At 38.8% G+C, this 559,839-nt stretch overlaps 61 protein-coding genes, 7 long non-coding RNA genes, 1 other non-coding gene and 2 pseudogenes across 139 annotated transcripts in view; 35 read left to right on the forward strand and 36 right to left on the reverse strand.

Annotated features, from left to right (window-relative positions):
- Nucleotides 1-365: 365 nt before the first annotated feature.
- Nucleotides 366-5,395, reverse strand: LOC135673051 (uncharacterized). 2 transcript variants are annotated; one of them, XM_065181745.1, is made up of 10 exons: nucleotides 4,893-5,395; nucleotides 4,751-4,818; nucleotides 3,869-3,939; nucleotides 3,420-3,668; nucleotides 2,952-3,109; nucleotides 2,795-2,850; nucleotides 2,644-2,696; nucleotides 2,428-2,548; nucleotides 1,508-1,605; nucleotides 366-608 (listed from the first exon to the last, which is right to left on the reverse strand). In XM_065181745.1, exons 1-10 carry the CDS (start codon nucleotides 5,213-5,215, stop codon nucleotides 537-539), a joined length of 1,269 nt encoding a protein of 422 aa, XP_065037817.1. In that variant the 5' UTR covers nucleotides 5,216-5,395; the 3' UTR covers nucleotides 366-536. The 2 variants fall into 2 exon arrangements, with proteins under 2 accessions (XP_065037817.1, XP_065037816.1); XM_065181744.1 differs by having other exon boundaries at nucleotides 2,946-3,109; nucleotides 4,893-5,393.
- A 486-nt stretch (nucleotides 5,396-5,881) lies between these two features.
- On the reverse strand, nucleotides 5,882-10,986 carry LOC135581867 (uncharacterized). Of its 4 annotated transcripts, none has more exons than XR_010513216.1 (4): nucleotides 10,607-10,986; nucleotides 7,579-9,332; nucleotides 6,399-6,689; nucleotides 5,882-6,302 (listed from the first exon to the last, which is right to left on the reverse strand). XR_010513216.1 is itself a non-coding variant. In XM_065181743.1 (4 exons), exons 1-3 carry the CDS (start codon nucleotides 10,928-10,930, stop codon nucleotides 6,473-6,475), a joined length of 2,292 nt encoding a protein of 763 aa, XP_065037815.1. In that variant the 5' UTR covers nucleotides 10,931-10,986; the 3' UTR covers nucleotides 5,882-6,302; nucleotides 6,426-6,472. The 4 variants fall into 4 exon arrangements, 3 of the variants coding, with proteins under 3 accessions (XP_065037815.1, XP_065037814.1, XP_065037813.1); XM_065181743.1 differs by having other exon boundaries at nucleotides 6,426-6,686; XM_065181742.1 differs by having other exon boundaries at nucleotides 6,467-6,689.
- Nucleotides 10,987-11,779: 793 nt separating this feature from the next.
- On the reverse strand, nucleotides 11,780-12,868 carry LOC103984342 (hydroxyproline O-galactosyltransferase GALT3-like). Its single transcript, XM_009401828.3, has one exon. It carries the CDS (start codon nucleotides 12,859-12,861, stop codon nucleotides 11,917-11,919), a length of 945 nt encoding a protein of 314 aa, XP_009400103.3. The 5' UTR covers nucleotides 12,862-12,868; the 3' UTR covers nucleotides 11,780-11,916.
- A 3,415-nt stretch (nucleotides 12,869-16,283) lies between these two features.
- On the forward strand, nucleotides 16,284-32,019 carry LOC135673053 (uncharacterized). Of its 2 annotated transcripts, none has more exons than XM_065181747.1 (11): nucleotides 16,284-16,745; nucleotides 19,378-19,427; nucleotides 19,667-19,782; nucleotides 21,739-22,099; nucleotides 24,812-24,994; nucleotides 26,902-27,405; nucleotides 27,534-27,630; nucleotides 27,722-27,782; nucleotides 29,792-29,901; nucleotides 31,209-31,284; nucleotides 31,361-32,019. In XM_065181747.1, exons 1-11 carry the CDS (start codon nucleotides 16,463-16,465, stop codon nucleotides 31,674-31,676), a joined length of 2,157 nt encoding a protein of 718 aa, XP_065037819.1. In that variant the 5' UTR covers nucleotides 16,284-16,462; the 3' UTR covers nucleotides 31,677-32,019. The 2 variants fall into 2 exon arrangements, with proteins under 2 accessions (XP_065037819.1, XP_065037818.1); XM_065181746.1 differs by having other exon boundaries at nucleotides 16,285-16,745; nucleotides 27,534-27,633.
- A 113-nt stretch (nucleotides 32,020-32,132) lies between these two features.
- On the reverse strand, nucleotides 32,133-35,191 carry LOC135673054 (uncharacterized). 2 transcript variants are annotated; one of them, XM_065181750.1, is made up of 3 exons: nucleotides 34,585-35,191; nucleotides 33,139-33,386; nucleotides 32,133-33,046 (listed from the first exon to the last, which is right to left on the reverse strand). In XM_065181750.1, the coding sequence occupies exons 2-3, from the start codon at nucleotides 33,382-33,384 to the stop codon at nucleotides 32,507-32,509; spliced, it is 786 nt and encodes a 261-aa protein (XP_065037822.1). In that variant the 5' UTR covers nucleotides 33,385-33,386; nucleotides 34,585-35,191; the 3' UTR covers nucleotides 32,133-32,506. The 2 variants fall into 2 exon arrangements, with proteins under 2 accessions (XP_065037822.1, XP_065037821.1); XM_065181749.1 differs by having other exon boundaries at nucleotides 34,649-35,181.
- Nucleotides 35,192-42,400: 7,209 nt separating this feature from the next.
- LOC108952800 (uncharacterized) lies at nucleotides 42,401-44,470 on the forward strand. Its single transcript, XR_001977943.2, has 2 exons — nucleotides 42,401-42,737; nucleotides 42,809-44,470. It is a non-coding gene; the product is annotated as an uncharacterized LOC108952800 (long non-coding RNA).
- Nucleotides 44,471-48,418: 3,948 nt separating this feature from the next.
- Nucleotides 48,419-55,557, reverse strand: LOC103983959 (WAT1-related protein At2g37460-like). The gene is made up of 7 exons (XM_065181751.1): nucleotides 53,777-55,557; nucleotides 50,530-50,770; nucleotides 50,397-50,459; nucleotides 50,005-50,323; nucleotides 49,582-49,746; nucleotides 48,743-48,894; nucleotides 48,419-48,654 (listed from the first exon to the last, which is right to left on the reverse strand). Exons 1-7 carry the CDS (start codon nucleotides 54,702-54,704, stop codon nucleotides 48,522-48,524), a joined length of 2,001 nt encoding a protein of 666 aa, XP_065037823.1. The 5' UTR covers nucleotides 54,705-55,557; the 3' UTR covers nucleotides 48,419-48,521.
- Nucleotides 55,558-65,831: 10,274 nt separating this feature from the next.
- On the forward strand, nucleotides 65,832-67,542 carry LOC135673055 (probable WRKY transcription factor 17). Its single transcript, XM_065181753.1, has 3 exons — nucleotides 65,832-66,579; nucleotides 66,656-66,781; nucleotides 66,871-67,542. Exons 1-3 carry the CDS (start codon nucleotides 65,915-65,917, stop codon nucleotides 67,043-67,045), a joined length of 966 nt encoding a protein of 321 aa, XP_065037825.1. The 5' UTR covers nucleotides 65,832-65,914; the 3' UTR covers nucleotides 67,046-67,542.
- A 5,013-nt stretch (nucleotides 67,543-72,555) lies between these two features.
- Nucleotides 72,556-75,519, forward strand: LOC135673056 (exocyst complex component EXO70A1-like). Its single transcript, XM_065181754.1, has one exon. The coding sequence runs from the start codon at nucleotides 72,859-72,861 to the stop codon at nucleotides 74,869-74,871; it is 2,013 nt and encodes a 670-aa protein (XP_065037826.1). The 5' UTR covers nucleotides 72,556-72,858; the 3' UTR covers nucleotides 74,872-75,519.
- Nucleotides 75,520-77,976: 2,457 nt separating this feature from the next.
- LOC135674904 (protein OXIDATIVE STRESS 3 LIKE 4-like) lies at nucleotides 77,977-79,143 on the forward strand. The gene is made up of 2 exons (XM_065185166.1): nucleotides 77,977-78,479; nucleotides 78,666-79,143. The coding sequence occupies exons 1-2, from the start codon at nucleotides 78,160-78,162 to the stop codon at nucleotides 78,880-78,882; spliced, it is 537 nt and encodes a 178-aa protein (XP_065041238.1). The 5' UTR covers nucleotides 77,977-78,159; the 3' UTR covers nucleotides 78,883-79,143.
- Nucleotides 79,144-81,746: 2,603 nt separating this feature from the next.
- LOC135674905 (protein MANNAN SYNTHESIS-RELATED 1-like) lies at nucleotides 81,747-83,742 on the forward strand. Of its 2 annotated transcripts, XM_065185167.1 has the most exons (3): nucleotides 81,747-82,064; nucleotides 82,164-83,144; nucleotides 83,215-83,742. In XM_065185167.1, exons 2-3 carry the CDS (start codon nucleotides 82,374-82,376, stop codon nucleotides 83,488-83,490), a joined length of 1,047 nt encoding a protein of 348 aa, XP_065041239.1. In that variant the 5' UTR covers nucleotides 81,747-82,064; nucleotides 82,164-82,373; the 3' UTR covers nucleotides 83,491-83,742. The 2 variants fall into 2 exon arrangements, with proteins under 2 accessions (XP_065041239.1, XP_065041240.1); XM_065185168.1 differs by having other exon boundaries at nucleotides 81,747-83,144.
- Nucleotides 83,743-84,679: 937 nt separating this feature from the next.
- On the forward strand, nucleotides 84,680-102,561 carry LOC135673057 (protein TRANSPARENT TESTA 9-like). Of its 2 annotated transcripts, none has more exons than XM_065181755.1 (21): nucleotides 84,680-84,981; nucleotides 86,611-86,662; nucleotides 86,741-86,817; nucleotides 86,891-87,024; nucleotides 87,111-87,207; nucleotides 87,324-87,381; nucleotides 89,441-89,549; nucleotides 89,643-89,766; nucleotides 90,306-90,492; nucleotides 90,602-90,906; nucleotides 92,294-92,382; nucleotides 92,463-92,536; nucleotides 94,936-95,043; nucleotides 96,330-96,386; nucleotides 96,793-96,930; nucleotides 98,701-98,806; nucleotides 98,890-98,961; nucleotides 99,098-99,144; nucleotides 99,800-99,959; nucleotides 100,057-100,223; nucleotides 101,915-102,561. In XM_065181755.1, exons 1-21 carry the CDS (start codon nucleotides 84,923-84,925, stop codon nucleotides 102,212-102,214), a joined length of 2,520 nt encoding a protein of 839 aa, XP_065037827.1. In that variant the 5' UTR covers nucleotides 84,680-84,922; the 3' UTR covers nucleotides 102,215-102,561. The 2 variants fall into 2 exon arrangements, with proteins under 2 accessions (XP_065037827.1, XP_065037828.1); XM_065181756.1 differs by having other exon boundaries at nucleotides 92,466-92,536.
- A 1,493-nt stretch (nucleotides 102,562-104,054) lies between these two features.
- On the reverse strand, nucleotides 104,055-107,353 carry LOC135673058 (protein SMAX1-LIKE 4-like). Its single transcript, XM_065181758.1, has 3 exons — nucleotides 106,146-107,353; nucleotides 105,643-105,865; nucleotides 104,055-105,570 (listed from the first exon to the last, which is right to left on the reverse strand). The coding sequence occupies exons 1-3, from the start codon at nucleotides 107,351-107,353 to the stop codon at nucleotides 104,140-104,142; spliced, it is 2,862 nt and encodes a 953-aa protein (XP_065037830.1). The 3' UTR covers nucleotides 104,055-104,139.
- A 745-nt stretch (nucleotides 107,354-108,098) lies between these two features.
- Nucleotides 108,099-111,821, forward strand: LOC108952770 (uncharacterized). Its single transcript, XR_001977851.2, has 3 exons — nucleotides 108,099-108,237; nucleotides 108,345-108,391; nucleotides 110,275-111,821. It is a non-coding gene; the product is annotated as an uncharacterized LOC108952770 (long non-coding RNA).
- Nucleotides 111,822-111,955: 134 nt separating this feature from the next.
- On the reverse strand, nucleotides 111,956-120,551 carry LOC135673059 (protein At-4/1-like). Its single transcript, XM_065181759.1, has 7 exons — nucleotides 120,454-120,551; nucleotides 117,824-117,929; nucleotides 114,202-114,279; nucleotides 114,056-114,129; nucleotides 113,855-113,988; nucleotides 113,669-113,764; nucleotides 111,956-113,319 (listed from the first exon to the last, which is right to left on the reverse strand). The coding sequence occupies exons 2-7, from the start codon at nucleotides 117,875-117,877 to the stop codon at nucleotides 113,177-113,179; spliced, it is 579 nt and encodes a 192-aa protein (XP_065037831.1). The 5' UTR covers nucleotides 117,878-117,929; nucleotides 120,454-120,551; the 3' UTR covers nucleotides 111,956-113,176.
- A 958-nt stretch (nucleotides 120,552-121,509) lies between these two features.
- LOC135673061 (uncharacterized membrane protein At1g16860-like) lies at nucleotides 121,510-126,040 on the reverse strand. Of its 3 annotated transcripts, none has more exons than XM_065181761.1 (5): nucleotides 125,878-126,040; nucleotides 124,111-125,187; nucleotides 122,679-122,834; nucleotides 122,269-122,480; nucleotides 121,510-122,006 (listed from the first exon to the last, which is right to left on the reverse strand). In XM_065181761.1, exons 2-5 carry the CDS (start codon nucleotides 124,993-124,995, stop codon nucleotides 121,814-121,816), a joined length of 1,446 nt encoding a protein of 481 aa, XP_065037833.1. In that variant the 5' UTR covers nucleotides 124,996-125,187; nucleotides 125,878-126,040; the 3' UTR covers nucleotides 121,510-121,813. The 3 variants fall into 3 exon arrangements, with proteins under 3 accessions (XP_065037833.1, XP_065037835.1, XP_065037834.1); XM_065181763.1 differs by lacking the exon at nucleotides 125,878-126,040 and adding an exon at nucleotides 125,710-125,867; XM_065181762.1 differs by lacking the exon at nucleotides 125,878-126,040 and having other exon boundaries at nucleotides 124,111-125,869.
- Nucleotides 126,041-128,783: 2,743 nt separating this feature from the next.
- On the reverse strand, nucleotides 128,784-133,729 carry LOC135673062 (oxysterol-binding protein-related protein 4C-like). Of its 7 annotated transcripts, none has more exons than XM_065181766.1 (8): nucleotides 133,578-133,724; nucleotides 133,189-133,263; nucleotides 132,920-133,105; nucleotides 131,713-131,958; nucleotides 131,465-131,561; nucleotides 130,691-130,985; nucleotides 130,496-130,598; nucleotides 128,784-129,273 (listed from the first exon to the last, which is right to left on the reverse strand). In XM_065181766.1, the coding sequence occupies exons 1-8, from the start codon at nucleotides 133,578-133,580 to the stop codon at nucleotides 129,019-129,021; spliced, it is 1,260 nt and encodes a 419-aa protein (XP_065037838.1). In that variant the 5' UTR covers nucleotides 133,581-133,724; the 3' UTR covers nucleotides 128,784-129,018. The 7 variants fall into 7 exon arrangements, with proteins under 7 accessions (XP_065037838.1, XP_065037839.1, XP_065037837.1 ...); XM_065181767.1 differs by having other exon boundaries at nucleotides 132,920-133,087; nucleotides 133,578-133,723; XM_065181765.1 differs by lacking the exon at nucleotides 133,578-133,724 and adding an exon at nucleotides 133,421-133,571 and having other exon boundaries at nucleotides 132,920-133,087.
- Nucleotides 133,730-134,387: 658 nt separating this feature from the next.
- LOC135673060 (pentatricopeptide repeat-containing protein At2g34400-like) lies at nucleotides 134,388-137,446 on the reverse strand. The gene is made up of 3 exons (XM_065181760.1): nucleotides 136,473-137,446; nucleotides 135,311-136,263; nucleotides 134,388-135,145 (listed from the first exon to the last, which is right to left on the reverse strand). Exons 1-2 carry the CDS (start codon nucleotides 137,405-137,407, stop codon nucleotides 135,315-135,317), a joined length of 1,884 nt encoding a protein of 627 aa, XP_065037832.1. The 5' UTR covers nucleotides 137,408-137,446; the 3' UTR covers nucleotides 134,388-135,145; nucleotides 135,311-135,314.
- Nucleotides 137,447-138,086: 640 nt separating this feature from the next.
- Nucleotides 138,087-140,672, reverse strand: LOC135673064 (large ribosomal subunit protein P3-like). The gene is made up of 2 exons (XM_065181773.1): nucleotides 140,418-140,672; nucleotides 138,087-138,432 (listed from the first exon to the last, which is right to left on the reverse strand). The coding sequence occupies exons 1-2, from the start codon at nucleotides 140,613-140,615 to the stop codon at nucleotides 138,259-138,261; spliced, it is 372 nt and encodes a 123-aa protein (XP_065037845.1). The 5' UTR covers nucleotides 140,616-140,672; the 3' UTR covers nucleotides 138,087-138,258.
- A 301-nt stretch (nucleotides 140,673-140,973) lies between these two features.
- On the reverse strand, nucleotides 140,974-141,931 carry LOC135673063 (uncharacterized). The gene is made up of 2 exons (XM_065181772.1): nucleotides 141,723-141,931; nucleotides 140,974-141,630 (listed from the first exon to the last, which is right to left on the reverse strand). Exons 1-2 carry the CDS (start codon nucleotides 141,924-141,926, stop codon nucleotides 141,079-141,081), a joined length of 756 nt encoding a protein of 251 aa, XP_065037844.1. The 5' UTR covers nucleotides 141,927-141,931; the 3' UTR covers nucleotides 140,974-141,078.
- Nucleotides 141,932-148,609: 6,678 nt separating this feature from the next.
- On the reverse strand, nucleotides 148,610-151,918 carry LOC135673065 (uncharacterized). Its single transcript, XR_010513217.1, has 2 exons — nucleotides 149,928-151,918; nucleotides 148,610-149,062 (listed from the first exon to the last, which is right to left on the reverse strand). It is a non-coding gene; the product is annotated as an uncharacterized LOC135673065 (long non-coding RNA).
- Nucleotides 151,919-152,587: 669 nt separating this feature from the next.
- LOC135673066 (auxin response factor 19-like) lies at nucleotides 152,588-166,898 on the forward strand. 4 transcript variants are annotated; one of them, XR_010513219.1, is made up of 17 exons: nucleotides 152,588-152,906; nucleotides 152,997-153,109; nucleotides 155,488-155,586; nucleotides 155,689-155,745; nucleotides 156,516-156,671; nucleotides 156,776-156,860; nucleotides 157,117-157,207; nucleotides 157,519-157,683; nucleotides 157,794-157,940; nucleotides 158,590-158,665; nucleotides 158,817-158,949; nucleotides 159,344-161,160; nucleotides 161,789-161,979; nucleotides 163,284-163,715; nucleotides 164,231-164,280; nucleotides 164,765-164,919; nucleotides 165,752-166,898. XR_010513219.1 is itself a non-coding variant. In XM_065181774.1 (14 exons), the coding sequence occupies exons 1-14, from the start codon at nucleotides 152,870-152,872 to the stop codon at nucleotides 163,480-163,482; spliced, it is 3,366 nt and encodes a 1,121-aa protein (XP_065037846.1). In that variant the 5' UTR covers nucleotides 152,588-152,869; the 3' UTR covers nucleotides 163,483-163,920. The 4 variants fall into 4 exon arrangements, 2 of the variants coding, with proteins under 2 accessions (XP_065037846.1, XP_065037847.1); XR_010513218.1 differs by lacking the exons at nucleotides 164,231-164,280; nucleotides 164,765-164,919; nucleotides 165,752-166,898 and adding an exon at nucleotides 163,868-163,920; XM_065181774.1 differs by lacking the exons at nucleotides 164,231-164,280; nucleotides 164,765-164,919; nucleotides 165,752-166,898 and having other exon boundaries at nucleotides 163,284-163,920.
- On the reverse strand, nucleotides 164,642-168,939 carry LOC135673067 (U-box domain-containing protein 52-like). The gene is made up of 11 exons (XM_065181776.1): nucleotides 168,563-168,939; nucleotides 168,348-168,445; nucleotides 168,148-168,269; nucleotides 167,851-168,059; nucleotides 167,689-167,743; nucleotides 167,326-167,590; nucleotides 167,153-167,254; nucleotides 166,642-167,070; nucleotides 165,808-166,563; nucleotides 165,138-165,237; nucleotides 164,642-165,042 (listed from the first exon to the last, which is right to left on the reverse strand). The coding sequence occupies exons 1-10, from the start codon at nucleotides 168,903-168,905 to the stop codon at nucleotides 165,145-165,147; spliced, it is 2,472 nt and encodes an 823-aa protein (XP_065037848.1). The 5' UTR covers nucleotides 168,906-168,939; the 3' UTR covers nucleotides 164,642-165,042; nucleotides 165,138-165,144.
- Nucleotides 167,875-168,868, forward strand: LOC135673068 (uncharacterized). Its single transcript, XR_010513220.1, has 2 exons — nucleotides 167,875-168,012; nucleotides 168,132-168,868. It is a non-coding gene; the product is annotated as an uncharacterized LOC135673068 (long non-coding RNA).
- Nucleotides 168,940-173,748: 4,809 nt separating the features above from the next.
- Nucleotides 173,749-176,914, reverse strand: LOC135673069 (pollen receptor-like kinase 1). The gene is made up of 3 exons (XM_065181777.1): nucleotides 175,727-176,914; nucleotides 175,030-175,653; nucleotides 173,749-174,650 (listed from the first exon to the last, which is right to left on the reverse strand). Exons 1-3 carry the CDS (start codon nucleotides 176,400-176,402, stop codon nucleotides 174,001-174,003), a joined length of 1,950 nt encoding a protein of 649 aa, XP_065037849.1. The 5' UTR covers nucleotides 176,403-176,914; the 3' UTR covers nucleotides 173,749-174,000.
- A 321-nt stretch (nucleotides 176,915-177,235) lies between these two features.
- Nucleotides 177,236-182,013, reverse strand: LOC135673070 (protein APEM9-like). Of its 3 annotated transcripts, XM_065181781.1 has the most exons (6): nucleotides 181,885-182,013; nucleotides 179,798-179,962; nucleotides 179,511-179,588; nucleotides 179,081-179,366; nucleotides 178,092-178,483; nucleotides 177,236-177,829 (listed from the first exon to the last, which is right to left on the reverse strand). In XM_065181781.1, exons 1-6 carry the CDS (start codon nucleotides 181,935-181,937, stop codon nucleotides 177,697-177,699), a joined length of 1,107 nt encoding a protein of 368 aa, XP_065037853.1. In that variant the 5' UTR covers nucleotides 181,938-182,013; the 3' UTR covers nucleotides 177,236-177,696. The 3 variants fall into 3 exon arrangements, with proteins under 3 accessions (XP_065037853.1, XP_065037850.1, XP_065037851.1); XM_065181778.1 differs by having other exon boundaries at nucleotides 179,081-179,588; XM_065181779.1 differs by having other exon boundaries at nucleotides 179,081-179,588; nucleotides 179,798-179,909; nucleotides 181,885-182,006.
- A 101-nt stretch (nucleotides 182,014-182,114) lies between these two features.
- Nucleotides 182,115-187,297, forward strand: LOC135673071 (uncharacterized). Its single transcript, XM_065181782.1, has 4 exons — nucleotides 182,115-182,326; nucleotides 183,258-183,497; nucleotides 185,584-185,683; nucleotides 186,825-187,297. Exons 2-4 carry the CDS (start codon nucleotides 183,318-183,320, stop codon nucleotides 187,079-187,081), a joined length of 537 nt encoding a protein of 178 aa, XP_065037854.1. The 5' UTR covers nucleotides 182,115-182,326; nucleotides 183,258-183,317; the 3' UTR covers nucleotides 187,082-187,297.
- A 285-nt stretch (nucleotides 187,298-187,582) lies between these two features.
- TRNAE-CUC (transfer RNA glutamic acid (anticodon CUC)) lies at nucleotides 187,583-187,655 on the forward strand. Its single transcript has one exon. It is a non-coding gene; the product is annotated as a tRNA-Glu (tRNA).
- Nucleotides 187,656-187,816: 161 nt separating this feature from the next.
- On the forward strand, nucleotides 187,817-209,861 carry LOC135673072 (uncharacterized). Its single transcript, XM_065181783.1, has 25 exons — nucleotides 187,817-187,994; nucleotides 188,250-188,373; nucleotides 188,622-188,693; nucleotides 188,982-189,083; nucleotides 189,165-189,333; nucleotides 189,471-189,569; nucleotides 190,077-190,226; nucleotides 191,975-192,014; nucleotides 194,424-194,481; nucleotides 196,357-196,445; nucleotides 197,372-197,470; nucleotides 197,557-197,672; nucleotides 197,752-197,870; nucleotides 200,318-200,388; nucleotides 202,918-203,020; nucleotides 203,408-203,547; nucleotides 203,728-203,886; nucleotides 203,971-204,074; nucleotides 204,258-204,433; nucleotides 204,813-205,002; nucleotides 206,956-207,055; nucleotides 207,967-208,135; nucleotides 208,712-208,794; nucleotides 208,875-208,951; nucleotides 209,423-209,861. Exons 1-25 carry the CDS (start codon nucleotides 187,908-187,910, stop codon nucleotides 209,592-209,594), a joined length of 2,868 nt encoding a protein of 955 aa, XP_065037855.1. The 5' UTR covers nucleotides 187,817-187,907; the 3' UTR covers nucleotides 209,595-209,861.
- A 479-nt stretch (nucleotides 209,862-210,340) lies between these two features.
- Nucleotides 210,341-218,180, reverse strand: LOC135673073 (vacuolar cation/proton exchanger 3-like). 3 transcript variants are annotated; one of them, XM_065181785.1, is made up of 13 exons: nucleotides 217,836-218,180; nucleotides 215,923-215,976; nucleotides 215,398-215,658; nucleotides 215,249-215,316; nucleotides 215,101-215,129; nucleotides 213,939-214,135; nucleotides 213,650-213,862; nucleotides 212,282-212,419; nucleotides 211,782-211,898; nucleotides 211,657-211,710; nucleotides 211,308-211,424; nucleotides 211,129-211,222; nucleotides 210,341-210,718 (listed from the first exon to the last, which is right to left on the reverse strand). In XM_065181785.1, exons 1-13 carry the CDS (start codon nucleotides 217,881-217,883, stop codon nucleotides 210,702-210,704), a joined length of 1,407 nt encoding a protein of 468 aa, XP_065037857.1. In that variant the 5' UTR covers nucleotides 217,884-218,180; the 3' UTR covers nucleotides 210,341-210,701. The 3 variants fall into 3 exon arrangements, with proteins under 3 accessions (XP_065037857.1, XP_065037856.1, XP_065037858.1); XM_065181784.1 differs by lacking the exon at nucleotides 210,341-210,718 and having other exon boundaries at nucleotides 210,859-211,222; nucleotides 217,836-218,029; XM_065181786.1 differs by lacking the exons at nucleotides 210,341-210,718; nucleotides 215,398-215,658 and having other exon boundaries at nucleotides 210,859-211,222; nucleotides 217,836-218,029.
- A 1,708-nt stretch (nucleotides 218,181-219,888) lies between these two features.
- On the reverse strand, nucleotides 219,889-246,461 carry LOC135673074 (probable histone acetyltransferase HAC-like 1). 12 transcript variants are annotated; one of them, XM_065181791.1, is made up of 19 exons: nucleotides 245,917-246,461; nucleotides 245,737-245,833; nucleotides 245,488-245,615; nucleotides 245,099-245,397; nucleotides 243,186-243,297; nucleotides 242,649-242,952; nucleotides 242,082-242,561; nucleotides 239,803-241,565; nucleotides 234,841-235,137; nucleotides 234,417-234,695; nucleotides 231,519-231,647; nucleotides 231,027-231,227; nucleotides 230,764-230,906; nucleotides 230,342-230,654; nucleotides 228,782-228,921; nucleotides 224,864-224,942; nucleotides 224,339-224,731; nucleotides 220,656-220,873; nucleotides 219,889-220,565 (listed from the first exon to the last, which is right to left on the reverse strand). In XM_065181791.1, the coding sequence occupies exons 4-19, from the start codon at nucleotides 245,266-245,268 to the stop codon at nucleotides 220,451-220,453; spliced, it is 5,136 nt and encodes a 1,711-aa protein (XP_065037863.1). In that variant the 5' UTR covers nucleotides 245,269-245,397; nucleotides 245,488-245,615; nucleotides 245,737-245,833; nucleotides 245,917-246,461; the 3' UTR covers nucleotides 219,889-220,450. The 12 variants fall into 12 exon arrangements, with proteins under 12 accessions (XP_065037863.1, XP_065037865.1, XP_065037866.1 ...); XM_065181793.1 differs by lacking the exon at nucleotides 245,737-245,833 and having other exon boundaries at nucleotides 245,488-245,557; XM_065181794.1 differs by lacking the exon at nucleotides 245,737-245,833 and having other exon boundaries at nucleotides 245,099-245,400; nucleotides 245,488-245,557.
- Nucleotides 246,462-249,217: 2,756 nt separating this feature from the next.
- Nucleotides 249,218-254,607, forward strand: LOC135673076 (ubiquitin-conjugating enzyme E2 34-like). Of its 2 annotated transcripts, none has more exons than XM_065181804.1 (10): nucleotides 249,218-249,368; nucleotides 250,027-250,172; nucleotides 251,253-251,307; nucleotides 252,015-252,053; nucleotides 252,282-252,345; nucleotides 252,450-252,511; nucleotides 252,598-252,637; nucleotides 252,841-252,868; nucleotides 253,680-253,771; nucleotides 254,141-254,607. In XM_065181804.1, the coding sequence occupies exons 2-10, from the start codon at nucleotides 250,116-250,118 to the stop codon at nucleotides 254,415-254,417; spliced, it is 714 nt and encodes a 237-aa protein (XP_065037876.1). In that variant the 5' UTR covers nucleotides 249,218-249,368; nucleotides 250,027-250,115; the 3' UTR covers nucleotides 254,418-254,607. The 2 variants fall into 2 exon arrangements, with proteins under 2 accessions (XP_065037876.1, XP_065037877.1); XM_065181805.1 differs by having other exon boundaries at nucleotides 249,226-249,368; nucleotides 250,067-250,172.
- A 504-nt stretch (nucleotides 254,608-255,111) lies between these two features.
- On the reverse strand, nucleotides 255,112-260,974 carry LOC135673075 (uncharacterized). 4 transcript variants are annotated; one of them, XM_065181803.1, is made up of 8 exons: nucleotides 260,478-260,974; nucleotides 260,329-260,373; nucleotides 259,816-260,224; nucleotides 257,194-257,291; nucleotides 257,030-257,054; nucleotides 256,743-256,863; nucleotides 256,532-256,666; nucleotides 255,112-255,574 (listed from the first exon to the last, which is right to left on the reverse strand). In XM_065181803.1, the coding sequence occupies exons 3-8, from the start codon at nucleotides 260,195-260,197 to the stop codon at nucleotides 255,364-255,366; spliced, it is 972 nt and encodes a 323-aa protein (XP_065037875.1). In that variant the 5' UTR covers nucleotides 260,198-260,224; nucleotides 260,329-260,373; nucleotides 260,478-260,974; the 3' UTR covers nucleotides 255,112-255,363. The 4 variants fall into 4 exon arrangements, with proteins under 4 accessions (XP_065037875.1, XP_065037874.1, XP_065037873.1 ...); XM_065181802.1 differs by having other exon boundaries at nucleotides 259,816-260,373; XM_065181801.1 differs by having other exon boundaries at nucleotides 260,329-260,974.
- Nucleotides 260,975-261,651: 677 nt separating this feature from the next.
- On the reverse strand, nucleotides 261,652-273,801 carry LOC135673077 (pre-mRNA-splicing factor ATP-dependent RNA helicase DEAH10-like). The gene is made up of 12 exons (XM_065181806.1): nucleotides 273,244-273,801; nucleotides 273,086-273,132; nucleotides 272,865-272,945; nucleotides 271,344-271,560; nucleotides 270,099-270,501; nucleotides 269,633-269,836; nucleotides 266,931-267,091; nucleotides 265,878-266,063; nucleotides 265,058-265,289; nucleotides 262,901-263,103; nucleotides 262,583-262,717; nucleotides 261,652-262,209 (listed from the first exon to the last, which is right to left on the reverse strand). Exons 1-12 carry the CDS (start codon nucleotides 273,339-273,341, stop codon nucleotides 262,026-262,028), a joined length of 2,151 nt encoding a protein of 716 aa, XP_065037878.1. The 5' UTR covers nucleotides 273,342-273,801; the 3' UTR covers nucleotides 261,652-262,025.
- Nucleotides 273,802-278,574: 4,773 nt separating this feature from the next.
- LOC135673079 (auxin-responsive protein SAUR78-like) lies at nucleotides 278,575-280,677 on the reverse strand. The gene has a single exon (XM_065181808.1). It carries the CDS (start codon nucleotides 279,264-279,266, stop codon nucleotides 278,859-278,861), a length of 408 nt encoding a protein of 135 aa, XP_065037880.1. The 5' UTR covers nucleotides 279,267-280,677; the 3' UTR covers nucleotides 278,575-278,858.
- A 154-nt stretch (nucleotides 280,678-280,831) lies between these two features.
- Nucleotides 280,832-287,096, reverse strand: LOC135673078 (uncharacterized). Its single transcript, XM_065181807.1, has 9 exons — nucleotides 286,709-287,096; nucleotides 286,433-286,636; nucleotides 286,264-286,321; nucleotides 286,040-286,102; nucleotides 285,150-285,225; nucleotides 283,904-284,019; nucleotides 283,685-283,774; nucleotides 283,467-283,598; nucleotides 280,832-281,306 (listed from the first exon to the last, which is right to left on the reverse strand). Exons 1-9 carry the CDS (start codon nucleotides 287,038-287,040, stop codon nucleotides 281,169-281,171), a joined length of 1,209 nt encoding a protein of 402 aa, XP_065037879.1. The 5' UTR covers nucleotides 287,041-287,096; the 3' UTR covers nucleotides 280,832-281,168.
- A 4,996-nt stretch (nucleotides 287,097-292,092) lies between these two features.
- Nucleotides 292,093-297,002, forward strand: LOC135673080 (uncharacterized). The gene is made up of 8 exons (XM_065181809.1): nucleotides 292,093-292,551; nucleotides 294,593-294,740; nucleotides 294,822-294,972; nucleotides 295,527-295,652; nucleotides 295,727-295,807; nucleotides 295,911-296,103; nucleotides 296,198-296,465; nucleotides 296,566-297,002. Exons 1-8 carry the CDS (start codon nucleotides 292,327-292,329, stop codon nucleotides 296,805-296,807), a joined length of 1,434 nt encoding a protein of 477 aa, XP_065037881.1. The 5' UTR covers nucleotides 292,093-292,326; the 3' UTR covers nucleotides 296,808-297,002.
- Nucleotides 297,003-298,248: 1,246 nt separating this feature from the next.
- On the reverse strand, nucleotides 298,249-300,844 carry LOC135673081 (20 kDa chaperonin, chloroplastic-like). The gene is made up of 6 exons (XM_065181810.1): nucleotides 300,706-300,844; nucleotides 300,165-300,379; nucleotides 299,616-299,795; nucleotides 299,049-299,204; nucleotides 298,795-298,872; nucleotides 298,249-298,551 (listed from the first exon to the last, which is right to left on the reverse strand). Exons 2-6 carry the CDS (start codon nucleotides 300,351-300,353, stop codon nucleotides 298,378-298,380), a joined length of 777 nt encoding a protein of 258 aa, XP_065037882.1. The 5' UTR covers nucleotides 300,354-300,379; nucleotides 300,706-300,844; the 3' UTR covers nucleotides 298,249-298,377.
- Nucleotides 300,845-309,875: 9,031 nt separating this feature from the next.
- LOC135674906 (ethylene-responsive transcription factor ERF017-like) lies at nucleotides 309,876-310,618 on the forward strand. Its single transcript, XM_065185169.1, has one exon. It carries the CDS (start codon nucleotides 309,942-309,944, stop codon nucleotides 310,515-310,517), a length of 576 nt encoding a protein of 191 aa, XP_065041241.1. The 5' UTR covers nucleotides 309,876-309,941; the 3' UTR covers nucleotides 310,518-310,618.
- Nucleotides 310,619-313,317: 2,699 nt separating this feature from the next.
- Nucleotides 313,318-314,913, reverse strand: LOC135673082 (protein TIFY 10b-like). Its single transcript, XM_065181811.1, has 5 exons — nucleotides 314,656-314,913; nucleotides 314,204-314,387; nucleotides 313,914-314,116; nucleotides 313,760-313,817; nucleotides 313,318-313,655 (listed from the first exon to the last, which is right to left on the reverse strand). Exons 1-5 carry the CDS (start codon nucleotides 314,804-314,806, stop codon nucleotides 313,526-313,528), a joined length of 726 nt encoding a protein of 241 aa, XP_065037883.1. The 5' UTR covers nucleotides 314,807-314,913; the 3' UTR covers nucleotides 313,318-313,525.
- A 1,573-nt stretch (nucleotides 314,914-316,486) lies between these two features.
- Nucleotides 316,487-318,784, forward strand: LOC135674907 (pollen receptor-like kinase 3). The gene has a single exon (XM_065185170.1). It carries the CDS (start codon nucleotides 316,654-316,656, stop codon nucleotides 318,736-318,738), a length of 2,085 nt encoding a protein of 694 aa, XP_065041242.1. The 5' UTR covers nucleotides 316,487-316,653; the 3' UTR covers nucleotides 318,739-318,784.
- A 950-nt stretch (nucleotides 318,785-319,734) lies between these two features.
- On the forward strand, nucleotides 319,735-320,538 carry LOC135673084 (copper transporter 5.1-like). The gene has a single exon (XM_065181813.1). The coding sequence runs from the start codon at nucleotides 319,848-319,850 to the stop codon at nucleotides 320,280-320,282; it is 435 nt and encodes a 144-aa protein (XP_065037885.1). The 5' UTR covers nucleotides 319,735-319,847; the 3' UTR covers nucleotides 320,283-320,538.
- A 1,277-nt stretch (nucleotides 320,539-321,815) lies between these two features.
- Nucleotides 321,816-326,025, reverse strand: LOC135673083 (uncharacterized). Of its 2 annotated transcripts, XM_065181812.1 has the most exons (4): nucleotides 325,568-326,025; nucleotides 325,330-325,468; nucleotides 323,302-323,412; nucleotides 321,816-323,238 (listed from the first exon to the last, which is right to left on the reverse strand). In XM_065181812.1, exons 3-4 carry the CDS (start codon nucleotides 323,324-323,326, stop codon nucleotides 322,673-322,675), a joined length of 591 nt encoding a protein of 196 aa, XP_065037884.1. In that variant the 5' UTR covers nucleotides 323,327-323,412; nucleotides 325,330-325,468; nucleotides 325,568-326,025; the 3' UTR covers nucleotides 321,816-322,672. The 2 variants fall into 2 exon arrangements, 1 of the variants encoding a protein (XP_065037884.1); XR_010513221.1 differs by lacking the exon at nucleotides 323,302-323,412 and having other exon boundaries at nucleotides 325,568-325,972.
- A 7,523-nt stretch (nucleotides 326,026-333,548) lies between these two features.
- LOC135673085 (uncharacterized) lies at nucleotides 333,549-336,566 on the reverse strand. Of its 3 annotated transcripts, none has more exons than XR_010513223.1 (3): nucleotides 336,332-336,489; nucleotides 336,130-336,247; nucleotides 333,549-334,061 (listed from the first exon to the last, which is right to left on the reverse strand). It is a non-coding gene; the product is annotated as an uncharacterized LOC135673085 (long non-coding RNA). The 3 variants fall into 3 exon arrangements; XR_010513224.1 differs by having other exon boundaries at nucleotides 333,549-335,399; XR_010513222.1 differs by having other exon boundaries at nucleotides 333,549-336,247; nucleotides 336,332-336,566.
- Nucleotides 336,567-337,475: 909 nt separating this feature from the next.
- LOC135673086 (U-box domain-containing protein 41-like) lies at nucleotides 337,476-339,780 on the forward strand. Its single transcript, XM_065181814.1, has one exon. The coding sequence runs from the start codon at nucleotides 337,656-337,658 to the stop codon at nucleotides 339,561-339,563; it is 1,908 nt and encodes a 635-aa protein (XP_065037886.1). The 5' UTR covers nucleotides 337,476-337,655; the 3' UTR covers nucleotides 339,564-339,780.
- A 5,052-nt stretch (nucleotides 339,781-344,832) lies between these two features.
- LOC103984348 (guanine nucleotide-binding protein subunit gamma 4-like) lies at nucleotides 344,833-349,815 on the forward strand. Of its 7 annotated transcripts, XM_065181816.1 has the most exons (8): nucleotides 344,833-344,925; nucleotides 345,059-345,088; nucleotides 345,164-345,426; nucleotides 345,740-346,206; nucleotides 347,144-347,196; nucleotides 347,582-347,626; nucleotides 347,710-347,754; nucleotides 348,943-349,815. In XM_065181816.1, the coding sequence occupies exons 4-8, from the start codon at nucleotides 346,054-346,056 to the stop codon at nucleotides 349,652-349,654; spliced, it is 1,008 nt and encodes a 335-aa protein (XP_065037888.1). In that variant the 5' UTR covers nucleotides 344,833-344,925; nucleotides 345,059-345,088; nucleotides 345,164-345,426; nucleotides 345,740-346,053; the 3' UTR covers nucleotides 349,655-349,815. The 7 variants fall into 7 exon arrangements, 5 of the variants coding, with proteins under 5 accessions (XP_065037888.1, XP_065037889.1, XP_065037887.1 ...); XM_065181817.1 differs by lacking the exon at nucleotides 344,833-344,925 and having other exon boundaries at nucleotides 345,021-345,088; nucleotides 345,146-345,426; XM_065181819.1 differs by lacking the exon at nucleotides 344,833-344,925 and having other exon boundaries at nucleotides 345,059-345,426; nucleotides 348,943-348,987; nucleotides 349,189-349,815.
- Nucleotides 349,816-351,038: 1,223 nt separating this feature from the next.
- On the forward strand, nucleotides 351,039-355,454 carry LOC135673087 (succinate dehydrogenase subunit 7, mitochondrial-like). Its single transcript, XM_065181821.1, has 4 exons — nucleotides 351,039-351,198; nucleotides 351,315-351,392; nucleotides 353,559-353,661; nucleotides 355,195-355,454. Exons 1-4 carry the CDS (start codon nucleotides 351,136-351,138, stop codon nucleotides 355,254-355,256), a joined length of 306 nt encoding a protein of 101 aa, XP_065037893.1. The 5' UTR covers nucleotides 351,039-351,135; the 3' UTR covers nucleotides 355,257-355,454.
- Nucleotides 355,455-358,587: 3,133 nt separating this feature from the next.
- LOC135673088 (pentatricopeptide repeat-containing protein At3g54980, mitochondrial-like) lies at nucleotides 358,588-362,415 on the forward strand. Of its 2 annotated transcripts, XM_065181823.1 has the most exons (3): nucleotides 358,588-361,358; nucleotides 361,898-362,076; nucleotides 362,190-362,415. In XM_065181823.1, exon 1 carries the CDS (start codon nucleotides 358,693-358,695, stop codon nucleotides 361,216-361,218), a length of 2,526 nt encoding a protein of 841 aa, XP_065037895.1. In that variant the 5' UTR covers nucleotides 358,588-358,692; the 3' UTR covers nucleotides 361,219-361,358; nucleotides 361,898-362,076; nucleotides 362,190-362,415. The 2 variants fall into 2 exon arrangements, with proteins under 2 accessions (XP_065037895.1, XP_065037894.1); XM_065181822.1 differs by having other exon boundaries at nucleotides 361,898-362,415.
- A 991-nt stretch (nucleotides 362,416-363,406) lies between these two features.
- Nucleotides 363,407-367,622, reverse strand: LOC135673089 (nucleobase-ascorbate transporter 6-like). Of its 2 annotated transcripts, none has more exons than XM_065181824.1 (15): nucleotides 367,243-367,622; nucleotides 366,990-367,156; nucleotides 366,596-366,693; nucleotides 366,307-366,483; nucleotides 366,132-366,232; nucleotides 365,968-366,043; nucleotides 365,764-365,823; nucleotides 365,465-365,649; nucleotides 365,290-365,386; nucleotides 365,058-365,144; nucleotides 364,920-364,978; nucleotides 364,730-364,821; nucleotides 364,183-364,260; nucleotides 363,928-364,088; nucleotides 363,407-363,847 (listed from the first exon to the last, which is right to left on the reverse strand). In XM_065181824.1, the coding sequence occupies exons 2-15, from the start codon at nucleotides 367,108-367,110 to the stop codon at nucleotides 363,629-363,631; spliced, it is 1,611 nt and encodes a 536-aa protein (XP_065037896.1). In that variant the 5' UTR covers nucleotides 367,111-367,156; nucleotides 367,243-367,622; the 3' UTR covers nucleotides 363,407-363,628. The 2 variants fall into 2 exon arrangements, with proteins under 2 accessions (XP_065037896.1, XP_065037897.1); XM_065181825.1 differs by having other exon boundaries at nucleotides 366,990-367,169.
- A 12,582-nt stretch (nucleotides 367,623-380,204) lies between these two features.
- Nucleotides 380,205-387,672, forward strand: LOC135673090 (protein RICE SALT SENSITIVE 3-like). Of its 2 annotated transcripts, XR_010513227.1 has the most exons (10): nucleotides 380,205-380,493; nucleotides 380,576-380,629; nucleotides 380,735-380,863; nucleotides 380,943-381,048; nucleotides 381,139-381,180; nucleotides 381,266-381,322; nucleotides 381,432-381,861; nucleotides 381,992-382,197; nucleotides 383,951-384,489; nucleotides 387,084-387,672. XR_010513227.1 is itself a non-coding variant. In XM_065181826.1 (7 exons), exons 1-7 carry the CDS (start codon nucleotides 380,357-380,359, stop codon nucleotides 381,855-381,857), a joined length of 951 nt encoding a protein of 316 aa, XP_065037898.1. In that variant the 5' UTR covers nucleotides 380,206-380,356; the 3' UTR covers nucleotides 381,858-381,990. The 2 variants fall into 2 exon arrangements, 1 of the variants encoding a protein (XP_065037898.1); XM_065181826.1 differs by lacking the exons at nucleotides 381,992-382,197; nucleotides 383,951-384,489; nucleotides 387,084-387,672 and having other exon boundaries at nucleotides 380,206-380,493; nucleotides 381,432-381,990.
- An 8,587-nt stretch (nucleotides 387,673-396,259) lies between these two features.
- LOC103983997 (aldehyde dehydrogenase family 2 member B7, mitochondrial) lies at nucleotides 396,260-401,719 on the forward strand. Its single transcript, XM_009401385.3, has 11 exons — nucleotides 396,260-396,534; nucleotides 397,344-397,481; nucleotides 397,613-397,755; nucleotides 397,870-398,023; nucleotides 398,123-398,352; nucleotides 398,704-398,793; nucleotides 399,600-399,773; nucleotides 399,846-399,983; nucleotides 400,518-400,655; nucleotides 400,740-400,801; nucleotides 401,123-401,719. The coding sequence occupies exons 1-11, from the start codon at nucleotides 396,447-396,449 to the stop codon at nucleotides 401,394-401,396; spliced, it is 1,629 nt and encodes a 542-aa protein (XP_009399660.2). The 5' UTR covers nucleotides 396,260-396,446; the 3' UTR covers nucleotides 401,397-401,719.
- Nucleotides 401,720-406,570: 4,851 nt separating this feature from the next.
- LOC135673091 (homeobox-leucine zipper protein HOX16-like) lies at nucleotides 406,571-408,927 on the reverse strand. Its single transcript, XM_065181827.1, has 4 exons — nucleotides 408,355-408,927; nucleotides 408,105-408,247; nucleotides 407,387-407,626; nucleotides 406,571-407,227 (listed from the first exon to the last, which is right to left on the reverse strand). Exons 1-4 carry the CDS (start codon nucleotides 408,449-408,451, stop codon nucleotides 406,850-406,852), a joined length of 858 nt encoding a protein of 285 aa, XP_065037899.1. The 5' UTR covers nucleotides 408,452-408,927; the 3' UTR covers nucleotides 406,571-406,849.
- LOC135675063 (tetraspanin-8-like) lies at nucleotides 408,712-416,433 on the reverse strand. Its single transcript, XM_065185330.1, has 3 exons — nucleotides 415,908-416,433; nucleotides 415,416-415,725; nucleotides 408,712-408,965 (listed from the first exon to the last, which is right to left on the reverse strand). The coding sequence occupies exons 1-3, from the start codon at nucleotides 416,409-416,411 to the stop codon at nucleotides 408,712-408,714; spliced, it is 1,068 nt and encodes a 355-aa protein (XP_065041402.1). The 5' UTR covers nucleotides 416,412-416,433.
- A 1,510-nt stretch (nucleotides 416,434-417,943) lies between these two features.
- Nucleotides 417,944-421,180, forward strand: LOC135673094 (heat shock factor-binding protein-like). Of its 2 annotated transcripts, none has more exons than XM_065181833.1 (5): nucleotides 417,944-418,046; nucleotides 418,997-419,050; nucleotides 419,355-419,378; nucleotides 419,474-419,516; nucleotides 420,876-421,180. In XM_065181833.1, the coding sequence occupies exons 1-5, from the start codon at nucleotides 418,017-418,019 to the stop codon at nucleotides 421,001-421,003; spliced, it is 279 nt and encodes a 92-aa protein (XP_065037905.1). In that variant the 5' UTR covers nucleotides 417,944-418,016; the 3' UTR covers nucleotides 421,004-421,180. The 2 variants fall into 2 exon arrangements, with proteins under 2 accessions (XP_065037905.1, XP_065037904.1); XM_065181832.1 differs by having other exon boundaries at nucleotides 417,971-418,046; nucleotides 418,985-419,050.
- Nucleotides 421,181-421,328: 148 nt separating this feature from the next.
- LOC135673092 (enolase 1, chloroplastic-like) lies at nucleotides 421,329-427,273 on the forward strand. 2 transcript variants are annotated; one of them, XM_065181828.1, is made up of 7 exons: nucleotides 421,329-422,450; nucleotides 422,694-423,001; nucleotides 423,209-423,363; nucleotides 423,463-423,777; nucleotides 425,298-425,444; nucleotides 425,536-425,586; nucleotides 427,000-427,273. In XM_065181828.1, the coding sequence occupies exons 1-7, from the start codon at nucleotides 422,038-422,040 to the stop codon at nucleotides 427,063-427,065; spliced, it is 1,455 nt and encodes a 484-aa protein (XP_065037900.1). In that variant the 5' UTR covers nucleotides 421,329-422,037; the 3' UTR covers nucleotides 427,066-427,273. The 2 variants fall into 2 exon arrangements, with proteins under 2 accessions (XP_065037900.1, XP_065037901.1); XM_065181829.1 differs by lacking the exons at nucleotides 425,298-425,444; nucleotides 425,536-425,586; nucleotides 427,000-427,273 and adding an exon at nucleotides 424,589-424,886 and having other exon boundaries at nucleotides 421,907-422,450.
- A 183-nt stretch (nucleotides 427,274-427,456) lies between these two features.
- LOC135673093 (protein STRICTOSIDINE SYNTHASE-LIKE 10-like) lies at nucleotides 427,457-428,957 on the reverse strand. Its single transcript, XM_065181830.1, has 3 exons — nucleotides 428,674-428,957; nucleotides 428,329-428,592; nucleotides 427,457-428,110 (listed from the first exon to the last, which is right to left on the reverse strand). The coding sequence occupies exons 1-3, from the start codon at nucleotides 428,949-428,951 to the stop codon at nucleotides 427,585-427,587; spliced, it is 1,068 nt and encodes a 355-aa protein (XP_065037902.1). The 5' UTR covers nucleotides 428,952-428,957; the 3' UTR covers nucleotides 427,457-427,584.
- An 8,151-nt stretch (nucleotides 428,958-437,108) lies between these two features.
- Nucleotides 437,109-441,499, forward strand: LOC135673095 (dof zinc finger protein 4-like). 3 transcript variants are annotated; one of them, XR_010513228.1, is made up of 3 exons: nucleotides 437,109-439,122; nucleotides 440,681-440,838; nucleotides 440,993-441,499. XR_010513228.1 is itself a non-coding variant. In XM_065181834.1 (2 exons), the coding sequence occupies exon 1, from the start codon at nucleotides 438,224-438,226 to the stop codon at nucleotides 439,106-439,108; it is 885 nt and encodes a 294-aa protein (XP_065037906.1). In that variant the 5' UTR covers nucleotides 437,112-438,223; the 3' UTR covers nucleotides 439,109-439,122; nucleotides 440,993-441,499. The 3 variants fall into 3 exon arrangements, 1 of the variants encoding a protein (XP_065037906.1); XR_010513229.1 differs by having other exon boundaries at nucleotides 440,681-440,770; XM_065181834.1 differs by lacking the exon at nucleotides 440,681-440,838 and having other exon boundaries at nucleotides 437,112-439,122.
- Nucleotides 441,500-449,289: 7,790 nt separating this feature from the next.
- LOC135673097 (uncharacterized) lies at nucleotides 449,290-451,201 on the forward strand. The gene is made up of 5 exons (XM_065181836.1): nucleotides 449,290-449,446; nucleotides 449,550-449,626; nucleotides 450,164-450,266; nucleotides 450,339-450,638; nucleotides 450,762-451,201. Exons 1-5 carry the CDS (start codon nucleotides 449,330-449,332, stop codon nucleotides 451,020-451,022), a joined length of 858 nt encoding a protein of 285 aa, XP_065037908.1. The 5' UTR covers nucleotides 449,290-449,329; the 3' UTR covers nucleotides 451,023-451,201.
- A 579-nt stretch (nucleotides 451,202-451,780) lies between these two features.
- LOC135673096 (cyclin-dependent kinase C-2) lies at nucleotides 451,781-457,684 on the reverse strand. The gene is made up of 12 exons (XM_065181835.1): nucleotides 457,373-457,684; nucleotides 456,837-456,918; nucleotides 456,629-456,719; nucleotides 456,503-456,532; nucleotides 456,269-456,378; nucleotides 456,084-456,156; nucleotides 455,870-455,990; nucleotides 455,634-455,751; nucleotides 454,147-454,286; nucleotides 453,944-454,001; nucleotides 452,706-452,776; nucleotides 451,781-452,564 (listed from the first exon to the last, which is right to left on the reverse strand). The coding sequence occupies exons 1-12, from the start codon at nucleotides 457,480-457,482 to the stop codon at nucleotides 452,018-452,020; spliced, it is 1,551 nt and encodes a 516-aa protein (XP_065037907.1). The 5' UTR covers nucleotides 457,483-457,684; the 3' UTR covers nucleotides 451,781-452,017.
- A 5,020-nt stretch (nucleotides 457,685-462,704) lies between these two features.
- On the reverse strand, nucleotides 462,705-469,936 carry LOC135673098 (serine/arginine-rich splicing factor SC35-like). 3 transcript variants are annotated; one of them, XM_065181839.1, is made up of 8 exons: nucleotides 469,765-469,936; nucleotides 469,601-469,679; nucleotides 469,443-469,522; nucleotides 469,235-469,301; nucleotides 465,302-465,373; nucleotides 463,287-463,499; nucleotides 463,044-463,203; nucleotides 462,705-462,948 (listed from the first exon to the last, which is right to left on the reverse strand). In XM_065181839.1, exons 1-8 carry the CDS (start codon nucleotides 469,838-469,840, stop codon nucleotides 462,943-462,945), a joined length of 753 nt encoding a protein of 250 aa, XP_065037911.1. In that variant the 5' UTR covers nucleotides 469,841-469,936; the 3' UTR covers nucleotides 462,705-462,942. The 3 variants fall into 3 exon arrangements, with proteins under 3 accessions (XP_065037911.1, XP_065037910.1, XP_065037909.1); XM_065181838.1 differs by having other exon boundaries at nucleotides 463,044-463,218; nucleotides 469,235-469,297; nucleotides 469,439-469,522; nucleotides 469,765-469,935; XM_065181837.1 differs by having other exon boundaries at nucleotides 463,044-463,218; nucleotides 469,765-469,933.
- Nucleotides 469,937-476,381: 6,445 nt separating this feature from the next.
- Nucleotides 476,382-477,681, forward strand: LOC135673102 (uncharacterized; annotated as a pseudogene).
- Nucleotides 477,682-477,749: 68 nt separating this feature from the next.
- Nucleotides 477,750-480,131, forward strand: LOC135673100 (uncharacterized). Its single transcript, XM_065181840.1, has 2 exons — nucleotides 477,750-478,616; nucleotides 479,562-480,131. Exons 1-2 carry the CDS (start codon nucleotides 477,815-477,817, stop codon nucleotides 479,906-479,908), a joined length of 1,149 nt encoding a protein of 382 aa, XP_065037912.1. The 5' UTR covers nucleotides 477,750-477,814; the 3' UTR covers nucleotides 479,909-480,131.
- Nucleotides 480,132-484,701: 4,570 nt separating this feature from the next.
- On the forward strand, nucleotides 484,702-488,658 carry LOC135673101 (uncharacterized). Of its 4 annotated transcripts, none has more exons than XM_065181842.1 (7): nucleotides 484,707-484,880; nucleotides 484,974-485,764; nucleotides 486,095-486,218; nucleotides 486,820-486,943; nucleotides 487,383-487,419; nucleotides 487,536-487,784; nucleotides 488,319-488,658. In XM_065181842.1, exons 2-7 carry the CDS (start codon nucleotides 485,561-485,563, stop codon nucleotides 488,436-488,438), a joined length of 858 nt encoding a protein of 285 aa, XP_065037914.1. In that variant the 5' UTR covers nucleotides 484,707-484,880; nucleotides 484,974-485,560; the 3' UTR covers nucleotides 488,439-488,658. The 4 variants fall into 4 exon arrangements, with proteins under 4 accessions (XP_065037917.1, XP_065037914.1, XP_065037915.1 ...); XM_065181843.1 differs by having other exon boundaries at nucleotides 484,707-484,872; XM_065181844.1 differs by having other exon boundaries at nucleotides 484,719-484,880; nucleotides 487,536-487,788.
- Nucleotides 487,952-490,543, reverse strand: LOC135673099 (7-deoxyloganetin glucosyltransferase-like; annotated as a pseudogene).
- Nucleotides 490,544-493,239: 2,696 nt separating this feature from the next.
- On the reverse strand, nucleotides 493,240-511,789 carry LOC103984011 (uncharacterized). Of its 2 annotated transcripts, XR_010513231.1 has the most exons (7): nucleotides 511,715-511,789; nucleotides 500,952-501,220; nucleotides 496,721-496,812; nucleotides 496,448-496,628; nucleotides 495,685-496,253; nucleotides 495,116-495,602; nucleotides 493,240-493,324 (listed from the first exon to the last, which is right to left on the reverse strand). It is a non-coding gene; the product is annotated as an uncharacterized LOC103984011 (long non-coding RNA). The 2 variants fall into 2 exon arrangements; XR_010513230.1 differs by lacking the exon at nucleotides 493,240-493,324 and having other exon boundaries at nucleotides 495,031-495,602.
- Nucleotides 511,790-514,109: 2,320 nt separating this feature from the next.
- On the forward strand, nucleotides 514,110-524,376 carry LOC135673103 (uncharacterized). Of its 2 annotated transcripts, none has more exons than XM_065181846.1 (14): nucleotides 514,110-514,466; nucleotides 515,606-515,682; nucleotides 516,105-516,263; nucleotides 518,108-518,321; nucleotides 518,471-518,557; nucleotides 518,653-518,792; nucleotides 519,078-519,158; nucleotides 520,288-520,352; nucleotides 520,568-520,743; nucleotides 521,057-521,187; nucleotides 521,276-521,363; nucleotides 522,189-522,402; nucleotides 523,010-523,116; nucleotides 523,507-524,376. In XM_065181846.1, exons 1-14 carry the CDS (start codon nucleotides 514,299-514,301, stop codon nucleotides 524,029-524,031), a joined length of 2,232 nt encoding a protein of 743 aa, XP_065037918.1. In that variant the 5' UTR covers nucleotides 514,110-514,298; the 3' UTR covers nucleotides 524,032-524,376. The 2 variants fall into 2 exon arrangements, with proteins under 2 accessions (XP_065037918.1, XP_065037919.1); XM_065181847.1 differs by having other exon boundaries at nucleotides 514,415-514,466; nucleotides 516,127-516,263.
- Nucleotides 524,377-527,204: 2,828 nt separating this feature from the next.
- On the forward strand, nucleotides 527,205-528,514 carry LOC135674908 (transcription factor bHLH94-like). The gene is made up of 3 exons (XM_065185172.1): nucleotides 527,205-527,743; nucleotides 527,821-528,186; nucleotides 528,291-528,514. The coding sequence occupies exons 1-3, from the start codon at nucleotides 527,219-527,221 to the stop codon at nucleotides 528,384-528,386; spliced, it is 987 nt and encodes a 328-aa protein (XP_065041244.1). The 5' UTR covers nucleotides 527,205-527,218; the 3' UTR covers nucleotides 528,387-528,514.
- Nucleotides 528,515-533,303: 4,789 nt separating this feature from the next.
- On the reverse strand, nucleotides 533,304-542,553 carry LOC135673104 (uncharacterized). The gene is made up of 8 exons (XM_065181848.1): nucleotides 542,415-542,553; nucleotides 542,214-542,330; nucleotides 538,098-538,324; nucleotides 537,774-537,985; nucleotides 537,550-537,652; nucleotides 537,095-537,465; nucleotides 534,914-535,421; nucleotides 533,304-534,518 (listed from the first exon to the last, which is right to left on the reverse strand). The coding sequence occupies exons 1-8, from the start codon at nucleotides 542,530-542,532 to the stop codon at nucleotides 533,373-533,375; spliced, it is 2,802 nt and encodes a 933-aa protein (XP_065037920.1). The 5' UTR covers nucleotides 542,533-542,553; the 3' UTR covers nucleotides 533,304-533,372.
- A 32-nt stretch (nucleotides 542,554-542,585) lies between these two features.
- Nucleotides 542,586-545,974, forward strand: LOC135673105 (putative clathrin assembly protein At4g40080). 4 transcript variants are annotated; one of them, XR_010513232.1, is made up of 7 exons: nucleotides 542,586-542,728; nucleotides 542,922-543,116; nucleotides 543,302-543,482; nucleotides 543,789-543,876; nucleotides 543,975-544,294; nucleotides 544,376-545,773; nucleotides 545,897-545,974. XR_010513232.1 is itself a non-coding variant. In XM_065181850.1 (6 exons), the coding sequence occupies exon 6, from the start codon at nucleotides 544,550-544,552 to the stop codon at nucleotides 545,591-545,593; it is 1,044 nt and encodes a 347-aa protein (XP_065037922.1). In that variant the 5' UTR covers nucleotides 542,586-542,728; nucleotides 542,922-543,116; nucleotides 543,302-543,482; nucleotides 543,789-543,876; nucleotides 543,975-544,294; nucleotides 544,362-544,549; the 3' UTR covers nucleotides 545,594-545,927. The 4 variants fall into 4 exon arrangements, 3 of the variants coding, with proteins under 3 accessions (XP_065037922.1, XP_065037921.1, XP_065037923.1); XM_065181850.1 differs by having other exon boundaries at nucleotides 544,362-545,927; XM_065181849.1 differs by having other exon boundaries at nucleotides 544,376-545,927.
- Nucleotides 545,975-553,400: 7,426 nt separating this feature from the next.
- Nucleotides 553,401-554,912, forward strand: LOC135673106 (zinc-finger homeodomain protein 1-like). The gene has a single exon (XM_065181852.1). The coding sequence runs from the start codon at nucleotides 553,792-553,794 to the stop codon at nucleotides 554,659-554,661; it is 870 nt and encodes a 289-aa protein (XP_065037924.1). The 5' UTR covers nucleotides 553,401-553,791; the 3' UTR covers nucleotides 554,662-554,912.
- Nucleotides 554,913-557,957: 3,045 nt separating this feature from the next.
- Nucleotides 557,958-559,839, reverse strand: part of LOC135673107 (uncharacterized) — a 6,664-nt gene continuing 4,782 nt past the window's right edge. For all 7 annotated transcript variants that reach the window (XR_010513235.1, XR_010513236.1, XR_010513238.1 and 4 more), the window contains one exon: nucleotides 557,958-558,332. This is a non-coding gene — a long non-coding RNA (uncharacterized LOC135673107). The remainder of the gene's footprint in view (nucleotides 558,333-559,839) is intronic.

Genomic DNA, 559,839 nt, shown 5'->3' on the forward strand with positions numbered 1-559,839 from the left:
GTAGGAAGCAACAATCAAGTTATGCTGTCTATTAAAAATTAAGCATAGCATAACAAAACACAGTGATGCCTGCACCAAGATCAAAAAGGAATATGAGGTGGGGAGGGAATGAGAGAGACATTATCTAATGGTGAAAATAGATCTACAGCATGTACATGCTATGTCATCTTATCAAGCATATAATCTCCTGCTTGTGTCACATTTATGAATATTTAAGCCTAAAATCTAAAACATCTAATTGCTAGTTATCTTGATATGCGCATCAATAAAAGAAAAAAAGACTTTGCACCTAAACAACAAGATTTTCTGTTTTCACCTGCACCAAACAAAGAAAACTTTGCTTTCGTGAGAAGGATTTGATGCGATTAACAACAAAGTAAACTTGGAAATGCATCAGGAAACAATAGATGAGTTTTTACAATGGAGTGGTAGTAATACAATTGAATACAGCTACAGATAGACAGTTGATCATAATAAAACAGAGTGTGTAAGATTGGTGATGCTGCAAAGTGAAGACCATCAAAACTGTTGAAGGGCTAGACGAGGAAGTTATCTATCATATGGAAGATCACGTCTTCACCGTCAGAGTTCAACCAGTAGCTCTTGACCTGGATTTATTATAGTAGATAAGAAAATCAATAATGAACAATGAGGGACAGGATGCTGAGTATCTATTACAATATGTAAATGATGCATTCTTATCCAAAGGGAAATAAAAACAACAGCATAATAGAAAAGAAAAGTATGGTGGCATGAGCCAAGAACTCATATTATGATAGCAAACTAGCAGAGGTGCATTCAAGCCAGAGGAACACTTACCTTGTAGAAACCTTTAAATGAATGTTCAAAGAAGGAAATTTATCAAAAATACTAAAGTCTACAATTACTTTGAAAGGTGAAACCAAAAGCATCTGTTTCTAAGAAGCTGATAAGCGATCTTGTTTGTTTGAGATGAAAGCCAGATGTAGAATTAAGAAACCTGGATAAAGGAGCATGTCATGCTGAAATCACAGTGATCTAAGACATTTCAGATGCTATCTTTCATCTAGAAGAAGAAGGGAAAATTTTTCATAAAAGGATTGTGATGCACTGACAATGGCTTTGCTAAAGCAGAGCAAGATGATAGAGAATAACTTATGAACTCAAATTTCCAAGCCTGATAAAATGATGTGATGCAATCCCCATGATGAAGACTGGTGTTAATTCTTTAAAAATGGTTCACAATTATCCACTGCAATGACTGCAACATGGACACATAAGAGTCTGACGCCCATGGTGTATGAAGGCAAAATTATAGGTGCACGATCAAAGGCAGGAAGACAAAGTTAAATTCAATTACATAATACATTTAATATCGGAGAAATCAATGTTATTCATATAAATCATATAACAGTAACTTAAACTAATAGATGAGTTCATAATGCATGCTCTTGATTCAGGAACTCTTGTGATTAATGCTATTAAGATTAGAAAGCCAATCGCAACAAACTATTTTTAGAATTCTTGCCTGGATTGTATTGTGTGCTATATATCTCTGTCTGCTTTTCTGAAAGCTTACATCAACACGCTCCCAAGATACTTGTTTAAGACCTCTGATCATCTCCTCTGTGCCAAAAGCAAAAAATATATATATTATAATAATAATAATAAACAAATGCAAACCTAGATGAGTAAACAACATTTTATAATTTATCATTTTCCATAAAAAATCCAAGAAAGTTATTTTCAGGCAACTGAACTTTTGACAGAATTTATAGTTATCGGTCTCCTGACATAAGCTTAAGAACCCCATGGAACTCACTCGAGTTGATGGCAGCATTAGTTTCAAAATTCTATATCATCAAATGTACTTGTTTTACAGGCTGTGAAAGATTGTGCTTCATGCTGTTTGTCACATGATGTGATCCTTGGTGCCAAGTCTGGCAAGTCAAATTTGAGAAAGAACTACTTACAAGCTAAAAGGACAGTTCACAGTTTGAATGGTTTAATAAGTTGATGTTTAAGATACTGAAACTCGAATCATCTTCTCAAATTCTCCTAGGCCTAAGATGAGTATAGAATAAAAGGAATTTTACAAGCTTCAATATTAAAAGTGATATTCATCTCAAAGACACAAACAAGCCAAAGAAAGAGACAAATAAGTCGATATCTGGAGCAAAAATTTGATAAACTTGTTAGACATGCTTAAACTATACACAACTATCAAAAAGCAGAAGAAATATCGAGAAACATATCCTCCCAACGTGCAACAGAGTGTGGCATTTATCCTCATTAAGAAAAGAATACAAAGATTCATAAACCATATCTATCATGTAGTTCAGCAATTAGAAGTAAAAAACCATCATAAATGTTTTTTAGATGCAAGAAGAAAATCAGAAATTTAACAAAAATTACATAAAGAACACATACATGTGATGTAGAATTTACCTTCCAGTTCATCTTTTGGAGCTTCTGCTACTGTAGATACTTCATTATGATTGTTTATCCTTTCTCCTTTATCCACATAAACAACGTGCGGATACTTCTCGTCATGCACAAGAAGATGATGCTGAAGGGTGGATGAACGAGGATAGATTGTTTAGATATAAAAACTATAATCAATAATTGTGAGCACAACATCAGTGAAACAGATGATATATGTACCTTTGGTAACTCACGTTGATGCCGAATTGAGGATGTTCTCCATCCTACCATGTCTTTTTAACAAGTTAAGCAATGATATGATAAATGACCAACTAAAACAAAGAGACATTGTTCGAACAACATAGCAGAACAATGAACACAAAGAGGATACGATCAAAATTTGCGTTGGCATAAGCTACTCGGCGTTTGAAAGAGTGCAAAGCTGATCTGCAAGTCAAAAGCAATGACTATTCATCAGAAGTTTCCAACATAAACCTTGCAAAGGAATACTAGCCACAAAAGAAAGAAAGATGCAATCAAACCGGAACTTGATATCATCACAGTCATCAACCATCCGCAGGAGAAGCGGAGGCTTTCCATCATCATTATCTGTCAGGAATAGATGTTTTCCAGTTCTCCCAACAATCAAATGTGCAGTTTCAGAAGCCCTTCGTTCCAGAAATGGAAGCCCACAAAGAAAAGGAAGCTGAAAATTAACAGTTACATAAGACCCATTGACCCAATGCGTTAAACACAGTTGTGTCTCTTTACAATCGGTGTACTTATCAATCAAATTTTAGCTCATTATCAGTTTTCCTACAACAGCTGCTTAATTTTCACAAGCTCATATTTCGTATATCTTTAATATTCTTCATTTAGATATGAAACACATCAGAGCTCACATATTATATCAAGCTAACTATATTTCTCAATATCAGAATGTTATCTCAGACATATATAGGAAATACACAATATAGCTGATATGTCATTAATTGACAAAAGGAAAATACTTTTACCTGTCTATGGCCTCTTGAACCTAAGTGAGGCGAGGCAAATGTTATAAAGTTCATTGGTTCTAACCCAGCTATTCTACCTTTGATGCCTGTGCCTCTGTCTTCATGATCTTCAGTGCCAACAGATGATTCCATTGTTGTGATAGGTTCATAGAGCCTTCCAATAGCATATCTGGCTATTAAGCCACCCAAAGAGTGAGCCACAAATGAAATTTTATGTACACCCCTTCTTTGCTTAACAACTGATATAACCTACAATAAAAGTATCGGGTTCATTGCTTCATTCATAAGTTACATGCATGGAGTTCACCCCAAAAATAGTTCATAATTTTTCTAATTGATCAATCACACTGGTAAGTATAAATCACACCAGGTAATGATAAATATTACATACCAAATAAGGCTCTTAACACCGCAAATATGAAAATTGAGTAATGCCTTAACAGAATTACCTCTTCAGCTAGCCTTTCACCCATCAAATCAACCCCATCAAATGTGAGCCTTGAAGAGTTGCACTCACTGCCTGCTTGAAAAAAAAAAAAAAAAACTAATTTTTTGGCCCAGAAATAAACAGCGCCAAATTTAATGGCAGAGCTACCTATATGTTAATGCACAAGTTTTCTGATAAGACATATTAATTGCTTTATTTTAATTAATCCAAACAGAGACAAATAGTTTTCAATTCCATTTTATAACATAAGAAACATACTACAACCATCTAGCAGCAACCCAAAAAATCAACACTAAGAGACCTATCATTCAGTTTCTATGAATTCCTTTTGAAGTTCCATGCATATACATGGAAAGAAAGAAATAAAAAGTAATGACTCAACGATAATTGTGACAAAATACTACTTACTGTACAGCTAATGAGAACATCATGCAAAAGTACATGTATGCAGATATATGAAAAGGAAGAAAAAAATGTCATAACTCAACAATCACAGCGACAAAGTACTACTTACTGTATATTGTGGCAAGAGAATTGATTCTACATATATCTTGATGCACATCTAAAAATTTATACATGATGAAGAGTGAAAGCCTTGATCGAGTAATAACCTGATGCACATCTAAAAAGATTTTAACGTGTCAAATGAAGATGCTCCCTGTTTTACCTTTCTTGAAATCGGCTTTTCCTTTATTCAAACCTCTGATCGGCATACAAGAAAAGCTGTTTAACAGAACTAAAAGGGGACTATGACTATTTTAGATGGATGCAAGATTAACAAATAAAGTATTTCATCAAAAAGTTTGAGTACTCAAAACAAGCAATGAATAACACTAAGCACTTTGCTCCAGCAAAAACAAGAAGAAGGCAAAGCCAAACTCACGGTGGACGATTACTTTATCTGGAAGCTTTTTGACGAACTGCTCGGCGGCAAACCTCCAATCATCAGCACTGCGAAATTGGCTTAATTTAAGAGCGCAACACTTAAGGACGCAACGACAGACAAAGAACAAGACGAGAGCAACCTCCCAACCAAGCCATTAACCATTACAACGAGATGCTCCGGGAAGCTTCCCTGCTGCGCCGCCGAGGCAGCGTCCCAGAGGTCCTCACCTCCGCGGATGGACTCCACCTCCGCCTTCTTCCCTTTGCCCACGCAAACCCTGAAGCAAGACATCCACCGGCGGGAAAACATCTCCCCACTCTCGGTTCTCTGTTCCTGAGCGGCGGATCGCGTCCGGAACCCTAATTTCACGGAATCCGGTCCCGTGGTGCCGCGGATCCGGCGCCTGCGGGGGATCCCCAAGCCGAGCTTCGAGGTCTGGAGCATCGAATCGGCGGCGAGCATCCGTCGCCGAGAAGGGCGCGGTGGGATGAATGTTCCGGCAATAATTCCAAGGGGTAAAGACAACGGAGCAGAAGCTCGGGTCAAGAGAGAGACAGAGAGAGAGAGTCGGAATGAATGTTTTGTTCTGTGTTTTTTATTTTGCGCGTTTCGCTCCCGTCTTCATCCCATCTTACGGTGGCCAACGTTGGGAACCGTTAACGATCCTTCTTTTTATTCATACTTTTCTTAATTGTTCGCAGTGCAATAAACCCCCCCTTCCAATATTATTGACTTTAGGGTTTGGGGAGTGGCTCGATCGGTGAAACGAGCCACACCATGTGGGACCTCGGTACGATGGCATCGTCATATCAGCATCAACGCATCGGGTTCTCTCATGTACTCTGCGTGCGCGGTCTTCTCCGCATCGCGTCTGCATCGAGGAATAGGCGATCGTTACGTATACTGCACGACGAATTCATGTAATCTGACACTAAATTCTCCTCAGACACAAAAACTAAGCACATTTACAGTAGCATAAAGGCAATCAAGTTGAGGCTGCATCGAATCTAGCCTATCACTGTTCATCAAGAGCCAAGTAGGTTTCTACAACACTGAATAAGAAAACATCAGCACTGGATCAAAAAGAAAATGAAAACAAGAAAAGTTCATCAGCAGAGGAGTTCCGCATTAACAAAATAACATTATAACACTCATGACTAACTATATAATAATCGTTGAATTCTCAAGAGTGAGCTCAAAGAAACAGAGAAGTACAGGAAAAACACATACACAAATGAATTTAGAAATAAAGCATGTATCTGGTGAGACACACCAGCTGTAGAGGATGTTGCTGCAACTGCAACAACACAGACACCGGCATTGGTCGATGATGCATTGAAGAAAACCATCTCTCCGGCAATATAAAATGGCATCTTCCTCAGACTAGCACCCATGCAGTCATATGAAGACTTCGAAGCTTGCTGTTTCCACTCACAGGAGGCAATCAATACCTGTCAGCTCCGGCTCCGACACCGAACTGGGCTGTGATTACCATATACCAGTAATCCACTGGTCATTACCATGAAAAGTACCTCCCTAATATCGTTCACTGCAACATGAAACTCAGTTTTTAATTTAAATTTGGAACTGGAAATCTGATGCAATTTTACCTAATGTAAGAGTAAAAGAAAAGGAAATGTGACACCTTAGCTAGAAAAGAAGGATAGTGTACCCCAATTAATCTTAATGTGCCAAATAAAAGAATAACTCAGCTTGTTGTCAGAGACTTGGCTCGGTTGTAACTGACTTCTCTGGGATGGAAAGTTCATCTATAAGCATGAAGGAGAGATCAGGAATGTGACTCGATGACTTCTCTACATTGGATTTTGCAGGTTCTAAAATTGAATTAGCATTAGAACTCTCGATAGTTCCTTTTGTCTCCCACATCATAGAATGAGGATCTGCAGCAGTTTTCTGATCCATTCCATTCACCCTGCTAGAAGAGGGATAGAATTAACAACATGCATACTATACCAATGACTAACAAGTATGTCCACAAAAAAAAAACAATATACAATTCCCCAATAATCAATGAGCTAACATCAAATTTTCAGATCCTAAGGAAATTGTTCCACAGGAAGAATACGTTTCTTTGAGTAGAAAAACATGAAATACCCTAGATTTGATGTTTCATTGTTTTTACAGTAGCAAAATCATAATGAACTCTAGTAAATACTGCTATGTTCAGTGAAGGCAGCTAAGATCGTGAAGACTTTACATAAAAGTTGGCTAACAAAATGTACTCCACAGTCAAGTATTGACATTATAAAAAAAAAACTAATCAGAGGAGCATTTGATGTCCTCAGAAACAGAGGGGTGGGCCAGTGAATATTCAGCTGCTGAAGATAGGATGTAAAGGTGATCTCTCAATATATATGTTTGAGTGCAGTCTGCCCTTCTTTTCTTCTTTCTCATCCCATATATTCTCCATATTTTTAGCTTCCCTTGTATATATTTTCCTTCTACGTATTCATTGTGACTTTACTTTGATAGCCTCCAGAAGTGAGATAGAATCAGAGTTGGTGTCAAATACCAAACCTATGTAAACCAAATGGTCTAAAATGAAATATATAACCAATAGTAACAACAATAAGCTTATAAACATAAAGAATAGTGAACAGTGATATGATGTCCTCTGGTCAATTTTGATTCTCCTAGAAGGCATAAAAAATTTTATAGCAATGCCATTAGTAAAGTATTATTTAAATGACACGTACTGCAGATACCATTGAAACAGCTAAATAAGGGTATTCATCATCTCTACTGTTATTTTGTAAAATCTAGCTACTATAACCAAAAGAAGTTTACAATCAGTAAATGCATACCTGTCAGAAGTCAACACATCTAGTTGAATGTCCTCTCCATCAGAATAACTTTTCTGGCCTTCCAGTTGATTTAAAAAGATATCTGTCTGTAGGTCACTACCAAATTTCATATTCTGCTGTTGTGTTGAATCTGTTGTTGAAGAATACCCAAATAAAGAGGCCTTATATTGTTCTCCAGAACTTGATGAACTTCCTTTCACTTCTATGGAGCTGGAAAAATCTTTCCAATCATCAAATGAATCATCATGCTCATTTGTCGATTCTGTTTTTCCTTTTGTAGACAATAAGTCCACTGACTTTGTTTCTGAAGGTTGCTCCAACAATGTGGGACCAGATGGAGCCCCCAAATTCGGTGATCTTTTTGGTGCTTCAGCAAAGCCAGTAAAATCTTGCCAATCATTAAAAGAGTCATCATAATTATTTAAAGGCATATTTTTGTCCAAATCCTTTGAGTTCCCTGTAGACCAGGGATCCACTGCTACGGTTTCTGAAGAATTGTTATGTGAGTTAACCCCATTTTGACTGCTTTGATTAAAAGAATTTCCCAGTGCTTCACTAGAACCAGTAAAATCTGGCCAAGCATCAGAAGAATCATGTATGATATTCATAGTTGTGAAACTGTCAGATTCCATTTTTGAGCTTGTATCCAATGGATCAACTGATTTTACTTCCCCAGGGTGCTCAAAGATTGCCTTACCAGATTGTGTCCCAAGACTTGTTGAGCTTCCCTTTCCTTCAAAGCCAGCAAAATCTTGCCAATCATCATTACAGTTATTGTTACTATCTATGGATTTATTGATGTACAATTCTTTTTCACTACTTGCAGGGAAGATATTTGCTGCCTTTGTTTCAGAAGAATGACTAGGCCAGGTTAGCCCAGTTCCAGCTGCAGTTGCTGGACTTGATGAACTTCCCCTTGCTTCAATGGAGTTGGTAAAACCTTGCCAAGCATCAAAAGAGTCCTCATTACTATTAGTGGGAATAGAAGTCTCAGATTCCTTGGTGCTGCTTGTAGGCCATAGATTCTCCTGAACAGAAAAGTCATCTATGCCTATGCTAGACACGTTGTTTGAGACACTATTCTCCGTGACATTGTGAATTTCATGTTTAAGTGGATCTGAAGCATACATATTCACATTTTCTATGGGCCAAAGATCATCTTGGAACTGTTCATTAACAGATGGTGGATCAGATTTATCAAACATCTCTATGCTTTCAAGCTGGTCTATAGTGGCTCCAGTCTTTGAAGCATGAGCAAGATTGTGACCTGAAGAATCTTGAAAATGGTCAAATGATTTGGGACTAACTTCTTTAGATTTTGTACCAGCAGATTGAAAATCAGCATCCCAGACAGCAAATGAATCACCAAAATCATCGCCAAGGGAGTTTGTTTTGTTGTCAGTAGTCTGCAGATTCTCAAATGCAGCAAAGATTTCTGAACCAGAAAATGAATGACTTTTTGTATCTGTATTCTCCCTCAGCATCTTTTTTCCGTCAGATTGTGGAGCAACAAAAGAAGTTGTCTCCCTCCTTTTTTCAGAAAAAAAGTTATCAAGGTCAATTCCAGTCAAGCTCAAAGCATATGTATCAGGAGAAGGCATAGTGACCGTAGAGTTATGTTCAACATCCTCCTTATCTGAAGGCCATCTTAATACCAAGTCTAAAAGATCAGACAAAACCAACTCACCCTTTGGTGTGGCCTGGCCCTTATTTGAGGTGGAACCACTTGGTTCTATGTCAAGTAAAACAGCTTCCTGCAAAAGATGATTTCCAATAAGATTGCCAAAGAACTACTTAGAAGGGTCAAAGTTACTAAGATACATATATTTGCCATTACCTGGCAATGTAAAAGCTTTTTCATCTTTATCACTATCAATTGACAGAAATCAGGATAGAACACCCAGGACACACAGATGTAACTATCATAGCTCTTCACCCAAATTACACAAGACACATGCCAGAATTTGCAGGATTTAGGCTCCTCATAGGAAAATCTCGGACTACTAACCAGGCTCATAATTTCCTTGCACTACGTATGTATGCATATATGTCCGTGGGTGCATGTGTAAGTGCACACATGTGGAAAACCTAACAATCATTTGTTAAGCCTCTTCAATTTTTAGAAAGATATATAGTAATAAAGGACAGTTGTCCTCATAAAAGTGTCAATAGACTGGCCAAATGTCTAGTTTGGGTCCTCTTAATTCAATCCTCTATTACTTCAACATACAACTAATAAGTGTTGGATCAAATTCGTCTAGGCTGATTAGCCTAAGCAACATAAGATTACAATAACAACAAAACCGTAAGTCCCAACTACTCGAGATCAGCTACATGAATTTTTTTACCATCATTAAAATATGTAAAAAAGATAAATTCAGAGTACCTAAATCTTTAATTATAGTTTCTACTAAAATTTTTTTGGATTTTTATCTATCTTTCCTCGTATCACTATCATTAATCCTAAACAGCATAAGCTTCAGACTTGATAACCCTTACTCGTTAAATTTATAGTGTGTCTCTGTGTGTGGTTCTATGCAGTGCACGATCACATGAGTACAATATAAGTTCTCTGCATCACAGAGAAAATGGTCCCTGCGGTGCCAGTTAATGAGAAGTAACATAAATTTTAAAAATGAAACTCTTATCAAATACTAACCATTTTTCTTTCTGAAACAAGGAATAATATATTTAAGAAATATCTTATTGTAGTTGAAAGGAATATGTCAATATACTATACTACTCCTAGCTTTCCGAAATGATTAGTTGCTTAGAAACAAAGAAATATGTTGATGCTATTAGCTTAATTATCTTATTCGATATGTTGACCTAAGGCCCCTTCTTTCTTTTTCTTTCTTTACCTAGGGATTCATAAAAGTCCCCTCTTTAGAGTTAAATCGGAAATGCAAACTAACATTTCATGGCATAAGCAAAAACTTGTTAAGTATACACATTGAGAATTCCTAGAATCCAGTGTAGCAGCAAAAGAAGAACGAAATAATTCGAATATCAAAAGGATCCCACTCACGGATCCATCCAGCCCAAGATAGTCAAGAAGCTTCCGGCAGGCGACGGTGGAATTGAAGGAAATCGAGTGGGAGTTCCCTTCCTTCCCCCGATCCGCACCGCAATAGATGCATATCGTGGACCGGAGGCCCCGAAGGAGGCCGCCGCGGCACCGGTCGCAGCGAAGGGATGGAGGGAGGTCCGGGTCAAGCGCGGCGACGGCGTCCTCGACGGAGGGTAGCGAGGGAAGGGACGGATCGTCGGGGTCGTAGAACGGGACGCCGGCCTCTCGCCGGAGGCCGGCCTGGATTTCGCGGATGAGAGTCGATGGGATCTCGAACGCCATCAGGGGCGGAGGAAGGAGGGGCCAGTGGGAGCGTTCGGTTCGGGTTCGGGTTCGGTTGCCCCTCTTAAGTCTTACCGGGTTTGGCCTCCTTTTATAACGGCGATTCTGTTGGTGACGTCATCTGAGACTTGTTCATGGCCGAGCTACTTGGCTAAGCCCATCAAAGATATGGGCTTGGGCTAGAACACACCATGTGGGACCGGTCTTGGTCAAAGAACCAATAAAGCAGCTGCGTTGACAAGAGTAGATCGGATCAAGTTCTGTAATATCACCCGGGACATCTCGAGACGGATGGTATTCATCGAACAGATCTGAACCATTCGATACGAGGCTTGTATCATCCAGTACGTTTAGTATAATGGTCTGTACCCCTCGGTACAGGTCTTTTAAGTAGGAGGAGGAGGAGGAGGAGGAGGTGCAGGGGAGCCTTATAGCTGTAGTATTGCATGAACAAGAGAAGAAAAAGCTTTTAGGTTTAGTGCATAGCCACATCAGACGCTGGTGAAACTTCATCATGCATCAGCAGCTAAGAAAACGTGATGAGCCAAACCGAAGTTTCAGTGAGAGGGAGAAAGAGATTTGGCACGAAATACTAAGCCAGATCTGGAAACGTGATCAGTTGGACTCAGACCTAAGTAATTGTAGCTCAGTTAACGTGGTAGCAATGGCGACGTACACTGGACATTCTATTGACTTGAGTACGAGTACTTCACGTCCAAGCAAGATGGTGGCAATAGAATATATACCCTGTAGAGTATTGACTTGACTTGGCCGGCGGTGGTTGGCATAGAGGTGCCTCGGTGCTCGTGTGCCATCATGTGTGCATTTGGAAATAATCTGCATTAACACCAATCTTAAACACAGAAGTTCTTGCATTACATTCTCTTGCAGTTGTTGCCAACCTCTCCTATGGATCTGCGTCACTGTGCTACTCGCATGCATTCGTGAGAGAGAGATCAGAGGAAGGAAGCATCAAATGAGAAGCTTCAAGACGTGTGATAGAGGTTGGAAGGCTTGAGGCCCACAGTGGCGTTGAAGTACTTGAGGGCCGTCGCCCACCTCCAGTTGTTCTTGAGCATGTGCACGCCGACGGTGTCCGGCACCAGCTCGTGCCGGTAGCACGTGCGCGGCTCCCCCTCCAGGTAGTCGTACATCACCGGCTCCATGTTGATCTCGTTCTTCCCACGGCGTGCCTCCCTCAGCCACGTCCCCATCACCTTGTCCTCCGGCCCGACCTGATGATTCCTCGGCGTCTCCGCCGTCGCAATCCACTCCACCAGGTCCCACGACAGTATGTAGCCCATTCCCGACATGTAGTGGTCTCTGGTCCGCCAGTTAAGACAGGGAGTGATCAGCCCGTAGTACATGTCCTCCCGCGGTAGCTTCCGCAGCGACTCCGCCAGCAGTTGCAGCCGGAAGTAGGTGTCGTCGTCCGCCTTCATCACGTAGTCGTACGGCCGGCCGCCGCCGTCCAATATCTTGGGGAGGCTGGAGAAGTAGGTGTAGGTCTTACCGTTATCCATGTTCTCGGCGCAGTCGAGGATGATGATGTCGTCGTAGAGCATGATCTCCATGGCCACCAGCACCCGTTGCTCCTCCTTGGTGAGGTTGCAGAAGACAAAGCGGACGTCGATGCGGGCGTTGGCGACGTCGGGCTGGAGGGCGTAGACGTCGCGGACGAGGTGGCGGCGCTCGTAGCTGTCCGGGAGGGAGAGGATGCCGATGAGGAGGCGTAAGTCGGGCTCCGGCGTCACCGGCTCAACGAAGCTGGAGAGGGATGAGGAGGAAGGCCGTGACCCGCACCGGGAAGTGACCATGGACTGCAGCCGGAACTCATTGGGGTAGATAACGAAGAAGACGAGAGCTGTCATGGCTGCCGCAAGGAGGACAAATGCTATGGCGTAAGACGTATACAGAGAAGGCTTCTTCATGGCTTCTTGTGCGAGACCGGAAGCTGAGAAAGCTGTTGTCTTATAGTTGAAGGCCATACCACTTGTTTTTAGGGTGACAAGCAGCGTAGTCTTCAAAACTACGAGTAAATAAACAGATTATACACAGTTAAATACCCAAAATAATTCTCGAGTTTAGGCCATACCACTTGTTTCACTGGGTTTTCTTCTCCAACTCAAGATGTTCAACTCACTAAGAAGTCTACAGTCTACTGTGTGCCAGTTCTTACGCCCTACATTTTACCAGCATGTGATGATGCATGGGTGAACGTGTCTTTTAGAGAGAGAGAGAGAGAGAGAGAGAGAGAGAAACAATAAAAGTACGGTCAACTTAATCTTAGGATAGTCTTGCAAGCCGCTTCTTTCCTTCGAGTTGCAAAGAGGATGACAATGACAATATCTAGTGGCCTTTTCTGAGACTGGACAATGAAGCAACTAGTAAAAGTAAGAGAGATGTCAACGCTAAGGATGCTGTGTGTTGAATAGATTGCTATCTACCAAGATTACTGTCAACGCTAAGCGGCTTGCAAGACTATCCTAAGATTAAGTTTACCGTACTTTTAATGCTTCTCTCTCTCTCTCTCTCTCTCTAAAAGACTGGACCATGAAGCAACTAGTAAAAGTAAGAGAGATGTCAACGCTAAGGATGCTGTGTGTTGAATAGATTGCTATCTACAAAGATTACTTGCGACTCCACACAAAAATATATAAATACGTCAACAATGGCTGTTCTTCATGTTTCTGGGACCTATAATATGATGGAATCTATCCTATTATGGTTTCGTGCCTACAAACTAGTTAAAGAAAACTCACATCCTATGGGCATGACTACTTCAGAGATTATGCACTACATTTCTTCCGTGTATGTTCAAAATCTAAGCTTGGGTTGAAATAGCTGAGTGTACGTAGAAGCCATCCATTTCTGACTTTTCTGCAGGTCAAGTCACATGAGAAACCTTGCGGCTGAGACTTGAGGTGGCACAAGGAATTCTAGGTTGAATCTTTCGTAGACTAAGTTGGCTTTTATGAGCACCTTAAGAAGTAAGATTTCGGTGACAATATGTTCAGTCAACTCTTGCAGTCTCAGACTCACAGCTTGCACTTAGCTCAGCCTTGAGAGTTCTGCAGCATTGGGAAGAGAGAGTGAGAGAGAGAGAGAGAGAGAGAGAGAGAGAGACGAATTGATGCCATTGTTCATCCATTATCTAAAATTTCATGGAGCCAAATGCATTTTTTAGAATGTTTCAGTGACGATAACTAGTTTGCGATGTCAAGATAATGGTTTATGCTTCTAATTATCGAGAAAGGAAGAGAAAGTGAAGGAAAGTTGTAGCACAAGGATAGAATTGGGATGATAGAATAAGATGGAATGTAGGAAATGACACTTTGTTTCTCTCAGTGCAAACTCTATAAGGCCAACCTGCACAGGGAAAACTAGTAAGGGTCCCAGTCCAACTGTCCATCTCACTATGACTCTTGATCTCAATCATTGGCATGCTTTAAAGAATTGCATACATAGAAATTGATTTCATCAAGAACAAATTGATTGACTAAAAATCAATATTGGTATGTATTGATATAACCCACTTCTAAATGTTACATCAAATAATAATAATATATATATTCCAAAAAATGGACACTTGGACAGCTTCAGTAAGTCCATTTACACTATATAGATTGATCCTTATGGTGAATCCCTCAAATTATTCAGTCATAAGTTTTTTAATAACTTTATAGTGTTTTGTTGGAGGTATCAACAACACTAAGACTTATTAAAAACCACTAAATCTAATATAAAAGACCTATTTAGTTATTTTTATTCCTAAACTAATAAATATATCTATTTTAAAAAATTATTTTTTAGATGTGTTAGTTCTCACTGGATTTTGAGTTTATTTGCCCTAATGTTTTGCTAGTGTTAAGTCAAATTTTAATTATCTATGGTGGAAACAAATTCTAATCCAACTATGTTCTTTCTTCAAGCTGATGTTAACTCAAATTTCACTAACTCAATTATTTTTTTATAAAATTATGTTGGAGGTACTCCTAATAATATTCCTTTGATGCTTAAGTTAATAAGCTAATCGATAAATCGGATAGATTCTGAGTTTAAGATTTATCCCGAGACATACTCGGGGGATCGGTTTAGCTTCGAATGGCATGCTCACTTGTGGGAATGTGATGGATTGATCTCAAGCATAATTATTATCTAGCCATGCTAAGTTTGAGATGATGTGATGATTGAACACATGATAAAGATTTGTTAGGCGAGGAGAGATTATTTAGTGACACAGGATGAATCTGTCATGTGTCAATGTGTTGATTTTGAGCATCGAGGTGTCAACCACCGGGCCTTGATGTGTGGACAATATAATATTGAGTTGTCGACCACATGGTTCAAGTGAGTCGACTATGTGATACTAAGTGATTGGCCATGTAATTCCAGTAAGTTAACCACATGGCTTTAGCATGTAGATCATATGCGATCGAATTATTAGTCATGTAGTGTCGATGTGAAAATCGTTCATCTTATCTGGGCCAATATGTTAATAATACTTAAACTATATTTATAAATATTAAAATTATAAATCTTATACATAAGGGATTGGTCAATTTATCATATGGAGCAATTAATAGAATAAATACTATTTCCAGTGAGTTATCACATAGTCTCAATGTATCGACCACGTGTTATTGAGTTATTGGCTATGTGGTGCTTACGTAATAATCATATCATTTTATCTATAACAGGTATAAAAAAGATTGATCGATTTATTGTATGTCATTAGTTGAAGGCATTATTTATGTTTCTAATAAAAATATAAAAAATTTATTTGATCCTAGTTTTAATCTATCTTTTGTTTCATTATATTTTTACTTATTACTTTAATACTTAACCTAAATAACTAGATTATATGCTTTATATAATTATTAGTTAATGATTCTTTTATAGAAAACTTAATCTGTCCATCTTGTTAGATTTATATTGAACAACAAGAACTTCTTATTGGTATATTTTTTCTAAAGATTCATGATTTTGATATTATATTTGGTATGAATTGATTATTTTAATAGTAATAAAGTATTAAGATAAAATAAATATTATATTTTTAAAATATAAAAAAAAGGAAGAACTCTCGTGAAATAGTTAAAAAAAAAAAAAGAGACTCTAAAATTCGTCGTATATATTTACATTGTACTCATTTATTGATATTTATTTATTTATTATCTATTTTTTCGAACATCGGATCTTCCTCGAAGTGCCAATTGGGTTTAACGTGCAGTCATCTCCGTATCACGTGAAAACAACGTGCCGGACGCCAATCCTATCGCGGCCGCCGAGAGAGACCGCACACCTAAAAAAAAACAAAGAAAAAACAAAGGGGGTGGTAAAATTCCGTTGGTCCTACTCGCACCCCATTCCCATATCGTTTCAATTCGCAATCCCTCCCCACCTCGCTCCGCGACGAGATTCCTGTAGCAGATAACTCCCTTCCATTCACCTCCTTCCAATTCCTCGTTCCCCTCCTCCTCCTCGTCGATCGATCGAGGCAGCCGAACTCGTACCCCGTCTTCCTCTGCTATGGCGTCCCTCTTTAGGGCTCGCCGTCCGGCGGAGGAGGGCGGATCGGGCGGGAAAATCCTCCGCGGCCGGCGAGGAGGTTCCGCGTCGCAGTCCTCCCCCTACGCGCGCCCTCCGCCGCCCGCTCTCCCACCCCCTCCCCCTCCCGCCGGCAGCCCTAGGTGGCTCCTCGGCCTCGTCTCAGGCGCTGGGAAGCTCATATCCTCCGTGTTCCGCTCCGATAGCAGCTCCTCCGCCTCCTCCTCGGATTACTCCTCGGATGAGGACTGCATCCCTCGCAACGGTTAGTTGATTCCCTCGTTGCTGAGGTTATCGTGTCGTTGCCTAACTTGTCGATGCTCGCAGTTTGTCTCCTTCTGTTCGTGTGTGTGCTTTTGGTATAGCAGAGGCTAAGTCCACATACTTAACAATCTCCTGGTTGATTATAGAGTTACTAATAGTCTCATTTGGATGTGTATATCGTGGGATACCAAGGATGTGATAGGAATCTTAATCCATGATCTCCAGCGGCCTGTTTAGTGGAGTCTTTACTATAAGGCTTTTTTTATACATTTTTACACATTATCTTTGCCTGTAGAAAGGGTTTAAGTTAAAATGGATCAACGAGAGAAAGGTGTTTTTAAGAAGAGATTCTATTTCTTAGCAGTAATTTTAGTAAGGAAGTTGGATTCATATCCTGGTTAGTTAGAAACTCCTTTTATGTGAGATGCACAGCTTTCGGTCAGATTCTCATGAATAATATTCTTATACACTATTTGTTCATAAACCCTTTATGCTGTGCATTTTTCACCTTTTACTTGTTGGATGTCCTACTCTGCATTGTGCTCCTCATTTTGTGTAACCTTAACTTTCTCCACAAAAGATAAATCTAGCTTTTTTAAAACTTTAGCAGTTATGTATAATAATGTCCTTTTTAGTGTTTTGTTGGTGGCCACAAAAGATACTAGAATTATAAACGGAAATGTAAAACTGAAGAAAATAGAATATAAATGGACATATGATAGCACCAACAATAGATTGATAGTCCAACTATTAGTAAAGTAACTGTTATGACGCATGCCTATCATTCCAAAAGGAATGACTAGAATTTTTTTGATGATTTTATAAAAGAAAAAGATAAAATACTAACAATCCGATTCATTTTGGTTGAATGAGCTAACATTTACAATTTGAACTCTTCTCGATTTAGTAATTTGTATGTATGATATAAATCATCTGATTGTGGAAACAATGTCACATTGGTATTTAGTGGTTCAACTACTGAACACAAATTTTTTTTTATTTCTCACAAGTGTTATAAATAATATTCCAGAAAATGATGTTCAGAATATCTAGGATTTGGCTACTTCAACTTGATGAGAATTTGGATTATATCCATAGTTTGATGGCCACACTGATGAAGGAAAACCTTTGATCATATGTGCACATGTCCATAGCTTTGCACTAGTCTCAAGGGAACTAACTCTATATGTGAGCTACCATGCATTGAGTTCATCTATGCTAAACCATGTTTATTGATTGTCACCAAACCTTGAATTGTGGGAACACTAATGTCATCCAATTAGAGGTTGCATATCACGACTCAGTTTGATAGGATAACTGGACTGTTAATTTCGTTGAGCCTAAAACAGTGACTCAAAATGTTTAAGCTAAAGTTAACAATAATACACTCACCATACCTTTATAAACAAATTTTAGTCTTAGCCCATTTCCAATGTAGGACTAAATCGGGACGTTATAATCTCCCCCACTTAAAAAAACTTGACGTCCTCGTCAGAACATTCAAACCCTAGCATGATATATGTGAGACATAATCCAATTGTGGCTCCATACCGTGACATATCGTCCGACCCACCTTGCCTATGGGCAGTCTTGAGCTTCTCATCATGCTCCAATTTTAGGTTTACTTTAATATCAATTAACTTGATTAGATATCATGCTCCAATATTAACTTGATTAGATAACGGACTTGTTAATTTCATTGGGCCTAAACTTTATCGAGCCTAAACCACTTGCTCAAAAATGTGTAAGCTGAAGTTAAAAGTAGCACTCACTAGATCCTTATAAGCCAATTTTAAGACTAGTCACTTCTGATGTGGAACTAAACTGGGATGTTACATATGCAATATGAAACCCAAAGGAATTACTTATATATACATATATAAAAATAGTTTCTATGGTAGACGTTGAAGTAAAACAGATAAAGCAAAAAAAACAGAAATCTATAAAGAACTAGAAATCGATTGGAGCATACGAGAGATAACATATAGTCCATTTTTGGTTATCAGAATACAGGAAATTTATGTTCTTTTGCGTCAACTTAATCTACTTAGGCAACTAAGACTCTTAGATTTTCTACTTATAATTCTTGTTCCTCTAAACTGAGCATTGTTGTAATATACTTTTTTATGTGTTCTTGGCCTTTGCTATTGGATTTTGAGGGAGTAAATTGTTTTAAAATGCTCCTAGAGGGTGTGCAAATGAATAAAAAGATTGGAGGATCTTGCCCTTACTAAGAGGATCATTAAAGGATGTTGCCTGTGGCAGAGCTAAACATGTCAAGTACAAACAAAAATCAACAATCTGTTTGTTTGTTTCATGAAAGGCTACTTTTGCCAAGTTTTCAATGCATTCTGGATGAAAGGAATGAAGTCAACTTATCTTTGTAAATCTTGATCATCCTACTTTGTTTAAAATGTTTTGTTGCAGTGACCACTTTTAGGATTACTTTTAACTATATTTTGCTATCTGGTACGACTCTGATCATTTCATGCAGTTAAACATAACTGGAATGTTCTCCTTCTCAATGAATATGGGATATGTTTAGCTCACTTGATCCTGGATGGACCCGTTATTAGTAGTTTTTGATTTGTTACTGTGCAGCTGATGTCTGATGGTTTTATCTACTATTTCAGATGAAGAGGAGGATACTGAAGCACGTGCAGACCTTCATGAACTCAATCAAGTAATTCGTTGCTATATTTTTCTCATTTGTTTACTATAGTTGGTGTTGCTTTATCAGTCTATGTTGATCATGAATCATGAGCATTTCTAAACATGTTGCCTTTACTTGATGTTTCACTGACAATTGCTTGCACCTGATATCTGTCTGACAATGCACTGGATTTTGCCATTTTTTATTGAAAATTAGAGTTTAAGTTTGATCGGAATTGACGGAAGAAGATTTTGTTTCTATATGATCAGGGAGTGAACAAACCAGAGTTGGTTACTGACTGCATGGAGGGATCACGCGCAATTGTCACAATAAGTGAAACAAAACTTGCTATTGAGAAGTTGCTTGCGCAAGAGACTTTCTCAAGGTAGTTGAGGATTTTAATGTTCTATTTGTTTTAGGTTAGCATTTTCTTTACATTCTTCTTCTGGAAGTTTCCTCCTTAATCAGACAGTAGTGTTTGCATTATCTTCTCACTTTTGCATGTGTGCATCTATTTGTCCTGCATGCATGACCATATATTGTTTTTCTTTCTTTTAGACCATGGAACTTGACAAATGATGAGAAGATGTAAACTTGTATTATCATATTTGTATACGGATCAGTTTAGATCCCATACCAATAATATGTAATTCCTCAACTGTCTTATTATTGATGTTATTTGTACGTTTGCTAATAGAATAATGTCCAGTTATTATCTTACACTCATTTATATTATTCATCGAAGTTCTGTTGCACTTGTCTATCGACACACCAAATTCATAAAAATAAATTAAGAAACTAAAATTTGATTCCAAGACTATCATAAATTACCATGGATATTAAGTGAATGTTGAGTTTTTAACCCAGACTACTCTATTTACTGAATTTCATTTTTTAGTAATTTTACAAATTAAGCCTTTTTCTTCTCTTTTGAAATATATATTTTGTTATCATTGTCATTGTTGTGTTATGTTATGCAACCACTTCTTTTTCTTTTCAAGTTGCCAGCAGCTAAAGTTGTTTATCCCTTACTAACTTAAGAGCTTGACTCTTTCTTGTGTTTTGTACTTGTTATATTAATACTGTTGTGAGTGTGTGGGGAAGTACACTTAACAAAGCATTTATAAGGTACAAAGTTCATCATTGTTAAACTGCAAAAGGCTATCTGATTAAAAAATAAGATCTTGTTGGGGTTACTAAATACTTGAATTCATCATTTAAATAATTTTATATTCTGAAGCAGAAAATTTTCTATGTTGAATGAAGTGATCATGTATCATATCCTGCACCAGAAACCAATGCATATCTTTTTCGCCATCTATTGTTGCATCATGTTTTGTTTAATTCTGCTCCTTGTTCAGTTGTTGAGCCTTTTACTTCACTAGGATGGCCATTCCAATTACTGTTTGTCCACATCAGGCTTCATTGGTGGACTCCAAATCTTTAGATCCTTTTTCTTAAACTTTTTGCCGTAGATCACCTTAAAGTTCTTAACTTTATCTCTTTGTCTTTTTCTAGCCATGAGCCAGAATCTATTTGTTTGGCCATATCCTTAGATTGTGCAACCATATTAATCTGAATCTATATAATGCCACTATAGGATGAATGCATGAAAAATTTTGTGGTAGGGAAAAAATTTATATTAGCCCACCTAGCAGAATATGTTAAGTGTATATATTAAGCATCTGAACCATAGGATATCTACAACTGTAACATCTTTCTTGTTCCTAAAAGAAAAAAAAAAATAAAGTGGGAAAAAGAAAAGAAAGAACATTAGTGAGCTTACATGAGAGGGAACTGATTCTGTTGTATACTTTAGCTCCAAGGAACATGATGGAAATGTTTTCCATTAAAAGTAGTGACAAATTGTTTGAACTGTAAAAAGAGGGAGACAAAAAAAAATCTGTTTTGTGGTAGAAATGCATGAAAATTTTAAACATGTCTTTTTTGGGAAATTTTGTTGAGCAATATGGAAAGATATGAACGGGAGAAGATCCTTTGGTTTCCAGGGAAAAATTCTCAAGAAGAAAATAAAATTTTCCTAGAATTATGGAAAACAGTTGTCTACATCTTTTTTCGTTTTTCCTACCAAATATGAAAAGAGATTTTCAGGAAAATAGTTTTCTATTGAAATTTCCATGCTACCAACTGCATGATTTTATTAGGTTATTATTTTAAGTAACATGTTGGGAACTGGTAAGGTGATATTCCTCTGTCTGAATTATCAAAACTAGTATGGATGGTTTCTATAGAAAAGGCATAGAACAGATTGCACTAAATGTGCTCAAGTTTGTGTGGAAGCTATAATACTCTAAGTGGAACTTTCCTATTTTGTATTTAGGGATGAATGCGACAGATTGATAAAGTTAATACAATCACGAGTTGTCGATTCTCCAGAATTTGTTCATGATGGATCGGAAAGGGGGGTTACAAACAGGGGAACTGGTAATGCTGTTGATCCTTCAGGAGCATGGCTATCCTTGAAGCAGAATATGGGTCTACCAGAATCACTTCAGTGCTCTCCTGGTGATTTGAGTTCTCTTTCTCCGAGGACTCCTGCTTTTCGAGGATGTACGCCTGATGTCCACAGTGCAGCAGTTATGGAGGCCAAGAAATGGCTAGAGGAGAAAAAACTGTCATCTAACTCCAAAGTTGATTCTGTTTGTGGGCCTTGCACTTTGAACACCGATATGCTTAATTATGTAAGGCCTACTTTCTTCTCACATGATTGCCTTGTTTATTAAGTACACTTTAAGCTCCTTTCTCACTGACTCATTCTTCCCCTTTGTGTTGCCTTTTCTTGTATATATATGTATTCATGACATACCATTTATAGGTTTATTTAGTTTCATTTAGTTTTTGATGTACACAATTTGACATTGGGTGATGTAGCAAGGGCATCTATGTTTGAAGAAATAAGGATATCCACTAAATAATAAGCAGGACTAAAGCCAATTGAAAAGCATCATGTTCAAGGATACTAAATATTGAAGAGGAGGAAGTTGATTATGATGAAATAGAAGAATAAATTCAGGGATATAAATTAAGTGGTGGATGAAATGAGAAATGGATATGTAATCATTGTAATGGACCTTGATAATGATTGAAGCATTTAGGTTGATAGAAATTTGAATGACATTTATTTTGTTATTTAGTATAAGCTAATCTAATTATCATTTTGTTGACTGAGTGCTTATAGATGGTTGGACTTATGTAATTTGGTGTGCTGATGGTAATCATCATGCATGTAGAATGATAAACCATATTCTGATTAATGTTCATGCTTTAATGATTATTATTTTTCAAATATATTTTGTAATTCGGTGTAAGGTAGCACCTTGCTTTATTTGGCAAATGCCTAGGCGAGCACCTAGCACCTCGGGTGATTAGGGACTTTGGTGTCTTATAGCATCACAACATTGATAACAATACTATACCAGCCCAAGAGAGTGTTGAAATTGACACAGGACCAAGATTTAAACCTTATATTATTGTAAAATTGATTTGTTTATCTATGGTCTTTAAACAGATAAGGTTAATGGCTTGGTCATATGCAACTTTTCCACCCAAAAAGATCAACAGGCATACAATGAGATCATATGCATCTTTTCCATAATTAGAAGTTATGACCTATCTAGAATGACCGTTGTCCCTGATGGATGAAGTGTTTCCTCTAGTACTCTTTTGACAGAGGACAATTATGCAATAGGGTGCCTAAGGAATGGAAAATAGTTCAGATTTCAGCACTTTATGACAAATTGACAATATATAGTGGAAAATTGTTTATAAGTTTGCGACACTATATAGCAGCTTTGATGCTATTATAGCAAAGAAAAATGTCGAATATTGAGCAAGAAGAAGAAACAGATAGAGTTTTATTTTTCTACCCTTAAAAGTTGGAAATTGCATAATTATTTCTCCAGAAATTGGAACAGTAGTAGAACAGATAATCATGAAGCTGTTTTGGGTGCTAAGTATGCTCTTTTTAGTTTCAACATTTGGGTCATTGATGGGCAAACACATGCTCTCTTGTTGTGTAAACTTTGCACTTAGTTACTAGAGATTGTATTGACATTCATATTTTACCAAGTCAATTCAATGTATGTACCTTCAAGGTATCACCAGTGTGGTGGATCATGCTATCTGTAAAAGATAATGTGGCAGCATTATGCCGAATTCACTGTTCTTATATGAAAACACCTGTGGATTTTCTCCGTGAAGTTTTCCACATAATCAGCATCCCCTATCAGACAAAAAATTAGGTCTTCTTTTTCTATATATTGGATATTCTGGCAGATGGCTTTTGTTACGCTGGAAGGATGAATCATTTTTTAGGATACAACTGCCTTATACAAATGAAGTATTTTCATTTCTGATATCTATGGTTGAGAGTCTTGAGACAACATAGTGACATTTTGCTGGGTCACAGTGGTTTGTGGTGAAGGAAAATTGTCAACTTTATTCAAAATTCAAAGCATGTTCATCCATTTGATTTTATTTATAATCTCATGCTTACTTGTTTCTTTTAGTATCTTTTACTTGGTTGCTTTCTAGTTTCATTTGTTAGATGAAATTTGTTGCTGTGGTTACCTGGGTTGGCCATTGATAAGTCTTTTTCAGGGGTAGAAGACTAGGAGTAATGCAATCATTGCCGATGCTACAAATAGCTCATGGTGTTTAGTCCAATTTTGTACTGGCCATGGCCTCATGTGCTTGATCATGTGATGGAGCATGTTGGGGGAATATATTTGTGCTTGCTTGCCTATTGAGCATCACCCACAATCATGCACTGGCACTGACCTGCATGTAGAGGTATGCACCTTTGTGCTTTGCACCTAATTCACTGGCATGTATGTTTCATGCAGTGCAGCACAGAGCACACTTTATCTATGGTGCTTGTGGATTTTTAATGTGGAAATTTGGTATATACAAAGCACATCTATTTAGGCACGTTTATGATACAAAAGGAACATCTGTTATAGGAGAAGTGTCCGAGCAATCTGACTGTGTCTTGACTAAAGTAGGATTTGCTATGTGATCAAGTTAATTTGTACAGTAATTTAAAGATTCAGCATGGAATTCAATTATGAGAATCATGCACTGGCACAGACCTGCATGTAGAGGTATGCACCTTTGTGCTTTGCACGTAATTCACTGGCATGTATGTTTCATGCAGTGCAGCACAGGGCACACTTTATCTATGGTGCTTGTGGATTTTTAATGTGGAAATTTGGTATACACAAAGCACATCTATTTAGGCATGCTTATGATACAAAAGGAACATCTGTTATAGGAAAAGTGTCCGAGCAATCTGACTGTGTCTCGACTAAAGTAGGATTTACTATGTGATCAAGTTAATTTGTACAGCATGGAATTCAATTCTGAGATTTTATTTCTTGTGATGCGTTCTACAGGATATTCATAATAAAGATGTTTCACCAGTGGATTTGGCTAAATCATACATGCAATCCCTTCCTCCTTGGCAGTCTCCACGATTTGGTAGTAGTGGTCTAAAAGCTCCAACACCTAGCAGGGTAGATTTTTGCACGGATGAGAACAATGATGCAACAACCAGCCATTCTTTGCCCCCTTTCAAGGTAAAGTTATAGGGGACAGTTAATTACAGAAAGAATGAAAGTAATAAATGCTGCCCTTATTTTAAATATAGAACTGATATTTGGGGAGTTATGTTTACATATTCAATACTAATGTTTGATTCTTTTTGGCAAACATGACATAAGTAGCTAACTATGTGAAAAAGAAAGCTAGTGGGAATGTCCTGGATTAAAGAACTTTTTTAGAATTTTGATGAAACTGGTTAATGTTAGTTTACTGATGGTGGGTTTGGTGTCGTTGGTAAGGTTGCTCATATGACAGGGCCTGAGTTGTGAAAATAGCTCTCCGCTTGCAGAGATACGGCTACATACATTGTTCCTTTTTAGGTCCTGTGTTGGCAGGAGCCTTGTCTCACTCGCTTTTTTTTTTTTTGTGTTAATCACTATGATGGTTGTCATTTAATAAAAAATATAAACCCCAGATGTAATTAATTACATTAGGATTTCGTTATGGAATTATGAACTCAGTCAGTTGTTCCTATTCCCTCTGAACTTGCTGAAAGTTCATCCACTTTCTTGTGAAGCCAAACATCTGTACAGGTGTTGCTTTTTTGTCATTATCAATTTAAAGTACCTTCTCTTTAGAATTTATGTTTCTTGTGGTCGCTGCTTGCCAGCCTTTTGGTCTAAATTTAATTGAGAGCATGATTGGCATGATCTAGATTCTTTTCAATTGTCATATTAATGTAGATTTATAAAAATATAAACAAGGAGCCTTGGTCAACATGACATATTTGCCTTGTCCTTTTTTAATATGGATTACATAATATGGTCTTGTCATAACTATTGACTCAAGGTTTTAACTAACAAAATGAATTTTAATATGGTACCTGTTTATACTGACTTTTGCCAGAGTAGACCTTTGATTTAGCTAACTCTTGCTTGGCAATTGGATAAATTTCAATTTTCATACAGCCGATTGATCTATCAAGAACCCTAGTCATTAAGGCAAGTTTATGTTTATAACAACTACTAAATCTCACCAGAAATGCTTATAGTTTTTTTGTAGTTAGTTCTTGGTAACCAGTCAAGAATAGAAGTTTGCAATATGCTGTTCGACCAAGCATCATGACCTTTTATCTCATAGTGAACTTTAAAATTTTCGACTCTTGGATATTAGTCGGTTTAGATTACTGTAATTTATTCGCTAGTAATTTTGTTTTTTATGAATTTTATTTCTTGGTCGAAACATCTTTAGTTTCTGATTAATTCATAAAATGAATGATTCATTAGAAAAGAAACATCTATTTTTCTTTGCATCTACTGATTGCTATGTGTATATCTGTCTATGTGTATATCTGTCTACCTGTATATAGGTTTATATTGGAAGTTGGAACCAAATAATGTCACATTTACAGCTTTATAGACAAGCTCTCTTGCTGGTTCTACATTCTGAGTCCTTGGAACATCTACTTACAGTTGGTTGTGCCTGGAGTTGCTTTGGTACCCTGTCTTGCTTTAACAACCAATGGCAATCATTATGTCATGCAGCTGTATTAAGAAAATCTAGCAGTAGTTAAATCAATAGTTTATTGTCTTAGTTTGTTTCAATAATATCGACAAAGATCTAGTTAGTACTGTCCAGTTTAATGTCCATAGGACGCTGATCCTTTTCTTTTTGTTTTTTCCATTGATGCTGAATGGTGAAACATTGTAGAGAACATATAAAAGAAGCTATGCAAGTGAATGTTATTTGATAATATTACAAGCCCATTTAACATTTATGTCTGAGCATTCACAGTCAGGCAACTACTGGGTGACACGCTCATTGGACATTTCAAATTTCTGTCAATTGCATGCCACACATCATTCAATGTTTTTAAAAAAGATGTATCATCCTGCTCCTGGCTGATGCCTTCTCTTATTCTATAATTTGATGACACGTGCAGGATTTTAAGAGAAAGTATCTTTCTGCCAGATTGCGGGAAAGCTCGGACAACAATCGTAGAGTCCGTTTGAAATTGGCAGAAAATATGCTGGAGCATCATGAATTCAAACAATTTGATGCACAACAAAATATATTTCAAAATGAAACTTTGAAGATCTCATCAGCAATGGATGAGAAAGGTGAAGATGTTTTAGGGACGGAACGTTATTCAGGTTCTTTACAATCTGTGGAAACTTCTAGTGCTCGTAAGTCATTGGCAGACTTACATGTCAAAGATGATTGTTCAAAAGATGGTCTTAGTTTACCTGATAAATCTGTCAATGCGGACCCTCTAGTTTTAGCAGATAAACCCTCTTCTATTGTAATAGCTTCAGAGACTAAAGAAATAGATAAAGCAACGGAATCAGCCAATGAAACTGCACTGCGGACTATCAGTTCTTTAGATCCCACAGAATCTAAGATAGAGAGTGAACCTACATTGTCCCCTGGTTTGGTAGAAAATAAGGTAAACAGAGTTTGCTTTGTTGATTCTTCTAAGCTGATAGATATACTGGATTCTCTTTTAAAAAAATTCAGATGTTATATGTTAATGTAAAAGTTGCCATGACCTATAAGAAAATTTTCTGTTATCAGGATGTCGTAGAGCCTTTGCTAACCGAGCAAGAATACATTGTTGATAGTGACATTCCTCGTGGTTCTTTTGTTCCAGCTTCCACATCAGTAGTGCACGGTGGTAATTTTGCAGTGAAAGTGGACATAAAATTTTCACTAGTACCATGAGTAACAACTTTTGAATTATTGAAATGGGATTTTGTTTTCAGGAGACCCAATGGCTGAGAAGGCAGTTGTGACACCAGATATCACCAAGTCCACAAAATTGTGGTTAGTCATCTCATACATGCAAAGTTATATATATTCTTTATAGTTAATTTTGTTTATCTTTAAAATAGTTTATCTATATTGTGAAGTAGGTCCTTGTTACTATATTTTTATTATTTTTTGTGATATGCTTTTTGTCAAGTTCCTGGAGTAGTTATTGCTGGACATAGGATTTGAATCACATGATGTGAACTTTAGGGGTTTGAGTTCAAATATGATGAAGTTTGTTGTATCATTGTGCACTTGATTATTTCATTGATTAAATTCTTTATAAATATTGAACACAGTTGTCAAATATGGATATTTTTCACTAAACATTCAAACTAGACTTCCTTGAACCTCTTCTTTGTTCTACTACGCCTCCTAGGTTTGCTGGCCTCCAAGACTTTCATGGTGGGACTAGTTGGATACGATGTTCCATGTTTATTTCACCATTATCACAGTATATATTGTCTTGTGGTGTGCTATTTATGTTATTCAGTGTTATATAGGTGCATAATGCTCTCAGTTGCTTCTCTGACATTGTATTATGGGATATACACATACAGAAAGATAGCTTTGTTTTTCATAGGAAACCAAGTAACCAACATGTCTAACTGTGAACTGATTATGCTTCGAAACATCATTTGGGATGTTACAAGTCATGCTATATACCTATTAAATTGTGTAGCAGTCGGTCAATCTTCTGGGAAACAGAGCTGTCATCTCTTTTCTCTCATGGACTCCAAAGGCTTGAAATGTTGCTTACATGTAACTAGTATAGTGTATGACTCCAGAAGATCAGCTTTTAGCCAATTATAGAGCTGGCCAGCTTCAAGCAGCATCAAAGAAATCTGGTACAAGGTTGGACCACCACCTCTTTGCCTCCAAAATTAGCAGGAATTGTATCTTTAACTCACAACAGTAGTTGTGCAATTCCTGGTAGCATGAAGATGTGTATTCATCTTCAAGATCTTGCAATTTAGACCAGATCTGTTCTGCTGCAGATGGGGCTCAAAATTGAACCCATGTACGGCTCAGGCTGGGCGTGTTTGAGACAATACAGGGCTTTGTCTGAATAGAAGTTTAATGTTTTTTTTCTGACAAATGAAACTCAAAGATGATTTGGTTCTCCTTGCTCTCTTGTTAACGGCTCTATTTTAGAAAAATGATGTAAATAATGTATATTTTATAACTTATGTTGTTAGATGTAGATCTAATTCATTTTAACAGTTAGATTTTGGTTTAGTGGTCAAAATTTCATACGCCGTATAATTCATTGAGTTAGATAGAAACCTTAAATTTATCGCACTTGCATTTTGTATTCTTTCTCTTCTCTCCTTTTTCTTTATCCTTATTTTACAAGGTACTAGCTACCCCTGACCAATATATTGGGTTTTTCTCTATTGGAAGGGGCAGCCTGACACGTCCTTGCAGTCCTGTTTCTATCAGGAATGGTACTTATGAGTCCTTTTTAACACAGAAGGGTGACCATTATTCATTGTCTGGCCAGGAAAATAGAGGGTCACAAAGTCTCTTCTTTGAATGCCCAGGAAACAAAAGGAATCAGTGACCCCCAACATGCAGGTCGGGTTTTGAGACCCAGTTGGTCGGTTGGCATTTCAATAGGTCAAAGGGTGCCATCCTCCTTGTTCTATTTCAATAGAGTTTGGGCAGGCTTTAGGTTCCATGAATCTCTCTTTCCTTGTATCATAAAAATTGATTTTCCATAGTTTAGGGAGGGTGACATGACTAGTTCCTGTTTAGGATGTAACATTTTTTTTTTCAGATGCATAGCTATTCTGGAAGACTCCAAGGTTGACTTGTTCTTTTTCACCAAGCAACCTCAGCATTTTGCTTTATTTACGTTTCTCAGGAGTCATCTTTCACATGAGGTGCAATTAATGTTGTCAGTTTGAAAATCAGTCCATCTTGACTTAGCAATTTATGATTAGTTCTGCTTAAAGGCTCATCTTAATATGTAACTTTCACTAAGCATTAACTGATATAAATTCTTTTGTTCTTGATGTCAGTGATGCTGATGATGTTAACAATATTGATAAAAATGTTCAAACCTCAAGTGCTAACACAACTGCGGTTGTGGGGAATTTGGAAGCCAATAACACTACAGAGTCAAATCCAGGTTCAGATTTCAAATTCTAAATTCTGTTGGTCATTGAGTCTAGATTCATGTTTCAAGTATTCAGTTCTTTGTGCTGTACTGATCTTTCAAAGCTATCTGTATCTCTTGCAACTTATATCTGTCATGTCGTTTCTTGCTGAGCTTGTATTATTTGGAAGAGGGTAGTGTTGTTTTTGGGTTGGATCCACCTTGGATCAATTTCTGAAATTGATAAGGGTTCAAAGGACTTAAAACTACACCCGAATCGAGATCCAAATCCAATAAGACAGTTTTAGATTTTTATTTGAATTCATAATTATTAAATATCAAGATATTGTTTTGGATATTGGTTTGTAAAGTTAAAAATGCACTTGTTTTCGACACATTCAATGTTTAGATATAAGAACTGACTTGATATAAACATCATAGACAAGTATAATACCATACTATTAGTATGTTTTTGGACATAAATAACACAAGTATTTTTTATGTTAAATTATAAATTCTGTTACTTGGTCTCATAGACAGATCCGGTTACATCCAAATATAAATTGAATAAGCTGTTAGATACATGTGGGTGCACATCACACCTTTCTTTTATTATGCTTCCCATCAGGGCCAGAGACAAACGTAAATTCAACTTGATTGTTGTTGGGTTGAGATATAATTATCCAAATCTGACCTTAATGACAAATTCACTTATACAGAATCATCTTAATTTGGGAGTGTTGGTGGGTTGGGGTCAGAGATTGTCACCCCTATCTTAGATATGGATGCTATATCTTGCTGCATGTGACAATGAGTACAATGTGCTTAAATAAATATCTCTGTCATGATCCTTTTTATATCTGATTGTATCACCCTATATATGTATGTCTACAGTCAGCTTATATCCTAAATTGGTCCTAGAAAACTAGAGATATCCAGTTGGTTATTTTTGTGGTTAGAATAGAATTAGAAAGTCAAAGTGGTATCCAAATTTGTAGAATGGTTGTACTTTTAGGACCACATGATGTACTGGCATAATCATTACCTTTTCTTGTAGGTGGTTATGCAATTTGTAGAAAAGTCTATGGTATTTGTGGAATTATACAGTGGTGCATTAGTGGTTTTTGTCGTCATAATTCACGATTGGCAGGGAAAATCCAACAAATTATGTAAAAGTTGCTTGCATGTGGTGGCTCTTGATTCGCCTTTCTTTGAGGGTGTATATATGTATGCATGTGCGTTTGTTTGAGCATTGCTTGTAATTGTCTTTTGCAATGAGTTGCGTCAATAAAAGTACCCTTGTTTACGTTCAAATGCACTGAATATCTGATACTTCACAGATGCAAAGCCGCAGCAAGGAAATATTTTCTTGCAGCATGGAACAGATGGACGGGCAAATGAATTGTCAACCAATGGGTAAGCATATGTGGGAATAAATTTGTGACCCTGCTCTTACGTGTAGTTTGGGCTAACAGCTTGGTCTGTTGTTCAGTGGATCTGCGGAGTCAAATGCCGATCCACAGTCCTTTTGCGAGGAGGATCAGAGCTATACTCATTGTGGTAACGGTGAGCAAACCATGGGCATCTCTGGAGAAACCTGTCAGCTTCAGAGTGAGGCTGCCATTGATACACCTGCTATTCATGGGGCAAGCAGTATCACAGGTAACACCGAGAATGGTATACTAATGAAGTCAATTGAACAGGTTCTGGTTGAACCTCAACCTAGTTCTAGCAGCCGCCGGAAAAGAGCAGTAGTCAAGGTAAAAAGAGGACGGGGACGGGGACGGGGGGGCCGGGGAGCCAAGTGATGATCAACAATAGATCATGCTCATTGTACACTAGTTGTACCAAAACAAAAACACCAGTAGTTCGTAGTTTCCACTCGATTGGCATCCATTTCCAAAGTCGGTGCCTGTATCCACTGAATGTGCTGTTGTATCATTTTAGGTTTCATCATCCTAAGGCAAGAGTTGTAGTAGTTTGTAGTTTTCACTCGATCGGCATCCATTTCACTGGGTCACCTGCCTTGCACCACCCAGCCTGTAATATTTTACGACCAATCACCCGGGAATCATTGTGGAATTTGTTTGTGACTTGACATTTTACTCTGATTGATTTAAATGTCGTACTGGAAAGTAGTTATTTGCTTTATGCGCAATCCTTTCTTGCTAATGCCTCTGCCAGCAGCAGTCATTATCTTTCATTGTTCTTTGACAGGTCAAAAATCCTTTTATAACGTCAACATATTTTTCATAGTAGAGTAATTACTGTAAGATGGAGATCAAATAGCAATCCATCAGTGCATGCAAAGTTTAATTAGTTGATGTATTCGGAATCATAAATTACAGGCTTACTTCATTCAGGTTGTCATGCTGATTTTTTCTTGCTGGAATCAGTCGTAGGTCAACTATCGGTGCTTGAAGCCAATGCGGTGGGTGCGATCGTCGCAGGGTATCGAGCTTCATACTCTAGTAATCCCCATCGTGTGCTGTTCTATCAGGTTCTCTTCTCTCTTCCGAGTTCTCTCATTCATCAGCTTCACCATCAAGCACATGAAATCCTTCGTCGCACCCACCCTTGGCCTCCTCTCATCAGCCGCGTGTCACTGCACCAGAGCTGCCCCAGATGCAAGGAAACTTCATGTCTTGTTCAGATTAAAAGCTCGAAGAATCCATGGAGACCTCCTCGATTCTTCTCTGTCCAAACCAGAGGAGTCGTCACCGCACTCCTCTCCTCTCTTCTTCTTCTTCTTCTTCTTATCTGAGCTGCTGCATCCTATGCTTAATGTCAACTCGATCTCGCTTCCGTCATCAGGCCACGAGAACGAACCTTTCATGCTCCTCTTTTCCTTATCCTTGGTGGTCTTCTCGTCCATGCTCGTGGCTCCTCTGCAGGTGTACTCTTCGGCTGGCTGCTCGAGATCGAAGCCCGTGACGTGCTCACTCCATGGATTCAGAGAGCTGTACTCCGAGTTCAACTCGGGTGCAGACTGGTGCAGGTTACTGACATGAGAAGAGTGGCTGGTATCCGAGGTAGAAGCACTGCTCCAGATTCTGGTCCTGGCATCTGCTACTGCTACTACTGCTTCACTTGGAACGGTGTGGAGGCTCACCTGCTTCTCTCCCAGCTCGGCCATCAGCATCTTCTGAACTCCGTACACACGATGGAGTTCATGCACCTGCAACATCCAAGCCAACTCAAATCGAATCGTTTCAAGCATAGATAGGTATTAGCTTCACAAAAGACAGCAGAAACAGAGAATGCTTTTACCTGCTGCTTGAAGATTTCTTCATGCTTCAACATGGTATTCCTTAGAGAATCTGTGTCACAACAGTCAAGTTGTCTCTCCATCGAGGCCTTGAGCTGGTTCAGACCACCAACAACGCTTACCTTCAGTGATATGTTGTCAGATATGGCTCCAATATCTGAGCTTCTCAATCCTGCATTCACTACATTAAAGTTGGTCTTTTGCAAGGTGGTGAATAGGTTGTTCATCTGATGCAACTTTGTGCCCATTCCTGAGAAATCAAGAGAAATGGTTCATTTCACTGTCAGACAAAATGGTTGCAGTAAGGAAGACTCAGATGAGGAGACACAGAGAAAGGTGGTGTCAGGCTAACAGACAACCAAATCCTATCACCAATTGTATGTGTGTGTGTGTGTGTGAGAGAGAGAGTATCTATCCGGAGATTCACAAAAGCTCAATTTAGTAGCTTTCTCCTGATTTCTCCAAAAACAACTAATACTCAGATTACAGAAAATTCCAAAGAAAATAAAGAAAGATGGGGCAAAACTTTTTAGATGTCAAGTTACTCGACTTGAAGAAGAAGAAGAAGAAGAAGAAGAAGAAGAAGAAGAAGAAGAAGAATTCATATCCTGCTAATTCTTCAGAGAATCATGTTGCTATCAAAAGATTAGGACAAAATTAGGAAATCTAAGCCAAATCTCAAGCAGTTTGATCTATTTCAAAGAAGGTAATTATGATGATTGGCAAAGTACAAATGACATCTTATGGCAAACAACCATAAGAAAGCCATTTCTGAGGTGTCTTAGCCACTTTCTGGCCCACATAGAATTCAGTGCAGGAATGCAGTCGAGACATCTGACTCCTGCAAAATGTCAATACCATCATGGAACTTAGCAATCATAAAACCAGTCTTGGTTCCTTCATGCCCAAGCTTAAATGTAGGAGACAACATAAATAAGCACCGCATTCATGATCTGAATAGGGACACCATTAGCAGACTTCATCTTTTTACTGATCTGCAACAGATGTTGAACAGATATGTCTCTGATTATAATTATTATAAATGATAATTGTAGTTGCAGCAGATCACTCCTACAGAAGATCTTGAGATGTGAAGAACTCAAGAAAACTCCTTCAGATGAAAAGCATATATTGGGAGAGAAAACTCCTTCAGATCAGATCTCAATTCTTGTGTAACTGGAAAAAAGGAAACAAAAGATAAAATGCAATGAATACAAGTCAAGTCAGAAACCATCTTTTTTGAGCTCAGAATGTTCAAGAGATTTATATCAGATCATATGTGGTTTAATATCATCACCAATCAGAGGAGCAACTCAAGCTTTTCTTTCTGGCCAAAAAAAAAGAAAAGGTAGAATGGCAAAAAGAACAGTGAGATTCATTCAGTCTCACCACAATTTCAACATCCGAAAAGTTGGAAAAATTAAGACCAGATTTCAGCGAATACTAACAAAGAATTGAGAGCAGTGATGCAGTCTACAGGTAGCAGAAGAAGAAGAAGTAGAGAGTTTTCACCCGCAAGCTCCAATCCCAGTGCTTGTCGAGCATCTCCTTCCTACAAGACTTCCTCTCCTCCATTTATCATCCCCATGAACACCACATGAAATCTCGATCCGTGGCTAATCATCAGGGATATCCAAGAGAAGGGGAGTGGTGGCCTCACTCATCAGCTGGATATATGCAGCTCGGCAATTGCTTCCAGGAGCAGCAAAGGCTGCAGAAATCTAATGCGAGCTTGACAGGCTGTGGCGGACAAGGCAAGGTGAGATCAGGTACGGTGTTGTATCATATCCACAAGGGAGGATGGAAAGAGTCAGCCAACCAGAAACAGCATACGAATCCACATCTAACTCGTGTATGCAAGCCATTTAAGCAAGCATGTGAACGACAAACCAAGATGCTATGGTGGGCTACTCTGCTTCAGCTTCTCTCTCTCCACGCAAAGAACCAGAGATACCCCTGCATTTATCCTCACGGATAAGTGTGGGTGTTTTATCTGCTACGTTGGGTGTGCTATTCAGTCAATCACAGTGGTTAGAATTCTCGAATTGTCCTTTCAAAGCACGGTTTAATGGCTGAATCGGGTGAAAAGAGTGGCCTTTCTTTGCAATCGGAAGATATCAGATAAGATCAGCACGGTCTTAGCATCAAAGAAGTGATCTTTTTGGTTGAGTACAGAAAACAATGGTGCTTCGTACTGGATTCAATGATTGATATGGGCAAAAGGCAAGAGAGATTGCGTGCGTGAGCTGCTTTCTCGGAGAAAGGAGGATTCTTTCTCATGTCCAGATCAGAAAAATCCCACCTTGATCACGGTAGAAGGTAATAAACTTCATTCAACCTTGGGCACTGAATCGGTTCTTACCCATCGCCCACTTGCCGCAAGGTCAGAACGCAATGAGTACAAAGCTTGGCACAGAGATGTCCAATAAGAAAAAGGTAAGGGAACAAAGAAGAACAGCGGCAGCAGCAACAAATCCATCGCTTTCCTCCAAAAGCCGACAGACCAAAGCATATCTGTCATCCAAGGCCGTGAACTCATGTGCACGAAACCTTGACAACGGACTCATAGCGCTCCAGGAGAAGCCTAGTTTAATGAGAGAGCCCCTGTCTCGCTCCTCCCACGTTGGAGAAGCCCCACTTCTGGTGTCCTCTGGTGCTGCTTGCCGCACACATCTCAAGTCGTCTTCTTTCTTCCTTAACTATAATATCTGGCCACATCAATGGACGATGACCTCGTAACATGGCTGCTACAGTGGATTCATGCGGTACTCAGAGTCACAGTCCAAATGAACGAAAAGAATGGGAAAGAATCAAGCAAATTATTCATCCGAGCTTCTCGATGGACATTTGGAGATGTCATTTCCATTGGGATCGGATTCTTCCCTGATGGGAGAAGCCACGAGAACTGACATGATTCTCTGACTCGAACCGTATACCCACTCAAAAACTATTATGGGACAAGTGAATCAAGATGGATGATTCAGCCAACAGGAAGAGGTGTTCCCAGATTCAGATGACTGCATCTTGTGAAGGGAACACGATGATGGATGAAGGAGAGAGAGAGAGAGAGTTCATCCTGGTGATCAGATATTGGGAATCAAAAGCTATTCTGGTGATGTTTCTATCACAATATTTTCTGAATTAAAATCATAATTTTAAAATGAATGGATCAGATATTGGTAAGAAAATTTGAACATGAAATGGATGGATGGATGTTTGACTAAGTGTTTGATGTCAGACTGGGAAAAGAAGTTATTTCTCTCTCCACCCACCATGAGCTTGAATTCAGTGTATGACACATTAGAAATGTGCCAATCAAAGATGTCAATGATGCATCAGAAAAATATGTCAAACTTATTGGCAGCAATTAAATATATGTATGTATATCATCACAAAGTGAAATTTAAGATAACAACAATAATACTGATACTGATACATCTGCCAGATTGTGACTATTACTCAGTTGATACTATTTTGATACTTCTGTTCAAATTTTGTTTTCAAAATAAAAGCACAAAAAAAAAACTTCAATGTTGAATCAACTTAACTTCAGTCACAAGTCATTTGCATGATTTGATGATTCCCTCACTGTAAATTCCCTTGATATCAAATTGAGGACTGAGGTAGGAAACAAGAGTGAGGAAGATCACTTTTGTCCCACATACAACCTGTCTGGTTTATGGATCTTTTCCTGTTCATAATCTCATTTCTTTCTTATATTGTTTTGAGTTGGTATGGCAGGTGTGGACTAGTTGGTGAGATATAACAATTATGGTGGATAACATGAATCAGGACCAAGAAACTAAAGCCTCACAGTCTGCAATTTTCTGCTTCCAGATGACATCAGAGCCAAAAATTAAGCCAATGCTTGTGATATTTGAATGGATAGGAAACCACCAGTAGTAGATCAGCATGTTTGCCAATACAATCTTGGAATCAGAAATGAAGTTGTAGTGGCTGTTGAATGACAAAGACACATATGGTTGAAAATTTGGAGATTCTGTGAAGCTAAACCTTCACCCAATCTCAGTACTAAGTCTGTGAGATCCTGAGTCATCCAACATGCATGCCAGAGTTGACTGATCTACCATAATTGGTGGATTTTTTTGAACCAGCGGCAGATGCTATAGCATGAACAGATTTTGTGGGGTTGGACAAGCTGTAGGTTTCATCTATATCATGAGTAAAAGAGAAGGGAAATGCCAAGTGCCAATCGTACATGGACAGCTGATGGGATCAGACAAAGGCATGTGGACATGATTCAACATCATGCTCTGGTATTCAATCAAGATTTCATCAAATGTTTTGTCCTCTAGCAGTGGCAAGTTTCATGGTGGGTCAGCAGGCCATGAAGGTTACATCAGACTGTGTCACAGGGATTTAAATATGACCACAAGGTTGGCACATCTTGAAGAGAGATGTGTGCCACCATGTGAAATATGGATGTGAAACTTCAAGCTACTTTGGACAGGCACTTGAAGAGAAGTTATATCAAGCACTGTGTTTTAAGAGGACAACTCTCTCTGTCCACTTGAGGAGACATGGTCCCCCTGTCAAGCATGCACCAAAGATAATAAATGATCACAAAAGGAGGATGGAAATGTGCACAAGGGTATCCAAGGCCTCACACACTGCATGATGAAGGAATGTTGTCATCTTTCCTGAGATGATTAAGATATATAATGATCACAGAGGAGGATGGAAATGTGCACAAGGGTATCCAAGGCCTCACACACTGTATGATGAAGGAATGTTGTTATCTTTCTTAGGATGATTACCTTGCAATGCCATTTCATTGGAGGTCACCAATGATTAAGGAACTCATCACCTCTCATTCACATCAAACCTGCTCCAATTAACAAATGCAAATGATGAGCTATATTATTTTTCTGTACTCTGTTTTTTGTTCTATAGCTGCAGATCTTCTTCTTCTTAAGGACACTGAGACAATCAAATGATTGTCTCTGTTGTTGAGGAAGATTCAACCCAGTGTCTGGAACACAAATATCATGTGATGGCCTGTTGAACCATTCAAAGCTCCTGTAATGTTGTGTCCTCGTTCAATGGCCTGATCATTGTCTGCTAGTAGTGTATTCTGCAGTGGGAGAGTTGCATTGATGTCCAATCTACTGCATATGATCCAGTCACGCATCCCACAGATTGGTGAAGAAGAAGAAGAAGAAGAAGAAGAGGGATCCCATCACCATCTTCTTGCTACTGTTGACAGGGATGTAGCATCTAATGGTTGAAGAGACATATCACATCTGGTTCTTGGATCATTGTGCGCCAGTATAGTATGCCATGTGTCTTGACTGCTGCTCTAGTTTTCGTGGCTCTCACAGCTTCAAGTGTACAGCCTTGATGCCACATGTGAGAGAGATTCGATAGAGTCAGACCTATCACTTGCCATGAATCATGGCATGTCAGCAACCTTGATTCAAATCAGAGCAATCAGTACAGAGAGATCAGTTCATGTGAGTCTTCATTCTCCACAATTACAGTTCATCACTTCACTCGATGATCAAATGTTGGTCGATTGTCATGGAAGAGGTGAAAGTTAGGAGGGAGTCTTCGAGGGTGGGGATGAAGATGAACATGAGGTGGTTGAAGGGATTGGGATTGAGGTGTGAGAGGGCATGTGGAGAAGCTTAGGATGAAGATTCATGTGAAGGCACATCAATTCCCACCCACCTTCCATGAATCTGATTTGACACAATAGATATAAAAGCTAGAAGACAATATAATAAGCATATTAGAAGGAATCATACATAGGCAAATGGTGTGATGTGAAGTGCCCCTGTCACATCCTTCCTTGGCTCTTATTCTGGTCCCCCTTACTGCTCTACAATATCTCCTTTTCTTATCCCATGTTTTCTGGAGATACTGATATAAATGGCTGATGCCTTTTTATACACATAATGCAATTTTTTGATCAATATATTGAGATCTCTTTACAATAACAGCATGAGATGTGAGAAAGCTTAATGTAGCAATGGAAGAAAGCAGGAAGCAGGAGGAAGAAAAAGAAGAAGAAGAGAGATAAAACACAGTGCTTAAGGAAAGATAAAACACTCAATTACCACAAACCTCATCTATAGATAATGGTGGAAGAAATTTTCATTTTGTTAGAAGAGTTCAATGATAGAGGAGTTTGTGTGTAACTGAATGCACAAAGCACTTATCCCTGCTCACAATTATACAGCAGGGATCATAGAAGGCTAGGATCTTCTTCATGTCCATGTATCTGAATGTAATTTGAAGTCATGTCAGAATGAGTAGGATTATGGATAGTTGGAGCTTTTGTTTATGTGCAATAGAAATACATTTCCAAGGAAAGAGATTGGAGTAGGAATTCTTCAATCTTATCACTGAACACCACATCATTTGTTTAGTCAATCAAATAAGAGAACAGATTTCCATGTTAGCAATTGCCTCCTGTGATCAGTTAATATGACTTCTTGCAAAGAGGAAAACTGAGAATCTGAGCTCACTTGAAGCTGCTAAGTTCATTCTTATGATCATTCTCTCACTGCTCTGACCATTTGATCTCTGTTATCTGTATTCTAACATTGCAGCAGCAGCTCTGCTCATTGGAGTCTATATCACAAATCACTTTTTATCTGTAAAAGAAAATTTGTCTGTACTATTAAGCAAAATAGTATTGTGTGGATATCAAGCTATATATTCCCATATTAGTTAGTAGTACTAATTCAGACTGGTTGATACTGGCTGATTAAAATGCTTAGAACTGATGAAATGGATTTGTTTGTGCTTGAGTAGTTCCCTGGGAACCTGAAACAGGATGTCATCTAAGCTGCTTAGATGAACACTGAGGAAGTCCAATTGGTCACAATTGGATCACCACACTTTCCAGCTTCATGGTTTGATGGCACACCAATAAGACTCCAACATTCTCCCTCCAAAGCACCAACTCATGAGACTCCACTTCCTTCTCTGGAATGACAATCCCAAGGCTGATGCATACTTTCCATCTTCTATCACCAAATGCACTTCCTAGAGTTGGGACTCCACCAGCCCACAGACTAAATGTGATGAGTGCAGAATTACTATTACATGATCGACAACTCGTAGAGAGGAAGGAGTAGTGGTCGTCGGAAGTGCAGTTGTTTTCTGCAAGCAGTACACTCCACCGAAGAGAAGCAACAGTAGCAGGAAGAATACTGTGACCCCCGCAGGTTTAATGGAGAAGTCGTCTCCACACGCCTTATACGGTCTCTCTCTCTCTCTCTCTCTCCGCCTCTTGTTCACGATCCGTGTTGGTGGTAATTACTACTCCGAAGCTTCTCAAGACAGCGCATGATAGAGAGAGCTAATGTGACGGAAGGAATTGAATGGCAATGGAATGAAGCCTTCTTCCCTCTTTCCACATTCACAATCTGCAAGAATCGAGAACATGCGTGTTGTTTTTTCTTCAGATATGGGCTGCCTTCTTTTTCTCTTTAGTTCTACGCCTGCAAGTGAATTGAAGATACATTAATGCGGTTTGGTGGAGTCACTCTTTGGCTCTTGTTGGCTTCCTCTCTCGCCTCTCCTCGCTTGCTTCTACCACTCTGTGGGCGTAGTAAAGCAGCATTAGGTGCAGGCATATCCCAGAGGACATGAAGAAGAGATGGGCTTTGACTGCTCTGGCCACCTGCTTAATTCTAGTCGCCGATGGGATCTGTTCGCATGGGTTCGCTGGAGATGTCGAGAGGAAGCCCGGTCATGGAGCGGAAGCTGGGAAGAGACCGGCGGGCGAGTCGGCTGTCCGGGTTGCCAACGTTGGCCTCCACAGGTGTCGGTCGAAGAAGATTGATCTCTGTGGCTGTGTTGGTCGAGCCAAGCAGAACGACAGCCGAGTTGGCGACGACAAGCGCGCCGTGCCTACTGGCCCGAACTCCTTACACAACAGATGAAGGAAGAAGCATCAAAGCGTGGTCGATCGGACAGAAAGAGAAGGAAGAAGAACAAGTGCAGCTGCTCTTCTGCTATTTCCTCCTTCCTCGAGTGTTTGGTTTCCTCTTTCTTCGTGTTTTCTGACCTAATCAAACTGTAGAGTGGGTTTAAGATAGATAATTGACAAGTTGTGTAGTCAACTCTGTCTAATATTTCTTATTTTACATGCAGTTGTTGTAAGATACATAAATGCATACTTATTTTACGAGGAATTTGGAGTGACAAATAAATATATTTATGCTCAAAAGCAAAGAAGGATCAAAATGATCAGAGCATGCAATTTCATCCCTCAGGTTGACTTCTCATTCAGTAATAATATGATGTTGCATCTTCTTCTTTTACATTTCATTTCCTTGTTGTCTTTTTTCCATGAGTGAGGAGACTAAGCTCACTCCTGTTGCAGGAAGCATCAACACATACAGCACACTGCATTTTGTCAAACCACATCTAAAGAAGGATATGAAATGGACAAAAGTACTGAGAATTTGTTTAGCTGACTTGTATAGAATTGGTTTACCACATCAGCTTTAGACCAAGCCACTGAAGTCCCACCATGTTGGCTCAAGAACATGGACTTGTAGGTGTGAGCTAATGAGAAGATCTTGCCATGTCCCAACTTAATTAATTGTTGCAGACAACTCGGAGAAAGAAAGAGAGAGGGAGGTCTTGAAATCCATAATATGATGTGAGCAGCTGCTGTGTACTCATGACATGACATGCTACAGTTACTACATGACTCAGGTCTGGATGGAGAAGATGACAATGATTTCACCATCATATTGTGATGGACCTGCATGTTGGTCTGTGGATTCAATTAATTGTATATGATGCATATTAGCAACTGACCTATATTATTGTAGGCATACCAAAATCCTGGTGATAGGTTTGGACCATTGGCAAACACTTTCGATGTCACAGCTCCTCTGTGAATGGCAAAAGACAGGCATGGATGAGGGCAGCCTCTGTGATCTGCTTTTGTCTGCTGCATCCACATCTTCTCAGAGCACCTGTCAAATAGTTAAACAGGGATATGTATCAGCTTTACATTACAAACATAGACACATCACCAACCACACCAAGGAACCAATGGAGACATGTCTGTGTTTTGGACCTCCATAATTCAGATGGACAGTGAACTGAGCAGAAAGGATATCTTTTGATCTGTTTTGTTGGGTTCATAGGTATGGCTGAGGCATGTATGGCTCTCAGAATCTGATGCTTTAAGGGATTTTGTTGCCTTGCCTCAGAAAAAATTAAGTGGAGAGAACAAAGGTGGTAGAGACAATAGCCATGGAGGTCAGTTTGGTGGCCTTCTGCTGCCACCCCTCATAGATACATAAAGATCTAAGCATGACCACCACCATGTTCTCCTCCAGCTGCTCCAATTATTCAAATCTCTCTTCTCCTTCCTCCATGTATATATAACATTGCCCAGCTCCCAAGAGATCATTCCTTCAAGTTTCCTTGAGCCACCAACATGAAGAAACTTGTCGGTTTGATGATCCCATGTCTTCTAATACTTACACTCCTTGTTTCTTACAATCTATCTACTTGTACCTCTCCCTCCCAGTCCTCAGCAGTAGAAGGCCAAAATCTCCGCAGGCTGATAGGGAAGGAGCTCGTCTTCTCAGCAAGAAACACTGAGGTCAGTTAACAGATCTTCTTATGGTCCTGCAAAGAAGAAAGATCATTTTTTTCTGCTTGCATTTGATGTAGATAACTCAAGGGAAAGAGAAACCTGAGATCGAGATCGATCCGATAGGCGTTCGGCACAAAGATGAAGAGGAAGGTATGGTTTACAATGCGGATTATCGTGGAGTGACAACCCATCCTTCTCCATTACCCAAGCATCCTAAACCATAGCTTGCTCACGAGCCTTACATAAACATGTTTTGTTCATCACACAAATATGAAATAGTATGTGCTTCACTGTTGGAATATGTTGCAACACGGAGGAATCTTCAGGTCCAAAGAAGATCCCTCGACCATGCTATCAGTAAGATCACAAGTGCAAATATAGATGTCATCCAGTAGGATTCCAGCACGCAGCACAGTCTCAGAAGCATTTAACCAAACAACTTAAGCGCGCACACACGAGAAACCATTTCTGAGACCATTTAAGGCAGAGAAACCAACCAAACTTAAAATGCGTGTTGGAGATTATACACAACAGTAATCGGCACAAGAAGAATCGAAGGGGAGAAATGGTGCTGAATGGAATCATGAATAACCTGACTTGTTCACATGAAATTGGTGACGAAAATATAGAGAGAGAAATTTCCATATCCACCAAAGAACATGATGAGAAAGATAAGAAAAGAAACCTTATTAGATTAGCCTCAAATCTTCATTCAAACTTTAATATATACCTTTAAATAAAAATATGATATATATATATATATATTATAATATAAAATTATTTGAATGATATTTTAGTCCAAAAACAAAAGCCCTCTTTGGATCGCATCTGACGAATCGTAATGGATTTTCCTATTTCCATAATTGCCCATCGAAGTACCACGCAATGGCAAGAGTCGTATTGAAATCGACTTGGGGTAGAATTGTAAATAAACGATGCATTGCACTTGATGCCCCCCAACAATCCTATATATACCCTCGCGTCCTTTAGGGTTCCGAATACATCATTTCTCCTGCCGCCTTCACGGTCTCGTTCTTGTTTCAGCTTCCTTTTGTTTCGCTCCATCTGCTTTGAGACGACAGAAAACAAAGGTTCGCTCATCGTAAGGGTCTCTCTTCTCTGCCGGCACTTCAATCTCCGCTGATCTTTGTCGATCTCTTAGTTCTTCTTATTTGTTTTCGATCATTTATTTTCCGTTTTTGCTTGAGTTGGGGACGATGTTGTGTTGCGATGATAATAAAGCAAGAACCAAATCGACAGCGTTTTCCGATGGGAAAACGTTTCGTGGGACGGGAATTTGTTCCTGAGCGGTTACATGAGCAGCAAACGAACCCCCATTGTTTCTGTTTCGTTCTTTTGTGGGTGTGTGTGTGTGTTTCTGTTTCGGGAAACGATTTACGGTGGCGTGGTGGTTTTTGCTTTTCGATGAACTTGTTTTCGCTGCTGGTGATGGCACAGTAACACCTTCTTCTCGGTTGATTAGATGATCTCCTTGGCTTTCTCTTCCTCTGTCAGTTTAGAATGTGAAGAGACTGCAAGGATTTGGAATTCCAGACATCTATAAACACTTCTCCTTGGATTTCTCTTCCTCTGTCAATTTAGAATGTGAAGAGACTGAAAGGATTAGGAATTCCGGACATCTATAAACACTTCTCATTTTGGATCTTTTTCTTGATTGATCCGGATCACGAGATTCGATTGTTTTGAATTTTGAATGAATGATACTAGATTTTTCTTAATGGACGAATCCAGGAAAAAGTTCCTTATTATTATTATTATTATTTTGTCGGAGGTTCTCTTCTTTCTTTTTATTGGTTATTTTATGAAGCAGACTAGAAGAATATTTGTAGTCACTCTGTGCATCGATCCAAATAAAAGATATTATAAAGAATATAACAAAGAGACCATCCATTCAGAACTATGAAAATTTTATCTCATCGGAAAAACCAAAAGTAGTTTTTTTGAAAAATTCGTCCTTGTTAAATTTTATAAAATAAGATTAAATTGCAATGTCAAATCATATCTCTAAAAGAATCAAAAGCAAAATTTAAGATATATATATATATATATATATATATATATTGATTTTGGAAATTTATTATCAATCTACTAGGAGAAAATTTGCTCTTTAAAAGATGATTTAGAAGTCTCTCAATGCTTTCCAATCTTTTATCCTTCTCTTAGATCGTTCGAAAATCTTTGTATCAATGTTGATGGTTACACTTTCGTTAATATTTTTGTTAATGTTGTATGATCTTTTATTCTTTCATCAAAGGTGTATATGGATATAAATAAGTATTACATTAAATATTTTTTGTAAAGATTTGTTTTATGATATTTTTTAAATTTATTTTTTATGTCTTTGTCGAAATTTTTTATTTTTGATTTTTATTGAATTTTTATTTTTTTAATTGAAATGTATCTTTTGATTTTTATGTATTTTTTTATTGTTAATGAGTAGTGGAATTTTGATTTCCTAATATTGTTTTAACTTGTTAGTAACTTGATATTGGTCTTGGGATAATTGAGTGTTCACCTCAATAATTGGGATAATTGAGTCTTAGCGTCTTTAGCAAGTTTTTGTTTTCAATAGCTTAGTGTTCATCTCCCTTTTTCTCTTTGAAAATTTGTAAGAGTGTGAACCATTTATAAAATGTTGTAAGAGGACTATTTATCTTTTCTATTGAAAGTGATTTGCTAGTGAAAGTTGGGAGCTTTTTCAAAGAAGGTTTCTAAGTGGATATAAGTTATTTTGATCGAATCATTTTAAATTCGTGTGTTCTTTGAATGTGTGAATTTTTACTTTTTTGAAATTATTATTTACACTACTGTTAGTTTTCGATTTTTATCTACTCAAGTTACTATCGAAACGAAATCTCCTTATATTTTTATTGATTTTTGTATATTTCTTAGATATTTTTTTAAATAAGAGAATTGTGATATTTAGTTTTATTTGTTCTCTTATAGTAAATGTTATTTTATTTTGTTTTCTCTTGAAATTCATGTATTAAACTAGTTATTAATTTTCATCTCTTACTCACACTTTCGAATTGATCGAAGTGTTTTAGTTATTGAAATTAATCTCATTGTCATCGAAATTCTTGAATGTAAAAAGTTTTATTTGAAAAAAATAAAATTTTATCTTCGATGATTTTGGTCACTTTTAGAATTATATCGTCTTTATCATTTTCAATGTTTTGTCTTTTGAATAAAAAAAGAATAATAGCAGATATCGTTATTTTATTCTTTCATCGAGCATTATTAAATCGACTTGAAGGTTTTTAGCTTTTGTTCTTTAGTTTTATTCTTTCATCGAGCATCATTTTCAATATTTTCTCTTTAATTTTTTATTATCTTAATAAGAAACTCGTTAACATTGATCTTACAGAGTTTTTTTAGCTTTTGTTCTTTAGTTTTATTTTCATGATCATAATTTCTGAGTAAGAGATTAGTCAGTTCATGAAAGTCTTCTCTCTAGAATATCATAATGTTGTCATATCTATTAATTTATTTCTTATCATCTTATATTCATATTTGTGGCACTTCTTTGAATCTCTCCTTTCTTATCATTATTATTTCCTCTTCTCTTTCCATTATCTGCTGTAATATTTTTATGTTTTTTGAATAATTTTTTTTATCAATTGAAAGATTGATAACTTGTTGGATTCTCTTAAACAAATATAAGTCATAGAGTAGTTTACTTTTTTTTTTCTTAAACAAATACGATTATACCTCAATATGATTAAATTCTTATATGAACTCACTAGTACTTTCACTCAAAATATCCAATGATGATATACATCTTTTATATGTTACTGATCATGTTCACAATCTTACTAATGTTGTATGAGCTTTAGTACCTCAATCGAATATGATAGGGAAAATGATGGCATTGTCAACTCCTCAATGATCGGGCCAAGACCCATTATGGTAGAAGCCGTTACGGCATATCAATACTCTCGCTACGATAGTCGAGTCAAAACTCGCTACAACGAATCAATACTCTTGCTATGGTGGAAGCTGCTGTTACGACGGATCAATACTTTCGCTACGACGATCGAGCCAAGGCCCGCCCCAATGGAGTCCCAAGCCGGTGCCTTCTCCTAGGAGCAACAAACGAAGAGCTTGTTGCTTGCCTCCTAAAGTGGAAGGGGAGGTAAATGAAGAAGAAACAATCTCTTAAAGCGGAATGGGGAGGTAAAAACAAATAGAGAAGAAATTCTCCTGAAGTGAAAGGGAGAGATAAGAGAAAAACGAAGAAAAAGAAAAGACCTACCAAAGCAAATCTGCCACGACGGACCAGACTCTTGCTATGATGGTCGAGACAAGACCTACCACAACAGACCTATACTTTCGCTACAATGGTAGAGGCAAGACCCACCACGGTTGACTCATACTACGGCGATCGAGGTAAAACCCATCACGACAAACCCATACTCCCACTATGGAGGTCGAGGCAAGACCTACCACGACAGATCCATACTCCCACTATGACGATCGAGGCAAGACCTACCACGACGGATAAATAAGGCTCGTCATGCTAGGACTTACACCTGCTACGACAGTCAATGACAAAACCCGCTACGATGAACAAACTCAATACCAACACTAGGGAACTATTACGAGAAGCATAAAGTCACAATGGGGCAACACCCACAACTTGTCACACCCGAACGAAGCGGAACCATGCAGCCAAATGGCGTGCCTCAAAACCCCTACGAGAGTCCCGAAGCGAAGCACACCTTCTAGGGGGGAGGGAGGGGGGGACGAATGATAGGAAAATTTGACAACGTTGCCAACTCACCCCGCCACCTAGGCTGAGAAAGCCACCTAAGCAAAAGCATGGGCAAACTCACACCAATCCTTTGCAATCGCCAGCAGGGAAACAACTCGTCGACCCTTGCCTGTCTCGACCCCCGAAAAAAGGTCAACAAGGCCTACTCCTCACCTTCGCCTGCAAGCATCTTCAAAGAAAAGGCCAACGCGCCTGCATTGAAGCCAAGCGGCATGGCACAACTTCCTTTACCTTCCGAACAAACAACGCAAGGGGTCATCCCTTGTCCTGCACAGGCCAAGAGCCCTGGCAAAGCATATCATCACGGTCGTCCTACCCTGATGTCGTCATCAATGATCCTCTAGTAGGGTACGAGATACCCTAACCTATCGTTGGCCTCACGTCGTCAACCACTCAAGTAAAAAACCTAAAGCCCCCAGGCCGAATAAGGGGAAGTGGGTTTTATCTAAACTTTTATGAGCTCTATTAAACCCCCTCCACCTACTCTATTGACTTGAGCATTGGCGAGGTCGGGTCCAGACATCCCCCCAACGTCGACCGCTTGTGCAAGACCCAAGCACATCTAAGGAGCACCTTGGAGCGACGTTATATGCTTCCAGACAAGGCCAAGGTGCACCTCGAGATGACCTCGAGCATCCTTCAATAGATAAGCCGCTCCCCTAGATTGCTTGCTCGAGCTGCCACTCTCACCTCGGCACGGGCCCCCAAGACAAATTTGTGCCCTCGGGACCGAACCAGGCTATGTTGACTCTCCAGTCAACGGCACCAAGACAACAATAGGAGGTGCATAATCTTTTGTTCCTCCATGGAAGCAGATAATTGCATTTCCATATATCTATGATCTGGGATGAGTTTAAATATTTTTTTTCAAAAAAAAAAATGTTTGGTAGTCTTTCAAAATAAAGAGAATCATATATAAAAATATCCAATTTTATCCAACAAGCTTCGAAATCAAGGAGAAGATTAAATTTTGGCATACTATGTGTCCGCTGCTACTAAGACTCTGTCGGTAGCAATGGTTCTGCAGTGGAAGCTTGGACAGGATGACTCTGTTCAACCATGTCATCTTTAGCTTTTGCCCACAGAAGAAGATATAAACCCAGTATGACAAGCACCGAGCCAACAATGCTGGAAGAGTTTTAAGCTGTTTAGTGGGCGACGATACGATGCTGAAAGCATAGTATTTAGCAAGACAGTAATTGTTTGGAACTCTCACCTTGCAAGCTCTTCCGTAACCCCAATCAAGATTATTTGGAGGAGGAATGAGAAGACGACGAGCAGCGGAGAGAATGCAGACCCGAAAACGGGGCCTTTCTTGTGTATGCACCAATTCCGCGCAAAATATGACACACCATTTACGAGGATTCCCTGGAACACAAAATGTTGTGTATTAGATGTGAATGACTTGTAGAGATATCTTATAACATGGCACTATGGAAGGGTTTTTCTTCATGCTCTACTGCATTGTTCATGGGAAAGATTGTCGTTTTGGATATCTGACTCATTTCGGTGATCACATCAATGTCAGTGTATTGACGTATGATATATTGATGCATATCAGTGTTTTCCCGGGTAGTTCATGAGACATTACTTGAATGCATTCTGTCTTCTTAAGATTGAATCATGTGTTCATGAATTAGCCACTGTAGTTCTGTCAAGGTCTATTATTTGTCAATGACATCATAAATATGAATAACCAAATTCTTATGGCAATCCTCATATACAAAGCTAGAGTAATATTTTTGGAGTTCTTCTTCATCTAAAACTACAATTAAGTGATATTAGTTTAGCTGATTGACAACTAGAAAAATAAAATCAATGCAAATCCTTCACATTAAGGAATATCATGAAAGAAAGATATGCAAATTGAAAAGCTTGATAACAGCAATTAATTTCACTTTCTTTGGTACATCAATCTTAACTTTACCTTTTTCTACCATCAGATAATGTTTGAATATTCAGGAAAAGATCAAATATCATAAGAAAAGAAATGTCTTCAAGAGAGTCAATTTATATCCAAGTAATGCAGTGATTAAGAGTAGATAGTGAACTAACCCCATAAAGGATGGCAAGGAGCTCCAAGCTTCCACTCCACTTAATCCTCCAGGCTGAAAGGTCCCTCTCCATGGTGCCTGCAACTACTGCAACCTGGAGAGTCCCAAACACAGTGATCATAGCAGACAGCTTAAGATCCGCATGATACTGCAGAGCCACCCTTTCCTGCAGATAGAAAAAGCAGAGTCACAGCATTCTACCAAGAACTACTTCACTTAAGAAGACCAGTCTTTTGGGCACAGATAGAACCCCATATAATGCTTTCTTCAATTATGTGAAGACATGGAACTTCCAAGCCCTAAATAATTTCCAGTAGAGAATGAGAATCAATTGCATGTTCTATGATTGAAATTGATTAGAATGGAAGACAACGCCTACCGAATTCATAGCATAATTGTCTCAATCAACGAAGGGTATACCCACCACCAAAAGGTTCGCGGTAGCCTCGGCAAGAACAGCGACGCCGACCATGACGATCCCAACCAACCGGCCGCCATCGCCGGCCGTCAACCCGGCCGAGTCCCGGTCTGACAGGAGCACCACGATGGTGGCGCCGGTGGCGGAAGCGAGGGTCCCCCAGAGCTTCCACTGCCCACCCAAGCTGCAGAACCGGAACCGCTCCCTGCCGGTGGCGGCTGCGAGCACGAACACCACCACGGGGATGGTGTTCATGGCCACGCTCTGGAACGTCGCCGTCACGTAGCGCAGGCTCGTGGTGAACATCAGCTCCCCGAGCGGAATCCTTCAGCCCCAACACTTGGTGAATCGATCACCCAAGTTACAATTGAAAGGAGGACATTGGTCGATTACTCAACTGTAGGAGACCGATCACGGCGGACCAAGCAAGGATTTTGGGGGTCGGCTTCGGTCCTTGGCGTCTGCAATAGATGTGAATCGATTCGAGGAGGAGAAGCGTTTGAGGGAAATAGAGGAAGGTAAGTACCGCACCGGTCGAAGAGGAGGGCGAGGAGGGAGAGGACGAGAGCGGAGAGGAGCTGCTGGTAGGCGACGAGGACGGTGGCGCTGACGCCCGCGGAGGGGGCGAGGACGGACCGCAGGATAACCAAGAAGCCGGCAAGGCAGACTTGAGTCATGGTCATCACGAGGTAGGGCGCCGCCGCCTCCATCTTTTGGCGGAGCTCCACCACGGCTGCTCCGACAACTCTTCTTCTCGCCCTTCGGCGCGTTTCTGTCGAGCCGCATCTTTTCTATTATTATTACCACTACTACTACTACTACTCTACTACTACTACTACTATTATTATTATTATTATTATTATTATTATTATTATTACAACAATAACTACTATTATTATTATTATTATTATTATTATTTAATTATTTTATCATCCTGCTTCAACCAGAAATGCATAAAGAAACATGTAATAATTATCACATGCATTAATTAAATTTGCATAATATAGTACTTTAATTTTGATCGACTATAAAAAAAAATATTTTCTGACATGTTCAGTTCATCTTCCAAAGTCGATGGAATCTAATCGGATGAAATCGATGCACTTCGATCTGATTTAAAATTATCGTCTCCACTCTCTACTATTAAATTGTCTCCAATTACTTGTGTAATTGGTTTGATTCTAATACATCAAATTTAATATCATCATCCCACTTGATATGATGATAATTGTACCATTGGCCTTATGCAGCATCAACAATACAAAATACTTAAGCTATTTGAGTTAATAGTTACACAATTAATTCACATTTTCTCTCCAGATGGAACTAAAATCACCAAATATTTATAGTGCACATAAGGTTCAGTCCAATGGTGAGTTCATATTATGATAGGTTGAACTGTTTCAGATGAGAGAGAAGGATGTGAATATGTATTAGCTGTGAAGCAATCAATCAATGACATCTTTAAGAGCCTTCAGGAACAGCAGCAGCAGCATATGGGTGCTGTGAGCAGAGTTCAATACCACCAACTCATCATGCTGGAGGACCACACAACTAGGATACAGATCGAATACCATGCCATGGAGCACCTTTGATGGGTGGCCAGCAAAGAGGTGGGGAGCTCAGGAACATGTTCTTGTGCTTGACAAGCTTTGCTGTGGCAAAATTAGATGCTCACATGCCACATTTTGATGCAACACTGTGATAAGATGCCACTAAAGTGCAGCAACAATCCTTTAGCCAAAATTTCTAATCCCTCCTGATTGTTTGCAGTAAGAAGACAATTAATGCACAGAATTCATGACATAGTTAACCCTAAGTCATCCTTTTCTTTGGGAATCAAGATCTGGGGATGGCATAGAATTTTCAATTTTCCTTGAGAACAAAAACAAATTAGGTGTATAGTACAATTGTCAGATCCAGGGCATTCAATCTTGATTCTCTTTCTTATATTTTATGAATTAACTTGGGACAAAACTTCACATGTAGATTGTATAAAAATACTCTTACATTTTCTCTCTCTCTCTCTCTCTCTCTCTCTCTCTCTCTCTCACACACACACACACACACACACACAACTCAGTCTAGTTTAAAATTGAACAGACATATATATACTCATACAAAGTAATTTGTCAATAGACATCTCAACATCACCTCTTACTAGTGAACAAATCTATCATCAAAATATCCAACATCATCTTCTGCTCAATGGAAACAAATAATTTGAGAGACATAATGCCAAATTCAGGTTTCATGGAAATAGATACATATGTATACACACATATATATATATACAAGCACAAGAGCCTTCAGCAATTACAGAACAATTTAGAAATGAGATAAAACTCTAAAGTTATGGAATGTATTTGCACTCCTTAATGTGTTTCTGCAGACAAGTATTTCCTGTTTAAGCTGATGGTGGTGGCACTCTCCAGGTTACCTTAGTTTTAAGGAACTAATGATTCTGAAGATGAAACATCATGAGTCACTAAATTTTCATCTCTTAGCTAATGGTGGGAACAAGATTCTCTGTCCGAGTCACTAAATTCTTTTAGATGATCTTTGCTTTTGATTAACATCAAAAGAGGGCATATACTGTTGACTTGTCCACAATCTTTGTCCAGTAACAAATGAAAGAACCCTCCATCACACAAAGAAGACAAAAGGCATATCAGACTTCTCTTATGAGAAACAAATGATGGTGGTAGAATACTGATCTGTTCCACTTGGATACCAATGATGTGCAAGAGGTTCTCTATATTTATTTATACAGCTTCCTCCTAACCATATATGTAAGTAATCATACAGATGAGAGCATGATTACAGGGCAGATCTGTGACATAATTTGCCCATGATTATGGTTTATTATATACACCTTCCATGCAGCTCACAGATAGCTATATACAGCTAGCTAAGGTACTTCACATAATTAAACTATTTAAATTTGCAATGAGATGGTCAAAAAGATCAATAACTATGAGCTCTAACCAGTTCTTGGTGAGGTTCCAATTCTTTCCTCTTCAGTCCCAATCTTAATCCTGTAAGGCACTCTAATGAACATTTAAGAGTGTGCAAAAGAGCTATGGCTGTAGGATGTGTCCAAGTTTCTACTAGTTGAAGACAAGCAGATGAGAGAAACTTCTTTTGTGGCATATTTATGATTCTTGTTTAACCAAATGATGATGAAGTTTTCGTTTCTCTGCTTTTGCTGTCTTGCTCTCAACATGCAGATATGAGATTTAAGCATCCAGAAACTAATCTTTTGTACATGAACTACATACACTATGAGGTAAGCTAGCTAATTCAACAGTTACTGTAATCCTCTAAAGTGTTAACCTAAGGAGACTGTCTGCATCCAAAGATGGTGAAAAAGAAAGCAATTATGAATTGCAAAGCCAGTAAACCACACACTTAAGCAAGGTATTTGTTCTTGTGCTGTAAAGTTCAAACAAATCAACAACAGAACATACAGAATAAACACACAACTAGAGATGTATAGCAGAAGATGATGGATAATGCACAAGGAAAATTGAGCACTGTTGTATCCAAATATTTAATGACTAAATAACCATGGATTTGTCCTCTTCCATCATCGACGAGAAAGCAGTCATAGTAGCAAATGCAAATTATACTGGACATACCCTCCTCGATTGCTTTTCATCGACCAATCCTTTTTCCCCAAAATGGAAGGCAATTAGCTACAATTATCTCGATTTTATTCACACAGCAGATAAAGATGGCATCTTTCCAACAAAGAACAAAGAGTGGAACCCCTAACCTTCATCCTCGCGACTTCTCGCATTGCCGCCGCAGCCTGAATGTGTGCTCTGGTGGTGGTGATTGACCTTGGCCAAGCCCCGGAAGCCACTGCCTCTGGTGGACTCTGCCGCCTTGGTTCTGGTGTCCACATAGGTGGCCGACCCCATCTCCATCTGTGCCACCCTCACAGCCCCCAGCAGCCGTTCGGGCAACTCCTCTTCCGCCTGCGCCTCCACCAGGAACCCCATGTCGATCGTCACCGCCGTCACGTAGCCCAGGGCGAGGCGAAGGATCGCCTTGGCGATGGACGAGCTCTCGATGTCGACGTCGATCTCCAGGTAGTTCTCCCCACGGTGGTAGTTGCAGGTGAGCGCCTTCCCCAGGAGGCAGGCGGCATAGTTTCCAACGGCGGTCTTCACGATCCACGGGCCCTTCACGATCCGGTTCACGATCTTGAACCGGGCGTTCCGGAACTCGTCATCGCCATGGACGAAGCGGTAGAACAGGGAACCGGGCGGGATCGTGTCCTCGGCTGCGAAGTAGAAGACAGCGGAGTGGCATTCGCGGCCGCCGGGGACCTGGAGGTTGACGGCGAACAGGAAAGTCTTCTGGGCGCGGCCGAGGGCTCGGGCGCGGCGGAGGGCGGCAGCGACGCGGTTGTCCGATCGGCCAAGGACGTTGTCGAGGCGCGAGGGGGAGCGGAGCCAATCGACGCCGGCAGGATTGAGCAGCCAGTCTCCAGATGGGGCCTTCTGGCGGTGGGAGAAATACTGGCGGCCGCGGAGGGCGAAGAGATCGCCGGGAGGCGACGCCCATCCGTTGGATCCAGTGTGGAGGTCCACGCGGCGGAGGGATCCGCTGTCGATGACCTCCTGGCGCCAATCGTAGGGCTTCTTTCCGTCCGCTGGGGAGCCAGCGGCGCCCGAGTTCGTCGGCTTCGGGCACATCTCCGGCGATGGCGACTCTTCCTAGGAGACCTCCTCCCTCGCCTGCGTGTATCGCATCGGGTGGTGGAATCGCTATATATCAGCTAATGCTTACATTTTATGCCATCCGCTAACCATCTATTGACGGAACTGCCACCCACTGCTTCCGAACCACAATTATTATTCTCACATTAATTTGACAGCTCGCATGACTTTTCCTATGAGAGACATGCACATAATAAGCAGCAGTAGCAGTCGCATGCCAAACGGCGCTTACATGGACCAGACATCAGCATCAGGACGTTCCCGTCGTATCACCTCCGACTCGAGCATTTTTCCCGCACGTGTGAGATAACGACGGAGCCTGAGAGCGCCGTCGCGTGGCAAATCACGGCCAGGGAGCGGAGCGGAGGGCAGTCGTCGGCATTCGAGTTAATGGAGCGCAGGGTCGCATGTGGGAATTAAAGCAAGCACTTGGTCGGCGTCCGCAGGGCACCCGATCCCACACATCTCGGCTGCAAATCCCGGCGTCTCCCACCACCGACCGTGTCGTACGTTACACACGGCAGCGGGCATTAAAGTTGTGGGAGCGACTGATTAGGAAACTTAATGTCGAGGAGGGAGGAGGACAATGATTTAGCAGCGATGACAACTGTGTCTGAGCTCCTCTGGTGCGGCAGCGGCGTATCTGCCGCTGTGCATCACGTTCACGATGGAGAATCCTGCAGTTGGATCCATCCAACTCAAAGGAATAGGAAGCTCGGTGTCGCCTTCTGCGCTGCGCACAGCTCCGCATGTTTGACCCCAAGAGAAAGGAAAAGAAGCATCGGAGGGAAAGCAAGGAGGCGGTGGGAGTCGGTGGATTCCAAGTAGGATTGACGAGGCGATTCGAGTGTCATCAACGTGTCCTTTTGACTTGGAACGATTAGATACGAGGCATTACGTTAGATACCCGATCTTTCCACCCACGACAAAAGATTTAAATAAGATGCATTACGTTAGATACGCGAGTAAACATAGGCTTTAGGCCCATCCGAAAAGCCTGATGGATCATGTTAATTGGATCTTAATTGGGCCAAGCCATGAAGTATAGTAGCATGGAAACCCTATCAGCACCGAGGCCACTCCCCATCGCTAAGAAGAATGCATGGTGACCCGAGAGGTAGTGGAACCTGGAAAGAGGCTCGTGGCCGAAGGGACAGAAAGCTAAAAAGATGACCTTGATGATTGTCAACCATGAAGCTGAGCTTTAGATATATCTATGGAGCGCCCACCATGTGATGACACTCCCTCCCGTCTCATGCTTTTTCTCAGTACTGATGTGTTGCAGTATAATGATTACAACAATAATAATAATAATAATCTTCAGGAGAAGCATTGCAGGGAAGATGAGGAGAAGAGTGGACAAGGAAATCTAGCTAGCGGACATCACCCCTTGTTCGTTCGGCAGCAGAAGGAATAGATTCTGTCCACAGCATTGAGGGCATACTTCTACTTCACTGTACTGGTATATTCTTGAGCTGTCCTGATCCATGGAGGTTGCATCATGTTGCACTTTGGTCATGTGGGCTTGTCTACAGGAATCTCTTCCTTTCCGTGTGTCATCGTTGGCCATGATGGTCAGGGAAAAGTTGACGTCCCATCTTTGTCCACGATCTCCAACCTGGAGAAGTCTTATCACCATGTTCTAACCTAGACGGATGCTTTCGATGAAGCCAGCGACTCGTTCACAGAGATCCCACGAATCGGACTGCCTTCTTCCTCTAAATGCGACAATGGGAGTCGATGAGGCCGGTGACAAACAACCACAGATGAGGAACAGGTCTTGAATCGCTAGATTACCGGGAGAAGAACATCGTCTGACATTCATGATGTCGAGGAGAATTTTTCTTCGTCTTACACAAAGATCACAAAAAAGAAATCAAATCTAAATGAGAAGCGAAGGAGAACAAGAGAAGGAATCACGGAAGATTACAATTCGGATCAAACTACACGAATTCTCTTCGTGGGAGGGAGAGGGAGGAAGACGGAGGCGAGATCGCGGGGTACGGGGAAGAATTCTCTGGGAGGAGGAGACTCCGGCGACGTCCTCTTCGCTGTCCTCGGCTTTCTCGGGGCCGGCGGGCAGACGAGGACGGGCTCCTCCGACCTTGGTGTCACGCACTCTTCGTGCTCAGCATCCACCGCCGTCATCTCCAGCGGTGGAAGCTGAGGCAATTCGCCTACGACGGCCACCTCGGACCCCATGGAAGCAGAGGACGGAGGAAGCGAAGGCCACGAGGAGGCGGACAGAGAGAGCAGCTTACGGGGTGAGATAAAAAGGCAGAAGAACAAAGGCGTGGCATGTCTGCGGGTTGGGCATAACATAGCAAGAAACCAAGGGAGACAGACGTCATTTCGATTCAGGAAAAAAACAAGCATTAAAAGAAACTATTTGCAGCATGTAATTCATCTCCTGTGACAGTATGATGGATTAAGATAGATCTGTGCTATCGCCAAAGGGTGGACGTAAGGGGGAGTTCATGGCCATGTTCCAACAAAAGAATGTGGGTGGCAGCTTCGGAAAGCATGGTACATACGTCGGTACACCCTTAGTGCCCACCTGGAAAACAAAGACACATGAACTCTCGGCCACCTTTGAGCATCAAACAGGGGAGGAAGGGGCCATGGCAGCTCGATCGGTCGGTCGGCCAGCCATGAAATGGTACGTCTTGCGGTGATCGATCCATCGGATCTGTGTGCGTAAACACGAGATCTAACAATCTGTCGAAGATTTGGAACAATATCATGTGGTAGAAATGATAGGAATTCATGGGAGGAGGACAGTGCAAGAAAGGAAGTATATGGACAAGAAAGAGAAGTGCAGCAGTACTTGTGGATATCTTCAGTTTATTTCCAAGTGAAAGGCAATGATCAATACAGCCAACAACTTGGGGACATCTCTGGGGATGTGTGCACAACATGAAGTCAGCTCAGGTATGTGCCCTGCCACCTCTCTCTCTCTCTCTCTCTCTCTCTCTCTCCCCCTAAACCCTAAGAAAAGACTTCAGCAAACTTGTCAGAAATAAGGTGGCCTCCAATTTACAACTCCTCTTGGCTACATAGTTTACAATTGAAGTTACAGACTTTACCCCCATTGTCACTCTGCCTTTGGGTCTCACAGGGAGTTGTTTCCTCAGCCTTCAATGCCAACAGTCTGTCACTGTGGACCAATTGAGGTTGATGGTGCCAGGCCAGTATTGTTGCTTGGTGATTCAGCCTGCAATGAGAAGAAGACACTTTGATACTTCTCCTAACTGAAGACACCTTGTAAAAATTACTGCTAACAACACTGGAAACTGTTTAGGCATAGTTGAGGTGTAATTTTATGTACTAAATTATGGAAATGTCATGGTAATTATATTTTCTGATAACTTAACTTATCAAGTAAACCTCTTGAATTCCTGCTATAGTTAAGAAATAGGTACAAACTACTGTAACCAGCTCAGAAGGTGATTCAGTTCAAGAAGCACTAGTGTGTCTAAGGTCTTGATGAGCATAAATTAACAAGAAGAAATTAATTGCCACTCAAGATTAAGAAATTACTTATCTTTAAAGTTGACACCTAATGAAAAAGTTGATGAAGAGAGGTTAAACATTAAAGATATATGGAAGAATAAATTAAATTAATTATTGATTCTAGAAAAGAATCTCGTAGAGAAAAAGGATTATAATGAATATAATCTATTCATGGGATTATATAAATCCCCGATATAATCTTTTGAAGTTATAGTGATTTTCTTTTGAGTAAAACAAAGAATGCTTTGTCTTATTTTTATTTTTCCTTAAATATAATGAATGTAATATATGCATGGGGACTATATAAACCTTATATATTGGGTTATAAAAGATATAGTCTTTTGAAATTATAGTGAGCTTTTTTTTTAGTGAAATAAAAAATATTTTATCGTGTTCTTACTCTTCCTTGTATGATAGTCTTGTCATTTCTTCATATCTATTTTAACATTTGGTATCATAGTCAGGTTAAGCTATGACCTCTTCTTCAAGGACCTTCTAATTTCAAATTCTTATATTGATAAAAAAAAGTTATGATATATGGTATATCAAAATAAAGATTCTTCTAAGTTCCCAAGATATATGAGAGTTTATAGAAAATAAATTTCTTGAACCAAGTCAAGAAGAAAGAGTAATGGATAAAAAAGCAAGAAAACAACTCAAAGATCAAAGAAAGAAGGAAAAAAAAAGCCATTGTTTATGATTTATCAAAAGCTTAATAATATAATATTCAAGATTATCGCTCTAGCAAAGACTTTAAAAGAGGCTTGGGAAATAATTCAAAAAGTATTTGATAGTATGTTTAAGATAAAAATACTTTGTATATAAGTTTTACAAGCTAAATTTGAAATTTTATAACAATATACTTCTGAATATATTTCTGGTTACTTCTAAAATATCATTTCTATTATTCACCAAATGAGAAGAAATGATGAATAAATAAATAATCAAAGAGTAATTAAAAAAATACTACGATCTCTACATCTAAAGATTGATTTTATTATTGTAGCAATTGAAGGGTCTAAAGACTTAGAACAAATGCCTTTAGAACAACTAATGAGTTTTCTTTAAGTTTATGAACAAACTACTATAACCAACTCATTAGATGATTGGGTTGAAGTGGCACTAGTGTGTCTAAGGTCCCGATGAGTACAGATGAAGAAATTAGTTACTACTCAAGATGAAAAAATTACTTACTTTTGAAGCTCACACCTAGTGAAGAAGTTTGTTATATCAAAAGGTGAAACATATTAAAGGTCTATAAAAGAATAAACTAAATTGGTTATTGGCTCTTAAAGAGAGTATCATGGAGAAAGAGATTTATATTAAATGTAATGAATGTAATATATCCATGGGTACTATGTAAATCCCATGTATTCGGTCATGAAAGATATAAAGTCTTTTGAAATTATAGTGAGTTTCTTTTGAGTGAAACAAAGAATACTTTGTCTTGTCCTTACTCCTCCTTATGTAATAGCTCCATCTCTTCTCCGTATCTATTTCAATATTTGGTATCAGAGCCATATTAAGTTATGACATCTTCTTCAAGCACCATCTAACTCAAAATCCCTATATTGATAAAAAAAGAAAATTTATGATATATGATGCTTTCAAATGAAGATTCTTCTAGACTGTCAACTTATAGGAGTTTGTAGAAGACGAATTTATTAAACCAAGTCCAATAGAAAAAAGAGTAATTGATAGAGAAGCAAAAAAATAACTCAAAAATCAAAGGAAGAAGGAGAAAAAACATTGTTAATGATTTACCAAAAGCTTGATGATATAATGTTTAAGATCATCACTCCAGCAAAAACTTTAAAAAAGACTTGGGAAATGCTTTAAAAAGTATTTGATAGTGTGGACAAGGTAAAACAGTTTTATTTATAAGTTTTACTAGCTAAGTTTAAAGATTTAGGTGCTTATAAATTGTCTCAAAAAGTATTTCTATTAATTTATCAAATATGTGATGAAAGAGTAATAGAAAAAATATTAAGATCTCAATATTCAAAGTTTGATTTTATTGTTGCAGAAGAGTCTAAAGTCTCAAAAACAAATATCTTTAGAATAACCAATGAATTCTCTTCAAAGTTCATAAATAAAAGGCACGTAAAAAGAATTGAAGAAAAATCTATAGAATAAGCATTACAAACCGATCTTACTATTAAGAATAAAGATGAATCAAAATCTCAAAGAAAAAAAGATAATGGACAAAGAGGAAAATGTGACAGAAATCAAACCAATTAAGAATCTCAAAACAATAAATGTGATGGAAAAAATTTTAGTCAAGAACATAGTTGAGGCCATGGACATGGCAGAAATTCTAAAAGGTTTGAAATACAATATTAAGTTTTCAAAAAGTATGGATACTACTACTTTTTAAATATTATTATAATCAGTGATAAAGTAAATTTTACTGAGAAAAAAGAAAAGAACAAAACTAATGTTTTGATAATGAAATGAAAATTTGAAAAAAAATGATATGATAGTTAGATACAAGAGCTTCATATCATATGTGTGGCATCAAATACGTTTTTTTAAAAGAGATACAAGTTATTATGATAATATTACATTCGGTGATCTGTCTCAACATTAGCAAGAGACAACGGTAAATTTTTTTTGACTTAATAATGATAAAAAAATCATACATTTCAATGTTTATTATATTCCTAATATGAAAAATAATATTCTGAACTTAAGGTAATTACTTAAAAAAAGTTATAATATTGAGATAAAAGATATGGCTCTTTCAATTTGTTATAAAAATAAAAACATTAATCTTTCATCTGAAAATACGAAAAACAAAATGTTTTCTCTATATATTTTTAGTAGTCAAATTATTTTAAAATTGATATTAAGGACAATTCTACGTTATGACATCTTAGATATACTAATTTAGATTTTGAAGCTTTAAAACTTGTAGAGAAACATAATATGATAACAAGATTGTCAAGAATTGATTGCTCATCAAAGTTATGTGAAGTATATGTCGTGAGCAAACAAGAAAAAAATCTATACAAAAAGAACATACCATCGACTTGAACTAGTGCACTCCGATGTTTATAGCCTTATCAATCCAATATCACTTGAAATAAGTTTTAAGAAAAAAAAAAGTTATAAGTAAATTTTAAAAATTTAAAAATTTTGTTGAAAGATAAAATGGTTGTAAGATTAAATGTTTATGAATAAACATGGGTGGTAAATACATATCAAATGAATTTAAAAATTTATGTAGAGATAATAAAACTTTATATCAATTCACTATATCATATATGTCTCAATAAAATGGTATCTTAGAAAAAAAAAATAGGACTATACTTAATATGGTTTGATATATGTAAAACAAATATGAATTCCTAAATAATTTTAGGGAGAGGCTATTGCTTGTGTAGTTTATTTTCTTAATAAGTTTTCAACAAGATGAATTGATAATGATACACCAAAAGAAATATAGAGCTTACAGAAATAAAGAGTAAATCATTAGAGAGTTTTTAGAAGTATTGCATTTGCCAATATATCAGAGAAAAAGGAACAAAACTTGATGATAAAGGTCAAAAATAAATCTTGTTAGGTTATATTAAAAATTCTATTTTTTGGGTATAAACTTTATAATCCTACCACAAAAAAAATTGAGATGTCAAAAGATGTTGAATTTAATGAATAATAAATTTGAAACTGCAAAAGTGATAAGTAATATAAGAAAACTATAGTTTCAAAAGAGTATGATACAATGCAAGCAAGCACTAAAGAGTATTTGCCTAAATTATCATCTAGATCGACTAGGTCATGTGATTCAAAAAATCCAAATATAAGAAAGATAAGAACGATTCATAAGTTATATGATGTGATTTAAATGATTGATACTATCAATGATAAGCTTTCTTTGTTTTATCATTCAATAGGATATGATTCATTAACTTTTAAAAAAGCTTGTAGAAAAGAAAATTGATGATAAGCTATGAAAGAGAAAATTCATATTATTAACAAAAATAATACATGGGATCTTATTATACTTTCAGAAGACCACCAAGCAATCAGTGTTAAGCGGATCTCAAAAATAAAAAAACATACTCAAGGGAGGTAGAGAAATACGAGGTCTAATTGGTTACAAAGAGATGTAAATACAAGCTCGACTACGAAAATCTATTTGCACCAATAGCTCGATTGGAGATACTAAGATTACCTATCTCCTTAGCATCTTCAAATAAAATAAAAAAATTTATATATGAACATCAAATTTATATTTCTTAATGAATTTCTTGAAGAAGAAGTATATGTTCAACAACCCCTAGTTTTATTATTCATAAATAAGAAGATAATATATTTAAGTTAAAAAGAGCTTTTTTTTTTAACTAAAACGCAAACATGGAATTCTTGAAAGATACTTATTTTATTCAAAATATTTTTTTGAAATAAACATATGAAAATGTTCTCTATATAAAATTTAACTCTAATAGAGTTATCTTACTTTTTATACCTACTCGTAGATGATTTAAATATTTTAAAATATTTACAATCAATAGTGTCATCATGTTTAAATATTTTAAATACAAGAATGAGTTTGAGATGATCGATTTGGGCATAATTAGTTATTTCCTCGATATCGAAATTATACAAGACAATGAAAAAAATTTCATATCACAAAAAAAATTATGTAAATGAGATGCTAAAGAAGTTTTCATGGAATATTGTCACTTTATTGATAACACCAAATTGACTAAAGAAGATTAAGATAAACCAATTAAATCAACTTATTATAAAAGTATTGTTGAATGTCTAAGATATTTAAAATATAATTGCCTGATATATTACTTAGAGCTAATTTAATAAGTAGATTTATGAAAGTTCTTAAGATATCTCATTTAAAGGTTGTTACAAGAATTTTATGATATATTAAAAGGATAATTGACTATGGTATATTTTATTCATCATTTAAAAGGTTAGAGCTTATTGGATATAATGATAATGATTGAGTTGAAAGCTAGGAAGATACGATGATCGAAACTATACACCGAATTTGTATTTTATCTTGGTGAAACTACATTCACATGATTTTAGAATAAAATAATCAATCGTTGTTCTATTAAGTTATGAAGCATAATATATAACAGCATATTCTTATGTTTGTCATATAATATGACTAAGAATACTACTTTAGGAACTTTATGTATCACAAGAAGAGTCAACCAAGATTTATATTGATAATAAGTCAATTATTGCCTAATCTAAAAATTTAGTCTATCATGAAAGATCAAAACATATTGACACAAGATTTTATTTTATAAGAAACCATATCATGAACAAAAAAGTGACGTTACTTTGTATCAAGATAAGCAAACAAATGATTGATATAATCATAAAATCTCTCAAATTTAAAGTATTTAAACAACTTCAAAAAAAAATTAACATGTTAAATGGAGTAGGTTTAAGGAAAAAAAATATTAGAATTAAATTTGCCGAGGCATCATAAAAAAATTATTATATGAATAGATGAAACACACTAAATATAATGTATTCATTTGGACTATATCAAGTTGGATAATAAAAGAGATAAAAGTTTTTTAAAAAATATTTTATCTTATCTTCTCTTTTTTTTTTAATCTATTTCAACACTTTTAAAAACGTATGATATTAATATAAATAATTGACCTCTTGACAGGGTTAGATTGACTTGCCATTTAAATACTTAAACTGATTTTTTTGTCCTACTCAATTATGCAAAAACTACAGTTCAAAGATCATTCACATATTGACAAAGTAATCCTAGTTTCTTTCGAGGAAAATGGAAGTCAATGCTCCTTTTGTTTTGTGCACTTGTCCTTTCTTAGATTCTCTTGTGCAGGTGATCAGAGTAATTGCAAATTAGAAGGGACTCGGAGAGCGACCAGCCACCAACTTGATCCCCATCGTAGGGCACCAGCATTGAACGCCTCTCAACGCATTTCCCTGCTTATTATGCCATACTTAATGTCTTCTTATTTCTTGTTTCATAATTATGACCAAAATGATGATAATAAATCCTTCAGTGTATAATCCTCAGAATGCTGTCGATGTTATCATGATGCTTTACTCTGTGTTCTCGACTTCTACTTTGACTTCCTCTGTGTGACACCTCGGATGATCGACTCGTCTTCCACCATGCACGTTTCGATTGGCCCATCGTTTCAAGGCTAAGCCCAACTTTTTATCTCCTAGTCATCATCCTCATCTCTTTGGATTGGAGTCCCACAAACCCCTGAGAGTTGGAACATGAATCGATAATAATGAATGATCCATCAAAGTCATACATTATATAAATGGGATGACCATACTACCAAGGAGGAGAAAGAGAAATGCACTTGCACTCTTAACAGCTACACTGTATGCTTTCAATTCCAATCCTAATGGCATGTTTGGCAATCAATGCTCATTCAATCTGGTCAACTGTGTGAACAGAAGATGGAATATGACTGCTCTACAACATCTGCCTCCGATTCTTACATATTGGATCGAGGATAATATCCCGTTATCGTATCCCTATGATCTTAATCTCAACCAATTATTAATTGACCTCTATCTATCTATCTATCTATCTAATTAGTTGGGGAAGAGAAGAATGAATGAAGTCTTATTAATCGGTGAGACCGTCTAATTTTTCTTAGATTTGAATCCGAGTGCTAATTGGATCCCTTTTTTTCGGGTTATCGGATTCCATTGCTAGTTGACTTTTTCTATTTTTTCTTCTTTTTGTTCTCCGAATTCCACTAATGCTAACGTTTACTCCGATCATGCATCCTAATTTCGACCGTCAGAATCATCTACGGACGATCCAACGGCTCACACACTTCACCGGCTCTTCCCGGTTCCCCGATGCCGCCCTGCGGCTGGTCAACAGTTCTCCTGTAGCGCCCAACGCTCTCCCGGTCCCACCCCAACTCATCATTTCCCGCACCTCCTGAACCCACCGAAAAATCTCGACCCTCCAGCACACCCACCAACATATCCCTCTCCATGCCGGCCCCCCGTAAGCCTAAAGCGATGAGGTCAAACTCGGGTAGGTCGGCATGAGTGATTCTACATTTGAATATATAATAATTGTGGGACTTAAGGAGGTGCTTTCCTCGTGATTACATCCACCATTACCACCCACTTGCCGAGAAAGTCCACCACCTCCATTGTTTGTTTGTATGTTTGTTTCAGTGGTGTGCGAGGCCACCACTACCAAACCCACTGGTTTACCCCAACCCTCCCCTCCCTCTCTCTCTCTCTCTCTCTCTCTCTCTCTGAGTCAAAGCACACGCAGATCCCACTAATAAATAATCTTAATTCTACGCCCATCTACGAATAATACACGGAGATTATGTTGACCTACCATCTAATGTAATCATGATCCGGCGTTGAGATTTCTCGATGCCTCGTGATTGGGGAAAATGTTATGATGATGATGAAAGGGTCTACTAAAGCATACGGTCGTACCTGCTTTGTGGAAGAGGGCGCCTCCCTTTGGTGATGCCATCACGAGAGAGGAGTTGTGATCGTAGCCGTCCGATGATAAAGTACCCTTTGACTTCATCTTCGGTCCCCACTCACCATGAATAAATGTAACCCCCTTCTCGGCTTCTTCCCAGCTCTGGGACGCTTCTTCTTCTCCTGCCTTCTCTCATGGTGGTGGTTTAGGGTTTGGTGTCGGAGGTGTGACGATGGCGGTAGATCTGATGGGGTATGGGAAGATGGACGAGCAGATGGCGATCCAGGAGGCGGCCACCGCGGGGCTCCGCTCCATGGAGCACCTCATCTTCCAGCTCTCCCACCGCCACCAGTCGCCGCAGCTCGACTGCCGCGAGATCACTGACCTTACCGTCTCCAAGTTCAAGAAGGTCATATCCATCCTCAACCGCACGGGCCACGCCCGCTTCCGCCGCGGCCCCGCCGGGCCGCCGACGGAGAACCCGCCTCCGCGAGCGCCGCTGGCCCTGACCCTCCCACCGGCCAAGCCGCCCCGGCACCTGGCCCCGCCGCCGCCGCCGCCTCCCCCTCCGCCGCCGCAGGCCTTGACCCTCGACTTCACGAAGCCGGTCGCCATCGGCGGGCGGAGCGAGGCCACCGGCAGCAAGTACACGACGGAGAGCTTCAGCATCTCGACGACGATGACGTCCGCGACGTCGTCGTTCATGTCGTCCATCACCGGAGACGGCAGCGTCTCCAACGGCAAGATCGTATCCTCCTCCTTCCTCCCCGCCTCCTCCGGCAAGCCTCCGCTCTCCTCCTCCTCCTTCAAAAAGAAGTGCCACGAGCACGCTCACTCCGAGCTCGTCGCCGGAAAGTACGCCGTCCCCGGCGGCCGCTGCCACTGCTCCAAGCGAAAGTAAGGAAACTAAACGAAACCCCCTTCCGATCACCCCTTGACCGTTATTCTGAAACAACCAAACGCCTTTGAGCAGGAAATCTCGGGTCAAAAGGACGATACGGGTGCCGGCGATAAGCTCGAAGACGGCCGATATCCCACCCGACGAGTACTCCTGGCGCAAGTACGGGCAAAAGCCCATCAAGGGCTCCCCCTACCCGCGGTAAGCATCACCTCCTCCTCGCTTCGCTTCCGACCGTCCGATCCGATCCAGATCGTGCGGCTAATCGCTCTCTTCCTTCTCCACCGCAGGGGCTACTACAAGTGCAGCAGCGTGAGGGGGTGCCCTGCGCGGAAGCACGTGGAGCGAGCGCCCGACGACCCCACGATGCTGATCGTCACCTACGAGGGCGAGCACTACCACAACCGCGGCGCCGCCGTCGCCGCGCCTGCAGAGCCATCCGACGTCCCCATGGCCGCCGTCTGACGCCTCACATCCCTCCTCTAGTCTTCTTCTCCCGCCTCCCCTTTTTATTTTCCCCTTTTGTTTTATCTCCCCTTATTTCCCGATCTCCCGCTACTGTAAAAAAAGGGAAAAAAAATCGCGAAAAAAGAAAAGAATATTCCAGAAATTTGACCGCACTCCGAGGGGAGGCGCAGTGGAGTGGAGTGAGTTGATCTTTAAAAAGCGTGCATCGATCTCGTGGTAAGCTTAAAATTGTTGCGTGCATGTCAAAGATGCTCTCTGCCTTCCCACCTCCATCGGTCATGCTGTATCCACTACTCAATTCTATCGCTGAGCAGCTGAAGGCTGCCATCCTTGGATGGTGTGTGAGGCGCATCTCCTGTGGACTGGCTGCAATATGGGCAGTGGTCGAGGCTAAAGCAGTGATAGTTTTGGATGTTTGCTCCGCTACTTTCTATTGCTTTTGCAGTATGTACATACCTATATCCCCATCAAAAATCTGTGGAAATTTCATGAGATATCACTCTAGAACTGTCTTCTTGCAAGATGAAAAATGGGTGCCTGCGACTTCACATGCTCATTAGTTCTGGTCAATGATGCAGGTGGTGGGAACGCATGAGACAGATATATAGTCTCTGCCGATCTTTTGATTCTTGAGGGATGTGAATTAGAACAGTGGTTTTCGGATGCCGTCATCTGCTTAGATTGCTTGCATTGCAGGAATGTTACGACTTGTGGGGAAGAGAGTGTAAAGGAGGGGGATGGTTTGAATTAAACAGCTTGGGAGGTGAAGGTTTCACCTTTATTTTACGTCGATTGAGGTACCACAAGCAGGAGGAGGAGCACGAGAAATGTGGGTGGGAGAATCTGGAGCACCAGATTTTATTGTGGAGTGTGCATCTGTCCAATGGATCATCATCACTTTTATTAGTGGGATGTGACCTGTCCCATAAGCTGTTGTGGAAGATGAGTTGACTTGGGCTGGTGCAGATGGAGGTGACAGACAGCAACCCATGCCACACAAAGTTGGATGCCTGCCTGGTTCTCTCTCCACTAGATTTGTGTGATATGCTCTTTTTACTGCATTCCAACATGAATATTACTCCCAGTGGGCAAAGATGGTGGTGGTGGTGGTGGAACAATGTGTGCGATTGGCCATACAGTCCTTCCCATCTCAATTTGAGTATCAGATTTGGTGATTGGCCCCACATTGCATTAGATATTTATGTCAATCATCAAGTGATGGAATATTTCTCCAAAGGAGATGTAATTATTTGTTTTTTCTTAAAATAAATTATTATTTTTAAAATAATTATAGATCAATTTTTTTATTATAAAAAAGGATAAAATAAATTTGACTCTCGATTTAATTATTAACAAGTCAGTCAATCGATGACACCATTATTATACTCTCTTAGATAATATAAGAGTTAAATTATTAATAAATTAAATATATTTGAGATAATGATTCATTTAAATAATAATAATAATAATCAAACTATGGTAAATTAGATGCTTGCCGAGATAGTAACTATCTTATCGGGGAAAGAAAAGGAAGATCGATCAACCCATTCATCATTCATCATTCATCATTCATCTTACTTGAAGACAAAGAAGGCTCACCATCTTTCCCTACTTTTTCTTCCTTTTGACCAACATTAACACATAAGAGGTCCCATTCGGACATCAAATTCGTGTTCCTCAAACACGTGTCGCGTGATACGATTTGGATCAGGTCAAACATCTTTAACGTTGAAACGTGTGTCCATTATTCCACATCCCCAAATCTATGGGCAAGTCATGCTTAGGGTTTGACAATCTTGCGTTTCACTATAGGTTGTGATTGATGGCCCCCTACTACTACTACTACGTGACATGTTTCATGTTCTTATTTTGCTGTCATTTGTCATTACTAAGTTCATACTTTATGGCACTATTTATATTGCCCGGATATGAAGATGATTAGATATTCATATTCACTTTGTAACTCTTCTAGAACATCAATCAACACCTAACTCATGATATCCTCTGAAAATGTAATACAAAATATAAATTAATTAATCAGCAATATTACGATATTTGTGAACTTTTACTAACTCAGTCAAGTCAAAAAAAAAAAAAAAAAAAAAAATCATCCAATCCATTCCATGCGAATGCGAATGCGAATGCGAATGCGAATGCGAATGCGAATGCGAATGCGAACCGAAAAGTCAATACCTAAAAATCTATTATTGGTCCTGTCATGATTTATCGACCAATCAACTATCTTATTTTTCGCATGAAATATATGAGAAATATTATCTACTAAATTTATTCTAAAGATTATGTATACTTATATTAAAGTTTAAAATTGTCTCGGAGTCTTCTTCTACATCTTGTGAATGATAGGAGATGAAAGTGAGTTAGTCCCCGAATGGGAAAAGCCAAAGCGAATGAGATCAACAGATGTGTCCCAAGTCCAAGCTGTTATCAGTCATCACCACCACCATTGTTGACAAACTAAGAAAAGACCAGTTTCGGTCTTCTCACACTCTTTCAGCTGAGGCCAAAGTTTCTGTAGTCCAGTTTGGCTGCCAGCGGTGAAGGTTCTACCGGAGGCCTTCCGATGAGAAATTCCAAGTCAGGCTTTCTCATCTGAACTGGTCCAAATCAATATGAAGAAAGAGAATTCATTGACCGATGCGCATACTCCACACCATCTTCTTCCTCGCTGATCGACACCTTTTAACCTCAATTTTGCTTTGGAGGTGCATTCTAATCCTAATTATATATTGGACTTATCCTTCAGCCTCAATTCTAATCATATTATTTTGGTTACATTATCAAACGATGGATAAGATACTTAACAGAGAGATGAGTATATTTTGATGTTAGATTAATTATTCTTATCTTTGTCAGTCAGTCAAATTTAATCCTTATTTTTTTTATTTTATATGATTAAAGCTTACTTAACTTTGTGTTTGTGTGGGCTTATTATTAGGGCCGAAGAGTCTTTCTTTTTCGTTTTGTTAAAGAAATAGTAGATCGAAGCCCATAACGATTAAGAAACTTTTGACACATTTTATTTGTGTAATCACTCTGATTGCTAAAAAACACTATCAAATCCAAAATAAGATTTTACTTCGCGACGATCATTCGTCGTCTGCCTCTAAATAATTTTTCAATCCGAATTTATATTTCATTTGGTATTGTTATCGCGCATGACTCAAAATAATTAAAAGAATAAATCTTATAACATTTATTATTAGTTTCTTGTGATAGAGATTAGCAAGCAAGTTGATGATGGATGGATGGATGGATGGCGAGACTTGTTGGTGAACAAATGTGTCATGATTGATGAGTCATCATGGCTCGGTCCACTGGTCGATATCGGGAGTCTTCTATCGACTGAGCTGGATGCCGAGGTTGATCGGGCCCCCGCGATGGGGTGTTGATCAGTGTTTCTCGGTCCGGGTGCTGGTTGATGGCTCGCCGTGAGGACGTCGGTCGGTAACTTTCAAGATTGGGACGCTCGCGAGTCGTGGGTGGTCACTTTCTTGCAAAAATGATCTTCATGGGGGGATTCCCGACTTTGGCCCCTCCGACGAGCAAGTTAGTGATGGGTTGGATTGTTTTTTTCTCCTTCTCTGGTCGGATGCCGACCATGGGCTTTTATACTATTGTACGATGGTCGGTTGTACACGGGTTCGACGTGGCTGCTGATCTTTGAGAGTTGAGACGTCACTTTTGACTGGTCGTCGTCTCGGGAAGCTCAGAGCAGCGTCAGACGGCGTCGCCCCGGATTCCCGAGACGGGACATGTCGAACAACGTCTTGGTACGGATTCTGACTTGGCATGTGGGGGTGTTCCCCTTGTTGATTCTCGGATTGATGTGACGGTACGCGGGTCGAACAATGCCTTAGTATGGATTCTGACCTGACGTGTGACATCAACTGTGATAAGTCTTAAGCCCGAAATATGTAGGCTAAACAAATCATACTCGAAAGCTCGATGAGTATACTCGTCCATGTCCATAAACAATTCACGTGGATGGCGTGACTTATCTCCTACTTTCTTCTCTCTCTCTCTCTCTCTCTCTCAATTTTATCTCTAATTTAACTAAGCTTGAAGTGAGATGACAAAGGAAACAAAATAAAGTGAGATGACAAATTTGTTATCACGTCACGGTTGTCACAGTGATTGATGCATCGGTTCTACCAAATATTCAACCATTAAATGCATGGAAAATATGTCATGGCTGTTGCAACTTTATTTTCATGAATTTGGACTGTACAATTGATTGTCTTATATACATATATGTATACATATATATATACATATATGTATAAGATATTCTTTGCATTACAATGTGGCACATAAATGGCATTAATGCATACGCATCTGTAATAAGACTCATTTAAGAAACTCAAATTAATTCCTAGTAATTATGGCAACCAATTAAAAGCTTTTTTTAAATATAAAACAACAATAAATATGCCTTTATAATTCTTGCCATCTTTTTTGTTCTAACGTTCGATTAGATTTACTATAATACGCATATATTTAAGTCTCTTAATTTTACAAGGATATTTGTTTTATATATATTTATATATATACAAATATTTGGTAAGTTGGATGGAGCTATCATGGTTTATTTCCAACCAAATTATGGATTTATTGTGCGTCATTCGGTGGTAGTTGAAGTGATCAATCCTCACGTAAATCCATAAGGAAAGAAATCATATATATATATATATATATATATATATATATATATATATATATATATATACATATGTATAATAATAATAATTATTATTATTCAGAGAAATGATAAATTAATGGTTACATATCACACCGAGAAAAAAGAAAGGGTTATATTAGATGCATGATAAAAGAAAAAAAGAGAGAGAGTGATGCATTGGTTATACCAATAAAATAATAATAAAATAATGAATGAAATGTCAAATTTCTCAGTAATATCGTCTTGTCGAGTAATTGACTTTAAATTAAAAGTAATATTGAATCGAGGTTTTAAAACAATTGTAATTTGTTTTATTCACAGTGATTATTAGGCCTTTCCTTTCTTTCTTCTCATTTCATCTTTCATCGTCCATTTTATATAGAAATAAATAATAAAAATTAAGAGACATATATATATATATATATATATATATGTATGTATATATTCTTATTTTTTCAACAAGAAAATATAAAAAAAATTATGTCTTTTAAATCATATTTTCGCTAATCTAATTTTAGAAGAAAGAAACAAATCAGGAATTTGAACCCAACCCGACAAAATGGATTCAGAGACTCTCTCACTCACTCTCTCTTAGAATGCCTTTAGAATTCTTATTATCAAATATATATATAAAGAGAGGAAATTAAGTTAGAGAGTCGACTTTAATATAATAATTTATTTATTTTAAAATAAAAAGGGTAGATAATTAAATAACTAAATTGTAAGGGGGCAATATGTAATTTGAACTGTACTTTTCAATCGCTTTCCCATCTGTCCTGTTATCTCCCATGCTTTTTTTTCTTTTCTTCTTCTTCCTCCCCTGCTTTCCAATGCAACCTTAAAGCTTTCAGGCTCGCTTTGGTCCCATAAACCGTCTCCCTCCTCTCTCTGTCTCATTGCCTTCGCCGTTCCACTCCACATTTGTTCGTCCATTTCTTCCCAACTTCATTCTCTGCTCCCCCTCAAAATCCCAACTTCTTCTTCTTCTTCTTCTTCTTCTTCTGCATTGGTCCTGTTTAGGAAGATTTAATCCGGTTCAACTCGCTTCTTGAGTTGTTGTTGTTTTAGTCGAGGATTTTTGTGTTTCGTAGTGAAAGTTGGGATTTTGGACATGGAAGGAGGAAGACGGGGGATGGACAGCTTGGTGACGGCCAGGCGCACGCTGGTGGCGAGCCTGGAGAAGTCGCGGACGCTGGGCGCCGCCCTCGCGCGCGCCGGCCCCCGCCTCGACGAGATCCGGCAGCGCCTCCCCTCGCTGGAGGCCGCTGTCCGCCCGATCTGCGCCGACCGCGGCGCGCTCGCCGCAGCGGGCGGGCATATCGACCGCGCCGTTGGCCCTGCTGCCGCCGTGCTCAAGGTGTTCGACGCGGTCCACGGCCTCGAGCGGTCCCTCCTCGCCGACCTCCGCGCCGATCTCTTCGGCTACCTGTCGGTCCTCAAGCGCCTCGAGGAGGCCCTCCGGTTTCTCTCTGAGAACTGCGGCCTCGCGGTGCAGTGGCTCGACGACATTGTGGAGTACCTCGACGACCACTCCCTCGCCGATCCCCGCTTCATCGAGGCCCTCAAGGCCTCCCTCGACTCCGTCAAGCCCTCACCTTCGGCTCTCGACGGCGGCCTCCTCGTTGCCGCCCTCGACAAGCTCGAATCTCAGTTCCGGCGCCTCCTGGCCGATCACACCGTCCCTCTTCAAATGCCATCCGACATCGTCGGCGTCCCAGCCATCGCCCCTTCCCCCCTTCCTGTCTCTGTCATCAACAAGCTCCGCGCCATCCTCGAGCGTACCACTGCAAACGACCGGCTTGATCGCTGCATCTCCATCTATGTCGACGTGCGAGGGTCCAATGTCCGCGCCAGCCTCCGCGCGCTCGACCTCGAGTACCTCGAGATCACGCCCGCCGAGTTCAACGGCGTGCAGAGCATCGAAGGGTACATCCAGAAGTGGTGCCGCCACCTCGAGTTTGCCATCAAGCACCTCTTCGAGGCCGAGTTCAAGGTGTGCATCGAGGTGTTCGAGCGTGCTGGACCGCGAGATGTAGCCCTGTCATGCTTCGCGGAGATTGCTGCACACGCTGGGATGCTTGCGTTCCTCCGGTTTGGGAAGACGGTCACCGAGACAAGGAAAGATCCCATCAAACTACTCAAGCTTCTTGATATCTTTGCGACATTGAACAGATTAAGGTTGGACTTCAACCGGATTTTTGGAGGAAAGGCTTGTTCTGAGATCCAGAATCAAACAAGGGATCTTATCAAGAGAGTGATTGATGGGGCTTGTGAGATCTTTTGGGAGCTCTTGCATCAAGTGGAGCTGCAAAGACAGACGCCACCACCTTCCGATGGAGCTGTGCCAAAGCTGGTGGCCTTCGTCACTGATTACTGCAATAAGCTTCTCAGCGAGGAGCATCTGCCGGTGCTCACTCAGGTTCTGATCATAAATCGGAGCTGGAAGCAGGAGAAGTTCCAAGAGAGACTCCTAACTGATGCAATTTTGGACATATTTAAAGCCCTCGAGGCAAATTTTGAGACTTGGTCCAAGAGCTATGAGGACATTCCTCTTTCCTATCTATTCGCGATGAACACACATTGGCATTTCTACAAGAATCTGAAGGGGACCAAGCTGGGGGAGCTATTAGGTGAGGCAAAGTTGAAGGAGCATGAGCAGTACAAGGATTACTATGCTGCATATTTCCTGAGGGAAAGCTGGGGAAAGCTTCCATCTCTACTGAGTAGGGAAGGGTTGATATTGTTCTCAGGGGGTAGAAGCAAGGCACGGGATCTGGTGAAGCAGCGATTGAAAGCTTTCAATAGGTCCTTCGATGAGATGTATCAGAAGCAGTCAACTTGGGTTATATCAGATAAGGAATTGAGGGAGAAACTATGTCATTCGATAGTGCAGACGATTGTTCCTAGTTACCGGAGCTATATGCAGAACTATGGGCCTCTGGTGGAGCAAGACGCAAGCGCAAGCAAATATGCAAAGTACACAGCCCAAAGCTTGGAGAACATGCTTGGTTCTCTTTTCCTGCATAAGCCTGGGAGAACAATGAGTCTCAACATTAGGCACTCAAATGGAAAATTGAATAGTGTAATGACTAGCATGTCTCGCTCTGCCTCAACTGTGAGCTGATGAAGTCATTTCCGTTTTTTAGGATGGAAGGGAAAGAAACCGTGGTTTCTCATTTTCTCATGTGTATAGCAGTTAAAAGCATGAGGACTGGGTCCGCAGCAATTGGTGTTGGTTCAATGAGCATATCATGGTCATATGCTTGGAGCAGCGGTATGGGTTGGCGGCTAGATATATCAGTTTGTACAAAGGTTTTCACGGATGATCGGTTAGGGAGCACTAACTGTGAAACTGGATATCAAGCATGCTACGGACAAACTAATTTGCACGTCTTGAGAAACAAAGACGATGGAGGGTGACACTGGGATTGGTGTTTTGGCACTCATCTAGCAGAAGCTACTTCACTATACTGCTTTAGAGGTCTATTTCTCTCTCTGAATATGCATCAATATTTATTCATTTTAGGCTGGAGGATATGGGAAAACAAACATGCAATTTGCTTTAATATGTAAATTTTGTATGTCAAGGTGCACATGGCGCCCTTGTATCTTTCTTTTTGTCCATTCATCAACATTCATCTTATAGGTTGCAATATGCTAAGACCTAGATTAGATGCATGACGCAGGAGTAAACCACATAGAATCTTATTGTGGTGTTGTGATAGTTTAGCTTAAATCATTTCACAAGTTTGAATTTGCTTTGTTTTCCTCAGAGTGAAATTTGTGCTTGAGTTGTGCTGCTAACTAGCACTCTGCTTGTACATGACACTCGAAATTCCTACTCGCATACGTTTTACGATTACACTATCTAAAATGTAAATCAAATGAAAATGGTGTTAAAAGACATGGGAGTGGTTTACAAGTTTGGAGTTCCACAAGGTCCAATAATTTGTGATGCTCATTCATCAGAGCTACTGAGTCCATGCCGGGTTTATCCTATGCTTATGTTGAGGACTCATTCTTGGTTGGAAATACATGCACATTTTATATTCTTCGTTATGCATGTCATTTCCTGAATCCAGTAAAGGCAGTATCTCCTGTTGTAGTTCTTGCTTGAATTTCCTCGAGTAATTATTACCCACATCCTAAGCGTTGACATGCCTTGTCTTGTCATAGTGGAATTTTTTATACACTATATATACAGGGTATGATAAGTCCGATCCTACTCTTTTAATTGTTACATGATTGGATTTCAGCAAGGTTTAGGGCTGCACTGCACAATTAAGATCTTCCTTAACTTTTTTATACCTAAGCATGTTTTACTTGAGTGCGCATTCATTTGCTTTCTCTCAAAAAAGATCAAGTCAGAGACCCCCAACCATGGCAACCTTTTTCTAGGCCAAAAACCTTGTGGATCTTATTTGAGATCACATGAGATATCCATGTTTGCCGGAGGAGGATCACGAAGTCTTTCAGGTAAGCTTTTTAATCTTATTTTCAAATTCTGATACTGTTCATTAGTGCTTTAAAAATGTTTTGTCCCTCCCGATGAGATGGTCTATATATAGAGATCTCTCTATAAGAATATTCTCAGAGGTATAAAAGTAGTGTGGTATATACTAACCCTTGCTTTAAGATGCTGCCCACCTTGCAGATGATAGAGCAACTTATTCTTTCATGTTTTTAGTGTGTAGAATTGCTTTTTGGGTGCTTCCTTCCTATTTTCACTTTTCCTGTTTGCAAATCATAATGTTCACAACAGACTATATTTTCAGACTTTGCAAATCAGATATGTCATAAAGGTATTATGGTGATAATGAAGTGCATAAATATTGGTTATATGTTGAATGGTTAAGAAAGATACTTGTGATTCAAGTGATGTCCATGCAATCACAGTGCAGTTCATAACTTACATGGTTGAAGCATCTATCAGAAATTGGAGCTTTCTTGCCCTAGAAATCGGTTTATATCATTTCATTGTGAGAATTTTGCTTTGATTTCTACTATGATTTTGGCCAATCTAGTCTCAGAAAACCATAGAAAAACAGTTCTGTGCTTTCAATTGGGATTTAGGTGTCTTGGCACTCGGTTGAACCATCCCTGGGACAAAAAGTGTCAAGTAGGTAGCTTCATCTACATTTAAGAAAGGGACATCCATATGAGAAACCTTGAGAGGAAGGGAAATATTAATGTGGTAGGCAGAGAGCATAAATCCTTGGCTAAGAGTATCCCACATGTTATTCTAACACAACCATCCTCTTCAATGTGCAGACCAAATGAATGTGACATGAAGATGAAGAAGAATCACTACTTGGATCCATGCTCCCTCTTCCATGCATCACCCCATTGAAGGCCATGGCCACTCTCACACACCATCTTTTTCTTCAGTGAACTCGGAGATGTCTCTCTTGCTACCATATGGTTCCAATTTGTGCCCCACAAGCAATAGTTTGCAGCATCTTTATCCCCTCAAGCATTGTCAAGATGAATGCATCAAGTAACCTTCTTGTCTACATCTTACTTGTATCAGACTTGTCTACATCTTCCATCACAGTGGATGCATCAAAGGTGACTGGGGCTTATAAAGCAGCAATAAAAAGCCTTTACTTTTTCTAAAACAGTCTTTTACTTCTTCAAATTTTCTTGGAAAGCACTTATACTTTGAAAATTTTCAAAGCAATATCTCTTACAATGTAAAAAGATCATTTTACCCATTCTTTCATCAAACATATTATCGTCGATAGCTCACAAGGGCCACCTTCGGTAATCCCATCGTCGATAGGGCCACCTTCGGTAACCTCACGTAAGGACTACGAACAATTATACGAGATGAAGGGATGTTGTCGCAATGGTCGATGAGGGTAAAATATTCATTTTGAAAGAAAAAATATTATTATAATTTTTTTCAAAATAGTAAAGTTCTGAAAAAAAAAATATCGAAAAGTAATAATGGATGGAAAGATTTTAGGTTGATATTTGCTGACGAAAGACCAGCAAAACATAGGGTCTAATTCTCTCATCCATCGAATCTTATCTCTCCAACTATTCTCTTCTCACCCATCTTAAATCTTATCTTCCCAAGATGTTCACGTCGGCACAATATAGTATATGTTCGTTGTTCCGCGTACATTGACCCTCGGGCACGTAGATTGTGGTGGGGTATGTGTGCGGTCGTCGGGCCCGCGTCGCTGTCGCGAGCGTAGACACGTTTTATAGGCCCTGTGGGAACGTGTCGGGGCTCCCTCTCTCTTCTCTCTCTCTCTCTCTCTCTCGGCGTCTGACGGAACTGTGCAGCATGCCATGAGGGAAGGGACGGCCACCCTGCTCCCACGCTGCCGGGGGGCTGCTTACGCGTCGGTTTACGAGAATAGCGCTGCTGAGGATTAACAGGCAGAGGAGGAGGAGGAGGAGGATGTCGTCTCTGGTGGTGCCCAATGCGGGACTGAAGAATCATCACGTTGGCCTGCCAGTGTACCTCCACGGAGAGGAGCAGGTTGAGAAGAAGAGGAAGGAGGAGGCGGAGGTGGTGCGGAGGAGGAACGGGTTCTGTTTGGGGAGGAAGGAGGTGGCGGCGGAGTCATCAGAGAGCTCGTCGATCGGCGCCGCGTCGTCCGAGGATGAGGGCTCACGCCAAGAAGGTAGGGAGGCGAAGGAGGAGGAGGTGGAGAGCAAGAGGAAGGATGGGGCGGCGCTGGGGTCTCTGGATTCCTTGGAAGACTCTCTTCCCATCAAGCAAGCCTCTTTTGTTGCCTTCTCTCCTCTCTCTCTCTCTCTCTTCGTATTTTCTACGATTAATTATCTATTTATTCTTCTCTCTCTTTCTATGATTATGTTGGTTGGCATTATCATATCAGAAAGTTCTTCCAACGTGATGTTCTTAATGGTCTCATAACACAATCTTCCTCCGAACCATCGCAGGAGAGGGCTATCCAATTTCTTCTCAGGGAAGTCGAAATCATTTGCCAGCTTATCAGACGCTGCCACCGCGAGCGCAAAAGACATGGCGAAGCCCGAAAACCCCTTCAGCAAACGCAGGAGACTCCTCATGATGAGCAACATTAGAAGTGCTTCCTACACTTCACTCTCGTCCCGAGATCACACGGTGAAGGAAGCAGATGAGGAAGAGGAGGAGTAGGAGGAGAAGCATAAAAGGTGACCTTCCTCCTTGGCTCCCTTCCCCCACCCACCATGGCAACAATGACAGGAAGAAGAAGAAGGCGTTTAGATCTCCTAGATCCTCCTCCCTGTCTGATCTCCAACATGTTCTTCAATCTTGCTAACAAGTCCCGATGCCTTTTCCATGGTGAGATTTAGTCAGAATAATCTTAAATTTGTTTTTTACTGTCCACAATATTCGATTGTAAGCTGTAAAGATGAAGCGAGATTTATCCGATCACAAAGCGTTCGTCAAACATGAAACAAATGCTAGCAATAATATTATTAGCAGTAGCAAACAGTAGCTTTATACTTGGAATGGCTATGGGAGCCGCGTGCAACGCACGTGTCGTTCCACCCGACCATTTAGATTTGCTCCATCTGTGCCACAACCGTCGGTCTTTCTATTCCTAAACTCGGCGGCTCGTCCATCCGTTTGTATGATCTCAGGATGATAGATTCTGATGTGAAGATATGGAATGGAAAATGGATGTTGCAATGGATTCCAGTAGAGAAATCGAGTATTATTTGGATTTGGATTGAAGCAAAGGTAGATCCCTAATCCAACTTAGATCCCACTGGTTTGGATCTATCGCTCCTCAGTCCAATGCATGGAATAACTTCACTCATCGAGTTTAAATCATTGATTTAAAATATTTGAACTTAATACTACCCCATAGAATCCATTCTATATCCATATTATATTTATATATCGATTATATTCTTTGTGGTTTTGGATTGGCTGGCAAATAGTCCCCATCACTAAAGTTATATTTATATTTCTAATATGGTTTTTTTAAAATAATAATAATAATCCTAAGTATTTGATAAATAATAGATAATAATAATAATGTTTTAAATATATATTAATATATGTGTTATTTGATAAAATTATATGTCAAGAGTTGTTGAATATTATATAATAAAATTATGCTATTTAAAATTAAGATATTATTATTTAAATTAATTAATTAATAAAATAAATATATGTAATCTTATAAAAATTTATATAGCCCAAATATATAATATAATATAATCATATAAAATAAATATAAAAATCAAGAGAAATGATGAGGAAAATGATTTCTATCATATAGTAAAGAATTTTATGATTTTAGATAATGTCATATGATATATTAAAATTTTATAAAATTATATTAATATTATATAAGTACTAAAATGTTAACACTATCCTAACCTAATATTAGCATTTGAGTATTTTCAATGTAACATCAAAGTCAAATATGATCTCTTAGAGAAAATTATCAAACACTAACTCATATTTAAAATATGCACCCTAAATCATTGTCAAATGATATATGTGATCTTGTAATCACAATTATTGCTTAAAACAATAGCATCACCATCTTCCACCAAATTTAAAATAATCCTATTGTCTTATATATGACAACACCAACAAGTAGGAATATAAATCAGTGGATTGTGTGCTGTAGTTTCCAATTCAACATTTGAATCTCAAACCTATATGTAAAATGATGTTATGCCATTTGTACAGTCCTTATCATACACTCTCCCACATAAACAAAGTCAAAAGATCATTTCTACCCATCTTTCCTTTTTTTTTCTTTTCTATTATAAATATATATTAATAATAATAAAAATTTATATCCCTGTAAAATAATTAAAAACTTACATATATATATATATATTGATGTTTAAGTTTAATCGATATTAATGCTTAATCAAAATTTTTATTAACATTTTAGTAATTTATATTTTATGATTCAAACTAGTTACTGATAAACATGGATTATAGGGATCAATCATCGGATTATGTAAATATCTTCAGACATATTACATATATAATTTATAAGAGTAAATACATTATTTCAAAACATTGCAAGAATATATCTGCAAAAAAAAATTATCTCTTTTTTTTCAGAAATTCCTAGAAAATATCCACAAACAAAACATTGATTTCCACTGTTGATGAACAATTCTCATTTCATTAATTTGACCACCTCAATTTGTCAAACCGACGGCCAATGTCAACCCATCCCACACCATAAAGTCAGCTGTCAACTCCGCGCAGCAAAATTCACCGTAAAGTCAACTTCCACACGGCTGGTCAACGCCATGGACGTGTTGAGGTGTCAGCAGGCTCCAAACTCTCTCCCGCCCCGACACAGGCGTCGCCGCCTCCGCGCGACTCACGTTTAGGTGCCGTTTGAGCTCACTCTCCTCCTTTGTCGGCTTCTTCGCTTTCCTCCCAGGTGGAATCCGCTGGTTCTGCGAGCTGTCGCTTTGGCCGCGTCCGAGTAAAAGCTTCTTCCCCGCTTGAGACTCCCAGTGCGGGAGCTTTCAAGGCCTGAAAAGACTCGAGCCTCGGTGTCTTCTTCCCCTGTCATTCCTCCCTTTCTCCGGAGACGCATGGCGGTGGATCCGAGGCAGGTCCTGGCGGGGCTTTTGACGGTCTCCATGTTCGCCATGGTCGGGAACATGATCAAAAGAGATCATTTTGATTCCATCGAGGTAACGGGTTTCTTCTTCGTTTCCTCTTCGCCTTCTTGTCTGGTGGATGTTTGCACTGTAGTTCGAGTGATGCTACAGCAAAACTTCATCTGTCAAAGCTTTGTATCTTGAACTCATTGTTTCACATAGCTCTGCATACTTGCATCTTAATTATGCCTCTTAAATATGGAATGAACTGCTTCACATTTGCCTATCATTTCTAAGATTGGTTGCAGCATACGAGAGTGATGGATGGACAAATGATAGCAAAATCACTCGAAATGCTTTCTTCTAGGCAAGCAAGGTTCAGAAACTCACTCGGGTTTCGATTAAATAATCTGCATATGCAATCACCATCGGATATAAGCTGGCTGAGAGAGGAAAAAGTGTTTGTAAAAGAGAGATTGTTTGGTTTCTAAGACTAAAAAGTCCACAAAATCTATAGCACTCTCCTTCTTTCCTTCTAAAACAGCCCTTTTTATCTTTCTTTTAGGTTTGATATGTCCTTTGTATTGTCACATTCAAGTATCCATGCATGTCCTCAGGTGAGTCTTCAAGATGTATCAGGCGTTCCGGTTGATGTGTTCAAGGCTGAAGAGAAGTCGATTACCCATGCATTAAGACTGAGCGAAGGACATAGGAAAAAGAGAAACCAGGAGCTTAAACCTTGCTGGAACAGACCAGTCTCGAGTATGTATCAGAAGTTAAACTTGTAAGAATCCCTTTCTTTTCTTTGTTGCCTGTGGAAATTACTTTGATCTGTTCTCCCCCCTGGATTTGCTTCTTCAGAAGATGTAGAGCAGTCACGAGGTTACATTACATTCTCCCTAAGAAGTGGCCCAGAGTACCATGTCTTACAGGTATGCTGACAACGATCCACTTCTTCATGGTCATGTTTCCTAGAATCTGATCTCCAACATCAATAAAGTAAGCACAAGTAGTTGTACTGTAGAACATGCAATCCACTGTTGGTGATCTATTTCATTGGTTAGGTTACTGATGCTGTGGTCATTGCAAGATATCTGGGCGCCACACTGGTGCTCCCTGACATCAGAGGAAGAAAGCTTGGTCAACAGAGGTATTGCTTCTTTGATTTCGGTATGCTCTTCCTCTGCAAATCCTGAATCTGATCGAACAGAAGCTTTTTCTTGTGGCCATGTGTACTTGGTGAAAGACTCGCATCATTGCAGGAACTTCCGAGAGATGTATGATGCGGGTAAGTTCATCCACAGCCTGAGTGGTGTCGTTAACGTAGCCGACCAGCTTCCGGCTGAAGTAGCAGCTCAGATGCCATCTCTTGTTCGAGTCCCTCATGGCGTATCTGAAGACTTCATCACCCAAAACATCAAACCGATCTTCCAAACCAGTCATTACCTGAGGCTCGCGAGCTACTTCACCTCAGTCGATTGGAGGAGAAGGGAGAAGCGCAACGGCGACTTGGATTCCACCGCTTGCTTGGCCATGTTTGGCAGCCTCGAACTGAAACAGGGGATCGCCGAAGCGGCTGACGGGGTCGTGGACAGACTGCGAACGCTCAGCCGCAACATCGGCAGCCGGTTCATCGCCATCGACCTCCGCAGTGATGCTCTGGAGAAGAGAGGCTGCAAGGAGAGCGACGGCAGAAGCAAGGCTTGTTACGGTGCACGGGAGACGGCAGAGTTCTTGAGGCGGATCGGCTTCAACGGAGACAACCCCATCTACGTAACCCAGACTCGGTGGGACGAAAGCCTCGACCCATTGAGGGAGTTCTTCCCGAGGAGCTACACCAAGGTGAGCAGCCTCTCGCAACGACTGCAGGACCACACGGCCATCACTGCTTTCTGCTTTCGTGGCGTTGCAGGACGATCTGATGCCTGCGGAGAAGAAAGGTGAGTTGGTCAGCTCAGGGAGCGAAGTGGAGAGAGCACTTGACCTCCTTGTTTGTGCCCAAAGCGATGTGTTCGTGCCTGCAATTTCTGGTCTGTTCTACGGGAACGTGGCCGGGAGGAGGATAGCTTCGGGCCGCCCGGAAATGGTGGTGCCATCTCGAGGGCCGCCTTTCTCCGCCAGAGCTTCTGATTTCGTCTCGAGCTATGTCTCCAGGAAGAACCACGTTGCGTACTCGTGTTACTGCTAACGCCGTTCGCAGTCATCTCCTCTACTGCTGCTCTGTGACTGTTCGATCATCGAAAGCGAGTTGCCGTATTGATGAACGTATATGGCATAATAAAAGCAATCGTTTGCCAAAAATAGAAAAAATCATATCTCTTGACGTGTGATCTATCTGTCAAAAATAGAAAAAAAAAATCCATATGAAGTGTTGTACGTAAATAATGTATCTCACATTGGATAAAAAAAAATTATTTAAAATATTCAAAAAATTATCTCCCTTAGCATATGACTCACAGTCTATGATTAAAAAAAGTATTTAAATTTTTTGAAAATTTAAAAGCTTAAGTATTCAAACTCTAAACCAGCTATGTTTGGTGATAGATTTCGAATCTTAAGTATTAATAGTTTATTATTATTAGACCACCTAAAAATTTATCAACAAACCTTCAAACTCTTACATAAATGTACCATAAAATTATAGATTTCAAAATCTCAATATTTGATAAAATTGTGTGTTTATCCTCTGTAGTGATTCCAAAATGTCTAAATTTAGTTTTTATTTCAATTATTTCACATTTCGTGTCGAAATCGATTACGACAAAACCTATGATTAAATCTTCACTGCAGTCCAAAGATTCATCATAATTTAGTTAGTGCGAATCTGGTATAAACTCTTCCCACCTAACATGCAATCGACACATTTTAATTAGAAGATCTCCGTGAAAAAGGAGAAAAAGTAGTTCATCACATGATGTCAATACAAAAAACATGGATATAATTTCATGCATACATCTTCTCTTCTTCACTCCATTCCCAATTCATCTAAAAGTAATCTTGAATAATACTTTAGTAGTTCATGTAGTTATTTACATGTGTTAAACAAGGGTGGGTGACATTTAGGTCCAATTTTGTGTGTCTATCACTTGGACCGGGTCCGGTTCGGGTTAGGTGGTTCCCGGATCCGACCCGGCCAGTCTCCACAAACGTAAGGCCATCGGATTGATAGCCGTGATTCTGTTTCCGCCCCTCAAAGCGGTGACCAGAACTCGAAAGTATGTTGTCCGCGTATTAGAATCATATGCGGATAAATAGTCGACCGTCCGTATTCCGATAGGAAGCCCGAGATCACCATCCATGGAAAGCATCGTCTCCTTGGCTTTTAACGCAAGGGGTGTTCGTATGCAATTATTTTGTGTTCGTTTGCTTTGGTTTGTTTGTGTTTGGGGAGTGGCAAAAGGCGAGATCTGGCCGACCTCTTCGTCTCCGACGGCGAAACGGGAAGGAGATAGCGGGAGGCGAGGAAAAGAACAGGCGGAGGAGGAGGAGGAGGAGGGGGAAGGGGAGGAGGATAAGGGCGGCGGGTCCGAAGGTTCCTTCTCCGGGCGGCGGTGAGTGCGATGATCCGTAGCTCGGATTCGTGCGGCGCGTGATCCCTCGGAGCTTGGATCGCCCTCACCATGTCCTCGTGGTTCTCGTTTTGGCGATCCAGGAACCGCTTCTCGTTGGACGAGCTTCGGTGCGTCGCTTCCTCTCTTTCTTGGTTCTTCTTTCTTTAGGGTTTCCGATCTCGGGATTTCTTGGTTGAAAATTGGGTGCTAGGTTTGGGCGTTTCGTCTGAGATTTCTTGACCTTGCTGAAATGCTTATGGTGTATTAATTGGCTCAAATTCGTGGAAGTTGGTTTGAATTTAGAAGAGAAAAGAAGGGGATACATCATTCAATTGACACATCACAGAAGCGGGAAATCATAGTCCATTATCCCTTCAAAAAGCAACAGGAAGACGAGAGGGTGATTATCGTTGAAGAGTATTTTTTTTGTGATATGTTCGGCACGTAGGAACTTGTAGTTGTAGGAACATCTAGCTTTTATATTTTAATAGTACTCATTTTATTTCCTGGTTTAATTTATCTATTTAAATTGTCCGTGGGAAGGCACCGTTTTCAATAGAAATGGCAGATTTTCTCTTGATGACACTCTTGCTGAGACAATCGATTATGCAACTAGACTTTTGTTTTTTAAAAAACGTGCCCGTTGGAAACTTGGTACCAAGCAAACCAATGGATATGGACATGGATGACTCTCACTATATTCTTTTGTCTTTTGGATGGCGAAGATGGGTAATTTGTCAGAACGGATCTGGAATGAGGCGCCCAAGATTGCTGTTTGGAAAATGATGTGTTGGTCTTGGTTTATTGGGGGATATAAGTTTAGGGAAGAAAGAGATCATAGGAATATAAGCTGGATACACAAGAATGTTCTTGCCCCCTAATGGTTATGATGGTTTCCTCCAATTACTTGAACTTAATTGGAGCTTTTCTGCGTAATATGTTAACTTAAAACATAAAGCCTAATCATAACCCTGCAGAATTTCTCCTTGAAATACTTGGCAAACTTATGATTTCCTCAAGTTAGTGTAAAGCAGCTGCCACATCCCATTGCTTGCCACCTTCAGGCTGCAATTGCTAGTGTCCGTCATCAGCATGACTTTTCTTCGAATGATGATATCATGCATTTTTTAGATTATTAATTTACTAATGTGTCTGCACTGTGTTAGTGTTTCTAATGAAGAAGAACTCATGTTCTCCTATTAGATATGCTTATACTTGTAATTTCTGGTAACTTATTGGGATCTTTTTTTAGCTTCTCTGCTTGATATAGTTTTCCGAAATGAACATATTCAGTCACTTGTGTCCCTCAAAAGGATGGCACAATAATTTAGCTTTGGGTATAGGGTGAGATCCAAAATATTGCTTGTATGCCTGGACGTTGTAATCGCTTTAGAAGAATTTAGTATATTGTGTAACAAACATCAAGATTCTATGACGGGGAAGAAAGAACTGCTTGTTATTCTGATGTTTCCAATGCCTTTCAACGTGAGTGATTGGAAGCCTTATGAGTTGTGATTACATTTATTTTAGCTTGAAGTGTTGTTTTGCTGGCTTGATCCAACTACTTTTAAATTATCTGCAGCTTATTTTATTTGACTTTGTGCCAGTCTCACTACGAGTCTCTTTACATTTGCATTTTTCCCCATATTACTTGTTCATCACTATCTGGTCTTTGAATTATTGTGAGTTAAGTAGGTTCTAGTATCTATTTTGTTTTGTGGTATCCAACCATTTTAACATCACTCTATTTGGTACAGATATCTAACAGATCAGCTGCAAAAGGTTCAATTTGTGAATGATGTCAACAAGGTAAATTTTTTGCTTGATTTGTTCCATACATCAAAATTTCATCGATCAATGTTCATATTGCCATGCTCCGTCATGAAGGATTCTGTAATTGAAGTGTTGAGATCCATTGCTGAACTAGTGACATATGGTGACCAGCATGATCCCTCCATTTTTGAGTGAGTAAATTGCTTCAGTTCAGTTCCTCTTTTATGCACTGGCATTAGTAATATATTCTGGTTTGCCTTTTAGGTTCTTCATGGAGAAGCAGATTATGGGTGAATTCGCACGAATATTGAGGATTAGTAAGCTGGCAAATGTTGCGCTTCAGTTGCTACAGACGATGAGCATTATGATCCAGAATTTAAGAAATGACCATTCAATTTGTAAGTAAATGCTTAGTGTTTCAACAGTTGGAACATAATTAGTGCCTACTTTTTGGCATATGACATGATTGCCACTTCTGTTGCAGACTACATTTTCAGTAATGAACACATTAATTACCTCATTACATATTCCTTTGACTTCCGAAACGAAGAGCTAGTGTCATACTACATATCCTTTTTGAGGTTTGTGATTGCTTTCTTTGTGTGTATCTTATTTCCTGTATCATACTATGAGAGCTTCTTTTACTCTTATTTTGAGTTCTATATTACTTAACTACTCAGATTCTTTATCTTTGAAGGGCAATCAGTGGAAAATTGAACAAGAACACAGTCTCATTGCTTGTGAAGACTGAAAAAGTATGGAACACAGTTTTTAATATGCAATTACTGATATCCTTTTTAGTGTTGTGTGTTTTGATTGTTTGTGTTCATATTATGTATTTAAATCAACAAAGTAGCAGTCACATACCTTTTTCACTTTTCAATAATAATGTGGGTAAAAGAATATGGAACTTGTACTGGTCATTGGAGAATTAAGTCCATTATACATCTCAAACATATGGCAGCACATATCAGTCAGATAGTAATTTATCTCTTTGAGCATATGGAGCTAATATACAGGCACATATATAGGATGACACACTTGCATAAAGGATCCAAGTTTTGGAGGAGCAAATATACCTGGTCCATTTTGTTATTTGTCATCAACCATTGTGTTCTATAGTAAAAGAAAAGGGTGTATCTAGTTCACGAGGCTCCCGCCAATACAGGGATTGGGCAGGGTTAATGTACAAAGTAGTACCTCTGATTCCATGACTCAAACTTTGGGATCTTGTGTACCAAGGCTCGCCCTTATCATTGTGTTACAATTGGTTGTAAGTTAAAGATGACGAGGAAGCGAATAAAGAAGAATTAGTATGCAGCACTTTGGATTAAGGATTACAATTTTGATCCGTATCGGTGTACCGAGCCCTGCTCGATACGGTACGTACCAAGGCATACCGACGGTACACTAGTATGCCTAAAATCATAAAAAAACCCTCCAAAAATACATGAAAAATAGGACAAATAGATTAGGGTTTTGAAGTTAGAAATAAATATAAATTTAGTATAATTTTAGCAAAAATAATGTAAATTGACCTAATATTGATTAAATTATTAATAAAGTCATTAATCACAGTATTAAAAAACTTAATTAAACCTATTATACCATCACAAACATATGATTCAATCATTAATATGCATGAAATATAAAGATTGGACCTATTAAGTGTCTAGTTTCAAAAAAAATAATATTAAACACATTAATAATAATATTAAAGACCTTAATTACTCTCTAATTAACATTATTCTATAGTAAAAAACATATCAAACAACATATTAGACATCAAGTCAGACACCACATAGAATAAGCTTACATCTCATAAATCAATACAATCTAGAAAGAGAATATATACCTCTTGATTAGAGTGTTCTTCCTCTTAATCTTCCCAAATTAGTCTCATAAATTTAATCCAATCCATAAATCGTAGCTTTGTTGAATTTAGGAGAGTGAAAATGTGACAATAAGAGAGAGATGCGAGTGAAAAAGAGCTTAAGAAAGTTTAAAAGATTGAGAGAGTGAAATATGTTGAAAGAGGGGGGAGGAAAATGTTTAAAAACTATTTTCTAAGTCTCAAATGATCAAATTGACCGTTTGAAATAAGGCATTCTTAGCCCTTGATTGGTAATGGTCGAAATCCGACTGTTACCGATCGGTACAGGTCGATGACGATTGGATTTCAACCGTTATCGCCCGGTATAGATCTTGTATTGCCCAATACAGGGTCAAGTGATCGGTACCATCCGATAAAGAGTGGTCCATGACTCCATGTATCGTTATCTTGTCGGACCGGTACATATCTCCCGTACTGAGCGGTATGCATTGGTATAGCAAACTCTGCTTTGGATTTTGTTGGACAATAAAAAGGGGTGTAACTTTTTTCAGTCAAGTGGTTGGACTAGAAGATGGTTCGGTTATAGATGTTATCACTAGGGAATACGAAGTCCCATGATGTGAACAAAGTAGTGTCATTTTCCTATTAGAAGAAATAACAACTCATTTGTTGTTCGAGTCATAGTGCAAAAAGATCATGCAAGAAGTAATAATCTAGGGACTAAAAGTTGATGGGTACTTGGATAAGCAGAAAAGGAACATTATAAATAAAGAGAGTTTGATTTTTGACCTTAATTGCCCAATAAGATTTAGAAGTTTGCCATTAGATATTAACTTGTTGGATTGATGTCTGACTCGCACATCTTCACTTCATGATGAGAAATTTGAACCATATGGCTATATCGTAGTTTCACTTCTTGCCATATGCTGAACTTTTCTTTTCTTATATAACCTAGTGTTGTATTTTATTCTTTTCTCTAGGAGGAAGTAGTTTTCTTTCCGCTTTATGTTGAGGCCATACGATTTGCCTTTCATGATGAGAATATGGTTCGCATTGCAGTCCGTGCTCTGACCCTGAATGTCTATCATGGTAAGTTGGTAAGGCCTCATATCGCTATCTTTTGAAAATTTTGTTTTCTTTGATAAATGGTTGCTCATCTAAATATTTCTTTTTTTTTCTTAGTCGGAGATGAATACGTGAACAGATATGTCGTACGTAGCCCACAATCTGATTATTTTTCAAATATTGTCAAACATTTTTGTAAGCGGTGCCTCAACCTGGATGAGATGATATCTGAAACTTTGAGGTGATACTATTTGCCCTTTTAAGATCATTTATCCTTGTTGTTAATTATTAGATGCAAAATCATAAGATGAGTACTCATGACCTTCCCAAGATTATTTCCCATTTTTTGTCAAAAATAAGTGTGTTAAGTTTTTTGCAAATTTTGACAACAATTAAACCATAATTTCTTGATTTATTTTAACTTGAGACCCATCCTTGTTAAATAGCTAGCTAGTGGATTTTTTACAAGCACCTGACAGTTAATGCTCTACTTATCATCAGTATCTGTCAACCTTGTGCGCTTTCATGCATTGCATAAGTTCTTGTGTGTCGCACATATTATGGTGGATGTCTTTGGAGGGCAATTTAAGTTTGAGAATAGGGTCACTGGAGCTACATATATTGTAGGATGGAAGAGGAGCTAGAAGGTTTGGCAGGCTGAAGGATATCTAGGGAGTCATATGAGTATTCATCAGCCAGCATCATTTTCGCTTTGATCACAAATCAAATTATAACCTTATACTCATTCTCTAACTAGTGTCATTTTTTACTTTTCTATAGGAAACAAGATGCATCTGATTCAAGCTCTTCAATTCTTGATGCTGTAGATGATATTGAGGACAATTTGTATTACTTCAGTGATGTTATATCTGCTGGAGTTCCTGACCTTGGACGATTGCTCACTGATAACATATTGCAGCTGTTGGTTTTTCCTTTGCTTCTGCCATCATTGAAAAAGCAAAATGTCGTAAGTAACTTTATTTTTATCATATATAATGACATTGTCACCATGTGGTCTTAATGCTATCATTGTTTCTAATAGTTGTTTACTACTAATTTATTATTTGCTGGTCTAGGGCACACGGGTAGGCACTGCAACCTCCTTGTATCTGCTTTGCAGTATATTGCACATTTTCAAAACCAAGGATTTGGCCAGTACCATCGCTGCAACTCTTTTCTGTCCATTAGAGTCTTTTGTCACAAGATCTGAAGCCACAACAAATGGCTATGTTCCTCAGCAGGCTGTCTCTCAGGAATCCGAGGATCATGCACCTTCTTTTCTTGCTGCTCAAGTGAACATAGAAGATTCAGAATGCACTTCTACTCAAACAAATCATTTTTCTTCACAAAGTGAAGATTGTGGTTCACACATCACCTTGAGGTAGCTCAATTCTAAGATTCCTTCTTGTGTTGAGAAATAGTCATTTGCTGATAGATAGCTCTCCGTGGATCTGACCATTATTGTGATGTGAGGTATCCCTCTCTAGTAAAAGGAAAAGCTCCATGATTGTTAGATATCCCTACTAATAAGTACTTTGTGTTGCCAAAAAGTAGATGTTCAAAGTGGAAACACATATGCTAGTTTGTGGCAAATTTGGGAGAATTAGTTGGTGCGTTATGCACCATCTACTTTTGGTCTCTCAAATGCAAAGTGTTTTGACTCCCCAACCACCTTAATGGACAATGCATATCAGCCAAGGAATTCAATTTCGTCCGAACTGGTACATACTGCTCTGTATTTACCGGTTTGAGTATGAACTAGGCATGCCAACACTCAGTTTCAGACAATCCATATGTGGTACAAGGCTTACTATCTGGTCCAGGCTCGATAATTACCCTGGATCGAGTGGTAGGCCCCTTGTCATGTATCCTCATCATATCTGCCTGCTGTATGCGATACACAAGTAGTGCTTCTCATCCGCCTTCATGCCCGTTGCCTCCTCATTCTCCTGATCTTGTCCCTTCTCTATTGCCTCCTCTCATGCTCTCCTTGTCCTCTCCTCTTCACCCCACTTTCTTTGTGTGCAATACATTATGACGCACTGGCACATGGTATGCTGGAATGGACTTGACCTGGTCCGATCACGGACCACCACGGGCCTGGTACTCAAAATTGGAAATGTTGAAAGTTGAAACTGATTTTTCTTGAATGGTTCAGGTTCACGATGGGGATCATTTTGCATAAGGTCTATTTTAACCTTTGCTTCATTTGTAAGTACTGATAGTAAATGAATTTTATGCAAGCAACATGAGCATTTTTCCCAGTCTCCTTGTTCAAATAACACAATTGTACTTTTGACCAAGTTCAAAATATGTTCTTCAAGGGTTGGTTGTTTTGGTCAAGTGATGGCTTGTTGGAGGTTTTTCTTTGATGTTGTTATGCCAATTTAAGGCTTTCTTTTTGGATCGAGAATTAAATGTTGTCTTATGTTATTATGTGCTTTCAGATAATTGGGGTTTAAATATTTCCTTCAGAAAGTGTCGATCTCTTCAATACAGTTAGAAAGTATATATTCTTCTGATAAAGAATAAAAAAAGTTATTCTCCAAAAGAATATAATGTGTGAATTTTAGAAGCTAGTGCCTTCTATACCATAAGGTTGGTTTACATGTTTGGATCATTGTCCTGCTGCCAAGCATTCCCGGTGAATGAATCCTGCATTTCTGTTGCTAAAATTATGCTTTTTTTGAAAGTAAATTTTATCTTATTAGTAGCATTTCTTTTGTATTCCGAACTTTACAATCTGATAATATTGTTCCCCATTGCAGGGAGCTGTTGCTATCATATATCGTTGGTGGGGATGAGTTACAAGTTTTGGGTTCTTTAAGCCTGCTGGCTACCTTGTTGCAAACAAAAGGTCATAATGAAACCATATTGTTTATTTATTTCCCCTTTGCCAGTATCATACATATTAGTAAAGTCGTATGTTATTTTTAGTAGAATTGGATGAAACAATGCTAGATGGACTTGGGATTCTTCCTCAAAGAAAGCAACATAAGAAGCTTTTGTTGGTTAGTTTTGATTATTTTTGTTTGTTGCTCTCTTACCTTAAATATTCTCTCTTTCTTACTAGATTGTTTTCTTTTGGTTCATCACTTAAATGAAAATATATTATTGTAGCTGCTTTGAGCTGTTATCTTAATAAGATGTTTTGAGGTGCAAAAGAAAAAAAAAAACCTTAGATCCTAATAATTCAACAATTTGGGGTTGATCACTGTATTTCCAGCAGTTGAGCTATGCTGTGGACAACAGCGGATTATGATTTTTATTTTTGTCATGTTAGATACCATTCGGTTGGCAGAAAATCGAAATTTCTGGCATGCCAACCTGAGGTTTGTTGGAAATAGAAGGGTCCTGAGATAAATAAAAAGTATTAAGAAATTATATGTGCATACCTATATCATCCATTTTTTATTCCTTTCATCCAATCAAGTCATTTGATACCATTTAAATAAATGACAGCTATATTCTATGCTCCATGTTCTAGGATTTCTATGCATGTGTTCGTAATAGCCATCTTATTTACACATACCTTAGGTATCTCATGGTATGACACTCGTAGGCTGCATTTGGTGTAGGGTTCAGTCGTGTTATTGATTTAATCCATCAAACACTCTTTAAGCTTGTAAGGGTTATATTAATACAGTCAAAGTGGTTTTATCTAAAATTCTAAATAACTCTGGATGCTCATATGGATGGTGGGTTAAATGAAGCCAGGCTGGGATGATATATCTTGATTATTTTAACCTTGAAATGAAGCCTTAAATACACATGGATTCAGTATACACGAAAAATTCCAACTCTTCATTTTTTTTGACCACCTCATCTCACTATTAAAGTTAGAACAACATTTCTCCACATTACATAATACAGGCAACATGGATCATAGACATTCAGATTATCAGGTTCCCCATAGGTTAATTGTAAAATTCAATAAGGCAATTGATAGATCATCTATTCTTCATGAATTTGAGTATCAGGCTGTAAAGAAACAACACACACCAAGGGTTTATGTGGCTAAGGTGAAAATATCTAGAATTAGTATGAAGACAAAAAAAAGAAATGTTTCATTTTTATACAATTAGGTTTACCTAAATAGAAGATAAGAGAGCAAGAATCACCTAAATTGATATGAATATGTTCAATGGATACCTATAGATGTTGTGATTATATAAGATGAGTGTATTAGTGTTATTGGTGAGAGAAGAGGTAGCGAAAGACTCAAGAATACTTTACTGGAAATGACAAAAAGGGGTTTGAAATTCTGAATGACATTTGAATTAACTAGAGGTATTGCCTTATACAGAGTTCAACGATGACAAAACAGCCATGTATTTGGCCCTATATAATTGGTGTCCATGGCTTGTTGTATACCATGCGCATATAGATATACATGCAGATAGCATCGCTTATCAATCTCTAAGATGTCATCAGCCATGTATTTGGCCCTATATAATTGGTGTCCACGGCTTGTTGTATACCATGCGCATATAGATATACATGCAGATAGCATCGCTTATCAATCTCTAAGATGCTGTAGTACATCCCCCAATTGTATGAACTGTCAGGCCTGGAAAAACTAGACCAGTTGGGTTGTGACCCTGTGGAGGGCCCACTCAGTCCCACTGTCACCTAAGAAGGGAGAGGAAAAGGAAGAAGTAGAAAAGATTGATAGAAAAACAAGTAATAACTACAACTATGTAGTACCTTTTTTATGTAATTACTTTATACTTTTGTTAAAATTTCAATTCAACTAGTTGACCAAGCAGCCTGACTAGTGATCCTATTTGGGGCTTGGTCAGGTTGATGGTTGGTTTAATAACTTCAAAACCCAGGAGAATGGATTTTGGAGGGGACACAATCAAACCTGATGTCTGGAAGCATTGATAGGGACCAGTCTAATTTTGTTGTCAGCAGTTGCAATGTAAAGAATTAATGGCTGTCCCCTTCCCTTGTTTCATTTTTAATCTTTTTGACGGGTTTATTTGGGTTGGACTGGGAGATGGAGTGGGCTGACTGGTCGACAACAACTTGTTCCTACTTTTAGTTTCCTGCTTTAACAAAATAGACCCACAATGATGGAGTAAGGTATGCCACTCTTCGTCTCCTGTGAATTGAAGAATAATCAGGTTGGCTGAGGTGGAATAGTATCTGTAGAAGCAGCAAGTTTACTTTTACTATATCATAGATACCATTGTTATGTCCATATGTATCAGCTGCTATTAAAGTTTGCAAATGTCTACAAGCTTAATTATGGAATCCATTTTTTATCTAATCTACCTTTTCAGGAAGTTGCAAAATTATTTTGCTTGTTTTGGGTTTTGTATGAGCAGAACATATGAATGAACTCTTCTATTTTTTTCCTTTTTTATTGATATAAGATGGTAATACTTCTTCTGGCTATGTGCAGCAAGCTTTGGTAGGTGAAGATACAGGAGAGGAACAACTATTTTCTTCAACTAGCATGTTGAAAGATAATATAAGCACTGAACTTGATAGATACCTGCAAAAACTTGAGGTGAGTTTATCTCAGCTTTCAATTAGAAATGTCTGATAGTTAAGGTCATGGCCTTTTGGCATTGAGAGATACTATAAGTTTTTTCGTATATTCTCACCAGGTCTAATCACTGTTTAGTCTCTTTGGTTGAAAGTGAGGGATTTCTAACTCCTTGCTGTTAACTTTGTTTTCTTTTTTGGGGAGTCGTGGTAGGTAACAGTGATGAACATCTTTATGTGATATTTTAAGAAATTAGCTTGCTTGTTTCAAACAACATATTGCTTGGTCACAATACTGATATTAGTTTGTACGAGAATGTCTATTCAGTGTTTATCAATACTATCTCCAGTAGTTAGGATGTCTTGTAACAACTTCTAGATTGATCTTTCATTTGTGAAAACAGCTTCTATCACTGTTTAGACTCTTTGTAGTTTCTTTAGGACACTTCTCTTTTAACAAGCATGGATGGACTTTTGGCCATTATTGAATTTTATGACATTGCATTGTGATATGCAGAAATATTGACATTATTTTGGGTGTGGATGACTGTTCAATCTTCACCAGTTCTATCTATGATAGCTAGGTTGTCCTTTAACTATGCCGAGATTGATCTTTCATTTATGAAACTTTGCTTCATGCGTATATCTGTTTTAAAGAGAATCTTCCTTTAATGAACATGGATGGATCCTGACTATTATCAAACACATTGTTATAATGTTGAATGATAATCTGCAGTAATAAAAAAATTTACACTATCTCTTACTGCCTTTCCTAACATTATTTTCCTTCCCTTTCCATGTTTCTGTTCCTTCTGTCTTTAGTCTCAGGGTTGATCAATAAACAGTTATTTTGACCTGTTATGTGCCTTACGTGTTTTTTGCTAGTTGATATCCCATGGCAGATAAATCACAGATTGCCTTGAAAGAAGAATGATAAAGCTTATTGTTGTTCATATGCTATTGCAATAAAAGCCCAGTAGGACACTCTTGTTAAGCAGACGTCTTTGTTATCTTGTTCTTTTGACATACACCTTATCAAACTTGGAATTCTATGGTAGATCAAGATCATTTTCACATTTGAGCATAGTTCAGTTTCACCTTTCTTTACTTTCATGTTTCAATGAATATAACTAGGCATTTTCAGTTACTATATACAAAAAATGTATGGATTTGTTATAGCTTGCTTTGTGGCACATGTTCATATATTAAGGATCATGATACAATAAATGAAGTTCCTTTTGACTTTACTACATCAACTACTGTGGCTTTAATCTACTTGCAGAGTTAATGTTGTTTTATTTTTCTCAGGATGAGTATGGTTATCATGCCGGATGTGTAATAAGCCCCAAAATATGTAGATATCAGGTACACTTGTTACTCTTGCTGTGCTTAGTTTCCTTTTTGCTGTCTATTGAATAATTGTCTTGTTACTAGACTTCATTCTTATTCTATTTCCTTAAATATAAAGACGAATGGTGAATTTAGTTAAAGAGTTGCAATTAAATTCTAGACTGTATAATGCATAAGTTGGCTATGTTGCTCTTTCTAGAAGGAAAATTGGAAGCATTCTAGCTTTTAGTTGTCCTGTCATTTTAGATTAGGTGGTTCAGTTTTTAATATAACATAATTTGTCTGTATAAACTTATGTTAAACTGTAGAACTGAGGCATTTATTATTAACTAATTGTTGTATCATAGGGCCAAGTGCTCTTTGAGAGCTATTTCTACTTCCAGAATGACTACAATTTATATTGTGGGTCTCATGTTTGTAGGTGCTCGATGCATTAGCAAGTCTTTTCTGCAGGTCCAATATACCTGCAGACATATTATGGCTTGGTGGTTGGCTTTTAAGACAGCTGCTTCCTCATGGTGAGGAAGAATTCGATAGTCTACATCTTAGAAGACTCAAGGTACAATTGGCTTTAAGTGCTTTTCTTATGTCATCTAACTTTAGTTTTGATATTTCAAGTTGAAACTGTTATGAGACCATCGCCTCTTTTTGTAAGAGAAATGAGAGATTATAGTTTCCATATTTTCTTCATAACAGAGGAACAGTCATTATTATCATTTGACACAAGTTTACTTCATCATCCTCTTTTGTGGTTGGTAGATTTTGATCTGATAGACCATGAGATGGTGAAATGTTGGTACCATATATATTATTGTGAAAATATATGCTTTTGAATTTTGATGTAACTTGGATGTTTCCTTGGGTTCCAAATGTCTGTTCCTTTTCCTTGAGATAGAATGAATGAACATTATAACAATCCATTTCAGTGTGTTCTAAGTCTGAAAAGTATGTTTCTGTGACATACTTTACAACGATCAATAGTGAGAAATTTTTTGGTTAGAATTCATAACTAGAAATCCTTTGGCTTAGTAGCAGGTGAAGATCCATGATGTTGTGCTTAAAATCTTTTGTAAGAAATCTAGACTGGGGTTGCAGTTCATGTTACCCAGAAGATCGTGAAAAAGATTGCTGCTCACGAAACAGATGAAAGGATTAGCTCAGAGTTGTAGGAGATTGATTTCAGACTTCTAGTGGATATTTTGTGGTGTAGTTACATAAAACAAGTGATAGAGGTTATAAGTGACATACAATGAGATTGTGCTTGAAGAAATGCACTTGTCTGGGGCATTTGTACTACTGGCTGGAGATAGAGTATTTACTATTTTTTAACTGTCCATGTCTACATTTTTGCTTATTTGGCTTGGCTGGTAAAGAAAGGTAACTGATTAATTTGATGTACTAGATTGAGTCACTAGATTAATTGACATTAGCAACAGTAAGTGAATATGGTCTTATTTTTTGTAATAGAAATTCATATACCACAATTTGAAAGCTGGTTAAAGGAGGCTTCAGTAAAGGAGGAAGTTCCACATAAAGTTCATTCACATGGCGATTGGTTTTGGATTGATTCTCGAACTTGTGTTTGTATTAGTTCCCCCTTTCTATGACAATAAAATTCAGTCAGAATTGGCTAGAGTTCGAATGACCTGTTTGTATTATTTTCCCACCTTTGACAATAAAATTCAGCGAGAACTGGCTGGAGTTGGAATTACCTGTTGCTAAAAAGCCAGACTGCAAGAATTGGTATATTTCTGATTATTGCAGAGGCCCAAAAATTTAGGGGTTTCAGGATTGTCTGAAATGGTCATGATGGGTTACTCTATGTTCTTGTCAAATGGTTTTTTAGTTGTGGTTATGTTGCAATGGAAGAACTGTCAAATGAAAAATGCAGTTAATCACACTGGCAGTGAACATCTTAGAATCTTAGTAGATGGAACTATACCAGATATCAGCCCTATTTTTGCCTACTAGTTTGTTTTAAATGAGGGTGCTGTTTGAAGTTTTGGTTTCACTGGACTTGAAGAGTTGGGAACCAAATTGGCTAGCCCTTTTTGCATCATGTTGCTCGAGTGCCTGGAAAATATTATTCCCTATATCAACGTGTTGTCTGGCTATTTTTTCCTTACAGCTTTTTGTTGTTTCCTTTTGTCACCTTGTACTTCATTTCTTTTGTTCTACTTGTGTTGGCATCCGGTCGTGGGCAACTCCAAAAGCAGCAAAGAGTATCATATCTATTTTTTGTTATATTCCAACTTTGGAATTCTTGCATATTCTGTTGGATAATTGTTCATATTATCTTTAGTTGACATAGAAATCCTACTGTGTATAGGATTCAGACAATTTGGCTACAAGCAACCTTTTGGAAGAAATTAAGGGAGCTTGGTGTGATGTTCTCATACCTGTTCTTAAAGATGAATGGAGGATATGCAAAAGAGGTAGTTGTGGAGTCAAGGGTTGTTTTCTCACTGCACATTGACATGATTATATTGATGCTTCATTTTCTTATCTTTCTAATCAGCACTTGAGGCTTCATCACCTCCAAAAGACTCTAAATCCATACTCTTGTCATCACAAAGATATTCTTCTGGAGGTTAGATTTGCAAGTCATTCATTCCAGTATTCTGCTTATAGATAGACATATGTTCCTAGTAACTAGCTGTTGTCGGTATTTTACTAAGAAAATGCTTTTTTGTGTTAGTTGCTAATATGATGTAATAGTATTACAGGTGAATCCTCTTTTGCTGCTGCAGAAAGAATGCATGAGATAGTTAAGGTTGGTGTTCAAATCTACAGTACTATGTACTCTGTAGAACTTGATTTAATAGGGCATTGAAATGCATAATTATCTTCATATTAATTCTAATTAAAGTAATCAATCGTTAGCATAGAGGTGCATTGGCATCCAAGTATGGTCAAGTGTAATTAGCAAAAGAGATTCTGTAACAGTGTTGACATATGTTTAAAATTTTCTTTTGACTAGTTTCTTCAATAAACACAGTTTGATTTCCCTTGTTCAATTGATATTATCTGTTTCTTATGATGCCAAAGCTGTTTGCTTAATGTCAACTGTCAACTACTGTCCATTGATGGTAATCTAAGAAAGCATCATATCGTTTTTTGTTGCGGATGTTGGCTGTTACTGTCTGGACACTGTTTCCATTGTTGGATAGTTTGTGTAGAAGGCATTAGGAACAAGAAGACATTATAATTAGATGATTAATGGATATGCATCCAATATCAATATTGGTAGAGTGTTCTTGATGTTTGAATAAACTTTTGGGGTTATTTTTGGCCTTGTTAAATTGTTGAAATCTGGATATTTCTTAAGATCTAAGAACAATTCAGATGACAGGACTTTAATTCATGTATTAGAAATATTGGGGTCATGTATATTTGTTGTTCTAACTACTTGATGTTGTAATCTACAGGTTTTTGTTCTTCAACGTCAACTTCTGGTTTTCTCGTTAGGAAGAACCTTACCTGAGCTACCTAATCTATATTCTCCAGTTGATTCTCCTGAAATGTCTGGTGCTAAAACATCTGTCTTGGATGTTTTTGTGCCAAAACCTGGCTCTGAGATTTGCTTAGGTATGCCGTTATTACATGACTTTATTTTAAAGTCATCTTGTATTGCGATTGTGTTGAGAATTGAGATACTAATCCTTTTGGTGGTTGACTTATGTAGACAATACAGTACCTTGTAGAATAGCATTCGAGAGAGGTAAAGAACGCCACTTCTGCTTTTTAGCAATATCTAGGGGAACATCCGGATGGCTTCTTCTTGCGCAAGAATCGCCTGTCAAACAGCAGTTGGGAATTATTCGTGTCACTGCACCTTTGGTTGGTTCAGATGTATGTGTACCCAACCCATCTTCTATCCACTGGATTGCATATGTTATTGAAAATCTTTGGATTTTGATTTTCTTTTCTGTTAACTGTTTTAAGATATATGAAATGATGTGTGAACATGTCTCACAGTTAAACCATATTTTTTAGCTTAAGAATTTTCTATTTTTATTTTTGTTGGATTTTTCTTTGGAACAAGAGTGTAAGAAATTATTTGGACAATTAACTGCTGATCTATTTTCAGTGCACGTGCTGTTTAACATTAGTTGTTTAATATGCTAACTTCTTTATGCATATAAAGCATCTTGATACGTAAGGAAGGTGTAAAACAGTTATGGTTTTGGAAGCAAATAAGGATAGGTAGGGAAATATGGAGGTGGAATCTGATGGGTAGTGCTGATTTTTCTTTTGGGGTTTTGTTGCACTTTTTTTCTTTTTCGTTGGTTTGGAAAATATGCCACTAGCACCGGGCGAAGGTTCTGCGCATCTCCGCAGCGTAGATGGCTATATTTCTTTTGGCTTTGTGCATCTTAGCAGCATACACGGAAGCCATTGCTTTTGGCTTTTGGCTCCTGTGCATCTCAGCCGCTAGTCCAGGACGCTTGGTTCCTTGGGCCAAATGCTAACATTGATGAGGCCCATTACAATCCATATTTATGTTCAACGTGACTGAAGAAGCTGTCATTTTGTTTCTTTTGTTTAGTTTATTCCAAATCCCTCTCCTTTCAGTTGAGTGCTTTGTATCGATGTTCCATGCCTTTTTTTGTTCATGTCTCTGATTAAATCTGGGTATTAATTCTTGTCTCACGTTCATCACAGTAAAGTGCCTGACATTACTCCTTTTGTGGTTTTTATGTTAACCATTGCTTGTTGATTTTCTTATCTGCTTTGGTGATGTAATTATGTTTTTATTACTTGATTCCTCCAGTTTACACAAATACTACATGATCAACTGTTTCTAATTATGAATATCTGATTCTCTATGCAAACAAAAATTGCCATATATTTCACTTGCAGGAATTCTGTATATTATAATCTATATGTGCATGATACTTGCTCTATCGTCATTGATTCAATTTTTCATACTGACTTTCTTGTATGTATTTTATTCTGTTACATAATACTGGTTAACCAGAAGAAATGTTTTTGCAAATTGCTTATTCATATACGGTAAATGAGAGCTTCTATTGATAAAAAGTTGAATATACATGGAGTTAAATATTGTATTCATGCAACCACTCAAGTATTTTTACCTTTATGACTCGAGAACATTATAATATGACAGAAGCACTTTGATGTTCTTTTATGAAACATCTTCAACTTATGAATGTATCGTCTTAACATTTTTAGCAAAATATGCATCATTATCAATTGCGCTTGATTACAAAAGAACTAATACCCATATTATCTAGAGTAAGGACAACTTGTCATGCAAATAAGCAACTTAGTGGAAATATTTTACTTGTAATTTAAGTTACGGATGCAAGAATACTGGGTTTCCTAGTGTTCTTTTGGAGGCTGTTGTTGTAAAACACTTTGTAGGATAAAAACCTTATGCAACTAGTGATTGACATGCAATCCTTTTGTATGCTTTCTTTGAATACAGTGTTTTACAGAGTAAACAAATCTGCTTGTTGTGCTGTGATTTTTTAGCAAGTAATATGTAAAGTAATGATGTATGTTTCATTTACCATCAGCCGAAGATAGATGAAAAACATCCCAGATGGTTACATTTACGGATCCGTCCTTCAAACTCACCATTTTTGGATCCCTCGAAGTTTGATTTCTTGAACAAAGGGAAGTCAAAGGTTTTGGTCGATGGGCGATGGACGCTAGCTTTCAAAGACGAGCAGGCTTGCAAAGCGGCAGAGTCAATGATAATGGAAGAGATAAATGCGCAACGTGACGAGGTGGAAAGAAGATTAAAGCCTGCACTTCAACTTGATACACCTGGTCACACTCCAGAACATACTACTACGGATACAACAGATGACTAGGTTGTTCGACAATTCCTTGTACATTCTAAGCGGTGGGTTGTGAAATTAATGTGGCTCTACAGGGTCTAATTTGGTGCTTGTTTTCTTCACCAAGCATGCACCACCATTAGTGTACCATCGGACGTTAGTTTCTCCTCCTAAATCGCATCAACAACAAAAATGTAGAGTTCAAGCCATTTGAGTTGGCGGCGGCTACATGCCATTCTTTGTAAATTAGTTGTGGCATTCTCTTTTTCCTCTATAATCCATATGTTCCAGCATTTATTCTTTTAACTTGCTTAAAAGGGCCAAAATCACTTGTAATTGTGGACTAATAAAATTGTTATTTACTCGGTGCGGCTTTTAAATTTCTCATGCTTGATGAGAGTAATATATATTGTTCTTGCTATAAAGAGTTGGGGAATCGAGTGCCTGTCACGGCTTTCAATGATGCTCTCTTGCTTCCGTTGGAAAGAAATGCTTCACCTGGTCATGTCTGGGTTCTGCAAGTCGAAGGCAATGATATGAAGCACAGCAACTCTTCTTTGGATGATGAACACCGTCCTGTTATAGCCGAGATTACTCTTATTCCACAAAGTATGGTGGCTCGGTTAGAAGTGCCTTTGTTGTCTCGGTCAAACTGTCGGGATGATGGTGGATGAATAAGCTCTTTGGGCGTTTCAAAAGCCTTAATTATGTTTCATATCATCTCTGAAAGGATTAATTTTGTTGCCTACTCTGTTCATCTCGGAGGTTTATCTTCCGAAGGAACACAAAATCCAAAACATCTCTGCTGCGGTTGAGTCTGAGATCAGACGCAGTTGATGCCTGTGTGTCATGCTAGCCTACAAACTCGCAGCGTGTTGGGCTGCCATTCATGACTTTTCCAGCGTGCATGCAAAGGCACATTCAAACAGAGGGGGGAAATAAAGGAAGAGGTCAGAAGTTTGTCTCCCCTGTCGTGCCTACTTTGATTGATGCAAAAGGCACCAAAAAAGAGTACGTCTGACAAAAGCTCTCTCTCTCGAACTGAGAATTGCTTACGTGAGTCGTGGCATTTTCATTTCTTGTTTCCAAACAAAAAACTAAATAGCAGTGCTAATAACGATCATCATCACAGTGACAAAGCTATACTGATGCAAGTAAAGAAGATAGGACAAACTGGATAAGAAATGCTAAAATATTTTACATCCCAATACTTCTTAAGCAAAATTACACATGTATCCCTACAAAACTAGTGATTTTATAATTAATTTAAATTTATACTTAGTATATGTATTTTATAAGGGTGAACTTTGGTGTAACGATAACAATAATTTTTTTTCCCACTTGAACTTGCACCTATCCTTAAACGACAAGAATGTATTGATTGTTATTATGTTATGTAATTAGTTACCTTTAGTATCTCCGTCCTTATACTTTATATTGAGAATCTTAGACTTACGAAATTAAAATATTTAATCTCGTTATTCTAATAATTTTTTTTTTCTATCTTGATTTTTAATCCTGTAAAATTATCTTTTTTACTTTATATAAAGATTTTAATATTTTTATAAATATAAGAATCTCAATGTAATTCTTAAAAGTGTAAGAATGAAGATACTAAGATTTGATTCATGTTATTATAGTTAATCTCTATTTGTTTCTATGGACCAAATAATTGATGAAAGCAATAAAAAATATTTAAATTTTTAATTCAGTAGTAACGATGATTAGTAGAATTTAACTTTATTTTATTTGATAGATGCTAACAAACACAAGAGTGTTGTCACTCATTGAATATTTCGAATATTATATATATATATATATATATATATATATATAATATGGAAAATCTAAATATACGGAGAATATATGTGCGTGCAATGGAAAAACCAGAAGGGGCAAATATGCTATTTCCAGATAATAAAAGGATAGATACGTAAAACCACCAATGCACGAGTGCTTCAGTCGACATCCATCCACTTCGGTAGAAGAGAGGACATGAACCCAAACTCACCCACATTTCCCACTTTGCCCTCCGCCCTCAGCCTCACATTCCCGCCCCTTTCCACCCGCCGCAAACAGGTCTGGAAGACCTCCCTCACCCACCTCTCGAAGATGCCCTCCAGGAAGGAGCCGGCGGCGGCCATCAGCTCCGCCACCGCCGCGCCGTCGATAAGCAGCTCCCCGATTTCCCCTCCGACGCCGCTCCTCACCTCGTCGAATGCCCGACGGAGCTTCGAAACGAGATTCTCGGATGCCGGACGCAGCCTTTCGAGGTCGGCGTCCATGGCCAATCGAGCGGTGATCAGTTCGAGCAGCTCAGATGGAAGACGGGAGTTCCCGCAGTCTGTCTCATTGGTTAGATCGCTCGGGACTGCCTCTTCGTCCTCCCCCTCTGCAAGTAGGTTCAGGTCAAGAGTGCAATCTCCCCTTCTTGGTCGTTTCGGCTTGTTCTGTTGCTCTGTTTCTGCCTTCCTTCTGAGATCTTTGTTGGTTGACGGCACTTCGGCCTGCAACTTCATCTTGATCACGTCGTTGGCATCTCCAATGCCAGCCGAGCTCGATGTGGTAAGGATGAAGGTTGTCTCAGTCAGGCACACCTCTTGGCCCGATGACGTCTCAAAAGCTCCCATCTTTAGCACATCCACCAGAGATGTTACGAAGCTGGTGTCTGCTCGATCAATGTCCTCCATGAAAACCACAAGCTTCGATTCCTTTTCCAAGGCTTCCTCGAGGATCTCTCCGCATGAGCTGCATTTGCTCGCCCGTCTCCTCATGTCGATGTGTATGAACCTTTCTTCGGATCCACCGAAATGCTCGACCATCACTCGTGCCAGTCTCCTCTTCGAGACGCAATCGTTTCCTTGTAACAGGAGACGAACGCCCTTGTTTTCGCTTGATGTCAGTGCTTCGACCATCGAAGGAACGATTTCTGATTGCCAAGGCATGTTCTCTAGCAATTTCCGGGTTAGTTCTCGATGGTCTGTCATCATTTCTTTCTGCTTGTTTGATGTCGCCGAGTCTGAGACGACAGCACCGCCCATAGACAGAGTAACTCCGACATCCAGATTTCCTGCACTTCTAAGGCAATGCAAGCTGACTTCAGGAAAGCTCGGCTTCGATTCTTCCCTCTCCTGCCAGTTACCTGTTCCATTTCTCGAATCGATCATGTCGAATGGCAATCCACCATCAAGCTCTGGAGTAGTTTGCATCGAGCTCTCGCTCTGGTTGCTGTTAGGCCACCATGGGTATGATGAAGAACAGCTGAGGTTCTTGCCAATGGAACTCTGATTCAAGATCGAGGATGGATGCAAACGAGTCTGACTACGTCCGATGTGATGGAGATTTCGGCACAGGCTGTTCCATTTCCTCTTCAATTCCAGCAATGCATCCTGGAGATGTTATGGAGCGTTAGCTACCGAAACAGAGGAACAAAACTAGCATTCACTTCATGCTGCTGCTACCTTGTGGTTGTCTGGACTCTGTCTTTGCAGCCAGAACGGCAACTGTGTCGAGCCACAGTTGGTGTCTTTGTTCACTGACCTGTGCACTGAAGCTTCTTTCTCAAAGTTGGAGATGCATTCACCACAGCAGATGAGCTTCTCATCCTCCCTGGTGCTGAGAACCTTGGAACCAAGCAGCGGAGAAGGATGCTCGAAGAGTTCCGGCAACCCGGCGTTTAGGCCACTGCAGAGCAAGAAAGCAAGGAAGGAAACCAGTTAGAGCTAAAAGATGTGATGACTACCATCCCAATTCTTTTCACTCCATCTTCTGCATCGGCAAAGGCTAAAAATCAAGTATGTTTGATGATTCATTTGCTGCGATTTATTTGGAGACGACATTAATTTTCTTAGGTCGCCAACAAACGACTACTGTGTTGTTTGAATGACAATTAGCAGGTAAATGGAGGCAAAGGAATTGGACGGTAGTGACGAAGACATGAGGCTCTCTGGGTTGGCGATCTCACCTGGGAGCTTGGAGGCTCAGTCCAAGGCCACCTGAGGGAACCACTACAGCTTGAAGAGCCCACCGAGTCTCGAGAGATGGCTGCCTCACCTGGCACCTCATGTAGGTCTGATAGCTTGCAGTCGCCAGTAACCACAGCTTGGTGTTCACAGTGCCACCGCCGCCATTGCCGATGCTGCTCCTGAACTCAGATAGCAACCTTCCCAACTCTGCAACCATGTGTTCGACTGGCTTAAACCGGCATCCGTCTCTTGTTTCCTCATCGACTGCCCATCTCAAGTCACCTGCGTAGATGATGACGCCTCCACCTGTTCTCCCTGATGCTAAATGGTCAATCTTTCTCCTGAGATCAGAAAGCTTCAGGTCCACGTCACTCCTGCTCATGAGCCTCAGGTGGACATAGGAGAGATGAAGCTTAATGAAATGAGCGGCCTTGAGCTCATCGGGGACGTCACCTCTCCCCACCTTCGCCATGAGCTCAGCTACGACCCCCTCTGCCAGGGAAACAGAGTCCCCCACCAGTACAGTGTTGGTCCTCCTCCCCTGTTTCCCGAGCATCACCTCCAAGACTGCGCTCGAGTCGTGGTGGTGGTGGGAGGATTGTTGCGAAGACAACGGAAACAGCGGGCTCCCATGGTCGATGACATCTTTATGTGACTCAAGCAAGAACGGCGAGGACCGGCTCAAAACAGAGGAGGTCTCCCCCTCCAAGCTGTTCTTGACAGAGGTGCTGGAGAAGCCAGCCTCCCTCATCACCCGGCTGACACTTGGATCGTCCAAGATGGAGATGATGAGCTGCTCCAGCTCAATCTTGACAGCCAAGAGAAGCTGCTGCTGTTGCTGCTGGAGTTCCATGCAGCCCCTCCTCTGGTGGGCCTGTGCCCTCTTGAGAGCCGCAACGAGAGCATTGGAGAGGGAGGGATGAGAGGCGGGCGGTGGAGTGGTGGGGAGCCTGTTGAGGGCCACATTGAAGCAGAGCTCGAGCGCTCTGCAGCGGAGGGGGTGGGAGGCAGGGCAGTGGGGCTGCGACTTGACGCAGGCTCTTCTGAGGAGGTTGGAGGAGGAGGAGCAGCTCAGGAGGGTAGTAGCGACATGGAGCGGGGTGACCTGAGCGTGGCCTCTGCGCCTGGCCAAGCTGAGGGAGTGCTTGAGCACCGAGGCAGCCTCTGCGGTGAGGGCCTGTTGCAGTGTGCAAGCTCCTGTTCGCATCACTTAACCCACCCCAACACCAACCCCCCGCCGCCCCGGTGTTCTCCTTGCTCTGCTTCTTCTCTGAGCTGCCTTGCACACCCTCTCTTCTACTACTACTACTACTGCCACTACTACTACTACTACTACTTTGTGGGGATTGAGGAGTTGCGTTGGAAGTGGAAGAGGTCGTAGAACCGAAGTAGAGTGAGCTTTATACAAGCTAAACCATCTCTCTCTCTCTCTCTCTCTCTCTCTGTATTCTCTCCATCTCCCTGTCCTTCTGTTGTGAGTGTGGCACTGTTGCTTTTGGGTGTCCCATTCAAGGATGGTTCACTTTCACTTTCTGCACCTATTTTGGCCTAATCTCATTTCTTTTGCTTTGTTAATATCCGTGCCAACATATCTCATCACTCTTTGGCTCTCTTGACAGAGGCCAAACACCATGCTTGCTTCCTTGCCACATCTCTTACTGCCCGTGCCATTGGTCTGTCCAAAAACTCCAAAAAAGTATAGCGGTGAAACAAAAAGAAGAAAGAAAAGCCACAGAAGAAGCCACCTTTGACATGAGATCAGTGGTCTGCTTCTCTCCTCAACTGGGCAGATGAAGCCATCAGACATCTCCAAAACAAAGGAAAAGAGAAAGCAGAAAGGCGAAGAGGAGAGAAATAAAAAAGGAAAGAATGGAAGATGTGATGAAAGCAGCACTGCATATTGAGCTTTTTGTGCAGGCACTAATAAATTTGTGTTTCTCCGATTGCTGCTGTCTCACTTTGCTTTTTCTTTGGTGCAGATGCAGTGTGATATATCCTTGTCTCAAAAGAAGAAAGAGATCAGAGGCCTCTTGCACCAAAACTCAGGGACACGACCAATGTTAATATTCCTCCCAAGGACACAGAAAGCAGGTTCATGTCTGCTTGTCTGGCATGGCCTCCATTAATTTTGTTTTTGAGTTCTTCATGTAACCTCCAAACCCTTCATGTTTTCTTGTGTTGTCTTTGCAACCATGCAGGCCATCACAAGCAGATTCTTTTCCCTCCTCAACAAGAAGAAAGAAAGGTTATTGTTTTCCTTTACCTCTTTTTGCATGTAGTTGCTCAATAAAAATAATATCCTGGACAGTGATCCCCTCCTAACTGATGTTGTTCTTTCGTTAATAAGAGGATGAAACATCACATTTGTTACTGCAAAACCTTTTCTCAAACCCTGTGACAGTGTGCCAAAAGGATAGCTAGAGAACAAACATCAGGTCATGATGGGAACTTGTATTGGAGAAACAAATGGGCATCTACTTGTGTAGAGTGTAGTGTAGTGTAGTGTCACAAATACCCATTATATCTCCATGATCAAAGGGAAAAGGTGAAGAATGCACTCAGTGAGTAAGATTACATTACATGGATACACTTACCTTTTGTTAATGCATTCTTTTCCTCATTCTCATGAGGGCAGCTTTTTGACCAGTCTTTTTGAGCTCAGACTGTGTTGGAAGCCGTGAAAGAGATCCCACTCCATGCCTTCTTTTTCTCTTTCCTCGAGTGCATGTTACCCAATCAAAAGGACCAAGTATTGGATTGGTGGCTGCCTCTGCCTGTAGTTTTCTCATGTCAGTTGTAGTAACAGGTTAGAGAACATAAGGAGCAGAAAGAGAGATGTTGGGCTGCAGAATACATACATATATGTACAATATGTTTTGCTTCATTTAGGTAGATTGTTTCAAGTTAATTTATGTTACTGACTGACCTGTGATTTTTCTGCTTTGTTCTTTTCTTTCTCTTGATTACCATATTGATTCTACTTGGAACTACTGATGCCAATTCTCCAGCCATCATTCAGCATATTTTGAATTTATCATTTGCCTGAAACAACTTTGAGGCTGCAAAATATTGCTTCAAAAAATTAAATAGTTTGATTGCAATAACAATAAATTGAGCAAATAAACAGTGTTGACTAATGTTGTTATTTCTTTGTTTGCAACATTAGTCATTATTGTCATAACAAAGTCTTGATAAGACTTAACCAACTATCATCCTGAAGTCAAATCTCTTATCAGATAACATATTCCCAGTCTAATTAAAACTCATGCAAGAAATGTATCATCTTAAGAACCAGAAAATGCATTTTAATAGCAAATCTTTCAAGTATAGACAAATAACTTTAGCATGAAGAAATTTCTGAAATGATGACTTGCAGATAGGAGAGGAAAAAACATGATATCTCAGTCTGTCAAAATAGCAAAGTTTGGGGAAAATCCATGCACTTATAAGCTGGTCAATTTATTCTTCCAACAATGCTGTATAAAATGGAGAAAGATATATGTATCAAGTGCAAGAAAATCTAAAGGACTGGGTGGAGACTTATCTTTGGTCTGAAGTCCTCTTATAAAGCAGGATAGAAAACCAAGTAGTTTCCCCAACTTACAAGAAAGGTACTGCTTTATGGCCTCAGGATCAAACATTTATGTGAACGGGTGAAACTTTAGAAAGCATAACTTTTCCTAGCATGTTCAGAAAGTAATAGGATTAGTTTGCACCAACCTTTCAGTTCCAAGATACATAGCTGAAACAATCAAAAAACTATTGAATGAAGCTTAAAGTGCACTCACTACAGACATCAACAAGTAAAGCAAAGAACATATTCATTCCTGCTGCATGAGGGAAAGGATTGCTACTAGTACAAGCTTTTTAGGCTAGTGAGATCATATGGGGGTAGAGGCATCATAAGTACTTGGGAAAGAATCCTCTTAAGCTCAGTAAAAATGTTGAGCTAATAAGATAGAGGTGTGCATGACAGAAAGAACAGTTCAAACCTGTAGCAAAGTTTTGAGATTAAGCTTTATGACCGTATTCTCTTTTGTGGAAAACTATGCATGAATGCAAGTCTTTTTGCACTTCTTAACATGTAATAAGATCACCTATAAAGATCCTGTTTGTTGTTTCTCACAGCCATCCTAGTGTTACAATTGGCTTCTTTCATCTGAAGAAACATGGAGCAAGGTTCAAAAAGCTTACAGCTATCATGTGACAGTGAGTTCATCCAATCACAAGAATGATTCTTGGCTTTAGTAAAGCACAGATAAGCACAGCAAACACTAGTTGGAAGCACACCATTTGTTGCAGAGAACTCAATGCTTCTATGCCAAAGATGATGTAGAAATGATACCCAGAGATTAACAAGCACAAGATGGACCTGCAGAAGGACCCAAATGTTCATGGTGCGGCATATATATGCTTTGACAAGATTGGTAGTGTACTAATCACTGGTTCTAAATCTTTGTCAGGACAGTTTGCTCTACAAGCTTTTTCCGAGGCAAATAAGTGAGAGGTTTGTACTCAAAAGAGTAGAGTAGAGCAGGACAGTGATAGTGCATGGATAAAAAGCATACCTGGGAGAAGGAAGAGCCCCAAACAAAACACATAAATATAGCAGCTGCCTTTCTTGGGTTTTTTTTGGTCTTACAGCATGTGACAGACTTGGCCTCTTCCTGTTTCTCATACAGAACAGAAGCATATCTGCGAAAGTCTACCTTGGAATAGACCCAATATTTCACTGCCTGCTTCCACAAACTGCGCAACCCAACATTTAGCTGGAACAATGAACAGTGTCTCATGATTGATTCTTTTTCCCACCACTTCAAAAGTGGGATGAACAGCAGGAAAAATACAAAAGGAATAACAAGAAACAAATTTGTCATAGTCCATGACATCCACCAGTGCAACATTCTAAATAATCCAAGAGGATTATCTCAATCAACATTCAAGAGTAGCCAGCCAGTAGAAGAACAAAGGAGCCATGAGAGTTGATCTATGAGTGCTGACCGATGATGTGAAAGTACTGAATCTACTGTCACATTTGGGTCATGAACATTGCCAGTCCTTGAAACCCAGTAAGGTACACAAGCTTCAGAAGCCATTCAGCTCGATCTTGTACGGGAAAAACTAATAAGCAGGTTGAATTATTTGTCAATGAGGGGAGGGGACATAAGTCAGTATAAAGAATAGTACAATCATGTCCTCTTACATTGGGGGAGAGGCCGAGGAAGAATGAGGGACGGAATGTCTTGTAGCTCGGGCCCCTTGAGAAGCACAAAGGAGCAGTCGTCACTCACTGCACAAGACAAGAGGACGAGAGAGATGAGATTGGTGGGGCTGTACACTGAGATGTGCTTGCAATGTAAATCATCTGAGAGAAGACACTGTTGCACGATAGCTATACAGATTTCAGCTTAGGATGCTAAGGAATGTAGCAAAACGCCAAGAGAATGAAACCCAAGACCTTAGCACTCTCTCTCTCTCTCTCTAACACACACACACACACACACACACAGATGGGGCTCTCCTTTTGAAGCTGACTTACATGGATTCTCTTTGTCAGCACAAAACCCATCACTCCTATGGAGGGGATGTGTACTCTACTGTTGGCTTCGGGCCCGAGACGAGAGATCAAGTTGTCATGCCTATATAATATCCTCCTCATTTTCTTTCTCAGTTCAGCAATGCCCTTTCTTTGTTCATTGACATAATCTTCTTCTGAACCATTTACTGCTGCATGTTTGGGGATGTTCAGCAAAGGAAAGTCGCCACACATCTACAATCTCAGAACTCATAAATGATGCATCACATCACATTCAAGAATAACCACATATGCACATTAGTTCTTCCTGAATCACATGAAAAGGATACAATCTTGCAAGGTAAAAAAAAGCATACGAGACTCATACTGAAATCTTGATCCTACAAACTATTTAGGTATCCAATACATTTCAATATCGATCAAAAGACTTAATTTCCTATCTATACTCGACCCAGACCCAATTAACAAATGCCTAAGTATTATACCAAATTTTTGCTATGTGATACTATCAAGCAACAAAATAAAAATTCTTGCTTAGATAGGATAAATATCCAACATGTTGTGACTAAACTTAGACGAAGGTAGAAATTTACTTCGGAAATCTTACTATAAGCAATCAAAATCTTTGTAAGTCGAGTTAGTTAACACATTCAAGATTTGCGCTAAAACCTCATCCTACATCACATAATAAATTCTCATTCTCTATTCCTGAAGGTAGATGGGTCACTTGAAAAAAGGAAAAATGTAATATCACTGTTGGATGTATCTTTGGCATTTCAATTACCAAGAATATAATGCTCCTAGCTATTCTAGTGTAGCCAATCATCTTCAGTGGGTGACACATAGGAGCCCCTACAGCATCACTCACTGAGGATTGCACTAAGCACAATCTTTCATACATCCAATGCCGGGGTCTAGAAGTAGCCAACACCAACACTTAACTGTGTCACATTTTTCACCATGTTCACACTCTAATGAAACAGAGAAATGTTTGTTTTATCATGCTATGGCACCTTAATTATGTATTCAAAAACCATATAAATATGTCTTCTTTTAGAACATATAAAGATACCACCTTTCATGGTAGCTGCAACATTGAAGACCAGTCCACATAACGAAGCTTAGAAGAGCTTCTTTCTGCATCTAAGATGTGGAGAAACAGTGGTAGATGGCACCCTGCATCTGCTAAGACATCACTAGCAGTCTAAATACACTTGCTCACAGCTCATACGCAAATAGGAAGAGTAAACTAATAGCAGTTTCCCATTAAAGAAACTTTAGAAATTTCGATCTGTATCCAACATTCTTGCAACCTAATCTTACTGACCATTATAATTTGTTCTTGAAAATTCATCTCCAGATGTTCCTGAACTATATGGGCAATGTTTTGTATGATATATATACAACAGATTAGAAAGAAAGTGTGCTGTCCACTGGTGATCTATTATCCTGATAGTATCCTGCATGAGAGTATAATCAGAACAGTTTCATATATCATGTTTTCAAGGCGGTAACCTGCCTCTTCAGAGATTCATTTTCCTTTCTAAGTTTCATGATTTTCTGCTTTAATGTTTCGACATGATGTAGTGAAATGGAATCCCTTTGTTGGTTTATCTGCTTCTTTTTGATGATCTGCACTGCAATCAAGCATCAGCAGAATAAGAGAATTAGTAGGTGACAGACTAAAAGGAAGCATATGTAATCTCAATACAAGTTGGTCAGAAAGTTCATATAGATATAAAAATATCAGAAGGAACAGTAAATCTCTGCAGAATGAAAAAGCAAGAGATGAAATGATGGATAGAGGTAGACGAGAACAAAAGAAAAACAACTGTTGTTCTAGGCATCAGTTGTAGCTGCAAGTTCCAGATGCAACAGTCTGGAAGTTGCTTTACTTGCATGTGACCGTGTGACCACATATGTTAATTATTTTGACTGATTTGCCACAAGTATAACAACCAGATGCATTTTTCACTGGACACTCACATTCATTTTCTGCATTCTGGAGCTTTACTTGCAGTTTATTTTTCTCTTCCTGTTCAGCTAGAAGCAAGTCCTTCAATTCTTGAATCTCAGAATTAACTGCTAAAAACAGCATGCTAATTTGAACAATAAGGTGTAATTACAAATTTTAACAATTTTTTTTTGAAAAAATACAAATAATGAACATACATTTTGATTGAAGATCAGCAGTAACCTGTTCAAAGTTGCTAGTCAGGATCTCAATATGAGTCTCATGAGTGGCCAAGTCTTGCTGGAGCTGATTCATTAGAGCTTGGTCTGATGCTTGTTTATGAAGTGAACAGCTGATTGCAATGTAGCATCATATTTAACTATCAAATATGAAAGAAATGAAACTTAAAATTAACCTACCTGACCTGCTTCTCCAGGTCATGAATTTTCTGTTCATTCTCGTGTTTAAGCATTTTAATCATTTTCCTATGATCCTGATTGACATTAGATTTTCACCTTGATAAGCATATTTTAATAACCTAGCTAAAAAAAAGTGGGAAACTTACGTCTTCCAAACTGAGCAGCTTGCTATTGGCTTTTTCTAGTTCCTTTGTCAAACTTTGGCATTTGGTCCGATATTTCATCTAGCTTAAGAAAATTATTAGAAAACAAGGATAAGTCTTTGGAAATAGTAACATAACCTTGAAAAGTTCGAATTTTATATTGTTAACTGTTAAGGGTCATAAAAATACTAAATTTAATCAAATAGAGCAAACACCAAAAGAAGTTTTAAATGATAAACAATAATGAATCAAGCAGCATCATATGCAAACACAATTGCACTATTTAGCTTAATCTCTCGCACGCTGATAGAACTTACTCATAGAGAACAGAAGCTGCAGATACATTATTTTGGTCATATTTTCTTGTCGCATCATGCAAACATGATTATTATCTAGTAATGAGGACACATTATGCTTTATACTTCCCAACTGTAATTGAGCCTCCAAAATAGTCATGCTACCACCTTCCTCAGTATACCAAAAACGAAAACCACCAATATCAACGAATAATCTTACAGACCTCTTGCTTGCTTCATTCCCTTCTAAGTTGGCATCAGATGAACAAATGGAATTGCATCCATCATACAGGTATTCTTGTTGGTCAGGAGAGAGAAGCTTGTCTCCAGAGTTATCCACTTGAACTATATTAAACAAAGTAGTGACTTTTATCTCTTCTTTTTGTAGTTCACTTTATCTCTATCCAAATTCATCACATTCTCTGTCATTCCAGAACTTCAATACTTCAGCATATCCCTAAAATTTAAAACTGCAGTTTTAGTTCATTATTATCTGTTACACATCATTTTACTTGGCATGGATGAGAACTAAAGCCTTGCATGTTATGTTATGCATGAACATTTGAGCATTTTTCTGGTATTTTTCTTATTTGTTTATGTTTTTTTTTTATTTATAATAGTTTTTCTTGTTATAATTTCTTTTTTAAGAAAATACCAATTTGTCTTCTCCTATGAAACCTTCCAGGTTATCACTCGGGTTTAGAATATTCAGATCTTTATAAGATTGTCTAGCCCAGCATATCAGATTAGCTAAGACATGCACAGTCATATAGGACGGTCTTGAGTTCAATTTGTTCACCAAATGATGGCCTCAAAAGGAAGCATTAGGGGAGAAACAATAATGAGAATATAGTACCAAGCTAGAATCCTATCAAAAACTTTGAGGCCTCAATCCTATCAACTCAAAATCAATCAAAATATCCAAATCGAAAATCAGATCCTTTAAATATTAATACAATATATGACATTCAATAATATTTAAATTCCATAATCCATCTGATTTTGATATATTTTGTACATTCATGAAATTAATATAAAATGAATTGTGTGAGAAGTGCTTAGTGCTGATAGAGTATGTTAATTGACGTATTTTTTTTAAGATGAATATACACAATAAATTGATTTGTTTTGATACTCTGCATTGTTTAAATCATAGCATATCCATGCCACCCAAAATTTTCTCTCATCTTAATATTTCATAAATATGTTTTTTGTTTCTTGGCTTTTCAAACATCAGAGATCATGTTCAACAATGTTCAATTTAAGTGCTCTGGAATTGATTTTGAGGTGATTATGCTTGCAGCCTCAATCCTTCATTCATTCCAATAGAATATTAACCAAACTCTCTATCAAATCAAGCATTTAAGCACCTCTTAACAAATGAGACACCTCTTAGCAAAGAAGATCAGACATTAGATTAAAAAAATTATAGAATATCACTGTGAGGAGGTAGAGATGCAGCAGGACTGACTATACCTCATCCACAAATTTGGATAAAGGTTCATTAAACAACCTTCTTAATTGCTCATTATCTGTGGAAGATCAACTCCTGGAGTCAGTTCTGGACCATACTATAAGAAACATGTTTGCTTCATTTTTCAGACAAAATTTGCATCTAAATAAATGAACTCTGAGGGAAAACGACAAAGCAGTCTTTATATCAATTTTGGAAGAAACAAACAATTCTATATGCCTCTTAGTGTATCGAAATGCACCAATAGTTTTCTTTTTTCTCAGTCCATCATTTGTGGCTTACATTTAATGACTTGTGGTTGAAATATGACTAAAAATTCTGAAGAGAAAAAAAAGGTTATCTGCAGCAAACAACTTTAGTTGGAACATGCAAATGATCTGCAGATTTTGTTTTTTTAACATAGCTTCAAAGTAACAAAATAACATGCTTCACAGCTTTTCCAATACAGGTGTCAGTAAGCTCATTTAGTAATAAAAATTGAGCAAATGAGTAAAAGGAAACAATCCAAAATAATAGAATTGAAAGAAATTTCTCAGTCACAATATTGTTAAAGCACTGGGTAAGGTATCTGAGGTCCCTCATTGCCGGAGGTTCTGGCCACTTGCTTAGGTGCTTGCTCAGGTAAAAAAGATGCTTTTCTTACAAAAATTGTACAAAAGTGATGAAGAGGGAATTGGGTTTGAACCAGATAGGCAAGTGAGTTGAGTCCTAAGAACAACCAATGACTCAGCTAAGGTGCTCATCTAAGTGATGCCCAATTGAAGGTGTGTTGCTCAGACCCATCGAAGCACTCAGGTCTCGCTTCACCTTGCCCAAGTACCTAGGCAAGTGCCGCAGCACCTCTTGACATCATTGCTCAGTGGTGATGACAACATGTTTATTGTTCAATGCTCAACCCAAACAGAAACAAAATGATGTCGAGTGGCAAATAACAAACTCTCATATCAGTAAATGCTATGTATAACTGACCTGTACTAAAATGCAATATTATAGATTCTAAAGGACATGAACATGTGCATGTTGTTAAAAGCTAACAGATCAAATGAATGAAATCATATAGCATTTTCCATCCAACACTAGATTATGAGGGCAGTTTCAACTTAAATCCTTCACCTTTCCAAACTAGCTAATGAAATCAAAATCATCCATTATCTACAATTTAAAATAATTACATCCATAGAAATAGTCCACAATATATGTACCCTCCCTTAGCATGCTACATGTACTAATATATAGAGATATTTGTCAGTGAAACTAACTGTAATGTGATAAAGTTTAGGGGAAAAAATCAGCCAACCTACAAAATGATGGAAAATATTAATGATTAAGAGGTAAATAGAAGGGGTAACATTAATGTCTTATTTTTTGTATTGAGCTTGCAATATCAATTATTGTTCATAGCCTCCGCAGGAGCGAATTCTTGTGGTCTTTCAACAACATATTGATGAATTTGCTTGATCTCTTATAGCTACTCAGTTGCCATTCCATTCTAAACAGGTTGCGGCTCCATGCTTTCCTAGCTTCCATGGTGCAATAGCAAAGAGGATTCTTGTTTAAGCAAAAGTAGGAAGAAGTGTATCTGTAAGGAACCATTAATCACAAGAAATCTTTCCCTTTAACACAGGCAGCGATGGTTAAAATTCAGGTGACCTTAGGGAAATATACAGTGTAAAATATACATATTTTGATACTGCAAGATTTTGATCACCAATTCACTCTCCTCTAAGAATGATCTAAAACCAAATCTCAATGGAAAACTAAAAGAAGGAATTTACAATGAACATCTTATACTTCACTATTACGAGTAACATAACATATGAAAAGACCCATTGAGTTATATCAAATGTTGCTGGACCTGTTTTGAGATCATTGCAGGTGGCTTCAAGAGCTTCATATCTTCTGGTTTCATAGTTACGGCTTGTCTTCAATGACTGGATCTCCAAAAGCGCATCTTTGTAGCCCTGACAATGACTTGAAGAATGTAAGAAGAAACAAAATATCATGCATTTATTTGCTTAAGTTAGTTTCAATGAGACTATGAGTGTCAGTGCACATTATTCTATTTGTTTACGTTTATGTCTGCAATTTAAATCTGCCATGACCCTTATATTCTTTATAACAAAGATCATAAATTCTGATTTTGCTTTTTTCTTTTTTTTTCCTCTGCAGATTAGCTTCGTTAAAGATCCATAAACGCCCTTTTGGAGATGCAATTCACTGCATTATATACAGTTTAATGTACAAGGCTCCAGCATATATTGAGTATGCAGAGTATCAAGGTTTATCACTTATCCTTTCATGCAAAGAGTTTATTGTTATAACACAAACCCTCCAGACAGTCCTTTCCAGCAATGCATGCATGTGCGTGTAAGATATTAACTTGAAAACCAACATTTATGTCCTTCTAATTAGGCTAACACAAATAGCATTTCTTGTTGAAGCTGTAAATTAAAATTAAATGTTTGATTCTTTTTGGGTTAAGGTCTATTTTAACCTATGTGATTTTGACCATGAACCGCTTAAGCCTTTATAGTTTACTCGTGTCTAAAATAACCCTTACATTTTAAAAAACGTAGCATATAAGTCACTCGCATCAAGTCTAAGTTAATAGACATTAGAGTCTGCTTATATGGTATGCTGACTCACAATAAACCATTAATATAATGACATATGTAATTTAAGTTTAAAAAAGAGTTAAGGTCCATTTTAGCCCCTGTGGTTTTGGCCATGGACCACTTAAGCCTTTATGATTTATTTGTGTCCAAAATAACCCCTATATTTTCAAAAATATAGCATATAAGCCCCTCCCGTCAAGTTTGAATTAATAGATTTTAGAGTCTGCTTACGTGACATGCTGACTCATAATAAACCATTAATATAATGACATGTAATTTATGCTTAAAAAAAAAACTAAGACCACCATCAATGGTGGGAGGAGGCATCATCATGGAAGCTACCACCAGCAGCAGCACTGAGCCACTGCTATCTAGCAAGGCGTCATACACATATAGCCTCTCCAGCACTAACAATGAGCTTAGGAGCTTCCGATCTTCCCTCGGGTGGATGTGCATTGACCAATCCGACGCTATGCATGCAGTGGTCTCCTAGTCCCTCTTCCTCCTCTTGGGTGTCTTCGTCCCTACCGCCTTCCACTTCGTCCTCTCCTGTGCCTTCACCCGACGCGCCTACAATGTGGTGGTTCAGCTCTCTCTCACTTCCGCCTCCGACCTCTCCTACCTCTATCTCTCCACCTTCGTTTGTTGCTACGGCCTCCGTCGTAGTCTCTTCCTCGACAAGATGAATCTTAATCCTTTTTTAAACTTAAATTATACATGTCATTATATTAATGGTTTATTGTGAGTCAACATACCACGTAAGCAGACTCTAACGTCTGTTAACTCAGACTTGACAGGAGAGGCTTATATGCTACGTTTTTGAAAATGTAAAGATTATTTTAGACATGAGTAAACCATAAAAGCTTAAGTGGTTCATGGCAAAAACCACTTGGGCTAAAATAGACCTTAAACTCTTTTTAAACTTAAATTACACGTGTCATTATATTAGTGGTTTATTGTAATTCAACATGCCACGTAAATAGACATCTGCTAACTCAGACTTAACGAGAGGGGTTTATATGCTATATTTTTTAAAATATAAAGATTATTTTAGACACGAGTAAACCATAAGGACTTAAGTGATCTATGACCAAAACTACAAGAACTAAAATGAACCTTAACCCTTTTTAAAACTTAAATTACACATGTCATTATATTAATGATTTATTGTGAGTCATCATGCCATGTAAGCAGACTCTAACATCTGTTAACTCAGATTTGACGGGAGGGACTTATATGTTACGTTTTTTAAAATGTATGGGTTATTTTATACATGAGTAAACTATAAAGGTTTAAGTAGTCCATGACCAAAACCACATAGGCTATAATGGACAGTAACCCATTATTTTTCCTAATTTCTTGCTAGAAACTCTTTCAATTCCTGTAATACAGTGTTCTTACTTGCTAGTTCTAGTTCATCACTTTTACTTCTAGAGCACCAAACATATCCAAACCAATATCGATTCTGTCGTACAAATTGTTTCAATCTAACAAATGGAACAGAGGTTGGTGCGAAGTTGCAGCCATCAAAGTGCAGCTCCATATTATGCAGACAAGCAATAACAAAGACATAAAATCCACAGTTTCCTAGTTGTCGCCAGACCACATCAATTGCAGCTCCGCAATCAAATCCTAATCACCCAAATCTGTCCCTTCTCATGACAATGTGATCATGAACTTTCACATGTTGCCATTTCCAACCTAGTTATATTTGCTATGAGATTCTTCTGGATCAATTCAATCAATCACTAGGGCCAGTCGATCTCCACACGAGAATAGCAGAGGGAAATCTCCAATCTCTACACATCGGAAGCGAGATTGAAGGAAACTATTCGGACCTGAATGAATCAAACACAAGTAGGGCACTTACTTGATAGATTTGCTCGAAGTTTCGAAGTAGGGATTCCATCCCCTCGTCGCTCGTTGCGGCCGACTCCATCCCCTGGTATTCGTGCGCGCTAATTGAGTTAGCGCAAACTTTTACGTGTATATATATATATATATATATATATATATATATATATATATATATATATATATATATATATATATATATATATATATATATATATATATATATATAAGGTCTGACAGATCAGTGGTACACGGATCGCTCGATATCGATTCGCACTGTAGCAGTATACTGTGATACTATAATAGTACTACAGTGCCCCCCGGTACACCTGAGTGTACCGCTCGGTACACCGTACCGTACCGGTACCGAGTTCGAATGGAAACGCCGGTACAGTACGATACGACGGACCTTACATATACATATATATACATATACCTATACATACACACATACATATACATATATATATATATATATATATATATATATATATATATAATTACATATCGTTTTGAAATTAGTGATTTTCCTTTTTTTTAAGTTCACATATTTGTCTGACATACTAATGCATGTACAGATGTCCTGCATAACCCTTAGTAACAATAACTTGATGGATCTCAACTGAAGGAAAAGATTAGATCTCTCTTATACTGATATAGATGTTAATGCATTGCAAGGAAGAGAATGTTTTACATGTAGAATCTCATGTATGTACAGAGACTTGGAAGCCACTGACCACTAAGTTGCGTGCAATTATGTGATACTTGAGAGAGATGTGGAGACCATTCACATGAAATAAGTGTCATTGCAGAACAATTGTACAATGAGAACTATCAAGAACATAATGGTTAAAGAAATAACTATCCACAATGGCATGGCCATACTTCTGAGAAGATGAAGCTGTCATTTCTCATCCACCATTGAGTAAACTGCAGCACCACTTGTTACAACTCTGATCAAAATGTTCCGAAAGGATCCTCAGAAATACTGTGGTTGCAGGCTTATAATCTGAACTATGAAGAACAAGTTTATGATCAGGCTGAAACCAGCATATATATATCTGACAATAACTTAGCCAAAACATTTAATGAAAGCTTAAAATATATGACCAAAGTCACCTTCCTTCAAGTACACATCAAAAGGAGTCTGTTGTACTAGTGAGGCCATCCTTGTCATGAAAGCTTTCAGGCCTCCAACAAAAAAGGGAGGAAAAAAGAGAGAGAAACTATACAACCGAGTTAAGGAATACATTTCCAACTCAAACCCATTAATAATTATTTTATCATCTCTCACGTGTTTGCAACCGCCAACACCCAACTTACAAATTCTGGATTTGGCATACACCCGACTGCCATCAGCAAAAATGCTGCATCCGCTACACCGGTATGACATCGAGCTTTGAAGTATCTTCACACCTCAACACAATCCCATCAAGATTAGCTGGGAGGATACAACTGGTCCATTGGCATCCTGTCGAAATTGGCTCAGATGGAGGAACAATCATAAGCACATTGTCATTCTTCCGAACGACTCCCATCACACTCACAGTACTGCCTTCCTTGATATACCTGTAGTAAAGAGACGAAGCAGTTTTTGAGTTATTGATGCCTGGATCTGTGTTGATCTTTACAGGTCTAATGTTGGTCATCAGCAAAACAAAAGGTGATGCTTTGCTTAATTATTAGAAAAACGATGAGATTTAGGGAAACATAACAGCATCTATATTCTGTAGCAAAAATTAAGGGAAATTTTACAACAGTCATAAATTGGGATGATTAAAATAACAGATAAAGTTACAAAATAATATAATTATGAGGGAAATCAAGTTACCCTTCTTTCATGCGCATTACACGATCATCACTTGAAAGATTCCTCTGAGCTAACCACATAAGGAATTCAGCAGACAAGTCTTTCTTGCTTGGGTTGATATCCAAAACAGCAGACTCATCAACAAATGGGGTCACTTTTGCACCACAGCCAGTCTTTACCAATGCTCGTAACCCAGATTGAAAATCTGAGATGTAGAAATCAACTACATGCCTCTGCCAAAAGCTAAACATCAATGTCTAGAAGGTCACCAATTATGAAACAGGATTATTGATAGTGATTTCAAGAACCAGATTTATACAAATCTCTCAGAAGTTGATTGACTAAAGGAAGGCAATTGGAGCCTGCACTAAGTAAATGAGGCCTTTTATCAGAGTTGAGCAATCTAAAATAGACTAAAGAGCACAACAAACCTCCATTGATCTAAGACCCCATGTAAAACGGCGATGCTGAGGATTGGCAAGCTTAGAGTCCCAGCCCCTGTACTCATATAAACTTGTAGACGTGTACACGCATCTGGGTACCTTCTCAAAGGATGATTCGAGGGGAACATTTCCACAGGTTACAATCTGCAAACATTTGTTGATTAAGCAGCACTCATGATAGAGATAAGGTATTAAACAAAAAATCAACATGATAGAAGAAAATAAATATCACTAGTCACAAACATCCAATCAGACACAAATGAGGCAGCAAGATCTTTTTATATAAACCTGCTGATCATATATATGCATACACAGTGAAGGAAGACCCGTAACTTAAGTTGCCAAAAGCCATGCCTAGTTGCTGCACTGATAAGGCGCCTTCTTCAAATATTATATACAGTATTTTTTTTGCCTTTTTGAGGTGTTCGCTGGACAGGTACCTGGCTTTGCACATTGCATAATTGCAAAACCTATGATATGCACAAAATTCGCAATGGACCACTATGCTCGACTTTTGCAACCAAGACAACACCTATCCTAGATGTATGACATCAAATGTCACATGAGCGCATAGACAATAACATAGTGAACCAACGAAACATTACAAACAAAAAGGGACTCTTATCAACACAAGAAAAAGCATATAGCTCATAAAAGAAAGTAAGAAGAATATTTGAGTCACAAGCCAGGAATCATCAATAGATATAAGTTACATAAAACCTATTTCTAATACTTTCCATGAGAGACGTATTAGGTACTCTATAGCAAGCATTGCGACATAGACTTCTGTTAACTTGATACCAGTTTCAAATCTTCAATGCAACAGTCTCTTAATTTAGCTACCTGCTTGCTAATGTCCACATATTGAAAAATAGGGACAGTCTCAGGACTTCAGTGTGCATCCTTTTCTAGGCTTGCAGTGATTCAACGTTTAGCCATCAAATCCTTGTTATGTTTCAAATGTTTCTATATTGCATGTTATGAAGCAATTCTCAGATCTCAATCAGATCAAGTGGATGCCACATTATAGTCTGTGCTGACAGTGCCAACACACATTAGGCAGACAGAAAAAAGCACACAAATGTAATTTAATTTATTTGTGAATAGTTAAGATGAGCAAGATTTTCACCTTGTCCTATGGTTAAACATGTGTATGAGAGTTTGATTGCATAAGTTATTTTTGAAAGAAAAAGACAAAAGCATATGTGGAACTTATCAGAAGAAAATTACAAAAAGAAACTACTACAGTTTGGAGCAAATATTAGAAAAAAATAAAAAATTTAATAATGAGGCAACCACAGCACTCGCTTAATAATAAAAAAACTTACATGGGTTAGGCAGGAAAAAAGTTAAAAAAATATATTCAATAAAATTTGGTCTCATTCATATAATTTAAGCTTTTTCACTGGAAGATACCCACCCCAGAGACCTTGACGTATTGACCATCTTTTGCAGTTCTTAGCTCGGCATCAGGATAGCATGCAATGAATCGTATCATAGCCTTTCTTCCCCAACAAGAATTCCAAATAAAAAGTGCAGCCACAATGCCAAAGAGAGCTACAACGACAATGAGAATAATTGCATTATGGACAGCTCCAAGAATAAATCCACCAGCAATGAATCCCATCACAAACAGAAGAATCACAGCCCATAATGCTGGTTTTGGGAATGTCCTCTTGAAAGAAAAGTCATCCTCGTGGCTGATATTAGTGACAGCTTGGTTGTGTACGCTCAAGGTGTTATGTAACTTAGCTGAACCAGAGGAATCCAAAGGACCAGACACTTTTCGAGGGGCTCCAGATGAATTTAGATGACCTGAAGAAACAGGGCCTGATGTTATAAGTCCAGTTGCAGGGAGAGCAAGTGGACCAGAATTTTGGCGAGCCATCGGGTTAGTCCCACCACTTTGCTGGCCAGATGACCTTTTCATAGAATCAATTTGTTTATTTAGAGGTCCTGAATTGGATTTTTGTCTACTTGGCATTCCTGTAGATGAAACTGGACCGGATGAATAGTTAGACCGACTTCCAGAGTTTGGCATGATAATAGGTCCTGAGTATGAGGCAGAACCTCCAAATGTTCCAGTTCTCGTTGGAGCATTTGTTATAGGACCAGATTTTCTTGACCTCGAGTTATCTGTCGGAATGTCAAACATCTTCCCCAGTTCTCCAGACTTCTTAATATCTCCGCCGGTATATGGCATGGCTACAGAGCTCATAGTTGGAGGCTTCTCCTTTGGTTGCTCAGGACGGCCAGAAACATAGAGGCCACTGCTGAGTTGATGTGATGGGAATCTAGATCCCATCCTTAGCTTAAAGGCTCCTTAAAACTTGATATAGCAAATGCAAACCGAACTCTCAGGATTGATTCAGAAGTACTCTCGAGCAACTCAGTGTTACAGGAATGACAAGGTCAACAATGTTAATGTCCAATGGAGTCATAATGGTGGAGGTACGTGCAACCAGAATGATACTCCTCACAGACCTTCCAAGGTATCCTGTCAGATAGCGGCGAATGATCATAAACCAAAAACAATAAAATGCAAAACATGCACATGGATTCTTGCTTCCGTGGCTGTAATCTGTCTTGCAGCAAGGTGTTCTAGCGCATGCTTTGAAAGAAAGAAAATGTCAATCAGAATCATGATCGAGATTTCAAGAATCGTGACACGAATACCAGTCCAAACCATGAACCGGTGCACCAACATAATGAATGAACCACAGTTCTGACATATCAAGCAATCTTTGACCGTATTTGTATCGATGTATGGAGATGATCAAATGAAAGAGCTAAAAGCATACATATTTCTGCAGGTATAAGAATTTCCATGACTAAATAAATGCCCACACTAGCAAGCGACGCAAGGCACCGTCAACCACACTCGATTGAAACAAAACTCCGAAAGAACTGGTGGCGAAAACGAATGAATTGCTTTTCTCGAGTCCAATTACTGACACAAACATCCAACACAGACCATATCCCAAAGAAAAGCTGCCGTCTCTGGGGAAAAAAATCTTACCTTTCTCGCCATTCAGATCCCAAACCAACAAAGACCCACCTCCCAGAACCTCTCACCGAAGAAAACCCGGTGCTACAAGACCCACAGCTCCACGACAGAGGCATGAGTACCAACAAAACGGAAACAAGCACAGACCAAACCGCGAAAAGGTGAGATTTTTGTGCATACCTCCAGAATCCAAAGCACAAATTGGTCAACAGTGCGCACCAAAATGTGTTCCAGCCGCCATTGATCGCCCCAATCGACAACACTATGCCTGCGAGTGAAAGAGAGACAGAGAGAGACAGGGCTTGCCCCCTTGCACCGCTGTCTCCCACACACACCACCATAAACGGTGGAGAGAGAGAGAGAGAGAGAGAGAGAGAGACAAGGCTGTAAAACCCAACCCACCGTTATACTGCCCTTCCTTTTACCACGAAGTGACTAAAATATCCCTAGGCTTTCAAAGATACTACTAAACTACACTCAGCCATGTTTGCATTAGTATTAACTGATCGAATCATATGTTTAATAATTTTATTAAAAATAATATAATTATATTAGATTAAATATTTATTTATAATATAATGAAATAAAAATTATTGTATGTTTTATGACATCATTCTCTTTATATATCTATTTATATGATATCATGGTATAATCAGTCAATTAAATTGATCTGATTTTTGATTTTTTGATCCGATCGATCATTCGATTTGATTTGATTCGAATCTGATTTATAGTCTTCCATCACACAGTACAGCACGAAACTTATTTTGTGAGGCTGAAATGGCCCTAAATTTTGATGGAACAGTCACGGATTTTGAGTGTGAAACACTCCTCTTTTCTTTACATCAAGATATAAAAGCATGCTTTTGTGAGGATGATATGTTTCCCAATTTTGATGGAGTAATCATAGTTTGGAGTGTGAATCACTCTTTCATTCATTCATTCATTTCCTTTTAGTTGTGATGTCTCAATCAGGTTGGTGAGATGAAGATGTGAAACATCAATTAATGCTTTGACCTTTTTTTTCCCCACTTTTTTTTAGTTTTTCCTACAAAATTCTGAATAAGGATTGATAAAATTAGTTGTTTGACTTGGAATTAAACAGATTGTTTTGTTAACTTTGAGCTATAAATATTTTGGACTTAGACCTAATAGACTCAACTGTATTTTTCTTAAGATTACTTTGAATATGATACAACAATGAAAAAACAAAATGATTTTTTCAAGAATAAAAAAAAAACAACAATCAAAATGGGCATCTCATTATATATATATATATATATAGTTTTGTTTCAGATATTAGCTTAAATTATATCATGGAAAACTGTAATGAGGCAACTAAATTAAAAGTATTTTTTTGATGTCTTCACAAAGCAAGCACATTAATTCCGATAAGGCCACACTTAAATAGAATTTGGCCCCCACATGATAAAAAAGATATATATGTTCTATTGCATAATCATCATTCATAGGCGTACCTATGAATCATTTGTCTCACCACGCAAAAATCAAATATTTTCACATGCCCTACACATTTTGTAGGCTCATACACAATTTACTGGTATTAACTGTATTCTCACACACAATATAATCCATAACAATATAGATTAACCAAACTACAATAAGTGATCTATGTGGAGACATTATTATCCTGTTGATGGGTCCGAGAACATCTTGTATTATTATTTTTTTCTCATCTTTCGATCAAATTTAATTTGATAGGACTGAATCACTATGGGTCTGATTTAAAATTGTCATCACTATAAAGAACAATAGAAGATGTAGTTTATCATTCCTCCAGATTTGGGGGGTCATCATGGTTGCTAAAAAAAAAAAAGAATGCCACAAAGCACTAATGAGTACAAGTTGGGAAGACATGTGGAATTGTTTAGGGAGATGGCCAACCTTTTCATTATGAAGATTAACACACAAGTTTAATAAGCAATAATTAAGGGCAGTTGCAGTCCAACATGAAAGGGACCAATGCAAACATTCCTCTTTCAGTAAACATGCAACTTGCAATCTTAAACCAACAGCATTCCTTTAGAAGTTGTAAACTATAGTATATAGCATGCTTTAAACTTGCTTCCAGCTCTAGATGGTGCAGACTAAGAAGGTTGACATAAACATATCAGAATTGAGTTGAATTCAACCAAAAACAGATGCTAAACTTCACAATCTAGGTCCGGCTAGATGGACTAGATCTCTTTTTTTTCATTTTCCTACTCTTTCATAACATAAATATCAAAAAGAAATTTCTGCTGTGGAAGAAAAATTGTTTATGATGCTGAAATGTACCCATGACACATAAAATCAACAAATCGAAACTTAAATAGTTAACTCAAAATGCTTAAGCCCAAATAAATGGTATACTCATCAAGCTAACTCAAATTTTCTTCCACTTCGATATGAGACTAAAAATAAAGCAGGCCAATATTAGGTGATTGATTATATTTTGCTTGGTTAATGAACCCAATATTGATGTATGTAGTAGTTGCATCAACTTAAGAATTCTTATATGGCAAATGACTAACCGATGATAAGCAAACATTGGCTATCTCACAGGGGAGAGGTATGATTTGGAACTAAGAGTATGGTGGCATTGACTAATGCAACCTACATATGAGGACATCACCTGCTGACATTACTAGCAAAAAAAAAAGGGGGGGGGGGGGGGGGGGGAGGTTTGAGAATATGAACTGATGAGAACAGTGATTTTTATGGTGATTTACAATCTAAAATGCACTTGTAGATTGAATTGTAAATTAAAATTGAATGTGTATTCCCCTTCCTACTCCCATGTGTTGCTTCTTCATATGTTGTCACTCTCTGTTCCTTTATTTTGACCTACACAGTAGCTATCTCTTGGCCCTTTTTCTCCATTGTTCCTCTCTATTTTAGCTGTAATGCATACATACATGAAATCAATACTTCCAATATTTTTTTGGTTTTCAGTTCCAAGCAACCAAACTAATCCAAAGTAAATTTTTGTTGCTCAATGATAAATTAATGTGTAGCCACTATTTTCTATGCCACCAAGTTATCACCAACAAGAGTGCATGCAAATGCATGACCAGTTTAAAACATGTCATGAAAATAGTATTTTTATTATTACCTAATTTCTTATTGTATGAATAAAGACGAAAATAATTCATCTCAAATAGTTAGGACTCATGACCTTATTGTTGCTATTGTTGGATGGATAAAAGTACAAACACCATCTTATGTGTGAAGTAATATGTAGCTAGAAGCTAAATTTAATTAAATTGGGTATATATCACAGTTTTGACAAATGGATTAAGTATACCTAATTGTAATGTATCATGGAGGAACAGAAATTGGAGCTAGTGGGACTGAATGCTCCAAGGGCCAGCAGTCCCACTCATTGTCCTTGGCATGGGCTACTGAGAAATGTTTGGGAACCCATACTTCCCCTCTAGATTTCCATTCTCTCTGTAGCTCTCTCTCCTTTTCCTCTATCCTTCTCTTTGCTTCTGAAGCTTTTTCCCAGTCCATGTTCAAAATGGCTTGGCTTACTTCCCTCCACACTGTGGCTGATTCAGTAGGCCACAAGTTCTGTCGAAATAATGTTATTAAATGTTAATTTTATATACCCAAGTAAATGATCATGATGTTACAAATTTGAATTTAAATGATCATGCCATGAAGGTATAACCAAGTAGATAAATTTAAATGATCATGTACAACTGTGACTGCATGATTGAACCATCATGATGTTACAAACATATAGAAGGAATAACCAAATAGAGGAATGCAAATGTTCATGTATAGCTATGGCTGCATGGAGGAAGCATCAGAAAGTTTAGAACATATATATACAAGCTATAACCAAATAAAGGAATTCAAATTATCATGTATTGGTAGAATTGCATCAGTGAAACATTAAAAAGTTACCAACATATAGAAAATCCGACCAAATAAAGCAATTCAAATGATAATGTGTATAGAAATGAAAGGTTAGGCAGCTACAAACAAATAGAAGGTCTAACAAGATAGATAAACTTAGATATATGTGCATGAATGAAACATTAAAAACTTACAAACAGATGGAAAGTACAAACAAATAGAGAAATTTAAAAGACAATGTACAGATTTGACTGCACGAGTGAGACATTAGAAAACTAAAGACATACAGAGGATACAAAATGGAATGTAAGATCATGTACAAGAATCAAATATTAGAAAGCCAAAAACATATTGATCCTCTTCCCTCTCTCTCTATCTCGTAAATTTGCTAGTTTTAAAGTATTTTTTTAGAGGAAATATAAGAATTGACAGTTCAGGTAATTTTACGATTAGATGACTGCAAAATTATGCATCAAACCTACCAGTTTATTGGCAATTTGTGTTTGTGTTGTTTATGGTAGACAAACATCTTACCAGTTCAATGAAACTGTACAAATATACATATCCTAAGAGACATCCAAAGGTGTTTAGCTTCTTAAGGCTGAAACATTTTGGTAACTTTATTCTCCTTATATTGTTCTAAATAGATACAAGGCATGATGTCACTATCTCCCATCTTGCCTTTCGAAAGTACCTTGAAATAAGGATTCAAACAAGGGGTTTCCCATCATTTTAAGAAAAAAAATAGTTTACACGTGCATTGTTAATGCATGCCTAGTTACTTCTATATGCATCTTGTTTAACTCAGTTATTATGGGTATCTGTAAGACATGATACATGTAGCTACCCTAAATTCTGATCCAACATAAAATTGCTATGTATCTAGTTACATATTAAGCAATTAACTTCTTAGCTTCAAAATTATGGGTACCTCTGGAGCCTCAAGAACAGGAGTCTTGAGTTTTGAGATGGCCTTCATGGCATCATACAAGACCGTAACTTCTCCGCTATGGACATCCTTCAAGTTGACAATCCTGCCAAACAAATAAAATTCCACCATATTTGATGCATAATAAAATCTTGAAACAAATAAATTTCTTACAACAGCTAGGTATAACCAATGTACCTGTCCCACTGGCCATCAATCTCATAGATAGTCTTTGATGTCTTTGAGTGAAAAATATTACCCCTGACAGACCTTGAATTCCCGCCAAATCCAAGGAACGATTGACTCTTGTGATAGCAGAGATTGGCCTCCAGATCAGAATCTTTACACCTGATTCTGACATCCCCCAGCCAGTCAGCACCAGTAGTCGGAAGTAATCTTACTACCAAGTTGGGTGAATCCATCTCATAGTCCTCCCCAAAGGTCAAAAGCTTCAGCTGCCTCTTTCCATTGATTACAGCTTCGACATTGGTGCCTTCCATTGTGAAATATGTGGGAAAATGAGATAAAAAATAAAGACAATATACTGAAAAATTAGCATGGGATTGTCCAGAAGTTGTAGCCGTAGCAGGCTCTGATGCTTTTTTTTTTTTTGAATTTGTATATTCAATGACAAATATGTCAGACTGTTCAAATCAACTAAAAGTGGTTCGATCTTGGGGACTATAACCAAGTTGATGTTGACAAATTGTCGAAGTATTACAATGCCAAGATATCGAGTGATACATTAACTTATATGATCTGATATCATTGAAAATTAATAATAAAAATGTGGAATATGCTGAGTGATACTAATCTGTATAGTCCATTTCCAATGCTTGGTGGAATTGGTAATACCAGTTAGTACATACTGATGTATGAACCAGGATTTTAAAATGCGATAGACATACTTCTATTCACAGTGTATATATGATAAGAAGAAAACTGTTGCTATGATAGGTTGCTGAGAAATACCATGAAACCTGGTAACTAGGTTGTGCCACCATATAAGTTCTATGTTCTCTTTTGCATCAGTTGCATGAAGAGCAGACACTGGAGGGTGATGCGAGACCTTCCAAATAAATACACCATAGAGATATAATGAAAACATTTGTCAATGATATATATACGCACATAATTTGGAAAGCACAGTATGATGCACAGAAATAAGAGTTTTCGAACAAGGGTGCAGAATATCTGCAGCATCAGGACATCACAGTCACCTGCTCAAGGAGCACATTGAGGGACCCCCTGGAGACATGATGAGTTTCTCCTAGAATCGGATCGTAAGGAGCCAGTCCAAATATCGCAGGTCGCATGGTTGATATGCTCCATGCAACTACTGAGGTAAATCTTTCAAGGCTGCTCTTCCCTCTGGGACACCTGGTTAAGTAGTCATCATTGATGCAATAAACTGATTCCCCATAGCACTGGAGCTGTGATTTTGGCATGTTGAAGAGAGGAGGCAACTGCATGTCCAGCAGAGAGTAAAATTTCCTATTTGCATTAAAATCCTTAAAGTGCAATATAAGAATAATTTGCATTGATTCTTGAATCATTTTATCTTATTACCAAGCTACATTTGCTATTTACCATCACTAACTCGTTCATGTAATACTGTATTACATAGAAAGAGATTACCCACCAAAAGAACCTGCTTCAGAAGCATGGTCCATAAGCCTGAACAAACATTTGATATAGTAAATTGGAGATTGTAAGTTGAATTAGGTTTATTTTTAAAGGAAAAAAATCAGTAACAATCAATATCACAACCAATAGCCTACTTAAGACACTTAAAATTCCTTTTTTTCATCAAAATCAAAGGAACAAGTTAAGGTTCTTAATGATAGCAAGCATTGACCAAACGAAACCTACTTCAAAAGCATGGTCCATAAGCCTGAACAAACATTTGATATAGTAAATTGGAGATTGCAAGTTGAATTAGGTTTATTTTTTAAAGGTAAAATATCAGTAACAATCAATATCACAACCAATAGCCTCCTTAAGACAATTACAGTTCCTGTTTTTCATCAAAATCAAAGGAACAAGTTAAGGTTCTTAATGATAGCAAGCATTGACCAAGGTTTGCATCCCAGAAATTTGTTAGGAAAGTCTTTGTCAAACATTAACTTAAGCTCTGGCCACTAACATCATATCCTACTTGGTTTTAACGTGATGACAGATGAAAGATCTTTCCATGGCTCCTAGCCGTTGGCATCATACCTCACTCGAACACCGTTCTGCTCAATTCATGGTTCACATGATCGATCCTTGAATTATTGTTGTTGACTTGCTGATAAAGTCTTAACTCATTCGAAAAAGCTAAATATAAAGTCCAACGGACCTAATTCTATCATATCATGAATTAGAAAAGGAGGCTCAGAACCAAACACTAGATAGCATAATATAACGAGGGAAGAGAAGACATGCCTGGAAGTGGGTGAGATCGGACCCTGGCCGTACGTTGCGGAGAAGACTGAGCATCCGTGGGAGGAGGCCGGGCGTTTGGTGCTCCTCCACCAGCCCTCCCTCCAGCGCCAGCGGCGGCGTCAGCACCACGGCCGCCTCCCTCCGCTGCTCCGTCGCCGCATCGTCAACCTGCGCTCCCACCCAATCCTATATCATTATTTTATTCAGATCAGAAAAAGAAAATGATACCTCTCCTACGCGGGCCTACTTCTCGTACGCGCCTCACCTACCACTTCGATGGATGGAGACGTGAAGATGGCCTCCACATGGGGACCCGCTTCGCTCTCGCTCTCGCTCACGCTACTCTGATAAGGGAGAACAAAGCGAGGAATATTTTGAAGTGCGTTCTCGACACGCAGTCGCAGTAATTACGCAAGAATAAAAAAATAGAAGCGTCTTTTCGACGAGCGCCGGATGGGCGGTCGGCATACGCGGGCGAGACCGGCCAAGAAGAAGACCTACTCGATGGAATCCGGTCGAAGAAATCGATCTTGGATCCGAAGCGGCGGAACACATAAAAAACCCGCGCTCCCGCCGATCCAAACAGAGGTAGAAGCAGTCCAAGCAAGAACTAGGAGTAGTAGTAGTAGCAGTAGAAGAAGAAGAAGAGAGCCGGTACCATTTCTTGAATCAACTGGAAGATCCGCCTTACGATGGTCGAAGGCAGAGCGCGCCTTGCGAGGCACGCGAGAGGTCTCGGCTCGACCTCCGGCGGTCACGAGAGAGAGAGAGAGAAAGAGGTTGCCGATTCCCATTTATAGACGCGGAGTCGCCGAGCGACTCGTCGTGGGTCGGTCGAGAATTGCCTGCTTTCAGTGTCGACCGTCGGTTTGATTCGATCAAAGCCAGTGATTGAGACTGAAAGCGGAAAGTGGCACTAACGCGAATACAATAATAATAACTGTAAAGTATCCTTTCGGAGTCTTTAATCTCACTTCCTTTTTTTAATTCTTAACGATTCACATCTTTTTGAATAAAATATTAAATATTAAAAAATCAATTTCATCAAATTAGATGGTTCGATTAGAGGAGGAATGAAATAGCCGTTAATAAATCCATCAACCTTTTTTCTATTATTTGGGATTCAGGAAAAGAATAAATTTAACTATTCACAAAAAGAATCATTTTTGATATCAAGTTAAACATCCATAAATCTAAACAAAAAATAAATCAGGATAATGCAATTCTTTTGATGGCAATTGCTAGGAAAGTCCTTTACCGGTTAATTTCACCCCATTTCACCAAATCCAGAAGATGGGTACTATTCTTCATGGTTTCCACCTTTTGCCTACAAAAAAAGGTTTCCTTTGCGGTTTCCATTGCAACCAAGTACACTAACCAAAAACTACAATTGCATCAAAAGATGAAATGAAAGCAATGCCAACGAGGTAAATTATGCTACGCTATTTGGAACATAAAAAACAAATAATAGCAGGTGGTAATGGCGGAAAGTATATTATTGCAAATATCAATAATCAAGATAAAGGAATGTAATTGTGAATCTCAACTCTTCGACCCTCTGTGTTACAAAAGTTTTACCGATATCTTGAGTACCTGAATGGATGTCCAAAGTAGATGGAAGGGATGATATTGCAAATATCAACAATTAACACCAAATAATCTAACCACACATCGACTCTTCGACCATCGATTATATGATCTTTGGTCTGTCCTGAACATCTTGATGGTTGACCACTTATAAGTGCAGGAAGATTTTAAGAGCTAGCAGTTTCTGGCTTTTTTGTTTCTTCCATCATCAACATTCATGATTGCTCATCGGCATTCTGCTAGCTCATAACAACCACTGGCTACTACCGTTACTGGAATGCTCTCTCTCTCTCTCTCTCTCTCTCTCTCTCAGACACAGTTCCAGAGACCAAGGGAGACTTATTTGTGCCAAACACAGCTGCCATCATAACTTATTCAACCAATTGTGCCTAAAAGTGATTGCACTGGAAGCCTTGCAGGCAAACACACAACTGCTACAAGGCAAAGCACATGCTTATGAGTTCATCTCACCGACACAAATCTGATATAGGACTGGTTGTGTTGTCTTTTCTCCTCCTATTGGTCTCTTCATATCTTCCAGTAGTTGATATTGATGCTATTAATATTTGCAACAGGTTTCCAGGGTTGAACATAAAAACCTGATTAGCTATTATAAAGGTCATATTCCTCCAGATCAGCCTGTGGAAAACAAGAAAAGAATGATGCAAGTGAATTTAAGAACAACCAGTGATTAAATGAATATTTTTTGGAAGGCAAAAAAAATATCAATTACAGTATACCATGATATTCATGTGATAACTCTGCATTATTGGAGAATAATTGACAAGATGTTTTAGTCTGTACCTTACTATTCAGTCATCAGTGGGGTATAGCCTTCCATCTTCATCTCATCAACTAATAGGTTAATCATTTCATAAATCTCTGCAGCTCTCAGACGCAATCCATCGCCAGCATGGAATTCATGGACTTGCTTACCAACCTCAATCCAACTGCAACCAGGAGTCTTTGTGACACCCCTCTCCCTCATTAGCCCTCTTATCCTCGCTGAATCCTCCCACCTCTTTGAGTTTGCAAATATTTTAGAAGAAATAACATAGTTCCCTGAGTTTGAAGGTTCCAACTCAAGGATCCTCTTCACAACCCTCTCTCCAACTTCCATATTCTTTTGATATCGACAAGCACTAAGCAGAGCTCCTAAGACAACCGCATCAGGTTTCTGTGGCATCTTCTCTGTGAACTCCCATGCTTCTTCTAAAAGCCCAGCTCGTGCTAGAAGGTCAACCATGCAAGAGTAATGCTCAATCTTTGGAATGATTCCATATGCCGACTGCATGACATCAAACCAGCGCCGACCTTCATTAAGTAAACCAGAATGCACACATGCAGAAAGGACCCCTATAAATGTGATATCATTTGGCCGAAACCCTTGATTCACATTTATCATCCAAGTAAATAATGAAATAGCTTCTTCTCCTTGTCCATTGAAAGCAAGTGCAGAGATCATAGCATTCCATGAGACTATATTCTTATGAGGCATGATATCAAAGACTTCCATAGCTCGGCCTAGATTTCCACATTTTGCGTACATGTCGACCAAGGCTGTTCCAACAAATACGTTATGGTACAGCCCATTACCTGAGGCATATGCATCAAGAGATCTGCCCAGCTCAAGAGCTCCAACAGCTGCACATGCTGATAGAACCCCTACAATTGTGATTTTGTCTGGCTCAACTCTTGCCTCCCTCATGGTGTGGAATAATTCAATGGCCTTATCTGACAAACCATTCTGCGCATACCTGTGTGGTTCTGGCAAGCCAAGCCATCAGTCCAAAATTCTACATGATACAGTTGCATGATTCTGCTAATAAAGGCATGAAGCAACGGTCTCTGCTCCAGTAATGTCTATATATGCTAAGCAGATCGACATAGCAATTTAAAACAAAATCAATGATCTATTTAAGGCTGAAAGAATTAATAAGAGAAGGAATTATACGAATATACTTGCCCTGTGATCATTGCATTCCACGCAACCAAGTCCTTCTTTGCCAATCCATCAAATATTCTCCTTGCTGAGCCCAGATCTCCACATTTACCATACATATCAATCAACGCAGACCCAAGAAACGAGTCCAGCACCAACCCATGCTCCTCCACCAAGCCCTCCAACCACGTCCCCAAGCTGGAGTCCCCCAGGTCCCCACAGGCCGCCAGAACACACACCAGAGTGACCTCATCCGGCACGATGGATCCCTCCGACCTCATCCTCCGAAACAACTCCACCGCCTCCCCCGCGTGGCCCATCTTCGCGTACCCAGACAACATCGAGTTCCAGGAGACCGGGTCCCTCACGCCAATTTCATCGAACACCTGGCGCGCCAGGGCCACCTCGCCGCACCTCGAATACATGGTGATCAAGGAATGCTGCACGTGGTCATTGCCGTCGAGCCCGAGCTTAAAGATCAGCGCATGGGCGGTCAGGCCGCAGCACAAGGACTCGAGGTTGGCGGAGGCGACGAGGACGAAGGGGAAGGTATAGTGGTTGGGCCGCTCGCCAGATCGGACCATCCGGAGGTAGAACTCGAGGGCGAGCGGGTAGTCGGCGTAGATGGTGGTGAGGGCGCGGATCATGACGTTGAAGGAGTAGTCGTTGGGGCGGGGATTCCGGGAGAAGAGAAGGAGGGAGTAGGGGAGGTCGTTGAGGAGGAGGAGCTTGGAGAGCAGGTGGTTGGGCTTGTGGACGCCGAGGGTGAGCACGTGGGAGTGTATCTGCTTGAAGCAGCGGAGGGAGGCGCATCGCTCGAGGAGAGATAGGATGTGGTTTTGAGGGTTTGCTTCGGCTGGGGAGGGGAAGTGGTTCGAGGGAGGTGCGGGAGGAAGGGGCATCTGAGGAGGAGACGGGAGCTTGAGCTTGAGCTTGGGGATTACTTTGTGTTTGAGCATTACTATTCGCTTTGGAAGCGCGACCTACTTGTCGACGGCCGCACTAACGATCGATTCTTGTTTGACTACATTTATATAGTATCTCTTATCATAATTCTTAAACAGTCATTTTGTATTTTAAAAATCTTAAAAATATCCCTCAAAAGTTATCATGTGTTTTTTTGTCCATTTTTTGAGGATTAATACAACTATTTATAATATTTTATAAATTTTTATTCATAAAAATACTGTAAAACTAGTTCAAAAATATTATAAAGTATTTTTGAACTAAATATTGATGTTATAGTATTATTTTTGAAATAAAAACATGATATAGTATTTTTATTTCAAAAATACTGTAACATCAAATATTTAGTTAAAAATTGCTATGTAATGTTGTTCACTAGTCTTGTAGTATTTTTATGGATAAAAATACACAAAATATTGTAAACAATTGACGGAAAAACACATCATAGGTTTTGGATTAGACGAGAAAAAATGACAGATTTTTGAAAAGATATTTTTAGAACATTAGACATAAAAATGATTGTTTGGAAATTATAAAAAGGTTACTAAAATAATATATTATGTCTCTTTTCTTTTGTAGAAATAATATTAGTTTCTTCATTTTTTTCTGCTTGGCTTCTCAAGAAGCCTTAATGAGTCGATTAAACAGAGAATCAAAGACAAGAAAGAGCAATGCATCAATCACAATAAGCAAACCAATTATATGGTAAAATTTGAATTATTTCATGCTCAATAAACTTTCTTCTTAGCAATCAAGAAATTGTGCTAACATAATAATGAGTGAATAACACCAATTGCGTAGAAAACCAATTGCTAAGTCATGATATGCTCCCTGGATGGCCAAACTAATCAAAGAGCGAGAAGCCCATGTCGTCATCGCTCTCCTCTTTTTCTTCCTTTTTCTCCTCGTCGGGAGGTGCCTCGGCGGCAGCGGGAGCACCGCCACCAGACCCAGCTGATGCACCACCTGAAGGGGCTCCACCTCCGATAAATGCCCCGCCACCTCCACCAATTATAACCTGCATCATGTATTACAAAGATTTTAGACTTCGGGCAAACTAGTCTCAAATAACAGAGCACCATGTATTACAAAGATTTTAGACTTCGGGCAACTAGTCTCAAATAAAAGAGAGGAGAAGAGAGTAAAAGAGATGAGATGGAGTAACAGAGAAGAGGGAAGAAAAATAAGAACACCAACAATGTTCTCCGTCCAACTTGTCTCAACAAAGAGATGAGCACTAATAGAATGAAGCCCTTACTCACCAAAATTATTTGCAAAAAAAGAACACCAATCTAACTGATGCAAGCATTCTAATATGCAACTTTTATTGGATATGAAAAACAAATTGCCCAAATACAGGAACCTATGAGAAAGTTTAAATCATAAGTAAAATTTGTAGACACAAGGATAAAAGGCATCATGAACAATAAAACAATAGTGGCAGTAGAAATAATTTAAATGCAAGGATATAGAGGCCATATATGAAACCAAAATCTTATGCTCATGTAGATCAGAGATTGGGGTACAAAGCCAATATGTGGCATTACGAATATAGAGAAAACATAGACCTTTTGGTAAGTGTCAACTCAGTAGATTAACTAAAAAGCATGATACTGATGCTGATCTAGCTTCTCGCATCTAGCTTCTCACACACAGGAAGTAACATCAAGAATCAACTCTCTTTGAACTTTCTTAAAATCTGGGAATCCTATGCTGGTCTTCATACTAGTCAATCATTGTTTTCTTCGTTAAAAGGTGTAGAAGTATCCTGAAAGACTTAAGATCTTCTACTTGCAAAAACAAAAATCTGATGCATTTTACCACTAAAACGAGAGTATAGAGTATATACAAAATCACATAATCCTAATCAGAGAATGACAAAAAAAAATAGCCCCAATATAATGACACAAAAGGACAACAAATCAGCTCTGTTTTTGACAAGAGAACGAAGCACTAAAAGTAACCTTTTTAGTAATCAGGGACTCATCATGTTGACATAAAGCATTAGACTCGAAGCCAACCAGGAGACCAAGATAAGCCAGTGGGGGATGAACCAACTCGCACAACACAAGGATCCTCAACAAATATAAAAACATCCCATGGCTCAGCTGAACTCACCAAGTCTTATAACAAATAGTGTATCACCTCAAAATATTGCAGGCAGCCAAACTCTCCTTGTTCACTACCAGTTAAGACAATTAAGTACCAGCTTATGAGGTTAATCACTCCAGATTTTCTCTAGAAGTAAAAAACATTGGAACTCTCTTTCCATGCTCTGCTTATCGCCTTATCATTTAACACAGGTAAGAGCACAAGTCACTTAATAACTTTAAGCATTTTGGAGACCTCATGGTCGTCCACACCCCAACCAATATTCAAGATGAAGAATTCAACTGTAAAAGGACTAGCTCGAATACTCACAAGGAATGGGATGTTAATCACTCATTTAAGACAATAAAGTACCAGCTTATGAGGTTAATCACTCAAGATTTTCTCTAGAAGTAAAAAAACATTGGAACTCTTTTTCCATGCTATGCTTATCGCCTTATCATTTAACACAGTAAGAGCACAAGTCACTTAATAACCATAAGCATTTTGGAGACCTCATGGTCGTCCAGACCCGAACCAGTATTCAAGATGACGAATTCAACTGTTAAAGGACTAGCTCGAATACTCACAAGGAATATTCTTTTATAGCATTATCATCTCCCTCCTCCATCTTTAATCGCACTTTAACAAGCAATGAATTTATCTAGATGAAAGCGATCTTGCTTTCTCGTACCAGGCAATAACATAATGCTTCTCCGATCAAAAGCCCATATTTCCATTCCTTCACCGTAGCACGATCACTAGTCATGGACATAAGTAAATCTAGAAAAAAAAAAGGGGTTGTTTTGAACATATCAAAGTTCTAGATCAAGATGAGAGCGAACGATAAGGGGGAGGCAACAATGCATCGAAACCAGCAGCGACATTTAGCAGAAACGCCTCGAGATATCTCACCTGGAAGACGGCCGATGAGGGAGAGACCATGGAGAAGGAGGACTGGACACCACCCGAGGAGTCGACCGCGAGCACCGCCTGCACGAGCTCTCGCTGGAGGCCGTAGGTCGAAGAGGCTGAAGCCTCAAGGTCACCAGAGAGCTGCTTCGCGCTCCAATCGCCGCCGGAGCTACGGCACACGAAGGTGAACACGCCCATGTCTCTTCCGCCACTCGTCACCCGCGCCGATCCAAAACCCTAATCCTACCACCCCGCCTTCCGTTTATAACGGCGATAGAACTTTTCGATGGACCAAAATACCCGTAATCGATACGACTAATAACGTAAACGTCCATTACAGCGATATGCTGCCCACGTGATATAGGTGTTTAAGTTAATGGAATTGGATTCCTTCAATCTAATAATCGAATCTATTTATGATGACAATTATGTCATGTAATAATTTGCATATGTATAAACTATTTAGAATTTAGTAGTTTCGATTTGTAGATGGATATTTGGATGAAATTTTAATATTTACTAGAAATAATGTTCATCAAATCTCGAATCGATGACGAAACAAATGAAATATCTCTAAGATTGATTTGACATCATAAAGAGGAATACTGTAACACCATCAACATATGGCAGATTAATGGCAACCCTTCAACCGTGCCATGCATTACACTCCCATGTTGGCTTCATCCGTCTCCTCGGCTTCGACACCAAAGCCACTCTTCCCTTTCTCGCACACCGTATCAAGGTTGTACAGTATGGGAACCATGGCGAGAGAGGACAAGGGCACCAGGACTGGACCAAATATCCACAGCAGGAGCGGAAGTGCAGCGTAGAACAGCCTGTTCCCCACGGTGTTGAGGAAGAAGCCCTTCTCCAGGAGATCACACACGTATTGCGGGGTCACCGGTGAGCCTTCGTGGCCGCAGCAAGGAGTGTTGATGAGGAAGTTCACCTGGTTGACGAACCTTATGGAGAGGGAGTAGCAAAGGAAGGCGAAGAGGAAGATGAGCAGCAGCGTGACGTACTTCAGGGACACCATGAACTCCCCGTGGGCGCCGAACAGCGCGTCGTCGAGAGGCTTTTTGATGCTGTAGGTGCTGCTGATGACGGCGGCGAGGCCCGAGCAGAGGAGGATGGAGGTGGTGGCCATCAGGGTGGAGGCCATGATGGCGTTCCTTATCGACTGCACCGCGAGGATGTTCTTCTTGTCGTTGTCCTGCGACACATCAACAGGAAGCCTCAAGGAATTGCTCCAACAGTACATGCAGCAGGAGAAAACTGTTCGAGGAAGGTGGAGAGAGTGAGTACTTTAATGATGGCCAGCACCCAGTGGCGACGCCCGGCGGAGTTGATCCCTATTACCGTGCGAAGTGGCTGTGATCGAACCTTACGCCACAGCCAACAGTGATACAGGATATGGAGAAGAAGGCTTGATGGAACAAGAACAAGATCCAGGAAACTCTTTCTCCATTCCATGGCATCCCGGCTGAGTCCTCCTGCCGCTCTCGTCATATATATATATATATATATATATATATATATATATATATATATATATATATATATATATATATATATTTGTATTGTGTGTGTGTATATATATATATATATATAGAGAGAGAGAGAGAGAGAGAGAGAGAGAGAGAAGCACCAGCTAAATTAAATGCTAGTCGACGTGGTGCCACCACGAGAACATGACATCCCAGGAATAATGCTGTCAGCTTTCTTGGAAGGCCGATACGAGAAAGCTACTGCTGTCAGCTTTCTTGGAAGGCCGATACGAGAAAGCAACACGAGAGAGAGGGTAACATCTACAAAAGTGTTCGACGAATTGCCGGTAGGTCTCCTGGTGATGGTATCCTTCAGAGCCGAGTTAAATCTGGGAGAAAATGGTACCTACCTGGGTCGATTCTTGAGTTCAGCAACACAAAAGCAACCGGGCCGTACACGATCATCATCAGTAGCGTACATGTTACAGAAGTTTTAGCAGTCGTTTTTGGGTGGAAAGAAATGGCAATCTTCTTCTTCCCCGGAATCTGCTTTCGGTGTGCGTTGGCCTGCGTACTACTAATACAGGGACAAGATTGCTCAGTTTTCTCCGGAAAAAGATTATAGTGCGGTGTGATCCCTGAGTGGGCCTTCGGGATAAGAAGAAGTGGCAGAGACACAACATGATGTGTGTGACACGAGAAGCAACGATTAGGCAGCTAGTGATGGAGAGTAGTTTCATCGGTTGCGTGACGTGTGGAGCAGTATTCCACCGGATCATGAGGATGCCGAAGGTTATGGGGTTTCTGTCAGCAAGCAACAATGGCTTCGATATTGCTTGGAAGCAGATGTGTGAAGCTATCAGAGATGAGATGTCACTTCCTGCGCGAGTTTGGCGCAAAGTCGTGAGGAAGCGTGATGGCAGATACCAACATCATGCACTCATCTTCTTCCTCTTTGGAGGATGATGATGTCACCAAGTTCCACTTCGTCCCCCCCCTCTCTCTCTCTCTCTCTCTCTCTAGTGAAGTGATTTCCAGGTAGTGAGAATGAGAAGAAACAGCTGGGCTTCTTGTTACGGCATAATATTCTTGGATCACTTTGGCGTTACAACCGGTAGTGGGAGACGCACGAGAGCTCACCAACCCTGGGCTTGGAGCCACTACAGACAGGATAGAGGTCAGTGATCAAGTCGGAAGTGACAGGAGAGGAGAAGCGCAGCATCTGGAAGCATTGCATCTGGAAGTTAGGGTTCTTATCATCAGCAGCTCATACGCTGAACGATCTGCTACAGTGAATTAGACTGAAGTCAGCTGTTTGTCCACACCCGACTGTAGGAAACTGTGGAAGGACAAAGGCTAAACAAGAACAAGAGCCAGAATAATTTAGTCATTATATTTGATTGAATTGGGTCAGGGAAGTGCGGACCAATTGGGATTTGCCCTTGCAGCATGTGTAATATCTAAATTTGGCAAAATGTCAAATTCCAGAACTATTTATTAATCAATTTCTTTATAAAATATTTATGAGAAAATATTAAAATTATAAAAAGATAAGAATTAGTTCTAAATAGGGATTAAGTATGAAAGAATTCGACTGATCGAGGTTAAAAACTCATATATTTATCACCCAATTCTAGAATAGAATATCCCTCGAAATTATCATAATGTTTTTAGTCAAGTTATTCCCTTGTGCTATAGGCGAAAATGACTAAACTAAATATGCAGATTGATTTATTGTCTAAGCCTAGACTATTTTGTCTTAAATAAAAAAAAAAGCATGCCGGATACTCTTTTCTTCTTGATTTGTTTTCCTAAAAAAAAATCTAATAAAATGATGGAAAATATATTGATATTCTTGATTTAGCTCGTGGATTATCATCATACATATTTTTTTAGTAGTAGAAAAAGATCCATAGAGTACTGTTATTGTCTCTGATTAGCCTAGCCTATTTGGACTAGTTGTCATAAATCACAAGTTTGAGTCTTAATTACATTCTTGATTTGCAACTAATAGATCACACCAAACTCACCCACCCTAATCTTTTTCCTTTCTCCCCATGTTTTTTCTTCCCAACCTGACCTCAAAAGACACCTGTATAAATATCAATGTTAGACAAGGAATGTCTATCAGGATTTGTGGTGTGAGGAGAGATATATGAAAGAAACCAAAAAAGTTAATTCAAACCAATGAAAATATAAAATAAAAATTTCTTGATTTGGCTTGGGAAAATGATCACACATACATTTCAAAAGATCGGTACAGTATTATTGTTGTCTATAATCAACAATCTGTTTCCACTCTCCAAAGCCTGTTTATATATCTTGTGAACATCAAATGTCCACCTCAACGGGTAGGGAAGAGAGCTCGATTTGATAACTAGGTTTGAAATGATGTTGTTTTATGTGGTCTGAATAAAGACGTGGCTTTTAAGGAGCTGGGAGATGGATAGTTGGTGCCTTATACCTTGGTCTTTTCTCATATTTAAAAACTCAATAACCTTAGTGTTACACGTGTGATACGATACGATACGTTATTTATTTATTTATTTATTTATTTATTTATATTTTTTTATTTTTTATTTTATATATATATATATATATATATATATATATATATTGTGATATTCATGGATATATGAAATAATCGGACATACTAGTGTACTATATACCTATCCATATGATGGAGGTGGTTAGTCTCATAGTTGCTCGTGTGGAGACACTAGAGATATAATGCAAGTGCTCATTGGAGAATGAGTTTACTAATTGACTTGCTCACGGAATGCTGGATGGTTGATGATGCTTCATTGTCAAATAACGATTTTATCGTTCCAGTGGTGTATCTGATCCTTAGACTTGAGATACCAAGAATGTCCCGTATGAGTACTCAACTCTTTGATATCGGACTTATAGGTCTGGAACTTCTAAATCTAGCACAATCGGTAATCGGGAGTGACAACTAACCTTACTACTAGTCATAGGTGTCATATAAGCCAATTACGTGAGTAATGACATGTGTGTCATAACACTTAATCTTTTTGCTTGTTATTATTATGACATTCTCTTATTTTATATTGCTTGTTGCATATATATATTGTGATGTCGATGAATTTGTGCAATAGAAATCAAATCGCGATGAGATCACAATAATAAGACTGATTCACCTTTAAAGACAGATCATAAATAATCTCGGTCATAGGTTACTCGAGAGAGACATTGAGATAACCAAACAGATTGGTATACTATATACACATCTATATGATAGAGGTGGATGGTCTCATGGCTACTTGTGTGGGGACACTATGGATACAGTACAAGTGCTCATTGGAGAATGAGTTCACTGATTGATCCGCTTACGAAATATTGGATGGTTGATGATACTTCATTGTTAGATAATGATTTCGTCGTCCTAGTAGTGTACCTGGACCGTAGACTTGAGACACCAAGGATGTACTATATGAGTACTTTACTCTTTGATACCAGACTTATATGTTTGAAAGTTCTAGATATAGTACAACCGGTTATTGGAAGTGACAGCTAACCTTACGAGAGCTATTGAGTATCGATAGAGAATCATTTTATCTTGGTATCATGAGAGGAATATCTTGTGTGTTTTTGCTTACATAAATCCTTGCCAAGGTTATTCAGATTGAGAGAGAAAGAGATCTATATGAGAATTCGATTAGAGCGAGACTCGATGAGAAACCGTATGGGTCTGACAACACCATGCCCAATATACGATCTATGAGATATTAAATGGATGAAGGACTATAGATACATGGTAACTGAGGACATATAGGTCCAAAGGATTCAATTTCCCTATGTCGTCTAGGGATTGCGACGTAGTGGCATAGTACTATTGAATCTCAATTTCCTTATATCGTCTAGGGATCACAATCGTAATTTTTATCGCTATACTAATTCACCCTCTCCTCTTAGTGTCACATTGATTCCAACAAGTACGTATACAGAGTCGATGAGTCGAGTGAATTATTATGAAGTAATAATTTACTAAGTCAGAACGAGTTTTAACATGTATAACTCACGGCCAACTCGATATTGGGCCTAAAGGGTCACACACATATGATAGGCGTTGTGACGAGTAAAGGTTCAGATATGAGATATCCGTCGGAGCCCCTTTTTTATTGGATATCCAATAAGCGCCTGAATTATTAGATCTCATGAATGAGATCCAATAAGAGCTAATAAGAGATTATTGGATAGAGACCCACTTATTTAAGAGACTTGGGTAATTGGATGAAGATCCAGTACCCAATAGGGTATGATCCATTAAGGTTAGATTAACTGAGGGCTTCTTTAAATAAGAGGGAACCAAAGGCCCATAAGCTAGGGCTTCTTAGTTACCACCTCCTATTCTACTTTCCCCTTCTCCTCCTCAAATAGTAGGTATGAAGATTTGGGCAGCGATTTGAGAAGCGTTGTTGTAGTCTTGCTGTGTGGATCACCGTCAGAGAGGATAACGCTTGACCTCCTTCATTCTCTCCTATAGATCTGTAGTGATTCAGGGATATACGATATCTCTAGGTAACACAACTATCTCATACGTGACAATAAGCAGATATTCAGATATGAGATATCCGCTAGAGTCTCTATCTCATTGGATATTCAATAAGCCCTTGAATTATTAGATCCTATGAATGAGATCCAATAAGAGCTATTGAGAGATTATTGGGTAGAGACCCACTAATCTAAGAGGCTTGGGTAGTTGGATGAAGATCTAATACCTAATATGACAAGATCCATTAGGGTTAAGTTGACAATGAGCCTCTATAAATATGAGGGAACTAAAGGGCCACGAGATAGTTTTTTAGTTGTCTCATCATATTCTTCTCTTCCCCTTCTCCTCCTCCTTAGCAGTCTCTATTTAGGGCGTACAAAGATTTGAGTAGCGATTCGAGGGTCTCCTCATATTCTTCTCTTCCCCTTCTCCTCCTCCTCAGCTAGCAGCCTCTATTTAGGGCGTGTGGAGATTTAAACAGTGATTCGAGAAGCGTCTTCGCAACCCCTACCATGTGGATTATCGCTAGAGATGAGGATAGTTGACCTCCTTCATTCTCTTCCACAAATCTATAGAAATTTAAGAATATATGATCTCCCTAGGTAATATAACTATCTCACACGTGATTTTTAGTTTTGTGGATTTTTACGCACATGATAATGAAACTTTTTTGTGAAAATCTAATATTTTTATTTTCTGTTCTTGGATTGTGCGAGTGATGTTGCCCTTAAATTTTTCTCTAGTTTTGACTTTCTCCAAAGCCTATTCATATGTTTTGAACCTGAAATGTCTAGCTTGACTTAATAACTAAGTTTATTGTGGTTTGAATCTGTGGCTTTTGTGGAGGTGGGGGAGATGCACGAGAGTTGGTGCCTTATGCAACTTGGTCTTTTCATCTTTCAAATAAATAAATAAATAAAAAAGATTGAGAAGAATTTAACAAAAAAAGAAAAAAAGATAAATGATGCTGTATACAATTAGCATACTTTTTAAAAAGGAAATAAATTCTTTTTTGCAATCTAATTATCATCAGAACTTTTTTTTTCCCTTTTGTGGTTTTAGGAGAAGAATGGATACATTTTTTATGTAGTTGATTATGATAATATGTGAACAATATATAAAAATATTTCTTTCATTTTAAAATGGAAGGCTTGAAATATTTCTGGTTGATGTTCTCTACCCATAGTAACATTGTAAAAAGTGTTCTTAGCATAGCACTCAATGTGGAGACTATTGGATGTCAAAATTAAAGAAAATGAGTAGATGGATTTGAATGTCATATTTCCATCCTTAATTTATATACATTATTTTTCATTTCTTTTAACAAAAATATGTTTTTATTAATCAACAATCCAAGACTCAATGCTTCTCCATCCAACATAAGGTTCCCCCTCTGATGTCACTGGATTGGGTCTGGCAAAAGTGATCCTCTCTACAGTTGGTCATTTTGTTCCATGCCAGAGGGTAAAGCTGGTACCAATGAGGTATCGTTTCAGGATACATGTTCCATGAAGTGTCCCCCTTGAGGAGCAGCCAGAGGATCAGAGACCTGTCTCCTTGATGAAGGAAGAACTGTAGCAACAGGGAAGTCACTATTTCTCAAGTTTGGAAGCTGCTGTTATTGTTAAGTACTCTCATCAAGGATCTCTTCAAGCTACTGATGGCATTCTATGACAACAAAGGCTTGTGTTAATTTCCTTTTTACTTCCAAGCAATACTAATGTCTTTATTAAGAAGTGTGTAATGATCTTTGTTGTCTAAAGCTTCCAATTGAATGCTATTAATCTTATCCTTTATCTTCTTCTAGATATACCAAATCAAGCATTTTGGCCAAATTCAGTAGATCAAACCAAATTAAGCCAAGATGAAATAAGTTTGTTCTGAAAAAAAGAAAGAACATAGTGTTCACAAAAGTACAAAAAATTTCATTTGGGCTTTCAGTGATTTGGTGTGCATAATTAAGTTCACACAAGTTATGTAGAATAAAACTGAAGTATTAATCTCATCAAATTCATTACTTTTATCTCTTGTACTTTTTTTTGTCAAAAAATAAAATTAAAAAAACATATACTTAAGTTTACATGATAAGTTGATGTTTAGCCTATATTTTTTCAATATTTCATTACAATTATGATCAAAATTATTTTGTATATATTTCAAAGGCAACTCAGCACCTGACAACTGATTCATAAAGGAGCAATTTTTTTATTTTTCTGCATCTTGTGTGAGAAAAAAAATCATGGTATCTATGAATATCCATTGTTCCAAGTGGGTTCCAACTGAAACCATTACCAATCTAAACAGTAGCAAACAGGGCAAACTAGGACTCATATTTCTAGAGAAGTCTCACTATATGCTGAATATTACTGTCCACTGAAAGATGACCCACCAGATGTCTGTCCTTTGAGCCCTCGGAAGGTGGCCAGTACAATCACCAAGCATTGAATCATTCCTTCCCCATCTTTCCACACAAAAATTGTACATCTCCTCAGAGACATCACCATGCCTGGGCTCCACATGGAACTCTGGATGCTGTAGAATCTTATGAAAAGCCACCACTGCTGCAGTGGATGGTGTGGTGGCCACAGGGCAAGAACAGTCCATGGTCAAACTCACATGAGATCTGCTTTTTGTTGTTTTAGCTGCCCAAAGAATATTTGATCATTATCAGGTATCTAAATGTAGTGGTAGCATCTTATCATGCTTTTTGACACGAGAAATCCTTTTCCAAAATAAAAATGAATTAAATTGCAAGTGGGAAATAGAAAAAATGTCCATGAAGGAGGGAAGCTGTGGACTAGTATATATAGCCATAGATAAAAAAGTTTGATTAACATGTGAGGAAAATAAAGGTAGACATTATTGCCAAAGTGGCCCATGCAAACAGGTTTTACATGGTTGATGGGGGAGTGGATCGACTTGATTACCCAAGTTACTAAATTGTTACCTTTGTGCAGTATGTAATGTATGTGACTTTTGAGATGGGAAGTCACATATGTGTACTAGAGTACTTTAAGCAAAAGCACATTTTGAGATGGGAAAGGATGTGGGGTGGTTCATGTTGTTCCAGCATCACATTAAGCTGTACAGCTCTTGTATGATTAAGATTCCTTAAAGATCCTAAAAGTGATATGGCCTTTGTTCATAAATTAAATTCATCAATCAATAGAAAAGTCAGACTCATGTATGGATTGTTTTAGAGAAGCTGCTCAGAAGAAGCTTCCTAGTGAAGGTCCAAAAGTTTTATGCATAAAACTCTAAGATAATTAACCTTCTTCAGTAATATTAATGAAAGATGGAATAATGAAGAAAGGTTAGGGTGTGCTATAATATGCGACAAGCAGAAGATAAACCACTTTCCATTCGCAAAATTTTAACATAAGAGACACACAGGTGAAACAAAGAACATATAGCATCCTATCTCTTAAGGTGACACATCAAACTTGTTAACAGGATCTACGTAAGCTGCAACTACTTTGATAGCTTAACACAATGAGAGTGAAATACCAACAACCCAAGATGCATTATCTCGTTGCGGATATAAGCTTGAAGTCTGCCATGTACTGCTTTTCTTTTCAGCTTCATATATGGGAATAGAGTCAGCCTTCAACCATCTTACAAGGAAAAGAGACAACCAAGTTACTTTCTTATGTGTAAAGCATGTTCCAATTGACTGGTACTTGACGGCCCTCCAAAAATAAAGACAGTGATTTCAGTCAACAAAAAATGATGGGGATGATTTTGACATGTTATCTTACAAATATGCAGTGTATTTGCCTCTGTAACATATATGTCCCACAAATATGACGATCCTTTATGTATATACCTCTGGTTAATGCTCATGTAGATAACTCATGCTAACTGGTATTAATTGTGACCACCAATACATAGTTTAAGTTAAAAGAATATTAACATTTAAAATGTCCTTAACCTTCAATCATTAGGGACGAAAGATAGATACCTAAAAAAAGAGGAAAAACATTTATCAGATGTTTTGGCACCAATTAGAGTTTCAACGTCGTTAGATAGTCAACTGTGATCAAGTGATCATGATAAACTATAAAGCATATATGTAAGTTTTCAGGTTATATATATATATATATATATATTATACACTTAAAATTAGAGGAATATATACTAAAATGTCTACCACCTCATCACATCTACTCTTTTATGACCTTAGGATTATTATCCTTTCATTGTACAATTCTAGTCTAGGTTAGGAGATACTTTTTAGCTCCTTGCACATGAGTTTGAATCTCTAAAGCATTCCTAGTGTCATTCTTTGTAGTTGTCAAATTGACTCTATGACAATGATAGATGAAGAACTATTTAGAAATCTTAACCAGTATTTTCTTTCAACACACATGCATGCTTTGTCATGATTGTAACTTTCTAAAATAAAGTGCAAAGTCTTAATATGGTCCAAGGCATGGAAGGATTGTACTTTGCGCTCACAAACTTCTAAAAGAAAAATGAAAGCTACAACTAGTTATAGTACCACCCTATATATCTAGAGGTTAATTTAACATATTAAAGGTCATATAAAGGTATTCCACCAAACTAATGATTCTTTTCATGCAATTAAAAAGCTTTTCTCTAATTTCTATCAGATGAATCATGTGTGAGAATGGAGCAATCATACTTTTTTTTACTCAAGAAAATACAGGTAGAATACTATGTGTTGTTTTTATCACAGCATATTGGGTTTTGGAATTATGAGAGATCCGTCAAAGAACAAAAATGCAACGCATGCGGAAACATTCACCTTCCCAAACATCTTCTGCTGCGAACTGTGTCCTCTTCTGTAGGCCGACGACGAAGGGTCGGTCTCGCGAAACTATCAGATCACAAGCACACAGTGCCAACAGCAACTCATCAAGCTTGCTGCTTCCAGTATCCTGATCTTTGGCACATATTATCGAACATCTAGCAGACGTTGCTAGCTCACATCTGAAACTTCTTCAGATCATGTTTCCTGACTTGCTCTACTAGCCTGCGATGAGAGACGGACAAAACCTGTGCTCGCTTCCGCTTCTCAGGCATGGCTGCCCTCCCACCGAGGAGAACACCACGTACGAAGGTTTCCCCTGTCGAACGCAGCACAGAGCAGAGTAACGACAAAGCGAAAGGCACGGCCTTCGTTTCTCGTCACTGGAGTTCCCCGTCGCTAGTGTAACGTGCACAAGCTGAACCGGTCCGCCTTGCCGCCGAAACCGGCCGAGTCGAACGGTCCATAAAGGACAGGCCGAACCGGAGCGGACCGCCAGCGGCCCCGCATGCACGAAGCCCGGTCTTCCAACTCGTCCACGTGCGGGAACGCCACGTCGCCGCGGCACCGAAACTAACTAAGCTCGTAGAGTTACGAAATAAGCACGATTAACGACGGCTAATTCCAGGGTTTACCCACGTTGTACCTCACATGGCACGTGATGGCGGAGGAAGGTGCAAGTGTGGGTAGACTGGTGGGGAGTTTTATTACCCGACCCCGGCGGAAAGTTACGAGGAAAAGGTTGCCGAATGGTCTCACGAGGCAATCATAAGCTACGACAAAAGGCCTCACAGGCTAATAGGTTGCGTGCAACGTCGTAGTAGTGCATGTTTTGCGTGCCTCGCGGTGATTTAGATCGTTAGACGAGTCTGAGGTCAGCAATCGAAGGGGGAAAAAAGAAGTAAGCAGCGGCAGTAAATGGAGCTCGCACGCTTGCCTCGATCGGATGAACTCCCTACTCTACAGGTATCGTACACCAACAGCCACTTGATCCACCACTCCCCCGTCGACACGCGTCCGGGCTCTCAAGGAATCCTCGGCCTGCAAAAGCGGTTACCTGCCACGTGGAGGAAGCCCGGCCGTTGATCTCAGATTCCGCGAACGTGAACGTTTATTCGCCCCCCGCGCTTCAGTTACCCTCGGCTTCTTATGGCGGGTCCCACTTGAGTGCACCAATCGGAGCGTAGGTGGAGTTGGTCTCGAGGTTTTATTGCCAATAAGCCCTTTGATCTCGTACAATTACCGTGTGGTCCTCCGATGCCCCTGGTCGTCCGCAATTCGAGTGATGTGACCGCAACCGGCCGGGTTACAAGTTGAATGAGCGAAAAGACGGGGGCTAAAGTGCTTATTATCCGCCGGGAGATGCGACATAGAAAGCGGCTTTTGGACCGAGAAGGAATGCTCGAGTTCCTTTCATGTTTCGCCTCTCCCCTGTCTCGTCTTCTCCGCTGCTGCTGCTTCTTTGGTCCCTCGCTTTGTCGGGAGACGGAACCCTCCTTGCTTGGCTCCCCACTGAGGGACCATTGGCCCCCTCGACGCCCGCCCACGGACGCGGGGCCTTCGGACCGCCTCGCCGGATTCACCGGCCCCTGTCTTGAACGCCCGGTCTGATGCATATGGCGGCTGCACTATAGTGAACGAGAGGGCGGTGGTGTTGAAGCTCGCCCGAGTGAGAAAGATGAAGCGGCTTGCCAACGGAGCTGCGGCTCACGAAGGTGAGTTTGGTCTCGAGTGGCTCCCTTGTCCATGTTTGCCGCCGGCGTGTGGGTTGTTTGACGCTTGTGTTGTCGATGGTGATGGTTCAGTGGAGACGAAGACGATCAACCCGGAGCTGTGGCATGCGTGTGCGGGGCCGCTTGTGACGCTGCCGCTGGTGGGGAGCCTCGTCGTGTACTTTCCCCAGGGACACAGCGAGCAGGTAAAAATAGAAGGCAAGACAAGGGGCTCTTGCTTATTTGGGCATGGTCGCCTCTTCTAGTGTGGTTGCTCTGCATAAGTGCTACTCTTTCCTGCTTGGTTGCTATTGTGCTGCCTCGCCCAATCCTGCGGATTGGAAAGGATTCTCTTTTGATGGTTGGAAGTACTGAAGCTTGTTAAAGAAACCATTCTTTTACGTGCGTTTCTTCCTTTTTTTTGTTGTTGTCTGCAATGATGCTTCTTTCTATTTTTTCCTTGTTCTTAATCATATGTTTGGGTATGCTTTTCTTTAATATTTTCAGAGTCCCCGGATTTGATGGCCTTTAATTATTCATTTTAGATCATTATGGTTCTTATGTCTTCTAAATGAAGTAAAATGGTATTTGGGAGATCTGCAGAGACTAGGGAGTTGACTGTGGTACTTGATTTGAGGGATTTTTTTGATTAAGTCCAGTTATAAATGGAATCATTTTGTGGGGTTGTTGGTACTTAATGTTTGATTATTTAATAAAAGTTCTTTTTCATTAATCTTTTACCATTTACTAATATTTTTCTCCATGATAATTAGACCTCGTTGTTCCCTTTTTTGCCTTCTGTATACTTAACAACTTATACTTGCTAAGAGGTAAAAAACAAGCAAGATGAATTGACATTTGCCTTCTCTTTGTAATTGTTGGGATGATTACCACTTAAAATTTTTTATTTTTTTTCTAGCATCAGATTAATAAAAACAAAAAAAACAAGATATATCTGGTTCTCAGGAATACAATAGGAGATACGTGAAACTTTGCATTTTCTGACAGAACACAGCTGGAATAGTTTCTATGATAATATTATCAAGTTATGGCTTGCACGTGAAAATGAGAAAAACTTGTGTCATCCTCAGATCTTAAGTTTAGATGGGGGCAAGAATGATGGCGGTGATTGTGATGCTTGTTTCATGCAGTTTTATTGCTGAAAGATAGACAGATTCACATAAATTCTGTTCCCAAATAGGATAGAATGTTTCTGATCCATGCCTTGGGGCAGTTATCATCACTGTAAATCATGTATTGAAATCAAAGAACTTGCTTATTATAGTTTGGTGGCCTTCTTGTGAGTGATTCAGGGTGACTGTACATTAATATATTCATTTATTTATGCTGGAAAGCCATGCCTTCATTCTTAGTTAATATTTACTTACGGAGCACCAGATTGCTTCTCATTGTATCCTAAATTCTTGTTCATCTATAAATATGATACTCTGTATGCTATCTGCAATTCTGTTTGATAAACTACTTAGCGTTATCAATAATATTTATCAAGGTCCGCCATACTGTACCGTACCGGAGTTTCGACCCGGGCTCGGTATGGTACGGTACCGGTGTACCGGGCGGTACACCAAGGCATACCAGGCGGTACACCAAGGCATACCGAGCGGTACACCAGGGCGTACCGAGCGGTACACCCTGGTGTACCGATACTGTAGTACTGTAGCGGTACAGGGTGGTCCGCGTATCGAGTACCTGGCGGACCGGTACGTACCGCCCAGTACGGCCGGTATGCTTCGGTACGGCAGACACTGAGATTTATCATATAAACTACAGAAATCATTTTGTGGCAAAATGTAGCTTGTATTTTGGACTTTCATTTGAATTACCATTTGAACTAAATATCTTACTTTTAAATTTTCTTCTCATCTTTGGTTCATTTTTAGGTTATGGCTTTCGTCAACACTCACAGTCCAAACTTGATGTTTATTGGGTTTGGCAGTTACTGCAAGCACTTGATCCGCATTGATTTTATCAATCAGATTGGGTTTTCCTTTTACTCAGAACAAATGTGCGTAAATGTGGTTGGTTATACCAATGAACTATGAGTAGATGATAGAGCATGTCCTTCATGTTAAGGAAAATACTTATATCTTAGGTGCTTTGTCAATGGAAGCATGACTCACAGCTGGCTTCTTGTGTCAATGAATGAGCTACTTGGCAACTTTTTAAAGCATTAGACACATGCTATTCTCTTGTAAGCCTTATGGGCCAAATTCCTACTATAGGTAAGGAAAATTTTATTGTTTGAAATTTTATAACCTTCTAAACTGATGTTATTTACTGCAGTAATTTTTGTTGAAACTGGGTCCATCTCCTTATCATACAATTGATTACCGTTATAACTTGATAATTTTGGTCAAAAAGATTGATGTAGGTTTACACTTACATGGCTTAGATTGTAACATACGTATAATTTCAGGTTGCAGCTTCTATGCAAAAGGATATTAATGCCTTGATCTCCTAATCATACCACTGATTATCATTGAAACTTGATAATTTTGGTTTAAAAGATTTATCTGGGTTTTCACTTACATGGCTTAGATTAATAACATATGTACAATTTCAGGTTGCAACTTCTATGCAAAAGGATCTTGATGCTCATATTCCAAACTATACCAGTCTTCCCTCAAAGTTGATATGCCTTCTTCACAATGTTACACTGCATGTATGCTACCATTTCCTGATATTTCTTTCTTTTGTACATGCCAATTATGATTGAATTCTGCAGTGACCTTCAGCTTCATGCCTGATTTTGTAAAACTTTTAGGTGGATCCAGAGACAGATGAAGTTTATGCTCAGATGACTCTTCAGCCAGTTAATTCGGTGGGTCCATTTTATCATTTTTATCCATTAGAATCTTCAACCATGCCTTTAACATGTAGCTTTAGATGTCTAAGAAAATGTGCTATGTCAGTTAGTAATTTAGTTTGGAGGTGATTAGAACCTAAGTCATTCATATACTTGACACTCTATTTGTCAGCCAATAAATATTGATAGACTAGAAATAGATCATGATCAATTTGTGTACAGAAATATGACTGGCAGTAATTCTCTAAAGTAAAAGGGATGTCACTGGTTGTAGTTCTCTAAAGTGGGGTATTGTATGAGCACTTCCCTTCTATTGATACTGCACAAAGAGCTTTGTTGCAAAGAATTGCTTTACTCAAGATTTATGGCCTTTGTTTTATACATAAGGTTTTGTGGCTAAAGCACTTTATGTGTGTGTGTATGTGTGTGTGTGTGTGTGTGTATATGTATGTATATATATATATATATATATGTATGTATGTATATATTTATGTATATATGTATGTATGTATATATATACATACATATATACATACATATATACATATATACATACATATATACATATATATATACATACACATATATATATACATACATATATGTGTGTGTGTGTGTATAGATATATATACATATACATACGAAAAAGAAGATGATGCGGACAATAGTTCCTATTTCTTCATACTTTTTTGGCCATTGCTGTATGCATTAAAAATGCCTCTCCTAAATTGTCATAAGCCTTCCATGGAGATGTATCTGACCTTTTTTCTTTTTTCTTAATGCAGTATGAGAAGGAGGCATTGCTGGCATCAGAGCTTGCACTAAAACAAACCAGGTCGCAGACAGAATTCTTTTGTAAAACACTTACTGCGAGTGATACAAGCACACATGGAGGGTTCTCTGTTCCTCGTCGTGCTGCAGAGAAAATTTTCCCTGCTCTTGTAAGGAAATTATGTTGTCATGGATAAATTTCTCACACGATACAGACTTGTCACAGTTCTCTGATAATCCGTCCATTGCAAACCTTTCTTTTTGTATTGTATAGGACTTCTCAATGCAGCCACCTGCTCAAGAAATACAGGCCAGAGACTTGCATGAGAATCTCTGGACCTTCCGTCATATCTATCGAGGTAAGACTAAAAAAAGATTGTTTGAAACATCTTTTTAAATGCTCATGTGCATTTTTTTCTTTTAATACAAGTTCAATGAATTTATGTAATTCTTAACCTCTACAACTTGTATTAGAATATTGTTTTCTATGCTTAGTAAAAAAAACCTAGTCATAAGACTAAAGTGTAATGACTTGCTGAACATATGCTAACTTTTGCATTTAACATTCAACTTGGCATTCTCGAAAGGTCATGATCTTCTTTGCATGAAATCTAGGTCAACCCAAAAGGCACTTGCTCACCACTGGTTGGAGCTTATTTGTGAGCGGAAAGAAGCTCTTCGCTGGTGATTCCGTCTTATTTATTAGGTAATACCAATATTAAACATTTAGTGTTTTACTTTTTCCAGAATGGCAGACAATAGGCAGAAGATCCCTAAATGTACTTGTGGTTTACCTAAGAAGTTCATTCTCAAGGCATTCGTTATTTTAGTTAGAAATTTATGGTTGTTTCTTTCATTTTTCCCATGACATGATCCCAAGTGCCCTCTTCTCCTTGTTCTTATTTCTTTCAGCGTTTGCTGTTAACAGTGGATGTTTACAGCAGGCAAAAATTATAACCTAGTTATCTGTATTTTAGACAAAGCTTATAAGTTTCTTGTTATTGTTGTCATGAGCAGGGATGAAAAACAACAGCTTCTTTTAGGTATTCGGCGTGCTAACAGGCAACCTACCAGCATATCATCATCTGTCCTGTCAAGTGATAGCATGCATATAGGCATTCTTGCTGCTGCAGCCCATGCTGCTGCAAACAACAGCCCATTCACTGTATTTTACAATCCAAGGTAGGTCTCCCCCATTTGTAAAGATATGTAGTATCCATCTGAAAATGGATCATCAACAACTTTGTGCTGATTAATTGTTAACTTTTACATATATCTATTATACCTTGCAGTGGTAAATTAATGTCATTCTGCAGGACCTGTCCTTCAGATTTTGTTATTCCTTTTGCAAAATACCAGAAGGCAGTATATAGCAACCAAATATTCCTGGGTATGCGCTTTCGTATGTTGTTCGAAACTGAAGAATCAGGAACAAGAAGGTAAGAAGTAGGATTCTAGTTAAGCCTTGAAAAACATGAACAAACAGAAGTAATGTTTAAAGCCAATAAGATGATTTTAGATTAAATAGGTTAAAAGAATAAAAGACAAAAGGAAAGAGATATGTAATAAAGAAAAGAAATATAAACTAAGAGAAGATGAAGAAGAAACAGAAGCAGAGAATTGGATAGCAAGGAGTATCATAGGGTTGCTCACATAAATGGAGATGGCTGCTTGATACCCTAGCTCACTTTAAAAAATGAAGGCAGGAAACAAGGGAAGTATCCAATGGATTTCTGGAGGAGACTACTTGATTTTTCTAAAATTGGTTCACCATGAATATTGTCACTTTCATTTTATTGACTACCCTTTAAATGTATCTATAATTTAAAAGTACAGAATATTGGTAACCTAGACTATTCTTTTGTTGCCTACTTGGTGGCTCCTATTGAAGTTCTAATTCAGTTAGGCAACCACTTGTGGCATTACTATTCTGGCTTCCCTCTCGCATTTAAATACTGAACCGGACTTCCCTGTTTAGAAATCGACAACTAATTTCTTATTTAACTTATATCGTTGATATTTATAGCACTTTGATCATAGAGCTCTAATATCAGATAAAAAATGTAAACTTGCTCTATATTTCTGCAGGTACATGGGTACCATTACAGGCATTAGTGATTTGGATCCTGTAAGGTGGAAAAACTCACAATGGCACAATTTGCAGGTTCATTTTGTATATATATCAGTTATCTGCATGCTTTGGATCTTGAATCCATTTAGTCTGAGGCTTTTGGTCTAGTTCATCATTTGTAGTGTTTACTAATTTGCTTTTTAGAATTTAATCTTTTACAAATAGTATTTTGCATTATTGACAGGTCGGATGGGATGAGTCTGCAGCAGGCGAGAGACACAACAGGGTGTCCATATGGGAGATTGAACCTGTGATAGCTCCTTTCTTCATCTGTCCACCATTTTTTCGCAAGCGCACCAGACAACCAGGAATGCTAGGTACTTGATGTATAATTTATAACACAGAAACCTCTCTATAAATGGTTTAGAATCTTTAGATCATTGAAAAACCAATTACTTGTCTTAGCTTTTAAGCAATCTTTTTTTGATTCAGTCAAGCTTCAGGATAGCCTTACATAAACTTTTTCCACTAATATTGAATGGGTTTGGCATAACAAAATATAAGAAACAAAATTTCATGATTTAGCAATATTTGGCAAGAACCAGCTGTTATTGAAGCAGAAACACAAGGCTCTAGATGGTGAGAGGACATTGGTTATAATTATAGATGCATTTTTATCTTTATATTTGAGAACTAGTGTACCGAGCTAGATTATCAGGCAGTTTTTTTTGTGTAATTATCAGTATGCTGAATTGTCAGTTGATTTTGCAGACGATGAATCATCAGAAATGGAAAATATTTTTAAGAGGGCAATGCCTTGGCTTGGAGAGGAGACCTGCATAAAGGATTCTGAAACTCAGAGCACTGTAATGCCAGGTCTAAGTTTAGTTCAATGGATGAACATGCAACAAAATCCATCCCTTGCTAGCCAAACCCTGCAAACAGAATATTTGTGCTCCCTTGCTGGACCTGTCCGAAACCTTGGTACAACTGATCTTTCTTGGCCATTGGGTTTGCAAGCTTCAAAGTTGCAACAGGCAAATATGCAGTTTAATGCTAGTAGGATGAGTCAACAAGTTGAGGAACTTGCTAAATTGTCAATCCCACTGAACCAAGTGGGTGCTGTTAGTAGACAACAGATGCAAGATCTATCTTTGCAGCAGAAGCAGCAATTGGTCAACCAAGCAGTACCATCTGACGAGAGACAGAACAACATAATACAGCCTCAAGTACTGATCCAGATTCAATTGCAGCAACAACAGCACCAGCCACAGCAAGAGCCACCGACTATGATACAGAACAAGGAGTTATTACAAACCAGCCTCCACCAGAATCAGCAACAACATCCTCAGCAACTGCTCCTGCAGCAGCAGCACCAGGACCAGCAACTTGAGCAGCAATACCAGCCACAGCCAAGTAGGATTCTAGCAGTGAATCAACAGTTATCTGATCAACAGAATCGGCCACAGTTGCTACAAAAACTCCAGCAGCAGCAGCAACAACAACAGCAGTCATCATTTTCACAGCCCCGAATGCAACAACCTCCGTTTCCTCAAATTCAGGAGTCCCAAAAAACTCTCCCAGATGTACTACAGCAGTTATTGAACTCCCATTCACTAGTTCAGCAACCAATGATTCCTCAACCATGTCCAAAAGCTACTCCTGCAAGGCTACAACAGCCTTCGCCCAACCTGTCACAGCAAAAGCCTCAACAGCAGCAAACTCTACTAGGTGACTTATCCGGGGCTATCCTTCCTGCTACACCGGCAACCAATTTGATCCCTGCTTGTGGCAGCTCTTTGCTAGCAGCTGAAGGGACACAGTCAGGATTTACCAACGACAACCCATTTTGCTCCACATCACCTTCAGCAAACAATGGAGCTATTCTTCCACATTCAATTTTAAATGGGATTCAAAACTACACTCTCGAGTCAACAGAGAAGACGTCTCAGTCAGTTATTACAATGCTTGGTCCAACCTCCGTTGAAAATGCTGCAGCAATACCCAACATCTCGAAGGAGTTTCCAAAAGCTGTACACAGTATGAAGCTCTTGACCCCATTTTCCAAGGTGCAAAATCAGGGTGTCATTGCCCCTCAGACATATGTAGGCAACACAACACAAATGGATTACTTGGACACAACCTCTTCAGCAACTTCTGTGTGCCTATCCCAGACTGATGGACCATTACATCAAATTTTCCCTCTCTCTTCTTTCAATCAACCATCAATGCTCAGGGTTGCACCTACATATGGTGATGTCCAGGGCACAGATCCAGGAGATAATGTTCCCTTTGGAGATAACATCGATAGCTCATTGGAATTACCTTTGACCATTGATACTATGCTGGCAAACAGCATTGATTCAGGAAAGTATCAGAATCGTATCACTAGGGATGTAGTTGCCAACTATAATGCCTCAAAAGATGCTCAACAAGACTTATCATTATCCATGGTATCACAAGCATTCGGAATTCCAGACATCGCATTTAATTCTATAGATTCAACTACTAATGAGAATGTTTTCTTAACTAAAAGCTCGTGGACACCAGTGCCGCCACCACTTCAGCATATGCGCACTTACACTAAGGTTTGTGGTTTTAGCTTAGGGAAGCTATGTATTTTGTTTTTATGAGTACTGCCACATAGTGAATTGATTGTCTCTGCTATTCTGCTAAATAATATAAAAAAAATTGGATTAATTTTTGTGTTGTTCTTTTCTTGATCACTCTAGAAACTAAGTGATTTGTATTACTTGCATAATGCTGAGTGGGCCACCCTAAGAAAATCTTGTCAAGTATAGCATAAAAACGAAGCAAATCATACCAGGATAACTAGATATGGTTTTATCATTTATCTTCTACAAAGATTGCTGGAATATTTCCAGATGCTGATCAATTCCATAATCATATTTTTTGTCAGTAGCAATTGACACCAAAATAACGTAATCCAAGGGCATATCCATCTATGGTTCCATGAGCTTAAAAATGTGTTGAAACTGAAGGTGTAAGTTTGTACTGATGGTTGTAGAAGTGATCTAACTTTTCATGGTACCGAAATCTGCCATGCTTAAAGGTATATCAAACTGGCTGTGCAGTTCATATTGATCTAATTTTTGATATTTTCTTATCATCTAATATTTGCTTCTTGGTCATATCAAAGCCGACTTTTTTTTTATCATTTCTCTCTCATAACCTAACAAGTGGTAGTGTTTTTAGGTATACAAGCGTGGAGCTGTTGGCAGATCGATAGATATCACACATTACTCAGGCTATGATGAGCTGAAACATGATCTTGCACGAATGTTCAATATAGAGGGACAGCTGGAAGATCGACAAAGAATTGGCTGGAAGCTAGTTTACGTAGATCATGAAAATGATGTTCTACTTGTTGGAGATGACCCATGGGAGTAAGTTATGGCATGTCCTTCAGCATTATATTGTCATCTTTTGGATAAAAGAAGCACTTTACTCTATGATTTGTAAAATTGAAGAAAAACTATATTAATGAGCGAAGATCTAGGAACCTCTGTAGTCATTGTGGTGTAGGAGGCATGCCTGTGAAAAGAAGATGGGTGATGTCATGACCCATGAGAGTAAACTATATCATGATTTCTTAAGTGTTCCATTATATTTCCCTAGGACAAAATGACAGTACTTTCTATACCTTCTGAATATTTGAAAAAAATTAAAATCAGTAAGGATCTTAAATATTTCCCTAGGACAAACTATATCATGACCTCTGTAGTCATTGTGGTGTAGGAGGCATGCCCGTGAAAAGAAGATGGGTGATGTCATGACCCATGAGAGTAAACTATATCATGACTTCTTAAGTGTTCCATTATATTTCCCTAGGACAAAATGACAGTACTTTCTATACCTTCTGAATATTTGAAAAAAATTAAAATCAGTAAGGATCTTAAATATTTCCCTAGGACAAACTATATCATGACCTCTGTAGTCATTGTGGTGTAGGAGGCATTCCCGTGAAAAGAAGATGGGTGATGTCATGACCCATGAGAGTAAACTATATCATGACTTCTTTAGTGTTCCATTATATTTCCCTAGGACAAAATGACAGTACTTTCTATACCTTCTGAATATTTGAAAAAAATTAAAATCAGTAAGGATCTTAAATATTTCCCTAGGACAAACTATATCATGACCTCTGTAGTCATTGTGGAGTAGGAGGCATGCCCGTGAAAAGAAGATGGGTGATGTCATGACCCATGAGAGTAAACTATATCATGACTTCTTAAGTGTTCCATTATATTTCCCTAGGACAAACTGACAGTACTTTCTATATCTTCTGAATATTTGAAAAAAATTAAAATCAGTAAGGATCTTAAATCATCTTTTAGAAAATGCAAGGTACTTTCTGGGACAATTAGATATTTGTGGTTTTCTTCCCACTTCTATATGTAATAATAATGCAAAGTTCTAATGTGATAGGTCCTTTTAGTGATCAAAGTGCTCCAATCATAACTTTGTTATTTTTTGAGTGAGACAGTGATTTAAGTTATGTTCTATTAGTCAAGTAAATAAGAGCATGATAAAAAATTGAGTAAAATTAAAACGAAAATGCTAAATGTAGTACCTTCACTATCTGGTTTATAGCTTTCACACTCTGAAATATAGTAAGTTAATTACTAAACCATCAAAGCAGAAAGATCATGACAATGTTGTGACCAAGCATGATCACTTCAATGTGCAGGGAGTTTGTGAACTGTGTTCGGTGCATCAAGATATTGTCTCCACAAGAAGTACAACAGATGAGCATCGATGTTGATTTGGAAAACAATAGCCTCCTAAATCAGGCTTGCGGCAGCTCTGATGGTGGAAATGCCTGGAGGGGCCACCATGATCAGAACTCAGGCAACCTCTCAGCTGGATCGTATGATCATTTTGAATGATAATATAATCATTTGGAATGACTAACTGATCATGCGGTGAAGCTGATTTCAACTTTTGTTGGCCATCGTGCCTGGCATTCCATATGAAGATCGTCTAAAAGATGATGATGAGTGGAAGTGTCCATTGTCCAAACTGCATAATTGATGGCAAAAAGCCAATATCGAAAAGCAGAAGCAGCTACACATGACAAACCTCACCCATTATTTTTGAATGGAGATGAGAAATTGTGGTGGTGAGTTATATCCAACTCAACAGAACTGGTAGGATCCATCAGGGGCTGCAGTTTTTCTATATTAAATATCATGTACTTAAGTTAATGTCAGTTCCTTTTTTCTGATAGTGAAAGCTTCAACATTTTCCTAATCTGTATGACATCTCAAACAGAAATTTGGGGGAAATGAGCAGAGTTACTGATCCATGAAGATATTTGCAGAGCATGTGTATGTCAACATAATTGTAACTTATTGCCCTCCCTGGTGATGTTTTTTACTTGTTCAGAGGACCTATCCACTTATTCATTGAAGATAAAAACTGATCAAACTCTGAATATTGCATGACAATAGATGCCATCTAATGTTGCTATTCTTGAAATTCGTATCAATTGGTACACATATTATGGCAATTTAATTGTTGCGGAATATATTACTGAATGTAAAGTTTGGTTATTTTGCTATTTGGCAATCACATTCTTCTACAGGCACTTAAAGAATGGATAACTAACTCTGTTTTTCTGGATTTTTGTGTCAGAAATGCTGCCTAGAATTTGAAGTACAGTTGAAGTCATAGGCAGAAAGGATGTGAGTTGACCCGATATTTCAATGATCAGTGACATTCTCAATATATTGTTACAAGTTATACATATGTCATATGTTTTAAGGTATCTGTCATACATCAGGAAATATTCCAAAGTGGTCATGTAGCATTTTGAAGTATCCATACTTGATACTTGGGCAGTGGTAACATATCATTGTTGTGTACTGAATTAGGATGGTTGAAGTTAGCCCTTAGAATCTTGCAATCAATGCTATCTGAAAATAAAGTGAATGTCTTGCTCAGAAGAACTCTTTACGTTTAGCAAAATGGTTTAGGTATACATTAGTGCTCGCTTAAAAAGACTGTTGTATCTGAAGTTGTTTAACTTGCATAAGCCAGTAGCTGTCCATCAACAAATGAAGGTTTGGAACAAAAGAAATTATTCAACAGAGGGGACAATAGTTTACATGCTTCATCAGGAACAATTGTTGATTTGCTGAACTATTGTTTTGAACTTTGGTCTTTCAGGTCGCAAAGGAGTAACCTTACTAAGGTCTGACCTTATTCGAAATCGAAACTTGGTGCTAAAAAGGAAAAAAAAAAATAGTGTGTAACTTCATGAAGTAAACATATTTCGGCACAATTTCAGAATCTGCTGCCTGCTTCTCATCTCCTCGACAGAGGTATGTTGGATGAAGAACTCCAGTCTTTATTGTTTGTGGCTACTGCATTGAACATGCTGATGCCACTATTGGAAACTGTCTTTAGCTATGAGACCAGCTTTAGCAGCTTGATCATAAAGGTGCCTGCACAAACAAAAATTAAATCAAACAAGTTTGCTGAACTAGCAGTCATACTAATTAATGTAGTAAGGCAAGTTTCAGATAAGTTATACTGTCACCTTATTCTCACAGCACACTGGATTTTCTTCCTGTGGCTGATGATTCACTTGAGTGGATAGCAAATCCATTTTGTGTCAGCAGTGGATCACTCATAAATTCCTGTCAAATAAATATTAAGATGAGTAGGTCCAGGTCTCCTCATGCCATATATTTTTTCAAAGTTCTATCTCACTCAAATCATTTCACTAGTAGTAATACTATGAGAAAATTGTGTAGGTTTGCTCTCAAGGATAAGCTGCCTTGGACACAGCTACTCATGTGCATTTTATAGTTTCTGAATCTTCTGAATACTTCAGAAATTTGTGTTGGAGAAAAGGGTTTCATAGACAAATTTTGTCAAGCATTAACAAGATAGCATTGTCTCATAGCAAATCCATGTTCAAGTTTTGTCTAATCTAAATAATGACTTGCAGCATCATTCTGTTGTTGAAGATTTACTTGATAGTCATTCCTATAACATCATTGTTAATAGTCATTCTACAACTCTTGATTTGGTGATTACTTTTCTCTTTTACATGTAATTATGTTTTTTTTTATTTTATTGAGAATGCATCAAGTAAAGCAATCATTATCTATGCAGTTCATGTTCTTTACACATGCATTACTACTACAGTGCTTCTCGGTACCAATGAACTCGGTGTCTACCTTCGGTTCTCATCACCGACTCACCTGCATGGAAGCTTGACTGTTGATGGGCGAGCTCTGAGTACTGTATCGCAGCGTGCAGTTCGCCAAGCTATCTTCTCCGAGAGCACTTAGCCACTGCAGCTCTGGCAACACAACCTTTTCGAGATCTGGTCTATCCTTCCTTCTCAGCTCTGTGCACTTGAGTGCCTTCTCAGCAAGCCGCTGAGCCGCCTCCACCGGCCAGTCCGACTCCGCAGGATCCAACACTTCGGCGAATGTTCCCTGCTCGATTGCGCGGCTCACGAGGTGCGTTAGCCCCATCGGAGGCTTCGCCGTGATGATCTGCAGCAGCAGAACCCCGAGCGAGTATATGTCGGACTTCACCCCCAGCATGCCCGTCTGCTGGTACTCGGGATCGATGTAGCAGAAGGTTCCGGCCGTGGAGGTGATCCGGTACTGCGTGACGCTGTCCGCCACCGACGGGGGGACCAGCCGGGCGAGGCCGACGTCGCCGATCTTGCTCACGTAGTTCCTGTCGAGGAGGATGTTCCCGGGCTTGAGGTCGCGGTGTACCAGTGGCTCCGGCTTCATCCGGTGCAGGAAGAGGAGTCCGGTGGCGATCTCACAAGCGATGCGGAACCTGTGCTGCCATGGGATCACCGGCGAGTTGCCTCGCCGGAAAAGTCTGTCGTCCAAGCTCCCGTTGGCCATGTATTCGTACACGATACAGCCGTACTCCGGGCAGGCACCCAGGAGCAGCACCATGTTCGGGTGCCTGATGCAGCTCAGCACCTCAACCTGCGCAACCAAAGGGAAGCATCAAGGCGAACCTGCAACAGGTATCGGTTTGATCCCATGCTCATCCACTCTGCTTACCTCTTGTTGAAACTGCGACCTCCCTTGAGCTGCATCCGGGCGCAGAACCTTGACGGCCACCGCCGTGTGATCCAGATGGCATTTGTAGACCGGGCCATAGCCACCCTCTCCGATCTTACGATGCTCAGCGAAGTATTCCGTGGCAATTTCGATATCCTCAATGGTGTACTTCCTGTACCTCACGTCCGCACGAGGTGCGGAATCTAAAGTTCTGTTGTTCTCGTGGGCATCTTTAATTGCCATCATCTCTGCATCTACCCTCTTCTGTGATTCTAACTCTGCTATCCTGTTCTCGGCTCGAGCTGTGTCCATTGCCACTCTGCGTATCGCCTTCTCCTTCTCCACCAAAGCCACGGCAGCTTCCTCTGCCATTTGAGCTTCGTACAGCTTCTTCTGCTCCTCCACTTTCCATCGCTGGAGCTCCATCGCCTGCAGCAGATCATGGCCAGGTGAAGAAAGTTCATCTCTTGCCGATGAGTATCGAGTTGGAGACGTATGGATGTAATCTGACCTTTTGTTTGGCTGAGATTGCTTCTTTGCAGGCGTTGTTGTACATGTCCATGGTGTGCTTGAGCTCCAGCCTCAGCTTCTTCATCTCATCTTCTACGTCCTCCTGCAAGCCAATCGAAAGAGTCGGTCAGCAGATGGAGTCTCATCGCGAGATCTTGTTGACGATATGGTTACCATGGTTTGTGATGACCACGAGGTTCCAGTGCTGCCCTGTGAGAACGAGGAGAACTCGTTCCCGGTGGAGTACGAGTCGGCCGACCTGTTGTTGGGCGTAAGCGCCATCTCGAAGCTGCGGTCGAGGCCGTCTGATCCATTGGATAATCTCGGCGGGAAAGCTTGGTCGATGCTCGGCCTTCCGGAGCTCACGAAGGAGATGTCGGTGTCGGACAACGAGAGATCTGCGATGGTGGAAGCGCGCATTCCCCTGGCATACGGCGACCTGTTTGACAGCGACACACGGTGAACACCCACAAATCCAATTCCTTCGAACTCTTTTTACCTTCTTCTTCTCCTTCTACGTCACAACAGTAAGCTTACTTGACGGAATCGTCATGCTTCATGCTGTGTGTCTCCAGTGCCACCTCGCCTGGCCCTGCAAGTGTCGGCCATTCTCTTCAGCCAGGGGCCTAGTAAAAGCAGGAATGACAAGTGGAAAAGGGGGCGGGGGGCGGGGGGCGGGGAAGAGGAGACAAGACGCACCATTGGGACCGAGCAAGAAGCGAGGGGGAAGGGCATCAGGCTTGAGGCTGGCTTCGCTCTGGATCTGAGCACGAAGAGGAGAAACGGCCGGCGCTGGACGCACCGCATTCCGCATGGCGGAAACCTTCCCTTTGCCGATCACGTAGACGGTGCAGAAATCAGGTACCCCCTTGGTGACACTGGCGGAGACATCATGATTCTTGAATCGCCTGAGAGAAAGAAGAACACCGTTTCAGCCTGAGACAAGCTCATGAACACAGTTCTCGGATCTCAAAATGCAGTGGAGATGTAAGAGACCTGACGAATCCACCCTTCGATGAGGCACCGACCACCAACTTCTCTATGGCAGCATGGGAAACAAATTCGATTATGGCCTTGGCTGCATCGACATCTTCCAGCAGCACATCCTTGCAGCGCACCTGTTGACACCATCTTGTCTAAAATTACAGAGATTCGCAGACAACAGCGACTCCGACACAAAAAAGTCTGGCACTCACGTCTTTACGTGTGCAGAAGCAGCGAAACGGAAGAAACAACTCCTTCGATTGATGGTCCGTCGGCTCTTTGAAGCCACCATCATCATCTAGGTTGGCAGCTGTAACGCATGAAGCAGTGACAGGATGAGGAGAACATACATGGAAGCCCAAAGTGGAGCACAGCCATGGCGGAAGAAGGAAGGAAATAAGGAGGGGGTAAAGAGATGGTAGCTCACATGGTTGGCTGGTGAGCTTGACATGGATGAGGGTGAGGGTCTGGCCCCTGGCGAGAAGGTTGTCCACTGCCCATTTCAGAGCGTTCTGGCTTCCTTTGTCCTTGTCAATGGCCACCGCCACCAGTGGACATCCTGCATCCACTTCCATCTGCTCCGGGTTCCTGCGACAGTACATTATGCTCGCCTTGTCTTCCTCTTCTCCGTCTCGAAGTTCTTGGCCTCTGTTTGATCCAACCTTCGAGAGGAAGAAGAGCAAATAGTAGGCAATCTTGCTCTCAGGTACCAATGATAGTATACCACTTTTAACTGGAGGGTCTGCCATGATTTCAGGTTTGCTCTGCATTTATTTGAGTCTTTGACCACTATTTCTCTTCTCGCTCAATTTTTGGCCGATTGACCATAATGTAAAAATCATTATAATTAGACAGATTCACTCTATTGACCGATCTATAGAACAAACTATGAAAAGGAAGGGAAGAAAAAAAGATAAATGACTAAGTATATTTCAGATATTAGGTAAAAATAAAAATGCTATTAGGAAACTCTAAAAATAGAGATACTTTTTAAAAATAATTCAAAAGAAAGAGGTTTTTTTTTTTAATTTGCCCAATCAATTATCATTGTATGGTTTAAGTATAAATTATCCTTGTAGTTAGTTATCTTTAGTATCTTAATCCCTCTATTTAAAAAAAGTTACATTGACATCTTTATAATTATAAAATTGAAACATTTAATCTCGTTTCTCAATGTTATCGACTCTACCGACGAAAGATAACATGTAGAAATTATGCTAAAAAGAGAGATAAACTAATAATTTTATTATCCTTATCATCCAAAGGATATTAATTTTACAAAAGAGTAACTTATGTAAAAGCTTCGTTATCCTCCATCTAGCTATCCTCCCCTCCAGCATTATAATTACTAGACTACCAAACATTGAGCCATTTCACCCCTAGTGGTTTCTTTTTACGGAATTCTGCATCGGTCTTTCTTCGTCGTAGTCGTCGTGTTGTTGGCACTACTAGACTGTAACTTTTCCCAGCCTAATTGGTCAGACTCCTATACCACTGCACCTATGCACTTATTGTTACTAGAGCTAGAGTCTACAATGCATCATATGTTCGTTTTCGACATCTCAAGCCTCCCATTCTTGCTCCTCGACAGAAAGTGTTCCGCCCATCTCCCAGATCTCGTCTTCGTATCGTCCCCCTTCCCCATGGCTTCATCTATAATCCTCTCTCGTAGGTCACGTTTGACAGTCTAGTGATCACGGTGCCACAAGGGATGATGAAACTGGAGGGAGGATAACAAGGTTTTCATATAAGTTACCCTTATATGAAATTAATATCTTTTGGATGATGAGGATAGTGAAATTATCTTTTTATCCCTCTTTCTAATGTCATTTTTGTATGTGACAGCACATACGGTACCTTCCATGATTAGAGTCAATGACATTAGAAGAAACATGATTAAATATTTTATTTTTATAACTATAAAAAATTAATATAATTTTTTAAAGTATGAGGATCGAACGCTAAAAATAAAAAACTAACTACAGGGATAATTTATAATTAGCCCTCATTTTAACTAAGAACAGTATTCTCATTGTCCACATAACAGCATTATATATAACGTATTGATTTTTGAATATGTGAGTTAATTTAATTAGTAAAGAGTTTGATAGTTTAATTAGTAAATTCTTTTTTATTTATATTTTATTTATAAAAAATATTATTTTAGAAGCCCATTCGGTTCAATTCTCCACTAGTCAAACCGGCTTAGTTGAAGGCAATTGAATCAGACCAAAATTGAGATGCTGCAAAGAAATCCTTAAACCAAATCGTAAGCACTCGACGCCAATTACCGCGACGATGCCCACCAATGGTCGACGTCTACGTTCGGGACACTAGTGGTAAGGTCGACGTTGTTAGCTCTCTCGCCTTAAGCATCGAGCATCTAGGGTTCTTACTGGAGAAGGTGGGTGAGGACATTACAAAGGAGATGACCAAGTAGTAGAAGGGCCCTCCGAGTCACCATGAAGCCCATGCATAACCGCTAGACTGTCATCTCCTTCGCGGATGCCCTCATCATGAAGGCCCTTAAGGAATCGAGTGACCACCGTTGGTTAATTTAACACATCAAATATAGATTAAACATACTTTATAGACCCAAAGATGAATTTTAGAATGTTTTCATAAAACTTATTAAATCCACAATAATATATATGAAATCTTACAATAATTATGAAACATATTAATACGAAAGAGTTCCTAATGAATCCATCTAAGTATTTTAGTTTAATTGATGAATTAGTCTTCCAATTTCAGATAAGTACCTTTTGTTACTCTTTTGACGAGTAAAGAGAAATATGAAAAATTGATACTACAATCAGGACCAGAGCCCTATTTATAAAAATACCCCAAGATGTTTCGTATTCGTAACTTATCTTATCATTAAATTAGAAATGTAACTAATGGTATCCACACAATTAATTTTCATAATAATTATGCCCCTTAGCTAAGTAAGTTTACTTTAATTAGATCACTTTAATTTTGACTAATCAAAATAATAACTTAACACATTTAATTATACATGTGTGACCCTAAAAATTTTAACAATCTCGCATGGGGTCACATGTGTATCATTATAAAAATATTATACTTTATAAGCTCAAAACTATTATCATTATTAAATAGGACATATAAAACAATCCAGTCCATTGAATATATTAGTATTGAACCAAAGTGGTCTTCACTATATCAATCATACCTAAACTCATCAATGATCATTAATATTAACATAACCAAATAATATAGATCAATCATGAAATGAGTAGCATGAAAATTACATGAATATGATATGTACATGTTAATTTTTAACTGATCTAACTTTATCTTTATGAGGTCATCAATAACTTTAATAGCCATAATATACTAAGTATAATAAACTAAAGCTTTATTTTTGATCAGAAAATATCTATACAAATATAGAATCTAATATAGAACATACAACAAACATATGACAAACTCCCACTAGATTGAAGTTTCCTCAAATTCTAATAAACCCACATGAGCAGTATGCTAATGAAAGACCTTAGGTGACATACTTTTTATGAGAGGATTTACAAATATAAAGTTTATCCCTAAGTGTTTTACGAAAATTTATCTACATTGTACCATTTCTTTCATAACTAGAAACTTGATATCAATGCGCTTTCACTTAGTCAAGCTCCTATTATTATTGGAGTATAAAAAGCTAATTTATTGTTACAATATATCTTTAGTGGTCTTTCAATCCCTTGTATTATTTTCAACATTCTGACAAAATTTCTCAGGCTAATTCTATGATTGGACGACGCCTCAAAACATGAAACAAATTCTATTGTCATGGTGGAAGAAGTAATTAGAGATTGCTTGGCACTACACCATGAAATTGCCCCACCAGCAAATATATAAATGTAGCCTGAAGTGGATTTCCTATTGTCTTGGCATCCAACAAAATCAAAGTCAGAATATCCAATAATCTCCAAATGGTCTGATATCTTATATATAAGCATATGATCTTTTGTCCTCTTTAAATATCTCATGACTCTTTTGGTTGCCTTCCAATGATCCATTCCAGGATTGCTTAATTATCTTCCTAACACTCCAATAATGTACCCATTATAATTGATGCATAGGGAATCTTCTATATTTCTTGAGTTTTTAGATTTCCTTTAGGGCACTGATTAAGACTGAACTTGTCTCCCTTTCTGATAAGGATGTCTCTTGGTTTACAATTATAGATGCCAAACTTTTTTAGTACCTTATCGATATAGCTCCTTTGTAATAATCCTAGAATACCTCGAGATCTATCTCGGTGTATCTGGATTTCTAATACATAAAAGGCATCATCAATATCTTTCATCTCAAAATTTTTAGATAAAAATCTCTTAGTTTTGTACAATATGCCTACATCATTTGTGGCAAGCAAAATGTCATCCACATACAATATTAGGAAAATAAATTTACTCCTACTGAACTTGTCATACACACAATCATCAACTGCATTCATCTCAAAACCAAATGAAACAATTACTTGATGAAATTTGTGATACTATTGACGAGATGCTTGTTTTAGCCTATAGATGAATTTTATCAATTTACATATCATTTTCTTTGGATCTCCTGATATAAAGTATTCTGGTTATACCATATAAATTATTTTATTAATATTTTCATTGAGAAACACTATTTTGACATTCATTTGATGAAGCTCCAAATCAAAATGTATGGTTAAAGACATAATTATCCTAAAAGAGTCATTTGTTGAAATTGGAAAGAAGATCTTCTTAAATTCAATCCCTTTCTTTTGAGTAAAGCTCTTTGCCATGAGACATATCTTATACCTCTTCGCATTACCATCATAACATCAACAATTTTGCAATCAGAATGTGATTTCGATGAAAGGATTATTTCTCTGTTAATTGATTCGATTGATGTCAAGATTGGATTTTTACGGATCGACTTTGATTTTTCATCGTGAAATTTGCATACAGTGATCTGTGGTCAATTGCAAGCTTGCGAGTTGCGATGCTAAAGATGTTTCGTAGCAGCTCGGAAGCAACTACAGTAGTACACCCTAAAAAGCTTCATCCAAACAGGGAATTTGCCAGGTTATTTTCTTCATATGCAAAATCAAAATCATCATTTGAGGGTCTCCTGCTTGGCTGATGAAATTACAGAATTTTTTTGGTATTTTTTTGTTGAAGTTGATGATTCCGTGCCGTTGTTTCTTACGCTGTTTAGTTATGATTGAATTGGATATGCATATCATGTTTTGTAAGAGAAAAATGATGATTTCATTCTAGGAATGCCTGATCTATTTAGAACTCTTGTTAAGCTCCCTCATCGTGCTATTTGCATGCATAGAAGCATCGATACCTGTGGTTTAATAAATCTTCTCAGCTATGTTCTTTCAAGGAAAGAAATCAGCTTCTCATCTACTTGTACAAACCATCTCACGATGCCATCAGGCATTTGTGCTTGTTTGCATATAGCTTTTGTTTAGAACTGCATCCCTCCTCCCTTTTGGATATCGGTTTTCTGGTGAGATTCCTTGCGTTGGGATATTGCTATACTATTTTGTGATCAATCGTAGGACAGGTTAAGTTTGTTGAATGTTTATATTCAGCAGTTTTGGGGCCAAATCGAGAATAGATTCATATTATAACTATGAGAAGTGAGCATCAAAAGGAGCTCAAAGCATTCGAAAAAAGTGTTTGGACCCTAGAACATGATTCTGTCATGATCCTAGCACCTGTAACTCTCCACACTGTTAGAGAAGAAAGCCAGGCGCCACCAAAAATGTGAATTACCTCATCGTTAAAACCTTTTTTTTTATGTTACATGATGAGCAAGCTCAAATCAGTCTCTCACTGAACATTCCCTCTGGGGTTGTCAGTTCATATCAACAATTGAAAGATCATCCCCAGTCGTCGCCCCTCCCTCCGTAGGAATGCTTGAGCTGTCTTCGTCTCCTTCCTCTTTCAGCTCTTCGATCCTGTCGAGAGCTGTTTCCAACTCATACCTCTTATCAACATTTTCTTCGCAACAGGCCAATCCAATCTGCAACAACTTCAACATCTCTCCCTCGTTCTTCTTTGTTGCCTTCATCTCGCAATCGAGCACCTTGCTGGCCCATTCTTCTCGATCGACAGAGTTCACCCAGCCTGCCAAATCGACACCTCCCTTCTCCTGCGGTGAATCAAAGATAGAAATCTTACCTGTCGAGATCTCTAAAATCAAAATTCCGAAGCTCCATATGTCGCTTTTCTTTGATGTTTTTCCATGCTGCTTGCACTCGGGTGCCTTGTGCGCCACCATGGACTGTGCAGCATGAGCCTGGTTCATCACTGGCACGAGGGCGTAGTCGGTCAGGAGTGGTTCGAAAGAGTCACTTAGAAGCACATTGGAGGACTTCAGATGGCCATGGGGAACACTTAGCATCTGCAACTCTTCATAGAGGTAATTTAGTCCCTTCGCTATTCCTCTCACTATCTTCAGGCGAGTGGGCCAATCAAGTGCTGCAATGTTCGCGGCACGAAAACCTAAACGGCACAAAATCCACATCAGGTTAGTGCTTTGGAAGTAATACCTTTGGCATAAACATATGCTAAATACAAACTCTTATGATTCTTTACACTGGGCCTTGCACTTTAATCTATTCTATGAGCTAGAAATGTGAGAAGAACAATGAAAGATACATAGAAAACCTTGGTTTAGCATAACTCAAGTAGAAGAGCTTACATTTCTCAAGGTGTGAAGGATGGCAAATTAAGATTACCTGACTCGGAATGTAGTGCTCAAGATTTTGATCTTAGACTTTGTTGATCATCCTGAAACTTCAGCATGCATGCATGCATGCATGCATGCAGTGTTCTGTTTTCATTGTATGCTAGATTTCTACTGGTAGAAGGATTGGCTTACCATGGAGTGCATTGGCCAGACTTCTCTTGGGGACATAGTCTGTGACCATCAACTTCTCATCCTTCCTGTAATAATAAGCCACCAATGGGAGCAAGTTGGAGTGGGACAACCTCCCAAGCCTTCTCATGTGCTCTTCGAAGTCCTCCTTCCCCACCCTGTTCATGTCCCTGAACCTCTTCACCACCATGGATGGGCCATTCGTCAGGGAGGCCTTGTAGGAGCACCCAAACTTGCCGCTCCCGAGGATCTCAGCTGAAGACTTGAGCAGGTCCTGCAGCTCGAACCTCTCCCTGCCTGCCCGCACAAAGATTAGTCTCCCTTGCTCGTGCTCCTTCGGCGCCTTCCTCCCGTTGCTGCTGCCGTCGTACCCTGCCGCCCCTTCCTCTAGCTTCTTTTCCTTGGTCGGTGCCGACTCCGGGTTCTTCGGTGCCTGAAGCTGTGCAACTTGCTCGTCCTGGACTTGGCGATGGCGGGGCATGAGGAACGCCACCGCGAAGATCCCCACGAGCACGAAGATGGCCACGGCCGCGATGACCATGGGTTGCTGGGTCGTTGAACTTTGGGATGAGGACGACGAAGATTGGCATGGAACTTGAAGAGGATCCCCACAGAGGGCCTTGTTGCCTGCAGCGAAGGTGAATGAGATCAGACGAAAAGCCACGGGGGGAAGTGAACGTAGAAGGATAGCAATCCTCACCTGCAAACATGTTTGCGTTCATCATCTCGAGGCTCTCGGGAATTCGCCCCTCCAGGTAATTGTTCGACACGTTCACCAGCTTCGCCGTCGTCAACCGGAGGTCGGGAATGGTGCCACTGAACCTGTTGTCGTCCAGCCTCAGCTCGAGAAGCTTGGGCAACGCGGCGATGGACGTCGGGATCGAGCCCGAGAACCCGTTGTGGGAGAGATGGAGCTTCTTGAGCCAGCTCATGCCGGCGAAGGCGTTGTCCGGGATCTGACCGGAGAACTTGTTCTCCGACAAGTATATCGCCCGAAGGCTCTCCATCTTCCCGACCTCCGGCATCGGCCCCTCCAAGTCGTTCCTCAAGAAGCTAAGGGTGCGAATCCCCGGCAAGCCCTTGAGGAGGCTGAGTTGGGCCAGTGAGCCGGCGAGGCTCATGTCCTCGAGCCGCAGCCCCGACACGTGGCCGTCGTTGTCGCAGATGATGCCAGCCCAATTCGAGACGTTCTTGTTGCATGGGTCGGAGCTCGCGACCCAGCTCTTGAGGGCGCCGGAGGGATCAGATATGGTGGCCTTGAAGCCGAGAAGCACTTCGGCGTCAGACGAGCTCGCGACGCCGAAGGAGGCGGCTGCGGCGGCGACGACAACGAAGAGTAGGGCCATGAAGAGCGGTGGGAACCGCCGACCGGCCATGCTGCTCACCCGCCGTCCGTCGTGGCTGGTGTTACAAGCCGAGGTGCAGGGGGCGCATGGGATGGGATGGCATGCTTGCCGCGGCGGATGGTGTGGGCCGAGGAGCAGGAGGTGGCAGGGCTGATGATGGGATTTGATGGCAAGGTTTTGAGGTGTGGCGGGGTCGGTGGTGGTGGTGGTGGTCAACGACTAAGAATAGGAGGGCGTGAAGGCGGTGACCCAGGTGAGGTTGACGGAGTCCTTCCCAGGGTTTCACTGGACTTTGAGCTGTCGGTAGAGAGATAGAAGGACTGCCTTCCATTTCTGTGATCCATCTACATGCAGTATGCATTGCATGGAGATGGATTGCCGTGGAAAGGTTGACTCTATTAATAGCTCCTCCATCGAGTTTGGAACCTCTCCAATTACTACGGAGAATTGTGCGTCCCGTTTTGACTCTTATTAATGGTTGTTCTCCCGTTATACTTTGGGAATGTGACTAGTGACTGAAGGGCTGGTTGACCCTCATGGATAGATGAGATCTGTCGTTGTGATGTAAGAATCGGTGATTCAAAATTTCCGTATCAACCAGAATGAGAAGACATCTGGTGAGGCTGTTCGTCCGATCATGGACACTTCTCGGTGTTCATCATCTGCTAGATTTAGCTATCTCAATCACATTTGGAATTCAAGTGATTGAACGGAGAATCCAATTCTTCATATTAATCTGAGTCATACAAGCTGTGTTTTGGGCAAAGAACACGACATTTGCACACCTGTTTCTGTAGTTGCTTGCATTGATGTGATAATGGTGAAAGCTCTGAGGAAGATTATAGAGAGAACATGTCACAACAAAACACAAAACCAAGCATCTTGTTATGTCAAACGGGAAAATAGACTGAGAAATATACTATAGCTGTTCAAAGTTTGATCGGACGATCGCGCTTTGCATACAACATGAAAGTATTTTCAAGGATATGCTGCTTGCAGATGCAGAAGCGGGATAAGTACAACAAACTTATTTTGATGCCACTTACCTCATAACAATCGGTAAAATGATGGTATGTGCCTTGATGCGAGGCAATCTTAATGTACAAGTAAATTTTTTCTCGATACTGTTGGTTCTTCAAGTGTTTCTCCCTTTCAGCACAAAATAGCAAATGTGGAATAAAGCAACCGCGGATGGTGGTCTTCTTCATGCTTCTGCTTCGCAGGGACACCCATGAAGAATGAGAATAATCTTTTGCTTTGTTCCATTCAGTTCTGAGAGTATACAGTGAGCCCCGAGGGCAACGTAGGACACTGAAATGTCAAATCATTGCATGCTTCCATGTGGAGCAGAGGGCAGCTGCTGAATGGCAGCCAGTGGGTTCACCTGGACAGAAAATGCTAGCTGCCAAGCATCAACCAGAGCTCTTTTGATCGCTGCGGCTTGTGTAGCGACTGATCTGTAATGGAGAAAGAAACTTGCAGGAGTCAGCAGCAATCAATCGAACTGTATCTCATGCATATGACATCCATAGCGATGAACCGTGTGTTTAGCATACACCAATTTGGTCATATAAGAAGCTCGTGTTGCTAAGGTCAATATATCTAGAACAGACATGCATGAGGTGCAGCTGATGAGATGTTTTCCTTAATCGTGTTTAAATGGAAGAGGTTCACTGCAATAATATGCTTGCATATGCCAGTGTTTGCATGTGATCTTACCGTTTCAGGATTGTGCCTTTCTGACGGAGAATGTAGTATGTTAGAACTATCAATGAGCACACAAGCATTTGTTTCCCGCTAGGAAGAACCAAATGAACATTGCCAAATTTCAAATGGATTGTACGGAACCACCAGAAGCAACAACTAATCTGTTCCAAGATGTTCCGAATACTTGGACGAACAGTCTTGAAAAGGCCTCCCCTTGATCGCCCCCCAGCAGAGTGCAGTTCTTGTTTCACGGCTTCGGGATAAGCTTCATTTCCACTAAAAGTAGACCCACTGGTAGAAGATGATAGACTGTGTGCTTGCTCTGGCCGTAGACCACCTCCTAAATTTGAATGTGAGCTAGAGTTTTTAGCAGAGACCAATGAGTGCAACCTCCTCAGTAGGACCTACAAAAGAATAAAAAGTCAATGCAAATCCAATGTCTTTAGATAATTCGAGAGACAAAAGGGCTACAACATGAAAGTTTGAGTGAGTATTTTGATAGGACATACAATTTATCAGCGGAGAACTTATTTCATTTTTTATCAACATATCTCTTGCATGTAAGTTTAAGCTCAAAAGGCACTTATGACAGTCTCTAGTAATGCAATTTAATTATTCTTTCAGCACCTGATATAAGAAGGCCAAGAAAAGGGAATCTTGTTCGAAAGAATCCCTACCATCAGTATGAAGCAACTCTAGAGGCTCATCTTAGTCAAGCCAGCTCAAAAGACTTGATTCTAGAATAATAGTGTGTTTTCTGCTTTTCTTCTTTTGAGGCACTATCCAATGTTATGCATGTCATCCAACTCCAAAAAATTAAGTTTACAGAAATGGCAAGACACCACAAATTCTCTGTAATAGTGGCTATCAGTTAAATCCACATGATCAGTTCTTGGGCCACTTGGCATTCAAGATCAAGTAGAAACCCAACTAAATGACTTACTGAATTTTATTACACCATAATACGAAAGGTAGACATGAATGGGGAATGATAATTTTACCTGACGGCTTTCTTCAGGCAACTCTGCTTTCTCTGTCCAGGATATTGCAAGGTCTGGACTACATAAAACCATCCCAAGGACGGTAATGGTGTAAACTTCAGCAATCTCCAAATAATTCTTAGCTCCCATGACAGGCTGCTTCATGCCTACTTTGTCAGAAGAGCTTTCTGGCTCTGCTACTGTCAAAACATAAATTCCACCATCTACATACTTCCACTTGCTGAGGAACTCTTCAAAGATTGCTCTAAGGTTGGATGTAAATCTTTCTGAAATTTGCATGCAAGCCCTACAATTCATTACAGCATCATTTCGAGAGATTGAAAAAAATGAAACTCTATTAAGGTCACCACACATTAACAGGTAAAAAAGCAATGATGAAACGAATTTAGAGAAGTACGAAGGATACAACTGAATAACAGATTTATGATACCCTGTTAGAAACACTTGAACAGGTATGGTTTCCACTGAACCAAACAATTCTCTAAGCTCAACAAACAGTTCCTGTGTCCTGCAAATTTTTGCAAAACCAAAAACATGTGTTAGTACTCATATAAAGACTTGGATATATGTTAATATGTATTAAATATACAACTGCACTTTCAATTTTGTCATTTATTTTTTGCACTGAGTGAGAGTAAATTTGGTATCTTATCTTTCAATTCAAAAAATGAGGATGCACCTTGGATAGGAGTATTCTGAAAAGAAAGATTTAAGTACCTTCCCAACTCTTTCATTGACTGGACAAACACCATACCAGCTGACTCCATCATTTCAGCCATTTGAACATCATCAACTGCATCTGCAAAAGGAGTGCTACGTACACGATGAACTGTTGAAGAAACAAGAGATGCTGCCTCCTTAAACATGCAACACACCAGATAACTAAGCCATAAAAGAAAATAATTATGAGTGACGTTCAAAAAAACATGATCATTGAAGGGACATATTAAGAGATCTAACAATATAAAAACAAGTATCACAAGTTAAAATTTCAGCAAAACCAAACATCTGTATCAAACATATTGACCGATGGTGCAGTAGTTGATTATAAGGCAAATGTGGCATTACTTCAAACTTCAAAGAGTAGGCATGTCAATCAAATACACTTGAGCAAACGAATATTTTTTTTGAGAAGTACATCACCGATATATAAATAAATGCATTCCTCTGAAATAACACTTCATGCAGCAATTCAGATGTTCACCTTCATCACGTAAAACACCATACTATCCTCATACAAGTCCATGAACTAATATAACCATAAGCAAAGCTTCTTAGCTAAACTTGTACTTGATGAAATAAAAAAAGAAGAAAATCTAGAGACCAATAACAGAAAAAAACTCCACCACCCTCACATCATATATATTGATGGACCAAGTATGCTGGCTCAAATGCATCCAGTGCAAGCACTACAAGTTTGTACAGAAACAAAATTCTATATCTGGGCAAGGTAAACACATAGTGGTTCTTCCATTAGACGAAGTTAAGTTCATCTACATAGGACAGTGCAAGTAATTAGATGCTTAGCTTTTCTAATTAATTATATTTAAGTGAAATTATCAAATGACCTTCTTCTTCCATTAGACAAGAAGTTAAGTTCATCCACATAGGACAATGCAAGTAATTAGATGCTTAGGTTTTTCTAATTAATTATATTTAAGTGAAATTATCTTCTAAAATACATTACAATACAAATGACCTTCTCCCAGCATAACAAAGTCAAGAAAAACCCAACAAGCATTTGCTAAATTCCAAATATTCTCATTTAATTTAAATGCATGACTACATGAGGAATTACCAACAGAAACAGTGAACAGGAAGAAACAAGATCCCAACTATCATTTGAAAAATACAATGTGCTATCCCTCTCTTAAAAGTAGAGCAGGAGAAGAGAGAGATTGCTAATTCAGATAAGAAAAGCATACTTGGATCAGGCACCATACAAATATGCACACAAGATAATTATCTTATAAGCTCTTCTAGAAAAGACGATAACTAAAATAATATGAACATACATACAATGAAATGCTCTACTGAAGAATAATATGTAACACAGCATGTGAGCTGTAAGGGAAACTGAAAAAAGAAGGCCCTAAGTAAAATTAATCACTAAATAGAAAAATACAGAAATTCCCTGAGCATCTAAAATAACATATAGGCTATAAAGTACTTCAAATTCCAAATGCTAAAAAAAGGCTAGAAGCATCAAGAAAAGGAGATGCCCTAAAAGGTCAAATCCGGAAGACAAGAAAAAATTGATACGAAATTAACTTAGTATGAATGAGTGTCAGCGGATAGGAATTCCTTCCAAATTAACAGTTGCTGAATATATTTAGCATTAGAAGATTTTTCTCTCATCCATTCTCCTCAATCTTAGCTCCCAACACCACTTTCTACCAGAGTTCAAACTACCAACAATGTTCACGATAACATTCGAAGAGATCATAACTCCATTATTTAATCCTATTCCAAAACTATTCCTGCTCCAATCACAAACATTCAAATCTAAGAACTTCAAAACCTTGATCCTTGCCAACTATCCAGAACTACTAAGCAAACAATCCGTCTACCAATGAAAACTATATCAATCTGATTGATACAGACATTTCCATACAACTACATAAGATTTTTTAATGGACCAAAAGATTCCCTCTACTGAGTTACAAATGAAGAAACAAGGAACTGAGTTCAACACGAACTCAGTTTCACCGAGAAAAGAAGACTCATGGGGACCTAAAATCGACCAATTCCAATCTGAAGAGACAGTAACAGCCGAGGAACGGCAACAAAATATAATATTTTACCTCTCAGAGAGATCGATTTCATTCCAGATTGCGGATACGGTGAGAAGAGCCATCTCATGCGTTTGCCCTAAGACTCGTCACCACCACCACCACCTCCACCTCTTCCGCCCCTTCAATTTGCGGATTCTTCCTGTCGAATGTTTATTGTCGTTGGATCGGGTTTGTGTAATGTAGCCGGGTAAGATCCGACCCGTTATGACCGAGGGGTAGATCGGTTCTCTAATTGGGAAAGGAGACACGACGTCGACTAGGGGGAGATCAGACCAGAGAAGGAGCAGCAGCTTCACCGACGCCGCACCTCGCCGGAACACCCCATCACCGCAACGCCCCGTTTCCAAGGGTTGCTCCACCGAGGCTCCACCTCGCCTGGCTGCAGTTCCTCCCGACGTGCCCCTCCAACGGCACCAACGCCACATATCTCGCCGGATCCGGATCCTTTTCGGTCCCAATCTGCCCCCTTTTCCCCACTATTTCTCCAGAATTTTTTTCCTTATGGAAATTTTCTGTCATAATATGTATGTTTCATTTCTTGGCTCTACTTCAACGTAGTTGATTGAAAGAGGGACACGTATTGTTATCTTGGATGATCGTATGAAAAATGCTAATTTGATTTGTGTTCTTTTGGTTGTTTTGTTCCTACATCTGAGAGTCTTTTCTCTGATAATTACTTGATGTTGTTCTTGTTTGGCGAATGTTTATTTTGTCTTGGATGGTTTCTGCTTGCTAAATAAAGATTAGGGTAATTTACTAATTTTATTGGATTCAAGCACGGATTTGGGGATCTGGGTGTTTAGAAAACTTGTTAGAACAATCGGTCTTTAGCTAAAATGTTTATAGATCAATAATGATCATGGTTCTTTTACATGTCTACTTGAAAGCAACAAGTCTGACCTCTTATGACTTACTTCCTAGACCCGCACAGGCAGCCTTCTCTCTATCACTGTCGATTATGGTAGGTGATATCCACTTTGCTGCTAAGGTGACAACAGTTGCTTGCTAATCATTAGTAGTGTTCTATTCTTTTAGGCCATTAGTTTACTTAGTTTTTTCAATATATTACTGTAACCGTAGATTTTTTTTTTAATATCTCTTTTGTCATTTTTAATCAAACCTGCTGGTTGAGAAGTGTCTCAATAATCAAACAACTGGTCTGGTCTATGGTCAGTTTGGTTCCAGTAGCCAATGTATTTTTTTCTTTGATCGACAATAGAAGATAAGCATCCAAGTCTACAGGATATATTGGAGCCTCAATTTGTGCATAACTAGAACCAAGTTGTTGATTTACATCAGAAACAACTCAAATCTGCATTGAGTACTTACGCTGAAGACACTTTATCGTGTACTTTGATTGAATTATGTCGTTTTTTTAGCAGATAAATCTTTTGAACGGGCAAGTTGCTCGGGTGGGGTTCGGTTAGCTTACTTGCAGAGCAATGGATGGAGCAGAAAATGGTGAGCATTCAAGGAAAATGGTCTTTGTGACAGTTGGAACAACATGCTTCGATGCTCTTGTCAAGGCAGTGGATTCTCAGCAAGTAAGAGAAGAGTTGTCAAGAAAGGGGTATACTGATCTTCTGATCCAAATGGGTCGTGGTTCGTACATGCCATCTAAGGTTTCCATTCTTGTCATTCAAATCACCTGTACTGCTTGTACTAAGTCTGTTGCAGTAGAATACATGTAACAGAACTTTGAAACTTTTTTACCATTGTATGTTTATGTTCTCTCTCATGGTATATTTGGTAATGTTGAATAAGATATACAAGCATACTAGAAATATATCCATGGCTAATTTAGTCTCTCTAAGGTACAGAAAAAGAGCATTTTGAATGTGAAGGTGAATGACAATGTCGTACTTATATTTATGAGCATTACCAGCAACATTTGACATGCATGTTATTTTTCGAGTTGCCATCTTAATTATTGCAAAACCCTAGAATTTTATGTACTTGGATAAAAATGGTTTAATATGCAAAGTTTGACAAAAACACAAATCTGGACAAATACACTATAATGGAAATAGGTATTCCCTATACAAATATTACTGGATGATTTAGATCGTTCGTTGATAGTAAAAGTAGAAATAGTTATTTCTTCTTTTGGCCAATAGGCTCTTAGATTCTACTGGAGGACATTATGCAGATGCATTTATCATTATGTTTATGTGCTACTGCTCCTGCTTTTTTATTTACAGGAGACTGGTACACGTGTGACAGGGGATAGGTGGCATGTGTTTTTTGCACCAAGACTTTATTTTATTTTATTTTTTGCAATTATTTTTGTCAAATCTGGTAAAAGTTGGTTGAACTGTTTCTAAAGAAGCTTTTGTGGCATACTCTGTGAGAACATAGTAATAATGCCAGGTTTTTATTTACAGTGTGATTGGTGCAAATCTAAAACATATTTATGATTTTTGCAATTTCTTTGTATGGATTTTGTCCAAGTAAGCTGCTGATGTTTAGTCATATTTTTTCTGTATGCTCTTTTTGACAATATCAATGTTTTTCAAAAAAACAGAGGGCTCATTTTATCCTAGTTTTGAAAGTTTCTGTTTATAATCTGCTTAGACAGATGTACAAAAATCACACAATGATTAGACAAATGGTTGCTAGCTAGAGTAGGCACCAGACTAACAGTTATGTTTATCTTTGATGTTAAATTCAAATTGTTAAGGATTTTTCTTGTTCATTGATGTTGATAGCAACTTGGAATGATACGACAAATGGACAAATTCAGGGAAGAATTTTCTTCAGGTGATACTTGGTATAATTTGTCTTGTGATCTTTACTTTCAGTTTATTATAGGAAACCAAATACGTTAACTGTTTTTGGTAAAGAAAATGATGAACAAGTTAGAAACTATGAAACTGAATAAAGTAGATAAAATAATAAGATCATTGGAATATGTTGATGTTACAGTTATGCTTCATAACAAGATCAAATATTTAAAATTTTATGGTCAACTATTCATCAATAATAGGCCAAGATTTTTCAGATTGGTCATTGTGAAAGGTTCCTGGATTGCTTCCCATGTACTCCGGAAGTCTGTAGATCAATATAATGAAAGTATCAGATTTGTGTAGTATCTACTGTAGTAATCTGTCAGCGCTGTGTATCTTGAAGGATCCATATTTCATAAATTTATCAAACTTGGATTGGCTGACAATGGTTATTCCTATGTATTTTAAAAAAAAATTGGTGATATATTTACTTTACGCATTTCTTATCTAATTTCTCATATTGGTCTCAAATGTTAATCTAGCCTAAGGACCATTTTGATATCCTTCGGGAGACCAGCAAGCTCATCTCTGTGTGAAGTTTCTGTATTTTTATCGTTTCATTACTTCTCTTCTGTCATCATTCAGCATGTTTCTAGCTTTTTGGAAGTTTCCTAGATATCCATGTAAAAACTATCTTGTTCACTGCAGGACTTATGGAGCTAAATTTCTTTCATAATCTTTTCAGTTAGTTTTTTGCCCATCATGATTTTCTATTGATGTGTCTGCTTGCTTAAAGATTCTGTGAGCTTTTGTTCCAAAGATGCTGGATCTTTCTTCAGAAAAGAATATTTATTTGTTGATTTGATCATGCACTTAAATGATTCCTACTGTGCATTTTTCTTCTGAATGAAAAATATTTCGTACTTTGTCTCTTTGCCTTGGAAAAATGGAAGATCTATCTCATGTCATCTAAGTTTTACAGGTTTCAGGGGAAGATGAGCCTCTTACAGTGGATTACTTCACTTTCTCACCAAGCATTGCTGACTACCTCAAATCAGCATCTCTTATCATCAGCCATGCAGGTAAAGTTTCTTCATAACTATGGAGTATTTATCACATAACGATGCTCAGAGTTTATAGTTTTGTTCATTTATAAAAGTCTTGCACAACTCAATTTGGGGTGTGTGCACTGTAACTTGGCACGCATGCCAAGAATTAAACAGTGGGAAGTCATCAAAAGGTTTGCAAGTTATCATACGTATCAACTGATGCATGCTTGAAGTATTCAGTTGTCATCACTTAGGCAATCATTTGTGCTTGATAATCAACTTGCTTTGATGATATCTCACCATTTTCGCTCTTATATGTCTACAAATAATCATCACTTATTTTGAATTTCGCTGATGTAATACATGTTGCCTTGAATTACATAGTTGATAGTACAAGAGTAAAATTGAAATATAAGAGGAGATGCTTGAGCCTTGATCTGAACACATTCCCTTTGGTCTTCAGCTAATTATCTCAAATTTGTTTTTGTGTTGTATAAGTTTATCTTGCGATGATGAATCATATTAGGTTTTACAAATTTTGTACAGTTTTTTATGTCCATATGTTGGAAAATCAAAGCCGTTAATGGTTGGTGTCTATGAAGCATACTTTGGATTCTGTAATAGGTCTGGCTTGGGATGTGCTGGCTGTTGGATACAAACAGCAAAGTTGACAAACTACTGCATTCATCCTCACATAAATTCACAATGGTTACATCTACATTTAGTCTCATTCTCATACATTATTAGGGAATGTACAAAATCCAAATCTGAAGCTCAGCTTCTTCCAGAACTTAATAGCTTTACTGTTATGCGAAGGAATATGTGATTTTTGTGAGAAACTTTTTTTTTTACAATGTTTGAACTGTGTATTCTGCTTGTTTGTGGAGCACAATATATGCATTTTAAAGTTTATTTCTTTGCATGAAGTATGCATCCTAAGTTACCACTAAAAGGTTACCATCACATTTTGAAATCATTGCAGTATGGCATTCATCTTTGAATGTCTGTTACCCAAGACATGGCATATGAAGTCAGTACTATCTCTGCTGCCTTTAGTTTCAGTTGTTACTCTTTCCAACCTTTTGGTTTTCTCATCACTATCGACAATAAAACTGTGCCATTTAGAATGAAATGATCGAGAAACACGATAAAGTTTAACAAAGTTCCTTTGCAGGATCGGGGAGCATATTTGAGACGCTGTGCTTGGGCAAACCCTTGATTGTTGTCGTCAATGAGGAATTGATGGACAACCACCAAAGCGAGCTAGCGGAGGAACTTGCGGAGAGGAAGCACCTCTTTTACGCACGCCCGCAGACCCTCCACCAGACCATCCAAGACATGAGTCCCGAGTCCTTAATTCCTTACTCACCAGGCAATCCCATGCCAGTGGTCAGATTGATGAACAAGTTCCTTGGCTTCCCAACTGACTGAATACTGTGCCATATTGCAAATATTTGTCCACACTTTTGACGCTCATTTTAGAGGTTTGAAAATTTTGCTTATGCCCTTACCAAATGTCTCTTCTATTTCAGAAGAAAATTATTGAACTTCCATTACCAAACAATACTTTTTCTATAATTCTGTACTCAGAGACATAAATATTATATGTTCTTAATATAAATTATGCCATGCCCTTGGTTTATTTCACCACCAGTTTAATTTTCTGTCACAGCCCTCATGCTCTATGGAAGTTTGTTCTCTCATGCAATTGCCATAAGGAGTATTGGTGATTTGCTACACATAATCTTTTATTTTATGACAACATTATAAAAAGATCATAACACAAAGGAGCCTCAGATTCCATGATTTGAATCATTAACAAAAGAACTCCTTGTTAGAGAGTCTCATACAGCTTTGACCCAAGTAAAGAGTTTTACTTCTCAACGAATATATTATATCTATTATTATTATTCGTGCCACACGTTGCATCATTCCGTTGTAGTCTAGTTGGTTAGGATACTCGGCTCTCACCCGAGAGACCCGGGTTCGAGTCCCGGCAACGGAAGTTTTTTATTTTTGAGCATAATTCTATTGATTTTTTTTCTGAAAGACATTTGCGCTTTTCATTATAAAGATTAAACAAAAGAGACCTTTCATACATTCGGTACGTCATTTAAAACATAAAACGAAAGCTACTTCGCATGTGGAGAATTCGGCCTTTTCTATTTGGGTCCAAAATACGTTGGAATTTTAGACCTAAACCCAAAGACCACCGCTGCTTCCCGGCCGCTCCCCCCCTCCCTCCCCGACGAATCTGATGGATCTCCCCTCCAAGCCTCGCTGTTCGAGTCCTCTTGGTCGCTTCATCTCTTCTCCGATCTCGATCCCTCTTCTTATCCTATTGGTGAGCTCTCGATCGACTACGCTCTTTTTTTTTTTCCCCTCTGCATCTTTGGTCGTGAAGGAGCCCTAGATCACGTACTCCTACTTTGCGATCTTAGTTTTCGTTCTTTTCTTTTTTGATTGAGCCCAGTGTTCTTCTTGTGGTGTTAGTTTAGGGTTTGTTACTGATCTTTTTTTATGTAAAAGAATAACGTGCTTGTATGAGATATAAGGAGCTGGTTTGCCACATTCATACTTTGGACGTTCATTCTTTCAGTTGTTAGTAGCGGAGGCCGGTGCAGCGCCATGGGAAGCACGTAAAAGTGGGAAATTCTCAGTGTTCTCATTGTTCAACCTCAAAGGGAAGAGTAAATTTTGGAGCGAGTCAGTGATTCGTGGTGGTAAGTACTTAATAACATACCTTGGATTTTTGTCTCTCCCCATCTTATTCTGAACAATTTTCGTGTGAAATAATGACGCCAGATATAGAGGATAGCTTTTAATTTCTCTGTTAAAGCATATGATCATGTTGGTTTATTCTTTGTTGTAGCTAATTATGTTTTATTGGTCATTAATGTGTTCGTTCCAATGCATAGTGTGGTCATCAATTATGATTTGCATGCTTAAGGATGTGCCTTAACAATTTCAGATTTTGATGATCTGGAAAGTTCGGTCTCTTCAGAGTCTGGCAAAATTGCAGTGTTGAACTACACAAAGGCAGGTAGTTACTTCATTTTCTCTATTGGATTTCATCTTTTTATTTGCTACTAATGCCTGCCTATATCATGTGCCATTACGAGCTAATATAGTGAGACAGTCACCTCTTACCCGCACCCACCAAGTGTGCTATCCTATCAGAAATGATCTATGATGTTCAAAACATCTGGAAGTTAAAATTTAAGCTATTTTTAAATATTTTATATGGCCATCAAACTAACACAGTAGCTTAAAATTTACGTTATTTGTAAATATTTTAACTGAAGTTTCATTTATTGTTTTGTATTTTCAGGCAATATTGCAAATTATTTAAAGCTTTCGGAGGTTGATTCCATATACCTTCCCATCCCAGTGAACTTCATCTTCATAGGCTTTGAAGGAAAAGGGAACCATGGTATATGATATTTGCCAAGACATTCAACCAACTCTAAACAATTTTTTTTGCCATTGATCAATTAACTGGTACCATGTGCAGAGTTTAAGCTTGGCCCAGAAGAATTGGACCGATGGTTTACCAAAATTGACCACATTTTTGAGCATACACGGGTTCCCCCCATTGGTGAAGTTCTTGCCCCATTTTATAAAATTAGCATTGACAAAGTTCAACGCCATCATCTTCCCCTCGTCAGTCACATAAACTACAAGTGATTTTTTGCTTCTCTTCATACCTTTTCAGTTTGTCTGTAGTCACTGTTTACTTGGCCTTTTTCTTGATATTTTGACCATTGAATGGTACCCATTGATCTTTTTCTATTTTGAATTTATTTATATGTGGATCCAGTTTCACTGTGCATGGCATACTCATGGGAGAACAAGTCACATCCGTCTTTGAGTATGCTGTAAAGGCTCTTTCACGTAAAGATGATCTCTTAGACTCCAGGTACTACTACTACATACATGGCTTCCTCTTTTTATCAGTTGCATTAATTCCTTGAACTTTTCAGTGCTAGTGTATACATAAACATAAATGATAGTAAAAGTGCCTTTGAGACTTCATGATTGACCTTGGCCGCAAGCTCTTGTAGGTGGGAGTACATGAATCAATCTACTTGTAGTGTTCGATACTTAGATATGGTGTTTGGTCATGCTTGCTGATGATGCCAATTCTTATTAGATGAGCATTGTTTTCAGTATTTGAAACCTGATCTTTTATCTTAAAAAAATTCAGCACGTTGAAACTCATATATAATATGATTTTTTTTATTCTTGGTGGTTTTAATGGTATGAGAATCAAGTACATTCTTCTATTTTGATTATTTTCATGTATGAAATTTGTTAAATTTTTACTAAAGTAAGTTTGTTAAAAGGGGCTTGAAAATGATGATTTGCTACTATGTGCTCGGACTTTTGTTCAGTATGCTTATAATTTTCTTTCATGACCCCCCAGGGAGGACAAAACAAATCTTTGGCAAGTCGACATGGATAGAATGGAATATGTTTTCTCAAGTCTTGTTGAATATCTTCAGATCGATAATGCATATAATATTTTCATTCTGAACCCCAAAAAGGATGATAAAAGAATTCAGTATGGTTATAGGTGAGTAATTTTGCATTTATTTAATTTTCTTTTATTAGATGGTTATCATGCTCCGGTTTCATATTTTATGATCCAGCTCCGTAGCTAACAATTCATTTGTGTATTTGTCGTAGGGCTTTCTCTAAGTTTTTCAAACTTCAAACCAACACTACGATAACAACAACTCATCACTTTGTGGTTGGTTATCTTATTATATTTCATGGGAAGAGAATGAACAAAACCATCAAAATATTCTAGGTTTTGGCAGACATATTTTGCTGTTACTTGATGTGAATATATCTTATAGGGAGTTCATGTTGCTCTTATAAATCATTGAAGTCCTGATTGAAGTATATATGCCACATTTAGACTTGTTAAAAGTAGAACTTGCTAAACATCAGTGATTTCAATAGGCGCTCGGGCGAGGTGAGGCAAGGCCCGAGCGCCTCGCTTCATTTCTAGGTGACGTGCTTCAAAGAGGCGCCACCTGGGCGCTCGCCCGAGGCCAGGTGTCGGGTGCTTCGAGCGAGCGCCCGGGTTAAACCAGGCGATCGAACCATCGTTTTAGGTCTAGTTCGGTCTCCGGTGCTTTAGTTGGTTCAATTGAACCAACTAAAGCACCGATATCAACCTTCCTCTCGCGACTTTCCAACCCTAACCCTACTCGTCGCTCTCGCTGTCGCTGCTCGTTACTACCACTGCCACTGTCGCTGCTCCAGTTGCCACTATCGCTGCCGCTGCTCACTGCTACTATTGCCATTGTCATCGCTCGTCGCTCCCACTCCCGCTGCTGCTGCTCACTGCTACCGCTACCACTGTCGTTGCTCGCCGCTCCCGCTCCTGCTACCGCTGCTCTTAGTCAGCAACCTCAATCTTCCTCTTGCTCACACTCTTATCACTTCGATAGTATACTATTAACAGTATATTAATAGTATACTATTAACTGTATACTAGTAACAGTATTTTTATTTGTTAGATTAATAATATATTATTTTGATTTTAATACTATTATTTTTTATTTATTTAAAATTATTGTTATTGTTTTGAATTTTGAGACTTTTTGTTAATGTGATATTGTAATTTTACAAGATTTTCTTAATTTAATATCATATTTTTATTTAAATAATTATATTTATTAATTATATTATATATTTTTATATTTTAACGCTTCACTTCGCTCGGGCAAGCGCCTAGCGTCTCGGGCGTTTTTGGACCTTGGCGTCTTTTGCTGCCTAGCGCTTTTTAAATCATTGCTAAACATGTATAAGTTCCTATGTAAATATATTTCTATCTTTATAAAAAAAATACTATGGGTTTCATATTGTGTTCACAAAATGCTGCACATGCTGATCTTTGGGATGGGACTTTATGCTGTCTGGTATAATTTATGTGGCATGCAAGGATGAGCCATGCTGCTGGAACTTAGTTCCATGTGTTATGAATTTGAATAGCAGGTACACCAAATCAACTAGTAACTTCTGTTCATTATCTTCTTTCACATATTTTTCATTATCTGTGTATTGAATAATTATATCCGCATCGCAAATATTTATACCTATTGTTTATATAGTTATTGATTCTTGAAATGTTTTAAACCAATTTGATGGTTTTCAAGTTAGGTTGGTTTTAATAATTGAGGAAAATTTGTTTGAATCTTGACCAATTATTGTTGTAGATGCTTCTAAACCGTGTAGTATACTGTGCCCTCTCCGTGATTCAACCTGTGAAATGTTCTTACTTAATTCGTAGAAGCCTTTTGTTTTTTGCAGGAGAGGCTTGTCCGAGTCGGAGATCAAAATTCTTAAGGAGGTATAATGGGTAATTTTTTGTGTGTTTGCTATAGGCATCATATTCCAACATTGTTATATGTACAATATTTTTACCATAAGGATGCCACATTATTTTTTATTCTGTTTTCACATTTAACGACACATTTTGCCAATACTTTTCTGGATGCTGTGCAAATGGCTAATGCATGTCAATGCATGAATGACACAAATAATGTTACATAATGGCTATTTTGATTCAATTTACCTTATACTGTTTGTTCTCTTGAAGTAGGTGAATCTTATGCTGTATTTTTTTACTAGAATTTTCGGCTGAAATAAATTTTCATGCTGATATGCAATAGAAAAACTATATTAGATCCTTGCTGGAAGATCTTAGTACCTCACTGGGGGCCTTGGTGAAGTTTTGATCTAATTGGTGAGGTTATCTAAATAAAACAAAAAAGTTGCAGAACTTTTAGAAAGCTTTGCTTGCCAAAGAAAATTATATGATTAGATAATCATGGATATTTATCTGTATGGGATGGATAAACTTATAAATGTTTTCCAGTTGTTGACTAAGGGTTTCCTGTACTAACAACTCTGGGTGCTAAAGTTATCCTGTATCTATTACGCAAATTCCAAGGAATTTTGATGTCATATTGTGGCTAACTGCTAGGTTTACCACAAGTAGTATGGCATACCAAGATGAGCAATTGCATAGAGCAGCAATTTAACATGAGTTTTTTCTCTCACAGGAATGGAAGGGCACATCATGTTAAGCAAGAGTTTGGTGTTAAATTTGATAATTGCGGGAAGTGGATAACTTTCTCGTGTAACCTCTAGAATCTGTTTACACCAAGAATTGACATTTCCGGCAATGGACCCATGCTGGTCCATGGCTTGATTGGTACGCATCTGGTCCATGGTAGGACCGGTACCAATGCACAATATGTCAGCATGTATTGTGGTAACAAGAAGGGGTAGGGGTGAAGGAAGTGGGGAGGAGAAGACTAGTACCCAGGTTGACGGTGGCATGAGTGGTGGGAGGGTAAAAAATTGAAAAAGAACCAGGCAGTAGGCCTTGTATCTCTGAAATTGGGTGATCTGTTTTCCAATCCACGGACCAACCAGTATCTATTTGGATTGGCGGTTTGAAATATGTACGGGGCCACCCAATTTGTTGAACTTTGGTACATGTCCCGGTTGACACCCAAACTGGCCAACATTAGTTGGTACATACCGATTTAGGCCATGCCAATCCATGGTTTACACAACATGTCATAAACTACAACAAACCTTAATGTTCCAATAGTTTGGAATCAGCAACTTTAGGATCTGTTTTATATATGTTTTTGTATCCTTACCCTCAAGATCACTTGCATAGGCTTATGGTTGTTTATTCTTAGAATTCTCTTATTCTATTTATTCTTCTTGACCTTTTTTTTTGCTTTTGATATTTATTTTTGGGTTGAGTTTTAGGTGATAAAAGTAAGAAAATTTCTAAACTTGTATCATATTCTCTCGAGGATTGCCATTTCAGCATTGGTGCCTTTTTGGATTTGTGCCAGACCAGTGAGGTATTGTAGTACTACTGAAATTTTGGTTATCTTGGCATATAGGTTGCTCCCAAAAGAACCGGGAGTAAATGGGGAAAAAGAGGATGCATAGCCAAGATGGATATTTATCAATATTTCTTGCTTGTCATCTTAGTTATGAGCACATAGCTCATCAAGAGCCCAAAACTAGAGGCACTTTGTGTATTTTTAATTTTTAAGTGGCTTAAATAAGAAATTTTGATTTTAAGCTTTCGTAAATCTGGGATCCTGTAAAATCAAGATTGGTTATTCTGGAAGAAGACATCTGGTTTTAACTGTTGGGCTTGGATTCTTTTGCTCTAGAGGACTGTGCCGTGCAATCATCCAAATATACACCATTTATCAGGTTTTTGACGTATCTCAAGGAGGGCTGGTAACCTGATGGTAGTCCCTCCTGCGGTAAACTTGAATACTGTGTCCAATTACCTTACATTTCATTATGTCGTCTCCATGATTCGTCGATAATACAGAGGTTGTTTGTTTGTCATAATTTAAAGCTGATTCCCACATGCTTCTCTTGATTTAGGTTAATATTTACTGTATTGTATGATAGAGAATGCACAGTTTGACAATCCAGGTTAACTTTCATCCCGCATGAACCTATACTGTTGTATGCTCTATCATGTTGTGTGATCTTTTCTTTGAGTAATAGTTAGTTTCACCTAGAGGCTTCTTGGTGATTAAATCTTCAGACATCTAGTCCGTTGTGAAAAGATTTGAACTTTTATTTTCTCATTCCTTTAATAGCAAGTTTATTCTTTCTGGCACTATTCTTCTTCATTTTGTTCATTTTCTTTGCTTGAGTGTTTCTTGCTGCGATGTACTCACCTTTGATATTTTACTTTATTTGCTAGAATAAGACACTCCAAAATATGATACTCCAATCAGAAAGTCCTTCTCAAATATCTCTTGGTAAGTTCCTATATGTATTTGTTTTCCATGAGAAATTCCATGATAGTTAGAACTATGTTCATCTTGAATTGGATTGCCATGTCTCAACAGGAGCATGTGCATGATGACATGGCAAATTGCTGCAGTTTGATGTGTGGTTTTATGCTGTACTTTAATTGTGTGCATGAACACTTATCCAGGCACAACGGACACCAAACCTGGCTTTCCTGAAATTTGTTGGCTGTGACATGCTGGATATATGATTGTACACAAGTGCACTAACCTATTTGTGCCAGATGTCAACACTGGCTATGGTTTCTTTGTGTTGCTGTTAAATTTTAAGAGAGCTTCAGAGTTCATAGAAAAACTAACAGACTCAATGCATTAAGAAAATTCTTGTTGAAAGACATAACAAAACTGTGTGTTCTTTTCTAATATATTTTGTAACACATCTAGCAGATGAATGCAACACAAAAATTTCGTGTTAAATAAGTGCAGCACATGATTAAAAGTGTATATGTATGTCCAGAAAGTATTTCTCTTTGTATAGAATTTCAGCTGTAGTTGCGTTTGTCACATCAAAGTTTGTTCTGAGTCTTCTGACAATAATCGGCACTTCTTTATATCAAGAATTCCCTTGTATATCTTCAGATTTATATTAATAAGACATTTTAAAATTTCTCCAATATTGACCTTGATAAAAATCTAGGACTTGGTTATTCTGCAAGTTGTTTGTTTAATTTATTACCAAACTCTGTTCACCAAAGTTAGTGGTAAATATAGTTGTTATATGTAAGTCCTCTTGGATTACAGGTGTTTGATTTGGGCCTGACATATGTGACTTTTGAAATGTCATAACTGGAACCTGGTTTTCTATCTAGATGTATTTTAGTCAGGCTATATGGCTGATCCCACTGGTTGTGGGCACCAAATCAGTAACAGCAGTAGAGAAATAGAGAATATTATTCAGCAAAACTAGGAAAGTGGAATATATTAACCCAAAGCCAAATTCAGTGTGTTATGCTTTGTCCTAAATCTACATATACCAAATCACTATATAGATCTGAATGAATTGCACCAGATTTGACTATAACTGCCATGAAATCAGTATAAACTTGTTCCTTAAGTTTGACTCTTCTTGAAATTCGATTTGTTGTCTTGAATGGTTGGATATTGGTCAGGCTAGATTAGTTCTAGTTAAAAGCCTGTTGAACACTTGCTCAGGCAGTGACAAATGATAATAAAAACTAAATCTTTGAGCATAAATTAACTTTTACCTGCCTTGTCTGATCTGATTTTCTGTTCCTGACGTGCTTACCACTCGTCTCATCTGAATGATAATTACTGGAAATGTAGTTTGAAGCATGCAGAATTTTTTATATGAAACAGTGTGTATCTGTACAACAAATGCCTGTGCTTCTATTCCGATAAATCTTAACATGATTGAAACATAATCATGTCTTTTATGTTAAGAGGAAAGCAATTAATAGCTCTGGTACTCTATGCTAATTCAAAACTAACAAATTGTCATGTTTATCATCTAATTGCAATGACAGATATTGACAATTTTTGTCACGTATCTTTACGGGCACTTTTCTCTGGTCTGTGCATATTTGTACATCTCCACACTTATACAATCTCCTATTGAGTTGTGAAATCATATAATTATTGTTGCTAAACCTGCATATTTGTGTTTATATTTTAGCATGTAATTTTTCGCTGCATGTGTTCTTATTCTTCATGCATCTGTGGATACTTTTTGCAGTTTTTCTTACTTGTTATCTCAACTAAAGTGTATAGTAAATTAATTTATTTTCATAGTATACCTAGAACAATAAATTTTTCAGACTTTTTCACAACAACTTTGCTGAAAAAATATTTTTTATATTCTTCCAGAGATTGACAAGGGTAAGGGTTCAAGGCCATTATATACAAATCGTCCAACATCAACTTTTGCATGGACTACAACTGAAGATACTGATACTGTAAGTTTGTATTATTATGTTAGTTGTGTTATGTATTGAAATTTTAATAGATTCTCGTTGCTTCTATCAGATAGATATCTTCTTCTTTGTGATTGGTATATCTTTAAGAGACAAAACACTGATTACCAAGAATTTGTATTATGCCTTTATCCTCATGATGAGATACTATTTGATCAAACTTAGTTGTTATTAGGTTGGCGCGTGTGTGTATGTGTATATATGTAGACACACACACACACACACACACAATTTTATCAAGCATATATGTGTGTGTATTATGTATGTGTGTATGTATACATGTTTGTTTTGATTGCTAAAATATGTTTGGTGCTGCAGACTTGAAGCACCCTATCAATTGTAAAAGTTCAGTTTTCAAGCGTCATGTTATTGGTTAATCACTTTGATATAGGTTCATCTGAGGTTTTCTTTTGCCTACACCTGCAAATTGGTGAGATATATGGCAACTTGTACTGGAACCTTCATAATTTATTAAGTTTGTTTATATTCATCATTTCATGTATCTATTTAAATTTGTTTTTCTGTTTATATATTAATCATCTGCATATATTCATATTTGCTATTATGATGTCTGCAGACATAGACACAAGTTCCCACTACTAGTTGGATTGAACAACTGAGGAAGCATCCTCTAGCTGAAATATATGTAGATCATTTTTTTTCCATGTATCGATGTTAACTTTAAGTATATTCTAAAAGATGTCATATGATGCCGTGGATCACTTGTATTAGTTACGGGTTAAGGCATCCCAAATATGTTTGATTGCTGAGTGCTTTCGTAGATCTGGTTCATTTGACAAATTTCTGTGTCATTCGCCTTTGACATCATCTCTTTCAATTGTCTAAAGTTTTAGTGTCTAGGACTGACACTTTATTATGTCCTCATAATGTACTCATATTTGAAACAGATAGAGTGGTCAAAGAAATGTCTAGACACCTTGACAAGTGTCAAAAAATTTAATGAAGGAAAGGATGATATTGAGGTTTTGTACAACAAAGCAGTTCAGGTATTTAAGATTTTGTTGCAATCTTCAAAATAGTCATGTGTGAAATTTTCTTGACATGTGGGTTAATTTTGCCTGCCTCTTTGTAGATGCTGCATGGTTGGAAGAATGATGTGAATATTCTGTTTGAAAGAGAGGTGAAATCTGGTGAATTGAAGGGACTTCACCCTGAGTGTCTGACAGATACCTGGGTAGGCAGGGATAGGTTTGTATCATCTTTTTATTTTCATTTATATCTGTAATCTGATCTTTGGTGATTAATTTGCTGTGCATATGTGTTTCAGATGGGCATTCATTGACTTAAGTGCAGGACCTTTTTCCTGGGGTCCAGCTGTTGGTGGAGAAGGCGTTCGTACTGAACTTAGTTTACCTAATGTGGGCAAGACAGTTGGTGCTGTAGCAGGTATAACTTTTAGACTTCTAGTTACTCGGTGTCTTCCTTTGTTATGCAATTCTTTCTTCTGAGATGGTTTGTAATTTGATGCATTGTTTCTCCAGAGTTATCTTCTTGATCGTCATATTTTAAATTATGATCAGATGCAACACAAATTTAAGCTATACAATTAAGTAGCTGTTCTAGTTTTAATTGATAATGCATGATCTCTTGGTCAATATTCAGTGGATCACACTGACACACAACACATGACATGGACAATAGAGTTTTTTTTGTTAGGATGCACACTCTTAAAGGCTTTTTCTTTTCAAGTGAGGGAAGAAGCCTCCAATCTGGACTAAGAGAATGATAGTGAGAGTAAATGTACCTTATTAGTGGAAACAAGAGTGAGTAATAAGTAATAACAATTGAATTTGGAAACACTCACTTCATATCGTATATTACCTTCAAACACCTTTTTTCGAAAGTTTTATATTGTCTCTTATATTACCTTCAAAGCTTTGAATATCTTCCTTATACATTGGTATCATTCCACCATTTATCATGTATCTTTCTAATTCTTAAAATATTTTTAAAATAAATGAGTCATCCAAACTATCCTGTGATCACCTAAACTCTTCTAGATCTAAATAGGAATGCCATTAAATCCCATTGTCGCCTTTTTTCTTTTTTATTTAATGTTTTTGATGCCTCATTTGCTTTATACACCTAGTTTTATCTAGAAATCTACCCCTTATTTCTCTAGCTTAATATCATTTTCTCCATTTTTAATACCTAATTTGTTATAAAAATTATCATTAGCCTCATATCTTTTCTTATTTTGCCTTTTTCTGGCTGCTATATATTCTTTCAACATTCCTCTCAATTTTATAATTTTTTTAATCTTTAAAGATGATCTTTTAGTAGAAAATGCTTATAAACTCCTTGCAGTACCACCAATTCACTCTTAAAGCTACACCTTTCCATTTAGATTCACTAACAATCTCCTTTGTTATGCTCCTAATTATAATGACCTTCAAAATCCACTAGGTGTTGATATCAACACTATCCAGGTTCCAAGTTTTAAGTTCCAAACTTTTTCCTTTTTTTGTTCTATGTATAAAATGTCTTATATTATTGTCTTAAATGCCACCATCTAGTAGTCTGTCTTACTATAGGAAATTATGTTTGTTCTTCTTTAGGCCATTTTATCTACATTCAAACTCTTTTTTCCTAGAAGTTTATATATTTTAATTCAGTAGTCATACAAGTAAACAAAACATCATTTGATGGATCAAGTGATCAAGTATGACTAAAGTATTTAGTTGATTTTTCACTGACAAGATTATCCTGTCAAGATTCAACATCTAGAGGTGAGCCCATCAAAAATCTCTTTTCCTGTATTCTATAATAAGCTTGAACTCATAAGCGAAGTTTCTAAAAGTTAGACGAGATGACTAGATGTTCTGAACTTTCGGAGGAATACTGACCAGTGATTGCAAAAGGCGCTCGGGCGCTCGCCTAGGCGCTCGGGCGAGGCGAGGCGAGGCCCGAGCGCCTCGCTAATGTCCCAGGCGGCGCGCTTCAAACAGGCGCCGCCTGGGCGCTCGCCCGAGCCCAGGCGCTGGGCGCTTCGGGCGAGCGCCTGGGTAAACCAAGGCTGGTTCGGTTGTTAGTTGGTTCAATCGAACCAACTAAACCGATATAACCCCAACCCTAACCCAACACTAACCTGCTGCCGCTGCCGCTCTCGATCCCGATCGCGATCTCGTCGCTCGCTGCCGCTGCTCCCGCTGCCGCTGTCGCTGCTCGCGCCTCCCGCGAGCCCTCTCGCTGCTCGCGCCTCCCGCGAGCCCTCTCGCTGCTCGCGTCTCCTGCGAGCCCTCCCGCGAGCCTTCCCGCTGCTCGCGCCTCCCTCGAGGCCTCCCGCTGCTCGCGCCTTCCTCTCCCTTTCCCTTTCCCGCTGCCGCTGCCGCCGCTCGCCGCTGCTGCTGCTGCTGTCGCTGCCGCCGCTTGCCGCTGCTGTTGCCGTCGCTCGCTGCCGTTGTTGCCGCCGCTCGCCGCTGCTGCCGCCACCACTCGTCGCTGCTTCCTCGTTTCTCCGTCAGCAGGTTTATACGGTTAATGTGATTATATTTATTAATTATATTATATATTTTTATATTTTTATTTAAAATTTTAAATAATTATATTTATTAATTATATTTTATATTTTTATATTTTAGCGCCTCGCTTCGCTCGGGCGAGCGCCTAGCGCCTCGGGCGTTTTTGGACCTTGGCGCCTTTTGGCGCCTAGCGCTTTTTAAATCACTGATACTGACTATTATTTAGGCATCAGCTAGAAGACAAACCATGAGTAAGCAGTCAATAAAAGCACCTCAGTAATTAAAATATTTGTATGATGATTTTTAATTTTTTTATCTTTCTGTTTGAGAAAATGACTGTTAAATTAATTTATTATTTTTTATCCATTTCAGAAATTACAGAAGATGAAGCTGAAGATAAGTTACAAGATGCAATTAGAGAGAGATTTTCGTCATTTGGTGATGTAATTTCTATCCTGCATTTGACAGTGGTTATTCCCTATTTGAATATCATTCTTGTGTGCTCATGCCTTCTTTGTTTTACTTCTAATTTCCAGCTTGTTTTGGTCATCTTGAGTTAAAATATCATACACTTCTTTTCAGACTTATCTTTATCTATGTCAGAGACTCTGTGTAAGGCTAAAATGGAACTGTTGCCTTTTATGATCCATTTGTGTTTAAGATCAGCTAGTATCAGTTACAAATTTAGCATTCAGACTTTGTTTTCCAATATGCACATAACATAATAACAGGGTTGTTCTGGATGGGTTAATTGAGTAGATTCATTCTTTTGCAATTCTGATTGGCTGTGGCTTTAGGAACAGTTCCTTGTGTATTTTTTTCCTGGACTTTTCTCGCTAGGGAACCTGCATAGTTACATCTCTGACCAAGCTGCAACATGAGACAATGAAGATTGGCTGTGGCTTGAGGAAAGTTCCTTGTGCATCTTTTCTTGTACTTTCTTTGTTAAGGAGGTCCTTGTAATTACATTTTTGCCCAAGCTGCAACCTACAATGACAATGTTTGACTCGGCGATTTAAAAAGTGCTAGACGCCAAAAGGCGCCACGATCCAAAAACGCCTGAGGTGCTAGGCGCTCGCCCGAGCGAAGTGAGGCGCTAAAAAATAATAATATTAAAATTAATAGTATTAAAATCAAAATAATAGTGTTATACTGTGTACTGTTAACAGTATATTGTATACTGTTAATAGTATACTTTCGATTTCGAAAGAGGAGAAGCGAAAGAGAAGAGAAGAGTGTAAGGGAAGTTCGAGGGTGCTGAGAAAAGCGGCAGTGGTAGCGGTAGCGGCAACGGCGAGCGACAACAGTGGCAACGGTAGCAGCAGCGGTAGCAGCGAGCAGCGGGAGCGGCGACAGAGGCAACGACAGCAGCGAGCAACGGGAGCGGGAGTGACGAGCGGCGACAACGGTAGCGAGCAGCGGTAAAAGCGAGCAGCGGGAGTGACGAGCGACGATAGTGGCAGCGGCAGCAGCGGGAGCAGCAACAGAGAGCGGCGACAACGGTAGCGAGCAACGTGAACGACGAGCAGGGTTAGGGTTGGGGAAGTCGTGCTGATATCGGTGCTTTAGTTGGTTCGATTGAACCAACTAAAGCATCAGAGATCGAACCAGACTTAAACCGCTGGTTCGGTTGCCTAGTTTAACCCAGGCGCTCGCCCGAAGCGCCCGGCGCCTAGGCTCGGGCAAGCGCCTAGGCGGCGCCTCTTTGAAGCCCGTCGCCTGGAAATGAAGCGAGGCGCTTGAGCCTCGCCTCGCCTCGCCCGGGCACCTAGGCGAGCGCCTGAGCACCTTTTTAAATCACTGGTTTGACTGTGGCTTCGTGGAAGCTCCTTGTTCATCTTTTCTTGGACTTCCTCGTATGTAAGGATGAAGGTTGGTTGTGGCCTAAGAAAAGTTCCTTTGCATCTTTTCTTGGACTTTCTTTGTTAAAGAGGCCCTTGTAACTTTTCATTTTTTCCTTAACATGCCAAGCTGCAACCTGCATGGAAGAAGATCAATTTCAGCTTTCTTTGGTTATGTCTCTGTGTTCCTTATCTATCAAAATAAATTATTTTAAAAAATTTTAATCTGGCACAATTTTGTTGATTCATATTTTGAAGGATTATTGGGGGCTTGCCACTTTCGTGTTTATTAATTTGTGGATGTACCTTCAACGTTAAACACATTACCTAGAACTAGGATTAGGAACTTAGCCAGAATGAATTAGACCTCATTGGTTACTATCGTTCTTGTCACAACTTAAAACTGTATTTCCTTTTATTCAGTAAGATTTTGGAATTGTCCATATATAACAAGCTCAAATTGAACTTCAGAAGTACATTAGGTAATCTAAATTACTAAAGGCTAAGCTCTTCTATTTTGATTTCAACATGTTAATTATGTACTTAACTAAACTCCACCGGACAATGCTTCATTTCCTGGTATTTAGCACATTTCCATGCTAGAACATTTAATTTGTTTTAAAGTTTTTTGAAAACATCTGCTAACTTAATCTATTTATGCCTCTTTTTCTCAATTTTTTGTTGCTCTTGTTTGCTTGCTTTCATCTGTGTCTTATCTTGGTTTGCATTAGAAGCATATGGCTTAGCAGTATATCTTTAAACTTGTGACTTGTCTTTCTAAAGATCCAAGTGATGTTTGTATGGAACCTGTGCGGTGACTTTGCTTCATTTACCTTGTATTACCATTCATGGTCATATATGTGGATAATTAGCATCTGCCTTTTTGAAGGAATTTTTTGGGCATAATTGGGAAGACTGTGGTAAACATTTATATGGGATCCTGAATATTCATTAAGTATATGTTCATACATGTATTGCTCATGTGATTCTTCATGTATTCAACCTTTTCTTTTTTGCTTATTTGGTGCTCCATTTATGTCAATATTTGCTGATTGCATAAGGAGGCTTTGAGATGTTTTATCTTCCTCTGCTATCTGTAATTTAGTATGATGGTATTAATCTGTGTTGCAGGATCACCAAGTTATTGATATACTTTTAGCAGAAATCGATATATATGAGCTTTTTGCTTTCAAACATTGCAAGGGAAGAAGGACCAAGCTTGCGCTTTGTGAAGGTTGTGTCTATGTTCTCTTCTCCTTTTCTTTTAATTTACATAAATGTATATACTTTTTTACTTGGAGAATTTAATTATGTCTCTTTTGTATCAGAATTAAAATCATTGATTATTTGTTTTGTAGTGATGTTCCCGTTATAAGATTGGAATTCTATTTGTGAACTTCTGGAAGTTTAGGAGCCATCACTACAAGCATTTTTTTTGCATTATTATCCTTATGAACTTGATTTTTGGCCTAAACTCATAAGCCCCATGTGTGCTTTGAAGTTTAAAGTTGCATCAATTTTCTCCTGAATAGAAACTTTTCATGTAAATACGTGGATCTTGTGGAAAGACTTGTCAATTTTTGTTCTTCAAGTAACAGTTTTTTTTTTCTTTGATTATCAGAGCTCAATGAGAGGATGCATGATCTAAAAAGTGAGCTGGAAGGTTACGACAGTGAAGAATATGATGAAACTCACAAAAGAAAAGCTCTTGATGCATTAAAGCGAATGGAGAATTGGAACTTGTTTAGTGACACGAATGAGGTTAAACATAAATAGGATGCTTTTAGCATATTCACATGCATTCCAGAATCTCAGACAATTATTTACCTTGTTTTTCTTGAAAAGAAAGAAAAATGTCAAGGATACATAGTGCAATTTCTTATTTGTAATTAAATCTCAAGTCATTTATGAATTACCATTCTCGTTTAATTCCATATGCAGGAATATCACAGTTACAGTGTTGCTCGTGATTCATTTCTTGCTCATCTTGGTGCTACACTGTGGGGCTCAATGAGGCATATAATTGCTCCCTCTGTTGCAGACAGGGCATATCATTATTATCAGAAGATTTCTTTTCAGATATATTTCATTACACAGGAGGTAATATAATAGCTACTGTGTTACTATTTGTTTTCTGGTATTGTGTTACTGCTAGATTGCCTTCATGATGTTATCATTTTACAGAAAATCAGGAACATTAAACAGTTGCCTGTGAATCTAAGGTCTTTAAAGGATGGCCTTTCTTCATTGTCGCTGGCATCCCAAAGCGTCATGTTTAGTGAACATCTGTATGTATTTCAGATATCATATATGGTTGCTTTGCCTATGAAGATGTGGACCTTATGTTTATTTAGTATTTGCAGCACACATTTTTCAAATTATTGATCATTTTTATGTAACAGCAAGGAAGTTCTGATTTTATAAGTTGTATTAAATGTTTGAGACCTATTCACATCAAGATCCACCTACAGGTTGTCACTGTCAGAGGATCCTGCACTGACAATGGCGTTTTCTGTGGCCCGGCGTACGGCAGCCATCCCACTTTTGCTTGTCAATGGCACTTATAGGTCAACTATACGATCCTATCTTGATTCTTCTATCCTTCAACGTCAGCTACAAAGGCTGACTGATCATGGTTCACTTAAAGGTACCTTATATTTAAAGGTTGCCATTTCCTATAGATGCATTGAGTGAACTCCTGTGTGAGAAAAATTCTTCCGTAGTTTCGTACCGGAGTTTCTTTTGCTACATATGAATCATTAGGTTATGATGCATGCATTCTAAAGAATCAGTGAAGCTAGTGTTAGTTTGCTCCATCTAGATACACATCCACATAGTTCCCCTATATCAAATTCTGACATTGCTAATCTGTTTTAGCATGTAAACAAATGGTCATTTTGCTAAAGTTACTTAGTATGTGATGTTTTGTTACTAGCTTCGCAATTTGTTTGGGTATACCACTGCGAACCACAAAGCATGTTTTCAGCCATCATTTTTGCTTATTGAGGTTATCATTCTATATGTAGGAACATATTCAAATTCCAGGTCAACGTTGGAAGTTCCAATATTCTGGTTCATACACAGCGACCCATTATTGGTGGACAAGCACTATCAAGCAAAAGCCCTTTCTGATATGATCATCATTGTTCAATCTGAAATGTCATCTTGGGAAAGCCATTTACAGTGTAATGGGAAGTCACTTCTTTGGGACCTGAGGTTAGCCACTGCATAATTTATAACTACAAAGAATAACTGCTTTATTTATTTTCGAAAATGCATATTCATGTCGATGAGATACTTTCACAGAAATGCAAAACTATTGTGTCATGTTTATTGTTTTGATGCAGTAGAAACTAAAGTAGATCATGGCCTTGACACAATAATCTATATTATATACCATGCTATCTGCTACTGTTGGCTAACCACTTTCCAAAGCCTTCTAATTACTTCCTTGATAATCTTCTTTCATATATTTTAGGTGTTAATTTCTTGCTTCTTGAATGAAGTATATTTTTCCTCTGAACTCCAGTAGCTTGACAATGACAAATTGACACTTGCATAGCAAAACATCTTTCGTATTGATGGAGATCTCCTTTAGATATTTAATAATAGTATTAAAAGATTAGCATAATAACAGATGTATAAAATTTATTTGTGTTGGCTCATATAAGATATAAAGTTTCCAACATAGACATGGCATATATTTGAGCATTTGACAGTGTTGCCTTAATGCCACAATTATCACCTTCGAGCCATGTCAATGCCACATTGACAAAGATATCTGTAAGGGCTTGGTGGATCCCATATGGATGTCACCTGTGCACCCTGATCACATAGTGCCCTGTTATTACAGTTTAGCAAAATATTAACATTATATCAATGCAAAAATAATGACCTTATGGACCCACATGAATGTCATGTTTGCAACAGATCCATAAAGTTAGTATTTTTATCTTCACAATATGTTTATCACATCAAATACCATGTGAACATACATAATTTTTCAACATGAATGCGAGGTCAGGCTTGAAATGGTGCAGGATGAAAGCCCATGTGGGTAAAATGCAATCTCTTCTTTCACTTATTTTATGTGGGAACTTTACTGGAGCTCAATTTTTTTGGAATTAATTTCTTATTCTTGGAATATTGAACTTTTCAAATCGCAATTCCAGAGAATTGCTCGTGTGTAACAATGTGTGTAAAATGCAAAATTGATAATAAATTTGCACTGAAATATCCATCTCCAGCTGGGAGAAACTGCAGCTTGCCAGGTCTACGAAATTCAAAAATTGATATGCAACTATAATATATATATATGTATACATACATATATATGTATATATATATACATATATACATATGTATATATATATATATATGTATAATAGAAGAGAAGAAAAAAGTCAATTCCATTGTGGAGCTGTATGCAATGCACAGAAAATGCCTGTACGGGTGTTCAATTTCTTGTTATTTTTTTTATCCCTTACATTTGCCCAATCATGTGATATAGAAGACCCATTAATGATGTTATATTAATATCAATATCATTAGGGTCATGATTCATCAACCTGCTAGTTCTTTTTATGAAGCACAAGCATGGGAATTTATCATGGAAGTGGAAGAACTACTGAAACTTTGTGAAACCGTCACAAAAGTTTATGTACAAAGAACAGGCAAGCCTTTATGGGTTATATCCAAAGACATGGAAAGGGCTGTTTTTATGTCAGCAACAGAAGCTCATGGCATTGTTGATGTTGTAGCGGTCGAAACTGAAAAAACTAGGGATATATATATATATATATATATATATATATATATATTGGTGGCATATCAATTTTTGAATTTTGTGGACCTGGCAAGCTGCAGTTTCTCCCAGCTGGAGATGGATATTTCAATGCAAATTTATTATCAGTTTTGCATTTTACATGCATTGTTATGCTCCTCGTGGTATTTTCGAACATGGAATATATTTCAATCAATGCACTTCTCCCCTTCTCCTTTGGAAACTAAGCTTCTAGCAACTATGTTTTTCTTATGCCACAAAAGGACTTTGAGTTGGATTATAGATTTAAGGAAGGCCATTTTTGTTATAATTTACTTTAATAGTTTGATTTAATCCTGCATGCATTTTTAGTAAGGTAATATATATTTATTTATTTCTTAATAAAGGAGGCCCACAAAAGCTGCAATCGCTGCTACTGCTGAACATCTGGCTGGTTTGCTTCCACTTCACCTGGTTTACAGTCATGCTCATGAAACTGCGATCGAGGTTTGTCAGCAATCCTTTCTGATATTTCTGGTGCATATACAAATAAGAGTGCAGTTTTTATTAATTAATAAAAAAAATCAAGAACACACAATTATTATTTTAGGTAGAGTAATCGAGTAAATTTGTGTGATAGAAATGAATGTGATTAGGACCTGTCCTTAAGTGTGCTATAAGTCTTGCAATACATCACTTTGGTTTAGTAATTGGTTTTCTCTTATGCTGTGGTAGTTACTAGTTTATGTGTTTCACCATTTTGACTCCTCTAACTCTTGAATTTTCTTCTTGGTTGTACTGTTTTAAACTTCAATCACCATGATAGACCCTAGTTTTTGAGGCAACATCCTTACACCAGTTCAGGACGCTGATGTTTTATGGACAGACAACCACAAAAATATCAGCTCTGTTGAACTGCAGTTTTTTTTGTTGGTGTTGTAGTGATGGTTTAAAGGAGTTTCTTTTCCTGATCTTCATTTTGCTTTTGTTATGTACTCCATGAAATGAGCCTATAGTTTAGTATGTGCAACTGATTGCTTCTTCTGGACCAAAAGAGAAGGTTAGAAAAGTACTTGGGGAAAACAGGCAACATTTTGGGATAACATAACAAATTTGCTGTTACACATCCACTTAAAAGGGAAAACATTGAACCAGAGCTTGGGGCATATTAGTTATCTTTGGATATATTTGTTTTATTCATGAAGTACACAAGTATCAGCGGAATGTTCGACATGTAGCACTTTTGATATTCATATCTTCTTATTTGTTTCTGTTGCTTTGTGTTTGGCTATGTAATTTCACTTTTAATTTAATTTCCTCTTTTCCCTTTTAGTAACATAATCCATTACATAAGATCTGTGATTTGGTTGTATCGAGTATTTTGTTCTTGACTAAGACTGGTTTGTTAAATTTAATAGGACTGGACATGGTCTGTTGGCTGTAGCCCACTGTCCATCACTTCCCAAGGCTGGCATCTTTCACGGTTTCAATCAGATGTGATTGCCCGGAGCTACATTATTACTGCTCTTGAAGAATCTATACAAAATGTTAATGCAGCCATTTATCGTTTGATCATGGAGCGTACAAGTATCCTGGTTTTTTATCATTATTCTGTACTTCAACCCATTCTTAGTGAAGACTTCGTGTTTAAGACAATCAAATTCTTAGTTGCACTCTGTTTAATTTATGCTATGCTGCTGATAGATTAAAAATTATGGCTTACATTGTGCACATTATTTTCAAATATCTTATAGCTTGAAGTAGTACTAGGCCACTACTTTAGACCTTGAGCCAAATAAGAGTTCTTTATACCATTAGATTCTGAATTCTCACTTTGGTTGCATATATGTGGAGCATATATCATTGAACCATCTGTTTCTGTCTATGTCCACAGTTTCTCATGGCTTTGTGGTTTACACATGAAATACTACGTTGTTTGGCTGGCTCTTTTGAACTTTCTACATTGCTTTATGAATTACTAACGTGTGCCACCGGACATGTCATTTTTTCACTTTGTGAACCCTCAGTACATATTCTGGTGAATTGTGATATGCCTTGACGTTCAGCTATTGCACCTAATTAATCTTAACTTTTTATAGTTGTCCTTTTTTTTTCCTCCTTATATCGGAAGGGAAATTGCATGTGACCTTAACAGAAACTTAGCTGCGCAAGGGTTCAAGTTATTCAAGACTAAAGAACGAAACATAGTGGAAAAATATAATTCTGTTATTGGATTGTGGAGAAGGGTAAGAATTAAACTCTATAGGATTCTGCACAGGTCTTGCTGGTTTTTGTTGCTAATTTGACTTTTTTGCACTTATTTTAGATTTCAACTATATCCGGTGGGCTTCGTTATGGTGATGCTGTGAAGCTTCTATCCTTGCTGGAGGATGCTTCCTCAGGGTTAGACTTTCTTTGTGTTTCCTTGGTTTCTTTTTTTTGGAATTCAGGATATCCTTTTCTGTCATTTTTCATTTTTAATTCATGCAAATTATTTCTTTGGGTTCCCTTTAAATAATGGTTATAGTTTTCTTGTCCACTAAACAGTCTTAGTCATGTGAAGAAATTATGATTTGTCTAATAATTACAAATTGTCTGGTGAAACTCCTTTTTCTTCATTTGTTTGGTCATTATTAGGTTGATAAACCATTTTTTTTGTCTATATATTGGAAATGATCAACTCATCATATTGTGGTTTGTCATTTTGCAATCTCCACTCACCATCATAATGCTTTATAAGCAATTGCTAAAATGAACTATGAAATATTGTAAAACATGTGTTTTAGTTTTTATTCGGTAGGTTGTCTTTGCTGTACTGACATGAAAGGTTGTGTTTGAGAAATTATTGGGTCTTCGTTACCTTGTCTCTTTCAGGTTCACAGATTTCGTTAACTCAACCATTGCTGCGCTGCATCCTGTCCATTGCACTCGTGAGAGGAAAGTAGACATTGAATTGGACCTGACCACAATCCCTGCTTTCCTATTTGTTATTGCAATTCTCTGGTTCGTGCTCCGACCCAGGCGACCCAAACCCAAGATCAATTGAGGGCTGCAAAGACCAACCAGGAAAGTGGAGTGGAGGAATGCAAGATGAAGAGGCAAATTTTTTGCGGTCTTTGCTTCAACAAATTTATCTTTCTCATGACACTATAAGTTGGTTTGGTTTGGTTTTTGAGACCACTTATAACTGGTGATCGTTTGTCGGCAACTGAGGTGACGGTGTCTATTTGGCTCTACATGCACAAGATATATGCCTCAAGGATGTAGGCATGATAGTGTTTATACAAGCAGAAAAAATTGCTGTTATTTCTGATGTGGGAAGAGGTTGACATGTCACTTTTTGCTGCCATTTTGCTCGAATGTGCTGACATGTTCTATTTGCAAAATCGTGGCTATCGTACACACTATTGAATGTGGTGGTTGAAACATAATGGCTTGTGTGTTGGATGGGTAGAATGTGAGATTGGGTGAAGTTTAAAGTCAGGTTGGTTCCATTATAATGAAATAGATCGATTGGTTAGATTCTGTTGGATAGACACATCCTTTTTTAATTAGATAGATCACAGTTAGGTTGCCAATAAAGATTAATGGGGTCACATATGTGATGATATTTGCTGCCATTTGTTGCAAGATGTTCTCTATATGTACCTTTTCTTATTATATAATATGCTTTATCAAAGAAAGCAACTCCAATGCAGAATGAGAGTAGGTTCACATTCTTGATCTGGAAGAGCTGCATCAACGTTTCAGGGAACAACAATTCCGCACCTCAATATAATGGGGGCCAAATCATAAGAAAATTTTCTTGTATACAATAATCTGCAAAGGTTTGCCAGAAGAGAAATCTGAAAGGACAGAAGGATGACACTACATTGAATACAGCAAAAATGATGCAGTTCTAACTCTTAGCATCCTGATATCATCCGAGTTGTTTGTGGGGAGGGGGGGGGGAGTTGGGGTTCTCTTCTGTGCACTTACATGCAGTCAGTGTCATGGCTTAATCTTCATGCCATCCCTTCTGCTGAGCCAGAGAGTGATTAGTCCTTCCATGGAACCGTGCATCCAAAAGTGTAAGCGGGCGTCTACGACGGCAGGCTTGCTTGCAGTCATTCAGCCTCATGTTCCAAGGATGAAACAAGAACAGCCTTCCGCCTCAAGGGTTTTTATCGTCTGCAAAACTAATCTTGGTGAGCTTCTTCTCAAATAACAACTTAGCACTCGGAGAGCTGAACCATTGGTAATTTGCTTACAGTTCATATGAAAATTAGCAACAACGTATCTCGATGAAAACTAAATACCATGTCAGATGATTCTAGGGGCCATTGTAGGGATCCAGAAACATGTGAGAATGCTTAAACCAGCAGCAGTAAACAACTATCTAATACAGATAATTATGCCTATTAATTCTTGTGCGTCACATGCAGAAACAAAGAGCATTGTGATCTAGTCTCATCATGTTTCATCAAGTGGGTCAAGATTGCAGCAAAACCTCTTTTTGCTCTTTTGCTTGCAAGAAAGAATTAATCTGGATGCTAAACTCGAAAGAGATTTCACCGGGAATCTTTGTATTAGGAACTCACCGACAGGAGGATCAACATGTACAAAAAAACTGGCAGCAACGATAAGATAGCATAGCATGAGCATTAAACCTTTGAAATAGCTAGACGTTCCCTCCTGAAATAAATACATTGCGTTTTAGCATGTATCATCGGAAAATGATATGCATGAATCGGAACTTCAAGATCATAGAATGGCATACCTGCAGCATGAAGGCTACAACTAGTACTGTTATAAAGAGTGTTGCGGTCTCGAAGAGTTGGAAATTTAAGTCCATTGGTTGTCCCATGATCCAACCTACTACCACGCAGAAAGGAATCTGTGTAGATGAAATGCAATGAAAACATGGTATAGATCACACTTATGGAGAAGCTCAATAAAATCTTTCAGTGTTGAGCATTGATTTCTACGCATTCGATCTTCGAATGCATCTTCTTCGGAGAAAAGACGGTTGGTAATAGTGTCGGATGCAATCTGCTCTTATAGGACTAGAAAGCAGAGTCATGCGATCTGCATGACAATTAGAAAAAAGAAGGTAAAACCAGGCTTACCCCAAACATGGATATCTGTGTAGATGACCCAATAGCAACTCCAAGAGAAATGTCCTAAAGTAAAAGGTTACTCAGTATGACCAGCAAAGAGAACTTTGAAGACTAAAGAAGATGAAGAGTCATACAAGCTTGTCTTTCATGGCAAAGATAATTGCACTTGCGTGCTCGGCAGCATTACCCACAATTGGGAGCAAGATTACACTTATGAAAGCAACAGGTATGTTCCAAGCAACCGATGCACCCTGTGAAATCCAACAACTTAAAGAAATCATGGATTGAATACGATATAATAAACAAAGGCAAATAGCACAACAGAAAAGGAAGCTATCAAGCTATATACATTAAGCCCCAAACAGTAAAAAAGCTCAGAATTTTATTAGAAACTTCATATGCATTTCATGATGAACAAACTATGAAGGCATCGTATTTCTGCAATTGAAAGATGGAAAGCGTACAATAATTAGAAGACAAAAACGAGATCACACAAGGACACATGCTCTCCCAGGATTTCACAACCACCAGAGCAAAATTCTTTCGGGCAATCAGTATAGCAGTAATTCATGCACTTCATTTTTGAAGTCAGATTATACCAAAAATATGGGATAAAGAAAAGCAAACTACATACCTGAATGGCATCAACCAAGTAGTCAGAGAGCACTGAAATCCAAACAGTCAAAATTGCAAGCCAGGTGATGGCTTCCCATTTTGAAATTTCGGCAACTTCATCTTCATCATCTGTGCTCCCTTCATTTTGGCATCCTTCCTTCGGAAAAATTTAATTTAAGGGCATCATATATCATTTCATGTCAGCATAAGAATGCACCACTAAAGATGAAAGATGATGGGAAGTCAGAAATTTGCTTGCGGGCATATGCTGAAGTTGATCCAATGTTGCTTCAGCACTAGATTGTATGATATATAAATGACACCATTTGTTTTCTGATTTCTGGAGTTGTTTTCTTTTTCTTTGAGGAAAAAGAAAACTTTCATTAGAAATTTAGACGATCAGAAAACACACAAGGCAGGACATGCCAATCAAAAGTGTCCCTCCAGAAACACCAGGTGTTTGTTTCCCTCCCCCAGTAAGCTGGCTGGTGTGCATAGCAGTTAGAAGCTCTAGGTATATGTTTGAAGGTGACCACTTTGAACTTTCTGGAGTTGTATTGTTGTTTGTCTAAAAATGGCTGATGTACTATCTTGATCTAATAGATCACTGACATAATAACTCAAATATAATGGGCCCATTATGGTGTTGGTCAAATACATACTCTGTGTTATTAATATTCAAAGAAAATTTCCATATATACTAATCCAACAATCATCAACCCCCAATACTAAAAAACAAAATATAAAGTATGATACCAGTAGAGGATGTTTGAGTCAGAGATTTCAAGACCATAATGGAGCCAAAATGGATTGCGCTATGCACTAAGAACTATTGCATGCACAAGTGCTTCTGTCTCATTGATTTTCTAAATTATATGTAAAGAAGGACCATTAAAAATGTACTAATTTTGCTCCTGTATGATGTTCTCCTATAGAGATTCTGGACTCAGACCATTGGAAGGTTATGGCAGATTGATTGTATACAAAAATTCAAATTGAGCATCATAAAAAAGTTACTGAATTTTCTCCAGCAGCAGCAGTGAACTTTTAGAGGAAAGATGCTGTTTCACAGTAGAATGCTTGTATTCAGATCACTGCTGGTGAACTAAAGCTGGAACAATTATGGAACGATAACCAACAAGTTCTTTTTCCCTGGTAGCAAACCCTTCCAACAAGCAAATTGCACTCTATCATAAACTAATTGCATAGATGAAGATGGTTTATAAACTTTATATGTCAAAGCCTTTCTTCTTCTGGGTATGATAGTCCATGGACAAAAGCTACTCTATGAAGTGCATTTTGGAAGCATACAACCAATCATGACAGACTCCAGAAAAACATTAAATGGAGAAGATAATTGAATTCAAGCAATGCATGTAAATCTAACCTCACCAACTGGATCATAGGAATCTCTCTGGTCCTTTAACTGGAAAACAAGGTAAGAGGCATAAGCCACAAGCATTATGCAGCTGCTAAACCTTGAGAGGGCTAACTCTGACTTGCCATAATGTACTTCTGAATGTGTGGAATGTAGAACAGCAGGAAAAAGCAGGCCCATCACTGCCATTAAGAGCAGTCCAGAGTTCACTACAGCAGCTGCCTGCCATCAAATAAAAAACATTGTAACATTCATAACATCAAATAGTATGGAGTTCACCAATTATATAACAATAGACCTTATCAAAAACTTGCTCCTTTTTCAGGAAAACAATCCCTCCACTGAAGAATGCACACCCAAGGACCAGCAGCATATTTGACAAAATAGATCCTAACAATGACTGTTGGACAACCCGTATCATTCCACCTTTTAGCGCATGGATTGATATTATTAACTCTGTTGCATTTCCAAAAGTAGCATTTAAAAGCCCTCCCACTGCATATGTAGTTGAAAATATTAGATAGGACAGAACTATTTGCCAAATGGTGTAAACAGGCCACGTGGCAGTATATAAGAAAAAGAAAAAACATATTAGAGAAAAATTACGAAACTTCTTCATCATCAGATGAGTAACTTGTACTAGATAAACAAACATTATGTTACTGAAGACAAATTGGTCAATTTTTCTTCTTATTTAATTAATTAGGAAATTCTGGATGCAATAACATCAGTGAACAGTTCCGGAATCGAATTCGGGTGTAGCATCTCAAGAGAAAAAAAGCCTTTTTAGCAAATCCAAGTCACAATATTCCAAGCTTATTCTTGGAAAAGTGCTTAGCAAAACTCATAAAACATGCATTTTTCACTAGAGATGCATTGAACAAACAACAGTTCACTATCTCAAATGTTTATCAATAATACAATGGTCCAAAAGAATCAAAACAAAATGTATACATAAGAAGAGATGAAGGCATTCATGTGTTTAAGAGAACTAAATACCATCTTAATGGATGAGATGTGTTGATCAACAGAGAAATGAATTTAAGCCAATCATAATAAATCAATCATTACTAAAAATCACAGGATGTATGGTCAGCTCAACTTTGAGTAGCCAAGTAGATGCTAGAGCGTCACCTTCTCCAACCTGATCATTCTCACTTCTAGTATTTTCCTCATTAGGCTGTTTATTATGTTTGGACCAATTATTTTCCCTTTATCACTTTAATGAAACTTGAAGAAGCAACATCAAAACTTATCAGGAGCTTCATGAAATTATGATACTCAAGAAGATGAATGATGAAATAAAAGGCTAATAGTAAGCCTCTATATGACATATAACCCAATGTTGCAAAAGACTGTTCAGTATGCTTCTCTAGTTGCGAGTCCAAGTGTTGGTAACTGAAGTCCTAAATTGTCAAAAAGAAAAAAAAAATCCACATCAGCATAGAACAAATGTTCACCTGTTGGTCCCGTGAAAAATGCTAGCTGTCTGCATAAGGAAAGAACTATATCAGATAGCTAATTAACAATGTTGCATGAATGAAGTAGTGAAACGGTAACATATTCAATCATGTTGACAAAATAAAACCCTGTGCCATGTGGTCTTACTCAGTGGCAAAACCCAAACGCTCTGCCAATGGAATAATGCCGAGCAAGCTTAGGAAGAATACCCATCCCTGCATAAAGCCAAAAAATGAGTGCCACATCAATAAGTCATTATTAAGCATTTATGGGTAGGCAAAGACAAATCAACTAACTTTATCATCAAACGAATGATGGATGAAGACCGCTAAAGGTCCGCAAGGCATCAATATGTTAATCTTGGACGTAAACAATACTACTTTTAAGGTCCTCCATAAACTATCATTTAGACTTCTGATACTGGTGTCTTGCTCAGCAGTAGAAAAGGAACCATGATAACCTCCATTCAGACCATTAGACCTTCTGGAAAGATTCACAGGGGTTACAAGGCTTTCATCCTCAAACTCGTGTTCTGATCTACCATCCATAGAACCCATCTGTGTGATGAACCAATAAAAACGGAAACATAAGCAACAAACATTTTTTGTTAATGATAAAGAAGTTTTAACTCATAGGGTCACATAGTGCAGGGATAGTTTTCTTTCCCATTATTATGTCTAAAGCTTCAGCCAACTTTAAAGCAGTTTGGTCAAAAACGAAAAAAAGTGATGCACATTAGAGGTAGTTCATTGTATATTTCATAGACATGGAGAAAACACAATATGCAGGATGTTTCACAGAATAAGCAGAGGAAAACTCACTTCTAAGTGGGAGTGAACTATGGCCAGCTGCGGTTTCTCATTAATTTTGTCCATCTGTAAAGAATGATTAATTAGGAAGGTGAACAACATTGCAGACAATTTTTATTATGAATTCTAGATATCAAGGGCCAAAATAGTCTGATCAACATGATAAACATGGGTTTACACCAGTGTAACATGAACAAGTTAAGCGGTTTTTCTTCGTTAACAAAACAAGATTTACATCAATCTCATCAATTCAACAGATTGTATGATACTTCAATCCTCCACAACAATTACACAAGACATGCTTATTTTCCACAATTCCTAGTTGTATGGATCCTTAATTTGCATTTATTTCCATCTGTAAAGAAAGATTAGTAGCAAGAGGAGCAACAATACTATGGGCATATTTGACTATGAACTCTTTGTGTAAAGATTGTTTGACATGCAATATTATCTTGCACTTCATCCTCATTCAAGCTTATTAATCTTTCATCTTACTTGCACATAGGGAATGTTCTGGTTTAAATAAAAATTGTATCATTTCCCTATCAGCTTGGATTTATGAAATCAGTGGTCACCCAACTCAACATTCTATCACTCAACAAAACATACTATCCATTTCAGTTTCATTTTCTTTGGTGTCTCTACATATCAAAATACTCCAATCTCTGAAGCAAATTTATAGATCCCAATTGCATTAAAAGATTTTGATCTATCTAGAGCTTAGTTTGTCTTATTTTACTTTAGGACATACATAATCTAATTGTCCCTGCATAAATCCAACCGTCCTGATCCTTGCACGTCTAAATCATAATGCTCCCATTCTTATAGGCCAGCCTTTGAGCAAATACTGTCTTTGGTTTATCCTGTCCATATATACCATGGAATTCTTCACTGTCAAATTGGTCTGCACACAACACATGCACACACACACACACTCTCTCTCTCTCTCTCTCTCACACACACACACAGAGAGAGAAATTTGGATAAAAATATTGTTTTCATGTAGTTATTCACTGTGCAATCATATCAAGTGTGTGAAACTCTCAGAAGTCAAGAATCTTTGTTTCCTCTCTTTTTTCAAACTTAAAGGCTTATAACTACTAATGCTATCTGCAAGCTCACTTGGATACACATGTAGATGTTCCAGATTACAAACCATCTTACCGTACCAAACTGATTGTCTTGAGGCACCATTCATGCCTAGCATCCCGGGAATCAACCGAGTGCCATGCATGGAATTTGTTGGAAACTTCTTCCAATGCTACACTAAATTTTTAAAGAGTTGCATTTAGCGACCACCAAAGAACAGAATATGTTCTCCATAAATTTCTTCCATTTATAAGATCAATTAAATATATTCCTTCTTACCTTGCAAGTAGCACAAGATAAAATGCAACAAACAAGATATAGTTGTTAGATTCCTTAGATTAGCCAGTGCAGACTGTGATACCTGCTGCCCTTGTGCATGTGATCCTCGTAACTGTTCACCACGATCAGTTTCACCCTTCAGCCAGAGCGTCGCATCAACGGATGGCAAGAGAAAACTAAGAGGGAAGATGAAGCAGTGTGTTCTACGATATCCCTGGATCTTATCCGTATATACAGAGGCATTACCAGAAGCCCCACCTCACCCGGACTCCTAATCTATAGGGGACTGCAGACTCTGGATAACATTGGACTCTTCCTTTTGAGATGTCCCAATTCCACACTGGTTGCTTTCGACTAATCCTCAATATATGTTGTATGCCAAAAATAAATTAAAATGAATTTTCTTTAATTTATTTTTGCGCTCTCAGCATTTAAAACTAGACAAAATTGGAGCAATACGATCATAAAAAAGTGTATTTTTACCTATTTAGCGGTGTAGACGATTGCAAAGATAATAGCATGGCCGAAATCTCAAAGAGTAAATGATGGGCGATCACCTGCGGCGACGAGTGTGGATCGAGGCTGAATCGCACCTTCCCGGTCATTTCTCTGATTCCGGAGCACAAACGAACAGCGATCTCCCTGGGCTAACTCCACTGGACCAAGCAACGCAAGCGAGGAAGACAACTCGACCGTGAATAGGGCAAGAATATCGTTGCTTACGGCGGCTCCGAACCTACGAGAAGAGCAGGCGCACGAGGGGGCAGATGAAACCATGCCAAGAATCAACAGACCATCTCACGCCTTCGAAGACGAAGATGGACAAGCCGCGAACGCAGCTGAACTCTCATGGCGTGGAACAGATGCCGGATGGCGAGGGAAGGAAACAGAGAGCAAGAAGAGGAGAGAGGAGAGAGGGGCGGGGGCGGCGATTCTCTCTCTGAGCGTCGCTTCTCCGATCCGCTGCACGCATAAAAATGGAGGAGCGACGGATAGCCAACGGTCGCGCACAACCTGCGCATTTCCCGTGCACGCGAGCAACGCCCCGAGCATTACGACGGGGCGTTGGAATTCCGTATTCGGCTCGTCTCCGAGCGGTAAATCCCAATGATTTGATTCATTCGCGAATCTCAACGCCGCCGAGGCCAACATCAATCGGAGTACTAATAATTACGGGAACAACACCAATTCCTATTAATCTTAATTAAATATACTGATTTTTAGGTTAAATAAATATTCTCATATATATATATATATATATATATATATATATATATACATACATAGATCAATAATTAGAAATCTTACTAGCGTTGACATTATAGGTAATTTAATTTATTCTTAATTAATAATTCATAATATAACTGTAATAAGAGTTTAACATGAATTTACTGAAGTAGATGTAGTTCGAATACGTATGGTATTTCCAAAGTTGGCAATTGTGGATGTGTAAACCCCTTACCAAGTATTCACATTCCATCGTCACTAAAATATTCATACATGCTTTGCAATCAAAGCCTTAGTGGCCACCAACAACCAACCAGTATCGGGTCTTATCGGTCTGACTCGACTGACTACGTGTAGAGCACTCCCACCACAGTAATCTTCTTCTTTCTTTATTCTTACGATATCTATCTAAGTTAAGTGTGAGTTGGTAACGAGAACAATGATATTAAATTTTTGGACGACGATACGATCTCACACGAGAAATAAATTTGTGAACCTTTGTGTTTGTACAAAGACTTTGAATGTGCCTTCTCATGTCATGTAGCTTCTCCTGTATGTGCAGCAATATCTTCTACTAGTACTATATGGTGGCAACCTCCTCACCTTGTTTTTCTAGTACAGGGATGAGGAAGAAGTTGGTCAAACGAGAGTGGTGGGTTAAAGGAAGGATGGAATATTCAATAATCACAAATCTCCTTTTTGTTAAGAAATTATACACTATCTTTTTTTTTTTTTTTCTTATCTAAAGAGCGTATGCATTGCATGAGATTATATCAATACGAAATTTATAAGAAGGATCAATATATATATATATATATATAATTGATCCTATCTTTAAATATAAAATAATTATTATCATAATTCGAATCATAATCTTTCAATTGGCAAAGAAACAATCTTACTATTATCTCAAGATCTTCAATTTCTTCGTAACATTGGTCTAATGACATAATACTTAAAAGAGGTGAGAGACTTAAGTGCAATGAATAGATGAGACGATTAAGTCCAACGATACAAAGAGAGTCAAAGATCCAAAAACTCATACACTTAGTCCTCATTACCATTTACAATCCGATATCCTTGTTCTAAAATTTGTAATACACTAATCGTCGGCCATCAATATCCAAGAAATTCACAGTTTTTTATGATTATTATTAATCTATTTCTAATGCATAAAGGAAGATCGAATAAAAAGAAACATTTTGATCTAAAACAGAAAGTGATTTAACTAAAGAGAATAATGGTGTTCTTCTAACCGGATAGAGGTAGATCATAACAATGTAAATGTATAGTAAAATAAAATGATTGCATTGAGATAAAAATCATCCTCGATTCTTCATGTTACTAATTTGATAAGCACTATTTCCACTACTAAATAAAGAGTAGAGAAGAAAACTTCAAAATCTTTGAGCAACCATTATAGACAGATACAAAAAAACTTTCCACTAGAATGATGCTGAGACCTTTTTCACATTTAGTGGAAGTGCGTGCTACAAAAGGATATCTAATTGCAAGGCTGTCCGTTTCCCTATCTTCCCTAAATCCTCTGAATTAAGAGACATGAATAAAGGGAATATAAGGTGAAATAAAAAGGGGGAGAAAACCTAAAAATAGATGAATTAGGGCATCTATCATACAACCACCACTCCTGGATGAGGACCAAACACAAGACTAATCTCAAACTATCACCTCCTGGTGGGTTTAAATCGAACAATAACATGGAAGGTCAGCAGGATTTGTCAGCGTTGCAGATGATACGTGGCGGGGAGAGCAGGTGAGAAACCATATTCCATTGACCAACTCCCCTCTATTAATTTATCAGTTTTGGTCTTTGAATCCGCTTGAGAACTGTCAACTGCTACTTCGATCTCATCTCTATAGTCGGGGTGTGGAGACCGGAATCCCCTTTTCATCATCACAGGCAAAAATGTTTCTGTACAATCGGTTATCCAGAGCTTCCAGCAACTTCGGCAGCTCGTTGCCTCATCATCTCCATTACCGCAGCTCTTCGTCTGGATTCAGACTGCTGCTGCAACCTTCTCAAGTGTTCTCTCAGATCTCTGCAAATATTCGAAACAGGCAGTTAGTTAATTCAAGACATTAAAGTTTAAGACACTGTTTAAAAGGGAACAAAGAAGAAATCTAATCACCTGCAACGTGGTACATTGCATTCTGATTCTTTACAAGCTCGGGCATGGATTTGAAGAAGATACCACATCTTCTTACATAAAACACAACCTCCTGAAGCACGTATTCTGCATTGTATACCATGACGGAAAAGACCCTTAACTTTACGGCAGTTGGGATACTGGCAATGGGGATATCGGCACTGTGAGGCATGGACTAAAAGATCTAGCATCTTCCTAAGCTGCAATGCAACAGACAGAATTGGATTGAGTACATAATAAGCAAATAATTTAATGCATGCATATTGAATAGAAACCAAGACAACAATGACATCTTATCAGGCTCAGATAAGACAAAAGCAGGAGGGACGATAGGGAGGTCAAAAGCAACAGTCCACTGTATATAGAAAATTGACATTTTATCACTCTATATCCTTCCTATCGTTTCCGCATTCCCTCATAGAAAAAAGAAATGAAATGCAAAATATATTATCTTTTGCACCAAAGCATTGCCCTTTACCATAAGAAAAGCTTCAACGACCTTTTTGGTTTGCAAGATCAATGAATAAGCATCAAAAAACATGTTATAGGGACTGGTGACCAATTAAATTTTTACTAGGATCTCCAACTATAATAGCCTTACTTCAAACTACACGGTGCTAGCAACTTAACCCAGTGTTTTAACAAGCACTAGATGTCAATGTCTCAAAACGCTCGAGGCGTTAGGCGTTCACCTGAGCGAAGCGAGGTGCTCCCGAATATCAAATTTTAAAAATAAATGTCGAGATAGATAGATACCAACAACGGCGAACGAAGCTACAGACGGTGACGAACAAAGTTGCAGACGATGACAAACAAAGTTGTAGCAGCAGATGAAGTTGTCAATGACGACGACAGACGAAACATATGAAGGCGACAGACAAAGCATACAAAGGCGGCGAATGAGCAGCAATGTTTCGCTTCGTTGGTTTCTTTCACTAGGTCGGGAACACAAGGGGTGGTGGGTGTGTTAGGGTAAGTGATATTAGTTGGTTCGATTGAACCGACTTACTCGCCCAATCAAACGCAGGCTCAATCTCGCCCAATTTGGCTCGGGTGCACGTCCGAGGCACCTAGCTTGGGCTCAGGCGCGTGCCTGAGTGACGCTTCGTTGAAACACCTCGCCTCGAGGTGTTGTGAGGGCTCGGGTCTCGCCTCCTCTCACCCGAGCGCCTAGTCAAACGCCCAAGCACCTTTTGAAAACACTAACTTAGCCATTGGAAAAAGAATAATATGGAGATGGATATCTAACAAATTTTCATAAGTAAAGCAAAGACTTCTCAACCATACTGAGGCGTATTGGTCAGTAGGCACAAAATGACAATAGGGCACTGTTATGGGGCCTCGTACCATGCTGTGGGTATATGCCCACACATACTCACATGTGATTGGCTTACTTAATCAGCACATGCCCATGTTTGTACCGTCACAACTCGAACATGTTGTGTCAAACAAAAGCAATGAACCGATTAAACCAAAAAAGGTTTCAGTGCCAATACATGAAACCATGATCCTTAAACCACAGTTCACCAGTGTGGTGAATATACCACGTCATTCCTACATAATAAGAAGTGTCTCGACAATTTATGTGCAAAACCAAGCACCTTTGCTTGACTATATAATGCAAGTTTATCTAGTCCAAACATGGAAAATAAATTCTCAATATTGGATTCAAAACATAGAGTCTCACAATACTAAGATCCAAAATAGACTATGCAATCCAACTTGGATCCATAATCAGAAATTGGTAAAATCATACTAAAGCTGGATTCCAATTTCCAGTCATCAATCATGTAGGCTACACCTAGCTAAAGCTCATTTTTGTTGATTGGACCTAAACCAGATCTAAACATGCCCTCCTCTCCTCTCACACTGCACAAAACCATACAACACCCACCACTCTCCTCTCCACCAAATGGACCGCCCTCATCTTTTCTCCACCTAATGAACTATCTTGCTCTTCATAGCACATGGCACAGGCCACCCTCTCCCCTCTGCTTCATGTCACATGTAACATCAACCACCCTCCTTTGCTCTCCTCCAGCATGAACTCTCAGGGAAACTTGGATTTGATTCTAAGTGTGTCCCGGGCGAGTTGCATGCTTGGAGTTCCTCAATAAGGACTCGTTGTTCTCCCTCGTCCCCAATCTCCACAACTACTGCATCATTGCCATGTTCCTCAATTCCATGCCAAAACCCTGTCATTTTTCAAATGTGATCTTGCAAGTTTTTGCTAGTGTTGTTGAGGAATATGGCATTATATGTGAGCTTGTTTTGTTTATGAATCTAACTAGTATTGATATTACAATATGACTTGATCTGTTCTCAACCAACCAATTGGAACTTGCACACAAGTTGGGGTTTGGAGGACTATTACTACAGTAGATTATTTTTTTCACAGTATTAGTACTATATGCATGTGGTGAAGATTGGTGAAAAACCTTGACGCCACTACATATTTCTAGTTATTCAAAATTGCGTTCCTGTCTGAATCATCTAGCAACATTACTAAGAGCAACCAATTTTGATATCTAGGGGCTTTTTTAAATAGATGTTCTAATATATCTGCAACACGAGAAGAAACTGATCTAAAATTTTGTACAGAATGAATCAAATTTGAGGCCTATGGTTATTCACAGGTTACATATGAGTGTATTTTTCTTATATATACATTTTTTTTCAATATTCATTTAAACATGTAATTTAATAGGTTGACTTGATCCGTGTCCCACAGTTAGGCTGGGTTATTGCCCAGCCAGTTTCCAAGCCTATGATGGTAGCCCTAACTTCTCATTCAACCTTCTCCCATCTCTAGTGTCAGCATCTGATTCCATCTTAGAATTGCCCCATACCTCCACTCAAATCATTTCATGTGGCTTTGCCACCTATCAAAATCACTACCAACCTCCCATCACAACTTCACCTTGCACTGCTCTGCCTCCAACTTGGTGTCTCTAATCTCCACTATTCTCGGCACAGTTTTAAATCTGGGTCTGATGCTGATTTGAATAACCTATTGGATCAGTACAGTAACCATATATCAAGTAGTATATCAACTTGTAACAAATGTCATCATTATATAAAATAATAAGATAATAAACAGTATTGTACCAGCATCGAGCCATATCTTTGGATTTCAGTACCAGACTGGACTGGTAAATACTAGTTCATACATGCCGGTTTAACCAATATTTTAATCCCTAGCTCCCATGGTTTCCCCTCCCCATCTTACATCCCAGTTGTCAGAAAAAAATGCAGTCATAACCAATTGGTTTCCCCTCCCCGTCTTTACACAGCACAACACCACAGCACCATAAAAATAGTATTTACAAGTTACACCCAAGGTTCATCTCAAGCTCTTCCTTTCGTCCCACTCATGCACCAAGGCAATGACATTGCTTGTATGATCTTTTTTTTTTACTGAACTAATTGTTTCTTTGTTCCTTTGTTGGATTTTTCAACTTCTGCAACTATAGTAGGCTTTTCTTCATACATTTTGCTATCCAATAAATAGTAGACATATATAGCATATACTGTTCTTAGAGTGAAAAATAATCACCATACCCTTGCAAAGATGATGTCATACACATATATGACATGCCAGCTCAAGATTGAAAGAGATGGGACATCTTATGTAATTTTCATATCTGAAGATGTAATAAAGTTACCTGTAAAACTCGTTTTTGTCGAGCTTCTTTGTTTTGTGCATCACGATCAGCCAGTGATGGATGATTTGTTAATTTATGTGGATGATCAATACCACCTTCTTTCTGATAACAAGCATTGCATACATCAAAATCTGGACAACTTTCGCAACGCCAGCCTTGTCCGGTTTCAATGTCATGTTGGCAGATGTTACATGTTGTTACAAAGGCAGGTGCAGTTGGATTATGAAGGTGATATAAGACCATCATAGAGGAATGCTTGGCACGGCGCAGAGTGTCATACTGATAATGGTTTCCTTGACAAAGGCTCAAAAATGCTTGCCTGGTATCAAAAAACTCACTTTCTAGGATCTCATCCTCATCCTTTGTATCCAGGACCACATCATTTATTTCAATCTGAAAGTAAATTTTAGCAATATAAGTACTATAAATACAATAAAAAGCAAAAACAATATCAACCAGGATTCAGCTGTTTTGCAGAAAATCAGCTCACATATAAACAAAAAATAAAGGGGAATAGTAACTCACTGCACAAAGGACATGCTTCTCTCTACCAGTAACTGGATGTCTCTCCCTTTCCTCGAGTCTCTGTTCTGCTTCATGGCACCTTCAATATAGTAAAGATGGATCAATTTAACAGAATCCAGAGAATTCATTCCTTGAAAATGTTTTAGCGGAAAGTCAAAAATAAATACATATATCATCAAAACAGCTTATGAGTTATTTACACTGAGATGCTAATCTACTCCAATCTGTATATGTAATTGTTTACTAACCAACAGCTGTGGGTTTGCAAAGCTTAAGGTGCTTATTACGACTAAACTTTTGCGGTAGGTCCATTCCCAGATTCGGTCATATTTTCCTCTAATCAACTTGTCTATTCTAAACAGTGATTGAAAGAGGCGCTCGGGCGCTCGGGCGAGGCGAGGCGAGGCCCGAGCGCCTCACTAATGTCCCAGGCGACGCGCTTCAAACAGGCGCCGCCTGGGCGCTCGCCCGAGCCCATGCGCTGGGCGCTTCGGGCGAGCGCCTAGGTAAACCAAGTGACCGAACCAGGATTTTAGGTCTGGTTCGGTTGTTAGTTGGTTCAATCGAACCAATTAAACCGATATAACCCTTACCCAACCCTAACCCGCTGCCGCTCCCGATCTCACTGCTCGTCGCTCCTGCTCCCGCTGCCGCTTCTCGTCGCTGTCACCGCTCGCGCCTCCCGTGAGCCCTCCAGCTGCTCGCGCCTCCCGCGAGCCCTCCCAGCTGCTCGTGCCTCCCACGAGCCCTCCCGCTACTCGTGACTCCCGCTGCTAGCGCCTCCCGCGAGCCCTCCCGCTGCTCGCGCCTCCCGCTCCCTTTCCCTTTCCCGCCGCTGCTTCCCGCCGCTCTTAGATTTTCTTAATTTAATAGCATTTTTTATTTAAATTTTTAAATAATTATATTTATTAATTATATTATATATTTTTTATATTTTAGCGCCTCGCCTCGCTTCGCTCGGGCGAGCGCCTAGCGCCTCGGGCGTTTTTGGACCTTGGCGCCTAGCGCTTTTTAAATCACTGATTCTAAACTTGAACCAGTTTGGTTGGTCCTTGAGAACACTGAACAGCTCCAGTTGAGCTCCATACAAGCAATTCAGTTATGATTTTGACTAGGACAGCTTGAAAATAATTTTAGAAAGTTTTCATGAAAATTTTCAAGGTTGAGATGAATTCCTAAAGCCAATAGGAGAATAGGACAGCATATAGGATAGACTTCAATATTTTTAATAATTTTCAAATTAACTTTTCTCATTATTTTTTATAGACTACTATATTTAGTCCATGTGGTTTAGAGTTCCAACATTTTTATGGTAAAGGTTAGGCAAGTTACTTGACTATTCTGAGCTATATGTGGAGGACAACAGGGGATCACCAAAAAAACTAGCAGCATGTGTTTGTGTGAGAGAAAAATCAATAACCATTTAAAGCATCCTTAAAAACATGATTAATTAATTAATGCTATTAAATTAAATTAGTTAGAGAAATTAGTGTCATTCTTTTCTCACTCTCTTCAGTGACCCTTTCTCCTTGAATTGGAAAAGCACTGTACAATAGCAAGGACTTTGTGTTTTGACCCACCCTAAAAAGAGAATCATATCTTATCTATTGGTATGAGAAGAAGATTAATCTGACAATGTTTAGAAACGATTAATGAGGATTGGATCTCTCAACCACTGCAGAAGATGAAGAAAGTCACTCTCTGGGATGTGATGATCTTGTCGAGAGACAATTGCAAGGGAAGAAATATTTGTAGAACACTTGAGAAAGTTGAAGAAGGTAGGCATATCATCATCACCAATACATGACCTTCTTTGAGGTTGATTAATGAGACTACCACATTTGCTGTGTCAGCAAGACAAGACATCGAAGATGAGATCAGGCAAACACAATGCTATGATAATTTTTGTAACACACCCAGACGATAACCTGTAACTCGGACACCTATTCCGTTTCCTTCTCTCTATTCTGAAGTGACGCCTAGAGACCTCGACTCCCAGATCAATCAAAAGAACGCACTATGCAACCTTTGACCAGTAACTATCTGACACCATTTGAGTTCCACCAGCAGTTGTTCAATAGCTAAAAACACAATCATCATCTAAAAATTTATTTGAGCTTGTTTTGTTGCCTAAAGTAATAGCACATTGGAGCTAAATTTGACCATTAGATCAACAATTTTGGTCCTCAAGAGGCTAAAATCAAAGATAGTAGAATTTTCTTTTGTGAAGAAAATTTCCACCTACCTAAAGATCCTGAAGTCCACTAGAAATTGATTTTGTAAGAATTGAAAACAGTACCTTGAGCAGGATGATGTATAAGCTGTGATGCCTCTGAAACTTCCGTCAAAGCAAAAGAAGAACATGATGGATGATGCTAATCTACTTCTTCAATTTACAGGCCAAGTTTTGTGACATCATCATCTTACCATGACAGGTGAAGACAAAAGAGCAGATGAAAAAGATCAAGGAAGTTGCAATGTAGCAGGATCCCAGCCCTCCACCTTATAGCCTTGTCTGTATGTGTGCCTCTCATAGCTTGGGCTACAACGGACTAAGACCAAACTGAATCTAATCCATCAGATAACCACTTAAACCAGGCCCAAACATAGATCAACCCTTATTGGTCTGGTTTAAGCAATATGAACCCCCGGGCATTTGTTGACTCCAATTTGGGCTAGGACAGTTACATGAGGATTTCTAAACCCAAGGACCTTTAAAACCAATTAGATAACACAATAGCAAGTTAGGCTTTTCTACTTTTTGGTGATTTTTGGATTATTTTTCATCATTGCATTTTATTAAGTTATTATAGGAGGTCTATAGAATCTTATTTGTGTTGGAGTGCAATGTGGTTATATAAAAATATAGAAAAAATGTTACGACTAAGTTATTATAGGAGGTCTAATTTTTGGTAGTTGATTTATACACAACAAGAGTGATGCTTCTTTTATGTTGAACTTAGAACAAACATGGAAAGTCAGGAGTATAGCATAAAGTTCGTAAAAGCTAAAATGATATATTTTTTTATCATGAAAAACTAACTTCTACAACCAATTTATCATGCTAAAAAAATATTGATGTCAACTCTAAAATGATATATTCTATCACATTTTTAGTGAAGTGCATTAGGATTTCTTTACTCATCACAATCAGTTTTATCTATATGATTTATGTTTATTTTGGCTATCTTTTGTATTTATTTAATTACAAAATAATATATCATAACTGAAGCCATAGCTAGCACTATGCTCTGGAATATATGGTAAAACTTTCTACTAAATCAGTATCTTGGTTCATCTTGGTAACAATGTTCCATATATATATGATTGTCATTTTGACTAATTGATACCTTAATTATAATGCTTATACATGTAAGATGAAATTATTAACCATGCTAAACCTTCAAGACTTGATTTATTCCAATCCAAGCATAATGTTAGCTATGCCTTTAGTTAAGATATATTATTTGGCAACAAAATAAACATAAAAGATGGCCAAAATTACAGAAATTATCTAGATTAAACTGATTGTGAAGAGTGAAAAAATTTTAATGCACTTCACCAAAAAAATGATAGAACCTAACCATTCAGAGTCAGACAAATGCATCAATATTTTTTTAGCGTGGTAAGTTAGTTGTAGAAGCTAGTTTTCATAATAGAAAATTATATCTCAGATTTTATGGACTTTATGCTACAACATTCCATGTTTGTTCATGCTTAAACATAAAACGAGCATTATTCTTGTTGTGTAAAAATCGACTGGCACCAGAGTAGCAAAAATTAGAAATCTGTAGTTAAATAACCCCTAAACTCTTATTAACATCTCTTATATGTAAAGAAAAAGCCATTTGCTCCATGATTTTGATCAACAATAAATTAGAATAATATATGAATGATTCTTTGTAAAAAAATACTTACTTATCACAAATTTGGAAATTTTTACATTGGTTGCAAACCCATCGTGTCCCAGATACCATTAGTATACAGCAATGTGTGCAAGCATACTGCAAATGGACCATGATAAAATCTTCCTTCATCGGACATATGGTTTCACCAAGCTGTGTAAGATAAGAGGGGAAAGAAGAAAGGCAATCTCTTAGATATTTAGATTTCAATATAAAAGCATAAATTCTGGAAATAAAGAAGCACAAGATAGTTGTCATAAAAGATGACATCTACAATAAATAAAGTCTTTCCGTGATTTTCAAATAAATCAAATTTGTACATTTATGAAGTATGATAATGAGCATATGAGACAGATCTGATAAAACATGGAAACTTAGCATGATAGGTTGAAAGGTGATTTTATGAAGAACAATTCATGCCACCTCAGTAAACCAGACATTGGTCTCCTTACAAGTCCACTGTTGTGGAGTTAGGTATAAAGGTCAAAATACAATGAACACCAATCAAGATAGAAGGCCCAGACTAACAGAGCAGGACAGGGGCTATCCATTTTGCTTGCAACAAGGAACACCAATCAAGCTGTCACTTGAAAAGATCAGGAAGTACAACTATTGATTTCAATGACACAAGCAAATCTGTTGTTTTTTGTCAAAAAAAGGTAGAAAGGTAAGTGGAAGAAGGTGAGGAATGAGGACAAAGATAATTAAAGGAAGGAGCAAGCAACAACAAAAAACCTCCTTATTTGACAACAAAAAAAGAGACCATGCCTTGGACCAGCTAGATACATGCTCACCTAATGACTGACTATAAGAAGCATATTAGCAACACAGAGCTACAATTCCCAACCACTGGACTTCTACTTAAGAAAGACCCAAATGATCTTTTCCAACAAAGAATTAAAAAAATGATAAAAATAACATGGTTCATCTTACCGGTCCATACCGGTATACCGACCGACCGTCAATATGATACGTACCGAGCCATACTGATATACTGGTATGTACCGCGCATACCGGTCCCCTACCATATCGGTACATACTGCCTGTACCAAGCGGTACACAGCGTTACGGCAAACCTTAGAAAATAATGTGAAAGAGCCTAAAAAGAGTCTTCTCCAAAATCCAAAATGTGGCACTCGACCTAACCAACTCCAGGTACCCTATCTGAGCTTTTGTATCAACAGATCTTGAGAAAACAAATATTTCATATCTTGAATCATGGACAATCTGGTCAGAATACACTTGCAAAGGTATCAGTATGCCAGTTTACTGACCATACCAGTAACCTGATGTTTTAAAAAACTCTTCTTATTTTTTTCATGTTACACTGAAATGCATCATATTGTTCAGTTCAATTTGTAGTGGTGGCTAGGATTCCAGTACTGACATTGTTTCTGGTATTTAAGTCATTCTTGATTATCTGACATCCTATCCAACATCCAAGAAGACACAGAATGCATTTTGAATTAACCCTGATTACGAGTTGCACATGACTTTCACAAGAGAACACTTTGAAGAAACAAGTCCCACTCCCAAAAGAATTGTAACAGCCAATGGTAGGAGAAGAAATTACTTTATGCATCAGCAAAGCATCCTTGGAGGCATTCCCAGAAAGATCAGCATGACCAGCAGCTTTTAGAGCCCTTTTTGTAATAGTTTTTTTGGTTTTCCCTTTCTTTTGTTGCTTTCGATCATCTTCTTCAAGACGAAGTTGGTTGATCATATCCTCTGCTGCACCAGGCCAGTAGTCTCCGTCAAAATACGGCAGACGTGCTGCAGTTATCTTAGCCTTGCATTCCCCAGTATTCACAAAGAAATGATCGTAGAAATTAGTGACCTCAACAACTATATTTTCCTTGGCAGCTTTCCGAATCATAGATAGGTACCTGACACAAAAGGGCAAGGAAATAATGCATTAAAGAAAAGATTTCCAGGTCATAGAATGCTGGAAATAAAGTACAACATGGAATTTTATTAGAAGGCCTTAAATCTTACCATTCCCGAAGTTTGTCAGACTTTGGGGTTTTCTGAATCTCAGGATGGCAATAAAGGATATAGTCTTCACCCTTAAGAGGGGGACAAGCCCATATATAACAGCTAGTGAACCCACGTTTCTTGCAATACTCAAGATATCCTATCTAAAGGCATGAAAGCTTTTGATTATTCGATCATCAATTTTATAAAAGAACAGAAACCAAACGTTTACAGTAAGATTTCTAGGAATAGTAGTAAAGAAGGATATGGAAATCTAGAATTACCAAGATTTCGTGATAAACAAAAGTACGTAATGCTTCTCCCGTGACTGATCTCGTATCAGGCCTGAAGTATTTGACAGAGTCCAGATATGAAAGATATACTCTCCGCTGGTTAGGAAAAGAACATTCTGAACCAAATTCTTGAACGTACATTCCAAAGAGGCATACTTCTACACCTTCAATCTTCTGAAATAACAGTACAGCCTGGATAAAGAGTATGTGAGTACAAATCTGCAGGTTGCATGGCACCATGACTACTCTTGGCTCATCTTTTATGTGTCATTTTTATGTTTATGATCATACTTATCAATCATGATATATATTTTTTTAAAAATTTAATATTCGGAAGCACCTCGCTTCAGGTGTTTTGGCACCTGGTGCTTTTGAAAATACTGTAGTAAGCCAATTTTTTGCTCCAACTTCTATTGTTACATGACAATAAAAATAAAAATATATAATAGCTTATGCTAATTTCTGACAGTATTTAACTTTTACCTTGGATTTATATGGAAATTCCTTTGGGTAATTTTCCTCCTGAAATATCTCTAAAAAACGCTGCTTCACTTCCAGCTTTTTGTCAACAGATGATACAACTCTGACTACAAGTCCTTCTGCCCCTGGCACCTGAAATTAATTATGAATTAATATTGACTTTTAAAGTAACCAAATCAGCAGAAAAAATAAATTAAAATTGGGGACCATTGTTGTCACCATACGTACGTAAAATATACTGAAAGAGGAGTAGAAACCAAGTTCCATCAGGATAAACAAGTTAACAAATAGATCATCTATAGTCAAACTAGGACATGCTTAACATGTTCATAAAGATTTAGTTGTCAATTGTATAATCTAGCATATCAACATAAGTAGTTGCATAACATTCAGAATTAAGTGGATATGTTTATGAACAAAGCCTAAAAATCAACTAAAAGTTCCATCTTAATAAATAACTGGGAAAACCACAGAACCAAGCAAACATGAATCTGCCAGCAGAGCTTACCTATACCAATAATTCCGGAAAAAAAATCTAAGTATTTTACTGCATCCTATATAAAGTCATAACAACAATCGAAAGCAAAATACATACTCTAAAATGGGTTAAAAGTAAAAAAAATTGTATAAATGTTGATGGTATAGTTTGAACGTTCTAATCATGGTATAACAATTTGCACCCATTTTCCAAAAAGGGGCTCTCACTTCAAGAGAGGTAGCATAGCTCTAGGTAATAATTACTGGATCTTTGACTTGAGAAGCCTTCAAATTGTGGAACATGAAAACTAGATTACTTTCCTTCTAAAAAGGACCAGATTACTATAGTGCCAGTCATCACTCAAAAAAATGTTAACTGCAGAAGGTATATAAAAAGTCTTACCAAGTATATGGAGCAACAACATATAATTCCAAACCAAAAAATTAGTTACAAACTAAATTCTCAAATTAACTAATTTTTTTATTGATCTTCTACAAGTTTATTATTCATATAATATTGTGCTCATAACAATATCTATTCTGATCACTGGATCACAAATCTCCTGATGCCTAAACTGATTTTCCTAGTCGCAAAGGCATTTGACCTTGGCAAAATTTGCAGTGTGGGATATAACTTAGCACCATGAATTTAACTATGATTTATTTAATGTCAAAACAACAGTTTCTGCAAATTCCACAAGAAAAGTTAAAATCTACAAATAATTTAAGCTTCTATAAGAGCAAAAAAATTACATATCAGACAAAAAAAAAATCCCTGCAAAGAAACTCAGTCAAAAAACTGACCAGCAGTCAATAAGGTAAGAAAAAGATTACTAAAGTGTTAAGTAGCAAGTTCCTTTGGAAACACATAGGAATAAGCATCTAACCTAAGCAATCTAGGAGAATGAAATTGACTAGTAAGAACAGAATAGGACTCCTTTAAATATGTTCTAAGTTTCAAAGAAGGCTCAAATTTTCAAGTTGTAGCTGAAGCAAGTTAGCTACTAAGTACATATCTTATGATAATATAAAAGAAACCTCAGATTTTCTGCTAATGACTGACAAAAGGCAAAAAAGGAAAGCCCCATTATGCTTTGATTGCCTCGATAATGTTGAAGGCCAAAAAGTTGCACCAATGACATATTATTCTTCCCACAAGATGCAAGATACAAAAAGAATCAGTCAAATAAGCTACAGCTGATTGGTTAGGGTGTATGAACTGCGAACCATCACCTAAAGAAAGGAGACCTAGGGAACCAGCTTAAAGTACCTACAGCTCTAGCGATATAACATATTTCCTTTTAGCAAGTAAAATAGCATAATGATCATGTGCTTGTATACACCAATGTCCTCTGGTGATCAGCTTGTAATAGCATATAGAATGTCCAATCATCACCAAAATTGTAATGGCAGATAACCTGATGTAGCAAGAATTCAAATATGTATCAATCAGCACAGCTAAATCAGTTATATCCAACGAAATAGAATCGAGGTTCCTAAAGGCAAATAGTTCAAAACAGATTGACAGTGAAAAGATCTCATCAGTGTCTATTACAGTACTTCATAGTTGTAGACCAGATAAGGATGTTATGACGCTATGGTACTTACTGAAGAGCAACTGCAGTTTGAATTAGTTTGCAGTTCCAACTTTGCATATTGATCATGAGACACATTTTTATTTAGAATAAATTTCTAGATTATGAGTTCCTTGAAGTTAAATTTGCTTGATATTTGTTCAAGCTGCCAGAGAACGGCAGTGGACATGTTATCTACACTTCGACATAGCATACTGAATACATTTTGGTTGGTTCATGAAAACAAAACAAAAGAAACAATGATTAATTTGAACCAATATGGAATTAAAAGATTGAACATAAAAAATCAAAACACAAGCAGGCTTTCATCAGTTTTAAAACCAGTGAATTTCATTCTTAACACAAAGAGCTGTAGGCTGAGTCATGAAGGCATAGGTCCAACTGGCTAACAAAAAAACTTGACCAAAAAATGAAATAGCCAATCTAGACTTAGAGGATGTGTTGACATGTTCTAGTGTACAACCTTGCACTGACCTAAAAAGTCTCTTGTTTAGTAAACAGAAAGCATCCTTACTATTTTAGAAGTTACAACTGAAATTGTAGCCCTGAAGGAGAATTACTTTCACTTGTGGAACTCAATTTGAAAAGCTAGTTTTCTTGATGGATTAAATTTGTGAGGCAAGAATTTTGTGGCAGTAAAAACATGTTTGCATAAGACTTCTGATCCAACTGATGTGTGTTTGAAATTTTTATGAGCTGTCTCTACCATTTAAATTTTGACTTGGAAGTAAATTCCAGTTCCTAGTATCTCTTTCAGGCTTCTCCAGACTGAATATAATTTAGTAAACAACTGAAGAACAGGAGAATATGCATAAGTTATCAGAATAACCTCCTCTAAGTTTTTGCCAAGCTGTCGAGCTCTCTCCATTCTCTCTAGCTTGAGCCGCTTAAAGAGCCTCTGTTCTATGTGATCACTGAGGATTGTTCTTGGCATATCTTTTGCACCTAAAACAGCACTTTGAGGTAAGGGCTTCCACTCACCTCTGTCAATCTCTTTTACACAGCAATTAGGGCAAGTGTATTCAGCCTGCCCACCCTCATTTCTTCGACCATTAAAGAGAGCGCATATTTGATGTTGCCAAACTTCACATTTATCACATTGCACCCACTGCATGAAATATAAACAAAAAGCATTTTAGCTTTTTAAAACCATCAACCAAGCCAAACTAACAATTCCCAAAAAGATAAAAATAAATCAAAGTAACACATCTAAAAAAAATAAACAAGAAAAAAGATTTATAGGAAAATTTTACCCATTCTTCTGTTTCCTCATCATTTTTCTTCTTTTCAAGCTTTGTCTTCTGAAATGTAGAACCTTCAACTTCTATAGTCTCACCGCGAGCCTCATTATAGCATGGAACACAGAAGTAGTGTCGGGTCTCACCACTTCCAAGTGTATAGTATGTAGCATTCCGCTTTATCCTTGCACCACATATGGAACAATATATTGGGGGTGGATCGAAGGTAAGTTTTTCTACTGCACAAAGCTGGCATGAGTTCTCACTCATTGAATGTTCCCTTGCTTGATTCTTTTCAGCTTTGGCCTTACTCTGCAAGTATAAAAAGAAGGCCAACAAAATAAGCAACACTAATGCTTCTTATATCACCTCACACAAGTAAAAAACAACGACCATAGATATGCCAACATAACTAAGAAAACAGAGAAAGCTTCTGAGAATTCATAGTATGTCGATTTGTTTAATTGGTAAATGGAAAAATATAAAGATAAGAAAAAAAATGTGTGCATGGTATTTATAGATTTTAAAACTTGGGATGAATCAAAAGGAGAGTCACGTAATAAAAGACAGAGTAATCACCAGTTCTAGGACTGTAGGTAAAGCACCTAGAAAGTTTCATAAACATACAGTTGATATAAAGATCAGTTTTAAGGTCTGACCTTCACTGGTAAAAAAGGACTTACTCCACCTATATAGAATAGACCTTTATGATGAATGTTGTTTGTTGATGATATTTTGTTTTCCTTAAAGAGAGATCAGCTGGAACTAATTTCAATATAACTTATAGAAATAAATGTGAGAAACTAAACATTTTATACTAAGAGTAGGACTAAAAATATGAGACAATTTTAGCATGCTTGGAAAAAAGTTAGGAAGGTAATTTACATAGATGGCCAAGAAGTTCTTACATGTAAAAGTTTTATACATCTAGGACCTATTGCTCGAAAAGAATGAGAGACTGATGAAGATATATTTCATAAAGCAAAAGTTGGGTGTTGTAAAGAAATTTTGTGTGATCATCTTATACCCCTTAAATAAAAAGGAAGTTTTAATAAGGTAGTTGTAACTTGTAAGACTACTCATGTTCGGTAGATCAGAGTCTCGAGCAATTAGAAAACATGTACAAAAAGTTAGTATAAGATAAGAACCTTGAGATAAATAGGTGGTATACTAGAAAAAAAGAATTAAAATATTCCAAAAAATAAAATGGGTGAGACCTGCTTAAGATGGCATGGACATTTTAAATAGACCTATAGTTGCTCGGGGTCATGATTTGATGAGATGATTCTGCTAGGATTAATGGTGCGAGAAAAAAAGAAAACCTATGAAAACCTTATTATATATAGGAAAAGAGCTTTAACTGCCTTATCTGGGAATGTTGCCCTACATAGTCTTCAATGACAGGAAAAAGAACTTGTAGCTGACCCCATATAGATTATATTAGTTTTTTTCTAAAATCAATCAAGGACATGGATGCTTTTGGTTTTAAATTTAATTATAAATCGTATATAATGAAAATAAATAATGAATTTCATCTCTTATTCTTTATTCAAGTGGATATAACAGAAAATCTAGTTTAAAAATTTAAGCCTCTATCACAAAATGAGTAAGCAATCTCATGATTCTTATTTGTGTGAGAGCAAGTACAAATAAGGTGTCAACTATTCAGTAACGAAGTCACTAGCTCCATGATGAGTCTTCATATTCAGTGATCCAAAAGTTTAAGAATGAATCAACTCAGCAAGTTATGGTACAAGAATGAGAAAGCCACAACAGGAAAGAGTAAGACATTGAACATTATAAAAAATATTTTTTGACTCTTTCTGAAAAATAACAAGAATAATGACACAAAATAGAAAACATTTCTTGTAGAGGGAAGGGTCAATGTGAAGGCTTTACATTGATGAAAACTCTGAAGTCTTTTCTTGACAGAACGAATATTGCAAAAAATATGAGTTTCACACTGAGATCCAAATGCAATTGGGATGAAATCACTCAATCGACATTCTCCCAGTAAGCAATTCACTTAAGAAAAGACGAAAACCCTGCCACCAAGCACTCATAAGCCAAAACCCACTGTGTTGATACCATTTTTTCTTCCTCAAACTCTCATCACCAGTTGGCTGCTTGGGCATGAACGGACCCCCATCAGAGACCACTCTGGTGACGAGTGTTTCTATTTGTAGAAACATAGAGATTCCAGCCCTCCATTTAACTGCTTGGCTCAGTGTTCAATTGAGATACAATCATCTGATACATGGCTGCTACCACATCAACCGGCTCATTTCCCATTCTTAGCAGTGTCAATAGGCAAAGGTAGCATCACCACAGCAGTATAATGCATAGTAACTTCATAATTTATTTCCTTATATATAACTCCCAAGTCCAAATTAAAATTGAAAAATAGGCTAACCAATTGCCTAATAAGCTAAGATTTAGTTGCATAGATGCAGTGTGAGATAGTCTTAAACTGAAGCAAGTCAAGGCAATCATTGTTATAGATTAATTGGAACTTCTTACCCGTAATCTATCTTCTAGTGTTAGTTGTTTGGAGGCTAATAAAGAATCTTGTTAGACTCTTATAGAAACTGGTATTAGCTCAACAACAACAAAACTGTAAGTCCCAACTATTTGGAGTCGGCTACATAAAGCTCTTGCCGCTGTTAAGATCTATAAAAAATCATATGTTTGATTAACTTTAGAGTATTTAAATCTTTATTTATAGTTTCCATAAAGTGCTTTTTACGTCTTTCTCTATCTCTCCTCATACCACTAATATTAATCATTTCACCTCTACTAACTATCCCATCTGTAGGTCTCCTAAGCACATGTTCATATCATTTTAAACGATTTTCTTTGATCTTATTCTTTATCGAAAAGGTTCCTAGTTGTTCGTAAATAAAAATATTTTTTTTCTCATCTTTCCTAGGAGCTCCACACATCCATCTCAATAACACAAATTCTTTGTATATGTTGCTTCTTAACTTTCAAATACTTAGATTCATAAAGCATTGTTGGTCTCACAACTATGTTATAAAATTTTTCTTTTAATCTCAAACATACCCGATGATCACATAAGACTCGTGACGTCCTTCGCCATTTTAACTATCATGTTTTTACTATATATATATATATATATATATATATATATATATATATATATATATAATATAATATATTCATCAATCTCTCCATCTTGTTGAATAATTGATCCAAGATATCTAAAGCTTTTACTTAAATTAACTTCTTGTCTATCCAACTTAACTATATTCTCCTATCTATTCTTAGTATTACTAAAATTACATCTCATATATACAGTCTTAGTCCTACTAAGTTTAAAACATTTAGTTTCTAAGAATTGACTCCATAGCTCAAGTTTATAATTAATTTTACTTAGTCTTTCATCAGCTAAGACAATATTATCAGCAAATAACATACATCAAAGGGTCTATCATGTAAATAATTAATAAATTCATCTATTATCAATATGAAAAAGTACGAATTTAATACGAATCATTGATGTAATTCTATACTAATAGAAAATTCACTAGACACACTCCCTATAGTTTTTAACACTAGTAGCTATATTATCATATATATCTTTAATAATCATCAATATAATTAGTGGATACATCTTTCTTTTTAAAACTCACCATAATAAATCTGTAAGAATTCTATCATAAGCTTTCTTTAAGTCAATATAAACCATATACAAATCTTTTTTTTCGCCATATACTTGTTTTAATAAATAAATAACTTCTATGGTTGATCTTCCAAGTATAAAATCAAATTAATTTTCAAATATATTTGTTTCAAGCCTTATCCTACTTTCGATAACTCTTTCTTAAAATTTCATAATATGGCTCGTGATTTTAATTCATTTATAACTAGAACAATTTTGTATATCACCCTTGTTCTTGGAAATTGACAATAAAAACTTACTCCGTTCATTAGACATATTTCTGAATCTCATAATTTTATTAAATAAACTAGTTAACTAAGCTACTCCTTCGTCCCCTAAACTTTTTCAAACATCAATAGGGATACCATCAAAACTCACACTCTTTAGCTATTTTCATCTTATTAAAAATGCCTTTTACTTCACTAGCTCTAATTTATGAAGAAATTTATGATTATTCAATCTACCACTATTATTTATCATTAAAGCTAAGTCTTATGTGGAATATTCATTAAATAATTTATAAAAATAATTTCTTCATCTATTGAGAAATTGAAAAATTATACGTAAAAAAATGCATGTGATGGTTCTTGAGCAGAAGGATCCTTTCGAAGAACCAATAAATCATTTATCTCCCTCTTTTGGATATTTCATGCCTACTTCCAACCTCCATCTTCCGGCCATCACACTTTTTCACCCATTTCTTTCACTCCTTTATTTAAAACTTACAATATTTGTTGTCCCGACTCCCAATTATAAAACTGACATCAAGTATTGAAAATTTTCTTCTACAAATCAAAATGGAATTGAGAATTAATTTTTAATGAAAAGGCTTGCCACCAGATAGAATCTTTCACTTGAAACATAACCAATTAGAGTAATAATGAAATCACAAGCCAATTCCAAATTCCAATTATTCTCTTGACCACTAAACAATATTCACGGTAGCATATCGGTCAAACATGGTTTTTCTGTAGACATTTTAGTCCACCAACTAATACAGACTCAAAATCCCAAGCAAAAGTGTAAAGCCAATCAAGCATCCAAGGAAAATTATGCATATAATACAAATACAAGAATTGTAAGTATAGACAAAAAATCTATTTATTATATAATTCATATTAGATATCTAACAAAGAAAAGGAGAAAAAGAGCTAGATCATAGCTAGAAAAGAGAAAAAAAAAAAGATCATCATATTTTTGTAATATGGGATTTCTAACCAAAAAGGTTATAGAAATTTTCTTAAATCATTATAAAGCTTATAATAGCATAATGTTTTATATGTCAGAAAGCTAACCTGACCAACCCATTGCCTCAAACTAACAATATGCTCCCTGATTTGCTCCGGAGTGAACAGCTCCATTAATGAAACACCTTTAATTTTTGGTTTCCCTGATTTACTTCCAGTTGCTTGATCAGTTGGCTGGTCACTTTTTCCGTGTTTAATCTCAATTCTTACCTGATCCATCTCTTCTTTAGCCATCATATTTTCTTGCTTCATATTTTCTTGCTTGACATGACAATCAATGCAGTCAGAGGCACCATAATCCATATCAATTTTTGTATTTACATTTCCACTGAAGCCCGTGCCAACAATTGGCAAGTTTTCTTGTCCAGAGATGACACATTGATCATCCTTTGCATCAACTGTCTCACATTTAGCAGACATGTTCATGTCAGTTTGTTTACAGTTCTGAAGTTGTGCTTCATGGGAGTCATAGGGCTGGTCTCTAGAAATAAGTGAGACTGGAGATGTTTCGTTTTTGGGAACAAGAAGAGGTAAATGTTCAATCTTCATGCGCTTAGGCACAGATTGTTTATTTGAGGTTTCAACAAGCACTATGTCAGTCTTGGCTTTACTAGTGTTCGCCTCTGTCTGGCTCCCTGAACCAGCATTAGACAAAGCATGAGCACTTTTACGAGATGCTGCCATATAATTACGAACAGAAACACAGACAGGGCAATCAACTGCTCGGCAATTACGGAAATGGCGAAGAAGCCCCTTAGAAGCTGAACATCGTGCATATCCACAAGGCTCACTATTGCAGCTGCGCATATGAATTACCAACTCTTGAACTATTGTGCAATTAATTTCTTGACATTGACCCTTTGGTGCAGGACACCAACGAGCATGGTGCAGAAACAACAACCACCTAATTTGCCTCACATAGTTTTGTTTATTTATAGGTTGCTCAGGTCCACAAGTCAGTCCTCTAGAAAACTGTGGTGCAATAGCAAAAGAACCAGTGATACATCTCTCAAGGGAGACGTGAGATTGTTGAACTTCATCTTGCCCTATTGTTTTCTGACAAAGTTCCAGAGGTTGTTCTTCATTTGAAAGCTTATCTGTCATTTGTGCTTTTTGGAGTGGTTGAATTTGGTGCTGAACCCGAAGGTGTTCCTCCCCTTGTGATCCACTGGAGAGGTAGTTGACCTCATTTGCAAACTCATTAGCCAGTTGATTTGGATGCATCACCTGATGTGAACCCTGTGAAACTGGGACATGAAGAGCTTGAGAACCAGATAAATGGTTGAGAAATTGAGCAATTTTAGCTTGACCTTCATGACACTGAGATTGTAATTCTGGAAGTTGGATCCGCTGTGAAGCTTGTGACTCGGATTGGGTTACAAGCGCAGGCCCTGCCATTAGCTGCTCATCAAAAGAATTTACTGAAGTCTGTCTCAATGAATCATGTTTTAACATAAGTTGGTTCTGCTGATGCTGTTGCTGATGCTGTAACGGACATTGATTTTGAATGAACTGTGAATAAGGCTGATTAGGTTGTTGTTGTGATTGCTGCACTGGTGGTTGAGATTGTGGTAAATGCTCATTTGTTAACTGTGACGCAAGTGAGGAATCAATTGTATGGGACCTTATTTGTGCATACTGCAGGCTTGAATTTGTTCTCAAATTTGAGTGCGAGTTTCCAGCATTGAGGTTATTCATGGCAGATAAAACAGATGCACTAGGGCCACGAAAGATATCCGAACCTGATACATCAACTGCCTTCATTGCATATCCACCCCCTCCCACAGGCAACACTTGCTCAGATGATGACACTGTACAAATTTAAGCACTGTTCTATAAATTTATAATAATATACTAAATTGAACGTAGTAGATGCAGTATATTAGCAAGCATATAAAACTACAAATATCAGAAGTCTACATGAAAATAACTCCAGAATCCTTATAAGGAAATCAAAATTAAATATTCACACTATTAAAGTTGATATAAATACTCCAAAGTACCTTCATATATGAGAAACATAAAATTTGAAGTTCATTTGCCCATCCATTAACACATCCAAAAGTGAAGTTTGTAAATTTTATTATATCATTTAACTTGTGCACCACTTGATGGATAGGTACATGGATTTAAAATCTCACAGTTTCTTGTACTGGGGCACTTCTAGAGGCTGTTAAATCACATCAATGGTTGGGTCCTTGGCTTTTGGGTCAGTAATAGGTTTTTTCCTGATGAGATATATAAGCGAATAGACAAAATGAAATAAACTGAAAATATTTCTGAAGCGGAAAAAGCCTTGATAGAAAGCAGGGCATCGACAACATTACTTGGCATTCTTGGTTGGTTAGCCTGCTGTGTAGGCTTAGAAAGACCACTGCAAGGCACCGTCTTCAGTAACCCCTCTGACACTGCCAGCCTATTTAGCTGCATGTTACTTCCAATTGACCCCAAACCACCATTCATGATTCCATTGGACAATCCATGGGAGGCAGCCTTCTGCTGAATATTGGACCTAAATCCAGCATCAATTTGTCCTCTGAAACTATGTGCTACATGGCTGTTCTGGTTTCCAACAAACTTTTTTGGTTGCTGTGTCTGTGAAGGTATGGTAGACTCACAGCTTGAAAAAGCAGTTGCATTAGAAGATTCAGTGTTGACTGATACTGAATGTGGATTAATGAATCCTGGGGTTGGAATCATCTGACTGGATTGTCCTGGTATGCTGGCAGAACTTATTGAGGGCATCATAATACTTCCACCTGAACCAAGAGAAAAATTGGTAGCTTGCTGCTGATAACCATTGCAAACTGGAGAGCAAAATAGATCCATCACCATCACTGACAAGAAGAGGCAAAAAAAATCATAATTGGAAGGAGGTATACAAATTAACTTACCATCTGCAGCATTAAATGAAGCATTGACATCAGCTTGACCATTGGCAGTTGGTTGTAAACTTCGCATGTTTGTTGCGGCTAGACACCCCATACTAGAACCACTGGCCGTTGGGTTTTCCACCGAATGAGATATTATAGAATGAGTGCTGCCACTGTGTGGTATACCAGGCGTCGGTATCATTGTTCCAAGGGTAGAAGAAGATCTAATTTGATGTGATGTGTGTTGTCTGTTGCTAATGATATTCTTTATTACTGAGAAAAAGCGATTTTCATCTGGCTCCGAGACCAAATTCAAATATTCATCCTGATCAAAATACAGGATTTAGAGACCATCCAAGAATTAACATAGGAATAAAAAGAGTAAAAATGTAAAGTTCCCTCAACAACTGTTAGCCCTTTAAGCATAAAGACAATAAATGGAATCCAACAACTAGAAAAACTGCAAACATAGGCAAACATCTTAAACTGAAACCCTTGTGGTACATTGAATGGTACACTGATTGAAGAAAAGATCTTTTGTGAAGCAAAAAACAATACCCTTGTCACACCATCTCTGAACATTCGTTGCTCCAAACGCATTACTATTTCCTGTATCTTATGCAGCCAGTCACTGGAACCACTATGATTTCTTCTTTGAAGTATATTGTAACTGCAAACAATGGAACATTTCAAACTAGTCATAATATATTACACTAAGAGAGCTTTAGATATTCTACAGTATTACAGAAAGGTTCTACAATTACTTTATGCTTCAGTGCTTCTAAAAGATTAATAAACATGTTTTCTGATTCTAGGAAGAATTCAGATGAATGATCCACAAGCCCCGATACAACACATACACCAGATATAGTTGGTTCCATCTATTGAAAACAAATTGAATTGATGAAAATTATATTAAAATGGATCGACTCAATATCTAAAAGCATATAGTCTTGTTAAGTTTCAGTCAATATGACACAGAAATAGAAAGGGTACAAGTAGAAGTTTCAAAACTAAAAAAATACACATTTAGAACCACATTATCTTCTCTTATCAGTACAATGATTTTCTAAATTTTATGTAATTTGAGGAGAATTAATACTTAAAATAACAGGCCTCAAAAACATATGATAGTGCAGCCAAAATTGCAAAAAAATTGCCAGATGCACACACAAGGCTCTCTCGCTCACATGGTTTCAAACAGACATAAGCGCTCAAGGAAGCGGACAAATACATTCAAGTGCAAGAAGGTAGCAGCATATAATGAACTCTTTCATTTAATGAACCATCAATCCAGAAAAAAAAAATTATGATATCACTACAAGATTATAACAAACCATTTTTCACAAACTCCACTGTCTGTGCTTGGATTTTTAAAGACATATCTTATCCACGAAAGGAAAGACCAACCTAGTTCTTATCTGAAAGTCAAAGAACCACAATCCATCTTTAAAAGAATCTAAACTAGAAAAGTTCTTATTGCTGAAAGAAACACATTCATCATGATCAAGAATATATATTTTTACAGATGAAGTGGCAAATATGATGTTGTAAATTTCATTACAAATTACTACATGGCCTTTGCTCTAATTTAAAAAGGTGCATCTTAAGGATCTTTAGTTCTTAAAATATTTAATGATTATCTCCATAAATTTTGAAGAGCAGCCCGTCTTTGTATACAGGTGATAAGAAATTGCTGAGGTGGTGGCTACAAATTAAAAAGTGAAGAGAACCATAGCAAAAAAGTTTAAACCTCCAATAACATGCAGGTGATGGTGTCTTGATATGATCATAGATATGCATAGTGTGGTTCTATGACTTGTACATTTACAAGTTTCATTTTTTGTCCTTCCTTGCATTAACACAGTTGCAACTATCACCTAGTATGGTTTGTTATAAAAGAATAAAGACCATATCATAAACAGTTTAGAGTCTTACAAATCTTGAATATGATAAATATCACATTCTAACTTGTGGCAAAAGCTTAAACAAATAATAAAATACATTAGTTAACATGTAAACATAACCAGTTAGGACCTTACACTAAAAGATTCATCATGAACTAAAAGTAATGATCCCATTTGATCTAGCTCCAGAGTTGGAATCACATCCTTCGAGGTCATTTTAGTCCACATCATACGAAATTCAAATTGTTGGATTTAAACATCCAGATAGCAGTCAATAGATACTATTGATGTTTACAATTGCTTGCAAATACCATGTACACCCTGTGCTATTTTTTGATGTCAATCTGCTGAAATGTTACAGAAGTTCTGACAACATAAATGGGACACTTCCAATGACAAAATGATTAAGTGCTTTATCTTAAATCCGTGGCAAGTTAAACACGTATAAGATGCATTAATCACCTTAGTTACCCAGGTTAATAAACAACTCTGACCAAGAAGGCGTGCTCATTATAAGTTCAAAAGGAAGTGATAAATGTCAAGGTGATAAAACAACTATCTTACATCTTCTGGCGCATAGTTCTCCGGACTTGAATAAGTTCAGGATCCATAGTTCGAGGATCAAGATTCTGCATCTGGGACGTCACTGAATTGCTGATCTGCTGGGGCAGACCAGACATTTGCGTGCTAGCTTGAGAAGACATCTGTCCAGATATATGAGTATTTGCATTCATGGTCCTCCTCCCTCTTCATGCAAAGGTACGATGTGTGCCGAGCAGTCAAACACTCCAGTGCCAATCCTAAAATGAGATAAGGAGGAACAACAAAAACCGCCCACTACATTTTTGCTCGTGCCATAGCTCCTGCTACAAATGGACCAATCAACATCCAAAACTTACATAAAAAACCCTCGAATCAAAAGGAATGCAAGAATTAAAAATATATATACACACGGTGAAAGAAATCAAGAGCACCGCCTTTTCTTATTCTTCTTCTTAATAGGTATCCTTAGTCCACCTGCAGCTAATAGAAACCGAAATCTTGTTGTTCAACCAGGAAATTAATCAGAACTCCCCCAATTCTACACCCACAACAACAGAAGGAGATAAATTTAGTCACGAAGAGTGAAAATCATGTTAGTAAAAGAAGCAACAAGCAGTAAGCTGCCGGACACGATGAAGTCCTTATGTGATATGACCCGCCAAAAACAATCTCAAGCTGATCATGTTCCCGCATTTTGCGATGAGATTAGATGCCAAAGAGGACAAAATACCGGAACTCCAAGAACGGACTCAAACCCTAGCCAACCCAGAACCGACCGTCATCATCCCTGATCGCGAGGAAACAGGGACTGAAAGAAGCAACAAGTCTAGCAAACTAACCTACGGGAGACCCAGAGCGCGTTCGAGCGCGGGAGGCGGGCCTCGAGGGTTCGATTTCGAATGCCCGGCTCACCAATCGGAGATCCCGCGCGTCCGGGATTGGGGGCAACAGGTGAAGAGGCGGAATCGGATTCAGGGGACCACCCCTTCTTGCCCTCCGATTCTGCAAGACAGTACCCAATCCGAGCAGGCCGGCGCGGCCTCTCGTCCTCCTCCTCCCTTCTTCCTCGCTGATCGTGCGGGCAGCGTCGGGAGAAGATTCGCAGCTTCGACTCCCTCCCCGCTTCGATTTCCACTTCTCCCCTTTTTCGCCTCTCTCTCTCTCTCTCTCTCTCTCCCCTGTCGCTGCTGCGGCCGGTTTAATCCGTCGCGCTCCGGCCCGGCCGAGAGAGCACGCGGCGTGAATCGAGGGGTCTCTGCGTGCGACGCGATGGGCCGGCGGAGCGCGCCCGATCCCTCCTCCCCGGGCCTGATGTCCGTAGTCTCGTCCAATTCGCTCACCGCTTTGACTCGCGTGCGCAGTAATCAACGTGATTTGTGGTGCTTATGATCCGAAGACGGTCAAACGCTATAGCTACGCAGATAATATATATATATATATATATATATATATATATATATATATAAAAGACTTTCGAATCTCGTTTTCAAATAAATAAATAATCTAATCATAAATAAATAAATCTCGTTTTCATCATTTTTATCTTTTTATTTAAAAATAAAAAAAGCTTAAAAATAATTTAAATACGAAATAAATAGAAGATAGGATATAAATAAAAGAAGTGATTGATTCAAATAACAACAAAACGCCTTCCATTTTGACGTATGAATTATAATTGAAGATTCTGATGTCGATTGATTCTAAAGTTGATGATTGCGTCGTTAATGGGAGTTTGGCCTCTGCTCTCTGCTGTTTGACTTTGTTGTTGATTCCTCACAGGTAGAGGTTGGTTCTAAGATCCCAAACTGCTACCGTTATCCGATACCAAGGAAGGAAAACTGAGCTTTTTGTGGAAGCAGCACATGTCAAAAATATACTTTCATCTCATGATTGCATGCAAGCTATTACCAAAATAAATTAATTTGCAAGTAATTTACTTTCATCTTGACACATTAATTATATAGTAAGGTATTAAAATCTCAATAAGCAAATAGAAATTTGATATAAATATTCTAAAACTCATAAAATAATAAGTATAGGCCAAAATGAACTTTGAGGTAATCACTCTATTTATGATAAATATATATATAATTGGTAATATGTTGAAGACCTCAGGCTTGCATAATAACTACTAGAGAAAAAAATGAGTTATCCATGCTAGATTAATAATTGAATAAAAAATATGATATAAAGAGTCTAAAATTCATGAAACATTGTTTACATGAAGTTTAAGGGTCTATGAAATGTCAGAGGATCAAAGTCAATTTAAAATGACTTTTTTTAATTTTTTTTAAATCAATATTAAGATTGTACAAAAACTATTTTAATTTCAAAATTAAATATATTATTGGGAAAGCTATTGAAATGCTAATAAATAAATAAATGAAAACACATTATGGTCTAAGTTTTTTTGAAATTTGTGTGATAGATACTATATATAACTTTTTAAGTCAATATTTGGAGGAATAGAATATTATTGCTAATATTTTTAAGGAAATTATGAAACTAATTATACACCGAGAATGTTATTGTCATCTCATATGTAGTAGATGCGTACAAGTCATCAGAACAAAAAAGAAAAAGAAAATTCAATTTGAAGATTATTTGCACTCATATTGGTGTATTTTAACCTTACAGTAAGTTTAAAACATAAAAAATTAAATGAAATCTTAGTCTATATATGTTTCAAACTTTATGTGTCTACACATGAAGTTTGAGTCTCTTGAAACTAATAATATATTAATGTTGTTTTCATCTTATAATTTGCCTACAATATATTTGAACAAAAAAGAATAAATGTGTTTTTTTTTTGTGTGCAAATATAAACAATAATGATAGAATTCAATCAATACTGTCAAGATCTTCTACCAACACAAGCATATGAATATGGATTGTTAGTTTGTGCCTTCCAAATTATTTTCATAAATTATTTTAAATATATATATTTTTATTATTTTATCATTGAATCGATATAATAATAATAATAAATAAATAAAAATAAATAAAAAATAAATAAATAAATAATAAATAATAATAATAAAACTGTAAGTTTAATCTAATCCATCTCGATTACATGAATCCTTTGTCATCATTGATTGAGATATGTAAAAAAGTAATGTATTTAATTAAACTAAAAATAATTAAAATTATTATTTATAGTTTTTAATAAGTTACCACCAATCAAGCATGTCAGCTCACCTAACAACAATTATTTTAATAAATTATTATATTATTAAAATTATTATTATTTTTATTATTGTTGTCATTGAACCAATATGATAACAGTGTCGATTACATGTATCCCTTAGATATGTAAAAGTAATATATTTAATTAAGTTTTTATTTATAGTTTCTAATAATTTTTTTCATGTCTTTATCCATCTTTCCTTATACCATAAATAATAATTATCTCACGGCTTCTAATTATCGATCGAACTCATCTGATTCTTAACTCATTGAACTTGTCTTCAATCTCTTGAATCAAATCAACAAATAAAAAATATATATGATATTAAAAACACAAAATGAAATTTTTTTCTAGGATAAAAATTATGACTTTTGGGTGGTATTATTGTAATTTGATGAGGCAAGAGTAAATATGTAATTAAACAATGAGATTATTATTATTATTATTATTTTTGTTAGCAATTCCTTTTTGCTATTTGTAAATTTTAATATTTCTAAGATAACAACTTATCATTTAATTCCCTCATCTTTTTTCCCATTTATATTTTTCTTCTTATTATCATGAAGCATTTTTTTATCATTAGTGATATCAAATGATGAAAAAATAAATCATAAAGATATAAAAAAGAAAATAAAAATAGTTTTTATATTTATTAAATCGATTTAATATTTTTAAGGTTACAAGTCAAAATATGTCATATTTTGAATTACTCTGCATCAACTCAATTGAGATATTATATATAAAAAAAAAAAGAGATTATGATTGATAATTAAAAGGTATATATTTAATAAAATTATATTTTATTATTGTTAAAAATGATGAATATTAATAGAAATTTGTTTTAACAGAAAGCACAAAATTCGACCCAAAGAGATTGCTATAAATGTGTTTACCACAAACGGTAACAATCTCCTCAAACAATATTCATTTATTTGTGTCCGATCTGCCTCATACGTCGACACGCACAGTTCCTCTCTCTCTCTCTCTCTCTACGCGGACAGGACGAATCCCCTTCTCTCTCTCTCTCATCATCGGACGGCCGTCCGGCGGCACTCGGAGGCGATAAGTCCTTCCACCCGAAGCCTCGGCCGTGGCGTCGCACAGGTTTTTATCTCTCTGATTTCGATGCGTCAATTAGGGATTATGATCTCGCGGTTTGATCCGGCCTCTCCTGTCTTGGAATTCTGTTTGCTTTTGGGGTTTCCCATCGAAAACACGTCAGTCGCGAGAGGGTGCTTCCTCTTCTCGTCTCTTGGAATTCCGTGCTGTGTGTGAAAAATACCACCCTTTTCTTTTACTTGTTAGATACTATTGTTTGGTGGCGTGCTACCAAAGGAACGTCAATTGCTGAAAGATCAGCAAAGGCTTCTTATTCTTCTCCCTTGTAATTACGTGATATATGTCAAAAACACCAATTTGCAGATGTAATTTGTTAGTATCTTGGCCCCTTCTTCGTGGAATTGCTGATTCTCTCGGTGACATACTTATTGTGCTTTTAAATTTCATCGTCTGAATTTTTTTTCAATTTATCTCTGGTGATACATAGTTAAATTGCACTTCAGATTATGTTATTCCAGAGATAAGCACAATATTGATATTGCTATTATGATGTTTTTTATATTTGAATAAATGCCTAAAAAGATTCAACTTCTCTAACTTTTGGTTTTTGCTAGGTTTCTTTGCGATTTTTAAGACTATATGACAGTGATAATGGCCTGCAACGATTTCTTGTTATTTGTATCTAATATCAGTCACATTGCAGAGGCATAAATTAGCATAGAATCTTTTCCTTTGGGAATTAGGAAAGGGTTGAAGGCGTTGGCTTTCCAATCGGAGATCGGGCTGTACCAGATGACAGAGAAGGCATGTGTGAGACGCCTTCAGAAGGAGTTCCAAGATCTTTGCAAGGTATGCCAAGTCTAGGCTCCCTATCATCATAGAAGTTTGATTATTATGTGAACCATGTAAAATTTTGATAATCGGAACTTATGATATTTCTGTATGTCTAGATTATGTAATAGCAGTTTTTGGTTGATGTATAGATCAGATTGGATACTTCTGCCCAGGTATCATTTTCTGCTGCTAATAGAATTTAGGATGCTTTGGGTTCATGAACTAACTTCTTGGATGTAAATGGGAGGTGTTTGGCATTTCCCAATGTTAAACTATTGAAGATGGATGATTGAACGTTTTCCTTTTCCCAGAGATATGGATGGTATAAGTGTGGTTATTATGTTTAAGTTGTGTACCTGAACTTATTTTGCATTTCATCGTGTCGTTTTATGTCCTTCAAATGCTTAAAATATCTTGCTGTAGAAAAGAATTGTATTTTGTTATTAAATAGATTGTTAATATGACTTGTCATTCTAATCATAAGGTAATCAGAGATTTTTCACCAAATATGAAAAAGAAAATCTATTTTTATGTTTACGTGTTACTGTTTTGTTAGTTGTATATCACAGTGCATCCTGTTTTAAGAACTTCATATTGTTTTGTCCGGGTTTGGGAATCCGTATGTATGCTTCAGATGTTCCAACTCATGTTGTTGTTTCTATATTATGGTGTATGATGCTTGTGTTACTTGTCCTGCAAATTAAAGTTACTGATAAATTTTTGGATCAGATGATAAAACTACATGACTGAAAGTTATTTTCTTTCTATGATAGCATAATTATGCATTATCTTTCTTTTTCTTTGGTTAAAGACTTGCACTATTGACAAGTATGTTTATAATGCAGAAATTAAATAGGTGGGCCATTTACTTCTATATTGAAATTGATTTTATGAGCTTATAAAAGATCGTGTACTTGAGACAATATCATATATGTAATGTTACCTCCAGGTTGGCAGATTCTATTGATTTGGTGGAAAATCAATTTAGTTTTCTTGTTTCTTTGTGTATAATTTTCATTTGTTCTAATGTCTCTTTGGTAGGCAGTTTCTTTTCCAACCTCTCAAATATTAACTTTTGTCCGTCTAAAATTTCAGGAACCACCTCCGCAGATTGTGGCTCATCCTTCTCCCAGTGATATTTTGGATTGGCGTGAGTTACTTTCTACATCTTATTTGGTTTGATTTATGTAGCATCCTTTTCTTAGTTATCACACCATATCAAGGTGCACATTTTTGTGTCCTGTTACGATGCCGATCAAGACTTGGACAGGTATAGCACCAGTTTATATTGGTGTACTGAGTGCTGGTATGTTAGTACATTCTGAGTTTCGAAAAAACCTGAAAAAAGGCTGAAAACATAAAAAAAGAAATTAGTTGGTACGGGTTGTACTGACCCTATATCAGGGTGGTACCGACCCTGTATTTTGGGCATACCACTGGGTTCATCTTGGTTTGTGTATTGCTAACCCATCGGACCGGTAAATACCATTCATACCATGTGATACCAAGTGGTATTGCATACCTTACTCCATATATCGCTATGGATTCTCAATTTTTTGTGTTATGATGAAACAATAAGATTTGAGCTGGTAAATTTTTTTTTAGTAATATTATTGATATTGTTAACTTTTTGTTGCTAGCTCAAATGCTTCCTAGGGTCGCTGTTATTGGTTGTTTTCTTTAAAAGGGATCATAATCCATGTATGGATGCTAAACCTTGGATGCTTGACCTCGAACAAGATTTGCTTTATTGTTAGAGGAAGACTTTGATGATGCTGTCTTGTGTTCATTCGATAATTTTACATCATTCTGGTGTTTTGAATTGGAAATAATAGTTTGTATGTTGTTTTCTTTCAGATTTTGTTCTTGAAGGAAGTGAAGGGACACCATTTGCAGGTATATTATGTTTTGGAAATATGCTGAGATAGAAAATGTGAAACGGTTGCCAGTTTCTATACTTGAGGGTTGAGCCATTATTTGATTGCTTGATTTGTTTCCTTTTTATAGTTTAATCTTTTAGATGCAGAATCTTTTCTAGTAAAGTCTGATCTCCTCTATTAGTTTCTTGCTTTTCCAGTAGATTTATGTTTGTATTATTTATTCTCACACTAATTCATCATAAAGGTGGATATTACTATGGGAAACTGAAATTTCAACCTGATTATCCATACAAGCCTCCCAGTATCAGGTAATGAGATGATGCATATTGTTTGACTGGTGAACAGACAGAGATACCTATGGTAGTCCTACCTTCAATAGGTGACATTTGCTTGATGTTGTCTCTTTGTACAGCCTGATAACGCCTAATGGACGATTTGCCACTAATAAAAAGATCTGCTTGTCTATGAGCGACTGTAAGTTCTCACAGACTTGAGAGTTTTTGGTCTAATGTGGTGTTAACTATTAAGTGGGGCCATAATTTAGCTCTTGTTTATTTCAGATCATCCTGAGTCCTGGAATCCTATTTGGTCTGTCTCAAGGTAAGGCACTGCAAGAGAGAATTTCGTGCTAGGATCTTAAGTCGTAGATACTTGCTGAATATGTTTTTGCTGGAACATAACAAACCCAACTTTGCCTACCAAAAATGATGTGATTGTTTATGTTTTTTGTTGAGCAAACATATCTTTTTGAGTATGCAACTTTTTTTCTTACATGTTTGCTTGTGTGTTATCTTTGGATGCAGCATATTGACAGGACTTCTTTCGTTCATGGTGAGCTCCTTGTAACACTGTGTATTCTGTTTGTTTTTGTCATATTGGACTGGTTGAAATGTATTGTGCTAAAACAAAATATTCATCGTTAATTTCTTAATCATAGATAATTATAGAATCAAAGTTTATATTCCATAATGAACCACTCAGAAAGAGGAACGCACAGAGCCAAAAATGGAAATGAATAATGTGAACAATTTCATGAAATTCTGATCACTTAGATCACACGATCAATATTACAATTTTATAAGCACCCAAGTCAACAATTATTTGGCTTTTGTCTAAGAAGTATGTTAATTTTTCTTATACTATAGGCCTATAGGCGGTGTTCTGGTAGTCTGCATTTCCCATTCATTATTTAAGTTGATGCAGTGGAGGGTGTCTGGTAGTTTTCTAATTTGCCCAAACACATGTATTTACTTGTGCAGCCTGCATCGACATCATAGATTGTTATGCAACCTAGTTGGGTACAATAAAATGCATACATACAAATGCATCTCAGGCTGCCACCTGCATTTATATCCAATCCCTCCACTCAACTTGAGATCTGCAAATGTATTGTCAGCCTGCATTTGCAAATTTGAATTACCAAACAGGTAATCTTGCACTTAAAATGCATCCATTAGCTAATTTAGAGCAAAGCATTGACAAATGCATGCTATTCGGTGCCTGCCACATGAAAAAGATCACAGAATGTCCTAAATGTATGTATCTACGAGTATCAATGGCCACTGCGTATGCTTGTACCTTGAAATAACCATGTTAGATGTCATTATTTTAAGTTTGCCTGTCCTCAACTTTGTGCATGTAGATGGATGATCACCAGACCACTGGTAGCATTAAGACTTCGGATGATGAAAAGCGACAACTAGCCAAGGCTTCGCTTGCTTATAATTGTGAGAGGTGAATGTTTTCTATATTAATCACAAGTGCTATATACTATTTTATTGGATGACCTGTGATTGTTCTGACATTTTATCTTATGGGCAATCTAACATTCTTGTGGAATATATGGTTTTTCAATTAAAAAATAGAGAATTTGGAGAAATTATTTTATATTAACTTCACAAGGTACATCATAATGTTATCTTTGGCATCCTAATTGCATGAAAACCTTATATCAGTTTGTTTCATATCATTTGTGAGAAGAGAATAGAAGCGTGATTGGCTTTTAGCATCGTCACAGCGCTGAAGTACCAAGGCCCTCTTCTTTTCATCTATTTCATTGTAATGCTTTTCCCCGTGTAACTCGCAATTTGTTGTATCATACAGCAAAAATTGTTCAAACTTTAGGAAGCTTTTTCCGGAATACGTAGAGAAGTACCAGCAACAACAGGCTCTGCTGCAGTCTATCTCAGGACTGCAGACAAAGGATGACTCAAGGCCTCCTTCCACCGTGGCCGAAGAATCTGCAAAACAAGGTGAAAACAGAAAGGTCGCTTACGATGCCCCTAAAGGAAGGCAGAGGAAGCAATTTCCCTTGTGGCTACTGCTGCTGGTAGTGTCAGTCTTTGGTGGTGTTATGGCCTTGCCCCTCCTACAGCTTTGAATTATAGCTAGAAATTACTCGATGATGAAATCTAGCTCTGGCATAAACTTTTTCACATGGAATGGTACAGAAATTTTTGGGTTGTGTAGTGATGTTTAATATATTTGGTCGGAGTTGCGTAGTAGAGTCCTTTATATGCTTGTGTCCTTCCTGTTCTCTAAAGCAAAGATATAAATCTCAGTTCCATGCATTTCGACCGGTATTCTTTAATTGAACTGGTGATCTGCAGTAGAGTCCTTCATATGCTTGCGTCCTTCCTGTTCTCTAAGGCAAATATATAAATCTCAGTTCCATGCATATCGGTTGGATACATATGCAGAAGGTTTTGGTCATTGTAGATTAACTTGAGAATAATGTTGCTTTGATCGATAAGCAACACTGAGGTCTGTTCCATTTGAAGCAGTTTGTCGTCCAGTGTGGGACCTGATTGATCTCCCTGTTAATTCTTGGGCATTTCTTACATAGCCAGAATGCTGTGGCATATTCTCCATCATTTCTGCTGCTATAGATGGAATTTATGAACCGAAACAATAGAATCAATTGTTCATCCCATAATATCATTACCTCATATCAGAATCAACATAATTCTTCCTATGCAACTTTTGTTGCATCGCTAGAAGGAACAAATCGATTGTATTGCCGTCTGCCAATGTTGATATGTCTAAAGCATTACAGTTCCAAGTGCAATGCCAAGTTGTAAAGTCCAATCACTCCATCTAGGATTGGGTATTTATTGAAAGATTGCAAAACCACAATCACTTTGTTCTTCTCTTTTCATATTGTTGACAAACAAGGGGCACACATTACACCCTCTTATCATCATCCTAAGACGCAGCTTAAAATGCAAGGGACCGATGAGCCTCCCATTGGTATTCTACAGTATATCCACTCGGTAGTAAGATATTAACTAAAGCAGCAGAATGTAAGCTGCAAATCTTGGGTGGGGCTAAACTACAGTTAGTGCCCATGAGACCAGCTGCTGTTCTACTTGTCGCCAGTTATGGACCTTGGTCACCATTGGATGAGAAGTAGCTGAACCTGTCTTGGACCATGGGTAAGAATTGTCATAGTCAAAGAGGAGGACCCTGATACCGACTTCGGCACACTCAAGAGCATATTTTGGGTTGTCATCAATCAGAACATGGGCTCCCAGAGATCTGCAGAGAGTAACTTCATGGAATAAGATAAAAATTGGAACAATGGAAGCATAAGATTGCAAGAAAGACTATTTAAGTATATAGAGAAAAAGAATTTCCATGATGGACTGCATCTGGTATGGAACATCTTTGTTTTTGCAGAAAATTTCTCCTATTTTTCCCTCCTGCAAGACACTTACTGCACAGGATTCCTGTGATTAAACCTCCATACGCTAATGATTAAATATGCATTAAAATGGGCAAGGAATTAATATGAATTGTGTTAATATTCATCATGTAAAATGCCTCCTAGACATGGCTAATCCGTAAAACATAATGAAAGCATGGCGTGCTGTGATAGTGGAGCTACTTAAATACTTTTTAACTCCTCAAATTCAAACAGAAAAAGTTAGCATTCGATAGGCACGTCACTTCAACAAAGATTCCATCTGTCACAAATTCTGAAATTTCCATCAAGTTCACAAAATTTGGTTTCGATCAAAACATCACAATAGCATTCTTAAGAAATGTATATAACAAACATGTTTATCTTTCTCTCGATATATTTCTCATAGAACTTCCACATTCTATTCAGTTTCTTATTACTGCATCTATCATAAATTACCTTAGGTGCATCATTTTCCAATTGATGATCTCTTAACACTATATCGGCCAATCTCTTGCCCATCCTTCAACCTCCAAGCACCTTCATTGTTCTCTATAAATTGATCTCCCTTCACCCCGAACTAGACTTATTTTCTTAAATATTATCATTTCATTACTTATGCCTCTACCATTCACATGCAAAAGCTGCATTGTAAATTGGGCATCTTATTGCTAGATAGTGAAATATTTATGATACCTCCAGCTTTTGTCCATTTCAAAGAAGTTCAAAAATTCAAAAGTTACTAACTAGATATTAAGCAACATGAGACATCTTCAAACTGCAACAAACATTAAACTTGATAATGTGGCAACCTGCAAATCTTGGATTTCGGCCTTGAAATTCCATCTAGTGCAAAATGGTTGCCAAAGTGAATCTCCTTAAACAAGCCAGGATAGTACTTCTCTATCCACTCAAGTGTGTGATCCTTGATAGCATTCTGTCGAGATCTATTCAAAGAGGACAAGTTAATAGGAAATGTAGTTAAAAAGATCTAAGCAAGAGCTACAAATTGAGAATACTCACGTCACCACAGATAGGTTGCAAAAAGTCGACAATTTATGGAGAGCGTATCGAGCACCAGGGATGGGATGAATGCCCGTTTTGAAGTACGAAGTTTTGAAGAACTCATGAACACGGATATCAGCTATGACACAAAACCAAGGAGAAAAATATGATGCATTGCAAAATAGAGAAACTAATGTTCAATTCTATGTAGTAGTATAATCAAACAGCTGCCGTTAAAAATCAAATACAATAGAATGAATATGCAAAATAAATGATGATAAAGTGAAGAATGTCTTCCACGATACCTTCAGCTCGAGAACATTTCCAGATCTGTTGATTGAGTTACATAACAATAAGATTTGAGTTATAAAAATGAAAATGTTAAAAGAAAAGAAACTAGATCTTCTCACATGAAGCAACTACATATAAGCTTCCATGAAATCAGCTCAATCAAAAAATCATACGCTACCTTGAAAAACTCATACACATAATACTCTGATACAGAATGATTGGAGGAGTATCGATTAGCAATAAATTTGTTCAGAGCTGCGAGAAAGCTTCCAAGCACTGAAAATTCAGGAAAAAGAGAACATCAACAAACTAGATGCAATGTGAAGTGCACTACTATATACAATATGGTTATACCCACAGTAGTAGAGCAAGATTGCGTCCATGGTATAGAAGCATGTTACATGGCAAATGATGACAATAATCCTTTCTTGTTTCAGAGAGAGTATATGCTCAAGTAATCTTAGCTAAAAGACATGCTCATGCAAGGCAGTACTTATCCGATGGAGAATATGGCAATTCCGAAAATGAAGACTCAAAAAATGGTTATGGCTTCATGGAACAAAGAAGCATACATTGAATAGAAAAGTCTGACTAAGAAAATTAGTTACACACACACATATATAGAGGATAGAGAGAGAGAGAGAGAACACAAGGCAAAAATAAAAAAGGATGCACAACAAGATAAAAAAATGTCTCAAGGCTTCAACCTGTAAATCAAACATCAGGTATTTAAATTATAACACAGTTAATTAAAATTATTGTCGTCCCATTACAGCTGGTAAAAAAATATATTAGAGCTGCCAGTTATTGTTGTCACCATGGCCAACTAAAGGATTTTCCACTTTCCAACAAAATTTCTTTACAAGAATAGACTTTTCTAGCCAATCTTAGCAAGTGAAAATAAGAAAATTGGAAAACAAGCAGCGTCCAGCGAACTTAAAGAGATCAATATTAACCACCTTCAAAACTTAAGTTTCAAATACATCCAAAGAGTTTGGTGCATACTCTATTGTTGACAGTTACACAGTTATAATATGCCTGATATGTGGCTGTTTTCCTCCTCAAATGAGAAACCAAGTATGAGCTGCAAACTTCAAAATTTTATAATATCTTCTTTGGGGCCTTTCCGTGCTATGATCTATAATCATCCAATATTGGTGGAAGAAGGCAAAAATGCAGTGGCTCCATATAGAATATGCATAAGCTTTGTGAATAAGCCTAGTGGTCTAACTGACAATAAATCTACAATGTAGAGATGTGACAAATGATCTTCTTTTCTGGATACCCCAAAAGAAACAAGTGCAGAAAAAATTAGTGTTGGATACTGAGACAGTGGAAATTCAAATTCAAAGTTGATAGCATCAGTGAAAAATAATAAGAAAACTTATTTCCAAGTCATTAAATGAACAGATTGTATCACGTTTCATTTTTATTGCAAAGAATCAATTCCTTTTTAACAACTTCATACAAAATCCATGGTTACTAAAATGAGAAGAATATGGAAAGAAGATGCATCTTTTCAACCCAGAAAAGATACTACATAAATTGCTCAAAAAGATTACACAACTGAGAAGAAGTAAAAGAAAGCACCAACTACAGTATCTATCTAATATTAAGAGGACTCCAAATTTATGTGTTATAAGAAACAAATATCAGACAAAGGACAAGTTGAAACATGGAAGACATAATTTCTAGGGGATGTCGAAAGACAAATTGGTTCCCCAATTGGCATGCAAAATATCTCTCAGATCAATATGCATAAATTTAAAAGTCAACCAATTGGCAGGATTGTTATAACTACCACCTACCTTTTAGGCCTTGAAGAATCTTGGCTGTGGACTGGGACTAAGTTTGGACATTTCTAACAAAAGTATGAATATCTCATAAAACCCTCTCGATTTCAAATGTTATATATAGATTTCCATATCGATGAAAAAAGTTGCAGAGGAGGTAGCAGCAGTGCCTCCTTCTAGAATATGCTTAAGAATTTCTAAATAAACCAAATGGTGACCTAAGATTTCCCAAATAAACCAAATGGTGCTCAAGTTGCAAGAAAAGGTCATGTTTAAATACCAAATCAATATTTGAACATAAGCAGAAAGGAACCCAACCATAAAACTTCTTAAGCGACATGTTAAGACCCAATTCTCTCATTTCCTCCTATGAAAGTTCTATTTTTAGTAGTGATGTTGCAGTTGATCTCCAAACAAGAAACTAATATGATATCTGACAAAATCAATATCGAGCAAAGATAAAACTAAACCAATCAACAAAAGAGTCTTAATACTCTTTACAAGGCTGATCACATGAAGGATCTTGTGGTTCACAAGCAATCTTGAACCTTATGCTCCTAGGGTAGGATGGACATCGAGAAAGAATTCAGAATGGGAAGACATAGACAAAGCTGGACAACTCATCCCAAATCGATAGTGCTACTGCAATTATGTAAGAACATGTTGTCCTAGAAGTACCAATCCTGTTCATTGCAAAACATCAATTCCTTCCTAGCAACTATCTGCAAGATCTGTGGTCAAAAAGCGGAACTAGCAAAAGAAAGAAGATGCACATGCACAGCATGATCAGCACAAGCTCCACATAAGGGACCACGTACTGAGGTGCTACTTCCAATGTTTAACAGGCAAAACTACTAAAAAGATGCTAAAAGAGATCACCAACAAAAGCATATATCTAAGATTTAAGGGAATTCCAACTTGCATGGAAGACAACTATAAACTGAAATAAGGCCACTTATACATAGTAAACAAAGCAGGAGGATGCTGTGGGCTTACAGAAAAATTACCTTCATCTACATCAACAGCAACGACCAATTTCTTGGTCACCGGATAGGCTGGAAATCCTATAGGAAATCCATGTTTGTATGATCCACCTTCATTTGCCAACTTCAACCCCACATCCTCCGAAAGAACGAAATCAGAACCTTGAACCAAATGGTGGTGCGGTGCCACACAATGAGCCCTTTGGATTTCGCCATCTGCCTTTCTAAAAACACCGTCATGACGGTCCAAGCAGCTCTTCAAGCCCAAGACGTTGACGGAACCGACTTGGGAACCCATGTCCATGCGAACCAAGATACTCCTATGACGTCTGCCCTGCTGATTAGCCTCGCTCATGTGGCTAAACCCATAGAAACTCGTCGACAGGAGATGCTTATACAAAGCCATAGGGGAAGCGCGATCGCTCCAACGGGTCTGGAGAAAATAAAAGCACGATCGCAGGCCTTCTCGCTTTAACATGCCGATTCCCACATCCCAGAAGCAGGAAAAGTACAAAAGAATCAGACCTTATCACTTACCACGGAACCTTAACCTTTTTTGAATCAGATAACAACGTACGAATCCTACAAAGTATACCAATGAGAACAAAGCACCGAGGAAGCGAAGAAGATGTTAGCAGCAACGTGCGAGTCGACGATATGCAAATGAATGAACAAGAAAGAATCACCTAATCGCAAAAACGCACATCTTTGTGCCAATTCGGATCAGAAGCGAGGATCTCAAGGATGCCATAGCATTCCAAGATCCAAACAATGCGGCAGCCCTGCGGGGGCGCCTGGCACAAACTAGAAATCAAGGGAAGGCATCAGGGAGCGGAGAAGATACAAAAGCAGATCAACTCGGAGCCCTCATTCTCCTCCGAAGACAAACAACAAAAGAAAACGAAGAATCAAGAAAAGGTCGGAGTAAAAGGAAGGGAATTCCGGGGAGGTGTCATCATCTCCTCTCTCTCTCTGTCTCTCTTTCGTCTCGCGACGTGATTCTAATTCGAATGGGTTCGGAATAGAATAAATCCCACCAAATCATTCTCTTTTTGGCTTCCCTATTCTCATTTATCCCGTCCTCCTTCCAAGGAATTTTGTCGAACGAGTTGCGATCGTTCGTCGCTCTGCGGCTAGCGGGCGACGTCGTTGGTGGGTGCGAAAACGAGCGGTCGGGCCGACCTCATTATTTGGGTCTTCCTCCGTCAATCCGCACCATCCTTGTCCTCCTCACTCGGCACACAAACTCTTTACTGTCGGTGTGCGAGTGGGACCGACAGTGGGACCCGTTCAAGCCATCCAATCATGACCGGGTACAGGAGTCTATAAAATTCGTCGAGAGTGTGGGAGCGTTTGTGTGGTGAGGATTAAACGCACACCAAAAGAAAGGCCTACTTTTGAAAAGGAAAAGGGGCGCCGACACAAAAGGCTTGCGGGGAGGATAACGTCGTCGTTCCCAATGTGTTTCGATAGAACGTTTTTGATCGAAACCAAAACTAGACAATTAACTCGTTAATTATTTTGGAATAATAAACGTTTGCTTGTGGATGATTTCGTCCACGAAATAAAATGTTCATCGTTTTATGAGCACATATAAATATAAATTACATTTATGATTTGTTATTCTTAGGAATTATCTTATTATTTATCTTTAAAAAAATTTAAAATCATATCTCTCCGGACGATCGATAAAATAGGATAAAATAAATAATAGTATCTAAATATAGTTTGTAAGTAATGAAATTTAAGGTTTTAGGTTTGAATTTTTCGTCCACCTCATTTAGACATCTTCCAGGAATATAAATCATTGTCAATTTTGCTGATCACAATTCATAAGTTGATTGATACAAACAAATGATATCAGGATTTAAGAATAATAAATAGGAAAATTTTCCCTTGAAAACAATAACAACATATAGGAGCCATTAATCGATGGGTGATGAAACCTTATCACAAACTAAAACAGATTTAGAGCTAATGATACATAAACTAAAACAGATTTAGAGCTAATGATACATAAACTAAAACAGCTACCAAGAGAAGAAGCTTCTTTGTTTGATACATTAAAGTAAAAGAGAAAAATTATCCAAGGGTAGGAAAAATATCCTTCGAAGACCCTTGTTAAGAAGCTCCAAGCCTTGCAGTGTAGGATGTGCAAGTGAAGAAGCTTGCAAGTGATGAGAGGAGTCTGGATCCTGAGGTAGAAGGACCAGCAGCAAGCAGAGAAAACACAGCTAACTATCGGCAGCGTAATATTGTGGAGCTAGCTCTGGCAACCATAATGGATCCACTCGAGTCACATTGCGAACATAGTTTTGGTTTGTTCGAACCAGCTCGTTGAAGATGATGCAGTCTGCCTTTGTACGAAACAACACCGACGAAGGGTGTACCTGAACGGTCTGACTACTAGATAAAGCTCTGCCATAAGCAACAATGTGTTAGAAAGTGAATCATAACTTGACAGAAGAGTGGCCATAGATGTTAAAATGCTGAATATAATCTCAGAGAAAATTGGTTAATAACATTAGGACCACTATATATATATATACACACACACAAATCCAATCTTGACAAAGGAATTGGTGTTAAAGGATGCCTTCTTATAACTAACAATCAGAGAAAAAAATTGATCTTCAGAGGATTAATGACAGTAGTTAATGAGTAGGCAGACTGAAATGCGACTTCTTTAAGTAAATGAAGAATATGAAAATGAGATATGCAATTGTGTCCTAGGTTATTCCAGTCATTAAGTTACTATTGTTCATGTTGTAGCAGAAGTGTGGCTTCTGACCTGTATGATCCATCTGGTTGCTTCATTGCTGCATTAAGGAAAAATGAGGCTGTAAGACACCTGCGGAACTGAAGCATATCATCACCACATGATGATGGAGAGAAACCCATCTGCCGGATATGACCTTCGATTTGACTGCAATAACAAATTTCAGAAAGCAACAATAATAAAAAAAGTGAAAATAATATTTCCTATCAGGAAAATTTTCATACTTGCATCAACAATTATGAATCCTTGCAGCATAACACAAACTGTGAATTAACTTGCATCAAAAGGTAAATTGTAATAAATTTTAGTTTTTTTAATGAGGTGACCAACCTATGAATGTCTCGCGCATGTCTTAGAGACCGATAATTGATAAAGTTCTCTCTGCACCATTTATTCAACTTTTTCTCCATTGTTTTCTCTTTGCTATTTGTGGTTTTGCTCTTCTCCAAGCATTCTGCAGATGCGCGATATACATTCACCAAAGTTATATGGTCTCCTTCAGGGCTTGAAAAACTCTTTCTAGCAGCTCTTGCCTAAGGGAATAAAAATTGAAACACTGTTCATCTTGTGAAAGTTCCAAGGCTTTAACCCAAGTACCAGAAGATTTAGTACAGCAGACTATTCTTTACCAGGAACTTACCACATGCCACACAAGCAAAAGAAAAAGTTCATTGATAATAATTATATTAACATCAGTTGTTTACATATAGCAATCTGAAAAAGTCTGACACAATAAAGCCTACACATAGCATCTTACTAACAATATGTTAAATTTAAGAGGTTTAAAATTTATTTATAAGATTGCAATTCTAAAGAAGAGATGATAGGTAATAAGCTAGCCATCCAAAAGTGACTCGTCACAAAATAGATATCAAGCATCAGATCATGGACAACAGATAACTCTCTCATGTACAAAGCAGAGTGCGATTAATGAAAGAAAACATATACCAGAACATGGTTCAAATAATAACACATAACTACCTAGGTTTCCTAACAAGATTCGAAGAAGATATTTTTTTTTCAATAGCAATGAGTCGTAATGTCCCAACAACTTGGGATGGACTTCATGGTTATTTTGTCACCATTGACCTTTGTAAAAAATAATATCTTTAGTTAAATTAAAAGCACTTAAATCCTTATTTATAGTTTCTAGTAACTCTTTTTTTATCTCAAGTTGTTTATACAAAATAACTTATTTATAATTTTAAAACAACCCAGCATAAGGGAAGGCCATGATGGATACAATGGATATACAAAATACACATACCAATATCTTGAAATTCATCCCTGTACAAGACCCACAAGATGGAACTGCCATGCCAAAATTATTGATCTTCTTTAATCCAACATTGAATATCAGTAGTTGATCCTCCCATCAGCGAACGATGACAGCAACCTTCTTCCCTGATGGCATCTTTGTCCAGCAGTAGCGGCGATTTCTTCCTCGGTGTCTTCCTCCAATGATAGCGGCAACATCTTCCTCTGACGGTAGAGGTGATGTCTTCCACTGGCTGCAACTGCAGCAGCTTCTTCCCCTCCCTCCCGGTATACCTCTCTCTTTCTCCTCCTCCCTCCTACCTCATACCTCCTACCTCTGCCCCGTTCACTACAGCCCCGCCCCGTTCAAAGGTATCTTTCAAGTTTTAGATAAATCAAGTTGATTATTTTTGTGCAAGTTTGTGAGAACAGCTGCCTGCTATGCTGTTTGCCTAAGTTTGTCAGAACAGCAGTTGCCTTATAGGTTACGTTGACCTGGGAGCACTCTAGCGGGGCTTGAGCAGTCCTGTTTATATTAATTAACAGCAGCTATTTATTTTTATTAATTATGATAAATAATTTTTAAATTGTAATATTCGGGAGCTTTTGACTACACTGATTCTGAAAGTTACTAAGATTCAAGACTACACAATTATATTATGACCTGAAAAAATATGTAATGACTTCAAAGATAGAGTATTCATGAATATAGGCTCCTAGTTATTACACATTAATGATAAGAATGTAAATTACTTGCATATAAGCCTTGCAATTTGGGCTAATTGCTAAACAACACTATTTTTATATTTATTACATACAAGCCCCTATGGTAAAGGGACGTACACAGAATACAAGTATTTGAGAAATTTAATATTCGTTTATCATTTTTTAAGCCCACAAGACTAACCTCTCATTTTCCATATCAGAAATAAAAATTTAATCTATGACAAGAAAATTAACTTTATCAAACATAATAAAGAAATGTTTCAATAGTCACAGATTCATCAACTAAGGGTAATGTCATAATGGTGTGTCATTTCATATATCTAGCTAGGCTGAAGTAGTAGGTCAGATTATAACCTGTCAAAAGACCATACAGGGGTATATGACAAGGATTGAAATAAAAAGAAAAAATAGTATTAGTATGCAAATAGCAATAACGCAAGGATCAAACAATAAATAAGCTAACACAAATGGGCCCATATGTAATTAACCCCACAAAATTTTTACCTCTTCCATTTTTTCACGAGGAAAGTAAAATATAGACTCCACAGAGAGCATAGCAACAACAATCAACATTTCTTCCAAGCACTTGAACTCTTTAGCCAAGATAAGTGCCTTTGAGTACATAGGGTCCAAAGGAAGCCGTGCCATCTGCTGCCCAACTGGACTTGAGAGTTTGTAATCATCACTCAAAGCCCCAAGCAGGAACAACTGCTCCAAAGATTTCACTATAGCCATCCTATCAAAAATTGTAAAAAAAGGTTTTACAAGGGTAGAATTTAACATGAATTATGCTAAAGTATCCAATGCAAAACTATACAAAGAACAGCAGCTTCCAACAAAACCTATAAATATGCAGCATAAAATGATACATACAAAGAAAACTGTGAAGCTCAAGATACAACTTTCAAGCTTGCACAATAAACGACTTGATATCAGTTGCAACATGATTATGAGAAAGCTGCTTCATGAAGGCAACTTGATTGGTTAATTATATAGAAATGCTGCTTATGTTATTGGCTTATTAACGTCAGACAGATCAAAGATATGGAGAAAAATAAAAAATCAAACTCAAAAGGTCATACCAAAGCCAGCTAAATGTAAGATAAAGATAAAAAATAAGTTCAAGCTCACAAACATAAGCACCAACCATTTCAGAGCAAAAAGAGTAAACATTTATTCTTGTATTATACATTATTCACTAGAGAACTTATCACTGAAAATGATTCTCCGAGCTTTCAAACATGAGGAACCCCTTACTCAACTTTTCTCACTCTCCAGAAAGTCATGCCTTGCACGATATTTAGCATTTAAGCCTGAAGTTTACCTTGAAGGTTTCTCCATGAAATCAAACCCAATGATATCATCAATACCAAGGGCTTTAAGCTGCAGAACAACATTTGAGAGGTTGCATCTTTTAATCTCTGGAACTGTAGAATCTGTAAGTTTACTAAACTCACTCTCTGGGTACAACCGGAAGCATTTTCCAGGTCCCTCCCGTCCGGCACGACCACTGCATCAGACATGAACAAAGTCCTGTTACATCAAGCAGTACCAAATAATAGCAGATTACAAACTGCAACTCCATCCAAGGCTGTAATCTGAAAATATTCAATGCATAAAACTATTAACACTCGGTAGCAGTAAGCAAGCAATTCACAAATTCTTTCTTGAGTTGGCAACATCATGAATAAAAGGATAAACAAAAATATCAATATATCTGATTGTTAAAAATAGCTAACAAAGTTTTCCAGTGTAAGACATTTTAGTAAAAAGTATCTTCAAAATCAAAATGGTGATAGCTGAGGGAGAAAATCAACTGGAAAGAATGATCAAGTCTCTCTTTCTGAGTTCCAAGTTCTAAAATTCCACGAGATTTTACAAACTAGCATTATCAGGGGGTTCCATTCATGATGACAAGTTCTAGCCACAAATGAGTAGTCTTTGCTACTCTGGTAGTAGTTGAAAATATAACTGATCAAGCAGTGTGAAAAATCATGAAGAAACAATCCAGAACAGGACTCGACTGTCAAAGTATCTAACAATGCCAACAGAATCCACAGCTATATTTTGAGGATCTAGCAGCTAATGTTAATTAATCTCTATTTTCACTCATCTAAGGAGAACCAAAATCATGATCAAAGTTATTCTACATGTGATTACAAAATCAGGAGTTGGCTTGCATCAATACAAGGAGTTAATGATCATAATTATTCCACCTGTTGAAACTGATAAGAGGAATCAACAAGGACAATCAAGAACATGTTAGAAGAAAAATGAGATGTTCTTTTCTTTTACTGTCCCCCATGAAAGAGGTCAAACGGATTAATCTGAAGATCAAATTACCCAGAAACCTTATGCAACTTCAGGACATCATTACCTTCTTTGAAGTGCTTGCGCTTTTGAGGTGGGAATGATAATCAATGACTCCATACCCGTTACTGGATTGTACGACCGAGCTTTCACCAGTCCAGGATCTATAACATACTTGATACCAGGTATTGTTACAGAGGTTTCAGCAATATTTGTTGCTAGAATTACCTATGCAGATCATGAAGAAAGTAAGATGAGCATCATGTCGATATATAATCATCATACCTTAATATTAATATACATTACCGAGACTACAAATAAAAGTTGATGCTAAGTGACCAGGATAACCAAATGCAACCCATGGATGAAGTAACCATCAGCATCAAGTCCATGCAATATGATCCAAGAAATATGCACATAGTTCATGAGGAAAAAAAGCATTAGGATGAAAGGCCAATAAGTGAAACTTAAATTTGATGCAAGTGACCAGTATGGCACATATACCACCACGAAAGAAGTACGATACAAGGAACATACATAAATTTCATGAGCAAAAATTAATCACATAAAGGCCAATAAGTCAAGTCAGAAATTGACATATGTGACCAGGGAAGTAGATCAGTAAAAAGATGGAATTTAGCAAAGTTTTAAATCAACTACTAACCTCCTCCTATACAGGGATTTATGTTCTCTAAACAACAAAATATCCAAGCTAGCAATATAGCGGTCAATCATTTAGTGAAGGTATTAAGAAAAGAATAAAATAGGAAGTCATCTAATTCAGAAAGAGAGAGCAAGGAAGAGATTAAGGACAGTAAAAGACAAATAATTTGAGAAGGAAAAGGAGAATAGCAAGAAACCAAGAGACAAATTCTAAACCAGCAAGTTGCAATCCATTATGACAATCTAGAATAACTTTTCATTTGCTAAAGTTTAGGGAGTTCTTTTCTGGAATAAAAGTTCTATTTTTCTTTACTTCCATTTCTGTAAAGAAAATACACTCTGCAGATATAGACTGGTCCTTGTCCTCCTCTCTTTGCATGTTTCCTCTTGGGTGTTGATTGTTACAAGTAGCAGTATGATTTTATCAAGAAATAATCAAGAAATCATATTTTATTTATGTTTAAAATGCTACATATTCAAGATATATGGAAATATAAAGTATATTGGTTATTTTCCTCCTCTTCAGTGTTTCACTTACAAAGACATTAATTCTCAGCTATAAATGTATCCTCTTTGTCCAGTGTGCTTCTGCACATATATGCACACATGCCAAGATTTTTGGGTCTGAGAGATAGACTTTATATATGAACATTACTAAGACACTTATCATTTAAAGGGATTGGATCATTATTTATCACATACAGATGAATGAATTAATCTATTATAAAAAAATGTGGTACACAACACATCTACTACCGTACTGAATTTGCATCAAAATGCAAGATCATGAACCTGCATAATATACTTACTTTCTGGAATTTAAAGTAATATAATATGTCCAGTAGCAGCATTGATGCACAGGAACCATGGACAATTTGCATAAATTAGAATGCCTCAGTCCTTCCGTGATCCAAACTTGGCAGCACTCTCAGAGTCTCAGTAGCATATTAACATCATAGAGTACCACAGAGATATGCCAATTTCAAATGCTCTCCTTTGTTCTTTTTAGTGCTGATATAATTAGAAAATATAACCATTACCACTATATCAAAGGACTGTCATTGCTATTTCCTTAACATGCATTTATTTCTCTTACAACAGGCATGGGAACATTTGATTATTTCTAAAGCATTACTGGCAGACTAAAGTGGAAAACAAAAACAACTTCAGTTCCATCTGTTCTTGAAAAGAATGAGCTTTTATTGAAGTTTAACAGCAGGAATAAGACGAGACAGAAAAGGTCATATATTTCAAAATTCAAACTACATTGACTATCCACAACACATCAAATCTTGAATAATTGCAGAACAAAGACAATATGCTCTTTAAGAATAAGCAGAATATTTTGCTCATAGAATGATATTTCAATATCAATGAACTTTAAATATGAATAGAAGATCTGAGTTGCAGTCTCAATATCAAGATACCATGGTAACAATAATCTTAAAGGATCTTTAGCTATGTCCTAATTGCTATAGTTTGGTTAATTATATGTTATTTACAGTTTGATTCAGAGTACATTGATCTTATATAACCACATCACCGCAACAAAACCTAGCAGAATATTACACGGGGCAGCAAGCCTTTACAGCTAATGACTGAAATGGGAGAAGGAACAAGATTTATGGTGTAGATGCTCTTATGTTGAACATGTATAATGTCAGGTAAGAAAGCAGCACAAGAACAAACTAGGAGTATGGTTTCAGACTGCAATTTAGTAATCCTGCCAACAAGGCTGCAGTTGCCTAGTTCTCCTGTTACCCGAACATTAAATTAAGCATCATTTTTTTTTGTAATAAGAAAAAGGTAGGTTTCAACAGAGTTCAAAATTTTAAGAGCTTCATTCACATAAAGAGAAAACAACAGCAGAGAGCAACTACCAGAAAGCATAAAAAACAAAAACTAGAGGAAGAATTCTACCCAAAAGAATATTGAAAAGTCAGTATTATAATAAGATTCATAGTTATTTTTATGATGGCAACTCATAGTATAATCATTTGCATAATGCATAATATTTGCAAACAATTCAATAAAAAAGAATAATATCATGATCTCTGCACCATGATGAAGCACAGAAATCAAAAGAGTGAACACTGTCGAAATAACCTTGCGAAAACCAGATGGAGCAGGCTTGAAGGCATTCATTTGCTGCTCTGAGGGAAGTGACGCATAAATAGGGACGGTTAAGAGATTTTGACTGCCATCAGGTAGCTGCCGAATGCGATCATGGACAAGTCTTTCAACTGATTCAATCTCCTCTTGCCCAGTCAAAAATGCAAGAATGTCGCCAGAGGCCTCCTCCAAATGTATCTATTAATACAGAGAATTGCTAAAATCGGTATATGCAATGCTGAAGGGCCAAAACAGTGTTACTTTCAACTCAAAACTTCAAAGTAGCAAAACCAAAATTCTACATGCATCAACTATGGGAGAATCTCACAGCCTTTAAGTTCAAATGTTAAGTTGCAATTGGGTGTCCAAAGTCTCATGTATTGTATGTCCAAGGAAATAGCATGATGAGAAAAGAAACTAAGAAAGAAAATTATGCTATGTGGAAGCATAAAATATCTACCTGGAAAATGGTAATCAGGGTAGCATCAAGATAATCTGGTTCAGGTTGGTAAGTATAAAGTACTTCCACAGGATACTGGCGCCCGTGAACATGAACAGCTTTGGCACCACCAAAGTACTCAGAGAAACACCTTGCATCCAAACTAGCAGACATAATGATCAACTTCAAGGAAGTAGATTTTGCGCTTTCACTAGCCTTAAGAGGACTGAAGCTTCGGGACTCATCCTCTCTTCCTTTGGCATTTGCCTTAATAAAATTATGCTGATTAGTGGTAGGATGAGACCTTGCAAGTTGCACTTTCTTCAACAACCCCAGCAGTACATCTGTATGGACTGTTCTTTCATGAGCTTCATCGACAATGATGATGCTATATCTAGATAGCAATGGATCCAACAGTGCTTCCCTGTAGATACATAAAACCCTATTTGTCAGCACAAACAGTTTAAACAAACAAAGCGGGAAAAGAACATGTTATTACATGATCATGATTTTACTTGTGGTGAGCATATTGTTTACTAAGACTTATTGGCATGATCATGACCATGGCTCGAAATACCACCAACACAAGTACCATGTGGTATCTGCCAATCTGACGCTGAATCTGCATGCAGATCAGAGCTTTTCACGTGGTTCAGTTGGGTTCACAGATTACCAACTAGTAAACTGAATAAACCGGGCTCACAGTCTGATTTGAAATTATCATTGTTTAAGTTTAGGTGCCAACCAATATGCCGGCTTAACATGTGTAGGCACATGTTGGCCCATAGGTCTGTTCAGCAACTGGTATGGGTCCAGTATCAAAATCTAAAAGTATGCCTATGACAAACATAAGGATGTTGTTTGATAAGCACTTATGTGACATTCAAATGTGATCATGGAGTAGAGGAAAATATCATAACATCTATGAAAAACCCAAAGGTACTTATAACTTTCACGTACTATGTAGCTTTATCATTGCCTCTAGTCAAAAATGACCATAACCGACTAATGGAAGGACTTCTACTATACTCAAAACTCAAAAGTCAGAAATTGTATGTAAAATCACCTTTGAAACATTTTGTAGTTATAGCATATATGGGTGTCACCAAAGCCCATATATAATTCTTTATGATGGTTGTACACAACTAACAGAATTTTTCAAGGCAAAGAATTGGCCTCTAAATTAAGTCATAGCATGGAACAATACAAAAGACGAAAACTGAAGTCAGCTCAAGTCCCAAATAAGGCAACATGATATATAATTACCTAAGAAGCAAACCGTCTGTCATGTACTTTATCCTTGTGGAGCTGGATGTGGCATCCTCGAATCTAATGGAATAACCAACCTTTTGGCCTAACTCGACATTACATTCTTCAGCTACACGTTTTGCAACAGTAACAGCAGCAACCCGCCGAGGCTGTGTAACTCCAATAATTTTCTCATCACGGCAAAATCCAGCATTGTACAAAAATTGGGGTAATTCTGCAAGAATTATGGAAGTGATCATGACTACTACAGCTAAACACAGAAAGGAGTGAGAACAAATCAAGATTATACAAGAAAGAGGAATGGAGAAGCAAATGAATATAAAAAGAAAACTGAAAACATGACAATCAGGTAAACTTTAGATATTGTTGCGGACTAATCATTTCTTAGATGCCAGAGCAAGTGACAAGTGCAGATGCAGCTGAAGATTCGAGTAAGAGACAGCATTAAAGAAGGTGAACGTAGGAAGTGCCTTTATAGTTTATATACATACATAAATACATATATATCAAGGTAGGAAGCACCATCTTCTGCATAATCAAGTGGTATCATGCCACCAGAGATTGTTCAGGATGCCTAGCTCATATGTTCCTCCTAATTAATAAACTATGAATTTAAACATATGCTCCAGAAAATAACTTTACTTCTGTTTAATATTTATGTAGCTCTTTAAATTTATTGTGCATGTAAGTTTCATCCAGAATTAAACATAAACATATTCTGTCATTTGGAAATATTATTTTTAGCATATTAATTGATAATTGATCATCCTTAAAAGTTAAATCATTAGCTGTCATATTTATTTTCATATGAGGCATATTTTAATGAAACTAAAAGGTATGGAGAGACCAAATGCTCTTAGATTTAGGCATGGTTTTTTACTCTTGCGCACAAGTTAGCAAGAAGGACACATACTGCAAAACAGAATGCAAAAGATCAATTTTCATGAAGCAAAATAGCAATAGCATAACTAAGAATCCAAATTGTCTCAATATATTTCAATCTCTTTCAATAAATAAATGACGGAAATAACATGAGGAAATGAAAGGAAGGATACGTACCCACAAGGAGCATTCTGTAAAGAAAAAAAATGAAGATATTTGCACAGGGGTGACCTCAAGATTTTACAATGTAACAAAAGCGGCCTCATGCTTAGGGTATTAAGATTCAAGAGTTCTTTTTTTCTTTTTGGGGAAAATTGTCAAGGTTAACACAACGGGAGAAGATTACAGTCTAAATTCAAAAGTCAAGCATCCCTTTTTGACATGTTGCTATCTTTCACTCTCCTCCATCCCTTTATGACATTTTCCATCATTTAAAACCACGAATGAAATTTTGCACTAAAATATTCATGTCATGAGCTAGGCTTGTACAACAAAGACCAATGAATGAAAAAAATGCTAACAGTTAAGGCACGGTCAATTGCAATGACAAAGAAAGAAATTATTGTAATCAAGATGTGATCAACTAAATAAGAAACATCGTAGCAACACTACAATAGAAGAGGAGAGAAAACTCACGAGTAGTCTTCCCGCTTCCGGTCTCCCCAACAATTATCAGAGTGTCATTTTTTCTCACTTCCTCCACAAGTCTCCTCTCGACTGAGAACACCAATCATTAAAACGAAATACAAAATAAAATAGAGTTAATATCCAAGAGAAAAGGAGTCATCAATCCTGCACATATCTAAAAAAAATACTAGCTAAAATGACGAAATTAAAATTCGTGATAAAGAACATACCTGATGCGATAGGTAATGACTTCCTGTGCTGTAAAATCAACTGCCTCCTAAGATCCAGACCAAGGAGGCGCGTAAATAACTTAAAGGAATAAAAAATAGAACGATAGGGAACTCCAAGGGGATCCTTGACGAAAATGCAGTGAAGAAGACTTGCTTACCTGGCTAGAACTTGTTGGTTTTTACAATCTCCATTGGCGAGCTTCCTGCCATCTTGCTGATCCTTGGAGGTGGAAATATTGGGAAAAGACGGCATCATGGAAGTAAATTAGAGGAGAAAATTTTAAGATGGCACCAACTGATTTCGCTTTGTTTGTAAGTCAAGATCTATCCTTTCCCAATAGGGTTCTACGACGGCAAGTTCAAATTGGGATTGTTCCCTCTTCAATCTGCGTGCACGGCACGGACTAACACAACATGCACCAGCACAGGTTCCGCCGGTCAGATAAGAACCCTAGAAGCGCCCCAGCGTTGTAAAACACCTCGTCGCCATCGCGAGGGACAGAAGGGGAATCGCGACGAAAGATTGCCTCCCACACTACTGCCCGCGCTCGTCGAAGCCGAGAGAGGCGCGCGATTGGAGCAAAGATGAGGAGGAGCGGAAGGAGCAGGATCGGGGCCAAGCCCGACGCCGATGACACCGTCTAGGCGCCGGCGGCAGGATCGCGCTTCTTAGTGTACTAGCGAAAGAAGCCGAGAGTCGAAGGCTTCGACCTGGCGCCCGTTCCGTTTTCTTTTTCTTTCGGATTGACGTGTAATCCTAATCCGAATCTGACGCTATCGGATCACGTTTTGGCGGGGCGAATTCGAGTTAGCTGTCGTAGGGTATTGGACTAAAATACGTACCCGGTCCATTAAGCAGTTTACTGGATCCGGAATAAATCTCTGTTCCCAAAACTATAAGACAAACGGGTCGGACTTATCTAAGACGACCAGAGCCAACTGACTTGAGATTTGGGTCCAATCCAAATCGAGTCACAATACTCTTAATTCTGTTACACGTGACGAAAAATCTGATTGAATTCAATCAGAAAAAAAAAAAAAAAAAGTAATAGCAAATCATAATATTTATTCTCTGATAAAGCAGCAGTCTAATTTAAGGTACAACAAGAAATACAAGAACATCAAGGTGGGCTAAGAAAAAAGAAAAGAGAGAGAGAGAGAGAGAGAGAGTCCGGGTAGATTAAGAAAAACAAATTTGGTAAGTTAATTTGGATCGACCAACTAGTTGGATCTTCAGGAATTGACATCGAAGTTCAGTCAGGTTGATCTTTTCGAATGTGTCAATCATGAAGGTGTCAATCTAACACTCATAAATTAAAAAATTAATTAATTAGGGAAACATCATTGATTAAAAATCTAATATTAAGGATTATTTAAAATAAAATATATTTTTTTTAAAAAAAAGAGTATCTTGGATCGATGTAAAGAATGGTTTTCGAACGAGAGTCGTAAGTAGAGCAAGAGCAAATCGTTGCTGTTGCTGCTGCGATTGCTGTTGTTGTGAAGGCACAGATATTCCTTTCGTTCCCCTTAAGTTCGTCATTCGTTCTTCTTAAGTCTGTCGACTGTTGGCATATCAACGAAGACTATCACGATGAGGAAGATGAGAATTGGCCGTAGAGCCTCTTAGGAATTTGATTGTAGCAGCGTTGGTCGCTGGCCAAAGGTAAAGGCGAAGCTTTGCTTTTCTTAACGACGTTGGTCGCTGGCCAAAGGTAAGAGCAAAACTTCGTTTTTCTCATTGCTCTGATACCATGATGGAAAGAATAGAAAAAATTTCTCATATAATTAGGAAAATATTATCTTATATCACTTGCATCACATATTATTCTTGCTGGAACCCAAATTCTAATGGAAGAATCCGCCCATGGATCTCCAAACAAGTTGTATGATTAGCTGAACCTTCTTGCCAAATTCTAAATGCTATAAATCAAGCGACGGTAGGCACGAAGTTAGAACTGAATCATTCTAATTCAGATATCTAATTTTCATCTTTTATTTTTTTGGTTGCTGAAAGGTGGATTATTTGGATTGAGAATTGAACGAAAAGGGTTTGTTTTGAGTTCGACAGTCGAGATCAAACAATTTTACAGAGTTTGGATGGGAGAGAGTTAAGAATAAATATTTATTTATTTGTACATTGTTGTAAATTCTAGTATGATTTATCTACTATTCCGGTAAAGATCAGACACTCGATATATCATAAACTTCTAATTAAACTTGAAAGAGATAAAACTATGATATGAAGTGAATTATGATAAAAAATATTATGAGAAAATATCATTGACATCTTGATTAGCCCGATATAATTTAGACTCAAGTGTTTATGAAGTAAAAACATTGAACTCCTTATGTGTGTCATTTATACGAAGGCTAAGATTGAAATAGGTTTTATAATCTAATCCCTCTAATGCTCAAGTTAGTAACATAAAGTATATGGGTATAGATACGAATAGAAAAAAAAAATCTTATTTTTTTTTATGTTAAAAAGAGTTTTTATACATGATAGTAAAAGATAAGGAAACTTATGATTATTCTGATCATAAATGATAAGAAAAAAATTTATTATTTTAATAGTCATAAATAGTAAGAAAAAAATTTATGATTATTTTTTTAATCATAAATAATAAGAAGAAAGCTTACTATTACCTACTAATTTTCATATAAGCAAATGGATACATAAATAATCTCCCATCTTCTTTTTTTCCTCTGTTAGATGATAATTAGTGTATCTCCCATCAATACTTTTTATGCAAAGTCACGGTAAGGTTGGCTTGAGACTAAGCTTCATTTTAAGATCAGAAGATGGTGCTTACATAGTAATCGTCGGATGCAAATACATCAACAAAGGAATATAATGAAGTAATAATTACGGTACTTAAAAGGAAGTTTTTATTATAACTTTTGCTATAGCCGTGAGAAGATAATGTCATGTCTCGATGCCGTGAGAAGTTTTTATTATAACTTTTGGTCAGACAAATGAGAGTGATTCAGATAACTAAATAGGTGAAGAATGATAGGGATATAAAGAGGAATAACCTTTGTATATGAATAAATACTAGAAGATCATAATACGCAGCGGAATAAAATGGAAACACAATCAAACAGAACACCAAGATATACGTGGAAAACCCCTTCAATGTGAAAGGTAAAAATCACGGGACAAACTAGAGATAATCAATAATGAATATACAAATCTCAATCTCTTGCCCAAAACCCTAGCAACAACCACAAGAGAATAACTGGGATACAAGGATCACGTCACTGCCCACAATATCTAAAACCTCCCCACGTTGTCCTTGTCTTCTTCTCTTTCTTTCTCTTCCTTTTCTGTCTTGTTCTCCTTCTTCTCTTTGGAATCCCGTGGCTCTCAAGATCTGCATCGTTGCTGCCTTTTTATAGCATTTTTCTGCTTCTAAAACGCAGCCACCACACCCCCTAATCTTAATTAGGGTTAGGTTAAGAGGGGGTGTGGACTGTGGGCTGCCCTAGCTCACATGGGCTGAATATGGGCTATCAGCCCAACAAAAAAGTCGTCATTGTATGGTATATCGGTTTTAGATGTCGTTCTTGCTCATGCTCAAGTGTCATGGTCAATTGTTGTCGATGAATGCTAATCTTGACTTGCAGCCGAAGGACTTATACATTGTCGATGATTTCACATCAAGCATCTATGCCTTATCAGTCTGCACAAATAAACACACCAAAAGGGAAAGAAAACTAGAAAAAGAAGAAGCCATAAGGTTTCTGGATCTTTTTTCCTGTTCTTTAGCTCCTCTGAGAGCAACATAATGGTGACGCAGGTTATGCAGCTAGTTTTCCTCCTCCAGTTTTACATGCACATTGAACTCATGGGGTAAGTGCTGACATGAACCAGCTTAAAGAAACTATCAAGGAGGTAGTATATATATATACCTTTGGAGGTTGCCAATGTTCCTGTACTCAAAAGTTCTCTGTTGATGTGCCTCATGAAGCCCCTTGTTACCTTGCAGCATTTGTTTTCAGTATCATTTGAAGTATAAACAGGTCAGATATTGCATACATGCACTTTTATATGGATATTTGTTGTGCATAGAGACCATGAAGATATCAGTATGTTAGCTTCCTAATTTGATGAGTTTTAAATGCCATTTGAGGCTTTTTATGTTGTTCATTTCTTTTGGTTTTTGTATCATGTGATTTTGGCGAGGGAGAGGCACACAGGAAAACTCCTGTATGTGTGTGTGTGTGTGTGTTTCTCTCTCTCTCTCTCTCTCTCTCTCTCTCTCTCTCAGTTTCAAGTACAGACATCTCTCTCTCTCTCTCATGCAGTTATCCTGTAAGACAACTGAGATCAGGTTAGATTCATGGGGGAGATCTAAGAGTCTTTGTCCAGTTTTGATCGGTAGCAACACGAATCATGAAACATACCATGTGCTTCTCACAGACCCACTGCAGCATCAACCCATGTGCTCTCTCTCTCTCTCTCTGTGGCTTCTTTTTGGATGGTGAGGTGTGCTCTCACGGAGGATTGGTACTATAAACCCTACAATCTAGTTTGGTACAAAGATCCAACTTCTATCTTTAGTGATGTGGCCAGTCCTCTAATGCTGAGATCAGTAGAAGAACCGTGTGATACAACATCATATCTATCTTTCATCTGGCCTGTGGATATCAGGGAGTAAATCCTAAATCTCGGTACTGAATCGTAGATTCTCTCATTGATTTCAAGTAAACCTGCGGCTAACGATGGATATCCACTTCACAGAGGCTAATCACAGAAAACAAGAACAAATCGAACTCTGCATGCGACAGCTCCTCAATACTTGCGGCTCAAGAGAGAGAAGCCACATGCGTCTCCCATGGCTTAATGGTGTCTTTAGCTGCAGGTATGATAAGAAGCAAATTTCCAGCTCGCCTCTCAAGCTAATGGTGCTCAGTGATGACACACTGATGCTTCATCTGGAGTCTCCAGAAGACTGACAGCTAGAAGCCAAGCCAGAGAGTCCGGTTTATCCGGCCATGGCGGTGCATGGCACATGGGGGGAGGAGCCTTTATCCTTGCAGGAAGAAGACGATTCAACTCAACTCAACTCTCCTCCTCCTCCTCCTTCTCCTCATGAAGGACGACTTTAAAGCTGCAGATCTCCTGATATGACCTGATGTCATGATCTTTACTTTATTGATCTCTTCTTTATCAGTGCAATGCCAGCTCTCAAAGGCGATTTCACAGTACAGAATAGGAATAGGGTTGCATTCTCTGATTTCCTGTGGATAAATCTCACCAGAAACAACTCTACGAGTGGTTTTGGATCACCACAGACGTGTTCTCAAGACAAAATGACAAGACTTCATCACAGTGAAACACCATTAATGATGATGGTCCAACCATGCATTCATGCATGTAATGATCCACAGCTGGTTGATGTGGATGCTTTGGCAACATAAGCTCCTCTTGTCTTCCGAGGTGGCCATCAATATTCTCTTCTTCACATTGTCACTCGAGAATCTTTGCAAACCATATATATATATAAAAGAATTATTAGATGCTTACAAACTTAGAGGAGAATGATAAGGACAAAAACAAGTAGGAAATGATCGATCCTTTACATCACAATGTACAGTAGGATACTTCAAGCATTGCTTTTAACCCTCGAGAAAGGAAGATGTAATGCTATTATTACACACGGACAGAAGCTTTGACTGCAAAGCCATGCAAGACGCCGCTGCTGCACGAGTCCTCGCACACCTGTCGATGAACGAGTCGTCGTGACTCGGGTCTTTTCCGCCGCTATCAGTAAGAATAGAAGTCCACCAACTCGTCCAGTGACTCGGGCTGGGGGTCGGCGTTCTCCAGCATCCACAGCAAGTGGTCGAAGAGCACCACCTCGCAGCCTACCACCGTGCCCGCGTCGGACGCGCCGGTCCTCTCCACCAGAACCTGGAAGAGCGGGTGGTCGACGAGGCTGGAGCCGACGAGGTACCGCCGGCGTGACCTGCCGACGAACACCTCGTGGTGCCCCGGCGGGACGTCGTCGCCGTGGAAAGACGCCGGCTGCGACGTCGCGTCCTCCTCCTCCTGTGATCTCGAGGAGTCGCCTCCGCCGCCGCCGGTGGCGGAGCGCGTGATCCGGCTCGACGAATGCCAACGCTTGATCATGCATCTGAGCTTGCTTAGCTTCCCGCTCCTGCTCTTCGCCATCTAGAATTTCCCGGCTACTGTGTATATAACCCCACGCAGGGCGAGAGAGAGAGAGAGAGAGGAGATAGATATAGAAAGAGAGAGTTGATGGGATGGAAGTTTGAGCTGGGGTTTGAGTATTTATAGTGGCAGTGGGGAGTGGGGCACAGTGATCAGAGGAAGAGGGCTAGTGGATGGGAGGAAGACAACTTTGAGGACAGGGAGAGTGTGGCCATGGGAGGAGAGGCAGAGCTGTGGCTGCTGAGGTACAACATATCTTCCACTTGCAAATTGTATTTATTGGGTGGGATGCGACAAGCTCTCATTGGGATGCTAATTATACTGAGTCAATGGTCAACCTACATTTACTGCATCTGCCAAAGAAGATGATGATGATGAAACATCAAATGTAGAAACATCTTCAACAGCCAAAATAGCCTAACATGAGCAAATCCCATTCTTGTTGCCTCAGTAACCCTCAAATGGATCACAAGTTCATGTCCTACAAATCCTTCTCTTTCTTTGTGTGATTACTGAGCTCTTGAATCCAGAAAACCATTAGTATATTAGTTGTTAGCACAAATAAATATCATATATATAAATGCTTCCTTGCTTACTGGACCAGCTTCTATGATTACAAGAAGCTTGTAAAGATTTCTTCCTAGCAAAGTGTATAGGAAAGCAATAATACTATTAGATTCTGAGGACAAAATTAACATTGGGAATATAATTAAGAATGCACCACTCTTCTTAGTATTTGGTGAGATTAGGTAAGGAACTGTGATACCATATGCATACAGTACTGGAGGACCCCTACTACAGTTAAAGAGGTGTCTGTTCTTTTGGTGAGTATATGAAACATGAGTTGTGCCCTATATAGATGAATGAGTAGTAAATAAAGGAAAAAGGTACCATCATCACCATTACCATTATTGTCACCATAAAACATTGAGCTGATTCAAACAATTGTCAAGGAGCAGGAGGGGCCCTTGTGATTCCTTTAACCTTCCAACCTAACCTTTCTTTTGGAGCAGACATTAATTTAGTGGTGAAGGGGAGTTGCATACCTGAGTTTGTCTGAATCAAAGAGGTGCCACTCTTTCCAGCTAGTGGGATTTGATTCTATCTGAGACATGAACATCATCAAAGCCAATAATGGAAGAACATTGAGAACTCATAGTAATCATGAAGATAAGAGGATAGGCAATGTAAAAGTACCAGGTATCTTTTAGAACAGACAAACCCATCTTTGTTGTGCTTAGTATTTTAGCTGATCTAGTAACAAAGAGCTGAGTTGGTGGATCATGGATGAAGTTTTGACACACAAATATTACATTAGTTCCTATGCTGCATGTTCATGAATAAGAGTTCAGATTATGATGAACAGGAGGAGAACAAGAATCTCTTGAGCAAGAGAGAACAGAATGAAAATAATGTTTGATTTGAGATGATTTCCTGCCATCTAAAATGCATATGATAAATTACATAACAATAATGCATATGATAAATTCCATAACAATATAAAGAAAATTAAAAACAAGCCATTCTTGAGGGCAGAACCTTATCATCATGGTAGTTGCTTCTCATGAGTCAATTTTCTTTGATTGTAGGAAAAACTATTGTGTATATTGACCCTCACTGATGACAATATCATGTAATGAGCCAGCTTAATCAACAATCGTAATTTTTCTGAGCAATTATTTTGCTGGTATCTGATACAAGTACATAGCATTCTACAATCTACCAATGTTAAGTGCAGTACAGTATGTCACATGAGGTATGATGCTCTTCCTTCCTATCCTGGTGTCTTGTGGAGCATTGCTACTATCATTGCAATACCTGAAGGGTCTCTTTTGTTATCACAAGGTCCCCCAGACTTGAAGCCATCACTCAACTCAATAATGTGGGAGATTCATCTTGATGTTACTTGTGGTTGAGGTCTTTGAGCCAGTTAGTGACTGTCCTAGCAAGCACTCTGGTTTCATTGAGAGACAATGATTTTAGAGCTTGTGCAAGTGCATCCGCTGGAGTATATTGATAGCCCACCTGCCATTTCAGATCCTGCTCAAGCATGAACTGTGATGAGATTGTGATATACCAGCAGACTGTGGTGTTGTAACACACTTTTAAGGGGTCAAATGTAATAGGTCATTTCCAACTAACTAAATTAAAGCCACCGACAAGCTACACACTTCCATTTGCACATGAAAATGTAATGGAACAGAACATTTAATACAGTATGACATTTCAAGGGAAACAAGAATAAGTGGTGAATATGAGCCTTTGTTTTTAAAATTTTCAGTAACTAGACTAATGTCACAATTATACACTTTCAATTGGCTCTTTTTCCCCATATTCATTTAAAAAACAAATCCTGATATACAAATAAGTCCAAAAATGTTTAATGAACCAATTATCCATCAAACGTAACTACATGCTTCGACTATACGATTGGCTTCCTGGTCTAAGAACTGGTCTCTGAATCAAACAAAACTCCAAAGAGAAAGCAGACAAGTTTTCTAAGCCATAGAATATTGTTACATATTTGGAAACATATGGAGATGCAACATATATTCTCCTGACAATTATCAAATACAATTTTCTGTTCACACTGTTGAGGATTCTAAATCAGAAGAGTTCTTAGCTGTAAGCAGACGAGTGTTTTGAACTAAAACATTGTGTTGCAAAAGACAAAGAAGCAACATATAGTCTCCTCACAATAATTTAGTGCAAATTTGCTTCTCAAACTGAAAGGATTAGATGTTCTTTACATACATGCTGCATGCAACTCTTTTGTCATCATATATAGCACCACTATACAATCCCAACACAATAAGGTTGTAGAATCTTGTGAAAATTCTCCAAGAATGTTGATGCAAAACCCTAATAGCAAAGTCAAATATCCTCTCAACCTAACAGATCTGAGAGCTAAGATGCCAAGTTAAATGGCTTTGATTGCATTCAAAAAGTTAAGTCTCCAGAGTGTATCTTCAGCTAATTGGCTTTGATTGCATTCAAAAAGTTCAGTCTCCAGAGTGTATCTTGATCTATGCCAGAAAACACTTAGAGCTTTGATTGCATTCAAAAAGTTCAGTCTCCAGAGTGTATCTTGAACTATGCCAGAAAACACTTTCCAACTCCTCCATGAGCCTTTGATTGTGACAGTTCATTTTGCTTTTCAGTTCACACTGATGTCAGGGTGCAAAAAAAGGGGGTCCAAATTGGGTTTGTTTCAGACAATCCTACAATTCAAAAACTGCCAAACTCAGACCTAACCTGAGCCAATTTGCAGGCATTGTGTCTTATCCTAGAACTGAATTTTTATGGAACGACCAGGCTCACAAAATTTGACATGAATTTTGACTAAAAATAACAAATAAGTATGATCAGTGTGCATAATCAGCTTTTATTTTCCCAATTTACTTGGAAATTTGTTTGACACTGAATATAAAAAATTGGCTTATAGTAAAAGTTACATAAGGATAATGTCATCTTGACATCACATAAGACATTGTGCCTTCTTAGCATTTGATATGAAAAATATTTTCATAATGACCCTCATCACAGAAGCAAGCTACCTGTCACCTACTTTCTTTATTTAATGTGCTCTTGATTTTTCCAAAGTTTGTCTCTATTAAATTGAATTTATATTCGGTTATGGTTAGAATTGGAAATATGGACAGTGACAGTCCCATCGAACAAACAGAGAAAACTAATTTTCAGTTTTGAAATCCTTGTCTAGCTTCATATGCTCCTCGGACAACTATAACAATTAAGGTGCTAAAAAAACAAAAAACACAAATAATATCTCTGCTTATAAGGGCAAGGTTGTGTACACTGACCCTCCTTAGATTGACCCTCCCTAGATTCTATATTAGCAGAACTAGGCCATCCTTTTTCTTAAAGAAGATTAAGAAAATGAGATAGTGTAAGATTGGAAATATATCGAGGAGGCAGGAGAGTTGTAACTCTTTACATAAAAGGCTCAAGCAACTAGACTACCTTATAAGGTTAAACAATGTTTTTCTGTTACATATCCATAAAAAATAGAGTACTTCTAGTTGCATGACCTAGTCTCGAACCAAAGTCAAAAGGAAAATAAGAAATTCTGTGCCCGTAGTAACAAATAATAGTATGTGCAGAAACATCTGGATTGATAAAATCATACACCAACTTGCATGGGATATAGCATATAGAATATATGCATTAAGGAAACTGTACCTGTAGACATGGGGTGAGATGGTTCCCTGACAATGTAATCTTTTCTACCATGCCTCCTATGGATTCAACACGGGGTTTCAATATGTCCTCAAGGAGGTCAGTCTCATCAATGGCATCTACGCTGAATTTCACCTGAAAGAAACATTGAGTGAAAAAAAGTTAAATGATGAAATATACTAGCTGTTATGAAATCAAATGATGCATGCTTGAAGAATTACCAAGAGGGTATGAGGGACACTATAGGATTTCTTGAAAAATTCTCGGTTTTCTGGAGGTGTTGGCTTGAACTCTGATGTACCTTGTGTTACCTGAATACACAACAAACAACTACAGTATATGAGATGACCGGGTTTTGCCAACTCTGCATATTTGATTGGACTATGAAGAATCTTGTGAATTTGAAAGCTTTGCACATTGTAAAGATGACCATGTAGAACCTGATTTATGACTGATGGTAGCTGATCAATAAACTTGGTCAAAGATACCACAGCTTCTTGGTCATAATCTTGGATCAACAATCCAGCAGTATCCAATAGATACTTCCATGCATCTCCTGTAAAGAGAGTTATGCAATTTTCCCAATCACTAAAGATTGTCGGCATTTTGCAGCCTTCCACAAATGAAAACTAAACTACTTAATGGGCCTTTCCCATCGAATGACTCGACAACCATGGACATAAATTCTTGCATATCATGATTTCTCTAAAAAGCAAAGTTCAGAAGCGCAAACAAAATCAATGTAAAAAAACATTTATTCAATGTATATTTGATTTAAGAATGTTTTAAAATGTTAATTCTGTTATATTTAGTATCTATTTATCTGTTCAAGAGATTTAGTTTTGCAGCATAATGACAAGAAAACACATTTTCCACTTCTAGTTGCATAACAATTTCTTAGAATTGGGGCCTACTCGAAAGAACTAGTCTAAGCTTCAAAATAACAACAGGAGAGTTATAAAAACATTTCTTTAACAACATAAGCTCATTCATAAAACAAGAAGCATAGATCCTTCAAAGAAGGTACTGTCAGCTGAAGCCAGTAAATTTATTTCATCTAGAAACAATGGATCTGAATTTTCGGTTCTAAGTTTATGCACATGCTGATCTGAAGATGAAGGTTTCTTATTTCAACAGTTTAAATTGACTTAATATTCACAGCTCTGGATACTGCTAGATATAAAAGTAATGGGATCATAACTGTGATCTCATGTTCAAGAGATATGATGCAATTAATAAAATTCTAAGCATTTTTGTTCTTTAGAGGTGACATAGGAAAACTATGGCATAAATCCAGCATCTAGAACAAAAGCTTCAGGCATTCAAAGTCAACTAACTCCACGGCCAATAATCAACTCAGAAGAATATATGCCAAATGCACGGCAACATCTTAACATGCATGCATGGACCACGGCTTGCATTTTCTCAGTGCCCACATCATGGAGCAGCTAACCCAGCAATGAGATATTTCACTCATAAAAATCCAGAAGGGAAGTAACCTAACATTAACACATACGACATAAACTTATGGCCTGCATAGGTCCAATCACATAATGCTGTCACTGACAGTAATCTATTAACCCATCAAACCAGAAGATTGGCATACAAACTATGGATCTAACACAAAGATAACACTTTCACATACTTGAGATATATAATTAAAAAAGTTTGAAAGCAACTGTGTACCTGAGGCATTTCTAGCCATGGAGTACACAGGGGATTCTTCAATGATAGGTATTACTTGGCTAACCATTGGACCAAACTGCATCAGAGGAAAGTTACTAAGTTTGCAGAAGCTAATGAAACATATAAAAGCATAAAGAAGATAAGGATGATTGTATTGGCAAGGGGTAATCTCAGAGATGAAGATTCAGTTTCTCAACAATGCAGTGTAAAGTAATTGTGAATTCCACATATCAATATATGCTAATGTGCAACAAGAACATTAATCAATTTTTGTATCTAGAGAATAAGTTCATGAGAAGGAGCTTAGCTCAGTCCTGTTGCTGTCTCATTAGTTTTGCTTGTTGTTCACAAAAGGGTGAGTCTTGGCATCACAGTAAGATTGCAACTTTTCAACTTGGGCATCAAATATTAGCAACAAAAACAACTTGTTTGTTTGCAGGTATAAGTATACACAGTTTCACCCTCCCAAGACCTGCCATTGTCATCACCAATGAAGAGATAACAAAGACTCAAAGCATTTTCAACTTACAGAAAAAGTTATGGCATTGAATTTGTATAAAACAAAAACTTAAAACTCTAATAACCTAAATTCTCCAAGTTTCACCTGTACACAATATCACCAAAGACTTCAGTTACATATCCATCTAAATGCTATAACATAGTGTAGGAAGACACACAAGTTGTTTAATTGTTGCAAGTAAAGATACATCTCCCAGTCATCTTTCTGTTAAAGATACTACGCATCTAAGGGGTTTCAAACAACCTATTAAGCAGAAGCAGGGGGCCTCATTTTTTCCCCCATAGCAGATAACTGAATCACTGAAATAATGGCTAACATCTTTTGAGAAAGCACAATTTTACTTCAGAATTTTGGAAGCCAAGTAATGTACCTGCTCAAAGTAAGGAACAGCCTCTGCTGCTGGTCTGTTGTTGAACGAGATAACAACATTAGCCTTCCACAACAAAAAGGTATATCCTTAGACATCTTTCATCAGCTAAACATAGAAAGTAAAAGAAAACATGCAAGAATCTTAAAATGTTTAAACCATGTTTTATTATTATACCTGAAACACAAAGTTTTTTTGTCAAATTAATTAAACACAAAGAAACAAACCTTTGCAATCTTTTCATCAAAGTAGCTTCCTATAAGCATCTGAAGTAGCGCACCGTTGCTGCAACCATGATATTGAATAAAATGGCATTTTCCAGATTATAGTTCCAAACATGAAGTTTCGAAGTTTAATTCCAAGAAAATTGGTTACAATCGCTCAAGGCATCCTTACCTATGACCTACAGAATATAGCGGAAGGGAAGAAACATCCAAAGCCGCAATACCAGCATCAGGAATTCCAGAGGCGAAGAGTGAATCCATACAACAATGAAACCTCTCGTATACCTCCTTGGCCGCCTTCTCGTGATCAAAAGTGACGTTATAAGGCACGGAGACCACAAGGAACCCTTCCTTCGCTAGCCACTCCATCAGGAAGCTACACCACCATCCAACTCATCACAAAACACATCAAAATCGAATCTTTCTATAGTTTCCCAACTGATCAAACCTGTAGGTGACCTCGGGAACGGCCCCGACGAAGGCGCCGCCCAAGAACTTGACCACGGCCCTCGGCTTCCGGCCGGCGGGGGGCGGGATGACGAGGCAAGAACCCAATCTCCGGTAGCTCCTTGCTTCGGACTTGACGGCGCGCCCGGCGAGGTATCCGTTGGAAACCATCGTCGGAGAGGGCGTACCCGAAGAGACGAGAACCAAACCGCTGCCTTTCTTCGATTGGGCTCGAGAGTAGCCGGGTTTGGATGGCGAGGAGAAGGCGGCGGAGACGGAGACGGAGACGTCTTTGGACCGAAAGAGCGGACGAAGAGGGAGGACGAGAGCCATGGATTACTCGAGCTGGAGCAGCAGGGCGGAAGGAAGAGTTCGGCGTGTAGGAGTACTGACAAGCACATAAGTTTATAATTCCGCCACGATTTCGGATTCTTTTTTTTTTCTTTTTTTTTTGTGGTGGTTTGCAAACTTTATAGTAATTTTAAATAGTAAGATAATTATAAATCAAGCAATAAAAGAAATTAAGAAAAAGTGATTTGTCATTTTAATATACATAATATATAAAAATATTTATAATCACTCATAAACAGACATATTTTAATAACCATCTTAATTTAATTTAGATTTTGGCTAAAAGTCCTGAAAGAATGATAAGCTTGTGATGAGATTTGAAAGAGTTAGGTGGGTTTTAACAAAAAAATTATGTACAATAAGAAGTCTTAAGTGGACTAAATTAAATATTATAAGGGTAATTTATCGAAAAAGACCCCTAGTAATTTAACTTTTTTAATCAAAATATTATTATTAAAATCATAAAAGGATTGAATCAATTTGTTTGAGATAAATCGAACTGATTTAATTAAATTCTAACTACTCCATTTGATTTAATTAAACTCGATTTGTTAGAGAAATCTTAACAGTTATCAAGGAGAATCTTAGTGGTTATCATGCCCCCGTAATCTATCGATTTTGGATCGATGTGATGAAAATGGTCTATGAGCGAGGCTTCGTGAGTGAGTCTACTAGTTGATCAACCGTATGTATATGAGAAACACGTAGTTGATGTCTGACAACTTGTTCTCGTACGAAGTGAAAGTCGATGGTTATGTGTTTCATGTGTGAGTGAAATACTGGATTAGTGCATAGGTAAGGGGCTCTAACATTGTCACAATATATTGTAAGAGTAGAGGTGGAGTTGATGTCAAGTTCTTTGAGTAAATTTGTGACCCAATTGAGTTATATAGCAGTGGTTGCAATGGCACAGTATTCCACTTTAGTTGTAGATCGGGCGATTGTCTTTTGCTTCATAGAACTCCAACTGATTGAATTAGCTCTAAGGAAGATAATATATCATGACGTGGATGTTTTGCCATCAAAATTTCTTGCCCAATCAGAGGCATAGAGATGAATGAGGGAGTGTTTACAAAAAAAGAGATCATGATTGAGAGTCCCGTGAAGATATCACAAGATTTGTTATACTGCAGACCAATGCATGAATTGTGATAATTTATTGATCGCAAATGAGATATTTGGATAGGTGAGAGATAAGTACTCTAATGAGCCAAGTACTTAGCGGTATTGAGTTGGGTCTGTAGTAGGGCTTACATCATATAGTTTGAGTGACTCGCTAGTAGACAAAGAAGTTGTAACCGCTTTTATGTCTTACATGTTCGTCTTTGATAATATATCTTGAATATACTTTTTTATGATAGGAAGAGTCTTGAAAATGTGTATGTTGCTTCCACTCCCAAAAAGTAGCTCAAGGTTCCTAGATTTTTTAGGGAGAAACGATCTACCAAATGCCTAAGGAATGCCTTGATTTCTAGAGAATTGTTGCCCGTGATAATAATATCATCCACATATACTAGAAGATATATTGTATTGCTACTTTGGTGACAGAGAAATAGCGAGATATCAGACTTGGAGTTGATGAAGTCATTTGATGTAAAAAACGAGCCAAGTTTGGTGCACCAGGCTCTTGGAGTCCATAAATAACTTTTTGTAGTTTACAAACATGCATTGGATATTGAGGGTAGATAAAGCCAAGAGGTTGTTGCACGAAGACATCTTTATTTAAAGTCTCGTGAAAAAGATAATGTTAACATCGAGTTGTCATAAATGTCAGTCTTTTGAGATGGTCAAACTCAAAAATAAGTTAGATTATTGTGTGTTTAATAATGAGACTAAATGTCTTTATGAAGTCAACACCAGGACGTTGATGAAACCTTTTGGCCACTAGACGCGCTTTATATCTAGCAACGGATCCATTTGGGTTCTGCTAAATTCGAAAGACCCGCTTACACTTGATGATATTTTATGTGGGATGAGAGGGTACAAGGGTTCATGTAGAATTATGAAGGATGGTATTATATTCTTCACACATAACTTTACGTCAATATAGAGATTTTTGGGCTTGAGTAATTGTGGTAGGTTCATTGGTCTCTAACGAGAAATTTATGATAGCATATAAGTTAAGGACTTATCGTGGTTTAAAGATACCACTTTTGGAGCATATTGTCATTGGATATTCAAGGGCTATATATTGTATTGTAGGTATGGGCGGTAGAGATGTACTGACACGTGTTGAATATACTTCAATATCACTAGTCCCAAAAGAGGATAAAGGTAGTGGTTGTGTTTCTAAGAGCATTATTTCAGCGGTAGGGGAACCTTGTGAAGAAGGGAGAGAAGCAATAGAGGGGGTGAGGAGCTGTTGAATTGGGAGAAGAAGAGAGTGTGGATCCTAAGGAGAAGGACGGTGCACAGTAGGAGACTCCTGGTTTTGAAACAAAAAGGTAGAATCCACAAAAATAACATGAAGTGATATAAAAACTTTTTGAGTTTGAGGTTCGTAATATCGAAATACTTTGACGTTTTGAAGGTTTGGGGATTTGTAAAATAGTTTTTCAAATGGTGACTAGTAATGAAGGACTGGAGTAGCATACGATTGATGAGGTAGACAATAGTTTGAAAGGCTGTAGACCAAAAGGTTGTAGGCATGGAGACTTGATGGAGGAGTGTGAGACCAGTTTCAACTATATGTCGATGTTTACGTTCAGGAAAACCAACTAGTTAAGGAGTATGTGCGGGTGACTGAATATGTTGTATACCACAAGCTGAAAGGCAAGATGTGAGGGTTTGATATTCATCATCACCATCAGAGTAAACTGTTTTGATTGGAGAATAAAAGAAGTTCTCGACCAACCTTCTAAAGTTGAAAAATTTTGTTGAAACTTCATATTTATGGTGGAGAGGGTATAACCATGTATATTTGGTAAGATAGTCTACGAAAATGATATAAAATCTAAACATGTCAAAAGTAGTGATTGGGGCAAGGACCCAATTATCAGTATAAATAATTTCAAAAGGTTTAAAGCAGGATATAGAGGAGATTCCAAAAGAAAGTATGACTTTTATTGCTTAAACAAGCATCACAATGAGTTATAATACTACTGATTTTAAGAGTAGGAAGTGAAAAACGAGAAAATAATTTTTATTGGATAGATGGAAGAGGGGGAGGAAGCTACGGTCATCACCGATCGAGATGGGAAAGGAAGGATTTGTGAGATGCATGCACGACTCACCAACCGCTTCTCCGATTATACTTTGTAGCCTGGAGGAGGTTGTCAAGTCTCGGGTCCGGATGATGCCCGCAAAGTTCAATCTCGTGAGCAGCGAGTTGCCTTACTACAACAGTTGCAGCGGCGATGAAGAGTAGCAGAGGAAGGTTTGCCCATTATTGAGCTGGAGCACGTGCTTGGTGTGGGCGACGTTGGTGGACACGTCAATGAAGACGTTGACGAAGGAGATGGAGAAGGGGGCAACATATCCACCTAGGGTGGCGCAGGTGATGAATGAACTACCGTAGACGAGGAGAAAACTGGTAGCGGGGTGATGTCGGACAATGAGAAGGGGAGAGGGTTTCTCGGTGTCGACTTGATGGAATAGGAGGGGTGCCGTAGCAACAACGATGGCTGCGAGATCAGAGGTATTATCGTCGAAGAGAAAGTGATATGATGCGAACTATGATATTTTCTTATGTAGTTAGAAAAATCTTAGTTGTTATTAAAGGAAATCTTAATTGCTATCAACCTCATCCACCTCCCTCAAGCCCCATCATCCTCTAACTTTACCTCTACCTCCTCCACTTCCTTCTACTTTTTCCTACTCCTCCCCCTCTCCCTCATCCACCTCCCTCACCCCTCATCCTTCCGGTTCACTTCCATCTTGTCTCTACTTACTCCACTTTTACTATTGCCTCGTTATCCTTAGTTTCCTCTTTTTCCAATTCTATCGTCGCCTCCTCCCCCTCTCTCTTAGCTTAGTTTTTCACCTCTATCTTCTTTTACTCCTCTCCCTCATCCACCTCCCTCACCCCTATTCATCCTCCAACTTCACCTTTACCTCCACCTCCTTCCACTCCATCTTTATCGTCACCTTCTTATCTTTCATCTTCGCTTCCTTCGACACATTCCTCTTCTCTCACTCTTCCCTCACTATCTCCCACCTTCCCCTCCCTTCCTCTTCTTCCTTATGGTTTATATATAAAAGTTATTATATTTCGATGAGTCTCCTTCATAATATATTAATTTTTATATAAATTTATTTTAAACTATCTAGAAAACTTATTATGCTTGAGTTACATTTAAGATATACTCGAGTTATATCCATTAACATAACATATTAAAAATATATATGTTTCTACATAAAATTATCTTAAATCATCATAAATTTAAAAAACTTGAGTTGTCCTTAAAATTATATTAATTTTTATACAAAATTATCATAAATTATTCAAAAAAATCAGTATACTCAAGTCATACTCATTCATAAAATATATTAAAAATATTAATTTATAGATAAAATTATCTTAAAGTTATCATAAAATTCTATATTTTCTATATCGATTTAGTTATGTTCAAAATAAAAATAAGTTAAATTAGCGTACATAACTTGTTTTAATATTAATAATTTTTTTTAAAAAGATATTTTCAGGATATATAATAATCAAAATTTTGAGAACTCCACTATAATTTATTTATAAGTAACAAAAAAATTAGTATTCTTTAATTTTATAATAAATATAGAATAAATTTAATATATTTTAATTGGTTATATGAATGAGTGTAACTTAAATATAAGAGACCTACTCGACGATCCAAAGGGGTTCGACCCGATCGATAGGAATTAGATCGAACCAACTCATGGATCAATCAAACTTGAAATAACCCTATTCAAAGATATTATTAAGTTTGTTTAAAAATATTTTTGAGAAAATTAAATATAGAGATATCATCGTGTAAAAATATTTTATTTACTTGAGGTTTTTTTTAAGTAAATTATCCAAATTATAAACTATTTTGAGGAATTTGAGCAAAATTGCAGTCTCATAGCATTTGGACACTAACAATAAGGAAGAAATAAGAGAGAAGCAGCTGCGTCTCTCTTCCTCCCTCCCACCATGGAGCTCTGAACCCTAACCCTAAGCCTGGCCTCGCGCGCTTCCCCTGTCTTTCCTTGAGCTCACAGTCTCCGGCGCTTTCCTCCCGTGTTTCTCGCCGTCGGCGCCGGAGGCGGTGTCGGCGAAGGAAGGCGATAGAGAGAAAGAGAGAGGGGACGATGGAGAACCATAAGAAGTCGACGCTGAGGCTCCGGCTCCGGGTGACGGCGAGGAAGAAAGGGAGGGAGTTGATTCCTGGGGAGTGCTCGGACCGGAAGCGCCGGGAGCGGGAGTGCCCCAACTCCGTCAGGAAGCTCCAGCGCCGCGAGATCGGCGGGTTCCCTCGGTTGGCCCGCGGCACCGCGACTGGCGCACCTGAGAAGTTTCGGAATATCCAGCTCCAGGTTCGAATCCTTCCGCCTCGCTTTGCTTTGATGCCGGTTTCAGCTTTCTAGGGTTTTGAACTCCTGTTTGAGGTCCTGGTGGCGTGTTGGCTACTCGATTGTTGCAAAAGATCACTCTTTTCTGAGGTTGACATTTCGTAATTCAATTGAATCAAGTAAATGTTGCTTCCAGTTAGGTTTTCCATCACTTTATTAAGAGCTTTTTGGATCGTAGTAATTATGGAACAGTGAGAGATTGGTATGTGAATTTGGGGTCCGTGCCTACATGCGAAGCTCCAATTTTGATGTTTAGCTTGTTTACATGCGAAGCCCCTTGTGGATCCAATTATTCAGGTAGAATTGATTGAGAATTGCAATGTTCCGGGTAATTATGGCATACCAGTGTAGTCATTTGTTGTTTTAAATGCATGTGTAGCGGAATCGAATCTGTTCTAATGGATCATGATAAAATATCATCATCTTACCCATGGAACATATTATGATAAATATTATCTTAACCCATGGAAATATTGTGGCAAATGCAAAATCATCATGATTATGGTTCCAAACTTCCAAGTACCAACCAGGAGAGTTATTTTGTGCAAGAACTCCACCTTAGGGGGTCATATGGAAAAAGGTGATGGCGATAGAAAGTGCAACCCATGCAAGTTGTTGATGAGGGATATAAGCTAGCATATTTTCAAATATTTAGGAATAGTACAATTAAGTTGGTGCTTGACCAATGAACATGGATCTGTCACATTGATGTGTTTGCATGGTTCAAAAGCTTACTCTGTCGTCTAACAGGGCCTTTAGTTAATTCTGGAATGAGGGAGAAAACATGTTAATTTTGTTCCTTACACCTGGACTAACCATCATGTCATATTTTTGGAAACTTTAATGAAGTATTGCTATTCGTGGAGACCAACTTTAGGATAAATGATCAATAAGACACTAATTTATTAGTTCAACATGATAACTTACAGTTAAATTGTCAAAATTGTGCTATTTCTTTCCTCTCTTTTTCTTCCGTATGCCAATTATCTTCCTATTCATTTTCATCTATATGCTGCTTAATGCTTCCTCATGGACATTGGCTATTTACTAGCCATCATCCTGGTTTGCTTCATGGGTTGTATGCAACCAGAAGTTAAGATTCTGATAGTGTTTCCTTATGCCTCGGATGGATTATTGATGTGAATTTGTTAGTGATCCAAGTTTAAAAGCACTTACATACCGGTTGGTACAGGTCAATAATTACTGGTTTGACTGTGAACTGGTATGCAATCTATTAGTTTTGTCTCTGTTTCAGTTCATACTGGCCTTACTGCATAGTGTGGTCACAGCTTTAACCATTGGAACTGAGTGTACGGGCCATTAGGCCTGCCTTCCAGTACTCTATTGATTCCAATTTTTGACAGCTTTGGCTGTTTCTTTCTTATAATTAGTAAAGATGCTTGTCTTACTTATTATGGTCTACACCCAAATCTGCCATTTGGAACTTTCCAAATGTGGATGTGAATATGGTCTGAGTCCTATTTTTTTCAGGTATCAGAATATAAGATAGCTGTACCTATATTAATCTAATCTCTTGACTGATTTCTCTGTGTATTTATAGTTCTCTGTTTCTCATCTTTCTTTCTCTAGGCCCCTCTGTTTTCCAGCCTCACGTTCATGAAATGTTATTAATGAGTTAATGTTGGTAGTTATTTAATACTAGTACAGTTGTCAGTTGTCACACAAACCATATTTGCAAGTAATTGGCAATTTATTTTTCTAATAAATAATGGAGTTGGATAAAAATATATCACACATGCACACACATACATATCCAGTGCCTCAACAAAGCGATTTTATGTATGGTCCATGTAAATTTATAGCTTAGTATTTTCATCTTCTGTCTTGTTTGTCTCTTTATATCGTTGAACAGAACTGAATGTCGATATACCAATATCCATTCTCTGTCGACTCACTCTTAACCCTACAAAATCTTAAGTTTCCCATGTTGGATTTCTACTACTTTATTGATTTTTCTAAGTCATATCTTTCTTGGGTACAACAGGAAGAGTTTGACACCTATGATCACAACGTCCATTGGTTTCTGAAATTACAATTTCTGAAGAAGAGGTCGAAAATTATTGAGATTGTTGCTGCAAAAGATGTAATATTTGCTCTTGCTCAATCAGGTCTTTGTGCCGCTTTTAGTCGAAGTAAGTCTGCCCTATACACTTCATAGCTTAATTTTTTGTCTTTCTAATTGTCATTGACTTCTGTTTTCTCTTTGTTGACAGCAACAAACAAAAGAATATGCTTCTTGAACATAAGCCCTGATGAAGTGATTAGAAGCTTATTTTATAACAAGAATAATGATTCTCTTATCACAGTGTCTGTTTATGCATCAGATCATTTCAGTTCCTTGAAATGCAGGACAACTCCAATAGAGTAAGAAGCTTGATTTATGCAAATCAACTTGATTGTCAAGAACTTCTCTCAGTTTGCTTGTTTCTCCTTTGGAATCTCTTAATGCTAGTAAAAAGACAATATAACATACTGCTAAGGTTTGTTTAAAATGAATATGACATAGAAGTTGTAAAAATGAGAATACAAGATTGGGACTTCTTCAGTTGTTTGATACCCAAATTGAGCCAAAATTCCTGTTCATGATACAACTCATACTGGTCGAGTTCATAAATATCTTGGTCTGTTGATGACTTGTTAAAATATTTATCATAACGTAACCAGTGTCTTTTAGCTTTGGTCAGGGAAGTTGACCGCAACATGTGTTCCTTATATTGACTTCTGGGATCCATCTTGTGGTTCCATAGGACTGAAACATTTTATGGGGCTTCTCTTTTGTTATTTATGATTAGCTTTTACATACCTAATGACTCTAGGGAAACTCTCAGATAAATTAGGAAAATAAATTTGATTCTGACACTCCATTTTGTTGTTATTTGCACATAAAAGACTGATAACTCCATGTCAAACTGTTGCAGATATATCAGGAGAAATCAGTTAGATGCTGGGTATCCTCTTTTTGAATCTGAATCCCTGAAATGGCCTGGTTTTGTCGAATTTGATGATGTGAATGGCAAAGTACTGACCTATTCAGCCCAGGATGGGTGAGCCACTATCTTTGTCTTGTGTCATGTTCATTTAGTTCGTCATTTTGATGTCATTTGTTTCAATCTTGCAGCACTTACAAAGTTTTTGACCTGAAAAACTATTCGTTTCTGTACTCCATATGCGACAAGGATATACAGGAGATCAAAATAAGGTTATAGGTTTTCCTTATGTTCAAATAGTTAATGTCCATTACAATATTTTAGTGATTAATTCCTTCCATATTTGATCTCCCATGCTACCATTGCTGATGACAGCCCTGGCATCATGCTGCTGATATACCAAAGAACTCAGAGCCATGTACCATTAAAAATACTGTCAATTGAAGATGGAAAAGTTTTGAAATCTTTTAATCACTTGTTACATCGCAACAAGAAGGTCGACTTCATTGAACAATTCAATGAGAAGCTCCTGGTCAAGCAAGAAAATGAGAATCTGCAGATTCTTGATGTAGGCTGCTAAAAATCCTTTCCTCTTGTTCCTTTCTTTTCCTTTTTCAAAAATTTGTTCATTTATCTTTAACGTATCGTTGACTTGGAAGCAGGTGAGGAATTCAAATCTCATTGAAGTTAGCAGGACCGAGTTTATGACACCTTCTGCATTCATCTTCCTCTATGAGAACCACCTTTTCTTGACATTCAGAAATAGGACAGTGGCAGTCTGGAATTTTCGTGGAGAACTTGTCACCTCATTTGAGGACCACCTACTGTGGCACCCAGATTGTAATACCAACAACATTTACATAACCAGCGACCAGGACCTGATAATCTCTTACTGCAAGGCTGAAGATGGATGCGACGAGGAGGGAGAAGGTATGTTGCTTGCTTGTTCCAGTCAAACTACAAATTTTTTAGGCTTCACATGTCTGACACTACTATGTGATGATCTTTTTACCTGTTGCAATCCCGACAGTGCCTACTGTCGGTTCTATCAACATGAGCAACATCCTTACTGGTAAGTGCATCGCAAAGATATGTCCACTTGATCCTGCACTCCAGATCACGCCTCGCAAGCGAGGAGACAACAGCCGGTCTACCATCCGGAGCACCATCAGAGAAGCACTCGAGGATGTCACTGCCCTCTTCTACGATGAGGATAGGAATGAGATCTACACCGGCAACAAGCAAGGTTTGATCCACGTCTGGTCTAATTAGTTAGAATGCTCAAGTATATATATATTTTTCTCCTGTTGTTTGTAGCTGTAATAATCTTACATTTTAAACAGTTAAGCTTATCGATCTATCTATCTTAGCTTGTTTTAGATAAAAAACAATACTGGCTCTGTACTCCTGTATAATGTACTGCTGAATGCTCATTTCCAACTGAATCTGAAGGCAACTTTTATGTTTTTTTTTGCGTCGTATCTGAAAGACTATGCACAAAAGTGTTACAAAATATTACATTCATTTAATAAGATTAAGATTAACTTCTAAGAATTTGATGAGTATATTATTATTAATTTTAGTTTAAATATTTTGATCAGTGATTTGAGTGAAACGAAGTTGATGGATTAGTTAGTCCTGATAATTTAGATACACAGTTTTCTACTCGTTGAAAGAAATCGATTGATGCTCAATTCGAGATGATTACATGCTTTCACTAAAAAAACAAACCAAATTAAATATAGTCCCTTTACTTTAACAGATATGAAAGCAAATATACTCGGGAAAAATCGGATCAATTGTTTGTGTTTTAGAAGAATAGTTTTGGAACGGTGGTAAGGATATTCTTTTGCCATTTAGATGATAAATTGACCTTTCTCAACTTGATTATTAGTTTAATGTAGGGTGTGTTACTAACTACTCCACAATGGACACTAATTTCAACTTCATTTCTCATATAGGTGCGACCATCTCCAACATAGTTCATTAACTTTCGATAGATCTCAAAGAGGAAAAGCAACATAACTTAAATCGGATAGGGTTTATTCGTAGGCAATCCACGGCTTCGTGTGTAACCGTCAAGAATGTTGATGAACAGAAGCATTTCATAGGTGCTTCGCTGTGTGTGTCATAACAGAGAACGGCAGTTTAGAAGTTCTTCTGTTTACGTGTCAGTTTCTGGTTCAATGTGTCGTACACGCGGCGAAGGATAATTGGTCAAAAATCTGGATTGTGTTGAACCCTCCTCCGTATCTTATCGCAATGAGATCCCCCATTAACGGATTGGGGGAAGTTTGGCGTCTATATGTTTCTACACATTTTAATTAAAATATAATTATGTCTATTTTCTTTTGTGTTCTCCGATCGGCATATATCATCGGCCGATTAAACCGAGTTTTGAACACTTTTTTTTTATCGTATTTTAAATGGATTTGAATAAAAAACATGTTTCAAGAATTCCAACAATTAATCACAATCAAATGGAATTCAAATAAAAAAAATCCTGATGCTTAATAATAATGATAATAAATTAAATTTTTTGATACTTATTTATCAATATAAACAATTTCAAGTGATATATGACAGCACGCAACTCATTGTTTTTTCAAGTTTTTTCTTAATAAAAAAAAACATTTCACCAGTAAACTAATTCTTTCCTTTCAAAAAGAAAGCATGAAACATAATGCCAAATTGCAACGATCACCAGCCAGCATAAACAGAGCTCAAAACTTGCAATTTAAAGAGCAATTATTGTCATTACAAAAATCATGCAACAGTTCACCTCCGTCCATTTGAAACCCTGCCAAGAACAGGTTTCAAAGGGCTCACGCGCACACACATCTCAAGAGAGAACTGCCATCACATCAGATGCTCTCAGAACAACATAAAGGGAGCCATCGGCACTTTTGAACTCGTTTCCAGCATACTTGGAGTACAGCACCGTGCTGCCAGGGCTCACGGCCAATGGCTTCCTGTTACCCTCCCCATCCAGGGGACCAGGGCCGACTGCGATAACCTGTGCCAGGACATGATCATGATGGGGGACGAACTTGTATAAAACCGAGAAAGATTAATAGCTTCTACAAGAAGAACATGCGGCAATTTTACTAAGCTATGAATAATACAAATTGCAGGAAGCACGTTTCATGGCGCAACTGGTAGCACTAATAGTATCCACAGAGACTTCTGCCATTGTGGGTGGGTGTATATATTTCTTGTAGAGGAGGAGAAAAGGGTATAAAGATATTCAGATGTTCACCGTTCCGATGGAAGGCTTCTCCTTGCTTGCCTCTGTCAAGAGCAAACCACCAGCAGTCTTCTCCTCAGCTTCTGCAACCTGAGGCAAAAGTCGAACAATTCTTTCCCACAATGAATACATACATGATGTTAAATAGGAAAATATTTCGGAAATTTCAAGTACATTATACTTAAATCAACTAGTCAACCATAAATATTAGCAATTTCAACATAGAAATGGAAAAGCTTGCAGGTATTTAAGATTTACAGTCAAACCTTTATTAGAACACGGTCATTCAGTGGCTTTAGATCCTTGACGTCATCAGCCTCGAGAATACCTACAACGTCATCCTCCTTCAGGATGATGTGATTAGATCCATTGAATTCCAATTCTGTGCCTGCATACTTTGTGTAGACAACTTGCGATCCCGTCTACATGAACAAAATAATTTTGACATTAGCCATTTAGTGAATTTTACCCTCCTTTCCAAGTGCATATCATTAGTTTCTAAGGCAGGTATTCATAATGCATATCTTGGCAAATTGACTGCTGCAATTCAATGCATAGTAAAACACTTTTTAGATGAAAATTATCAAATTGGACAAGGGTGATCATGCACATGTTAGCAATAACAGCAACAACCATGCCGGTTGAGTACGCCAAAACATTAATCTTAGTTATTTATCCTTATTATTTTGTTTCACATAAAACTTTTGAGTTTGAAATTCACGTAAATTAAAGTTTGATGAGCACAAACAAACTTGGAGAGTAGCAACAGCACACCTCATTAGCTGTTATGATTCAATTAACAGATACAGAGTCAAATAGAGAGATGAGGCTACCTCAATACTGACTTGAACTTTGTTGTTGCCAATGGTTCTTCCTTCTCCAAGAGCAACTTCTTCGCCTGCTTGAGGTTTTGACTGAGCAGTTGATGGTAGCAATATTCCGCCAACAGTAACCTCCTCAGATGTATTGATCTTAACCAGCACTCTATCCCCCAGAGGCTTGATGGAAGTGTACTGAAAAGTAAAGAACACTGTCAACATAACATAGAGCAAATAAAGCTAATAATTACTAAACTTATTCCATACTTTTGAATGCCAACTAGTAGATAGACTCTTAAATGCCAGGAAACTACATAAATAGATATTCAAACAAGCAAAAATGATAGAAGTTGATGTCAGAACATAGTGAATCTGAAGAGAAGTTGCAGGCAAATTCATTCAGATTTAGTATACCAGCTTGCGATTTCCAAGTATCCAAAGATCAGATCTTTCAACGAATGAATGCAATCAAACTAGTCAACGAATGAATGCAATCAAACTAGTCAGACATATTGAGAAACGCACCTAGCCGCTGAGCAACTCAATCTAAAATCGCTTCCATACCTTCGGAGCAACAACCGCAGAGGCCTTCACGACAAGTCCCCGGAAACACCTCCGGTCAACTGCAACTCCACAAGCTCCTACGGAGGAAGAAAGCCTGAATGTGGATGACGAAAGGCGGAACCCATCGAGGTGCGTCAAAGACCTCTTGGCGGCGGTGATTCCAGGTCCAGAAAGCTGCAGCGACGCCATGGGTGTTTCAATGACTCCACGAAAACCTAAAATGGGGTCATCAATGACAAAAATGATTGGGGCATCAAAGTTTGCTCGAATGTTAGACCAAAAAAGGCACGAAAACCTTGAAACAGACACAGATCTGACCACGAAACAGGGAATTTGGCGTGAGCCATCCTTGGTGGATCGAGGAAAGCCCATGGTAAAAAAACCCCAAATCTTTCTCGAATTTTGAGTAAAGAAAGCACGAAAACTAGGAATCAGGACGGAATGCAAGAATGCATAACAGGAAAATCACTAAAAAAGAGACAAAATCGCGTCAGATAAGGAAAACAGCTTCCTTGCAAGGGCAAGGAGAGATGCCACCTACCCCTCAAGCTTCCTCCTTTGGAAGCGGAGAAGAAGATTGCAGAACAAGATAAACCCTAGACAGCGGGGGCACATTGCACGGACCCCTTTATCGGGGAGGCTTGAGTTTGCGCTGTTCTCACTACACCACTTTAACAAAACCACTCCCGCGATTAACCCGTTGAGTATGACGCCACGCTTTCATCTTTCATTGGGAGATCTACGTAGAGTCTAAGTTCTGGAGGAACATCATAAAGCGGCCGCCGTTCGACCCAACTTAAGTGAACCGGACCCGAATCGAATGGAGTTGGTCCAATTTCTGTTCCAAGCCGGTTCACCGATTTGAACCGCTCGATAGGCTGTGTGTCATGTTAACAATCATGAGTAACTGTGACTTGCTTCGTGAGCAATCCAAACATTGGGCCATGTCATATTTGGCCCGTGGGCTTTATACTCACTCTCCACTGTGTCCTCTTGGTTTTATTTATTGGAATTCTTCATTTATAATAATTTATTGAAAAAATAGACTAATAACGATTTTATAAATACCATATCTAATTTTAATTTTTTTAAAAACACTTTAGGAGTTGGTGAAAAAATTATCATTTTTAGATTTGATTTGGATTAAGTAAAAATGAATTTTTTTTTCTATTATGGTTATCATTATTCATACAGTAATATTTTTCATAATCTTTCATATGAGCTATATTTGTTTATTAATTTTTGGATCAGATATTTTTTTTATGTCATGTATATTTAAAAAAATTGTTTATTGTTTTTAGTGTTATCATATGGTCAACATCGAATAGGTGTGATCTCATTCCTCAACTTCATCATAATTGGGTGGATTCTCCAACTCTAACTCTAGAAAGAGAAGAGAAGAGAAGAGAAGAGAGCGAGAATCCACAACATGTTTGTGATTTCATCTAGAAAGCCAATGTTTTCACATGTGCTACATATTTTATTTAAGAGAAAAACAAAAAACTAAGTCATAAGTGAGAGGTGATGAGTCTTTGGATTTGAATGCTGTCGATTCCTGGATTGAAATCCTTGGTGAATAGAGATAGTGGGGATATTGTCCACAGCATGTGCTCGAGGAATAGAAATGGAGAAGCATTCCGAGAAACAAAGTCGTATAGTAGTAGTTTTTGACTTGGAAATGTGGTGATGTGCATAGATTACGAAGATCTAACTCTTGTCTCCTCTTGGCTGCTGTTTAATGTCCATCTCGGTCAAACCACGATTTCAAAGGTTTTCTCCGACGCTGACTCGCCACACTCCGACGATTTGGATCCTATTTTTCTTTTTTTACTTTGATCATTTGGATGACTTTTAATTTGATTTCAGGGATAGAATAATATAGATTTAGGTGTTTATTCATGCCACTTTATGAGTGAATCTTTACGCCGTGGCCGGGGTGTCAGCATGGCTCGGTCCAGTCCTCGATGTACAAGGTCGCTCATGTGGATACTCGGTTGGTTAGGACGAGTGTCGGGTCGGGTCGATTTCGAGCATGGTCTTCTCTCTTGGCGAGTGGTCTGCTTCTCCGTCGTTGGGCTCCTGCACACAGGTCGAGGTCAGGAGGGGGATTTTTTGACTCAACCCCTCTGAAGCTCAAGTCAATAGTATATATAAGAGAGTTGAGAGTTCGAAATGCCTCCCCCTCCTGATTAGGGAGGGTTAGCTTTTATACCTGTGAGAATGAGTTGGTCGTACGGGGTCAATTTACTGTGGCCAGCTCCTCGGATAGTCGACTTAAGCTTCTATACAAGCGCCGACCGACCTGCACGGATCGGTGCAGCCCTGCACAGATCGGTGCCGCCCTGAGCTTTCCGAGATGGCTATACCGTGATGATGTTGTTCGTACGGAGGGGGCGGCAAGAAGCTGCTTGCCACGTGTGTGCTGCGCGCCACATCGTACTTGAGGTTCTATGTTTGCATCATCGTGTCTGCCTGCTTGGGTCCACGTGGGCGATGCACTACTCGGGCGTTGGATTGACCGAGCTACACTGCTTGGGGGCAAGACTGGCTGAGACGTGACTCAGACATTGGATTGGCCACGAGGCGTGGCTCGAGCATCAAAATGGCCTCGAGGCATAGTTCAGGCATTAGATTGGTTGAGCTACACTACTTGGGGGCGAGACTGGCCGAGACATGACTCAGACATTGGACTGGCCGTGAGGTGTGGCTCGTGCATTGTTTAGCCGAGTAGCATCACTTAGGCCCATGTTTGGCCGAGCGATTGCTAGAATCTTGACAAAACCGAGAAGCGACTTGTTGCACGTCACTGAATCGAGCTGTGCTGGTCGAGCATTGGCTTGGTCGAGCAGCATCACTCGAGCCCATGTTTGGTTGAGCAGCTGCTCGGATCTCGACTGAACCGAGCAGTGATTTGCTGCACATGACTGAACTGAACTACGCTGCTAAAACGGCACTGCTCGAGCACTGGCTTGGCTGAGCAGCATCACTCGGGCCCATGTTTGGCCGAGCAGCTACTTGGATCTCGACTAAACCGAGTTGTGATTTGCTACGCATGATTGAACCAAGCAGCGACTTGCTGCATATGACTGAACCGAGCTACAACTTATTGCATATGACTGGTCGAGCAACACTACTTGGGCATTGGGGACTGGACTAGCCGAGCAACATAGCTCGAGCATTGGCTTAGCTGAGTGACACTACTCGGGCTCATGTTTGGCCAAGCAACTGCTCAAACATTGAATGAACTTAGTAGAGACTGATTGCACATGACTGGCCGAGCAACATAGCTCGAGCATTGGCTTAGCCGAGCAATACTACTCGGGCCCATGTTTGGCCGAGCAACTGCTCGGACATTGAATGAACTGAACAGAGACTGATTGCACATGATTGGCTGAGCAACATTACTCGGGCATTGGGGACTGGACTGGCCGAGCAATGTAGCTCGAGCATTGGCTTGGTCGAGCAACACTACTCGTGCCCATGTTTGGCCGAACAGTTGCTCGGACATTGAATAAACTGAGCAGAGACTGATTGCATATGACTGGCTGAGCAACACTACTTGGGCTCGTGTTTGGCCGAGCAGCTACTCGGACATTGAATGAACTGAGCAAAGACTGATTGCACATGACTGGCCAAGGAATATCACTCGGGCACTTGGGATTGGATTGGCCGAGCAATGTAGCTCGAGCATTGGCTTAGCTGAGCAACACTACTCGGGCCCATGTTTGGCCGAGCAGCTGCTCGGATATTGAATAAACTGAGCAGAGACTAATTGCATATGACTGGCTAAGCAACACTACTCGAGCAATGGGGACTGAACTGGTCGAGCAACGTAGCTCGGGTATTAGTTGAACATCTTGGGAAACACCTCTTTTTTTTTTCTCTCTTTTTTTTTGATCCGCACATCTTGGGCTCTTCTTCTGGCCTTGCCATGGCAAGCCTTCTTCTTTCCCTAATCTGCTCACATGGGCTTGTGCTTGGCCGAGCAGCTGCTCGGACATTGAATGAATTGAGCAGAGACTGATTGCACATGACTGGCTTAGCAACATTACTCGAGCATTGGGGACTAGACTGGCCGAGCAACGTAGCTCGAGCATTGGCTTGGCTGAGGAACACTACTTGGGCCTATGTTTGGCCAAGAAGCTGCTCGGATATTGAATAAATTGAGCAGAGACTGATTGTATATGATTGACCGAACAACACTATTAGGGCACTGGGGACTGAACTGGCCGAGCAACGTAGCTCGGGGATTGGATGAACATCTTGAGAAACACCTCAATTAACTGTACCACATCCAAGCCGGGCCTCGAAGGGTGATAGGAAATGCCCGACACATCAGGGCATCAGAAGTGTCATATAGGGCCATATGGGTTCAGAAGGTGGCGATACGCTCCATTGTATTGGAGCCACCATCATAGGCCTCCAGCATTGTGAGGTGAAAGTTGAGGGGGATAGGTTTGTCCTAAATTTCTTGGGCAAAGAGAGACTCGATCAAGGTACTTTCCCCGAGGTCCTCCTTGGATTTATGAAGTTCCCTTTGAACCTCATTTAGGCATCGATTCGCTAATCACAACTAGGCTCAGAGCGAGTCGTCCATCGATTCTGGCGATAAGGTGTTGGTTTCAAGGAAAGTCGAGGTAGTGCATCTGGGTACAAGGATGTTACGCTCTGCCGTTGGCTTCCGGTGTCAATGAGTTAAATTAATATAAATTAAAAAAAAAAAAGATAAATAAGTTTTGCATCAGAGGTGTAAGATATCACAAATATACTTTAATAGGGGAGAATATTTGATAGCAACTATATATCAACATATGTCCGCGTTACCGGTAACACCGTAAGTTGAGATTTAAGAGGGGATCAGTCTATCCATGTTTGAAGGGTGAGACATCTTAACAACATTATGGTCCTCTAACATCTGTGATTGAGTGTAATCAATCAACAAGTTTCTTTTATTCGTTTTGATTGCAATTACAAGTAATCCTATTCTCGCAACTTTCAAAGATTCCAACCTTAGAAAATTCTTCCAATTTTTTAATCGACTTAAGTATCCATTAGATTTGGATCGATATGAATTGGAAAATAGATGGAGGTTAAAGACTAAGCTCCATTGGACATCGTTGCCCATTCTAGTCGCATTAATGTTCATGCACATCCATTCATGTCGAGGACATCTCATTCCGTTATGTGAAGCATTCACGCAACTACGATAGAAGACTCTATTCAGCATGTTTTCCATCTTACAATCGTGACACCACCAATCTCAATTATGCTCACCTAACTTTGGTCATCTAAGATCCGCATTTAGCACATGCTTCATCCCTTGTCGAGTAGGAGATTTCTTGCCCCCTTCCTCATCTCATCTTAAGTTCCAAGGCATGTATGTATGCTCCATACCTACTTTATACTCTAAATTAAATATATTATGTCGAAAATAAAGAATCAAAGATCTTTTTCATGGTAAAAATTTGAAAGTAATGTGTTGAAATTTATCTCTGTCGTTGTTGTGTGTTATGTGTGTATACATAAATATATTCTAAACATCTATTTTTGACCATTCCATTATATAAGTTTTAGAGCATGTACAGTTTATAATTACTTATCATTATAAGCTAAGCAATAATGATTTAGTTAATGATACAGTCATGCAGTTTTCATGTATTACTCACCTCAGTTCTGTAAAGACATGTCTATCGGTTCTTAATTTGTTCTACTTAAGTAATCATTTATTATTGAGTAGTGTGCTTCTTCTTCTTCTTCTTCTTCTTCTTCTTCTTCTCTCTCTCTCTCTCTCTCATGTTTCAGCAGCAACACAAGACTCCTTAAGAAGAAGAGACCATGGTCGTATTATTGTATGACAGAAGACATGCCCTAAAAACTGCAACAGCTCCACCTTACTGTAGATGATCCCACCTGCACGCATGAATAATGGATGGAGGCAAGATGCAATGATTTATTGGACCATGCGGCCACCCATGCAGGTGACAGTCCGGAGCTAAAGGAAAAGACAAAGGTTTGTGTTCCTCAAGGTCCATCCAAAAGCTTTCATTTCTGTGTGTGTGGTATGACTTGGTAGTTAATATTATCTCCATGCATGATTGACTTGGATGTGATGGATTGATATAAATGCTTGTATGTAATTCTAATTTGCCCTCTTCTACTGATATACTTATAATACGTATATTATACAGAGAGAGATGTTGGTGTTATGTCATAATATCTATCTTATTCCAGAACTACATCATTTATATTATATATGGGTCTGTCCCCCTCGCCATCTATAAACTGCTGTCATATAAAACAATTAATTGTATATATATATATACCTAAAAATATTAAGCAAGTCTAATGATTTGGATATTTGATTTTTGAATATATTACATGAGATTTTAGCCCTCTAAAAAAGTTATATATGATTTTATTCTAATAATTATTCGATCTACATGAAGACCATCTCGTCTTCGCGAGGTGGTCGTGTTTTTATGCAAAAATTGATTATGGGTCGATCGTACGCAGGTTGATTGTTGGTCAGCGTTTCTCGTTTCGGACATCGTCTGCGTCGAGCTACGTCTCTCCGTTCCCAGGCTAGGTGACAGCTCGCTCTCGTTCATTGGATGGTGATTTCCGGGTCGAGGCGCTCGTGACTCAGGGTTGGCCGCTTGCTTGTAAAAAAGGCCTTCGTCAGGTGATTCTCGACTTTGGCCCCTCCAACGAGCAAGTCAGTTGTGGGTTGAAATTGTTTTTCTGCCTCTCCTCTACCCGGATGCCGACCAGGAGTTTTTATAATATTGTATGAAGGTTGGTTGCACGCGGGTTCGATGTGGCCGCTGATCCTCGAGGGATGGGATGACACTTTTGACTGGTCGCCGTCTCAGGACGTGCGGAGCGGCATCAGACGACACCGCCCCGAGCTCTCGGGATGGGACATGTTGAACATCGTTTCGGTATGGATTCTGACTTGGCATGTGGCATCGGTTGTGATGCAAACGACGTGCAACATCAACTGTGATGCAGACGGCTATGTCATGCCTCGTAAGCATCGATTGTGATGTGTCTTGGTCCCAAAATACGCTTTATCATTTCTCCATCTATAAACTGCTATCATATAAAATAATTATATATATATATATATATACCTAAAAATATTAAGTAAGTTTAATGATTTGGATATTTGATTTTTGAATATATTACATGAGATTTTAGCCCTCTAAAAAAGTTATATATGATTTTATTCTAATAATTAGTCGATCTACATAAGATAAATGATATTTACATAAAAATTATAATATTGATTGACTTAGTTAATAAATACTTTGATATTTGATTGTAAGGTGCTATACTCAAATATCATCCTTTATCATTTAATATTTACATTAGAAAATTCTATTGAAACACGATCTATAACATATGAAGGAAAAGATTAAACAATCTGAATGATATTGAATATATTTTGATTTGATTAACTGTATAAAAATTAGTAAGAAAACTAAATCTATATCTTCCATATATGATCAATTTTATTCAAAAATAGAGAAAGATGTTGAGGATTTTGAATAGGAACAACAAAAAAATTCTTTTAAAGATAAAAGATATACATATCCGATTATCTTTCCTCGTCTTATAAAACACTACACTTACAAAACATCTTCGATAGTTATTTTAACAAAAAAAATTTTTACATCCAACAAAATATTTTATTCCCTTTCATCTTATAAATATCAAATAAATTATACATCTTTATTTTTATCTCGTCATAAATAAAGCTATAAATGATGTATTTGATGTAATGCTAAGTTTTTTCATGCTTTACATAGTATGTAGAGGACTTATAGTAAGTTTGGCCATCTAGTTTAGTTGACTTTTACGATCGTTTCAAGCTTATAAATATAGGTTATATGTAATCATTGCACAAAGATAAAATTGTCTAGAAATATATCATCCGAGTAACCATCTTGTGAATTTTCTAACTCTACAAAGTAGTACAAAATGTCAGCCAGTATAATACTTAGTCGAGTAGCATAAAACTGGATGAGTCTTTAGGGTAATGTGCTGTCTTATTTCATAATAGTATCGTGTAGGCACTTATAGAAGCTATTGATTTGTGATTGATCACTTTAGATCCTTTATCATGTAACTATTCAAGAATTTCATTTTTGTAGTTTACATTACCTATCAAATATTTACTAAAATAATTATTTATGGATCCAAATTAAATATTTTTTATAAATCATTAAAAGATCTTAGAAGATTTCAAAAAGATTGACTCTATGTAGACAAACAAGTAAAGATGACTTAAGTAAAATCAATTAAGTCGGTGATAATATAATAAAAACTAATAACATATTAGTATCTAACTAAATATAATTTAATGAAGCTCAAAACCTTTATTCACCAATCATAAGCTCAATCATAAATATTTTTACACCGATCAATCATATATATGTATATATTAAAATTATCGTGATTCCGTCTCCTCTGGTGAGTTTGAGGAGCGCATCACCGGAGAACAATCTGCTCACTCGCATGCAAATGTTCCACTAGTGAATTGGATTTCCCACGGCATTGGACACTCCATTGGATGCATGAACGCGTCGCACCGCACTCAAGAAATGTAGCCGCGGTCAGGACCGAATTAAAGTGACGAGTGGGTTCAATGCACCATGAGGATGGCATGCATGCATGCATGCATGTGTGACTCTGAAATGGTGCAAGTCCATCTATTTTTTCCGGCACTGCTCCTGAACAAGCGGCGCCAACCCGGTTTCGCACCCCCCTTTGAGGCTTGCGAGCACAGGCGGAAAGCCCACGCGGGACCCACGATTGCGTAGAGTCGCCTCCTGAGATATTCGGGTATACAACCCATTTGCCGAGCTGAGAACGAGGAGGACTACCGAAGTGGACTTTGGATGATGAAAGGGATGGAATATCTAGTGCTCGATTCACCTCAATCAAAAGATTGGATTTTGTTGGTGAAAATAAGAAGAATCACAAGATACGATATTTCATTAAAATCCATTTAAATACACTGGACATGAACTTTAGTTGCAGTCCGTCCATTCAAGATCACATCTCCATCCATCCCCATCCAATTTGGTCGCACCCAATGGTATGCGATCGGTCACCTTCAAACGATGCGGCCTTCACACTCAGAGCGGCCATCTCCGCCTCCGGTCACTCTTCGCTGGGTTCCATCCTCCTCTGGTGAATGGTCCAGCCGGGGCGTGCAGCTTTCACACTCGAGCCGCCATTGCCCCCTCCGTTCACTCTCCAGCCTGCAGTGGACACGCCGTTCGCAGCTGACAGGGATGACCGGCTATCGGCGGAGGACCGAAACGCATGACGTTAAAAGGAAGCCCGGTCGAAGCTCCCGGCGAACCCTCCCTCCACCCTATCCGGCCCGAATCATCACCGCCCCGCACGGAAACGACGTCTGAGTGGGACCCGCGTCACCATCCGAGGAAGGTGAGCGATCGGGGGATTGGGGTCGATGACGGACGCGTGTTTCGTCGTAAAACGCACGTGCTCATCGTTTCCTAATCGACCCTCGTGCGCCTCACTCGAACGTTCTTTCTCCCTCTCACACCACGGCGGACACTTGGCTTCCACTCGAAGCCCCCACCACCCCGAGCGGGCCCCGCCCCCCGCCGCCGCCCGCCTCGCCGCCACGATATATGATATATAGGGCGCCCGGGTTGGCTGTGCATGACAGAACATTGTAGCGCGAGGAAGAGAGACAGAGAGAGAGAGGGGGGGTTGAGAGAGCGCGTGAACGAAGCGGAGATGACGGAGCGTGAGGGCAGCGGATCAGCGGGGGCGAAGCGGTACAAGGGGGTGCGGCGGCGGAAGTGGGGGCGGTGGGTGTCGGAGATCCGGCTCCCCAACAGCCGCGAGCGGATCTGGCTCGGGTCTTACGAATCGCCCGAGAAGGCCGCCCGTGCCTTCGACGCTGCCGCCGTCTGCCTCCGCGGCCGCCGCGCCCGGCTCAACTTCCCCGACTCCCCCCCGCCCCAGATCCCCGGCGGCGCGTGGCGCCTCACCCACCAGCAGATCCAGGCCGCCGCAGCCCGCCACGCCGCCGCGGCCCCTGGGCCGACCCAACCGCCGACTCCAGTTGACTCTCCGGCCGCGAGCTCCCCGGCCTCGGACGGGTTCACGGCGGGGAGCGACGACGCACTCGATTGGTCGTTCATGGACCCGCAGCTGTTGGCTCCACTGACGGTCGACGGCGATTTCCCGGCCCCGTTCGACGACTTCATGTACGACTTCTCCTCGTCGGTGCCAGCGACTCCGCTGGACGTGGCGGACGACCACGGCGGCGTCGACTTCGGGTCCAATTCCTTTCTCTGGAGCTTCTGAACGATGACACCATGAAACGATCCTACGTGGCGCCTAATATATATATATATATATATCATATTAACTGATTCATAAATTTATTTATTTACATTTATTTATTACCTTTTTTCATTTTCCCTACAGAGGAGAGTGCCGAGCTCGGCGAGCTATTATTTTTTCCGGTGCTTCCGAGGAATGTTTCTGACGGCTGTCTGAGAATTGTAACTCAATCTCCGATGTATCTCCTCGAAGTAAATAGAGAACAAAAAATAAATTCGAATGATAATTAAATTCTTGTTGATGTTATCAAGAGAATGAAATGAAAAAGAAGTTGCAGAGAAAAAGAGAAACAATTGCGTTCTGATGGGAATAAATAAAGAGATCTGATCATGGAGATTACATGAGCACATTTTTCGCATGGAAAATGTCATGCAGTGCCGTAGACATTGTGGACCACTTGCGCATAAAAGAGGGGACTGAGAGTATGTGAGAGAGCTGTGTCAGCTGCCGCAGCTTTTTGTGTGAAGTGGTGAAGAAGAGATGCGGTAGCCGACGATCTAATCCTTCCATAACTCGTATCGCTCGCGAGAAGAGAGGACGACGGCGACATCCGGAGGTTTGACGCTGGGCAGAAGTTTCGCGTTCCTCTTTTTCTTGAGTGGGAGAGGCGAAGACCGGGAGGACAAAGAAACAGATAAAGAGTGGCCAAAGAGGGAGATCACTGTCCTATGTGATGGACAGAGGCACCAGAAATCTAGAGAGATTATGTGAAGGTGTTGTGTTTCCGGGAAAGTTGATGAAGAATCACAGAAGAATTTGAATTCTCATCTTATAATTTTTGAGGAGTTTTTATTTTTATTTTAAAAAAAAATAAAAATAAACATAACTTCAAATTTTATGATAAATTATAAAAATAGTTAGTATCTGAAGTTTCCAATCCACTGGTGGATCATAAATAGACTTAAGTTTAAGACGTAAAAATATGTCGAATAAGATTTTAATTTTTCATATGCGAACTTGATAAAAATAATAACTAAGTTAATTGGTAAAAATATTGATTATTGATAATATGATGTTACGATCATATTTTATTTTCTTTATTTATCTTTCGAGAAAAAAAAACTCCTTTGATCGAGTATACTCGTATCAAAGATTTTGACTCTGATATTAATTATTGAAAGAAGAAACAAGTCTAATACTCATTCAAGAAAAAATAATTGAATGCATGACTCAAAGTCCCAACAAAATAAGATAATGGAAAAATAAATCGAATGCATAAATTTATTATATTGATAATTGACACTTCATGCACTCGACTTCCATTTAAATATTTTTCGGCCTAAGTTTATACAAAAATAAAAAAAGAGTGTGTTTTAGTGATTTTTGAAATATGCATAAATTTAGCATTTTTACGAGCAAATATAATTACTACTTGTTGTATATTTATTTATTTGTCAACTTAAATATATGCTACATTAAGAATATTACATTTTGAGAAGATAGTGTTCTATATACTATCTTATATATTAATTCATCAATAATTACTTTCCATTATTATATGCACCACTAACATAACATGACAAAATGCAACATAATTAATCTGACTTTTAGCCTAGCCATAAGGAAGCAAACCAATCAATAGTTCTACCTCTTTTAGCTAGCCAATTTTTGGGGACCATATCCTTGAATGTAATGTGACCCAAACAAAGATGCAAACTATGAGATCTAATAAAAAAGGAGGGTATTTTCCTAATCTCTAAGTTCTTTTTCTTCTCTTAGCCATTCTTGCATAAGCTTGATGGCTCCCAAAACAATCTAATCCTTCCAATCTAATAGAAAAGGATCTCATAATTCTAAATCGATTTTACCTGGGATTGTATATCCCAAGATTATCTATGTAGAGCTAATCTAATTGAGAATATGGAGTGTGAATCAAACCCATGTTTGAATTGAAACCAAGATATTTATGCAAGTTATTTACCAGACACAATATTCTGTAAGATTAGTCTGTCAAAATTTCCCAACATGAACATTCTTAGTTCTAATTTCTCCTAAATGGTTTTGAGTTTCTCAGCTGCAATTGCTGTCCTAAGCTTCAATTTGAGATAAATAGGATTGTCAGACTAAAGTTATTGGCACTCAAAACATGATTTCCTCCTAAGGCTAAAACACATCTTAGAACTTCATCATACATACAGATAGTGTGTTACAATTAGCATTGAATCATTCTCTCATTGTTTCGGGCACCAACATGTTGTTTGGATCATTGTTATTAAGAACTCCTTGGAAAACCTAGTCAAAATTACAACTATATTGGCCTTCTTCAACTACATGATCAACATCGAACACACCACACAGGCATCAGCTTTCTGGTATATCACCATTAAGAATTGAGGTGACAAGACTTCTTTGGATGGAAGTGGCACATTGTTTTGGTGGCATATGAGAGTGTTTCGTTGTGGTCCTATGACTCGCGGGAATTACACAACTCTCACATTCACAAGACGTGAGACGACAGCAATCCAATCTAATGGCCTTCGAACAGCGTGTGGTGAAGAGGAGACGGCTTCAGTAAGTCCTGATGGAACACGTGACGATAAGGCTCCGTGGCCCTGTGGCTTCCACCATCGAAGAGTGACTTCCAAGTTGGGTCTTCTTCTTCAAGAAGCATCCGGGAATACTGCCATGATCTTGGGAAGGAAGTCAAGACCAGGACCGGATGGCAATTGCTTCGAACAGCTTGGCTTTTGCGCCACAAGTATCATCGACTCGCATGATCTTGATGAGGAATCATGGCCCTCCCACGACAAAATTCTATGAATAAGATTCTAAATATTACGCCTCTGCTCATATTTCAATCTTTCTACATGTCAGATGAGGACAATTCCTGACAGGTTGTTGGAAATATATATATATATGTTCTTGCGATGGAGACTAAGCAAATACAAAGAGCTATTCAGATCTCATGGTTAAGTTCTGTAGATGAAGGAAGCACGCAAGCAAGCAGAGACGCGTGTCAGATATGTCTGCTACTTGCCGCTCGCTGAACTGTGCTGTGGCTGCGAAACTTGTCTCCCTAGGTTGAGCCAATCAGATCCGCCGCACTCTGGCTTGACCTCCGAAGAACCATCGACTTGATATGGTGCCTTAGCGTTGACGCTGAAAAGTTTGCAGCAAAGAGAGAGCATCATCGAGTCTTGAGCTCTGGTAATATCAAAGATAGGCGCATATGTAATGGAGATTCAGAGGCAAGAAGTACACACCGGTCCTTCCTCTTCTCCAGGAACCGGCGGAGGGAGTTTCTTCTTGGGATGGGCATATCTGTCATCCACCAAACGATTAATCCGTGTCAGTATGCATTGTTATTTCTTTCTTGGACTGGGACTGGCTATTACTTTGTGAAGGGTGATTGATTACCAGATGTATTAGCCTTCAGCTTGCCGGAAGAGCTATCAGCTCCGGGCGTGGAGGTGAGAGGTTCGGAGAAACTATGACTCTGAGCTGCCATGCTCTCGTTTGTTGCCATCCCCATCAGATCCATGGCCTTGTCGGCCGGAAATTTATCGAAGACCAGAACCTTTCTACCGTAGAAGATCGTCAGTTGACTCTTCTCCATCTTCCTGACAAGTATCATCAGTGTGTGTACATCAAGTCTTGCATGCAAGGTTGGAGCTGATCATGAATCAACTCGAGCAGCAAAGCCTTACTGGGTTTCTGCGGTCTTGACAGATTCCTCCTCCTCGGGCAGAAAACAGGAATCAAAACCAGAGAGCCGAGGAAGAAGATCCATGGATTTTGTGGGGTTCTTTTCGTGATCGTTCTCAACTCTTTCATCTCCTGGCACATCCAGCCCTGGAAGAAGGCTCATCGTCACGGGTGCCCGAGATTGATCTGAACAAAAATATAAAGAGACAGATGCTAAGAATTCTGTTTAATTTAAGGAAATCTTGAGGACAAAAAAGAATCTAAATCAAACAAATAAGAGGGGGAAAAAAAGAGGAAAGCATGTGATTCATTCCAATATTCTGAAAGAAATAGAACTGATGAACACGTAGAACCGACAACAAACACCATAACATAGGCTAAAAGCATAATACATCTTAATATAACTTGGAAGGGAAGGATCTAACTTCACCAAACGAATCTGATAGAAACATACCTTGAGCTTGTTGATCAAGAGGCTTAGGGGGGGCCATCTCAAGCCCCAGCCCACCGACGCTGCACTTCTCCTTCAGGTACTGGCTCAAGAGCCTGCAGGCGAGAGAGAAGTTGGTCTTCTCCCCCTTGCTTCCCATCTTCTGCCCTGCCATCTACCTTCTCCTGCTGAACTCCTTCCCTCCTCTTTACTCTTAGGCTTTTGCCTTATAGTCGCTGTGCATTATCATCTTGTGGTGGGTGAGAGGGAAGTTGACGAAGAAAGAGTGAGGACGGGTCAAGAATCACGTGCCTTTTCTTGAAGTGGCGGAGAGGAGGGGCGGAGGAAGAAAAGAAGTCCTCCAAAGAAACACGTGGTGTTAGTTTGCAGCAGACACAGACCAATAAAATCCATCACGTACATATATTTTATTCTTATAGATTCGATTTTTTATGCTCATATATATATATATATTTGTGTGTGTATATTCTTGTAGTGGGGTGTCACGTGGATCACTGTGTGAACGACTCATGCATACTTCAAAATAGTATTGGCATCTTATCGCAAAGTCTACGTGGCTTGCACAATCAACTACAACAACAATAATTTCCAATGATTTACTATATGATTCTTCTCATCACTGAGTTCTAAGAAAATATCTATGGTTATAATTAAATCATCCTGTATTTTCATGGCATCACTTATACCTTAATGTTTGATTGCCACAGTATTTACAGATTTGTTGGTGTAAATAATTTTAAGCTGTGGCCTGGGGTCCGATGCAGCTTGGTTCGGGTCCGGATGAGGGGGGATCTTCCTAAGACGACCTTTGACACTGCTGAGGCAGCCGACGGCGGTGGTCCGATCGGGACGGGGTCGCCGTTTTCCTCCTAGATGGGGCTCCTCGACTGGGCGTTTAGCGTGAGGCCTCCGTCTTCGCACCTGTACATAAGTCGGGTCGAGAGAGCTCGGCCCGACCCTTCCGACAATCAAGTTAGTGAATAGTCGCATGAGGCTTTTGTGTTGTCTCCTCATGTCCTCCTCTCTCTTGGAGCGCGAGGATTTTTATAGTGAGGATTACCATTGTTTGATGTGCCTGCCCGCAGGGAGTAGGATCGTACTTCTGGTAGCGTCTGACATCGACGTTGGCGTGGCGTGAAGGATCGAGCCTGACCAGGATGTTAATGTGCCTCGGTCAGTGTTCCGATCCGTGTTGAGCAGACGTTGTCAAGTCAATAGAGGCGTGAGACGTCATTTGGGGCAGCTGATGTCCCCCGAGTCTTATCGCCATTATTACCCTCATCAATAGTCATGATTAATTTTATTTTGTCCTATAGTGGATTTTACACTTAATTGTTCATCAATGAGAATATATTTTTCCTAATAAATCACCACTAATTATTGGGTATAGAATGTAATGGACTAAAGATATCTTAGGATAAAATTAATTATTTTTTAATTCTGAAAAACAATTTCACACACCCCAATAGTCAATGTAAGTAAATCGATTTAGAATTTCTAAAAATAATTTTAGATTATTATAAACTTACATATAAATTTGAGCATCTGGTTGATGTGTGATACATCATTTGTAGCTCATTGGTTACAGCATTCCAAGGAGATCCATGCCAGAATTGGAGGTAGCTGGTCAATCTTGTGCTTTAAGAATTCTAAGAGAAAAATAAAAGAATTGTATAAATATGTTATATATATATATAATATTCAAATTATTGTAAGTACAAGTAACTTATATGGGTAGATATAAAAATCATTGATTCGGTAGGAATTAATATTCAATTATGTCAATTATTTAACCCGCTGACCAAGTCAACGTTGTCAACCTGGAAATGTAGACCTAATGAAGCCCACCTCTCTTCCTATTCTTAGTCCATCTTCGCTTTCCACCATCTCTTCCCCTCCGTTCTCTCTCTCTCTCTCTCTTACCCGATCCCCCATGACCAAGGAAGAGAAAAAGAAGGAAAACCAAAAGAAGGGCACAGCGGCCTCCATCCCCGCTCAGCTATGGCCGCTGCCGTCCTCCTCCTCCTCCTCCATCACCATTGCCACCACCACCTCCTCCTCCTCCTCCTCCTCCTACTGCTACCCGTATATTCTGGTTCACAACCGGCCCCCATGTCCGACGTCGACGCACTCCTCCTCCTCAAGGGCTCATTCACAAACTCCGCCAGGCTGTCTTCATGGACTCAGGGCAGCTCCTCCGGCCCATGCGATCCCAAGGCTCCCTGGGATGGTGTCGTCTGCCTCCACGGCGTCATCAATGGCTTGCACCTCGCAGATATGGGCCTCTCGGGAAGCATCAACGTCGATGCGCTGTCACATTTCACGGGCCTTCGGTCGGTGAGCTTCATCGACAACAACTTCTCGGGTCCCGTTCCCGCACTCGGCCGCCTCCATGCGCTCAAGGCCATCTACCTCTCACGCAACCAGTTCTCGGGGCCCATCCCCGGCGACTTCTTCGACAGCATGACTCGCCTCAAGAAACTGTGGCTCAACGGCAACGCCTTCACCGGCCCCATCCCCGCCTCCTTAGCCAAAGCCACTGCCCTGTTAGAGCTTCACCTGGAGGACAACGACTTTACCGGGTCGATACCGGCTCTCGATCTGCCATCCCTCACCTCCTTCAACGTGTCGAATAACAAGCTCGAAGGGCCGATCCCCGACATATTCACCAAGTTCAATGCGAGCTCGTTCCTGGTAAACAAAGATTTGTGCGGAGAGCAGCTGGGCGGGAGTCCATGCAGGAAGGTGGCCCATAATGGAAGCGGAAGGGTGGCCGCAATGTGCGTCATGGCCGTCCTCCTCGTGTGTTTGGCTATGTATACAATCAAAACCCGGGATAAAAGCGGAGAAAGAGAGATTGTTACGCTGGGAAAGGCTCGCAAAGAGGTGGAGAAGGGAGAGGCCTCGCCCGAGACAGGTCAGAGCAGCAGGAAAGGGGAGTCGACCCACAGGCACAGGAGAACAGGGTCGTCGATGAAACCGGGCGGGCCCGGTGGGAAGACGGGCGGATCGGGGGACGACAGCGGCGGCGGAGGAGGCGGAGGAGGGGCGGGGGATCTGGTGATGGTGAACGAGGGGAAGGGCGTGTTCGGGTTGTCGGACCTGATGAAGGCGGAGGCGGAGGTGATGGGGAGCGGCGGGCTTGGCTCCGCGTACAAGGCCGTGATGGCGAACGGGATGGCGCTGGTGGTGAAGCGGGTGCGCGACATGACCCGGGTCGGCAAGGAGTCGTTCGACGCCGAGATGGCGCGGCTGGGGCGGCTCACCCACCCCAACGTGCTTCCTCCGCTGGCCTACCATTACAGGAAGGACGAGAAGCTGCTGGTGTACGAGCACATTCCCAAAGGCAGCTTGTTGTACGTTCTTCATGGCGATCGCGGCCTCGACCATGCGTCCTTGGACTGGCCGACGCGGCTAAAGATCGTGCGGGGGATCGCGCAAGGCCTCGCCCACATCCACGCAGTGCTCCCCTTCATCGAGGCGCCTCACGGCAACCTCAAGTCCGCCAACGTGCTCCTCTCCCTCAACTTCGAGCCGCTTCTCGTCGACTATGGCTTCCTCCCCTTGGTCAACCCCGCGCAGGCCGCCACCGTCATGCAAGCCCTCCGGTCCCCCGAGGTCATCGCCGGGCGTCCCATCTCCCCCCGGAGCGACGTCTACTGCCTCGGCGTCCTCATCCTCGAGCTCCTCACCGGCAAGTTCCCCTCGCAGTACCTCACCAACGTCAAGGGCGGCACCGACGTGGTCAACTGGGCGACGACCGCTATCGGCGAGGGGCGGGAGGCCGAGGTCTTGGACCCCGCCATCATGTCCGGCGGCAAGTCGTCGGTTCCGGAAATGAAGCGGCTGGTCCACGTCGGTGTGGAGTGCACCGAGGCAGACCCCGACCGACGGCTCGTGCTGAAGGACGCCGTCGACCGGATCGAGGAGGTGGTCGCCGCCGAGGCGCAGAGAGCGACCGCGGCGCGGAGCCACGCGGCGTACGTGAGGGACGGGGCCGGCGAGCGGTCGGTGCGCCGAGTGGGGAGCATCGGTGAAAGGTCCGCGCGGCGGAGCGACGACAGCTGCTCCTTCGCCATCTCGTGACCGTGGGATGCCGATCGAACGGCCGCGGTAGCCTTTGCACGGTTAGTTCGCGTCGTTGTTCTAATTAAAAGCTCTTGTATCGCTGTATAATTTATGATGAAAGCTATTAACAAAAGATTAGGTTCTTTTTTCTCGCTCTCTCTATCAATCTTCTTCTTGTTCTTCGATGAAGGTTTCAAAGAAAGGTTTTTCTAGTCATTTTAATCTTAAAGTCATTGGAATATGATCATATATCCGATAGGAATATATCAACCAACCAGTAGTTAGGAAGCATATGAGCTCACCATCATAACATTGTGAAGGAGTAATGTCAAGGAAACTTACCATATGGATGGGACAGTCTCTTATCTACCGATGCATGGAACCTTCATTTGTCCGTCTTCGTTTGGCTTCTCGTCCTTCCCAACCTGCAGTGAATGAAATGGCAGTACAAATCGTACTGTACTGAACCTACAGCCCTCAAGCTCTGTACTCTCTTGAAGTTACCAATTTGTCCTCAACATCGAGCTACTAATAATAACTCCCATTATTTGGTGTATTTATTATTGACCGATCCAGCAAGTTTTAAGTGTAATTAACAACGACGTCGAACCGACGCATATCCGTGTGCTAGTTTTACCCTCTCGACGCATCTGTACCTGTTCTGCTACCGGCCCTGCTAGTGGTCGTTCCATCGCATCCTGCAGCCACAAGGCAGGTAGCTCAGTCGGTAAATCCGAAACGGGATGGATGCTATTGAATGAGACGCAAGCAATATAGGGACTCTTTTTGCCGGTTTAGTCTGGTACCTACGTGTGGGTCCCAAGTGACCCCACGTCTTTTAAACCAGTCACAAGTCACGTAAGTGACAGGGTAATCTGCTCTTGGTCGGAAAAGTGCTTTTTCCTTGAGGTAGACGATTAATGACACCACGGACTTGATTGCTATTTGGCTACAAATCTGAGGGTAAAAAGGCCCCAAGAAATGGAGGGTGGAGTATCGTATAATGTTACGCCTCTCCCTCTTTCTCTCTCCTCTCCGCTTCTCTTCCGCTGCAAGCCGCATAGCTTTGCCCAATTCGTCTTCCACCTCCGCCTCCTCTTCCTCCAATTTCACCGCCAACTCACAAGATGATGCACATGACCTTCTACTGGGGCAAGAAGGTGACGATCCTGTTCGACTCGTGGCGGACAGATTCTTGGGCGGGCTACCTTCTCAGCCTCATCGCTCTCTTCGCCGTCGCCGCCTTCTACCAGTACATGGAGGACCGCCGCGTCCGCTTCAAGATTATCGCGAGATCCAAGCCCTCCTCGACACCGGGGATCGGGGCCCCCTTCCTCCTGCCCGTCGCTGCCTCCCGCCTCGGCCCCCCCGCCAGGTTCGCCTCCGCCATCCTCTTCGGCGTCAACTCCGCGATCGGATACCTCCTCATGCTCGCCATCATGTCCTTCAACGCCGGCGTCTTCATCGCCGTAGTTGTCGGCTTGGCTGTGGGGTACCTCCTCTTCAGGAGCGGCGGGGAGGAGGACTTGGTTGTGTTGGAGAACCCCTGCGCCTGCGCTTGATTGGGCCCTCCTCCTTCGGTACCCGCCTCAAATTTATGCTTCCTTTGTGTGTTCTGTTGCTTGTACTCTTCTGGCATGTGTGTGCTCGAATAATTCTATGTTAATTATGGTCATTCCAACCCTAATCTCATGTATGATGTGAAAAAGATGACATTTTTATGGGCTCTGTTATGTGCAAGATTATAGTATGGTGACTGTGGGTCTGTGAAAACATTAAGGAAAGAAAGGAAAACAAATAGTATCACTGTTTCTTGTACGTATCCAGTTTTATTCAGTATATGTTTGGTGTTTAAGAGTATTAAGATGTTAAGAATTCTGAAGGCTTTTGCTTTGTTCTGTTTATGACAATATAAACCAAGTTTTTCTATTTGGTTTTGTTTGAGCTATGAAGATTATGGCTATGTTCATGGTGTATAGTAGTGGTTGTAGTTAAGAATTGTGTAGTTAATGTTTGAAAGCAAAATTAGGAAAATAGAAAGGGCAGTTTGCATCATGTTATGGCATTTATATATACCTAGAGAGAAGTATATTTTTGCTTCTTGTGTTGTGTTCTTATATTTCTGAAATAAAGGATTTCTAGAAGTCTGTATGACTGTTAGAGTTTTTATGGAGATGGATCTGAAGAGATGGAGCAGAGTACATCTTCTGTGACACATTATCTTGCTATGTTCCACTTACTGAATAGATCCACCACACTAAGTGGAATGTGGTGTTTCTGGGTCAATTAATTTAGGCTTGAAAGGTGAAAGATTGGAATGAGTCCCAATTCAGGCCACATCCTCTTTCTCTAAAGAGTGAAGGATTCTTGAAAATCTTATATGGTGTCTTGTTGTATTCTGGATTAATCTCATGTGTTGGATGTTACACTGCATATAGTTACAAGATTTACACTGCATATGGTTTAAAGATGCCATTTTGAGGATTCAGGATAGGTGGAAAACATGATGTAGCCTTGTTCTAATACCTTGTGTGGGAAGGAGAATGTTCTTATAGGACCTCCCAGCTTGCCTAAAATGATTTCAGCACTTGACCAAACCTTTCTGGTATCAAGAAGGACTTCTGATAGTTTTCTCTTGTGGGGAATAAAGGAGAGGCCTTGGTCTAGTGGTGGCTTCCCCTGCTCATCTTGAAGAAGTTCTATCTGTTTGAAAAATTCCTTTATTTATCGACAAGCAACAGATTACAGGCAAAAAAAATTACAAGTATCTGTTGCATGTATAATCATTTAGACATTTGTGTGTTAATTTACTTACATTTGCAATTAAGATGGAGAAGATGATGATTGAGGAAGGAGACAATTAGAACTGTACAAACTTAGGAAGATGAGAGAGGGACAATATTTGAGGAAAAAGGTGATAGGGAGTGTCCAAGTTCAATTTTGGCGTGCAATCTAACCTTTAAACAATTGATTACATGAATACATAGAGCAAGTGATCTACTTGCAGTTGTTCAAACGCTTTGATTTGATCTACATGTAGTCAATCGAATGCTTGCAAGTATGCTATTTGCTGTAAAAGGAGTTGTAGTCAGTAAAGAAAGAAAAATTGAAATGCACATTCCAGAGTTGAAAGGTGGCTATGATACACAATACATTCTAATATAGACATACGCACACAAAAAACTGTGCCATCCTGGACTCGAAAAGAACCCTAAAATATCTCAGTTCGAGGCCCATGTTTTTGAAGGACTTGTCTGCTTCTTATTTCCCTTGTAATATTGGATTCTGAAGCTTGCTGGTGATGGAAGGGAACATAGAATTATTCTTGCCTTCTTTTTTGGTCAATCTGTCCTCGAACCAAGTTCTTACCAGGCAGGAGTCATCCTGGTTTCTTCTTCTTCCAAGTTACATGTTCTCTGCAGTGGAAATTGCCAATATGTTTTTCTTGGACAACCTTTCTCATTCGAATCTTTGATATCATCTTTTGAGTATAATGATGTTATGAAATGGAAAACCTTGTACATGACGTGGGAGCTCACCATGGTGCAGTTGCCACTGTGTATTATGTGCTATTCCTCCACTGATCCCAATTGATCGAAGAATATTACATCATGAAAGAATGAAGGCAATATGGCAAAAAATCATCACTTAATGCAGACAAATATGCATGCGTCTCTCTGTTTGTAGTCATTCTCTAATATGTCTCTTTGCTTGCACTGACCTTAAAAGGCTAGCTTGCAGATATTATTCAAAGAAATTATTTCACTTGGTAGGAAAACCATAGATAATACGATGCTTGAATTATCAATGTACACAGATCGATATCCCTTGTAGTAGCTTCTACGTATCGGTGAGCTGATACCTCGTCCCTTATAAGTAGCAGCTTCTACTTAGTTGTGTTTCCGAAAACAAGGTTACCGGCTGGAGGTGTTGCAGAGGTTGGGCTTCATAGCTAGACCCAGCTGTAGATCTGTAGATCTGAATCCTGGTAATTCTGCTTTGCCATCAACGATGATGAAGATTTCACAACGGCGACAGGCCGGTGTTCCTGGTGCATTATTCCGAGCGTGCTTATACTCTGGTCCATAGCTATACAAGGCACAAGAGGCGGTGGTCTGGCAGTGAAAAGCCCACCTGCAAATAAACTCTGATCCAAGGTCTTGAAGCTCCCATTGTGCTCTTCAAAGGGCTTGCCGCGAGGATCATGAAACCACGACATGGAGAAGTCGAACTCCGAGCCATGGCTTTTGATGAGGGGTTGAAGGTAGAAGCTGATGCCTGCTCTCCTGGCATGGAGCTCCAGCCTCTTCCTCTTCATCCGCTCCTTCTTGTGGGCATTCTGATGGCCACCGAGCGCCTGCGAGTTGGGGAATTCCTTGCAGCAGAACTGGCACCTGTACTTCTTGTCCTCAACGCCCCTTGTTTCGATCTCTTCTTCCTCGTTTCTGCTCCCACAGCTGTGTTTTCGGGGATTGAACTCGACACCAAACAAGCGGATCTTCTTTTCTTCCCCCTTGCCTGCAACATGGTGGTGGTCAGCTTTCAGCTCCCTCGAAGCATAACTATGAGATGAAACACAACCATGTTCTGCTGCATCACTTTCCATTCCTTCGCGGTAGGGAGAAGATTGTAGTTTCTACTCCTATGAAGTGATGAGTCAAGGGCGGATCCAACCCACACTTATACTGTGAGCTGACACCAAGTTCTCATCATTAAATTAATGGATCTCAACAGTCAATGGAAAGAAAAAGAATGTCAGATATAAAGAGCATTCGCAAGTGGGCCCATGCACATATTTCTATCTGATGTTTCAATAAACAAAGCAAACTGTGGTCACTTCAGATAACTATCAAGAACACAAGATTAATACCACTTGACAATGAATGCAATTTTTTGCATCTAAAGCTAGCATAAGAGCAGATCACTGAAATCTCTAAAGGGTGAAAAGTAGAGATACATTTGAGTGGCTCCACGACTGTCTCCTAATTGCATATATAACTAAACTACAGGTGGGCAATTTGTCAATGCTTGCTATAGGCCAATATCTTGAAGCATTTGTCCAGTCTCGCCACCTTTATAGTTAAACACATATCATGGCATTTAAGCTGCTTAACCACATAAAATCACAAAATCAACTATTTACTTGTCCGATCTAGGACCGGCACCGGATCATACAGCTTGGATTTAGTTGGTATTATTATTTTATTTATTTATAATTATTTATACAAAAATCAAGGAGGACCCTATGAGCCGGTGCATCGGTCTGTCTGACGTACCAATTTAACAAGGTGATTAAACTGACATTGAAGTGAGATCTCAAATCTTGATTGCTACTTTAATAGGAGAGTATTTTAAGATAAACAACCTGATTTAACCAAGAAAAGGAACAAAAGAGAATGCTATCAGTGGGCAGTGATATCAGCAAGTATATAATAACCTTAATAATATCAGAGCATATCTTCTCAAGTTCCAAAAGCAAACAGTGAAATATAGGTTTAATTGCCAGCCTCTATTATTGTGGACATAAACAAGCAGATCAACTAGAGTTGATAGCTGTTTTCGAGACTCCGATTTCAGCTCGAACAGAAACTTTTTACGAACATTATCATTTTTTTTTTCTTTCTCGAATCACTTTCTTCCTGACAAATCTTGTACCAGTATATTTGTTTGGAAGCTAACAGTTGATCCAACCAACCAAGAGACCCTGGCGTGGTAGACTCTCATACATAGACTAAACTTGCTTTAACCTACTGCTTTCTTGCAAGGCTCCCACTCAATTTTTCCTCTAACAGGATTCCCTATTGGACTAGCAAGTCATCAGCCATTTGCAAATTTCAACTTATAGAACTAGTGGACAAGTAAAGCAGAAAAGAATCAGTACATCAGTGGATGATCTCTGGTGTTGATCATCCACTTTCTAGAAAATAACTTTGCTTTGGACAAAGGCAAGCAAGTTCTGGGGTCATTTCAATGAAAAGAGAACCATCTAATTTCTCCATTACTCTACAATGAAGGAACAGAATTAAGTCTCTTTGGATGGTTTTCTGGGAGAAGAAATTGGCCAAGGGCCGACCTGATTTACTTTGGCTTCCAACAAACCAAAAACTGTCATCTCCATAAGTAATTTTATGTGAGGCTTAATGATCACAATATGTAAAGTGGGAGTCCAAGATCTTACGAGAGGAAAGAATTTCCTGAATATTTTTAAAGAAAAATTTCCAGGCACTGCAGGTTCATAAAGAAGATACAAGCTGAACAAGATTAGCTTACTTTCTTCTTGCAGTCAGTGAGAGGGCAAGAAGTGCAAGAACCAGTAATCTTCTGGTTGCCTCTACTAATTGCACATTTGTGCAAAATTTTCCTTATGTTTCATGGTAATCATTTAGGTCAAACTTCAGGTCAGTAAGGATTCTATTGTTGAGGTGGATATATGCCATGGTGATCTAGAAGGCTGCAAACCCCTACACTTCTTCATGGGGAGATATAAACCTTCTATATCTGCTAAATGAAGCTAGGATCACTAGAGCAGGGTTGAAATCAAATCATTCCCTTCCCAGTCCTCAGACACTGTAATCCAATAAGGAAAAGAAGAATGACCAAGGTCGATACCTTTTCCAGTCCTATTTTCTCAGTCTTGAACCAGTCTCCCCATCTCTTCTCCTTCAATGCCCTCGGAATCCTCTTAAACGTCTCCGACCTGGTCGCAGCAAATGACATCCGCTACTAGCTTTTATTCCAAGGGAAGAACCTTTCCATCATGAAAACGAAAGAATGTCGAAGGATTAGCCAACTCCAAACGAATGAAATTACTAAAAGGTCTAACCTTTGATGCAGGGAAATAGCTTACTGGAACTCAAGTTTGGATGGCGGATCTGAGGGACTCAAAGGCCCTTCTCGAGTTCTATTCAGTAGTGTTCTGCGACAACAAAGTGAACACGAGTCCATCAATGACCGTCTCCCCGGGCGGCTTCACCAGCGACCGCCTCCGCCACAGATAGAACCGATGGTTGACTTCCGGTACTTGAAGAACTCCTCCGGAAAGCCGTGCTGGGCGGGAAGGGCGTTGCGGACGGCCCGGTGTTGCTCCGGGGTAGAGATCGGAGGAGGGTTTCAGGGGTTTGCTAGGATCGGACCGGCGAGGTATTTTTGCCTCAGAAGGAATTGAGTGGTTCCAGACACTGGGCGGAGGGAGGAGGAGGAATTGGCCGGGGTGGTGGCAAATGTGCGGCCCGGCGATGGGCCGTGGCGAGGTAGACGGCCCTATTGGGAACCGGGATCGACCGCACGTCTTATGGGCCATACATTAACAATAGAACTATTGGGTCGATAGGTAGAGCCCAAATCTGAAGCTAATGGGTTTGCAGACGGCGCCGCCCAAAATGTAATGGATTTTATTGGGCCGAAGGTTAACAAGAATTATAATTAATGAACATAATCTATCCAAATAATTTTAAGTTAAAATCATTGATATAATATATTACATTATAAATAGAGTTCTTATAAGATATCATCTTTCTAAAACAAAGAACCTAACATTTCATATATCAAAGTTTTTAATTATAAATATTTTATTTTAAATAATAGTGATACTTTAGAAAAGGTTAATATAAAATTTTATAAAGATATTTTTCTTTATTAATAGGTTTTTAATAAAAGATATTTAATTATTAAAATTCATAATTTTTTTATTAATCTTTTCATGTTAAACAAAAATAATTTTGATGAAAATTTTAAGCTTGATAAATTAAAGTTAAATATTGATTTTACTCCCCGAAATAACTTGGATATATTTATTTTTTAAAATCTCACAAAAAATGAAAATATATAGATGTACATTCTAAGGAGCAAATTATTATGATACATTAAGAGATGTTCAAATTTATTTATTATATATATATATATTATTTTTTAATTTTAAATTGAGTCTAAATATGTTGATGATGAACAGTTCCCATTGTCGTATACTTGTTCTTCTAAATAGGTGCTTTTTACCTCGTCTCTTGCATATTTCTTTTTTCATGTATATCTTCTAAATGGGTGCTTTTTACCTCTTTTATTGCTTATTTCCTTTTTCATATATATTTATGCACTTTGACCAAGAAAAATGTGAGGAGCAAATCAGCGCTATTCATTCACTTCATTCTTTGTTTCATAATTTAGGCGCTTCACCTTCGAAAGTCATTATATTCCCCTAAATTAATTCACTTTCTTATAATTATTTTTTTTTAAGGATAAAAGGCTTAGGCTGAAAGACATGATAGATAGAAAAGTCAAGCCATAACTCTCTAATTATCGATACGCCACCCATCGATAGTCAAGCCATAACTCTCTAATAATATAGTATCAAAAAGTTAAGAAAAATCAAGATAAGGATCGATTGATGGAAATGATATTTTTAAAGATATCTCATGAGTATTAATAATACATGAAGAGTTAAGTCAATTCGAAAGAAATCAAGTTTGAATGATTATCTCTTAACTTAGTAATCATCTTATAATTATAATAAAATGAGTATTTAGAAATAAACAAGATTAAACAGATGTCGTGGTTTGAAACAAGACTACATTAGTGGCCAATGGTCATAAAGAAAGTAAATACTATGAAAAAGTCTTTATTTTTGTGGCTAAACTCGAAACCATAAGGCATTACCTATGTATATTTTTAAAAATTAAATTATTTCAAATGGATATTAAAAATATTTTCTTAATGATTTTATTTCTCAAAAGATTTACGTTGAACAACCATTCAAATTAAAAAATTTTAAATTATATTTATAAATTATCTAAGACTTTCTATGGGTTGAAACAAGCTCTTAGGACTTTGTACGATAGATTTAGCTTTTTTTTTCTTATTTAAAATAATTATTTTAAAATTAAAATTTAATATTTAATAAATATTTTAATAATAAAAAAATAGTATTTAAATTTATATTAATGATATTATTTTTGGCTCTACTAATAAATCTTTGTATAAATCCTTCTCTAAGTATATGAGTTAAGAATTTGAAATAAGTGTGATGGGTGAATTGATATTTTTAGAATTATAAATTAAATAACTAAAAATGAGATTTTTATTAATCAAACCAAGTATACTTTTAATTTATTGAAATGATTTTACATGGACAATACTAAAACCATTAATATATCAATGAGTACATTTAATAAATTAGATATGGATAATAAACGAAAGAGTTATAGAGATATGATAGGTAATTTATTATACTTTATTACATCTAGATCTGATATTATTTTTTTTTATGGAGGTTTGTACAAGATTTCAATCGAATTATAAATAATCACTATTAAACAACAAAAAAAAATTTTAGATACTTAAAAGAAACATTTAATTTGGGAATATGATATCTTTGATTTGATTACTATTCATATTGACTTTGCAAGATGAATAATAGATAGAAAAAATATATCTAGAACTTATAAATTCATAGGTTGTGCACTTATTTTTTTTTGTTATTAAAGAAGTAAAACTCTGTTGCACTATCTACAAATAAAGTTGAATATATTGTGATAAGTGCATGGTGTACGTAGATCATTTATAATACCTTAGAAGATTATAAATTTACATAAAAAATATTTCTATAAAGTACGACAATATTAGTATAATTTTTTATCAAAAAATTATATTTAATATTATCGAACCAAGCATATTAACATTAGACATTATTTCATTTAGAGTTACGTTAGTAATCATGATATATTTTTTTAATTTCATTAACACAAAACATCGACTAACAGATATTTTTTATAAAATCATTGAGTGAGAAATAATTTGATTTTATTAGAAGAAAATTCAACATGTTAAACCTCTATGAATAATTTTTTATATTATTATGTACACAAGTAAAAAAAAAAAAAGGTGCCCGACAATAATGTCGCTAGACTAGTGATGTCACCACTAGAGCACATTATCTAACGATGATAACATCTCCTAGGTTGACAGTACCATTACTTGCAACCTGAACCCAAACCCTATAAGCCTATGGTTGACAGATCATCATAAATTGTAAACCCCTCTCCTTTCCTCAAATTTTTTTATTCATTTTCACTCGTACAAAACCTAGGATCATCTCCTCCTAAGGCAAGGCAAGGCTAAGGATCAAGCTAAAAACTCAATCACTCTTCTTGGCAATCACGAAAGAAGTCTTAACTTCACCAAAGATTAAGACTGTCAGGATAATTTTGTAATCCTTCTTTTATGATTAAATTGATAAATTGTTTTATATACTATTCAATAGTTCACTATCTTAGCAGCACTGCCCATTCTTTAAATTAATGAATCAATCTAACTTAGACTAGTTAGTATATTATATATATATATATATATATATGATAAGTAATATGCTTAGTTACATTCTAAAGCATCATGTACCTAACTTGAGGCTAAACGTATCTATTATTCCTGAGCGCTATGAGCATCTTTTAAAATTTAATATAAATTATTGTATTATAGTTTGATTAATATTTTACTTTCTAAATAATTACATCTTGATAAAATTAATAATCTAAAAATAAACATCATGTATTGTATTATGATAAAAGGTGGTTATTACTTAGGGTATCTCGTTTGTCAAAATATGATTCACATGTCCGAGAATAATATGATACTTTTATATGAAAGCTTGACTATCAAACTTTTGCATGCACATGATATAATCATCCCACTAGATGAAGAATTCATAAAACAAGATAAATTTAATATCGTTAATGAAAACCTGTTAAAAAATTAATATAAACTATAATTAATAGAATATGTACTAGATTATTTAATAGAATTGACCCTCTACCTGAGCCTATCCTAGATATACCTATATATAGGAGTAGTCATTTTTCTCATATTAGTCCCTTTGTGATGAGACCTAGTCATTTTTCTCGTATTAGTCCCTTTGTGATGAGACCTCCAACAAATCCAACTCCATCTTTTGATTCAATAGTAGCTCAATTGGAACATCTTGAACTTTGTTCGATCAGATTTTGACTGAGATGCAGTGTATCAATCAATATCTTAAAACTTTTAATTTATACATTCTTCTTTTTATTAACATTCATACTTTATTCATTGTTTTTGCTTTTTATTATGATATCTTTTAAGCTATGATGTTTTTCACTGATGCCTTATGATGCTTTTATAATTATCTTTAATTGATGCTATGCATTGATAATAATATGATTTTTGTATTGAAAACTATTAAAAATCACTAGAATTTATGATCAAATTATTTTAATTTGAATACAAGACTAGCATTGAAAGTATATTATTTTGAATTCAAATTCATCATATTTTTAAGATAATATATAAATAAGAGAAGTCTTGTTAAGAACCTATTATTAATTGGTTATCATTATAAAAAAAGAGAGAGATTGTTGAATCTCATATTTTGATGATAATATCAATTGATGAGTTTATTAAATTAATATACTTTTGAGATAAGTGACATAGGTAATACATCGATCATGCACTCAGACTCTTGCTTAGTTAAACGTTAAGCCAAACTATCGATCGATGAACTTCGTACTAAATATTCAAATATCATGTCAAAAGGAATATATAATGTATTGAAAGATTAAATATTATAGCGAACACAAATGATATGTGAAGAATAATATGATATATCAAAAGTTCATATTAAAGGGTCGTATGATCAAAGACATGCAAGTGTTGATGGTGTGATGAAAGAATTTGTTGAGTTAGAAGTGTTTTATATCAATTTGAATCATTTTTGGGCTAATTTTGAGCTCAAGCCTTCGGCCTTGAGTTCGGGTCGAAATTGGGCCCATTATAGAATCGAAGAAGTGACTTATTCTAGGCCTAAATAGTGGTACCATCACTTGAGTCAATCGATAATACAAAAAATATTGTAGCAAGATCGATGATAGTACCACTAGTTTAATAATATCATCAAAAGGTAGTGTCGGTACCATCGGAGTTTGAATTTATGGCTCGTACCAAAAATTATAATGATAGTATTACCTAATGTTAGTGATAATATCACTAATACCTCAAAATTTTCAGGATTTAAATTTTTTTATTCTATTTTTGATGCTTTTTAAAACTCATAAATATCCCACTTATAAAATGTTATAACCTCTTATTTTGAGTCTCCTTCTTCTCTTAAGTTTGGTTTTGATATAAAGTTATAGGATACGAGAGATCTTTTATAAAAAGTAAATATAAAGGTTATCTTTTCAGCCTACAAAAAAAAATAAAATTATAGAATGAATAATTAATTTTATTCATTAGAAAGAATATTGATAGTGAAAATTGATAATCTCAAGGGAAGATGAATTGGACATAGGCTAATAAGATCAAACAATTATAAATTAGTTTGTCTCTCTTTATTTATCTTTTACTCGTGACTTAAAAATATTCTCTTTACAGAACTTTTATTTGATCAATCAGTTTTTAAAATATATTATTTTCTCGATATAATTTTAAAATCGATTAAAAACTTTATAGCATTAATTCATCTCAAAATTAACAATGATATGATGTCCATATTAATGAGATTACATTAGACCAAATTTAGCATCTAGTTTCAACAATCAAAATCATTTCCATCTACAATCATTGATACTGTAATCACCCTCAAAAGTTAGGAATCATTGACCAATAAAATAAGCCAGATATATGTGTAGTGCAAGTCCAAGTCGTGAGCCTACTTAGCTAGGCCATTGCGTGTGCGTTGTAGATTACGTGATATGATAGGAGGGATCATGTGTCATGTCATGTCATGCATCATGTGTCACGTAGTAAATCAATACATCCGATAAGTTATGCCCTACAATCAAGAAAGAAATGTCTTGCGATCAATGATATGCAACAATGGTTGAAGAGTGCTCGAGACATACAAGCTGGTGGCTACCAACGCCTACAAGACAACCACTGTGCACCCATAAGTCCTACGTCAAATGCCATCTAAGATGGTTCACCTACAATAGTAGTGCATCGATAACAAGCTACTAATCCGTATACAGGCAACGAACGAGCTCAGATGTGTATAGGTAATTGGATGTATGAGCTGAGCCGAGATGATCGCTTGTTCTCCCTTGATGAAAAGTGAGGGTAGCACCATACCATGCAAGTCGAGAAATATCACTTATGCACTCACTCTTTGGGCTGAGTTACACGTACTTGTGCTTTGTGTTGGCTTGCATTTTGGCTCGACCTCGTGAATATAAGTTGGGGCTATGTGGGACCCAACTATGACTGTGTGTGTGTGTGTGTGTGTGTGTGTGTGTCATTAATGTACATAGCAACTTATAGTGGTGTTGTGCTGTGAGGTGTGTGTGTGTGTTGGATCAATCTTAAACATGTTTCGTCATGCCATGCTCAGTATCAATCATCATCAAAGTGCAGCACAAGAGAGAAGAAAACGATGCAAGGAAAGCGAGCATTGGTAGAAAGCTGAATGCTGCAAGGAAACAGTATCCAGATATTGCAAGGAATGTGGAGCTCACTTCCCCCCCCCCCACAAAACATAACATGCATCTTTTTCATCTCAGTGGACAGCCTAATACTCAATGATGAAAAGCTTCAAGCCTTCACACAACTTTAAGGACCAATTTCCACAAGTATCTAACAAAGTAACAGCTCAGATGTATGACAGTTTATATGTCAACACAGATGGAAGAGAAATCCAGTGTTAATTCAGCATATAAAGAAGGTTCATAAGTTAGGGAAAGGAATCCTTCATTTCCCATGTGAGACTAAATGCAGTGCATAAAGTTGCAAGGGAAAGGGGTGACAAATGTAGGAATGGCATCACCACTTTGTTGCATAAAAGTGGGAACAAACAACATCACATAAATAAAATACCTGTCTTGAGTTGTTGCTCTCTCCTCACTAGTCTATTGGCAAGTTGAAAGCCTATTTGGTAGAACATGTTCACACAAAACATATGCTGTGATATGTAAAAAGTGAGTATTTAGAATCCTTCAAATAAATTAGAAAGACTCTGTTGTCTACCAAAATTTGCATATGAGAGCAGTGAAGAATGGACAACATCATATGCCTCTCTCTCCATCAACTTTCTTTGTTTGGTGATAAATAGACACCACAGCTGCATTGCCATGTAAACAAAGGAGTGGTTCAATCTACCATGAGCTCTCTCATGAAATGCCTCCCACTCATACCAATTTTTATAAGATGTTAAGAAGATTGCAGCTGTGAATCAGTAATTGGCACATAATAAAGGGGGTTAATTCAAGCTTGTGGCACATAGGCACACACAATGAAGCAGTAATTCAAATCTGTCTTTGGGAGACTCAGTGGCCAAAAACAAAGTTTGACTAGTTCTTATTGGTTTTATCTAATAGCAGAGAGGCCAGCTTGCAGTTTTTGGTGCATCAATGCAGAATCATATGAATGAAGTCATGCAGAAAGGTAAACCTGCTGTCAGCAGTGATCCAAATGGCTTTCAGGAATTGGACAGTGTATATATTTAATCACACTGTTGAAAAAAGTCATGAATCATTGAAGGTTTGGTAAAGATTTTTTTTTTAATTATCCACTCTTAGCAATAGTTCCATCTTAAGTTTGCAACTTAATAAATGATATCAAGTATGTTATCTTAATAAATGAAATGTTTAGTGGCTACCCACTGTCTCCTACCAACCTTTTCCATCTAATATATTGGTCAAGCAACCACACAATACAGATTAACAAATGTTCACCTATTTGGTCATCTGAATGCATCTTATTAGACTTCAGCCATAACAATAGTAAGTAAAAAAAAAATAATGAAACTTTTAACTTTTCCTGATGACCAAAAGAAATATTAAAAAATATACAAAAATGTAGTACAATCAGATATGAAAAAAAATCCAGCCTCCAACATAAATATTAATTTAGTTGCTGTCATGGTATAACAACAGCGCGAAAATAATCAACAGGTAATGATTTAGGCTTCAAAGTTTGGAACAAAAAAAAATCCATGTTACTTGGAACTGCATCAATCTCAACCTAGCAATTAGAAAGAAAATGACAGACTTGTGTCTAGTAATTGAAACAAGATACAATACAAAGCTCAGTAGATACCTGGTGGTGGCTGCCTTCCAGCAAAAGAGGGCACCAAGTTGCCAGAGATCATGCATTGAACACCTTTATCTGTCCATCACCATCAAACTCTGTTGTTTCATGTCCCAAAAAATGTCATCATGCAAGTGAAGACCAGATTCTGGTTCTGTTCCACTTTCCAATTGCAATCACAAAAAACATATATATTTGGCATAAGCCTAGTTCATTTAGTAACCCTTGTAATGGCTTCCCTCTTGTTTGCTTTATTGCCAACTGAGTCTTATGACAGCCCATTGTTCACACAAAAAAAGCTGTAATAGCACAGTAATAGATTAAAGACTTGTGAGGAAAAGCTGGCATTCGAAAGCTCAGGGATAAAGTGAAAGAACCCTTGATCATAGGCAAAAGACACAATACAAAAGTGATTATTCTACAAAATAATGTGGAGCTCACTTGCCATAAAACATGGTTTTCTTTTTCCAAGTTGCTGGCTGGCTTCCAAAGTATGCAGGGGATCAACTTTAGCCTTGGAGAACTAAATGAAGGACAGAGAGAAAGGAAAGCTAATCTGAGACCCCACAAAGAGCACACAAAACTCTCCATGATTTTTTAGAATCACCCAACACAGCATTTCTCCCTCTTCTCTTCTAACTATATCTGAATTTATTGAAGAGTCAAACATAATGGGCTGAACTGCTGCAATGTGTTGTTGTTATTCTTATCTTTTGATGAATGAAGAATTTTATCAACAATCACAAAGCATTTACATCCCTGGACATATAAAACTTTGAAAGATCCTCCAACTTCAGACCTGCCTTGGCTAGCTAGTGAGCTACCTAATTACAAGACAAGATATGGGAGACTATAAACCTATCAAAAACTATAATGATAATCCTGCCATCCCTACAGAGAAGAATTCCCTGGTTGCCAAAACTCTCAATAAAAGGTTCTTTAAGGTCTGCAGTGCTGAATAAAGCTTAGATCAAAAGGTAATCAGTCGAGTTGTCAGGACACAGTCCTCTGCAAAGCTTTAGCTTCTTAGCATCTTTTTATTTGCGGTAGAGACAGTCAAAAGAAATGATTACTTCATGTTTCAAAGCCCCACAGGTAAATTAAAGTTTCCAGTGTTTAAGCCATGATCCTAAATCCCAAATAATTTTCTCAACAACAATTTGAATGTTCCACTTGAGCAAACGTTTTGTCAAGTGTGAATGTGTATTTTGCTGAATTTGAAAAGGTTACTCTTTTTGTAGCAATATCCTCATACACCAGAACAATTTTTGATTGATATATTGAGCTAGAAATTGATTTTACACCAAATCATATCTGCACCAACATGGTACCAAATTCATGTTATGCATGGCATCAGCAGGATCTTTAAATAAATTGCAAGAAACTGAGGCCAAGATTTTATATGTAAGCTATGGAAAGAATCTCTTCTCTGATTGAGTTGAATAATTGAGTAGGGGAAAGAAAGAGACTAATGGAATGTCTTTCTTCCACATACATCAACTAGAGACCTCTACCTGTCTACCTCTTATCACTCGAGCATGGAGACAAACATCTCCTTCCTCCCACATCTACAATTTCAGGTGAGACAATCCATGGTTGGCACATCAAAGACCTAAAGCAATTTGTTTTGTTTACTTCTGTAGTAGACAAAGAGAGGAGTAAGCAAGTAGACTAAGAAAGCAATTCTTCACACTTTATCAAGCTTTGATTAGAAGCAAATACACATCTATTTCATAGAAAGGAAGACTAGAATATAAGCATTCAAATAAAAATATTAGGTCCAAAAGGACATGTTAGCTAACTGCACTTTTGCTTCAAGCAAGTAAATACAAGAAAGTGCCTTAGTTTCAGGATCTCCAAATGTCAATTAATAAGTATCACTAGACTCAAAAACCATTCACAGATTAGCTTTGAATTTTGAGACTGACTGAGCTATGATGTGTTAATCATAAGGCTTAAGTCAATTAATACCAACAAAAAAAAAACATCATGAAGTCCAACCATTTGAGGGTCGGTTACGTGCATCTTTTCCCGAAAACAAGTCAACTAATAACAACTTAAAATTTTCATTTGATTTGTTTTAACATATAAAACACCAAAAAATTCATTACTGCCTTTGAAAGGTAAGTAACACATTATAGAATCATACAGTGGAGATGAGAAACAAACAGAAAGCTGAAAGGCCCAACATGGTGTTATTGATTTGGTCTCTAGCTGTATGATTATTGTCCCATTGTAGGATGTAGAGTTCAAATCTTTTCTAGAATTGAAAACCTTGCATTTCTTAATGATTATATCAAGTCCCATAAATTATCAGAATAATGTTGACAATGGTCATAAATGTTGAAAGTTAAATCAGAAATTGACCTTCTTCCCTGTGTGGTGGGAAGGAAAATGCTCAAATACAGATAATGATCCATCAACTTCAAAGTAAAAATTCTTCTATTGCTGCAGTTCTTCTCTTCTCTCTGGCTGGGGGCTGAACCTGATGAAGATTTGCAAATTAAAGAGGATTAAATCACTACCATATGCAATAAATATTAAGTAACAAAACCCTGTAGTGACATACTTCAAATAAGATCTTGATGTATGAGAAAAATAAGGAGAAAACTATAGAACAAGCAGATTTGCTGCAGCAAAGACAAACTCTGGCATTTCTTGGAGAAGGCAACAGCTATTTGCCTGGGCACACAATTGAGTGTAGGAAAACTTATGCTTGATATATATGAAGCATGGATCATGCCCATATGTTTTATAGAAGATTAAGATCTTGCTGGAAAGTCAATGTTAGTTTAGTCTTGACAAGCCTAATTTATTTTAATAAACATGATGTGCATATCATCCTTATATCATTGCTGCAGTCATCCCATATGTAATAAATCATTCTTTAAACCAAAGGTACAAATTAAAATGTAGAAGCTGAGCTGTCTATTGGAAGGTGAAAAGTCAAAGTCTTGTTCTACAAATTGTGTATAATCAACTAATATCCATATCTCCATTAATGGATTATCAATTACCTACCACCAAAGTATGGTTCATGACTGTACAAGAACTTATGTAACCCATATGACTCTTATGCCCATTTTATTTTTGCATGTTCTAAAGAAAACACCTTAGAGAACACTGAGAAGCAATTAAAATGAGAAAATATGAGAAATTATAACACAGTAGCAGCATGTTTGAAGCTTTTTATTTGAAATATTACATACTTCAGCTCATAGGAAGATCTTAATCATAAAAGTCAGCAGTTCTGTTTTGTCATATCAATGAATAAAAATAAAAAGGAAAAAAAGGAAAACAATTATGCCAACTTGAAAGACAGAGAGCTACTCAGAAGCTTCATTTAGACTGGTAAACCATTCAAAAGATGGAGCTACTAATCCGTGCTGCTTAGATATGGAACCACGTGGCTAAATTTGGATCTTGACTTTGGCTGGTCTAATTCAACGATGTTGACTAATGTTTAGTTTAATTATCCATATATATATATATAATTCATATATATATATATATATATATATATATATATATATATATATATATATATGGATATATAAAGTTTTCTTATAATGAAATATTAACTTAATTTATCAGAATCAATTATTAATTGAAATCATGCTTTAAATTCAAGCTTAATTCTAAAAAATCATAAATTTGTTGATCATCTTTTCCCATCAGTAGTATACATACATTCTGTGAAATATCATCGAAAGGCCTCTCTCTCTCTAGCTTGAGTTGAACGACGCTCTCCATTGGTCCCCATTTGCTGTATCCCTCAAGTCTTCGTTCTTCCAATTGACCGAGTGCGAAGAACAGTGAACGGAGCAGAGAAGCAAGGTAAGAGGGGGAGAGATATGGCGGCCAACCCGCGGCGTGGATGGAGATGGGAGTGAATGGGTAACCACAAGTCATTCTGGAACTTCTCCAAATTCCACCGTCGCTCGCCTTCTTCCGCCCTGCCCGCGTCCTCCAGCACCACGGCGGCGGCGGAGATGCCCATGGAGTTCCTTTGCCCCATCTCCTGTTCCCTTATGGCCGATCCCGTCATCGTTCCCCCTTCCGGCCACACCTTCGAGCGCAGCTGCATCCAGGCCTGCGCCGACCTCGCCTTCTCCCCGCCCGGGCTCGCCGTTGATCTCGGCCTCTCCCCTCTCGTCCTCATCCCCAACGTCGCGCTCAAGTCCGCCATCCTCCGGTGGTGCGAGCGATCCGGAATCCCGCATCCCATCCCCATCCCCCTCGATGCCGCCCGCTCCCTCGTCCGCGGCCTTATGCCTCCCTCCTTCGATCCACCTCCCGCCACCCCGCCCCTTGCTCTCGTCGAAGCAGAGGAGGTGGAAAAAGGCGAATCCTTTGGAGCGCGAGAGGGGACATACGCGTATGGTGGAACTGAAAGAGCGAGGGGGGGACGAGGTGAGGTCTTCAGAGGAGCAGCGGTCGAAGATTCTTACGGCAGATACGACGGAAAAGGTGAGGCCTTGCTAGCTTCTTCGGCGTTCTCGGATGAGAAAGATGGGATCTTTCGCTCGAGATCGAACCAGAATTTTAGGGAGGCGACGAGTCCCAACACTCCTCCCGCTTTCTCCGTTCGCACGAGGAAGCAAGCTTCCTCCTCTCCGCTGTCGACCTCGTCCGCGTACTCGTACCCCACCTCTTCCTCCAATTCCTCTTTCCATGAGGTCTTCGTGGAGGAAGCCTCCAAAGAGCCGCCACCACCACCTCAAGTCAACGATCCGACGGCTTCCGATCTTGCCCCATCTCCGACTGCGGAGATCGACGTGTCGGAGGAGGAAGTGGTGATCAAATTAATGAGTAAGGACATGTTCGAGCAAGAATCCACCGTGGTGTTGCTACGGCAAGCCACCAGGGAGAGCCTGAACAGCCGAATTGCCCTCTGCACGCCTCGTCTCCTCGCAGCCCTCCGTCCCATGCTCCTTACCCACAGCACCGCCATCCAGATCGATGCCACCGCCGCATTGGTGAACCTTTCCTTGGAGCCCGCAAATAGGGTTCGGATCGTCAAGTCGGGGACGGTGCTGCCGCTCGTGGAAGTGCTCGAGGGTGGCCACCCGGAAGCACGCGACCACGCCGCTGGTGCCCTCTTCAGCCTCGCCCTCGAGGACGAGAACCGGGCGGCGATCGGTGTACTCGGAGCCATCCCTCCACTGCTCAACCTTTTCTCCATGCCCTCCCCCGATGGAGCTCGCGCCCGCCGCGACGCCGGGATGGCGCTGTACTACCTATCTCTCGCTAGCGCCAACCGTTCCAAGATCGCGCGAGCTCCGGGGGCGGTACGGGCACTGCTCTCCGTGGCATCGGAGAAGGAGGAGACGCCGCCGTCACAGGGGCCGAGTTTGGTGAGGCTGGCGATGATGGTGGTGTGCAACCTGGCCAGTAGCACCGAGGGACGGGCGGCACTGATGGACGGCGGGGCGGTGGCGAGAGTAGTGTCGCTGATGAGTTCGCCGTCGGCGGCGGTGGAGGAGTACTGCGTGTCAGCGCTCTACGGGATGAGCCGCGGGAGCCTCCGGTTCCGCGGACTGGCAAGGTCGGCGGGGGCGGAGCGCGTGCTGATGCGGGTCGCGGAAGGCAGCGGGGGCGGCGGCGACATGCGACAGACGATGGCGAAGAAGACGCTGAGGGCCCTGAGGGGGGCGGACGACGACGAGGAGGCTGCCTCGCCGCCGATGGGATTCCTGGCGGACGACGACGGTAGCGTCGTCTCGGAGGGGATGATGTCATTTCGCAGGCGTCCAAATCAGCATGGTAACTCGGAGCGTCTGAAAACGGCCGAGTTCTGAACTCGGCCGAGCCCCGACCGAGTTAAGATGAATCGCTCCCATCTTTATTTCCTCACTTGATTCTTAGCTGCTAATTGGTTTATTACACTTAAATTCCCCTCTGTAATTGTCATCATCGTCATTATCATCATGTTGTGCTTGTTGGAGTGTCTTTCATAAAAGTTCATAAATGTGAAGAAAATTATAAGATAAAAATAAGAATGAACATTTAGTGAGACATGAGGCTGATGTTACTATCAAGTATATGAAAGCTTTTACCTTTCTTTCTTTCTTCTATGATTGAATTATACAACCAACTATTCAAATAAGTCGGCAGCAAGAAGAGAGCTTACTATAGGCAAGCAGCTCTAATACCATGATAGAAAGAATAGAAGATAAGAAGCGATTAAATGCATTAGCATGTCCCTCTCATATTTATAGGGATTAGGAGGGAGAATTTTCCTTCAATAGAATAGAGGATTTTCCTCAACAGAATAGATAAGATTTCCTCGTATAGTTGGGGAAATCTTATCTTCTATTACACCAAACCTCATCAACTCTCACCTTCTTAGTATGCAGAGCTACATAATGCACATCTTAGTGAAGTCTCAATGAGTATTAGAATTATTTCAGTTGAATATCCATATAAATAACCTAAATGCTTGTGTTTGGGAGAATGAGCATTAAAGGTTATAAACAATTGTTTATTTACTTGGTTAATAGGAGTTATCTTAATTAAAAACAATGGCTTAGAAATTAAAAGAAGGCCCAATTAATAAAATGGTATGATTATAATCTTCATGGGTAATTGAGGTCTAATGAATGTATCGCTAGCTTTCCACATTTTCTCATCTCTCTTCTATTGTATCCATCTTTATCTATCTTTACAACAACGACACTTAATATCTTTATATATATGCTATTGAACTATATACAAAGTTATTATCTTTATTTAAATCAAGGACACTTAAAATCTTTATTATAACTATTAAAAATATCTTCTCAAACCTCCCTTTATCCTACTTGCACTACTAATTAATTCTAAAATCATGTAACTACAATATATGTATTGTAAATATATTTCTATAATTTTTATTTTTTTTAAAAAATTCACAAATAAAAATATTTTTTTAATCTTTTGTAGTAACTGATAAGCTCAATAGTTATTCTCACAAATGGTAGTAAGACATCACAAAAAGCTTCTAATGTCCCTTTTTATTATAATAATTTTTTTTCATGAATAATATCCTTATCAATTTGTTCACCATAATTAATTCAAGTTACCCAAAATTTTATTTACTAAAATTTTTTAACCATCCATTTTAATTTCGTTTTATTTCTTCGGTTAGTGATATTAAGATTACATCTCATATATTCAGGTCCAGTCCTACTTAATTTGAAGTATTTAATTTCTACGGTTTATCTACATAACCAAATTTAGAATTAATTTCACTTGAACTCTACTTAATTAAAATAATATTAGATCTATCCCATACATTATTTGTAAGTTCATCCATTTCTATTTTTACAAAGTATGAATTAAGTAGGGATGGACAATCCCTATGATACATATCAATATAATTAATAAAGACAATTTTTTCCCCTAAGACTTACCATAATATTTCTTTAGGAACTGCATGGTAGATTTTTTTTAAAATTTAATAAAAATCATATGAAAATTCTTTTTCTTGACTCTTTAGTTTTCTATTAATTACCTTAGAAAGTGAATAACTTTGAAAAAAAATCATTTAATGTAATCTATCTATAAACTTAATCTCTAAAATAATTATATTTCTCTCCTGCTGTCACCAACCAATCTGATAATGAAGTGAAATGTCAAATCAGATTGCTGTCAATGTCCTAAGCAGGTTCTTAGGACCTAACAAAATACTCTTGCTAGACAAGCATGGTTAATGCAGTAGTTCTTCACAAAAAACAAAAAAGTTCCAAGCTCAAGTCAGTCACAGTTTAATCATATCTGATGTTTTACCTGTTACTGCTCCTCTCAAGCAAAAACCCTACACTTGTGAACTCGAAGAACTGAAGCTTACCATGCCAAGTTTGATGCATAAAGAGTGTTGTAGTATCTAATTTTGTCCTTAAAGAAAGAGAGCAAAGCTCAAGCTGAGGCCTTGCTGCTGTTCTAGCAAGCCATTGGCACAAACTTGTCTGTAGCTATAAACCCATGTCAATCTATATCTGCAATATAAACTGGCATATCAAGCTTCATCTACCTGTCTGCTTGTTCAGTGGACTAGCCAGTAATGAATTCCCCAAGAAAAACATGTGAACATCACATGGTAAAGGTGGGCAGGCAGTAGATGCAAAATGATGAAAATAAACTAAGTCAAGATTATATGATGGAATATTCCTTTAGAAAAAGAAGAAACTAAATGACAATTTTCTCACTTCACTTTGTGTCTGGATCAAGGAACAAGGTCTTTGTCAGAAATGGCTGCTATCTACATGAGAAAGAATCTCCCTACCTAATGGTGACACTTAAGAACTATGGCAGAAATTTAACCCTAGGGTTGCTGACATTGAATTAAAATGGCATTTAGGAGTGTGCATGTGGCTTCAGGGAAATTCCAGTGTTTCTTCCACTTCCTTCAACTCACAGCTCCAGCAAAGGAAAGAAAAGGAGTGAAGAAATCAGGAACCTGAGGATGATAGATCATTGAATGAAAGGAAAACCTAAAAGTGTTCCACCTAGTAAGATCACATTTCCTTTTGTTCCTGTCTTCTTCACATATTTTCTTCAATAGCAACAAGCAAAAATAACTGGATCTTCAATTAAATCGAACATATTTCAGGAAATTTTTTTTTTTGGTGGGAAAAAAGGACATATTTTTAGTAATAATTTAAAAATGTTTGATCGTATTGATCTCAAAATCACAGATCGATAAGTCGGCAAGCCGACGTTTTTTTCGATTTGATATCTCCATGCTTATAATACTAGAAGAACATAAGATAATAAGAATTATGGGAGACCTGAAAAAGGATATGAGAAAAAAAAGCTATAAGAATATCTCATTGAAGACTGAGGTAATGAGCAATCATATGCTCATGTTCTCTATTTACTCAAACCTTTGAAGCTAAAAATCCATGTGATCAGTAATCTTTCTGTCTATTAAATCAAAAGAACTATGATTTTGAAGCTTGTACTGCTTTTACACAAATTTTTAATCAAACATAAATCCAGAAAATATTTTTCTAACATATCATCATAATGTTTCAGTTAACCATCTATTATTCTCCATATATAATAAATAAACAAGCCTGTTTTATGGTTATTGGATATGTATTTTGTGAATTATGCTCAAAATCTGACTTAGATTCAGATTAATGTGATTGCACTGTTATTGCAAAATTAAATACAGCATTTCCCTTTTCCATTCAACAAACACTTCAGTGTGGTTAGATGAATAAAACTGCATGCATAAGAACAAATTGCAAGGTTAACATACTAAGAGCAAACTTTGAGATGGTCCTCTTTATAGCTTCATGGGCATGCATTAATGACTAGGGAACATAAGCTTGCACTGCAACTTGATGATCAACATGTGATCTTCTTTATAGGTAGTGTCTAGAATGATGAATTTTCTGATAGATCAGTTATCATCACCGAGCTTCTTAAAGACTGTTGATGAGAGACAAGAGCATATCGGAGAAGAGAATCTCATCAGCAGATAATAATTCAAGCATGACAGTTTATCAGGAATTCAACAGGAAAAGGAGGACAGCAAAAGAGGATGTTGGATCTCCTCCACAAGCTGTTAATAATCTCTGAAAGATGAACAAATCAATCAAGAAGCTCACAAGAGTACATGACCACAAAACTACATCAACTTGAGATCGAAATCGCTACACCACAGCTGACTTCTATAAAGGGAGAGATCCGAATGGGAGAAACCGAAGGCAAATTAAACATGATAAAGACACAAAACTTACAGGGAGAAGACAGTACCCTAGTGATGTCTGGTTATTACACTACATATAAGTAGCTAAAGCTGAAAGGATCGGACCAAGACGCTTGATTCCCCGTGGCAAGAATAGGGGAGAGAGAGAGAGAGAGAGAGAGAGAGAAGCATCCCACATAGCTATCGTCTTATCTTCTCTTCATCTCCTCCTCCTGCTCGCTTTAGCTTTTACCTGACCTCCCACTTCTGCTGAAATGATGGGGTAGTAATGATGACTGACCAAAAGGTGCAGAAGAGACGGGTGATGGCGGTGGCAGGAGCGCCATGATTGATGCTGAGCTGAAGGGCGAGGAGAGGAAGAGAAACCAAGCTGGTGGTGACTGGTACTACTAGGCTATCTTCTTCTTCTTCTTCTTCTTCCTTCTCATGATCACATGGAGGACTCATCCATAATAATTGGATGTGGGTACATCATACTACATTCCTCTTGAAGATAAAGGTTGGGAGAGACCGAGAGGTTCAAAGCGACAAGTGAAAGGGAAAGGGATGGGGATGACATGTAAGGCTTTCCGCACAGTGCCGCTTCTCCTCACTGTTGTCTTGGTGACTCGGAGAAGAGGACACGGGTGAGCAAATGTGTTGCACGAATCCCAAAGCACCGGTGCGAAGGAGCAATTACCAGGGTGACTATAATTCATTATTTGACTTTGACGCGGCCATTTGCTTTGACTTTGACTATAATTCACATCCCCTTTAAATGGTCTCTGAAATGTTCGAAAGTTGCCTCATGATTATTATCTAATATTTATTATATATGTCACTTAATCCTTAATTTTCTTAATTGTTCGAATAAAATGAATTTCCAAAACGAATTTTTTTTTATTGATCAAATATTCACCAAGTATTTCTGTAGAATTAATTTTTTCTTTTATCATTCGAGAATAATTAATATAAAATGTCTGATCTCATGGCCTGTCATCATTTACATATTAATTGAACCGTATCAATGCGTCTCTTAACCTCAAGAAATTGAAGGGCAAAAATAATTATCCACATAAATGATGCACTCGATTCCCCCGAGAAGCTCGTTCTGCAAGGGAACCACGAGCCGCCCTCCGCCACTCCTTCCGCGGGGTCCACCGGCCGACGCGGACCGCGAGTCGAGGCCGCTGCGATGGGTGGCACTGCGGGGCCCCGAGTGCGATCTCCGTCGACGAGTTATTTATTGCTCAATAAATTGAAATTGAAATTTCAAAAAAATAATAAAAATCATTTTATCAATTTTTATTTTTAGATGACGTTAGATCGAATTTTCGATAGAATAATTATGGGACGTATTAATTAGATTAAGATGAATACATCGAATTGGTGCGCGATCTCACTGATTGCCTTACAAATGAGAGGCGTCCTTTAGCGGCAACATTGTACGAGTGGGCGGCTATGCTTCTTCAAGCTGCGCACAGGTAAGTTACTGCAGCACGCCATGTTCTCGGGGCTCAAGCAGCCCGGGCTCTTAATGCCCATGCCATTTACCTGCTACGCCTCCCTGCTTCCACTTTCGTGAATCTTTTTTTGGCTTGCTTTTGTGCTGTTTAGGTGTCAATTGTTGCTGCGGAAGGAGAGCAGGTTTTGATTTATACCTCCTACTAATTTGAGGAAGAACACTGCCTGAAACATGAACAGGCCTCCATGGTTTGACAGGGAAACCTTTACGCAACCTGTGCATCGAGATGAGACACTTGAACGTTCGAAATATTGGAGTCTGCGAAGATTATACTGTTTTGCTCGGAGCGGCTTGAGCTGGAAACCAAGAACGCGAATTGAATGCAGAGTTGAGGTGGGGAATGAGGATGCGACAGTCGCGCCACCCTCGGCGGTGGGCGTCACGTGCGGTCCTGTGGTACGGTGCTCTTCTCCTTTACACGAACCCCTCCCTGCATCAAGCAACGCCACCAAACACCAAGGTGAGATCCTGCGTGATGAGATACGGAGAGAGAGAGAGAGAGACTGTGTGTGATTGCTGGGCTACGGAGAGGCCAACAGCAGCTCCTCTGCGCCTTCGGCACGGTTCAGGACCGAGCTTGCAGGCTTTTACAATTACTATCATCCTCCCTCTTCCTCTCTGTCTCTGTCTCTCTCTCTCTCTCTCGAATGCATCTCTTTCTTCTCTCCTTTGTCTCACCTTTCTCTGTCATTCGTCTCTCTCACACTACTATTGTCGAATGCAAATAATGATGACAATGATAACAATTTTGGTGGCGATGTTGGAGTTGTCAGGGGCACTGCAGCAGTGATCGGACAAGAAGAACGCTCGAGGCGTGTCGTGATGCGTGCGTGTACGTGAAAGATAGAAAGATGCATTGATGGAGAGATAATAATGCAGCAAAATGGCGAAATATGCCTCCTGCTACTGCTGCTCCCGCAACCGCCTCTATTATTTCCACGCCCACATAGCGCGTATGGGGTTCCCGTCCTGGTTCTTCATCCCCCCACCCTTGCCGTCATCTCTCTTCACTCTCCCTAACTCCTCATTTAGGTTCCTTGATCTCGAGGCCTTTTGAGTGCTCGGCGATCCGTTTGAGCTGTTGGATATGGAGGAGCCGGTACCCCGCGCGCCTCAGCCGGCTGCGGCTGTGGTGGTGGCGCCCAGGCCCAAGTCGCCGCCCAAGTACCCCGACGTCTGCGGCCGCCGGAGGCTGCAGCTCGAGTTGCACATCTTGAACCGCGAGATCGGTTTCATCGAGGTAACTAAAAAGCCACCCCATAAATCCTCGCAAAAATCTCATCTTTTCTTCTCCTGTTGCCGACGGTGCATGACTTCGTGAGCTTGATAGCTATGATTTCGACGTATCTTTGTGAAGTTCCAAAGGTTCCTCTTTTGGCTAGTTTTTTGTGCAAACCTTGAGTACTTGTGATGGCTACATTGGGAGGCAACTTCTAATGAATTATTTTGTGGTGTTTGGTTTCTTTAATTTGGAAAGATAATCTTAATCAAGCTTACATTTTGTTTGAAGAGTAAGTCAGTCTTGCTGCCTCTGAAACAGAGCTAAATCTTAGGAGTCTTGTCCGAATGAACAGATACTGAGATATGCATCCTGTCATGTAAAACAAATCAGTATCAAATCAACTTTGTCAAATTTATCAAGGCAATCAGAGATTATTTAAGTGGCCAAAGATGCTGATGTGGCTAAAACAACTGTTCACAAGAATTGGATTGACATGCCTCATTCAACATGTGACTGTGGCTACAGCTCCCCTGCTGTGATAGAGCTTTGATGTAATGCTGAAACTATTTGGATTGACTGCTTGTTACATATATATATATATAAACAGACACACTGGAACATTTATGAATGTCATATGTGAGATTGGCAGCATGTTCCTCCTTTGTATGAATTTAAATTTTGACTTCGAGTTTACATATCAATTTGCCATATTAAGACTGGTAGAACTACGTAGGAAAGATTGTAGTTTCTGACCAGCAAATTGCTAAATGATCTATTCAAGGAAATGCCTTGAAGGGAATCTCTTATTGTGTGGAGTGGACATCTATCTGTATAAAAGTATTGCAGCATGAGCATGTAAAATCTTACTGGTGCTGATGTGCTGCTCTGTTATGGTACTGTGAAAACTTTGTTCTGCAAAATATAAATGTCTCATTGGAATTTTATGTTTGAGCAGGAGGAGTTGCAATCGCTCGAGGGAATTCAACCTGTTTCCAGATGCTGCAAGGAGTATGCTTCACTTGTCAGATCTTGTATACTATTTGTCTTTATTTAGTGATTCAGAAAGGAAAACTCGGTAGGTTGTCTCCAAATATAAGCTTTACAGAATTTAAATGTTTACACAAGAAGAAATCACCGTTCTTTTCATTTCTTGCAATGCCACTTTCTTTTCTATGATAACAAAGATTCGGTTTTTTTTTTCTTTAGAATCTATATATAATTCTTGTACCAATTTTAGCACTTTTATTAAAATCCATCTAGTAACATTCTTGATAATGTTGACCATCTGAATAAAGTTGTGGCATCTGCTGTAGCCAATGCAGAACTTTGAACTATATCTGAGACGATAGAGTTTTATACAGATTCACAAGTATAAGTCATGATTACTTTGCAGGGTAAACGAATTTGTGGAGATGAAACCAGATCCACTAATGCCTATGTATGATTCTCCAACTTCACCTGTTGTGTACCAAGATTTATGTAAGAGAATATAACATCTGCAAGTTCTTTTCTGTCAATTAGAAATAAACGGAGGCACAAATCGTGTTGCTTGTGGAGATGGCTACGGTACTCCCTCAACTCAGTCACCTGTTATCAGTTTCGTTCATTGAATCACTGTACATTTATAAATGTTCATAGACTATTTTTCTGAGTGCAATTCAACAAAAATTATGCAACCACGAACCAACTTGATATATCAAAAGAACAGGAAAAGAAAATAAGATGCTTTGGCCCTATATAACTCCGTATCGGACTTGTCATTTGAAGTTTAATCATTGACATCACCTTTTACAAAATTTTCAAGTCCAACTCTGACATGCTTAGTTGATTTGAAATATAATGCTTACTGAATTAAATGAATCTTGGTGTAGATTGACTCATGATATGTTAAACAATGACCAAATCTTGATTGTCATGAAGTTCTACTCTCAAAAGATGTTCAAGGATCTTTACACTTACTTGTTGAACTTGTTTAAGTGTTTGTACATCTTCACAAAGGTGCAAATAATCTCCATGAAGGAGTTGCAAAATGAATATAGGCTAAATTGCTCTATTTAGAAGCTTTTATCTAGTAATTCATTCCAGCATAAATTAGAGCAGGATACATGTTAGTTCATGACATTGTGAAACTGCATCTTGTTGGCAATTGTTGATGTTTTGTAGGAGAGATGCCCTACAGTAAAGCAACAAGGAATTAGTAGTGCTCTGGGCTTGTGTATTATAAGGAACCAAGGCTTGTTGGTACACACTTGCATATGTAAGATTGAAGGCATGTGGTTAAAGAATAAGACACTATCAGAAATTTTGGAAAGCAGAACAAACTAAAGATAGAAAACCATAAATGTATGGCATTTACCTGTCTCTGATGCCTTCAAAATCATGATTTAATGTTATTTTGCTTCATTCATGTGTTGTTTTTGGTTGAAGAGTTGGTAATAAACTGAATTTTCTTATAACTAAGAATGTGATCGGTTTACAGCAAAACCACTTGAATTGCTCATTTAGAACATTTACTGATCTGATTACATAAACCTTATTCATATTCATAAAGATCTTAATTAGTGATCATCTCACATTTATGAAGAGTTGAAACAGAGATTACAACTAAAAATTTTCTCCATCTTCTTCGCTGTTAGCACCACTTTTCGAGGGCACCAGGTCAAGAGGTTGACAATTTAGCATATTGATGTTAGCATCTTGTTTATAGAAGAGCATTTATATGAGTGACAATTACTTGTTTTATTGAATCAACAGGTCAAAGCTGTGCTTGGACTTCTCATGGATTTGCTGCTTAAGCTGGTACATCCTCGGGCTTGAAAGATCAAACTGTTCTTGTCCACAAAACTGTAGCTGTTGCGACTATGGGTGTCCCTGCTCTGAGTGCTGCGAGGGTCTTACCAGTCGACCATGCTGCTGTTGTTCAGGGATTCCTTGCAGTTGCTCAAAGTTTCCTTGTAGTAGCATTAAAACATGTTTCAGCTGCTTGAAAGTTCCTTGCAGTTGTGGAGAAACATGCTGCAGCTGCTCAAAAGTATCGTGCAACTGCAGCAAAGCATGCTGCAGTTGCTCAAGCTTGTCATGCTGCAGACCTCAGTGCAGTTGCTGGAATGCTTCCTCCTCCAGTCCTGGCTGCTGCAAGTGGTGGTCTTCCCGCTTCAAACCACGGTGTTCCAGTTCATGTTGTGATCAGCCATCATGCTCCGATTCATGTTGCAGCCAACCACTGTGCGGTAGCAGGAGGCCTTCTTGCTGTCCTCAACAATGGTGCTGTGGCTGCTGTAGACCACAATGGTGCTGTGCCGGAAGACCTCCATGCTTCGGATCATGCTGTTTCCGAGATCGGTGCTGTAGTCTGAGACCTTCACGCCCCACAACCTGCTGCCGTCTTCCAAACCTCTCCTGTCCTCAATGCTCCTGTGGCTGTTCCTGGTCTTGCTCCAAGTCTACAGGAGGATGTCTATATTAAGATCATAACACAAAGTTGTATTCCTTATACTGTGGATGAATCAATGCATAATGTTGAGACATTGTGATCAATAAATGCATTAGTCCCTCCTGCCTTTCATTTGGATTCACCCAAACAGTTGTTCTTCAGGGAGTAGTAATTTACATTTCTTTTAGAACTCCTGTAAATGTCGTAACCACAGATGAATGATATCATTTATAGACTGGATTACTTGGAAATGATGGACATTATACTATTTGATGAGGATGGTAATTACGATAAGACTCGGCTGACGTCATCCGTGCCTCACACCTCGGTCGGCGCGACGGTACCCGGTCAAAACACTGCCCGAGGCGCATTAACACCCGCGTAGGCTCGGTTCTTCACGCCATGCAACGCCTGTGTCAGACGCCACCATTTGCCCCGGCAAGCCGGCACATCAAACCGCGGCAAGCTTCTCTATAAATACCCTCGCACTCTCAACGAGCGGGGGGGGGGGGGGGGGGGAGGGACAGATGAGAAAAAACTCTTCTTCTTTCTACCCCTTCCACCATCTACTGACTCGATCGTCGGAGGGGTCGGGTCACTTCTCCCGACCCGACCTGTGTGCAGGACTGCAGACGGAGCGCGCGCCCGGCCGAGGAGCCCCCTCCGGCGGAGTCGGCTGATCCCGTCCCCATCGGACCGCCGCAGTCGACTACCTCAGCGAACCCGAGGGCCGCACCTGGGAGATCCCGCCTTCCGGACCCGAACCGAGCCGCGTCGGCCCCGAGGCCACGGCTCCATGTTGTTTACACTAACACTATTAATTTGAGCTTGTTATAGATCTTAAATTATTTATATGTTTAAAGTGCAAACAGTAGTATATCTTCATGATGTAATCCGACGGGGTTCAAAATAACTGTGCCTGATTTATTGACCGGAGGATCCGAAGTCCGTTTGATAAGGTTGTCGGATCTAAAGAGGTCTATTCTGGATTTAGATCGGATCATCGTGTTATCGGGTTCGGGTTTCTACCTTAAGGAAACGTGACAGTCACGTGCTATGAGATCACGAGGGCTGCACTTAGACCAATCTAGACCAGGTGCAAAACTGTCATGCAGGGTTCAGGATTTTTACACCACACATGAGCGTCAGGCCCACAACTGAACCTTTGTCTCCGCAAAGTTATTGGTGGATGAGCCGAACCCTGCAATACGCACGACAGCAACTGAACTTCGTACAAACTGCAGCGAAATCTCGGTGTTTTGATACGAACAGCCTGATGCGTCGCTGACCACATGCTATCCGTCACGTGTCACAACAGCACAAGCGAAAAAGAGAAATTCTCTTTGTACGCCTCGTTAATTACCCGATCGTGTACCTTCGTGGCGAAGATTATGGAGCCCACTGCGGACTTCTGCTATATAGTCTCGTGGGTTCCACGCGACATCAACGCGCCCCCGAACGATCGTCGTGTTCCCCCGTTTGGATCAAACCCTCGTGTCCGTCCCTCGACTTCGATGGCCGCCTTCCGAAGACTCGCCGAGTCGACCCACTTCGCCGCCCTCCGTTCGAGCTCTCAGGTTCGTCGCTAGTCTCCCTCCACTTTCTAACTCATCTAGAATAGATTGCCTATCGGATCGATGATCTGTCGTTGATCTCGTCCCTGTCGTCATCTTTTCCTTGTTCTTTGTTGCAGAAGGAGGCGTCGACGTCGCCGAGCAACCAGATCTCTCGGCGCGGATACCACATCGACCTCGGAGCCCGCGAGAAAGCGGTGGGCCCATCCTCCCTCTCTGATTCCCTTTCTGGTCACCTCTTCAATTTTCTTGATTTCTGACGAAAAATAGGTTTTGATGCTCGCGTTGCTGTCCACTTACTTCATCAAACATAGATTAGGGAGTTCGGTGGTTGATTTTTAGGAAAGTAAAAAGAATTTGTTTTGCGGTTACTGTCGATAGATCTTCCGGTCATTGATCGATGCATCCCTTTTTTTCCTTTTCTCTTTAGGTTCACCTTTTTTATTATTCTAGAACCATTATCTTCATTTTTTTTCCTTGGTTACTGTAGGTGTAAATAGTCCTAATCCTTGATAATTGGAAATACAATGAGTTGCAGGTGCTTGTTGGTTTCATTTTCAAAGCATCGATTAGGCATTTTTCATTGTAGGCAATAACAACTAGTTCTCATGATCTACTACTGCATGCTAAGGATTCCTCTTTGAGTCTTTGGAATTTGTGGTAGAGAATTAACCTAATTCTTCGCATTAGTTGGCTGCATCGTACCTAATTTGCAGTTGGTCAGTGTATTAATTGGATATACCTTGCTTTAGCAGCTGAACTTTTTCCCTTTTTTTCCTTCACTGAATAATCTTAATAAATGTTCTTTGCAGTGACTGATGTATGGTATTCTACTCAGCATAAGGGATATTTCAATTTTTCTCTTGAAATTAAAATTTTGTTTAACATGGAAAATATAGGTGGTTTCGGTGGCAGTTGTAGTTTATATTCAACATCTGTTTGTTGTTTTTTCTCAACAGCTCTTATTAATTTAGAAACAAAATGATGTTACTATATATATGACACTGGCTTGTGAGGACCTTGGAAAAATTAGCAAGAAGCATCTACTGTTGTAAGGTTTCAGTATTGCTACTGAGGTGTTTAAAGTAATAAAGTTTAGATTTAAAATCTGCATCTGTTAACCAAATTAGTTGGTAGCACATTTGCTGTACTACCTTATTTAGGCATTAACCAATCGTAATTTTGATGTCCTATGTTGTTTGAATTATAGTATCCCTTTCACCAAGTTACCATAACATTCTGCAATGCCTTTTATGGACATTATATTCATCATTCCTCGAATTTAGAGTTTTGAATGTTGCAATCAGCAATTACCCTTCAAAATGAGATCCATATAGAGCAAAGCATTGTTGTCTTTATATCATGAGAAAACATTCATGCAACTACTTCAAATCAGCAATTAGTTAAAATAATATTTTGGGTAATTGTAACATCAGAAGTGAAACAGGGTTAAGATAAGATTATTTGAAAGAAAAGGTGGAAGGAGGGAGAAGAGCTTAAAACATGGGACAGCAAGGTTTAGAAAGCCAGATGGACAGTTATATTATATTTCTTTACACAGAACTTATATGGCATCCTCTTGGCCCTTTGTTCATGATTACATTCTGGTCTTGTTTGAGTTGCGAGTCACTGCAAGGGATATGATCAGTCGTCCTTTTACTTCTTAGGCAGACCATTCTTTGATGAATTCAATTGCCATGATTCATCACCCCAGATCTAGAATTTGCTAAAAGTGGAGTTAAGATCAGCGTTTTTAAATATATTTTTACCAATTAAATTGTAGTGTAGCAGCATAAAGAAAACTAGTTGCTTGGATTTATTGTGATACTGTTGAATTGGCCTGCAGTTGGAATGATACTGTGGCATCCAACTCAGACCGCTACTATGCCACCCAACTGAGACCAACCTTGCACAATTGATAACATGGGCATCATCTAGAAAGTGTACATGTGAGTCTATTACTCAAAGGCTCTAATTGGACATTATTTTATCTGATATACTCCTGATGGAGTAAATAGTGCTTCATTTGTTGGTTCATCTGAGACCACTCATGGATAAAATTTACACAATATGATGGTGGAGGCTGATGAAAAGTCTTCTCATGATGAAAAACTTCTTTAGTATATTAATGTTGCGTCAATAGACTACTCATAGCCTTATGCTGGTAGAATTGAAAGGGACTTATTCAATAGCAATCACTTTAACTCTAGAAGGAACTTTAAAGCTAAACAGGTCCTTACAGTTTCTGCATGCATTTATTCTCTTAATGTAATATTATGTCTGAAATTCTTATACCTTCATGTCTCCAGCACTCTGTGCTTGTTTCTGCATTCTGACTCTGGTTGGTAATTGCATGATCACAGCTGTTGGAAGAAGATCCAGCATTAAAGAGGTTCAAATCATATAAGAATAACCTGAAGCGGGTGTCAAAAATCGGGGATGTTCTTACTATACTTGTTGTTGCTGGTATGATTTTTGTCATATTTCTATCTTTAAAGCTTCCAGTCATCATGTAACAATATCCTTGTTGTAGTGTATAATTTTGTCATACAAATTCATGTCACTAAAGAAAACCCTTTTAGGCAGGATTATGTGGTATTTTTTCATAAATCGATGAGTGTCTTGACTTGATTACAATTGATTGTCACTTGAATGTTGTGCTGATTGACACAGTAAATACTGTAATCAATTCAGGATCTATACAATCCCAGACTAGTCCTTGGGGCCTTGCTTGGTTTTTAACTTTCATGCTATGATGATCTTTTCCATTTTGTAGCAGTAAGAGAATTGGTGATGCTGGAACTGGCTTATGTATGCTGGCTTTGTGAATTATCTTATATAGGTTGTGCTTACTAGTATACTATTTTGAAATTATGGTCAAAGGGTTAAATTGTGAGGTTTGCAAGCAAGGTTCAACTGCCTAGAATCCTTATTTAATTAATGTTCTTAAAAATTAAGTCATATAGATTCTAAAAGAAAAAAGAGCTCTCGACTAACGCGGCTCGATTTAGACCGAATCTAAGCCAAATCTAGACTGTTCTGATTACATCATGTATTCTCCGAGGACTATTGCCAAACCAAAGTTTATTAAGTAAGAATTGCTTCTGCAATTTTAACTGTCTTATTTGTATAGATGCAAGAAAAACTATGCAAAACCCTATGTTTTTACCAGTCATAAGATCATTAATATTTTTCTTCTTATCCTGTTAAAATGCTAAAAAAACGTTCATTTATTTGCACATCTTTGTGTTAGATATCATTTGGTTGGATAAATTGACTCAGATGCTTATTGGTGTACAACTAGGATATATGTAGGTAGTTTAGGGACAATTTGAGCCCTAAAGTTGGTTATGGTCGAGTCAGTTTCGGGTTAAAAGTGTCTTTGGGTCTTTTTTAATCTATTCTATGTCAATTGAGATCTTTTCTTTTATTTTTCATATGGGTTCTTCAATTAAGGCTTTTTCAAAGATGTTCAGTTTGAACAAGAGTCCAACTGATAGGAACTCGGACAATTATTTTCTGGATTAGTTCTTGGAATCCCAGATCAAAATGTGTTATATAGTGGCATTTTGGGGTGGTACCTATTGTTTGCATGCTCGTGCTGGCCGAAAAATGGCATAGTTATCTTCCATCAAGGTTAGTGTGGTCCTTGCTGACACCTTTCTGGCATGATATGTATCAACCTATATCAGCGCACCACCAACTATGATTCTTGTCCTAGATGGTTTAGAAGCCCTAATATCTCTAGGTTCAATGTTGGGTTACTTATTGAGATCTTTCCATCAGTTGCAATAGTGTTCTGTTGGTGAGTATTTTTTGGTGACAGTTGAATAAGTCAGAATGCTGGGGCTATTAAAGTCTGCAATTTTTTTTTTCACTTGTAAGAAAATTATATGTTCTTCGGTATGACTCGGATGTGTTCTTTATACCTTCACAAATTTTTTTTGCTTGTTCACTGTGTTCAATACTCTCGAACTTCTTTTCTTGATCTCTTTTCAGCCTGCACGTATGAGCTTTATGCAGTGGCAACTGTGAGAAAGGATCAGAGGCAGCAGCATTGACGTTCTGCAATCAACTGAAGAAATTGCACAAGGATGCTCTTCACCTGCTGTTTGTAGACATTTGCTTGTTTCTTTCTGACGAAACCTCTCTTATTTGTGATGCAGAATAAATTTGGCTCCAACTCTATGTCCAATAGGACCTTTAATTCGATACGCAGCTGTATTCTCTCTCTATGAAAGTAGAGAATGTTTTGAGTATGTAGCTTTCCTTGAAGTGCAAGTGCCAAATTTGGTTATGACTCGTAAGTCTGGTACATCAATTGATCAGACTTGAGAACAAGGTGCAAACGAGTCAGATGGCTAAAGAATTAAGGCCACATCTGGTTTCTGGATGTGGCGGATTAAGCTGGCAGACGTCAAGAAGGATTTAGTTAACCTGATCGACAAATTTTGTTCCTTTAATGAGGATGATTTTGAATAAATTATAATAATTCTTTTTTACACTCTCTAGTGTAATTAGTATATTAATATAAATAATATTTATATTTATATTTTATTCTTATTTAGTAATATGATTTGTGATGTTTATATTTATAAATATGATAAATAATATCTTCATGTTTTTTATTTTTAAGATTCAAACATATATTTTTTAAAGAAATTATTTTAATATTTTTATAAAATATTGATTCAGCATGTATAAGAATTAATGTTTTAAACATATTTTACAAGCAGAAAACGGTATTTTATGATTAATATGTATGTATAAAATAATTAATATGGGGTTATGTTAAGGTAATAAATATATATATTGTGATTAGAAGTGGTATAATCAATCTTAAGTGAATCTGAGTTTGAACATGATTAAAGTAAAAAAATTTAAATTTTAAATCTCATGCGGTAGGTATAAATAAAAATATAATTAAAGATCAGTGTTATATCAAGAATGGTGATATATAAGATTGAAGGATAAGTTTAGTCAAAAAAATATTATTTTTATCAAATTAAATTAGATTTAATTAAAGATTATTATAATTTTATAATTATATTAGTAAAATAAAAAATAAAAAAAAACTTTGAATAATGTTCAATAGGATTGAACCCTATACCTCAGGGTAATGTTCAATAGGATTGATCCTTTTTTTTTTTTTAGTCATTCTTTCAGTTTTTTTTTTTCATGGAGGTCAAGAAATTCTAACTCTAAGTAAGATTGAAGTAAGAAAAACTCTATTCTTTTCATACTATATCTAGGGTTTTAATTTTATAAATTATAAACTGATTTTTTCAGTTATTTTTTAGTAATCTAGACTTTGAATTTATTTTTGATTTGTTTTGTATTAATCTCTTATGATTGTAAGGTTTTTAGTATGACTTTAATATGGGATTGGTGCATGAAGTTATTTTTGTCTCAATCTAATATACTTAGAATTTTCTATTTTCTAATAAGGGATTCTATTTAAGCTAAATTGACCCTCTTAAAGATAAGACTAGATTTTATCCTTTTGATATATTTTAAAAAGTTCACTTAGGTTTCTAAGAAATTTAGAATTGAGTGAATATCACCGTACACCAAGATACGAGGTTTATAAGTTCATTAGTCCCAACCCAATTTCACCGGAACAAAATATGTATTAGTATTTAATTAGGAGAATAGTATAGCCTCCAAATAATTCTATCTTAAATTAAAAATTAGTGTGTATTTAGTTTACAAAATTCAAAATTATGTGATGGTTTATATCTCTTATTTTTATAAAATTTTATGTTAATTCAAGATTATTTGATCAGCTAAAATAATGAAGCAAATTTTTTTCATAGAATTATGTGATGGTGTGTGATTGATAATAGCTAGTTCATTGATTATAAAATTAATTGTTGAAAGATTAATAGTGTACTTTAGATAAATTTTCAGGTTGAGTGATATTAACTAGCGATTTTATCAAATTTTTTCTATGAATTATTATTTTAAATTATTATAAATTAATAATTCAAGAGATATGATTCTCAATTGAGGCATCTCATAATCTTATGCTCCCAATTTGATGGATTTTTTATTTTCTAATACATTTGCTCATTAAGGAACGTGGTCTTTGATTGTTATTTTCATTTTGAGTTAAGTCAGGTAAGTATAAGTTTATTTCACTATAAAACAGTGATCCAATAAATTATTATCTTTATAATATATTTTGAAAAGCAGAATGATATGATTGTCAATGTAAATGTATATATATTGTAAGTATAAAACTATGTGAATTACGATAAAAATATATTGTATACGTGCATATATGATGAAGTGGATGTGAGAGAATATATATGTTTTCTATGATATGCGGTATGCAAGTATATGGATATGTTATGACATACAATGCACATATATGCTATGATGTGAGGTATGAAAGTGTAGTGTATATATGTATTATAACGTGTAGTATAAGAGTACATGCATATATTATGACATACAGTGTGAAAGTGCATATATATATATATTATGATGTATATTGTGAAAATATACGTATATATTATGATGCGGTGTGAGAGTGTAGTGTGAGTGTATGTATATATTACGATGATGTACGATATGAGAGTGTAAGTATATATTATGATATGGAATATAGAAGTTTATGGATTTACTATATTTTCTACATGTGCATATAAGTATTTTAAATTATTTCAATGTAGAATTTTACCTCTTTATCTATCTTGCTTATACTATGTTATAGGATTATGCTTGTTAAAGAAGTCATAGAATAATATATTTATTATTAATTATCTTATGTTAATGATTTTAAAATATGATATACATGACATAATAAATACTCATTTAAATAAATATATAAATATTTATGCTTATCGAGTCTAGTCGTTACTCACATCCTATTTTACAAACAAGGATACTAGTACCCCACTCAAGTAATTGGGTAGAAAAATAAGCACGTGCAAGTTTATGCCAACGTAGATATAGACAATGACCTATGAATATTTTATATATATATAATTTAAATATATTATGTTTATATATAAATTTTTTAATTAGATGTTATAATTATATATAGGTATTAAAATCATTCACTACAAGAAAATTTTAAAATATGATATTCTATTTTATGAGTGAAATTTGGAGTAAACTCATGCGAGTTTATAACTTGATGATTTTTTGTACATTCCCTAGTGGGATTTTACACCCCAAAGTAATTGGTGTTCTCCTTTGTGTTCTCCTTTCTACATGCTCTCTAAAGGTGGCACCCAAAGTTCAGTTCGGTGCTAAATTTGTGAGTCAACGCGTGTCAACCCATTCGAAATTGCGGCATGGTTTGGGTCGGAAACGCTTTGCTTAACGGGTCCAGATTTATTCTGCTTCCTGACTCCGGAAACTGCTAAGATATGAGTTCCTTCAGTTGCGGCTCAACCACTTCAAACCCTGGGGAGAAGGGGCGGCCGCGGCGATGGTTCCCTAGCGGAGACACAGCCGCACTTCTCCTCCGCCTCGTCTCCAAGCAGCATGAGAACCTTGCTGCACTCTTCCAAATCCCTCGCCTCGCTGCTGCCCCGCTCCATCCATATCCCCAAACACTTTTGCTCTTCGCCGGCCTCCGCTCTCCCTCCGCCCGACGATCCCAATACCGCCGATGAACCGCCGGTTCCGAGCCCAGCCGGTACGACCGACACCGATGGCTCCGCTCATCCGCTGCAACGACTCGTTGATGCATTCTCCATCACGTCTTCGAAGCGAGTCATCGATTTCCTTCTGCGCAAGCAGCGACAGCCAAAAGAAGCCCTCGAATTCTTCAATCGATTTCAGGTGCAGGCCGCTGTTGGGAGCGGCTTCCCTGATGTCGATCCCTTCTGCATCATGCTTCACATCCTTGTGCGCGCCGGGCAGCTGTTGAACACCCGGGAGTTGATGGAAAGGTCGATTCGTAGAGGTTTCATTCCACGTTCCAGCGTCGTTGTGGATCGTCTTGTGGAGACGGCGAAAAGGTGCGATTCCGATCCTAGTACCTTTGATCATGTCTTGGGGTGCTATGCGCGTACCGGTCGGATAGAAGAAGCACTGGAAGCGTTCCAGAGGATGGTGGAGAACGGCATCGTTCCTGGTATCGAATCTAGGAACCATTTATTGATTGCCATGCTTAGGTCGGGTTCCTTTGGCAAAGCTCGAGAGTTTTTTGAGGTGATGCGGGCTAAAGGAATGACTTTTGATTGTTATACACTTGATATTATGATGCATGTGTGCATAAAAGGAGGGGATCCAAAGGCTGCCGAGGTCTATTTTAGAGAATTAGTTGACGGTGGACGGTTGAAGCCTGATGCACTTGTTTATAGGACATTAATTCAGTCATTGTGTGGGCAGTCTGACGCCAAGAGAGCTTGTGAGTTCCTGAGTGAGATGAAAGGTGTTGGTATGGTTCCTTCTGCATTCGTCTATAATTTGGTTATTGGAGCTTGTGTTAAACAGGGAAACTTGGCAGAGGCATCTAAGTTGAAAGATGAGATGCTTGGTAGTGGACTGTCCATGAATTTGGTTGTTGCGACCAGTTTGTTGAAAGGTTATTGTGTTGTAGGAGACCTAGATAGTGCTTTGGATTTGCTTGCCAGTGTCCTCGAGCAAGGAATAGAACCGAACAATGTCACTTATTGTGTTCTGATCCAGGGTTGCTATAGAAATGGAAATGCGGAGAAGGCATATGAACTTTACTGTCAAATGAAGGAGAGGGGCATGATACCAAATGTATTTACAGTGAACTCTGTTATAAAGTGTCTGTTGAAAGCTAATAAGTGGAAAGAGGCATTTGATTTGTTTGATGAGGCAGTTGGATCTGGTGTACCGAATGTCTTCACTTATAATATTCTTATGCAATGGCTTGGTCGTGTTGGTAGAATGAAGGAAGCTTGCAGGCTATGGGCCAAAATGGAGGAAATGGGAGTGGAACCCAATGTTGTTTCTTATAACCAGTTGCTGTTTGGTCATTGTGTTAGGGGAGATTTGGAATTGGCGGCTAATTTGTATACTCAAATGTCACAAACAGGTATAAAACCGAATGTGGTCACCTATACAATTTTGATAGAGGGTTACATGTATAAAAATGATTTTAACCAAGCTTATGATGTGCTTAATACAATGCAAAATATGGGTATTGCATGTAACGACTATACATACAACATTGTTATTAATGGCCTATGCAAAGCTGGTCGTATGACTGAAGCGAAGGACATGTTGCACAATTTTATGGAGCAAGGTTTTATTCCCAATGGCATGACCTATAACAGTATGGTTGATGGCTTCATAAAGAAGGGCATGATGAATCTTGCTGTTTCAGCATATCATGAAATGCTTAGTTATGGCATTTCTCCTAGTGTTATTACTTACACCAGTTTCATTGTTGGATATTGCAAAAGTAATTGTACTGATCTTGCTCTCAAGTTTCTGAATGAGATAAGAAGGAAGGGCCTTCAACTCGATATTCCTATGTATTCTGCGCTTATTTCTGGTTTGTGCAAAGAAGGAAAAATGGAAGCTGCGCTGGATCTTTTTAACGATATATATAAAGTTGGGTTAAAACCTCATTGTATCATATTCAACAACCTTATTACTGGCTATAAATTTCTGAACAGTATGGAAGGTGCTTTTGAGTTGCATAAAAGAATGGTTACTGAAGGAATTCCTTGTGATAAAGTGATCTACACTAATCTAATTGATGGATCACTGAAAGTTGGCAAAACAGCCTTTGCTTTAGAACTCTATTCTGAGATGATAGAGCAATGCCATATTCCAGATGAAATCACCTTCACTGCATTGATACATGGTCTCTGCCTCAATGGTGACATAGAAGGTGCACACAAAGTTTTGGATGAAATGGATAAGAGTGACGTGCGTCCTTGTGTTAAGATATATAACAAATTGATTAGTGGATATTTCAGAAAGGGCAATTTGGAAGAGGCCTTTCAGTTGCATGATGAAATGCTTGATAGAGGCCTAGTACCTGATGATACAACATATGACATTCTTGTCAGTCAGAAGCTTTAAAGAAACATGTCTACTGCACTGACTTGGAATCTAGGAACCCGGGATTTTTTCTTTGCACCGACAATCATTCATCTTCGCATGAAGGTTCCGAGTGTTCTCTTGATAGGGCCAATGCCAACTATGCCATGCCTATAAAAAGAGTAAGCATCATAACCAAAGAACTTGGTCAGTGAAGGTTTTATTATTATTATTATTCTAACTTTCCCAATTGAACGGCTGAATAGATTCAAGTGATTTACATGCTTCATTTTCCACTGCTTTATCTATTTGATTTACATTTTAATGTCACAAATTATGCATGCGCTGCCCAGAAAGCTATACAAAGTTTTAGTTCAATGCTGATGATTTCATGGGTTGAATTTTGCAAGAAACTTATATTGGATCCAATGCAAAAGATAAGCACAGGTTTCTAAATATGCGTTTACAAAACTTGCATAGTAGCAAAGATTTGAGTATCATCTTAATCAAAGTCTTTGAAAGTATTTTTTTAGATCTAGACATTTTGCCTGATATTTACTGGATTTGAATAACTTCTGTCGGTCAGTGAACTAGTGAATTTTTAAAGGTTGGTTTTGTATGACAGTACTGGTGAAATTATAATAATTAATAGTTAAATCCTTGAGTTGATGTATCAGTCTCCCACTTCCAGAAGTTTATCTTTTCACTATTCAATCTACAGGTGATATCAGGCGGCAAAAGATTCAGATGGCTGCCTATGGCTTCTGGTGGATGCAGGACACTGCAAATTCAAAGAGTACAATAATCAAATTCTGCTGACCCTCCTTGCACGAAAAACATATACGGAGGCTACTCAAAACACCAGTAGGAATAAAGAATGCAGCAACTGAAATCAGGATGGTATAGCAGTTCTACTATAACCTTTTGATTCCAATTTATTTGCAATGCCTCTCACTTAGCCAGTTGAGGCATTAGATGATGAGCTCAGGATGGTCTCTGTTGTTTGTGTGCAGGAATTTTGAAGACTGTATACTTGATGATGTAGTGTATATTTAATGTGTATATTATGGACATAACTATGGTGGGAAAAGATAATGTGCAACTCCAAAGGAACACTGATTGGTTTGCATTCTACGTCATGTTCTTCTTTAATAACTTATGCAATTTATTTTTGTTTGTGTTAAATTAAGCCAAAAACTCAAATTGTTACACGAAGGAGAAATTAGTTTCTTCTCTTGACTGTTTAGTTTCCTGGCCAAAAGTTTCATATGACAGGTGTATGGCAGTAGATAGATAGTACTCGGGCTGTGTCAGAGCAATCAACATGAGGAATGTTTGAATCAATTACTCATTCAGCTTCAATGCAAATGCGAAAGATATTATTCCCGAAAATTGGATCATAAAGAACACATGATAGAGTTTCCCAATCATCAGATTACAGTCTCCAATTTCCATTGGTAAGGGTGAACAAATCACAAGTTACATTAACCAGTGATCCAGTGCAGGAGAGACAATATAAGTAAGCCATTCTTTACATAGCCATCGGCATGCATGTCTACAAGTCAGAAGCTTCTAAGTGCAGCATTGTTCAGTGATGACAACACCAAACCACGCAATTTGAAAGGATACTGTCTCCACATTCTGAAGCATATCAAGCGATGCACACTAATCAAAGGAATTTTTGCAGAAATTCAATGTTTATTGTTGGTCAGAGAAAACTAAAACAATGAGGTTAGTAGATATGATATGCATTACATGAAGTCTTTGAGGGTTTTTTGGTGTACCATTTTTAACAGCTTCCAGCAGACCATTCCTTGAAAAGATTCACATGCACACATGACAGTATCCTTACAGACACCAGACAGTTGACACATGAAGCAGAGGAAAGAATTCTTAATATAAGTATCATAAATCTGTACATGACAAATTGGGAAGCAGTATCTCTTTTTCCTTGAGAACTGAATGTGCTTTAGTAAATATCTCTTTTCCTGAAAATTTTGATCTCTTTGAACAATGCCACAATGCTAACAAATGAGGAAAAACAATGCCATAATGCCCCCTTAATAACATAATAGGTATGCAACATATGTTGCTTTGCATGGTTTATTCATTAATGCTGTAATGTTCATGATGTTCAAACTGAAAAATGTATGAAGTATATAAAGGAAAAAGTAGCTTCTACTGATATGACAAAGGGCAAAAAGTAAATGGAAGCAAGAACCAGAAGAAAGAGAGAAAAGGGAAAGCATTTCTGAGATTATGCACATCACCACCACATACACAAATCAAACATATACTAAAAGAAAGTCGTAAAAGATAAATCCATTTGGATTTAAACCTCTGGATTTTTCTTTAGGCCAAAAAGCAAAGTAATAAACACTGTGACCTAGCTTAAAGGACTCTCCGAATTGACAAGATGAGATATGCTATGAAGAATGCCTAGCCTCGAAGCTCATACGGATGGAAAAAATCTGTTGAGGTCGAATGGCAACGAGTAGAATTCCCCACTTCTTGAATCTCCCTCGAAGTTTTGGAACCTCTTCCACCAGTGATAGCCTCTGTCCCTTTTGGTGGCATCATCATGTCTATTCAGGGTATTGTCCAGGAAAAACGCCACCAAGCCCGCAACAAATGGCTTTGAAGAGAATGTTACGTTGATGATATCATTAAACTGGAAAGAAAAATGGAAAATGAGCACGATACACAGCTAGAATTAAGGAAAGAGAATAGTTGAAGTTGTTTTTGGAGTACCCATCTTGCTTTGGTGTGAACTGGACCATAGCCAGCAACAGAAGTGTACTCATTGAAGTACTGGGGAATCGACAGACCCATAAAAACAGAGAACCCTAAGATGAACTTAGTTCGGAAGCTGTTAAGATTGCAGAACTGAAGGAAACTAAGACCTGCAGCACCTGTTTCAGCACAAATATGAAAATAGATGATCCTGATAAATCTTCGAAAATAATTTGCATATGAGGAACTCAAGTTGTTGGCTGTCTCCCGTACCAACGTATGCAAAGAATAGACAATACAGAGCTGCGAAAATTGGTGCAGGAATTGACGCAAAAATTGCTCCAAATTTTCCTGGATTGGCAAAACAAAAGATCAATCCGATTAGGTCGGTTGGTGTGGTTATGTAACTCCTACAATCTATTTGTTTGGAATCTCCTTATGACATTTTGGAGGTGTAAATGATCCTAATGCAGTGGCTATATTATCAGAAGATGGTGTATCATGGCACAAATTGAATGCTTTAAAATGAAGAAATAGACACGATGTTGCCATACATCTATCAAATGATAAAAGAAATACTTGATGGCAACATAAGAACTCATTACTAAAGAGAAGCTATGTATTGACTCCAAAAATTAAATTTTGCGCTCGTACATAATTGTGACTGTGACATATATCAGAGAGACTCTTTTATCCAGATATACGTTAACCCTTATGGTAAAGAAGATCCAAAAATCATGGCACTAGGAATATGTCATAGAAGGTTGGCCCATAAGCCAACAAGAAGGAAGATGGACACATCAGAACATGGGCAGCTTACCAAGAATGGAAAAGAAAATCATGAATAGTGCAGATATTTGCACAACCCTTCGACTGCCGACACGTGTCAGAGCTAGCAAACCAGCATTTTCACTGCAGAAGAATGAAGAAACACGATTTTCATATAAGGATTTCACGTGTCACAATAAACCAAGTGTCGATTGAATGTGAAGCATTGGCATTGCACCTACACTGATACTGAGGATCCATTAGCAGTTCCAAATAGTCCATCCAACAATATACCAATTCCCTAGAAACAAAACTTGATCAACACACAATTGCTCGAGATAACTGCATGGATTCAGCCATATAGATGTTAAATCTCATACCTGCCAACCAATACCACGACTGAGAACTGATGGAGGCAACGGTGTTGCACTGGCATATCGTGTAATCGCAATGAAAGTACCAGTAGACTGCATTAATTTTTGTTAGAAATGGCCTAGTTAGCCAACCATCAAGAACGATAATATATTAGTTTGAGAAAGATGATGTGTTTATCAGAACACAAAGACCAAAAAATAACATTTTAGTTCAAGAAAAAGAAAGATGTGGTTTGACCTCAACAAGAGAAACAAATGAAGCAGCCATCATCGCAAAAGCTTCACCAGCATCAAATGTCGGTGCACCCCATTGAAAAGGATATGGGACTCTTATCCTATTCATTGGTCACAACAAAGAAATCAAAAGTCACAATTATGGTTAGCTCGAACATCATGAGATGAATTAAGTTTACCAAGGGGCACCACTGACGAGTCCTGAACGATCTGTACGGCAATGTAGTTGTGTCTTTAGTGGTGAATGTCTATATGCCCCTCCCACCGTAAGCAAGTATGCGTAGAGCCATACAATTGTGACCGAAAATATGACAGCAAATCGATCAGAGACAGGCTTCTCGGAATGAATAGCATGTGGAATGTACTGTTGGAAACGGATAACGCCACTATTTATGATTCTTATGATAACAAGTTTAAATGAGAATGTGCAACACAAATGCAATACGCCCGAAAAGGTCAAAAGACACTTTACTAATACCTGTGAGAAAATGACTAAAAGAATAATCTGTGGAAAGCCAATTTCAATGCATTTGGCGACCTGCAAGCCCAATTTTATGAAGTGAGGACAAGTACTAAAATGAGCTTGAGATCAAAAAGTAACCATAAGAACAATAGCATGACAAGCTCAATCTGACAGCAACATTCGAATAAGTTTCTCCGATTGAAAACGCTAAATTGTTACCCCGGGAAAACCAAGCTCATAAAGCCCAAATCCAGCAAGCACAACCAGGGGAACTGCTGCCAGTGGAGTTAAGAATCTGGATAGCAATATCAAAGAAGGCAAGAGAACATTAACAACACCAAATTACAGACGAAGATGACCGCAAAAGAAAAGCTATCACTTGCCTGGCAACGTTTCGCCAGAGACCACTGAAACCAACGATGATCTGAAGGGTTGAAGCGACGATCAGGGCACCCTGTGTTCCACGCATTACACGCAAAAATTTCTGCACGATAACGAGATAGGATGAGAGAATTTGAAGGACTAGTGCAATGGAACACGAGCTGGTGTTCTGGCAACCTCATGAGGATCCACGATATCACTGTAACGACCGGCCAAGACGATAGAGACCATCGGTGCAACAAAGGTGTATGAACCTCCGATCACAGCCGGCAAGCGTGTGCCGAACAAGGTCTGGAAGAGAGTGTTGATGCCAGCAACAAAAAGTAATGTCTGGACTACTCTGGCTTTCTCATCCTGATGTGATTATTGCAATTTTAGAAACGATGCTGCAATTTAATAGTTCACAAACCGAGTACAAATAAATACAGAACACCAAAATTTCCTCTGTGAACTGATCGATTCTTACATTTCCTCCACCCATTTGAGGAACAAGTGCAGTGGGGATGATCACAGTAGTGCCTAGCATAACTAGGAAATGTTGGAAACCAAGTAGTATGGCCTCAGCTGCATTACAAAGATCAACAAGAAGAGTCAAGATCCTACCTCCTATCCAATTATCATCAAATCATACCAACAATTGAAAAGAAATCAATATATTGACAACAAAACATTCTTGCTAGATTCATGCACAGCATATAAGATAATCAAATAGGAAAATATGTGTCCATGCAAGAAGAAATAAGTGGATTTACTGGCCACAAAACAATCGCAGTTGCCTGCAAACCAAAACACACCAAATAGCTCCGATTGATGATGAAATTTCCACTGCATCAAACATAAGAAGATGTGGAAGAACTCACGCCAGGGAGGAGGGCTGGTGATGCAGTAGGAAACATTGGGCAACTGATCCTTCACTGGGTGGGGCTGCAGCTCGTCCTGTTTGGGCGCAGGCGCAGCTCCTCCACCACCACGTCCGGCCATCACCTCTCTTCTCCTCCTCCTCCTCCTCCTCCTCGGAAACCAACTCCTGCAAGAAAATCCTAACCGACGCAGTGAAGAAGCTCACTCCACTGACCACAAAACTCTGCCAACTTCAAGAAAGAGAACACTTACTACTAAAACTTGAAAGCAAGAAGCCACCCAAAGAGCCGAAGATCTCTGACGTCTCAAGCATCAAAATCCAAACTCAATCCAAGAAGGATCAGGAAACAAGGAAAACAGTGTCCAAAACCCACACTACAGTGTCACTCCAAAGTTCTCCCAAGCGTACAAATTTTCCACACACCAAAGAAAAGCAGTGACTGGATGTCTCCCCGTTGTCCAATAAAGCTGCCACAAACGCACACACTTCCACATGCACCAATGCTGCCAATATATACAATCTTTCTCTTAAACTCTCTCTCCTGTGATCGGTGGACTCTTCTGTAAACCTCTTTCTCTCTTTCCATGTCCTATTTTCTTTTCATCTTATTCATCAGTATAAGATGAGTCAGAGAGTGTGCCAGCGTAAAGGATAATAAAGGTGCAGGGTGAAGAAATAGGACATGTTAGATGTGAGAGAGAGTGACGGTAACAGAGAAGAGTCTTCCACTGCATCCCTCCTTTTCCTCTCCTCAGCAATTAGACTGCTGGTGGACTCACTGTCACACCCCAATAGCAGGTGTAAAAAAATACTAACTAAATAAATGCAACTAATAACAAATAACATATTTTTTTTATTTTTTATTGTGAAGAATGAAGTGTAAGGGGTTGAATTCAACAAAAAAATAAATGACATATTAATGAGAAAATTATATTCTGTGCATGTTAGAAAGAAAATTGAAGCTCTGTTTACAACGTGAGTTTTTGCAGTAGAAAGAAAAACATTTTTTTAAAAACAAAATACAAATTATATCTTAATAAATTCATTTAAATCTTATGATGGAGGTAATGGGTTCTGACGCACCGGATAACACAGGAAAAAGGTCGGGGAAACGACACGATCCGTGATCTGATGGCGGTCACCGGATGGAAGACACTTTAATGGCGAAAGTTAGAGAGAGAGAGAGAGAGAGAGAGAGAGAGAGAGAAAGGAAGAGGGAGAAGAGATCACTGGGAGGCTCACACAATGGGTGCCTCCGTAAGTCTCTTTCTCTGTCTTCGTCGACAGTGACCTCAACAACAGTTTTCTTTTTTTTCTTGTGTTATCCGATCTTTTCCTTCCTAGCTTTCGATCCACCCCACCACCGTAAGCTCCGACGTGGATGCGCGTTGGAAAGGTGACGTGCATGTCCCATGCACGTTGCCTTTCCCTTTGGGTTGCTTAACCTAATTTAAATGTGACGTGGATGCATGCTTTGGCTTTTGGATTGCTCGACCTACCAACATCACCTTTCTTTTCCTTCATCTCGTGCTATTTTGTGATAATTTTATCTTAAACCTTAATGACAATTAGGGGGTTAACATCTGCAATAAATAAAACAAACGCTTCCATCTTTTTTTTGTTAACAGTGCATGATAGATGTGATTTTTGTTATGACTCGCTTATATCATATTATCTTCATTATTATCAGGATCCGAGTCTGATGGGCTAATTAGCCTATCAATTTCGTTTGGTCTAAATTACTGATCAAAATACTTAAGTTAAAGTTGATAATAGTATACTTATCATACTCTTATAAATCAATATTAATATCAATATTAATAGTGGAACTATTAATATTGTTAACTCCAAATTATCTTTTAGATGTTCTTGAACATTATTTTGCTCAAAAATAATTTTAACTGTATGTCACAATGGAACTTTAAATTTTATATTACAGTTGCTATAAGTTTTAATGATATGTAACTTACAACGGTGGTAATCTGATAATGATGTATCAGACCTACTTATCAAAGATCAAAAAATTGAAATCTGATCTAATAATGGTAAAGGCTTTTGGTTGTCGATAGCAAATTAATAAGATCTAATTTTATCTTTACTACTTAGTAAAAAAAAAAAGAAAAAAGAAGGGAAAATCAATGGCATGATGTGCAAGATGCTAATAATGATTTCCACATGAATGGAAAAGAGATGATAATTTCATCTTTTATCATATAATAAAATATTCTTTGCCATTGACTCTAAAATAGTAATGGAAGGAAAATTTGGAAACCTCAAAGCAATTTAAAATAGAAAATCTCCTCTTTCTTTCTCAAGAATCACATCAATGTTTATTCTTCTTTTGACCACTATAAATAATGTTGTCTTCACTATAATTGATAGTATGAGCCAGCAATGATTACCCAAGCACTTAGCACTCACTGAAACATAGCTAAAGAAACAGCGAGAGGATTGAAGCTTTCACCATCAAAATCTTGGAATCCACATCACGGCCGAGCAATCGACACCTCGATGCATTCTTTGCAAGCCAATGCGGCCTTTGCACTCAAATCTTTTTGGACTTTGATCTCCCAAAAGCCTTTTCCTCCTTTGTTGCTTTTATCTGTTCAATGTTGGTCGGTTAGGCAGATGCATCTTTCCCTTGCACTATTTGACCTTGTGAATGACATGTTTAATGGCTGAATGATTAGAGGATTTTTTTTTCATTAAATAAAAAGTAAATTACTATATAATCTATTTAATATATATACGGCTAACATATTAATTATAGTAAAATAAATCTCACAATCTCAGTCATAATTTCTGTCATTATCTCTATCATTAATATTCCTCCTCAAATTAATGCTAGATTATTAAAAAATATCAATTTATTAATAAGAAAGTGATGTAGAGAGAGTCTTAGTAAACACATCGATGATGATATGCGAAAGAGAGATGACATGAGCATCATATACTTCAGGAATAGAGTAGTGATAATTCACTTGAAAGTGGGTGCACTCAAGAAATATTAGGTTAGCAGCAATTTGAATAGCTCTAGTATTATGAGCGGAGTAGGTTTAATTTAGGAAAACCTAAGCTAACCCAACACTCCTCAAAGTCAAATAATTTTAGAATATATATAGAAGGTATAGCGTGGTACTTAGATTTAGTAGAGGACTTAGACACTTGATCTTACTTTTTGCTTTTTCAAAAAATGAGAAGAGGTACCAAGAAACATGCACCAACTAGTAATTACACGTCGAGTATCAGAACAACCAACTCAATCAATATCACTATATGCAACCAAACAAATAAGAGAGTCCATAGGGAAGAAAAGACCTTGGACAGAAGTGCCTTGAAAAGAGCGAACAATATGACTAGGTGGAGGTGCCTAGACACCTACATAAATTGACTAACTTGTTAAACATCGAAGGAAATATCACATCGAGTAATAGTCAGATAGTTCAGGTTCCCCATCAGTTGTCTATATAAAAAGAGATCAGAGAGAAAATTATCCTCATTATGATGATATTTAATATTCACTTCCAATAGGGAATCAACAAAACGACCATCTTAAAGGCCAACGAAAGCAATTAACTCCTGAATTTAAGATAGAATGCACCTCAAGGCCTAAAAAATACTATAAATAACCCAAGTATTTTATATGAAAAGAACTCTGAAGGTGCTCTTGAAGTTGAGAAATCAATCCAGAATCAATCTCTATAATAACAATATCATCAACATATATCAAAAGTAAGACGATTCTCTTAGTAATCTTGCAAAGAAATAAAGAGAAATCATACTAACTCTGGATAAACGAGAAGCTAATAAGCATGGAGTAGAACTTATCAAACTAAGCACGTGGAGCCTATTACAAACCATAGATTGATCATTTTAATTTACAAACATTAGAAGAGGGTGTATAAAATAATTCTAATAGTGGAGTCATACAAATTTCTTCCTTAAGATCTCCGTGCAAAAAGACATTCTTAACATACATATGTCGTAATAACCACCCTTGGAAGTAGCAATAACTAGAACAAATCACACCGTCATCATCTTTGCTATAGGTGCAAATATTCCTCATAATATATCCCATACTCCTATCGATTATCGAGTGCACCAACCTCACTTTATATCTGTCAAGTGAGCCATCGGACCATAGCTTAATAGAATATACTTATTTATAACCAATGAGCTTAATATCGATAGGATAGGGAATAATTCCCAAGTATAATTCTCTTGAAGAGCTTGAAGTTCTTCTTGCATAGCTTTCACCCAACATACATGCTTACTTGCCTGAGAATAAGAGGTAGGAACTGTAGTATTAGCTAAAGTGGTAGAGAAATCATACCTATCAGCAGAATGACTAATACGGGAGGTTCTCCGTAGAATAATCGGAGTAGGCACTAGAATAGGGTCAAGAAGGATTTGTGATGATATGGATTATCGTTGTTAATAGACAATACCAAGTTTAAAACACTCAATTGGTGGAGAGATGTCATTAAAGTTAGGAAGGACACTATCATAAGAGGAAATATATTACTGAAAATAGTACTCATGTTCAAAGAAAATCATATTTCTAGAAATACGTAAATCATTAGCAATAGCATCATAACACAAAAATCCCTTTCGAGCAATGCTATAACCTATAAAAGCACACTTTACTGACTAAGCTAAAAGTTTGTGGCACTCATAAGAAGGCAAGTAAATAAAACAAACACATCCAAATGTGTGTAGCATGTGATAATCGAAATACATACAAAAAAAAAGATGATAGTAAGGAGAATCAAAATTCAATTGTCGAGAAGGCAAAACTATAGTGGACAAAGCTTCCACCCAAAATTTAGGCGAAACTAAAGACTTCAAAAGTAACGTTCAAACTATGTCCAATGATTGACGGTTTTTATGTTCAGCCATCCCATTCTACTAAGGGGTATAAGGGCATGATCATTGAGATATAATACCTTTCTTTTGTAAAAATATTTGGAAGTCATGTGACATATATTCACCACCATTATTAGACTATAAAACCTTAATACAGGTGGAAAATTATATCTCAATATAAGCCATAAAGGTTTGAAAAATAGTGAACACTTCAGCTTTGGTGCACAGTGTTGGGAAATCTGGGGTAGCATTATATGTGCAGTGGAAGAACAGAAAATAAAATCCCAAAATTTCTTTAGAAAAAGAAGGTTTCATTGTCGTGCTATCATAGACAAAACTATAAATGAGATATTTAATATAATACTCATGTATGTTCGTGTTTTTCAATTTTGTTTATGTTTTGCACAGCATGTAAAAGAGTGATAGTAGGGTTAGTAGCCCCATTTTCTTTGGTTTTGATGGTTATCTTAGGCTTGTAAACAAAGAATGGTACTTGTGGGGATTTCGGTCTATAGGAAACCGTTCAAAACTTATAAAGTCTATTTATAATTTGTATTGGCTATGAAGTATTTTCTAAAATAATTGCTTATGGATCCCGAGTGAAATGCTTTATCTAACTCGTTTTCTTTTTTGTAGGTCCTAACGGACCATAGGAGATTTCAGAAAAAACTAATCTTTGCGAACGGACACGTAAAGGTGTTGCACGACTTAGGCAAAACCAGCTAAGTGCATGACATATGATATCAAAGTGAGACAAACATACATATAAACACTTGACATACAAACGTGGGAGACCAAATGGGGCTGCGTTGAGAGCAGCCAGCATTCACAACCATTTGGAGAAAAAAGTATGGAGATATAGAGAAAAGGAGTCGCTCAGATGAGTGGATATCTGATATTGATATTTAAAAGAATAACCAAACTTTCACGTAAGAGGCACCACAAGGATAAGTAAATTACGAAGAATGCGTAGCGCACAAAGATTGGGATGGCTAAATTCGAGCTACGGCTCGACATTGGCAATCATACTTGATGATACTCAAGGTAAATGATGCACTTAGTAAAGGATGAAACAGTGTAAAGTGGAATGGGTAATTTAGCAACCGAAAGAGTTGTATAAAGCTCACAAAGGTGAAGGGAATTGCTAATTCGAAGATTTCAATATCAAAATCTTTTTGATATTAGAATCCACATCTTGGCTGAGCAATCCACAACTTGATACATTCTTTGCAAGCCAATGAGACCTTTGTACTCAAATCTTTTTGGACTTAGATCTCCCAAAACCCTTGTTGCTTTATCTGTTCGTTGGTTAGGTAGATGATCTTTCACATGTTTAATGGCTGAATGACTAAAGGATCTTTTTCATTAAATAAAAATAAATTACTGTATAATCTATTTAAATATATACGATTAAGATATTAATTATAGTAAAATAAATCTTATAATCTTAGTCATAATTTATGCCATTATCTCGATATTTCATCTCAAATTATTACTAGATTATTAAAAATATTAATTTATCAACAAGAAAGTGATGTTAGTATCGCGATCGATGGTGATATGTGAAAGAGAGAAAGAGCCTTAGTAATCCACTTCAATGTTGAATAGCACTTGTATTATGAGCGGAGTAGGTTCAATTTAGGAAAACCCAAGCTCACCCAACACTCCCCAAAGTCAAATAATTTCATAATACACAAAGGACATAGTATGATACTTATATTTAGTGGAGGACTTAGACACCTGATCTTGCTTCTTGCTTTTCCAAGAAATGAGAGAGGTACTAAGAAACATGCACCAACCAATAATTAAATATCGAGTATTAAAACAACCAACCCAATAAGCATCACTATATGCAACCAAACGAATAGGAGAATTTATAGGGAAGAAAAGACCTCGAGTAGAAGTGCCTTGCAAATAGCGAACAATACGACTAGGTGGAGGTGCCTAGGCATCTATATAAATTGATTAACTTGTTGAACAGTGAAGAAAATATCAGGACGAGTAATAGTCAAATAGTTCAAGTTCCCTGCCAGTTGTTTATATAAAGAGGGATAAGAGAGAAAATCACCCTCAACGATATTTAATATTCACTTCCAAGGGGGTATCAACAAAATGACCTTAAAGGCCAGTCAAAGCAATTAACTATTGGATATGCTAAATATAATTAATTACATGAGGTAATACATAATTAGTTTGTAATTATGACATTGTTACACTTGGATATTCTTAAATTATAATCTTTTACGATATTTTCCATCCTATGAACACTAAAAACCTTCTTAATCTTAAGGCCTTCTTATGTTTTTCTTATATCCATTCAAGCATGACATGGCCTGCACAATCATGGACCAGATCCATAAACTCCTGCAATAGACAATTGCAACTGCAACAGGGAAAAGAAGAATCGAAGAAACCAAAAGGCAAGTTCTCTTACTGTTCCAGCTAAAGCTCAATGTGCATTGAGTAAAACATGATCACTAATATATGTCAAAGCAGCCATCAAGTATGACCATGTCATGTTCCTGTTCACAATGCCCTTTGGTACCCATAGGGGAACAGAACATTGCTTTCAGTATCATATCAAATGTGTAAGGAAGCATGTTTTAAAGATAAGATTGTTTCAAAGAAACTTCAGCACAATCAAGATTTGTGTTTGTGTTAGGATACTTTTTCTCGATGCAATATTATGTTACCTTCTAAATCATCTCAAAAGGTACAGAATAAGCTAATAATCACATTTGCAAGAATCTAATCAAGCTGGTTTCGTTACATCTCCAAGAATCTACAGTTCTTTCCAGCACAGTCTAGTGAAAAAAGTCAGACTTAGAAAAATCTCAAATATATTTAGCACAAGGCCCTGTTGGGGAAGTCCTTTAACCATGTCCTCTTGCCTCTCTCCAGTGTCCTTCGTGTCTTTCATGTGCTTGGCCATCTGTCCTTGCAATGGTCATGTCTGCTGGTGTGTGGTCTGTCTCAATGTACGTGAAGTATCCAGGTTGTGTTGTGCAAGTCTTTAATAACAATAAGGAGAACCAGCAGGCCTAACTTGATGCATATGGGGTTGGCAATGCATGAGATCTTGTTGGAGAAAAGTTAGGCCAACTCTGGTAGCTGAAAGAAGAAGAAGAAACTGTGTGCAGACACTTTGCCTGATCCTTTTTGTAATGATATCTTTTCTCTTTGCAGCTGAGGCTGTGTTGAACTAAGAGTATGCTGAGATAACAGATACATGCAATGTAGTCATCATAAGGATCTTATTATGTCACTGACATGCTCCATGATATGTAATAAAAGACAGTGTCCATTTCAACCACTGCAATGTTCAGATGCTTGGACTCTGGTTACCAGGCCATGGTTTCTTCATCAAATGGGTTGTCTGGGATGGTGATCAGAAAATGCAGGAATACTAAAGGGAATGCAGCAAAACCTGTTCATGGATAGTATGATTGCACTCAGGCCTCCCTGTATATGAACCAGGATAAGTCCTTGAATCTTACCGAGACCAGTCCTCCTCCTTCCTTCTCTAGTTTCAGTCATAAATGCTTTAGACCACCACCTATGCATTTGGATGGGAATCCAAATCTTTCTTTGGGTCCACTTGACAATCTACCAATAGGGCCAATAATTTGGAGATCCGTCAACTCCTGACATGGCATCACCCACTGGAGGCTTTCTTCCACAACAACTCTTCTGACAGACCGCATGAGATTAGTCATACTTGGTGATGATGTGATATAAATTATTCACTTGCATTCTTTAGGGAACCTTCATCCTCCAATCATGCTACCAAACCATGGACCCCACTTGTTGTTTGGTAAGCAATCCATCAATTGAGTTCCAGAGAGAGAGAGAGAGAGAGCAGCAGCAGAAGAAGAACAGTCCATCCTTGATGAGATAATAATTCCTTTCCACCCATGTGACATACCTTCTGTGAAAGAGATGAAAGGAGAATGTGTGTGTTGACATAAGTTGACATTTGGGTTGTGTGCACAACATAAGGTGAAGGTGATGATACTAAGCAAGGTCAGGAGGGGAGAAGTGTCAGGTGGAATGACTGAATTGATGCAGCGGAAGAATACTGATACCAAAAAAAAACTCAAAAAATTAATAATAAAAATAACTAAAGATCTTGTAAATATAAGAAATTAAAATCTATACAAACCATGTCTCTAAAGCATACTTTCTCAGGGAAGTACTGTACTATGGTGATAAGATGCACATTCCATCCTTTTAATGATACAATCTCCTTTCAGTGGCCAGAGAAAAGGATGGAATCATGGGATAAAGGCTTCCTCCTCTTTCCTAATACAACAATGGCCATCAAAACTGAGACAGGTTATACATTCTAGGCTGTGCAGGTCACTGAAAGACCAAATCCACTGTAGCATGCAGCAATGTTCTCGAGAACAGACTCAGTACCAGTTTTTGCTGATTGGCTCTAGGCATGCCTCCATCGATCAAGACTTCACAAAAGCTTACCCCAAGGTTTGTTGGAGTTGTAGGCATCAGTGTTCAGTCAATGTTTCCCATGGAAATTAACTCAATGCAAGCATGCATCCAGAACTCCCTGGTGTTTGTTCCCCTTTTTTATCTTTTCTCCATGACAATACATGGATTGTGAGAAGAACACAGACAGGTCCTCATCAAGTTCCAAAGTAGCACGTCATGGTGGACAAGTGAATGCCAAAGGAGAAGCTGTCTTGTAATGCTGTTAGCTTATCATTAGTACCAACAGTAGATTCCAGATCAGCCTATATGCTGCATGGACAGAAACCTATTTACTTAGGGTAGGCATAAAATATTCTGTCAATCTGTACTTTTGTACAATTATCTCCAGATGTAGATTCTCAGCTTCGAATTTTGAAAATATACAATTCGATGCTTTTCCTGCTTCGAAGATTACCATTTAAGATGGTTAATTCATCTTGGTAGGATCTAACATTATGACAGACATCTTTTACTTAGGAACCCATGGTGGAAAGGTGAAGCGAGAGAAGGGAAAGGATGTGGGTGCCAGGGGAGTCATGAAGCCACAAGGAAAGCCATATTTTACTGCAGAAAGGAAGGGAAAAGGGTGTCACCATTGGAGGAGTTCATGGAGCTTTTAGAGGCCAAGCTTGTGACTTTTAAAAGGCTTCACGTGATGATTTTGGAGTCTTTCCCAGTGGAGAAGTTGGAATTGGCAGCAGTGCTTTGAAGCAGCATTGAACAAAGCCTACTCCACCTCTTTTTTTATGAAAGAAAGGAATCATCACTTAGACTACTTTTGATCTCTTCTGCTGCAATTCCAGTTCAATCTTGAGCCCATGCATCCCCTCTGGTAAAGCTTCATTCCTTACATGATTTGCCTCTTTTGGATCGCCAAAATTAGCTAGCTAGGCTGGTAATGGCATACAGCTCCTTCACACCTTTGACCCACAATAAAATATGAGAAAGGATAAGTGGCATGTGGTATGATCCACTTGGGAGAAAAGCTGAAAACTGCCACTGTTCCATATTCAAACACTGACAGTTTACCCTTGAGAGGATCAGCTTACGACAGTGTACCATGCATGCATGCAGATTACATCCAACCACTTATATCTGTGCATATGCCTTGCTGGTGATCTATTAAACGTATGCGTTGCAGGGAAATGTAAGTGACATTTCAATAAAAACCTGATGACCAATAAGAAAAATCTACATAAATGATATTTCAACAGCATAAACTGCATACATGTTGCTTAGGGTGCCAAGTGCAAGCTCCAAAAATCCCCAACATGTCCAGCAAACACTCCTACTTGTGTCCCTAGTCATTTCATGGGAAACCCTCGCCAGCAGCGAGGGCGAGAAGAGAAGAGGCTTGCCGGCCTTGGGGGGTGTGAATACTTGGCCTATATGTTTCCTTGTCTGGACATTCGTCTTACAGTCGCCTGCATGAAGCCTTGCAGAGTGAGTATTTTTTTATGCTTTACAGTTAGATTTATGTACATTCTCATTTATCATTCTTGGAGGGGCACGAGAATTCCACCTGCGATCTTGTCTGTTCCACTTTGCCACCTCTTCATTTAATCCATTGTTTTCACAAAAAGATGGACGTGGAAAAGAAAATCCATGTGATCTCCATCCACATCCACGAGTAGAGAAGGTGACACTTACACTTCGATCCTACCCCTCTCTCTCTCTCTCTCTCTCTGTCCATCTTTACCCAAAGAAGAGGACAGGGGGAAATTATTAAGATAGATACGCATGCATGTCTTTGTCATGGACAAGCTGATGGCCGTGATTTCGAGTGAATGGTAAATCTGGCTACAGTGTCACTGCATTAGCTCTCTGTGGTTGTACCATGGCCTCCTTAAGTTCAACCAGGGAATGATGGGGGATGAGACTTGGAGTTGTGCATGATTGTGTGTGGCTGAAGGAGGTGAAGGACCCGCCAGTTTTGCTTTCCATGCCAGTGGAGAAGAAGAGGGTGACATGAAAGCTGCAGTGTGACGCCTCTGAGCTCACTCCATCGTCATCGCGCAACCTCATGGGACAAGGAACACTGCACCATTATCAATGCCTCACAGGCAGTAGTTCTCTTCAATCTTTTCCTTACGAACCTGCTCTGGTCTTTTCCTGATAGGCCAAAAGTACAGCGCAGAGATGCCATGCCTCCTCCACCAACATTAGAAAAGCTATAAAGTATCATCCGATAGCCGATTCATCTCATTCTTGTTTTTTGATCTCAGTCATCATCGTTTTGAATAAAAATAATTAAATGTCAAGAAAATGTATTTGATGATATCGGATGAATGATTGAGATGTAAGGTAAGATAAAAGAAAAAATGAATGACTTTCCGAAATAGTCTATTGATTCGAATCGAGATCAACATAATCAATTCGATGATTTATCGATTCCAAACTAAATTTATACAGTTTGATTAAAGTTTCTGATTTTAGAAAATCGAAATTTATAGTTCATAATTTTAAAAAAATATTATGATTTTTCTTATTTTAAATTAAAATTCTAAAAAAATTGATGATTTTAACCAGAACTAGAACTGCAACTATCGGTTTCAGTTTCGATTCCAAAACTAATCATATACGATTCAATTCTGATTCTTAAAATTTAAAAATCAAAATTATTAGTTATCGAATCAAAATTGTCGATTTCATAACCAATATTTGGTCTATTCCAAGGGATCTATATAGTTTGCAAACCTCATATAGAATGCTGTACATGGCTTGTGTTAGGAGATATATATATATATATATATATATATATATATATATATATATATATATATATATATATATATATATATATATATATATATATATATATATAATCTTTACTGGCCATTTCTCTACAGCTTGCTGTGTGAAATAAATACTGGGGGTTAAAGAATGCATGGCCAAGTTTGAGCAGGAAGAAGATGCATGTGCAAGCCACCAAGATGGACCTTCGCAAAGGTTGAGTCCTGTGGCAGCCGAGGTAAACGTGATCCATGTCCCTCAGATATACCTGCTCAGAACAATCTGTTGGGTGTGGAGAACAGTTCTTCCTAGAAAGGGTCTTATCACGAGGAAGAGACCTAATGAGAAGAAAAAGATGGTTGCTTGTCAGCATTCTCGACCTGCAGGCGCTGTTTCTATCAGTAATGTGATCCGAAATGTGTCACGGCACCACGCTAATTAACCTTACATCATTGACATTACACAGCCTTTTGTATAATCAACCAAGCATGTTTGCATCTTCAGTATTGGCTGAAGTCAAGCAGAAATTTCAGGCCAAGTGATTGCTTGCTTTTAATCTTTGTGTTGTTGTAGGGATAGGATAGAGTTCGGATTGCTGATCGTCGACAGTACAACGCATGCAAGGACTTCCAGTTTCTGAATCTAAATCGAGTTTCTCTGTTCATTAGGTTAAAAGCTGGACATCAATTTGTCCTGCTTAGTCAAACACATGTGCAGGTAGAATCAGATGCGTATATTCGAAGATAAATTGTTACATGAGATTGTAATCTTCACATGCTTCATATGGAATGATATCTCACATCCTCTTCTGAGTAGACGAAAGTATAAGTTATTGATGAGACTGCACAAACAGAGAGAGAGAGAGAGAGAGAGAGAGGTGGGGATTAGCAAGGAGACAATATAGAGGAGAAAGCTGGGGGCTCTGGAGGTCACAATGATAATATTTGACGCATCATTAAAACTGTAGCATAAGATGAGAGAGAGAGAGATGGGGATTAGCAAGGAGACAATATAGAGGAGAAAACTGGGGGCTCTGGAGGTCACAATGATAATATTTAACGCATCATTAAATACTGTAGCATAAGATGAGAGAGAGAGAGAGAGAGAGAGAGAGAGAGAGAGAGAGAGAGAGGTGTATATATTTGCTTACAGATCCCTTGGTGATGGCTTAAATGTATCAGGATAGAGGATGTTGTGGAGCTTCTCCACCGAGGAATAGAGGAGATCATAAAGGCTGTGGTGTGAGAATCTTCGTCTTGATCAACGAAAGGCCTTCTAATGGAGGAACAACTCAATCCCTTGGCAGCAACCCATCTCCTCCAACATACCCTGAGAAGCCTGTGCATCCACAAGAGCTCCCACTGGGTCTACGCCGTGTTCTGGAGGATCTTGCCAAGAAACTACCCACCACCCAAGTAAGCATTAACATGTGACATGATAGAGGAAGAACATGTATAAGCCACAATATTGTTCGGCTCTTAATCTTTGTTCTGGTAGGTGGGATCTTCAACGAGGGTTTTATGACCGAACTGGAGGAAACAGAAGGAACTGGTAACGATCATTTGGATTTCCTCACACCTGGAAACTGGTTATAATCCATTCCCATAAACGCTCCCCCTAGCCCCCCCTCTCTCTCTCTCTCTCTTCTCTCTCTAGGATACTCGCATGGGAGGATGGATTCTGCAACTTTGCTGCTTCCACCTGTGAGCAAGATCGTCAAACGAAAGGTCTCCATCCTGACCTCTTCTTCAAGATGTCCCATGAGATCTACAACTATGGAGAAGGGTTAGAGACATGCCACTCGTTTGTCATCTTTAGCAACTTGATGTTGCAGTCGTCATGTTCCTGTTAATTGTTTTGGCAGACTGATTGGAACGGTTGCAGCAGATCACAGCCATAAATGGGTGTTCGACGAACCCCAAGATCATGACACAAGTTACCTGTCGACATGGAGCAACGCTACTAATTCCGTAAGCGTGCATGCTGCTCTCCTTGTTTCTTGTTTTTGGACGAAAGAGAACCAAGAATTCTAACTCCGGGACGGTCTTTTTCTATCTCAGCAACCGAGGACATGGGAGGCTCAGTTCCAATCTGGTGTCCAGGTCAAATCCATGGCCTGAATCTAAACAGATCCATCTCCCTTCCATCAAAACTCTTAGACTGACTTGCTTCTCACCATCGATGCAGACCATAGCGCTGATAGCAGTAAGGGAAGGTGTGGTGCAGCTAGGATCCCTCACCAAGGTCTCTCTCTCTTATCTCCTCCAACTACTGTCTCCATCAAGAATTCCATGCATCAGTGGCTTAACTAGCTTTGTTCTTCGGGTGGGTGGAACATGGCAACGCAATGAAGGTGACGGAGGACCTGAGCTTCGTCATTCTACTCCGCAAGAACTTCAACTTCCTCGAGAGCATTCCCGGCGTCCTGCTACCGCACCCCTCGTCATCAGCCTTCCCGGTGAGCATCGACCGTTGCGGCGGCGGCGGCCCTCAGAATTGGCCCGTCGACGCCGGGGCGCCGCTCGTCCCAGCTGCCGAGTTTTACGAGGTCACGCCATCGATGAGCAGTCTGGAGTCTCTCCTCTCCAAGCTCCCGCCGGTGGTGCCCCCGCCGGAGATGCCGGTGCTCATGCAGAAGCCCTCCCCGGGAGTGATGGAAGCGGAGAAGGTAGCAAAAGAGGAGTATGCGTATCGGAGTGGCATATTGGAGTTGGATGGTGAGTGCAGCAGCTCTTTGCCTTACCATGTCCATGTGAGCAAAGCAGATGAAGGGTTCTAAAGCAGTAAGTAATCTGTGGAAACTATGTTTAGGTGTTCAGTGCCATTAAGAACTTTATTATTGTATGTATCTAAGATCTTAATCTGAATATGGTACAATGATGCAGTTCTAATTCAATCTACTGGTTCTTATAGTTGAGAGCCTGATGTAACATCAACATATACCTTGATGATGTGATGAGCACTCAAACTCAAAAGGATATCCATGAACAAATCATCACTGCCACCTAAAACCTCAACCTCGACAGTTTAATGCTGCAGCTTTCAGGTTCAGCAGTAAACTCCTCTGTTTCCAAGAAGTCTGAATAGATCAAACATCCTTAATATGTCAACTCTTTGAGGTGATTGCCAGGCAACTTCATCTTGCTTAATATGTCATCAACTCCATGAGTTGTGATACATGCAAATTTTAGATCAGTGGTTTTATCATTTTACATTACACTCAAATTTATTCCACTATGATATATAAAATTGCTGGTTTCTTGCTCTACTGATCCATCAAGCATGTTTTCTTTCTCTCCTTCCCTTTTATAGATGTACACAGAGCAAAACTTTTTGTCATTTAATCCAGAGTGGGGGGTCAGTAGACATGAAAATATTTCATATGCCAACACCAGAGCAAATAATGTTGCAAAAAATGGTTGCAACTCCAAGCAAGATTTATTATTCACATTGGTAGATTCTACCAATGTTTGTGTCTCTTTATGTGGACATGCCACAAAACAAAACAACACAACTGGAGAAAGGTGGTGTTTATTGTGAGGTCTCCTTGTGTTTGGTGGGCTATAAATGTATTTAATTGGCCAATTATTGATCTATTCTGCATGAACAGAACATATTTAGCATGTGAAAAATTAGAAACAGTAATGACAAGGAACAGTAGTAACTTCATGCATCAATTCTGTTCGAGAAATAACATGAAGAAGGTAATGCAATATCTACCAATATACACATAAGAGGTTAATGAGTTGCCTCTTGGAATACGTATCAATATACATGTATATTGATGAGTTGGTCGCACTTATATGGCTTATGTTGATAAGTGAATGCATTCACTTCGACTTTTGGTTATTTCCAATATTGCATCCACTGAATTATATTTCTTTGTCTTTGAAATCTTCATATTAGTATTGTGACTATATTGAGATGACATTTATGCTTCATCATTGAACTCCAAGAAAGAAATGCTTCCCTCATATTAGGTTAAGGTGGTTTGAACAAAATACACTTCATTTGAATATATCAACTAACTTAACCAAATAAAGTTTCTGAGATCAGATTTGATTGTCCGGATCAAATTCACTTCCATGAGTTGCTATTTGCACTAAATAAAAATCTGATTATAAACCTAAGCATGTTTGGAGTTGGGTAATTATAGAGAAGCTTAGGGGTATAATAGTACTTTGAGGTCGGCGGCAGCTGACGTGGAAGTACATGAGACGAATGCTCAGCAATGATTGGCCCGCAGGGGACGACAAAATCCCGATAAAATGGCACGAAACTAAACGCACCACGATGAAGACCGACGATTCTACCCCCACAGACATTTACGACGTTGGGTCCCATCGCCACAAGGTGAGGATCCGAGGTACCGTGGGACGCGTACCCGATCGCGTCAAAGATGGGCGTCGATCGAGATGAATCTAGGTAGCGGCCCGAATCCAACGGGTAGGATTCACCGAAGATCAGAGTCCACGGAATCAGGTCCGTGAATTATGGTATCTCCGAATCCAGAGCACGTGCTCGGGATCTATAAATAGGCGGAAAGACGCCGAAGCGGATGCGATTTGGGAAAAGGACCGCGACAGCGACAAAGAATTCGGTGTTCCAGGCGAGAGTCAGATCTTGATTACGATTAGAATCCTAGAAGATGGGTTTCCTGTTTCTTGTTTTCTTTCGCTGCGTTTCTCCATGGGAATAGAATCCTTGTTCTACTTCTGCTTGTGTTTGTGCGGCTTGATGTGTGGTTAAAGATTTTTGTTTCTTGAGATGGTTTTCGGTAGGCGAGGTGTGATCTTGCCGTCTATCGAAGGATTTGATCGGGTGTATTTGCTTCAGAATAGATGCTGAGCTTTGTTTCTTTCAATCTTTCAGGGGGAAATCGAAAGATCTATGTCATCTTCATTGATTCTTTCCGTCAAGTTTTATTGAGCGTTGATTCGGATTCGCGGAGTTTATGGCTGTGGTTTTTAACCTTCTCTCTCGTTGGATTTGGGATGGAAAAGGTCATGAAACTCCCAATTCATCTCCGAGTTTTACGTACGATTCCTACACGGGGTTTAGGGAGCCGGATTCTTTGAAGAGTGCAGCGAATAAGGGGCCTCGAATCCGATCAAGTTCGAGACGAACCGTGAAGAAGCGTCATAACCGGGAGGAACGGCAGATCGATAAGGAGTACGACGCAGTCCTCGTGCCCTCGGATGGGGGATGCATGTCCGGGACCGACTCCGATGATTCCGATTGGTCGATCGGGTGGTCGGAACCCCTTGACCCTGAGTTCCACTCTGAGAAAGAGGCTAATGACAGCTTTGCCGTCTTGGTCCCATGCTATGGGCGTCGTCGTTTAGAGCAGGTGGTGAGCTCCAAGAAGCATGTTTTGGGTTCTGTCGATCTCAGGGACGCTGACCATTACGGTAAAACTGTCATACAATCCTTCTTTGTTTTTCTGGCATTAGCCCCCCCAACTTGGTTGATTGACTTGCATCCCAGTACAAAATATGTTTTCTCTTGCACATGTTTACACAACATTTCATAATTCAGTATATAGCTAATGATAATTTTGTGATGTTTAGATCGATGGAATGTTAATCATTTGTTTCCTGATCACAGAAATTTGTTTGGAGAATCACCACCATTGCTTTTCTTGGAAATAAGATAGGTAACTAAAAACCTTGAGAATCTTTTTTGGAATAACATAAACAAAATTTCTGACAGATGAACTGTCATAATTTCTCTTTGGAAACTGTACTAATACTGTTAGTGAGTGGCCTTAATAAGCCTTGATTGGCTATATGCAGTTTGTGCATGTAACATTGCTTTGAAGACCGCTAGTTTCTACATATTGATTTTAGTTAATGTGCTCTGCTTTGGCTGACCTCTTTCTGAAGTTTTCACTTTCAAGGACTTGTTAAGGGGACCTTGTTTGTTTTTGTGTGTGTATGCACATGATCTCCTGCATGATTCCTCTCCTAAGCTAGGTGACCCCTATGATTTTTCGCTTAGAGAAAATGTCATTCTCAGAAATCTATCATGATGTCGTGATCTTATATCTCCGTTCTGTTTTTTGTTGATGAATGACTTGATAATACTAGTCGCATTACCCATTATTAAGCTTTTAAGAATTGGGTAATTGAAGCAATCCATTCATGATCTCTTTTCTCGAATAAAAGAGGATAAGGTTGACCGGGAAGTTGGCAGTGCTTTAGAGCTATAAGGTACATTGCTCTACAATGTTGTTTTGAGTTAGAATTGTTTTTGCCAGTAAATGCTTTAGTGTTCTTGTATATGTAAAGTAGGCTATCTCAAGCCCATGAATAACCAAATGTTTTCTTGATCAAGGTAAATGATATAGTATGGTCTTCATGAATCTGCCTAATAGGCATTCCTTTCCAAAATATTACAGTTCTGCGTCTAACTTGCACTTTTCTTATTTCCATGCCTACTAATATGCCAAAGTTCTTGCAAGCTATGCTGAGAATTTTTGTTGACACCACTTTATTCAATGAATTTTGCAATTTTAGTCTAGATGTAACTTGGTAAGCTTATTAGTTAGTAAACATCAGCAATGCAGTTAAGATACTGGTTGCTTTTGTATGAAATGCTCAAATTGGTTCGACACACTGGTTTATATGTAAAAACAGTTGTTTCTGAGGAATGCAACCTAGGTATTGCAATGCTGGATGCATTTGAGTATGTAGGTAATAAAACCACCAATATGTACTATTTCACTATAAATCCATCACCTTCTTTGAGTGGACACCACTTGCTCGTGGGGTGGGTGCCATGTATATTTGATATGGCACGTCTTAACAAATGGCACAGACTTGGTTTCAGAAACTTGTTGGCTAGATACAATTACACACACAAGTATGTATTTCATATCCTCATGCACTCTATGCATCAATGTGACTGATTCTGTTTATACAGGTTATATAAGGTAATGGTGGTATACGTCCGTGTAGATGATACCATCTTCATGCAAATTGCTGGATCACAAAACCCCCATTCTTGCTCAGCCTGGCTGATACAATTTTGCTTTGCGTTGCATTGCGTATGCTGTCCCTTTAGTATATGCTTTTGTGCATTAACTATCTCGGATAGATAGCTATTCCCTATTCATTTAGTGTACTCTAAGCTTCTTGGTATACATATCTTCTGTTTTGCAAATTGGTGAAGTACAGAGTGTCATGAGAGATCAACCATCCTGCTTGTTTTACTGACCCTGTCCTTGGCAGATTACAGTGGTGGTCCAATTTTTAAGCACTTTAATGCAATATCCAAGACACCAAATTCCACTTTGTTTATCTAGCTTTCTGGATTTTCCATGGCCGTGGCACCCAATTTCAGTACAGGATAAGTGCAATTTTGATAGCTTCTGAAAGTTCTTCAACATAAAGCTTTGGATTCACAACATGCTGGCGGACCTAAAATGCATTTTAATTCTTCAGCATTTCCCTTTACATTGTTGATAGTTTGAGGTTCAGGTTGCATTATACAGATCTATTTCTGTTTATGAATGCTTTGTTTCTAATGAAGATGATGCTCTATAGTTAGGTATTGGGATTTGAAAGTTTCAACTTCATTTTTATGTTTATAGGATGTTAGTGATAATGTGATTTGTTTTTTTTGCGTGTCTTCTATTGTTTGGCAGCCACCGATTCTGATCCTGATACTCCCCCAAAAATTTCTGTTGAATGCAACTTTATGTATGGCTGATTAATTTAATTTTTATTTTCTTTATAACAAGTGTGTTTGCTTCAAATTCAATGGAATGAGAAAGAGCTGAGAGTAGCAGTGCAGAATAAAATTTGGGTACTACACTTTATTTATATCTGATGTCTCAATTGTTTTCTAAATGTGATTCCTTCCCCTGGCTTGTTTTATTCTGTGATCCACATATATGAATGTTTTTGTAAGAGCAACATACACATTGTTCCTTGGGCTGATGTTAACTTTAAATCAGTATTTGATTTGAATTGGTGTTGACATTTGTTATTTTGTTTTGCAGATGGCAAAAGGGACATTGAACAGTGGCTTGCAGAACAATTGTCAACATGATACTGTTCTTTAGATTACTGAACATATGGAAGATTTTGGAGCTTCAGACCAAAACAAAAGCCAAAAAAAGAGAAGAAAAAGGAGAAAATTGATTCAAGAATTACGAAACGACTTGAAGGATATAAAGTCCTTGCCGGACTGCTGATGGTGTAAATAAATCAGAAGCAAATCATCCATTCCAAATTGCAGAGTGAAGGTATCAGCAAAGACAGTCATCCTCAATAAATATTCAAATTTGATTTGGAATTACTAAAGTTGGCAATATGCTTTTATTCATTATCTCCTTGCTTTCTGCCAAAAAACCAAACCTTCTCCTGTGCAGACCGACAATAATCGTGTCTTAATCTTTTTTTTTTCCTGTATAAATGTCTACATATGGAACCATCCTTTACATTTTTCTGTAAATATTATGGTCCAGGAAGGTTGGAAACTCCTTGTGGCCTGTTTGGTAGGCAGTACTCTAGCAGCAACCATGGGACTTGTAGCTAGTTCAGTTGCATGGATTGACACTGAATGAATAACATGAATTCTTCAGTTCATTTTTTTCTGGTACTTATTTTCTCTTTTTTAATAGTATATATATCAAGCCCCAAAATCCCATAAGAGGGTGTAAGTGTGTACTATATAAATCATTTATTGCAGAGAACATCACACCTAAGGGGGGATCAGAATCACTGATTCAAGATGAAGATGTCTGCTGGTGATGTTTTCAGTGCAGGCTTTGCTGTAAATTTACAAGGAGTCTCTACTATGAAAACAAACCCATTGGGCTTCTCATGAACCACTTGTGGCCCATTTGTTCTTTTTTCTGTAGAATAAAGGTTCAGCTGTGAAACACAAAACAAGAACTAAGAAAATAAGTTAATAGACAATATAACATTCATAGTCAACTTAATCACTGAGGCAATAATCTTAAGTTATCCATGTTGGAAGCCACAAAACTAAGTGGGCACCTTCTTTTGGTCAGTAGACAAGAGCTACTAAGGCTTCTTTGGAGCAATTTTGTTTGTTCACCTTACAAAAGTAACTGGTTATGATAATTTAGCTTAAGCATACAATACAAATACCAAGCTTTGTTATATGCTATTGGTAATTTCATTTGCTTGTATAATTGCCAAAAGTTTGTGTTTAAAGCCAGAAATGAGCACAATCACAAGTATGTTGTCATTTGGGGACAATTCATTGTGCAGCAAAAGTTTGAAGGATGATTTCCCTAGAAATACCCATATTTTGGGTATTTCCCAAAAATCACCCCCTCTTTTGTTTTTTTGAATAATAGTTTTAATTTTTTTAAAAAAAATTCTAAAATATCCTTCAAAACTTTTTTCATCCTTTTTTTTTATAAGTTTTTAACTGATACAGAATTTTAATTTGGCTCGTACATAATGTTCTTCAATGGGATATATTGAAAACATTATAAATACTATTGAAAGATATTATGCCTCTTTGATTGTCATTACTCATAGACCATTTCAATATTATATTTTTAAGCTTATAGTTAGTTTGATTGATGTAAGAAATCTATTTAGATCGTTTATAATATTTTTGTTATAGTGACTAGAAAATTATAACATAACAAAAATATTTTTGAGAGATAATTTTGATATTTTTAAAATTAATAATACTGTTTGAAAAAAAATAAAATGAGGATATCAATTGACAAATATGTAAAGTATGAGTATTTTCTAGGAAAAGCATCTCAGTTTGAATTGCAGAAACTCCTCTTATACAAAATTTGAACAGTAATGTGGACAAATAGTTGTGAAAATTTTTAAATAATTATATAATTATTCATGGATATAATGATTTTGGTGCAATTTCTACATTACTTCAAACAGAAAAGAGAGACATCTTTTATAAGTATTTAAGATAATTCATCAAAATGATGCCCAATGCTTTACAGTGTATTTTGTAATCATGAATGCCTGTAGACAATTGCTGACTTGGTATTGTCCCTCAAAAGCATTCAGAGAATGATTTACTCAGTTCAAATCTCATGAATTATTGAGTCCATAGAAGAATAGTGTTACTTTCAATTTAGAAACACTTCCAATTCTATGGATCACAAAGAAATTCACTAAGCCACAACATCAATTATGCTATTGAGATGAAGGGAACAGACAAATACATACAAAAAAAAAACAGCAAATAAGAACATTATATATGTGCTTAATGGGAGAGGAAAATATTGTGCTGTTCTAAACAAACAAAATGTAATTAATTAAATTAATGTCACTCCATCATCTATAGGTCTAAATTCTAAATACAACTCACTAGTGAGGCCACTTAAAAGAGAAAATTTTGGATTTATCAATATAGGTCTTGCATCCATTAACCTCCAATCTGAGGTCTCATCATGGCTGAGAAAATAGAAATCATGCCTCGGAGCACAATGCTCTATTGTGAGATTTTATGTACGAATAAAGGATTGGTTCCATATGGTGAATACATTCTTAATCATTCCTAATGAGTTAAGAATGAAAATAATGAGTAATGTCTTTGTTCATTTTGGGTCTTACTAACTACAACTCAAAATCATCAAAAGGAAATCAATAAATACAATTGAGAAAATTGATTTAGAATTGGGAAGAGTTCAATGCATGATTGGCAAAATAAAGAAAGAAAGTTAAAGAAGGAAAAGTAGGCCTTTCTTTAAACAACTCAAGTTCTATCTTCTTCACGAGCAGAAGGTCACAAACATCGAAGAAAACTGCACAAAAAAGAAAGACCATATTTGTTCCTTCGAGTTCTAAATCAACATTGCATTAGAAGAATTAGGTCATAATGTGTGAACAAACTAAGCTTGACGTATGTCGATCTCTTACCGATATAAAAACTCGTAAAAATATCCATAAAATCATCAATAAAATATTAGAACCAGATATCGTAAGAATAGAGTAAATAGCAGTAGCAAACACAGACAAATGTAGCTAAATAACTATGAAGTAATACAAACCAATAATACTATAGCAGAAGAAGATTCTTATACATGTACATCCATGGATATCATGGCATGTACAGCTCGGAAAGAGCCCTCAGGACCTGCACTTTCAGCCTCAACTGGAAGATATAGTCGGCGGTGTGCAGGAAGAGCTGCGCTGCCGGCAACTGCCTCCCACCCGGCACGAGCCGCTGCAGCTCCCTCACCTTCTTCTGCACCGGACTGCGAACGGCGTGCCTCCCTTTGCCCCTCATCGGCCTAGCAAACGAGTCGCGCTTCCCTCTTGCCGCCTCCAGCCGTCGCCGATGCATTAGGAGGGAGGAGGTGATGATGGGGGGAAATGTGTGATGGTAGGGAAGAGGAGAGAGGCGTGGCTGAATGAAGGAGAGAAGAGGAGCTTATAAATGAGTAAGAGATGGATGAGTGCGAGAGAGAGAGAGAGAGAGAGAGAGAGAGAGAGAGAGAGAGAGAGAGATAGAGAGAGAGAGAGTACAAGAACGCCATGTGCGCCACTCGGACGAAGATGCTAAAGCATGGGGGAGGATTTTTGTCGTCTTGCTGGATCGGGGCCCCCGCTGTGGATGCCACGTCACGTCAGCCGCACGCGTCTGACAGCCGTCGTGCCTGTAGGGGACAGCGTCTGGTTTACTACGATACCTACAGAGGGAGAGAGAGAGAGAGAGAGAGAGAGAGAGAGAGTTGACATGGCTGCATCTACGTTTGGCTTGCATGCATGTCTTCTCTGAAGCCTCGGCTGCAAGCAGCTGTCGAACCTAACGTTTGCAGCACCGGTTTACACCCAAAGGAATTCATCTCTAGCATGCAATGCATGCGCGATCACGAGCTCATCGGCGTTGGTGGTGCTGTGCTCGAGATTCGCAGTTGGTCCAAGAAAACTCCCATCGTTCCTTCTCTTTTCTTTGCACCGCAAACACCGAGTCATGTTGTGACTGTCTTCACTGATCCAAAGCCACTATATTTATCCGTGATAGCTATGCAACCTTATCTTGCGACTAAAGCAGAAGCCAAGAAATGAGATGCCACAGGCATGTGGTGGTGCTCAAGAAGGTGAGCCTCCGTTCCCGTTTCAGATACCGAGTTGTTGCCACATGGTGGTTGATGCACATTTATTCTAAATAATGGCACGGTTTAGGTAAACTAATGATTGCAGCTTGTCCAGGGAGACCTAACTGAGCAAGATTGGACAGCTGAATCACAAGTCTGACCTAATTTTTCAGCTCGATCATGAGGACAGCGGAGGGATGTATAAGTAGTGCTCTACCATGACCTATGGACATCAAGGTGGTGATCTACACATGTAATGATTTGCCTTTCATGCCATGTATTTGTGTTTGCATGAGCATATTTCATGTCAACCTGTGATTGGCACATGAAATATAGACACTTATCAGAATCTCTAGTGGGGTTTATGGTTCTCCAACCTGTATCCAACCCATTGTCTTCCGATATTTGTTTCCTAACCACAATCACATACTGTTGTGATAAAATATTTGGATGAATTTTCTAGAAACTAAATGCCGTTCCCTGCAAAGATTGTCTTTGACTTGCTGCTGCATAGTAATCCTAATGGTTCTTGGAGTTACTCTTCAAACAAACAGGAAAAGAGAGGCACTGAATTAAATAAAAGCAATCCTCCATTGCAAAAGCTCAATATTATGATCAGCTAAATGTTGGCATGATGTTTCCTGAGCTTTCTAATCTCCCAGAACGGAACACAAGATGATATCCGAAGAGCAGGCGACAAAATGGGAGTGACAACCGAGAGAATGCTGTGTGTGTGTGAGCTGTATTCGGTTCGAGCTGAGCTATATGCTCGAATGATGCAAGTGACGATCGACATGGGTATGCAGCATTAAATCATTCTGTTGAAGGCCACCATCGACCGTACTCTACACCGTCTCTTGTTTCCTAGGTTTCCTCCGGTAATACTGTTGTCGAGCGTTTAGCAGTGGTAGCCATCTCGGCTTGAGAGAGACAGGGAGAGGGGGGTGGGCACAATGAGCTGTGTTCATGTGAGGTGGGACGCCATCCCCCCTCCTCATCACTACAAGGAACGGGATGGATGCTGTGGATAGAGAGGTGTCATGTGCTTCCATGTGCACCCGCCCGTTCTAACAGCTAAGCAGGAAAGGGCCAACACCATCACGCCTCCTCTCCTCCTTCATGGCCGTGCTTTGTCATCGACAACAACCCCTCTCTCTATCTCTATCTCTTTCTCCTCCTCCTCCTCCTCCTCCTCCTCGACAAAAGTTGGCCATGTCCCCTACCTCGTCCGCTTATGGTCCCTATCATGCCACCACTACCATTGCTACTACAACTTAATTATCATGTATCGACGTATATCTGTAATGTTAACAATCGGGCGCAAACAACACTGCTTTCGAAGATTGTGTACTAATTATTTGCGTAGGTTGAGTTCATACAGGGTTGGAAGATATGTGATCAGTCGGCACATGCAGTGTTAGGGAATTCTTAGGCATTGCTTAATTAGATATGTTGCAAGTGAGTGGGTGGACCTGCTGCCTCATTAAGGATCACATTATTACGACTACACAATGACTTATAGTGGATGTTACCTTGATGCGAGGCCATTATCTAGTCACCACCCTCTGTGCTTCAACCAGGTTTACTACGTTTGGGATGCTAGAATATATATATATATATCTATATATCTATGTTATGGTGTTACACTTGCTAGTCTTGTAAGAAAATATACTACTTCACTTTCTCTTGTGTAGCGTATATATATTATGTTCGACCTCTGATTTCGTGGAGCAAACGGGCTCGTGATCACGTCTTGGGAGGACAAAGTGTGAAATAAGTAACCATAATAAACTCATGCAAATGATGAATATATTCTGCAAGGAAGTCATTACGGCATTGGACGTGGATTCATAATTGATCGAAAGACATCTTTGGATGTGGATTCATAATTGCAAGGAGTCAAAGGCATTTAACGACTTTCTGATTCTTGTTCCACACATTCTCTCTCTGTGTATATATATCTAAGGCCTTATATGGCCTGGTAGTGTGGGCCGAGATGGTGGCCCATATAATAATAATAATAAATAATAAATAATAAATAATAATAATAATAATAATAATAATAATAATAATAATAATAGATAATCGATGGCTATTGACCTTAGTTGACTTGGATTTATTTGAGTTGAATTGATTTGTTTGACATGGATATCAAACCAATTTAATAAAAATTAAATTATTTAATTTTATATTAATCCATTTTTTTCTCTAAATTATTTGGTTTGACATGGATATCAAACCAATCTAAAATTATTTTAGATTTTAGATTATCCTTTTTTTTTTTCTAAATTATCCCACTGCTCTCGTTTTCAAATTATCCCCACCTCCTTCCTCCTCATCCTTCATCTTAATTTCATCTTCAATCTCTTTCCTCGCATTCCACCTCCCAACCTCTCTAGCACCTCCTCCTCTATTGCCCCCTCCCTCCCCTCCTCCTCACAACTTACCTAGATTAATTGTTGCACTTAAGTTACACTAATTCATAGACTATATTAAAATATATATTCAAAATTATATAATATTATCTAATAAATATAATAAAACTAAAAAAATTAAATTATCCTTAAAAATTATTAATTTTTATATAAATTTTATCTTAAATTATCTAAAAAAATTTGTTACTTGAGTTATACTAATTCATATAATATATTTTTTTATAAAATTAATTTTAATATATTATAAATACGAAAAGTTATACCAAATATCTTATAATAATATGCTAGTAGTTTTGAAAAAGTTTGGATTGGTTTATTGAAAATTAACTCAAGTTATATGTTATTATATATTCAACTAAAAAAGCATATTTAGAAACTTAATCACTCTAAACTCATAAGAAATTTAAATAAATAATATTATATATTTTAGAATCAAGTACTAGTTGATAAGTCATATGTTATCGTTATTGGTGCGATGGGCTCACGAGAAATTATCCAAGCGATGGGCATACCTGTACGGTTTTACCCTCTTAAAGCTCATGAATTTTAAAAAAACATCTTTAAGGGTAAATGTGACCCGACAAACTTATAAGTTCTTGATTCCCCTACTCCTCAATCAATATGAGACTAAATGTCCATATCATTAATATTTTTGGAGAGACATGGATTTGTTTGATGAAAATCAACTCAAATTATGCTTTAGTTATGCTTAATCACTCAATCACAAATTCAACACTCTAGTAATTCTGAAGAAGTATGGATAGGTTTGATAAAAACTCAAAGAGTTATATTTAATCATAGATTCAACATAAAACTATCTCATTTCAAAAATTAATTATCATAAATTCATACAAAAATATTTTTTTAATAAATATAGTAGCATCTCATCCTAGAAATTATGGAGAAGCTAGAATAGTTTTGATAAAAATTTAAGGAATTATATTTGATTCACACTCCATCATGGATTCAACATGAAGTTACCCTATTTAAAAAATTAAACATCCTAAATTCACATAGAAATAATAATAATAATAATAAAAATAATAATAATATATTAACATATCAGCTTTGTAGTTCATGAGAAATTTAGATAGGTTTATTAAAAATTCAAAGAGTTATACTCCCTTTATCACATATTTAACCAAAAATAGCTTATTTTAAAAATTAAGCACTCTAAATTTATAAAAATAAAAAATAATATTAAACATATTATTATCTCACTCTAATAGTTTTAAAAATATTTGGATAGATTTTATTAAAATTCAACGGGTTACATTTGATCACCTATTCAACCCAAAAATACCACTTTAAAAATTTATTCACCCTAAAATCATAAAAAATTAAATTAAATATCTTATAATACTCCAGTAGTTTTAGAAAAATTTGAATTGATTTGATAAAAATATTTTGGTTACACTCAAGCTATACTTAGATTATACTCGCTCGTGCATTTGACAAAGTGTAACCTAATCGATTACGAGACTCGATCCAATCCGAAATGATTCATTTCGAATCACTCATACTATATTGAATTGGCTCATGAATCCGTGACTTAAAATAGTCCAATTCAAAGATATTATTAATTAAAAAAAAATCCTTTGATAAGAATGAAATATAAAAGTTATAAGAGTGTTGTTAAATGATGAAACCTAATGCTACAAGTCTTTTTCTAATAAACTATATAGAGAGATGTCAAGAAGACACGTCCAACATATTTCATAGTAACAATGTAAAGCAACGACTCATCTCACGAGGCTGACATGTACAGGTGGTGATGCGCCAAAAGTCTTGAACTTTGTTCCAATCATTTTCCCCACTCAGATCAATAAATACAATATTATTTTCGATTCAGCTCTTTTGATGTGAATGATATGTGGCAGTTTGTGTGTCGACCTACTCGACCTATAGACTACCTAATCCATAAAGTAGCTTAAAAATTCACACACTCGAAATCTGTCGAAAGACATTTACAGAGAAGAAAAACGAATGATATATTTATATAATTATATTTTGAAAGAAAAAACTTCATCTCATGAAGACGATGGTGACGAGAAGTCGTTGATGTCTGTCACGTCTATCTTTGTTAAAATAAGGAAGGAAAAGATCATAGGTAATGAGATATTAGAATCATTTGGTGGACGACAGACGACGATGAAAATTTTTTGATGATGATAATAATAAAAAAAAAAAAAGATAAATCTACGAGATCGAGATCGAGATAAAGATAATAAATGTGGGGTGATCATTAAAGAGATAATTTTAAAATTAAAATACTATTTAAAAAAATAATATAAAAAATACTCATATATATATATATATATATATATATATATATATTATGGAGAGAAACTAATGCCCTAATCGAGTTAAAAATCCACGTTGGCGGGAGAAAGGACACATAAAAACAGTTTTATTTCGAAAACCTCCTTTCTTAATTTTTTTTTCTCTTAAATATTAGAAAATATATAAATAGGTGGGCCCGCATAGGAGTTTGGTGGTCGCAGAGCACTCTGCCACACCTTGTCGTCTCTTCGCTAGCCCACGTGGCCAACTGAGGTGCAACTCGAGAGTTATTGAAATCGGATGTGGACAGGCCAATATTAACGTCACCCACGGTGCTACCAAATACGGAATCGTGGGACCATCGAGTGTCTGGTAGATAGGAGATGAGAGAGGCCGTTGGGGAGATACGGCTAGGGGCACTTAGCGCTCTATGTAGAAGTCACACACCATCATCGCCTTGAGAAGCAGGGGATCTGCAGAGAGAGGTGGTCATTTATTCTTCCTCCGCTTCTGCTCCCCACTCCCACTCCCACTCCGACTTCCGAGCTTTAACTTTGGTACGATACCAAGTGTCCCGGCAATAAAGGCTATGGCGGCTCGGAGGCTCGCATGTTCCCTACTGTCGCGCTCCGGCGCCGCTTGCGCTCCCTCACTGTCCCGCTCCGTGTTTGGGGGAGGTCGATCCTGCCTCTGTTGAAATTAGATTTTTGTTTTTTTTCTTCCTTTTTTAGGTTTATCTAATTTTTCATCATAATATTAGCGAATCCGTTGTCAAAATCTCGTCTTGTAATCGCAGGGCTTCCCAACCCACCCCCCCTCTCTTTTTTTGGTGTCAAATTAGATGTTACTGTCGAATCTGCAATTTTTATTATTTTTTGGTCGGCTGGCTAATCTCTTTTACTTTTTGTTGGCATAAAGATTGAGCTTTTATTTTATTTTCTTCGAGTCTTTCGATTTTTTTTTATAGAAGACGATTTTTTTTTGTCCGAAAATTATTTGGAATTGTGATACTAGCGATTTATTCTCCTTTCGCTTAGGATCAGTGCGAAAATTTAAGGATTTTCTATATTTTTGTGATTCCCTGGTGTTTTTAGAGGACGAAAATTTTGATCTTTTTTGCTTCTGATTAGGTTCTGTTTGGTTTGTTTGGAACATGAGACATGGCGACGTCGTCTGGGATCTTTCTTCATACTCGTAACTAAAAGGAACAACTTTTGGGAACGGAGAGGAAAAGTCTAGCTTTTTGGTTGATGAACTATGCATCGTCAAATAAAACCTTTGTATAATAGACAACGAGGGGAAGATACCCTTATTTTGCATTTGATTCTGGTGGTCTTCTCAAGGCAAGGAATATTATGATTCTTGGATTCTAACGCTTCCATTTCTCGAGGATGGTCCATGTTGATACGAGCTATCGTGCAATTTGTAATTCTTGGATGTTCTAAAGAACCGAATCTGATTGCGCGATATAAATTGCTGACTGCAGATAGGATACATGGTTCAGCATCTGGTGTTCTTCGAGGGTTTAGCACTGCTACTGCAATCGAAGAGCCAATTCAGCCACCAGTTCAAGTAAACCACACGCAGCTTCTAATAAACGGACAGTTTGTGGACTCAGCATCAGGTAAATTCGTCAGCTTGATTTGAATCAGAATCTCATTGTATCATATTGAAACTTGGGTGCTTAATTCATCGTTTTCATCTCTATAGTTGCATTGCATAAAAACTGAGTCTTGGTTTATTCCCTGGTACCAGGAAGGACTTTCCCAACGTTAGATCCTAGGACTGGGGAACTGATTGCACATGTTGCTGAAGGAGACGTGGAAGATGTCAACCGAGCTGTCGTCGCTGCTCGTAAGGCTTTTGATGAAGGACCATGGCCTAAGATGACCGGTTATGTAATACTCTGAAGTTTTCACAAGGGATCATCTTTGTTATGCCTTATATGTTTGGATTATGTTCTCTTGCTAGATTCTGTAATAGACTAAGATTGGGAGAAATTATTGATGCAGCAAAGATCATGCATACTCTATCGGTTTGCGGATCTGATTGAGAAACACAATGATGAGATTGCTGCACTTGAGACTTGGGACAATGGGAAGCCTTATGAACAGGCTGCTAAGGCTGAAATTCCAACTTTGGCACGGTTGATGAGATACTATGCTGGTAAATAATGTAGATATCTGTTGAATGTTTCACCCTTTTATCTAGTCTTAGTGATGCTTTTTTCTAGATGATAGATATCCAACTCCTTGAATCTACCAGGTTGGGCAGACAAGATACATGGACTCATTGTGCCAGCTGATAGTCCACATCATGTGCAGGTGTTGCATGAGCCCATTGGTGTTGCAGGGCAGATTATCCCCTGGAATTTTCCACTTCTTATGTTTGCTTGGAAGGTGGGGCCTGCATTAGCATGTGGTAACACTATTGTATTGAAGACTGCAGAGCAAACACCCCTATCTGCCCTATTGGTCTCAAAGCTATTCCATGAGGTTGGTGGGGCAATTGCATGTTTTATTTTGTGTTTTATGGCCCAAGTTTCTGTCTATTGATCCCAATATTGTCCCTTTACTAGTTCCCAAACTAGCTTGAACTAAAGCCAATAAAGTGTCACCATGACCATGGTTATCTTAAAGGTAACCTTCACCACAGATTGTCTATCTATTGGCAGGACATTAAACTATTCTTAAATAGTTTTCTTTAATTTAAAGGATTAATATAATTACTGTGTCTTTGGATGAGTTAACCTTATAATGTCATTTGGAATATCTTGATCTTATCTTATTTCTTTCTGTTTTCCTCTTGTCCTACTGATCTATTTTCTATCTTCTGTGATGAATCAGGCTGGCCTTCCTGATGGTGTTCTTAATGTTATATCTGGATTTGGTCCAACTGCTGGTGCAGCTCTTGCTAGTCACATGGATGTTGACAAGGTACCAGAAAATTTCATTTTTGTATCAAGAATTTGAACTTTTTAGGAACATAAGATTTGATGCTACTTTCCACAGTGATGACTATTGCCCACATGCTGCACTCATTAGCTCACCCTTTGGCAATTTAAACTTGTATCTCTTACTTTATTAATTACGTCACATCTGATATTCTTGTCAGTTTAGGCATCAGATGTAATGTGATAAATAATATAAAAGAATATCATATCTACCCATGCTGATGTAGAGCATTTGAAAAATAGTAATGTGGTAATGGTTTTACTGGACTTAGTAAATTTTATTTGTAGATGCATAGAAACATCAAAAACAACCTATCTTCTTTATATGTTTGTAGCATGATTGAACCAAGAAAACTGCATAGTTAAAGTGGATTGTACGAACCGTTTGGAACTTATTTTCTGAAGGATGATATCACTATATTGGCAAATTTGTTGTTAAATAGATTTAGGGTTGTACATGTATAAGATGAAATCATGGTGGCTACGGTTAATTTCTAGTTTCTTCTGTCCTGTGATTTTTGAAGGAACAAAAAATTTAAAGAAGAAACAAGATGAGTAATTCCTAGTTTGTAATATGTGCACAGGCCTCTGTTATGATTGTATACAGAAGGAATGCTTATCATCCCATATTGGCTTCCTATTGAAGCAAATAATATTTAATTGGCTTAAGGTGAAGTTTAGGTACATCCTAAGCATCGTCTTCTAAAGACACATCACGGATGCCAGTGACAGATAATATTTTTTATTACCTATCTTATATATCTAATCCCTTGCTATCATTATGGTCAGCTTGCTTTTACTGGATCTACTGATACCGGCAAAATTGTTCTTGAACTGGCTGCAAGAAGCAATCTTAAGCCAGTGACATTAGAGCTCGGGGGAAAATCTCCAATAATCATAATGGATGATGCTGATATTGACCAGGCTGTAGAGGTTGCACATTTTGCTTTATTCTTCAACCAGGTAGGTGTTTTCCTTTCCAATTAAATATGTCTGTTTGGAGACATTTTTCCTGACGTAAATTGCCTTCTACAGGGACAGTGCTGCTGTGCTGGGTCTCGTACATTTGTACATGAGCGTGTGTATGATGAGTTTGTAGAGAAGGCTAAAGCGCGCGCGTTAAAACGTGTTGTTGGAGACCCCTTCAGAAAGGGTGTTGAACAAGGCCCTCAGGTAGATTTGTGGTTCTCTTCTTGCTTTGTTGTTTTCTATGTTCTGGTACATGAATTCTTGGTGACTTGTCATCCCCTTGAACCTTGTACGCTTTCAAAGAGCTTCAGTGATCTATTTGTGAGGCACAGAGTAGCAGATATCTAATTGATGGAATTGAATTGGTTGAAACAGGATATCGTATCGCTTAATTGTCATTATGTTTTGCATGATTTGTGAAAACTCATGTTTTCAAAGCTCAGTCTACTTTTTGAGATGTGGGCTAAAGCGTCAAAGTTCTTATACCTGCACAAAACCATATGGAGTAATATAATTTGGCTTTTGCAAGATGGCTTCCTACTACATTTGGTGTAAGAGTGCTATGTCGGAGTAATTTCCAAAGAAAATGTTTTCTGCTCAACCAAAATATAATTTTTTCTGCACTTTCTTCTTCTCCACCCACGTCCAATCAAGCTATGACCTCCTGGTTGTTGCTTGTTACCTTTCAGTATTTGAAGAACAATTACCGATGTACTTATTAATCTCTGGATATCTCAGATCGACGAGGAGCAGTTCAGCAAGATCTTGCACTACATTAAGTCTGGGGTTGATAGCGGTGCCACCCTCGTGACAGGAGGTGATCGAATAGGAAGCAAAGGTTACTATATTCAGCCTACCGTTTTCAGTGATGTAGAGGTATGGTTTGATCTATACCCTTTAGAAAATCTCCATGAAAGTACATCTATGCTCTAATCTGTCTGTGATGTATGGCTTTTCCAGGACAAAATGAAGATAGCAAAAGAAGAGATCTTTGGGCCAGTTCAAACGATCCTTAAGTTCAAGTGAGCACTATTTCTGCTAAAAGATGTTCTTTATCGGATACTTAACTTTGGCTGGTGATTTGGTCCAATCTTCAACATTTTACAGTATTAAGCTGAAATCTTCAGTATAATGTCAGTAAAGTCCTACCAAGCTATGCTTGTACTCAGTTAACAGATACTTTTGCTGATGTTTTGGTCCCATCTTCTACATTTTACTCAAGTATTAAGCTGAAATCTTCGGTATCATGTCAATGAAGTCCTACCAATTATGCCTGTACTAAGTTAACAGAGACAGCCTTTTGTTGGCTTGAAGCTCACTTGCACTTGGTTGGTCGATGACAGGGATGTCAATGAGGTCATACAAAGGGCAAACACCACTCGCTATGGTTTGGCTGCTGGAGTATTTACTCACAATCTCAACACCGCAAACACCTTTATGCGAGCGCTACGAGCTGGAACTGTATGGATCAACTGCTATGATGTCTTCGATGCTGCAATCCCTTTTGGTGGTTACAAGATGAGTGGGAATGGAAGGGAGAAGGGGATCGATAGCCTGAAGAACTACTTGCAGGTCAAGGCAGTTGTCACTCCCTTGAAGAACCCTGCATGGCCGTAAATGACATGATGAAACATTGTGTAGCTCCTGCCTGTTTGTTATGAGAACCTCCATGTATGACAGCTCTAATAAGCTTCTGTGCTACTCGAATAGTTGTGATATCAGTGGTGTATCTTAAGCCTTGTCGAGTTCTTAACCTGCTAATGAGTTGGAAGTAAGTGCTTGTAATCCTCAAACTTTATGCTGTTGTGCTGTCGCTGACATGCAGAACTGATCAACTCATTGTGCCATTGCCCTGTGGCTTCTTTCGGACAGTCATGTAGAAGATTCAATGTCTGATTGAATCATCCTTGTGTGAGAATAATAAACTTCTTTCTGATGCATTCCCTTTCCATCTTCTGCCATCTGATAGGATCAACCTTCCAACTCTCAAAGATCTTCAGATTAAAGATTAACAGGTCTCTTCCCCGCATTAGCAGCAGAATCTGGTCCATTCCATAATTGTACATGGGAGGAAAGATTTTAAATCTCAGTCTGACTACCTCGGATCAGTTTGATTTTTTCATCATGTATGCATCATTTTTCTGATTGAGCTTTCTGCTGCACACAAGAATGCATGAATGCAGATCTGTAGAAATCATAATAAATATATGTTCATTGTATTATTCCTTCTCTTCTCTTTCAAATGCAAGAAAGCCAACATTCACAAGGATATGTATACTGTGTAAAGAACTGAATTGAACCCAATTCCTCACAAAGACTTACAGATCGCCTTCTCACCTCACCAATGATCGTGTATGCTGGTTTGTATCATCCATTACCCCATGATTCATCTTGATCTCAGATCCATCTGGCATATGAGGCAGACTCTGCTCCTCACCATCCACGAATCCATACACTGCATGGAAACAACGAGTACATGCACCTGTCACCCACCTCAAAACTCCTCAAGCACACGACACAGGCTAATGCAAAGTAGTGACATGGGAGGTTCTCCAGTTCCTCCGGCGACAAGCCATTTCCGGCGTCGGCGAGTCGCCTATGGTGGTGTCGAGAGTCCTGAAAACTCTCGAGAGACGACAGACATGGGTGTTCAGTATGGTGATGATGACAGCTCCCACAAGAACAAGGAGGATTGCCATAATTTGTGTCACAATTCAACACTTGCTCAGTCTTTAAACACCGAGGAAGTCTGCCGCAACTCTCTGTCAGGCACGGAGGACCGACCATATCAGAGGACATCAAGAGTCACAATATCGAAAGATGAAAGGGATGTGACAGCAAGCTCTTTGATGATCGTGCTTACTGTTATCAGCCTTTGCCTTCGTTTCTTGGCCTAATTAGGTAGCCAATTAATAGATCATTATCACAAATGCAAATTTACAAAAAATAATCAAAGATTAAATAATAAAAAATAATAAAAAAATTCATTTAACATGATCAGATATTTCAATACTAGGTCAGCTCTGATACCAAATATCATGACCCGAGCCTGATGGGCTAATTAGTCTATCAACTTTGTTTGGTCTAAACCACTGATCAAAATGCTTAAGCTGAAGTTGATAGTAATATAATTATCAGACCCTTATAAGTTAATCTTAATCCTGCCCACTTTCGATGTGTGACTAATAAAAGTTTTTCTTTGTTGGGAGACCTTTTCAAACTATGAATTATTACAGTAGCCTGTAAAAATCAATTCAAAAGATCAAGATGTGAGATCAAAAATGAAAAAGAGAGAAATTATAGAACAGCAAGCTGTTTGTGACAACCAAATACTTGTTGCCACAGATCACCAGATGATGTTTGTAACAAGTTCTCCAATTGAGATAATTGATTGATTGTACACCCAATTGCTATTTGATTCCATGAGGATTATGAATTTTCTTATGAGCAGAATCCAAGCATTTAGAAGATGATGATGATGAAACTACAACACTAAGTTCTTTTGGATACAATGCTGCTTTCTAAAGTTGAAAGAAGGTGCACTTCAAAGGTAACAACATAATCTATCATCATGACTTCAACATTCTGTAAGCATGCTGTTCATTCCACATCCCAGAAGCTGCCATCTAGTATCTTTCTACACCAGTTTGGTTTCATCAAAGACAGGAGGTAGGTTATTCATATGGCAAATTGATTATAACAATTGGTTTATAGAAATCAATAGGAGTGGTACATAAAGTTGGTAGGAAATTGAGATATTAAAATCAGTGCAGAAAGAACAATTTGATGATAACCTAACTAGCATCCATGGTTGGATCATGCAACCATTCTACCTACCAACTTGACCAACAAAAATATTAGATCAAATGTTTGAGTGTCATCTTTACAAGGCTCTTAAATCAGCATATCTTCAGGATGAAGAGAGAAATCAACCACCAGATGAAGGTAGTTTAGATGATAAAAACTCAAAAGATTCTTTCTTATGGAAGTTTCCTTGATTTGCATGCATGAATATTTATTTCAATATGAAGACTCTCTTGTTTAGATATATCATTTTAATATATTTATGCATAAATAATTTCACCTTAAAAAAAGTAATTTGTTGGTACAGAAGCCTATTTCCTCCAAAACAATGGTAATGATAGGGTCCTTACTATTGATTGCTTGTTTTGAGTTGTTGTTGGAAGTAGGTATGAGATTCAATGGCTTGGTGAAGGAAGATATTATGTCCTTATAACTAAAGATCATCATCTTATTTATGGTCATATATCATCATCACCATTGAGAACACACAGTTTGGTTTCATAGCTGTGCTTGTATCCATCAGTCACCATATTAGATGGCCCCTACACATCATTGGTAGAGCTTACTATTGAATGCATATAAGAAAGTCAAAATAAAATAGTCATCCTTAGAGAAACTAATAATAAATTATTATTATTAATAAAAAGGAGAGATGAACCCCATATCCTTAGAGAAATTAATAATAAATTATTATTATTAATAAAATAGTCATCCTTAGAAGAAAAAGGGGTCAAAAGTTCAATCCTAATATGCTTAATAATTTACTCATGTGAAAGTGGTATTTGAATGTTCTCTTTATGAACCCCATATAAGTTGTGACAATCTTCATTAAACTTATATTAGCATTAAAGATAAACTATTGAATCTTATACCATTATTTAATTTTGACAAGTCCTATCATTTTGTCTATCTTTTGCTACCACTAAAAAATGTGAAGCAAGAAAGATTATAAAATAAATTTCATCCTTGCTACAATTTTAATTTAATGTATTGGATCTAGTGAAAGATTCTACAAGGTGGAAACATCTCTCTCTCTCTCTCTCTCTCTCTCTCTCTCTCTCTCTCTCTCTTCTTTGATTTACTACCAGATAGGGTGGTCCAAAACTAGTGATGTTAAAGGCTCATGATCCAAATCCTTTAGCTTCTGTTGCACTTCACTTCCCATAACCTAAAAATACAACCATAAGGGTCTGGAAATTACTTCATTACTGTTGTGTTATATAAATAATAATAATAATAATAGAATTATCCAATTTCTTCTAAAAAAAAATTGGAGGTAACTTAGTGGTCTCATTAAAAATATATTTATTTGATATAATTTCATCAAATACCGAGTTTACGATGAGTTCGAGCCCAAACATATGAGATTTTAATTATGTACCAGATTCAGATTGGATTTACCATCACATTCGATATCAATTCATCGCTTAGATTTGAGAAAGAAAGAAAAAGAAAAAAGTATGACAAAAAAATGAAAAAAAAAACCTGAAAGAAAAAAATAGAAACACTTGTAATTTCAGAACAAATAAAAACAAAAAACAACTTGCCTAACATGCATTTTTCAATCTGTTTTAGTGTTACTGCTTCCAAGAACAGAAAACAACAAGCCTATCTGAAACAATTTGGATCTGTTTTGAATGAACACAATAACACAACAAAAGGAAGCCCAAATTGTGAGCCATCCAACCCTATTTGGAACAACTTGGGGTTGCTATCCCCATGTTTTCTTGATTTAGTTCTTGGAAGCCTCTTTCCACTGTGCAAGGATCCAATAAATTAGCCCACAAATTTTCAAGGAAGATTTGACTAATAGCAGCAGCTATTTCTAATTGACTATGAAGAATATTTACTTATCAATCAACACCTCACAGCTGAAGTAGATTATATGCAGAATATGAGTCTTATTTCTAATCAATTGCTCAAGAGTTGTATGGGGATTGGTGATACTTCCAGTTGGCAGAATCCTTTCTAATTAATCTGCTGAAGTAGATTAATGTTTTCAGCGAGTCCTTTTCACAAACAGCTGCTGATCGTTCCGCTGAATTGACCGCTGTATAATCTGAGGATTCATGCAGCTGCTATTCACAAACAGCTGCTTCGAACAGCTCAAGACCTTCCCGGCCATTGCAGGAGTCTCGGCACTAGGGGCAGGTGGGCGTCTGCACCAGCCAAGCATCCACGCACTTCGCATGGAACGCATGCTCGCATGTAGGAAGCAGCCTGCCGACATCGCCCACCTCGAAGCTCTCCAAGCACACAGCTCGCTCGCTTGTTGCATGCTGCTACGGCGCCGAACCCCCCGGAAGCCTCCTCTGATAGCTCTCCCAACTATGCAGACTTAGATCAGGGCAAACCCACCAACGCTAAGTAACAGTACTGAGATGGAGGAGGAGGACAGGATAAGCACCTCGATGGTCTCTGCGGCCATGGCTGGACGAGCTACCACTATGGACGACCTTCTTGCCTCCCTTTTCCTCTCTACTAATAATGCCAACGCAAAGTTGGGGAAGCTGCGTACGTGCCATCCGACTGTTCTTTGTACGGCATGAATGGGTAAAAAACGAATCACACTTTATTCTCAAAAATAAGGAAAAAATAGAGATAAAAGAACATCTAAAACCCGATTCCATGAACTGAAACCATCGCGAGTGGGTTGCAACTTAGATGGAAGAAGATGGTGTGCACCATCTAATTGTTCTTCCCTTGTGAAAATGTCCCATACCTTTCACAAGGAACAAGCAACATCAATAGATTCCCACAAGATATATTAACATTAATATAAACACAATACAAACCAAAAGTTGAAACTTCACTTTCGTTTCTCTTTCCAGGAAACTTACAGTAATTAAGCACTAAAACAGAGGAAGACAGTATTGATGTCAATCTTAAAAAGATCATGCTTTGAACTTTTTTTTATTTTTTCTAATTATTCAAAAAAGATAATTAAAGACACTCCAAGACACACACGCGTGCACAAAATCCAGTGCTAGTTGAATTGCACATCATCAACTTGATCATGATTATGATTGGCTCAATGTATCCCCAAAACAACATAACCGCAACGGCAGCAACACCGTCAAGAACATAATAATACCATGCACAGGGAGAGTCTTCGCCTCCAGCCACTTATTCCAGACATTTGTACACATCCCAAAGCATACCGCAGATTACAACTCATACTTCACGTACTAGTAGTAGCCATAGATACTTACTGAAGGAGGGGGAGAGGAAGAAGAAGCTGCAGTGACACCGTGTGCTCGTTCTGTTCAGTTCCAAACCCACAACCCCAGCTGGGCATCCTCCTGGTGGTGGTGGTGGTAGTGGTGGTGATGATGGTGCTCCCCCACGAACATCGAATCGTAATAGCAGTCACAATTAGCCGCGTCGTTTACGTCGCCGTGGTAGCCTTCGGGGAAGAAGGACACCTCGCCGCTGTCCAACAGGTGGGTCGGGCACTCCGCGTCGACCACCGCGCTCCCGCCGCTTCCCGTGCTCAGCCTGTCCTCCGCCTTCTTCTGCACTGCCAGGGACGCGAGGTCGGTAGCTGATGCGGCATGGTCGCCCGCTTTTGTCCCGGTGATCCCTGCGGCTGCCGTCGGGGCTGTAGCCTTATTGATCTGGAGCTTCTCGGTCAGTGAGATCACCTGAAGGATTTGCCACCAATGGCGGTTAACCATAGCAACAGGAAGGCGGCCATTCTCCAATGGCGCCAACGCCAACCATTTCGTCGAACACGATTGACGACGAAGGTGGTGTTATCTTGGAATCGAGGAGAGAGAGAGAGAGAGTGTGTGTGTGTATGCCTGGGAGCGGAGGCGGTCGTTCTCCCTGAGGAGGGAATCGTGGTCGGCGAGGAGGGTGTTGTAGGAGGACTTGAGGCGGTCGAAGTCGTGCTCCAGCTGCTTGTTCTTCCACCGGGCGCGGCGATTCTGAAACCAAACAGCCACCTGCCTTGGCTGCATCCCCAGCTTCCGTGCGAGCTCACCCTTCCTCTCCGGCTCCAGCTTGTTCTCCGCCTCGAAGCTCCGCTCCAGCAGGTGTACCTTTCATCGCCGCAACCTCAACATCATTCACTTCAGCACATCACAACCATCCGGAAGTCGACCAACACCCCAACACGGGAGATTACTTATTCTAGTTGCTGCGTCAAATACGACAACCTATTGCATCGGTCAACCACACGGAGGGGGCGGAGGAGGCCTCCATGGCACCATTGGAAGAGTAAAAGCATATTCCTCCGTTAAATCTAACACGTATCCAGTTCCAATGACCTACATGTGATCTGGGAATCAACTAGCACGCCCGCCCATGGCCGTGGTACCGTGTCCCAATAAGCGACAACAAAGAACAGGTCATATGCTAAGGGAAAAGACCAAAACCTTTTATTACAGCCCTGTGGAAGTGTTCTCTCACAAGCAAAACTATAGTTACCGTCCATGGCATTATGTCCTCTTCCTTGTGTCCTCGCATCAACTTCTGAATTCTACGCAACATGAACATAGCGATGGGCAGAAGAATTACCTGCTCCGGCGTGAGGCGGCGCTTCTTCTCCGGCAGCTGCTCGTCGTAGTAGTAGTACTCCTCCTCCAGTAGCTCGTCTGGCGACGTGAAGAAGGGCCGGCGCTTGCTCGCGCCCTCGACCGCAGACACAGCTGGTCCCGCCCCTTTTATTCCGAAAATACCCCTACTAAGTAACTTGACGCCGGGCAACCGACCCATACACGACAACAAGCACCAACGAGGACAAGATCGGAAAAACGAAGGAACCCACCTCCGAACACCGGGCCGCCGCCGCCCAGGAGGATCATCTGCTGCCCGTGGTGGCCGTGCGACAAGGAGGAATGAAAGATCAGACGGCCAGAGTCCATCGCCCTAGCTCGAACACAGATCAGTGCGGCCGCTGACGAGATCTCTCTCCCCTCTCCTTCTTCCACCAAGATCGAAGCTTGCTATAGCAGCGTCTATCGAGATCAATATCAATACGTGCTATATCTATATGTATAAGGAGGTCTCCTTGATCGGTTCAGAAGAAGACGATGCTCTTGTGGCGGAAGAACGACGTACTCCACAGGAGCCTCGTCGACGTCTTCATCAGAAAGAGAGAAAACCCCATCATGCGGCAATCCTGTCAGGGTTCGGCCTCCTCGAGATCCCCCAACTCCGCCACCGAGACCTCGTCGGAGGCCGCGTCAGAGCCCGGCGACAGCGACGAAGGCAGAGAGAAAGGAGGAGGCGGGAGGGAGTTACGGCCGGAGCCGGGGACTCCGGCGGCAGCAAGAAGGCCTCTCTTCCGTTGTTCTTGTCTTCTTTCGGTGTGGAGAGGCTTCGCGGCCAAAGTTGAGGGAAGGGACGACGGCGTGGATTTATAGCTGGGGAGTTTGCCTGGTGTGACGGAAATGCCACAATGAGTGTTGGGATATCACGGGATAGGGGAAGGATAACATGTGTGAACATGGAACATCGCAGGGATAGCGTAGTCCATACGGTGAAGTTGGGGAATGGCTGCGATCGAGACGTGGGGATAAGGTATTCGGTTTATCTTATACCGATCTGGATCCGTATTTATGGGGACTTGTGGGATACGGGGAACGGGGAACGGGGAAGGGTTGGCCAAAGTAGATCTGAGTTTGTTTGTTTCTTCTACTGTACAACATGGTATTTATTGTACGATAGATATAAGTATTATTATACGAATATAGTATGAAAGTCTGGATGGTGACAAAAATCATTTATATTTTTTATATTAACTGATGAATTCAGAAGGGAAAGAAGAAATTCCATCCGGTACAATAGGAATTTGATTGCTATCTTGACTAGATTGCCTTGATTGATTGTCGCATGCGATTACAGACCAAAGAAAACATCAAATCTTATTAACTTTTGAATTTTCCCAAATTTTAATTCAGGTTAAAACGTTGGAAGCAATAAATTAGATTTTGATTAAGAAATAATAGTTACGAGTTTTGAGTGGGTATGCTTATGTATATATAAGTATTGAGGGAAGAGATAATATAAAGATTGCAAATATATTAAATTATCTATAATAATAATAATAATAATAATAATAGATTGAAAATTTAAAGAAGTGAAACAAGTCAAGGCGCGGGAGGGGGCGTGGGCGTGGGGGTCACCACACCGGGGAGGGCGGGCCCACCGCGGACGAAGTTGACGTGGGACCATGACAGGTGTTCGGGTGGGGCCACCAGACGCAGAGGCACCACACGCGGTAGGAGCACATGGGGAGGCAGGGTTGGGTGGCCCGTGTGGGCCCCACCGCCGACCACAATCGGGGCCACGGGGGGTGCGTTGGGTTGAATCAAGAAAGAGGGCATTTGGAAGGTGGGGGTGGGGGACGAGAACGGGTCGGACTGTTTTAGGTAATTATGTGTATTCGATCCACTTAAATTAAATTAAATCGAACTATCATCTAATTAAAATTTCCAATTAGATTGTCAAAGGGCACGACGATATCGAAGTTAAATTAATTATTAATGTCAGATATCCGATGAATATGACTGTCACACTTGATTGGTAATCGAATTGTGTCATGTCATGAGGACAGATGTCGAACATGTGTAACGCAGTGCAGTTCGGGTTCGGGCACGCAACCGTCATGACATGTATTAAATTTGTCTCACCTTTGGTTTCACCAATCAAGATTTGAAATTGAGGGTCACAAGTCACACCATTTGAGATGATTGAACTCCTAATGCCACCGTTAGTGGAGCTCTGATCCGAAATTATTTCAGTTAATTATTTTTAATTCATTATATATGTATATATGTATATATATATATATTGCATGGGCAAATTAAGAGACTGCTTTCTCAGCTTAGTTCATCTTCCTTAGGTGTTGTCCGAGTGGATTGAGGAGCCCCACTGAAGTAGTGGAGAATCCTTCCTCCCTTTTTCTACTGATTACAACTTCTTCTTGGGTCTCCTCTCCTACCAACAATGCAAACCCAGTGGTACAGAACTGTATATGATCACTTCTCCCTTGGTTTCAGTAGTTAGATGCTGTATTCCTCAACATGATGTAGTAGTGGTCCATGGAGAGGGGATGGGAGGAGAGAGAGTCTCCAATAAAAGAAGAGCAGAAAACACATTTGACTTCTCTGTACCAATGCCACCACCATTGCTTCTCACCTGCAGCAGGTTTGTGTGATGATTACACAACATTTGATTTCTGGTGTTCAGATGGGAGGAGGGCAGCCACCCAATGAGGGAAGTCAAATGGGTCTCTGTGTCAGCCTCACCACAAGGGGCTTGATGTTGCCTCCATTTCCCACAGTATCAGCCACTGAGGGAAATTGGATTCCAGTGGATCTCCATGGCTGCTCTTTCTTTAACATTGCATCTCTACCTACTTGGTGATTTAGCTGATGAGGCTTTGGAGGCCATGAAAACTTCCTTCGCTTGGCAGGAAAGAAGAATTAACTAACATTCACTTCGTTTCCAGCTTATCAACTCTCTTTCTTGATGACATCTCATTGATCTGAAGAATAGATTGCATAATGTTTCAGCTTTAGTTTTTAATCTTGTGCTGATTCATAGTGATCCCTTCATCAGGTTAACTTATTCAAGGCACTGCAATTGAGCTCTCAACAGCATGATTTCAGAAAACATAGTGTATTTATTTGATATAAACCATCAAAATTATCTTTTGGCAAAGGGATTTAAGCAATTGTTCACTTGACATTTTTTTTTCTGATGAAGCTCATAACAAGATTTCTTTCCTATAGGCAAAAATTGTGTGTAGCAGGAATAGATCATCAAAAGAAAAGTGTGCATGATTGTGAATGACAACAGAAGCTTTTGTCATTTCTACCATTTTGTGCAGTCTCTGTCACTGAAGGACACACTTAGTCATTCATCAAAGCTAACCATGCAGTGACAGTAAAATTCTGCTACATACTGCAGACATCTAACATTTTATCAACTGCATAAAGCTAGATAATGAACAATTAAGCCAACCAAGAACTGTAAACACAATGTCTTTTGGCTGGAGTGGGTGTCTAACCCTATCCAGTATGAACAGCATAATTTTACTCTTTTTTATTTTCTTTTTCTATTTGTTGCTTTGTGTGTGTGTGAGAGAGAGAGAGAGAGAGAGAGAGAGAGAGAGAGAGAGAGAGATGGACAAAAGGCATCCAGTGGCCACCTATTCTCTAATCAGTACTATTCTGGAGGATAGGGATAATCTCTCTCTCTCTCTCTCTCTCTCTCTCTCTCTACATTTCCTCACAAAATTGTTTGGTTGTATGAACATATTTTTGGACCACTCTGAGCTCCTATCTTTGCTGTCCCAGATGATGAAGAGAAAGGAGAATGGATGGTCTCTATAATTTAACTCTATCTCAAACTAGGGGTGATGAAGAAATGTGGCTATGCTTTCTCTCTCCCTCTCCCTTCTTTTTCTTAGCTGGGATGCATTTTCTGAGTCCAAGAGGATTGGAGCTTCCTTGACATTATATGCAACAACAAGGAATATGATCTCTGCAGCTTCTTTATAAGATGTATATCTTTGCTGTGACACCATATCCAAGGAATAGGAGAAGAAGAAAGCACATCAAGTAGGATGTTTTTAATATACAGTGGGGGTTGGGTAGGATGACTAAAGTGGGAGCATGAAGTAGTGCTCCTCTTACCTTCCCCTAATGTCAAGATCTGTCAAAAGGCACAACAAATAGGAGAAACAAATATCCTTTTATGTTGACATATGCACACAAATGTAAAAAAAAAAGAAAAAAAAAGAGTATTTTATGTGGAATTTCAGGTGTTTCTTCACAGAAATGTACGCGCACAAATGTATAAAAACAAAAAAATTATAATTTTCTCCCTTTCTCCTCTCCCCTCTTTTTGTAATTTTTTTTGGACTTTCTAAATTTCAGTCTCTAGAAATAAAAGAAGACTCAATTTAATTGCAAGATAGTATTTATTTTAATAAAGAAGAAAAAAATTAAAATGACAATAAATATGCTCAGCTAAAGGATGGAGAGTGGTCCTCCACTCTATTTTCTGAACAAGGTGTATTTCAATGATTGATAACAAACACTCTACATGAATGCTTTCTCACAATCCTTATAAGAAAAGTTTTTAATTTTGAGGATTGGATTTTACCAATCGTAACTCGAATCAATATGTTGATATGTCAATACTATCGTATGTATGAGTTAAAAAAATAATTTATCATCCAATACAAATTTTATCTTGAATGTATAGATCTTATATCGAGTAGTATACATACCGCATCGAACCATCTAAATCTTTTGTGAGATCTAATGACTAATATAAGTTTTGTACAAAATCTTGTATATATGTCATTCGATAATTGGTCCTATGAATATCTAAGTTTTCTTCTCCACAAAGAAAATAAAAAAAAGGGAAAAGGAAAAAACTTTAGATCCAATGTAAGACTTTGAGAAAGGTGACTTTGAGAAAGGTAAGGAGTCCACTCATTGAGTGGACAGGTGAGTGGTCATGGGTATGTCCAAGGTGTTATCCTAAGGACTGCACTCATTGTATTCATGTTTTTTTTAACCTAAGCAGATGTCACTTCATGCTTGGCAACATGGAACTTATGTGCAGCACACAGAAACCAAGGGTTGTGAACATGATCCCATTGCTGTGGACTTGGGTTCATAAGCTGGAAATAAATTAGTAGATTTAGTTATCTATTTTTTTCTACCTGAATTCATAAGGTGGAAAAAAGAAAATTAGGATTGCTCCAGCAGTGTTACTGATAGGTCAGGATTGTGACAGCAGAACCTTTAATGCAGTATAAGCCTCATTGCAGGAACTAACCAAATGCACAGTAGTAAGTGTGAAGAAACTGCACTAATTTGAATTCACTTCCAAGGCAAGAAAAAGGACTGACTACACAAGTCAGCTAATGTTGTTCTACTTGCTGTACAGTTTATCATGAGCAGACAATTGTTGCAGCTCTTATGATATCTATACTCTCATTAATTCAATCAAGAAGCTAAAAGCAAATACAAGAGAGAAAATATATATATGCAGTCTCTTAAACGAAGTCTTGGATTGACTTGTAAAGATCTCATGTATATACTACTATAATTAATTTAGATTTAAACATCTTATATCAAAGATTCAAGGTCAAAAAAATAAATGATATTAGAGTACTATAGAGCATGGTATTGATTGTTGTTCTAATAAAAGAGGCACATCAATTATATTATTATTAATACTTTAAAAGAATAAATGATGAAGACGAGATTCAAAGTCTGAGACCTTGATGTTTTACTAGCTAAGGTCACTGATGCTTTCAATAATTTATATATACTATTATCATTTTATGCATTTAAGTAAATGATGGATTTAAAGTAATTTGAACTAATTAAGGGATCGGAGTAACATTAATTAGATATAATTCTCAACCATTAACTGAAGCACTACTGTGGCTCTTGGCTCAGATCAACTTTTAGAGAATAATCCAACCATGAAAGATGAAAATTACATCAGATAACGCATGATGGATTTACTTACATGACCATCCACATCACTTTCACTAGACAAGTTAACATACTTACACATGAATTGAGTCTTGAACACCTATGTTGAAGTCAGACTAAATTGCACTGAATTGGAAGACACCTCCTTTGGGTCCTCAAAGATTGGCTGTCAACAGTTTATGATCTCTCACGAGCCATTAAAATTAGCAATTTGGAATCGGCCAGAGTAGGTTATGAGCACTTCAATCGATATTTTTAATTTCAAGATTTTATAGAAACCATCAAAAATACAACCGAATAATTTTTTCCACAAGAGCGAAAAATATTTCGATGTCAACTACACGAAGGAATTGAAAAATAAAAAAAATCAAAGGAGATGAGAGATAATCGAAAATTAGAATAATTAGAAAAAAAAAAGTATAATAATTTTATCACTTGTAGTGAGTGATAAGAATTAGTCTAAAATAACAAACCGTCGTATTCAAATATAACAAAACATGATTCGGAGATTATAGACTTATAAACTAGAATAATTGTAACATGTTTATTTTGATCTTTATCATTAATCATACTTTCTCTTTGACAATATTCTCTAATTTCTAGTCATATTGTTTTATATTTTCCACAGATATTCTTTTAATCACACTCCGGCCAATCTATTTTTCTCCAAAAGAAATATTCTCTTTTCTATTCTTTCTTTTTGTTTGCCTTTTTCTTATATTGTATCCCTTTCTTAATTGGATCCAATCACAAAAATCTTATCCTTCATAGATTAGGTAATCTTTGATAAATGTATAAAAATTAATGGGATGAGTTTTCAAATTCCAAATCTTTCATGTCATGAATGAGGAAGAATGCAATCAAATCAAAAGGTTATCACGGGTTTGAAAACTGAATTTTTTTGTTGACCATAAAGCTAATTGGCTGTACTTACTATTGATAAGACCCTAAAGTCTTATCATAAAAGAAATGAAAAAAAATAATAAGGCACTGATACCAATTGATAAAACCCTAAGGTCTTATCGTAAAAGAAGAAAGAGCTCTAATAACAATTGATAAGACCCTAAAGTCTTATCATTTGATATCAGAGCATTTTACGATAAGACTTTAGGGTCTTATCAATTAGTATCAAAGCTCTTTCTTCTTTTACGATAAGACCGTAGGGTCTTATCAACTATCGAATTAAGAAAATTAATGCAATGGTTTAGAATTTAGAAAGGATAAATCTATAAATCTTGAAACCAAAAGTACAAGAAATACATATGTAGCCTTACGATTAACCAAAGAATCAAAAGTAGAATCCATTGCCATCACCACCACCACCACCACTAACCGAGCAAACTGAATCAGTGATGCGCACCCCCATAGTAGTAAGGAGGGTAATGGTTGCGAGACTTGTTGTTCCTGTACGCACAGCAGCCCACCGTGTGGGTGATGATGAGAAACACAAGAAGAGCCGCGTTGACGATGGCCACCTTCTTCCTCCCGTCCTTGAGAGTTGCCAGAACACCTCCCTTGCATGAGTTACAGGAGTAGCACAGCTTCTCCTGGCCGTTACTCCATGCCTTGCAATCGAGCCCTGATGCAACTGCTCCAGATTTTGGCGTCGTCCAGTACGTAGCATTTACGTAGGTGAATCTGCAGTAGCTCGGTGGCTTGCAGCAACCAGACTGAAGTACACAAAATTAGGGTTTAGGCCGGATGATGCTATTCTTTTCTTCTCTATCCTCACTCATCAAGAAATCTTTGTCCTAATTTACTCTCTCCTCTCTTCTCTTCTTGTTTCTTTTAATCAGCAGATCACACACTAATTGTTCTGCGATGGTTGAAAGAGAGAGAACGTAAGACATACCTGAATGGGCGACAGGTTTTTCCGGTAGAACTCGGTGGCCTTCATGCCGACGGCACCCTCGAGCTGGCCGCAGACCTTCGCCTCCTTCAAGCAGCCTTCGATGACATTCCAGGTCGGCCAATCCCGCACCCTCTTCTGCAGCCAGTGCGAGTAGTCGTCGAGTTTGTACTCTTTGTACGCCCTCCCAACTATCGCTTGTCCGACACCCTTATTGGTCACGATTAAGCCGAACATCGTGAAGGCAACCATGGCAAGGATCAACAGGAACAACACGAAGAGGTAGATCCATAGGAAGACGGACACACGAAAACATGAGCCCACGAAGCCCAGCACTGATACGACGAAGAGGAAGATGCCGAGGATGAGGAGGGGCAGTTGCAGGAACCGCTCGCATTCCGTGGCGGCTTGCACGCGGAACCACACCGCAATGCCGATGACCGGGAAGGAGACGAGCAGTGTCACGAAGTTTAAGATGCCTATCAGGCTGTTGCTGATCTTTACCATGCTTCGCTTCCCGGTTTCTTGGAACAAGCACGACTACAAAGTGTAATGAGATTGCGACCAGAGGTGTCGAGAGGGGAGGAAACAATGCCTCTCTCTCTCTCTCTCTCTCTCTGTCAAATCAAAAATCACAATTGAAGGAGATGACACAATGATGAATCTTCCTCTTATTTCTTCTCCTCTCTCTTTCTGTCAAACCAAGATGACAACTATGACAAGATTGCACCGAGAGATAGGAAAAGACAAGAGGTAGGAAATGTGAGAGGGGGAAATAATTGTCTCTTGCTGCCTCTCCTTTCTCCGCCGTCAATATCAAGGAGGGAAGGAGAAGAAGTTTGGGTCTCCTTTGTCCCATAATAGGGGAGACTCAGTTGGTAGGTCTATTTTTACAGACACAACTATCAAATTACTATTTTTTTTTCTTTTGATATACAATGGGGAAAAAGTTGGCTGGTGGAGACAGGAGATTGTGAACTCATGTAAATAAAAGAAGATTTGAGATTTGGAGTTGTGATGTTGCTGGAATTTCCAGGTGGGTTTTGTTTTTTATTAGAAGTTCTTAGTCACAAGGCTTATAACAAAATCATAATGGTCTATATTTAGTTATAAGACTCATTCAATCTGTATAAAATTTACATGTCCCTAATGAATTAAACTTTGTTGTTGCCAGAGAATTTGTTTCCATATAACTAAAGTGTATTAGGGGCTTTATTTTTCACAAATTAGATCATAACATTGAAGATTTAGCTACACAATTTAGGGACTATGATCCTGAAATAGCAATGAACAACATCCAACTCTTTTTTTTTGGGGTAGATGTAGACAAGAATGAGACATATAATTTATTTTTTTTATAAGATATATCCCAAGATAATGCAATCAATGATCAAGATATTTATTAGTCATGATAGTTGTTGATATCTTTAAAATTATCGAATGAAATTCTAAACCCTCGACTTATGCAAAATGGTTAAAACTAGTTGAATGAGTTTCTAAAACTATCAACTTTTGATATGAACTAAAAATATTTATCGGACGATATCTCAAAGTATCGGCCCATGATAAAAATTTAATCGGATATGATTTCGATTGTGTTTTAGAAATCATATTACTAAATGGAACCAACTTGTTTCTAAAATAGAAAAACTAAAACTAAAGAATAAACATGTGAGTGATCCTACCATTATCATTTACTATTTAGATTATAATAATTAATAAATAAAATGATGTATATTTTTTTATACCTTAGAGAATACATGAGGTTTATCATTATCTACATGCAAATTCTTTTAGAGGATAAAAATGATAATATTTTTTTGTTGTTGATATAACAAAATTTAAGTTTATATTTATTTTTTTAATATTTTACCTTCTTATATTTTTTTAGACTTTTATTTTTTTTCTATTTTTTTTCCTGTAGTCTCACTGACAGATACATTGCAGAATATATCTGTAACGGTTTTTTGCGGGTATTGGTTTCGGGAATTCGTCATTATAACGGCCGTTATATTGATAACTATATTGTCCACCGTCGGCCCGGCTGACTCTTTCCCTTGTCCAAAAGCATCGGAGGAGGCGTAGCAGCGAGGAAACGGAAGGCTTCGGGCGATGGCTGCCACTAACCCCGGAGGCGTCAAGGTCAGCTCCATAAAGGCCTCCTTTACACCCAAATCTTTACCCGAATTCCCTATCGAACCATGGATGCATCGATTGCCCTCTTCTCTCTGTTCTTTTTCTCTTCCGTTCCGACCGTCCACTGGGTGATGATATCTGCTCCGGATCTCATCTTCCTCTGGAGTTCGTTCGAGTTTTGATTGGACTTTGAGAATCGTAGGAAACTGTTGTTCTGATCTCTTCTCCTACGTCACATCATCTCTTTACGAGGCTTATAATCCGAAAGAAATCTTGTGAATTGTGGTGGAAAACAGAAAACAAGACTGAACATATTAGAATTCAGATTTAAACCTAAACTAGTCTTAATTTTATGCTTTGTTGTTTCAGTTGATATGATATGTTATTTGGTAAAGTGCCGACATTTAGGAGTTCTTTTTTCTGTGACATGTTGTTATGTTTGACTCTGACAAGCTAATGTAGTTCTTATTTTGCATTATAAGAATGAAGTGTTGTGATATGATATGTTAACTCATTTAGGGATTCTGAAGAGGTTTATTTTGCTTTATTCCGTGATATGATATGTTATATGTTGTTATGTTCGATTCATAGATTGAAGTGCTTAGTAGAATTTGATTATGAACTGATGTCCATAACGTAGGATGCCAACACCATAGGATTCTTCTGTGAGCTACTTTCTGTGGTGTGGAAAAAAGTTGAATTTTAAAAGGCTCTAATTGCTTTTGTGGCCTGATTACCATCATCGTCCTCATTAGCTGTTGGTTTTTTTTAACTGATGTTTGGTATCACTCAAATGAGATGTTCCATGTCATGTTACCGTGATTTCATTATTAAAGTATATTACACTCGACTTGTGAGTTATATCCAATGTATATTTTGTGTTACGAGGTAACATAATGACTATTTTCTATGACATCATTTATATGACTGATGAGTTCAGCCAGTTGATATTGCAGGCTGATCAAGACTCGGAATATCCAGCACAGAGCACCGCTGACATGACTGTATTTGTGAGTTCTGTGTTGTATATTTCTTGAAATTTCATGGAGATTGTCATCTTGCTTGCTTGTTTTGTTCACGTGTTTTGAGTTTATTGAGACAAAAACTTGCGAATTAGTATACTTCCAGGGTTGTTTCTCTTTAAAGATGTATATACAATATATTGTTAACTTGCAATTGTTTTTTAATCTGGATGAGACACATTCTTTGGGCTTTAGTAGTAATAGTTACTCCACTCTTTTGGCATATACATATAGTAAGATTGTTATGGAGATGAATTCCTTTTGTTAATTCCTTGTTCTTGGGTCTTTGCAGGTCCAAAACCTTCTTGTGCAGATGGTAACTTTTTCTTGACTTTTCTAGGCAAGGATTATGCTTACTTTACAAATCATATATGTTCTCCTTTTTCTTAATGGATAAATGGTTATTTGCAGCAAAATAGGTTCCAAGCAATGTCTGACAGCATTCTTTCAAAGAATATCCTATTTACCAATCTGTGGTAGCAATGATAACCTAGTTTAAAGCAGGATGTTTCCACTTTCTGGATTTTTTTGAGGGGCAAATACTACAGTGTGGCTTCTGGATTTTACAGGGAGAATTACATCTTCTCATGTACTGACTAGTCTTCTTGGCTAATATTTGATAGCATTTGTCCGTAATTGGTTGCCTTTTGGATCTGAGAACTGATAGGTTAATGTTTATGTATAATCTATACTGTACATGTTGACTTTGCCGCTTCTGTTCAATCATAACATGTTAGTTTTGCTGAATTTTATCCGAATTGTTTCATGTGCCTAGTAGACTATTACAACTGAAAGAAATGACCAGTTTATAAAATTTGAATTACGATTGCATTCCATTTTGTGCATTTATGCTTTTCATTGGTTAAATTGCTTCCCAAGACAAAACTTGTATGCTCCCTTTCTTTTGAGCTATGCTGATATCTAGGTAAAATGATCCATGTGTATGGAAGGAAGCTGCAAGTAATAATATAGGGCTTTTGACAGTTCCACCTGACAAAAAGCTTCTGGGTTTTTCTTACTCTCTGTTATTTGCTAGATTAGAAATTTTCTTGCAAAATTAGAAGATTGAGGCCAGGTTGACTGCCTGCCAAATTCCTTGTCAGATTTGATACAAAGCCTTTGGATCCCGAGTCTGTTGGTAGAAAAAGAATTTGAGGACTAAAATTAGACTGCAAGTTGTGGCTGTAATGAATTTCTTGATTGAGATCTTTTAGTTTCTATAAAGTAACTGATGTTCTTTTTTCTTGATTGATAAAGTTAACTTCTAGTCTCAGATGACTAGTTTCAGTGTCATAGATGACTTACTTCTAATTATTCTTTTCTTCTCTTTCTTTCATTCTTTGTTGGAGCAACCTACATTTTAGGTGAATCTAGTTCAAGTCTTCAAGCAAATGCAACTCACAAACAAAAGATCCTCAATTATAATGAGTATTGTTTTGGCCTTTTTCATAAGAGTTATGTCTGATGACGTTTAGAAGCAAGGACAAGTTAATCAAATTGAGGATTTAAAAAATGGATTTAAGTTTTATACTTTCTTCGTTACTTCATATTGAATTGATGGTTCTATATGTAACCTCTTACTTCCTTTGATGGTTTGTTTTCTAAAATATGTTGTTGAGGCAGAGGAAAAATGCCCACTTTTGCATTTTAAAATTTGAGTTTTTTTTTTTTTTTTTTTTAATTTTCCATTCTCAATCTTTCTATGACAATCTGTTAGTTTTGTCATCGTGGCTTAATGTTTCCTGTGTTTTGCATATTTTCGTTTTCCACGTTGAGCAACCAAAGATGTTGTAGTTCTTTAACTTCAGTTCACTTGATGATATGGGAAGCAAGATTGATGAACTGGAGCAGAGCATCAATGACCTCAAGGCTGAGATGGGTGTGGAAGGTGTAGCCAATTCAAAGCCAGAAGAAGACGAGCCCTCCGAAGATGCTGCATGAAGTTAGTACAACCCTATCAGTAAAGAGTGTGATTGTGTTTTATCCTCCATCGAACTAATAGCCATTCCTTATATCTCCCTGATTTTTTAGGCTTTAATAATATTAAAATGAGTGGTCCTTGTTGGTATTTGTAAGATTATATCATATTTCATTCAAGACAAACAATATTCGATTTCAGTGTGATCATCTTATTTTAGATTCAGACCAGGAAAATAGATCTCATGTAATCTACCATTTTGCAGTCTGCTTAGGGCATACTGCATAGGATGCTTAAAGTATCTGATGGTACTAAAACAGCAGCATTTGGAGCATTATGCCATACTCTCTTTAGGTAAAACTGCAAGACCTATAGCTTATAATACATTACTTTGCATTTCTATTTATTTTCTGCCCTGCATGTTGTAATAGTTATGTCTCAGAGTAGTGACTATGAAGCCTCTTATTGATGCTTAAGGTGAAAAGAACAGTATATGCTTATCTTGTCATTTGAAGTTGCATTTTGCACATGATTTGTTGCCAAGTGCACAGGATGCCAGATTTGTATGATTTAGTGTGTTATTTTGTGCACGACATTACAATGGAATAAGTACATCGGTAGGAATAATGTGTCAAGGGGATGGATCCTACTCCCATTATCTATCTCAAATGGACCATCACCACCGTCGATCTCGTTGGTGAGTCCCCACTCGTCCATTTCTGATTTCCCACGTAAACTACCAAACAAACGCGATGGCATTGGCACGCATGCAGTTCGCCAACTATTCTCTCTCGGATCTAGATTTGTTGCGCGGATCCGGTCCATCTACATGGTCGGACCCACTTTAGATCGGTCGGTCCTGTATCGGTGTACGGCCGATGCCCGAGAATTACGAATGGTGAGTGAAACTGGACTTGGGGCGGATCCTCTCCCATTACCCACCCCACCTGGTTCGATCTGCCATTGACGGACGCTTCGAGACACGAACGTCCCTCTATTACTCCAACCTCTCTTGATCCCCTCAGCCTCATCACTGACGAGAACTCGACCCCTCGACATGGCTCTCGCCCAATCCAACCTCCTCCGAAACTCCGCAACCCTCTATTTTCCCAGTCCCTCCCTGCATTCCGCCTCTCGCCGCCCCAGGTCTGTTCGTCGCCTCGCGATCCGGGGCTCCGCCGTCACCCAACCTCCGACGGCAGCCGCCACGGCCTCCCGGGAGTCCGCCGTCAGGTCGATCAGGGCCCGCCAGATCGTCGACAGCAGGGGAAACCCCACCGTCGAGGTCGACCTCGTCACCGACGGCGGCCTCTTCCGCTCCGCCGTCCCCAGCGGCGCCTCCACCGGGATCTACGAGGCCCTAGAGCTGAGGGACGGCGACAAGAAGGTATTCGGCGGCAAGGGAGTGCTCCAAGCCGTCAGGAACATCAATGAGATACTCGGGCCAAAACTCGTCGGTGTCGATGTCAGGTTAGTCTGCTCGCTAGAAGACAAATGGAAACAATTTAGTCTGACATATTATCAATTTTTGGATTAATATTCCTCAAAAAGAAGAAAAAAAGGGTTCATTGAGGAAATGACTTAAAAAGACGGAACTAATGGACTGATCTTTTACAAATTTCTTCATCCATGCATTGTTTGCCGTCTCTGTGGAAGGAAAAAAGATTGTTTGAGTTTATTTGATGTAGCATCTCTCATTCTTGACCTTGACAGAAATCAAGCTGATGTGGATGCAATTATGCTCGATGTTGATGGAACACCTAATAAGTCGAAATTAGGTGCCAATGCCATCCTTGGAGTCTCTCTTAGTGTTTGCCGGGCTGGTGCCGGAGCAAAAGGGATTCCTTTGTACAAGCATATCCAGGAACTATCAGGAACGAAGGAGCTCATTATGCCAGTTCCTGCTTTCAATGTGATTAATGGGGGCAGCCATGCCGGCAATAATCTGGCGATGCAAGAGTTCATGATATTGCCTGTGGGTGCTTCTTCATTTGCAGAGGCTCTCCGTATGGGCAGTGAAGGTGATCAATTTTCTCCTTTTTGTTGCAAGAGGAAAAATCTCCTATTGCCTTCTTTATGCGTATCATTATTTAGCAGGGGCAGTGTTCAAAATGAAGCAACTAACTGTTTCTTTTACTCAGTTTTTATATCTTTTATATGTTTGTGACATTTCTTCGTGTTACATTGTAAGGCAACTGAACGTTACTATTATTTTTTCGTTATGTCAGTGTATCACACTCTTAAGGGTATAATCAAGGCAAAATATGGGCAAGATGCATGTAATGTGGGAGATGAAGGTGGCTTTGCTCCAAATGTTCAAGACAATAAGGAAGGGCTGGTCTTGCTTATGGATGCTATTGAAAAGGCTGGTTATACAGGAAAGGTGGATACATTCAGGTTTTGTTGTCATTTATATTCTGGTTCTTGGGCTTTTCCTTTTTTTATATACTTAGTCTTGTTTCTTTAATACTTTGAAGTGCAGATCGAGATTGGGATGGATGTCGCTGCGTCTGAGTTTTTCTTGGATGGCAGATATGATCTAAATTTTAAGAAGCAACCAAATGATGGAGCTTACGTTTACACTGCTCAAAGCCTTTGTGAATTATATAGAGAATTTGTTAGAGACTTCCCTATTGTGTCCATTGAAGATCCCTTTGACCAAGATGATTGGTCCTCGTGGGCATCACTACTGTCTTCAGTTGATATACAACTTGTTGGGGATGATTTGTTGGTCACAAATCCAAAGAGAATTGCCAAGGCTATTCAGAAGAAGGCATGCAATGGTTTGCTATTAAAAGTAAGTTACATATTTTTATATCAATCTATGGCAGTGAAGCTTAGACTAATGCTATTTTCAGATAGGACTATAATAACTTAACTATGCTAATGCTTGTTCCAAAGTGATTTTACAGAAGTAGCATCTTTTAGCTTACACTCACTTAATACTCCAAAAATAGTGTTACTCATTATAAATATTCCTTTTTCTAAAAAAAAGACGTACTCAATGCACTAGGCCCATGCCAATGCGGGGTTTGGAGAGGGGCAATATACGCAACTTTACTCCTAAATATAGATGTCTATTTTCATGACTCGGACCTTGGTCTCCCAAGATAGCAAAGGAGCAACCTTACCCTTGTGTTCCTTTCTCTACTGTTCTCATTTTCTGGGATGCAACAAAGGTGATGTCTGGAAGTGTAATATCCTTTTATACCAGTGAATAAGCATACCAATACATAAGTTTTTTTGGTAAATATCACTAGAGTGGACAATTTATCCTGTGAACAAGCAGCTTATGCTCATTCATTTCCATTTGAATGGTTCATCTCAGCATCTGTTAGTTGGATAAGACTTATTGCCATATTTAATTGAAGCCCTATGTTATTAGATACTTGTTTATATACTCTTGTCTCATCGTTCAATGTTCAAATCATTAGGGATGGACAGTCTCGTATGGCACAAAAGACATTCAGAAAAGAAAGGTTCTCATGGAAACAGTCTCATATGTCATGAAGTGTATTGGGCTGTAAAAGACAGCCATTGTGCTTGCTGCTTAATATAATAGACTGTTCTATTGATGTTGTAAAATAATGCCTTTGTGAATATTGTAGGTTAAGCTCAAGGTTAAAGTCATTGGCAACGGGTACTTCTATGATGCAGCAGACATTAAAAAAGAAATGGTCTCATGGAAACAAAGGAACCTAGTGATATTTCATAATATTGTTTCAAATTCTTGCACAATAAATGATTGTGTTCCTCAAGGTATGCAGTTTCGAATAATACCGCCCGTACCGGGCGGTACGTACTGGTCTGTCAGTTGACCGGTACATGGATCGCTCGTTACCGGACGGGACGGAATATATATATATATATATATATATATATATATATATGAGGCGACGTCGTCCTACGTGGGAGAAGAAAAACATGACGCCGCCGAGGTGATGCGACGTCGTCGAATTATATATATATATATATATATATATATATATAAACGAGGCAACGTCGCCCTGCGTGGGAGGAGGAAAACATGATGTCGCCGAGGCGATGCGACGTCGTCGAATTATATATATATATATATATATATATATATATATATATATATATATATATATCGAACGATATATCGCTCGGTATATAGTATCGTATCGTACCGTACCGAGCGAACGTCGAAACTCCAGTACGGTACGATATTTCAATCATTGGTGTTCCTCATGATTTATATTGCCCTTTAAAAGACAGAAATTATGCTTAAATGATAGATTATATTTCATAATATTTTCTTAATGTTGAAAAATAATGCCTTTGTGACTGTTGTAGGTTAACCAGATTGGCACTGTTACTGAATCCATTAAAGCTGCTCTGGATTCAAAAGCTGCTGGCTGGGGGCTAATGGTTAGCCATCGCAGTGGTGAGACAGAAGACAATTTTATTGCAGATTTGTCTGTTGGGCTGGCCAGTGGACAGGCATGAAATCTTGTCGCTGTGCATTTTTTCTCATTAGTGTTGTTGGCATGTTTGGGTGGATAGATGAGTAACTGTTGTATGATTTATACAGATCAAAACAGGGGCACCTTGTCGAAGTGAGCGCCTAGCCAAATATAATCAGGTATCAAGAGGCTTGTCATTCTTTCGTTCAATTATATCCTGGTTTTCTACTTCCCTCAGTTTTCTTTTGTTGCTACTTAATCGAAAGCTCATTTCCTTACGATGATCTCAAGGCTATGGTTTCTACAGCTCATTTGAATCATAATATGCCAAACACAAGAAAGACGTTATTTCTTTCTCAGATTGAAAACTATGAAGTATTTCTCAGATATCAAAGATTGGGCTATTTCTTTCACATCTGGTTACTGTGCCATTGAAATGAAATTTGCCTCCTAAAGAAGGCTCTTAATTTTTTCCTCCACTTTTTCTTTTTACCATTTACAGGCGAATTCCAGAGTAGTGCTCTTCAACTCTTAAACTTTATTGAACTTGAAACTGAGCAAAGAATTAATATTTTTCTGCCTACCAACTAATCTTTTGGTTCCTTTGCCTTAATTTATTTGAACAAAAATTTGCACAAGACTTGGGGGTTGATCTCATTTGAACACTGGTCACAAAATATTATTAAATCCTTCTGGACTTCTTTATTCAACTTTTTTGTTGATGATACAACAGTCATGGAATGATGATTATGGTCATGACCATAACTATCATAATCCTATTATTGTAATAAGTTTTACTTAACCTTTCAGTTCCTTGCTCGAGCATAAATCATTATGGACACTTTGCCTGAACATAAATCATCGTGGCCCTTCTACCCATGACATCTAGGCATGGTATCAAATATGATCTTGTTGTTTCTGCATGAACCAAGTGATCTGTTTCTGGACTAGATCCCATTCTACTACTATTGATACTAGTTCAGTAACGTGGTTGGGGCAATTCCACCCACAACTAAGAGTTAAAATGCAGGATTTGCACCAGGGCTAGTAAGGAGTGTGAACCTAACTGATGCAACCATAAGCTACAATTTTGGCTTATTTGTTCATATTTTATTATTCTGCATCTTACATCCCATTTTGAGATACATCAATATGATATTTATTAGGATCTATATGGATGCATACAAATTTTATTTGTAGAGGTCACCGCATGGATTGACTTCTCTTTTTAAATTAGTGAAAGCATCTCGAATAATTTTGATTGACCATCTGCAGTAGTCAAACATCCTTGCTCTTTCTAATTGCTGTTTAAATGTGCATTAGCTTCATGAAATGAAGTAGTCAATGCAATTTAGTATTTAATTTTGGTGTGATTTCATGGATTAAACAGATAAACTGGAACAAACTTGCTTACGAAATGTATCTTTGCCTTCGAGCTAACTCATTTAGAGAAACCTGTATGTTGATGCAGTTGTTTAAGGAGGAAGTTTATCGGCTAGTGTTAGCCTATTACGATAACTAGTAACAAAAGCCAAGATCATGGTCCATATTATGTTTTACATCCCTAACTTGGACAAACTTTTGCTACCCAGCTTTTCCGCATCGAAGAGGAGCTTGGAGACGTCCGGTATGCCGGTCAGGCTTTCAGATCTCCCTAGAGAAAAATTTGTTAAGAGCTTGTATTTGATCCGAAATAATGTGCTAGATATAAGTCAAATGAAGTTGGGGAGTTTTGTTGTACTAAGAGGTCTCACAGAATCTGTAGATGTGAAGCAGCCTAGACGCACTTTGATAGGAGCATCTGTTGCATTTGTGTTTCAACAGTGTAATTTCTTCTCCAAGCAAATTAGATGATATTGGACTTCATATTGGTACTCTTTAATTACTCAAAAACAATACATTTTTGGAGCTCCTTCAACACTGCTTTCCCTTTGTTTCTTGCAGCTATTCTTACTATGTTGTTTCATCTTTAGCAACCTCTCTCTCTCTCTCTCTCTCTCTCTCTCTCTCTCTCTCTTTCTCTCTCTCCTATGTTGGACATTCTCCACATAAGAAACATAGATTTTAATGAAAATAAACCATCATCGTACATGAACAGTGATTCGGCTGCCACATTCCAACCTGACCGACAAAAGTCGCAACAACAACTCCATCTGCCTGCATGGGTTGAGTGAAAGCTAGAGCTTGTAAACCTCGACATATGGCAAGTCCACTGAACCGATCCAAATGGCTCCATTTTCTTCGGCCACTTCACTCACGGAGGCCAATTCCCCTCCATCCAACAGCACCTCCAACACATTCCCCTCTCCGCTCAATCTCACGGCCACCGGGTGCTCCGTCGCCGCTGCTTTCCCCTCGGTGGCCTTCTCGTCTTCAGTAACGCCGCCGCCGTCGTTCAAGTTGATCTTTTCGCGGTTGAGGGCTATCCAATACTCCCCCCTTGCAGTCCTCCTGATGTTGTCGGGGTAGCCCGGGAGCTCCGCGAAGACTTCCATGGCTCCCGTCCTCGGACCGCGTAGCCAGTGCTTGAGGACCCTGCAACTTCCGGTCTCCGCGAACAGGAGGAAGCTTCCATCGCCACTTAAAGCGACTCCGTTAGGGAAGGGGAGGCCACGCCTCAACACTGTCACCTTCCTTGTTCTTGGATCATACTTCATCAGTCTTCCGGTGGAGTCTCCTGTAATGACAGACAGTATGTAGTCCCTGCACGAAAGCCACCATTCCTTAACGGTTCGAGACATGGAGTGATGAAGAGAAGAAAGGAAATTAATGGCGATCAGAGACTCGGAGTAATGGTTTCCATATAAGCTACACATCCATTCGACTTCTTTGGACCGTGCAACCAAGTTGCTGAACTGGAATAGAGCAATACAACACATCTGCGAATGGAGGTCGAGCGAGCGCTGCTAGGCTGTACTTACGGCCGCTGGTACCGCGTGCTGCTGTCAGTGAAGTACACCTCCCCCGTCCCCTGGTCCACGTCCACCCCATTGGTGAAGTTGAACCGCCCTCCGTCGGCGCTCGCGGCCAGCCGCCGCGCTGCTCCTCCCTTTGGTCCGACGGCCAGCAGGCCGAAGTAGGCGTCGGCGACGTAGAGAACTCCGGTCGCCTTGTGGAACTGCAGCCCTAAGGGCCTCCCGCACATGCTCTCCAGCGAAACATCAGAAGTGTCGCAGCACTCCTTCCTGCCAACGAGAAGATGATGAACGCAACATGTCACAGTAGGTCACGAGCAGGCATGTGCCCAAAGGCATGGAGGCGATCACCTGTTTCCAGCATTGACGGCGAACCCAGTCCAGCCGCGGCCTTTGCCTTGCCATTTCAGGATCCTGCCGCCGGAGACGCCGGTGTAGGGACCTTCGCCACGCCGGTCGAAGGCGAGGCTCTCCGGCCCCGCCACCGTCGTTAAGACGAGCCTCTCGACGCTTTCAAGCTTGTCTATGGCCTTCTCTTCGTGACAGGAAGAGAACGGAAGGAGCACCGCAAGCATAATGGAGAGGAGAGCGGGTCTTAGTGAAGTGGTTCCGCAGAGCTTTGTTCCCATGGTGGAGGCCGATAGGTCGGAAGCTGAGTAAAGGAAGACGTACAAGGACTTATTTATAGACTGCAACAGCTTAGTTGGCGAGATCTATCAGGAATTTAAGATCTATCCCCTTTAGATACCATGTATACATACATCTCTACAAGGAGAGCGTATGTCAAGGCATTACTCCACGTTCCTCACGTAGCTGCTGGATGATGATGATGATGATGATGATGATGATGACGATAATATCTCCAGTCTATCTTATTACTTATGACTTCGCTGTTTCTTGTCAGGAAAGGAAGGAAGCAGCTGTCACCGTCGTTTAAACGCTACGGGTGAATTCTCCAGCAGCCGCCATTAAAGCGTTGACTTTTCCACGACAAAAACAGAACATCGTCTAAATGGCATGGTCGGGCGTATAGGTGTTGTGCAAAATCTCGTCACTAATTCATCATGATCAAACCTGAAGTAGGATGATAATGACGCCGGAAGAATTCATCGTGATCATGATAACATGTATCTATCTGTTGTGCAAAATCTCGTCACTAATTCATCATGATCAAACCTGAAGTAGGATGATAATGACGCCGGAAGAATTCATCGTGATCATGATAACATGTATCTATCTGAGTTGATGCTGGTGGTAGCTGTTCTTATTCTCGAATAGGTTTGTACGTTTTGGTCTGCTATAATAACTTCTTTGCTCATTCCAAGAGATAGAGAAGGAAGCAAAAGGATGGTGATTGGTGGTAGACGCTGAGGATGTTTAATTGCATGGAAAAGACGATGCTGGTGCAGGCCATGAAACATATAGTAGTAATGGCGGTGAAGACTTAGTTGGCAGGTGAGAATGAGGAGGAAGATGGTTGATACAAGGGGAAAAAGACCAGATTTATACTCGAAAAATAGAAGATAAAGATGAAAATGATTGGGTTATTTCAGTTAAGAATAAGACAGGATCATTTTGAGCTATAATTTGTCTTGGATTCTGCTGGTGATCACTCTTTTGACTACAGCATTTGATGGAAATAATTTCTCTGTACTTGCTTTATCTTTTCCAAAGCTGTTTGACTATTTTAAGATTTATTTGCCTAATTTGCATGTAGAAAACCAAACATAATTTTCCAACATGCAGTTGCATATTATATATGACTTCCTTCCAGTCTTGAAGGGGTGTTCATTAAATGGGCTTAAATATCACTGCCAGCCATGCTTGCAGACAGTCAGTCTGACAAGAACTGTAAGCTTATTGATGATGTATTGTGGTCTTCTTCTGCCAGCAGAGGTCAGTTATGTGGTGGTGGTTGTCTTCTATCTGCTGAAGAAGATATGTCATATTTGAAGAAGATTATATGTCATATTTGAAGAAGATAAAAGATCATTGAGGATGAATATATTTACCTAACAAATCTTATTCCATCACGATTACCTAATTTATGTGGATGAACAGTTCTTATTAAGACACAAGTCAGACTCACGTTTCCTCCCTCCTTATCAAACCACCAGACTGGGATATGGAAGAATGTTTTGCATTCATAGAGACAATCCATGGACACAAACTGCAGGATGTCGCCTGGAACAGCACAGACAAGCCAATTGAACTCAACCTTTACAGGCCAAGCATTCGTGCCTCGGAAAAGTTGGCGTCGGAGAACAGTGTTGCCCATTTGAGTGGACCTTTTCACAGGACATATAGAGAGATGATCTCTCTAATAAGAGCAATCCACTTAGACCCACCACATGTCCTCTGTTCTCAGAAACAAAGTCAGCTCCTTGTTCATGAAGCCGCTTCATTCTGTTTCTTTGTTGATCGAGCTGCCTCCTTCTGATTTACGCTAATTGAATGGATTAGTCTACGGAAGTTTGTCAAGCAGAATTTGACATCTTTATTTAGATCTCAGCATGCAGCTAAAATTAGGTGGAATTGTATGGCAAGAAACTAATGTTCTGCATGTCACAGAAAGCTGAAACGAGAAGAATGAGGAAAGCAGAGGAAAAAGAAGCATCTCCCTCTGCGGACGCAGGCAGCTGTCTGTCGGTTCACTGGTTCAGCTCCCATGAAATTGAGACTGGTTTGCGCGCCGTGGAGCACAAGCGAACTCCGGGATTAGATTCCCAAGTCTCTTGTGGAGCTCAGTTTCTTCGACTCTCAGCCGGTCGTTCTCATGGATGATCTGAACACGCTCTCTCCTCACACGGTTTAGCTCATCTAGCAGATGGCAGTTGGCCGACCGCAGATGGATGACCTGCGACCACAACTCGCTCAGGCGCTTCTGCTTTCTCATCCGCGACCGCCGCGCCGACTCCCTATTCGATATCATCCTTCTCTTCCTCCTCTCTTCTGCTGCGCTCAGTTGGTGGCCGACCGCACCGAAGCCTTGCATGGTTGGCTCGGTCTGGAATTGTTGTGCGATGTATGGCCCGAAGAGACTGCTGAACTGGGAGGAGGTAATGTTGTTCTGTGACATGCTGTAATGGGCTCGGAGAGAAGCTGAACTCGAAGGTGAAAGGTAGCAGATGCCGGCAATCTCCCCGGGATGCATGGTTACAGTGTTCTGCATCAGAAGAAGAGGGAAGGAGGATGAAAGCTTGAAGGTTGAGTGAGTCGATTTATAGTGCATGCATCCCATGAGCTCACCATCCTGCTCGATGCATACATGCATGTGTTTCGCGCAGAGGAGCATCTCCATTATGGTCGTCTGATCACCATCAAACAGTGATATGCAAATGCTGGACCCTCTGATAATATCACAGCCACCTGCTGCTGTTACCATTAAACTATGTGCTGGTTGGCTAACAATGACAGGCATTTCACCACAGAATGATAGTAGGAGCATGTTGATGTCATGGTGTAGCCATGGCCATAGCATCATGGGATCGGAGCATGCAATTTGTGGATATGGCTCAAAGCTGAGGATAGAAGTGCTCACATACCGGCTGGGACACACCATTGCTCTCATGGGGTGCCTTTATCCAAGGAAGGGGATGTTTTAGGAGAGGTTAAACGTCGAAAGAACCACTGGCTCTCTCTCTCTCTCTCTCTCTCTCTCTCTCTCTCTCTCTCTCTCTCTCTCTCTCTCTCTCTCTGTGCAGAAATCATTTGTGTTGAGCTGCCTTTGCTATAGATGAGGTCGCCATAGTTGGTCTTTGTGGTACTCATCATAAGAACAATCATTCTGGGTAATTTCTAGTGATCAACTCTATCTGCAATCTCAGACATCTGCTTCTCTCCTCATGTCCGGTAAGCGTCATGAGGTCATAAGCTTCAACTATACATATGCAAGTGATGAGTCACGATCATGTCGGATTAGATGAAGAATCCTTAGTACCAAAGCTCCATGAACCCGCACACAAGGTGGGAGATGAAGATGACACTCAGTTGTGGAAAGATTCGTGGTGTCTTGTGACACGCAATTTATATTGTATATGAGGATATCTTTCCTCGTTGTATGAATCATACGTATCTTAGCATCCATCTGACATTTTCACAAACACAACGTTGGACGACTTCACATCTTCTACGATGAACTCATCCTGAGCAAACTTCTGCGGCAAACTTGGAACTATATCGGTAATGGATGGACTACACTAATTTGAGGATCTCATGTTTTGGATTTGATTAGATAATGGAGAGAAAAGAAGAGCTTTTACATCCCCATTCAGGGAGCTTTTATGTCACTTTCCCCATGTCCTCCAGCAGAAGTTTTGGTAGCGACACCCAATGCCGAAAGATTATTCGCAAGTCAGCAAAACTACACAGCGATTCTCTCAGTCTCAGTGTTCGGTTGGAAGACCAGCAAAATCTTAGGAATTTAGCAGCTGGTGATTGATGTGTGGCATTTTGTTTTCTTCTTCTTCTTCTTCTTCTTCTTCTTCCGCTCGTCTTCTCTCCCTAAAACCAAAATCTTCAGCCGCAGAGGTCGACAGCCCCCGCATCTCTCTCTCTCTCTCTCTCTCTCGTCGTTGACTCACAAGTCACGTCTTCCAAAGAGGTAATTAATCCCGAGTGATGTTATGATGGTTGTGTGTGCGTTATGTTGTTCTGATGACCTCTCAGAAACTAACTAAATTAATTTGATGAAAAGGTTGGGAGATAATTGTGGTGTTTGTATACAGTGTGAGGTAAAGGTCTCAATGGTTTTACAGTGCAGGAGCAAATGTGTTGTGTTGTTGTGCACTTCATCAAAGATGTTCCCCTTCGATTAATGGGTTTAATTTGATGTGCACTTAAATGGAGGATTGTTAGGTAATTGACAGAGAACATTAATCTCTCAAGAGTAGAACCTCATTAAGTTGTTGGAGTTCATCACAGGAGTCCATCAAACAGAAGATTTTAATCTATTGTGTCTGCCATGGAGAGTCAGTCATCACAGTAAGATGACATGTCCAATCAACTCCTCCATTCCTTAACATAAATCATATGATATTTAGCAGATATTAGAAGCACCTCCTGGGATCACTATACTCACTTTTCTTGTCAGCAAACAATTTAAACTAATATCAAAATTAGATGCTTAACCAAAAAAAGTTCTATAATATTTCAGCAAAACCTAAGTTTAAATTATAAATATCGAATTTGGATTTAGTCTCATGTTAGAACTAAGAATTAAGATTTAGTAACTCAAGGTCTTTGGTAGGTAGGGAAGATTTAGTTGCTGATGTTACTGCACATTTGCATTCCATGATGAGTGTGTTTGGGTGTCCAGTTTCCTGTGTGTCCTCTGCTGTTTGTCATTTATGGTCTAATTAATTGGAACATTATTGTATTAATGGTTGCTCCCAACTCTTCGATTAATTTCTTGCATTATATGTGGAATAATGCTCATTGATCCCAACTGGACTGAAGAAACCTATACAATATCTGTGATCCATTTATGCTTTTCTTTGTATGTATATATTACCGCTGATAAGCTTCCTGGTCGATGCAGGGAAAGAGAAAGGAGCATCACAAACTCCTGTAGGTCATGCCAGCAGAGCGCAGGTCGAGATGCATTCACGAACTCCTGTAAATAATGATGATGTCAAACAAAATATTTCCTGTTTCTGAGCAGCAGTTGACACAAGTCTCATCACCATCAGGCATTAAAAGGCTCTGGCGATGGTGGTGAAGGTGGAAGAGACAGACTTGTCCCTTTCATCCCTCGCCAGTGAAACACTTTGAACATCGTGTGAAGAATCACGTCAAAGGATTCCAAAAATCTTGCTTAATGCCATGTCACCGTTCGGATCTAATTTATTTCTCAATTTTATTAAATTTAAATCATTTTTATCAAAATATTTAAATTAAAATTAATAATAATAATATACGAGTTAATTATAATCTTATTTATTTATTTTTTATACGAGACTAATAAAGAGTACCGAAATCTGATGGTGTGTATGAGATGCATTTGATCAGAACTACAGCAAAACATAGCAGCACTGTAAATGAATTGGCATATAAACAACTTGACATGGCCTCTTAATGAGAATCTAAAACTCCCCAGTAAAGGGTTTCTCTGCCGACACAATTAGATTCTGTTAATGAGAATCTAAAACCCACCGCTTGCACCTCAGACGACAATGGTGATACAAATAAGAAGACACAGATAGAGTCATTGAAATAATTTTCTTATTTCCAATATATATATATATATATAAATACAAAATCCATCTTCAAACCTCAGATTGATGTGACCGGGAGAAAGGCAAGGCAAGCAGTTTTGTGAAGCAGCCAGTTGAGTTGACACCAAAATAAAGATGGTCCAAGTAGAATAGCTTCTTCTAATAAGCTAAGTCTGCAATCTCAATGGAATTGTTTTCATGGTCCCTGCAGGAACGCCACTGCAGATCCACTTGATTTCAAAGTGGGCCCACCCAGACGGTGAGGAAGACAGCACACAAGTTATCATGATGGGTTGACAGGAAAACATGGAAACGCATGATGGTGACCCATCCAACAATGTGACTCGGATGTAACCCTTCCTTTGGATCATGCAGTTGCTTGCCACGCTCACAACTCCCTCGACCTATATTTTGCCTGTGAACCTCGCACGACCATCCTGCATTATTATGGCTGATGAGGATCACACCTCGCTGTGCTTTCTGCACAATGAGGGCACACAAGAGTGGTTCGAGTTAAAAGGCTCTGTTTGGATATATATATATATATATATATATATATATATATATATATATATATATATATATATATATATATATAATATAATATAATTAAAGGAAAAAAAATTTAAAATAACTATATAAGTATAAAATTTCTTAATTTTATATTTGATAAGTAATAGATGAAAACTACAATTTAAATATGTAATTAAAGTAAGCATCATTTGAGAAAATTATATTTCAAAAGTCCATTGAATATTTTATGATAAATTTATCATTTTAATTTTTTTAATATTTATTTAAAAAATATTTTTTTATTTAAATTAATAAGTAATATATATATATATATATATATATTATGTATGTAATCTTATAAAAATTAAAAACATATTTATTTAAATAAAAAAGTAATAGTTTTTAAAAGTAAATAAATAAAAAAAAATTCATCTTATATAAAATATAGATCATGTTGATTTATCACTAAGTCATTTTGATAAATTTAAAATTTTAGAATTAAAAAGAAAAATAGATTCACATCTCGCAAATGCTAAAATACTAATGCTATCACGAGTTATCACCAGCATTTAAGTATTTTCATTATGGTATTTAGATGAGATATGATTTAAAATAAATTTATATTTAAAATATGAATTAAATTGTTAGTGCATTTGAATTTGTAGGTCCACCCAAAAGTCTCTCTCACATAGAGCTAGTGGTTGGCTACGTGTGATTAATGTAGGCCTGTTTGCTGTAAGCAGAATGAGTTGGGGAAGGAGAAGGAGGAGGAGGAGGAGGAGTTAAGGTGTGGGGAAACAGTTGGATATCAAAGTGACCACACTGCCTTGGAAAATGATGTGCGTTGATGATGGGGAGAGGGTGGTGGGCAGGGCATCATGTGATTCGCCCAAGAGATGGAGCCCATGGGGAAAGCTTGGTTACATGGCAAACCCTACTCCTTCTCACTCCCCACCCCCCCCCAGCTGCACACTTCCTGCCTCCATCCATGATGGTACAAGTTATGTTCCCTTTATCCAAGGGATGTGTCTGCATCAGGGTGTGCAGGATGGTGCATGGCCTCCAGTCCCCCCTAAAATAATCTATGATTGTGAGTTACTATGTTAGATCATCAGCTAAGACTCCTCGTCAAAAGTACCTCGACGACGAAGAAGAAGAAGAAGAAGAAGAAGAAGAAGAAGAAGAAGAAGAAGAAGAAGAAGAAGAAGAAGAAGAAGAAGAAGACCCGTCAATGTCATCCCAGTCTAACGCTGAACGCTGCCTCGCTACTGTGCGTGCTGCTAACCCATATAATTTTTGTCAGGAGAATTGAGTCCATGGATCATGACTTGTATCACAAACCTACAAATGTGTCATTAGAGCTACATGGGGTTTTCTCAGCACACATCCATACAGTATCGAGGCTGATCACATCTAGCATAGTGACTGACACAACGTTGGGAGCCACATCCATTGAATGCCAAAAGCTCATCCCTGACCTCCGACCACACACACCTCCAGGAAATTAAGCAATCACATCTCATTCCCTGCCCTCTCTCTGACATCGATATCAGTTCAGCTCACTTTGAATAAAATTCACTGACCACCTTCTATCTTCATAGGTTGGTGAACTAACATTTCGGTTTCACAATATATTTTATTCGTTTTAACTTTTTATTCTTCAATTTATATATATTATCTTTTTATGAATCTCGATAAAACGATAATATTATTCATTTACGATGAATAAACCAGGATATGTGCATGATCATCAACCCAATGCATGTAGCACAGTGCCACCACTCGTCGTCTTCGTAGACATGGATCACGATATGTATTTTGTTGTGGTACACTTGTTTATTATCCATAGGTTTTAGCATGTTAAAAAATCCAAGGCTGTCTTTGTGCACCATATATATAATCAAAGAGGGGGCAAAGAGGATTCACCCAGAGAGAGAGAGAGAGAGAGAGAGAGAGAGAGAGAGAGAGAGAGAGAGCTCTGCCTTCAAAGAGGGGGTAAAGAGGATTCACCCAACGATGGCCGCAGTGAAGCGAGAGTGGAGGAGGGGTCACATGGAGGGTGGGGGGAGGAGGCAGTATGGTGTAGCCCCTTCGTCCAACGTACGCCGTGTCAGAGGGGAGCGTACGAGAAGGTAGCGGACCTCAACACTCGCTGGGCGCGGCGCAATCATTGGCTCGGCGCCCAATGGGAGGCCGTTAGGTAAGCCCGGCCGGTGGAGGACCAACAGAGTGGGGCGGCGACACGAAACCATTGGCCTCTGCCAGTAGCTGGGTGGCCGACAGTAGGATTTGGCGGTGGGGCAGCCACCCGAGCTTGGCCGTACCTCCCCCGCCCCAGCGTCGCCATCCGACCGGGCGAGCCTGCACCACGGACGTACCTACGCCTCTCCGTCGTCGGCGTGAAGGCTGGTGGGCCGTCCCTCCCCCTCTCTCTCTCTCTAGGGAGGACACGATTCAAGAAAGATAGGTTGGAGTGTACTCGCCTCCACTTCCCGGAATGTAGATTGACTAGTTTATCCCTGGCTCTCCTACACCAATATCTAGTGACAACAAATTAGTGTCACATGAACAACATATTAACCTATAGCGATACGATAGATAAGTAGTCATGGTCATAAATTAGACATCTATGTAATGTAGATTGACTGGTTTATCCCAATATCTAGTGACAACAAATTAGTGTCACATGAACAACACATTAACCTGTAGCGATTATGATAAGTCATGGTTATAAATTGTACATCTATGTGTTACACGGCCATCCTTCAAGTCCAGTCCCGTACATATCAACGTTTATTTTATTGACTGACTGACTCATCCTTTGACCTTCAGCATGATGTAAACCTGTGATTGATAGGTGTCGGCATAAGGACGATCGTTGTGCATCATATTGGGTTTGGTGGATCATCAAATAGGACTCTAGAGGAGGTCTATTCCACTGTTCTACATGATGGGGGGTAAAATGGGCATTGTGCAACGGAGACCAGCAGAAGATATTTCCAATTGGCTACTTATGTGGCTCATGCATCAAACACCAATAGAGTTCTGAACGAGAGTGCAAGCAGAATTTGAAGAGAAGAGTCACCCAAGTTCTCTTACCTCTCTCTCTCTCTCGCATCTACCGACGGGCATCCGTACCTCTGAAGCTTCCGGAACCTTCAGAAGCCACCGGAATGCAAGACTTTGGGGCGATCCCCGGCGGAGGAGGAGGAGGAGGAGGAGCAGGGCGCGTCAGGGACTACCCTCCTCTGCCGCCGGCGCAGCCGCAGCTTCCCGTCAAGTGCCCCCGCTGTGACTCCACCAACACCAAATTCTGCTACTACAACAACTACAACCTCGCCCAGCCCCGCCACTTCTGCAAGTCCTGCCGCCGCTACTGGACCAAAGGCGGCGTCCTCCGCAACGTTCCGGTCGGCGGCGGATGCCGCAAGTCCAAGCGATCCTCCATGTCTAAGCCCTCCGGTGGCTCCGAGCGTAAGGACCCACCCCGCCGTCTCTCTGCCGCCCCTCGATCCAGCAGCGGCAGTGGCAGTGGCAGTGGCAGCGGCTGCTCCACTCTCGCAACCGCCGATGTGCCCACGTCCACCACCCCCTTCCCCAATTCGGCCCTCCTGACCCCTCCTCCTGACCCTAACCCCGATCCGGCCCCTTCCTTCGATTCAGCGACGACGATGGAGGTTCCACTGGTCCAGGCAGCGGATATCTTCCCGGATACATCCACCGCCGCAGCGGGGAGCTTCCCGAGCCAGATGTCGCTCGCTTCAACGCCGGCGATCCTGGGATTCAACAGATTTCCCGATTCACCACCCGTTCCGCTCCCGCCACAGTCGAAAGCTGCGGAGGAGATCAGCGCACAGACGGGGTTCACGAATCAGGCGGTCGCGATCGACCCACGCGGGGCGGGCTCCGGCGCCGGGTGTGCGATCGCCGGGATGGACTGGCCCGGTGCGTCGGTAGACCCGGCGTTCTTCGATCTCGCCACCGCTGTCGACCCCGCGTCGGCGTACTGGAGCCACGGCCACTGGGAAGACGCCGACCCCGCTCTCTACCTGCCTTGATTCAACCCCGTAACGTAACGCCTCTCTCCATCTCTCAATCACTTAACACTTTCATATTTCTCTGCAAAAAATGTTTTCTTTGGCTACTCTGTTTGTTTTTTCTGTTTTCAGAGTAAGAATAGCATTATTTACCACTATCTCTTACATGTTTCCAAGTATTAAAGAAATTCCAGAATATTTCCGTTAAAAAAAACAGAATTGCCCGTTCTTTTTGCAACAAACTTAAAACAAGCCAATACTTATATGCAAACTCCACCTTCTGAAATTGAGAGCCTCTCAAAATCGTTTTTTCTTTTCTTAAATTATTTTCTTCTTTTTGATCTTAACAATAAAAAAAATGGTGATTTGGACATTGACTGTTAATTTAGATTATTATTTTTAGTTAGACTAGGAAGATTGCCATCAGCAAATGTTGGTTTAGTAGTGTTTTTGAGATATATAACTGTGGATATATAATTGTCGGCTTCGGAAGTAGCGTGTCAGGTCACGTCAGCTGACAAGGGGCACCACCGGCCCATGCGCGACTACCCACATCTAACCGCGTGGCCTGTCACGATTAAAGAATCGAGATGTGGGTGAGATCAATTGATGGGCTTATCAGTTGAATTTGAAATGGGATTAAGATTTAGATTAGAAATCTAAATAAAAAATTAAATTTTATGAGTATAAATATACTATAAGTTTGGCATGTAGAAAAAGATACTCGAGGTGCTCTTATTCTTTAGTGGATTCAAAGAGGATCGAGAGAAGCTTCCACGGGTCATCTCTAGTGGATTCAAAGAGAATTGAGTCTAATTAACTCAAGAGAAATTAATTGTTTTTTTACATAATAAAAAAATATTTTTTCATAGATATAAGAAGTGTCAAATCAATTTAATCTTGTATCGAATTTCTGCTATATTCTTTCATTGTTGATGATTGAGATTTCCTTCGATTTTTAACTTCTTTCTCTTCCTATCCAATAAATATAGAAATATCATAAGCACTTGGAGAGACTGATCGGTATGCAATGGATTACTCGTTCAGTATATTTAAATTATTAGAGGAGATGCTTAGACTACACAATTTTGGAAGATTTTGAAAGCTTGGAGTGGGGATCTCTTTGTGATCCTCCTTGGCAGTATTTTGCCCGCATGTAATTAGTTGTTGGCACGAGCTTGATTCAGCTTTTCCTCAAGGTTCTTGATAAGCTCATGCTTTTAGAAGCTGCTTGTTTGTTTTCAAGATGCATTAGAAATTGCAATGCTTGGTCACGGTAATTACTGACTTGTAAAGCGTAAATGAAATTTCCTTGTTTACATTGAGATATATAACAAGGGTAGAGTTTGCATGTGGATGCAGTGTCATTTCTAATATCCAAGTACATCAGACATTGTTGCGTAATCTAGTATCATGATTAGCTTGTTTACCATTGGCATTGCTAGGTTTTGCTGTTCTTCTCTGTATGCAAAATCTCCGGTCCTACTCTTTTTGTTTTTGTCCCCGACTTGATGACAAGATGAAGAAACATGAGAATTTCTTGGATGGGCAGATTCAGAGAACTCATAATCTGAATACTGTGTTTTATTCCAGTGATTTCAGGTGATTTAAACTTTAGATGAGATTGAGCCGCAGAAAACCAGCAAAGATAATAGGTGTATTCCAGGAGCAATTTTTTATTAGGTCGTGCACCGTTCTCTCTCATCTCCCTCATCCTATTCTGCATTGACATGGGTGAAGATTAGGTGCATGTAAGTGTCCTCCATAGAACTCGAATTTAGGTGGTTGGTCATTTGCTTTGTGATATGAACAATAACTGCTGTTGGCACTTTCGGACTCGATTGATACAGAAACATGTGTTATATTCATTATGTTGTGACACTTACCAGCCCAAATTTATTGCAGAGCCCACATCGAGCAATAAACAAGCTAAAGAAGTAGCTCACATGGATCTGCAAAAGACTGGTGATGATTGGTGAAGCACCTGTTATCGGATTGTCTGCAACACATTGGAGCTGTATATACCAGCAGAGAATCTTGAATTTAGAGGTGATGAACAGGTCATGCACCCCTCGGACACTGAAACTTTGGGTGCACCTGATCACCTCAAATGCTGTATGTGCTGTTGTCGATCGTACTACTGCAGTGTTAGATTTCCTAACCACGGAGATGGGGAAAAGAGAAGACCATTGTTCATTGCTTCTCTTGCAACTTGAGTCTTGAAGCACAGCAAAGTAGGCATACACTGTCACAAGTTTATAAAGATGTCAGTGATCCTGTAGGATACTGTTGGATTCCACAATCCTTTATGTCATGTGATCAATCACTGAATAGTACAACTATGTAGTATTTGCCCCTGGCAGCATATATATGTTCTTGCAAGCTTGGAAATAGTGGATTTTGTCTAGCATATATTTCCCTCCCATTTATCAATTGATAGTTGAAATTTTAAATATATCAAAAATATAAAATACTCTAAGGGTCATGGTATTGATACCATTTTAACTGTCAAATTACAATTAAAACATGGTAGCATTCAATATTCACATCTTTAAATTCCAATATTATTTCCTTCTAAAGAAATATAGGACCTTAGCACATGCTACAAATCCTAGAAATCATCTATCTATTAATGTCATCCTGAGGGAAAATAGTTTGGGTTGAAAATAGTATCAAGAATCTAAAAGTTAAGAATGCTTGAGGGAAAATAATATTGGGATTCAAATTTTTTTTTATCTCATTGTAAAAGAGATTTTATTAAAAAAATAATATGGTCCTAATTTAGATATGATAAAAATGAACAATGATACTGATGATAATTGTACTAATGTGTCTTGTGCAATTATCTGATTTCAGAAATATTATGATGATAATTGTACTAATGTGTCTTGCGCAATTATCTGATTTCAGAAATAAAGTTGAAAATGATGTCTACTTCATTTAATGAATTGTGAAATAGAATGAGATTGGGATTGATTCGAAAACGAGGAACCATATTTAAATGGCTGTTTAAGTTGCTCAAGTAGGATATACTACCAACTAATCAAGGCACTAACTCAATCATCAATAATAAATTTTATGGATAAAAAATACTCAAATTAATAATAAAATAATAAAAAATAAGAGTTATCGTGCCTAGGAATGGAGTCTTCCTTGTGGTTACTAGCTAATTTTTTAAAAACTAGACTTAATGCTAATGCTCGAGTCAATAGGATAATTTTTCAAATTAGACTTAATTTTTCCAAAGCTAATTAAATCAAACTAGCTAATTAAGTCAAACTAAACTTAATTTTTTTTTAAATCTCAATTTATACCTATGCGATATTAGCATAAAAATTATCTTTATGTTATTATTATGTGAAAAATTGTAATCTTAAAAATATGAAATCAGATAGCAATATATCTAAATTTACAATGTGCAATGTTATTTAGAAAAAAATTATTTGATCTTTAGAGGCATCGTTACCAGAGTCAAAAGCTATAGCGATATCGATCTGCAACGAGAACTAGACTTATATTCTTCTCTCTTCATAACCTTCATAGGATCACTATGAGTGATAGATTAGAGACAAAAAGAAGATGAGAAATGATTTATAATATTTTATTTACCGGTTCACGTAACTAACGAGAGATAAGAGAAGATATATAATATTTCAATAATATCACATATCCACTCTCCTCTTACCCGCATATATGCATATCTACATATTTGTATGATCAAACCCATATCGAAAATACATTTAACTTAAAATGTGCATAAAAGGAGTGTGTAAGTAAATCAGTTTGTAATAAGAATAAAAATCATAAAGAAAAATACAAACCAAATTTATAGTGGTTTAATTATCACGATCTATATCCACTCCTGATTCCTCTTCCGTCGAGGCTACTTGCTTTCACTAACGATCTTCTTTTAATGGCTAAACATCAACTATCCTTGTCACAACTCTTTTTCATTTTCATAAGCTTAGGAGAGAACTCAATAACTTAAAGAGAGATTTCAACTCTTTTTTTCTTAAGAATTATTTTGCCTTTCTATCTTTTTTCTTACTATCCAAGTAAGAAATAGTGAGGTATTTATAGACCTCAAATGACTTCAAAATTTTAAATCCCTAGGTTTTCAGGGTAATAGCGGTACCACCGCCTGTATTCGACGGTACCACCGCTTGCCACCTTGTGCACTGACTGTACCACTGCCCTGTTTGGGCGATACCATCATCATGTCATGTATGGGAGACTACATCTGGGTGATACCACCATTGGATCTTCTAGAAATCTTCCGGAAAACATACACTTTATATGTTCCAACTCATAGATGATTCCACTGCTTGGGCTGATAGTGTCATTGCCTGACCCAACTGTAGGTCACTGAATGAGTCTTCCAATATGCCCAAATCAACCCTGGTTTAGGACCAATGAGCCTCTAATTGAGTTAGTATAGTTACACCAAAAACTAACTTAATCACAACCTAAACTACTTTGATCAAAATACATGATTATAAACATGAATCCTATGTTGTCTGATATGTTATTGGTTCATCCAACGCTTTGTCCGATCCTTTGGTGCATCATCTTCTTTTTCGACGTATTGCCCAATCCATTGGCATGTTGACCCCTCGCAACATCCGATCTTATTGGCGTAATGTCTGATCCTTCTAGCCCGATGCACGAACTCACGGCATGAAGTCTATCTTTTAGCACATCGACCAATCCTCCAGTCCGACATCCAATCTTCTGACATGATGCTCTCCGGTCCAACGTTTAATTATCCTATTTCAATCAATTTATCTTTCCATGATCAAAGTTAGTCCTGCATCACTCAAATGCTCATTAGATTATAACTTCATCAATTGATTTCAATATCAAAATCCGAGATTCAAGATCCCTTCCATCAAGGTCATATCATAAGGAATTTTATCATAGTTGGACTTCCTTTCTATGGGTCGATAATCGTAATCAGAATTCAATTATATTTATAATATATCTTACCTAATTAGATAGGGTTATATAATCTAACATTCTCCTACTTGGCTTATTAATTGATAAGATATAATAAAATTAAAATTAAAATAAATAAAATAAAAATATTTTAAAAATAATTTTATTTAATTGGATTATAAAACTTTCAAAAAATATTTTACATGTACACATAAAATTTATAAAATAGACTCAATAAATATAATACTATATTAAGTCTTACTATCAATGCAAGTCATAACGGTTGTATATCAACATTGTTATACTTTCTTCTATATATCACAATACTATTAGCCCTTCCTAATATAGTCTAAAATGATCCTTGTAATTTGTCTAATTAAGATAATCTTATTAGCACATTCAATAATAATAATATGTATATACATAAATATGAATGAGATAGTAGAAATAAATTAATTTAATTATATAAATAAGAATATCAATTATAATGTCCCTTAGAGATATATCACCATATCTTTTATCAGTTACTTACAAACCCAATCATAAGAATATGTTTTTTTAAACACTTTAGGGTGTAAGTCTGAATGGATCAATAATCAATATAATGAAACTCAAATTATTAATAAATATTAATTATTTCTAGACTCTTTTTATCTAACCCTAAAGTATTTTATATCGTATTGCATAGAGCTCCAATAATACTTATCATTTTTAAAGAAAAAAAATTATTGTGATATATCATAAAGTATCTTTAACAACTTAACAATTAAGTCTAACTACATCAAGTCCTGAAATAAAATTTCACAGTCATAAAACTTGGTTAGTAGCCTCAAAACATACCATAAAATTAGCTTCTATTATAAATAAAATATTTTTTTTTATTTTTCTATAAATTATCCCTCTAACTAATATAGATATAAAATCGTAATATGGATTTCCTATTATTGAGGTAATTTAAAAAATCAACACATGAAAAATATCGTCATTTTAAGCTGAACTAATTTCAAATATATGAGTATATAATTCTTTGTTCATTCCGGATATCTTATTACTTTCTCTATAGTCTTTTAGTATTTTCATTCTTGGATAACTCTAATATTCATCCAGTATTTTAACTGTAAAACTAATTTATAATTTAGCATAGGCTTAAGTATATAATAAACTTCCAATTGTGCATACATAAAGAATTTTTTTATTTAATTCTTTTTTAAGTCATTTTAAAAACACTTATTTTGACTCACATTTTTATTTTTATTATTTGTTGAATAAAACTATATACTAAATCTATATGAGACTGATTCAACATTTCATTTATGAGTTACTAATGTCATATCCATATATAACTTCAAATCAAAATGAGTTATTAATGTTATGACAATTTTTAACAAGATTATTTTAAAAAAATCTCATTACGATTTATATATTTTTTATGAGTAAAATTTTGGCCACAAGTCTAACTATTATATCATTCATTATCGCCATTTCAGTCATGTTTATGTAACAGATTCTTTTATCATTGTTAAGCAATTCGATGAGTTTTCATACACCATTCTAGTCTATTGATTTTAACTCTTTTTTTTATTATATCTTACTAATTTTTGGAATCCTTACTTTTCATAGCTTGGAAGCAATGAGAAGTCTTTTGAGCCCTATATTATAATCTAATTCTTGTAAATATAATATATAATAATAATAAATTATAAGTTTTTTTTCCTTTATAAATATAATATATAATAATCAGAAATGATAATTTACCACTCCTATCAAATTTGATAATTGTTAACTTTTTTATCTAATTATCTCTTAATTTTATTTATGTACACCTAAATATGTTAATAGCCTAAGACCTTAGATAGTCATATTTTCAACATGTAATATATAAAAGTGATAAAATATCTATGTCTATTAAAACATGAAATATGGAGTGACTCATAGATATAATCATATATAATCTCAAGGATTTCATAAAACTATGTTTCATTCCAATATTTGATTATAGGATCATTGTAAACTCAATATTCACATTAATTTTGTATAGACCATTATATAAAATTTAAAAGTTAACTTTTATTGAATCATAAATATATTAAGTTTACAATCCTAAAAGAAAATAATATCCTAACAAATTTAGATTAAAAATTTAAATTTTTAGAATTATATTCATCCTCAAGATTCATCAAATCAATTGACTCTTAGGTGATAATTACCAATTACTATTACTTTTACTTTAAGATAGTTCCTTATAATGATAAATATTTTATTCTCTTTTAGTTTATATGATAAATTGGATCTCAATTATTGGTAACATATATTGAGACATTTGAATTAATCCACTAATTATCATAAAAAAATTTCTATAACATTTGATTTAAAATATACAAAGGTTAGACTTATACCTTTCATTTCCAACCCAAGCTTTATAGAGAAGTAGCACTTTGCTATGAAAATTTTTCTCATATGAGTTTATATAATATTTATAAATTTAGATAATTTACACTTCAATTTTCTTTTATTATTATCCACTCCTTAATATTATTCAAAGTATTATGAATATTTTCTACTTTAATCTAATTTATTTTTAAACACATATATTAATCAGCTCATTTAAGTTTCATTTATCCTTAATTTTATTATAGTAAATTTTAATGAATCAAACTAAGAAGAAATAAAATTAAGAATAAATTATACGAGAAAAGACTCAACTGTATTCAGATAGTTTTTGAGTTTATAGTTTTATCAATCGTATTAAGGACATAATATTAAATTCCTCAAATACAATCATTCTAAATTTCAGATAGTTTTTTTTATTAATATATCAACCAATGTCTTATCAATAAATTTAAATTAATTTTTAAATATTATAGTGCGCTAATTATATACTATAATAAAGTTTAAATATTATTAATAATTATCATAAAACTAAGTCTTTTAAATATTTTTTGATCATTTATCTTAATTATTTGTTTCATAATTTTTTGAATAGTTAAGTGTATGATCCTTTCAACCAAAGTGTAACATATCCGGTACAAATTGCTTAAGTTATGTATAATAATTTAATCTAAAAATATAGAGATATTTACCAAAATACAATGAAGTACCACTTTAATAATATAATATAGTATTAATATTTTGAGTTTTTCAATAAATATTAAACTATTGATGTGATCTCTATTTCACATTTGAGAGAAATATTAGCATATCAAGTATTTATACAAAAATATTTATAGAGGACTGATATTATCATCATAAAATAGTGTTACTATCTTTGGGTATACAATCCTAAACTATAAGGATATTCAAAACAATATCATTCTACCTCGTCAAATAATTATTTGAAATATTTACTATTTCAAGATTATCTAAATTTTATAATTATAAGTATTATTATGAATATTATTTTAATATCATTTAAGATTAATTTCTTAATATAATTTTATAAGTTATTAGTCTAAGTTACTTTGACGGCTACAAGACCAATACAAGAGTAAAATTATAATTTTCATAAGAAACCCTAATGCCAGCCACCCTAGCAACCATCACCATGTGTCTCATCGTACTTACGTGCATGGGTCAACAACGACCATTTATCGCCTACACGTCATCAATCATCTGTTGCTTACAATGGGGTGGCTATCCTCACACGGTTGATCGATAACCTCGTCGATTGTTATGTCGTATCGTTATGCCCATGCACAGCTGTGCATGTGTGCCACTCGACGATCCCCTATGATTGCCTTGATGCGATTGTGTATACACACTTCGCCCAATAACCCCATTGGCCTTCAACGTTTAGTGATACTGATTGCAGCCAACAGATACCACCACAACGGTATTGTTACAACCATCGCAATCATTGTAGTCATCGCATGTATCAATAATCGTCATAGCCAATGTTGCTCTAGCTGTCACATGTAACGGTTCTAATTTAAAAATAATTAAAAAATAAACAATGACAATGATGATAATTCTACTAATGTGTCGTGCATAATTATCTTATTTCAAAAATAAAATTAAAAATGACGTCTACTTCTAAAATGAATTGTGAAAACTAATGAGATAAGGATTGATTCTAAAACGAGGAACTATATTCATATTTATCTTCGATTGAAGGCCAAGCTATTACTTACTCACATTAGATGATCTTTAAATGATGGTTTAAAATTGCTCAAGTAGAATACGTCACCAACTGATCAAGGCACTAACTCAACCATCAATAATATATTTGATGGACCAAAAAATACTCGAATTAATAATAAAAATAATAGTAGCGTATCCTCGATCAAAGGTGGTCTATCAGCTAATTTATTTTTCATAAACTAAACTTAATTTTAATGCTCGAGTCAATACGACATTTAATGCGATACATGAAAAAAGAAAATTCAGAATCCCAAACCATGCCTATAGGACTCTTATTTATAGCGAGTGCTCAAGTTCAATATATATATATATATATATATATATATATATATATATATATATATATATATATATATATATATATATATATATATATATATATATATATATGAAGGACATCATTCTTTAAATAACAATAAATGCTGATTACCAAACAAAATTTCTAAACATTTTTTCTTATGTGTCCTTTATTTTTCGAAAGTACAAAAAAAAATCCCAGTGGATATTCTTCCGACCTCACTCGAAATGCCCACTCGAATCCCCAATCTCGGAATGACGAGGGAGTCAATCATGTTGACATTACGCGCCAACCGGCGATAACTAAACGGCCACGACATGTCCATCCATGTCTTCCTCAAACCTTGACGAAAATGACCACCAACATGAATGCGACTCGGGAACGGCTTCCCCCATGCCCATGTAATTGACTGCATCGCATTTCGTTGGGACGACGACGACGACGACGACGTCGATGGATGTTCCACCGGCGTGTTGTTGGACGGTCGTGAGCAAGTGATGGCGCTGCGCCGCCTGCCCAAGCTATAGACGTACCGTCGGATGGAGAATGGACGGCCCGATTCCACGGAGAAGGAAGAATTATGATTGATTTCCGCCGGAATCAGTTCCATTTGATTCAGATGTGGAATGGGACACCTGACGTATGAGCCTCACCTGCCAATGTTTGGGCGGTTTCGATAATGTATACTCTGTGAGAGATTACTTTTGATACTTACTGACCGCTATTTGTAGCCCACATTACAATTTGAAATAGGAGGAAAAAGGAAGATTAAACGGAGGTCGAAGTCGAAGTCGAACGGCTTCTTATAACCGCCCTTCCCCCTCTTCGCATTTGCTTCGCTCAGCAGCGAGAGGAAGAGAGAAGGAGAAGAGATGTATCGGGATCCGCCGGTGAGGACGTCCCACAGCTCCACGGCGGACCTACTCACGTGGCCGGAGAAGCCGCCGGCGGAGCGCCCCGAAGCTCCTGCCTCCCGCAGGAGCCTCAAGGTATTGCCGCGACCGCGGAACCCACGTTTTCTCCTCTCTTTTTGCTTTGCCTCCCCCTGGGGCTCATTCATGGTTTTCGGTGCTTGGCAAAATGTTGCTGAAGCCGGCGGACAGGATTAGCCCCGCGATGTTCGGCGCGCCGGTGACCGAGGAGGAGGAGGCCGAGATCCTGAACCGGAGGTGAGGTCGTATCCCCCGCCGACGGTCTTTGTTTTATTTATGATCGGCGGTGGTGAGATGCCATATGTTTGCCTGAAACCTATCTATCTTTTTAGGTGTAATTCTAATTTTTTTGAATTTTATTGAAAAATCTTTCGAAAAAAGTGATTCACATCAACAGTAGCAAAAAAAAAAAAAAGAATAGAAGAGATATCTCAAAACTAAAAATTTACCTTCTTTTGGCCTAAAAGCTCCTATCTTGATCGATTAAGATTCCTAAACCTCGACCAATATCTAACTTATGTTTACTATCGATCGAGCACCTCTAAAAATAAAAAAAAAAGCAATTTTCTTGATCTTGAACGGATGACATTCTGATATGTTTCTAAATGACGTGCTCTCAAAATCAAACATTAGAGGAGCAGAACAGATCGAAATGTGTATGTTTCAGATGCTTTATCTGATCAAAGAGAATGAAATCTTTTGCTCGAGAACAGCTTGATTTGAAGGTTTGGATCCCCTTGTGAAAGTCGTAACTTTCTGCCTTCCACGTCATAGAAAGCCCTGCTCGGACCTAAAACTGCAAGAGATGAACGGAAGTGGCATCTTTACAGCTGACGAACAAAATGGTGCGTCAGAAACAGAAGGCGTCATTCCTCAGGTAGATTTCAGAATCTAAACGATGTTGTTCTCGATGAACTACTTAACTATGTTGAGCACATAATGTCATCAGCAAGCGGTTGGTGTAATCAGCCAAATCTCGTTTGGCACCCAAGGGATCGAGCCTCCGAGAAAGCCCACCTCGATCGCAGAGATAGCGAAGCAGCGGGAGCTGAGTGGGACAGCGGAGAGCGAGCTAGAGGCCAAAGTCAGGAAGCAGCTCTCGGAAGCAAAGTGCAGAGAGCTCGGTGGGAACGACATCTTCGGACCTCCTCCCGAGGCTCCGCCCAGGCATACAACTGCACGGAACTTGGAGCTGAGAAGTAACATCGGCTTCGGATCGCCGCAGCCACGCGGCCATGTGAGTTTGATGGTGGGTGGAACATTGGGTTCATGCTTCCTATTCAATCTGTCTATACGGGAAGAATTCTATGTCAAACTGCTTACCCGGCATTCTCACTCACCGTCGATCTTCTCTTGGTTTGGTGGGTTTCAGCCGGTCGCATTCGACGAAGAAAAAGTCAGCAGTACAGCCAAGAAAATTTACAGTCGGAAGATCCAAGAGCTGGCCGGGAACGACATTTTTAGAGGAGATTCGCTGCATTGGTCTGCTGAGAAGCAACTAAGCACGGCAAAGCTGAAGGAGATGAGCGGCAGCAATATCTTCGCAAATGGGAATGGGAAGACTGTAACCAGGGACTACTTGGGTGGCGTCCGTAAGCCCCCCGGCGGCGGAAGCAGCTTCGCGTTTGCTTAAGCGTTCCGACCTGCTCATATTAGCATATGAACCGTTGTGCTGTCTGTGAAAATGGGCTGTGCACAGGCCGAACACTTGCTGTGATGTCTTCACTTACCGAGAGTGATGGATAAGTGGATTGCCACATGACTTTGGTTGTGAGCGTTTTCATGTAAAGAACATGTTGTTTCTGCCTTGTACCCTTCTCGTCGGAGTTTTTTGGATGATTAAGAGGGGCAAAAAAGAAGATAAAAGAGGAGAGGGAACAACAAGAAAGAATTCAAGACCACAGAGCACCCTTCTTGTCTTGAAGCTCTTCTTATCCTTCCGAGCCATGGCCACGGATGAGGAGAACCAAAGGCCACACAACACCACCGAATCCATGGACACAGTAACACCCTGTGGCTTGCCTGCTAGGCAGCAACTTAGCCAAGAACTGAAGCATGGTATAATTTGTCGGGCTGACAAGGACTAATTAAGGAAAACCCTCGTGATGAAGTAGAAGATTGTCCGTACCTGCTGCAACATGAACACGAAGTAGCAAGTCTTGAGCTCACGGCTGCTTAAATCCCTGCGTTGCCAGATCGTCCATATACTGCAATGAACACAAGACCACGATGATAGTTTAGACTTATACCAATAACCATATCGAGTAACAACCCTTAAATAGAGTACCTCAAGGGGCTCGCTGTGGTCTTTTAATCATTGTACTCTTCCCATAAAATGGCAATAGGAACCTATTCTGGCCAACTTGATGCACCCTAGTGCTCAATTACAGCTTGAAACAAAGTTGAAGAGTCTAAATAAATGATCATAAACTGACCAATTCATGTCAAGCCTAATTCCGAGTCAACACTATAGCACTTTCCAATCCAAGTCACATGAAATTCAAGATTGGGTATTGGTCTTGCAACTGAGCGAGCAACCGACCGACAGACATGGTACATAAGTTGGACACTTGATCACCTCAAGCAAATTGTCCGAACATCAGTCGAACAGGAACCCAAAATATTCTTTTACTGCCATCCACCATACTGTTGTTGGTTGCGGTTACCACTCATGTTAGGACCTCGGCCAGCACCTGAAGCACCGTAAGGGCCACCTTGGGGATAATTGGGAGCATTGACTCCATAGCCGCTGCCACTTCCACCACGTGGACCACCAGAACCAGGCATACCACCCCCAGCATAGGGTGGCGGTCCACGTCCTGGCTGTGAATATGGACCACTGTTGTATCCGCCACCTTGACCTCCACGATTCGGGTTATACCCACCACTTGGATTCCCACCTTGCGGATACCTGTTAGGACCTCCAGAGGGTCCTCGAGGTTTGCCATAATGGTGGCCTGGACCAGCTGCCATTGGCGGCGGAGCATTATGAATGGGCTGGCTTGGACCAGGCCGGATCTGAGGGTGTGGTTGCCCTGTTTGCTGGATGGGTGGTAGGCGAGCATGTGGCTGTGGATGCTGTAGCTTCTGTCGTTTTGCCGTCTCCTCCTGCTGTCGCTGCTGCTGGCGCTTTTTCTTGGTCTGAAATTCATGCGAGGACTCGTACTTTGGCAAGCTTCATCAAGATACAAACACCAATAAATTAAAGATGTGGGACTTCAGCACAGACCAACATAATTTGTGCATAGAATCAAAACAAACAGCACAAACATTTTATAGAGAAATGGTGTTAAGAAACCAATTGCAAAAATAGTACCTTTTCGGGTCACATGGTAGGGGGTCAGTCCAGAAATACTCTGCATCAAGTGCATCCTTTGCAGATACCCTCTACATATGAACAAAAAAAAAAAAAAAATTGAATCACCAAATTACTGGTCAAACATTTATATAACAATATAGATAGACCTAATATTCAATAAATCCATAAGTTAAATATATATACAAATAAAATTAAGCAACAGCAAGCTCTATTAATTATGTCAATGTTGAGGACCTGCTGCACAACCTTAATCAAGAAAAAAATCATAATTTTAGCATTTACCCTCAAAAGGCAGATCTCACGTCAACTGTTACTGAAGCAAAGCACTTTTAGCATATGATAGACCCACAGATAGGAAGGTATTCAGTATGTACCATGCCAATGTTCAAGCAACAAACAGTACAAGGCTATTATGCTTTCAGACACAACAGTCCTTACCTCCATGGAACTAAATTCTTCTTTAAAGAAAGAAAGGAAATAAATAAATAACCTTATTCCTCAGGGTAAACCTTCTTTTAAAAAACGATGTTAGATACTAATGTGATACTTGCCCAATGGAAAACCTGGATATGAGCAAGTGACTCAGTATCATATCAAGTTGAAGAAAGCTTTCCATCGATGACAGCCCCAAAAGTTTCTCTAAGTACTAAATCAGATTGCTCATGCTGCTCATTGTTTGTTTCTCATTCATCATATTAATTCCAGCATCACTATATAATGCAAGAGGCAGAGTCTGGAACAAATAAAACACACAATGATTATCTATAATTTGTTAACCTCCAAGCACACAGTGCCTTAATATACCAATATCAAGACAAAATGAAAGGCCCATCCTTATGCATATTACAGAGAGGAGTTATTCATACAGATTCCCACAAAAATTCCAAACAATTGATAGGGAGAAAGTTCTTTTATGTAATGTGAGATCCTGATACTATGGTCCTTACATGCATTACATTAGCTTTGATTATGTAAAAGCAAAATTTCCAAATCATGTAATCCTACAATGTATATAGGATAAATTCATTTTGCAAAATATAAAGACATTGAACGGATCAAGCAACAATATGATAGCATTAAATATACAATTTAACTACATGAAAAAATTACTACATGAATTTTTTTTGTCATAAGTTCAATGACAATGACCTTGATGATGTGAACAAGACAAAGCTAAGTTGACAATTATTCATATAGTTCCTATACATATTACTGACAACAAATTGATCAATTACCTGGGATGGATCAAGCGTTAACATCCTCTCAAGTAACTCCAAGGCATGACGATCAAAACTGTTGAATGGAAAAGCCTAATGAGAATCAAGCAAACAAAACCTCACCTAAATTTTGAGAGCTAATAGCAAAGTTTATGGTACAGTATCAGATGACCTGCTTACACTACCATTTGACTTCATAGCCAAAATAAAGGACAACTTACTGCTTGAAAGTTTCCCTGACACGTCTCTTTATAGGCCGTGAAGGCTTGAAATTGTTATACCAAGGCATCTTGGAGACACCTGGCCAGTTGACTTCATCAGGGGTTCCACAAAGTTCAAATATCTTAGAAAGTTGCTCTGGCTGCCGTGGAGAATCAATCAGTCATACAATGTCATTTTCTTCTCAAATAACAAGATGAAAGTGAGACTTACATGAAACAAATTTGTTAAAAATAAATAGAGCTTTTGTACTATGACATATATGCCAGGCAGCTACTATTAGATCATTTACAATGAATGATGGTCCATCTTCTGAATAGAACATCATCCAAATTGTAAAGCTTAAAACAAACAAAAAATAATTTTGATATTAAATAATGAAAAATATTTTAAACCATTTAAGGTTTTGCCACAACAATTGAACTAAAAAGAAAAAAACAAAGTCCAAAAGCATCATCCTTCCATCAATTTAGTGCTTGTACAGCGACCAAGTGTTATTATAAATGAAAATCAGGCAACTATACAACAGATAACAGATTTGCTTTGATCACCAAACAAGGGTGCTCAAATCCTTGATGTCAAAGCTAATTATCGCTGGACAAATAGACCCATGATCCATCTTGAAGCTATGACTTGGTTAATGTAGCATCGAACTACGAATACCCTAATTCCTTTCCGCAAGAACCTGACAATCCAAAAATAATTGAGCAGGCAACTGATTAAAACCCAAAATCTAAGAGCAAATTTCAACAGGACATTAAAATGGCAAGTTATAGAACCTTTCACCTAGTAGACAAATATAATTCCTTATTCTCTTGAGTTACTAGATACAAGAATGTTGAAGCTACCACGACAGGAAATAACTCACCATCATCTCCGTAGGTCACAGAAGTCTTAAGTTGATACAGTAGGCTGGTAAATCAACATTTCAACTCAATCAATTTCCCTCAAGTAGGAATAAATAAAATCAACTTTTCAGTAACACCCAATTACTCAATCTACATACTCAAATGGTAGCTTCAACATTTCAGTAACACTCACCCAAGATCTGCTACATGAAATTTACACCTTTCCAATACTTCACTGGTGTTCTTAACCACAAGAGTTTTATCCAGTACTACATTCAAGACTAGAAAATCTTACTTAGACAACAATTAGGAAAAAATGTCTTCAGAAAATCCATTCATTTTGCAATAACATTTCCATGACGCAATCACTTATGAAGAAGCTTCTCTTTTGAATATCCTGCCATTAGATATTGATATATTCCTCTGATATTGACATGCAATGCATGCAAAGCCACATGACACTAATAAGGATATCATTTACTTAAGAATATTGCACTGGCATAAGTAACATGAGACCCTTAGACTTACAATCAGCATTTAATTGTAAATTTTAATGCAAGTGTTAAATGAGGGATAAACATTAAAAAAAAAAAAAAGCTGAACCATAATGTAATATAAATTATAGTAAAAAATAGTTGCACCTCATTCTTTCCAGGCAAGATTGGTTTTCCATGAAGAAGTTCTGCAAATATACAACCAACGGACCACATATCAACAGCAGGACCATACTTGGTAGCCCCAAGCAGCAATTCTGGAGGTCTGTCACCAAACTAAGATGATTCAGACATAATTAATTATGACAGGCAATGAATTTTATATAAAACATATGGAAACTGACAATTTAATTGCCACACTTGCTGCAAGATACAGGCTCTACCTATACCACAAAGTAATGACACGGTTCGTAAGGTTTCCATTATGGTCACTTGAGAATGATCGTGCAAGGCCAAAATCGGCAAGTTTTAAGTTCCCCTCATTATCAATTAGGAGATTAGATCCTGCTCCAGTTTACAGAATGTCAGATCAGGATCGTATAATGAGTTTAATTAGGACAATATTAAATTATGACAAATTCAGCATCTTTACAATACCTTTAATGTCACGGTGGAGTACTTGGTTAACATGACAATAATGAAGACCTGTAAGCAGCTGCCTCATGTAGCACTAGTAAAAAAAGGATTAAGAAGTTAGCTGAAAGTTAACTGAACTTTTGACTAATTGTAAATAACAGTAACTGTTATTTGGTTGTACTAAATCAATGTACTAAAATATTTACCTTAATCTGTGGTACTGTAAACCGCATCCCAGGACGATCCGATAGGCCAGTCAAATCATGGTCCATGTATTCAAAAACCATATAGATGCTCCCTTTGTACTTGTTACCATCTGCAGTGCACACAGTGTATCAATTACCTAGATGGTTGGACAACTTTAAGACTGGAAAAAGCAATACATCCACTACAAAATTTCCAAGTGGTGCCAGCCACTGGTGTCTCCGAATCAAACATACCTGGCTTTCCTTGTTCATCCTTCTCGGGACCTTGGGGAATTTACCAAAAACTTCAAATTATAATCATTTAACAAATTCATTAACAAGAAGAAGAAAGGAAAAAGAAAAATATTTAACGAGTACAACCTGGAGAGGTCACGATCTCTTTCAGTTGAATAACATTTTGATGATGAAGCTTCTTTAGAATCTTTATTTCCCGTATGGCTGTTATTGGAAACTGCAAGGCAAAAAGGCTAACTAAATAGTCTATATAACTAGAGAAAAAAAAGGTATAACTCATTAATCCTAAGAGCCCCCTAAAAGCAAATAATATGGGTGAGCATAAAAGACAAACCCCTTCTCTTTCGTTGTCCATTCTAATTTTCTTCAGTGCCACTATTTCCCCGGTTCTTGTTTCTCGTGCCATGTATACCTGCCTGCAACCTCACAACAAAACAGAATATTTCTTAATTTTCAAAAAAGAAAACAGTGAAGTAAGCAAGATGAAATATATCCTTAGTACCTCCAATCAGCTTTAAAAAAAAATGATCTGACATTTGGATCCAACATCAGGAATAATACACTTGAGAGGTATTCATATTATAACTATGACAAAGATGATATCATATGATAAGCAAGAATTAAGATGTGGTATGCTACACATCTTATTATAAGACTTAAAATTAAAAGAAACTTGGGCTCCGAAACCAACACATCAGATAATTCAACGTACAGAACGATCCACGAGAACAGCAAAGAACACAACCTCCTTAACCAGATTTCAAAAAATTGAAAGAAAATTTGCGAGGTGACAGGTCTCAGCGGCACGGCTCGAGGCGACAGTTGCAAGAACGATGAGATTAGAACGGCGTTGCGGGTTCTTGAACTCACCCGTACGTGCCTTCACCGATCTGCTCCAATTTCTCGAAGCAATCGACACTGCGCGACCCCCAAGACGGGGTCTCCTCGAGATTCAACTGACCAGAAGCGGCCACGGCCATTGTCCACCTCCCGTGCAAGAAACCCCAGAAGAGAAGGGAGAAACAGGATTTCTCCCAAGACTTGAAGAGGTTGGAATCAGCCGATCAGGTAAACCCAACGATGATTGGAAATCGTGGCGCTAGGCTGACCTCGCTAGGGTTTTCGGGCGGTGAATAGGAGAGGGAGGCGAACAAAGGGCGGAGGAGGCGATGGGTTAAGAGGAAAGGGAGGCAGTCGCTGTCGGCTTCTTTCTATTGGGACTCCCGCGGGCTAAATAAGCCCATATCGCATGGCCCATTAGATATGGATCGACATCTAGTCCAAATAATATTCCGAGGATCTCCACGAATATATCTCCAAAATTTCGTAATTTACAAATATATTAATTAATTTTTAGCATATAATATATATATATATATATATATATATATATATATATATATATATACGTAGTCTCTCTTATATGTTTTACTATATTTAAAGTATATCCATATATTTTATACTTTTATGCTCAAACCAATAACTAATATATTACATGTAACATTCTATTCCTAGTCACACTCATATCTTATATACGTAAGTAAAATAGGATATCATTTTTTAGTTCTTTTATTATTATTAATAGGCATATAATGGAATAATATATAATCTTAAAAGTAAAACATATTAATTTACTAAGTAAAATGACAAGATTTCCCTTATACATAGTGATTTTGATGTGTATACATAATTATAATATTTAATCAAAAGAAAAATATACCCGCACAAATGCTTACACGTCATCATTCACACATCATCGTAATGGAATAATATATCAAAGCCACCTCTTCTGATTAGTACTACTAATATTAGTTTTGATATTTTGATTGTTATCAGTATAAATCACCACTCATTTCGTTTTTCTTAAACGAATTTCATGATCTTACTTCAGTTCTCTCTTTTTTTTTTTTATCCTTCCTAAATTATCAATCAGGAACATTTTTATTAATTTCTTCTATTCCAATGGATTCTTTTTCAATAATTATTGTTTAACCATCTGGATTGGTTCTACTTATGTCAAACACAAATCTCACATATTTTGCTTTACCTTTTGAATTAATTCTACTTTCTTCATCCACTAAAGAAGATACATGGAATGAGGTTAAGGAATTAACAATACAATTCGATGATGATTTGATTTGTATGGAATCTTTGGTAGATGTAATTAAATCATTCATAATTATATATGAATAGAATCTTTTTATTATTCCACGATATGATCTGTTCAGAAAAGAATGACAGATCATAAAAGAATGATACACTTTTGTTATTTGATCTTTTTTCCAAGTATATCTAGAGCAAGAGATATCTTTGCATTTTACACACTATTTTTAAATTGATTATATTTTAAATATTGCAATGATTGTTTCCACCTCTTATAATTGAAAAGAAAAGGTACAATAGAATTTTAAAATTCAAAGTGATTTTTTTTAAAAAAATTCTTTTCTTTAGGTCTTCCTAATTCATAAGTATTTTGATAGATATTGTTGATAGATATCGAGATAAGAATCTTTATAAATTGGACTATCTCAATGGCATGTGTTTAAAGTGAAAGTAAAATTTATAATTTGTTGTTTCCTTTCCATTGACTCGGAGCTTTTCCATTTTATCTATTTTATTTAGATCCTCTTTTTCTTTCGAATAAAAGGGAAAGTCTTCTTCATCACATCCCTCTTATCCCCTAATTAAAAAAAAAATCAAAATTGCTCCTCAAAGAGTATTTTTATTTTTGGTTGTTATTAATAATAATTAATAAAAAATTAAATATTTTTACGTATATTAATGCAAGAGGTAGCTTGTAAACATACATATATATATGTATATATATGTATGTATATATTTATATATATATATATGTATATATATATATACATATATATATATATGTATATATATATATATAAATATATACATACATATATATATACATATATATGTATGTATATATGTATATGTATGTATGTATGTATGTATGTATGTATGTATGTATAAGATCCCCCCTTTTCGTTTTTCCCAACGAAAACCCCTTAATTAAGAAAAAGATCATCATTTTAGGTTTTTCTAAAACAACTCCTGTTTTGATTTTCTTCAAACAATACCCCCTAATTTAATAAAAAGGAACCTAAATTGCTCCTCAAAAAATAGAGTTCTTTTCATGCTCATTATAGTGTTTTGATCTTTTACAGTATTTTTAACTTTAACTTGTTATCATGTTTTTGGCCACTATAATAAAAAATTATAAATTATATTTGAAACATTATAATCGAATTAAATTAAATTAAAAATACTCAAAATTATTTGTTATATCATACGATAATTTAAATATATATTTATAATAATATAATGAATAATATTACCCAAATAGGAATCAAATAATGATTTGTTATAGTGTGTTGGTCACTATAATAAAAACACTGTAAAAATTAAATGAAAATACTTTAAATGACCTAAATGGACTCATAATCAAGTCAACTATAATCCTAAAAATAAGGTATCACAATAATATATGAGCAATGACAGTCACAAAAGAATAATATGATGTTGCTTATAATGTTTTTCAATAGCTTTATAATATTTTTAATACCTAGTAAAAATATTGTAAACATTACTAAAAATAATGTAAATGAGTAAAATAAAAACATTATAACGGTTCAAAATTGGTGAAAATTTTGATAAAAAAATTGAGTTTTTTTTAAATTAGGAATACTATTTAAGAAAAATTAAAGGAGACATTGTTTGAGAAAAAGTCGAAATAAGGATTTTTTTTAATATCATTAGACTTCCGATGATAGGAAGATATCAAATTTGTTTATAAATCTAAAAACAGATTTACAATTCATACCATAAAAAAAAATTATATTAAAGCATCAAGAAAGTCGATGCTTGCTGTAATAACTTTACATTTGGAACGAACATGTGGGGTTATTTTTATTTGAATGAGGTGCATGAAATAATTTGGAAAAGCCCTGTTTTTGAACTTTTCCTGACGGATGTCACTTTTTTTTTAATATATTTTTCAAATAGCATCCCTGTTTGTTATAATGGTAAAATATTTCTTAACAGAGTAATGAATGCATCTATGAAACTGATCCATACAATAAATCAGTTCAATCCCCAATATATAACATATACACTATCAGTTATGTTTCTTTTTAATAGGTTTTTTTTTTTTTTTCATCTCCATAGAAACGCTATAAATCTGTTCAAAAACATTCTAATTAAGGTAAATTGTATCAACAATCAATAGAAACCAACTCATATACAAAAATATAATTTTAAATAATTATCACTATTAGTTTAGCTCATAATATATACAATTTTGAAATAAATTGTATAAAAAAATTCAAAACTAAAAATATTATGACTAAACAATTGGACTTGTTCACCGCATGGAACAATCCACCAAAAAGAGTGGGAGTTGCTATTGTAATTCGTTAGGAATTTTTTTAGAAATATAAAAAATAAAAAACCTATTTAAAAAAATCAAAAAAGAATAATTTTTTTTTCAAAAAATTCACACAAAAATCCTTTCACCCAATCAAGAGGAATGCTTGTATATTGGATTAGACAATTTCAGACATCTCAAGTGTCTACAAATGAGTCTCATGGTCTCTACAAAATTTTTACTCTCTGATATAAAAAGTTGCAAAAGTCAAGACCGGTTAATGTGGTTGCCTAATAATCAACACCGCTTCTTGTGGTCATTATTGAAACACAGAGAGAGAGAGAGAGAGGAATACCACATAAATGCAATTAGCCCAAATAGCATGAGCACCAATCAAACTACTACCACTCCAGAAGTGTGTTAAACTTCAATAAAATGTACGTGTTTAGTGCATTGGCTCTCAATAAATCGTATCACCTGACAAACTTGATTGCAGATATCACACAATGCAATTCCTAAGCAAAGTAAGTCTAGAACAATTCCAACATGTGAATGCACATGATGGCCTGAAGAAACAAATGAAAAGCGTCGACAAAGCACTGATGACAAGAAATGTCACAAGAGGCACTCATGTGAATCTTTGTGACTAGGTCACCTGCATCAGTCCACCAAATGACAAGTTGCTTAACTATTTGAGTGACAACAAATGGCAAAACACATTTGTATACCTTACGCACAAGGAACTCATACAAATAAAGATACAAGGATCAATTGATTCAGAAACTGGAATGGATTGAGCTCAACGTTAGTTGTAGGCTTATACACAAAAGAAAAAGGTTCACACCAATAAGAAAAGTTTCACTGGAGAATATATAGCAACCGCCAGCAGCAGCAGTTAATCAAGGCCAACCGATAGATACAGATTCCTGCAGCTACAAGATCAGCATTCTTCCACTCGACAGCTACAGTCAATCTACACTAGCATAATATAGAACAATCGAATCCAGATAAAAAATCTTAGCAAGTAAGAAAATTGAAAGAGACATTAAACCTTCATAGCTTGTTGCAGCCATGGGAAACAAGGCATATGTTTGTTCCAAATTATGACTGAGGCACATCTCTGATCCATGCCATAAGTCTAAAGTTGTTGAAGCTGCGCTTTGACGATCAAAAGGCCTACAAGTCAAACCATATGAGCAAAAGGTAGGCACATGTTAGAAGCACAAATTGCTTCCGTAGTGGTGTGGGAAGTAAAACAATCCTTGGCCCCTGGCAAGGATGGTGCAGCATCACATCCAAGTGTCGCTGGAAATCTACTTCTTCCGAAAACATCAGCATATGTTAATTGAAACAAGAAATGGCATGGTCATGAGACTCATGACTGCTAACACCACTTTTAAGTGCTAAAAAGATTAAAAACAAATAAGTTGTTATAATTAGAACATGTTCAAATCATAGGGTCAATGACGTTAAACAAACATCTAGCATAAGTCTTACCATCTCACAGGCCTAAAAATGTATCTTAGGAAACATGATATAGTGCATACTGGAACCCACTTCTAGCTTCCGTTATGCTGGGACAGCAAAATGACACCACGGGCATCAACCAAACATCATTCAATCATCAAGTGGACTCAACAGCACCATCAACATCACCATCACCATCAAAAAACCATCAAGATTGACGAACAAGGATCACCGGGCACAACATCAGCAAGGAAATATCCTTCTGATTTCATCTCGCCACAGGCCACATCAGCACTTTCACGAACAGATAACTAGAAAATGCACAATGCAGTCTATCATAAGTTGCAACAATTATCAGAGAACCAGTCCAGAATAAAAGCATAGAAAAAGGATAGTATCACGTTACATAACGAACAAAATCACTCTGTAACGAAAACTGTTAAAGTCCAAAACTAGTTTTACACCACTACCAAGACATTTTAGAAGCTAGTATTAAGTCTAGTAAAGCACAAAACATTCAACCTTAACAGGAGCCCAGTAAACCAAAATAGGAACAGCGATAAGCATCCTCCCAGGCATAAGTTGCACATCAATCCTGTAAGATAACATTTTAGATTAACCATATAATTGTACGAAAGATCATTATGCATTCAGCAAAAGAAAGTGAACAAACATGCAACAAATAACAACCTCATTTGGGCTACGAGGAGATGGACTCCTGGAATTTGCACCACGATCTTGGGGTGAAACGTTTCTTGAAGGTGGGGAACGTACAGAATGGCTACCTTTATTGGGGCTTGAGGGAGGAGTCCGATGGGGTGTCAGGCTCCTTTCAGGACTAGGAATATGCCTAATTGGTGAAGCACTACAATTTAAAGATAGGTTACTTGAAGCTGCACGATACATCAATAACAGGTAGGTACATAATGCTACCTGTCATATGAGACGCTCCTACTCCTTCGATCATCTCTGCCACGGCCTCCATAATAATCAAGACTACCGCTGCGGCTTCGACTTCGACTTTGGCTTCTGCTTCGGCGGCGGTGATCTCTTTCCCGATCATGGTATCTGTCACTTTCATATCTCCCTCTGCTTCGACTATGGCTTCGCCTCCTATAATCCTTCTCGCGATAATCATCTCTATACCTGATACAATTTCATACATGACATTAATCAAGGCTCATCTGGATGCTAAGATCAAGAATGGAGAGCTTGGCAAGTTGACTTGGCCAATCCACCAAATCACATGATTTTAAAAGCTAGGTCTAAAAGAAAAATCTAACTCAGGCATAAAAAAAGAGCTTGAAATGGTTGGAGTTAAACGATATGTTGAGTCATAGACTTAGCCATGTTAGCCCACTTTCTCAGACATGGGTATAACTTATACACCTGAATCAATCTGAGTCATGATCAAGAAAGGGTCATGGCCTGTAGGTTGCTTTAAGAAGAAAACAGGAAACTCATACATATTTGTGGGTTGCCATACCTTTTAGATGCTGCTGACAATAGAACAACAGAAGGCAAATTTTGGAGGGCTTATCGCTCCCTTTTCTGTTCTGTAATTACCATGATATATACAGAGAAGGCATAAAAACAAAGCACGAAGAGAACAGAGAAAATGGAAAACAAACATTACGGATAGGAACCATCCACCAGCTTAAGCTGAGGTTAGTAGCTTTCTCTTCCCTTGTCCCTCAACTTCCTTTTTGTCACTCTTTCTTGTTTCCCCTTGCTTCTTCTTTCTTCTTTGTTTTCTGCAGGGACCATCCTTGCAGAAGAGTTGCTGTGTTTTTCTATTTACTTTTTCTATTTTTTATGTTTTGTCATGCTCTGAAAGTTAAATCAGATATATACACCATGTTGGCTCATGTTGTTTCACTGTATTTTTTTAGTATTTGATGAATTTTTTGTTTCATAGCGGGCTTCTTATTTGACTACAGGTATAATCATTGACCACCAGATTTTAGTTCAATTTGTTGCTTTTGTAACTTGAACTAACCGGGGCTAAATCTGCAGGATTGATTTTATGAGATGTACATATACAGTTTTGGCAGGTTTCTTTCGAAAAAGTGGTGACTCAGCTGACACAACATTGGCAAAGATGGCATATACATTAATATCATTAGAAGGTGAGAATGGTGTGAACATAGTAAACAAGTTATAGAACTTAAAACCAGACTGGCTCATTAATCAGTACTCACAATTCTACTAGTTCAAAATTCAATATATCATCTCTTGCTAGATCCAGACACCCTAAAATGTTGGAACAAAGCACATCATAGGCCTCAGATTATTCCTTCTGATTCTTGTTTATCAATCATTAAACTTCAAGACACCAATTATTATACAGAATCAGGTGGAATGTAATGACCATATATCAACAAGGCTGAATGAGTCATGATTAACCTGGTCCTTAATACTACATGCATTTAACCAGGTCCATTATAAATTTTTTATCATATAATTACCACATGTAGTTTCAGAATGACCATTGGAAAAACAAGAGTTCCCTAAGCTTGAAATAAGTTTCTGCTGATTATTCGTTTTTCCTTCCATATGTGGATTGAAGAGCCTATTAGTCATAGGTATTAACCACATACAAGAGATGCACCTACATATTAATCAATATTCTATGACACAAATATTTACATTCAACTAGAAGCACTTACACAACATAATGAGTACCATCATAGTAAGCTTATTAAACACTAATTCATATAGATAATATTGCAAGTCCATCATTATCATGTCATGGCAACACCAGTTATGCATGATGCCATCTCCTAGGCACTTGATGATAAATCTACTTAAAACTTCAACAAAAGTGTCACCTTTTCCATTATTGTACGGATCAAAGTTATTGTTCAAAAAGGAAGAAGCCACACAAACATAGACAAACTATCAAGGAGATCTCAGAAAAGCCATTTTTGTTCTTCATGATGCCTTACCTATGCCGAGGGCTGCGACTTCTTGACCTTCCCCTTGTCTTTGGGATTGCTTCCACAATTCTTCCTTTCTGACTGCAGTAAAAGACAAACAACATAACATGCAACAATGAAAAGTATCATATGATGAGTAGAAACTGAACATATCATAACATATACAAATGATCAGTTGCATATATAGAAATTTATATTGCACTCCAAAAGGTGATGTGATAGACAAGATCAGCAAAACCATAATAAGTTTGTATAAATCCGACAAAATGTGGAGCAACAAAGCACACACCAGTAACATCATCACTTATGGATCATGTCAGTCATATTGATAATATTATCTTGGTTAATGAATTCAACAATATTTTCAACTCAACCAGCTAGCTTAGACTATGGCCAGCAGTGAGCTAGTTTGGGCCTAAGAAATTAACTTTTTCAGATAGCAAAGTCCCAAATTTCATTATTAAAACAAGGCAAAAATGAGGAGTTATAAATAATTTTGCATATCCACCTTAAATGTTTATTAAACATTACGCCTCTAAACAAGTGGCTGCTTCAGTTTAATAGGAGGTAGAACCCTCTAAAGCACTAACAACTGACAATTGCTCCATCAATCTTATGATTGTATTGCAAAAAAGAAAGGCAGCATATATATATATATATATATATATATATATATATAAAATTTTTCTAGAATTTATCCAATATATAATCCTACTACAACTTATCCAATATTTTTCGAGAATTCTCTAACTGTTATAGTGCTGAAAAAAATCCAAAATTAGTCCTTGCCTCTGTCCTGCTACTGCTACTCATACTTCCAGGTCCAGCTGAACCCCTAGACCCTTCGCTGTGCCAACAAACTTGCACTTGTGCAGCAAAGGGAGGCATCCAGATCCCATTAGGCTTTCAAGTGTTAGTGCCTGTTGATGCAATTTGGGTAAGTATCAGAAATTGGAAACTTCAAATGTTGTGTGGGGCTGTTGAGCCCTGTTTTTAGACCAAATAGGACTTGTCAGCTCCACATTCTCGTTAGGATAGGCCTCAAAACACTTTCCTTCCCCGCTTATTCTGGGTGAACTCGGACCTGTCACCGTTTCTCAGTGCAATTAGCATTTGCAACCAAACCAATAAAGCAATCCAATCTGACTAGCCGAATTGGTGTGGCACAATGGATGGTCAAATGAATTGGTGTGGCACTGTGGTTACTAATACTGCATTGACAAGAAAGAGGTTCCACATCTCATAACCAGGTCTATTTAAGAAAAATATAACTGTTAAAGTAAACTAATTCAAACTGTTCTGTAAGTTTAACATGTTAGGATCTTAATGGCACTAAAACGAAAAGGGTGAATTAGTACAATAACGTTTTTAATTGATTTTAAAACTAGATCAATAAATCAACACGTTTCAGAAACTTGATTAATCAAGTTAAAGTTGCAAGTAAATATAATACAAGTAAAGAGCAAGTAAAAAGAGACAAACCAATTTATAGTGGTTCAATCTTCCCGACCTACGTCCACTCTCGATTTATTTTTTCTCGAGACCATCGGTTTTCAGTATCGATCTTCTTTCCAATGGACGAAGATCAACGACCCTTATTACAACTTTCTCCTTTTTCAAGCTGAGGAGATAACTCACACTCTCTTTTTACAACACCTTTTTTTTCTCAGATATAAATGCTTCATCAGCCAAACTTGAGTGAGATATTTATAAGTCCCAAAAGACTTCAAAAATGAGTCAAAAAATTCAAATCCCTAAAATTTCGAGACACGAGGATACTACCACCGACATTGGATAATACTACCACTACAACTAGGTGGCTCTGGCGATACTACCACCGACCTAGACGGTACTACTGTCGGTATAAGCGATACCACTACCGAAAACGCCGACAAAACAAAACAATGCTTTTCGACTGACCCAGACAGTACTACCGCCTAAGCCTGATAATACCATCACCCAAGCCTGGCTTAGACCACCGATTTAACCATCTAACAGGCACAATTCAGCCCTGGCTTATGCCTAATGGCTTCCTTAACAAGTTGAGATAGTTTTGACCCAATACCAACTAAAATTAACCTATAATGACATCGATCAAGACTTTGATAAATCAATCATGCATACAACACATTTAAGAAACTTTCGACACGTTGTACGCGCTTTCAACATGTCGTCGAAACCTCCGACACATCGTTCTTTCCCTCAACATATCGCCCTTTTCAATTATATGTCGACTTTCTCATGACATCCAATCTTCCGACGCAATATCCGATCCTTCCTGCACAATGCCCAAACCTATAGCATGCAGTCCGATCTCCAACACATCGACCAATCCTTCAACTTAACGTCCAATTTTCGACATGACTATTTTTCAATGCAACGTCCGACTCTCTAGCATCACTTATCTCAGAAACATATTTAGTCCGATAAATTCATCAATTAGTTTTATAATCAAAATCCAAGATTCAACATAACAAACTTCCTTAACCCATATTAAACATATAATATCTTTGATTTCTTAATGATGATATCCTGAATTCTCCACAATCATATTCTATTTCAATATTTTGGTATTCTCTTTTCCAATCATATTATATATATATATATATATATATATATATATATATATATATATATCTCACAAATTTGGCATTCAACTATCTCAATTTAAGTGAAACCTATGTGCAGAGTCATAGAATAGAACGAATGTTTATTGTAAGAACATTTTCTTATTTCATTTAAAACATCAATTTATACAAGTTGCACTTTGGGCTCAAGCTATTCAAGTCAGTGCTCTCACTCGAATATCCACCTTAATAATAGCCGCCATGATCTATAAGTCACATATTCTTTGTAATAATGCTCTTTTTCTTAAAGCACCAAGAAACCCAAAAAGCATAACTGTGGCGACTATACTCAAATTAGGTTTTCATGGTGCAAGATAATGAATTACCTAAGAGAACCAAAAGCATATTCAAGCAACCATCCTAGAAGGCTTAACATATACATTGTTCAATACTCTACAACTGAATGGGCCTCAAGGCTTCCCAAACTCTACTCAACTGGCTCCTTAGTCAAAACACTTTTCTAAAATGAAGTAACGTAGGAGAAAGGATATAGCTTGAGTGCATAAACTCATCTCCTATGGTAGGTCACAGAAAAGCAGTGCTAAAGAGACTCAGGTTGAAGTCCTTTGGATATCATGTAGTTATTTAAATCAGAAACGATCAGAAAATTATCTTTATTGTAGTTTAAAGATATTGTGTCCATGGGATCAAATAATGAAATAACATAAAAAGTACATAATGGTTTTGAACATAGTTCCTCGAAAGTACACAATAAAAAATATCCGAAGTTCTAAGCACTTCTAATCCAATTGAATCACTGTCACTGTTCTTTCGTATAGCATTGTGTATATTCTCAAACCACTCAAGATAGTTATGTACCAATTAACCAGACATGCATTAGTAAGTATGCTATTATTACAACCAAAGAAGAAAGAAAAGCATAAGGAAAAAAGAAAACAAAGATTAAGATCAAAATATATGATGCATCCCACTCCAACAAATCTGTAATTAGGTTAGATAACTCAAACAAAAGACAACCTGCCTCAGTACCAAGATCAGATCTATATTTAACAGATTAATAGGTCAGAAGACAACCAAATTTAAGAAAAAGGCCTCTCTTTTACAGAGTTGGAGCTTTAAAGATAATAAATAGAATACAATAAGAAGTTGGAGCTTTAAAGATAATAAATAGAATATAATAAGATGGTAAATAGTGAAAAAGAAGCAACCACGGCATTCAAAGGGTTCCAACCATCTAATTTGATTTATCCTTCTTTTTCTTGTACAGTGTAAGTGGCAAAGACGGACTTCAAAGAAACTAAGCTAGCTAACACCATCTAATTTGATTTATCACGACAAATGCAGAATAACTTACATGCGCTCAGCGTTGGGTCCATATTTTGCAAACTGAACCATAATATTTCGTCCATCCACGTTCCTCCCTAAAAGATCAAAAAAGATTAAAGCAGAAACAAAAGAAGTTTCAGCTTTGACATATTAAGGAAACAAACCTTAATTCACATCATCATCAAGCACACTTTATAAGAAAAAGGAAAGAAAGAAATTAAGTAGGAGAAACTTGCCGTCAAGCCTATCAACAGCCTTCTGTGCCTCATCCGCATACTTATACCTCACGAAAGCGAACCCCCGCGACTCCCCAGTCCTTTAAATCCTCAATAAACAAAATGATCAACGATTGCAAAAAGACTCGCAAATCCCACAAAGGATAAACAACGCTCACCTCCGGTCCCTCGGAATGAAAACGTCAACCACTTTCCCGTACCGGTCAAAGAGTGGGAAGAGATCATCCGCCGTGGTTCCTAGCGATCCAAGAATGGACACGTCAGTGGTAGATATAGATCAAAAGCAGAGAGATGGCGAGGGAATTAAATGGGAGGTGCTTACGGAAGCTGATGTTGAGAACGAGAAGGGAGTAGGTGTCCTTGATGTCCGGCGGTCCCGATCTCCCGAAGTGCGACATGGCCGTCGACGACGAGAGAAAGATCTGGAGTCTAGGGATAGGGTTTCCAAGGGGAGAAGTCGAGACGGCTTTCGAAACTGGGGAAAGGATATAAAAGGGAAAAAAGTGGCGGACAATTTATAGCGCAATACAAACGGGACAAAATAAAAAACGCAGGTCCGGTTCTCGCATTGTTGATCCGAACCCGACGGTCGATTCGAGCCAATACTATGTACAATACTTCCAAATACGTGTATTTTTTATCAAAAAATTATATATCATTTAATAAACTAAAAATAATAATATCCCAGTGTCTAACTCAGTTAACTCTAAAAAAAAAAAAACAAGTAATTTTTCAGAAAAAACTTATTGATAGAGAAAATAATGAAGTATTACACCGTTGATTATCCAATCGGAGACTATCACCTAGGCAATGATATAAGCAAAAAAACTCACATCGTTCTCCTGTGATCATCGACACAAGAGCACGATGCTTTGACCCCTACCCATCTCAGACGCCTACATGAGCTAGTCGAATGGTGCATTGATTTACGACAATAAAGCTCATCCCCTTTTGTTTTCTTTTTTTGGGTCGTCTATGGTAAGTGACTTGTCACTCCCCATCAACAATGATTTCGTGAAGGCTCGCATGCCTAACTGTAAAGGAGATTAATCTTAGGCGACATAGCATAGGTTCATTTTTCCTTGTTTTCGGACTCTTGGCACCAGGGATCATCCCTTGTTTATCCCAAGCAGACTTCAGCCTTGAAAAATGGCACTCATGCAATTGTCCTTCGTAGAGGGTGTGCCCACCACCAATCAATCTCGCTCTATCAATCGCTCGGGTATACAAACTAATCCTCAAAGCTCAAAAGTAAGAGGAGCATCTCTACTATTACCACCTCCCAATTAATTTTACCATTGGAGGGGTCGAATCGAGAATATCTCTCGATGCTAACCACTTGTGTAGGGACCTCGGTAAGGCTAAAGCGCACCTCAAAATGATGTCAAATCTATCTCTAGCAAATAAGCATCATCTTGAGATCGTACCAACCAAATCTACCTCCCACTCCAACCTCCTCTCGTGATCTCTCGTGAGCTCCTTGAATAAGCTTGTGTCTTTGGAATCAAACCATGTCGACTCCACGGTATCAAGTCAATAACACATCTCATTTAAAAAATTCTTAATTAACGTTAATATTATTCTTATATTCATCTCGTTGATCGTTGCCTCCATGCCATCAGTCCCAATCCTATAGTTTCCATCCCATCATCATCGTTGTCTTTGTCATTACCTCGAAGAAAGAGACTACGAGCAATGATACGGATGCACAGAGACTATATATATATATATATATATATATATATATATATATATATATATATATATATATATATATATATATATATATATATCAACGTAACCAACTCCACCCTCACCGGTAGTATCCATTAAGTCATCATAATTTAATTTAAGCCGATCAAAATGTAATTTAGATCATTTAATAAAAATATGATTCTGCAATAAGTAAGTATATAAATGTTGAACAAAATGGAAGAGTATAATTGTAATTACGTATAACACGAGAGAGGGAGTATTATCCTTATTATTAAAAATAAATTTATGAATGAACCACAAATAAAAACCAATTAAAGCACGAAGAAACAAATGTGCAATAGTAATCACCAAATGATATCTCCTTTGCTAAAGCCCAAATCCCTTATGCCGTGGGTTCAGTAATCACCCATAATTTTCTCCCTTAACATAAATTAATTATCATAAATAATATATTATATTATTTTAAATTATTATTATTATTTATTTATTATATATTTATAATTATGTAAATAACTAAAATTATTTTTTATTCATATAAATAAGATAAAATTTTATCAATCAATTAAATTATTAATTAATTTATTTTAATATAATTTTTAGAAAATAAATAGTTTGAATTCTATTTTTTCTATGAATCGTAAGAAATAAATATTATGTTTCAATCTTATAAAAATAAATAAAAAATAAAATATTACTTACCTTTCAAGTTTCAAGGATATCTCCTCCGTCATTATTCCTCACTAAGCTTTATAATAACGAGAGGATTAAGGGAAGAATTCTCCCGGTGATCCTTATTAGAGAATCCACAATGAGAGGTAAGATCTTATATTATTTTTAATCAATTTTGATTCATATTTTAAAATGATATTAGAAGTATTTTAATTTTATGATACCTAATAATATTTTAATTTTAAAATTTTATGATTAATAAATAATAATTAATTTATGATGTTAGAATGATTATTTGATTTATTATGGTATCTTAAGCTTTAATAAATTTTAAGATTAAATAAATTATTTAAACTTCTTAATTTTAAATTAATATAATAGTTTTAATTTATTTAATTAGATATAATTATGTTTCAAGAATCATGCATAAATTTTTATGATTTAATTAGTTTTAAATTTAAGATCATCAATTTAAATTGATTAATTCATGGATTTAAGTTACTCTCTAATAATCTAAAATATTAAAATTTAATTTAATAAGAGGAGTCTAATTAGGGTGAGTTAAGTTAATTGATCAAACTAGCCCATATAGCTAAATACCACATAGCACATGTAACGAAGTATAACCCAACCCATGAGATCAAATATAGTCCAACTTATATGATTATACATGACTTAACTTATGTAACCAAGTATGATCCAAACTATGTAGTTAAGCATGATTCAACCAATGTGATCATGTACGATTCAATTCAAGTAGCTAAGTATAACCCAACCCATATACCCGAGTACAACTTAGCATATGCAGTAAAGTATTATCCAACTCATGTGGTTAAGTATGACTCAACTTATGTGGTTAGGTGAGATGCAGCGTATGTGACAATATATGATAAAACTCATGTGCTCAGATATGACCCAACCTATATGACAAAATAAGAGTAAGCTCATATAACAAAGTACAATCAACTCATATTGCTAAGCATGATCCAACCTGTGTGATCAGGTACAATCCTATGGTTAAGCACAACTAAACTCATGTATCTATATATGATCAAACCTACGAGTTAAGCACAACCTAATTTAGTAGTAATGCTTAACCTAGCTCATGAAGCTAGACTCGCTTAGCTATGCGATTGGCATTAGATATATTATTGTATCTTTATCTAGCCCATTGTACCTTACCCAATATGATACTTAGACATGTATTTGTGGCACACGTAATCTAATTTTATTTTATTAATTTTATTTTATTTTATTGGTTTGAGCTCGTCAATTGACTTAATCAGACATGTTTGATTGATTCAAGTCGGTTTAAAGTGATTCTAAACCAACTTGGGTACTTTAAACCTACTTAACTTAATTAAAATCAATCAGATTTAAATTAAACTAGTGTAAGGTGATTCTAAGCTTATGCTATTAGGATATATGGTTGGTTTCATTAAGTCCTAATTGAATTGAATTTAATGTAAGACAATTGAGCTATTTCAATTAAGATTTTGGTTGATTTAGAACTTTTAAGAGATTGATGCAACGTATCTTTATCAATTGACGAACTTAATAGCTTTATTTAAAAGTATCATTTAAATATTATTATTATTATTATTTATTTTTTTCTAAATTTATTATATTGATGTAATTGTTATCATATAATATACATGGCTATGCTAGTGGTCTATATTAGAGGTGTAACATATTAAAAGAGTTACAAGCTCATCATAATGGAGTCATCGATGAATATAGTTTAGTAGATCATATATTTAGTATATTCTTTATAATATTTTATACATTATTTCTTAGAATACATGAATGGGTGAATGTAATGAATGATTATGATTGATTATATATCTTTACCTAGCTAGGTAAAGCGATTTGCTTTGAAGATTAATAGGTTATTAGATGTGATGATCAGATAATTCATCCATCCGCTATTAGGAGGAATATATCCCATGAAATAAGCTTCTCTATTCGCTATGAAATACATCTTTGTTATTTAACTATTATGCATGTCATTGAGATGACTAATGCATAATTTTATTTATTACATAAGAATTATTATTATATTTTTGATACATGAGTTTAATAATAAATTGATATGTTATTATTTTATATTAAATTATTGAGATATATTATAAATTTTAAAATTATTTTTATGAATTTTCGAAGGTTCTTACCAACATATGTAGTTGTTGATGTGTTTTTACCTTATATTTATTTTTAGAATAATCTACTATTTTATAGCAGATCTAAGACTCGCATAGAAGAAAATTTTTTGCCACATATAATAAATTTTTTTTATTATTGTAAAAATAAGGATTTATATTTAAAATAAAAACTATATAAAAATTATAAATATTAAAAATAAAAAAATAATTTATTTTAAAAAACTAATTCGTAACCATTTAATGAAAGAAAAAAAATCCTATATAAAGAAAAAGCTCATCGAAAAATATATGTCTCGAGTATTTTGTTCTTGAGTATTATGGACAAATTATTTAGATTATTATATCGTCGCAATCTCTTTATTGCTAAAAATTATATCAAATTTTTATAATTATAAAATCATAATAAATCACTTTATTTTTAGTAACGTTGTCTACTAACAAAAGATAACAAAAGAGATGATACTATATATAATAAGTTATATGATTAAGGTTTATTTTAGCCCATGTGATTATCATCATAGATCTCTTAAGTATTTATGATTTACTTATGTCTAAAATAATCTTTATATTTAAAAAAACATAGTATATAAGTTCTTCTCGTCAAGTATGAGTTAATAGACGTTAGAGTTTGCTTACGTGACATACTGACTCATAATAAATCATTAATATATTAACACGTGTAATTTAAATTTAAAAAATGTTTGAGGTTCATTTTAGCCCTTATAGTTTTAGTCATGAAGCTCTTAAGCTCTTATGATTTACTTATGTCTAAAATAACTCATATATTTTTAGAAACATAATATATAAACTCCTCTCATCAAATATGAGTTAACAGACACTAATGTCTGCTTATGTGATATGTTGATTCATAATAAACCATTAATATATTGACACATGTAATTTAAGTTTAAAAAAAACTGAGACTAACATCAATGGTGAGAGGAGGCGTCATCATGAAAGCAACCACTAGTAGCAACACCGAGTCACTGTTGCCCAACAGGGCATCATATGCACATAACCTCTCTTGCGCTAACAGCGAGCTCAATAGCTTCTTTCAATCCAGTCTCATGTGGATGTGCGTCGACCAGTCCAATGCTAAGTATACAGTGGTCTCCTGGTCCCTCTTCCTCCTCATAAGCATATTTGTCCCCATTATCTCTTACTCTATCCTCTCTTGTGCCCCTACCTACCCTGCATATGACATGGTGGTCCAACTTTCCCTCACCTTCGCCTTCTACCTCTCATACTTTTGCCTCTTCATAGGAGAGGTAGCTTACAAGGTATGGTGATACTCATCAGGATCGGAGCGAGTGTCGTTCGCGGTGGTGGGTAGTGCCATGGTGGGTGATGTGGTGGCACGCTCCTTTGAGCTAGTGAGCTGGATCTATCGGATGCCACTCGTCAGCTCTATGGCTCATGCCACCATGTCGCCCACCACTGCGCTGCCCACCATCGCGAACGATACTCGCTTCGATCCTGATGAGTACTACCGTACGTTGTAAGCCACCTCCCGTACGAAGCATTATTTCACGAAGACGAAGAACAAGTGAAAAGAAGCGCTAGATGCCGTAACGACAAACGAAGGCGGAGAGAGCGGTAGGAGAGGCCGAAGACAAATGTGAGGGAGAGCTAGACCATCATGTCATAAGCACGATGAGTGGAGGCGTAGGAGAGGACGGAGTGGAAGGCAGTGGGGATGAAGATGTCGAGGATGAGGAAGAGGAACCAAGAGACCTCTACGTGTCTAGCATCAAATTGGTCGACGCATATCCACCTGAGACAGGACTAGAAGCTATTGAGCTCATCGTTAGTGTGGGAGAGGCTAAGTGCGTATGATACTCTGATAAGCAACAATGACTTAGTGCTATTATTGGTAGATGTCTTAGTTTTTTTTTAAATTTAAATTACATGTGTTACTATATTAATGATTTATTGTGAGTCAACATACCATGTAAGCAGACTCTAACGTAACGTTTGTTAACTTAGACTCGATAGTAAGAGCTTATATGTTATGTTTTTGAAAATCTAAATATTATTTTAGGCACAAGTAAATCATAAGGGTTTAAGAGGTCCATAGCTAAAATCATAAGAGCTAAAATAGATCTTAATTCTTTTTTAAATTTAAATTATATATTATTATATTAATAATTTATTATAATTTAATATGTCACATATACTTTTATATCTATTAATTCACAATAGGAACTAATATGTTACGTTTTTTTAAATATAAGGATTCTTAAACTACTTTAGCTTAACACCTATACAATCTTAAACCTAAATTATAATAAATTACATACTTGGTACAAACTTAATGGGTAAAAGAGTCATTTCACCTTCTCTATCGTTTCCTAATGCCCGGCTGGGTCCGGCCGTCTACGTTTGCGAGCGGTGCGGCAGCGCGTCGGCTGCCCAAGGTGGGAAGTACGGGGGTGCAGATGCAGGACGATGTGGCGTTGGCGTCGCGGAGGAGGATGAGGGGGAAGGGGGAGGGGGGAGGAGAAGAGGTGGACGAGGACGAGGAAGACGAGGAAGCGGAGGATGGCGTCGATGAGGAAGGGGAGAACCAGGTGGTGCCGTGGTCGATGACGCCGCCAACGGTGGCGAGCTCAACGAGCAGTCGGGGGGTGACTCCTCATTTTCTTCCTCAACACCCAAACAAAACCCAAGAAAACAAAAAGCAAGCAGCCATCTTTATAGAGAAGAGCGGAGCCAAGCCAGGCAACATGCTCCTTCCCCACCTCATCACCTCCCTCCATCTCTCCACCGCGGCGGCACCCGGCGCCTACGAGGTGCTGCGCTCCCACGGCCTCCCCATCGCGCTGCTGCCCAAGGGGGTGAGGGAGTTCGAGGTGGACGGCGGCGCCCGATTCCGAGCCGGGCTCGACGCGCCCCCTGCACCACCAAGTTCGAGAGCGAGGTTCGCTACAATGCCACCCTCGCCAGCACCATCTCCCCGGGCCAGATCGCCGCCCTCTCCGGCGTCTCCGCCCAGGACCTCTTCCTCTGGTTCCCCTCCTCGCCATCGGTCTCGACGACAACGCGTCCGGCATCATCCACTTTGACGTTGGCGTCGTCAATAAGCGCCTCCCCCTCTCCCTCTTCGAGTTCCCGCCCGACTGCACCCCCTCCCCTCTTCCCCTCAGGTGCGCTTTCGTCTGTGCATCCTCAACGGCAATTCCTATGCAAATGACCAACTTGAGTCTATTGGGCAATCTCCAGTACAAACTCGATCAAGATGTTGATAGAAAGGCTGCTACTTGAGATGGAAGAGTGCATCAGATCTCCTGTCTTCCTGAGTCAATGTCAGATGGATCGGAGTAAGGAACTCGATCAAACGCGCCGCCACACCGCTCGCAGGAGGAGATGGCCGGGCCCGGCCTGGCGCGAGGAAACGGGAGAGAAGGTGAAATGACCATTCTGCCGATCAGTTTTGGGCCATTCGGCACGTGATATCACGTGCAGCGTCTTTCGTCAGTTCAACATACGCGCTGTTATCAGGTTCAACTACAGAAATAATCTATAATTAGCCCGACTTATGGGGGAGACTTGAATACGTGCACTCGATTACACGTTTCGTGTTGGTCGCGGTAGCGACTCGATGGTATCGTAACGTCCATGGTTTTCGTATGCTAACAATGTGGGGTCCCTTCGGTTGATGAGTACTCACTTACACGCTTCTTCCCACGTAGTTTTCATACGCTAAAAGTATAGGGTCCCACACTTTTTCCCAAAGTGTACAGATGGGAATTACTCACGCAAAACCGCCTTGCCCTTCGTTCTTATAATCGATAGGAGGAGGAGGGGAATCGTCGATCATCCCAAATGGCAGACGGCGGCGACTGCAAGGCGCAGAACGGAACCTTCATGGAAACACTAAACGACGCCGCCGCCTTCTTCCTGCCCTCCAAACTCCTCCACTCCCTCAGCGACGTCCTGCCCTTCCTCCAATATCCCGGCGGTGGCCAGCTCCTCCGCCTCCTCCGCCGTTTCCTCCTCTCTGCCTTCCACGTCCTCCTCTATCTCCTCTCCTTCCTCCTCTTCCACCTTCCATCTCCTCCTCATCCCCCTCCGCCTCATCCTCTCGCCGCCTCCGGCTTCGCCGTGGCCCCTCTGGCCGATGGCTCTCGCGCTGGGCGCGGCCTCTCGCGCGTGCTCTTCGCCGTCGCGCACGTCCCGGTCGCCTCCCGCAAGTACGACTTCGTCCGCTCCCTCGCCGAGCGCATCCTCGACGACAACCTCCGCGCAACCGGCGGCGCGGACCTCCAGACCCTCAACCGCACCGCCCTCTCCGCCGCGTTCGCGAGGACGCTCCACGGCCTCGAGGAGGCCTTGGCCGCAGAGGCGGCGTCGGCGAGCGGGGTCCGGTCGGGGGGGCGAATCATGGGGGTGTTGAAATCGAGGTTGAGAGCGTGGGCGGCGGGGAGGGTGGTTCCGCCAGCGGGAGAGGAAGGGGCGGGCGGATCGGCTGAGAAGCTGGCGGCGGAGGCGATGTGGCTGGGGCAGAAGATGGCGGAGAACGGGGCGGCCGCGGAGGCAGTGGCCATGTGGGGGACGGCGTCGAGGCTCGCGGGTCTCGCCGTCGTCGCCGAGCCTCGGCTGCAGGTGGCCATCGTCCGGGTGTGTGGTGAGAATTCTCTCATGTCTTCTCGTTTGTCTTCATCTGTTCTGGCAATACTGCTACTCGTTTGGCAGTTGCTCTGCCTTGCTATTGGTAGTAGCTACGGAGCCCACCAATGATCCGCCTGTGGGTCCAATGCTGCTTCCAATGACGGGCAGGTGAGTGCGCAAGTTGTTTTGAATATGATTTCGTTGATCACGACGGTGTTCTCGAGCCTAATTAGGTTGCTTGTGATGTAGCCAACGCTGCATATGGTGTCCGCCATGAAAGGGCTAAGGGACAACGACTGCTGCAGTCTAAACAATTGGATGTCCTTCCATTGATTTGGTTTCATACGGACAAAAGCTACATTTTTGTTGTCCTTTTAGCAGTCAACAAAAATGCTAGATATTTGTTTCATATGAATACAAATATACTGGTCTTTATCAACATTTTATTGAATTAAATTATACTCGCAGCCGACCCAGCAGTCCCTGGAATGGAAATAGCTGCTTCTCTTTGCACTTTAGATACTATTTGAATTTGAGATGTAATCTTTCTTGTTTCCATCCCACTTTTTGGTTGATACCTTGATTAGGAATCAGAAAGTAGTGGCAGATAGAAGAACTGCTAGATGCTTTCTTTTTCTCCTGGCAACATCTTGGTCAAAGTCTGCAAACCTGCATAGGTTTTTGTTTCCTTTGGGTCATTTCTTACAATAACACCGATAATAAGTTGTAATTTTTTTCGACTATTTAGAGTCGGTTATATGAATTATCAAAGCAAGATTAACTAGACTTCTTTTTATTATTTATTTTCTATCTTCATACTACTATTCTTCAGCTCACTTTCCCCAACTCAACAATTGGCACATCATTTGCAGTTTCGCTGTTGCGAGAAAATAAGTAAAGCCTTTTGAAAGTGAATTGATGTATATACTGGACCTTTTGCTAATAGGACATTATACTGCAGCATTCATGTTCATTCATGCCAGCTCCAAGCAACTGGAAGAAGAGTGTGGAGCGGAAAAGGGAGAAACAAGTTTAGCAAGCCATCAAATATCAATGTTGAAGTCATGGCTGCCATTGCTTTGTTGTGCATGCAGTGGTGTAGACGCCCCAATACTAAGCAGTAAGGAGAGAGCAGAGATGGTGAGTTTGCTCGGAGATATGATTGGGAAGTTTAATTGGGACCAGCAAGAGGAGGTATTGTCGCTCTGGCTTTATCACTTCACTAATTGTCCTGATTCTGACTGGCCTAATCTGGAATCCTGCTACATACGTTGGTACTTAGAATCTCAAGAGCTCTTTCTGAAATGACATATAGTTTGCCTGTGTCAAATCGAATAATAATAGGTATATGTTTGCTGCTTGCTGGTGCTTCTACGGAGGAGCCAAATCCAATTACCACTATACGGTTACAGTCAGTCATCTGGTATATCGGTATACAATTTAATGTACTACGATGGAAAATAGATGTAAACCAAGTAAATTGGGTATACTTTGATGTATAAATGAAATAAAGAAAAGTTTTTCATAATTACTTTATTGAGTGTTGATTACTTCTGCAAGTAGCTTACCTCAAGGCTCGGGTCACTTCTGCTGGGCCTATCATGTTTGTTGAATTAGCAAGATTTCACATGTTGTTATAAGAAAATCATGTTGTATAGTGGTTTCTTTCTCAAAGAAGGAATTAGATTATAAACTTCGATGCGAAGTTTAAAATCTCGATTTGAAGCATGGCATCAGTGTGCCGGACAGTATTCTGACCCATACCACCCGGTATGAAGTAGTTGTATCAATGGCTTTGTGATTCTTGAATCATATTTAAAGCGGAATTCAGTTTTAGCTTACTTAGCAAATGCTGTTTTCATTAAGGTGGGTTTCACATGTTTGCTGTTTTAGAATAGAATCAAGTTATAGAATGCATGTTGCAGAGACCACATCAAAGAATATTAGGCTTACTCAAACTATAGAGCTTCTTCAATATTTCTCCCAACTGAAACCTGCTAGTCAGCTAATCTTCTTTGATCTGATCTCTGCAACACAGATATAATGTAACCAGCAAGCATGCATAGTTTTCTTGTTACGGAGCATGTGAAGCCAAGAAGAAAACACAAGTATGTAGAACTCCTTTCTTGCTTTAGTGTTTAGCTTCTCTCTTATTGCTAGCCATTACATGAAAATTAAATTTGGTAACTCCTTTTAAACCAAACTATTTTTGTGACATTTGATAGTTTAATTCTTAAACGCATGTCTTTTTAGATGCAACTGTGTTTTGATAAGTAGAAAAGAAAAACCTATTGTAATTCACATGCTGCTTGCAGACACACAACAAAGATGATGGCACAATAGTGGGTTGACAGGCAGATGAGAATCTACCATAGCAGTTGTGATGGTACATCAAAACCTAACATTCTCCCCTCACAATCCTTTTCTAGGGTGGGCATCAAATTACTCCACTAAATGGGGCCTTCTCATGGCCATGTCTCCTCTAACCAAGGAACATCCATGTGATGCTTCAGAAGTAGCAATCCACAAAAAGCTGACCAAGTTAGCTAGATTTGCCATTATGGTGTTCTACACTCTTTAATAACGACAAATTATCTTTTCTAACAGGATTAGGAAGTTTTTTGGATTTATCAATGAGTTTGAAAAGCATTTACGATAATTAATTTAAATATATATATATTTTGTTATATTTATCAAGGGGCATAAAGTCTAAATGCTTAGGCACAATGATAATTACAAAGTCACCACATATTATATTAGATTATAACATTTATCTAGTTTGATCTTAAGGGTTCAAGTGGCCCATAAAGGACCAATAAATGTGCATATAACATTGATCAAGCAGGCATAGAACGAATATTTGTTTAAAGCCAAAGATATAGTTCATATTTGTTGACAGACATCATTTAGCATATGACAAGAGAAATAAAATAGGTAAGAATGAGAATAAGGATATATACAACACTAAGATTGTTCCTTTGTTTTGCGACCTAAAATATCAAGGTTAAATTTAGTCTCATGCATCTGACTTATCATTGCGTCGCTCTTGAGATTGTAATATTTTACTTACATCTGACTTATCACTGCATCAAAGAATAGTAATTGCTTCATTCATGCGAATGAATGACTTGTAATATTTTAGTTTTCTTTCTTATAGAGGAATCAGTCATGGCTTTAAGCTACAATTTCTTGGTTATTTATATGAACATTCCTATCTCGTGTGCTTAGCCTTTTGAATCTAAATATATGTCTCAACCCATCCATAATACATATTTGATTAGATTATGCAATCATTACTTGCATGAGTCATGCACTTTTCTTGTTTTTCACTTCAAATTTTATGTTCCAACACGAGTCTGGAGTACAACCAAGTTCATCTAGCTCGTTTATAGTTCTTGATTGCTTCATTTGATTTAGTATGAATGCTATGTGGATACAGGCTGTTGCTTTAACAAAATGATTAAGTCTATATCTCTGTATCATGCTATGGCTGGTTGTTGCACTCCACAAATGATAGTTAATGATGGAAGCATAACATTATCCTTTCATGATGACAACTACCCATTCACATGATGTCAGTCCTGAACTTAAATATGCATAACACTCATGTGGATTCCCTTTACTTTAGCATGCTAATAATTAGTGTGATCAAATATTATTCCAAACAACAAATAGCATTTTTGATATGATTTAATCATCTTTTCATCAACTACTGTTGTCAAATAAATATTAATTAGCATTGAACTTTTCTGTTGAACTTATAACTTTGTTGAGGCATTTGGTATCATATTCTTTAGGAAATATATGCATGTTAGATTGGACAATTGATTAAACGTGCATGAAAACACTTGCTCTCCTTAAGAAATAAATGAAGCTAAGGATGAAACAAGTATGAGTTAGTGAATGAAATATAGCACAAAAGGACCATTGCCTTAGGTTAAGAGAGAGAGAGAGAGAGAGAGAGAGAGAGAGAGAGAGAGAGAGAGCACATCAGGTGATACCTTTGCAGCTGACAGCAAAGCCTTGCCCCAGATTAATATGACAGAAAGCCACAGGAAAGGAGGAGATCCACATGTCAACCAAGAACTACATAGCCATGAGTTGACAATTGAGCGGCCAAAGCTATCCTAATCCGTCCCTGCTGGCAAAGTTGTGTTCTTTTGTGTGGATAATGGATGGCTGAAAGCCGTCATGTCCTCGTCACACTGCACAAGGAAAGGAAAAAAGATGACGAGAGATGGTGTGCATCATTTGATCTGATCTGGTGTGGGGTTGGCAACTTGCAGACTAAACAATGCATCTCACCAGCAACTCTCCCTCTCTTTTAGGGTCTTAACAGTCAGTGGAGCTCATTTGCTTATGGTCGTCTGCCTATTTCTTGGTCTTATTCTTGTTATTTTTTGATCTCAGAAAATCTAGGATAGATCTGGTCTTCGCATGCTGCTCGTAGACCTAATCAGCCACGCATCCTCGATAGTTCGCGGATGGCAACAACTGCAAATGCTTGCTTCCTAAGTAAACAGTTGTTAACCCAAGGATAGTTGTCTCGACAGGAGGTAATGTAGCGTGTCTTTTGGGCTTTTCGAAAGGGCAAAGCCATACGGTTCATCTAAAGCAAACGTTCAAACTTAGGAATGACACACAAACAAGACACGAAGAAAAGAAGTGTTGGTCATGCTTACTCCATATAAAAGTCAATAATATCGGTTTTTATTTATGATATAATATAATAAATAAAGATATTATATTATATCATAAATAAAAAGGAAAATTAATTATATAAGATTTTTGTGATTTATTTTTTTAATTATTTAAATTATATTTCTTGATGTAACCAAATTTTTTTTTTATCGTTATTGGCATGTTGAAATTTAGGATTTAGGTTTTGAATCCTCAATTTTTAATAAAAAGATATAGTATATCACTCACTATAAGATTAATATTATAAGTAATCGTCCTCTTTGGTTACATTGCTTAATAAACAAATATTATGTTTAGATGTTGGGATATATTATTGTATCTGGATTGATTAGACGAATCTTAATCGATAAAAAAAAATATTTTTAATTTTTAATTTTTTTAAGCTTACATCTGAGTGGACATTCTATCATTATCGAGGACAAAAGAACAAACACAATATAATAATAATATCATATTCGAACTAAGAACTAATAATTCCTTAAAAAGGTTCCCAATGCCTCCCCCACCAAAGTTGGCGATCTCCATGTCGTCCCGCACCACCACCTCCGCTTTACATACACGTGCGGGCGGGTTGTTGGTCGTCGGCCTGTTTGCATGCCCACGGCGCTGCAGCTGATCAGGCTACACGGGGGAGGTCCCACCCGCACGTGCGAGGTGGCAGGCGAGGACAGCTTGCGCAGCCACACGCGAAGGCCAACGCGGGACCCACGGGCCAATGGGCGGGGGAACCGAGGCGGGACGAGCGTACTGCAGTTCCCATGACGTTGCTTAATCATTAATCATCCATTAAACCAAATAAAATGTTCACGGATTATATAGCTGGATGCTATCTGCCATGATGAAATTGGTGAGTTTTATCATATAAATGTATCTATTGTCTTTAGGTTCAATGATTTAATTTCGTCGAATCAAATACCAAAAAATCTTTCTTTGTCAGAAAACAAATTGAGAGGTGTTTAATCAACGAAATAATTTTATTTATTTGCTACTGACAGTCAATTATTACACAGCTAATGATACTGATGTGTCGTTAAACAATCTTGTAGAATTTATAAAGGAGTGAAGGAAGCATCATAACTTAGTCATTAGTATCTTAGAAAGGCTTGCTTACTCATAACAATCCTGTTATCAATGTCATAAATTCTTCCAGATTTCATCTCAATATAACATACCAAGATGACTCGGTTAGGTGTGATCTCATCATCATCATCATCATTGTAACCCTGATTAGTAGATTGGAAAGTTGACCATCAGAAGACGTGAACGTCAAAGCTTCTCAACACAAGTTCTTCCACTGTAGTACGACAAGCAAAGATCCACCAACAGTTGCTCTATATCCTCTTATAAGACCCACAAACCTCTTACAACAGTTGCTATGTATCACATCCTTTTCGAAACATCATCATCAGACTTATCCACACGCCATATCCAACCAAAAGACTCTTGAGCTCACCTTGTTTTCCTCGTCACCCAATTGCTCGTTGCAAGAGAAACATGGAGCTCAACAAAATGAGAAGGGCATGGCAATGGCCGATGAGCCCAACCAGTTTTTGATGCCATGGATCAGCGAGGTAACTTGGTAAAACAACTAGCCTCATCTCTCTATATGCATCTTCACCTTTCACGCTTTGCTAGAAAACACAGTAGCTGAGCATGCTCTTGTTTCTTTCAGCGTATTTTAGTTCCTTTGGCCACTAGCTCTGAGAAGGTAGAGAGATAGAGATAGAGAGAGAGGGGGGCTGTTGCAAGAGATCTATATGAAAGATAAAAGTGCTGGAGAGGAGACAAGGAGGCCAGTAAGACACCAAGTGGGCGAGGAAGAGAGAGAGAGAGAGAGAGACTAATTAGAAGGGGTCATGCAGCTGTCATCTGATATCTAAACCTCTTAAACAGCGAAGAGGCCCTTTGCACCTGTCGGATCGCCATCCCAGCCTTGTTTGATCCTCTTTACCTCCTCCTCTCTTCCTCCCTTGTTTATTCTCCCAGCATGCCGGTCTGGGTCATGGAAGGAGGTCGGAAGATCGCCAAGGAAGAGGAAGAGAGGTCTACCAAAAGGAGAAGAAAGGCTTCGTTCTTATTCTAGCTAGCTAGATAGATACACACCAACATATAGCCAAGCTTCCATATCTCGTCTCATTGACGGGTGACATCTTCTTGTTCGGCGAATTAAAGCCATCAGCTCTTCCTTCCTTTCCTGTGCACAAGGAACAAGCAATAGAGATAAGAGGAGGTCGTCCTCCGGCGAGCCTGTGGTTGCGTATGGCTTCCTCTTCTTCATCAACTTCCAGCCCTCAATACAGATCAAGGTTTGGTGACACAACCTTGACCAAAGTGTTTGTGGGGGGATTGGCTTGGGAGACTCCCACCGAGGAGCTCCATCGCTACTTCGAGCAGTTCGGCGAGATCCTCGAGGCCGTCATCATATCCGACAAGATCACCGGCCGATCCAAAGGATATGGCTTCGTGAGCTATCCTCTCTCTCTCTCTCTCTCTCTCTGCAGTTTGTTTTTGTCAGTTTGTCTCTCTCGTTCATCATGATCCACTAACAGTGGGACAATATTGATCTCTTCCTGTTCTTGATCTTAACTACATATCTCATTTGTACTGCATATTTCATCATCATGATGCGTATCAACTACCTTGTTTGTTGATCTCTCTTCTTCGTTTACATTACCTTTTACCTTTTCGCATTACTTCTCATACTTATTCATCAAAAGCATTCATAATCATGCCTTGAATGCATAAACATGCTTTGTTGCGACACTCGAGGGGACTAAACATGGGGATCGGCAGGTGACTTTTCGGGACCCGGAATCGGCACGGCGGTCAGTTGCCGACCCCAACCCGGTGATCGACGGCCGGCGAGCAAACTGCAACATCGCCTCCATGGGGAGGCCCAAACCCTCTCCACCACGAGGTATGCTGCCCCTTCACATTTCCTCGACTCAACAAGACTTGGACAAGTCTTACTAATCATGATAAGATGATTCCATCGTCAACTTTCTTCTTCTTCTTCTTCTTCATTTCCTTTTGTGTCATCTTTCTCAACTGAATCATCTCAGGAAACGCCATGGGCCATATGGTAAGATCAACAGTGACCCCCCCCAAAACGTATACAGAAAAAGTACTAAGCTGCCAGCTCAAATGAGCAGGACCTCATGTTGGCTGATTCAACTTGGATCATCATCCTGATTTGGCCTTATAATATTGTCCAGCCAAGTTCGCTGGCTTTACCGGATCTACCTTGGCCACTCCAGCATTATGCCCCTGTCATACTAATATAATATTCCTCTTATCTTTGCTTAATTCGATAATTAATACTTAGTCAACATTGTTTGGTGCCATCTCAGGTCAAATAGAGTTGATTAATACACAGAATCAACATCATTAGTTGTTTTACTATTGTAATTAGAGCAACATTTAATTTGATGTGAGTATTTTTGGACCTCCATTTTGTTCTTTTTCTTTTCTTTTTTTTTCTGTAAGAATACGAAAATTAATGGCCACATTTTGATCAGGGAGGAGCAACCAAGAAGGGAGCATGTACCAGGGCCCAGTGCAGGCGCCGGACCCACCTTATAGCAGACTGCCAGCTCAACTACCCTTCCCTTCCCCTCCGATGATCTACCCTACCCCGTACGGGTGAGCCCCACCAACCGCTCTCCAATCCCTGCTCCTGAAAGGGATTAATGTGAGGGGATGATTGGTTCAGGTGCCATCATCGGCGCCTCCCGCTCGTCCACTGGGACCCATGTGGGCCCAACTTCGGGTTCTTTTGCATTTTTAAACCGCTGAAAACTATGTCCGCTTAATCGATAGATTTGGTCATCGACTGAATCGTCCCTGAAAAGTTTTACGGCCGACGTCACCTCTCACGGACCTCCCCACGAATCGGGTCCGTGAGGAGACCACGTCACCCCTGAAACATTTCAGGAGGGATTCCACCACCTCATAAGACAACCCCTTCACTCGAAAGAGTGTTCTTCTCCATCTTTCTTACTTCCTAAAGAAACAATTTTTCTCGTAGCAACTTGTGATTTCTTCCTACGGCTTATGCTTCTTTTCCATTTTGTCATTGCAGTTATGTGGCTTACCCATCTGGGCATGGATACCAACAAGTTAGTGCTTCTCCCTTTAATTCCTGCAAGAGTTAGGGTTGTGTTCTTTGGTGGTATCATCAACTTACTGCAGAATGGTGGCAAATCTCTGATAACCTGGTGTTGTGTGGAAGCAGGCTGCAGTGTACGACCCCCAAATGGCATCCTATTACTATCAACAGCTATATGGACCAACCTCTCCATCGGCTGTCGTTCCTCCGCCCTACCATTACCCTCCATTAGGGTACTCCACCCAAACTGGCAGGGCAAGTTTTCCTTCACCGGGACAAGGCCCACGGCCACCTCTCATGGTTCCCACGTCTTCTCAGCAGTACCCATTTCAACTCCGATCCCCATCACAAGCAAGGCAGCCCCTGAACACCATAGTAGGTAACACCTTCTAAGCCCCTTTTGTCTTTTCTTCATTATTTACTTGTGGATTTCTTGAAGGATTTGATGCATTTTGAGGCCATCTGACTTAGTTTGTTGGCTTGATCGCATCGATCTCAACTTGCAGAAGGTAATAAGAAACTAGCAATCTAACAACACCATATCCAAATAGATTTAGCATCTAACATAAATGTTAAGCATATCAAATTGTCATTTTGATCCATACAGAATACAGGAAGTGATAAGGCTGCAGATTGTTCTGTTTTGTGTGGATATAATGTTTTCAATTGTGCACCTTTTCCCCTTGATTTTTCATCGTTTGTTCCTCGAAGTATGGAGCAACGGCAGAACTGCATGTCTGATCATCGACAACATCAAGCATTCTCTCTCGACCTCGAAGAGCTCTATGATTGCACTCTTTTTTCCGATGAAAACACTATAATTTCCTGTTAACACAGTTTTGTTGAATAGCTTTTGTTCGAGTCATCAGTTCGTGTACTGAAATTTATCCTTGGCATCAATGTTTACAGACTCGCGAGCTCCTGAGCAGACCTCCACAGCTGGATCAGATACCGATGACCAGGATTCTTGAAGGAGGCAATTTACATCCTTCAGCATATAAACTTGTGCGCATCAACCAACTTGACTGATCACGAAGAACAACCCACCAGACCTGGAATCCATAATTCATGGCAACTTGAATTGTCATTTTTGCGTTAAAGAGAAAAACACCTCTCGAGGGTGGCTGAGTTCAGTGACGAAACTATAATTCGAGAGAGCGCTGCGACGCCAAACTCTTTGGTCTAATTTTTATTCAAATTATTATTTTTGCAAGACATCCGTTCAATGCAACTTCTTTCGAATCTCAAATTTTTCATGCCGAAATGATCTTCTCCCCCAAAATGAGTCCAATTTCTGTTGTCTCTGTTGCATGCGTTGGGGGTTCACTTTGCTTGTTTAGATTCTGAAGTGGTTCTGAATCGATCCAAGAATTTTGGGAAATTGATGAACCATGAAGAAAATCCAACACTGCAAGCTGACTTCAAATCATGATTCCGATTGCGTCTCCTTGATACTTAAATCTTCAGCTAATCTATCCAGGTTCATGTGAGAAGATCCACCTCGTCTTGTGGCTTGCTTGGCCATCTCTCTCCATTTCTTGGACCTCTCCCTCATCTCCTTCCCTTTCTCTCCTTCCATTAGCTCCCTAACGCGGTCACTGACTTGTCCTCTCGTCACCTCCTGGTCGACCTCCAAGCCGAATCCCCAGTGCGCGCAAGCGTACCGGCAATTCGTGTACTGATCCGCAAAGGTTGGCCAGCAAATCAATGGCACGCCGCTGAGGACGCTTTCCAGCATCGAGTTCCAGCCGCCGTGCGTCAGGAAGCCGCCTACGGAACGGTGGGCGAGGACCTGTCCCTGATGGCACCAGCTCGCGAAGAAGCTCCTCCCTTTTGTTGCCGCAATGAATTCTTCCGGCAGGGCAGTCCTGACCCCACCGTCGACCATGTCAGGCCTGATGATCCACAGGAAGGGGTGGTCGGTGCCGGCGAGGCCCCATGCGAACTCCGCCAGCTGGTGGGCCGTCAGGACCGTGAGGCTTCCGAAGCTGACATAGATGACCGAGGCCTCGCTCTGCGAGTCCAGCCACTCCATGCAACTGCGATCCTCTCGCCAAACGCTTAAGCGCGTCGAAGCCATTAAGCCGCCCCCTATCTGGTCGACGACCTCTCCCAATGCGCCGAGCGTGTAGATGCGAGGGAAGAAGCTTCTCAGGGCACCCAAAACCTCGCGTTCCATGTCGTCGAATGTGTTGAGGATCACACCCCACGCCTTGGATGCGTAATCTACTTCCTCCATCTCCGTCTTAACGAGGATGTCGTCATGATTCGTTGTTCTGATGAAACTGGAGAGGTCTCTGAGGCGCATCTCTCGCATTCCAGGGATCCAGTCCACGGTGATGTCCAGATATCCATTCGTCAAGCAACCCTCATCTACAAATCCATCACTTGCTTACCAGAATGTGCGTAAAAGAACTCATATCGCTTGATATAATCATTTTTATCCAATTTATATACTCTCCTCATTCTTACCAATTCGACAAGATTGATTCGATTGACTTATTCCCATCAAGAAATTTGATCCTCTTTTTCATTTCACAAAGAAGATGAGTACCTTTGAGTGGGACGAATCCTCTTCGGATGAGCTCACCCAGCTGAAGAGAGGCCACAAGCGCTCGTGGTCCAGAAGACCAACTCCGGAACGCCGAGCTGCTCCGCCACGCCTCGCGTAAAGTTCATCAGGAAGTTGGTGACGATGCAGGTGAGAGGGGGCAGATCCGAGGAGGAGTGGAGCTTCAGTATGAGGTCTCTCAGTGGAGCAGGAGAGTTCTTCTGTATCAGGAACCAAACTCTGAAGACATGATCCGGGCTCTCGCTGTCAGATTGCGAGACGCCGTCGGCGATGGTTTCGAACCGGAGATTGTTCATGGCGCTCATCACATCTGATCCAACAGTCTTCAGTAGCTGCTGATGGCTGAACTCCGTGTTGACGAAGGTGATGAAGAAGCCTTTGGAGTGGAGCAGCTTGGCCAGCTCGAGCATGGGGTTCAAGTGGCCTGCGGTTGGGTAAGGGATAAGCACGGCGTGCGGCGGCGCGTTCATGGATGAAGAACTTGCTGTCGACCTGTGGTGCTTCGCAAGTCGTCGCTCTCTTTATCTAATAGCTTTCGGGAGGGCGGATGCACGTGGCTACATGTGCATCTCACGTGGACAGGGTCTCAACTCAGAGGGTCTAAGTTAAGAGATAGTAACACGGATTAGGATCCCATCGATCGCTAAGAGTAGATAGGATTAAGATTAACTTATAAAAATTAGATAAATATATTATTATTTATTTTAACTTAAATATTTTGATTAATAATTTAAGTTCAACAAAATTAATAAACAAATTGTCTCATCAGATTAAATCATAATGTTTGAGATTAGAGTCGAGATCCTTATTAATTTAAAATATTTAAATTTAAATTATCGATTTGGTTTAATATTAGAGTATTTATATAATAATCAAATCATAAGCTTTACGATTTTTTCCTCATATAATTATTATTTCCTCTTTTTTTTCTCTTATCAAAGTCTTCTCCCCAGTATATTATGGGAGGATTATGTTTTATAAAAATTTAGAGATCTCAAAAAGAAAATATTTTTAGAGAAAATAAGTGTGGTAAAAGAAAGAAAAGGAGGCTAAAATGGATAAAAAAATCTTATATATCTAATGCTTAAAACTAAAAATAAATGAGCTATATATCCTCTCCGACTTAAGTCACCAACTCAGGTCAGAAATATTGCACTTAAGGGGTTGATTGGCCCACGAATTGGTTTGCGAACGAAAGACAAAGTCCATTTCTTTATCTCTTGATGGAGAATAGAATGTCCATCTCCCGATTCTTATCCTCTTTCCTGACATTTGATCAATTTTCTATCTTTTCTTTTATAGTATTTAGATCCTGGAGAAATAAAGTAAAAAGGGATTGAAGTCTAAATTTTATTTTTTAGAGGATAATCTATTAAGATTTAGGGATAGGCTATGTGTCCTTAATGATCTAGATATCAAGAACTAAGATATATATCATACATCATAATAGTACTAAGATACATATAGATCTCAAAAGTAATTATTGGTTGGAAGGTATGAATAAAAAAAATATAAAATATATTTTAAAGTATTTGAATTTTTAACTAATCAACATTTAAATGTTCTTGAATAGAAATAAGAAAATGTTATCATAGACTTTGTTTTAGGATTACCAATGACCTTTAAGCTATTTGGGTCATCCTTGATACGTTAACCAAATCTCTATATTTTTTACTTATCTATGACTTATTCTCCCAAAAGACTTGTAGACGTGTATATTGATAAAGTAAGACTTTATGATGTTTCAAAAGAAATCATCTTTAATAAAGACTTTATACTTCTTTTCTAGATTATGAAGAAGATTTAAGAATCTACGAGTACTAAAGTTAAGTTTAGTACTATTTACCACCCTTGAATTGATGATCAATCAAAAAGAATAATTCAAATACTTAATGATTTGTTTAGAGCTGGTTAGAAAGGTGAATGAGATAAAGATATTTTTCTTATTGAATTCAATTACAATAATAGTTGTCATTAAAACATGAGAAAATATAGAATGCCTATATGTTGGGAAGAGGTTGCAGATAGAAAACTATTAACACAAGATAAAGTACAAGAGACTATCGAGAAAATTTAAGTTATAAGAAAAAAATTAAAGACTACTCAGAGTCGTCAAAAGAACTATGCTAATAATAAAAGAAGAGATTGAGTTTCAAGTAGAGGATTTTGTATCCTTGAAAGTCTCTCATTCGAAGGGTGTGATAAGATTTGGGAGGAGAAAAAAGTTAAAACCTAGATTTATTAGATCTTTTGAGGTCATTAAGAGGATTGGTTTTATTACTTATAAGATTGCCTTGCCACTTGTAACATATCCATAATATATTTCATGTATTGATATTTAAAAAGTATATACCAATTTTCGCACATATCATTAGTTATAAGTCAATTATGATTGATAAAGATTTATTTTATATGGAAGAACCCACTCAGATCACTGATAAAAAAGAAAAAAAATTTAAGAAATATGACCATTCATCTTTTTAAAATGATTTGAAAATAACATTCTGTTGATGAAACTAGAGAGTTAGAGGAGGAGATGAAGAAAGCTTACCCTAATCTTTTCATTAATTGAGGTACGAGAATTTAGATGATTACATTTTCTTTTAATGGAGAGAGAGTGTAATATCTTTTATTTTTAAATTATTTATGATATTTATAATTTTTTATTTAATTATTTTAATAAGTATTTATTTAATAAATTTTTATATTAAAAAATTTTATATTAGAAGCTTCTAATTAGGGATCTAACTGTGAATTTTTTTTCCTCATTCATGACAGTGTGCGTGAAGCTTATGGGTGTCACGATGCACAACCGTTTGTCGCCTGCATGCCATCGGCTCGAACTCCCTCTGTGGCTAATCGATGACCCCAATGGTCGTCGTGATATTCCATTGTACCCACGTGTGATCGTTCTCACGCGTGCGACAATCATCGTCGCGCGAGTCCTCATTAGTCACGTGTGTTCGCGATTGACTGGTGACCCATACGATCATCGCATAGTTGTTGGGCAACCCTAACCTTTGGTGTCTCAACGACGTCGGCCATGGCCAACAAACATTGTCATAGTGACATCGATGCCCAACAGGCCTATTTCCTTGTTGTGTTACCGCACACGGTGACACTGTTGCATGTACAACAACAGCTACTAAGGTAAGCGCTTGGGCTACTACACACAAGCAATCGTTACTACATGCAGCCATGTTGCCATCTGCATAGCCGTTGCCCACGACTAGGCTAGCAACTAACGGAGGCCATCGCCCTCAATAGTGTTGATGCTGATAGTAAGCTAGTGACAATAGCCCGTCGAACAAATATATGCAACATACTTCTGTAGTGGTTCCACCTGCGTTACATCGCCCGCAAGCAGGTAAGAAGCACAAAGAAATAGATTTAGGGATTATACATAATTCATCACAGATTAATTCAAAAATAATATTAATCTAGATTGAAAATAATGATTGAAAAGATGAACAAATCTAATAATCACATAAATATATCTAAAATTCTTTTATGATCTAAGTTATTTTAATTTCAAAACATGAGTCGACATGTCGACGTTAAGCTGGCTGTTCTTCGTGGAGCAACAGATCAACTGCGGTTATGTCGACGCCGAGTGGGGTGTCGGGATTGAGGTCAACAACATGTGAGGCAAGAGGCGATGGACGGCTCGATAAAGGAGCTGATGAGAGGAGGAAGAGGAGGGAGATGAGGAGGACGACGATAAAGTAGTGCACGACAACACAACTTTATCGTCCTCCTGCATAGAGGTACCTCTATTGTAGTTATCTTATTGTTCAATTTAACGTGAATGAATCAAATGCATGCAAGCATTCACATAGCTTATGATATTTGTGTTTCTACTATAATTGTCGGGAAAAGATGTCTGAAATTATTGTTTTTCCAGGATGTATCAATACCAAATATCAAGTTGGAAAATTTAAAATCAAATAAGATAAATATCACAAATTTACGTGGAAAATCTTTCCATATGAAAGGAAAAAATCATTCTATATCATATCGAATATTAAGAATAATTCCTTGGTAAAAAAATAATCACTCGGATGAATTTTAGCAAATAAACCAAAGAGAAAGACCAAATCTTCCCAATAAAAAAAACCAGAAAACAAAGTAGGAAGAGACTTCTCAAACATCAACACTGATCATATGACTTGAAATCATTTCAAGTTGTTTTCACTGCTGCGCCACAAATGTTGCTTGCAGATTCAGCCAAAAAACACAAAAAGAGAAAAAAAAGCAGATCCAGTCATTTGTTTTTAAGTCAGACAAGCCTATTGAGAAGTGCACTATTTTTGCTTGAACTTTTTGGTTGCTGTCGAATCTGTATTTTTTTTATACATTAAGTACACAAATATATAATTATATAATTTGTATGTGCTCCATAAAAAAAAATTGCTATTGCAATTCCATTTTGCTATTGGCAATCCCTTACTTCATACAATCATTAACCCTTCAAAAAGCTCAAGATATGGGTTGATACAAATTGACTCAGAGGATGACATCTTCTGGAATATTACAGAAACATCAAAATATTACCTTTTGGGTCTATAATCTGATGTCTTAAATCCTAAATATTAAATTAATCTAACTAATATAAACAAATTATTTCTCATCTCCTCTTTGATCTTCAGACCATCTTTTCTAATCAATTTTTTTTTTTGTCATTTTGTGTCTCTAAATGCTCCGACGATTTAGGACGTGGAGAAAAGAACAAGAAGAAGAGGAAAAAAAAATTACAGCAAAAGGATATCTTAGAAATATTAAAAAATTTAAAATGACATTATAAATAATAATAAAATTATCAATAGATATTTATTTAAAAATAATTTTATTTGAGTCTCTTGTTTCAAGTTCGATTATGTTTCAACATGGCGTCGAAATTATTTTTGGATCACAAAATGAAGTTCTTCCAACAATGCTGTCCACACAGAAGAAGTCATATGAGATCAACTCCTGCGCTATTGAGATGAGGAGATGAGACCTCTCATCTCACATGATCTACTTAGGGATCAATCAATCAATCAATCACGATGAATCCGGAATTTAACTGTTTCTTCCTTCGTCTTTGACACAACATAGCCAAAACAAAAAGAGGAGAGAGAGAGAGAGATATCACCTTCCTCCGTTCAAGAAATGACAGCTTTTGCTCTCTCGTTGCTCATCCAAACACAAGAGTGTTGTCAACGATCTGCAAGGGTGCGGCAAGTATCAATCAATCCATTATCCGCTTCCAAGAAGAATCTCAGCTTACCCTGCGTCAAGAACCATATCGGTAACGACAAAGCCGAAGCAAACGAGAACGTGAGGAGGAGAGCGATGGTTCTTGTCAGGGCCGGCGTCCATGTGAAGCAACCGGCGGAGGAGAGCGGTGCACGCGACTAAGGGTTGTAGAGGCGGCTGCCGCAGCGGCACCTCCATCCCAGGGGCTTGTAGTCGGAGTAGTGGTTGCTGTAAGAGGACGGATGGTCGGTCGCCCTGACGCGGTCGGACCGGGCCGGAAGAGTCGGGATCTCGACCGCCGTGCACGGGTCGCATTGGTTGCACCGATTGTGGCAGCTCGGCGGCGTCGAGCCCAACCGGATCTTCTCCTCCATCAGCATTCCCTGTCGATGGAATGTCATCACCGGCGTTCCACCTTAGATAACTTCAGGCAGAGAACAGTAAGAAAGCAGGAGCGAAGGATACCTCAGGAGAGGACAGCAGCGACCTAACCGCGCAGGAAGCAGGGAGGAGAACAACAAGTGCTAACATGAGGCTTGTTGCGAGGAAAAGAGCATGGCTCAGTCTTCTCATTGTAATGGGACCATGTCATCTTGCCATGAGTGAGATCTAGAGAGAGAAAAAGCAACAAGAGTCTAATGAATGGGTGGCGTCTTGAGGTGGAAAGAGAGCGCCGAGTCCTGTACACTTGGGAGTGCTTCAGACAACTTTGCTCGAGGAAGATAGCAGCAACAGTAATGGTCTCGTCTCTGTAAGATAGGGAGCACACCAGTATGGATTCCACTCAATGCAAAGGAAATCAACGCCGAGGGCTCGAAGTCTCTATCTCATACCGAGCCCTGACTAAGAGGTGAGGGAAGTGATGGCGAGAGCAGGCTTAGTTGGGAGCCGGGTGGCTTCTAAGAAGAAATTAGTAGGCAACAATCACTCTCATTTATCAAGTGGGGAACGGGGAGAATTCATGCGGTCGTGATCAGCAGGTGAAAGGTCAAGTAAAGAGAAAAAGCTGCAAGGAATCTCATTTCCTTTTGGCACTGCGAGGAAAAAGATTAGTCAAGCAGATGGCAGGAGGGTGGCAGAGAGAGAGAGAGAGAGAGAGAGAGAGAGAGAGAGACATACATTTCTGATATGTCTTAATGAAGAGCAGACGACACACAAAATCTAAACAAGGAAAAGAGAGAGCGAAATATCAGCAGGACAGGACAGAGAAGAGAAAGCATGGGCTCACCTTTCCATCTTCTTCTCATGTCCTCTTTCTCCATGTATCGGAGTCGTCTTGACAATGCAAGGTGGCCGTTCCGTCGACATCAAGAGCAGCTGAAACTTTGCTGCGGAGAGGTATGGTCCAAGGAAACGCCTGCTTTCACCACCTCAAGCACAGGACAGGAGGGAGAGGCCGGGAGTGACCACTGGAAAAATCAGTTAATTTCTTGTACGTAGATGTTAATATAGGAATAGAAAGAATAAGGGAGGAAAAAGACAGTAGAGCATTAAAGAATACCCTGGTGAATAATTTCCAAGGTACATCCCATGGTGCAGTACCTCACATGGGCAGTGACACCCATCACATGGCTTGGCATCAAAGCCTGCAACCTGTAAGGTTGGTATGGTATGATTCCAATGAGACAAGATAAGAAGACAAGGAGCAGTAATAAAGGATGAGGTAGATTTGTCCCATGGGATGAAAAAAGGAATCATGATCTGATGCAGACCCTGGTGCAGCAATAAAGGACTCAACCCAATATATGTAAATGCATTAACTGTAGATAATACACCTGCTAAATCCTGCCAGTTACACCAAATTTTGTAATGGGCAAAGGGAATTGAAAGAAAAGAATCTTGAGTTTTTGGATGTACCTTTTTATCCCCTTTTTTCAACAAAAAACACATTCATTTCACCTTCAAACCAAAACACTCTTAGGGTCCCTTTGAACTTTATTTGCTAAACCTTTGGGATTATTAGTGTCTTAGTTCTCTATATTTGCTTATTTTCCTTAGTAAGTCCAAACCCTTTTAAATGACAATCCTTAAAGAGTTTATTTAAAAAACAACAACAACAATATTTGAGTCTCTAGGAATGTGAAACATGTAGCTATTTTTACACCTTTCTTCCTCTTTGAGAACCATGTCAGCAAAAAACACTTGGTTCTTTTTAGCCATATCCATTTCTGTGTTCAAAGTTTATTTATTTTAACTAATTAATCTATCTCCATCATCTTATTTATTATTTCATTTAAACTAATAGCCAAATTCACAGGCTTAAATATTCATCCTTTCTTTTTTTTGGTTTGCAATGTTGGATGGAGGATCTTTGAAAAACTGCAAAAGATAGATGGTAAGGAAAAAAATTTCAAGGAGAAAGGCAAAATGAGAATAAAGCATAAAACTACAGAAATAAATGTTATTATCTTATTGTAGAATATATGTTAAAGAATTTAAGAACAATTTCGTCTCTGTGGTTGTTTTGACCCTACATGGTTAACTTATGGAAGAAATCACTAACTAATTTCACAAACTCAATTTTTTTTGCATGTCTCATCCAGAAGGAATGATCTGATTGGTCAAGTTGGCAAAGGCTACAGCTCAAGAATACCTATATAAGCCTCCAAAGTGGAACCTGAGAAGGGCAGGTGGACCTACATCGTTTATGGACTATGATCTGAGATAGCATGCAAATCACTACTCAATCCCCACAGAGTGACACTATTTTGCCATCGGTTCAAATTAGGGCTCCAGACGACTCTATTAGCATCACATTTTAAATTCTTTTAATTTGTTTGAATAACTGAGGCACCCACAAATTTAGCATGATGGCCTACTAAAACTTTTCTCCAGTCTGAATTAAGTATTAGCCAGAGATTGACTGCAATGCTCCAGCATTCCCAATTGTGAACAGTAAAGAGAATTCACAGATGATGGTCCACAACACAAGCACAGATTGCCCTACAAAAGAGAGGTGGATTATTTATGGCCAGCATAAAAAGCATCGATACACTATCCAATCACAGTTATCTTACAGTAATAACATCCATTAATAAGTTCCTATGTCTAGTGTACCTGGAGGACAACCAACCAGAAACTCTGCCAACTAACTTTATATGCAGATTGTAATGGATTCAGATATACCAACTACTTTCAAGCCATGCAATGCATGTGGAGGAGATAAAGAATGTTTAAAATAAGAGGAGACACACTAGTCCGATCTCGTTTTCAGTTAATAAGGCTTGATACCTAAGTTGACCTTAAATAAAAGGCTCTTTGGCATTTTACCTTGCAATTAGGCCAACAACTATGTTTGGAAAACAGTCATATCTAATTGTTCGCTTCAATATCTGAAATAGTTAAGTGCAGAGGGACATTCTGAATAAGCATTTTTTACTTTAGTTATCAAACAACAACCAATTCTGATGACATGCAAAAAGAACTTTTTATTTCCAAGAAATGCAGGGATGAATAACTTGCCAAATGCACTTACGGTTCAAGTAAAGCATGTTATATTTTGACATGATCTTTCAAACTGTGTCTAATCATATATCTATTATGATTACAGTCAAATCATCATATTTTGCAGCATGCCAGCTCAATCATGTCAACCACTATAAGCCCAACCCCTGATAAGTCATCAGGAAATTGTGCAATAGTTACTGGCACATGCAGTTTTCCTAGCAAATCATGTTGAAAGAACACTAAGTAGAACTTTTTTCTGCTTTCAATCACAAAAGGAAGAGGCACCACTAGACATTTGTAATCCATAGGGGACTAAGATTGCTCAATAGGAGAAATACAATCCTGATGTCACAAATAGCCACTGAAATATGCACCTAAGTTGTTTGGAATCTTATATTAGCTTCCTAGGTAATCATGACCACAACAGGGATGTTACTCTGCATCATTACCATCCAGTTATATATTGTGATGCCACATCAATGCCATTCCATCTTTGCTCAAGACCATGGATTGTAGTTGAAGCTATGCAGGGAAATTTTCTTTGTGTCTCAATACCTGCTTTGTTTCTTTCTTTATTTCTTTATTTCTTTTGATTTTGGTACAGATGCTGGAACGGATAGTCCTACTAATACCTTCACGTTTCTCCTATTCCTTGTTTCTTTCTACTTTGTCATGCCTTACTACTCTGCATTCTGTTTTTAAGTGACTTTTTTTTTAATCTACTGTTTTCTACGCTGCTATTTTTCATGTCACCATGCATTGTTGTTTCCCACTCTTCATTTGATTTTGACTCCTGTCATCTTTGTTAAATTCTGCCAGCTTTCTTTTCCTACATTTTACTTATTTTCTGAGAAAAATGAGGCCTATGTTTGATACTGCATTTCAGATGACTTTCATTTGTTTTGCAGTATGCCACTTGCTATGCCTTTCTTGTTCTTGGTGCCATTCTAACCAGAAATGACCTTTCTTCTTGTATATATCTTTTTCTGACTGAAACCTAAAAGTGGAGTAACATCAGATTATATTACAAAACAATTTTATCTCTCAGTTTGCCCATTTAATATTTGGTGAATCTTACATTTAGTTATATGAAAATATTATTTCATTGGTCACTTAGGCTTCTTTATTGTCTTCTTTTTGCATTTCCTAAGTGCACAGCTTAAAGCCGCAGAGAGTCCACTTACAATTAAGGCAATCAAAGCCTTTTGTTGCCTATGCACTACTGTGTAGTATCCTGTTGACTTCTTTAAGGATTGGAAAAGCACTCTCTCATGTGAAAAGCATAAACCATGTTGACTGCATCATATGTTATAAATTTAGAGCCATTCTAACATAAGCATCATCATCATCAAGTGCAAGAAGGCATAAACTATTGACATAGGATTGGCTAGAAGCAAAGCTGACAATCGAAAAAGCTTGCCATAGTTTACAATTAATTGGCACACAATAACTCTCAAGCTAATACTAATTTCCTAACCAAGGCAAATCCAGATAAAAGAAGAACTTCTTGAAAGAGTTACAAAGGTTGTCGGACAGTAAGCTTAATTCTGTTTGTTGTAATTTAAACTCAAACAACCATTGAGCAATCCCAGAACACCAGTAACTTGAGGACACAGGTCGAAGTGGGGCAGGTACCCAAAAATTTACATGAATCCAAGCCAACTAGCAATCGAATTATGCAAACCCAAACCTGGATTCAACCTGAATGTGACTCAAGTATCTATTTTTCTACCTGAACCCATCCCAAACTGATAATTAAAGGGCACTGAACCCAGTTTAAGCAGGTTCCACAATCGGTAGGCCTGGGTCCCTTAGAAAACATGATCAGCTGCCATTCCTGCTTAAGGAAAGGTAAAAGAAGGGATAAACAACAAACTATGTTACAGGGTATATGCTTATATGCAGCGCAAACTGCACAAATAATCCAATGAACAAATTTACTATTTTCCAGACCTTCTATTGAAGTGCTCTGGCTTCAGTCAAGATAGGTAGATCCCGAAAGGACAAAATCTCCTTTATTCTTGTTCCTGAGCCTCTCTTAAATGTCTATAATAGTTATCATAATTACAATTTATTGACCTGCATGAATACTCGTGATCACACGTCACAAATAATAACATTCAATTATTAAAGCATTTCATTGTGCAAGAATGGTTCTTTATATACAAGAAAAGATCTATGGCGACAAAGCATAATATTTTGCTCGAATATGGCATGTTGTCTCATCAATCAGTTCCAAAAACGAACCACACGGAGACCTAAAGAACATGGAAAGGCGATCGTACCCGAACCGAGACTCCACGGATTCCGGTGGTCGCCGTCGCTGGCGATTTCAGCAACGAGGTCGCGGCTCGGAGAAGGTTGTCTCGATGATGTCGTAGTCGGGTCCTGGAATAGATCTCCAAGCAATCGGAGCAAGCTTCGAGCAATGGTGAGGAGGCGGACGAGAAGTTGCCATGAGACGACGGTTTGCGAGCGGTAGGGAGAGGCGACGCTGTTCATTTCTGGGCTAATTTGTCGTGAGTGAGGCCCATATGGACCGCATTCTGATGACCTATTGAATGATGGAAGAATAATCCGATTTATAAAATGCTTAATGATAATATTTATTTTAAGTTTTCTTTTACCTAATTTTAGAGATAATTATAGATTATTCTTATAGTCAATTATGATTAGTATCCCAATCCTTGTATTTAAAAAAATAATATTATGATCCCCACATTTATAAAAACAAAATATTTAACTTCAATTCTCCTTATATCATTACCTTCGTCGATCTAAAAGATCACACATGTTATCACCTACAAAAAAACATATAAATAAAATAAAAATAAAAATATAATTTTATTATTTTTAAATTATTAATTTTATATAAAATAAAAAGGGATCGATTTCCTCCTCTCCTTTTTTTTTTTTTTTGTCCAATATGCTCCCCACCACCCGTCGCACATACTCGCCTGTTGCTCACCCCTCGCCCACTGTATTTGCTTGCCCATCGCCCCCATCATCCTCACCCTAGTCGCACATACTCGCCCGTTGCTCACCCCTCGCCCACTGTATTTGCTTGCCCATCGCCCCCATCATCCTCACCCTAGTCGCACATACTCGCCCGTTGCTCACCCCTCGCCCACTGTATTTGCTTGCCCATCGCCCCCATCATCCTCACCCTAGTCGCACATACTCGCCCGTTGCTCACCCCTCGCCCACTGTATTTGCTTGCCCATCGCCCCCATCATCCTCACCCTAGTCGCACATACTCGCCCGTTGCTCACCCCTCGCCCACTGTATTTGCTTGCCCATCGCCCCCATCATCCTCACCCTAGTCGACGATAGCACCCTGTCATCCTCGCCCTGGCCGATAGTGGCCTCGTCATTGTCAGTGAAGCTTGCTGCCTATGTATGCCATATGTGTCTTCACTTTTATAAGAATGGTGAAGAAAATGAAGGTATTTCTACATGAAACTCATCTTTATAACACAATCTAGGGAAGGGTAACAGCACCTTATTGGATATAACACTAACGAGTTCTTCTTACAGTCGATATAGATAGTTTAAAAATGAATCAGATTTATGGTTTGGTACATTTATATTACTCGCCAACTAACTTCATCCTCCTGAATCCTTCCACTTTTACATAACCGATGGATTAGAAAATTATTTTAGTGTCAGCTGTCTGTATAAAAGAGAGATAGATAAGGATGTTAACTCATGCAGATTCCCTCCTTGCAAAGAAGAATTTAGCTTTCCCACTTTATGAGTTTGGAGGAATAACAAGATACGTATATTTCTTGCAAAGGTTTTACAGTAGAATTTATAACATACATATGGCTGTGAGAATGTTAGCTTAGAAGCTTTATTGTTTCTTATTAATATAGATTTCAAGTAGCTAAAAATAGAGAAAGCTTTATCTCAATTTCTTTTTGGGTCTGGAATTAGTTCAATCACTTACATCCCATAGCTCTTAAAAACTGATCTATCAAACTAATCATGAATCATGAGTTCTTTCACAACCCAGTTTATATGCAAGGAGATCAAGCATGCAAATTGATGCCAAGGAATTTGCTTTAAGAACAGCCATCGGAGATAATATACAAGTTCTTCAGTATTGCAAGTTTGATACTCAATTTTCTTTAATAACATAAGATGCAATCGTTTCACTCTTAGAGATAATATACATGTATTTTAACATTGTTGCAAATCACTGAAATATATTGACACCAGGGGACTCCCAAGCCAGCATCATATCAAAAGTTAATTGGTAGAACTCCTTATCGGCCGAATAATCAAATCGGTCTCTTGCATTTGTAGTAGGAAGTTTGACACGATTAGGGAACTTAGTCTCAAAAGATTGTTGCAATTTGCCTCTTGAAATGTGAAGAATCCTATAGTTATTAGATGCTTGCTGTTGTTAACATCTAAGCAACAGATCAACAATGTTGATTTACACAACAACTAATACAACGGTGAGTCACACGACCCATAAGTTAATGCTGCCAATGAGTCAGATCTGATATAGATCATGACACATCGACTTACAAGCTAAAGAACTTCAAGATTTCATTAGCACTTGTTGGAAGAAAGTTACTTACAACAAGACGGACGGAGCACACGAGATTGCTTCAGCATTCAAAGATCATATCGTTTGACTAATTTATTACAACGATGCATGCCTGTTATAAGGAATATAATGGTCGAATTTAGAGAGATGGACGAGAGCATAGTAAGAAGAGGAAACCATATAATAATGCCTATTCATCATACACCACTAATGGTCGGAGACAATAATTTCTAAACTTCTTTTCATTTTTTTCCCGTTGACATTGTGACAATGCAAGAAGAATCCAAATCATATACATATTCTCGATTCTTTTCTTGCCAGAGAGAAGAGAATTCCATCAAGATGATGAGAAGGGAGATTAGATTCATATGTTGCGTAAGAACGAGAATAAATCAGCATATTCTTGATTGTTTCATCAAAGAAAAACAAAAAACCACAGGCCAACACGTTGGAAAGAAGAGAAAATCAATCTTTTTTTTATTTATAAAAATTTAATAATTTAAAATTAATAAAATTATATTTTTATTTTTTAGTACATGTCAACATAATAAAATTAAACAATATAAAAAAATAAAATTATTTTCATAAATATAAAACTCTTAATATTATTTTTTTAAATATGAAATACTAATCATAATTAACATAATCTATAATTACCTCAAATTTAGAAATGATAGGTCACTATTAAATGGGAAGATTCACACATTCCAAAACAAAGCTTAACAGATAGAATGAGATAAAAGATCACACAAACACCATATAGACACGTCACACAAATAAATAGATTAAAACAGGTCCATATGTCATAAACAACATGACTGAACCACCAGAATATATGTAGTCACGGATGGGAGAACATGGCTTTTTAGTGCAAAAGCAGCATCCAATATATATAGTCACTGAAGGATCTGCCAAACCACTATATCACATGATGAAGGGAGGTAAATGTAGATGACAATCAATTGTAATTCATATCCCTATAACCCCCCATCTATAGAAATAATTTTAGGCATTTAAGAAACAAAATTCACTCAGTCTGAGAATGTGCATATTCCTATAGTCATGTCTCCACTGCTAAACCTTTCAGATAAGTAATGATACTTACGGATGATATAAGAATTACACATACCATGTCCACTTGAGATGTAGCCACAAATATTAGTCAAAAAAAGGGGCAAAAATGATGCAAAACATCAGCCCCAAAACACAATAAGATTCTTCACTAGTCAGGGATTTTAAAAAAACCAAACCTGAATATCATAAGTTATAGGGTAATTCCATAAACTCAAGGCAAAGCCACCAGGACCTATGACTTATGAGCTCAATAAAATAATTATTGTAACCGAACTACAATGACACTTGTTAAAGCTAATGTCATATTCCACCTAACCAAAGCACACATATATGGATATGAACCAAGTCCTGTCTGTATCCATGTATGCAAACAATCTAATGTGTTTCAAGCATCAATCAAAGTAACGATATAGCACAATTAAAATTCATTCAAATAGAAATCGTGTTATCTTCTCATTACAGTTGACTTGAAGTCTTGTTATCTAGTAGATATTATTGTCAAATTGTGGTAATAGCTTATTTATTGTTTGTCAAGCATTCGATTCACGTTATGTTAAAAGACAATCCACCTTAAATACAGCTTATATTTACATGTATCTAAAAAAAAATGAATGTCACATCCTAGATTTTTTTTCTTTTCAAAATCACATCTTTCTGCACGTTTAGAGCCAAATAGATAAATATCATTTTATTCATAATTTATAAACATTTATTATAATTTATTTATTCATCAAATCACAAGTTGAAAAAATAAACATAGTGATGTCAACTCGATGAATCATCTAAGTGCGAAGGAGCATGATAAAAAATCAATCATCCTATTGGCATATATCAAATGCACGAAGGAGCACTTCCCAACAGTGGATGGAGAAGCTTTATCCTACAAGATGAGTTTCTGGTCTTGGGCGACATGCAGCCGAGGAGCACGACTCAAGCGGGCAGGCCGCGCAGAGGTAGTGGTCTCGGGCAACATGCAGCTGAGGAGCATGACTCAGGCGGGCAGGCCACGCAGAGGTAGTGGTCTCGGGCGACATGCAGCTGAGGAGCATGACTCAGGCGGGCAGGCCACGCAGAGGTAGTGGTCTCGGGCGACATGCAGCTGAGGAGCATGACTCAGGTAGTAGTCTCGGGTAGCATGGAGCCAAGGAGCACGACTCAGGCGATCAGGCTGCGCAGAGGTTGTGGTCTCGGGCAGCATGGAGCCGAGGAGCACGACTCAGGCGGGCAGGCCGAGCAGAGGTTGCGGTCTCGAGCAACATGGAGCCGAGGAGCACGACTCAGGCAGGTAGGCCACGTAGAGATTATGGTCTCAGGCAGCATGGAGCCGAGGAGCACGACTCAGGCGAGCAGGCCGCGAAAAGGTAGTGGTCTCGAGCGACATGCAGTCGAGGAGCATGACTCAAGCGGGCAAGCCGCACAGGGGTAGTGGTCTCGGGCGACATGCAACCGAGGAGCACGACTCAAGCGGGCAGGCCACGTAGAGGTAGTGGTCTCGGGCAGCATGGAGCCGAGGAGCACGACTCAGGCGATCAGGCCGCGCAGAGGTTGTGGTCTCGGGTAGCATGGAGCCGAGGAGCACGACTCAAGCGGGCAGGCCGCGCAGAGATTGTGATCTCGAGCAGCATGGAGCCGAGGAGCACGACTCAGGCGGGCAGGCCGCGCATAGATTGTGGTCTCGGGCAGCATGGAGCCGAGGAGCACGACTCAGGTGAGCAGGCCGCGTGGTCTCGAGCGACATGCAGCCGAGGAGCACGACTCAAGCGGGCAGGCCGCAGAGAGGTAGTGGTCTCGGGCGACATGCAGCCGAGGAGCACGACTCAGACGGGCAAGCCACGCAGAGGTAGTGATCTCGGGGAGCATGGAGCCGAGGAGCACGACTCAGGCGGGCAGGCCGCACACAGATAGTGGTCTCGAGCGACATACAGCCGAGGAGAACGACTCAGGCGGGCAGGCCGGGCAGAGGTAGTGATCTCAGGCAACATGCAGCCAAGGAGCACACTCAGGCGGGCAGGCCGTGCAAAGGTAGTGGTCTCGGGCAGTTACAAAAATTGTGATGCGCAAACTAAAGCACAGAGACCGGTAAAGTGGAAGACATTACGATGCGGAAAAAGGGAAATCAATCCTAGCAACGGCGGCCCGTCACCGAACCATTGAAACAACAACTTTTAGAACTCCACTTGATAAGGGAAAAAATGGCAGTCAGCCTCAGGACAATGTCAGATGTTCCATATGACGTCACGAACCTTGGAATTGATCAGAACACTGACCGAGGCACATTAATATCCTGCAAAAGCCAAGTCCAACACGCTACGCCATGGCTATTACCAGCCTGCCCCCTGCTAGCAGTCCTACACGCCACCTTCACTATAAAAACCCTTGCATGCCAAGGGAGGGAAAGGAGGACAACCCCTACGGGGACACAACTCACGCCAAAAGCATTCCCTCTCCCACCATCCTCTCCATGTCATTGACTTGATCGTCGGAGGGGTCGGGCCGAGCTACCGACCCGACCTTTGTGCAGGTGCGAAGACGAGGCGCCTCTCACCAGACGCACAGGCAAGGAGCCCCTTCCCGGAGGAAATGGCGACCCCCTCCACGACCGAATCGACCCGAGCCGACGACCTCTACAGTCTCGAGGAGCGCACCCGCGGAGATCCCCGCCTTCCGGACCCGAACCAAGCCGCGACGGCCCTGAGGCCACGGCTAAAAAAGTTACTCACCGTAACAAAATAACGCTAGAAGGAGGGCCCGGAATGACGGTACGTTAGTCTTCTCCTTGGTTGCTCCACTGCAGCCGACCTGCACCAGCAGCAGCGACTTCTAGGGCTGGCCTCGGCCCCTCGGCTGACGGCGCAACCTGCTGCCTCGGCCCCTTAGCCCCGTGCGCAGCAAGCAGCCCGCCGCCTCGGGACCTCGGCACCATGCGCAGCCAGCACGCTGCCTCGGCCCCTCGGCCTCATGAGCAGCCAACACGATGCCTCAGCCCCTTGGCCCCACGCGTAGCAAGCAGCCCACGTCAGCTCCTCGGCTGATGGCGCAACCTGCTGCCTCGACCCCATGCACGGCCGCCCGCGTCAGCTCCTCGGCTGACGGCGCAACCTACTGCCTCGGCCCCGTGCGCAGCAAGCAGCCCGCTGCCTCGGCTCCTCGGCCTCATGCGCAGCAGCCAGCTCGCGTCAGCTCCTCGACTGACGGCGCAACCTGCTGCCTCGGCCTCTCGGCCCTGCGCGCAGCAACACGGTGCAGCCAACACGCTGCCTTAGCCCCTCGACCCCGTGCGCAACAACACGCGACAGCCAACACGCTGCCTCGGCCCCTCGGGCCCGTGCGCAGCAAGCAGCCCGCTGCCTCGGCTCCTCGGCCTCATGCGCAGCCGAGACGCTGCAGCCAGCCCGCGTCAGCTCCTCGGCTGACGGCGCAACCTGCTGCCTCGACCCCTCAGCCCCGCGCGCAGCAACACGCTGCCTCGGCTCCTTGGCCCCGTGCGTAGCAACACGATGCAGCAAACACGCTGCCTCGGCCCTGTGCGCAACAAGCAGCCCGCCGCCTCGGGACCTCGGCACCATGCGCAGCCAGCACGCTGCCTCGGCCACTCAGCCTCATGAGCAGCCAACACGCTGCCTCAGCCCCTCGGCCCCACGCGCAGCAAGCAGCCCGCGTCAGCTCCTCAGCTGACGGCGCAACCTGCTGCCTCGGCCCCATGCGCGGCCGCCCGCCTCAGTTGCTCGGCTGACAGCGCAGCTTGCTGCCTCGGCCCCATGCGCGGCCAGCCCGCGTCAACTCCTCGGCTGACGGCGCAACCTGCTGCCTCGGCTCCATGCAAGGTCTGCAAGCCTGCGCCGAGCACCTCGGCCACACACTGCCGAGATCTACCTTGGCGCGGCCTGTCCACCTATGTCGTGATCCTCGACCGCATGGTGCCCGAGACCACGTCCGCGCATCCTGCCCGCTTGCGTCGTGCTGCTCGGTCGCATGGCCCTCGCGACCACGCCTGCGCGGTCTGCCCGCTTGCGTCGTGATCCTCGGTCGCGTAATGCCCGAGACCACACCTGCGCCGCCAGCCCGCCTGCGTCGTGCTCTTTGGCTCCATGTTCCCGAGACACACCAGCGCCGCCAGCCCGCTTGCGTCGTGCCCCTCGGCTCCATACCCCCCGAGACACGCTTGCGCATACAGCCTGCCTGCGCCGAGCTCGTCGGCTATATTCACTGGCGAGTCTATCTCGGGGCGGCTTACCCACCAGGGTCTCGCCCCCCGGTCGCAGCCTGCTTGCGCCAAGCCCACCTCAGCGCGGCCTACCCGCCTGAGCAGCGTCCGTGAGGCCACAGTCCGCCTGCGCCGAGCACCGCGGCCACACACTGCCGAGATCTACCTTGGCGCGGCCTGTCCGCTTGTGTCATGATCCTCGGCCACATAGTGCCCGAGACCACGTCCGCGCGTCCTGCGTCGTGCTACTCGGCCGCATGGCCCTCGCGACCACGCCTGCGCGGTCTGCCTGCCTGCGTCGTGATCCTCGGTCGCGTAATGCCCGAGACCACACCTGCGTCGCCAGCCCGCCTGCGTCGTGCTCCTTGGCTCCATGTTCCCGAGACACACCAGCGTCGCTAGCCAGCTTGCGTCGTGCCCCTCGGATCCATACCCCCCGAGACGCGCTTGCGCGAACAGCCTGCATGCGCCGAGCTCCTCGGCTCCATACCCCCTGAGACACGCCTGCACGGTCAGCCCGCCTACGTCGTGCTCCTTGGCTCTTCGGCTTTACGCCACCCGAGACACACCTGCGCGGTCAGCCCGCCTGCGTCGTGCTCCTCGGCTCTTCGGCTTTAAGCCACCCGAGACCACGCCTACGCGGCCAGCCCGCATGCGTCGTGCTCCTCGGCTCTTCGGCTTTACGCCACCCGGGACACACCTACGCGGCCAGCCCGCCTGCGTCGTGCTCCTCGGCTCTTCGGCTTTACGCCACCCGAGACCACGCCTGCGCGGCCAGCCCGCCTTCGTCGTGCTCCTCGGTTCTTCGGCTTTACGCCACTCGGGACACACCTGCGCGGTCAGCCCGCCTGCGTCGTGCTCCTCGGCTCTTCGGCTTTACGCAACCCTGAGACACGCCTTCGCGGTCAGCCCGCCTGCGTCGTGCTCCTCGGCTCTTCGGCTTTACGCCACCCGGGACACACCTGCACGATCAGCCCGACTGCGTCGTGCTCCTCGGCTCTTCGGCTCTTCGGCTTTACGCCACCCGAGACCACGCCTGCGCGGTCAGCCCGCCTGCGTCGTGCTCCTCGGCTCTTCGGCTTTACGCCACCCGAGACCACGCCTGCGCGGTAAGCCCGCATGCGTCGTGCTCCTCGGCTCTTCGGCTTTACGCCACCCGGGACACACCTGCGCGGCCAGCCCGCCTGCGTCATGCTCCTCGGCTCTTCGGCTTTACGCCACCCGAGACCACGCCTGCGTAGCCAGCCCGCCTGCGTCGTGCTCCTCGGCTCTTCGGTTTAACGCCACTCGGGACACACCTGCGCGGTCAGCCCGCCTACGTCGTGCTCCTCGGCTCTTCGGCTTTACACCACCCGAGACACACATGCGCGGTCAGCCCGCCTGCATCGTGCTCCTCGGCTCTTCGGCTTTACGCCACCCGAGACCACGCCTGCGCGGCCAGCCCGCCTACGTCGTGCTCCTCGGCTCTTCGGCTTTACACCACCCGGGACACACCTGCGCGGCCAGCCCGCCTGTGTTGTGCTCCTTGGCTCTTCGGCTTTACGCCACCCGAGACCACGCTTGCGCGGCCAGCCCGCCTGCGTCGTGCTCCTCGGCTCTTCGGCTTTACGCCACCCGGGACACGCCTGCGCGGCCAGCCCGCCTGCGTCGTGCTCCTCGGCTCTTCGGCTTAACGCCACTCGGGACACACCTGCGCGGTCAGCCCGCCTGCGTCGTGCTACTCGGCTCTTCGGCTTTACGCCACCCGAGACACACCTGCACGGTCAGCCCGCCTGCGTCGTGCTCCTCGGCTCCATACCCCCCGAGACGCGCTTGCGCGGACAGCCTGGCTGCGCCGAGCTCCTCGGCTCCATACCCCCTGAGACACGCCTGCGCGGTTAGCCCGCCTGCGTCGTGCTCCTCGGCTCTTCGGCTTTACGCCACCCGAGACACACCTGCGCAGCCAGCCCGCCTACGTGGTGCTCCTCGGCTCTTCGGCTTTACGCCACCCGAGACCACGCTTGCGCGGCCAGCCCGCTTGCGTCGTGCTCCTCGGCTCTTCGGCTTTACGCCACCCGGGACACGCCTGCGCGGCCAGCCCGCCTGCGTCGTGCTCCTCGGCTCTTCGGCTTAACGCCACTCGGGACACACCTGCGCGGTCAGCCCGCCTGCGTCGTGCTCCTCGGCTCCATACCCCCCGAGACGCGTTTGCGCGGACAGCCTGGCTGCGCCGAGCTCCTCGGCTCCATACCCCCTGAGACACGCCTGCGCGGTCAGCCCGCCTGCGTCGTGCTCCTCAGCTCTTCGGCTTTACGCCACCCGAGACACACCTGCGCAGCCAGCCCGCCTACGTGGTGCTCCTCGGCTCTTCGGCTTTACGCCACCCGAGACCACGCTTGCGCGGCCAGCCCGCCTGCGTCGTGCTCCTTGGCTCTTCGGCTTTACGCCACCCGGGACACACTTGCGCGGCCAGCCCGCCAGCGTCGTGCTCCTCAGCTCTTCGGCTTTATGCCACCCGAGACCACGCCTGCGCGGCCAGCCCGCCTGCGTCGTGCTCCTCGGCTCTTCGGCTTGACGCCACCCGAGACACTCCTGCGCGGTCAGCCCGCCTGCGTCGTGCTCCTCGGCTCTTCGGCTTTACGCCACCCGAGACCACCTGCTATAAAAACCCTTGCATGACAAGGGAGGGGAAGAAGGACAACCCCTACGGGGACACAACTCACGCCAGAAGCATTCCCTCTCCCACCATCCTCTACGGTTCGGTCGTGGAGGGGTCGGGCCGAGCTACCGACCCGACCTTTGTGCAGGTGCGAAGACGAGGCGCCTCTCACCAGACGCACAGGCAATGAGCCCCTTCCCGGAGGAAATGGCGACCCCCTCCACGACCGAACCGACCCGAGCCGACGACCTCTACAGTCTCGAGGAGCGCATCCGCGGAGATCCCCGCCTTCCGGACCCGAACCAAGCCGCGACGGCCCCGAGGCCACGGTTAAAAAAGTTACTCACCGTAACACCACCCACACCCACACGCACAAACAAAAGACATCAGCTTTACACCAGGAAACGAGGGATTCTAAAAGATCAAGGTCATATAACCCTAGAACGAGAAATCCTCAAACCTAAAAGAATCATAAACCTAACAAATATCGCAACGAGATCGGAAAATAAATTATATAGAAATCAAACCACGTATAAAATAAATATAACGGATCAGAAGAAAAGAGCTGGATTACCACGTTTGGCCCTCGTCCTTCTCCTTCCCCACTGACGACGTTTCGAAGCGAAAAAGGTCCAAAGAGACGCCCGTTAGCAGGTGGATGCTATTTATCGGCTAAAGCCAGAGTTGGGCCATATTTTATTTTCACTCGACGACCTGTGGACGGTCAAGATCTCGCTCCTTGTGTTTCTTCCATGCCAACTAACGGCAGAGATGTGATTTTGGATAGACAGTCGGATCGAGAAGCGTTGATCGGGGCCTTCTATTGGTCGGACAGCTCGTCCACCGATATTGGAGGCGGTCAATCGGTAAAGTCGCTGGCGGAGATGCATTTTACATGCTCCTAAGATACGTTATAATGCAAATAACAGCAAACAGCCTTGTCTACCGCTGGCCATCTCACCAAGTAAGTACAAGGTGGGCCAAGCGTTATTTAGGTGAACGATGCTTAAGTTTACTCGCCATGGTTCGACCCGCACACTCTCACCTAAAAGTGCAGCGATTGAGGTGTGGGGCCTCCGACGGCTTTCGGTCCATAATTCCTGGAGCTAATTTTTACTGTGAAGAAATTATACGCAACAATGCTGTCCTATGGCCTCTCTCATAACATATGTCTGAGCCTATTTATTATGTTTATGTCCTGCGGCGGTTACGAATGGGAGATGTTGACCTTTTAATATATGTTATTATTTTCATTATTTCTCTATTGTCATGCATGACATATGTTTCGGCCAGTGATCAATGTATACGACATATATGATCTTAGTTGACCAGCATTAATGTTCCATGCAAGCATGATTTTGAAGTTATTAGTGATTGATCATGGCTTTCTTTCGATGGCATGGTGGCTGACGTCAGAAAAAGTAAAGAAAACGTAGAGCGCTGCTTCGGGACCCGTTTCTGACGTACCCGCTCGCCGAACTGCCCTTTCCCACCGCGGGTAGCAAACAAGCGGACGGGAAAAATAATTGAGACAAAAAGAGGTGATGAGACCGATTCCCACGTTCGAGATATTCCCAGTGACGAAATAGATCTCGGCCGTCGATCACGTGATTTCTGTTCCCGACTTGAAGTGCGGTTCCGTCAGCCTCTTCTCTTTTATTGTATACCCAAAACCCCACCCCCCCCCCCCAAACATACAAATATTCCATCCGATGTATGGACGCTCAGGAATTCTCGAAAAAAGACTTTTTCCTTTTTGGATTTTTGCGATATATATATATATATATATATATATATATATATATATATATATATAATTTTTTTTAAAATATTTTATTTTATCTAATACCTAAAATATCCTCAATCAATTTTTATATTATATTATATTATATTATGGTGATTTCAATAAAGTACCAAAAAATTATAATACAGTACAAAAATATAATATTTTTATATTCTATTATGTTTTTAAATTTGTTAAAATAAAAATACTATGTATAATATTTTACAATGTTTGTGTATTACATTATAGCCTTTTTGTGGTATTACGAAAAATATTATAATTTAGTTGAAAAATACTATAAATATAACATTTTATAATATTTGTATTATGTTACATCATTATTCTGGTATCACTGAAAATATTATAATACAGTATAAAAACACTAACTATATTGGTTTCATATGGATCGATCTATAGCAAAAATATATATTCTAGATATTAGATAAAAAAGATATATTATTTACAAATTCTGAAAAAAGATTGTTATTAACATCCTCTTTCTTTGTATTGAAAACTTTTACTATTAATAATCCCTTCAAAATTATTATTTTTTAATTTATTACCTATTATTTTTTTCTCCTTTCTTCTGTCTCTCATTCTTGAATATTATTATTGGAAAATAGAAAAAAAAAATGATGAAAAGCACTTCTTGAAAAAAAAAGATGAGTTTTTTTTAGAATTCATGCTTGAAATTTCATATTCGTTATACATTTATTTATCCGATATTTATGGTAAAAAATGCACAATATTCGATCCCAATAAAAAGTCAACGTAGATAGTCTTTCCGGCAAACTAATTGTAAAGTTAGCATTAATCTTTGTATACTAATTCTAATTTTGTTAGGAAATTGAAATTAATTAGATTATTTATTTTTTTATTTTATTTTAATATTGCGTTCAGGATTTATTAAATATTTGATATTTCGGAAATCATCCATGAGAGTTCTGTCAACGACAAATTTGAACTATGAAATGTGTATATACAGTACTTCTGAGGGCGTACTTGCGAATATAAACTTTAAAGAGTTATATGTTCATAATACCGACGATGTTTTTGAGGAGTATATAAGAAGATATGTATACATGAAGGGTATAAGTGAAAAGTTCTTTCTTTTGTATTATTACGTAATTATAATACATTATATATTCAACAGAGATCTCCAATGGCATTCGGCTTTCCTCTCCGTCGCTGCCTTCTCCTCGGCCCCCTCCCCCATCCCCTAGTCGTCGGCTCGTGAAATCGGATCTGCTCCTCTTTGACCCGTTCCACCATCGTGCCCCGGGAGGCGGAGAAGAACAACACGCACAGGGCGGAGCCGGAGGAGGAGGAAAAGGAGAAGAGAAGGGAAGGGAAAGGGGAAAAAGGAAAAGACAACATGTGGGTGTTCTATTTGATATCGCTGCCGCTCACCTTGGGGATGGTAACGATAACCTTGCGCTACTTCGCGGGGCCGGACGTGCCTCGTTACGTGATCCTCACCGTCGGATACGCCTGGTTCTGCTCCCTCTCCATTATCATCCTCGTCCCCGCCGACATCTGGACCGTACGATCTCGCCTGTTTGCTTCTTCCTCTTTCTTCTCTTTTCCCTTCGGTTGAATTTGGTTATTGGATTCGATCGAGTTGTACGATTCGTGATTGAATTTGATTGAATCGGTTCTGTTTTATCCCCGGATCGTGCTGATCTTCATGTTGTATCGACTGATGTGGCAATTCTCCTTATGTTTTGGTTTTTGATTTATTCTTTCTAAGGTTGATTCCATCTGTATATTTGGGAAGACCAAGCGTTATTTTTGTTTGCTTTTTCTTGATTTGATGTTCTGGGGTTGTAGAATTGGCTAGGATTTCCATATGAAATTTAGATGTTGTTGATGCTCCACAAGAATTTATTGTAAGTGCTTAAATTGATTAAAATTATAGCCCAGTAAATGAGATTGCTACAGGTTGAAGAAGCTTGATATCTTCATTGTGGTTTATTTACGATAGATGATCTCAATCGTGAAACTTTCTATATAAATTTGGATCTTGTTGTAAAGTCTATGGAGTAAATTCTCTCTAAGACAATGGAGCTGTAAATCTCATCAAGTTCAGATCCTGTCTTCTTGAAATAATAGTGGCTTATGTTAATCATGATGAGATCATTGACAGCTAGTTATTCAGTTGACCTTTAGTTATCATAACAGGGTCAGATTTAGGTTGGGATTGTATTTTTGACTTAGCTCTTTATGACAACTTTGTGCCTCAAAGATGAATACAGGTTTTTGTTTTGAACATTGTCTCTTCTACTCTTTGCCTAGACCATTCCTGACTTGAAATTTTTGAAATCTACTGGTGCCTTGTTAGAATTGCTTCCTTCTTGCATGAGGATAAACTTTCTTACTAAACTTCTATTTATCGAGAAAGCTTCTCTCATTGATGAAATTGTTGACTGGGAATTGTACATGGATATGATGAGCTTTAGTACAATTGCTAACACTTTATTGTGATGGGTTAGATCTTGATTTAAGAAATAAATTTAAATAGTGTTACGAGGTTCCTTCTATTAATCTTGTTTCCATGTAAAAGAAATTGTTGCTGCTAGCCTATCACATGATAAAATAATTGTTTAATTTAGCTTATGTATAGCACATCGGCCTTTCATTCTCTGTATTGTCCTAATGGTAATATCCTAATTTGCTTTGCAGACAATTACCCAACATTATAATGGAGGCATTGCTTTCTTTTGGAGTTGGTCATATTGGAGTACATTTTTGCTAACATGGTATGTAGCATTTTTTAACCTTTTCTTTTGTCTATTATCCCTTTCTTAAGGCTTCAGTTTATTGTGGTGTATCTTATCATGTAAAGTTGAGGCAATTATATTTGAGGATGGCAGCGTAGTGTGTTATCTACTTTATAAAATACTGACACTTGAAGAACCTCTTAAATATTTTTTGGGGTTACTAACCATTATGTACCACTCTGACATGGTTCGAGTGTTGGTATTGGTTTTGTATTGTGTTATCTACTTTATAAAAGTTTGTACATTAAACTTTTATATCAACTGTATTCAATTGCATACTGGCTTTCATAATGTTCACATACAATTTGTAATGTCTTCTAATGGTCATATAAAGATTTATATTTCCATTTACCAGTTTGTTTGTATTAATCGTTTTAAGTTTCATTTATCTCTCTAAGCAGGGCTGTGGTTCCTACTATTCAGGGTTATGAAGATGCTGGCGATTTCACGGTTAAAGAAAGACTTAAGACAAGCCTGCATGTGAACTTGGTCTTTTATATAGTTGTTGGATCTATAGGCCTTTTTGGGCTTATTTTGCTCATCGTCATGCACAAAGTTTGGTATATTACATATTACTTATTCAATTATTACAGATTCTTTTCTGCATTTTTTTGGTTAATGTGACTACTAATTTCAATAATAGTTCATGTCGTCCTACAGATTTTTCAATTTAGAGAAACATGTGTTTTCTTAGAACTTGCTAGTTATCATGTTTATTTGATTGAATATATATACACACCCATATATGTTGCACTGGAAGACACTTATTCACCATATGTTTTATTTTAATATTTGTGCTACAATACTACTATTACATTCTAATTCTTCACAAGTTTTGTGATTCTTCTCCACTTCTTGTTAAAGCATAAAAGCAACAAGTTCAGCCAATTTACATCTTCTAATGTAGTCTCAGGATCAAACCGATTGAGGTGGTATCTATTAAGAAGGAGGATATTAGGGAAGAGGAACTATGACAATAATCATAGTCATATTAGGAAGGAAGAATCATAACAATAATGTTAGTCTCGCATCTATTAGGAAGGAGAAATTATGATAATAATCTTACCATGATTTTTCCAATCATTGCATCATTGGTGTGTATATTTTTGCATTTATTCTTGATTTGTATTGCTGTCAAAATTATGTAAGTTTCTTTTTTCATAACATTTTCTTGTGTATGTATTTCATTATTGCGAGAATTATATGATTTTGATAATTATATAAAATAGTAATAATATAAAATTGCATATTCCAATAATACAATGATTGAGAGAATCATACAAGATTGTTACTATTGTTTTTCCTTCCTAATAAATAGGATGGTTGAGAAAATTATGGTTAAGATTATTGTCATGATGCTTTCTTCCGTCTATTTTTCTTGTTTCCAAAAATCCTTTTTCCTAATATTCTCTTTCTCAAATCTCAACCACATCAATTGGTATTGGTTGATCTTTACTAATCTGACCAAGAACCATATTGTGACATATAGCTCAGTGATAATATGCCCCATTCAGTTTTACTTTTTTTTGTTCAAATTTCAATGATTTCTGATGGTATAGGTTGACATACTATTTGGTATACCTATACCTAACTGGTCCAGTTGTCAAAATTTGGTATTGATCGAGATTTAAATGCTTGGGTGGTGTTACATCTTTTATTTGTTGAGTGGGAAAACAAATGGTTTTATCCACATTTCTGAAGTAATTTGTTATGTTTTTCACTTAATTCATAGAGCTGCTATAAAATATAAGAATTACGAAATCGTTGACTTTAATGTCAGTACAAGATCTCTCTCCCATTTTAGCAAAGAGGGGGAGGCCATGGGTTTTGCAATTGGGTTTTGGAACATGTCATCAGGATTTATGAATTCTTCTAAAGGTATAATAAATAAATAAATAAATATAAGCATCCAAATAAAACACCTTTCTTTTTCAATAAACTTATTTCTCACAAATACTAGACATGTTACATTTAGTGGACTCATGGGCACTATTTAATTAAAAACAAAATAAACTTATTTCCTAATCCTACCCTGTTTTTTTTTCTAGGGTTGTTCTGGATGAGGTTGGAAAGTTTGATCTGGGCCAACTCTGGTCAAGATTGATTCTAGTTGCTTTGGACTGATCTATTCAATTCCTGGATTGGCCTGATCTATCCTTGCTGGTCTCTGAGTGGATTTATGATCCAATTTATTTCATATTTTAGCAATTCTAACTGGCACTTGAAGTAGTACCTGACTTTAGACCATATAATAACAAAGGATATGAGGATAAAATATGCTCCCATTATGTACCCACTCATATATTTATTTGCAATAGCAGCTTCTACATCAGTTTGTTGTCAACATCCCTTTGGTGTTTGATATTCCTTAATTTTGTCTAATAGTTGATTCCTCTAACAACAGGAGTGGTGGTATTGTGGGCTTTGCTATGGCTTGTTCAAATACATTTGGGCTTGTGACTGGTGCATTTCTTCTCGGTTTTGGTCTTAGTGAAATCCCAAAAAGCATCTGGAGGAATGCAGATTGGACTTACCGCCAGAAAGTTCTCTCTCACAGGGTTGCAAAAATGGCTGTAAAACTTGACAACGCTCATCAAGAATTTTCAAATGCAATTGTGGTTAGTACTTCTCTGTTTTCCATTTTGGAAGCAGTCATGATCTTCCTTTGCATGAAAGAGAAATGAATTGACCTATTCAGTTTGAGTATAACTGACAATTAGTTTCTATCATTATTACTTACATGTTTTGTATTTAATTTGTATTTTAGGTTACACAAGCTACCTCCAATCAGATGTCAAAGCGTGATTCTTTAAGACCCTACATGGATGTTATTGATAAAATGTTACTTCAAATGGTAGTGATTGCTAATTTTGAAAAGAAAAATTATTTGACAAAATGCCAATTTGGAAAGTTCTGGTTCACCAGGCTTTAAATATGACATTTTTTCAGCTAAAGGAAGATCCTTCTTTCAAGCCATCAGGCGGTAGACTGGGAGAAAACGATATGGATTATGATACGGATGATAAGACGATGGCTGCACTTAGACGTCAGCTTAGGAAAGCTCGAGAGGAGTACTACAGATACAAAAGGTTTGGCTCATTCATGTTTAGGTTCTTTCTTTATATGTATTTGCATTATAACTCAATTTGCAATGGGTTGATACAGTTCTTACTATAAGCTGGAAATTTTGATAAATGCATTTCATTCTGTTTCTTTTCTCTCTATTAGTTAGTTGCGAGTGATATTGGAAGCTAGGCCTATAGAAACTGATCTTAGTAGCTTGTTGATTAATTCAGTTTTTGCTATGCGACTTAAGATGGAAGAATATGTTTATTTCATTTTAATCCTCACTGGCATTTCATAAATGCTTGCAGTGAATATATGACTTATGTGGTGGAAGCACTTGAGCTTGAAGATACGATCAAAAATTATGAACGCCGTGATTCAAATGGATGGTTCGTCTTTAATTTTCATTTATGTTTTAGCTTTACACAACTTGTTGACCAAACATAATGTGTTATTTTCACATTTTTGCCTAAAGGAGTGTCTTCTTGCTTGAACCCTTAGGCATCAGAATTACAGGAAAACTCTAATTTGTGCTTCAAGAACATTACTCCTTTGTAGCATCTACAGTGTTAACACACTTACTGCAGTGTCTCAGGAACAATATAACAGTCAATTCTTCTCATCATTTGCCCTGCACTTCATTGTTTTTTATATCTAGCTTGGTTGATCTATATATGACTTTATGTTATATCTTGGCTTAGAACTCAATAAATCCAACTTTCCATCTACTTCTTCAATAGAAAAGCTAAATAAGACGTGGCAGCAGGAAAAAGGAGGAATTTGGAGCAAATTATATTTACTATTGTTTAGTTTCACTAATGCTACTTATTACCAAAGATGCCCGTCTGAAGAACCTCAGTTCAAGGAAAAGTAGGTGGCTCTTGAAGCAAGATCTCTAGTTAGAGACAAATGCATTCCCTCGTTTGAAGAGAGATGATCATCGGACATGATTTTATTACTTAGGATGATACAGTTTGAGTGTGTGTTCTGAATACATAACAATAATTATTTAATATATTCATTTAAAACAATTCACGTTATAATCTTCTCAAAATGTCCAGGTAAAACTAAAAACTTCTGCTTAAACAAGAGGATCATAGTATGGTTGCCTGGACAGCTTGTGCTTGATCATATTGGTTGGCATGTATACTAGCGGAGCATTGGCATTAAGCATCTTACTTGTAGTTCCCCTTTCTGGTACAGTAACATGCTACAGGACAATTGTGGATAACACTAGTGTATGCAATGTACACAGGTGCATGTGAACTTGCATGCATAACTTGCATGTGTCAGCAGGAACTTGCATAACTCAGGTGCCATCCATCAAAAAACCATCTCTTTTGGAAGAGCTGGCATAGGATTGACAGAAAAAAGTGTAACTCCATGGATTCACATGAGGCCAACAAACTGATTTTGATTTTTCATTAGTCCAAGTGAAATGGACCAAGATATCACAATATCATTACAACTACTGATGTTATTCTTTTAATCAATGTAATTTGATTGTAATTATTGCAGGAAGTACATCTCAAGTTTTAGAGAAAGCAGAACGGGCACACTAGGATCCTCTCTTGATATTGTTGGTAAATTTCTTTCCTATATTAAAGAATTAGGCTATTCTGTTTTTCTTTTTTTTCCTAAGATAAAAGTTGGAAAGCCAGCCTAAACATTTAAGTACGATTGCAAATCAGTTTCTACTTTCTAGTTCTATTTTTAATATGTACTTGTAGCAATAGGGTTAAGATGAATTATTTGTCTTATATTTGAAATATATACTGATAAGGAGATAGCTTTGCAGAGTTACTATGGCGCTGTATATTGAGGAAGCAACTGCAGAAAATCTTGGCAGTGACACTTGGTTGCATGTCAGTTGCTATCCTGTTGGCTGAGGCTACCTTATTACCAAGTGGGGTTGACCTATCCCTCTTCTCCATTCTCATAAATGCTGTGGGAAAGCAAGAGGTGCTAGTCCAGGTAAAAATCTGGAAAATATAACATTATTTCTATTCTTTGCCTCCTTTTGTATTTCAAATCTAGATAGGGATGCATATAGAGTAAATGTAGATTAAAATGACTGGTTGTATTCTCTTATGTTTGCCTATTTGATAAGGGGTTACTTCTCCATGTATAATGTTTACGCTAAGTAAGCATTTAGTTCATTCAGACCTTATCTCTCTTTTCAGGGCTTTTAAGTAGTTCAAGATTGAATCTTGTTCTTTACTTATGGACTTTGTATTACTTGTATTTATGTTTAGAGCAGTTCAATGACAGCAAATATGCTTTGCAGATAGCTGCTTTTGTTCCTGTCATGTACATGTGCATTTGCACATATTATTCACTATTCAAGATTGGAATGCTAATGTTCTATTCATTCACTCCAAGACAAACAAGCTCAGTGAGCTTGCTTATGATATGCTCGTAAGTATTTTCTGTATTTATTTGATTTCTAACGTCGATCAAGATTTTCATATTTCATGATGCTGAATATTGATCCTTTTTTTGCCAGAATGGTAGCGCGTTATGCACCTCCGATTTCTTACAATTTTCTAAATCTTATTCGTCTTGGTTCCAATGCAAAAACAATATTTGAAAGGGTAAGTGCTATTGTAATTTAATATCTTATGTGTTCTTCCATGAATCATTGGACTAATGCTGGTAAGTGTCAATCAGAGGCAGATATTCCTGGCTAAAAGTAAAAAAGATGACTATTGTAGGGCAAAAGTGAAACCAAAGGGATTTTGCGTGAACCTGATCTCCTGGCACACCTCATGATAAATGAATCATTAAAATTCTTGAGATTAATTGGACCAATGGGGTTATCAGATGGTACAGCTAGTCACTCGCTATGCACCACTTGTAGGTGCATGGCATGTATGGGGAATGAACAAACTGTGGATGGGTTCACGACTTCACGTTGGGATCGAATAGAACATTAGCCTAACATATTTTGCAGTTCATTTCAACTAAATAATAATAGGCAATTGATTAACAACGTACGAGGAATGGATTGTATGGATTGTATTCGACCATTTAAAGCAGTTCATACTTCAAAATTATGATTTATAACTACATTTTATTCTTCTAGTAAGCATGCCTAACGATGCTAGGTGAAGGATTAAGTTGTTTCTTAATCTACAGTCAACGCAATATATCAGCCTTTCTTCATTGTCAAGCATCGACATCAATTAGCAAACTTGATCGGATGTGTTTGGTTTATAGTTTTATATATTTAAATTTTTTCTTGATTTTCTTTTGCCTTATCTACTTTTGCTCGTGTAGAGGTTGTCTTTTTTTCTCCATTTGATCAACCTTTCAGGAACATATGATGGTAGTAATTTTAGGGTTGTTAATTCAAGATTTTTGTATCATATCCTGTAATTATTTTGCCCATGACAGTTGTCTTTCGATTATGAAAACAGAGAATGGGGAATATCGATGATGCGGTCCCTTTCTTTGGAAAAGGGTTTAACAAAATCTATCCACTTATCATGGTTGTTTACACCCTGCTGGTAGCCAGCAATTTCTTTGACCGAATGGTTGACTTTTTTGGAAGTTGGAAAAGGCTCAAGTTCCAAAGTGAGGAAAAGGATATGGATGGGTTCAATCCTTCTGGCATTATAATCCTGCAAAAGGGTAATTTTTTTTTATACTCTCTCACAATTGTGCATGCTTAATTGATTTTTGTTGGTGTTTTTCTGGTTATTTACTAGCATGCTAAATGCAGTTAATTGGAGGAACCTAGTTTTGCCCCTTAGTACTTGCTCTGACATAGTAAAAGATTTGAATACGTATTTTTGAGCTTGGTACCAAGGCCAGCTTTTGTCTTTGTCTGAAAAGCAATTTGGCTTCAAGGTCCTGATATGTTGGTTTTTGTCTTTTCATACTATCAGTATGCTCTTCCCAAACCACAACCAAGAGAAGGGAAAGGGATGAGTGCTTTATGAGTTATACTAATTAGCGTCAACTTTGTTTTTGTTCATTAAGAACATTACTGAATCTTTCTCTTAGTCGAGCTTTCCACTGTTCACATTTAGGCCAGTATTTGATCGTACTAACACTTCCGATACATTTAATCATGCTTTATTGCTATTGGCTGATGGTGTTTGACTGGCATTATAAATCCTATAGGACTTGTAGGCCTTGTGACAATTGTAGTTAACAATCTTCTCACTGGTCCTTTGAGAATATATTTGGGAACCTAAATGGACAAATCTAATATCTGAATTTTTGATCCCTTCAGAAAGGTCTTGGCTTGAACAGGGGCGCAAAGTTGGTGAGCAAGTTGTGCCATTAGCAAGAAATTTTAATGGTACAGATGTCGATGTCGAGTCAGGCAGTTCACCACCAGTAAGTAATCTCGCTACTTGATGGTTTCATCATAAAAAAAATCATTCATAACTTGAAAGCTACATGCTAGCTTCTCATAGAAAATGGTTAGATCCATACATTTTACTTTTGGCTTCTGTTGGGTCCACTGCATTGAGTCTGAATGGATCACCATCCGGGCACTTCTATTCCACAACATAATTATGTTTTGCTTGGCTTGAGAAGATTGAAGCAACAAACAGAAAGGTTATTTGATTGTTCAAACTTCAAACCATAGGGACGTTAGGATCATGAAGTATAGTTGTAATTCTAAGAAAGATTTGTCTGTTTACACTTGCAAAAATCATGTTTGCTTTTATCCTTTTCATATAATTGATCTTGTTCCATGTATTCAACAATTATCTCATTCAGGGCAAGGAGGTTTTGGAGGTGAAAGCAGCATCGGTCCTACCGAAGGAGAACAGTAACGGGATTCCACCTAAACCTCCAAAACAAGATAAGCGGAAAGACACTACCAGCCATGAAGCTATCGTGAACAAGTATGCAATGATAAGGGAACAGCAAGTGAAGAAACCGGCCAGCCCTGCATTGAAGGAAAAGGCCACATCCTCAGCTTCTGTGTCTTTGCTTGAGGCAGGCAACTCCCAGAGGCAGTCCGATGGCCCAGCAGTGGGTACCACCTCAGGATTAACTTCCACATGGGCATCAATGAAGAATGGTTTTCAGAACTTCAAAACTAATTTGGGAGCAAAGAAATTCTTTCCATTGCGCCAAGTTCAGGAGACTCCACTCCATTCTCGTGGCTCTTCTTCTGAATCCTTGGATGAAATTTTCCAAAAGTTGAAGCAACGTCCAAGTAAAAATCAAGATGGGGATTTCGATTTTGATTTCGACGACAACGATATGGGCATAACAGATATGCGCTCTACCAGATAGCTCCTGGCCTATTCATGAAGTAAAGCAGAACAAAAGGAGCTCAGCCAGAGAAAGTCTTGTTGTATGAATCAAGCAAGTGTATAGACTGGACAGCCAGTCTGCGATGAAGTCAATTTTTCTTCTCTTTTTTGGAGTCAATCCCTATAGTTCTCGGGAAGCCTCCAATAATATATGTAGCAAAAGGTCTATACGTGTTCGGTTGAACCACCAAACTAGTTGGACTCGGAAAGATAGCGAAAGGTCACAGTTGGTCTCATAGGGTTCACCTATCATTTCTAACATGTACATTCACATGATTTGTATGTTTGCTTTCGTGGAGAGTGCAATTTAACTAGTTTTCCATGATTTTTGTTCTTAGATTCTTGTCACGTTCTGAAATGCCGAACCCAAAAAATTCTTGTTAGTTTGGGTGTTCCTTAGATCTCGATGCCAGCTGATCTAACCTGACATAACCAAACTTGTCCCTGCCAAACATGGTGTGTATCAATTTGTATCAGTTGTGTATTGTCCCAATGCAAATCCTTAAAGTCAGTACGGAATGTGAGCAAAAAGAAATGGAAGAAGCAGCATTTGGTTATGGGGGCCTGTCATCACCGGGTGGTCTCTTTCAAAATCTTAAATCAACATCAGTCTTCATCGGAAGACAAACAAATTTGGCACGTGTGTGTTTTCTATAAATATATATTTTTTAGTTTTTTTAAAGATACTCGTCTCTCTTTTTTAAAAAATATTTTTAATTTAAAAAATATCCAAAATACCTCTCAAAAGTTGTCTTGCCAAATTTTTTTACAACTTTTCAATTGTTACAATTTTTTTATTTTAACTCATTTATAGTATTTTTTTAATAGCATTTACAGTATTTTATTGAGGTATCGAAAATATTGTAAACGTTATTTAAGAACATTGTAAGTGATATTATATTGCTCATAAGCCATTAGAATATTATATTCTTAGGCTTGTGGTTAGTTTGGTTGAGGTTAGAAGTCCATTTAGATCATTTACATTATTTTCAAGTAAGTTTTATAATAGGTTAGAAGTCCAAACTGCTTTAAAAAATAAAGAAAAACTGTTTAAAAAAATAAAATGAGAGTGCTGATTGAAAAATACTCTAAATATGGGTATTTTCTTAAAAATCACTTTATATATATATATATATATATGTGTGTGTGTGTGTGTGTGTGTGTGAGAGAGAGAGAGAGAGAGATTGTTTTTGCCAATAGACCATAGGCATGAGTTTGTGGTGTCATTATGCAATGCATGATGGATCAAATAAATTAGCACAAGAAGATTGAAGTGACCACACTATGCTGATTTATACCAAGTGGTAGGAAAATGATAACCTCAGAACTCCACATCCACATGCAATACTTGATACACTGGTCCAATAAAATTCAACATAATGTTTTCCAAATGAAGTAGAACCTACAAAGTAGTATTGATGAAACCAGACACAGGGAATTTATGATGAGTGGAAGATGAATCACAATACATGCCTATCCAATGTTAGAATTTAATCAGCATTTAGGGTACTAATACTCCTAACAATTGAATGATATAGCCAATTTTCCTTTTTATTATGTAAACTATTTAATTTTCTGTTCTTGCCTCTCTGGTCAATTCAGATCTCTCGAAATGAAATTATGAGACACCAGCCTCTTTCACTGAAATCAGAAGCAACAACTGTGCAGGCTATTGCAGAGAAGCACAGGTCATGTCATGATTGCCTACCTCTTGACTAGATTTGTCCCCAAGTGCAGGTGAATAATTCCTAATTTCTTGTAGACAACACATGAACAGGCATGACAAAAATATCAAAGCAAAGCTATTGAAAGTGAAGTAAATGAAGGCCAATCTCTCTAAGCCTGCAACAAGGGGCTGCCTGCCTGGATTGGTGATTTGATGCAAACCAGAATGGCTTGTGGAATCCCCACATCATGTCTCATGTCTAAGACTCACCCACCCTGATGCATACCCACATGACAGAGATCCAAAGAACTGCAGTCCAACATGAACCATGAAGCTAAATGCAGTGAGGAATTGTCTGTTGAGGAGTCAAACATGCTTTTTGTGGTGATTGCTGTGTCCACCATGGAAAGTCATACATTATGATTTGAAGCAGCAACCAGATTGAGGTCTTGTTTGATGCAATCTGCTTAAAAGACTCTCTGCATTCTTCTTTGGAAGTGGATTGCCATTAGAACAAGTTGAATCTTGTGGTGTGGTCCAGTTAGAAGGTGAAGCTTATTTTATTAGGACTTCAAATCATATCCAACAAAGAAGATAACCAAATTGCAGCTATGAGACAAGCTGCTGATTTGTTCATCCCAACAAATCTGATGTTGGGAATACTATGTCTCTATTCATTAGGATTAATGTAGTTGAACTGATAAAATAATGCTTAAACAAACTTGTTTTCTGGCTTAGTTACCTTCTTCTATATTAATATGAGAGCTAAAATGTTTGAAGTTATACCATTGCTTGTGAGACTCTTAGTATTATTCTTCTGTGATACAGACACTGGTCAACCACTCACTTAAATTTAGTCATAATTATGTTATTATCCATTAATGACAGTGCTTTTATAAATACACTGTAGTTAAAAGTAAAAAGGGCTGTACATTATAGCAGACTAAAAGATTCACTACAATCTTATTCATCTGACCTAACAGCACCCATCTGAAATCACTATACTATGATGTCAGTCTAATTCCTGAAACATGATGAGAGAACCAGTACCTGTGTCAATTTGAATCCTTCCATCTTCTGATCCATTACACCATATCAAAGAAAACCTGCTGACATATATAGGGGACAGACATATAGGAAGGATCAAGGCAGCCTGTTGTGGCAGATGGTTGCAGAGGAATTGCTGTGGCCGGCACAAGGTTGGGCATGGCGATCACATGACCCTTTTGGTCTCAACAAAGTGACATGCTTCCTTACACTTGGCTCTCACTCCTCAGCCTCACGGTGTGAAGAAGACAAGGAGAGCATCTGAGCTCCCGTTGCCATCTCCTTTTCATGTCAGCCTTTCCGTTCCCTCCGATCTCTGGGCCCTGACATCCAACCAAATCATATGCGGATCAAAACAAAAGCAGCCCCCCTTTCAATCCCTTTGTACATATCTGTAATGACAATCCATGGGAGCCCCTCTCACCACCACCCTACTCTAGCCCACCTCACCACCATGTTCCTTGTTGCTTGCTTGGACTCATGTGCCACCCCTGTGTCTTCTTCTTTTTCTTTCACTGAGGCCTTTAGGGCTGTCCCGAGGCATCTGTGTGTGGTTGGAGCGCTCTGTGTGGGAAAAATGGCATCAGAAGCTGTGGTGTTTCAGCATGACCTCCCTGGTGTCGCCATGAAGGAGCTTTACGACGTGGGAGGTGCGGCACCGGGCTATGGCTTCGGTGGTGAACGAGGAAGGCATGGCAGATGGAGCACCTGTTGCTCCTCCCCGGTGCAGAACTTCGACGACTGGGATGTGGATTCGCCGCCGACGCCGGGTGCAGCTGCTGCTCGCCGAGAGGAGACGGCGGGGACGGGGGAGGCCGTGGGACGGAGGAAGAGGCAGCGCACCAAGAGAGTGAAGAGCGAGGAAGAGGTGGAGAACCAGAGGATGACTCACATCGCTGTGGAGCGTAACCGGCGGAAACAGATGAACGAGTACCTCGCCGTGCTCCGCTCCCTCATGCCGGCCTCGCACTCGCAAAGGGTTTGTCTTCCCCTGCGCCATAACATCCTCAGTTGCACCATGTCACTGCCTCAAGCTGCTCGTTTCTCCATGGACAGGGCGACCAAGCATCGACGGTTGAAGGCGCCATAAACTTCGTCAGAGAGCTCGAACAATTAGTCCACTCCCTCGAGGCTCGGAAGCGAGTCAAGCAACGATCCAAGGCATCTCCTTTTTCTGCCTTCTTCACCTTCCCTCAGTACTCATCAGCCTCTTCACCCTGCACGAACACCGAGAGCAGCGGAGCCGCGGCCGACGTCGAGGTCATCGTCATCGAGAGCCACGCCAACGTGAAAATCTTCTCGAGGCGGCGAGCCGGACAGCTGCTGAAGCTGGTGGGCGGCATGCAGAGCCTGCGACTCACGGCGCTCCACCTCAACGTGACCGCCGTCGACGAGATGGTGCTCTACTGTCTCAGCGTCAAGGTACAGTACTGAGATCGCAGTCCTTGATTCGGTTCTCTCTTCTCTTGATGCCATGGATCGTGAGTTGACGCTGGTCGCTTTGGATCATACCTATGTTTGTGAAGGTGGAAGACGGTTGCCAGTTGACGTCAGTGGATGAGATTGCCACCGCAATCCATGGAATACTTGCAGAGATCGAAGAGGAAGCTGGTCACAGCTAGTCAAAACCCCTTCTCTCTCAGAGCCGAATGACGACGTAATGCTGCTGCGGTACATGAGATTGTATGCAATAACTCTGATATAACTCGATGACATCCTTCTCTTTCCGATGATAAGTTTACGTTCCTTAGTGTCGAGCTTTACACATCATATAATTAGGACTAAAGATCACAAAAAAGTTTGCTTCTCTTACTCTGATCTTACTTCAAATGATTCTACTTCGAAGGATCAGCTCAATTTAGTATTTTGCCAAGGGTTTAGAAGTTTTTCTCCTTCAAGAAAATATCTTTGGAACAAACTAAACAGTAGCTATAAATCTACAAGTCAACTAAATTGGTGCTAAATGAGACGATAAATGGAAGAGGAAGAAGAAAGTACCCATATACAACCTTCAAAACTAGATAGATGATCTCTCTTAAAGGAGGTTCACTCGATGGAGTAGCTTTGGGAAGTAATATTTAGGCGTTTGATTGTGCTTTGAGATGTACAAGTAAATAGTATCATTGATTCCTCCTTTTATCTTATAGTCCTGTTTGAATCCCTTCAGAACAAGAAGAAGGGGGCTCTAAGGTATGTTAAGCTTAGAAAAATATCATATTTTGAGATCATCATCTAACTTAAACGTCGGACGGATCTTATCGAAAATAGTCTTGATATAGAACGTCTAAGTTGACATTCGTTCTTGCCATCATCATCACATCGAGGTGCGCTTCCTAAATATTATTGGTCGAGTTGGCTTTGCCACTCGAAGAAACCGACCAAAATTTCATAAGCGATAATATAAATGTTTTTTTAAATATAAATAAATAAATATATAGATAAATAGATGTGGCAGATGAACGAATAAATAAATAGACAGATAGATAGATGGTTATATAGATGGAGAGATTGATGCAGTGATGGAACACCTTGAATTAGTCGAACGATCACGAAGGAAGGATTTGTGCCATGGAAGCTCAATAAAGAAATAGCAAGCGAAAGGCATAGCCAAGTGGCCAATGATGTGTCGAGTTCCCATTCGTCACATCGCAATCCGATCCATGAATCCGACCAATCATCTCTTAACACAAAATACTATTTATTATTCGAGACTTGTTGGGTCACAATGGAGGCTCGATTAGTGCTTAAACCACTTTGCGATGCGACATTAATCACGTTCTCGATTGCTTGATATGGTGACACCATCGAATCTTGACTCTTATACATGCAATATGCCACTAGGTTAGCTTGATATGTCACAATTGAGCTGCGATAACCTTTAGATTTGCTTGCAGTAGTAGAATCTGGTGATGAGCTCGAAGAAGAGGAGATGGGTGAGAAGGAGAGGAGGACCTCACTGTCACACAGCTGCTCTCTCAGCTGCGCTGTGTGCAATCCCTCTCCTCAGCTTCTTTTCGATCAAGAACCTACTTGTACTTGCCACAGAGATCCCTTCTTAGCAGCATCGAAGTACTGAACAGCAAGTGGCATGAAGAGGCCGGCGCCCGTCACAGACTCGAGACTCATTCATGCCAATCTGCCCATCTGGGGTAATGCCTCTCTCGGTCATCCTCATCGAGAGTTCTCTTTGCGGATTCTGATTGCTTATGTAGCAGAAAAATTGGAACATGCATGTTTAGCCGACGAGGATGGCGTTGATGGGAGGGAATTCTCCTTGATGGATGGGCTGGCTGACGATGATGGTGACTGCGGCAGCGTCACGGCGGCTCTGTCGTTGCCGGGAGAGAAGAAGCGCAGGTGAGAGCTCTGGAGAGGAGCTTTGAGTTGGAGAACAAGTTGGGGCCTGAGAGGAAGCTAAGGATGGCGCTGGAGCTGGGCCTCCAGCCGCGGCAGGTGTCTGTCTGGTTCCAGAAGCTTCGTGCCCGGTGGAAGACCAAGCAGCTTGAGCTACGAGGCGCTCCGCCTCGACTACGATTTGCTCCACCGCGATAATGAGTCATTCTGGCTCAGGCGAGTCACGGATTCAATAGTTCGACTGTCAAGCCCTTTCTGAACGATTGGTTTCCTTCAACGCTGTTGTTCGTGTCGTGGTGCAGATTGAAGAGCTGGAAGCCAAGTTAGCTGGAGAGGAAACCCTGAGCTTTTCCTCCGTGAAGGAAGAGCCAGTGGTCTCTGATGCCGAGACCAAGGCCGCGGCCGGGGAGGAGGTGGAGTCCCGATCTGTTCTGATCTACAAGGACGGTTCGTCGGACAGCTCTGGACTCAACGTCGAGAATGCCCACCGTCTCCGTGTATCCTCCCCGCAGAAGCAAGCGCCGACGCTCCCCGCGGCCGTGTGAGTCGAAAGCTCAGCCTCTTCCGTGCCGACTTCTGCACCGATACATTCAAACCCGGATCACCACCCGCACCACCACATGTTGAAGGAGGAGGACGCGGAGGCTTGCCTCTGCCGGGAAATCATAATTAGTTATTTTTTAGTATTTCGTGTATTTTAAAAAATTATATTAAAATCTTTATATTTATAAAAATAAAATATTTAATTTTTTTTTTTTTATGGTGTCAACTCTACTAATAGAATATTTATTATATGTGTTAAGTAATAAATCAAAATGACGTAAAATCAATACGTGCTCATTAATAAACCCTATGACATTTTCATTAGTAAAATTGGTAATTTAAATAGAAATAAGATTAAATATTTTATTTTTATAATTATAAAAATTCTAATATAAATTTTAAAAATATAAAAATTACTAAAAAATTATATATATATATATATAATTAACTCATTTCATCGGTCGAGTAACTAAAGATAACTAATTATTAGATGACTATAATGGTATTATTAGATGAAAGAGAGGGCTTTAATAATAATTTCCTTTTTCTGATATTTACATTTTTATACATTTTACATCTTATCAAATCTATTGGTGGCCCAAAATAATTCTTTATAAATGTTTCAATTATTTGGGACCGAATGGTTAAAGCATTGTTCTTAAGAGACAAAAAGAAGCTTTAGTTCGTCCTTTATAGCGCTCTCTTCGGCCTAAATGGTGGTTTATGGAAGGTTTAGACAGGCACAGATTCCTCGCCGCTTCCCCACTTATCTCGTTCGTCATACCCTCCTCTTCTTGAATCCGTCGTATCATCAACATGCGTTGATTGCAATCACCGACATGCTTCAGTGTAGCGGAATGGCATTTGGTTTCCCCATCTTTTTTCTGCCTCTGTTCCACTTATCATGTACATCAGGTAAAGATCCCTCCCCTTCCTGCCTTCTGCCTTAGTTTTGTGAGGTTTTGGTTGCTCCGCTTCCCTTGAAACTGTGCTCTTATTTTGGTTGATTGCTCTTTACGGCGGAAAGATTAATTTGGAGATGTGATTAGATATTATTCTTTTGCTTCTTGATTTAGGGTCAGGGTTTTACGGCCGGACGCAAGTTGAAATGGGTTGCTTATAAAAGTCTACGATGTAAATGGAATTTAGATCAGAGATCGATCGAGGTGCAGTGTCAAGGAATTTCCTTTTTTTTTATGGAATTCTTCATGATATAGAGTTTCAGCCTGTGAGTTATGATCAATGCTTGCCACTTCAGGATCTCATGAATGAGGAGTGAGGCATTGAAATTGACTTATGAGGGCCAATATTTCATGAACTGATGGGTGGCGCGTTGAGATTGATTTAGTACAAAACTGTGAGCGGGGGCTCTAATTTGCTTCCAAATTGCTGTGCAAATTGTGAGAATTACACAGTATAAGATGGTAGATTTATGTAGAATATGACTAATTGTTGAATCTAGGTCTTTTTCTGTTCCCTCCTTGTGGATGTTTGGGGTTTTGGAGGGGTTGCTTGGGGTGGGCTGGGGTTGGCCCTTGACATTATTCCTCATCATCTAGTTTGTCATTTTCCTTTATATTTCTTTCTCCTTCACTTTCCTCTTTTTGATCTCGCCCGATGTATTCATGCTGTTATTTTCTCTTGCTAAAGGCAAAAGAAGAAGAAGAAGAAGAAGAAGAAGAAGAAAGCAGATTTGAAGTCTGCATGCTTGCCAGTTGTATCCTTATTTAACTGGAATTTGTACCACTTTTTCTTTTGAGTATTCTAGCTACGGGGGCACATCAAGTTGGTCTTGGAACCATGCTTATACTGTGACCTCTCAGCCTATGCAACCTTACTGAAAATAATAAATTCCTTATATCTTGCTTCAATTTCCATGTAATGTGACTGGAAGCTATTGGATCTCTAGGTGTCTTCCTGATACAATGTTCATGTTTATGTGAAATGTGAAGTACAGTTACTTTATCAGTTAGAAACCCAAACAGTTCATCTTGCCACTATCAACACATCTGGTACTGTTGTCTCCACATTAACCCTAGAACAAGCATCTCAAAATCCTTGAGGAGGATAGTTAATCCTCTTTTTATTTTTGTGATATTAATCTTTGATAGTGCTTACGGACTGGGATGCTTAAATGCAATTTGGCAGCTAGCATGGCAGTTTTTTTGGGCATTGACAGACAATAACCTTTTCAATAGTTGGCACGTGTTATAACGCTGACACAAGCCTCCCAATTTCATTGATTTGAAGATAGAGTCAAGATAAATACAGAAAATAAGAAAGAGAGAGGAAAAGAGAAAGAAAAACTCAACCAGCAGCCATCAGTGGTCTCCTCTATGGACTTCCCTGTTTGGTGAGTTTAGTTGAGCGTAGATATAGGTGTATCAAGGGTTGGAAATAAATGGTTGTGGTAAAGGTCTCCGAGATTTGGTTTTCATTTGTATAAGAGTGTGGTGATACACTTCAATGAATTTTATCATTGTTGTTTGTATATTTATTTTCTCATATATTCACCGAAAAAGCCAAAACGAAACAAGTATAACAACTTTATCTAATTAAAATGATATAAATTTTTTTTTATGGTAGAATGAAACTGAAGTTGACTCAAAACTAGACTTTGCCAATGTTTGGTAGACACAGAATAAAACTGAAGTCGATTCCTCATGTGTCAGCAGCCTTAAATTTTTATGTACAGAACTATGGACTCACTTTTAAAGCCATCGTTTGTAAATGAGTATATATATCCTCTTGACAATTTGCCCAAGCGAAAAGTATCCAAGAAAAAGCACTACTAAGAAACCAAAATATGATAGTGGAAGGTTCATTAGTCCCATAAGTTTACCAATGGGACTAAATGGAATTATGATCCCGATAGCAGAAATTGTTATGGTTGAGAAAACCACAGGCCATGTTGCCATATCCTGTATGAAGGGAATTTTTTCTGTTCTAATCATGTGGATGATAAGAGCCTGCATAAGAAGACCCTCAATAAACCAAGCAGAATGGAAAAATTCAGAATCTGAAACTTGGTCTGCTTCATAATAAAAACGAAGGAATAAGAAGGTGCCAATATCAAATATCGAACAAACTGGCCCATTCCATAGGATGAAAACTGGTAGTTCTGTTGCAGACCATCCCTGAGGAACCTTTGCATATCCGTCATCTACCTTGTCCCATGGAATTGCAATTTGGCCTAGATTGTAGAGAAAATTCTGAGTCAGAAGCTGTCTGGGACTGAGTGGCTCAAATTGTATGAACATAGTCGCTATAAAGAGAGAGATAATGCTTCCAATATTAGCAACCAAAGACATTTTTATGTATTTCATTGTGTTTCCATAGGTCAGCCTACCATGTTCAACACCTGAGACAAGAACATTTAAATCCTTCTCGAGTAGTATAATGTCGGCTAGATCCTTTGCTACACTTGATCCGGAGTCAACTGAAATTCCAACATCTGCAGCTTCCAATGCAAGGGAATCATTTATTCCATCACCCAAAAATCCAACGACATGGTTTCCTACTTTCTGCAGTGACTGAACTACCCGAAGCTTTTGAGTTGGTGTAAGACGAGCCAGCACTGTGGCTCTTCTAACAGCCTCATGAAACTCAGTATGTTCAAGAATGTCAAGATCTGGGCCAGTTGTCACATGAGTTGTTCTGATGCCAACTTCTTTACAGACCTTAATGGCTAGAGACAGTGAGTCACCCGTTAACACCTTTGCTTTTACTCCCTTCTCTGCTAGTTGCCACAGTGCTTGCTTAGCTGAGTTTTTTGGTGGGTCAAAGAAGGAGATGAGGCCAAGGAAAACCATGTCTGATTCTAGTGCTGAATATTTGGTAGGCCCACTTTTAATTATCTGCAATTATATGAAAGAAAAACAGCAAGGTTAGTTGACATATGCCCCTAGATGACTAACTATTTTCTGAATGGTGAAGCATGAGTAACAACTAGTAAAATACTATGATCAACTAATTATAGTGATGAATAGAGAATGTAACTATTGTAGAACAATGTTAAAATTTAAAACAATTATAAATTGCAGCCTTTTGAAAACACATTATATGTAATGCATAACAACTTCAAACTTATGTAAATCTCAAGAGAATTTAGATGTTTGGTGCTAATTCTGTTGTTCATTTGAAATGATTAGCCGTAATCCATGATGCTTCAAATTTTTTTTTCTACTGTTAAGAAAAATCAATTTCAAGCAAATTCTGTAATTCAATTGAAATGGAGTAAGTGGTCACATACCGTGTTTTCCCTTTTCATAGCTACTCCGAGGACTCGCAATCCATCATTACTCAGTTCTTCACTCTTTTGGAGGACAACTTCACGATCTTTGGGAGTCAAGGTCAAATTTACTCCTTTATCAATGTCCTCGATCAAGGTAGAAATACTTAAAACTTCTTCAAGTGCCCCCTTTGTTATGACATATTTGGTTGTATCAAAATAGGAGCCTTGTTCATCCCATATGCTGTCTAGATCTCTCTCAATAATTACAGACATCCTTCTCCTTACAAAATCAAAAGGAATCTCTTCTATCATTCGCCATTTTGATGCCTGGAATCTGTACCCATTTGTATATGCATAAGCAAGAATTGCATCATCTATAGGACTATTAGCTTCAGTTTTGAAGTAAGAATTTAGAAATGCAAATCTTAGTACTCTTTCATTTGGAAACCCCCAACTATCCATATGATGTACCATTATGATACGATTCGTTGTTAGTGTTCCTGTTTTGTCGATGCACAAAATATCCCTGCAAAGAAAATGTATGGCAAAAGAATTACTTTTGGCAGAGTATATCTGTAATTGCTTAAATAGAAAATAAGTTGATAAATTAATATTTTATGCTGGTCTTGGACATCAATATCATTGACCTTTATTATTTTGTTAAATTGAAGCTAAAATAACATTAGTACCCTAGGCATACATTTCCTCTCTCATCTATTTCATACTTTGTAATGTGACCTGACTTGGAATTTGAATATGGAGTACCCTACACCTCTCCAAATAAGATTGAAATCGCCCAATGGAATGTCAATTTCTTTACCATACTTTTGTAGAACATGATAAATTTCATGACATGGGAGCACGACAGTGATGTGCTAGCACAAATTTGTTGCCAAAATGAGTCTGCTTAATGAGTGCTTGTTCACAAAATTTATACACTTGTGTACTGAGATTGTGTCAGCACAATATGGCTGGGATGAATGGGCATGGGCTGAAACTCAAGTTCATGCATGAAGTAGTTGTCAAGACTCAGTATAAGTAACTGAAGCTTGTTTGCTTATGAATTATTTTTCAACCCTCCGTACTATTAGGCCAGGTCACTCTTTTTGGCATATCTATGTATTTTTGTGGCTGATGAGAATCATAATTTCTTTACTGTTATTTGCCATATGTAGTTCTATTAAGTTTAACCTATGTTTCCTCTTCTGCCAAGTTATCTTCATTTGAGATAATATCATCATAATCTTTTAAAGTCGTCATAACTCCAATTTCAGTTATTTAACCAAAATGTATTAAAATCTTATGACTTCTATTACTTCCATGGAACTAAAAATTTTATGGATCTTTCTGAACATTTCCAATTTCCAGATGGCATTCAACTGATTTGCTTAAGATTGAATTCCTTCATACCCAGTGATCTAGAAAATGTGCTTATTCTTTAATGTTTATTTTGGTTAGTCTCCTTTAAGTGCTCAATTCAGCATGAGATTCTTTATCAGCTTTTCAGATGACCATACTAAAGAAAATGCACTTATTCTCAAACACACTAATTTCAGCTATTTTTTTTGTGAAATTTCAGCTAGTCATTTTAGGTGTTATTTGTAACATACTGTAATATGTATACAGCACATTGTTGCTTGCTTTACAAGTTAGATTTACATCAATCTTAATTATATTTAGATGAATATGCTCACAGAAATCTCCTTACATTTTTAAAACCTCAATTTATCTTTTTAAAATGATCTGTTCTAAAAACTTTCTTACACCATGATATGTACTCTGTGATTGTTATTTTTGTTTATGGAAACAGATTGGAGTATGTCTTCACGTATGCTTATGTCATTTTAGTTTAATGATCTTCAGACAGGCTCTCTGGTTGACTATCTGTTGTAAAGAGCATGTTATGCAGAGCTAGGCCAAAAAATAGAAGTTCATATGAGTAGAAAATTTCATCATGGAAATGCTAATATTCCATACATTTTTATGCTTGTTGCTACTATAAATTATAAAAAGGAAAAATACTATCAAAATAAAGCAAACTTGCACACTATCTTATACAACCAACGACATGAAATCTTTTTTATTGATGTTTGACCTTAAACATACTCCAGCACATGCTTGAAAATAATTTTTAACATGCTATAAGAAAAATGTGTGCATTCAGAAGTGCATGTGGATGAAATAATTTTGCAAACTTACATAGCTCCCATGTGTTGTATGGTAGATAGTCGCTTAACTATGCATCTGTCTTTGGCCATTGCAATGGCTCCTTTTGCAAGATTTGTGTTCACAATAAGAGGTAACATTTGTGGTGTCAGTGCTACTGCTACAGAGATCCCAAATATAACACTCTCTCCCAAATTATGAGATGCATAGTAATCAGTTAAACTTATTATTGGGACTACCAGAACCATGATGCAAACAAGTGCATAGGATACACACCGAAGGCCATTTTCAAAGGCATCTGTATGTTTCTCTTGTCCCATTGTGGAAAATATTGTACTCATATATGTTCTTGAACCTGTTGATATGACTAATCCGGTTCCACACCCAGATTCCACACTTGTTCCCTGGATTTGATTTTCTTCATCAAGACATAGAGAAATAGTTGAGATTAAAAAATTCAGTCATATTAACAGATGATGTAGATTTACCATAAAGCAGATATTTTTTAGCTCTAGCAAGGGAGTGCTTGGATCTTCTATGATATCTGCTACTTTTTCCGTTGTTCCTGACTCGCCTGTTAAGGAAGACTGACTGTTCAAGAAGCAGGATAATGGTCATGCAATATATAGCGGCTTTATGGAAGTAGGTACCAAATGAAATAATTTGGTAGATCAATCCTAGAACTGAAGAAATCCATTTTTAGATATTGTACCTCACAATCAGGTCTTTGGATGTCACTAGTCTTACATCACCAGGAAAGAGATCCCCTGGGCTAAAATGGATAATGTCACCAGGCACTATGTCTCTGTAGTCAATTTGTACTACTAGTTCTGTCTGAATGACTTTTCCGGCACATCTCTGAACTCTGATCTGTGATCTCAGAAGTTCGGAGAGTTTCATGGCAGCTCTTGAACTATTATAGTCCTGTCATAGTAGTAGTTCTTTTTACGTGAATTATAATAGCATTTGATGCATTATAAGCAAAAAAAGAAGTGGAATATGATGGTTACAAACTCCCAAGGCTATGTGAAATTACCTGGTGGAATCGGATGCCTACGCTTAGCATAACTAGTATGAGCATAATGATTCCATTGGCATTATCAGATGCCAAGAATGAAAGTGTAGCCATGATGATAAGAATAATATTAAAAGGATGTATAAAAGCAGTGCACCAGAGCTGCCACCAGCTAGGAAAATTATGATCAATGGGAATATTTTGTCCACCTTCCAGCAATCTCCTTTCTGCTTCCTTGAAGCTCAATCCTGCAGGACAAGGAGCAGCAGTATCTACAGTGTTGCAGTAGCTTATACCTATTTTTCACATAGAATGTGATATAACATACTTTCTACTTTCCAAATTAGTAACTGTTACAGATATGACTTTTCTGTACTTAACATAGATCACAGTCAAGAGTTAATCAAGAAAGAAATATAGTTACATTCTGAAATCGAGAAAAAGACTTAATCTGGAGAGGGCAGAATTGAGTAAGAAACTAAGACACCAAAGGCATCTCTCAAACACGGAGCAAAACTATTGAGCTTTAATATATATATATATAATATCCTGAAAACTAATATGTCCTAACCAAGTCATTATTCAAAATAATTAAAAATAATGACTAATATGAAAATCAAAAGGTCAAGTGAACTACAAAACAAATAAGAACATGTATGCTAGAATCTGTATACAAAGTTTGGTATGCTAGGATAATTTACATTGATAAATCATCAATCTTGTGTGTCCAAAGAAGGAAAGTTTCTGAATGATTCTAGCTTTCTAAATCTTAACATGTCAATTGCTTATATTTTACCTAGGTTTTTTAAGTGAACATCAGTGATGCCAATAGATGTGATATAACTAATCTGTGTTTCTGGATTAAGCAAGCTGAATAAAACATGATGCTGACTTCCTATGATGTTTAATACATTATCTAGTTTTTTTGTTAATTTTCTTTCTGAAACTGCATTTCTTATGAAGCTTATTTTCTGCACAAATAAGGTTCCCACAGTTGAACAAGGGATTAGCTACAATTCCATGGAAGAGGATGTTGTGGTTGCCATAGGTGTCTTACAAAAAAGAATTTTAGCAAGAGTTTATCAGGAACATAGTCCTAGTTAAATTGAAGAAAAGAAAAGGTCCAAAGCATGTTAAGAAGCACCGTTGCAGTAAAAGGATATGTTGAAAAGATGAGAAGGAATAGAAGTCCACTAAATTAGGAATGATATTTCCAAGTCCAAAGATGGAGCAGTTCTAATCCTGCTGAATGTTGAAGTTCTGTACTCTGTATTAAAAATAATAAGTAGGCTATTGAAAGTAAACAACTGCTTGTAGGCGCACTTTATTCTAGCTGTTAAAATTGTTCAAATGTTGTTACATTTTCATATATAAGCACTATGACTGGTAAAAAAAAAGGACTAGATAGGGGTCTGGCTGATCTTTCTGTGGTTTAAATTGGAAGTAGTTTCCTGGACAATGTTGATGAACAAGGTTTTAGGTTTTAGGATTAGCACTCATCCAGAATTGTGGGAGTGAGGTGTCTTTTATTTTGCGCCCTTGCAATGAAAATTGATTGTGACAGACCAGAAAATAGGATTGAAAATATTCAGGACTAGCAAAATTGGTTGTGAATGGTGACCTTGACGGAACTAGCTTGGTGAATTGCTAACTAATTAGATAGTCATGATTGGCATCTGATCCTGATTACCCCCCCTAAAGGATTGGTGAGAGGATCAACTCAGTTGATCTCACCAATCATATTTACCATTTAATTAATGACATTACAAGTACTTTTAATTGATTGACATTTGACATCATGAAGGTTGATTCAAAATCTGGGTTGCAACCAACTAAACTAGGAGGTTGTGGTTGGAGAGAGACAATTTGAACATATTTTTGCCACTTTAGAAGTCGAATGTCCTTTTTGTCACCAAGAGGTTATATCAGGTAAGAGATGACTGCTAGCAATATATCAAATGATCTAAGCAATATGTATTGCAAACCAAGACTTCAGAAAACAAAAGGGGTAGCCAAGACAACTAGGAAGATCCTAAAAGATTATTACCTTGCACGTAAGAGGTCTGAAGTTCAAAAAGAACTTGGAATTTCAGCTGTAGATACAAGGAAATCGTCATCTAAACCGAGTTGGGACAATTGAATATAATGCTTTACATTGTCAGTTTAAAAAGACATGGTTTCTTGATTTCTACATAATGCATGTTTTATTAATTCAAATTTTATCTCCCATTTTTCATTTCTACATAAGGTTGCTCGGCTGAAGTTGTTCAAACATATCATTTTGCATGTAGTTGGCCAGCTTATATGGAACACTTGTTATCTCATGATGGCACGTTAGTGGCATGTGGTGTGCTTTTGAGAAGTAATCCTTGTTATGAAATTCTTTTTATTCAACCACATATAGCATTGCTGTAATGCTCAGCATCATACAATAATATTTGATTATGATATCAGCAAGCATTATCTTGGCAAAAAAATTGGCCATTTTGAATTGTTTGTAGTAGAGTGGGAAATTATTGTTAGGTGTTTTTTGTGAGGGAAGTCCAATAGGTTGTTATTTCCAATAAGGATTGTTGTTGTTTGCAATCACAATGAAGGAATAGGACTTGCATGCAATTATACAGAAATGTTGTAGCAATGGGCACATTTTTAATTACTAAAAGCCTCAATTTCCAATGATTAAAATGGAAATTTTGTTTCTTTTAGCTCCCCAAGGACAGAATTCTCCAGACAGGCAGTTCAAAGGACATGAAATCCTTTCATATTCTGTCTGTGAAATGCTTCTCTCTTATGCTTTTAAAACCTCCTACTTAAATACATTTTTTTACTGGTATACACTTAAGCATGGTTTGAAACTTCAATTTTTATTTTGAATCCATCTGGTGTCTAGAGTGAAACATTTGAGTAAGCTTGGACTGAGTTTAGGTTTTTTAGTTTATCAGTACCAAAGAAGTGTAAAAAACATGCAAATAAAAATATAAAATTAAGAAAATTTTGGAATAGTAAGAAAAGAGGGGAAAATAATTCCATTATAGATAATATGTTTTTAATATCAGAAGTTAATGAATGATTTATTTGTGAACTTCTTTTTCTTAAAAAGAAAACATCATTAAAATATTGTTTTCAAATACATTAAAAAAATCTTACAGGTAATTATGCTGATCTTTACATAATTATGAAATCACTAGCCTAGATTTATTAAGCGTTTAGTTTCAATTTCAAAATTTCACCTTCTCTCGAAGAATTATGCTCTCATTGATTTAATTTTTGCTTTATTTTTTGAAAATCATGTCGTGTTTGAAATGGAAAAACCAAAAAAAATGTTTTCATTGAGAACTTGAAACTTCAGGAAGCTTCAGACTCATGTTCAAATTTGGTTTTGATTTTGGATGGTTCAGAATTCAGACAGTGCTAACAATGTCTTCTTTGGATATGTCCACCATCTTAGATAACTTTCACTTATATTGTCCCTAATGAAAGTTATTTCAATTTAGTAATTTTCCATGAATGGAAATCATTATTCCTTCTTTCTTTCTTTGTAAAATTGTTCATTCATCTCATTTCCATCTTTGCTATACCAAATACTTTGGTTTTTCTGTTTCTAATCGTCCAACGTTCTAAATTATCAAACATGGTTAGCTTTTTGCCATCTTATGACATTGAAGCCTTTGAGATCTCGGGTATATTTGTCTAGCATAGCAAAGTTCTTTAGAAGTTTAAAATTTTATGTTTGCCTTGGAGAATTGTGATGTAAGTTGTGATTGAACTATGGTAACTTATAATGAAATGAACCAAGATAGTTAGCAGTCAAGTCATTTCTGAATTCTTTCAAATAACAGGAAATCATGGATGAGTGTTGAGTGATAATACAGCAGAAATGAAGTATCTCAAGCATACATAGCTAAAATAATGGAGGATGCACCACTGAGAGTAAGGCAATACTTAAATTAGTAGGTAGCAGTCGAATGAATTTCTAACATCTCTTAGATGAATGATGTAAACAGATGTATTAACTACTATCAGATTTCTAAAAAGAATCTATTTTCCATATAAGTGCTATAAATCAGGGAACAGAAGTAAAAGATCTTTCTTTGTGATCATCAAAATATTCATGCATGCCATGTTGTTAGACACTACCTCTTTCAGTAGACTGGACGTATTCAAATGTTAAGCTCTTCTCAGATCTGGCCAAAGCTTGAATCCATGAGTGGACTCTCTCCTCTGCCTCGGATCGTGGTCCAGCATTATTCTCCTCTGCATTGTTAGGAAGACATGAAAACCATTACAAGAACAAGAAGCAAAAGAATGAGGAGATTTTTCTTAGAAAGTTCTGATTACTTCCTACAAGAAGCTTTCTAAAACGAGAGATGAAAGCTCGTAAAACATTGTATTTCTCATTGGATCGATGCAGGTGCTTGCTCATGAGGCTCTGGCCTATGGAGACTGGTGCATCCATGGCAGACTAATTGACTGGTTGATAGATCACAGGAAGAGCTGCATGAGTGGATATGGTGGTGCAAAGGGTGGTGATACAGAATGGAAGACACAGGTTTTCTTGTCTCCCTTCCAACTACCATGCATGCTTTGGACTGGTGGTTGCAGTTGGAAGTCCACGAAGCTTGTTGTCACTTCTCTATGCCAAAACAATTTTGGTGAATTCAGTTGCTACTTTGCACCTTTTCTTCATCTTTGGCCATAGATTATGATCTATTCATTTTATTTAGGTCTTTAAATTTGACAGCAGTTTAACTTAACCAAAGAAAAGAAAAGGGCTTGGATAAGATTGTCCAATTGCATAATCTTTGGTTCTGTTTTCTTATGTTCTCTTTTTTCTTCTGTTTGCAGTGTTTGTCAACAGACAAGTAGTTTGCAATTCAAGGTATAGGTGTTGATGCCCAAGCTACTATACCAATGGATGTGTAGAAAAATATTGAATCCTATGTCAAAATAATGGGCTCTCATGGACAATTATGGTGGAAAGTGAAGTCTCCTATATTCCAAGCACACGACGAAAACAAAAAGATGTTCACCAAAGGTCAGGTAAGCCTATTTCGTCACAAGCACTAGCATATTTAATTTTGTTTATGTTATATGTGTTATGTATTTTGTCAAAATTCAGCCGGTGCACCATGCTACTGCACTAAAGGATCTGAGAGGTCAATATACACGATGTTACTTGTTGGTAGAGGAACTTATGTTTCTTTGGTTCAAACATTGCCATGCAGGAGGTCACAGAGACGCAATCGATAGATCACCAACCTTTCTTTTAGATACAAAGGCACCTGTCATGGCAACACCTATCTTTTAGATACAAGCTATTGGCTATTACATGAGCTCATTGGAAAGGGATGGCACAACTACCTTCTCAGTCAGCCAACCATGATCGATGCAAATTTATGAATGAAGGTGAGGCATTAAATTCTTCTTCGAGTTTGAATGGTGATACTTTCTCCTGTTCTTTTTGGAGAATATTTTTTTTTGCTTTTGGAGTTGGGATGCATGTTCTTTTCATAAGGGGAACAAAGTTATTGTCTTTGTTTATCTATCCATCACTCTGTGGTGAGACTCTTGTTGATTTAGTCTCTTATCACTCTAGTTTGAATTGTATTTTTCTTACCTTTTTTTTATTTAGATATTTTTAATAGACAGACGTAAATTGTTGCATCTCTTACTGTCTTTTATTTGGGTCTACAATAATGATACGTTTTGTAGATGGATCGTAGAAAATCATCCAAACGGTGTTCAGCTACGACGCATACAAATGTTGCAAGAACAAAATGGCATTGGAATCGGATTGAATGTGAGGCTGTTTTATATATTTTTTTTATTCGGATCAAATGTACTTTTAAAATATCAAGATTTGTAGCTGACCACATCTACCCTTGTCCTCTTATATAGGGTCAAACATGAAAACTCACGAGTTCGCACAGCCTTCGAAGTCAAACCTTTAATTGATGTTAGTGTGCACGATTCCCAGTAACTTGTTGCGCTGAAACGACAAAGAGTTGACCTCAATGTCAAGCATAAAACTGGAATTTGTGCCGAAGGTCATCTTCCCCTTACCTCAATGTCAAGCACTCTCTGTAGGAATCATGGAGGAGGGGGTGATGTCGAAGTCACGGTAATAAAGCATCATGCTACCTGTTTCGTCCGCCATGACTTGGTAACCCTACACCGTCTGCGTTGTGCTTGAATTGAATCAGTTGACAAGTTGGAGGGTAAATAATCCATATTCTGCTTTTTTAATTATTTTATAGAGTTATGTTAAATTAATTTTTCATTTAGAAAGCTTTATTCAGAGTCCACCGTCGTCGGACATTACCGAGTCCACTGAACCCCCCTTGTCGACGAGACAAATGGGATGAGATTGTTTGACCACGTGAAGACGACGTTGACCGGCGGCCCTCTTCATGCAGAAGAGGAGAGGGCGATAAATAGATGGATTCCGAGTTCCCTGCAGCAGAAAGCTGGTCATGGGTCGCAAGCTCCGCAGCCTCGTCGGCGCCCTCAAGGACACCGCCTCCCTCAGCAAGGCCGCAGCCACCGCGGCCGCTTTGTCCCCCTCCTCTGCCGCCCAGCTGGCCGTCCTACGCGCCACCACCCACCACCCTGCCGACGAGCCCCCCCACCCCCGCCACATCCAGGCGCTCCTCTCCTTCGGCCACGGGTCCCGCCTCTCGGCTGCCTCCGCCGCCGGCGTCCTCGCCTCCCGCCTCCGCTCCACCGGCGATCCCGCCGTCGCCTTCAAGTGCCTTCTCGCTCTCCACCACCTCCTCGCACGCGGCGCCTTCATCCTCCGCGACCAGCTCCCGCCCGCCCTCCTCCGCCACCCCGCCTCCGGCCGCAACCCCCTCGTCCTCGCCGCCTTCCGCCACGGCTCCTCCTCCGCCGCCTCCTGGGCCCTCGCCTCCTGGGTCCGCTGGTACGCCCGCCTCCTCGAGCTTCTTCTCTCCGCCTCCGTCCTCCTTGTCTCTTTCCCCACCGCCCATCGGCCCTTCGCCAAGCCCGACGACGACGACGACCGGGAACGGGTCACCTCCCTGCTCGACCAGGACCTGATCTCGGAGCTCGACGCGCTCGTCGGGATCGTCGAGGAGATGGCCGGCGTACCGGAGATGGTCGCCGTCGAGGGCAGCAGGCTCGTCGCGGAGGCGGTGAGGCTGGTCGAGGCCGATAGGGTGGCCGCCGAGCACGAGATCGAGATCCGGGTCACGGAAATGGAGGATCGACTCGGTTCACTCCGCTTCGCCGATTCTGTCGAGTTAGTCTGCTTACTGAGGCGGTTGGAGAACTGCAGGTATCGGCCGTGGGATCGCAAGCCGACGGTGGGAGATTGGTTCTGGGCCGGAGTCCGGGACTTGATGTACCGGGCCGAGAAGGTGGTGCTACGGAAGGAGGAAGAGGAGAGGCGGGTGAAGAGAGAGAAGGCGAGCGCGTCGGCTCGTGCATCCGACCGCATTCCGGTCGGGTCCAACCAGGCGGTACGGTTCGGATCGACAAGGTGGGCGGACCGCTGACGAAGGCTACGTGGAGGACACCAATCCCATCCAACGATGCTTTTAATTGGGTTCTTCCAATTCCTCATCTCGATCGTCCGATGGTGCATAATCGGAGTGGATCCGTGTCCTGCGTTGTAAATTGATGGAATTGTAAGATCCATAGGGGGCGGTGGGATTGTTGTTCATTGGGACAAAAAGGTGAGAGTTCAATTTTTTGTGTTAGTAGAAGGCCATCAAGGGAGTGATGGCATCATAGTGTATATAATAAGTATGGTGGTTGAGCTTGTTCTAGAATATGACATTTTCTTTTTGATTGGTTAGAATTGATGCAACATCTCATGTTCCAACATCATTCAAGTTTGAAGCTGGGAAGGCAAGTTTTCTTTTTATTTATTGAAACCTTAGTCTCAAGTTATTTCTTTTAGTGCTATTATGATTCTGATTTGTTTTTCCTTTTTAATTTTCAAAAGTAAATCTTTTCATATGTGCTGTTACGAACATATAAATTCGCCAAACTTTTTATTTGAATTTAGACATCAGTAATGTAGATTTTGTTGTTGTTGATGATATCATAATGATTGATGCAGTTGTTTCAAGACCTGTTTAGTTTTAGGCTGGAAAACCAAGTCCAAATGATGACTTGGTAATCAACTAAAGCAAATCTCTCTTTCATCAAGAAAAATGTTTCACAGATTAGTTCAACCTATATAAACCATGCGCATAATGACCGATTCAAATCTGCAAATCCAATTTCTGGGAAATTTTCTGCAGTTTCTTGTACTTGGGCGGCAGTAAAAGTGAAGTGCTGTGTTCTATCAGGAAGAGAAGTCCATCTGAATGATGCAAACGTTTCATCAACTAGCTTTGAATTCTTCGACCGCTCAGGAATTGGCAATTGCTGTCAGAAGAATTTTGGATCGGGATAAAGTTGCGTCCGAGAACAAAAGGCCGAAATTATAGCGTTGACTCAGCGGTGACACGTGTTGTGCGACGGGTACAAATCTTCGAGCCTCGGGAGGTCTTCAAGTCAACGATCAGAAGGTTTCCGTGGAGACAGCTCGCTCCTCCATGTTTGCACCGGCAATAATTGGCCTGAAATGAAAGAACGATGCATGAATCTTATAGGACACGAGTTAATGATGCTGAACAACATGAGAAGGATGAATTGAAATTTCTTGGCTTGCAATCCCACCTCTTTATCCCAGTCACATCTGATGGTTAGGAAGAAGCTGGAGGAAGAGGAAGAAGGAGAAGATGAAGAAGAGAAGTTATCATCACATCAGAGGACTACTTTTCCATCTGCTTGCTGTCCATGGACATGCTTGGCTTTGAATGAAAAGGAAAGCTTTCATATGCAGAGATATTTCCATCTCTATGGTGAAGGCTGAAAGGTGCAGATGAAGAAAAAGTTTGGGTTCTTTAAATGCTCCCCCCCCCACCTACTTGTAGTGTTGTCTCCTGGATTCCCTAGCAAAAGACAAAGTCTGTTCTTCATTTCTACCTCTGCAGATTTGCTCCATAGTATCCTTACAATTTTCTCCTTTTTCTTCCTCATCTCTTGGACCTTGAAACCTAAGACATCCCTTCTGTGGTCATGCAGGCAATTTCCACCCTCCAACTCTAAGGATGCATGACAAGCACTTGTTTTTTCAGAATAACTAATAATTGTGTATAAGCTCTATAGCTCATTTTTCAGTTAATATATTTGTAGAAATATCCTGTGTAAAAGATGAGTTACATGGAAATATTATTTATATGTATATATAAAGAGAGAGAAATTCATATTCAAAAACTTCATATATGAATACACAAGAAAAGAAAATGATACAATTAATCGAATCGAAGCACACAATGAATATAATCTCCACATCATTTGGTATTTCTTGACAAATATAATTTGTTTTGCTATTCTAAATGGTTATTTTGTTTTGAATAATGAAGATATTGTCACTTATCCTAAAGAGTGACACAATTCACTTCAAATGGGATTTTCCAGTGTTAAAGAGTTTAGTTGGGCTTGGGCCAGCTTGACTAAGAGACGGTGCTCCGTTTGGATCTGTCGGCAGAAGAGACTGTGTGATGATGCTACAGATGCTCGCTCGTATCGTCGCATGGCAATATCGATCTCTGGTGTCATCATGCGACAACGGAAACCCAAGTCAACGATGGCATAAAAGTTGACCCACGCCCAGGCAGCAGAGAGAGGAATCAGCGGGCGGATGGACGTACGTGGGATGGCACATGTGGAACCCATGCATGACCCACGTGATTCACACATACACACGCACGGACGCACGCAGCCCCTCCCCGGCGGTCGTGGAACGCATCCCTCCCCCTCGGCTTCGTCCCGCCCGGTACGACGTCCCCGTTTCCCCCTTCTCTTCCTGCTTGCCGCGGGACAGCACGCAGTACGATTCCGACGTTTAAGGTTCCCAGAACGAAGGCCAGTGTCCTGGCCGCTCTCGCTCACATGTGGAGGTGCGGGGGAGGTAAAAGGGAAGAAGACATCCGTAACGTTGGAATCAGGAAGACAGTGAAGCAACGCCTGAAATCATACGTGGGAGTGTCGTGGAGCTTGTTTCCTTGCTGCCGTGGTGTGGGCTCACAAGCAGATGTTCTATTCTCGCCAGCAATCGGACACGCCACCTCCGTCCAGTGCCAAAGCTAATGAATGACAGATAGATCTCACAGCCTTTATACATCAGGTTTTGTTCTTCACCAGCATGATTCTTTGGTTGCAGGCATGGAGGGAAAGGCATACATGTACACCTGTGATTGGGGTCGGAAAGCAAAAGGGTCGCATGTCCAGCCAAACTTGGAAGTGACCGGTCATGACAGAGGAGAAAGCATCCCACACTCCTCAGCTCCGATACTGTACTCCGAGAGAGAGAGAGAGAGAGAGAGAGCTTGCGACAATGATCCATGGCCTCCCATCTTGGCAAGCCCGGGGCTGCACGTCCCTCCTCCGCGCCTTCTTGTTTTGTTTCTTGTGGAGGTACTTCGATGGGGGTCATGTGTGGGGAGTGGCGATGGAGGAATGGGGACATGAGGGTAACAGTGAAAGAGGAGGGAAAAGTGGAACCAAGGCATTGATGGAAGGAGAGTCGGGAGACAAAGTAAGACAACTTTTGGCTCTCCCCTCTCTCTCTCTCTCTCTCTCTCTCTCTCTCTCTCTCTCTCTCTCTCTTGGGGAAGAAGCATGGAGACCATCGCCTTGATTCCACGTACCACTGTGCAGGAAACAGGAATCACACCTCCTGCGGACAAACACCCATCTGCCGTTCCATTTCACTGCAAAGCCATGTCACGTTGAGCTACCACCGACTGGCATTTACCGCAAAGCCTGGAGTCAATGGATGGTTAAGATGAGAGAATCGAAGGGTTACGATGTGCAGTACGAATCTCGAGGAGTCTCTCCTCACCATAATCACTTCATGCTCTTACCAAAAGAGATGTTCGGTCCTTCATAATTGTACAGATAGCTCACGAAACATTACTACCAAAGATTTCGAATCACTATGATTTGTTTTCTTCTTTGAATTCTCGATCATCACCGATCATTAAAACTGACGAATCGCATAAAACGCTGGTCACATCAGATGAATCCTCCATAAGACGGCAAATAGCATTCACAGGCTCTTCTTTTGCTTCCATCTCGCAGAATCCTGAAATCATAGAATAAGTATGACCAGCATTGCCAATCAATCTGGAGCTCTGAATGATTACCACCGACGCTCATTCATGTGAGGCCCATTTGAGACACACCAGAGAGGGCTTTAAAGGTTCTCCAAGTCGAGGTCAATGATACGATAGGGATCAATCTGAGTCATCACTCTTCTTTCCTCTTTTTCCCATTTTATTTCGTCAAATTCTTAATCCATTTATATATATATATATATATATATATATATATATATAAAGAAAGATATGAGCATGTTGGGTGGGAAAAGCATGAGGGGAAAAGAGAATGAATATGGAGAGAGAGAGAGAGAGAGAGGGGGGGGGGAGAAATATATAGAAAGGGAAAGCAAGGTGGGAAAAGCCTGCAAAGAATGGAAATGGAAATCACGGTCGGGCCGACCTTTTATCGTCTTGTCCACATCCAACATCCTTTTCCCCGCAAAACCCTCCTTTTCCACACACACACACACACTCTCTCTCTCTCTCTCTAGATGCTGTCTTCCTCGAACTGTGTTAGGATTACGGAGAAGCAGAGGGATTAGTGATTCTGAAGGCGATCACACTTTGGTAATTAATGGTGGCAGTGGGGATGGTAGTAGAAAGCGTGAAAACCCACCTGCTGTGGCTGCAACAGCAGCAGAAGCAGCAGCAGCTGCTGCTGCTGCTGTGGTGCCAGCTACAGTGCATCCCTGCAGCCCTGCGTCGATACAACGGATGATGATGGAGTCCTTCCTTTGTCTTCCTTCCTCTTCCTGATGAGGCGTAAGCAAGCACCGATGACAAGATTTCTCTTCTCCTCCTCTCCTCTTCCTTTGTCTTCCAGCAACTGCGTTCTGAGTCCGAGCGACCACCGTGGTGGTGCAACCTGCAGATTGCTTTTATTAGGAACCTAAAAGAACGAGATGTCCCTCTCTCGTATGCCATTGGTGATGAAGAGCCGGAGAGGGAGGGAGGTGTGGTTTCCTGGCAGCTGACAGCAAGAGAATACGGCACGAGACGGGTGGCGTCAGAGCTGCGGGGCCCGCCTCACATGTCTCCCCTTCCGCCACGCCGCACCAAACTATTAACACCACCCCACCACACGCACACCTTATTATTTTCACATTATATATATATATATATATATATATATATATATATATATAATACAATATTTCAGGAAAAATGATTTCTCAGATGTAATAGTCTCCTTCAATTTTTATATTAAATATATGTATTCATATATGTTTGATGATCATATATGTATTCAAACCTTAGTAACTTCATTAACTACCCTCGCAACAAAGGCTTCTACTCACTTGTTCAATTCTGTAACTCCTACTTATTAGTCCCACTCTGAGTCTTATACTTATACTAGGCTCATCCACTTCTCCTCTGTAAACTATCATACCTCTCCTCTTTTGATTACTTATTAGTGGAATCCCTTGTTTTATCAGTTATCCTATAGAAAGAGATAGAAAATTATCATAGCCAAGTAACTACTAATGTGTATATTGTATATTGACCAAGATATAGGCTTTCTCTATATAAAAGCCTATATCTGTATACAGTACAACTTTCTATGAAAATCATTAATAGGATAATAAATACTATACCATACTATCTCGGCTCAGATACTACTATCTCAGATACTTATTATCTCAGATACTTATGATTCCAGACAGATCATTTTCATTTAAGACCTGGAGTTTGAATCCGTTTCTTTCATTTATTCATATCTATTATTTGTGTGATAATATATATATATATATATATATTTATATAATTGAATTGAAAAGAAAGAGCTACTTTAGATCCATGTCATGAGGCTAAAACTTTTTAGTATGATTAGCTTATACAAAGCTAAAAAAAGTGGACTTCAATTATATCTGTTTTAATCAAAAGTAGGCACCATCGTCATTAACTTTACAAGAGTTGCAAGGAAATGAGGAAGATTAAAAAGGGGATTAAATTGTGAGAATCGAAACATTTATACCCAAAAAAAAAAAAAAGTTTTGAGAACCTCGTTTAAGTCACTTAAAATATTTAACATTTTCAATCACATAAACACCAACAATGTATGTTATTTTCCTGGTAACAGAAGATCATCTCAGCAATTTCATAAAGTTCATATCAAATCATTGTCCGCGAGTTTGTGCAATTACCTAACATTTTGCTTTGAATGTTAGTTACCATTAATCAAGCATTTAAATGCCAACCTGATATTGATTTCAGAAATCCTTTTAATCCATTAGGATATCCACTTATTAAATGATTTACTTGTATTTTTTTACTCAATATATTTAAAATTAATAAAATTTTAAATGTCAACCGATATCGAAACATACATACGATTTGCTCTGACCGAACCTGAATATCAATCGGTGTATATTAATCTCGATGGTATTTAAAATATTAATATTAGGGCTAATTATGTAACATAACATCATAATGATAATTGATAATATTTTTTTATCAATTTTTCATCCAAATTATCCCTTTTTTACTTATATGGATGAAGTGACTTGTGAAAAATAGTGAGATGTAGGTTATTATTGTCCAAATCAAATGACGTATATGAGGTTCAAACTTAAATTCGAATATCTATCACTTATATAATAATACACTAATCAATTTGAATATCTTAACACATAGAAAATTGACCTCTAAAAGAATATCTTACGTTATCTTCTAACTTAATTTTGGGCCACAAACTTTATATAAAATTTTCGGTCCCATATATTATTTATACAAAAATAAAAGAAAATTTAATCCATCACAAAGAAACACCCATTATGAAAATTGGCCTACAATTTCACAAAAAAATTTACACATTACATAAACCACAGGAGGGATAGAGAGAGAGAGAGAGAGAGAGGTGTTGATAGAAGAAAATGAAATAGTAACCACTGTACTGATTAGTTGTGGGTTCTTGGACTTTTGCAAGCATACATGGTGGAGTTTGTCCAATATCACAAGTGTCAATCACCTCTCACTGCTCTTTGCAATCTATAAAATAACATCAATCAAAAAGAATCCCCACTAAAGTTGATGTACTACAAATTAAGTGAGGTATGAAGTGAATCAAACCCATCCACATCAGTCCCCTACTAATGAGAGAAAAGAATGGACAAAGTTCCATAACCCTCACAGCATCAGCTCAGTGCACTGTGTGGAGGACCACGTTAGCCTGCTTAGGAGCAATTCACAGTCTGTGGTAGCTAACCCTCTCTCTTCAAGATAAGGTTTTCGACACAGATGATGAGAGGGCACAATGCTTTATTTTATTTCATTTTTTGTTTTTTCAACAGACATTCTTCTGCCCCCCTAATCCACCATTGGGAGTGCAGTATGTGGACAGCACATAAAATTATAGGATTTTGTGGTCTGTTTGTTTGATGTGTCCTTATCATGACTTACAAATATTATCGTGAAGAATTGGTCTAAAGATTAGGGTGTTGTCAATTAATGGCAAGATGAGATTTGTTGATATGTAAAATTAGAAGATATCAGTGTATGGTACTTACTACCTAGCTAGTAGTAGCCTCTTGGGAAATCTTGCAAGAAACATATATCTTAGCATGGGGCACATTTGGATTGGCAAACAATTTATGTTTGCTTTAATATTGTATTTAATGATGGATGAGGAATGATCGGTCAACTTTATCAAGCCAGTCAATCCATCACTGGGTGATCAAGATATCAAAATAGAGAGAGAGAGAGAGAGAGAGAGAGAGAGAGAGAGTATATGCATGAGATATCAAAATATGAAGGCACGAAGAGTAAATATCAAAAGAGATGTGTGTATGAAAAGAAATTTCATGAGATGGACACGAATCCGAAGACGATGGCATTGGGTTCATCATCGGCGCCATGAAGGATGAGGATGGGTTGGGTGTGTTCAACAGAAAGAAGAAATCTAATATTTGTTTGTTTGTTTGTTTGGTTGTGAATCTGATAAGTAAAAAAGTTGGCGTTCATCATTTCATAGCTTCCTTTTTGGTTTCTTTTAATGTCTGATATATTCGGTGTGTGGTTTTGGGTGATTGGTCATTTCAGCATGAGGCGACGCTTTCACCATTCACCGCCATGGCATGAGAGTGCAGAGTGAGACCGTAAAAGCCAGACAAGTATGGCTTCAAATCCAGTGGGTCTAACCAGTGTGGAAAGTGGGTGTTTAGATGTGGGCTTAAGCTGCCACTACAGCTCATACGGAGAGAGAGAGAGAGAGAGAGAGAGGAGAGAGAGTGACGGAAGGGAAGAAGTGGGAAAAATCGAGTGCTATCTCATCACAAGGCTCGGAGAGAGAGAGAGAGGTGGGCGTGACGGGAGGGAAGAAGAGGGAGAAGAGCTTATATCATCACAAAGCTCGAAGAGAGAGAGAGAGGAGAGAGAGAGAGAGAGAGAGAGAGAGGGAGAGCGAGTACTGGAATTGATAGCCGCCACGCTCGCCTCTCACGCTTATCTTCTCAAACCCGCGGAGTTAAAATAATGAGGGAAGACTGAGGCAGGCGGAGCTGCTGAACCCGAGATCTGGGCAGGGGTCGGCGGCGGTCATGGATTTCGACGACCACGATGAGACAGAGGAAGAGATGGGCTTGCCGGTGGGTTCGAGCTACGAGACCCCCATGCCGAATTCGCCTCGAGGAGGGGGAGGAGCTAGGATGGGAGGCGGAGAGGGGGAAGCGGGTGGGCTCGGGTCGGGGAACCGGAAGGTGGGCGGCGGCGCAGGAGGAGGAAGGTACAGGGAGTGCTTAAAGAACCACGCGGTGGGGATCGGGGGACACGCGGTGGACGGCTGCGGTGAGTTCTTGGCGGCGGGGGAGGACGGCACGCTCGACGCGCTACGGTGCGCCGCATGCAGCTGCCACCGCAATTTCCACCGGAAGGAAGCGGAGGGCGGCGAGGGAGGAAGAGGTGGAGGGGGAGCGCTGGAGGTAGCCGGGTACCACCACCAGTTCTCCCCGTTCTACCGGACGGCGGCGGGGTACCTACACCATCACCAACCGCCGCACCACCCCCACATGGCGGCCGTGCCAGTCGCGGCGGCGGCTGGGCAGCAGCACAGGCTGCTGCCGCTCGCGCTGCCGTCGACGTCCGGCGGCGGAGGGGGGGGATGGCACAGCCGGGACGACCAGGACGACGTGTCCAACCCGATGATGGGAAGCGGCGGGGGCGGAGGAGGGTATGCGGCGGGCGGCGGGATGGGGGCATCGGGTTCGGGGAGCCACAGGAAGCGGTTCCGGACCAAGTTCACGCAGGACCAGAAGGACAAGATGTTGGTGTTCGCGGAGCGGGTTGGGTGGCGGATCCAGAAGCAAGACGAGGCGGCGGTGCAGCAGTTCTGCGACGAGACGTGCGTCAAGCGCCATGTGCTCAAGGTCTGGATGCACAACAACAAGCACACCCTGGGTAAGAAACCCTAGCCAGCCTCCATGCACCACCGCCACCGCCATTTGCCGCTTGTTCTCCACTTCATCTGAGTTCGGCTCCGTTCCTCCTCCCCCCCTTCTCTCGTTGCCTCCTCCTTTCGTTGGTCTTTGTTATATTTGGTTTAGTAGCTCTTCCTTTCCTCTTTATCCTTTTCCCTGCCCGTCTCAGTTTACATTTTTCCATGGTTGTAGTTGTAGTCCTTTTCTTGCTTAGCAATAGTGGAATTATGGCTGTTGGATATGCATGCGTCGGGGAAATGAAGTGGGTGTTGGGCACTAATGAATGCGGTCTCAGTGATGGAGATGGAGAGCAGCAGGAAGAGGGCCTGCCGTTGCTCTTGGTAAACGCAGGGAGAATTGGAGGTGACGAATTGCGTTTCCGAGCAGCAGGAGATGGAGTGTGTAATCAATCTATTACGAGATCGGTACTGTTGGATTCATCTCCTCTTTCTTCTCTTTCCTACACCACACTTGTTAAGGAGGACAAGAGGGAGGAGTACTACCACGAGCTGGCTGTTCTATTCGTCTCTTTGAAACGTGTCCGCCATGAAATGCTGCTCTACCATCATCAATTCCCCGTTCTTCATGTCTTATCTATGGAGAAAGTTGACGAAATTATGCATCAGAAATGATGCGAGTCATGGGCGGGGAATTTCCTTGGAGTCTTGCTCTCGCTCTCTCTCTCTCTCTCTCTCTCTCTCTCTCTCTTTACTGCTTTCTGTGCCTACGATGACCTCAACCTTTCTGGTTTTACTTGCTGCCATTAATGAACAGTTATATTTCGCCATGGGAGTGAGTTAAGAGAGAGGCTGTCTCGCACACCAAGGTTTCTTTTCCTGATGTTGTTGCTGCTGCCGATCGTTGCCATTTGCCTTCCGCGAGCTCGCATTTATTGCTACTATGTTATCGCCTTCTGACGGGTTAGTGAGTGCAGCTCGTCGCCATTTATTGACACCCCACGACATGGGGGGGTTGCAGAAACCTCTTGTTCTTGCATCGACGCCCACGTCTCTCACAGGGTGCACTCATGCCAACCTTCCTCCTCCTGTTCCACGGTACCGAGAGAAGCTGCTGATCTCTCCCGAAACCTCCGACACAAAAGACGCAGTGTCTTCCACGCAAGCAATGCGCCGTTGACACTGAGTTGGTCTCCACGAGAACTCTCTCTCTTTCTCTCTCTCTCTCGGCTGCTTTGAAGACCCAGACAAAAGAAAGAGTGGAGAGCATGAGGAAGAGAGAGAGATGGGATGCGTGCGATCTTTGGGAGATATGAAGGGTACAACTTAGTTGAAGTGGTCGTTTGGCTCGGTACGTGGGAACATGATAGATAATGAATAGATGCAGCTCATGTGGTCCATCCTCTCTGCGCCTCACCGGCCCCAGACGAGCCCCCACTGCGAGACCTCCAAGCCCTTCAATGCTCATCACCCACCACAATTCCCCAGGCCCGGACCCAACTCTGCGTCACGTTACAGCAGCTCCATCAGCTTCTTTCTTGAGCTGGAAGACTGGGCGTAGGGGCCAGGAAGAGATGGACCACCACCACCACCACCAACGCCACCACCACCCACGGCTGCGCTGTGCTCTCTGGAGTACTGGAGTAGGGGCGGTGGCGAAGAGAAAGGGAAGGGGTTCCACCTGCATGTCTACAATGAGATGTCCCCTGCGAGGAGGGACGCCTAAAAGATGGAGCTGTCTCCTGTGAGGAAGGAGGCTGGTCTCAGCCTGTAGGTGTGCCTGCAAGAGTGAGCTGTGGAGGCCCAGAGCTCCTGTTGTTGTGCAGTAACAGGGTTTTGGCGGTGTGGGAGGGGAGATGTCGCCAGCAGTACATTGGTGAGCTTGGGAGGGTATCAATACAAGAACTATCAGTCAAGGCATTTGCTGCAGTAGTGCAGGTCTGCTTAGTACTAGTAGGAGGTGATGCAAGCTCATGCCAATATTTCATCTCTCTTCCATTTTAACAATGATAGAAGAGGGAGAAAGGGCGAGAGCAGACTACTGCACATACTCATTATTAACTATTATTGGTGGAAGATATGAAATTAATTATTATAAAAATATCATAATACCACTTCTATGTTTTCTCATAATCAGGTTAATATATATATATATATATATATATATATATATATGTCATTATGATGTCAGGTTAATTATAGGTCACTATAATTAATAAGTCTCATGTTTAAATCCACATTTTGATAATTAAAAAAAATATTTTTTTAAAAAAAAGTAAAATATAAATATATTATGTTGTGAAAGTATAATAGAAATCATAAATATCATTATTGTGTTCTGGATGCATATATTGATGTTAGGATTGAGGTGTTTGCTAATTTGATTTGAGTCAAAAATCGAATTTGGATTTTCTAGATACCTAAATTCAACTGTTGTATTCCAACTCATTCTATACTCAATTAATGGGTATCAATCTAATTTTAACGGGTTAGATGAGAAAACTCGACCCGCTAAACGATGTCGATATAGTTGGTACACGGTACACGTGGATACGAATCCAAATCAAACCCAAACCCGAAACCATCCTAAATCCCATTAAAAGTATCCGAATCCGTTTCTAACATTGAACTCATCCATAACTGCTGTGGTAACGGTGTCATAAAGATCATGCATGGCTCCACATGGGCTTACATAAATGTCACACATGCAATGTATGTGCCACATAAACGTTATGGAAAAGAGGACAATTGACACATGCGAGACTAGTCATGTACGCTCATCATATATCATTAGAGACATCAATCTCAATCCCTATCGAGATAGAACAAGAAATTTCCAACCATTGGTGGGATGAGATTTAGGTCAATAACATGTTTTCCTTATGGTAAGAAGCTTCAACTGGATTCAAACCTAAATCCTTCAAAATAATTAAATATAAAATTAAGACTATCTTTCTAATTTACTCAAACTCAAGTTTGGAATCACTTTTTATATCCTTTCACATACTACTTAAAGAATTTTTCTCTAAGATTCTAGAGATATATCAAAGAAAGCCTTAAAGACTAAAGGTATTTTTCATTTATATATCTCATAAAAATCTCGAGATACACACAAGTTTTATACAATAGTCAACTGTTATTACTCTCAAACTAATTTGAATCTATTTGTTAAACCTAACATACTCCATCACAAATTAAACTTCTGATATTATTGAAGAGGCAAAGAATTAATATAACATCATTTGCTCTATATATATATATATATATATATATATATATATATATATATATATATATATATATATATATATATATATATATATATATAATATAACAATTTATGGTCATCCCATGTTTATTCAAGAACTACAAAGAAAAAAAAGAAAAGATGAGAACTTACACGACTCGGTGGTGTCACCTTTCTTGGGAATATGAACATTTGCCTAACTTGGGACAAGGGAGCTTTATGGCATTTCCTGTACAAGTGTCCATGTTGAGAAGACAGGCCAATCATTCCCAAATTTTTTGTGTTGAACTAAGAAGGGCTTCTTGAGTGGATGGATCTCTTATTGGTTGAGCTCAATCTAATCCTAGATGCAGTATTCAAGCTTGTTATGGAAAGGATGGCACACCAATACTGCTCTTCCATTCCAAGACCCATGGAACGCTGCTCGTCCACCATGATGGAACTGCTTGTATTTAGCATGCCTGGAAGAAAAGATATCATCTCTGTGATGGAACTGCTTGTATTCGATAAAGCTAGCTTTATTTCATTACATAGTTTTTTTTGGTCAAAGGGTAATTGGTTGAATATGATCCCAAGACCCTTTGATCAATAGTTAAAAGTTATTATCAGTAAAAACAACTGACATGTTCTAAACTTATTGCATGAAATCCTAAACACTCAATTCATTAATAAATAAGTCCTGTTTCAAGTACAAAAACATATAAGATAATATTTCAAATCCTCAATTTCTAACTACAGAAAAACAAACAGATGTCACCCAGCTAATGTGCTATCACCCAGATGATATGCATAGCATATGTTAGCTGTATGATAGATTTATATATATATATATATATATATATATATATATATATATATATATATATATATATATATATATATATATATATATTCCAAGATGAGCTTGTAATTAAGTGCTTGAACAAAGAAACTCTATAATTGATGAGAACTTGGAGATTATTACTTCAGAACATGGACCTTTTGGTTTGACAGGAAGATAAGGTGGTTACTGTGGCTCCCCTGCATGCATGCATGTGACAGTCTCTGTCATAGGAGAAAGTGAGGTTTCTTTTGGCAACGCCGCAGTGATTGAGCGCTGGTAATCTCCTAAATTAATCTCACAGTACCATCTCCATGGGGAAGAGTGTTCCTGATATATAAATTAATATATCCCTTCCATGATGAATGATGGGTGGGACCTCTTCCACTCTACTTCAGGCTTGATGGTGACCTATCGGAGAGTAAAAGGTTTTGCAAGAGAAAGGTTAGCATGGGTGGGATCTTATTTTGACACCATACTGTTTCAATCTGCAGTCCAACATCAGCACAGGCTGGCTTGACCATCCACCCTACATTGATGTCTATGTTTAGGTAAGGACAGACAGTATCAGATGTCTCCTTTTGCTCCATATAAAGAAAAACATAGTTGTCTGAAACCCTAGATCCAGTCAAGTTAAAGTTAATTTTGCTTCAACGAGTCCCTATTTCTAGTTGCAGGAAAAGTAATGCATGAAAAGATAGATCTGACCTATAAAGAAATAAAAGTGAAGTCTAATTGTGTCTGGTAATGCCATATTATTCATGTCCATCAAAACCCTAATTCCATTCAAGAGTAGTCTAGCGTCAGCCTGAACAACAACATATCAAAAGTTTCAGTTACTCAAGTTGTGGCAACCATATCAAGTGCATATAGGCATCAGATAGACTTCAGTTTTATATTGCAACCAATAAACCTAATGGAACAAGTAGGTCAACCCAAGATTGGTTTTTCGATGGATGTCATCCAGTTATTTCCATTTGTTATCATTATAGGAGACATTAAAAAACTGTGCCCTAATCAGATAAGATAGATTAAAGAAACTTCCAAGTGGTTGTCCTTGAGGTTTAAATCTTCTATGAGTTTAGTAGGATAGATAATGGTGTCCTAATCATTGTGACCCACACGTCTGTGAAAACTGAAGTACCAAC

The sequence above is a fragment of the Musa acuminata genome, chromosome BXJ1-5 (genome assembly GCF_036884655.1).
Source record: "Musa acuminata AAA Group cultivar baxijiao chromosome BXJ1-5, Cavendish_Baxijiao_AAA, whole genome shotgun sequence".
NCBI classification, from domain to species: Eukaryota; Viridiplantae; Streptophyta; class Magnoliopsida; order Zingiberales; family Musaceae; genus Musa; species Musa acuminata.

Bases quoted from the DNA above. Each gene is read 5' to 3' on its own strand.
- LOC135673051 (XM_065181744.1), bottom strand. From the start codon at position 5,215: ATGCTCGCCGCCGATTCGATGCTCCAGACCTCGAAGCTCGGCTTGGGG. The intron at 3,110-3,419 runs GTAAAAGTATTT...GTTAATTTTCAG, and splicing joins GTTCAAGAGGCCATAGACAG to CTTCCTTTTCTTTGTGGGCT. The intron at 2,549-2,643 runs GTACATATATCA...TCCACCCTTCAG, and splicing joins ATCAACGTGAGTTACCAAAG to CATCATCTTCTTGTGCATGA.
- LOC135581867 (XM_065181742.1), bottom strand. From the start codon at position 10,930: ATGGCGTTCGAGATCCCATCGACTCTCATCCGCGAAATCCAGGCCGGC. The intron at 9,333-10,606 runs GTGAGTGGGATC...CATCTTTTGCAG, and splicing joins ATCTTGGGCTGGATGGATCC to GAAGCTGTTTTACTTGACAT. The intron at 6,690-7,578 runs GTATGCATTTAC...TCCCTCTTCTAG, and splicing joins GATGTGTTGACTTCTGACAG to CAGGGTGAATGGAATGGATC.
- LOC103984342 (XM_009401828.3), bottom strand. From the start codon at position 12,861: ATGAAGAAGCCTTCTCTGTATACGTCTTACGCCATAGCATTTGTCCTC.
- LOC135673053 (XM_065181746.1), top strand. From the start codon at position 16,463: ATGGCGTCCCTCTTTAGGGCTCGCCGTCCGGCGGAGGAGGGCGGATCG. The intron at 27,406-27,533 runs GTAAACAGAGTT...TTCTGTTATCAG, and splicing joins CTGGTTTGGTAGAAAATAAG to GATGTCGTAGAGCCTTTGCT. The intron at 31,285-31,360 runs GTAAGCATATGT...TCTGTTGTTCAG, and splicing joins AATGAATTGTCAACCAATGG to TGGATCTGCGGAGTCAAATG.
- LOC135673054 (XM_065181750.1), bottom strand. From the start codon at position 33,384: ATGGGCACAAAGTTGCATCAGATGAACAACCTATTCACCACCTTGCAA. The intron at 33,047-33,138 runs GTAAAAGCATTC...TGGATGTTGCAG, and splicing joins AAGAAATCTTCAAGCAGCAG to GTGCATGAACTCCATCGTGT.
- LOC103983959 (XM_065181751.1), bottom strand. From the start codon at position 54,704: ATGTGCCCGAAGCCGACGAACTCGGGCGCCGCTGGCTCCCCAGCGGAC. The intron at 50,324-50,396 runs GTTGAGTAATCG...TTGGGGCTGAAG, and splicing joins GCCGTGATCGGTCTCCTACA to GATTCCGCTCGGGGAGCTGA. The intron at 48,655-48,742 runs GTGAGAGTTCCA...AAACTCTTCCAG, and splicing joins GTTACGGAAGAGCTTGCAAG to CATTGTTGGCTCGGTGCTTG.
- LOC135673055 (XM_065181753.1), top strand. From the start codon at position 65,915: ATGGCGGTAGATCTGATGGGGTATGGGAAGATGGACGAGCAGATGGCG. The intron at 66,580-66,655 runs GTAAGGAAACTA...GCCTTTGAGCAG, and splicing joins TGCCACTGCTCCAAGCGAAA to GAAATCTCGGGTCAAAAGGA. The intron at 66,782-66,870 runs GTAAGCATCACC...TCTCCACCGCAG, and splicing joins AAGGGCTCCCCCTACCCGCG to GGGCTACTACAAGTGCAGCA.
- LOC135673056 (XM_065181754.1), top strand. From the start codon at position 72,859: ATGGAAGGAGGAAGACGGGGGATGGACAGCTTGGTGACGGCCAGGCGC.
- LOC135674904 (XM_065185166.1), top strand. From the start codon at position 78,160: ATGTCGTCTCTGGTGGTGCCCAATGCGGGACTGAAGAATCATCACGTT. The intron at 78,480-78,665 runs GCAAGCCTCTTT...GAACCATCGCAG, and splicing joins GAAGACTCTCTTCCCATCAA to GAGAGGGCTATCCAATTTCT.
- LOC135674905 (XM_065185168.1), top strand. From the start codon at position 82,374: ATGCTGTGGTCATTGCAAGATATCTGGGCGCCACACTGGTGCTCCCTG. The intron at 83,145-83,214 runs GTGAGCAGCCTC...GTGGCGTTGCAG, and splicing joins TCCCGAGGAGCTACACCAAG to GACGATCTGATGCCTGCGGA.
- LOC135673057 (XM_065181755.1), top strand. From the start codon at position 84,923: ATGTCCTCGTGGTTCTCGTTTTGGCGATCCAGGAACCGCTTCTCGTTG. The intron at 98,807-98,889 runs GTAGTTGTGGAG...CTTTCTAATCAG, and splicing joins ATGGAGGATATGCAAAAGAG to CACTTGAGGCTTCATCACCT. The intron at 98,962-99,097 runs GTTAGATTTGCA...ATAGTATTACAG, and splicing joins ACAAAGATATTCTTCTGGAG to GTGAATCCTCTTTTGCTGCT.
- LOC135673058 (XM_065181758.1), bottom strand. From the start codon at position 107,353: ATGCGAACAGGAGCTTGCACACTGCAACAGGCCCTCACCGCAGAGGCT. The intron at 105,866-106,145 runs GTGAGATCGCCA...CTTGCTCTGCAG, and splicing joins CTGAGCCTCCAAGCTCCCAG to TGGCCTAAACGCCGGGTTGC. The intron at 105,571-105,642 runs GTAGCAGCAGCA...TAACATCTCCAG, and splicing joins AGAGTCCAGACAACCACAAG to GATGCATTGCTGGAATTGAA.
- LOC135673059 (XM_065181759.1), bottom strand. From the start codon at position 117,877: ATGAAACCAGAAGATATGAAGCTCTTGAAGCCACCTGCAATGATCTCA. The intron at 113,989-114,055 runs GTAGGTTAATTT...CATTGCAATCAG, and splicing joins GACCTGGAGAAGCAGGTCAG to CTGTTCACTTCATAAACAAG. The intron at 113,320-113,668 runs GTGAGTGTCCAG...GCTTGATTGCAG, and splicing joins CCAGAATGCAGAAAATGAAT to TGCAGATCATCAAAAAGAAG.
- LOC135673061 (XM_065181761.1), bottom strand. From the start codon at position 124,995: ATGGGATCTAGATTCCCATCACATCAACTCAGCAGTGGCCTCTATGTT. The intron at 122,481-122,678 runs GTTTGTTGTGCT...AGCTTTTGGCAG, and splicing joins GGGGTCTTAGATCAATGGAG to AGGCATGTAGTTGATTTCTA. The intron at 122,007-122,268 runs GTAACTTGATTT...TCTTTACTACAG, and splicing joins GTAATGCGCATGAAAGAAGG to GTATATCAAGGAAGGCAGTA.
- LOC135673062 (XM_065181764.1), bottom strand. From the start codon at position 133,474: ATGTGTTCCGCCGCTTCGGATCCAAGATCGATTTCTTCGACCGGATTC. The intron at 133,106-133,188 runs GTAGGTGAGGCG...ATAATGATATAG, and splicing joins CGTCTCCATCCATCGAAGTG to GATTGGGTGGGAGCGCAGGT. The intron at 130,986-131,464 runs GTATTTCTCAGC...TCACAATGGAAG, and splicing joins CCTAGTTACCAGGTTTCATG to GCACCAATGTCGAAGCTGTA.
- LOC135673060 (XM_065181760.1), bottom strand. From the start codon at position 137,407: ATGCTCAAACACAAAGTAATCCCCAAGCTCAAGCTCAAGCTCCCGTCT. The intron at 136,264-136,472 runs GCAAGTATATTC...AGAACCACACAG, and splicing joins TGGAATGCAATGATCACAGG to GTATGCGCAGAATGGTTTGT.
- LOC135673064 (XM_065181773.1), bottom strand. From the start codon at position 140,615: ATGGGCGTGTTCACCTTCGTGTGCCGTAGCTCCGGCGGCGATTGGAGC. The intron at 138,433-140,417 runs GTGAGATATCTC...TACATGATGCAG, and splicing joins CCTCATCGGCCGTCTTCCAG to GTTATAATTGGTGGAGGTGG.
- LOC135673063 (XM_065181772.1), bottom strand. From the start codon at position 141,926: ATGACGAGAGCGGCAGGAGGACTCAGCCGGGATGCCATGGAATGGAGA. The intron at 141,631-141,722 runs GTACTCACTCTC...GATGTGTCGCAG, and splicing joins GGGTGCTGGCCATCATTAAA to GACAACGACAAGAAGAACAT.
- LOC135673066 (XM_065181774.1), top strand. From the start codon at position 152,870: ATGAAGCGGCTTGCCAACGGAGCTGCGGCTCACGAAG. The intron at 155,746-156,515 runs GTGGGTCCATTT...TTCTTAATGCAG, and splicing joins CTCTTCAGCCAGTTAATTCG to TATGAGAAGGAGGCATTGCT. The intron at 157,941-158,589 runs GTAAGAAGTAGG...ATATTTCTGCAG, and splicing joins GAAGAATCAGGAACAAGAAG to GTACATGGGTACCATTACAG.
- LOC135673067 (XM_065181776.1), bottom strand. From the start codon at position 168,905: ATGCAGAGCAAACCTGAAATCATGGCAGACCCTCCAGTTAAAAGTGGT. The intron at 167,744-167,850 runs GTGCGTCTTGTC...CGACACTTGCAG, and splicing joins CTTCTTGCTCGGTCCCAATG to GGCCAGGCGAGGTGGCACTG. The intron at 167,255-167,325 runs GTAACCATATCG...ATTGGCTTGCAG, and splicing joins CGTGGTCATCACAAACCATG to GAGGACGTAGAAGATGAGAT.
- LOC135673069 (XM_065181777.1), bottom strand. From the start codon at position 176,402: ATGGCCGGTCGGCGGTTCCCACCGCTCTTCATGGCCCTACTCTTCGTT. The intron at 175,654-175,726 runs GTGAGGATTGCT...CCTTCGCTGCAG, and splicing joins GAACGCAAACATGTTTGCAG to GCAACAAGGCCCTCTGTGGG. The intron at 174,651-175,029 runs GTAAGCCAATCC...TGTGCCGTTTAG, and splicing joins TCTGGCCAATGCACTCCATG to GTTTTCGTGCCGCGAACATT.
- LOC135673070 (XM_065181778.1), bottom strand. From the start codon at position 181,937: ATGGCTCTTCTCACCGTATCCGCAATCTGGAATGAAATCGATCTCTCT. The intron at 179,963-181,884 runs GTAAAATATTAT...TTTATGGCTTAG, and splicing joins GAAATCGATCTCTCTGAGAG to TTATCTGGTGTGTTGCATGT. The intron at 179,589-179,797 runs GTACTTAAATCT...AAAAATTTGCAG, and splicing joins TCAATGAAAGAGTTGGGAAG to GACACAGGAACTGTTTGTTG.
- LOC135673071 (XM_065181782.1), top strand. From the start codon at position 183,318: ATGGATGGAGCAGAAAATGGTGAGCATTCAAGGAAAATGGTCTTTGTG. The intron at 183,498-185,583 runs GTTTCCATTCTT...TAAGTTTTACAG, and splicing joins GTTCGTACATGCCATCTAAG to GTTTCAGGGGAAGATGAGCC. The intron at 185,684-186,824 runs GTAAAGTTTCTT...GTTCCTTTGCAG, and splicing joins TCTTATCATCAGCCATGCAG to GATCGGGGAGCATATTTGAG.
- LOC135673072 (XM_065181783.1), top strand. From the start codon at position 187,908: ATGGATCTCCCCTCCAAGCCTCGCTGTTCGAGTCCTCTTGGTCGCTTC. The intron at 192,015-194,423 runs GTATAATGGGTA...TTTATTTGCTAG, and splicing joins AGATCAAAATTCTTAAGGAG to AATAAGACACTCCAAAATAT. The intron at 203,021-203,407 runs GTTGTGTCTATG...TTTGATTATCAG, and splicing joins CAAGCTTGCGCTTTGTGAAG to AGCTCAATGAGAGGATGCAT.
- LOC135673073 (XM_065181784.1), bottom strand. From the start codon at position 217,883: ATGACCGGGAAGGTGCGATTCAGCCTCGATCCACACTCGTCGCCGCAG. The intron at 211,711-211,781 runs GTATGACTCTTC...CTTTTACTTTAG, and splicing joins TTGCCATGAAAGACAAGCTT to GACATTTCTCTTGGAGTTGC. The intron at 211,425-211,656 runs GTAAGCCTGGTT...TCATCTACACAG, and splicing joins CACAGATATCCATGTTTGGG to ATTCCTTTCTGCGTGGTAGT.
- LOC135673074 (XM_065181796.1), bottom strand. From the start codon at position 245,268: ATGAATGCAAATACTCATATATCTGGACAGATGTCTTCTCAAGCTAGC. The intron at 243,298-245,098 runs GTAAGATAGTTG...CATTGTTTGCAG, and splicing joins AGAACTATGCGCCAGAAGAT to TTACAATATACTTCAAAGAA. The intron at 220,566-220,655 runs GTGATTAGATTT...GAATATTTGCAG, and splicing joins TGCAATGTACCACGTTGCAG to AGATCTGAGAGAACACTTGA.
- LOC135673076 (XM_065181804.1), top strand. From the start codon at position 250,116: ATGACAGAGAAGGCATGTGTGAGACGCCTTCAGAAGGAGTTCCAAGAT. The intron at 251,308-252,014 runs GTGAGTTACTTT...GTTTTCTTTCAG, and splicing joins CAGTGATATTTTGGATTGGC to ATTTTGTTCTTGAAGGAAGT. The intron at 252,512-252,597 runs GTAAGTTCTCAC...TGTTTATTTCAG, and splicing joins CTGCTTGTCTATGAGCGACT to ATCATCCTGAGTCCTGGAAT.
- LOC135673075 (XM_065181802.1), bottom strand. From the start codon at position 260,269: ATGTTAAAGCGAGAAGGCCTGCGATCGTGCTTTTATTTTCTCCAGACC. The intron at 257,055-257,193 runs GTAGCGTATGAT...CTCAATCAACAG, and splicing joins ATGTGTATGAGTTTTTCAAG to ATCTGGAAATGTTCTCGAGC. The intron at 255,575-256,531 runs GTTGCCACATTA...TACTCTCTGCAG, and splicing joins CCGAAATCCAAGATTTGCAG to ATCTCTGGGAGCCCATGTTC.
- LOC135673077 (XM_065181806.1), bottom strand. From the start codon at position 273,341: ATGATGCCGTCTTTTCCCAATATTTCCACCTCCAAGGATCAGCAAGAT. The intron at 272,946-273,085 runs GTATGTTCTTTA...TGGTGTTCTCAG, and splicing joins GTCATTACCTATCGCATCAG to TCGAGAGGAGACTTGTGGAG. The intron at 270,502-271,343 runs GTAATTATATAT...ATGTATCTACAG, and splicing joins ACAGACGGTTTGCTTCTTAG to GGAAGCACTGTTGGATCCAT.
- LOC135673079 (XM_065181808.1), bottom strand. From the start codon at position 279,266: ATGGCGAAGAGCAGGAGCGGGAAGCTAAGCAAGCTCAGATGCATGATC.
- LOC135673078 (XM_065181807.1), bottom strand. From the start codon at position 287,040: ATGGCTCTCGTCCTCCCTCTTCGTCCGCTCTTTCGGTCCAAAGACGTC. The intron at 286,103-286,263 runs GTTTGTTTCTTT...TTGTTGTGGAAG, and splicing joins TTGATGAAAAGATTGCAAAG to GCTAATGTTGTTATCTCGTT. The intron at 281,307-283,466 runs GTACAGTTTCCT...ATGCTTGAGCAG, and splicing joins ATCTCACCCCATGTCTACAG to GATCTGAAATGGCAGGTGGG.
- LOC135673080 (XM_065181809.1), top strand. From the start codon at position 292,327: ATGGAGAACCATAAGAAGTCGACGCTGAGGCTCCGGCTCCGGGTGACG. The intron at 292,552-294,592 runs GTTCGAATCCTT...TGGGTACAACAG, and splicing joins TTCGGAATATCCAGCTCCAG to GAAGAGTTTGACACCTATGA. The intron at 296,466-296,565 runs GTATGTTGCTTG...CAATCCCGACAG, and splicing joins ATGCGACGAGGAGGGAGAAG to TGCCTACTGTCGGTTCTATC.
- LOC135673081 (XM_065181810.1), bottom strand. From the start codon at position 300,353: ATGGCGTCGCTGCAGCTTTCTGGACCTGGAATCACCGCCGCCAAGAGG. The intron at 299,796-300,164 runs GTATGGAAGCGA...TTTACTTTTCAG, and splicing joins CTGCGGTTGTTGCTCCGAAG to TACACTTCCATCAAGCCTCT. The intron at 298,552-298,794 runs GTGAACATCTGA...GTCCTGGCACAG, and splicing joins AGAAGCCTTCCATCGGAACG to GTTATCGCAGTCGGCCCTGG.
- LOC135674906 (XM_065185169.1), top strand. From the start codon at position 309,942: ATGACGGAGCGTGAGGGCAGCGGATCAGCGGGGGCGAAGCGGTACAAG.
- LOC135673082 (XM_065181811.1), bottom strand. From the start codon at position 314,806: ATGGCAGGGCAGAAGATGGGAAGCAAGGGGGAGAAGACCAACTTCTCT. The intron at 314,388-314,655 runs GTATGTTTCTAT...ATTTTTGTTCAG, and splicing joins TCTTGATCAACAAGCTCAAG to ATCAATCTCGGGCACCCGTG. The intron at 313,656-313,759 runs GTGTGTACTTCT...CAAACTTTTCAG, and splicing joins CTGGAGAAGAGGAAGGACCG to CGTCAACGCTAAGGCACCAT.
- LOC135674907 (XM_065185170.1), top strand. From the start codon at position 316,654: ATGGCCGCTGCCGTCCTCCTCCTCCTCCTCCATCACCATTGCCACCAC.
- LOC135673084 (XM_065181813.1), top strand. From the start codon at position 319,848: ATGATGCACATGACCTTCTACTGGGGCAAGAAGGTGACGATCCTGTTC.
- LOC135673083 (XM_065181812.1), bottom strand. From the start codon at position 323,326: ATGGAAAGTGATGCAGCAGAACATG. The intron at 323,239-323,301 runs GTTGTGTTTCAT...ACCATGTTGCAG, and splicing joins AAGTGATGCAGCAGAACATG to GCAAGGGGGAAGAAAAGAAG.
- LOC135673086 (XM_065181814.1), top strand. From the start codon at position 337,656: ATGGGTAACCACAAGTCATTCTGGAACTTCTCCAAATTCCACCGTCGC.
- LOC103984348 (XM_065181816.1), top strand. From the start codon at position 346,054: ATGGAGGAGCCGGTACCCCGCGCGCCTCAGCCGGCTGCGGCTGTGGTG. The intron at 346,207-347,143 runs GTAACTAAAAAG...ATGTTTGAGCAG, and splicing joins GCGAGATCGGTTTCATCGAG to GAGGAGTTGCAATCGCTCGA. The intron at 347,197-347,581 runs GTATGCTTCACT...ATTACTTTGCAG, and splicing joins GTTTCCAGATGCTGCAAGGA to GGTAAACGAATTTGTGGAGA.
- LOC135673087 (XM_065181821.1), top strand. From the start codon at position 351,136: ATGGCCGCCTTCCGAAGACTCGCCGAGTCGACCCACTTCGCCGCCCTC. The intron at 351,199-351,314 runs GTTCGTCGCTAG...TCTTTGTTGCAG, and splicing joins CCCTCCGTTCGAGCTCTCAG to AAGGAGGCGTCGACGTCGCC. The intron at 353,662-355,194 runs GTATGATTTTTG...ATCTCTTTTCAG, and splicing joins TACTATACTTGTTGTTGCTG to CCTGCACGTATGAGCTTTAT.
- LOC135673088 (XM_065181822.1), top strand. From the start codon at position 358,693: ATGAGAACCTTGCTGCACTCTTCCAAATCCCTCGCCTCGCTGCTGCCC.
- LOC135673089 (XM_065181825.1), bottom strand. From the start codon at position 367,303: ATGCTTGAGACGTCAGAGATCTTCGGCTCTTTGGGTGGCTTCTTGCTT. The intron at 366,694-366,989 runs GTGAGTTCTTCC...TTTGTAATGCAG, and splicing joins CACCAGCCCTCCTCCCTGGC to CTGAGGCCATACTACTTGGT. The intron at 364,261-364,729 runs GTAAGCTGCCCA...TTGCCAATCCAG, and splicing joins GATTTTCTTTTCCATTCTTG to GAAAATTTGGAGCAATTTTT.
- LOC135673090 (XM_065181826.1), top strand. From the start codon at position 380,357: ATGGAGGAACAACTCAATCCCTTGGCAGCAACCCATCTCCTCCAACAT. The intron at 380,494-380,575 runs GTAAGCATTAAC...TTGTTCTGGTAG, and splicing joins AGAAACTACCCACCACCCAA to GTGGGATCTTCAACGAGGGT. The intron at 381,323-381,431 runs GTCTCTCTCTCT...AACGCAATGAAG, and splicing joins AGCTAGGATCCCTCACCAAG to GTGACGGAGGACCTGAGCTT.
- LOC103983997 (XM_009401385.3), top strand. From the start codon at position 396,447: ATGGCGGCTCGGAGGCTCGCATGTTCCCTACTGTCGCGCTCCGGCGCC. The intron at 398,353-398,703 runs GTTGGTGGGGCA...GTGATGAATCAG, and splicing joins TCTCAAAGCTATTCCATGAG to GCTGGCCTTCCTGATGGTGT. The intron at 400,802-401,122 runs GTGAGCACTATT...GGTCGATGACAG, and splicing joins CAAACGATCCTTAAGTTCAA to GGATGTCAATGAGGTCATAC.
- LOC135673091 (XM_065181827.1), bottom strand. From the start codon at position 408,451: ATGGACTCTGGCCGTCTGATCTTTCATTCCTCCTTGTCGCACGGCCAC. The intron at 408,248-408,354 runs GTGGGTTCCTTC...TCGGAATAAAAG, and splicing joins CGGCGGCCCGGTGTTCGGAG to GGGCGGGACCAGCTGTGTCT. The intron at 407,627-408,104 runs GTAATTCTTCTG...CGGCGATGAAAG, and splicing joins GCCGCCTCACGCCGGAGCAG to GTACACCTGCTGGAGCGGAG.
- LOC135675063 (XM_065185330.1), bottom strand. From the start codon at position 416,411: ATGGTAAAGATCAGCAACAGCCTGATAGGCATCTTAAACTTCGTGACA. The intron at 415,726-415,907 runs GTATGTCTTACG...TGTGTACTTCAG, and splicing joins AAAACCTGTCGCCCATTCAG to TCTGGTTGCTGCAAGCCACC. The intron at 408,966-415,415 runs GTGCGCATCACT...CCGTCACACCAG, and splicing joins CCCTCCTTACTACTATGGGG to GCAAACTCCCCAGCTATAAA.
- LOC135673094 (XM_065181832.1), top strand. From the start codon at position 418,017: ATGGCTGCCACTAACCCCGGAGGCGTCAAG. The intron at 418,047-418,984 runs GTCAGCTCCATA...GAGTTCAGCCAG, and splicing joins CTAACCCCGGAGGCGTCAAG to TTGATATTGCAGGCTGATCA. The intron at 419,051-419,354 runs GTGAGTTCTGTG...GGGTCTTTGCAG, and splicing joins CCGCTGACATGACTGTATTT to GTCCAAAACCTTCTTGTGCA.
- LOC135673092 (XM_065181828.1), top strand. From the start codon at position 422,038: ATGGCTCTCGCCCAATCCAACCTCCTCCGAAACTCCGCAACCCTCTAT. The intron at 422,451-422,693 runs GTTAGTCTGCTC...TGACCTTGACAG, and splicing joins CTCGTCGGTGTCGATGTCAG to AAATCAAGCTGATGTGGATG. The intron at 423,778-425,297 runs GTAAGTTACATA...TGACTGTTGTAG, and splicing joins GCAATGGTTTGCTATTAAAA to GTTAACCAGATTGGCACTGT.
- LOC135673093 (XM_065181830.1), bottom strand. From the start codon at position 428,951: ATGGGAACAAAGCTCTGCGGAACCACTTCACTAAGACCCGCTCTCCTC. The intron at 428,593-428,673 runs GTGATCGCCTCC...TCTCGTTGGCAG, and splicing joins GCCGTCAATGCTGGAAACAG to GAAGGAGTGCTGCGACACTT. The intron at 428,111-428,328 runs GTAAGTACAGCC...GCTTTCGTGCAG, and splicing joins AGCACGCGGTACCAGCGGCC to GGACTACATACTGTCTGTCA.
- LOC135673095 (XM_065181834.1), top strand. From the start codon at position 438,224: ATGCAAGACTTTGGGGCGATCCCCGGCGGAGGAGGAGGAGGAGGAGGA.
- LOC135673097 (XM_065181836.1), top strand. From the start codon at position 449,330: ATGTATCGGGATCCGCCGGTGAGGACGTCCCACAGCTCCACGGCGGAC. The intron at 449,627-450,163 runs GTGAGGTCGTAT...TCCACGTCATAG, and splicing joins GCCGAGATCCTGAACCGGAG to AAAGCCCTGCTCGGACCTAA. The intron at 450,639-450,761 runs GTGGGTGGAACA...GGTGGGTTTCAG, and splicing joins GCGGCCATGTGAGTTTGATG to CCGGTCGCATTCGACGAAGA.
- LOC135673096 (XM_065181835.1), bottom strand. From the start codon at position 457,482: ATGGCCGTGGCCGCTTCTGGTCAGTTGAATCTCGAGGAGACCCCGTCT. The intron at 456,533-456,628 runs GTTGTACTCGTT...AAATTCCCCAAG, and splicing joins AGAGATCGTGACCTCTCCAG to GTCCCGAGAAGGATGAACAA. The intron at 454,002-454,146 runs GTAAGTTGTCCT...TCCATTCAACAG, and splicing joins GTCAGGGAAACTTTCAAGCA to TTTTGATCGTCATGCCTTGG.
- LOC135673098 (XM_065181838.1), bottom strand. From the start codon at position 469,840: ATGTCGCACTTCGGGAGATCGGGACCGCCGGACATCAAGGACACCTAC. The intron at 469,523-469,600 runs GTGAGCGTTGTT...GAGGATTTAAAG, and splicing joins TTCATTCCGAGGGACCGGAG to GACTGGGGAGTCGCGGGGGT. The intron at 463,500-465,301 runs GTAAGGCATCAT...AAATTGTATCAG, and splicing joins AGTCGCAGCCCTCGGCATAG to GTATAGAGATGATTATCGCG.
- LOC135673100 (XM_065181840.1), top strand. From the start codon at position 477,815: ATGGCAGACGGCGGCGACTGCAAGGCGCAGAACGGAACCTTCATGGAA. The intron at 478,617-479,561 runs GTGAGAATTCTC...ATTATACTGCAG, and splicing joins GGCCATCGTCCGGGTGTGTG to CATTCATGTTCATTCATGCC.
- LOC135673101 (XM_065181842.1), top strand. From the start codon at position 485,561: ATGGCTTCCTCTTCTTCATCAACTTCCAGCCCTCAATACAGATCAAGG. The intron at 485,765-486,094 runs GTGAGCTATCCT...GGGGATCGGCAG, and splicing joins GATCCAAAGGATATGGCTTC to GTGACTTTTCGGGACCCGGA. The intron at 487,420-487,535 runs GTTAGTGCTTCT...GTGTGGAAGCAG, and splicing joins CTGGGCATGGATACCAACAA to GCTGCAGTGTACGACCCCCA.
- LOC135673103 (XM_065181846.1), top strand. From the start codon at position 514,299: ATGTGGGTGTTCTATTTGATATCGCTGCCGCTCACCTTGGGGATGGTA. The intron at 515,683-516,104 runs GTATGTAGCATT...CTCTCTAAGCAG, and splicing joins AGTACATTTTTGCTAACATG to GGCTGTGGTTCCTACTATTC. The intron at 521,364-522,188 runs GTAAGTGCTATT...TTATGAAAACAG, and splicing joins CAAAAACAATATTTGAAAGG to AGAATGGGGAATATCGATGA.
- LOC135674908 (XM_065185172.1), top strand. From the start codon at position 527,219: ATGTTCCTTGTTGCTTGCTTGGACTCATGTGCCACCCCTGTGTCTTCT. The intron at 527,744-527,820 runs GTTTGTCTTCCC...CTCCATGGACAG, and splicing joins CGGCCTCGCACTCGCAAAGG to GGCGACCAAGCATCGACGGT. The intron at 528,187-528,290 runs GTACAGTACTGA...ATGTTTGTGAAG, and splicing joins TCTACTGTCTCAGCGTCAAG to GTGGAAGACGGTTGCCAGTT.
- LOC135673104 (XM_065181848.1), bottom strand. From the start codon at position 542,532: ATGGATGCACCAGTCTCCATAGGCCAGAGCCTCATGAGCAAGCACCTG. The intron at 537,653-537,773 runs GTACAATATCTA...CTTCTTGAACAG, and splicing joins TCCAAAGACCTGATTGTGAG to TCAGTCTTCCTTAACAGGCG. The intron at 535,422-537,094 runs GTAAGTTTGCAA...TTTTCTTTGCAG, and splicing joins ATACAACACATGGGAGCTAT to GGATATTTTGTGCATCGACA.
- LOC135673105 (XM_065181850.1), top strand. From the start codon at position 544,550: ATGGGTCGCAAGCTCCGCAGCCTCGTCGGCGCCCTCAAGGACACCGCC.
- LOC135673106 (XM_065181852.1), top strand. From the start codon at position 553,792: ATGGATTTCGACGACCACGATGAGACAGAGGAAGAGATGGGCTTGCCG.